The 477,822-nt window shown below is 43.8% G+C and overlaps 1 protein-coding gene, 1 non-coding gene and 1 pseudogene across 4 annotated transcripts; 1 reads left to right on the plus strand and 2 right to left on the minus strand.

The window, feature by feature from the left end:
* Positions 1-27,326: 27,326 nt before the first annotated feature.
* Positions 27,327-293,760, minus strand: Tns3 (tensin 3). 3 transcript variants are annotated; one of them, XM_071614592.1, is made up of 31 exons: positions 293,723-293,760; positions 239,804-239,915; positions 225,669-225,706; positions 203,070-203,108; positions 170,947-170,999; positions 168,546-168,717; positions 166,165-166,215; positions 164,012-164,134; positions 159,848-159,912; positions 156,306-156,389; positions 152,215-152,327; positions 151,062-151,122; positions 150,214-150,289; positions 135,212-135,341; positions 134,876-134,941; positions 133,846-133,950; positions 106,114-107,370; positions 90,148-90,317; positions 89,011-89,125; positions 88,844-88,927; positions 58,061-58,232; positions 56,121-56,758; positions 55,404-55,490; positions 50,431-50,562; positions 45,681-45,776; positions 44,797-44,874; positions 43,245-43,322; positions 33,295-33,463; positions 31,774-31,842; positions 31,652-31,678; positions 27,327-30,193 (listed from the first exon to the last, which is right to left on the minus strand). In XM_071614592.1, exons 6-31 carry the CDS (start codon positions 168,693-168,695, stop codon positions 30,049-30,051), a joined length of 4,341 nt encoding a protein of 1,446 aa, XP_071470693.1. In that variant the 5' UTR covers positions 168,696-168,717; positions 170,947-170,999; positions 203,070-203,108; positions 225,669-225,706; positions 239,804-239,915; positions 293,723-293,760; the 3' UTR covers positions 27,327-30,048. The 3 variants fall into 3 exon arrangements, with proteins under 3 accessions (XP_071470693.1, XP_027794166.2, XP_071470684.1); XM_027938365.2 differs by lacking the exon at positions 293,723-293,760 and adding an exon at positions 283,889-283,943; XM_071614583.1 differs by lacking the exon at positions 293,723-293,760 and adding an exon at positions 249,139-249,216.
* A 128,018-nt stretch (positions 293,761-421,778) lies between these two features.
* Positions 421,779-421,976, plus strand: LOC114095220 (U2 spliceosomal RNA). The gene has a single exon (XR_003583212.1). It is a non-coding gene; the product is annotated as a U2 spliceosomal RNA (small nuclear RNA).
* A 41,735-nt stretch (positions 421,977-463,711) lies between these two features.
* LOC114095132 (acidic leucine-rich nuclear phosphoprotein 32 family member E-like) lies at positions 463,712-464,585 on the minus strand (annotated as a pseudogene).
* Positions 464,586-477,822: the final 13,237 nt, after the last annotated feature.

Here is a 477,822-nt window from a genome sequence, read left to right on the forward strand (position 1 = left end):
ACACACACACACACACACCAAGCACACATAAAAGATACACACACACATCATACACACCACATACACCAAGCACACACATAAACATGTAAACATGTGTACATGGTAAGATTTAGAGAGTTTGGCCTCAGGGTGAACCAGGTATTGAAGGCCCACCCACCACTTGCTTTCAGAGCTGCAGCTGGAGTGTGTTGGAGCCAGGCTTGTGTATTTTTCTCTGTGCCTCCCCAAAAAACATGTCCCGGAGAGGAATGGAGTTGGTTCTTCCCAAGCTGATTTATGTACATGGTAGATAAGCTTTCAGTTTTTCTTTCTTACTTATGACACCCGGCCATCAATTGACTGCATTTCTCCAGATCCCCACCCCATGGGGTCACTGCCCTTGGCACTGAAGTGAAAAGGGCTCCATGCCCTGTATCCATGTATCCAAGCAGAGACATGCTTGGAGATGCTCTGAGGACACACATTTCCTCCAGAGACCTCTGCTGTCTTCCCTGCCAGCCCACATCCCCACCCAGCTCTTTGTTCTTGAATGCCCACAACAGCTACCAACCACCACTTCTTGAGCGTGGAGGAGGTCTCCTTCCTTAGGCCCCGTAGGAAGACAACTTCAACCTGAAATCAGATGGGCTGTGACAGTCCTCCAGGCCACCTTTTCTGCAGGTCCACCCACTCAGCCCCTGCATCTCTTTCTCTTGTCATCATTGCATTTCCACAAAACCCTTCACACACACCCGCCTCACCCCTGCTTACTGTCTTCTGCAGAACAAAATGGTTCTCCAGCCTCACCAAGGCTCATGCTAGGCTTCATCCTACTGTCAACTTGTGGGCAAATCCCTCAAACTTCCTAAGCCTCATTTTCTAACACATGATCCAACACATAATCCATGCTCACCTTTGCCCACTAAATTACATTTACTTATATTAGAAAAAAGGAGTGTCTTAATTCTTCTAAAGGTTAAGAACTCAAAAAGAGATCTCACATATCACCCTAAGTGCAAATGTGTCTTGCATTGCATATTGTGTGAAGTGGGGATAAAGTAGACAACTCAAAGAAGGTGAGAGTCTTAGAGAAGAAAAAAAAAGTAGAAATTATGGTGCAAAACAGAGGACTGCCTGCATGGAGGTATGGGGATCATAACACAGTGCTGGAGGACTGCTAGGAATTCAGCAGGATGCTATTGCCCTAGGATGATGTGCAAGGGACAAACCTTGAGACACCTATGTCCTAAGCTGAGTGGGGATCCTCTAACATGATGAAGGCCCTGGTGGGCTGTGAGCAGGATACCACCTGCATTCTGACATATGTCTCACCGCAACCATTCTGACCTCTGCTGCCTTCTGCCCTTGGCTCAGGCTATTCCCATGAGCAGATCCCTGACATGCCTCCCATGGCCAGGGACAGTCTTTCAATGTTCAGGGAACTGGCAGGTGCCCGATGCCTCCCACCTAGGTTACCCCCAGGTGGAGTCATATCCCACAGCAAGGCTACGTAGACCTCAGAAGGCTTTTTGTCCATGGCAAGTGCTAACTTGCCCAGAATCCTTTAGCGATGCCATAGACCCCCATCCCATCGCCCACCCCCGCTTTCTTTCTTTATGATGAATTATTTCTCTGGGACTCTTTTTATTCTTTCTTTTTAAATTCATTCCTGTGTCACTCAGGAGTTTTACTATGCAGTACATAACAGAAAATCTAAGCTATGGAAGCTCAAGCAAGTGAGGGGTTTGTGGAAGTCTGGAAGTCAATGGCAAAAAGGAGAGGACTTCCTCTCCTGCCATAGCGTCCTCAGTGTGCACAGGAATCCCTATGTGTGCCAGATGGTCAGGGTACCTCCGGGCCTCTGGCCCTCCTTCCAGGAAGGAAGAGAGGCAGATGGGCGAAGGCCAAGGGGGAGCTAGCCCAATGAGCCCACCATTAAGTTCCCCTGGATCCACCTGCCAGCTTGTTCTTGCATCCTATGGGCCAGAACTAAGTCCTGCCTCCGAAAGCTGGGACACAGGACTGCAGCCCCCAACCTTTGAAGAAGGAGGAAAGGCAGGAGGGGGTGGGATATTCTAGGTAGGCCATCTGGGTTGACATTGTGCTTCTGTCACAACCCAGGCCAAAGTTTCCCATTTCCCAAGTCACCTGGAGTCTAAAATACCTGTCAGATGTGTTTCTGGCTCCCCTCCCCAACAGCATGCGGCTGCCCCAGGTAGAACAGACCAGAATGGGGAGTCAGAATGCGTCACAGCCAAGAGACAGATTCCAAAGCCAGATGCAGACCCAGCAGCCCTGTGATCTGTGACTGCTGACCACAGCCACCTTGACAGCAAAAATAGGGTACAGCTTCTCCTGGGTTGTCATAACACCTAGCAACCAGTATTCCTTTCTCTATAAAACTCTATGTATTATAGAAATTCTATAATTTGAATTCAATAATTTGACCAAAATGACTACAGGGTTAGTTGTGTAGTTGCATTTTTTGTATTTATCCATCAGTCCCTTTTAAAAATGATACAGAGTATCATATCCTCTTATCTATCTTCTCCAGATGTTTTCCTTTGTTTGGTTTCTAACAGTTATTCTGAAATTGTTACTACCATTGACCTCTTTTTTTGTTGATTTTTGGAAAATACTTATTTAAAAAAAATAAAGTAAGGAAAGTCTAGGAAAATTACATGTGTCCCAAGCTAAGATGCTCTGTTATTTCCAAATTTGTTATTTGTAAATGTGTTTTTTTTTTTTTTCCTTCCCTAAGATTTTCTCAAGGGGTTATAGTGTTCCAGATCTTTCCAGCATTTGGAATAGAAGTGAGTTGCACACTTAACATTCTTCTTTAATTATGAAGTTGAAATAAACACTAGTAGATGCCAGATACAATTGTTGACAGGGACAAAAGTGCATAGCCAATGGGGAAAGGAGTGTCCATCTTTCTGTGACTGCTGACCACATGAAATAAAAATGATGGATCATCAGTGTTATCACCCTTGAAAGAAGGACAAGCGAGAGAGAGTTTCCATTTTGGCCATTTCTTTGTTTACAGAAAGAAGGAAAGGTGGGAGAGGCCCGGTTCCCACAGGCTCAGGCACACTCAGGATTTTGCAACCTCTTTGCAAAGCTGTGTGAGACCAGGGCCTCTGCTCTCAACTGACGGGTCCTTTGGCACGGCCCAAAGGGCCAGGGCTGAGCTTCTGTGGCTGAGCTCTGGAATGACTCTGGGCTGGCTTTCAGGCACTGCCTGGCATAAGCACAACAGAGGGTCAGGCTTCAAAAGGCTCCCACATGCCTGCCTCACCCCCCCAGGGGCTGCTTGTTCTCAGCCATCAGTCGACTGTGTCTCCCATCACAGTGCTTGGGGCTCCTTCTCCTTCACCTCCTGCTCCTTCACCTCAGCCCAACTCCTGCCTTTGTGCGTCAGCACTCAGGGCTGCTCTGCTGATGTGGTTTCCTCTTCCTTCCCAGTGGAGGATGCTGATCTCCCTTTCATCTGCCCCTAAGGTCAGCTGGAACTCTGCCCCCTCCTCCATCCCAGCCAGTGCCATATTGTTTAGTAAGTGTTATCTACACAATTGTAACACTAGAATTAATTAGTGGGAAGCTTAAATCCTGTTGTGACTGTGTCTGGAAACGGGCCTTTTAAAAAGTAGATGAAGTTAAATGATATCCCAAGAATGGGGCCTAATCAGATAGGATTGGTGGCCCTATAAGAAGAGACACTGGGTGTGTAAGAAGAGATGCTAGGGTGCACCTCCACAAGAAAGACCTTGTGAGGACACAGGAAGAAAACATTGTTTATAAACCAAGGAGCGAGTCCTCAGGAGAAATCCAACCTGCAGACACCTTCATGTTGGGCTTCCAGACTCCAGAACTGTGAGACAGTAAGTGGTTTGTTTAAAGTACCCCAGGCTGTGGTGTTCTGTTATACAGACACAGTGGACTATACAACTGCCTGCCTCTGCCCTCCAATGTGGCAGCTTCTCACATCACAACGCGTCATCATCTCACATCATCAGTACAGCATCTCAGCAAACTTATGACTGGTAGCAATAGTCACAATAAAACAGCAGCAACAACTTCCTTGTTTTCATTATTTTTATCCAGCAGGTAAAAAAAAAAAAAAAAAAAACCAGAATCATCCCGATCTGTAATAATCATCCTGATCTCTAATAATTCCCGCCCAATTCCCCTGGACTCATCTAGAAGTCTTTGTTCCTTGTAGCATAAGACAAACTACAGATTTTGTATTTTGCAGCCAATGGGTTGTGGGGTTATTACAAAGGTTCTAAAACGCTAATGATGTGAATAGCACACGGCCTGCCATCCAGTAAGTGCTCAGAAAATCCCATTGCTTGCCCTGTAAGAAAGCACAGCCCACCACCCCATTCCAGAGATGTCTCCAGCAAGATGAGACACACCTCAACATGGTCCTTTGGTCAACAAATATCAGTGAGGACCCCGTATGAACGAGCCCTGTGCGAACTTAAGGAAACCCAGCAAGGGACAATACCAGCTCTCAAGAGTTGACATTCCTGTAGTGAAAACAGACAAGAACCCCATAAACAAATGGGTATGATTAGGATACTAGGAAAATAAACACCAGGAAAAAAGATGAAACAGGGTTCAGGATGGAGTGATGTTAGACACATTTATTCCAACAGCCCCATGATGCCTGCCACATGCCAGGGAATCATGGGGGGAAAGGCAGGGGTTGGCATACGTGTGGTCAAACTAATCGGCCTCTCTCACAGGAGGGTCATGGACACAGATGGGGAATTCCTGTTTGCTGGCCGGGGTCCTGAGACTCACCTTGGTATTCATAAACTTGGATTAGACAGACTACATTATTTAGTTTGACTTTATTTACCTTTCTTCTTCCAAATTAAATCTTTGTACTCTTGTGTCCCTGAAACTCTGTTCTCTGACAATATTCAGGATGGAATGTTCTAGAGAAACAGAGACATGGAAGAAACACTGGTTTCCTCATGAGATGCTCAAAAGCAGAGGAATTCAGTCTCCAATGAAAAGTTCTTCACATCCCAGCAAACACTTCTTTTTTATCTCTTATTTGTTTGTTTGTTTGTTTAGGGTATGGAACTAACTTAAGAGAATGTCTCTTGCTATTGCCAGAAAAAAAAAAGAAAGAAAAACTAGAAGCATTTCAAATATACTATTACTTCATTTAATTTCAAAGCCATGTGACTCTTTATGGGGACACACCCAGGTTCCAGTCTTCACTCAGATATTGAGTAGGCAGTCCTCAAGAAGTAATCAGATGCATTCTTTCTGAAATTTTTTTTTTTCCAAATGAATGTGCATAAATGGCTGTCACTGTGAGTGAGGGATTGTGATATTTCCTAGTAAATCTCCTTGTTCCTAAACATCACTCATCCTTTGTCTTCTCAGGGCCACAGGATTTATGCTCCCATTCTTTTCCACTGGAAAAGGATTTCACAACAGGCCTCTCCCTCCCTCTCCCTCTCTCTCTTTATCTTCTCTCTCTCTCTCTCTCTCTCTCGCTCTCCCTCCTTCCCTTCTTCCCTCCCTCTATTTTCCTTAAAGCTTTTCACTTCCAATTAATACAGGGAAATACATACAGAGAAATTGGCCACCATCTGGAACCTTCAAGTTTTTCATGAAGCTTTCTCCTGGTTTGACTCCTGGGCATTGCCTGAAGTAGTCTACATATTTATTTTCAGACAGCAAAAGTCCTCAAAAGACATACCGTAAATAGATAACAATGGTGACCACTAGAAAAACAAATGTGAATGGGCAGTGGTCGAGTGGAGTTGGAGCTCTACGTGGACTGCACAGATGTTTTATGATGAGAAGATACTGAAAACAGGAGGAAAGCTGTTGGTTCTGAGCTTCCTAGAGGCCAATACAAAAATACTTCTAATCGGTTATATGGACATCAGGAGTGACTGCCCTGGTCTTATGGGTCAACTGATCTAGGGGACTTAGAAGATTACTCATGGGTTTTTGTCTTGACACATGAGGCCATTTATCCATGTTCTCACATTCCCCTTGAGACCACTGGCCCCGCCTTCAATTCTGGACTTCAGTGGTGAAGACTTGAAGCTGGTCAATCCGATAATTTCCTCTGACCCACAGATTGGTCAAAACAATTGGAATCAGCAAGAAGTAGAAGATTTTGTGTTCCTGGGGGTAGGTTTCATTCTGGGGGAGCTGGAAGCTTACAGAATGCTGGGCCTACTCAGCTGCAGCCATCTTACTTCAGGTAAAGGTCACAGGGACAGGCCAGTGCAGAGAACTGAGAGGGTAGCAGTGATCAGTTCCAGATCAAACCATGCAAAAAGCAAAAATGACTTGTGCTTTGATGATCCTCTAGTTTTTCTTTCTTACTTTCCCCCCCCCCTTTTCTTTTATTTTGTATCAAACCCATTCAAGTTGGGGTTTCTGCCAGTAAGCCTTTGCAAGAGGGCGGGGGGAACTTGTAGTATTGCCCAAACTAATCCACCACCCACTCTGTGCAAGCACAGTCTAAACCTTTGCCCACTGCCACATGGACAGAGCAGGCTCTCAGCCCTGGGTGGAAGCTCTCACCCTGTGACCTGCTGTAGCCAATGGAATGTGAGAAGATGGCAAAACACACAAGGTCACTGTCAGAGGTATTTACCAAGATACTCTGGTGCTTTTTTATCTTTCTGCTCTGAGAAAAACTGTCCCAGAACAGAAAGGCCCTTTTCCCCCAACTTACGAATGAAGAAATGTGGAGACACCATCCCTGCTCCCCTGCAGTAGACGGGCCACCCTTGGTAGGAAATGCACCTCTGTTGAGCAGCAGTACAAGCTGACTGGCTTCTGTCACATCAACTAATGACAGCTGACAATACAGAACCCACCTGGCCGAGGGATTGGGCCCTTGTCCTTCATAGAATAGGTCCACATGGGTGTCTCTCACAGTGCATAGAAAGCAAGTCCGCCTGAGCTTTTTCTTGGAGACTTCCCCTGTCTTGGCAGGAACACTTTCAGAACTGAGTTCACTGGCTACATTAGTAATCGACACTTTCCAGAAACAGGTCATAAAATACAAATAGTCAAAACTGGTCAAACATTTTCCCTCATTCTTTCCAACTCAACATTTTAATCTGCCATCTTAAAATGTGGACTTACTCAAGAAAATATCACAGACTGGTAGCTTTTGAGAAATGTCTGCTTTCTGAGGAAGAGAAGAGAGGCCAAGAAACAAGAACAAGCCTGCTCCTAAAGCTTGAGGATAGGAAAGATAGAAGACATCTCTTTTGATGGCTCTTGTCCTAATGACAAGTCTTTGGAGAATTGTCAGGTAATAAAAGCCCACTACACTTAACAGAATTTGGTTCACTAGCATAAATATGGTGTGTGGATAAAAACAGAGAAGCAATTTGGCCTGTGGCAAGAAGCTGGCAGCCTGCCATTGTGATCAGTATTGTTGAGAAAAGTGTTCAAGGAGTGTTGGGGACTCTGGGAATGGGTGCAGGGACTTTGAGAACTGGGGCACCAACCCAGGAACCTGGGAAGAGCTGTAGGTGATCTGCTCAGAGACTTGGGGTCCTTGCATGACATGCAGTGCCCCACCCCATCAGAGGCCTGGAATTGCCACACACATCTTCACTCAGAGCACCCCTATGCATAGCCAACTGAGCAGGAGCACTTCACAGATTAATTACCCCAAACTTCTCCTTTGATAGAGGAGAAAATACTAGGGGAGGGGAGTAGGAGAGGTTGTCTGCGTCATAGTCAAAATGGAGCTAAACCTCAAGAGCCCTGCCTCTCAATATGGCAACTTTCTTTTAAGATTGTCATTAACATCATCCCCACCACCCACCATGCCCCAGGAACTAATGGTTCACTCACAGTGAGGCACTGCTCTTGTCCCCACCTTGCAGGTAGGAATGCCATGGTAGGAGCAGGTCAACCACCTGCCTCTGCCCCTCCTCGTAACTGCCTGTCACCCCATGTCAATTTAAGTATTCCAATTAAACTTCCTTCTGTGTCAGCTCAGCTCTTGAAATAGCTTCTTGGCAACCTCTGGGCCCTTTACCATAGCAACACAGAGCCCACCCTGGGGCAGCCTGTGGTCTGGAGAGCTTCCTGGGAGGCAAGAGGCTAAGTGCCTCCTGGTTTTTCTGGGAAGGAAAGGAAGGACAACCACCATAGTCACCAAAGGGATGGCAGGCTTGACAGGCATATGTTGGGCAGAGCCCACTGCACATGTGATCTTTCTAAGGCAAAGGGTAAAGGAGGCAGAGACTGGGGTTGGATCTGCTCTGACAGAGCTGCCCTTACTCCTCCTCCTCTCTCTGGGACTCAGCTCCAAGGGGCCAAGGACTCAGGTCCCTTCTCTCTCACACAAATCATCTCTTCCTCTCTTGATAATCCAGGATTTCTAGAACTTGCCCTCACTCCTGGGTTGGTGCCCCAGTTCTCAAAGTCCCTGCACCCATTCCCAGTGTCCCCAAAACTCCTTGAACACTTTTCCCAACAATTCTGATCACAATGGCAGGCGGCCAGCTTCTTGCCACAGGCCAATCAGCACTGCACAGGGTCTGTGCTGCCTGTCATTGCAGCAGCTCCCTGGGGTCCTGCAGGTTTCCTGAGTACTGCCCTCTCCAGACCTGGGGCCACTAGCACCATTTCTTTGATACTATAAATATCACCTTATTTCAGAAACAAGAACGGTCCACATGTGTGTGAGAGAAGAGAAGAGAAAACACTGGCATAGGTAGAACCAGTGCCTCCCTGCCCTTGGGGAGGGTGGATGCCCCAGCATTTCCTCTCTGGATTAGTTAAGTTTTCGTAGCTGTGACAGAAATACTAAACAACAAGGAATAGGAGGAGGACAAGTTTATTTTGGCTCATGGTTTCAGAGGTTCAATCCATGGTCACCCAACTCCATCATGGTGGAAAGGCATGGCAGAAGAGCACTGCTGTATGCATGGTGGCCAGGAAGCAGAGAGAAAAGCAGGAGGACAAAATATTATACACAAGGCCACCGCCAGTGACCTGCCTCCTCCAGCCATGCCCCACCTACCTGCAGTTTCAAAACTGTTGTCCTTTCAAATGAGAATCCATCAAATGAATTAATCCACTGATTAGTTACAGCTCTCATCATCTAATCATTTCACCTCTGAACATTCCTTCATTAAAACAAGAGCTTTTAGGGGACATTTCATATCCAAACCATAATATCTTCCCAAGCCAGGGAAGAAAGAGCCTCTCTCCTCAAAACCAATCTCTAGCCAGCCAGGAAGGTATATCAAGGTTGTTAGTAGTAAAGTGAAATTTGATTATCATTACTGTCATCAGTTGACATTAGCAGATTCTCCTTCCCCTCTATGTTAGGGGTTTGAGGAAGGGCAGGATCTTGCCTATCACCACATGGTCAGCCGGGTCCCCAGTAATTCCCTGGTACCTGTCTTCCAAGACAGTCTCTAGTTTTAGTAACACTCAATACAATTTCATTGGAAGATGACAATAATAACTGTAATTATTCTGATCTTACTCTCCAGACCAGTTCTCCTTAGAGCATCAAAGGGTGTTGGGACAGGTAAGTGCCCACACCTGGTCCATAGTCATTTCACTCAAGGTTCTTCCAAAGAGCTCTATGATTCTCAACTAGAATATAACACAAAAATATTTTTAAATGCTATAAATCATTTGGAAAATTAAAGTGCTCATCATTACAGAAGCCATCATCATTTTTATGTACATATTCCCTTCCCTTCTTCATTATAGCGAAGATAAGACCAGGGATCAACAAGGATTTATTTAATATGATAACACTTTGTGGGTAGATCTTTTATCATAGCAATATTGGACTTAAGACCAAGGAAAGAGAAATTAAGTAATTTACCCAGAGTAAGATAGCTGGGGATGTGGTGATGGAGCAAGCGGGCAACCAGAGTCAAGGTAATCATTGAGTCCCATGATCACTGTTATGGTTTGCATGTGAGGTGTCTCCCACAAGCTCACATGTGAGATGGTTGCAAGAAGGTTAAATGATTGGGTTGTAAGAGTCTCAACCCAGTCAGTGGTTTAATCCCCTAATAGGGATTAACTGAGTGGAAACTGAAATGGTGGGGTGTGGCTACATGAGGTGGGAATTGGGGCATGGCGTTGGGCATATATTTTTATCTGGTGAGTGGAGTCTCTCTCTGCTTCCTGATAATGATGTGAGCTGCTTCCCTCTGCCACACTCTTGCACCATGACGTTTAGCCTCTCCTTGAGCCCCATGGAATGGAGCCAGCCTTCTGTAGACTAAGACCTCAGAAACCATGAGCCCTTAAATAAACTTTTCCTCCTCTCTAGTTGTTCTGGTTGGGCCCTTTTAATCACAGCAATGTAAAAGCTTGACTAAAACAATCATGTTGACATTAGCAGATTCTCATGTCTTGTCTGTCACTGTGCCACATGTGCTGTGTTCACTGTGCCTTGGTTTACCACCTGAACTCATTCCAGTCTGGTGAGGCAGAGCACCCACACACAAGTTACATGAAGCCAATTTGTTATAGAAGCCTGGGATTCCTTAGGAGCTCATCTGCCAGGGCTCAGGAAAGCTGCCTGGGGTGAAAGGGGTCTCTTCTGTGTGTTTTTTACTTGCACCACTGCTGAGGATCCTGAAAGCAGCCTACCCTAGGTTTAAATCCCAGGGCAATATGACATGCTGAGCTACAGCACTGAAGGACATCCTGTTCTTCGGGGACTAGAACTAGACTGGGGGCTCTTCCTTCCCATTCCCTGCTTATCTCAGGATGTTACACTCACAAGAAGCACTTAACTAGTTATTCTTGAGAACTACCAGTGAGAAAGGGGGAGATAGGGTTGCTCCAAGGCCACCTAGAAACCTGTCCTACATGTATGTCCCTGTTTTCCTCCTCCAGCAACTCAGCCTCTTAAGGTGGGCTAAGTACCTGTGCAAATTAAAACTACAGTGAAACACGGCCACAAACTAATTAAAACAGCTAACTTCCAAAACACCGGCAACACCAGATGCTAGTAAAGAATAAGGAGAAACAGGAATCCTCACACATTGCTGGGAAGAATAAAATGCTACAGCCAGTTTGTCACAGAGCTGGGCAACTTCTTAAAAAGCTAAATACCACAAGACATAGTGATGCGTGTCTGTAATCCCAGTAGCCCAGGAGGCTGAGGCAGGAGGATCACAAGTTCAAAGCCAGCCTCAGTAATTTAGCAAGGTCCTAATCATCTTAGCAAAACTATGTCTCAAAGTAAAAAATAAAAAGGGCTGAGGAAGTTGCTCAGTGGTTAATTGCACCTGGATTCAATCTTGGTACCAAAACAAAAGTTAAATAAACCACTTATCACACCCTGAAAGTCCACTGCTAGGTAGGTACCCAAGAAGAATGAAAACATAAGTCCACAGAAAGACTTGTATGTGAATGTTCATAGCCACATTATTTATAAGAACTGAAAACTGGAAAAAAATCCAAGTGCCCATTGATTTACGAGAACATAAACAAAAGAATGCATATACATACAATGGAATACTATTCAGCAATAAGAATGAAGGCAAAGCCAGGCATGGTGGCTCATGCCTGTAAGCCCAATGGCTCAGGAGGCTGACACAGAAGGATCACAAGTTCAAAGCCAACCTCAGCAACTCAGGGAGACCCTAAGCAACATAGCGAGACACTGTCTCAAACTTTAAAAATAAAATAAAAAGAACACTGAAGAGGACAAAAATGTGGCCACTTTGTGACCCCCTAAGTTGCTGTTTTGATAGGTCTTTACTTGTCACAGGGGAATAGTCTCAGGTGTCCTGAGAAATGGTGGAGCAATACCGGGGATCACTGGCCAGGTGTCTCAGCATAGTGGGCTCTGGGGTGCTCAGCAGGATGACTCAAGACAAGCTATTCCTCTTAGTAAAAGTCCCTGTGGGAAAGTGTCAGACCAACTGTGAACACATACAGTAGCTGTCCACTTGGATAAATGGGGTCCCCTCACCAGTTGAGCCATCCTGAGTTTTGCTCACCTCCTGAGGAAGGAAGAAATCTCTAGGAAGGACCATGAGCCGGGTCAAAAGGTCGGGTCAGAAAGGATCATGTGTCTTCTGGGCAGTGTGGTCCCCTGTCATGAAAGGGTGAGTCCTCCTAGGAGAGAGCAGGCTGGCCAGCCGTCCTTGCTCCCACCCTGCTACTTGCTTTCATACACAACAACACTCTACATTCAGCAGATGGGCACACAGCACACACCTGTGAAGCCACCTGACCAGGACTGGCGGGGAGAAAGAATTACATCTCCTGATTCTCTGCTACAAAGCGAGTCCTCTCCAATGTTACAATAACTTAATTGCTTACTACTATTACCCTTCTGTATGCATTTTAAAGTCACACCACTCTCTGGAATCGGTTTTCTTACTCCTCCTCAAAAGAGGTGGAGATTAGGGCATCCCCAGAAGCCAAAAAATGGGAACCGGTTCACTAGCCCCCTTCTGGGGAAAGGGGCCCAGGGCCACAGCCTCGCCCCCCTCACGCGCTGCTATCGCTCTCAGGATTGCAAGGTGGAGAGTCGTGCTATAAGTGAGTCAAAAGAAGCCCTAGAGCTTGCACCCGCACTGAGGTTGTGCTGTGGAGATGCCCATGCTGCCCCGCCACGTGGGGAGCATGTGAGTGTGGTGCTCCAGCGATGACCCGGTGATCTGGTGGCATGGGCACAAGGTGGGCCTTTTGCCTATTCTTCCTCCCCGGATCCCTTTGGCTCACTGGCCTCGGGTCCTTTCCAGGATCCCCCAACCCCACTCCGCGACTCCCCAGCAGGCTTGCTGCCAAAGTCGCCCACGCTAGGGACACATACCTGGCCAGGACGCCAAGCTGCCAACCACTTTTTGAGCAGGGCCCTAGCGAACGGATGCAACGACGCTTGCTCAACGGTTGGGAGCTCAGTCCAGCGAAAGGAAAGGACGCGCGCGCCCCCTTCCGTTCATTCCGGGGAGCTACGGTCGCTGCCGTGGCGCACGCCAGGCGAGGCGGTGGGAATTCTTCCTACAGACCTCTGCCTAAGTGCAGGCGTAAGTGTTTTCTTTGAAATAGTTTTAGCATAATGACCGATGTCCGAAGTATAAGGGGAAAAAAAAAAGCAAAAATTATCCTAACACGACTACCATTTTTTTTTTAATTTCTCCAGCAGATCTTCTGTCAGTTGTATTTGTTTTTTCAGATAAGGACAATAAAAACAAGTCAGTAGTCCAAGGTTCTCTCCAAACTTTTTTGGCAAAGGCCAGAAAGGAAAGTGATCAGAGGCAGTGTGATAGGCTAAAGCAGTGCCAACCTCAGTAGCTGCCAAGAATTAGGAGCTTCCAGTCCAGTTCTCAAGGGCATTGCTCACTTTATTTTCTTTGAATCAAGGTTAAGTGTGACTTCAGATTCGCCACTTTCTGGCTTTGGTAGGTACAGGCTCTATTAACAGCTTCTGCCACCTCCCCACCCCAGCCCTGCAGAGCTCCTTGGGGTCTGCAAGTGTCCCTCCATCCCAGGCTCTGCTTGAGCCCTGCTGTGTTGCTTGAGGATCCAGGAAGCCCCTGAAGATCTGTGGTCCCCATGAAGATCTGTGGTCCCCAATGCTCTAGGCCCACAGCTTGTCACGAATCTGTTGGAGTTCAAAGGTGATAAGGAAGATCCCAGACACACCTATGGGTACACTGCTCTTGTACTGCAGATCCACTAGCCCAGAATCACCAGGTCCAAGTGAGGTAAGGAGTGGAGAAAGGCCCCAAGATGCAGCTTGTAGGAAATTCTCCTAATTTTTATATGACCTTGGCATCTATTTTGAATGGAGGTTTGACTCTTTCATACCAGAAGGAAGGCTCTGTCACCCTGGACACAGCTTCCTGTTCTCTGCTTCCCCCTACTTCTTCAATGTGTTTGCTCCAGATATCTGCTTTATACAGCCACCTCCTTGTGACCAACTTTCTATGGGACAACTACAAAGACTACCTGACTCACCCCAATCACCCCACAGACCTGATGGACTGTGCAGATATACCACAGTGACATCATTAGTCCTGTCTGCTTACTCTAATCTCTCTCTCTCTCTCTCTCTCTCTTGCTCCTCTCTTGCTGGTTGAGTACCTGTGTCCTGGACTGCTGCTCCCTCTTCCTGTTGGCCCTTCCAAGCACGCTTCCCTCTTCTGTCTGGATCACACTGATTCTGTTATGTCATGTATTTGTTGTGCTGTCTCCTCTGTGTACCATCCGAACAGTGTGGTGCACCAGACCTAACCTGTTCCTGGACAGGGCTCTCCTAGGAAGTGACCACCTTGATAACAGTAAGACAAACACAGTTTAGAGAAGGGCCCCCAGGGCATTTGCCAGTATGCACAAGGTTCCTTAGGCCTTAAAAGTTCTGTAAGAGAAAAGAAATACCTCCATGAAAGGTGCTCTATAAACATCCATGAACAATCGCTGGAGTCCCATCAGGGCAGGGCTGGCATTTATAGCCACTCTCTTTTGCAAGAGACATCAAGACCAAACCAGAGAAAATCACACCTCAGGGCAGCCATGCTCCCCGCTCCAGGATCAGGGCTTCCACAAAGCCAGCAGGTGGGCCTGCAGACAGCTGTGCTCTCAGCCCTATAGGATGGGAAGCACAGAAGTCCTCTCCCAGAGACAGAGAACAAAGCACAAGTAACCTCCTGTTGCCTTCCACATTCTTATCCTGGTAAATGATGGTATTTGTGCAAAGAGCATGCTCCATCTTGTGCCCTACCTGGGATATATGTCTCTTTCTCTTCCCTGGGTGAGGATGTACCATAAGTATGATGTCCAGATGGTATTTTCCTAGGTCCCCAAGGTAGATGTCTGAGCTGGGGAATCGGTGAATGTGCTGCCTTCCCCTTTTGAAAGTTTCCTCCCCTAGCTATATGTCCCTTACACTCAAAGGATCCAGTGTCAACCTCATGCAAGAAATGTGCTTTCTGGAGGCACCAACCAACAGGAATGGTGAGGCAAAGGAAGGGCTGAGAAGTTCACAGCCAGAAGTGGGATGATGGGGAAGGTAGGAGGAGACGAAAGGAACAGTAGATTCCTCCCAGGTTGTGGATAAAGGAGATTAGACAAGACAGCAGGACACGATGGAATATTACTCAGCCATAAGGAACTATCAGATGGTGGCATTTGCCAGTAAATGATGGAACTGGAGACTATCATGCTAAGTGAAATAAGCCAGTCCCCCAAAAAACAAAGGCCTAATATTCTCTCTGATATGTAGATGCTAACCAAAACAAGGGAGGGGAAGAATAGAAGTTCATGGATTAGATGAAAGGGAATAAAGGGAAGGGAGGGGAGATGGGAATAGGAAAACCAGTAGAATGAGTCGGACATAACTTTTCTGTCCTTATGTATGAATAAACGACCAGTGTAACTCCACGTCATGTACAACCACAATAATGGGATCCTAACTGGAACAATTTTACTGGGTTCTATGAATGTATAATATGTCAAAATACTCTCTATTGTCATGTATGTCTAGAAAGAACAAATAAATTTTTTTAAAGGGAGTGATTTAAAAAACACACACAGCTGGAAACAAAGGAAGGAGTGGCAGGTGGGCTGGGGGACCTCAGGTGGGCTAGAAGGGGAGGGGAGACCAGGTGGTGTGCGGGCAGAAGGGCTGCAGCCTTGCAGGCTTTCTGGAAAAAGGAATGTCTTTTCTCTGAGCCCCTGGGGGTCCTTGGAATGACATTATTGGGCTGCAGATTGATGTAGTGTTCAGGATGTAGATGGAATATTTTCATACCTTTAACAGAATCATCCTACTTGGAGGAATTTATATCAAAGTACAGCAAGAGAGAAGAGATTCTCTGGTAAAGACCCTGGTGGGAGGTGTGTTCAAGTGGGAGAGGCCTCAAGAGGAAAAGAAAATGGGGAGGGGGGCTGGGGATGTGGCTCAAGCGGTAGCGCGCTCTCCTGGCATGCGTGCGGCCCGGGTTCAATCCTCAGCACCACATACAAACAAAGATGTTGTGTCCGCCGAAAACTAAAAAAATAAAATAAAATAAAAATAAAATCCTCTCAAAAAAAAAAAAAAAAAGAAAGAAAATGGGGAGAAAAGAAAATGGGGAGAGGGGGAAGGAGGGCCCCTGCAGCCCTGGGGAACATCACACAGGGTCCACAGCCTCCTCCTTCCCCATTCCAGACTGAGTTTCAGCTCCACCGACAGTTGCCTGTCTGAGCTTCCTTTATTTTCCCAACTCTACAGGAGAGCTCTACCTTGTCATATCCATCTCCATGGTTATTTTTGAGGACTTTATCCAATGTTATCTGGCACAGAGTAAATGCACAATAAGGGTTACATATAAATATTGCTCGATAATTTTTTTGGTCTCCATTCAGAAAATAGCCCTCCTATTATATACTTATTTACTAGACTTCTCCCTGCCCGGCTTGGAGCTTACGTCCACCTATGAGCTCACATTTCTGTCTGTCAAGTTGGATTTCCTAATATGAGGTGAAATTCAAAGATGACACCCAGGTCTTTTGAGAACTGACTGTCTAACTCAGAGCCATCCCCTGACATGTCTGGGTACCTTCATTCCTAAAGTCTTCTCCTGGCTCTCAACTCTTCTTTCCCCCTCACTCTTAGTTGTCTTCAAGCGCACTTTGCAGCTGAGGCTGCCCAAGTGATCCCACGTCACAGATGAAGGGATGGAGTCATATTCTTTTACTTTCTTCTTCTCATCCATTGCATGTTCTTTTATTTTCTTCTTGTCTTCTTCTTCCTTCTTCCTTTTTCCTTCTTCTTTAAATTAACAGCAGCTAGAAGAATGTTTGATGAATGAAGTTCATTTCCAGGTTGATGCACAAACTTAAGTCTCTGAAATGGCATGCCTTGTTTTACAAATACCGAGGTGCTGCAAGAAATCAAATGTGCTGGAAAGTGGGTGGGCAAGGCCACAACCTTTACTCCTGCCGGAAGGGCGAGCTATAGAACCTGGTGTTTTAGTCAGCTTTTTTGCTGCTATGACTAAAAGATCTAAACAGAACAATTTTGAGGGAGGAAATATTTATTTGACGGCTCACAGTTTCAGAAGTCTCAGTCCATAGAAGGCCATTCCTCAGAGCTCCAAGTGAGGCAGAACAACATGGCAAAGTGTGTGACAGAGGAAAGCAGCTCACATGATGATCATAAAGCAAAGAGAGAGGTCTCCACTTGCCTGATACAAATATATGCCCCAAAGTCACACCCCCAATTCCTACCTCCTCCAGCCACCTCCTCCCTACCATTTCAGTTGATTAATTCACTGATTGGGTTAAGACTCTCACAACCCAATCATTTCTCCTCTGAACCTTCTTGCATTGTCTCACATGTGAGCTTTTGGGGGACACCTCACATCCAAACCATAACACCTGGCTAGCTAGTTGGGCAGTCCGCCTGCTTGTATTTCTAACACAGTGCTGCCCTTCTCCCAGATTGGAGCTTGGGTTACGATCCACACAATTGGCTAATTTTTAAATTGTGGCGGGCAAAGGGAATGGCTATAATTAAAATGGCTACAATTGGATGCAATTAAGGCTATATTCTGAAAATGGACCATCAGACTTTCTACTTCTCACACTTGGGACCACAGTCCCTTCTGTGCTGTCACCCAGATGCCCAGGCAATTGCCAAAATGCTGAGATGGCTGTCTCCATTGCCAAGATGTCTTGCACTCATTTTTAGTCTTGAGATTCTCTTTTCACTTACATAAGAACTTTATTAAGCTATGGTGCATATAACCCACAAGTCATCATTTGAAATGCAAGATTCAGTGTTTTTAACATATCTGCCCCAATTCACCATTGCTTCAATTTTGGAACATTTTCATCATCCCCTAAGGGAAGTATATTTTGTTTTATCTCCTAGCAGCTCCTGTGTGTGCTGTCAGGGAGACCACAGAGGCCCCGGCCACTTAGGGGTAGGAGCTATCTCAGCCCCAGCAGTGAGGGCTTCATCTTGACCCTCTCCACCAAAGCGAGCAAAGCACACCCACCCTTGCTTAGGGAGGTTTGCAGCACCATGTTCTAGGTGATTACTATTGCAGAGGATAACTAGTCAATTTGGGAAATGGGTCTCAATTTTTCAGAGTATGAAATTCTGGACATTTGCAAATACTGTGTTTATCTAATAAGGATTGAAAGTTCCCATCTCTTACTATTTTTTAATTATTTTTTTTAGTTGTAGATGGACACATCTACAACTATTTTTATTTTTATGTGGTACTGAGGATTGAACCCAGTGCTTCTTGCGGGTGAGGCAAGTGCTCTACCACTGAGTTGCGACCCCAGCCCCATCTCTTAGTAATTAAAAAAGATAATTATACCTAGATATTATTAAGGAATTATTCCTCGTCAGACACTATTCTGATGACGTAAGGTAAGTTATTCTCATGATGATCTTGGCTTTCTGATAAATGGGAAAACGGAGGCCTGGAGAAGTTGTCAGAGTCCTAGAGTTAATTCAGGGCACAGCCTGGTCTGGAAGTCAAGCAAAGTGGTTCCAGAATCCACCCTCCTAACCACTGAGACAACTTCATCTATTTGCCCTTTCACAAATTGTCCGTTCAAGGTAGCAATTCATGTGCACAGCGCTTGTCTTTGGTCTAATGAAAGTTGAAGCAGCCCTGCTGTAGGGAGCCAGGATGACCACCAGGGGGCAGGACCGCCTCACAATGTTTTCACTCACCACCTCCATTTAGTACAACTCCGGCCATGCTGAGGACACAAATCCAACCTCACTGCCAAAATGGAAGGCAACAGGCAAAAGGAGGGAACCTCTTTGCCTAAACGGCTCATGGGTGTCTCTGTGTGTTGGGGGCAAGTGCATGAAGACATATCTGTGCCACAGTGATGACACAGATTCTGCAAACCAGCAGGCGGAGTTCTCACAGAGTTCCCTGCTGGTTGTCCCAGTGTCCTGAGACAGAAAGAGATTAAACCAAAAATTAAAAAATAAAAAGCAGTGTATGTGTGAGTTGGGGATTGGTGACAGCCATTAAACCATTAAACAAATTTTTTATTGCTTTCCATGTCTGTCTCTCAACCGTGGCCTTAGTAGAGGACAGCTTGGACATAAGCCATAACTAATGTGATAGGGCATGCATTGCGTTTGGCAAACAGTAGGCAGTCAACTAATGTTTGCTCAAGGTGGTATCAGAATGCAGAAGACTAAGTATGGTCTGTGAAACCATGAAGTGTCTCCCTGGGGAGGAGACAACTTTTCCAGTGTCCACCCTACAGTGACTCAGGTATGCAACAGTGTTCTCTCTGTTCTTTGCCAACAAAGTCAGCTTTGATTAAACACTTCTTCCCTGCCTATCTTCTTTGTTGTCAACACAAATTGGACAAATAGCTCCACTGCAGTGCAGAACCAGTCCCTGCAAAGAGAGAGCCCAAGCCTGCCCTTGTAGTATAACTGACAGGCAAGGGCAGGTGTTAACTGTCCAGTTTCCCTAAACCAGGACCTGGTCTCCTGATATGTCACTCTCAAGAAAAATTCCACTGAAAAGTGGTTGGCTGGAAGTCTACTAGCCTTTGAGGATATAATGATGGAACGTTAACTTTCTTTTTTCTTTAAATAAGCTTGGAAATTAGGCATAGAAAAAAATGCACAAATTATATGTGAAGAACTCAGTTAATTTTCACAGATTGAACACATACAAATGAAGAAATGGGAAAACATCAGTGCTTCCCAAGTCTCTCTCCTTTTTCTTCCCCAAAGACCTCCACTCTCCCCTCTACAGCTGTAGGTTAGTTTTGCCTGGTTGTGATATTTATGTAAATAAAATTATATAGCAAGTAGTCTTTTTGTTTGACTTTTTTGGCCTATGGTTTTGACTTAGTTTCATGTGTTGTTTCTTGCCCAACACATGATAGTGCCTAAGTCACCAGTTCTCAGCAACTCCTTGTAAAGTAGCACTCAGTGTTTCTGAGACTCATTAAAAGGTGCTTGCATGTGCTTATAGATATTAAGGCCATTTGAGACACTAGACAGCATCAAAGGACCACAGTTGTGTACTGTGAACTGGGTAAATTGATGCACAGGGTAGGGGAAGACAAGGAACCTCACTGCTCCCCAACCCTAACCAAGCCACATCTTGTTATTGATTTGAGACCTTTTCTCAATCAAGTATAAACATTTTAGTGCTATCAGTTTCCCTCTCATTGCTGCTTTAGCTGTAACCCATGGATGTTGATTTGTGTCATTTCCTATAGAATTCATTATCTATATGTATTTTTAAAATAGCCCTTGAAACTTCTCTTTTAGACCATGGATTATTTTGAAGAATATTGTTTCATTTCCATGTGTTTAGAAATTTTCTTGACATTCTTGTTGTTGATTTCAAGTTTGATTCCATTATAATCAAAGAACATGCTCTGTATGATATGAACTATTTTTAAATTGTGGAGATTTGTTCTATGGCTCAAAGTATAATCTATTTGGATGAATTTTCCACAGATGCTTGAAAAAGATGCATGATTCTGCTATTGTATGGGGCATTCTATATATCAATTAAAATCTGTTGGTTGCCGGGAGTGATGGTACATGCCTGTAATCCCAGAGGCTTGGAAGTCTGAGGTAGGAGGATTGCAAATTCTAGACAGCCTTAGCAATTTAGCAAGGACCTCAGCAATTTAGTGAGACCTTGTCTCAAAATAAAAAATACAAAAGGGCTGGGGATATGGCTCAGTGATTAAGCACTTGGGGTTTAATCCCCAGTACCAAAATCATTACCACCACCATCATCATCATCATCATCATCATCATCACTATCTGTTGGTTGTTTTTGTTTTTGTTATATCCTTTCTGACTTTCCCCTTAGTAGTTTGTCTTATTCTGCTTGGGATGCTACAGCAAAAATATCAGAGACTAAGTGGCTTATAAAAAAAACAAACATTTTTCCCTACAGTTCTTGATTCCAGAAAATCCAATATCAAGGTGACAGCTCATTCGGTGTCTGAAAAAGGCCCATTCTTCAGAGACTTCAGCTTCTAGCTGCACCCTCACATTGTGGAAGGAGCAAATGGGTTTCTTGTAAGAACACTAATCCCTGTCTTGAGGATCTCATTTTCATGACCTAATGACTTTCCAAAGACCCAGCCTCTTAATTTCATCGAATTAGTTTTAGGTTTTAACATCTTAATTTTAGAGGGACACAAACATTCAAACCAGGACATTCTATCCCTGGCTCCCCCAAATCATGTGCTTCTCGCATGCAAAAATACATTCATTTCATCCCAATAGCCCAGAGTTAATTCCCTGTAACACTAACTCGAAAGTCTAGAGTCTCATCTGAATCAGAAATGGATGAGACTCAAATGGGCTTTATATCCTTGGGCCAACTGCTTCCCAACTGTGAACTGTGAACCTGTGAAATCAAACAAACGACATGCTTCCAAAACACAGCAGTGGGATAGACACAGGATAGATACTCCCTTTCTCAAGGAGAGAAACAGGAAAGAAGAAAGGGCTAACAACTCCCAAGTCCAAAACCTAACAGGGCAAGCAACACTGCATTTTATTTCTTGAGAATAACCTTCTTTGACTTGATATCCCCACTTATGAACACAGAGGGGAAAGATTGAGCACCCAGGGCCTTGGGCAGCCCTGGCCCTGTGGCTTTGCTGAGTACAGCCATGTGGTATCTTTCATGGGTTGGAGTCTCACTACTGAGGCTCTCCCCAGCTGGAGTTCCAGCCTAGAATCACTAGGGTCACCACCCTCACAGCTCCGAAAAGCATCAACCAAGTGGAGGCCCTGTGGTGGCTCCATCCCTGTGGCAGGTCTCTGCCTAGGTGCCTCAGCTGAGAAGCACAGCAACAGGAGGTGAAGAGTGGAGGCTGGGCTATGAGGGCGATATCCCCTGGGAACCCAAGACCCCTCTTTTGACATGGTTCTGTTCCCAGGCATGGAAACCCAGCTTATGATGGGAAGAGGCAGCACTGATATTTCCAGAATGCCTTCAGGTTATTCATTCACTGCCTTGATGAGCAACACCTGGCGCTTCTGCTGATCCATAATAACCTTATTAAATGATCACTTGACCACACCATTGGTGCTCACTCCTAAACACCATCTCTCATTTTTCTGCATATAGTTCTGCTTCCCTTTGATTTAAAGATTCCAACTTTAAATTATTTCTCTTTTTTTTCTTTAATTTTACTATAAGCAATCATGAGAGGCCATGCTGCTCCTTCAACATTGGCTTAAATATTTCCTCAGCCTAAGATCCAACTTCATCCCTCTCAAGTTCCAGCTGCCACAAAGTACCAGGACATAAGCCCAATTCAAGCTAGCTCTTTGCTACCTTGTAAAAAGGGTTGCCATTCCTCCAATTTGAATACATTTCTCATTTCCATCTGGGACCTCATCAGAATGGCCTTTCGTATCTTTTCCCAACCACTTCGGTATTGTCTAAGACTAAGGCTTCTTCTAGGGCCATCCTCTCCTTCCGTGCCTTCCTCAGAATCATCTAAAGTGGTCTGTGAACAGAAATAGGCTTTTGCTTACAGACACTTCAAATTTTTGAAGCCTCTGTACCTTATCCAGTTCCGAAGCCACTTCCACTTTTTAAATCATTTTTATATTCAATACTCCCAATGTGTCATGGAATGGGTGGCTTATGTAAAAAGGAAAACATAATGGCAACATCTTTGTCACAGTTCTGGAGACTGAGATGTCTAAGATCAAGGCACCAGGAGATTATCGGCTGAGGTCCCATTACTCATACTGGTGCCTTCTAGCTATTTCCTCACATTGTGAAAAGTGCAAAGATGCTTGCTTGGGCTTATTTAATAAGGGCACTAATCCCAGTCATGAGGGCTCCATCTTTATGACCTAACGGCTTCCCAAAGCCCTCACCTCTTTAACACCATCAGATTGTGAAGTATGTTTCAGCACATGAATTTTGGGGGAGGACAAACATTCAAGCCATAGCATCCTTCTTTCTGTTAGTTGGTGAGAGAAGAATCTGAACTCCCTAACTATAATGTGGATTTGTCTATTTCTCCTTTTAACTCTATCAGATTTTAATTTATTTGTTAAGGCTCTGTTGTTGGATGAGCACACATTCAGGACCTTTATGTCTTTCTAGTGGATTGACCTTTATTTCATTGTATAATATCACTCATTGACTCTGACTCCAGTAATATTCCTTGCTCTAACGTCTAGTTATCTAGTATAAATGACTTCTGCTTTTTTTTTTTTTTTTTGATTAATGGTCCCATTTGTGTTATAGCTTTTATTTTCAACCTGTTTCAATAAATTTAAATTTTCTTGAAAACTGCATCTAATTGGGTCACTTCTACCCCACTCTGCCAATCTCAATTCATTGATGTAGTTTGACCATTTACATTTAGAGTAATTATTGATAACTTAGTGCTAAAGTCTGTCATTTTTTGATTTTTTTGTTTCATTCTTGTTTTTCTGTTTCTATTCTTTCATGTTCCTGGAGTAGACAAGAACATTTAGAATATTTTTGAGGACCCCATCTTGATTTATATAGTGCAATGAATATATCTTTTGTTATGTGATTTGTCACTGTCTATTGGTGTCAACATTTTATTACTTGGGTTGACATGTGGAAATTTCACTTCCTTTTAGGTTCCTTTATCCTTCCCACTAGCAAATATCATTGTCTTGAGTATCAGATGATGTCATTTCCTCTTTCAGTCATCAAATATAGATCTCAAAACCTGTGAGGAAAGAAGAAGTCTATTGTTGTATTATTCAGCTTTTCTTCACTGTGGCCAAAATACCTGAGAAGAACAATTTAGAGGAAGAAAATTTTATTTTGAACTCATGGTTTCAAAGGTTCAGTCCTTAGTTGGTCAACTTCACGGATCTGGGCTTGAGGTGAGGAAGAACATCATGGAGGAAATGTAGGGTGGAGGGAAGTTATTCAGCTCCTGAAAGCCAGGGGTAAAAGAACAAGGAACCAGAGACAACGTATAATCCCTAAGGGCAAACCCCCATGACCTTCTTCTTCCAGTTATTCCCCATCTTCCCACAGTGACCACCCAGTAATCCATTCAAATGGATTAGTCCACTGATTAGGTTACAGGTCTCATAATCTAATCACTTCACATCTGAACACCCCTTCATTGTCTATCACATGGGCTTTTTGAGGGACACCTCTTATCCAAGCCACAGTGATTGTATTCCCATCAGCTCAGCATTGTTCTTTCTTATGTCCTGATGCTTCAGGGTTCTGTCTCTCTCTCTCTCTCTCTCTCTTTAAACCATATAATTTGTCTTAAGAACATTATTGTCAATCTAAATGTAGGTTTGATAGCAATTCCTTCTTTTTATTTCTTCACCTGAGAATGTATTTTCCCATTTTTAAAAATATTTATTTTTTAGTTGTAGTTGGACACAGTACCTTTTTTTTTTTTTTTTAATTTATTTTTATGTGGAGCTGAGATTTGAACCCAGGGCCTCGCACATGCTAGGCAAATGCTCTACTGCTGAGCCATAACCCCAGTCCATATTTTCCCATTATTGATAGTTTCAGTAAATACAGAATTCACAGTTGATGTTTCTTTTCTTTCAGTCTTTTAAAAACTTCAGGCCAGCTGCGTGCAGTGACACATGCCTGTAATCCCAGCAATTTAAAAGGTTGAGGCAGGAAGAGAGCAAGTTCAAGATCAGCGTCAGCAACTTAGCAAGACCCTGTTTTGATATAAAACAAAAGAGCTGTAGATGTAGCTCAGTGGTAAGTGCCTCTGAGTGTAATCTCCAGTACAGAAAAAAAAGAAAAGAGAAAAAGAAAGGCCTTTCTGCAGTGTGACAGGAGAAACCCATTGCCATTCAAGATGGTGTGCTCCAATATGTGATCCATCATTTCTCTCTGGCTGCTTTCAAGATTCATTCTTTGTATTCTGCTTTCAGAAGTTCAATATGTTTCTTGTAATGAATTTTTTTGTTTGTTATTGATCTTGTTTGCCGTTTACTTGGCTTCTTGAATCTATAGATGTGTCTTTTGCCAAATTTAGAATATGTTTAGCTATTATTTCCTCAAATGCTTTTTAGCAGCTATCTTCTTCTTTTCTCCTCTAGCACTCCAAAAATATGAATGTTGGCTCTTTTGTTACCATCTTACAAGTCCCTGTGGCTATTCATTTTTTTGAAAGTCAATTTTTTTTCTGTTGTACAAATTGAGTGGATTCTATTGATTCAGTTCACGGATCCTATACTCTGTTACTGAACACATCCAGTTAGATTTTTAATTTCTATTATTATATTTATTAGTTCTGTTATTTCCATTCTGTTCTTCATAGCTTCTACATTTTCCCCCTGTGATTTTCTTTTTTTTTTATTTTCAAGAGAATTTGTATCTATTTGTCGACACATTTTTATGATAGCTATTTTAAAGTCCTTGCCAGTTAAATTCAGAATTAGATTTGTCTTGATGTTGGTATCAATTGTCTATAATTCATGCTGTACATTTCTTTCTTTCTTTTTTTTTTTTTTGATAATGGGTAATTTCAATGGCATCCTAGACATTTTACCTATTTCATAAGGAGTCAGTCATACTTGAATCTTTTAGTTTTAGAAAGTGGTTGTCCTAGTTATGTTTAGACTGCTTTGTATGATATGGTCCCAATGACAGTTCAATCATCGGAGCTTTTAAGAGCTGTGGATGTGCTCAGTTAATCTGGTATCCTTTGGGCTCCCAGCTGGGGCAGCCTGCGGGGCAGAAAGGGTGTCAGTAGGGTAGGGGAGTTTCAGACACACAGCTTGGAAGAGGTTTCCGTGGCACAGAATTTGTTATGGGGAGTCTCCTGCCTCTCCCTGGTGGGGTCAAGTGCTGGCTGTGATAGGATCTCCCTCGGCTTCCCTCAGCTACCTTGGAGTCTGTGGAATGGAAATGGAGACTTAGATCTATGAGTAAGATCAGTTGTTCTGGTGGGATCCCATTTGCTGCCCTCTCCCCATTTCAGTCAACTTGGTCGGTGACAGACTTTTGGTGACGACATTTTTCCCTGTCTATTGCCCCTGTTCATGTGTCACACTATAGCCTCTGGTTTCTCAGAAATTTTAATGTCATTGGTGATTCATTCATTTTTCTTGTTAGACCAATTTCTGTGTCATGAAATTGTCCCTTTCTAGTACTTGCCCAGACCCCTGCTCTGGTTAATGTGATTCCCCCAAGGCCATTGGGCATCTCATCCTACCTCCTCAGAGGCCACACAAACCTCTAGGATGGGGCACAGAAGGCATGACCAAGGTGCAGATCCGACATTCCCTAGCAGGAGGATCCATAGTAAGCATTATGCAACAAGAATGATGATGAGGCTTGGGTCCAGGTGGTCGGAGATGAACCCATCACTCCCCCTGAATGTGGCAGTGCCCTGTCCTGCTGAGGCCTCATAGCTGCTGGGTCCAATAGTACCCTGTGTGGACTTAGGGATTTGTGTGTGCCCTATGAGTCTTGCCTTTGTGATGAATATTGACCGTTTTTAGAAATCACATTCTGTATGTAGATTGCCAAATCCATGCCCTATCCACCTCATGCCTTGCAAGGACACTGCTCCAGATCTAGGCAGTTACTGGCTTTAGGGACCCATCAGGAGCCTCCTGTTGGGCAAAATTTAACCTGCCACTGTTTTCTGTCCCTTCTGCTCTGAGTACTGGGACCATTTCAAGCCCACCTTCCTGATCTAAGTGCAGTGACAATGAAATGATCTCCTGTGTCTCATCACAATGAAGAGTCAAATTCTTCTGAGCTAAACATGAAGATAGGAAATATGAAGCTGGAGAGAGTGGCAGCCAATTGAAATCATTATCTGTCCATGACCAAACTGAGCCCAACACATCTGCTACTGGGCAGAGCTGCGTCCTGTCCCTTGATGCAGGAGGGAAAGGGTAGCCAGAGAGGGCAGAGAGCTAACAGGACTGATAATGACCCTCTCTCCCCAGAGAGGGAGGAGCCTCCATAGGATTGGAGAGGGGAGAACCCTGCAGGAAGTCTTGAGGTCTGGGCTGTATCTACCTCTTTCAACTTTCAGTATTCAGACACTAAGTAGGCACTGATATTATAGCAATATCAGCACATATCAGTACCTATCATCATCACTGCATGTTGTAATTAATTTCTTTGATCTTTAAATATAATTTTTGAAGGTATTTGGGCAGTGATCTTAAAATATATTCTTGAAAATAAAACATAAGTGCACTTATAATTAAATCCATCAATCCACAAAAACACAGGCACACACATGCCGAGATAGACCCCCCCACACATATATCATATATACACACACTCATGTACGTACGCATACACACACATACACACAACATACACTGTGGGGCACACAAAATGCCTGTCTCACAAAGGCTTACCAAGTTCATAATTTTTATTATACTCTGAATAGAGATGATATTTAAAGAGCAGAGAAAATGACTATACAAAGGATTTATAGAACATTTTTACATACTGGATATATATTTTTTACAATATCAGAAAAGTAAAAATACGCGCTAACAGGTAAGGCGGATAGGAGACGTTACAAGGTCTTTGACACTGAGGATAAATGCAGTGTGACTTTTAACACGGTTATAGCTTAACACTGGAGGAATACAATACCTTGTTTAATGAGTAGGTTAAAGATCCTGGTTATCCTAAGTATTGGGCATCGCTATTGTGAACCCACCGCACTTACTCCCAAGACCGTATGCCTGTGCCCAACTGGAGCCCCAGGAACAAAATGACTGGAGAATACTCCTTGTCTAGTGTTTCTGGGTGCCCGGTACAGCCTGGGAGAATGGGGACTCGTTTCATTGTTTAACACATATGAGGAAGAAAGAAACCTGTTGCACCATCTCATAGGAGACTGGAAACTGGCTTCATGTGGTTCCTCCAAGGGAGCTCTTTGCTTGAAGCAAATTCCTTGATGCCCTTGAGCACATTTATCTTGAGTGAAAAGCACACCTGGTCAGTCAGTTCAAAAAGAAGATTTGCAAGGTTTCTTAAATGTGCTCCAGGAGGACCTTCGCAGGAGGCCCCAGTATCTTTGTGATACAAGTTATGCTTCTGAATAGTGCACAATGTCCTGCTCTGATTTCTAATCTCCCTCTGTCCTTTTTGGTCACACCTGGGGATAAACCACCATAGGATACGGAACTTCTTTAGGACAGCACAAACCTTAGCTCCCCAGATTCCTGCAGTGGATGCAAAGATGAAACATTGGAACTCTCCACTGAAGACACTAGAGCCTCCAGGTAACATTGGCACATCATCTCTAATAGCCACGTTAGTGTGCATCTGGAAAGGAGGTCTCTGAAGACCAAGGCAAACATTTGGCACAGAAAAGAGGCACTTGTGTCTGGTGCATCGATAGGAGCTAAAAGTGGAGGGGTCTACTTGTGCGCGCGCTCTCTCTCTCTCTCTCTCTCTCTCTCACACACACACACACACACACACACACACAATGATGCCCATCATGATTCAGGTGGTTCCAACTCTGCGTGTAGCTACATCATCCTCTACCCATCGCTTTAAAACAGAGAATCCACCATTCACATTTCCAAACCCCAGTTTAACAACTGTAGCCTGTGGTATCTGTGTGGCCTACCAGCTAGGACTGAACTTTTAAAAGCAAAAGAACGGGAATTTCAGAATGTGACACAATGCAAATGACTGGAGTGTCTGCAGGGCACACCGGATTCTGAGGAAGGCAGATGGAGGCTCTGTCTCCAAGTGGCCTAGCTCCATCTTTTGCTTTGGGGAAGTGCCAGGGTCATCGGCATTCTCCAAACCTCTGGTCGCTGACTGCCCTGGAATACACATCTAAGCATGGAATGTCACAACTGATTAGGTGGCTAAGAGGATGCAGCTAAGTGGCATCCAAAACAGCCTCTAGGCACTAGCATTCATGCTTTCTCTCCTTTCTGTTCCCACATGCCATGCCACATAGGAATCCACCAAGAATCCAAAGGTGCTGCCAGGAGCAGTATCCTAAGAGTTGACAACAGTGAAGCCCAGGCCTGAAGGTGACCCCCTATCAAGCCCACATAGGGAATGTTGAGATTGACCCCAATGTTTCCCACCCCCACCCTGGACTTTCCCCATCAAAAAGGAGCTCATCCTCCATCGGAAGACACATCCCCCAGGAAGCACAGGTGAAGGCTGCATGAGGCAAAACAACCTTTTGGCAGCACCACATGTGGGGGACTTCAGGGCATCACCCTGAGTCCACAGCTCACCTTCTACTTCAGGGGCGAGGGGCCTGTGGTGTGTGTCTTATAGGAGGATGAGTCTCCTAAAAGTCACAGCTTGGCCGGCTGCAGCATTTGACACTGGTACAGTATAGCAATGGCAAACTGTTATATAAATAATTTGGCATAAGTAAAATATAAATTACATAGAAATGGCATTTTCATTTCTGTTTTCTCATTTCTCCCTTCAGGGTCCTCCCCGGCCTGCTCGCCATATGTAAGCGAGAGTGTAGAGTTGTCACCACAATACGGGTGGGGTCTGACATCCCCTGCTTCTCCACAATGCCAAAAGGTCCTCACCACCCTCATCCTCACAGCCCGCACCTCCTTCGCCTCCTTCACATCCCCGCCGTGTTCCGGAAGGATCTGACCTACGCGAACCTTCGTCAAACATTCATTCCCTCCTGGGTTTTGTCAACATCTCTGTGGTGGGAAGACCATGGTGAGGGAGACCACTGGCCTTGGGCATTCATGGGCAGGGGTGCTTCTGCCGATGGCGGGGTGCTGTGATCACTCAGCTTCCTGCCAAGCGAGCTGGGTGTTTCTCATTCTCACAGATGCTGGTATGCTGGGAACCTTCTGGACCCTCAGTAGGCATGCCTTGTGCCCAGTTCTTTCCACCCAAAAAGTACCCAGTTACAGAGATGTGTAGGACGAGAAGTTACTCTCAGGGAAGGCCAATGCATGGTGACGTTGTTTGTTCTTGTTTGGTAAAGTCGGCAGATCTCTTTCCCCTCCTGGGCCTAAAATGCCACGATTATCAGTTTGGTACAAACTGGGGGCCCCACCTGACCCCACTGCTGTCTTGAAGGTTGTGAGAGGCATCCAGTGGGTCTGGGTTAGGAGGGATCTCAGATCTTCTTTGGGGAGCCAATCATGACCTTTGACACAAAGTTGACGATGGCGCTGGCGGGTTGCTCAGGGTCGTGCTCGGCAAACAGGTGGCATACATTGTCTGTGGCACTGCCCTGCTTCCGGGCCACAAAGCCAAAGACTCTGCAAAAGGAAAGTCCAAGTGAGAGCAGCCCTCTGGCCTCCTGCAGAGGACAAGCAAGTGGATAAGCCTCCACCCTCCACTTTCTCTGGCTGCTAGTGGCAACGTATGGAAAAGCTACCATATGTTTGGCACTGGCCAGGTGCCTGTCCACACACTTTCACCTGTAAAACTTATGGATCTGCAGGTAAAATGAAGGAGTTCTGCTCTAAAGGGAGGAGCTGGAGTTGACCAAAGGGGAGTGACAGCCCCTTGCCCTAAATCAAAGATGAGGCTCAACTTATTCCACAGTGACTTCCCCATTTAAGGCTGGAATCCTCCAGGCAATGTCCAGGCAGATTCCTGAGCTTCAGTTGAACATGCAGGACTGGAGACCCCAAGAGGAGAAGCAGGGCCTCAGGGACTCCTGAGATGATGCCAGCTGCCCCCAGGCCTTTCCCTGACTTGGACTCCCCCACCCCTGCACTGGCTCAGGTCAGAGGGGAAATATTCCAAGAACTTTTCTCAGGCCTCGCAAGCCCGCAAGCCCGGGTTGCAAACTATGCCCAGTTCAGGAAGCTGTTTAAAAAGAACACACATCTAATTATTTTTCTAAGAATTGAAGCCATTATCTTAATAGGCTTTTAGGAGTCCTAAACTTAACACAATAACAACCATTCTCCAAATCTAAATCTCTAGCAAAGATCTTTCTTCTCTTTCTTGGAAAAATGAAGGACTTTTTGTTTCCACTTAGCAGTTTCCATACCGCAGAAGGGACTGGCCAAGGACACTCAAGTAACCCCGATGGAGTCGAAAATTCCAAGCAGATGAAAGCCCCATGCTAACCTGCCAGTCGGAGGGCAGAGTTTGCCCAGAATACACTCCCTCTAGGGGGTTGGAAAAGGCCCAAATCACTGATCAGCTCCCTAGACTAATGAGGAACCTGAAATAGGAATCTTAGGGAAGGAGGACCATTGTCAGACAATTGTGGTCATTCAATTTAGACTACACAGAGGAAGCCAACCTGGGAGTTGCTGTTACATCTCTGAGTGGGAGGTTAGGATGTGGTCCCTCTAAGGTAATGCTGGGCTTGGAATAAGCCCCTGCCCAACAATAGGGAGATGAAGACTCCTCCCTTGCCTTTGGTATGCTGAGCATAAAGCTCTGCCTTCTAGCTCAGAGGACCTCAGCTCTACTGCAACACTCCTGCCCTCAAATGGCTGAAGAGCCTGCGCAATACATATGGCTGCATATATCCCAGAATAGTCAGCCAGGGGTGCAGGGCAGTGAACAGCACCCAGCCTTTACTCCATAAGGACCACACTTTTCCTTTCTTCCTGTTTTTTTTTTTTTCTTTTTAAAGCAAATGATCCCATTGACATGACTGTGTTATTTTCTCATGAGGAATCCTCTTTGGAAAGTGGAACAGAATTCAACAACTACAAATACAAAAAGAATGGAAGAAAATGCTGGCAACTTACTTGGAAGAAGGGCCATCTTTGATCCACCTTATGAATTAAAGAGAAAAGAATTGCATTAATTTTTAAAATTAAATGGTGAAATGAAGTTCACATCTTGCTTAATAAAAATGCAAATATCTTACTTTCTGTCTTGTGGGTCCAAGGCACAGAAAATCACTGTGTTCACAGGGTAATGCCTCCGGAAGAAGAGCCTGTGGACATGTGGGAGAGAGAGAACCAATCCCATTACTGGGGTTTAGGGTGATGGGTGTTGTGCTGGGTAGACTTTCCCATTTGCTCATATGTGAACATCATAGAGAGGTAAACCTATTGATAGACTTGTCATTTGGAAAGAGGAATGAAGTGTATGCACATTAACAATCAACAGAGGATATTAAGGTGAACAGAATGATTCTCAGAAGTAGCCAACAGCAGTACCATATAAGGTCAAACTGTCAGCTGATGGAAATGGGGATCTAATCAAGGAGTCTTAAGGAACTAGAGGGGTGTGAGATAGACACAGGAAATCACCTTGGGTCTCACCAGCCTCTTCTGATTGTGGGCAAACCATAACTATCTCCAAGCGTTGGTCTCCTCATTGGTAAAGAGGGAAGGCATGGTGAGAGCAGTCCACATCCTCTCAAGATGGCGCCCAATATGGTAAGAGATCTTAGAGCACTGGCTCATCTCTCAAGGGCTGAGTCCTGCAGGGTACTTGCCCAGTGCTATTTTTTATTTGAGTGGCTCAATTCTGAGGTAGGTTCTTTGATATAGGAAGAAATTTTTCCATCTTCAATTTCCCAAGAAGTTTGGGCAGCTGAAGAAATCATCCAGCTTGAGGGACAGGTCCTGGAGCAGGCACTACAGGGGGTGGGGGCCTGCCAGGACAGCATCATAGGCAGAGGGCTTGAGCTGGTCTACAAGGTGTCCTGTGGGTACATGTGTCTGTTGAAAGGGGTCCTGCCATCTCGTTGTGTTTTTAGTTGATAACCTGCCTTCCTACTCGGTCATACAATGCTGATTTCTTAACCAACTCCTTGTTAATTGTATCTGACATATTGTTGATCCTGAGGTCAAAGGCTCCTTGGGTAAGAGATCTCAAGGAGGGTCAGTGGGAGGACCAGCCTGTGACTACTCCCTGCTGGTCCTGGAGAAGTAAACATATACTCCAGTGTTAATTAGCAATAGTAACAACCTGGATCAGAGTCCTTTAAACTCCACCAAAGCAAACAATATGTATCAAGATCATACTCTCATCTGAAACCAGATGACCACCAGAATCAGGGGATTCTGTTCATAGCCTCAGGGTATCTTTAAAGTAATGTAGTAAAAAAAATTGTTGTATTTGCAAATGTTTCATAGGTAATATTCATAGCACCAAATATCTTTCTTCTTTAAATTTACTAATTCCTAAGTGTGCAACTTTCAGGACAGGTACTAATGATTTATGTGAGGTTCCTGAGACCTATTTAAAGACCTATTTAATGACAGGCAACAGCCTATGGAGAGGTTGGATTACCAATAACCTCAAGGAACACTAGGTTTTATCTGGATGACCATTCACACCAGAAAAGAGCAAGGGGGGAGGTGGGGGAGGTTACATTCCCAGCTGGGATCAGCAGCCCCATCCCTAGACATTCCCACTCTCCCCCCACAGTACTCACTTCCTCTGATTGTCCGTCAGGGTGATGCCCTGGGCAGACACTTTGAAGTGCACTACCGTGGACACTGGGGGTGGCTCCTGAACCAGGGTCATGCTCAGGGCCTTCTGAACTGCCTGATGGCCAGTGAGGGACTCCATCTCCACGGAGTTCAAGTACCACACGTTGCAGGCTGCAAGACACCAAAGGCACGCAGGTTAGCTGTGACTATAGGGTGATATATGATCTACTTACACACTGGTGGTTGCTGACATGTAGAGGTTGAATTTATGATCAACTTGCACATGTGACCTGTGCTAGGTCCATTTAAAAGCAAATGTCCTTTACTCCAATTCTGAAGGAGTAAACAGTGAACCACCCAAAGATGCACTTGCCTCAGTGCCAACATGGAGAATGAACAAGTTGCCAGAGCACGGCCCAGCTTTGCCACCCTCAGTCGGAGGGAGGAATGCTCCATTCACCCTGTTGCAGATTTAAACTTGGTGTCTAGGGGGCCTTGAAGTACCTTCTCTGGCCTCAATGGGGATTTGGATAGCAGATTGGACATCAAAGCCCAGCACAGTCAGAGAAAAGGAAGCCCAGAGGTCCTCCAGGTAACATAGTAAGGGGACCGTGTATTATGGAATCCAAATAACTGTTCTGCCCCAGATTGTTGAAAGGGTATTCAAAAGGGGCTGCTAAGAGAATGGATGATTTGCCATGAGCTTAGAGTACAGCTTCACCTGTGTCCCAACATTCTACACTGCTAGGGAAGGGTTTGGGGTCTTCTCTGTGGCCATCTCCCCTGAGGTGAAGAAAAATGACTAGAAATAAATATGCCTTTGACAACTCTGGCACTCCCTGTTGGCTTGTATCCCTGTGGCTGGAGCAAAAGCTAACAAGGGACTTTGGAATGTGGATGAAATCAGAGCCAAAGGGGCAATGTTCAGGCTTTGTCTGAAGCTCTCTTACTTCAGGAAAAACCAGGGACTCCTGTGGCCAAAGATGATTGGCCTGTTAAGTTAACATCATCGTGAAGAGGGGGGTGCTAAAGAATTGACGTCTGCTTCCTCAGCTTTGTCTTGCTTTCCCTTCTGCATATGCCCAATTGCACTTCTGCCTTCCACCATGAGTTGAAATAGCATGAGGCCCTCACCAGAGGTTCAGGAAATGCTGCCTCCATGATCTTAGACTTTCAGCCTCCAGAACCATGAGCCAAACTAAATCTCTTTCCTTTGTAAACTACCCAGTTTCAACATTCCTGAATATTTTCTATTATTGCAATAGAAAATGGATGGATATAAGCAGAACTGCCCTGGCTCATCTTCCTCCTTACTGTATGCTAGCTTCTGATTGGGGAACAGGGGTGAGTAAGTTCCAGTTCAAAGGCCTCCACAGAATTTCATTATACAGAAAACTAAAATGCTTCTCCCTGATCCAAACCAATGCATCGGCTGACATGAACAGTCAGCATTCAGTTGAGCTGCTGCCTCTTGGCCAGGTATTCAGTGAGCAGCTCTGCCCTCTTTCTGCCTTGGAATGAATGAGCAGGGGCCATGCCTGTTGGCAGGTGCACTGATACACAGGACCACAAGGGAGCCAGGGAGAGTGGCAGTCACTGAAGATGCCCTGGGAGTCAAAGCACAGGCCACATGTCAGCTGCTCACCTGTTCCTTCTCTCTAAGGCACCAGCCATAATTCATAGTTCATTTGTAAAGTTTTAGACACACAGAGAATTTGGAAACCTCTACTTCAGTGAGCACGCACAGTTACCACGACAGGGAAGGAAAACAGGGACTGGGATTTACATCAACAAGCTAATCTGAAAAATGAAGCTCCTTCCTTTATCCAAGAGTGGTGAGAGTTTGAAATGGGTCCAGAAAGAAGCCTCACAGACCCTTGAAAGGCCCTGTCTTGAGGAAGGCAGCAGATACCAGAGGACCACCCTCAACCCCAGGAAGCAAACTGTCTCAAAGACTGAGACAAGTGACTCTTATTGCTTTTAAACAAGACTAGGGCTGGGGGTGTAGCTCAGTGGTAGGGGGCTTGGCCGACATGCATGAAGCCCTATGTTTATTCCTAGCATCTCAAACAAAACAAAAACAATAGGACTTCCTGAATTTATACTTAATATGGGGGTTTTGTCTGGGATATTAATTTTCTTCTATAAAAAGTTAACTTTGCTTTTACTCTTATTAAAAAGTAATCACCCCTGTAATTATTGAAATGGCACTGTCCCAACAGCAAAATTTTAAAAAGATGTTTCAATTGTTTTCACTCTTTTGAGCTCAACCTAACACCTAATGTTAATAGGAACCCGCACACAGCTCTAAGAGGAAGAGTCTATCCTTATCTCCAATTTACAGATAAGGAAATTGAGGGACAGAGACAGTAAGAAGCATGGGCAGTCTCCCAGGCCCTAGGAGCAGGTCACTGTGATCGTGCTGTGACACAATCTTCATGGCAGACCCCAGTGTTTACTGAGAACCTATTAGGTACCAGGCATTGGATAGGGACCTGCACTAAGAAATTTCATATAATATTCCTGAGGATTACTGGGCAGTTACACTGTGAGGCCCCTGGTGGTGCAGAATTCTCAGATCAGGCCCCAGGATAATCCTTGTCTTTATCATGATGACAGATGCATTCTTTCGGGAGGCCATTGTCACATCTGTACAGAGACGCTGAGAGGCAGGTAGAAATCCGTCATTCCCCTGTCTGGCTGAGTTCAGCTCAAAGATTTCCATGGCAAACAGTGCTCTTTTCCATGATTTCCACCCCATCCAGCTGGCCAGCACTGCCACTTGTTGCAATGGATTAAAAATCTATGTCTCTAAAATTTTCACATTTTGAACGCAACTCTCAAGATGATTTGGGGAAGTAGGACCTTTGGGGGGTGATTAGGTCATGAGGGTACAGCTCATGAAAGAGACCTCAGAGAGGTTTCTGGTTCTCTTTCCACTATCTGAGGACACAGTGAGGCTTTCAGTAAGCCAGGAAAAGCATTCACCAGCACCCCACCATGCTGGCCCTCTGATCCTGGATATCCACATTCTAGAACCATGAGAAACACATTTCCACTGTGTATAAGCCACCCAGTCTGTGGTACTTTGATAAAGCAGCCTGAGCTGACCAGTATACTCATCTTATAGTATCCAGGCAAGAAGACATTCTAGGGGAACTACAAGCCTCAGTGGTTTGCCTCAGTCCTCTTGAGAAAGACAGCACATTGGCAAAAGTCCTTAAAATTATAATTGCCTCTGCTTTGTGCTTACAAAGTTCTGATGAATCAGGTGCATTTGTGAAGTGCTGGTGCACCCTGGACACAGGCTATATTTCACAGCTCATTTGTAAAATATGAGACATATAGAGAATTTGGAAACCTCTACTTCATACTGTAGATGACAATTTGACAATATTATCAGGAGAATCCAGAAAGCGACAAGGAACCTAGAGGTCCTACTTCTGAAAAGATTCAGAAAGGAAATATCCATTACCCACATGAAACAATTAACCTATGGGGGAAGAGGTTTGTGCCACACATTCATTGCAGAGAGAGAAACTGTAAACAGATTACATACAAAAATAAGAGGAGGTTTAAATTAGTCCCCTCAATGAAATACTAAGCAACCAGCAAATGGTAATCATGAAAATTATATAGCAACTTGGAAAAATGGTTAGCAGGTAATTGGAAAAACAGAATAAAAACTATCTTTACTATGATTAGAAAAATAAAATGAAAAGCATATGTGCTATGAACAGAAGCTGGAAAGAAGCCTGGGAAATTGAAAACAGATTTTTAGGAGAGTGAATATTCTACCTTTAATTGTTATCATGCTGATCATGCAGCTATAAAAGAGAAAAGAATGGGAAAAGCAAGAGAAAGAATTTTAAATCTAACTATTATGAAAATTCCAGAGTTGGCACAACCAGAATTAAGTTCACATGGAATCACGGGCTACCACTACTGAGATCTGTGCTCTCCTGTAGGCACCACAGAGAGCTTTTGAGTAGGTGTGGTCCAACTGACTGGAGTCTAGTGGGAATGTGGCATTTGAGGAATATAAGGCTTCTGAAGGAAGGAAGGAGCCACGTAGTCATTCCTCAAAGCAGAGAAAGAAACACTGCCACTTTTCAATGTTCATTTAGGGAGGCAGTTCTACTAAGGACATGCCAGGGTGCCAATACCAGCTCTCCCAAAGCCCTGACTCTCTCCAGCAGATAATAGATGGCTTGCAGGGTCAGAGCTGTGCTCCTCCTACCATGCTTACACCAGAACCATCCAAGTCCACTTGACAAGTACTCTTGGTGAGGGGGTCAAGATTTGGCATGACTGTGCCTCATTGTGTTTCAAGATATGTTAAGTAGGAAAGTGTCCTTCAGACCCACAGCGGGGAGCTATGCAAATTGCTAGATTATTCTGGGAAAGCAACTTTATAACATGGAAAAACATCTCAGGTCCACAAATTATAACCCCATAGTATCATTTCTGGGAATTTCTCTTAAGGCAACAATCCAGAATTCAGAAAAGAGAAAAAAAAAAGAAAGCAGAATTAAAGTCTTCTTAGTGTTATTTATAATATTGAAAAATTAGTCTAAATGGACAACCATAAAGAGTTGAATTACATGATGACCATTACATAGCCATTAAAAAATGAGTCCAGCGCTATGTTTGTAAAAACCATGAGTAAGTTCATTATGCAAAGAGTTGGAAGGAATATAAAAAGAATCGTACATGTGGCACAATCCCAAGTAGGAGGGGAGATAATATGAACAAATTTGGTTAGCGTTAAGAATGGTCTCTGGTTGGGAGAATAATAACCAGATCTATTTTCCCAATGTTCAGCAGCCGTATGGGGTCACAGGTCTATGAGAAATTCACGTTACCCTTCATTTATGTATATCCCTCTTTTTAACTTCAAGAACACACAGAACACATAGGACTTTTACAAAGAAATTATACTTACACAATGCTAAGTTGAAAAACATAACCACGATATTTACAGGAAATCTATCAGAAGTCTGGTAAAAGCGCCTTTCTTTTCAGGATTATCCTAGATTCCTCTCCTCAACAAGAAACAATTAAGAGCTGAGGCTTAAAACACAATCAGACATTGTTTTGAGATTGGAACAAAGTCATGATGGCCTTGTATCAAATAAAAAGGGATTAAACTGAATGGGACTAAAAGTTTATTCCCATTATTGTGACTCTGCCAATATGTTTGAGTCTTGGTTTGCTCAATCAATGAAGAACACGGACACGAGAGTCTTAAAGGACGTTTTAGGTCCAGGAGACAGGATCCTGAGTGAACTGAATGACAAATGAAATTCAGAAGCAAAACACACTTGCAGTGATCAGAGATTGAAATAGTTCCACAATCTTTTTTTTTTTTTTTTTTTTTTGTACCAGGTATTGAACCCAGGGGTGCTTAACCACTGAACCACTTCCATAGCCCTTTCTGAAACAATGTCTTGCTGAATTGCTCAGAGCCTTGCTAACTTGCTGAGGCTGGCTTTGAACTTGTGATACTCCTGCCTCAATCTCTGAAGCCACTAGGATTATAGGCCTGAGACACCAATCACTGGCCTAGTTCCACAATCTGGATACAATAGCTGTTTTGGACTTTTTCTAAACAACCACAGCTACTCCTCCAGGCAAAGATGGAACCTCCCAGAGGTTCAATGTGCAATCTTGATTCTTTGTCACAGCAGCTGCATGGAAATTCAGAGCTATCCAAGTGCTAGAGAAATCAGAGATTTTTAAAGGGACTCAAAGCAGTCATTAATTTAAGCCTCATATATAATGCTTAATTCAGATTATTAGGTCAGACAAGAAAATTCCAAATGAAGTCTTATCTCTAAGAACACCCACCCTTTAAATAAAATAACAAGATCAAAGTTATTGGTATGTATTACATGTTATTTAAAAAAATGAGAAAGTGTATTTAAAAATGGTATGAGAGAAAGTTTTGATCTCTAAAAATAAGGGTTTCTATAGTAATTTATTATTATTAGCTAATTGACCCATCCAGATAACAAGGAACTCAAGGAGATACCTGAAATGCTGTTTGTGATGAGAAAATATTAAACAAAAAGAGCTGAATGCAGAGATAAAGGTGCTTTGGTGCTAACTATGTGGGACCAAAAGACCAGAGCTGTGTCCCTCAAGACACAGAGGAGCTTGGAGACAGAAGCAAGATGCCCAGGCTGACTCCACTTCTCAGGAGCTCAGGCCACTACTTTAGGTGCTCTGTCAGTGATATGGGACGAGATGGCCCTAGCCACACAGGCCCTGTGAGGGAGGCACTTATCTAGCTGGGCCAGAGCAAATGCTTTGGGACTGTGGCCATGATCTTTCTTCGATATTTTTCTTGATGTACGAATTGCAGTAATTACATATTTTTAAATTTGTAAATACATTTTAAAAAGATGGATCTGAATGAACAAATCAATCAGAATGGATTTGATTCCACAGGCCTATCTTCTAGGTGAGGTGTGTGGATGAACCTGTACTTGGGAGGCTGTCAGCAAATTCCCATATCCTGGTCACCAGGGATATGAGACTATGCTCACACTCTAACAGAAGGAGATTATAAGCCTTGGAGGGCTCCAGTAATCACCTAAAACAAACTTGGGGGCTCTGAGCTCCTTTCCAGTGCCTTCCACAGCCTCCCAGCTGAGCCATGCTACAAGGGGTATCCACTCTCTCAAAGGAGAGGATCAGGCTGGTGGCCTAGGAAAGGATATTCCTCTTAGGCCAGAAGAATAACTTCCAAGGCATTTCTCAACTTTTATTCATTTGTTCTTTGCAATCCCCGTGTGGGCACAGATTACTGTTACCATTTATCAGATGTAAACCTCAGTTCTACACAGCTAAGTGATTTATCAGAGATCAATATTCTGAGTGGCAGAGCCAGGCTTGAGCTCAGGAAATAGCACAGTTAACACTCTTCATTTTGGAAATTCAAGTTCTAGCATACTTACTAGCTCCTGTCACATGTTTAAGTCACAGATAAGTTATCCTTTAAGGAGACAGTATGAACTTACCTTTTAAGGACACTAAGAACATTACGAAAGTAATTTTACTTTGGCTGGGCAATATGCACAGTAATATAAAATTTTGTAGGAAAAAACTAGATAGAAAAAACTAGATAGAATAATACAACATGTACAGAGGAAAAAAACAAGAAAAATAGCCACATATTTCTTCATTATGGAGTTATAATAGCTATAAATTATTTTATAGGAATGTGTCACAAAATTGAAATATTTCTAGTCCAAACTTTCACCAGAATCACAAATTTCGTCTCCAACATTTCTGACAGTAAAATGAAAGACAGTATGAAACACTTCCAATGGGGAACAAGCAGTTTTAAAGTGAGCAGGACCCAATGTCTTCTCTAGCTGTGTTCATCCTTCTCTTCTGTGGAATTATGATTGCCAAATGTTGTCTGGTTTGTTCACAACCCTTTTAATCTAGAACCAATAGAACTGCACCTAATGCTGCAAAAGTGGCCTGTCCTGGTACTAATAAGCAATTACGACAAGGTGGCTGGATACAAGGATAATATACAAAAGTTGATTCATTTCTAACGCCAGTGATAAGGAAGGAGAATGTAAAATTGAAAACCCAATATCACTTATATGAACACCCTCAGAATTACTTCTATAGAAATTTAACAAACTATACATAAGATCTATATGAGAAAAACTACAAACTCTGATGAAAGATATCAAAGAACTAAATAATGGAGATATAATGTAACTTTAAGCATTGGCATTCACAACACTGTCAAGATGCCAGTTCTTCCCAATTTTGTGTAGATATAATGCAATCCTAATCAAAATCCCAAGCAAGTTATTTTGTGGATATTAACAAACTGGTTCTAAAGATTGTATGGAAAGGCAAAAGATCCAGAATAACAAACACAATATTGATGGAAAGTTGGAGGACTGATACTACCTAACTTCAAGACTTCTAATGAAACTGTAGTAATCAAGACAGTAGGGTATTGTAGGAAAAAAGACAAAAATCAATGAAACAAAATATAAAGCCCAGAAATAGATCCATATAAAGATAATCAACTAATCTTTGACAAAGAGCAGAGACAACACAGTGGAGAAAATAGTCTTTTCAACAAATAATGTGAGAACAATTGAATATCCAATTCCAAACCCCACTCCCTCCAAAAAACTATACCTAGATGTAGACTTTCTTATACTCTTCACAAAAATTAACTCAAAATAGATCAGAGACCCCCCCAAAAATGCAAAATTATAAAAGTCCTAGAAGATAACAGAAAAAAAAAAATCTAGATGAACTTGATTAACTTGGGTTTGAGGGTGACATTTTAGATAAGACACTAAAAACTAAATTTTATAAAAGTTAAAACTATTTTGCTTTGTAGGAGATGCTGTCTAAAGAATTTTTTAAAAAGCCACAGATTGAGAGAAAATATGTGGGCAACACAAATCTGATTAAGGATTGTTATCTAAAACATACAATGAACTCAAAATTCAATAATAAGAAACAACCCAATTAAAAATGAACCAAAAGAAAATTAAAAGATACTACACCAAAGAAAATCATTTTGCAGATTACAAAAGAGCAAGCGAAAAAATGCTCTACAACGTCGGGGAAGTATAGGTTTAAATGGGATATCAATACATATCTATTAGAATAACCATGATCCTGAACACTGACACCAGCCAAGGTTGGTGAGGATGTGGAATGAGAACTCTCATTCATTGCTGCTGTGAATGCAAAATGGTCCAGCCATGCTGGAAGACAGTTTTTCAGTTTCTTGCAAAATTGAACATATTCTTGTCATATGATCCAGCAATCATACTCCTTGGTATGAAGATGGAAACTTATATCTACACAAAATCCCAAATGTAGATGTTTATTAAAAGATTTATTCATAATTGGCAAAACTTGGAAGCAACCCAGATGTTCTTCAGTAGGTAAACAGAGACATAAACTGTGGTACATCCAGACAACAAAATATTACTCCATGCTAGAAATAAATAAGCTATCAAACCATGAAAAAACATGGAGGAAACTTAAATGCATATTACTAAGTGAAAGAAGCCAATCTGAAAAGGCTGCATACTATATGATTCCAATTATAAGACATTCTGGAAGAGGCAAAACCATGGAGACAGGATAATAATCAGTGGTTGGTGGGGATGAGAGGGAAGGGAGGGATAAAGAGGTAGAGCAGAGTGGAATTTTAGGGAGGTGATGATATGTATGTATGTAATCTGTATGTACATATGATGGATACATGCCATACCCATGTTCCCAAATCCATATAAGGCAAAACACCAAGAAGGAACTCTAACTGTAGTTTAGTTACTAATGTATTGATATTCATCAATTTTAACAGCTGCACTACTCTGGTGGGGAGGCTGGTAACGTGGGAGGACGTGCATCTGCATGAGATAGTTCTGTACTCTCCATGCAATTTTGCTGTGAATCTGTAACTGCTCTAAAAAGTAAAACTATTAATAAAAATGCTTTAACAAAGTGGCCTGGTCTGTGGAGGGCTGGCTCTGGGTGGTGTCTCCCACCAGACACATGGAAGCCTGAGTCCAACTGTTGACTCACGTCGAGTGATTGTTGAGTCACATCTCTGGAACATTTTTATATTTGCAGCTGGCAAAGCAGGTTACCCACATCCTGTCTTACTACATTTTCCCTTAAACTAAAATACAGGACTTGACATTTATTCTACTGAATTTGGTCTTGTTTAGAGTCAGAACAATATTTCTAGCCTGTGATGCCTGGCCCTGTCTCTGACAGCCGTTCCCCACCCAGCTCTGTGCAACGATCTATAAAAGGAAACTTCCCTCACAGCCCACAGAGAAGAAGGAAACCTGAATAATGAGAGGGAAAGGGAAGTTCTGCAACTAAACTCCTTTTCCGCCCAACAACCAGACGACACATGGAAATTGAAGCTGCATTCACTCACCTGCTCCCTGCTTCAACAGCTCAGCGGCTGAGTTGGCTGCTGTCTGGGGAGAATTTTCTGCTATTTCCTCCAATGGATCTGCAAGAAAGGATGACAAAACATAGAAATGAGTGCTGCTCCCCCAACAAAGAGCCCTCAGGACCAAGTCATACAATTTGGTGACAGGATTCCCAGACGGTGACACGCAATGGTCTCCCAGAGCCAGAGCTGAGCATTTCTGTTGAGGACCATGATCCAGCCCACAGAAGCAATATCACATTCCAAACAAAGTTAGGGAAGACATGGCCCAACAAAATTTGCTTCTAATCTCTGAAACAATTTATATGAAAAATTAAATTTCAAAAGCTAAGTCACATCTTTATGTGAAAGTTTATGAGACTGCTTAAGAAAGCTGGGAAATACAATCAATTCAGCCTGTTATTCTGTGGGTGTTATTTTTCAAAAAAATTTTATTATGGCTATTTTAAAATATCCATAATAATATTTGATGATAATGTTTGATGATAAAGGTGATGAATGTTTCATTCATCGCCTGGATTCAACAATATCAACATTTTGCCCATTCATTTATTTTTTTTTTGGTAGCAGAGATTGAATTCAGGGGCACCCAACCACAGAGCCACACCCCTAGCCCTATTTTGTATTTTATTTAGAGACAGGGTCTCACTGAGTTGCTTAGCTCCTTGCAGTTGCTAAGGCTGGCTTTGAACTCGTCTCCCCAAGTTGCTGGGATTCCAGGCATGCACTACCAAGCCCAGCCACATTTTGCCCATTCTGTAGCATCTTTAAAATAAAATGTAAATGGCCTTGAAGGTCCCTTAGTCTGAGGTTTTTGTTTGTTTGTTTCTGTTTTAGCTTCAGTCTTTACTGCATGGAAATCTTTAATGGAATCCATGATGTACAGATATCTGTGTGTTTCCAGCTGCAGTGGGGCCTCCTCTTTTCTCCCTGATTTGAACCCTTAGTTCTTCTACTGGATTTACACACAGAACCCATGTCAGAAAAAGAAGTGTAACTGAGCATTAAAAGAGAATAAAATCAGGGCATTTGCAGGTAAATGAATGGAGTTGGAGAATATAATGCTAAGTGAAGTAAGCCAATCCCTAAAAGCCAAAGGCAGAATGGTTTCTCTGATATGTAGATGCTGATTCATAATGGGGGTTGAAGGGGATCATGGGAGCAATGGAGGAACTTTAGATAGGGCAAAGGGGAGGGAGAAGGAGGGAAAGGGAAAGTGGATAGGAAAGATGGTGGAAAGAGATGGACACCATTACCCTAAGTACATGAAGACATGAATGGAGTGACTCTACTTTGTGTACAACCAGTGACTTGAAAAACTGTGCTCTATATATGTACTATGAATTGCAATGCATTCTGCTATCATGTATAACAAATTAAAATAAATACATTTTAAATAAAAAAATTAAAAATTAAAAAAAATGTAGTCTAATTTTTCTCAATGGATCTCCTCAGATCCCTGGAAGTGGTGTGCCTTGACCATTGCAGTTGAACCTACTCAGAGCCAGTCCAGCAGTGAGGCCCCAACCCATACCTCTCTCTGGAATGAGCAACTTGCAGGGCAAGGCCAAAGGTGTGATGGAATGCTGACACACCAAAGCAGTCAGACTCCCTGTGGAGAGGACAGAAGAAGCAAACCATGGTTAACAACCTCTCAGCCCATTGTGTGCTCAGCCACCCTATCAGATGAAATAAAATTGCTGCAAAGCCTGAGCCTTGAGGTCTTCACAACTAACACATTCTATTATATTGGGAAACTTCAAAGAAGCAAAAAGTTCAACAAGTCAGCTAAGAGATAAGTAAAGGGAATTGCAGTGGATCCTAGAACAGACACATCATTGCCAAAGCATAAATAATACATCATACAGTAGGCTGGATCTGAAATGAGATCAAGATAAATGCAACTTGTACCACATACATCATCCCTACACAGTGCCTCTAAAAAGGCCAGGATAATGTCAAGGCCTTACTTCTTCTCTGTGCCTCCTACAGCTGGCTCCTGCAGCCTGTCCAGCAATACTGTGAGGTTGCAGAGGCCTATTAAGATATAGGTAAGAAAGGATGCTCTGCCGAAACCCTATGTGCCTCTTAGAGCTCTTGGGATGGGATCACACTAGGTTCAACTCATCAGGACTTATCTTTGTGCAGAACAGGACTATACCTTGTTGACATCTGTAACTTCTAGTATTAGCCCAGTGTTTTTTGTTTACTTGCTTTTGGCAAAGTGTTTAAGAATGCATTGTACATTCAGATTATCTTAAAGACAGTATCTCAGATCAGAGGATTCTCAGAAACTGGGGAGTGAAATATGAATGAACCACCACAAAAATGACTGTCTGAAATCTCAGGTTAGCCAGCAGAGGAGAATCCAGGCCCCCAGTATTCAGGACATAGAGAGCAATCTCTCAAGTGACTCACCAAAATATGGTTCATTGGAACATCCTTTCAACCGCACTCCCTTTGGGGTACACTCGATCAAAAAATGCCGAACAAGTTCATTGGACAAATCTCCACCTGTGGCAAGAAATTTTGAAAAATGAATCGACTCAAGTGGTACATGCATCCCAATGTTTATAGCAGCACAATTCACAATAGCCAAATTATGGAAGCAGCTAGGTGTCTATCACAGACAAATGGATAAAGAACATGTGGTCTACATATACAATGGAGTTTAACTCAGCCATAAAGAAGAATGACATTACATCATTTGCTGGTAAATGGGATAGAAACAAAGAACATGAGGCTAAGTGAGTAAGCCAGATTCAAAATCAAGGGTTGAATGTTTTCTCTCATATATGGAAGCTAGAGAGCAGTAAGGAATTACAGGGAATTGCTAAATGTGGTGGGGCATGCTTATAATCCCAGTGACTCAGGAGACTTAGGCAGGAGGATTGCAAAGCCAGCTTCAGCAACTTAGCCAGGTCCTAAGCAACTTAAGTGAGATCCTGTCTCAAAATAAAAATGAAAAGGACTGGGCTCAGTGGTTAAGCACCCCTGAGTTCAACCACCTAAATAAATGAATAAATAAAATGGTGAATCTCACGAAAATAGAAAGGAGAACAGTAGAACAGAAGAAGTGGAGAGAATGGGAGGGAAAAAGGATAGGAAAGGGGAGAAACTGAAGAATAAAATAGACCAAATTTTGTTATGTACATATGAATATATCACAATAAATTCTATTTTTATGTACACTTGTAATTCACCAATTAAAAAAGCAATAAATAAATGAAAGGAAGGCAGGTAGAGAAAGGAGGTCAGGGGAAGAGAGGTAGGGAGACAAAGGAGAAGTACTAACGAATGAAATGGGGCAAATTTTATTATATGCATCTATGAATATGTCAAAATAAATCCCACTGTATGTATAGCCATAATGTACTCATAAAAACAAAAACTGAAGAATTTAAAAAAATGGGAGCATGGTAAGATTTGAAAGAGAGAAATTTGAGACACAAATGCAAGGAACTGTACCTGAGAAGGCCCCTTCTAAACAGAATTCTAGCTACTGCACTGGGGATTCATCAAGAATCACTTTAAGAATGGTAGCTTGGTGGTGGGATGAGCCAGGCGGATGAAGAGACCCCCACAGTGACAATATAGTGGGCAGAGGGACTTTGGGAGACCCCTCAAACACACTCCAAGAATTCCCAGCTACCCCCACCCTCCCCCGACAAAATCAGAAATCTCAAACACTAGTGAATCTGAGCATTTCAGATGAGGGATACTTGACTTGTAGTAGGCTCCTAAATGACGTCTACTAAGTGACAAATATTAATTATAGTGTCAGCATTTTGCACAGGCAGTAAAGCTTTACAGTAAAGGAAATGATGAGATTTCATGAAAAGCTGCATTGAATAAAATGAGGAAAAAGGACATGTGGCCATTGTGGGAGGAGAATGCCTCATGACTCTGGACTGCCATGGATTCGAGGTGGGTCTGGATGCCACTTGTGGGGAACAGCCCAGTGGAAATCCTCCTGGCCAGGCACTCTGCACAGCAGGACCCTGAATGGCTGCAGCTGTCCCATCTCAGGGTGGTCAGAGGTGGTGGTGACTCACTGTGGCTCTTTATGAGTCTGGTAAACCCTTCTCTAAAATCTGCCCCTGGCCTGTGAAATGCAAATGTCAAATCCAGGGTCTGAGTGAAAATACAGAAGCCGGATAAAATTTCAGTGACAAATTCTGGTGTTCCTGATGTCTGCTATTCTCATATCCTCTATTTCATTGCCTACATTTTCAGACTGAGTCCAGAGTCTGCCTGAGGCTGGACGCATGCCTGGAGGTCAGAAAAGTTGTATACCACCATCTGTATTTCCAAAAAAGATAATGTAAATATAGATTTGCTTTAAAATGTTCAATAGAAACCAAGGAGCCAGGCAGAATCCCAGAGCTGCTGACCACTTGTGCCTGTTCCACCATATTAACCTCCCCTCTCTACCCACTCACCAGATGTTCTTATCCTGAGACTTATTCCTGCAATAATCATCACCCACCAAATTTCCAAATATGGCCTGGCAAAACTCAACCATCGGGGCTAATTCACCTCTTCAGCTACAAAAATTTGCATTTCCACTCAATAGTAGCATTGTTTGAACTTCTCATGCTGGAATTCTGGATGCTCTATGATTTGATTTTCCAAGGATTAGTTGTTCTTCTCATCCTGTGCAAGTCACCTCCTTGACTTCAAGATCCTATCAATACCTATAGTTTCATGTCTATGCTCTGACTGAGCCCCATGTGCCCTCCAACCTGATTCCCCACCCTTTCATTCACATGCTACTTCTTTTGCCAAGAGGAATCCATCTTGGTTTTCTGGAAACACCTCTACCATGCCAGAGATTGGCCCTTTCACAACCAAATCTTCATGTTTTTCAAGGTGTAACTCCAAAGCCATTTTCTCCAGGGATCTTTAAGCAGATGTTTAATCCAAGGATCTGGATAAATATTCTTAGGAGCTTAAGGGACCCAGGCAACTGTCTCATTTTCCTTAAACACAGGGAGTTAAAACATCTGTGCTTATTCTGATTTCCCACTTCTGCTATAGTTTGGATCTAGAACATTCCCCAAAGGTCCATGTATTAAGGGCTTGTTCCCCAGATTGGGAGGTGCTGGGGCCAAATGGTAGTTAGGTCATGGATACTGCCCTTGCAGGGGACAATGAGGGCCTGGTTCCTTCCTCTTTTTTTTTTTTAAATTCATGTCCCAGCCATCAAGTGGACTAAAACCTCTGGAACCATAAGTCAAAATAAATCTTCTCTCTTTATAAGTCAGTTATCTCTGCTATTTGGTTACAGAAAAGGAATAACACACCTTCCTTAATGACTTGATGATGTTCCCTTAGTTCACAAATCCCAGGGAGGATAAAAGAATCTATTTCCTTTCTTTGGAGTTGGTGATAGGGTGGTAAAGAAAGATGAATATAGATTCTAACAGAGGAGTAAAACAGGTAGGATGAGGAAAAGAAAACAAAGAATAAACCAATAACCAATAATCCACCAATAATGGAATGAACAGATTATAATATATTCATAAGATGGAAAAGATACAAACAGTGAAAGAAAACAACAGTTATAAGTAATCTTTAAAATATGACAAGGGAATCTTATGCTGAATCAAAAAAAGAACAAAAGAATTGATACTGTATTAGTTTTCTCACTTTATAATAAAAAACATTATAGGCAAACATATAATGTTTAGAAATTCTTATTTTGGCAGTTAATTTAAACACATTTTAACATTACATTTTACTTAGTAGTTTACTGTCTGCAGTGGTATTGATATAATAATTAGAATAGAATTAGTGTGTATGGGGTATAGAGCCGGAGAGTGAGTGTACCCATACAGTTAGCAGCTAAGGCTCTCAACATGGAGGACCATACAAAGGTAGAATGGAGGAGGTGAGAAACAGCTTTGTGAGGCTGTACTTATCAGCAGCATCTGGATGAGCTCATGAAGCCTTCAAAAGAGCATGCTCCCCAGTTCCATTCACTGGAAAGATGCAATGATATGCTGATCTTGAAGAGGATATATCATGATCAGATCCTGGTTCCTAGGTACCATACCGAGTACACAGCACCAGGGATGCAGAGAAATGGCTGAGGCAGGGGAAGTCCAAAGCAAACCAGAAACATGATTACTGTTTCAGAAGCTGGGACTGCTCCCAGACTTATTAGACATAGCAAAAGGTCACAGAGGCAGCCTGAAGGGCATCATGGAGTCAGGTCTGGGATCACAGAATTCCTAAAAACAGTGGGGGTGCTGGATTCTAACAGAGGACAAAGAGGGACACAGGGAGCTTCCTGGCAGGTTCTTGATCTTGGGCTGTGGTTAATGCATATAGACTTTAGAATCATGTTTGAGTATACATGTAGACATTGTAAACTTATCTAGGTTGGTTGTATTTCAAGATAAAAAGCAAGGGAAAAAAAAAGGACATCAATGAAAAGCAAACAAGTAGAACGTTACCTTATCCTTAAAACGTAACTCAGATCCTACTGTGGCCTTGCAGAATGTGCTGGAACAACAGCAGTAGAAAGGCATAGTCCTTTCCTTAAGAAGGGATAATCAAAGGACCGTAGACAGGTACCAGTATAACTATTAATCTAAATTAAATTAATCTAAAAATACTCTACCGGGTATAGATATAAGACACTGCATCAGGCTGGAGATGTGGCTCAGTGGTAGAGCAGTTGCCTAGCATATGTGAGGCCTGAGGTTTGATTCCTACCACCACACATACACACAAAGAAGAGACCATATAATATACTACTTTTAATATAAGAAAAGAAAGGAAAACACAGATTTGCCTGCATTTGGACAATCGGTAGGAAGACACACAAGAATATATTACCAATGGTTCCCCAAGGAAGGAGAGGGATGGTGAGGTGGACAGGGTTGAAAAGGAAACCGGGTGCCTTAGTAGATGCCTTGTTCTATTTTTCTTATTTCTAAATAGTGGAATGGATTACCTATTCAAAACATTAAAAAATGAACATATAAATAATGTTCCTTCTCAAACAAGGTAAGTACTTAGGAAAATGTACCTGAAAAAATATATACTAAGCAAACCTGTGAGTACTGCTGCAAGTCATCTACCATCTTATTTGCATCAAAAGGAACCAACAGACATTCTGCATCGACTAGTTGAAGAAATCAACTCCAGGGAAACTCACCTTTCTTGTTCATCTGCAAGACTGAAGGAGGCGGTGTGGCAACCTTCATGGCCAAGCCATAGGCCCCTCGAAAGGAGTGACTGTCCCTAACGATGAATGACCCTGGCTCTTTGTCCTTTAACATGGTAATAGCTAGAGGAAGAGGAAGAGGAAGAGAAAGTCACGAACAACTGAAGAGTGGACAAATACTGATGCCCACGAATGATCTTGGGGATGACCCCTGATGTGTTTGAATACAGTTTTTTCACTCCAAAACTCACATTGAAGTTTGATTCCCACTGTAATAAACAGAAGAAGGCTCTCTCAGGAAGTGGGTTAATTCTCAGATATTGGAGCACATAACTAATGTCATAGCCTTGGACTTTACAGCCTGCATAACCATGAGTCAAAATAAACCTTTACTCTTTAGAAACTGCCCACTCTCAAGTTTTGTTATAGCAGCAGAAAGTGGACTGAGGCAGTCCTTTTCTCCCATCTCCTTTTACAAACTGGATTAGTAAGAACCTAGCCAGGGTCTGTCAGTGTGGATGGAGGAAAACCACGGATGCAACAAATTTCCATCCTGTCATCCATGCTGTTGATCAGGGAAAAGATGGAGAGGAGAACACAGGTTGTCTCACAGCACATGCCTGCCACTGCTGTCAGAGCCAGCCCAGCCACAGCCACCTGATACAAGTGTGGCCCATGTGGGCATGGAACCTGGGGTGGGAAAGGAAAAGCCTCCAGTCTCCGTGATCCAGTGCATTTTTTCTCATAATATATTTCATCCATTTGGGGATTGAATATGTATTTTTTTTTTTCAAAATAGGGAGAATCACCATTTACAAAAACTTTTTTTTTTTTTCTGCTTCCATTTTGATATGCCTCTCCGGAACTTGTTTTTGTTACTAAAGCAATGATTTTACTGCCTGGTGGTAAGTGGTCCTTACAACCTAGTAGAATTTAGATTTCCCACTAAATCCCCAGAAGCCAGGGACACATATGCACAAAGGGCCCTGTCTTCATGCACCAGAGAAGGGAAGCTAAAGCATAATTTTGCTCTCATTAATTTTGAGACAAAAATAGGCTGAGGGGCTGCCTATTAGACAAATGCTCAACTGTACAGGGTCAAGTGAGCATGGACTGAAACTTTGGAAATTGTGAAACAAAGCAAACCTTTCCTCCTTGTAGGTTGATTATCTCAGGTATTTTGTCACAGTAATAGAAAGCTGATTGATAAAAGGGCTCAGCATGCTAAAGTTGGGGAAACAAACACATCCATATAGAACATAGCAAACAAGTGCTCTGCTCTCCAGTGGCATCACATCCCCCATGTGGAGGCAGGGAGGTAAGTCACTTCCTACCTTCTCATACCCTCTCCCTGCAACAACTAATTTCACAGACAAGAGAAACAATGGTCTGAGAAAGTACAACTGGAACAATTATATTTCTTTAGATTTTACTTCATGATCCCTTTTTCCTCCTGACACATTTTTATGTTCAACTTAGAAAACCCCAAGACGGTTTCTTATAATAGTAACTTTTGACAAATTCCACCCCACAGAGGCTGCTTGTTTTGATTTTTTCTTCTGCATCCCCCTGAAATATCATTGTCACTTTCTTAGAAAAGGTACATTCCCACAGATAATGGAAGAAAATATACTTCAGAGTTGAGTTGGAAAAATCACCATCTAGTGCATATATTAGCTGCTTTGAGATGAGGTTTACCCAAAAGTTTTTTTCTTGGCTGATTGGTGATTGAATCCAAGGATACTCTATCATTAAGCTATATCCCCCAACCCTTTCAATTTTTATTTTGAGAGAGGGCCTCGTAAGTTAGCCAACATGTGATCCTCTAGCCTTAGCCTCTGGAGTCACTGAGATCACAGGTATGTACCACTGCACTCAGCCCACCCAAAGATTCTTCTTTTCTTTCTTTCTTTCTTTTTTTTTTTTTTTTTCTGGTACCAGGGGCACTCGACCAATGAGCCATGTCCCCAGCCCTTTTTTATACGTTATTAGAGACAGGGTCTCACTGAGTTGCTAAGTGCCTCGCTGTTGCTGAGGCTGGCTTTGAACTCATGATCCTCCTTCCTCAGCCTCCCAAGCTGCTGGGATTACAGGCATGCTCCACTGTGCCCATCTCAAAGCTTCTTAAATGTGTGCCAAAGGTCAGGCAAATGATAATGTGCTAGTTTCAATGTTGAATGTCCTCCAGAGGTCCCTGTGGTGAAGGCTTGGTCCTCAGGATGGTGCTACTGAGAAGTGATAGAAACTCTGGGAGGTGGAGTGCAGGGGGAGGTCATTGAGGGCATGTCCACAAAGGGGATTGTGGACCTCCTTGTTTTTGCTTTCTGGCTCGTGATGCAAGCAATTTTGCTCCACTATGTGCTCCCATCCTGTGTGATGTGCTGTCCTTGCCAGAGACCCAAAGCAATGGGACAACCTAATGTTGGACAAGAGTTTCCAGAATCAAGAGACAAAACAAATCTTTTTTCTTACAAATTAACTGCCTCAGGATTTTGTTATAGTGATAGAAATCTGATCATGCAGATGATAATACCCCTATCATTTACTGTGAATCCATTGGGTGTCAGCCCCAGTGGTTCCTTCCCCTCAGCACCTCTCTCAGCAACCCTAGGAGCAGGACCTGTCATTTCCACTTTCCCAAGGAATCAGATGGTATGTTCTAGCCCTAGTCTCTCTGTTCCTGAATCCTGTTGCTTCAGTGACATAGCACATTGTGGGGGTGGGGGCGCGTCTAGCCAGCGCTCCATCATGTCTAGAGGACTGTGCCAATGGGGGATGATCTATGCAGAATCCTCTAGGACACTGGACTCATAGACACCTCTCAGTCTGTTCAGCTGGATGAGGTGTGGAGACATCAGAGGCCACAATCATCAAAGAGGAGTGGTGGCAATAAGAACACAGCATCTGGCCACCAGAGCCCTAAGACTCTGGTGGGCAGCTTCTCACAAAACAAAAAGTTGAAGGAAATAAAAGTATTCCCAGATCATGGGCTCCCCCCTCCCACTTCCATTTAAAATAACAATAGCTTCATTGAACTCATGAGAAGAAAATCACATTCTTAGAATTTCTATCATCTACATAATCCAAGAGCAGAATTTCAATGGGAGAATTGGACAGTGCTATTTTTCAGTCACTTCAGTATTTTTTTTTTAAGACATAATCATCAAGAGGGAGCATGGTGATTTTCTTCTGAATTTGAAAAAAAAAAAGGCATAGAGTAGCCAAATGGGCTTTGTGCCAACTATGGGAACCTCTCTACTTCTTACTGCTTTAAGTCACCCAATTCCCTTTTACAGTTCAGCATTCACCAGGCAGTCCCTGAGATCCATTCTGCTTTCTAGGGATCCTGACCCATCTCCTAGCTGCATGAGGCATGGCTCTGCCTTGTGCACAACAACCCCTCTGAAGAATGCTCCAGGCTCCTGCTGACAAAAATGATTTCCAGGAATGAGGGCAGCAGCTCTCCATGGGCAGAGAGCAGTGCTGCTGTGGGGACTTGTAAAATCTGCCGAAAGAATGGTCACTCATTATCCAAGGGGCTTCCGAGATATGGATTAGATCTTAAATGCTTCCCAAAAGCTTGTTGGAGGCTTGGTCTCCAGATGAAGGAGCTATTGGGAGGTGGTGGAACCTTTAGCATGTGGGTCCTGGTTGGAGAAGTAGGTCATTGGAGACATGTGTGCCCTTGAAAGGGATCTTGAGACCCTGGCCCCTTCCTCTCTCTCTTTCTGCTTCCTGGTCCCCACGTGGTGAGCAGCTTTACTCCACCATATGCTCCCCACTATGATGTTCTGCTCCACCACAGGTATAAAAGCAATGGAGCCAGTTGACCGTGGCTTGAAACCTCTGAAAGGGCCAAAATAAATCTTTTCTCCTTTTAAGTTGTTTATCTCCGGTATTTTTGTCTCAGCAATTCAGAGCTGACTAACACATGCTTCCAGGAGGGACAGTCACAGGAATGGCTTGCTAGCCTCCTGTTGGAAAATCTACTCATATTCTGGTAAACAGGAACACGTTCTGAGCATGGTCTTACACCTATAAACCCAGTGACTCTTGAGGCTGAAGCAGGAGGATCACAAGTTCAAGGGCAGCCTTGGCAACTTAGTGAGACCTGTCCCAAATAAAAATTAAGGAGGGCTGGTGATATAGCTTAGTGGTAGAATGTTCCTGGATTCATTCTCCAGTACAAATAAACAAACAAATAAATAAAATAAAATTACAGAAACTCAGTTGAAATTATTAAATATCTTAATAATTTCATGATAAATATTTAATGAGATAGAAAAACAAATTATCCTGCTTTGACCATTAGAAGGATTACATACACTTTATCGAATTAACACTCTATGTCCCATAAACACGTATAATTATTATGTGTCAATTTTTAAAAAGGAGCAAAAAGAAAAAAAATTTAAATATTAAAAATTTCAATTTTGAAAGCTATCTTGACGCAGAACCAAGCAGATGGATACTCTATCTGGTTTGCATGCGAGGCATCTGGCCAAGTCTATTACATTCTGATTTGGACCAACACAGGTGTTCAGGAATACACAGGGCTCCTGACGACACAGAGCAAGGCAGTTAAACAGGTACACCTTTCCCTCCATCCTGACCCTTGTCTTCTGTAGCTCAGGACCTCACTCTTCAGTAGAGACACGGGCTGGCAGCCTTGGGAAGCTGCTAGTTGGTAGAAGCAGCCAGAAATTATACTCTGCATGTTGGAATGCTGAGAGCTGGTGCCCATCCCTCCCCAACTCCCTCATTAGAACCAAATTTTTCTTATAAAAACTTAAAGGTCATGGGATTTCCCCAGAGGCATGTAATAAAGTGTGGCCTTGCTCTGACTCTATCCAGGCCTCAGCCCTGGTACTTAGACATTGCTATGACATGATCCTCCCTCACACAAGGAACCTGGGCACTGAGGAGGAATGATGTCCCAGGGAGCCCTCCCTCTCTCCACATACCTTGTTCTCTTGAAATATCTGCCTTGTACCAGAATTTGGAAGTGTCTTGAACAAACTTCACGATCACAAGTTTATCCCCTGGACTATCTACAAAGCAAAGTTTTAGAAAAATGACTACAAAGAACATTTTTTATTGTATCTTCTTATCTACAATGTTCCTACAAATCCGAATCCTATGCCTAGGGAAGAAGGAGGATGGGGATGTTCTAAGGGGGAGGAACTACATTTGAAATTAGTAAGTTGCAGGAGACAGCTACTGTTTTATAAGATAGAACATTACAACATGATACTTTGGGATTTTGAAATGCATGTTTAAAATACATAGAAAAGTAGGTTGCAAACGGCAAGGTCAGTGTTATTTATAATTATGCACCTGAAAAATTTCATAGTTAAATCATGAATGAATCAATTTAATTTAAAAGAGAAAGTAATCTTCAAAGAGTAATGTTTGTGAGTAACAGGGAAAATAGAACTGCTATAATAGTCTGTCCTTTCTACTTCTGGGATGACCCTAAGGTGGATAAATGCAGAAGCCTAGAAAAATTAATGAGAAGCACCATGTCTCTCTCTGGCTTTGGGTCAGCAAGATGGATGGGATCCTTAACAGCTCTGGGCTTTTCCTGCAGGACACTGACATTACAGATGCACATTCAGGTAAGCCCTAACAGTAAATTCCAGGCCCTTCCTTAGTGCACATACAGAGGTGACAATACATACCTGGCAAAGGTGAGGCCCCTTCTGAAGGCTTGGAAAAGTCCGGAAGGACATTTGGGAAGGGGATGCTGATAGTGCTCCCACTGTGTGGGCTGGAAAAACCACTGGAGGAGGGGGAAATGGAGCCCAAAGAACGATCCCCTTCTGAGGCCCGTTTCTTCTCAGGGAGGGGTGGCTGCCCAGGCAGGGTCACTCCTGGGCCCTGCAGGCCTGGACTATGGTGGTTGTTGTGTCCAGGTGCCACTGTAAGAAAATTGTGGGACAGGAAGCCATTGTCGGCAGCCCCGGCTGTTATCAGCGGCGGGCCAGGGGCCGGAGATGCTCCATGGGAATTGGCCAGCAAAGCTCCTGGGTCCTCTTCAGGTGGAAGGCCACTTCCTACTGTATTGGTGCTGAAACCCAGGAAGGCCTGGCTGCTTGTGGGGACCAGAGAGTCCTGTGGCTCCACCATGGACAGCTCATGGACATGGAAAGAGGCCTGGAGCTCAGACGATGGGAAGCAGGACAGGCCTGCAGAGTCCTTTCCAGGGCTGGAGAACTCGTTGGTGCCGAGGGGACTTCCAGAGGGCCGGCTGCTCCCCAGAAGAGAGAGTGTGGATTTGGGGCTGCTCTCCACCCATGGGCGTTCTGCACAAGGCTGGCTGTTCAAAAGATAAATCAGCCACAAGGGAATATTAGGTATATTGAAGCATCTCAAAATCAGTAGAAAAACTGTCAGTAGATGTGAGGAGGGCAGGGCTGGGGAAACAAATGTCAAGGCTCAGGATACAAAGTAGCGCCTCTTATACTTGTTTCAGTTACCCAGGGTCAGCCTTTGTCTAAAAATGTTAAAAGGAAAATTCTAAAAGTTAACAATTGAGTTTTAAAAAAGTTTTAAACTCTGAGTGCCATTCAGAGCAGCATGTTCCCATTATATAGGCTCAACCTTGGCTTGAAAATATTAAATAAAAGATTCCAGAAATAAATAATGGATAAGTTTTAAATTCTGAGTGCCATCTGGAGAAATATGAGGAAATCTTGCATAGTCTTCCATCCTGTCTAGGAAATGAATCATCCCTTTTGTTTCATGTATCTGTACTGTATATGCTACCTTCCCGTTAGTCACTTAGTAGCTAACTTGGTTGTACAATTGACTGATACTATATCATGGTTTCTTAGGTTCAAGAAACTCTTATTTTACTTAATAATGTTCCCAAAGGGCAAGGGTAGTAATACTGGCAATTCAGATACACTAAGGAGAAGAGTAAAATGCTTCCTTCATTTGAAAAGGTTAAAGTTTATCAAAGGTATATAAGTGTAGAAAAAAAAAAAAAATAGTACATATTGAGTTTGGTCCTATCCATGGTTTCAGGCATCCCCACTGAGGATCCTAGAACATATTCCCTGCAGATAAGAAGGGACAACTGTACCAGACATTATGATATATTCATGAATATATAAAAGCAACTAAAAACATAACCCACATAATTTACACATATTTAAATTAGCAAAGACTGGGTATAGGATCTGCCTGCAATAGCGAATTCTTAGAGAGGAACCTCTTCAGTTTAATGAGAAAGGAGGTTGAACAAAGGAAGATAAATAGGGAGCTATGTTCATATAATAAACACAATTGAATATACTTCTACCATGGGCAATAGGAGCAGTCCCACTTAGATTTCCTCAAGGTCACTGGCTTTATAAAGCAGAAAGAGGACATTTTTGTTTGTCTGTGGCCCTTTCATTTCTTTCTGTTCTTGCAATACCCCTGTAACTGAGTTTCCCATATTTCCTATGTGTACCTTCCCACATAGCAGTACACAGACCATGTCCACAACATCCCCTGGGTAGGGGCACCCTCTGGGGCCCCAGGTCCAGCCTCCACAACCCCCTCTCCACCCTCAGCTCAGCACTCCGGGTTGCATAGGGCTTTTTTACCAAGTTTTATAGGTTCGTTTTCCTACCTGTCTCTCCTCTGGCCAGGACCGTTGCTTGAAATGGTGCAGGAAGATGCAAAGGCCTGCTGAAAGCTGGGCGTCGCAGGCACATCGGCCCGAAGCATCATGGGTTTGGGTCCAATGGGGCTCTCTGACATCCCCACGGTGTGGCTGAGAATCTCAGGACAGCCTCGTGGTTCTGCGGGGAAAAAAACAGAAAGTGAAAGGGGTTGTAATCTCATCCCATGTGTGTGTTCTCTAAGGTGTTAATTTCTGAATCTTTCTGTTGCTCATAGCCCTGTTGAGCCATAATGTCACACACAGGTTGAAGAAGTTGGTTCCGTGTCGCTCTGTGCAGGTTTGCCATTACCTATGGCTGTTTCCAAAAGAGAAGATGGCTAACTCAGCCCCACATACACTGTCCACCTCCCTACCTGAGCTGGTGTCAGCATCCTTGCAGTCACATGGTAGGAACACAGGGCCAATGGGCTGGTCCTCCAGGACCCAGCACCATATGACCACTAATGGGCTGTACTCTTAACATTCAGTCTAGGATGCCTAGGGTCCAGCCTTTCTCTGCAAATCAACAGGACCCTTCTCCACAGCAAGATCCATTCTCCATAAGCCCAAGCCCTAAAACACCAAGACAGTCAGGCATCCTTAAACTTCCTTTGTTCCCCGACCCCCAAGTTGGTGACTCAGTTGCAGTGACAATCCACTGACTATGAGAAAACAAACTTGAGCTGCAATCACACTATTATGGGGAGATTAAAATGAAGGTTCAGAGCTATCAAGGCAGCCAGGACTGGGAGGGCCAAGATGGCAGAGAAATTGAACTTATAGCAAATTTCCCTGAGTCCTGAACTGCAGAGGTAGGGGCCAACGCAGAGTAACCAAGATAAAAAAAAATAAAAAATAAAAAAAAAATGGCTACTGAGAAACTAAAACAATAAGCAAGGATTTGAGTAGTCAAGTAACAAAATTACAAGTGTGATGTATACCTATGGAGGGGGACACTTGCAAATACGGTGAGATTTTTGAGGTGAAATTCGTGAAGGGCTAAGACCCAGGAACAAGAGTCCAGGGACAGAGCAGCCTTAATTGGATCTGGTCAGACTGATTGAAAAGTCACATCCTCTCTGGGGCACACAACCCCCTCCAGCCTGCCCCTCCTCCACCTTGCTGTGATTTTTTTTTAACATGCTGTGAAATATTTAAATACAAATTTAGCCATGCCACTAAATATGACAAGTGAAAACCATGACCAAGGAAAAAAGAACAACCAGAAAAAACCCACCACTGACACAAAAATTGGAGTTAGAATAGCACAGACTGAGGATAGCTAAATGTTCAAGAAAACAAAAGACAGAGCAATTTGCGTTTCACAAAAAGAACAAGTCCATAAAAATAATTAAATGGAAACCCTAGAACTTAACAGAGGGAATGAAATGACCATGCACACAGAGCTTTGATCAGCCGACGAGACACTGCAGAGGAAGTGATGGGTAGACTTGGTTAGGGGAGAAAATTATGTGCAGTGAGAAGCCCTGAGAGGGAGGAGGATGAGGAATACAGAGAAGAGCGTAAAAACACGGGAAAACAATGGAAACTTCTAACCTATGTGAAACCGGAGTCCAAGAAGGGATGGAAACATTGGATGAAAACAAGCGACACTGGAAAAGATATTTAAAGAGAATTTCCCAAGATATATTAAATATATGAAACCATAAGGGGGGAAAAAAAACCCGTGACACTCAAGCAGAAGTGAACACTTAAAAGTACAACTTCTGAAAATTACAGACAAAACCTTAAACACAGTGATTTGTCCCCTTTGGAGGAAAAGACAGGACACCAATTTTAGTGTTAATTTTTTTTTTTTTTTAAAGCACTGAAACCGTAGTGCTAATGTCCTATTTGTTTAAACTCCTCAATAAGACACTCCAGGGATACACCATCTCCCGCCTCAAATGTAAATATCTCATGATCACACCAGGGCCAGGCCTAGCAAATACTGTTCATGCAATCTGCTTATGACCATGTCTCCTGCTGGGATTTATCTGCAAATTCCTGGAGCAGACAGAGCCAGTATACAACTGTGTGACTGCCCCTGCCCCAGGATGACCCATAGTAAATATTTAAATGTAAATGTTCGGTGAACTAATTAACTAACTGGATGGCCTTCCAAACTCTTTCCTTAATTCCTTAGATTGAAAAACAAAGATGTATATGGTTTTAAACCATCCCTTTGCACCCTTCGCTTCTCTTCCTGGTGATAAAATAACTTCATTTTAGTTTGACATTTTATTTCCCATATAAGACATTTGCTGAGTATTCATTATCTACCAACATGGTCTAGGTTGCAAGAAACAGAAAAGAGAAACCAGAGCAAGAGAGTAAACACCCGCAGGTCCTGCCCTTGAGATGTGTGTGAGGAAGAGACCTCTATGGGAGGAGCAGCCTGTGGGGTTCAGAGAGACCCCCTAGGAACACTTGCTGGGGGAGCCTGCAAAGTTTCCTGGAGGAAGCAGTATTTGATAGAAACCAGGAAGGATGGGTGGGATTATGATGGACCAAACTGGTAACACAAGCTTGATGAGCACTATCATTAGCTCCTGGGGCAGGAGCCACACCCCGCCCCTGTATTCCCAGCACTAAACTGGCACCCATGGATGTTCTGAATGAATGGATTAGTCGGCAAAGCCTTAGAGGTCAGAGGAAAAAATTCAGAGGATAATGTGGAAATCCTACCCCATGGCCTGCCTCAGAGGAGTGGGTGGATAGAGGGACGGATCCCACTCCAAACAGCAGCATAAAACTTTGGAATCAGAAAAACTCTTTATCAAGTCGAATGCACCTGCCTTGGATCTTCCATGAGCAAGTGTGGAATGGAACAGCATGAAGCACCTTTGGCCATAATTGACGTTGCTCTTAGGGGTCCACATGCAGCACAGGGGCAACCCCTGGTGCTGTATGTCCCTGTTTACTGAGTCCCAGTGGCATGAGGATCTGGGGAATGTATGCCAAGATTCAGAAGTCCCAAACACCCTCACATGGCGCCAGAGACTTTCACCAAATGAGGGGAGGCCGGAGGAAAATAAACTCCCACTGTGTTCCTGTTATCCCAGTGCTTGTCCCAGAAAACAGCAAGCACAGCACTTCCCATGAAAGTGGCTTTGTTTATAGTTCTATTAGCACCAACTCTGGGGGCACTGTGGCTGTGTGGTTCCCTCTTGTTATATGGTCTCCGGCTCAAGGACAGGACTTAAACCTTCATGTGAAAAAGGAGCTGTCCAAGCACGAGGTCCCATGTTTATGTCAAGCCCTCACCTTGGCAATTAGTCTAAATAGTCTATTTACTAGCTGGATCTCCGCATTCACAGGTAAGTGGGATGTAGCTACTTTCTCAGATCAACAGAGCTACTACCAAGTTTAATAACTCAGACTGCAGACAGCAAAGGGGACATTAGTGGCAGTTCCACTTTACTCGGCACCTGCATCATGCATGCACATTGCTGGCATGAGGTCTCCACTTGCCTTTTGCTTGCAGGATCCCACCTCTGCTCCACAGGTGAGGAGAGTGAGGCACAGAATTGGAATTCAGAGAACATGAAAGAGTTAGTACTCCAAAAATCTCACCCCAAGAATCGATAAAGGCCTCAATTAAGTGAGCAGACACAGACTGCAAACCCTTTCTGCAGATGCTAACCTTACTCCTAGAAATTCAGAAACTTTAAGAGCAGGCATTATTGTCACTGTTATGTGTCTGTGTTTATGTTTGTAGGGCTGAGGCTGGAACCCAGGACCTTGTGCATGACAGACAGAAGCTCTGCCACTGAGCTACACTGCAGCCATGTTGCTGCTATTGTTTGTTTAATCTGTATATGTGAGGTTCACAGTTAAACTGCAGGTGAAATGTCAAAAATGGGAATGGTGAGTGGACTGAGCTCCTTGTTCTAGGGTATCAGGCCTCCCCAAGCTTTGCACCTAAAGGAGCCTGGGAATGACCCAGGACAGGAATGGAAGTGATAAAGAACAGATGTGACCTCCACCATCTGGGATGGGACATTTGTGGAGGCATTAACTCTATGCCACCATTGGAGTGGGAATGACAGCTAGGGCTCTCCTCTACCATGAGCCATCTGCAGCCCGTGTCTCTGCTTCAGAGAAGGGGACATAAGGATACCACAGTGAGTACAATGATTCCATTAAGCAATGACTCAGAGGGTCCGTGGGGCAGGCAAACTCCTTCCTTCCAAATGCCCTTTCCTCTTGTCTTGCCATCCTCCCTGCTGAGTTTCCACAGGATGGGAAGGACCCGTGGCAATACAGAAAACCATTCAGACCCATTCCTGTGCAGCCAGGGCCCTGCTCTACCAATAAGATCGTGGGCCCTGAACAGATGCCCCTTTTAGTTCCCGAGTTCTCTCTGGCATAGAATCATTTCCGTTCTTAAGTCTCCTAATATTCTCATATATTCCCTCTGCTGCTCAAAGCAATAGGAGGAGGCATTACATTGTCAGTGGTTGGAAACTCAGCCTCTTATCACTTTTTGGTTTTGCCCCAAACCAGCTGGTATACCCAGCTGGTAGAGTGGGATGGGGTGCCTGGCAGAGGCTACTGCTGCCTGGCAGCCCTTAGAGTCCTGCCGGAACTTGGGGGGGGGGGGGGGGCACGTGCCTGGCCTCCTGGGACCTTAGGAATGTCTGCACTCTGTCTCCTCTCTGCTCCCACTTCCTCTACCCAGAACAAGGGTGAGAGAGGGTCACTGGCTTTTTTCCAATTAGTCTATTTTTAAGCTTTCTTTCAAGATGCTGCAGGAGGATCTGTGGGAAGTTGGACCCCACTCATTCTCCACTGGCTGCTACTGACATGATCCATAAGTTAACAGGAAGTGTAGAGACCCAGAAGCTTGCAAGCAGGGCTGCTGGCTCACTCTCGTGCAAGCCTGGAGCCTGGAGAGGGAACTGCCAGACATTAAAAATCCATGAGAGGTCCAAACATCAAAGGTCATCCCTGGGCTCTGACCCTTGCCTTGGAAACTATAAATTTCCAAACAAAAATCAGGACACAGGATGTCAGAGAAAAACTAACATTTTTTCCTGTCTTCTTGATTTTATAAGAATGCTTCACAAAGATATGAAAGTTATTAAATGAATATCAACCAACTGATCCATGATCAACCAATATCAACCAATTGACCGTACAGCATCTTTAACAAAAAACAAAATAAATATAGACTGTATTATAATCTCTTATTCCGAGGAAGAAAATTCAGCTTAGTTGTTTAACTACCTAAAATGTCAGTCTCAATCCATGGTCCATATATACACAGGCATGTTCCCAATAAACTTCAAAAAGGGAGCAAGAGTGGGGCGCACACCTATAATTCCAGTGGCTCAGAAGACTGAGGCAGGAGAATTGTGAGTTCAAAGTCAACCTCAGCAAAAGCAAGGCACTAAGCAACTCAGTGAGACCCTGTCTCTAAGCTGCTGGGGAGGAAAGCTACAGTCTCCAAGTCCTAATTCAGGCTCCCCTACCCGAGTCACAGTGTGCTGAGCACATTCTCAACCTCTGGATCTTCATGGAAGATTCCCATCTGTGGGACACCATGTCCTACTGAAATCAAATCAAATTATTCATAGGGTCTATTTAGCTCAGAATTTTAAAATTTAATTTTTAAAAAATAAAAACTTTGTATGGGAGATTTGGCAATAACAGTGTTTCTAAAAAGGGTGTCCTTAGCTTATAATTCTTTGTTATTTGTCTACAAATAGCAAGCCATTTAACCTTCTTGAAAGCAAAAGAGAAATGGGCAGGCAGCCAGATATAATGAGAATTAATTAGAGAAAATGCTGAGACCCTGAAAAAACAGTGCACACATGTTTTTTGATGTGAAAAAGTTCTACATTTTAAACTCTATTGATGCTCTACAGAAAGGGGTAGCCTCCAAACAGATGAACACATACTTTCTTGGTATTAAACTATTTCTTTTGTCACTCCTGAGGTCAAAATCACATAAACTGGCTCTGTCCTCTTAAAGCAAGCAAGATTCTCAATACCCCAGCAGGGCCAGTGGCCCCAGCATTGCTGGAGTTGGAATTCCCATTTGCCAATAGCCAGGTCACCCTTCTATAAGTTCTCATCTCCAATGAAATTATTCTCTTCAAAAAAAAAAAAAAAAAAAAATCACTTTTAACTAGTAACATAAAAGCAACCAAAAAATGCAGATTAAAATAGTTTTTCACAAACAGGGCCCTGTTTTCTCTTATTCTTTGAAGATGTCCTATATTCAGAGGTTTTGATTGTAACAAACTGGAAAGAAAAAACATTCCCCATTTACTTGGTGCTGTGTAGAGAATTCTAATGTTGAAACAGTGTTGAAAACAGTTTTTTTTTTTTTTGTTTTTTTGTGTTTTTTTTTTTTTTTTTTTTCCTTCTTCTTCTCCTTCTCTTCACAGTGAGTGATTCTAAAACAGTTTTTGCACTTAGGATGCACAGAGGACAGTTTTTTCAAGTGACTAATGAATCCCCTTCCTTAGCAACTTAACAAGACATGAGCATTATAAAAACCGTGCTTCAATTTTTAATTCTCAGGAAAACAAAGACTTCCTTCCTGCTAGACTTTAAGGAAAGATAACATTGCAGTGGAGAAACTGAGGCTACCTAGAGACCACACAGAGCCCAAGGATGGAGCCAACACTGAGAAATCAGAGGTAAGGATATGGGGGAAAAAAGAAGAAGAACCACCTGCCTGATAACAGAGTTCTAATAAAACCAAACTTGAGGCCAGAGACATCCACAATGCTAAGCTATACTTCCACTATATATTTTTTTTAAATCACAATAAAATATATATAACACAAAATTTACCACCTTAATCATTTTTAAGTACACCATTCAGTGGCATTAAGTACATTCACTGGTTATTCAACCATCACCACCATCAATCTCCAGAATGCTTTCATTGTGCAAAACTTTGTCTTCATTAGACAACTTCCATTCCCATCTCCTCCCAGCCCCTGGCAACCTCCACTCTATTTTCTGTCTTCACAAATTCTACTGCGTTAGGGATCTCATATAAGTGGAATCATACAGGATTTGTCCTTTTGTGACTGGATTATTTCACTTAGCACAATGTCCCCAGAATTTGACTATGTGATAGCCTATTGTTAAAATACCCTTCCATTCAAAGGCTGAATAACATTCCACTGTGTGACTATTTCATATTCTGCTGTCAATCAATTAAGTGTCCATGGACACCTGGGTAGCTTCCACTTTTAACTATTGTATTTAGTTTTTCACTTTCATATTCTTTTTTAGTCATTTTGAGTTGAGACTGGTGACTTGCAACAGAAATCGGTTTCAGTGATGCAAGGGGCTGTGCTTGTGCTGCTTCCATCTAGAGGGAATGGGGGTAGACTAGCATAAATCAGCAGAGGGCAGTCAGGCTATTGGTGAGGTTGGCAGAGTGGCCCCAGGGGTATGAAAGAAAGCCTCAGAACTCCTTGGGGAAGCCTTCCTTATGCTGAGGAAAAACAACAACAAAAAGCAAAACAAATGCGGGATGGGGGAGCCACTTCAAAAACACAGGGAAAATTTGCCTGAGTCCCTTTGGGAACATTGGCTGAGTGGAGGTTGGCATAAGGAGCACAGCAGCATCTATGTAGGAATGAATATGAGGCTACCAGCTGGAGCCTATGCTGGTGGACAGGCTGTACCCACAATGTCCTGGTTCAAGTATCCCATCCCCAGCAAAATTCCAGTCACATAATTGAATATGCCCCAAGGGCTGGACGTTTCAGAGCTTTTTGTCTTCAAGCAGAATTCCCAAAGAACCCGGCTTTCTTTTAGAAGCAGTACATGTATCACATGCTGAACTCCGCCAGAGTTCTTCTAAGGAAAGATCATTTCAGTGTGGTGCCAGATCACTTTATGCATGAAATCTCAAGAAATCTGGATCTAGCTTTTTCCCCTATAATGCCTCTACCAGGAGGTCTGAATCATGTCCAAACTGACCATGCAGGGAAATAGCTCACCTGTAACCTCAAATCTCTGACTGTGACTGGGGAATCTTAATTGCTGTAGAAGACTTCAATGGACACGGGTCCAAGGAAGACATCCTTAGAGGACCCCCCCTTATCCCAGAATCTAGAGCACTTGGGGGATCTGCATCCATTACACTTTATGAGCTCATAAAGTACCTGGGCCAACAGGTGACTAACAGATATCTTATAGCATTTCAGATACAGAAGACAGCAGCTTTCATAAGCCAGGTAATGATAACTTTGCCCAGTGCTTCTGAAGCTCGGTGAGCAATATGGATGCATATCATGACTCTTTTGTTAGGTAAATACTCCAAAACTCTGCTTCAGTTAAATCTAGTTAGGCATATTTTCATGGTGGTACACAGAATTGCTGATGAGTTTCAGCTGGGTTTTCTTTTCTTTTTCCTTTTTAATTTTTTTTTTTTTTTAAATATGCAGTGCTGAGAGTCAAACCCAGTGCCTCACCCATGCTAGGCAAGCAATCTACCCCTGAGCTACAACCCCAAACCTCAGCGGGGTTTTCCCAACATGAGGAGAGACTCAGAATGTTTTATCTTTTTCCAAAAAAATTCTTAAGTTATCAATATATTACTAACAGTCACTATCTGTATGGTACTTAAAGGGCTTATAAAGATGGACTTATAAAGATGCATACCATCATCCATTTGCACTGACAAAGCTGATGTTCAGTGCCTCTCCTCATCTACCCCTCTGACCCTGGAGCAGAATTTGAACACAATTCTTGAGTTTCCCAATTTTGACTCTAGCAAGACCTGGCTCCTTGTCACTCTGTACAGAGTGCCGAGGTTTAGAGAGCTGGCAGTCCAGGTATCAGTGTTTTAGTCTACTCAGGCTGCCATAGCAAACACAGAAGACTGGGTGCTTAAACAACACACATTTATTTCTCACAGTCCTGGAGGGTGGAAGTCCAGGATCAAGGTGTAGGCAGGGTTGGTTTCTCCCCAAGGTCTCTCTGCTTCATATTCTCTCTGAGTCTTTATGTATTCGTCTTTCTGTGTATCTCCTAATCTCTTCATATGAAGACACCAGTCATACTGGATTGGGGCTCACCCCAAGTGACTTGATTAAACTTAGTTAACTCTATAAACACCCCATCTCCAAATATGGCTAGGGCCTTAACATTTGAATTGGGGAGGAGGTGTGTGGCCACAATTCACCCCCTATCATGAGTATGATTTGAGGAATTACACCTTCTGTCAATGGCAGGGTAATGACAATGGCCTATTCTAGGGTCATCAGGAAGATTAGGAAGTTAGAATGAAGCATGCTTACGGTGTAACCAGACCCCAGTGACTCCCCCAATGACAATCATAAGCAATAAGAAGGAGGGCTGGCATGATGTGTGAGTTGAAACTTGGCTCCTGAGAAGACCACACAGGGCTTCTAAAAGTGTCCCTTACAACATTTGGCTTGAGAATGGCAATCTCTAACCAGAATGCAGAAGGAATGAATCCTGCCAGAAGCCCACAAGACCCCAAGCCGACCAGAGGAGTGAGGAAGCCTGAGCCCATGACGCCATCCTTCTCACCGACTCTTCACTTCCAGCCCTGTGGCTTGGGGAGCAAGCTGGAGAGGTCCCAAGCGGGTGAATTTTAACTTTCCAAATCATGGCTGCTTTTGTTTTTGTGTTTTTTTCATCAAGGTTTCTAATTCCTCCTGTCTCTACCAGGCAGGCTACCCATGCTGACTGATGCAAGGATGTCAATTTCAACCCCTTTATTTTTTGTGGTGCTATTTCTCTTTCGGCTGGCTTGCTTGTTCTCGTGGGCAGCGCCTGGTCAACATTACGCAGGCGCACCCAGCTCCCCCAACACGCAGTATGCCACTGGCTTTGTGGTGGAGGACACTGCAGCGCCAGCCTGTTCAGTCCAGTCCAAACCTCATGAATAGCAAGGCCACCAGGACTGCTGGAATGCTACCAGGCTGCTCAGCATTTGGCCTTTCAGAAAAGCTTCCAGCATATAAAAATTGCTCCAAATGTAACAAATGATGTTCTGATTAATAAGATAATTGACAGCAATCAGCAGTTTCTGCCATAGCATTTCTGCAACAACTAAAGCTCTCAGCACTCCCACCCCCCAGAAGGACTCATGTCCCTTGGGAATGGGATTTAAGAGAGGACTACTGTGCTCTAAGAAGAAGAAGAAAACAATCTTAGAGGCCAAAACACCTTCTCTTCAAATAGACCAAAATGAACTGCTTTTACTGAGCACTGTCCTCTTTCCAAAAGGGCCAGTCTGGTTAAAGTCTGCAGCAGAGCATAAATCACCCTAAGACACCCCAAGCACTGTCTAACCAGCAGTTCAGAGTATGTGACCCCCAACGAAGCTCCCTGCTACATCCTCCACCTGCATTCAGTGACAACTAACATTCACCCAGCGCTTTCTGACCCTCTCAGGTCTCCTGGGAAGAGGCATATCACTGCATTTTACAGACCAGATTATAGCATAAGGAAGTATACTGGTGCATCCAACAACCCTCAGAACTCATTCCTCTAGCCCAAGACCAGAGTCTACATATATTACGCAGCCTCAATGCACAGAATGCAACAGAGGATAAAGCAAAAACACAAACACACTGGGGAAGCATGTGAGATTGGGGAAGAACAGACAAAAATCAGATATGAAATGGAAATTAAATCCACCACCCTCCAGGAATGGAATAGTATGCAGAAGAGGAGGGAAAGGAGGGGAGGGGGGGTGTGGTTTGTTAAAGTCTAGTGGTGACAAACATAAAACTGAGGACTGTGGCTAAATATTCTAAATAAGTTGGTGAAAATATTTACTGTTGAGTCAAGTGTCCAAGCCAGAAGCACTGAAGAGCCCACATCATCAATAAAGCCCTCCCCGAGGCGGGCATGGGTCTGAGCCTTCTGCTCCCTTATGCCACCAATGCAGCTACAGACCCAGCACTGCCTAGCACATGGCCAGCCACTGGGATGTGTGGATGCCCCAGAGCTGAGGCTGTCTTTGTTCAATCATATTGCCAGGCCTCTAGGGCTTGCCACCCTGTCCCCAGCTTGCCCAAGTGCTACTCAGTCCCCACCAGATGTACAGCCTGTCTAGGCACAGCCTCTAGGGTCTCTCTCAGCCTTCTCTCCCCAGATCTGAGTTGACCTACTGTCACAGAGCCACACCTCTGAAATCTGTGCATATCTTCTCAACAAAGGTATATCATGGTTTGCCTGGTGGTACTGTCATCAGTAGCTCAGTGACCCCAAACCAGGTAGGCCAGAAAGAGGAGGCACAGCATTATTCAATTACTCAAAGAAGAAACTTCTATAGCCAGCAAAAATACTCTTCAGGGAAGAAGGGAAGTAAAGATATTTGGAGATGAAGGAAAAACATCAGAGTTCGTTGTCTGCAAACCTACCCTTCAGGAATAGCTAAAGGGAATTTTCTAAACAGAAAGAAAATCATAAGGTTTGAAACTTCCAAAAGGCAAGAAGAACATCAGACTGGGTAAAAATGAACATAAGAAGTACAATAATCAATCCCTCTTCTCATGTGTTTCCTAAATCACATCTGATGGTTAGAACAAAAAAAAAAAAAAAAAAATAGGCCACCACTGCATGTGGTACTTGATGTAAATATACAAAATACTTGAAAAGAATTGTATTTTAAAAGTGGGGAGGGATTGAAATAAGATTTCCATACTTTAAGTGGTAAAATGTTGATACCAGTAGACAATGATAAGTTATCTCTGTGCATCATAAGTAGCCACTAAAAAAAACTTCTAAGAAGCGACAGATTCAAAACCATTATCTGCAAATCGATAGAGTCCCCCACAAGTTTTCAGAAACCCACAGCAAGACAAGAAAAGAGAAACAGGAGAGGAACTGAAAACAAACAGAAAAACATGTGTGTCCATATTTTCCACTAAAAATTGTACTTGACATTTAAGTCCTTGATCCATCTGGAATAGATGTTTTGTGTGTAGTATAAAGAGAATCCATTTTACTTTTCTGAGAGAGGAACTTTACAGTTCTATTTATGGGGTGTTCCCGCTTTCCCCTGCTGATCATCACTGAGGTTCCTATCACATGCAGATCTGTTTTACATTTTTATCTGCTTTATCAGTTGCTATAATCTGAATCCCAAGTGTCCCCCAAATGTCCAGTGTTACAGGCTTTGCCCTCTGTGTGAAGCTATTGAGAGATGGTGGAATGTTTAAGGGGTAGGCCCTAGTGGGAGGTCTTGAGGTCAGGGGAACATGTCTTTGAAGGGAACTGTGGGATTCCAGCTCTTTTTTCTTTGTCTCTATTGCTCTCCTCATTCCCTCACATACTCCTGCTATGATGGGAGGCCTTGCACAGGTCCAAAAGCAATGGAGTCTTCAGTTATAAAGTGGAAACCCCAAAACTGTGAGCCAAAAGAAACCTTTGGTAAGTTTTATATCTCAGGTGTTATAGTGATGGAAAGGTGACCTGACACATTGGTCAATTTATCTATTTTGCACCAGGCCATACTTCCTGAATTCTCTAGCTTCTGGCATCTGGCAATTGTATCTTGGCTACTCAGGACCTTCACTATATACATTTTGAATAAATTTGTCAAGTTCCACTCACATCCACATAGCTATTGATGTTTTTATTGAATTAAATGTGTAGATAAAATTGAGAATGTCAGTATCTTAAAGACAGTCTTTCATTCCCCAACATGGCCTTTCTTTTCATAACTTTTTAAATGTGTCTCATGAATAAGCTCTGAAATTTTTCTCTGCTAAGAAGAAAAAAAAACAAAAAAAACAATGCTTAAATAACCTGTGAGTAACTTCATTGCTTTAGTTTTCCTTTAACTGACACTAGGGTATTCCTGACTTATTTCCTTCAGCCTAAGGGTAGCATTAGTTACACTCTGAGACCCTGATAATGAGAAAGAGTTGATCAGGCAGCAGAACTGATGAGGCCCTGGGAAAACAGTACATCTTCCTCTAACAGTCTACTGGGAGGAAGTGGTCAGCAAGCTGAGTGACTTTGATCTGCTCCCACCAAGTGACACACAGGAGCAGATCCATGACCCACATTTCCCACGACCAGATTTAGTCTGGTGGAGATCCTTCTTTCTCTTACTCTCTCACTGCACCTGGTCACCTAAAGAAGTTGATGACCCTGGTCCTCAGGTCAGCTAGGCACTCATTCCTCTCTCCCACTCCAAATTTATAAAATCCTGTTTTAAGTTTAGTTTACCTAAAGATGGAGCAGGTATCCATCTTTTCCATCCAGCTAGCTGCCCACTACACCTGAGGCTAATCAAGAATCAAATACTTACCCTACAAACATCATCACTCAAAGCCACAAGTCATGCTGCTCCTTAGGGCAAACTGGAGGCTGAATTGGTTTCCTAAGTTATATCCTGGCAAAATAACAGTGGGCCATGAACAGGAAGACACAGAGAGGGTGTGGTCTGTGATGGAGACCTTTTAGTCCCTTGGTTCTCACTTTAAACAACCTTAAAATCACAAGTCAATCTCGGGGCGGGGGTTCTGATGCAAAGCAAGTGGGTGTGATGGATGTTCTCATCTGACCATAGGACAATGATCTGGCCCCAACTTGTCATCTGACAGCTGTATGACCATCTTCCACACGACCCTCCCTCCGCACTCACCACCCCCTGTCATGATTCCAACTCAGCTGGGCAGCTTTATGCCTTTGGACGTTTATTATTATTATTATTATTATTATTATTATTATTATTATTATTATTTTAAATACTGGGAGGGGAAATTAAGGGGCATGATAATGAAGAGACCAAGATGTCCTCACTGTGTCAATTGCTGACCTAGAATCAAGATCAATCATTGATCCCAAATTCCACTGGTCTCACTTTTACGTTTTAGGGCAAAGCTGTAGTGGCTACCAGTGAAGCCAGAATTAGACAGGCAGTCAGCATAGATAGGTAAATCGAGTCAGGTAGGATCAAGGAGGGCAATTTTGATTGAGTCAGGGAAGTTGGGGATAGTCCACCTGAAAGATTGAAATGTTAATTCCTTCAGAGCCCTTCCTCTATAAGGTTGTTAATTAATGTGTCCTGGGCTGCACCATCCTGCCCTTCCCCCTTCAGACCACCTGTTTCCCACCTTTTGGCCATCCCACCGAGCATTTCCTAGGCCCAGTCACGTACACAGGAAAAAGAAAGATAAGGGGAGGAGGGCAGGAGAACAAAGGAAGCCTAGGACTTATAAAAAGGGCAGAACACCTCACTTCTTGGGATACCAGCTATGGCCCCCCTTCTCCCTCCTGGGAGAAGTCTGTTACCCCTTTTAAAATAAGCCCTGCTTTATATGCTTGCCTTGGCATGCTTCTCTAATGTTCAAACTTCAGCATTTGAGGGAGCAGAACTTATCACCAGTAACCATCGGTGTCACCGGCACAGATCCGAATGCTGCCAGCTTTCAAATAACACATTTCTCAGAATGACTGAGAAATCCTGGATATATCACACACGTCAATGTTTCTAAGGGTTGCCTTTTGCTGAGTGCAGCTTAGCCATCTGCAGTCATTATCTCATTTAACCCTCCTAAATACATTTCACATGCAAATTATTGATCCTATCTCATGGATGAGGAAACAGATTCTGAAAGGTGAAGATCAAAGGAAGCCAACCCTGCCTCCCATCAGCAAGGTCTCAAATTCAGCAGCCTTAATTTAATAAAATCACTCCTCCCCTACTTATCGCCACCCCCAGCATAGGTTACCTCTTTTCCTGGAAATGCAATATGATACTTAGAGAGGACAAGGAACCTGTTGCACAGGTTTGCCCTGAGTATGTGTGATTTACAGCCCTGTCACTGTGGCTCCCACTTAAATGCCCCAACATAACACAGAAGAGGGCTTGCAGGATCCTCACCCGCCACCCTAGTCACAGGCAGTAGAACAGAGAGCATAAACTCTCTGTCGACATAGATGGACCAAGATTCTTTCCATCTCACCTGGAGACTCAGAAAAGTATTTCTGTCCTAACCAGACACGTTTTAATATACTGACATACTATGGAATTCATGGAAAATTACAACTGTACATAAATTGCATTAAAAGGGCAGGAAGCCTTTGAAAAGACATACATCCTCTTCCATTTGATTTCAGGAGTTTCTCACCCCTGGAAGGGACAACACAAAGACTTCCAGCCAGGAAGAATGGGGTGGACCCTGACCCGCCCGGGCTTGTCTCAGACCTACTGCTGAGTTTTTCTCACAGGGCAGAGTTCTGGGTTTTTCTCTCTCTCTTAATTTTCCCCATCCTGCTGGCTGGAATATACACACAGGCTGAAATACACACACAGCGCTGTGTCAGCCCACAGGACCAGCTGAATCCACAAACCAGCCACGCAAGAAGACAGAACAGATGCCCAGGAGGCTACACAGGTCCCACCCACCCTGTCCCTGCCACTCAGAGAGCCTGGAGACTTCTGGACCTCAGTCCCTGGAGGGAAGAGAGCAGTGAAGGAAACAGAAGACCTTCAGGCAGGAGGTTCTGTTAACAACATCTGAACTGGTTCCTTCAATGAATGCACGTTTTGTTTCAAAGGCATAGACTTGTTTAGAAATATTGGTTTTGATCGCGCCAACCATGGTAAGGACAACAGTAAATCTCATTTTAAACCCCAGCATCTGTTCCTAATGCTTGCTTTCAGCCTGTAGCAGAAACAACTGCTCCTCTGAAGAAGCTGTGCTCCAATCTCTGATCTTCCAGGAGCCGGCCTCCTGGGTCTCTGACGGTGCCCGCCAGGGGCAGCCCCAATGGAGTCCCTCAGGCGCTGGGGGGGTGGACAGTGACAGCCCTGGAATGAGGCAGGCTCACTTATCTGCTTCCGCAGAAGAATGTGCCTTGCTGGGAAGCAGTCCCGCTCCGGAAAAGCTGCACATCTGTAAACCAGGCTTTTGTTCACTGAAGTGAATCTCAGCAAAGACAAAAGCACCCTTTCCCCTAGAAGGAAAAATCCTCCCGGCTGAAGGGCTGGGGCATTTTGTCCCAAAGCCCTGAGGACTTGAGAGCTGTCATCAAGTGTTTAGGGGACGACAGGAACAGATAGTTCTCTTCCCAAGCCCTATCCAGGTTTCCTGACCTCTTGCTTTCTGCATCCTACCTTATCCTCCTCCCCACCCCTCCCCCATACCCCAGGTCAGGTTTCAGCAACTGGAGGTGGCCAGAGGTGCAGGAGCACTGGAGAGGACCCAGGCGCAGGGGCTGAACAGGAACTAGCCACCCACAAGTTCCACTGTCGGGCTTACCTGGGCACCTGGGGGCCAGGTCAGTCCATGGAAGGGCCTGAAGACATGGGCTTTATTGCAGGCACTCTGTAGAATCTGTCCCCAGCGGCCCTATGTGGTGAGTGTCTTCCACAGTCCCAGCCCCAGCGGCGTCCCCCACCCACCCAGGCAGGGCGCTGTGTTCCGGCCTGTCCCGGGGGAGTCAGGGAGGGAGGCGGGGCAGCCACCTCCAAAGAGGCCCATTCAGAGGGCGGCGGGAGAGCTGGTCCGAGGAAAGAATCCCGGGATTGTTGGGCTGCCGCGGGCTGTTGCGGGCGGCCTGCCCAGTCAGTGCCTCCAGACGTGGCCCCGCCTCGCTCCACGGCTGCAGTTTGCTTCCTTTCCACTTCTTTTCCCTCTCTTTCCTCCTCCCCTCTTTAAGCTCGTGCAATTTCCCACCACAGCTTCATGGCTGGCTCAGACCCCGTTGTCATCCAAGGGACAAGCAACAGAACTCACTAGCCACACCCTAATACCTGCCCCTCCTGGGTCAGAGGGCATGGAGGCCTTGGAGTCTCAGGCAGAAAGGACCACGCTGATCCCACTCCCCTGGATGGGGCGATATGCCCCTCAGGAGGCCCTTCACTTCATCCCTGCCCAAGAAAGCCCAGTGGACTTTCCAACTGTACATCCCACTGTACATCACTGCCTGCTCAGGTTTTCCTCCTGGCCACAGTGGGATCCTGTAGCAGATCTCACCCCAGTCCCTTTGGCTGGTAGCCTATCCCACCAATAGGTTGTTGGCAATATCTATATCCTATAACCCTTTCTTCTTCTTCCTCTGCTCATGTGCTTTCCTCCATCTGAAAGGATAAGCCAATTGATGACCCCTAAACCAATTGATGACCTCCTATACATTCTGCAAAGCCCATAACAAATGATCCTATAACAGTGGTCCAGTTCACTTTTAGAATATAGCTCTGAGCCTTATTTTTTAAAGGGAACTGTTTTCCTTTTCCTCTTCTCCCTCTCCCCCTCCCTAAACTGGGGGCGGGGAACAAGATTACCTTGAGTTATCAGTGCTCCACTGCAAGGATTTGTCAGCCAGAGGATGTGGGACAAATTAACAAGTGAATCCTAACACACCATTAGGGTGCCCTGGGAACCCCTGTCAGCTCACACCTGGAATGTAGCCTTTGAATAGCTTTAAGGCCTCAGGGACTGTAGTCCCCTGTGCTTCTCCTTTGCTAGCAAAGCAATGGATCTTCTTTTTCCTTTTTTCTCAAAACCGTGTCCTCATTATTGAATTGGCATCGAGGACAAGGACTGAGTTTTTGGCTAAGATCCCACATTTTTACAGAGTTTGGGACACTTTCTGTCAGTCAAGTGGAAGTGAGTGCTCTATTCCATGAGACCTGAAATTTGACTGTAACATAGACCACCTAGCCCAACACAGGGGCCCTTGGAAACATGGCAGGTTATACAGAGTTGGACCATGAGGCCAGCATAAAGTGGCTTCTTGTATTTTATGGGTCTGGCAAAGTCCCACTCACTCTTCCAATGCTAGAAACAGATATCAGTTCTGCTAGAAGGCTCTCCCTGGGAGAGAAGGTCCTGTGTCCCTCCTGGGATGCCTCCTTTCTTGCACACTGGTAGGCGCCGCCCTCAGACTATCATCCTGGAGTTTCACACACAAGCAAACACACATTCACACACACAGCATGCTTCCAGAGTAGCCTGCAGAATGGGCCCAGCTTGTGTAGGCACATTCACCAACCTGGTGGATGTGAACTGGTAAACGTCTCTCACTAGAAGATATGGCTCACCCAGGACCTTTGGGCACATGTCCTAGAGTATGGGCAGGACCCTCCTCCCATAGGTCTGAGTAGGCACTTCCTCCAAGTTGTTTATGTATCAGAAGGGCAGCTACTCCTGCAAAGGAGGCTGTTGGAAATGCCTGACCACAGAAGGAGCAGGATCAGTGGAGGCAGAAGAACCAGCCTTTTCTGTGGCCCCTCTCAGCACAAAGGAAGGTGGCTCAGGGGACAAGGCCATGGTGTTCCAGGTCCAGGAAGAGTGGCTGTAATGGGGATGGCACTCCCAAGGGCAGGTCCTGTTCCTTCTGTGGATGCCACAAGCTGGATGGATCCTATCCAACCCACTGGGATGGGTAGAAAAGGAGGCTGGGTACATTGTGTCTGCCTGTGCCAAAGTGATGATCTGGACAATTCCAAGTAGACTTTGACAAACATTTAAAAACTTCCTGGGAATCTGCTGAACACTCCCCACCACCTCCCCTGCCTTCTTTCTCTCCTTGGCTATAGCACCAGGGACTAGGGTTATTTCAAGGTTCATTTCCAGGAGGCCGCAATTCTGTTGGTGACAGACACTGGGGGTGGGGTGTGGGTAACCCAGAAACTCTGCTACCAACCTCAAGAGATCTATATGTTCCACACCTCTGCTTTGCACCAGCCAGAAAGCTCATGGAAAGGTAGCAAAATCCTGAGATCCAGCACAAATCAGCCTCCCAGGGAAAGATAGCAGTCTCACAATTGGCAAGTGCAGCTGCACCCTTACAAATAAGGGTGCCAGTATAAGGCCACCCAACCATCTGGGTCCCTTCTTTCACAAGCTTCAGGCTCAGGCCTCTTGCAGGGCTGATGAACTCAGCTCCCTAGAATGGAAAGGTCATCTTCCTCATTCCATTCAGTCTTTAGAAAAATTAACTCACTAGCCCATTGCAGTGGCACATGCCTATAACCCCAGTGGTTCAGGAGGCTGAGATAGGAGGCTTGCAAGTTCACAGCAACTTAGCAAGACTCTTCCTCAAAATAAAATATAAAACTGGCTGGGGATACAGCTCAGTCGTTAAGCACCTCTGGGTTCAATTCATAGTATCCTGCCCTCAACAAAAAAGAAAGGAAGATATAACTAATTTTTATCCAGGACATTCTCTGTGCTAGATGCTGGGATGCAATCATGATTCTGCATAGAAATGTTTTTTCCAAACAAAGAAATTCTCATTTGCATTTGCCTGCCTTTGGATTTTTGCAAACTTACTCATTTTTCCCTTTCTTACATATGCATATACGTACAAGTGCATGGTTCTTCAGAAGTGTTTATAAAGTGACAATGCCTAATTCTAGGTATAATTATGAGCACATGTATATGTGACCATCCATGTGCTATGTAACATGTTATATATGTATGTACTTGACTCCTCCAAATCCTCAGGTTCCACGCCAAACAAGTATGTATGGATAAAAAATATTTTTTTAATTGCATCTATGATGAACTTACAGAGACTTTTTTTTTCTAGTCATTATTCCTAAGCAATATAGTATGAATATTTACATAATACTTACATTGTATTAGATATTAGAAGACTAGGGATGACTTAAAATATATGGTAGGGACCTGGCACTTTCATAATCTCAGGGACTCAGGAGGCAAAGGAAAGAAGATCAAAAGTTTGAAGCCAGCCTAGGCAACTTAGCAAGACATTGTCTCAAAATTAAAAATAAAAAAACAGGGCTGGGGATGTAGCCAGTGGTAGAGAATCCTTGGGATCAATCCCTAGAACTGAAGAAAAAAAAAAAAAAAAGAAAAGAAAAAAGATATGGGAGGGTATGTATAGGTTCTAAGCAGATGCCACACCATTTTACAGAAGGAACCAGAGCATCCACAGATGTTGATCCACAGGGGGTCCTGGGAACCAATCCCCATAAATACAGAAGGAAAACTGCAAACTAAAAGATGACAGGAGTTAAAAAGAATGCTTCTTTATCTAATTGGTATGGTCAGGCCAATGTGTCCCTTTTTTGAGGAGGAATCCTAATCTGGGGACACTAGGCATTTCTATTAATACCTGGAGGGCTCTAACCCAGTAGGTCCTGCCCAGTAACAAATAGTGAGGGACAAACTAAAATGTTAAAATCTGCGGATTGGGCTGGGGATGTGGCTCAAGCGGTAGCGTGCTCTCCTGGCATGCGTGTGGCCCGGGTTCGATCCTCGGCACCACATACAAACAAAGATGTTGTGTCCACCAAAAACTAAAAAATAAATATTAAAAAAAAAATCTCTCTCTCTTCCTCTCTCTCTCTCTCTCTCTTAAAAAAAAAAAAAAAATCTGTGGATCTCTCAACAACTCCAGTCATACACCCCTTCTTCACATCTCACCATCCCCACTCCTCCAAGTGTGTCTGGTCCAGTGGGGCGTTTTGAGAGGATGATGGCAACAGGTTTCAGAGAAAACTCCAGGGCATTTTACTGGCAGCTGGCCAACAATGTCACAGGGGACAGAGTTGGGAGAGGTGCATGAGAGAGCAGGGCCTGGGGACGGGGTCATGAGACATGCAAGCGGCACACAAACAGGTCCTATGCCCGGGCCAGCTTCACACCCACTTGTATCCAAGCCACCCCTGTGTTATCCTATCTGGAGCACTGCTCTGTACAGCTTAGAGCTGGGGGGAGATAGGCACACACCCCAGATTTGGCTGGGTGTACAATGGATTCTGAGTTCTACACTGGCCACAGGCTATCTCAGAGGGGGCATGCCCTATGTATGATGTGCCCCAGGCTCAGGATATAAACCCACTCATCCAGTCCAGGGACAGAACATGATGTTGATACACAATGGGGCTCTGGAAATGCTTCAACAAAGAAACGCATTTTGAATTAAAAAACAAATTCCCAAGACATATTTCTGGTGCACTATCATACTGAGGCTGAAATTTTCTCACTTCTGAGAGTGTTCCCCCAATACCATGCATAATACACACATTCTTATTTTGCTTAAGTTTAAAAGATATTTGAAGAAGATATGCAACTAATGCAAGATCACAGACACAGAGCCATCTGTAGCCCAGGAGCATTCGGTAGGGCTGGGAAATATGATAAGTGCAAAACTTCGGTTGGCAGTATATCATAATAACTTTTATAGGCTGATGTTCAAGAATAGTCCACTGGAATTGGGTAATGAAGTGAGATGAGAAATAAAATTAGAAAAACAAAGATTCCTCTAAGCCAAAAGCAAGCAAATAAATACACAATTGGCATGGTCAAAAAGTCTTGCATCTCATGTGGGGATCTTCCAAACTGGACTGCTCTATGATGGGTGTTAAGCGAAGGATGCCAACTCCTTGGGTTTTTCTGAACATGTTTTCTTTTCAACAGACTCCTAAAGGCACATTCACAGGCTGGCACTTTACTCTGACTCCATGAACCCGTCCCTGATGTTTGCTTTTAAATATATTTAGAAGCAGTCTGCTTTTCTTTTTTCATGTTCTTCATCTGGGTTGGGGAGTGGTGCAACATTTGCTAATTCACATGCCTGTTACTTGAGGGTCACCACTCAACAGGATGCATGCTTTAGCACCAAAGGGAAAGCAGACTCTATCACAGGCATGTAAACAGACACTGCATTCCTCTGCTTATTTACAAATTGTATATGTAAATAATCATATGCATTCAAAGCAATCAAGGGTCTCCATAAAAAATACATGGGGTCCATGTTCAGTACATGCTTTATCCCCATTATGAACATTCTCATTAAAAGTTAATAAAAAATTCAAAAGAAAAGAGAGCCAGGAACAGGAAGAAAAAGGAAAGATTAGTGGAAGCATTCTGTCATCTGTCAATCTTTAAAAGATGATAACCCTTTTTTAAACAAAGTAAAGAATTGCCTGGAAATACTCTATCTTCCTCTATCTTTTCTCCTTCCATTTCACTCACTGTGTCTCTGTCTCTATCCCTGTCTCTCAAGATATTCTTGGATCCTCCTTTTCTTCCTCTTTCTGGCAAACATTGACAATTTTTTGCCCTTTGAAACCTACTGAAATCCAAGGAGTCCAAACAGCACTAACGGAAACCATGTCCCCTCTCTTGAGCCTGTTCTGAAATCCTTCCATGTTCTCTGTCAACCCAAGAACATGCAAACGAACTGAAGCACCTCCTCCCAGCCCTCTCAAAGCCTCTGATCCACAGTTGAGAAGAGACAACATGATTAGAAACCAGGTCCCAGAATGACCCAACTCTATTCTCCAGAACAACAGGACACAAAATAAAATTAAAAAAATATAAAAGGTACTATCTTGACATAGTCAAATATTAACTGTTAATCACTTTCGCGGAAGGCAAAAGTCCTCAAAAGCATTTAAAATAGCACTTGTAAAACTGTTATGTGACAAGAATGTTCCAGAATTATACAGGAGTAATGGTGTACAACATTATGAGTGTACTAAATGCCAATTAATTGTTCACTTTAAAGTGGCTAATTTTATCTCATCTTAAAAACAAAACAAAACTACAACAACAAAAAACCCACAAACTATTTTGGAATAGTTTGGAAGCTGAGATATATCAAAAACTAACATGTCTTTCATGAAATATTTTATTATGGTTTTGTTTCTTTTCATTTATTTGAAAATATAATAGCTAAGTATCAGATAAGAAACAATAATAATTTACATCTTAAAGTTCAAAATTTCCTCAATTTTACCTATGCAAAGACAGATTAAATGAGTCATTTACTCAAATTCTTACAAATGTTTTCATTTTCAAGAAAAACATTTGCTTTGGGGGCTCTCATCTCCAACTTCAAGGAATTTAGGGATATTGTCCCCCAGCACACATTTCTGGAGTACACTGGCTGGGCTGGTAATGTGTTCAAAAGATAGGTACACTGAAGGCTCATGCTGGAGGGTCCCAGGTGGAAGACCTGGTAGATCCCTGCCCTTGAGAAGCCCAAAGTGTCCCTCACAGGACCCTGGACATACAGCCCCAGATACCTTCCCACTGCCACCCCCAGTACCTGTCCCCCAACTTTTTAAATCACAACACACTCCCAGAAGAATTAAGTCTCATCTGAATTCCCATTGAAATATTAATTATGTGAGTCAGTACTTAAATACCCATCACTTTCTTGGAGTGGGTGCAGTCATTTAAAGATGAGCACTTGAGGCAGAGCCAGTGTATAAGGGCCCTGTGCCTGGAAAGAGCAGGTTTCCCTGGCTCTCACCCACCGAGGGAGGGGGCTTGAGAGTGCTTCTCTGTCACCAACTCATGTTCTCTTCTATGGTCTGAATGTGCCCCTCAAAGTTTGTGTGCTGGAAATAATCCTGATACAATAGTGTTGAGGAGTAGGTCCTTTAAGATGTGTTTAGGCCATGGGGCTCTGACCTCATGAATGGATGAGCACTGTTTTCTCAGGAGTGAGTTCCTGATAAAAGGTAGAACTCAACATCTTCCATCTCCTCTCTCTTTTTCTCTGTCTCTCTCTCCTTCCCTCCATTTGATGCCTTCTGTCATATCATGACCCAATGAGAAGTTCCTCACCAGAAGTGGCTCCTCCATCTAGGACTTCCCAGATTCTAGAACTGCAAGCCAAATAAACTTCTGTTTATTATAATTACCCAGTCTGTAACATTATAGCAGCAGAACATAGACTTAAACATACACTGTGCTACTGTCTACATTATGACCATCAATGGTTTTCCACAGCTTATGACATCACCTTTCCTTTCGCTGCTTATGTTATTATGATTTTATGCAAAATGTTTCCTGAACCTCCATCAGGTCTGAACAGGTACCTGGGCTGCATGTTCTGGTCAGCTCTCCACAGGAACCAGGTTTAGTAGGAATTGCTTACTCTTTTGTACAGAAAATGATACCAAACCTCAGAGAGGGCCTGAGACCTGACTGAAATCATTCTGTTAAGAAGTATCAGAGCCAAGATGTGCGTGTATCTGGAATTTGACCAGGAAGAGATGACCATCAGGACAGGAATCACCAGATACCATCTTGTCTGCACTTCCCTGTCTGCTGGGGGGCAGTGTGGCATGTTGTGATGACAGGGCCTAGAGATGGGACTCAAATTCTGATGAGGACAATCTGTCAAAGTGCAATGGTCATTTAGATCTTCACCACCAGTTATAACCTAACAGAAAAAAAAAATGGTGGTACAATTAATTTCTACTGTTCTGGGTAATAGAGAAGCCTGAGGCAAGGAGAAAGTTAATTTGCAGCACTTGCCAAATACTGTGGTGAAAATACACCTGCACTGGCAGACCTCAAGCTGCTCAGGAGATGTCAACTGGCTCACAAAGTCCCTAGCATTCTAAAATCGGCTCTCTGCCCAGCAGGTGCTGGCAGGCCCTGGCTTGGGCACTCTTCCCCCTTACTTACTGTTTTTCATATTATTCAATAAAGGCTTCTTTAATTCACCTAGCTATTAATAAATCTAGAGGATGCTTCGGTTGCTTTCTGTTTGCTTACTAAGATGCAGGAGGGAATTTTATGTAGACAGCATTATGGTAACTGCATATGAACTAACAAGAAGTCAGAACATAATTCACACAATAACGATAATAGCAACCAAATCAACCACCATGCCTAAATCCATTTCATTAAGGCAGTTGGTTGCACCAAATAAATATACAATACTCAGACTTCTTCTCATCTATTATGAAACCACTTTGGTCTACCCTCTGTAACTTGACTGCCCATTCACACCACCATTCTGCCTCCTGGAGGCTTGGTGCTGACCTCACATTTATGGTCATCCCACCACTGCCTTCTGGGGCCTGCAAAAAAGCACTGGTCTGGCCAAACTTCCTCAGGTTTGGGTCCCACCACCACTCCCCTGCAGGTCCCTCCCTGATCATGGAGCATGTCCTGGTTTGTACCTGCCATAGAGTTGCACCAGCATGTCCTGGTCTCTGCACCCGCTAACTGACCATCCCAAACACTCTCTCTACCTGCCTTGAATTCCTAGTTAACCCTACTCATCCTTTAAGTATCTCTGACCTCCTAACAAATAGACAGTGAAGATCCACTGACCTAGTCTTCCAGTTTTCTCCCTGGAGCCTGGGCCCTGTGCGGGGATCCTGGGATCCCTCTGCGGCTGCTCTGCTGGCTACACTTCCATAGGGCAGGGCTGGGCCTCTCCGGGCTCCTGCTGGCCCAGCAGAGCACCAGGGAATGAGAGTGCTCAGTATACAGGTGTGGGCAATAGTGAGGTGTATCTAACACCAAAGATTTTTTTTTTTTTTTTCACATTTTAACTATAGAAAATTCCAAACAAAACAGAAGTAGGCAAAATGGCCCAGCCTCCCGGTGGCCTTGACCCAGCTCCCACTATTGGCAGCTCTCTGCCAGTTCTGTCAACGGCACTCACCCGACATGTTTTAATTAAACTTTTTAAATTTTGAAATCACTGTGGATTCACAGGCAGCTGTAAGCCATTACACAGGGATACTCTGTACCCTTAATCCAGACCCCCCCCCCAATACTAGCACCCTGTAAAATTACACTTGGATGATAATGTTGAGTTAGTGGAGTCACAGAATGTTCCAGCACCACAAGGATACCTCCTGCTACCCTTTCAGTTACTCCCATTTTCCCTCCTCCCCTGACCTGCTTAACCCTTACTAAAAAAATTAATCTGTTCTCCATTTCTATAATTTGGCTATGGGAAAAAATGCAATATAAATGAGATCATTCAGTGCATCAGCTTTTGGTATGGGCTCTTCTCAATAAGCCTAGTTCTCTGGAGAGCCATCCAGGTAGATGTGTGTATCAGTAATTCCTTTTGCCTGCTGAGCAGTATTCCATAGTAGTGATGTACTATCATCTGTTTAATCACTCACTTATTGAAGAACATCTAGATTGTTTCCCCACTTGGGCTATTTAAATAAAGCTACTATAAATATTTGTGAACAGGTTTTTTAAAACATTATTTTAGTTTTAGATGGACACAATCCCTTTATTTTATTTTTATATGGTGCTGAGGATCGAACCCAGTGACCCCTAAATGCGAGGCAAGCACTCTACCACTGAGCCACAACTCCAAACTTCCTCAGGTGAACAGGCTTTTATGTGAACATAAATCTATTTCTCTGGGATAAATGTCCAGGAATGCAATCACTTGGGTCATATGGTAGGTGCCTATTTAGTTTTTGTTTTTTATTAAGAAACTGCCCAACCGTTCTCCAAATTGATTGCATGGTTTAGCACTCCCACCAGCAGTATCTGAAGGATTGTTTCTCTACATCCTCATGAGCAATTGCTGTTGTCACTATTTTTATTTTAGCTGTTTAGATAGGTGTGTAGAGAGGACTCATTGTGGCTTTAATTTCCATTCCTTACCAGGTGTGGTTGTGGTGATACATGCCTATAATCCCAACTGATCAGGAGGCTGAGGCAGGAAGATCGAAAGTTTAAGGCCAGCCTCAACAATTTAGTGAGGACCTAAGCAACTCAGCAAGACCCTGTCTCAAAACATAAAAAGGGCTGGCGATGTGGCTCAGTGATTAAGCACCCCTGGGTTCAATCCCCAGTGCAAAAAAAAAAAAGAAAAAAAAATTGTATTCCTCTAATAGATAAAGACAAGGAGCATCTTTTCATGTGCTCAATTGCCGCCTATGCATCTTCTTTGGTGATGTGTCTCTTTATGTCTCTTGTCCACTTGTATTGTTTACTTTTTTTCTTTTTGAGTGGTAAAAGCTCTTTGTGTATTTTAGATGTTATTCCTTTCTTAGATGATTTGAAAATATTTCCTCCCAATCTATACTCTGTCTTTTTATCCTCTTCAAAGCTTCTTACCATAGTACAAGTTTTCAATTCTGATGAAGTCTAGTTTATCAGTTCTTCCTTTTATGGCTCATGCTTTTGATGTCAAGTGTCTCTCTCTCTCTCTCTCTCTCTCTCTCTCTCTCTCTCTCTCTCCCCCCCCCCCCTGTCTCTCTAATCTAACCCCGGATCCCAAAGGTTTTCTCCTACTTTTTTCTAAAATTGTTATAGTTTTGGATTTAAGTCAAAGATCCTTTTCAAGTTAATTTCAGCATAAACTGACATCCACCTGAGGTTCAGTACCTCATCTGAGGGTGTTCAATTGCCCCGGCACCTTTGTTGGAAGGTCGCCTCTGCTTTAACAACTTGCCTTTGCTCCTCTGTCGAAATCAGGTGGGCAAACTTGTGTAGATCTATCTGTGGGTTTTCCATTCTGTTCCACTGATCTATGTGTCTGTGCCTTCACCAACACCAGTCTTGACCACAATAGCAATCTAAGCCTTCAAATTAGGAAAGTCCTCCCTTCCCATTAATTCTTCAAAATTGTTTTGGCTACTCTAGTTCCTATCAATTTTTTCTTTCTCTCACTTATTTTCTCTATTGTTTCTCCTTTCAGTATTATTCATTTCTGCTTGCTTTGAATATCTCCTTCCTTGAGTTTACTCTGCTCTGCTTTTTCTAGGCATTGGAAATAAGAGTTTCAACTATTCATTTCAGACTCTCTTTTGCAATGTATAGAGGTACTGCTATAAATTTTCCTCCCTGCACTGCTTTGGCTATATCCCATAAATTTTGATGTTTTACTTTTGTTTTTATTCAATTCAACATGTTTTTGTATTTTCCCTTGAGACTTCCTCTCTCTTTGACCCATAGAATATTCATAAGGATATTACTTCATTTCTAAGTATTTTTTAAAAATGTGTTTGAATTGCTCTAATGTATGCCCCATCTCAAAATATTTTTTTTTCACAAATGTTAATCAAACCAATAACTTAAAATGTATATTTTAGGATTGAGACAGGTAACTAATCAAGATATATATTTTTCTTTTTTATATCAGGTTGTGCCTGTAATATTTGCAGCACTTTTATCATTTTAAATATTCTCTTTCCTAATTTTGGATTTATAATTTTTGTTCATTTATTTAAAAAACAAAAATTATTAAAAAATATTAAAATATTTTAAAAAAGATTTTCATGTTACTTCCTTTCCTGATTTCTGGTTTAATTCCATTATGGTTAAAGAATATGCTCTGCATGGTTTTAATCCAGTCTATAGACTACTCTGGGTCCCTTAACCCAATATTCCTGACTAGTCAACATTTTCCTCCTTACCTTTCAGTTTTTTGTTTTTTTTTAATATTTGTTTTATATGTTGGCTAGGATTTTCAGCTGTACTTAATAGAAAGAATAGGAAAAAGTAAGTCTAATTTGCCCTGCAGGAAGCACAGCCTCCCATCAATGATATTTTAAAACAAAATCACATGCTGCATAGTAACATTTCAGTTAATAGTGAACTGCAAATACAATGGTGACTCTAGGATTATATTGACTGGCAATGTCATAGCCATCTTGGTTTGTGTGATACACTCTATGATGTTCACACAACACCTAAATTTCCTAAGACACATTCTTCAGAAGATTTCCTCACCATTAATTAAGACTGGAACTTCATTCATATGCACATCACTGTTTAGCTGTAAATGACACACGACCAGGAGTTACTATAGACATATAGAGGATAATATGTGAGGACCACAGAGTGGTTAGGATGGTAGGTATTAGAACAGAGGTGGAGGTTCATAGGGTTCACCAAGTATTTGAGTCATAGTCATCCATGACTAAGATCTGCCATGTGCTCTTTCAGTCATGACATCTGTCAGTGGCTGACTCACTGGTCAAGCTGACTGGTCTGGATTCAGGCTTTACTATTGCCTAGTTACATGGCTCAGACAATTTCCTCAACTCCTTTGTGTCAGTTTCTTTATCTGTAAAATGAGGATAACAGTAAGAGTGACCCTTATACCATTTACAAATTAAAGCAAACCATCCTATAAAAAACAGAGGGTAAGTCCTGAACTTAATCCTTTTCAGTGGAGTCCAGTGACTTTGTTTGACTTTGCAGAGTAGGTGGTATCCTCAGGCAAGCTCAGGGGCTCAAGGACCAAAGCATCCATTAAGCCAATGTTATGTGTCTCTGTACTTCTTGGGAACTAATATGAAGTCAACCTTTCCTGGGAACTTTTGAGTAAAAACCTCAGAAGATTCATTATTCTTATGGTGTCTGCTTCTATATTTAAAAGCAAAGCCCCATTTCTTCCCTGTGAATATTTGCACAGGATGCATGGACTGCGCTGAAATCCACCACATGGTGTGCAGGGCCCCATCCTACTCACATGAGGAGACACACTGCCCATCTTTAGGCAGAAACAATCAAGTTGGCATATATCTGCCAGCTCCGAGGCACGTTCCTATTTCCTAGGTCTTTCTTGAGTTTAGTGGAGACTCAAAATTCTCTTAATGCTCAAAGAATGATTCCAGAGGATCATGAGCTGCTAATGAGCTTGAAATCTTTTTCTAATATCTTCTTTCCTCAAGTTCATGACTCACCTTCCACTGCTAGTCATCTGTGCATTTTGAATGAACCTGGTATTGGTGCTGCAGGAAATAATTCAGGCCAGAGAGCTGTGGGTTCTAGTTCAAATTCACTATATAAGTTCAATTTAGGGATCAACTGTGGTTGATTCAATGAGATGAAAGTGACTATGTAGGGTGAAAGAGAACACTTCTCTCTTGACCTCTACCTAAATTATAAACATAAAAAAGGATACACGTGTGGCCTTACATGTGTGAGTCCAATGCGCTAGAATGCATATTTAAACACTCATCCACACTCATCTGGGTGTAATGAACATATAATGAAGCAGAAATGTAGCAATGTGTGAGCACTTTTTCTTACATTAAATTTCAGTCATGCCTGCTGAGATAGTTTAATTGCTATATTCTGTGGATAACGGAAGCATTGCCCTTTCATTAAATTAAACAGAGATTTGGTTTCTTCTAGACAAAGAGGGAAAGGAGAACCAGCTATCATTGCTGCAGCTGCTCCTGGGTATGGAGCTAGAATTAAATATAATTTAATTGTCCTCATTCCCAAACAATATGTCCAATAACCATGAAAAAGGCCCCTTGCTTACCCTCACCAGGGTAGAAAAGCAGCTGCATAAACAATCTAAAGTCACACAGAGAGAGGCAACTTTTAAATTTACATGAAACTCTAGGTAACATTCTCTCTCTTCCTGCTCGACTTTACCCCATCCTGGGCTCCCAAAGCACCTGTATAACTGCCTAAGAGGAGTGCTGAGTAGGCACCCTTAATGCCTGTCCCACAGATGGTTCCTCCATGGGCCAACTGTGCAGATGAACACAACACAGAATACTGAAGGTCCACCAGAAAGACCCAGGAGAAAGGACGAAACATTGACCAGCAGAAGCAGCCATGAAAGGTGTGCATAGACAGAAAGCAGGGGCAACAGCATCTAGAGATTTCTATGCAGGAGAATGCAGGCAGAGACCTTCCTCTTTGCTAGGACCAACTTCCTCTGGAAAGGAGGATGGGCATTCTGGCTTCTTCTTTCCAAATCCACGCTGGCCAGTAAAGCTAGCACTCATTAAGATTAAAGCACCCATGCTAAACTGCCAATAGACTCACCTGACCGTGCTTCAGTGGAGGATGGGAGTGTTGAACAGGAGCACTCCTGCAGGATGCCAGGAAGCAATCTGATGTTGTATTGTTGCCATACCCAAGAGCGCATTTATAACTACAGCCCAAGACCTTCCCTGGTAAGACTCATCGTCACGCAAGCTTTTTAGATTTGACCTCAATGGTAGTACCTCTACCTAAGAGTTGTCTTTTGAGAAATGGCACTCGTGAATGTGGTATCATAGCTGCCTCATTCTCCAACACCCAAAGCAGGGAGAATTCTTACCCCGTCCTCCTTTGTGCAGACTGGCGGGGCTGCTCCTCTGAGGCTCAGGCGGGCTGAATGGAGGGTAGCGTGGAGGTGTTTTCACTGGAAAAGAGAGCGCAGCAGGGGCATGTCACTCTCCTCCTTGTGGTGGCAAGTTGTACACAGCTAATGTGCTTCTTTCTTACCATATGGTGTTTCTGGAGACACAGGAAATGCTGGGGTCGAACATACGGACTCCTTGGTATTTAAAATCCTACCGTTGATCATGTCGAGGTCTGGGGGATATGCAGTGATCATCGTCTGAAATAGGCATGGGAAGGAGAATATAAGAATGGGGAGTCAGGGGAAAGTCCTCTGCACACAGCTGCAGCTCTCCAGGATGGTTGGTGGATCTAAGTCCTCATCTGAGAGAGAGGACAGGAGAAGGAAACCAGCATCCCCCCCTGCAGCCATAGACATGGGGAAGAGCGTTCATGTTTAATAGAACCGTCAGGTATCTTATGGTCCATCGTATTAATACAGTATTATACAGCATATTGAAGAAGTTGATAGAGTCTGCAATAGCAAGGGGAAATGTGCATTGTGGCGCTGACTGAAAGTTAATCCTTAACTAGGGTACATCCATAGATAAGTAAAACTACACAACAAGCTAAACACACAGCACAGAAAAACGGCTGGGAAGAAATATTCCAAATATCAAAATGGGTTTGTTTGTGAATTAAGACTACAAATGACCTTTTCTTCCTGAATATTCTGTAGGTTTCAACTTTTTCCAACTTGAGAAGAAATAAAGAGGGTTGGCTGACCTGTCCTACTCTGATTCTGATCAGAAGCCTTAACTATACCTTCCAGAAGAACAGGAGATGCTCCTGTTGGTGGACCCTCTTGGAGACATAATCCTGAAGGTTCTAGATGGAGCATTTGGGGCCCTGTGTGGCGGCCCAGAAGTCTTCTGTGCTGTCCACCCATGGAGTCCAGCCAAGGCCATGACTGTCCTATCTCCAGCCCTCTCAACCCACCTACGGGCTTCATACCTGGAGCCACTCTACATCAGAATGTAGAGGCTCAGGTGACCTGTGTGAGGCAGCCTGCATGTAGTCATCACTGGGTGTATAAGGATCCCCACCCAGGCTGTCTGACCACACACCTGTGTACCCAATCAAACCACCTGCCTTGTAGCTGAGGAATGGTGACTGTGAGAGAAGGTGGGTGCAAGAGGTTTATGTAGCTGTGTTCAGGGGCTAAGCACTGCTGTTGTCCTGAGCCCTAGGACAGAAAGTCAGTAGGAAGGAACTGAGATGGGGACGGGGCCCAGCACACACCTCTTTGATGTCTGCTGGAGAGGGAAACGGCTCCAGGCTTGAGGCTGAGTCCATGCCAGCCTTTCCCCATCCACACTTGGAGAAGGACAGCTGGCTTCCAGCATCATTATCATACTGTCCAAGGCTCAGTTTCCGGAGTCTTCCACCCAGGGGATCATCACTGGAGGGGCCTGTAAGGAGAGAACAAGTGGGCTATAGGGGACTTCTGTCATATTGAAGCACAGAGACCCTTGATTAAAACCTGATTTTAAAATTTTCATTGCTGTTTAGCAGTGCTAGGGGCAGACACCAGGGCTGATGCAGACAGATTTAAAACCCTAAGACTCTCAGGGTGAGTCAGCAGCCCCTGAAGCACACAGCTCACAGAAGCCAGTATACTCTTTCCAGAAGAGCTTGTGAGGGGGAAAACACTAGGGCTAACCCTGCAGTGCCGGGACAGACACAGCTGAGCTCAGAGGGAGCCTGCCAGATGTCTCCCTGGGTGCCCCAGACCAAGAGCTCTGATGACCACACATCTGTGGTGACTCCAGGCAGAAGGTGGCCCTACCATGGTCGTTTGAATCATCACAATGAGAAATTCTGGAGGGGAGTATACCCTGATCATAGCACCAACAATAAATGTTCTAATGCCTTGTAAATGTTCACACCAGAAATACTACAGACATTTATTCCACAGATGCCCATGGTCCTTGCTCTTGATTAAATCTGATTCTGCTTATGTTGGGGGGAATAGGATGGGGCTGGAATCTGTTGCTTTAAAAAAAAAATCTCTTCCTGGGGATTCTTATAATTGGGCAGCTGGGGAAATCTTATGCAAGCTGTGAAGATGATAATGTTTCACGTTATGATAGTCTCAAAATTCACACCCAACTAAGATTCCCCTAGAGTTCAGATGTGAGCTAAGAATACAAAGTACATCTTTAAGTTAGCTGTAGGACCCCCCTTTCTTATGGGTAAAAGGAGCACAATGTATGCTCTTTTTTCCTCCCTCAAACTGCATGAGAATGAAAGAAAGTGAAATGCTGTACCTGTAAATCCTATTCCCATGACAGTCCCTGGACTGGGAGCATAGTAGCCCTGGTCCTCATTCTCTGGCCCTCCACAGGACACAAGATTACAGGCCAGGAAGGATAGTACACTTGCCCCAGAGAGGGCTATGGATTTGACCCTCAACATGCATCTGTGGCAGTGCAGAGAGGGCTATAGGGAAAGGCCAACATCAGCGAAGGCTGGCCCCACAACCTGACATGGCTCAGTTCAGACACAGGAGGGTACCCCTAAAGCAATCAAGGGACAGATGGTAGCCATGGGCATTAGTGATGGACAGGAAGTGCTAGGGCCACAGACAAGTGACTGACCCTGATCCTCTCCCAGGGAATGGAAGCCATGTCACTGACTCAAAGCTTCTATGTAGATGACACTGAGTAGTGATGGGAAACGGTTCCATCCAACACAACCTACCTGCAGCCTGCGCTGGGGACTCAGCCACACTTTTCTGGCATCTACAGTCTACTCACAGCCTAGAAACTCGGAGTTCACAAGGCTCTGAGCCTCCCAGAGCAGCAGTGCTTCTGTTCAACTTGCAAGATAAGCTCACTGTTCTATCACACACGGACGGCAATGTACGTCACTGCATAAAGCTCTTGGAAAGTTGTGCCAGGTGAGGCCAGTTGTTCCCTTTCACCTGGGGAAGGCAGCCTGGGAGCTTAATGGCCCTGACCTCCACCCTTCTGGTCTGACATTTGAAGACAATTTGCCCTAGAAACCAAGGACCCATTTGAGCCAGTTCAAAACCAGCCAGCATGGCCTGTAGGTGCACTCCAAAGGCCCTCCTCTGTCAGGTACGTCCAGGTGGAAACAGTGCTCAAGAAGGAATGTGCAGCTCTAAACCATGAACCTCAAGGTGGGAGGCTAGGACATTTTTTTTTTTTTTTGTAAAGAACTATCTTAAAGTTTCCTTTAACAATTTTGCTTCAGAGCACTGGGGACTTGGGTCTGTGCATCAGCCAAGATGGAACTGAAAGTGGCTTCTGTACTGGGCTATTCAACCTCCCTTAGACAAGTCTCTGAAACAAGCTTTCATGAGCTGACCCAGGAATGGCCCTGCTCAACACAGATTTGCAATCGCTTCTCTTATTTCCTCTCTCTAGGCACAGATTAAGATAACAAATAGAATTGTCTTCATTCAAAAATATCTCCAGGACAAAGTTCTTACTCTAAAACTCCACTTCCAGTGCCTATGCTAAAATGTGGGAGATGGACTCTGGTTAAAAACTGAGTTACACATTGCTTTCCTCAGATGGATCAATATTTCTCAATATCTTGCTGCTATGACATTCAAAAGGGGGAAGATAGTCCTGTGGGAAGGTGGCAATAGGACAACTCCACGTCTGCTGCCAGAAAGGGGTTTCACAAATGCAAAAAGAAGAAAGGGATCAGGCTGGGGATATAGCTCAGTTGGTAGAGTGCTTGCCTTGCATGCACAAGGCTCTGGGTTCGATCCCCAGCACCATGAGGAGAAAAAAAAAAGAGAGAGAGAGAAAGGAGGAAGAGATCAAGGACCCTCTAGAGCACCAGCACAGGGTCTGTGTGCAAGGACTGCAGTGAGCAGGTCTCCAGGCTGTAGGCACACAAGACCCTCAAGCCCCAATCTCCGGGATAACTCGTATCTCACCTTCCACCTGGACTGGAATCCCCTGAAATGGGATGGTGGAAAGGCCAGGAAGAATGAGGCACTGTGAGACAGAGTTTATGACACAGCAACAAGGCTAGGGTGTATCGGCCTCTGCCCCAGGGGTTCCAATGGAAAGAAACCCAAAGGGAAGGCAAGGTATATACAGTAGCACCTCATTCACACACTTCTACATGCAGACTCTCACACTCACTCTCTCACACACCTGCTCCATCCACTGACACTGACCTGGGCTGTGTGGGCTGTGCACACTCGTGGTCCCTGACAGTTGAGGGTCAGGTTCTCAGTTCTCAACATGAGGAGGAGAGGATCGCATATCCCCCACCCTGACTTCTGCAGACCTGAACTTCTGGTGCTACAAGTTCTTCCCAGCTGAGGGCTGCCAGTGTGCAAGGTGCCAGGTTCCCTACTGGACAAGAAGCTTCATTTTACAGGAGCGGGTTCCTGGCTAGCTCCAGGGACTAGCAAGGCCGATGTGGCCCAAGGCTTCCTGTTTACACTGAAAGATGCCCTCACTCCTTAAGTCTCCTGGGCTGACTGTACCCTCACTAGGATCTGAGTGACCCCACAGCAGTGGGCATGGACTAGACCCTGGGTGTTTACAGGGGCCCACATGTGATATCAATAGAAGGGTGGGAGAGAGCCCTCCCCCACAGCAGGTGCACATGTCTAATTTCAGGGCACTGCTGATTGAACCTGAGCCAAGCTCTCTCTCACACAGCCACAGCATGGCCTTCCATTCCCAGGTAGGGCAGAGGTGAGAGCAATCAGAGCATTACCACCTTATGCTCTGGTACCTAGGGGGCTCTGTGGAGGCCAGTTGCTGTAGAGAAACTTCTGGGGGCACTTCATTTGCTTCCTCTGGCACTCTGCCTAGCAGGTTCACCTCTCCACAAAAGGTCTACTGTAAATAGCAAGTGTTTTATCTCTGGACTGTTGCCTCCTTTGAAGGGTTCTCAGTTTCATTTCTTCTTTCTTTCTTTCTTTTTTTTTTTTTTTTCTGTAATGGGAATTGAACCCAGGGACTCTTTACCACTGAACTACATCCCCCAATCCCCCAACTCCCCCTGCCTTGCCTTTTTATTTTTTTTTAAGACAGGCTATGTTAAAAGTTGCCAAGGCAGGCCTTGAACTTGCAATCCTTCTAACTCAGCCTCCTGAGTCAGTGGGATCAAAGGTGTGGGACACCATCCCTGGATTCTCAGTTTCATTTTTGAGGACAGATAAAGGGGTAAACCACCTGTTCCAGGTAGGTGTAAACAAGGATCTAATCATACTCAGCTCCAAAATTCATTTATGCTGAGATGCCCTGAGGCCTTGATGTGTTTGTTAAATTGTGAGTCTAGAAAGGGATGAGGAGGTGGGAGTTGAACTGGTGACCCTGTGTCCCAGCTTAAGAGCCTGGGCTGAGAGGTGCTTACTCCTCAGCTGTACCTAGAAGAGCCCACGGTGGTTGGCCAAACACACTCTTCCTGCCCTACCCTCTCTTGCAGAGTGGCTGTGTGTGTGTGTGTGTGTGTGTGTGTATGTGATGCTGGGGATTGAACCCAGGGCCTCGTGCATGCTAGGCAAGCACTCTACAAACTAAGCTATAACCCCAGCCCCCATAATGACTTCTTTCTGATTGTAAAATTAATGTACGTCATTGCAGACAATTTGGAAAATACATAAAAATACTTGGAAGCAGATCAAGCTCCTTGGAACCGCGGAGACTGGCGGAACCCTGTGAACAGCCCTGCATCTCCAGAAGACACACAACTTGTTCATTTCTTTTTCTACTCTGAGGCTCGGCTCATGAGTGTTCCCAGAGAAAGTAATTCAATCGTTCCAGTCTATAAATCACACCTTCTCATTAGCATGAAATCACTCACATGTGAAGTGGACAACATCTTCCTGTCCCCACCTCAGCCTCACTGTTACTACTACCCACTGCCCCTCTGCTTGCCTGCCCTCTTAAGGGCTGCCCTGAGTCTGGAGGGACCTCCAGAGGCCACCCCACCACATCTTCTCTGGCCTTGAGCTCCTAGCAAGTAACTTTCCCTTCACTGCTAACTGTATACTACATGCTCCAAAAATGAGCTCAGGGCTTCTGATAGAACTGACTGTGACCTTGGAAGACTGGCCATTTGAGCAATGAACTACTTAATGAGTTGATGATAGAATAATTGAAAACTACTCTCTGAACTATGCCAGAACATCCACGCCATGACTGGTCACAACTAATTTCTCCTTTTCGGTTAAGAAATCCAATCTAGGGAAAGAAAAGTTTTAATGAGAGTAGGGATTGCTGGACGCTCTATAGTGTGGCTGTCACCTCCAGGAACTGGGTAGACAAGGGGATGAATAGAGCTGAACTTGCTCAAGGGAGCCTCTGCAAGGTTTCCCCTCTCTGAAAGTTCCCCTTTGAAGAACAACCAAGAAAAATAGGGGCAAAACCCAAGCTCCGGCACAGAGACCTTTACAGGCCAATGGCCTCCTCCAGAACCCTGGGCTGGCAAACCTGCACCTGCCGGGCCCACCTGGCTCCCTTCCCCCTTGCCTGCCTTGGACTCAGGTGCTGTAGAGAACTGCACCTGCCTCCCTGCTGGTTCCCAGCCAGGGAAAATGAAACCTAACCCTTCTCTGATGGTTACAAAGGTCTTAAGTGCTTGCTATAGACACTAGAGGCCATTTTGGACCCCACTGAACACAGACCATGGTGACCAGTAACTTCATCCACAGGTGTTATTCCAGGGACTCTCCATGCCTCTGGGGTCCACAAGGAGGGAGGGGCAGGCAGCAGCTCTGTACGTACAGAAAGGTTCGTCCTCCCTTGTCTCAGTTGCATGCTCTCTCTATTATCAGCTATGGCTGTATGACTGAATGCCACCCACCTCCCTGGCCAGTCCCTCCCTGAGTATTCAGCAGTCCTCATACAGGACTCCTTTCCTCCAGACACCAGATACTACACACTCAGGATCCACCCAACCACAAGCTATTCAACAGGACACATGTCCCCAGGAGTGCCCCTTCATTGCCACTCCCAGAGACAAGCACACTTCCTCATGTGAGTGGTTTCATTGTAATTTATGGGTGGGGCAGGGGTCAAGGCAGAGCATGGCCCAGCCTGGAGCCATGCAGGTGTCACTGCAGACCCTGCCAAGCCATGAGCTGAGACTATGATGGGGCACAGAAAGACCAGGAGCCTTGGAGATAAGGCAAGGTTGTGACTTAGGTCACGTGTTGGGGGAAAGCAGTATAGACAGTGCAGGAGCAAGACAAAGACAGCTTTGGCCCCAGACTTATCCAAACTATGGGGCACCTCAACCAAGGCCACCATGACAGTTTTCACAATAAGGAGATAAAGCCTCAGGTTCCCTGTCTAGGAACATTGGCAGGCCTGGTAGGAAGGAGCTGCATCACCTGCAGAGCCCTAGAGTTGGAGATTCAGGTCAGGATGGTCAGGTACTATGCTAATCACTTATATGCAGGACTGAATTCAGCCTAACCTGGGGGCCTGCACTGTCATTGATGTCTCACTAATTGTGATAAATGTGGGAAACATGGGAGGGGGCATTCTCAGATCTTAGCTAGAAAATTACATTTTAAGAAGAAACACCCCACAAAGCTCCTGACAATTCTGCAACTAAATTCAGTGAGCTTCCCAAATATGTGAGCTCATCAAGTGGACAACACCTCCCTCAGAGATCACTCAGGAGCACCTGGTTTCCTTGAACTGTGCTATGCACGTGTTCCTGTGGACATATGACCTTTCTGAGCACACAGCAGATCCTGGGCCCTTAGACTCTCCACTGGGAGGTGGCAAGGGGGAAGGACAGGAAGGAGGAGGGCTAAGTGCCTAGGAGCTGACACCATGTGGCCCTTCCTGACACTTCACATCACCAATTCCCCCATACTGCCGAGTCACCTTGTCCCCTCAGTGTTGAGGAAAGAGAGCCACCATGCACAGTGGGAGGCAGTTCATAGGGGATATTGACCACTCACTGTCCTCTACATTCTACAACAGGGTCACAAATTCTGGTCTTATCAGACCATTGGAGGGAATTGCTCTGGCATCCACAAGACATGGGTCAGATCTCCAGGTGACTGGGACACACGCCTGAGTTGGGACACATGCCTGAGTTGAAAACCACAAATATAACACTGGGGTTCTCATGAGTGTCACATGTAAGATCCCGCAGCTCAGGCCTCACCCCTTCCCTAGGAAGTCAGGGCCTCCAGAGTCAGGACGTCATGGTCAGCATTTTATAAAATTCCTGGGTGTTTCCAACTGGTAACCAAACCACAGAAGGTCTCCGTGGATTCACACTAGAGTTATTAGGGAGCCTTTAAAATAGTTCTGACACCCAGGCGATCTGCCTGGCCAATTCACTCTGCCTCTCTCTGGAGGCAGAGGCAGGCCTCCTCTGACATTTTTGGCATCTGCATTCTTGAAGCTCCCTCGTTGATTCTGGCTTCTTGCTTGCAGCCAGGGAAACAAATCCCTGCTCTAAAGAATGAATGGAATCTACTGTTTTAGCAAAGCTTCAGTATATAAAACACCATTAAAACACTAGAGGTTAAATGTCCTTATCATGGGCACGCACACGCAGACACACACAAAGAAGTATTTGAGGAGATGGATATGTTAATTTGCTCCACCTCAGTGATCATTTCATCATTTGTGGTTATTTGTCTCAAAACATCATGTTGAAGATCTTATATATATACAATAACAAATTAATTCACAAATAAGGGGGGAAAAAAAGATGGAAACTTATGGCATCCTAAAACATGGCCTGTTTTAAAACATGACCTTTGTTTTCTCTCTGGGCCACTGGAAGATAAAGTATGGTAAGCTGTTGATTGATCTTTATAGGATCAAATATGAACCAAGTCTGGCATCACACAGGCATGCACAGTGGGTTTTGGAAACTTTGGAAACTTCCATGCATTTCTAGAAGTGAAAACCAAGAAAGACCAAAGACTTTCTGGCTAGTTGGAGGCCTCCTGATTTCAGCTCCTTCAAATAAACATATGCATCTTTTAGAAAGTGAAGAAGAAAGGACTGGTATAACAAGGAAAGTTCAAACACTATTCTTAAATGCTCCCAGAAGTGGCTCCAAGAATTCAGTTCTTGCAAATCAAAACAGGAATTGGTCATCAGCCCCCTTCACCTACAGGGTGTATTCTTTAAGAGCAGTTATCCACAGTGTAACCAGGTAGAAAATTACTGGCCTGATAAATGAGGTATTAAGACAGTGAAAAGAGCTTTCCCCATGCAGGGCTACCTCCCTCTGCCACGATCCTTCTGGATTTCTAACCCTGGTCCTGAGAGGTGGGGGGGAGGGGTGCTCCCACAAAGGTACAACAAGGTAGGGAGGAAGGCAATTCTATTTTTTTTTTTTTTAAGATTTTGAAATTGAAGATGCTTTCCATTGGGAAACACGGTGTGCTTGGTTGGATAACATCATTTTTTTCTAAAAATAAATATTTAAAAAGGAAATTATATCTCCAAACCCAGGAAGCATACCCAAATCCCACCAGCAATGCTCCCATGTTTAATAAGACACATGTAATTCAGAGTACAGGTGTAAAGAGCTGCACCCCTAACCTGAAGACCCCACCAACAGGGTTTTAGTACCGGGCTTCAATTACTTTCTGTTCATTTGAATCTGTTCGCTTTTTGAATTACCTTCCCTACTACCTACCTGAATTTCATGATCTGTCTCTATGACTGTCCTTAGGAGGGGACACAAGAGCTGGTTTCAGGGCACGGGAGTGGGGTTGGGGGCTGCACTGGAGGTAGAGGAGGCCATAGGTCCCAGCGATTCACTGAGTGAGGATCAGCGGCTCATGTGACTTCTGGGAGGCCATGGGAGAAATGGTTCCCAGTTCTCTACCCACATGAGCAGTTGGGAATGCATGGAGGGGGAAGGCAAGGCCTTGGTGTGAGGCGATATATCAAGCCATGATGCAGAGAACATGTGGCATGATCAGAAATGAGACTGTGCTACCATGTCACCAAGCATATTGAGTTGGCACAACCTCTCCATTGTGATGGAGAGAGGATTTTATCACCGTCATCATGGGATTCAATAAACTGGCAGGTCTCCCTGATTGAAGGAGGTGATCCTCCTAGGGCAAGGGCCCCACACAGGATCAAACAGACCAGCACGTTTCTACCACACAGAAGTGTGGAGCTTTTGGAGACCAGCTGTCCACAGGGGAGGCCTGGCATGTTCCAAAGTGACTTGTAAACATCTGAGAAGCAGCTCCTCAACAAGTTCATCGCCAGCTGCACCATGAGTCAGCAACTCTATTCCCAGAGATAAGAACCAAAGAACTACAAACAGGTGTTCAAAAAAATAGTGGTGTGCCTATGTTCACAGCACCACTGTTCCCAACAGCCAAAAGGAGCATATAACCCAAATGCCATTAACAGATGAAGGGGTAAACAGTATCTGTATCATGGAAATTTTTTCAGCCATGAACAAGAATGAATCTCTGATGGACACAGATGAGCCTTGAAAACATCATGCCAAGTAAAAGAAGCCACAAAGCAGGGCCACATAACCTTCAACTGAATTTATATGAGAAGTCCAGAACTGGTCAGTCCAGAGACAGAAAGTGGATTAGTGGTGGCCAGGGTTTATGGGTGAGGAGATGCAGACAGAGCAGGTTTGCTAATGGCTAAAAGGTCTCCATTTAGGGGGACAGATATGTTCTGGAACTATATAGTGGTGATGGTCATACAATTATGTGGATGTGCTTAATGGGTGTTTTGCCATAATAAAAAATACAAAATAAAATAAATCTGAGGAGTGATTTTTGTTTTCTAGGGTGAGTCAGACCAAAAGTTTTCAGTTTAAAATGCATATTATTTTATTTAAATTACATTTTTTTGCAGTTTTAAAAGGATAGTATGCCTTTATTTTATTTATTTTTGTATGTGGTGCTAAGGATCGAATACAGTGCCTCACCCATGCTAGGCAAGTGCTCTGCCACTGAGCTGCAGCCCTAGCCCCATTTAAATTATTTTTTAATTTGTCCTTTAACATTAGTGTTGGGGTGTCAGATTTATTTTTTAATGTGAGTCAAAGTAGTTTATATTAACTATGATTTTCATTTCAGAAGAGTAAAGATGACTTTATAAAATATTTGATATAGAAACACAATTTTGGGTCTAACAAGTTGAGAGACCACTGCTGTGGCCAACCTGGAAGACATGTCCTGTAGGCTCCATATACCTCTCCTATACTTCGATGTCTTGCCCCTGACCATGCAGGGATTTCCTCACAGTACTTGTCTAGGTAACAGCATACAGCACCCAAATCTGCCTGCTATGCAGGAGGGTCCTTGGGGTAAAGAGAAATAATTAACTCTCATATTTGTTTATGCAAGAAAAAAAAGTACTGTCATTTCTGCACATATATGGGTTTCACCATGGACTCAATCAACTTCTGTTGGATATATCTGAAAATGTAGACTTTTTTCTTATCAACATTCCTTCAGCAATACAGAATGACAACAATGCACACAGTATGAGACGTTAAAAGCAATCTCAAGGTCACTAAAAGTATACAGGAAGACTGAGTAGGTTCCATGCAAATACTACACCGTTTTACAAGGGATTGAGCCTCTCTGCAGGGGTCCTAGAAGCCATCCCCCATGGATACTTAGATATGACTGCCATTGCAACACTGGTTTCTCAGCACCGGGGGTGTATTTCTCATTCTAAAACATTTTTCAGATTGGCAATGCACAGAGCTCTCTGTAGTGCAGTCAAATGACTCCATTATTAAATATGCACTCACACATGTATAGCCTGTCAATATTCACAGTTTATTAAAATGCCAGATTCGAAGATCAGGGAGGACAGTGGCCAGTCCTAACCTCTGGGCAAGGAAACTCTTCTTAAAACTTTTCAGGCAATAAATATGCCATCCTCAAACACATCCAGGAAGCTCATTAGTAGAAAAAAAGAAGAGGGGGGGGGAAAAAAAAAGAGCCTCTTTTACCATGGTAACAAATACTGAGCAAGGGTCCTTCATAGAAATAGGCCAATGACCTTGGCTGTGGCTTATTCAACCAGATGAATGTATCCAGTGACACTCATCAGAAGATGAGCAGGCAAGATCCTAGTCCTACCTGTTCAGGACCCTGTGGCTTGCCCTCTAGGAAGAGCCACACTCTTGGACACCAAGCTGGGTTTTGTGGCAGGGTCTGTCTGCCTCTCTGGCCTCATTCCCTGCTATCCCCACCTGGTAGTGGAGGTTCAGCAATGAGAGTCCCCAACCCACTACACTGTCCATTCTACCCTGCATTGCCTCTGCCTCTCCTCCAGCATCTGCCTGGCCTGGATCCCCTCCACTCAGCTAGGTTGCAAAAGTCCCATGGTATGCCCCCACACCTCCCTTGACTTGCTCAGTAAAGGCAGTGATACCCCAGTGTTAGTGCCGCGGGACTGTGTGTGTGTGTCCTCTTCCATGCATCTGTTGGCCTCTTATTCCTGCCATCAAAGCTTGCAAGGCAGGCACGTGGCACCACTTGCTGAGCTCTGAGAGCTCCTCCAGGGCTCACATGTGGTGCCTTTGGTTGGACTTTAATCATAACCAAATCAGTAATTAGAACCTGGCACCCTTCGTTACTCTAAACTGTCTTCTATGTAAATAGGGCATCTGATTTGTGCTGATGCTAATGAAGCAGACGCCCTTGTCTGAGGAATGTTGAAAACACCAGCAGGAAGGCCCAGGAGTATCTGCAAGAACAAGTGCCTGCCAGGTTCCTGTCAGCGGAGGGCTGAGGTTGATGTAAGATGAATAAAATATTTTGACAACATGAAGCCAGAAGCCCTTAAGGTATGGAAAAAAAAAACAGCTGGCTTTTGCCATCCGTGGAATCGTAAATTTCACAGGCTGAGTCACAGCTCTTGTTATTCAGGTATCATCAATTGAAATCTCCCCACTTGAAGGATATGATCCAAGAAACCCACCCACATGCAAGCTGGAGTGAGGCTGGGAGCCTGGTGGGCTGGGTGGGAGGATGGGCATGACAGCAGCATCCAGGGGGCTTCTCACCGAAGCACAGCCAGGGTGAGGGAGCCGCCCTGGCTGGCAGTTGGTCACCTAGAGACAGTAAAATGCTGCCAAATCCAACTCCCTGCACTTTTCAAAGGGATACAATATTGCACAAACAGTGCCAGGCTTGTCACCAAGGTTGACGCCCCACCTCTGCATGGCCCATCTCTTGTCCTGTGGGCAGAGATGGGCACCCTACACGGACCCAAGATAAACTTCATATCAATGCCTACACAGCAGAACAACTTGGGTCCCTGGGCAGGGGGTGGGGATACACCTGCACTGCCACCTGCTCCATGGCACTCTATTTACAAACATTTATCAAAATCTTACTACATGCCAGGAAGCAATGATTTAAGTCATGGGCTCTGCCCTTGAGATGATACCTGGCTGGTGAAAAAATGTGAGTGTAGCAGAATAAGGGCACCACCACAGGATGCAGAGCCAGGTATATGGGAGCTCTGTTACAAGACCTGGTGGATGAGAAGGTGCCTGGAACAGAAAGGCACTCAAGGTGGAAACCCTTACTACCATCACCACCACCATCATTGTGTTAGTCAGCTTTGGGTCACTATAACAAATACCAGGCATGTCAACTTATAAAGACAAAAGGGTTATTTTGGCCCACAGTTTCAGCTCATGAGCAGTGGCCCTCGTTTTCGTCTTGTGGCAAGGCAGTACCTCATGTTGGGAAGGCGTGGCAGAGCAAAACCAGCACCTCGAGGCTGGACAGGGAAAAAAAAGAGGAAGAAGAAGAGACAAGGACCCACTATACCCTTCAAGGGCACAACCCCAATGACCTACAGATTTCCCATTAGGCTCCACTCCTTAAAGGTTTCACCACCTCCCAGTTGCATCTTTCTAGGAGCAAGCTCTTATCACATGAACCTTTGGGGACTATGAACTATTGCAATCATCCTTACCATCTTTAAAATCACTACCCCCCCATCATCACCACATTGGCATGATCATCACCATCACTATAATCACCATCCCTATCACCATATCACCACCACCACTACAACCAGGAACAGTAGCCGTAGCAATACATCATTGCAGTGCCGGTATGAAAGAGACATATTCAGTTTTCACATATTATTTCATCTCAGAAATAACCAGACCCCTGGTGGGAATGCTGCTTCCTGCAGAGCTGCTGTAATGTCAAGTTGCACGGTTCTGCAGGAGGACGTGCAATAGTCCATAGGAGCACTGGGCAATGCTGTTCTCAACTCCTGACTACAACTAGAGGTCTTTTTTTGTTTTCAGGATACTATCTGCAGAGAGTGAAGGATTTTACTCACTTTAGGATGCTGAGCCTCTGTGTCAAGCCTTTATCTATGGCCAGAATTAAGACAGCTGTGTGGTAGCTGGCATCCAGGGCTGGGAGAGAAGGCCTGCCATGGAGAAGGGCACATGGAAAAGATGGGGAATTTTGCAGTTTTCACTGTGTGCATGAGCCTCAGATGGCTGAAGTCAGGAGCTGCTGCACTGTCAATGGGACTTGGTCTCATAGCCAATGATGTGGAAATGACGGGTTGTACCATCCTGGGCACATTATGATTCCTTTCACTCTTACTGGGCCCTTCCGATTCAACATACTGGAATTGAGAGACATGTACCGGGGACCCCAGCAAGGCAGTCTTTGCTTTCCTCCTGACAGAGGAAAATGGCCCCTGGACACTTTCAAAGTGCAGATTTTTCAGCATCCCAACCTTCTGAAGATGTTCCGGGGTCTCAGAATCTGCTGGTTAACCACCATACTTCAATGAGTTTCCCTGATAGTATCTAGGGATTTTTTGCTTTCTGTTGGTCATCAACCTAGCCTTTTGCAATTTAAGAAATGCAAGTGAAGGTACTGAAATTTCAACATCAAGAGGGTTCAAGTGTTCTCCCTACCTGCCAGGGAGGAAAGGAACATTCCCTTCCCCACCCATTTGGGCTGGAAACAGATATAAACATTCTATCAAGAAGAGATGTCTTCAACTGAGATCCAAAAGCCAGTTGCACAGGTTGTTTGGAGGTCACCTGTACCTTCCAGGCCTCTTTATATAAGTCACAGGCTTGCTCCATCTCCCAGCTAAGTGCTTACCTAAAACAGGAAGCTTGTGCTGGAAGAGGGAGCCGGCTGGAGGAAAAGCATGGGTGGCTCTGCCCAGGTCCTAGTGCTGAGTAGCACTTCAGTGCCCATGATCCCTGCTTAGGAACAAGCAGCACATTTGCAACGAGTTTCCTACAAGAAGGTCATTTTCAAATTTCAAGAAGATCTCAATGATTTGTATCCAGTTTGCATATATCTGATCTTCTGAAATCTCTACAATTCTAAAGATACAAAAAAAAAAAAAATCGGGCAATGGCCCAAGATGCCTATTGAACATGAATAAATTAACAAATATTTTAAATCTTCATGATCACTCACCCAAGCACTGAATTTTACTGGTTCAATTGAAATATCAGTCCTTTAATTTCAAATTTGTAATTATTTTTAAAATAAAAATAGTTACCGAAGATTTGAAATTTAAATTATAATGCCAGGTATTAAAGTAACAAGTGCATCAAGTAATTTAAAAACAGCCAATGTAAGGGAGAAAAATAGGACTTGGCCTTCTCAATCCCAAGCTTTATACCTATTTCATTACAATAGGAACAGGAATCTCAAAGGACTGAATTCAGTCCAATGGAAAATAGTAACCTGAAGATACCATTGTATGGGTCCCTGGACATAAATGACTTTTCCTCACACACACTGCAGCCTCTTCCAAATTTCAGGAGAAATTTTAATCCCAGAGAAAAGACTCATAATTTTAATTTTTCCAAGTAATTTTTAAAGAAGGTCTATTGAGATAAATAACATGCCATTGTGCAGGTTTTGTTCCCACTAAAACCTTTTTTCAAACCCAGAACTTCTTGAATGCATTGGTGTTTAGACCTGGACAGAATCCTTGGTCACTGCTACTATTGCTGTTGTGGTGGCTGTGGTTGTTATATGGATGTATTGTAGAGTCTGACAACCTAATTGAGGGAGGCTCTTCCAGCTCAGTGAGGTGATGTACATGGTATGAGTTACTCAGACCAGCCCACTCTTTGCTCACTGGTGATCCCAGTACATCAGAGGTGATGTGAATTGGCATTCTTCCCACCTTCCATCACCAAAGACTGGGGTAGGACCTCCTTTTCTTAGACAGTGTAACACACTCCATCCCTTACCACGGAAGTCACAGGGTCAGCTGGTAGCCCCACTCATCACGGAAGCTGGAGTCTTGTCTGCAAAGCATGCATTCCTGCCTTGAGTGACCCCGACCTGAGTCAGGCTGCAATCCTCACTTGTCTGCTTCCAGAGAGGGAACAGACTCTGGGTCCATCCCACCTGTGCAAACCTGAGAGGACCATGAAGCCAACTGACACTGTAGCCAATGTGAAAGTAACTCAGGGGTGGATCCCTCTAACCAGGGTCTGTGGGAAGATGAAAAGGGCCACTACGCCAAGATGCCAGACTGATGCTCAACCTCCAGACACACCTCTCCATCACTTCATTCCCCAACCTTCAAATTCAATGATGTGCCTGGCACTCTTCCAGAACAATCCAGGTTACTATCAAATGTTCCCCATGTTAGAGAGGGAGACATGAAGGCCAAACGGGCCCATGGAGTTGGCTACACTCACCTTAGCCTTGGAGGAGGCTCAACAGAAACAGGAGCACAGGGATGGACCTGTAATTTATGGATGGGATAACTATCCTTCCTCCATTAACCTACTAACATTCTTTGAGTGAGAAAGGCTTTACTATTAAGCACATAGTGCAGATATGGAAACCAAGGCTTGGAGAAGGCATATACTGGCACACAGCCGAGTAGGAGGCAGAGGGAAACCTGCTTCAGGCGGCTTGGCTGCCAACATTCTCCCCACTGGCTGGCTGCAGCTCTAGCAGACATAACCAGAGTGAAACGAAGGCCCAGACAGCCCTCTTCAGCCAGCTGGGCCCGATCCCTGCCCTGCACTGGCTCTAATGGCAGGTTTTGTGCCCTGTTCTTCCCACCCTTCAAATGTGCGACCAAGGACCCATGGTGGCACAGTACTATTTTGATCTGAGGTCACCATTCTATATGACAATAGAATCTGTGAGAGGAATATTCCCCACTGTGAGAGTTTCGTTAAAGCTAACCACCCAGTCGGCTCCTTTCTCATCAAGTGTCAATATGCCATGGAGTGCTGGCTTACCTTGACGCCCGGGGTTCCTGCTGGGGCCCTCGGCTGGGTCAGGCAGCCTGCTGCTCACCCGGATCCCACCTCCCATGCCATCTGGACACACGGGGCCATTGGCCAGGCTGTTGAGGGTGTTAATGTGGGTTGGGTAAGGCTCAAAGGTGGGGTCCAGCTCCAAGATTAGCCTGTTGAGTTGTTCAATGGACTGGTCTATGTCCAGGGTGGGAGAGCCTGGGGAGGGGCCCACGTTCAGGTCCTGGCTGGTTCCGTTCATGACCTTATCTTCTGGAAACCTGGGCTGGAACACTTTGCTGGGACAAGGTTGCTGTGTGTCAGGGGGATTTGGTCCATTGCCAATGCCTCTCTGGACAGCCACTCTGCTACTGGTTCCACGGGTTGGGGTGATAGGAAGCCGTGGCTGTGTCTGGGTGAGGCCAGAACTGTCTGCTGTGCCCTGACTGCCTAGCCTGGCCTCCCCATCGGGGGAAAAGCTATACTGATGAGCGGTCACCATCTGTTGCTGACGAACCCAGGTCTGGGTGGAGTAGCTGCTCGGCCCAAAAGCCTGCGTAGGGGTGGGCACAGAGGGTTTCCTCAGTGGAGGCTGTGGCTGCTTAGGCTCTCGGCTTCCAAACGTCCGTTCCCGCTCATAGAGGGCATCCACACCAAGGCCCAGGTCAGGAGCAAGGGTGCCGTGCGGATCCTCACCAACATTGCTACCAAAGCCATCAGACAGGAGGGAGTTCTGGCTGCTCTTGTGGCAGGTGAAGGGACCCAGGTGGGCCGACTGCGGCCCTTCAGAGGAGGAGAGGGTGCCCAGACTGTCGACACTGTGCAGGTCATGGTGGGGCATCTCATCATCCAGAATATCTGTTTCCCGGTCCTTCAGGGTGGCATCTCCATTCACATGGACTTGAGCAGGCACCACATGGCGTGTCCCGCTGTATTTGCTGCGAGCATCAGTCATGTCCTTAAGGGAGCCCCGGGAATCTTCCAAGCCAAAACCACTGAGCAGCTGGTCCAACTCAGCCTTCTCCTGGGGACTCAGGCCCCTCCGAACTCCCGGGGCTGAGCGCTCCTCGGTCTTATCGGTCCTGGCCGAGGCAGTGGAATGGCCTGAGTCACTGCTGACTGACAAGGTGTGGTCACTGTGGTCTGGGCTGCTGGCAGTTGGCACAGTCTGGGGGCTGCCAGGGATGCCAGGATCTGAGGAGCTCTTCTTCCTCACCTTGGCATAGAGGCTGCCATCAACAGGGCCCTGAGTGTGCAGAACTGCAGAGGAAAGCAAGAGACAGGCTGTAAGCCGGGGAGGAGGGAAGCGCAGCCACTCACAGTGGGCAGGGGCACTTGTCTAAACAGATAAATGAATTCACAATACACAACAGGCACAATAACCAGGGACCAACACTGCTGTGGTCCCCAAATCCACATATCCTCCGAAGAGTGAATGCTAATGGACCTTCAGATGCTAGAATCACCTTCACCTCTCTATGCAAAAAGAATTGTCCTTCCGTGAAGCTAAGGGAAACTTCATCCTCTGAATCATTTTTGCCTAAAGGGCTCATGATTAATGTCTTTGTAATTTGGAAAGTGAAGTCCACTCAGCTCATAAGTCCCCAAGAACTGACTGTGCATCTAAGACAGGAGAACTTCTATTCATAATCTACCAGCTAAGTGGTGAGTAACAAACTCATTAAATTGATAAATGGAATATGTCGTCAACAAACCTGCTGTCCTCCCAACATTCCAGAATCTGCTAAAATCTAAACATACAACCCAACAGAAAGGGAAAGTACAGGAAAGGATCCTGAGCCTTCATATTTAGCATAACATCTTTGGGCCACATAGGTGCCTGATGACTGTGTCATAGATGTCATTCCACACACTGACCCCCATCCATGGAATGTCAGGAAAAGAGAAATCAGGCCAGCGGTTCATGCTGGAAGAGCTGAACCCGCTGCTGCTGTTATTAATCAGAGAATTGGCAGCGCCATTCAGAGACTCCCAAGCCACAGTCTGCTGACTGGCAGCCATTCATCGCCTTAGCCACACATGGTGTGTCACAGCAAGAGCCTCCTAAAATAAGCTGGAGTTTGTAGTCAGCACATCTCACCCCGCAGGGACTCCCCCACCCTCCTTCAGTTTCTCAACTGTGAAATTGCAGGCATTCCACAACAGGGGAGCTACAGATGGCTGGAAACCCAAGCTGCCTGGGCACCTAGAATTTGAGACTTGAGCCACCACCGCCTGGCAGCAACTGAGTATGACCCTTCCGCCACTCTGAGGAACCTGCCCTGAGCATGTGCCTCACCAGTCCTCAGGTTCCAGGTTGGAAACATGGCCAAGGTCAGTGGTGGCTGGCTGGAAAGACATGGCAGGGTCTGGAGAGGTATTGGGATACCGTGCCAAGAGCTCACAGAACCCCAAGATCACACAGCCCCTGAGAACACACACAGCCCTGGGCTTCCTTCTTCTGGCACCCAAGGGACAGTGTGCAGAGATGAAGGTTATAAGATGGAAACACAGGGGTATAGTCTAGTTTGGAAGACCCAATCCTCATCTTAGAGTAGAGCTTGGGGGAGGGAGAATCTGGGGACAAAAGTGATACACAATGCTGTAAATGAGCAAAGATTTGAAGATAGAGTAATTGTTGACATGAGCACATCCTGGATTGGGCCATGGAATTAATTCAATATAGGGCGTTAATGACAGATGCTGTTGACTGAGCCCTGTTACGTACTTTCTATCGTGCACTTTCTCCAAGTCTCACAGTATGACCCAAGATAATAAAGTATGAAGTTTATTTCTTATTTATCTAGAATGAACATGAACTAAGGCTTGAAGATAATAAATAACTTTCCCAAGATCAAGCAGCTGTCAGGAGGCAGAGGGGGACCTAGAACCCAGGCTCTGAAGCCTGAGGGCCCCTGCAGTCCCTACCTGTGGGCCTACCTGTAGGAAGAGTACCAGAAGGGCATACACCTGAGACTCTGGGTGGCCCTACCCATGAAGAGTCACATGGCCCTGCCCAGGGACCAGCAAGTGACCTTGGCAGAGCCTGAAACACCTGCTGCACCCAGCTCTATGCAAACCAGACAAAGGGACGCCTGGAAAGAGGCCCATAATAGAAGGCATGTGCAAATGTCACCTCTATAGGTACAAATGGGCATAGTGTAATCTATTTATTGAATCATAAGGTTGGGTAGTGAATGGCCCCTGAAGAAAGGCCTGGCCCCAGACAGACCTAGGTTCAAGCCCTGGCTCCCCCAAGACGGGCCCTCAGGGTTTTACCAGCCAGGGTGTTCACCTGACCTTCAACTTCCCAGCTGTAAAATGGGGGGAGGGGTAGATGTTCCACGTGAAGGCCGACCTGGGAAGGAAATGACAGTGCACACACCACTGAGCATCTTTTTAGCTCAGAGTAAACACCAGCTTAATTTGGTTTCAGTCCAGGGTGCTCTGTTGCTAGGAAAACTCAACAACAGACGACCTGGTAAATGGGTTCTTCCTCCCAGCCCAGTATGAGGTGGAAAAGAGGAGAGAACATTGAGAAGTGATTTCTGGTCTGTAAGAACCTCAGAGACTCCACACTGGATGCTTGTTGGACTAGTCAGTTCCCTGGACCAGAAAGGCAACCAGAGCACAGACCACTGAACCACACAGCCATAGGAACCAGTCTGCTCACTACAGGAACAGATTTCATGCTGCTGAGATTTTGCGTTTATGACTTCCATAAAGTCATAAATATGACTTCTCCCTAACACCGAATTAACTAGCACGATGTTTTGTTGATTTTTTTTTAAAGGAACTCAAGAATAAGTTGTAAAAATTTCTTCTAATTTAAAATGGGATGTGGCCAAAAAATGCCTGTTAATCATTCTGAGGTAGGATCAGTTGGCTAATCACTTACTAAGAATAGTGCATAAACAAGGACCTATAAAATGTAAAAAGCAGGATATTCTCTTGGCTGGGAGGTCATGAATAATCCTATATATTTTCTAGCAGTAGAAATCTTAAAATGATAATAGTAAAATGACCATTTCCATCCACTGGCTATGTATTAGATCCATGCCAAACACAGTTGAGCCTTTAGGAAAAACTGGGTTTCATCCATCTGACAGCCCAGGCGGAATATTGGAGTCTTCCCAGAGGCAGGCAGCCATTGGACAGAGTGGAGCCATGGAGCCCCATGCAGGGACAAAGACCACACTGGGCTTTCATAAACTTCTTACTCCACACATAGATAACTTTCAACATCAGAAAATGCCCAACAAATGTTAAATCTTCAGGACAAGAAAATGAAGCAAAGTGATTCAATCCCAAGACTGGACCTGCCCATGCCTCTGAATCACTTTGTAGGAGCACAGATCTTCCTAAAGGGAGGGACTTCCAAGAGGCCATCCCAGAGCTTCACAGACACAGACCTGCACCCTAAAGCCTCAGGGGGGAGGACAAAGAAGGGGCCCAAGCATTTATTATTCCTGTCCCATTCTCTGTAAAGGGCTACTGCTTTGCAACGGAAGGACCTGAACTTCTGTTTTGGACAAAGCTAAGTTCATTCTTCGAGATAGAGTCCCAATTCGTCATCACTCTGTGTATGTTGCTGACAAGACATTTAGAATGTCTGAGCCTCTGGTTCTTCACTGATAAAATGGAATAATTATTTCTATCTTCAATGATGTTGTAAGAACTAAAGAATATGTATCTACAAAGTTTCCAGCTCATAGGACCCTAAGAAGGGTACCCCTAATTACAACTGGACATTCTTCCCACAGTGGACAAGGCTCTGTCCTTTCCCGGGACTCATCCCCTCACGGCCAGCCCTGCTGCTCCCAGACCACTGAGGCACAAACCTGCCTCAGAGCCTGCGCTCTCACCACTCGCCACTCTGCCTCCAGGGCTCCTGCACATGCTCAGCATGCCCTTCCCTGCCATCCTCTCTTCCTGGGATTTTACCTGCGACACAAACCTTCACCCACTCTTAACGCACATTTCCTGCACATTGTCCTTCTCACTCACAGGTTTGAACAGAGGCTCCCTTAGGCAGGGTTTCCTTTGTTTTGCTCTCTCTGGGACTCAGCATGAGAGAACAGCCCTGGCGCCCAGTGGACATTGAGTAATTGAGAGACTAAATGTTCCGGCTTGTTCTCACATGACAAAACCTAGGAAGGTGTTTTGGAAATGAACTCAGCTGCCTTTGCAGAAAAAACAACAACAACAACAAAACCCTCCAAACATACAATAGTAAGAGTCTGAAGGTAGAGGTTCCCTCAGCCCTTGGTCACCTGCAGCCCCAGGTCCTGCTCTCTCTGGGCCTTTAAACACCCACTTCTAGGCAGCAAAGCCAGTCTGGCCGTCCTTGGGAGTCTGGATGGGGACTGGCCGTGGTTCCTCACTCACCTGGCTGGTCTTCAAATGACACAGAACAAAAGTGGAAAAGTACCAGAAGTCACCCCGCCTCAGAGTTCCAAAATTTTAAAGAAAACAAAAAAGTTGTGCGCCGGTGGAGTAGGAAGCAGGATGCAGAGATCCCAGGGATGCGTGAATGCTATCTGACCAGTGTGCTCACAACTGAGGCACGAAGGTAAACAAGCTGGAGTCCTGGCAAACAGCAGGTACACAACCAAGGGTCACATACAGTTTGCCATTTCCAGCCCCCTGCCACCTCTGAGGTGGCCATTCCTTGTACAGACCTACACATGTCCAAGAGCCAGGACCGGGGACATGTTTCTCATCTCATCTACAAATGTCCATCTTACTGCTTGAGTTTAGGGCTGCCATGCTGTGGGCCCCTCATCTAAACACTCTGGCTGTTGTTTGGCTTTCTAAGACCAGATGCAAAAACTGCAAATAAAGGGCAATACAAAGAGAACAGAAAGGAAATGTAACTGGGGGAGTGAGGGCAGGGTCCTCGCATGGCTGACTACATCCATCCGCGACAATCTAACAGGAGTCCAGACCCCACTGCTAGAAGCCCCTTGACATCCTGGTTAATCACAGAAGGACACCTGTCTTTCCCCCATGGCAGAGGGCTCCTCAAAGCATAGCTCTAGTATGGAAAAGTGACACAGAAAGTCATTTGCTGTATCAAGACCAAAAAAATGAAGCGGTCAATCAAATATACCCACCTGTGTCTCTGGGCTGGGGTTCCTACTTCCATGGCTTTAAGAGACAGGGATAGTGAGCCCTACCCTTCCCCACTGTACCCCTTGGGTGAGGGTAGTGCTTTGAGGTTCCCCTCTGTCTCTGCACACTGGAGTGCCACCTAAGCTGTCAGTGCTAGGTGGGAAGTTCCAGGGTATAAAGTCACTCATCTGAGCCTTGTGTCTTTTCCTATCAATCATCCCTCAGTATTGGTGAGGAGTGGTTCCAAGATCTCCCATGAATACCCAGATCCTTAGACACTCAAGTACCTTATGCACATGGCTTAGTATTTGTATACAGTCTACGCATATCTTCCCATTGCTGGTAAATCATTTCTACAATGCTTATAATACCTAATACAATATAAACACTAAGAAAATGCTTGTTAAACTCTACACGGTACAGCACACCTGTAATCCCAGTGGCTTGGGAGGCTGAGGCAGGAAGACTGCAAGTTCAAAGCCAGCCTCAGCAAAAGCAAGGCACTAAGCAATTCACTGAGAAAAAAAAAAGGGGGGCTCCGGATGTGGCTCAATGGTCAAGTGCCCCTGAGTTCAATCCCCAGTATACTCCCCACCAAAAAAAAAAATCTACTTTTTAAGGAGTAATGACAAGAAAACGGGTCTGTATATATTCAATTCAAATGTAATTTAGTTTTAGAATACTTTTGTTTTTTTCAGTGCTGGAGACTGAACCCAGGGCCTTGTGCATTCAAGGTAAGCGCTCTACCAACGGAGCTATATCCGTATCCCCCTATTTTTAGAATATTTTGATCCTCAGTTGGTTGAACCTGAGGACAGGGGAGCCAGCCATGTTTAAAGTCAGGTTGTAAATTGTTGCTGTGGCTCAAGGGGAATATGGACCAGTCAGAGCCCACTCTCGTGCAGGAGATGGAGAACCTGCTCCGAGAGCCAGGGAAGGGGCTTGTCTAAGAACCTACAGACAGAAGCAGAATAAGAACCCTAACATGTCCCTGTTCTGGGTAAACCCTCCCATTCAGTGTCCCCTCTCCCTGTGTGCTGCTGCCACTCTAAACCAACCAGGACAAGGGCCTCCATCTCAAAGGTGGCTCATATACTGCCTGATAATAATTTCCCTGCAGCTAGGATCTTGTTAAAAATCAAACATACATACATTTGGCACTGAAAGACCTTCATGGCACACCAGTGAGGTTTACACTGTGGAAAAGAACCAGGAGGAAGGAAAAGCAGCAAGGACATTTTTATCTTATTAGAGAACAACTCTTGAAGCCACAGATGTTCCCACCACCTCTGCCTGCGGGACACCACTCCCCACCCAACCTTCCTGAAAAAAGTGGCTTTCTCTAAGGGTAAGTGGTACTCACACAATATTTCAAAAGTAACCAAAAAATAGCAAAAGATGAAAACATCTCTTCCTCTCCTGGCTGAAGACAGACTCATTGGCATCCATTCACAGGTGTGTTGAGAATCAGCTATCCAAAGAGAGGACTGCACCCATACCCCATGGGAACAGACTATTTCTCCAGAAGTGGCTATCGACAGTCCTGTCTCCAGGTTGCCTTCAAATGACTCATTCAGGGCCACCTAGCTAAGTCAACTCAACACATTCAAACAGTGTGATAAGCAGAGGCAGCCACAGGTTCCCACAGCAAGACCCTAACAGCCACAGCCTTCCTAGGAAGAGCATTGAGGAGGAAGGGGAGACTTCACTCTTAAGAACCAACAGCAGCGGGTGGGGGCTGTGGCTCAGCAGTAGTGCATTTGCCTGGCATGTGTGAGGCACTGGGTTCATTTTTCAGCATCGCATATAAATAAATAAAATAAAGGTTTACCAACAACTAAAAAAATAAAAAAGGACCATCAGCAGACAGCCTCATGGATGGTCTCCAAAGACTCCACCTAGTGAGGGTAGCCAAGCTCAAAGGCTCCAACTGTGGGACACGTGAGGGTGACATTCTGGGGAGGAAGGGTTGGGTTGCAGATAGGCACGATCAAAGAAGGCTGCAGTGGGGTACAGGCAGGGATGGCTTGAGCCACGCAAGGTGCCTGTCTTGATTGAGGTGAGAGCAACAATGCAGAATGGCTGTCAAATTTAGACAACTGTCACAAAAGAGAATGAACACACAACATACCTCAATGATAACAATCATCATGAGGTCAAGACAGACACCAGGTTCCTAATGAGATGCCCCCCAACCCCCACCCCGTGGCTCCCTCAGTACTCTCCCCCGCCCTTTTGCCCTTCCTCCCTGTTTTCTCCTTCCTCCTTCTCCCATCTTCTTCTTCTTCCTACATTCCTGAGATGATAGAAACACTCTTCTTCTTGGGTTTGCTGACATAGTCCCTGGTGCCTCTCTTGTGGCAGAGTGTGTTACACGTTTGCACTGGAGTGATTTATGTGCACATCTTCATTTTCTTCTAGACTTTCTGGCATACTCTATCTAGACTTGAATTCCAGCTTGATCATAGCTGTGTGAACTAGGGTGTAATGCTCAACCTTTCTATGCCTCATTCACCTTGTCTGAAGACAAGTAACCTGGAGATAGCTCCCGGGACCACTGTAGGTTCAAGGAGACAGATGCCAAGGGCAGGGCATGCTTCAGCACCGCACTGAGCCCTTTTTCCCTGGTTTGTTGGAGTGGAGAATTCCCAGAACTCATTTATGATTTATGCTGGTGTCTACTCTGGGCCCAGCGCTGGGGGAAGCAGAGTGCTCCATGCATGTCCAAGTCATGAGTCCAAGTAGCTCAGTGGAAGAATTCCTTCCAAACATAAATCTATGTTCAGTTTGTTAGTAGAAGATGCATCTTTTTTCTCATGTATCAAAAAGCTCCATAAGTCATCATTTTACATGATTCAAATTGTCCCAGGCATCCATTTTTCTAACTGTCTGCACAGCATGGTTTTGTGGCTGAGCTGCTAGGCTCAAGCCCTTATCATTGTAAACTATGTCCAAATTTTACACGTTTCTGAGACTTTCCTCAGCGACTGATAACACCATGGATAAAAGCACAGTTATAGGCTGGCAAGGCAGCCACTGAGTTCATAGTGCTTTCTGCCTACAGACCCGTCTGTGGCTCACAGCAAGCCTAGAGAGGCTCGTCTGCTGACCCTGAGAGGCCATGGGGCTGGGAGGCACAGAGACTGGCCTTGCTCCCTAGAGGGAGGCACAGGTAGCTCAGCAGATCCCATAGTGGACACCCTGGGATCCCATTGCTGTCATCCGACCTCATCTGAGTAGTTAGGAATGGTTTCTTCTGGACTTGCTAGATCAACTGACAGCTGAGCTGCAATACCTGCAAGGGACCTGCTAACCGTATGACCTGTGGGTCTGAAACCGCAGGCTGTGGCAGAGCCAGTAGGCAATGTCAGTGCTGGTGATAGAGGTCCAGGTTTCAGTCCCTGGACATGGAAAAGTTCTTAACCAAGCCAAGATGGCTGAAAACTAAGCTAGGCCCCAGACTACAAACAGGGTTAAATTAGAAGGGAGTTACTTCTGGAGGTTAATGAGCCTTCTGGAATCTATGGCCGAGTGGGGAAATGCGAGTACCTCAGGTCATATCCCAAAGGTACCCACTCCTTCCAAGCCTGAGGTGGGCTGCAGGTACCAAAGACTTGCCCTTTACCATAAGAAGATGTTTGTGCCAAGTTGGTTCCCTTTTTAGGGGTATTTGGTGTTGCCTAGCTGATTTCACATGCATAAATTGCTCACACATGTAAAAACTGCTCTTTTGCCACATGCACATTTATAATTAGAGCATTTATAAACTTACACTGAAACAAGGTTAGCTTTTCTTTTATTGTAATAGGATTCTGCCCCTGTGTTAACTAAAGATTTTCTGAGTTTGTATTGAATTATTTTTTACTCCAGATAAAGTCAAGAGCTAAGAAAAGATGCCCATGCTTGGGCCTTCAAGAATATTACCTTTAATTTACACAGTAAGAGACTCTATGGCTTCGATATATTATAGGGTGGGGTGAAATGTGCCCCTTTCCTCTAATCCTTTTTTAGTCATTAAGATGGTAATAAACTTCTGCTCTGTAGGAGGCAACCTCTATTTCTCTCCCTACCTTTTTTTCTCTTCAGAAGTAATTCCCCTCTCAGACATCATCTTCTTGGTGCAGCAGCCCGACTGTCCTGAGCCCCTGTGAACTTCAAGGCAGGGAGGCCAGGACAGGGAGGATGCCTGCCGCTGAGGGCAGCAGCATAACAGGCCGAGATATCCAGAAGGGCACTAGAGACTCCCTCACTGGCCAGCACTTCTGGCCAGCACTTCTAAGCTCAGCACTCATGTTTGCTAAAAGCCAGGCAGTCTGTAAATTCTTAAGAAATGTAGAGCAGGGGGGAAAAATAATGAAAGGAAAAATTGGAACAGGGCCCTCCATGCAGACACGCCCGTCCAGCCACAAGCAGCCTCCCAGGGAGGGAACGCGCCCCATGCCCCACTTCAGCCAGGAGTGGCTCAGGAGCCTGTGGATTCCAGGCACTCTGGTCTCCTGGGTGAGGCTTTGGAATGTGGCGATAAAGGAGGACTTGGGCTCTCCATGGGGCTATGACAGGCAGGTCCCAAAGAAGGCCCAGATGCCCCCAGCGGCACACATATCAGGGAGGGCCAAGGAGGCTGTACAGGGTAGATCTCTCATGTCCAACACCAGACAAGGGCTGACCATGGAGCTGGCACCTTCTGACTCCACATCCCAGCTCCCTGTGCACACTTTTAAATGGGAAACACTTTCTGACCTACCCGAGAGAAAAACAGGAGGTCCATTCGGCCTCATGAAGGATTACCTGAGCCAGCCAGTCAGGGAGTCAACCAGAAAATCAAACATGCCACATCAGGCCACCCCTGAACTCTCCCCAAAAAGAATCAGGTAAGTTACACTCTTCTAGATTGCAAATAAAGACATTCCTAGACTAGTCCTGAAGGGCATGCAGGGTTAATGCTTCTGTTCTGCTTATTATTACACTCCAGGACGCACCCCCATCTCCGGTCAGCACCATCTCTTGGCAAACTGGCAAGTCTCAGAGAGCACACGGCTCAGTTTCAGGCACTAGAGCCTTGCAGAAGGCACACACACACATGTAGGCGTGAGCACACACGTGCATACACACACACACACACAAACACACACACACAGAGAGGCTGCTTACCTTCCTTCTAAACTCCCTATGGCTCTGTCAGTCTGTGACTGTCAGCTGCAGTTTTCCTCCAGGAAAGCTCTGCAGCAGCATCCCGGAGTGGGGGTGCCCCGCCTCCCTCTCAGGGCCCCCCTGGCCTCCCACTTCAGCCAGTGTAGAAGGTAAAAAAAATCTTGTTGGCTATGCAGGGACTTGGATTCTGCCAAAAAGACCAGTGCAATATAAACACAAGGGTGGGGTTGGTGCAATCAGGTTTAGTGAAATTTGAACTGTGGAGGCGGAGGAGGCGGGGAAAAGGACTCCTCCAAAGAGTCCCTCAGACTTCTGCATTCACTCCAGAAATTTCTGAAGGGACATCCAGAGCCAGCACTAACCACTGTTTCAGCCTCTATTTAATTTCTCCAAAACGCCCAGTAGGAAAATATTTGCAAACATCCTCCATCTCCTGGGAGATGTTTCCATCTTTCATGCTCGATGTGGTGGAGACTGTGCTGTCAGTGTTAATTGCACACAGCGTATTTTTTGTGGTGTCTGTAGCAGATCCTTTTCATCCCAGGTCTCATGACGTTCAACTTAGGTGAGCCTCAGTCAATGGCTCACTCCTCATCTGGCTGAACTTCGGTCACAGCACCACCACACACTCTTACTCTTTAAGTGAACACACTACTACATAAGCAAAGGCCACACGGATGCCTTCAGATTCCCACAGCACAATGAGAAGCCCTATAAAAGTCACCACTCAATCAGCCCGCGGGGAGACAGGACACGCCTGGGCCATAAGTGCAGGCAGAAGGTAACACACGCCTTCCATAAATCACGTGGTTAAACCGCCACAGAGGCACACATTTCTGACAAGGTATCAAGATAAACTTGGCTCACCCTTGGGAGAAAGGATCTCTTTTATTATACGACATAATGCACTTCTTGTGCAAGAAGTTCTTTTAAATTTGGCATTCTGTAAAAGGTATTGACCAACCCACCTTCCTATCAAGGGAAGCAATTTATTGTCCCGTATCTACAAACATCACAGTCACCGCAATAAAGGCAGCGACCAACTTATCAGATCATATTTTCCCTCCAAAGAATACACATCAAAAGAAAAGAGATCAGGAACAGATATTTAAATAACCTGATGGTTGAGGACTGAAATGAATGTCTACACCTCTCCTGAGCATCTGAGGTCTTGCCAAGTTGGACCCGACTCTATGTCCAGCTATGACTGGGGAACCTAGCCTTCCACAGTCCACACATGTCCAATGCTGACCTTGCATCAAAAAAGTGTGCAAGAAAAACAACAACTAAGGTATTAATAATGAGTAAGAGAACAAAAATAGCTTTACATTGACAAGTGGCTTCTTTTTTTCATTTCTAACAGAAAGAAATTCCAGAATTAGTTATGTTTTCAGAAGGGATATTTCCTTTAATGTTGCTCTGGGTTGCATTTATTTTAGGGTTTGAGGTTTGTCTTTGTGTGTGTGTGTGTGTGTGTGTGTGTGTGTGTGGCCGCGGGTAAATTTTCTTCATGTTGATAATAGCTGTATAAATGAGCTGCTATAAGTCTTCATGAATTATATGGCAGCTAGCACCACTCAGGCTTCAGATCTTGCTGTTTATGTTGCTGGTGGCCACTGAGCTGGCATGTCAAAATGCTCTCCTTTTCCATATGTTCCCCACCAGTGGGTTTTTGATTACATGGGGCCTGCTCAGACTGTTAGCATTAACTTCTCATGAAACAACACAGTCTTTGAGACTTTGTTAAAATTTGGCCAGAAGGCAGTTCTGTGGCTCAGGGAAGTTTTAAGAGACCCTAAACTTTTTAACCCTGAAAAGTTCCAATTTCATATGCATGAGATAATATTTCTAATGAAGAAATACTGAATTGAGTTTCCCAATAGCTCCAAAATAAGCTGCCCACGTGGGACTTGAAGAACATGTGGTATTATTTTGGATGGTAAAAGATGTGGAAATTTCAAAAAGTAGAATTGGGCACTGTCATCTCAGTGACTCAGGAGACTGAGGCAAGAAGATCACAAATTCAAGGCTAGCTCAGCAACTCAGTGAGACCCTGTCTCAAAATTAAAAATCAAAAGGAGTAGAGATGTAGCTCGGTGGTAAAGAAAAAAAAAATTTAAACAAAGTAGGAAAGCTCAAAGGTTTAAGAATAGCCTAAGGTCAACACACATAAAACAATGTTTGAAGTAATATTAGTCATATTAGCCAAAAAGTAGCAATAACCAAAATGCCCATTAGCAATAGATACATGAATAATCACAATTTGTTCCAACCACAAAAAGGAAGGAAGTACAACCTCTGTGAACCTTGAAATCTTAAACCAAGTTCAAGAAACGCATCACAAACCACCATGCACTGCATGATTCCATTTATAAGAAATGTCCAGAATAGGAAAACCCTTAGGCAAAGAAAGTAGATTAATGGTTGCCAGGGTCTGGGCAAGGGAGGAATAGGAAGTGACTGCTAATGGCACAGGGCTTCATTCTGGGGTGATGGAAATGATCAGAAACTAGATACTGGTGACTTTGCACAACCTTGTGAATGTGCAAAATATCACTAAAATAATTTAAATGGTGAATTTATGTTACATGGATTTGATTTTAATAAAAAAGTAAATCACAAGGAAGACTATCCTAAGGCTAAGAGCCACATGGTAGCAAAGGCACATTTAGAAAACAATGATAATCAGTCTCAAATGCATGTGTGCGTGCGTGTGCGCATGCACACACATGTGCACACACACACACAGATTTAAAGGAAAGCATCCAGGGTTGGGGGAGACATAGCCACAGCTCTAACTCTGAAGTAGACAAGGGATTTCTGCACAGAATCTAGGGCACACAACATCCAAAGAAGGAGAAGGCACTCTCAGCTGAGCACTGGCAATAGAACTGAGCTGGTGCCAAGGGGTGACCGATGTTGCAGTCAGATCACCTTTGTATGCAGGGTTCCAAGTGAAAAGAAAACTGCCCACTGTAAAGATCATTGTGTAGCTTCCTTAGACTGCATGCAGAGGGGTTGTGCAAGGTCTCCTGGAAAGTCCTTCTTCAAGAGAATGGGGGAAAAAAATGGAAGTGGTGTCTGAATTATTATATCTTCTGGGAGACAGTTCTGATTTTAACACACATTACTACTCACTTTGAAAACACTGAGGTCCTTCTGGTCTCCTGACTCTCCAATTTCCTCACTGTCCCTCTGCATGCTCCTCTCTGAACTTTTTCTCTACTGGCTCATCCTTCCAAGTTGACAACCCTCCTTACTGAGCCCCAGGATCCTACTCTAATGTCAGGCCCACTCCCACATACTTGGGCAGACCCAGGTCTCCCAGGAGCCTTGGCACCCCCACAGCTGCCCTGCATTGGAATACATCTACCCAGAACTCAGTTCTCCCTGGAAACTTGTGTCTTCCCTCAGCCCTGGTGGTCAGCATTCCCCATTCCCACCTGTCCCCAGATCTACCAACAGCTTTGACCCAGGCTCACCATTATAAGCATTTCTACGGCTTCTCCAGAGAAAACCAACATCTGATTGGGTTCCTGGCCTTAATCCTCCAGACTTCAGAGGACTTTCTTCAGTTTGACTTTAACATTTCTTATGACATATTCTTGACTTGCTACTGTACTTCAAAAACCTTGAGCTCTTCTGACATGATAGCTGGCCTCTACCATCCCACATGGCCACCAGAGCTCTGAGTGTTTCCAGCTCTTCTCCGTGTACACCTCAGCAAGATAGGGTCAGAACTGATGCATGTTTTACTTCAGCATCAAGTTCACACCAAGTGCAACACGGATCCACTGTGCTTCCTTCCATGACCCATCTATACCCATGGGGCATGGCTGCCTTCCTCTTCCAATCATAAGAAGCCTCTTAAAATCATAAGAAGCCCTAACTTGTCAGGTCTGAAGCATCCCTGGACATACCACACTATCTACCCAGCAACCCCAACTGTCATCGGAGAGATCATAGCCTGTAATTCCTTCCAGTTCTCCCTCCCCTTCTGTATCCATACTCCTGCACCAGACACCAAGTCCACCTGCCCTGATGCATCCATCTGACCAATCCCTGCCCATGCTAACCTGCATGTACTAGGGGGAGAAGCACAGCTAGTTGGCCAGGACCATTCTAAGGATGTACCAAGTCATCTTTCTCCCTAGGTTGTGGTCAGGATTAACTATTAACACAAATCATGCTCAGAACTGAGGCTCATCACCAGCACCCAACAGTGGTGAGCTCTGATGACAACAGCCAGTAGCTACTGTCCTGTTCTGGCTTTGGCACAGAGCTATGAGCATCTATCCCATCCAGCACTGTATCTATAGCACCCAGCATTCTCAATGCTCAGTGAGAAGGAAGGAGGGAGGAGGACCGTGCCCCAGGGGTCTGGAGACAACCCCAAACCACCTCTGGTTTTCTCTCATGCATTCCCCAGAAGGTGGCCACTTTGACTTTGCTCCCCAAGGTGACCTGCCCAAGTCCTCTGACTTGTGATTAAAGAGAGAATGAGCAGGGTGTGGTGGTCCATGCCTGTAATCCCAGCAGCTAGGGAGGTTGAGACAGGAGGATCCTGAGTTCAAAGCCAGCCTCAGCAACAGCAAGGCACTAAGCAACTCAGTAAGACGCTGTCTCCAAATAAAATACAAGAGGGCTGTGGATGTGGCTCAGTGGTCAAGTGCCCCTGAATTCAATTCTTGGTACCCCCCTAAAAGAGAAAGAGAGAGAGAGACAGACAGACACAGAGAGAGAGAGAATATGACATTACACATGTACAACAATGAAGAATGGACCCCAATATTGAGAAAAGAAGATTTTCTCATAGCCTCTGGCCCCCCACTCAGTAAAGAAAATGACCCACATTGGCCATAACTATTGCACATAACTCTTGGTGCTAACTTATTTTGCCTCATCTCAGTCAAGATCCCAACAGCATCTCACACTCAGTATCCATTCCTAGTCCAGTGGCTAAGGATGGATATTGAAATCTAAGCAAAGTCCCCATAGTCAACCCCAAATATTAATATTGCCCAAACCATTGGTTAACTGCATTGAAAATAAATCCCAGGTAATAATTAATTCACTGCTCATTGAATTTAAAAAAAAAAAAACTGTATTGAGTTTCCACAGTGTGATTTTCCACAAAATGTTACCTCCATGAATCCTGAATTTCAGTTTTCCATAAGGAAGTTCCCAAAACCAAGTATCACAGGGCACACCGTTCCTGTGAAAAACTTGGTTGTAGAAAGCTTCTTCCACATACCAGGAGCCCCTGGCCCCTGGCTCCTGGTATGTGGCAGAAGCTTCCTACAAACAAGTGTCCACTCTATCTGGAGTCCAGCAAACAAGCAGGACATGCATGGGGTTTCTCAGGGGTTTCCCAGGATACCCTTCTCTATACTTGAGACCTACTTTCCCATCCCTCGCAACCAACAGCTTTTCCTATGCTTCTCGTCCATCACTCGGGTCCTCATCATTTAAATCTCAGCTCCCAAATCCAGCCAGAGCAACTGCTTGTCTCCATCACCACGTGCTCACCCTCTTCTGTCCCTGACATCAGCATCCTCTCCCAGATAAGGCCTAATCACACCCCTCACCCCTGGAGTCCTAATCTGGCTCATGAGCATTCATGCCAGGCCTCATCCACCAAGAACAATATTCTAGAATACTGCATGACAGAGTAGCACACCAGAAGAGTCTGTAACTTTTCTCTGCCCAACATACATCTTCCACCCAGTACAGTAGCCACAGGGAAAAAGGCCCACAGTGGACAGATATAGCTTTTATCCACACGGGGAACCAAAGTTGTTCCCCTTCACACAATAAACTAAGTAGGTCTAAAGGTCCTTTGAAGTTCACTTCTTTTACATGATGCCATACACTGCCGTTAAAATGACCCTGATCTTCAAGAAATAGCTGACTGCTTTACAAAAAGTGCTCTACAATCTGTGCTGAACAGGAATAAAACTATCCTTGGACCTATGGAGAGTATGTGAGGCTATATGGACTTGTGTATGTTTAACATCAGAGATTTTGTGAAAACTTAAAACACAATTTTTAACTTCCCATGGTTCCAGGAACAACCACACGGGGCAGTGGTTTCTAACTTTCAGCTAAACTTGAGCTTCAAACAAGGCTTTATGTGCAGTCTGATGTAAAGATGGGGATAGTGGCTGGGGAGGGTTTCAGATGGGGAGAGAATAGGGCTGTTCCTTGAGCACCAACTTGGAATCCTTTCTGGCTGCAGAAATAAGAGTTTGAAAGCTATTGACCCTCCAAAATATCATGAAGCCAAGAGAGTACCACCATAAATATCAGGAGAACCAGTTCCTTAAAGGAACATGCATGTAGATGGTGTCTCCTTGGTCTAGACAGCCTGCATGGGCTGGAGTGGCAGGGCTGAGTGTGCGCCTCTGGGTATGGGATGCCTGTCCCTGAAGAGACAAAGGATGCAAGTCAAAGAGATTATCCCACTGATCCTTTTTAATACAAACACTTCCCTTTGCCCTTAATGCATTGGCCAACTTCCCCTACACTTAGGGGCCCTGACTCCTCTCTACTTTGCAGCACTTTCTAAAGAGAGGAGTATATGATACAGTTACATATGCATGATGTGAAAGGCCTGGTGGCTCACACCTGTAATCCCAGCATCTCCAGAAACTGAGACAGATGGATAACAAGTTAAAAGCCAGCCTCAGTAACTTAGGAAGGCCCTAAGCAATTTGGTAAGAACCTGTCTCAAAATAAAAAGGGCTGGGGATATGGGTAAGCACCCCTGGATTCAATCCCCAATACCTAAATAAATAAATAGCCTCCCCAGGCATTTTTTTTTTAAGCCTGAAAAAGATAGAGCACTCGCTTGGCATGCGTGAGGCACTGGGTTCGATCCTCAGCACCACATAAAGATAAAATAAAGATATTGTGTCCACCTAAAAGCTAAAAAATAATAAAATATTTTTAAAAAAAGAAAAGACAGAAATAGCAAGCATGGAGTCTTCCATGCTTCCAGCCAAAGGTGGATATGAGGCTGCTCCAGGGTGTTGGGGGGCACATGAGCTTATTAGGCACATGAGGAAAACAGACCCCAATTTTCTGTAATCCCAGCCCCTTCCTTTGTCATGCTTTAGGTTCCTTTTATCAAATATTTAGAGTTGGACTTGGCAGAATGAGAAATGTACTTGCAGGCTCTGCAAAGGGGAAATGAAATTGCAACCTTGCCTCTTTCTGGAAATGAAGAGAAAGGCTCTCCCCACAGAAGACACAGACAGAATCTCAGCAGGTGCGGCATAGTGTCCTCATATAGCCATCTCCTACCAATCCATGCCAGGACAGCGAAAGAGCACACTCAGAAGAGGGCCTTGGCTAACGGGCATCAGATAAAGCTTTAAAGAAGAAGGCAAACACAAACCCTCACACTGCTAGGATTGTCACATGCAGTCTGCAGTTCAAGTGGAATGTGATCAGGGACCCAGAGGCACAGAGCGGTGGGATCCACTTCCAAGTTCACATTTCAGCAAACCCACCAGCAGAAAAACTAAGCTGCTAGTTCCCCAGGGTGTATATTAGAGTCCAAAGATCTGGGGGAAGGAACGTAGGGCAGAAGTGTGAGTCACTGAGCATTGTTGGTGAAGTGGGTGCAGTCATCAAAGAGCACTGGAGATACTGATCATAAAACCACAGAGGAAAGTGAGAGAAGAATAAAGATGCATGGCTTACTGGACTCAAAGACACAGACACTACAGTGATACAGACAAACCACATACCTGCCAGTCCCTGCTACACACACAGGAAAACACTATGCAGGGATCCTAGTTGGGGCACCTGAGAGGGTCCCGGGATGATGGGGTTTGTGCATGGGCTGGGGGCCAAGTGTCAAAGTACCACCTCATTCACACAGGTGAACCTACATGACTCTAGGAGTCATCACTGGGGACTCACATGGGCTAACTGAATGCGACCAGTACAGGATGACATATTTTTTCAGGATATTTTTCTGACACCACTTAGGTTGGAAAAGTAACAGACCCTTAATCATATGCCAGCTCAGAGCCTGGCACCACTCCTTTGTCCCAGTATCAGATTCACTCTCTGACTGGTCCTGTCCATTTTAAAAAGTAACACTCCCAGGACTAGATTGTGGCTCTCAATGTAAAGGTTATATGGCACAGAAGGAACCACAACCCTCACTCCTACCTGCCTGACCACATTATGCCTCATATCCCCGATCAGGTGATATTCAGCAGGACTCAGTGTTTGGATAACTGCAAAAAGATCTTTTGTACTAAGAGGCCAGAGGCTTACATCCTTGATTTACCATCAAGAGAGGAGAAGAAAGGAAGGGAGTTTTCTGAGACCCAGAGCTCCCATCTGGTCCTTCATCACTTATCCTAGCCAAAGGTCCCTCATGAGGGCTGCTTTTCCTCTCATGCCTAAGCAAATAACACTTAGAAAAGTTTGGCTGGGGGTGTAAAAATTGTCAGAATCCAAATGGAATCACTTGTGAAAATCCTAACAAAAATATATAAAGCTGTGAGGTTATGAACTCATGCATGATTCTGATAGCAATGATGACAAAATAAATAAAAACTGCCAGCTACAACCTTATACAGAGGTCACTACTACTTTCTACAAAAAGTCCTTTCTGTAAGAACATCTGCCCAGCAACTGTCAGTTATCAATCATTATGGCCAAGTATTTTGGCCTCAAAATATTTCACGTGATCCACCTCATTTTTGGTTTCCAAAATTTTCCCTTCCTCTCTGAATATACTCATTGTTTACTACGGCACACTTATTCTCGTTGCAATTCTATATTCTTTGGAAAATCTCTCTGATTGTTATTTAGGTCAACAGGAGAAAGATCCAAAGAAATTTTCCTGTGTGTGATACAGTCAAACATTCACAAGTGGCCAAATACCACATAAAGAAGACATATACTCTGCTCGTGCAGGTAGCAGTATCTCATCTTACCAGTGAGGACCAAGGTATGGACAAGAGGAATTGTGTGATCCCAAGCAGGTTAAGAGAGTCAGAGTGTGAGGTGTATCTGTCACAGATTCCAGCAGCCCCTTCCTCCCAGTGAGTTGTCAATACTTGTTTTGCTTTTGAAAAATCTAAAAGCAATTTCTGGGAACAACAGCTTTCAAATCCACTTTCAAAATGGCAACTTGGTTGCAACTTGACAGGGCACGTCCATGGCCAACTCTGCACACACCGTGGCCAGTGCTTCTTGATCTAACTTGTTCTAATCAGCCATTATTGAGAGTTTGGCAGAGAGTCCTAGGGGAAGGTGCAGTTCAGGACTTTACCTTATTGTGAAGTGTGTGGGGAAACCTGAATACCCGTAGACTGTCTGCTCCAGCAGCTGCTGTGGGATCTCTGAAACAATTGTGGTTGTCTGGGAAGCCAAGTCTGATCACTAGGAATGTTCATAAAGGTATCCACTTAAAGTGGCAGAGCCCAAACCTTGGGCTGCTTGGGACCCTCACTTTGCTCACCTTGTACTGGCAAGAGGTTTAGCCAGAAAGTCCTAGGTCAAGACAAGAAACCAAGGGCAAGGAAGCAGCCCAGAAAACCTCATGTCCAACCTTCAGCCATTCCTGAAGTTTCCTTGACCCTTGCCCTTTCTCTGGATCTGTGCAAAGCTTTATTCATCCAACTCCCAAGTATCTGAAGCTGTCACTTCACCCCAGAGCTGCTCCAAGTTCAGATCTGGCTTGGTTCTCAGCTGGAGCATTCCAGAAATCCCTTCACTACCTTCCCTGCTCTTCAGACTCTTGATGCCTGCAGGACATCCTCTGGTTCTGTAATAGCCTCTGGATCATCCAGCCCTATGGCTCCTGATCACCTCACTGCCAGGAGATGGGCTCAACACAATGACACTTCCTGACCAACCATGAATCCTGCATTCCATTACCCAGTGCTGCAGCTTCCTTGAACACATGTCTAGCTCCAGTTAGATCTGAAGCACTCCTTCTGGGTAAAGATGCCTGCTTACTCCTGCCCTGCCCTTTGCTAGGCATGCCCCCTTTTGCATTCTGTCTATGCTTCCTGTCTGCCAAGATCATCTTTGTGAATTTTACCAAATTGCATAGGTAGAGTAGATGTTCTTCCATTCTTTCTTAATTCATGACATATGCTAATAACAGCTTTGATGCATCCTATGGGGAATGCTGATGGATATACAATGTACAGACAGCCTTCCATATCTCAGTTTCTTCATCCTTAAATTCAACCAATTATGGATCAAAATGCTTTTTAAAAAATATTCCATATTGAACATTTTGACATTTTTCTTGTCATTATTTCTAGACAATACTGCACAATAATTACATATTTAATATTTATATTGCATTAGGTATCATAAGAAATCTAGAGATGATTTAAAGTATATGGGAGTACAAGAATAGGTTATATGCAAACACTGCCATTTGATAATAAGGGACTTAAGCATCTGCACAGTTTGATATCCTGGGGTATTCTGAAAGGAATTCCTAACGGAAACTGAAGAATGACTATATATAACATGTTTTCATGTTGATACATAAAAAAGACAAAATGCACATACGATAATAAAAAGCTCAGAGTTGGAGGAGATGTCTTTAGGATCACCTAATTAAAGAAGGTTATTTTCCATTGTGCAGATGTGGAAACTGAATGAGCACATGGCTATTCTTTTTTTCCTTTTTGGTACTGGGGGTTGAATCCAGAGGTGTTTTACCACTGAGTTACATCCCTAGCCATTTTATTTTTTGAGACAGGGTCTCACTAAGTTGTTTACGGCTTCACTAAGTTGCTGAGGCTGTCTTTGAACTTGAGGTCCTTCTGGCTCAGCTTCCCGAATCGCTGGTATCACAGCTATGCACCACCACACCCAGGTGAGCATGTGGCTCTTCTGAACAAGCAGAGAAGTTCCATATGGAAGTGTGGACAGTGGCACCAATGCCAAAGACATGCCTCGTGAGAGATGAGACATTCTACAGGGGTCTATCAACAAGAGGTGCTGAGAACTTTGCAGAGAGCCAGGCTGAACCCAGTGTTAAGGTGCGAAAAAGAAAAAGAAAGAAAAGAACAGACCAGATAAGAAGAGAGACAGAAACATGGGGACAATGACCCCAAACAGCATGTCCCACATATAGGGACAGAGTGGGGCATGGGGCTTCATCACTCTGCACCATAGAGGCAGGGGGACACACTGGGGGGAGATCAGGATTCATCTTGCCCACTGTTTGCCTGTTGGCAACATTCCAAGTTCAGTGAGCTGAGCTGCTGTGTGGCATTTCCTCAGCCTATGACAGCAAATCTGACTCTAACACAATAGCCATATCCTGCCAAGATAGGAAACCCCATTCTCTGTGTGACAAGGTGTGACATCTAGTGACACCCAGCACACTCACAGTTCCAAATGAGGAAAGGCACTATCAGAGCTCTGCGTGTGATCTCACACACAAGACAATCTACTATGCGATGGCACCTGTCATCACCAACAGCAGGGAACCTGGAGGCTGCAGACCCCTCTTCCCCCCATAGCTCCTCGCTTTCCATTTCTCTTGGGATAGCTCCCTTCATATCCAAAGTGGGCTCACAGGTTCCTCTTGAGGATCAAATAAGACAACAGTGCCAGGCTGCCACACTGTGAGTCCTGAGATGTTCTCCCCTCATTTAGGGGAGGCGAGAGCCCTGGGAAATGCTGACTTGGCACCATGACTTGCAAAAAGAGCAGGCCACTGCCCACCAAGACTACAGATTCGCGAAGACGGGAGTGACCACGACCACGTCGTGTGCTCTCCATAGTGAAGACAGAATGTCTGTGATCACTTGCCCACACTGAAACAGATTCAAGGCTCCCTTTCTTAGTGTAAAGGGCAGAGCATCCGGCTGACATAAAAGGCAGTGCTTTCCTAACAAGGGCCCCCGTCAAAGGCATCTGCAGAGGGCCCCATTCCAAGGCGGCAAGGGTTTCTGGAGATAAATGCTGCTTAAATCAACATTTTCTGTTTTTTGTTTTTTTTTTTAAACCAGCAGGGGCTAGAAGAAGGGGTGGGGGTAGAAAAGAGTGCTATAATACATCATTTTACAGCTAAACGAAAACGTTTTAGAGGCTGCCAAACCTTCTTTTACTCTTCAAAGCTCCACACAGCTCTGAGAACTAATGCTGCACAGGTTTTAGGCTCTGGCAAGCAATGCAGTTGAGACTCTGTTTTCTGCCTGCCAGGGCTGGAGCTTTGTCCAGGTGCCCAAATCTGGGACCTCACCTGTGAAATGAGACAGAGAAGGCCATCTCCATACCTGAGAGGTGCTGTGGCAGGCTGGAGAACTGGGGATAAGGAGGATAACTCAAATCTTCCATCTTTCCAGAGAAAGCTTTCTGGAGGACAGCTTTGCAGGAAGACCCAAAGCTGGAAAGCCCACACCTCGGAGTTCTGCAGAGCTTTGGTGGCAGGGCTGTTGTGGTGGCCTCGGCTTTGAGTTAACAATGAAAGCACAAACCCCACAGAACAGCAATAAGATCAGATGCCCTATGCCAACCCCTCTAATAAAACACAATACAGTCCATGCGCAGGGCAGAGGGAAAGTATTAAAAGATGCCCACACATGCTCAGGAAACTGGGTTAAGAAAAAATTCAGGTTCGTCAGGTGTTGTGGTGCATATCTATAATCCCAGAGACTCCAGAGGCTAAGGCAGGAGGATGGCAAGTTCAAAGCCAATCTAGGCAAGTTAGCAAGACCTTGTCTCAAAATTAAAAATAGAAAAAGGTCTGGCAATGTAGCTCAGTGGTAGAGTCCCCCTGGATTCAATCCCCAGTATCTAAAAAATAAAATAAAATAAATTCAGGTTATAAAACACCCTGGGGTTGGTCTCGTGGTGAAACATTTGCAGAACATTTAGAAATCATGCTTCAAGTATACTGGACAAGTGCTGCACCTCTTAATAGGAACACAGGGTTATCTGTACTTCTTTCTTTTCAATTGTCTGAATTTTCAAAAAATACTAATAACAAGCACTAATTGATTTAAGAAAAGCTTATAACTCACTCCATCCAATTCCTCCCCACCCCTGATTTCCTGAAGCATAGCCAAAAAAAACTGACACCTCAGTTCCAAGGGTTCAGAGTCCCAGGACAATAATTGGGAACCTTGAGAATGAGCAGTAGAAGTACCAAGAGAGACAGGATGGGTGAGCAAGGCTAGCACTGACCCAGGAGAACCCACAAGACTGAGAGGCTTAGCAATCTCATATAACACGTTCGTCAGCAGCCCTCTGGACCACAGTCATGTGCCACATAACAATGTCCTGGTCACTAGTGGACCACATATGTCAGTGGTTCCATAAGATTTTGTCACTTAGTCATACTGTAGCCATCTGGGTTTGTATAAGTACACTCTATGACATTATATCTATATATATAAAATATATATATGGAGGACAACACAAGTCTTCCATCTTGGAAACTGCCTAAGGACGCATTTCTCAGAACACCTTAAGTGATGCGACAAGGTATGCTCACACCGCAAAGTTAGTTCACAGACTGAAACAGGATCCAGTCAAGAGGTGGTTCCCTTGGAAGAGACGGGAAGATGTTTCCTCTGGTCATGAGTGTTTAGTATGGAACTCTGCTCTCTCAGCTTCTCTGAATCCTTTAGTTAGTTATAACAGGAAGTCCTTTGTAATTGACATATCTGCTATCATTTCCATCTGGAATGTCTCCCAAAGGCCCATGTGGTGAAGAGAGTAGAACTATTGGGAGGTGGTGAAACTCTGGGAGGTGGGACCTAGTGGAAGGAAGTTAGGTCACTGGGTGTATCCTTCAAGAGGATGTTGGGACCGTAGCCCCTTCCTCTCTCCCTCTTTGCTTCCTGGCTACCTCTTATTAAGTGAGCAGTCTCCTCCACCATATACTCCCTGATGTGATGAGATTCTGCCTCCCCACAAGCTAGGAGACAATAGGTCCAAGCAACTATGGACTGAAACTTTGGAAACAGTGAACTACAATAAACCTTTGCTCATTATAAACTGTTAAAAAGCCGAACACCACAAGATTTATGCACACATGTGTGTGTGCATGTGCATTTCTGTACATTTTCTGCAAACTCTCACATAACCCCTGAGGGGTGGTGAACACACAGCTGCTTTCTTTATCCACATAATACCAGTGTGGATCCTTCACTACTTCTGTGTTATGTGGCCCTGGGGCCCCATTAGCTCCAAGGTGGCTAAAGGGACAGGGGCTGGGTGCCTGTGGAGTAGCGAACGTGGAGCTCTCCTGAGCAGCAGACCCGGCTCATGCTGGGCCCAGGTGGACCACACCACACACTGGACTTCTCACCGCTCTCCTCTTAGAACATGAGCACAGAGATCAGCTACCTGGGACCTACAACTTCAGAAGTCCCCATCTCATGGTCACTGCCCCTCCACGTTCACACAGCCCTCAGCAAGAAGGGAACTCTCATGTTGAGAGTCCCACATGCACAACTCCTGCAGGCAGATCCTGGCCATGTCCTGCATTTTGGTGGACTTCCCACACCACACATTCATAGTCTCATCATGTGGCCTGATGGCCAGTTGTGATAGAGTACTCAGACCCACCCTTCTGGGCCCGGTTTAGGATTCTGAGTCAGCCAACCTCAGTGTCACCGACTAGTTCTCCAAATTGTCCCTTCCTCTTCTTACCTTGGGCTATTTACTCACTTCTTCAGTAGCCACCTTATGTTCTCCCCTCCAATACAAGAGAACACAGTGTAATCGACAGACAGGAGTTATACTTCATGTTAACGAGGCCACTGGAAAAGAGCTCCGCTGTCAAAAATTTGATAATCCAAGTCAGGTGCAGCGATGCCCTCCTGTAATCTCAGAGGCTGGGGAGGCAGAGGCAGGAGGATCACAAGTTCAAAACTAGCCTCAGCAATTTAGCAAAGTCTGAAGCAACTTAGTAAGATCCTGTCTCAAAATAAAATGTAAAAAGGGCTGGGGATGTGGCTCAGGGTTTAAGCACCTCTGGATTCAATCCCTGACACCAAAAAAAAAAAAAAAATTGATAATCCAGTTTGGGAAAAGGTGACAGAGATCTGCCTGATAGTCTTTATGATTCCTATATACACTATGGATCTTTTTTCCAAAAGTTTTTACGTGTGATTGTTTTAATATGTTGGTATCTTAAAGAACTAGGTTTGAATGATTTGCACTGGGAAAGAACTTTCTATATACTTTATATTGAAAGGCTGGCCTCTTCTACAACATCTGCCTGCTGAAGCCCCAAACTTAACCTGAGTTTTAATGCCCTCAGAATTCGCACTCCATCTCTGGGTACCTCCTTCGGTCCAGGGGTTTTTGGCATTGTAATAATTCCTTTTGTTGAAATGTCACTCAACACAGTCTAGGAAGGGCACACATTTGCCTAGCACAAGCAAAGTAGAGTCCTGTGATGCCCAGGGACACATGATAGGTGCCCCAGGCACTGGGCAGAGATACCACCTTCCTGAGTCATGGGAAGTTAAGCGATGCACAAGAGTACAACACTGGTGCTATTGCCAACACTGGCTTTTAAATACTGAACATCTGGATATAACTAATTTAAACAAAAAGAAAAGAAAAGAAGAAGAAGAAATAATGTCCTTCCCCAAAACAGGACTGATTCTCAGTCAGTGGCTGAGAAAGATGAAAGACCAGAATGACCGAAGGAGCCCTGAGTCCTCTTCTTTGAAATCCACCCCTACTTGCTTCTTTCAGTCACCCCAGCAGGCAGCTGTCCTTTCATTCCTTTCCTGCTTCACGGGTTACTTGTGACCCACATTATATGTTCCATGGATGAACAGAGAGCAATGTAGGTGAGGCAGACCTACAACAATTGACATTACAATGATACAGCCATGAACACCTATATAATAAGCAAAGAGAAATAAACTCCAAAAGTCTGTCACTCGCAGGGCCACACAACAGGAGGACAACTGTTTGTGACCATTGCTTGGCATTCCCCACACTCAGGAAGGGAGAGAAGACAGAAACACACACACACACATACACACACACACACACACACACATACAAACATCAGGCAAGGAGGCGCACAGTAACCACCATTACCTAATTTCACCAAACCTGATCCTCATGAACACTGAGCACAGTGGCTCACGCCTGTAATCCCAGCCACTCAGGAGTCTGAGGCAGGGGGATCATGAGTTCAGGCCCAGCCTCAGACACTTAGCGAGGTGCTAAGCAACTCAGGAGACCCTGTTTCTAAATAAAATACAAAATAAAAGGACTGGGGATGTGGCTCCGTAGTTAAGCACAGCTGGGTTCAATCCCTGATACTGGGGAGTCGGGGGGGCTGCATCACACACAAGGCACAGCTTCTGGGTTTCTGGAAATATGGGGAGATTTTCATCTTCTGAGCAGACAGCAAAGTTTTTCTGAGCTAACTGTAGGAAGGCTGTCTTCTCTGCGCCTCCCTCTCAGCCATACACGGGAGCTAACAGCACGCACCTTCTCCATCTGCACTCAGGTTCTCGTAGGAGTCCCAGCGGATCAACGGGTCTGCCGTGTTGTAGTCCACAATCACCCCATGGTCATTGTGCAGATGCTCACAGCCTGTAGGGGCACAGCAGGACGTTAGTCCCAACAAAGCCCAGTACTTCTGTCATTCACCTGACCCTGAGGGATGAGGGTAGCTGAGCTGCCGGATTTGAGCATGAAAGTGAAGCTCTGTGTTCACAGTCCCCCTCCAATCATGCATGGCACTAATCAGAGATGCAGGCACAATTGTTAACAAACTGAACAACAGCTAAAATCTCTCAGTGGAAAGGCAAGGTGAACATCGGTCATTCGTGTACTGTGCCAGACTCTGGTCTCTGAGCACCACTTTGCAACAAGAAGCCCTTGGTGGAGACACAGGGGTGCCTTTGGGTGGCATTCAGTCTCAGAAAGGATGACTCTGAGGCTCTTGGCTCGTAAGTCCATATTCCTGTCTTTAGTCATTCTAAGAATGCCAAGAGGAATTTTAACACACAAGCCTTGCATTTAATAATTCCTGTCTAAATCTGTGACAGTGAGCCTAGAAAAAGGTGACTGTTTTCCAAGTTGTTAAAAGGGAATTAAAACTTTCATGCAAGTGGAATTTTCAATTATCATCTTGATGATAGAAGGTTTGCTTTTTAAAAATGTTTTTTACGAAATAGGAGAAATTGTTTTGCACTTAGATATTTGCAGTCTACCGTACTTAAAATTCTCTTCTAAAATGTTCATTGTTTGTTGAAGACAAAAGTAAATATTTAGCATAATTTCCCAGGAAATGGAGGGTGGATCCTCAGGAACACCAGTGAGCACTAGAGAGTTCCTGCCCTCCTTGGTGAAGTAGTTTTGGGCAAGTCATGTCACTTCTGGCTCTTACTGACCGAAGTAGGCTTAAGCTCTCTGAACTGCCTCCTCCCCACTGTCCAGTATCCTACTTTTTAAAGTTTAATTACAAACGTTTCCAAGTACTCCTGCTGCCCAAGCATCTTGCCCGGCTACCCACCTTGGATCTTCTCAGGTGTGGCCGAGAAGACTAACTCAATCTTCCCATAGTCTGGAAAACGGTCATCTGAAAAAACACATTTGGAGCTGATGAGCTACAAAAGCAGAGGATGGTTTTCTTCTTGTATTCCAATCAGAGCTGCAATGGAAACACCTCACGGTACACAGCATCCCAGTTTCCCTGAACTCTTTTCTACCACAGATCAGTAACAATTAAATTTCGCCAGCAGGCTGAATTTGGGGAGAGGGTTAGGAGGATGCATGCCCACATGAGCAGGGCAAGCTGCTCCATTCCCTGTGACCTCCATACGCTCTGAGGCCACCAGCTCCATCTCACCTTTGCAGGCACTGTCCAGATCCTCCTTTCCAAACACCAGTCCGTAGCCCTGCACAGCCCCAGTGTGAAACTGCAGGCGGAAAATGACATCACGGGTGGCCGAACGATACTTCTTGTGGTAGCATTTCACCTGGTTACAGAGGGGAAGAAAAAACAAGTGACTACTGAGCATAAGAGCATGAAACTAGCAAGGATGATGCTCCACCTGCATTGGTGTGCATGGCATGGGCCCCTCTGAACTGCTGTGGCAAAGAGTTCACATCCACGTGGGCTGGACTCTGACCCTGGACAAGGGTGTTGGAAGATGCCATGGCGGCACCTCTCATTGCGGCTGCTGCAGTGATGAATCCTTAGGACACCTCCCAAGATCCTTGTGCTGTTTCAAAGGAATCAAAGTCCTGAAACACCAGGGTCTTCAGTCCTCAGGTGGGCCACGCCCAAATAATTGCAGGGCACAAGAATGTGTCATCTGAAGAATAAAATTTGGTGGCCTCTTTCCCCTCAATTTTAACAACTGATTGTGATAAAGTTTTTCTTTCATCTAAACTCTATGTTTTGAATTAAGGCCTTTCTGTTTTCACCAAGAGGAAGCGGCTGGTCATTACAGAGCAGGGAGGAGCGATAGGGAGAGAGGAAGAGAAATCAAGAGAAAGAGGAAAGATGGCGGAGATGGACAGAGAAATAGATATTTACAGAAAACGATAGAGAGACAGAGACAAAGAGAAAACATGTGGCATTTAGTCTCCTGTGCCTGAATGTCTGGATGGCCTATAAGTGATCATTTTAGGAGAAACCTTCACAATTACCCTGTTATGATCCAAACTCAGGATGCAATGCCCAGCCATAGATTTTGTGATTTACTAGGTCCCTTGGGTGCTAATTAAGCCCTCTGGGTGGCATGCCAATAAACAGAGTGGAGGGATTATTGAGAGATGGTGAAGACAGCCCTCAGCATCATGAACCATCTTTACACCAGGGGCCTCGCCACATTAGGCCAAATGCTGTGGGGAGATGGCAGAGATGCTTCACTCAAATGACAGGGGCAAGACTACCTTGCCAAGGTCCAGAGCATTCAGGGTAAACTAGGCTCTCAAATCACAGAGTGTTCAGGGAAGGCACATCATCCCATGGGAAACTGAGAGTGGGAGAGGGTTGGCTACCAGGGCAGCCACTTTTCCTAAAAGAGACTTTTTTGGGGGGAAACAATGGCTTTAAAATAGGACATGCTTCACAAACACAAATGACAAGTAATACAGAAATGTGATTATGAACAGTGACACAGGAGAATGTGCAGGTAACATTCCATCATCCTGTCACCAGGGAAACCATCCCACAGAAGCTAAAGGAAAGGAAGCCCAAGGAGTTTTAGCCCAGGGTGCTGGGAACTGTGACCCCTTGGACAGACCCAGAAGTTGTTTACCGTTCTACTATCTACAAGGAAACAGTACTATAAATAAATGAAAAAAAAAAATGTAAATAAGACCTTGGGGGATGTTCCCTGTTGACAAATACAAGCTGAGCATTTTTTGCATGATGAGGTGCCGCCAGGGATGTTGTAAATCTGGGTGATGCAGACAGAGACCTGGCTGGAGGAGTTTGCAGCGAGCATATAAGAATTGGGAAGGAATGTGAAGACTTTAACTGGCTTTTCAGCCAAGGCATACTGGCCTCGAATCTTCCTCCTGGTCTGAGAATCTCTGACTCCTTAACAAGGCTCAATCAAAGACCATTCTTGTAGTAATCCTTCCAGAATATTCTGGGAGCATCTTCACCCTTCCTCTGAGCACTCACACCCCACACTCACCACAATGATTGCCCATCAAATGATTTAGGCCTGGATTAAGAGAGAGCTTCTCCCAGCCAGACAGGATCCTATCCACAACCAACTGGTCTCTAAGGATGACAGCTTCTCTCTCTCTTTATGTCCATTTATTGCCTTGGAAGTAGGGAGTGATCAGGGGATACCAGGGCAGAAAAAGGAAAAAGAGCCCCAATTCAAGCCAGCCTTGCTCTCAAATTTTATAAATAATTAGGAGAAGAAAGATTTGAGAAACAACAAGATCCCAGGAAGCAAACAGTTAGTAAGGGGAGGATACCCAGCCCATTCAGGCATGGAGTCACCTAGAATAGGTGGCCTGTGGGTGAAGCCAGGTGAATATAGGCCCAGGGTGGTCTCCAGGCACAGCTGTGTATGGGGACTATCCATGTGGCCCAGCTTGTTTCTCAGGAGGTATTGTCTACTCTTCCACCTGCTCGGAATTACAGGCAAACTCATTCTATAGCCACCACCTGAGTCTGCATAACCAGTCCCAACCCTGAGCCTCCTGGGAGCCCACCTCTTGGTCCTGCTCACCCTCTCCAGAGCCTAGGATGCCTGCAGTTCCCACTCCTGCTCATCATAGGCAGCTACACACAAACACTGTGACTCATCAAACAGGAATCCCAGATCCCTCCACATGCCAGGAAGGGAGGAAATGCCAGGCACAGGTTTCACCCCAGCAGTTCTGAGTCTCCTGTTTGAAGATTCTAAATTACCACAATACACTGTCTCAAATACTCGTGGGCAAAACAAGGGGAACGTGATCTATCCCTAGACACAAATGCTGCCCAGGACTCCCGGGAGTACCACATAAAGGGTTCTATAGGTATTTGGGGCAATGCCCCCCATCTTACATAATCCCTGCTTCACACTGAACTTCTCATCCATCAGGGGAGGCAACAGCACCCCCTCCTGTCCTCCTGACCAACTCAGGAACTTGGGAAAGGCAGAAACTGCATTATTTTCCCTATCCAGGGAAAAATTTCCCAAATACTGGTTCCTAGTGGCCATCACCAGCAAAACAGGTCAGACCTGGGAATGAAACATCCCAAAAGCTAAGACACCACCTCAATGGTCTCTCTAAGATTACCTCCAGAGGGACCAGTACTTATGCATTACTAATGTCAATAAATAATTGTAGCATCCGTGCCCAGAGATCAGAACTGTATTCATAACACTTAACAGAAAGAACAACACTGCGTTTGACATAGGTCCCAAAGGCCTCCCTTTAAGATATAAGGTAGTGCAAGCACTTTATAAAAGACTGGAGTGAGGGGCTGAAGTCTGAAATTTCCCTCTTCAGCCCTCTGGCTTTAGTAGTTTTATCAACCTGGATCTCTCTAGAATGTTTCTAGAATATGTTCATACTCTGCCTTTGTATTTTAAAATATCTACATTTAGAACAACAATTGCAATCATGATTTCATGGTACGGGAAATAAAATAAGAAACGGCTAACACTGTATCAAGTGACATGAAGCATCTGTCAACATGCTGTCACAGACAGACCCACATGAGTAGCATGTGGGTGCTAATACTGACAGGACAACTTGCTGGGGAGCCCTTCAGAACTTGGGCATGTTGTAGGCTTTGTGGACTTTATATTCTCTGGCTTTCAAATGGATATTGTAACATGGGCTTATTTTGTTATACAGATTAAATGGGCACTACACAAATACAATCTGTAATTCCAAGTATCTGTGACATCAATTACATTTATATGTACAGTCAGTCAGGTCTTTATCTGTGAGTTCCACACCCGCAGATTCAACCAACCACAGACAGAAAATATTTGAGGAAAAAATATACATCTGTACTGAAAATATTCAGACATTTTTCCCTTGTCATTAATCCCTAAATGACACAGTAGAACAACTATTTACATACAATTTACCTTGTATTGGGTATTATAAGTAATCTAGAGATGCTTTAAAGTATACTCAAGTACTGCATCATTTTGTATGGGACTTGAGCATCCTCAGAGTTTGGTAACCACATGAGTCCTGGAACCAGTCCTCTGTAGATACAAAAGTGGTGCTGTATGTATGACTTAAAGGGAATAAGTTTCTGGAAAGAGGTTCTTGGTACTCAAAAATGCCATATGAGTAATTATCTACAAGAGAATTTCTCCATGCAAATTACCCTCCTATTGCCTGACAATGCAATTTGGAAATCTTAGCCTAATCTTAACAGATAAAAGATATGTCTGTGCCCAGCCAGGTGCAATAGTGCACACCTGTAATCCTAGTAGCTCAGGAGGCTGAGGCAGGAGGATCACAAGTTCAAAGCCAGGCTCAGCAACTTAGTGAGGCCCTAAGCAACTCAGTAAGACCCTGTCTTAAAATTTAAAAAAAATAGGGCTGGGGATGTGACTCAGTGGTTAAATGTCCCTGGATTCAATCCCTGGCATAGCATGCACACACACACATAAAAAGCCTATCCTCTAACTGAAGGTTACCACAATGATAATTAGGCACCAAGCCCTGCTTTGACCTGTCTGCCCTGAGAGTATAGCAAATCTAAAGGCAGCATGTGGAATTCTCATGCAGGGAAGGAATCAATCAGTCAAGTGTTCACAGACAGCCAATAGGTTTGCTTCCTCTTAAGCTTCTACCCCGCCCCCGCCCCCGCCCCTAGCCACTGTGGAGGGGCAGTGCCTATTCAGATCCAACTTCCCTTATATCTTCTAAGTAAAAAAAGCAGGACCCTGAAAGCATTCCCACCAGAAATGAAAGTCACACTCTTGTCCAACTCTGCTGGTGCAACTGCCTTAGGGAGATTTGAGGAGTCTGTATCCTCAGGGAATAAGCTATAACTACAGATTTGAATGTCAAAGATAGATAAACCATCAATCAATCACCTACACCAGGAAGGCCAACAGGAACTGTGGTCTCCCTTGGAGCTGAAAATGCTTTTAAATGGCTACAATATTATAATTCTTGACCTCCACACAATGAAAGGTGAGTGGATACTGGCTGTGAATGAAAACCCAGCTGTGTCATGGTGTTGAACTGACAGAATAGATAAAGAACTGGCCCAGGGCTAGAAGAGTGCTGGTGTAATGAGGGAGAAAGAGTATCACAAAATACAACAGCTATGAACACAACAACCGAGCTCTCCCCTGGGTAAGTCTCAGAGGGATGCTTCCAACTTCCCTGCTATAAGAAACACAAACAGAGGTGCTATGTGTTTCTGCAGCCTCTTGAGGAGGCCTCACCTGTGTTTACAAGCCTGGTCACTGGAGCAAGGTCATGAGGTCAGCAACCATGACGACAAAATACAAGTGGCCTTCGGTTTGCCCAGTCAGGGGCAGCAAGATGGAGCATGACGGACAGAAAAGTGCTTACAAGCCCTGGACCTGCACACTGAAGCCCAGAGGGGGCAAGCTGAATCAGGCCCATGGCTCCCCGCCAGGTTCCTGCTTGGCTTCTGCCTGTGTGAATTCCTGAGCAGGTTACATAATGATGGAGCTGCCCTCACCAACGCTCTGCCTCCTACCTGACAACAGCATATTCACTGAGCCTCTTGAGGTCCTGCCTTTTTGGAGTAGTGCACTGGAAAATCTGACCTTGAAAGAAAAGTACATTGCAGAGATAGAAGGGATCAGGGGTGCAGCTGAGAAGGGCCAATGGGGACAGCAGGCCATGTGGGGGCCAAGGCAGATGAGAGATCAGTGTCAATTCACTATCACCAAGAATGGCACCATCCACTGATTACTGAAGTCGAAGGAGTAACTCATTTTTCGAACAAGTCTCAATGCAGAGTTCTTCATGAAGAAAGATAAATTTACCTGAACACAATTTGATTTGACAAATTTGACTCACTGAAACAGAATAAGATGGCTTTTGGAAGGAGGAGGGCAAAGGACTGTGAGCCAGCCTAGGAAGAGATTTTCCACCTTCTATAGCACAGAGGCCACTTAAGAAAATACTCAGAAAGAGAGAGCTGGAGCCTTCAACTGGTAAATCTATCTAGACAGGCACTTTCTGCTCCTCAGGGCCCTTTCTAGGGCATATTATAGCCAAATTCTTCTTGAGAAATGAAACCACCTGTGCACTTGAACCTTACAGAGAAAAGGCCCTGGAACTCATCTCCCCATGTGCAACCTTAAGGTGTGACTTCAGGTTTTGAGTGCAGGTGCACATCAAGCAGTAAGAGGACAAAAGTGAAGGACAGGGAAAGCAAAAGCAGGAGGGCTGCTGTGTTTTATGTGGCCATTTGGGTTCACTTGGAGATGGGGCAAGGCTGGGGAGGAGGAATTGGGGACTGCATTTGAAAACCTCAGAACACCAGAACCAATTCAAGCAGTAGGAAAGGGGAGACTCCTGACACTCTCCAGGGAGCCCTGCCAACAAGGGACAGGACGCAGCATCATTTCTTCGCTGTGTTGGCCCCGCAGATGGTTTTTACATGAAACAAAAAGCACTGGGGTTTTAAAGCTTCAGCACAACACAGACTCCGTAGACTATGATATGTGCATGACTGTGACACTTAGGCTTCTCCCCTTGAGCCAACTGCCACCACCTGATCTGCCTTGAAGTCACACCCCACAGGACTCTATAAAGAGTCTTTTCCACCCCAATTTGACTTCAGCTCTTAGGTCTCTGCAAAAACCAGTTCTAATTGTGCTAGTTATCTTTATGTTCCTCTTAATGAACAACTAGACTCTAACTCTTGGGAGTAAGTTCTGTGTGTGGCTTACTTCCACATCTACCTTATCACGTTATGTAGGCCACAAGCTATGGTCACCAGTGAATGCTGGTGACAAACTATAGCCAAAGATGCAGGGTGACCAATTGCACTTGATTCCACTACTTATCTTACTAAACATTCTAGAATAGGCTTAGTGAACAAAAAGAGGCACTGTGGGTTGAGCTGTATCCTTCCAAATTCACAGGTTGAAGGTCTCAGGACCTCAGAGTGTGACTGTATTTGGAGACAGAGTTCTGCTAAAGATAATTTAGTTAAGATTAAGACCCTTAAGGTGGGCCCTAATGAATTACAACTGGTGTCCTTAAAGGAAGAGATTAGGACTCAAACACAGAGGGATGACCATGTAGAGATAGTGAGAAGACAGCATTTGCAAGCCAAGCAGAGAGGTTTGAGAAGAAACCAAACCAGCCCAGTCTTTGACCTTGGATATCCAGGTTCCAGAAGTGTGAGAAAATTAATTCCTGTCGCCTAAACCATTCAGTCTGTGGCCCTTTGTTAGTGCAACCCCAGAAAAATACAATAAATATACAATTTGCTTCTTAGAGATAGACAACTTACAAACCTCTCAGCTAACCACTTCTGTGAATGGTGCAAGGAAAAATTACTCTCTGTGATGGAAAATTACCCTTCTTAGCTGTCACCCATATCTTTCACCTCCCATCTGATAACACAGCAGAAACAAGTGCAGAGTGTACAAAAAGGAACCATAAACACAGGAAGCATAAATCAAATCATAAAACAAGCCTAAAAATATTCCATGTGAGGAATGAAAAGAGATGCAGGAAGGAAATTATCTTATCAAAAGTTATCTCCTGTGAAAAGCCCAAGAACCTCCTGTTTTGCCAGCATTTCTTCTGGCAACAAATCATGCATGGACGAAGTGCCCCCATGGCATGAAACATTCACCTCTAGAGGGCTCCCAGCTGAACCTTGCACCTGAACTCCAGCTTTCCTCTCCCCAGGTCTCCAGGCTCCTCTGGCTTCTGTTTCGACAGATACATTGGAGAGGCTGCTCCTCTGCCAATCATGCCCATGTCACTCCTGGAGTGGCCATACCCAATCACAGGGAAGGCCAGCAGCTTCCCGGGAACGTGGCTCACTGGCTTAATGGTTTTCAGAGAACCTGGCTCAGCTGACTTGCTGGGGGTATGACCCTACCCAGTGATGCTCTGCTCCAGCCAAAGGTTCCTAATATATACATGAGAACTGGGGTATAAGGCGGGAATGACAATGGGCAGGGCATAGCCCTGGCCTCTGACCACGCTTAGTAATTGCAAGCTGCTATCCTTTTGCTTGTGCTTCTCAGACATCACCTGAGTGTCCATTTGTCCTCTGAGGGGCACAATGACGGACTAGAGAGTTCAAAAGTGAGAAGTGAATTGGAGTTTAGAGTCCCTGGGGAGGCAGGGCTCACTGAGTCATCAAATCTGCAGAGCAGATAAGATATGGGGCCATAGGGTTGTGGGAGGGGAAAACAAAAGATGTCAAACATGAAGCTCAAGTTTAGAGTGCAGAGGTGGGGGTGGGTGGGGAGTCCCAGCAGAGCTTAAAGTTGGAAAGATGGAGTTGCCAAAGGGCACCCTGGGCAGCTGGTGAATCCTAGTAGGCTAGGACCACAACAATCTGACTCGAAAGTAAGTAAGGGCAGTTGAGAGCCAGCAAGGGATGAGGAGAGCAGGAAGGACAGCAGCCTGGAGAACACCAGGTCAGGGGCAGCTGTGCAGAAGCTAGGGAAGGCTCCTCAGACCTCAGGCTAAAAGACAGGGAAAGAGAACAGGCTACCAGGGAGAACAGGGCTCACGGGAGAGCACCACAGACCAGGCAGAGGATGATGCCACCATGGCCACCACCAGTAGACAGAGGGACAGGGGACTACTACTGAGCAGAGCAGCAGTTAAAGAGCAGGATATCTTGGCACTGTTTTTTCCTGAGACCTGGTAGGAAAGAAAGGAAAACCAGGGCAAGGTAGGAGGTAAAGGCACCAATGAAAAGCCAGCAGAGGAAGCCACAGTGAGGCACAGAAGAGAATCAGGAAAGTCTGAGACAAGGCAGGAAAGGGGGTGGAGAGGTGATAGCCTCTGTGCAGACTCAGTGTTTGTGTCCCCCTAAAATCCACTCAAAGTGGATCAAAGACCTCAGAATTAGAACTGAAACTACTGGAAGAAAACCTAAGGCAACACTCCCACACATTGGTATAGGCAGCAACTTCCTTAACAAGATTCCTAGAGCTCAAGAAGTCCAACCAAGAATCAATAAGTGGGACGAGATCAAATTAAAACACCTCTGCACAGCAAAGAAAATAAGAGTGGGAAGAAAGACTTCTATAGAATGGGAGAAAAATTTTGCCAGCTACTATTCCAACAAGGGATTGATATCCAGGATATATTTTAAAAAGTTAAAAAAAAAAAAAAACCCCAAAAATTTAACACCAAAAAAGTAAACCAATCAATAAATGGACAAAAGATCTACCTGAATACTTTTCAAAATAAAAAGTACAGATGGGCAGCATATATATAAAAACAACGCCCAACATCATTAGCAATCAGGGAAATGCAAAACAAAACTTACACGGAGATTTCATCTCATTCCAGGTAGAAAGAACCCAAATAACAATAGTTGCTGGTGAGGATGAGCAGAGAAAAGATACATTTATGTCTTATGGATATCACTTTCTACAACACTTTAGAAAACAGTATGGAGATTTCTCAAAAGACTAGAAATGGATTCACCATATGACCCAGCTATTTATTCCACTTCTTAGAATTTACCCTAAAGATTTAAAAACAGCATACCATAGTGTTACATGCATAACAGTATTTATTTATAATAGTGCAATTCACAATAGCCAAGTTATAGTACCAGGTAGATGTCCCTCAACAGACAAATGGATAAAGGAAATGTGGTATATATACACAATGGAGTTCTACATAGCCATAAAGAATAATTAAATTAGCCTGGCACAGTGAGACAAGCCTGTGATCCCAGCGCTTGGGAGGCTAGGAGGACCACAAGTACAAAGCTAGCCTCAGCAACTTAGTGAGACCCTATCTTTAAATTTAAAAATATAAAATAAATAAATAAATAGCTGGGAGTGTGGCTCAGTGGTTAAATGCCCCTGGGTTCAATCCCTGGCACCAAAAAAGAAAGAAAAAAAGAAATTAAGTCATTTACTGATAAATGGATAGAAACTGGAGAATGCTATGGTAAGTTAATTAAGCTAGACTCAAAGTTTTCTTTCATGTGCAGAAGCTAGAGAGAGAGAGGAAAAGGGAAAAAAAGGTAAGGAATAATCAAAAAAAGGTAAGGAGATTTCATGAAAATAGAACAATAGAGTAGAGAAAGGATATTGAGAAGATGGGAGGAGGGAAGGGCATAGAGAAGTACTGGGGGCATGAACTCTACCAAATAATGCTATGTCCATATACATTGTGTACCATAATGAATATTATATATATATATATATATATATATATATATAGAGAGAGAGAGAGAGAGAGAGAGATACATATAGAAATATATAAAATTTCATATGTAATAATCCACTTATATCATTATAACACTAATTAAAATAATGATAATAGAAGGGAGATCAGTAGAGCAAGCAGATCAGGAGAGGGAGAAGAGGAGGGAAAGGGAAGGTGCTGGGAAATGAGATTGATCAAATTGTTATGTGCATAAATGAATATGATATAATGAATCCTTCTTTTGTGTATAATTATAAGGCACTAATAAAAAATTTAAATCTACGTGATGACATCTTCACACCCAAAGTGATAGTATTGGGAGGTGGGGGTTTGGGGAGGTGATTAGTGAAGAGATTGGGTCCCTCAGGAATGGCATTAGTACCCCTATAGAAGGGACCACACAGAGCTGCTTCACCCCTTTCACCACATAAGGCACAGGGAAAGGAGCTATTTATGAATCACAAAGGGGGTCCTCACGGGACACTGAATCTGCAGCACCTTAACCTTGGATTTCTAGCTAGAGAAATCAATTCCCGTTACTACAGGTCACCCAGTCTGTGGTGTTCTAAAAAAGCAACCTAAGCAGAGCAAGCTGGCCTGGAAGACCACCAAGAAGAGAGGGTGGGCCCCTTACTCAGAAACACCCAACACCAGCAAGAATCTTTTGTCCTGATAAAATGTCCACCCAAGATTCATGTTCAAGTTCAAGTGTGAGGTTGTTCCAGAAGATGCCCAGGCTAGATGGTGAGTCTGGTTCTCACCTTCACAACTACTCTAACCTGGGCTCAGGTGAGGCTTTCACCTGGCCCTCTCCCCACCAAGGCTGTCCCTCTGAATGCCTCACAGTCAGTGGAAATCCCCAGAACAGGCCCAACTCACTCCTAGGATTACCTGGAACACTCTACCACCACTACCATTACCCGCCTTCTGCTCCCTGAAATGCTCCACATCTGACTATTCCAGTTCTCAAACATCAGCATTGTCCTCAGTAGTGCCACGTCCTCATGGGGGCTGTCCCACTACCCTGCGCCTTGCATGAAGTCTGCACCTCTCCCTTCTGAGAATCCACTTGTGGGAAATGGCACACAGAGCTTTGGGGACTCCTCACCCCAGGCCAGGACCACACAAGCCCCAAGTGCTATGAAGAGTGGAGATGACCTTTCCATGATGCTCCAGCCATGCTCACATCTGACATTCCTGCTGACTCAGCGCCTTGCTCACTGCAGGCCTCAGCCTCTCTCTGCTGACCAAGAGCTTCTCTAGAGCCACATCAACGAATGCTAGCTGGTCTGGCCCTCCTAACCACAGCCTGAGCTTCAGAGGGTCTCTGCTCCATACCAAGTGGACTCACAAGTTTGACTCCAATTTTTGCAACAATTTCAAATAATCACTGCTTCCAAAGTAGTTGCAGACTGACTCTTTAGTTGTTGGATAACAAACCACTTAGGAACAAATAGTTGTGAGCCACTGACACAAGAACAGAGCTGCCTTGCTGTGACCTCTGGGTGCCCAGCAGGCATCATTTTTCATCCAAGGTCACCCAGCAACACCAACACACAGGACGGTACTTTCCTGAGCTAGAGCAGCACCTAGCTCCCTCAGCTCCCTGGACACCCAGGAACTCTACCAGGATGGGGCACATCTACTAAGCCCTGGCACATCCACCAGAGAACGCCTCCCACCCACCCAGGGTCCTCTCCTCCTCTGCCCCGCCTACTTTGTTCCTGGATCTGCCTCACTAATCAAGTGCCAAATGCTGCCTCCACCCACAGCCTCCACCTCCCTAGACAGGCTCCTTGTAGCCTGCTCAAAGCCACGTTCCAGTGGCCACAGCCAGGCACATGTGATATTTACTGAGACCTCATGCTTGGGTTGCAGTGCCCACTACAGGGAGGGACAGGGCTGGAATGCAGTTCAGTAGGAAGAGGTTCATGGTGAAGAAGCAGAGGGAAAAATCAGTGTCCATCCACCCATAAAGTCAAGCCATGGTCTCTCTGGTTGTGACAATGGCTTGTGATGTTTCAGCCTCATGTGGCATGGCCTTCACCCTCTGTCATACACTGTCCTGGAAGATTTATGTGGGTTCACACATTTCATCCACACAAACCTAAGTGTGCTCCTCACTGAGCAGAAGTCCACGTTTCCCAAAAGAGAACTATGCAAGAATTCCTGTCCAAGATGTTTAATTTCCTCACAACCCCAGACGTCCTAGCAAAGGCATAAGACCCCTCCGGACACCATGAAGCCAAGATGTTGTGTCCTCTGTTGGTAATACTCTTCCAGCCCAGCACCTTGATGCCCAAGTCACAGGTCATATCCAACTCAATCCTCACCCAAACTGCTCTGCCTCAACCTACAGTGGCCCCCGACCTGGGCTACAGAGCAGCTGCAGGTCCTCTTTAAGGAAAAACAAACAAACAAACCCACGTCTTCACCAGGATCCTCCAGGACAAAGTCACTGTGCTCCTCCCTTCCTTCCTGTGCCTAGGGCTAAGCCCATAGACCCGAAAGAGGACAAAATGTTCCAAAAAAGACTATTGGGTAAAAAAATCACAGGGAGAAAAAGAGAAAATGGAAGTGAAGACAGACAAGAGAATGAGAGTAAAGAAAAGGAGGAGAAGAGAGAGAGGAAGGAGGATGGGGAAGAAGGGAAGGATAGGGAAAGGGGAGTGGCAGTTGGCATCGCAATTAGACTGGTCTGCCCACAGGTCTCAGAAGACCTTGCAGCCACTAGCTCAGGAGCATCTGAAGAGAAGCCTTGCCCTTGTTCTAGGAAGTGGCGAGGGGCGGAGAGCCATACATCCTAGCCTGAGAGTCACCCTCCATATCATAGCTTTTGGTTACCTTCCGTGGGTCATCCGAAAGGGACGTGGCTTTAACAACGAATCCCTGCAGACAGGGAGCTGCCCCCTGGAAAAGCCAACTCCAGTCCCCCCACAAACCTGTATGGCAGACAGATGTCATGATGACAGGCAGATGTCAATCCTACCCCACCAGCCTCTCCTGTTCTCTTCTTTAAAGCTGGAACACTGGACCCCATTCCAGAGTTAGAGACAGGTTAGAGCCACAGCTGGTAAAGCCTGATTTAGCTGACACAAAGCAGTCCTCAATTAAGGCTCACACTCCTATAATCCCAGCTACATGGGAGGCTGAGGCAGGAGGATCGGAAGTTCAAGTCTAGCTGGAATAACTTAGACCGTCTCAAATAGAAAGGGCTATGGTTGTAGTTCAGCGGTAGAGTTCCCCTAGGTCCAATCCCAAATACTGAAATAAGTAAATAAATAAATAGCTCGGCCCCTTTGCCCAATGATTGCAGGTGTCCTAAAGCCAGGGCCAGCATTGCACACCTAGACAGAAGACATGAAGCAGCACATGATGGGGAGAATCTCTCTCTCCTCCTCGCCCTGCCCCTCTCTACTAACCCCAGGGCAGCAGGGAGGCTGCACTGCACTCCAATCACAGGCTTTGCAAGCCCAGGGCCCTTCTCCTTGGGGTAGCAGAAGAGAGTGGCTGAAAACTGAGCTTGTGAAAATAGAGTAACCACCTACACCCTCGGCTTTCCCACCTGTGAAATGGGAAGTGCAGTTCTTTCATGAGATTGCCATGGGGATGGAAGGTGATTTTGTGCAGTGCTCAGCACAATGCTGAGCAAAATTAGGGCTCAGCCACATGGCCACACTCCTTACTGACCCTTATACCCTCTCAGATGCCTTCTCCCCCTGTAGAATTCCACCCTATGAAGCAGCACAGACTGAAGCTGCAGGACTCAGAGGGCATGCAAAAGATGTGACTGTATCCCCAGGGTCTCTACCCTCATTATCCTTATGGATTTTTTTCCCCCCAGAGCTGAGGATCAAGCCTAGGATCTTGAGCATGCTAAGCACATGCTCCACTACTGAACTACACCTGTCCTTATTTTTGTGAAAATCTGGGATGGGCAAGGTGGGGATTTTCCCCCAGCCATTAAGAAAGAGTTTTAAAATACAAACTTCTGGAGGAAATTAATGAGGATCTTCAAAGACTTTGGTTGAGCCTTTTATACATACTGCAAAGTGAACACCTGAGTCACCTAACCTTTATCAAAGCAGGTCTGCCAAGGCCATGTAAAGATCGTATCTAAGTTATTCTCTGAATCCTGGCAGCTATACATATGCCTTAAAGGTTTTCTTTATTCTAGACAAAATCTTTACTAAAATTATCTTACCTGTATAAATTCCTTTGTATTCAAGATAGATAAAAGACAACAACAGAGTATAGTGGCACACATTTAAATTCCAGTGTCTGGGGAGAATGAGGCACCAAGATGGCAAGTTTAAGGGAAGCCTCAGTAACTTAGTGAGGCTTTAAGCAACTTAGTGAGGCCCTAAACAACTTAGCAAGACCCTGTCTCAAAACAAAAACTAAAAAATTTCTGGGGATGCGACTCAGAGGTTAAGTACCCCTGGGTTCAATCCCAGATATCAAAAAAAAAAAAAAAAAAAAAAAAACCGAGAGAGATAAAACACACACACACACACACACACACACACTAAAAATTAGTCTCCTCCCAAAATGAACACACCCAAGAAACAAAATTATCTGAAGAAATCAGTGTTTTGATCCTTAACCAAGCTATAATAACACCAGTACTCTGGCTCTTAACGCTAAACACATATTTTATTTCTATCGCTACACCCTAGGAGGGCTATGATCATGTTAAGATTACAAATTATGGTCAGGAAATGGGGATGTCCCGAGTTCAGTCACCATATCAGGACTTCATTTTCAAATTTACATATATAAAATGGCTCTACAATCAAGGACACTAAAGAACAAAAATTCGTTCTCTCCCTTTAATTAAAATACTTTTACTCAGAAAACTAACCAAATGCATTAAGATAAAGGCTACTTTTCTACCTTCCTACAGATTTTTTGGAGGGAGGGTTTCAAAAACAGGGGCTGTTACTGTTTTACGATGAAATCTTTTCTGTCTTTTGGGTCATTATTACTGAAACAGTGGGCACTCACCATGATGTCCCCTTTCAGCAGCTGGGCCGGCTCTATGACAATACAGATTCTGCTGGGGTTTTCTGAACCAACATTGCTTTGGGATAAACAAGAAGGTACATCATTATGCAGTCTCATGATTTTGTGGACAGAATACATGTTGAGAAAAGAACATGTACATAAAATGTTCCCATTAACACAGAATCTAATTTCTGAGAATCCACTCTAAAAATGTGTCCAAAAGGCTTAAGAAAATTCCTAGGCCTTGGAGAGCCCTTACAGCAACATCAGGGTCAGTGACTTACTCGAAGGCACTGAGACCCTACCCCAGGGGCCCAATTATAGAGAAGACCAAGGAGCCCCGGAAAGGTGCAGTTGGATGCAGCTTCAACAAGCTACAGGTAAAATTTTCAAAGTACCATCAATATGCATAGCATCCAGTGTGAACCCAGAAATGGGACTAAATAAATAAATAAATAAATAAAAAGGTGCTGTGTCCAACTACAACTAAAAATTAAATATTAAAAAAAGAAAAACTGATGCATATAAAAAATGCAAAGGAGAGAGAAAGAAAAATCATAAGGGAACCTTGTCCTGGGAATCTTTCCAATATGTCCACTTCCAAAGAGCAATGGCCTTCTCCACTGGAGGCTCCAGTGTCAAGCCCCTTGATGGAGCCAACTTAAGTGGCAGGAACACGGGACACCTGTGTACGTCGGACCATAGGCTGCCCCAGGGCTTTCCCTTCTGCATGCTCCTTGGGCTCCTTGGAATTTCTCACCTCATTGCCTACACCCTCTTCCCATGAGAAAGGTAGCCATGCTCTACAACGATCCCCAGGATGCCACAGGACAAGCTCCAGCACTTACTAGATCCCTGATGTATACACAGGCTGCATGGCTTGGTAGAGCTTCAGAAAGGGCCGGCACACTGAAAGAAAGACACACACCAGGTAAAAATGGGATCAGAGTCTAGCCAAAAAAGAGAGGCAGGTGCAGAGAGATCAGAGACTGCATAGGCTGCCAGAGAGACTGGGGAAACAGCTCCCAGAGTTGCCCACATTCAGTGAGCATAAGGAGTCTCCCGCCCCTGCAGGAAATAAATTTGGTCCTATGAGCCACAGAAAGACAGCTTGACCTTTATCCAGATGCCTACTAGGGCACTAAATAGTGAGACCAGGAGGGCTCAAAATCCACTTTCTGCTCATTAGGTCCACTCTGGTCCTGATGACCAGGGGGACTGGAAGGCATAGATACACTTTAAAATGGAAGAAACAAAGTCAGGTGCAGTGGCACACACCTGTAATCCCTGCTACTCAGGAGGCTGAGAAAGGAGGAGTACAAGTTTGAGACCACCCTGAGCAACTTAGTGAGATCCAATCTCAAAAGAAAATTCAAAAGGGCTGGGCATGTAACTCAGTGATAGAACCATCGCCTAGATGCCCCAGATTTATCCTCAGCACTGCAAAAGGATGAAACTGCAACTATCTAAATCACATAAGGGAGAAGCAGACAGGATTCTGACACCAGCCATGTGCTGTGAGCACTTACATGGGACTGAGGAGGGGACAAGGTCTTGACCACCCACAGGCTATGGGTACCTGCATGGGACTAGGGACCAGGGCAAAAGGTCCTGATGCCAATCCTGTGCTAGGTGCTCTCTCTCTTGAAATCACTTTAAGGAGGAGGGATAAGATGGGATCCTGAAGCAGCTGGGAAATCTCTTTCATGCTGATTTCCCTCACCGCTGTGTGAGCCTGAGACCAAGCGTACAGCTGACCCACAGGACTGCTGGCCTAGGATGACACGGCATTCCAGATTGCTTGTACACAGGCACAGGAGTATTGGTTCCCTGTCCCTCTCCTAACCAACTGTTTCAAACAGTCTCCCAAAGTTGAAGCTTTGTCCACACGACAGAGCTGCTTCTACAACTAGGAAGCTGAGGGACAGATTCAGGATGTCGCAGAATCAGGGAGGGGGCCTGTTACCAAATCACGGGCTCCATGCCATGGAAATCTCTCACCTCCTCCAGTGTCGAAGTTAGGGGTGCCGTGCAGGATGACGAAATGCAGGAACAAGGGTGAGGCATTCATCTTCACTGACCCTGAGAGAAGCCCGCTGAGAAACTGCACGTACCTGCAAAGAACAGCGGATGAGACCCCACAGCAGCACTCTCAGCACTGCACAAGTCTCAGCAGGAGGAAACTGTCTCCTGAGACAATCAGAAGGTCCTGTCCTGCTGCACAACTCAAAGTGGTTATCTGCTGAAGCCTCAGAGGGTCACAGCCCTGGCGGCGGCTCCATTATCAATGCTAGGAACTGCCTACATGGCCTCTCGCTAAATAGCAGGGACAAAGAGGCACAAGCATCTCCCATGCCTGGGCACCGACACCTGGGAAGCCTCCTCACCCGTTCCCCAAACCCCGTCCCAGGTCAGGCCAGCATCTGGGGTCACATGATGCAGGCCCAGCAACTCATTCCCCCCATGACTTTCTGCTCCCACTCAGGAGGCCTGAGGAACAGCCAAGGTTCACTCTCACTTGTACATGGCACCTCCCACACCAACCGTAAGAGGTTCTTTGACCTCAGAAGTCCCTGAGCTACTCTTCCCCAAGAGTCTCCTCTTAGGTCCTCTCTTAGTGGCCCAGCTCCAAGGTAAAGACCACTTGGGACTACCATGGGCCTGGAAAATGTGACTTTTCCTGTCTGAATTCTAGGCTCAGCCCTGTGCACTCAGAGGGAAGTTTCTATACTAGGCGCGTGTGATCCACAGGGTCCTCATGAGACACGACAAGGCAGCAATGACCGGAACATGTGTTGGACCCTCCTCCAGCTCTGATGTTCCCTCGGCCTTGGGCCTCCCTCCCTGTGCCCTGCCTGACACTCCCTGATTCCCTGTGTACCTGGTAGCCCAGAGCTGCCCCTGCCCTGAGTTCCCTGACAGCAGTTCTAATGATGCACCTCATGCTATTTGAGGGTGGATAAATGAGGCACATTTGGCATCCAACAAACTGTCAATTAAGATGGGAGTCGTTCAGTGGTTGTAGGACTATGAGATAAGACCAGTAGTCCATCTGTCATTTGTCCCCTACTTTCTCTGTTCATCTAGTTTTAGTCACCTAAATTTTACATCCTGAGTCACCCTCTAGCACTGGGTAGCCCTGAGCACAAGTGACAGCTCTTCCCCAGGCCCTCCTGTGAGAGCCCCAGCCCAATGTATACAGTCCATGGGCTCCTGGCTATGGGTGTGGGCAGTTCTGCAATAACCACTCAGGTAAGCAGGTCCTTTACAGGCTGGACCTGCTTGGGCCTATTGTGCACCCAGACCTCAGAATAAAATTGGTACTTGTTTCACAATTTCATGGAAATGTGGAACATTCTGCAGCACCCAAGGGCTCCTGTTACCAACAGTGTGAGAAGCTGACTTTAGCTGAAGTCAGAGATGTCACCACTTTCTGCAGGGGACAAACAGCTGTCCTCCAGGAAGCTGAGATCGCTCCTTGCTCAGAAGCCATTAGCTCCTGTCCCACACTATGGGCAAAGCCTCCATTTCTACCCAACTGGGGTTATCGCTCATGTACAAAAGACCACAAAAAGTTTCTTCCTTCAGATGAGTAAGGTCAAGGTACGGCAGCAGAATACTGTTTCTCCACAAGCTCCCAAAGAAGGACACAGAGTCCAAGACCACAGTCCCACTGTTGACCATGGGGGAAAAGAAAGAAAACCACTTGCATCTGCCCCAGGACTCTGTCTCTGAAGCAGAGAGCCTGCCCTGCCTGAAATTGGCTCTCAACAGTCACCAGCTCTCCATCTCTGTCTATGAAGGGTCACTCAGCTCACAGCTTCACCAATCCAAAAAATAATCACAGTCAGCCTTCTGTGCCCATAAGTTCTATATCCACGAGTTCCACCAAACTTAAATCAAAAACTTTGGTAGGGAAAGAAATGCATCTGTATTGAACATGGACAGGTTTTTGTTTTGTTTTTTCATTATTCCCTAAAATATACAGTGTCAACCACTATTTACATAAACTTATTTACATTTATAAGTCTTCTAGATGTGATTTCAAGTAGACAGGAAGATGCACGTAAGTTTCATGTAAATACAAGATCTTTCTGTATAAGGAACTTGAGTATCTGCAAATTTTAGAATCATGAGGTTTCTGGAACCAATCCCCTGACGATACCAACGGATAACTATACTAATAATTTGAAGGTTCTGAGGGGTTCCTTATCTTTCTGCCAATGGCTTCTTTAGAAGTTGCTGTTGAGATTTTGGAGCTTGTCGGCCACAAATCCTAAGCTTATTATTCAATCTCAGAAGTGATTATTGTGAGCTTGAATTTGAATTGATTTCTTGGCCTTGGTCCTAAAATAGTCCACAAGGAACCCCTGTCCACAGGGTGTCTGTAGGACAATGAAGTCTCCCTGCTCCCATAAAGGCTGTCATTGCACATTCTTTGGTCTCAAACATCCCTCCAGATTTCTCTTACACATGCATTCAGTTGTTCACCAACTCAATAATTATTTGGTGAGCATCTTCTAATGCAGGCACTGAGCAACATATCAGAAAAAGATGGAGAATTAGGGGCAGTCCCCTGATCTTGGGTGCAAGGCATTAGGCTTGGAATGCAAAGCTGAAATCACATTTCATCAATTACAGATGCACAGCAGGCAGATGCACCAAAGCTGTGGGCATGTTAAAGCGAGAAGTATTCCCCTTCGCCACACTCTTTTAATGTTATTAAAAAATTGCTGGTTCAATAAATAATAAGAACAAAAAGGAGACAATAAGGAGGCCATGCCTCCCTGGTGTGTGCTAGACATCTTTTTGCATGGCTCACATCTTGTTAACACCCTATCTTCTGCGCAAGAGGTCATATAGATTCCCATTTTGGGAACTGCTCAGTGAAAAAATAATGCTTTATGGTTCAAAATAGAACAAGGGCTATTTAACTATAATACTAATAATATACCAGGTTTTTAACACAATTTGAATTCCTTGAGGGGCCTGTTGTTCAGACACAGCCAGGCTCCAACCCATAGTCCCACATGTAGCCCACATTCCTCCAACATTCCCCAGTCTGAGCAGAGACAGACCCAGGCCTTTGGAGACACCCACAACAGAAGGAGAAGGCGCCTCTGGCAGTCCCTGAAATTGTTCTCCATATCTCCTGACACAGCCCTTGGCTTCACCAGAGAAAACAGATGTGGAGGATCATGACTCACTTACAAAAGGTCGGGATACTACGATCCTGTCTCCAAGATAGAAAACAATTTTCAATTGCCTTGTTAATTCTTGGACAAATTGCCTACTATTTGCCTTAAAGTAAAACTGTGATGGAGATATGTGCTGGGCTCCACGGGTTGCCATCTGCCAAGGAAGTACATCTGGAAGAGGAAGATGGTGCTTCTCACTGCACACCCCACCCTGCTCAAGTTCCTCTTGACCTTAGCCAGGAGGGCAAGCATCAAAGGAGAAAGTCCTGCTCCACCATGGCCATTCCCCAGCATTTCCAGGAGCCATGCTGAGGACAGATAGGGGTGGTGGGCAATGTCAAAGAGAAATCCTCCCTGGCTTCAGGGAGCTGGTGCACAGGAGTTGGCACATGGTTGCTCAACCTTTGGCCTTTTTCCTATCAGTAAAATTCTACTAACATTCAACTATGTTCACTTACTTCCCTTTGTCTATGGTTGCATTTGTCTTAGAACAATGGTGATAGAGACCACGCAGCCTGGAAAGCATGAAGCATCCACCCTTTAGCCTGTTACAGAACAGGTTCACTGATCTCCCGTCTAGCAGGCAGAAACAAGTTCCAACATGATCATGGAAATTAGAACTCACTGGCTGCAGAACAGGAAGACCCCCACTGTGAGTGAGGAAAAGGGGATACTGGGTCTACCTCTCTCAAAGTAAACTGCAGTGTAGGGGCTCTCACCAGACCCAGAGGGTGGCTCATTTCCTCATTTCTGCCAGATCAAGCCCTTTCCTCATGTTCTTCTGCACAATTCAAGGGCACTGTTGAGGGGCAGATTAGAAGTCCTCTGCTTGCATTTGTCTAAAGGTAAAATCCTATTCATCTTTTCCCTCTGGGCTCCAGGATGGATACGTACCGTTTCTGGGAAGGCTGCATTAAAGCCGAAACTTTGTCATCATAAAACTTCTTCATTGCAAATCTGTCAAGGGCCTGGTCAGCACTAGGGAAGAAGAGAGAGAGAATTAACTAGGTGGAACTGCCAGTCACCATGAGGCTGAGTGGCCTGAGACATACATCCTGTGCCTGTTCAGGGCAACCACCTCCCACTGGGGGCTTTGTGCTTTTACTCCACCTGTGCACACTCGTGCCAAGCTTTTCTTCTTAGACTTCATTTCCCTGCAGGAATATGTTCAGCTCAAAGTGGGAACCACACCTGCAAGGTTTGAACTCCTACCTGAAATACAGGTACCTTATCTAAGGGTGTGACGCCTAGACGTGCCGTACACTCAGCTCAGCAGGAGAAGAACTGGCTAAGGCTCCTCAGCAAGCAGGTGGCTGACCCAGTCTCAGGACCACAAAGATATGAGGAGCAAGCCCAGAACATGTCAGAGCATACCCCTGTGAAGTTCCAAGAGGCAAGTGTGGGACACTCAGTTCAAAGTCACTTCTCAGAACAGGCTTGAGGAGGGTTGGGGACGAGGCAGCCCAGGATGGGCTGGAAAGGAGTCTGAGGCCTCAGGGTTGCATAAGGACATTTCTGAAGTGACTGCTGCAGGAGGGAAACTGCTTTCCAGCAACATGTCTGACATTCAACTCCAGCTCCAAAATGCCCACAAGTAGTATTCACAGAACCTTCTGGAAACCTCACAGCAGGGCACTCCTGGGTTTTCTGAAGTGACTTCATGATAAATCATGGAACATGATTGATTGAGACTTAACAGGTAAGCTAAAGGCTTCCTTGAAAATCTGACAAAAGTAAGGGCCTTCTCCTGAGAAAAATGTATATGTATCCCTCCAGAAAAAAAAATGATATATTCAGAAATTGTGGACAACTTAAAAACCCAGAAAAAAATATGCAATGAGATAGGCAGAAATACAAAGGAAAAATACTCAAAGTCAATGTTAATGTGATTGACTCCCATTGAATGTTGTATAATGAAGGGCTTGCTGCTTGTATTTATCTGAACAAGGGGCTAGGCTGGTGAGGTTTTCCCAAAACAGAAGGGCCCAATTAAGCACTGAATATTTTACACAGAGTAAATTTATCATTTAAGTTGAAACATGGAATTATATACCACTTACTGACTATTGAGCACATTTTTGTTTAATTAAATGTTGAGAATACATTTTGGTCAGTGTGTGTGGGGAGGGGGGTTATTTTTTGTTTTTTGTTTTTTGTTTGGTACTAGGGTTTGAACCAGGGGCACTTAACCACCAAGCCACATCCCCAGCCCTATTTATATTTATTACAGACAGGGTCTCACTAAGTTGCTTAAGACCTTGCTAAGTTGCTGAGGCTGGCTTTGAACTCACAATCCTCATGCCTCAGTCTCTCAAGTCACTGGGATTATAAGCGTGCACCACCACACCCGGCATGGCTGGTGTTTTTGTTCAATATTAATCGTATTATTACTTTTAATAATATCATTTCTGGCTTTCTTTTGAACTCATATTTTTATAGTGCTGATACGAGTGTTCTTTGCATCTTGAAGTTTCTTTCTTTCTTTTTTTTGTTGATGTTTCTGTTTTGTGCTATTTGCAGTTTTGTGATAAAGGCCTTAAACTGGTATACTCCTCTGATTAGTTCTAATACATAACCTAAGGGAGAACACTGCAGGAATGATACAAAATGTATAACATGAGGGTATTCATGCAAGCCCTTGAGGAAAGAATAAGCGGAAGCAACTTAAATTCTAAAGAAAAACGTCATGTAACCGGGACAGGTAAAACCAGCAAACACTTAAACACAGAAAATTATCTATAGAACACAGTACTGGACAGCTGCTCAAACAATACTGGGGCAGGTATTCAGGAAACAGTGTTAATATAGAAAAACAGTGACAGAAAGTGCTGTGGTGTCAGACCACTTAAATGGAAAGCACTTAATCCTGTTACTCCTCCTAAAAACAGCAGCATGAATGATAGCTCACACCTGAGTGTCAGTGCTGTTCCAAGCGTCTTGCAAGCAGTGACACATGGAATCCTCACAACACTCAGGAGATTCAGCTATAACCCCCTGTCCCCATGAAAATACTGAGGCTCAGAAAGGCTCACATGGACTCTCTGGAGAAGGCAGGGTTTTTAAGCAGAGACCCAGGAATGTGCTTTAAACAAGCAAAGCTTCCTCTCCATGCTTCCCCCAAGTGCAAGCACCCCCAACAGCATGCAGAACTTCAGTTCAGACAGAACTGCATTGTGGGGCAGAAAGGCTCAGGGTGGTCTCTGTCTAGAACCAGCAGGCTAAATTTGGTCTCTGACCAAATACCTCTGGTTTAACTGAGGGGTCGATGTGACACAGGAATCTCAATGTGTCTGGCACACGCACAAATGCTTATTCTCACCCAGAGGGGCTCTTATTTTCACTCAGGGGTTGGGTTTCCTCCCTGGCAGGCACCAGCTCCCCAATTTGTTTCCAGAGAAAACATTTTGAAAGTCAAATTTCACTCCTTCTCACTAGCAAGGAAAAGGTTCATTGGCTTCTATGAGTAGGCTTGTATTTCCTCAGCCTGGAATAGCTCAGGCTTCACAAGGTAGCCATTGAGAAGCAGGGTTGGTACAAATGCAAAATCCACAAGGAATGATATTTTCTTTTTCTTTTTCTTTTTTTTTTGCAGTGTTGGGGATCAAAACCCAGGGGCTTGCACATGCATATGCTCCACCAGTGAACTACACCCCCAACCCAAGAATGATACTGTCCAAACTGAATTTTAGTATACAAGGAGATCCTGGCATTTGAAAGCCTATCAGGGTACATAAACCATGGATGACCAATGCCTGAGACTAGATCAAAACTGAGATCCTTGTGACCATATAGTGTCTATTTAACTTCTAGCAGAGGGGACCCTGGTGGCTCCTTTAAAGTCCCCACAATTACTATCTCACCTGCTGGCCCAAACCAGCTTCCCACTCAGAGGCTGGACAAGCTGCCCCATGTCTCTGAGCCTCCATTTCTTCATCTGTGCAATGGGAACAGCAATAACTGCCTCACGGGTTAATTGGGAGGATTCAGGAAGAATAGTAAAACATTCAGTGTCCTTCCCAGAGGCCAAGTGTATGTAAAAAAAAAAAAAAAATGGTGCGGCTAGATTAGGTCTACCTTATTGCTAGATTAGGTCATACCTTATTTATAAGGTATGACCTAATCTAGCAAGAATTCTGCTCTTACTTTTAATAGCAATAATATTACCTCTTGTCTTTATTAGTAAATGACTGGGCTCATTCAGTTTTCATGCCTCCATGAAAGTCCTTGGCATCCATCATACACACCCTCAAATAGGAAAATGTCTTTTTCATTTTGTAGTGTAAATCCTTCTCTGGAAGCTGGGTTTTACACACAGATCACTATGGTACTGCGGACAGGAAATATGTCCAGGGTAACTCCATTAAAAGATCACCATCCACCCCTCATAGTCTCAGTGTCCAACACCCCATGATGATGAGCCCTCGTCTCCATCCTACCTGGCCGAGACGTTGGTGAAGTGCATGTAGGATGATATGACCACTCCGATGCGCCCTTTCCCGCCCTGCAGGAAACAAAACATGAACAAATGTTCTCTGGAAACCCGCAGCTTTCAGAAATGCAATTTGACAGAACGCTCGCTCACCAGAGTTCTCTGTCAGAACAGAATGACAGAGAACTTGCTTTAGAGGGTAGGCCAGCTTTGTTCCCTCTGCCTCCCTGTTAGGAGTAAGCCGCACTCAAGTGCAGCCTCCAGAGTAGGGAACCTGCAGGCAGGGAGCCCACAGCCAGAGCAAGTGTCAATCAGGGTGTCTGCAGAAGCCCTGCAGGGCAGACTTAGCCAGCAACAGACATTTCACCACCTCCCAATTAGGCTGGACAAAACTGTGCCAGGAACTGTAGAAATTAGCATGACTTAATTACCCCGTGAAACAGGAGTAAATGCCCGCTCACAGGCTGACAGCAACCAGGGCTGCACACAGGGCAAGATTGCAGATTCACCACCCTGGTGCCTGATACCACCCAAGCTCCCGGGCACCCCCACTTGGCCTTCCTCCTTACAGACAGAGGGACCCTTGTGCCAGGAAGCTGCTGTGATGGGAAAAGGATCCCTCAAATCATAACCACAGACAGACGCAGCCCAGTACACAAGTCAACATGACCAACAGCAACAGAAGGGGAAGCCATGAGGCAGGATGCACCCACCCACACACTGCACCTTCAAAAACACACCACCATAACCTACTTGCTAACAGCAGTTGGGAAATCACAGCTGGCCAGCTCTTTATCTCTTTTCCTACAAGCTATGAATGAGCTAAGAGTCCTTACATTTTTACACCAATGAAGAAAAAGTAAAAAAAAAAAAAAAAAAATGAGATTCTGAGGCATGCGAAAATTATATGATGTTAGAACATCAGTGTCTACCACTGAGTCTGAGGGGGACACAGCATGCATATTTCTTTAAAGAACCCTCCACCTACACTGCAGCATCAGGTTTGAGGAATTGCAGCAAGACCAGGCAGCCTACAAAGCCTAAAATACATACTACCTGGATCTTTTAAGAAGTTTGCAGAGCCATTTGGTATGCAGCTCCCTAACTCTATCCTCAAAAAGGAAAGAAAAATCCAAGTCAAACTTGCGATCAAGCAACAATCACATGCAAATGTCACCAGGATTATTCTTCTCTCTGTTCTGTGAAAGTTAAAGGCATTTCTGATAGATACTCAAAGCAGGAACTCGACAAATTCTTTGTTATTGAATCCTAGCATATAGAGTCATTAACTGTAAAGCTACTAACATGTTTTTTACATAAAATTACGTTTGAGGGCAGAAATTCATCTACAAGAAACAACACCTCAGCCAAAAGCAGGCACACAAGTTGTGACCATTACTGCTGATATCTTCTATCAGTCATTTTTGTAGGACTAATTATGGACACATAAAGTATATACTAAGAAATCTTAGGGAAGAGAGACAGCAAATATTAACTGTGAGGACTTCAATATCCCCACTTTCAATAATGGACAGATCATCCAGATGGAAAACCAATAACCAAATCAACCTGTGAAACATACAGAACAACAAACATGCAGATTGCACCATCTTCTCAAGAGAATGCAAAATATTTTCCAAGATAGAAGGCATGTTAGTTCACAAAACAAGTCTTAACAGATTTACGAAGACCGAAATCATATCAAATATCTGTTCTGACCACCATGGTATGAAACTTTAAATAAGTAACAGGAGGAATCTTGGAAAATTCACAAATATGTAGAAGTTAAACAACATGTTCCTGAAAAACTATTGGGTCAAAGAAGAAGTTAAAATATCTTGAGACAAACAAAAATGGAAGAAGCACACATACTAAAATTTATGGGACACAGCAAAAGCAATTTCAAGAGGAAGTTTAGAGCAATAAACTACCTCAAAACAAAAAAAGTTTTCAAACAGCCTAACATTATATGTCAGGAAATTAGGAAAATAAGAACTTAGCCCAAAGTTGATAGAAGGAAGGAACTAACAAAAATCTAAGCAGAACAAAAGAAGACTCAAAAAGCAATAGAAAACAGCAGCAAAACTAAGAGTTGGATATTTGAAATGACAAACAAAATTAGCAAACATTTAGATTAACTAAGATTAATAAATATAAGACCCAAATAAATAGAAATGAAGGAAAGAGGAACATATCACAACCAACAGCACAGAAATATAAAGGATCACAAGAGACTACAATAGATGATTCTATACTTACAATGAGATGGATAAACTAGAAGAAAAGCCTAGAAGCATACAACCTCTAAGACCAACTCATAAACAAACAAAAAATCTGAACAAAACTATAATAAACAGGGAGATTAAGACAAAAATAAAAAGCCTCCCATCAAAGATAAGCTCAGGGCCAGATGGTTTCATGGAAGAATTCTATTGAACATTTAAAGAAATAATCTCAACCCTAAAAATCGTCCAAAAACCTGAACATTTCCAAATTCATTTTCCTGGGCCAGGATTACCCTGATATGAAACCTTTCCTTGAAAAAGCCATATAACAAATATTTTAGGCTTCATGGACTTCATGGTCTTGGTGCAGATCCTCAAATCTCAACCACGATGTGGGTGGAAATAGCTATGATAAGCGTAAAGAAACGGGGGTTGGGCTGGGGATGTGGCTCAAGCGGTAGCGTGCTCGCCTGGCATGCGTGCAGCCCGGGTTCGATCCTCAGCACCACATACAAACAAAAATGTTGTGTCCGCCGAAAACTAAAAAAAAAAATAAAATAAATATTTAAAAATTCTCTCTCTCTCTCTCTCTCTCTCTCTCTCTCTCTCTCTAAAAAAGAAAGAAAGAAAGAAATGGGGGTAGCCAAAATCCACAAATGAAACCTGAACTTCATACAACTGTCACCTAAAAACACCTCTTAACTCACAGGTGGTAGGAAACCAGGTGGCAGTCAGAATCAGCTCATGGCGTTGGTTTTGTTTTATTTTCTGGCCATGCTGGGGATCAAATCCGGGGCTGCATGCACGCCTTGCAAGCGCTCTATCACCAAGCTACATTCCCAACCTCCAGCTTTTAGTGTAGGCAACAATCTCTTGGATTTGAACAAATTTGGCCTGATCGCAATAAAAGTCACAGAATTCTTGACTGCAGGAATTTGCTGTGAGTATTCTTCATCACGGACGTCAAACCTGAGGGTGTGATGTGAATAGAATCTCCCCAAAGAAGCCCAGCCTACCTGCTCAATCCACAATCGGGGGGCAGCTGAGAGGGGTGAGAAGGAACACACCCACAGAGTTCTACACTGCATCAAACAGGAGAGGGGGATGTGGCAGCCTGACCCCTCACTCAGCTCCTACCCAGGCTGAGACAGGCCCAGCTATGTGAGCCATTCCTGGCATGTGTGGAAGGACACAGATTCTGCAAAGCCGGCGGATTCTGGCCAATGTCAGCAGTTCCACCCCCGCAGCTATGATGATGATGAACTTTGGTTAACATGGACATCAGCAATTTCAAATTAAAAGAGGGCTTATCTCTCATGGCCCATTTTTGGAGTGATTCAGAAACAGTTTACATGACAACAGAGTAGTGCAAAGTAACAGTGCATCAGTTTGGAAAATCTTCAGTGTGTTCCTGATAAAAGTCCACTAACAGAGCTTTGAATTGCTTATGAAGAGGACACAATTTGGAGAAGTCTTGTGGTAATTTCCTCCCTGAGGATCTACAAACTTATTTCAAATTCATTAAAAAACTGAAGTCATCAACTGAAATGAAATGGAGGGCTAAGGGTACTGTATTTTTTAAACCCAGCAACACCAAAGACCCCAATCCTATGAAATCAAAAGCCAAACTCTGCAGGTTTAGTAATTCTTTCTTCCTTCCTTCCTTCTTCTTTCTTCCTCCTTCCTCTTCCTCTTCTTCCTTCCTTCTTTCCTCCTCTTCCTCTTCCCCTCCCTCTCCCCCTCCCCCCCTCTTCTTCTTCTTATTCTTCAGGACAAGTAAGAAGACCTAATGGCAAAGTCATGCAGAGCCTGTCCTACCAGCTGGAAGTTAATTATGGAAACATGGCTCAGCTACTTCTTGTGATCAGCACTGATCTCCTTAGGGTTTCTCCAACCACTGAAGCCCAGCTGGCCCCCCAGAGTATGTGGGAGATGGGGACACTCACCCTGCAGTGGATGACAACCACATGCTGGGGGTCACTGTTTAGCCAGGACTCCTGTGCCTTGCATATGGTACATATCTTGTCGAGGGGTGGTGCATGCAGCTCTGGCCAGCCCACATCCATGATCTGCAAAGAGAAAGAGCTGCCTTAGTTTCCAACTCCTGAAGCCTTCTGAGGTCATCTCATAATCACTTCTTTCATCTATTAATATAATTCATTCGAGAATGAATAACAATGCTGCACAGTCCTTTTTTTAAAAAGCAATGAGCATCATGGCCAGGTTCCTTTCCTGGAAAGAAGACAATGCATTGTCACCCACAGGCTTCTGCCAGGGGTTGATCTGCTCTTTTGCACCAAGGTGACAATTCTAGAAAGGCCTTTTGGAGGCACTAATGGTGCAGGGTTCTGTAGGGAGAGACTAAGGACCTCCAAGATCTAAAAGCAGGAGTCCCTGGTCCAAGCCACTGCTAAAATTCTTCCCTTAGATTAAAAACCAGAGTCAGGGGTGCATGGAGCATCACGGGGACAAAGGCTGATCCTATAGTCTTGGGACACAACAAACTCCCCCAAAGGCAGGAATGTGCCCATGAAAGAAAAATAAAGTCACCAATCCAGTCACTGTGCACAAGAGTTGAAGCTCTGAGCAAAGGACACACACTCCAAACCTAAAGCTCAAGGTGGCCACATGGTGGTGTTGCATTTCCTTGTATTTCCTTTTTTAAGAAGGAAGAAAGGCAGGGCTCCTAGGCTAAAAGTAAGTAGAATAGTTTGCAATGAATTGGATACTTCAGAAAACTGCCAAAGCAAGAAAAGTCACATACCCAGGCCAACCGTTCAGACATAACCACTATGACATTTTGATGAATTCCTTGGTCTCTACTATGTATATTTAGCACATTTAAGATACTATCATACATCGATTCTATATTTCACTTTTTGTTAACTTTTATTTAAATAAGTTTGTATCATGTTACTATCAGTTAAGGATCCCTCTGAAAATGCTTAGGGCCTAAATGTTTCAGATTTCAGAGTTTTCCAAATTTTAGACTACTTGAATACACATTAGCAGTTGAGTACCCCTAATCCCAAACCCAAAGTCTGAAATGCTCTGAAACCTGAAACTCTGGGGCACTAAGACAATGCTCAAAAATTGTTAGATTTTGGAATATTCAGATTTGGGGTTTGGGAATTAGGGAATGCTTTGGCTAGTAACTGTAAAATATTCCAATATATAATGTATATGCTTATACCTGTATGTATGTATATATAATACACTTGAACTTATACTTACATAGTCTTAATTTTTTTCCCTGAATCCTTGCTATTGAAAGAAATAGTTCATGGTTGTGACTTTAAAGAGGTGGAAAGAGGCCGGGGGGGGGGGGGGGGGGGGAAGATAGCAGAGAAACATCTTTGTAGTGATGGAAATATTCTGCATCCTGACTGTGGTAATTATACAAACCTACACACATGTGAAGGTGGCAGAAAAGTGTGTGTGCACATGGACACACACACAAAAGTGTGTGAAAAACTAGTGAAATGTGTTAGAGGTCTGGGCACTAAACCAATGTCACGTTCCTGGCACTGATACTTTCCTTCAGGTTGATAATCTTTGTCCAAAATGCATAGAGCTAGTTGTGTTTTAGATTTGTTTATTTTTTCAGATTTTAGTAAGCCTGAATGTGTAAAATAAGATACATTTATGTTTCATATACACCTAAGCAATATAGCCCAAATACAATTTTATACCATTATTTTAACAATTACAATTATTTTCAATAATTTTGCATATGAAAAAAAAAAGTTTCCTGAGGTTTCCATAGGCAGCATCAGGCCAGAGCTCAGAAAGTTAGACTGTGAAGCTCTTTGGATATCAGATTTTCAGAGTGAGGATGCTCAGTCTTTATTAGTTTCGCAAGATACCACCACTGGGTGAAGGGTACACAGGACCTCTCTGTATTTTTGTTACTACTTCCTAATAACCTATAATTATTTCAAACTAAAACTAACAATTTCAATTAAAAACTAACCAACAGGTACCCAACACCTCTCATCAAGTCCCATTCCATGAAAAGCAACAAATTACTTTTGCACCAGCAGAACAAGCATTACTTGGCATTTTACAAAACTCAGAATAGAAAGTATAAAGTTCATACCTTTGGGTTAAGCTTTGTAAGGTCATATCTCTTTTCTGAAAGGTTTAATACCTGCAAAGGAAAAGCTTTTAGATGAATCATCAATTCCAGAGACAAAAGCAGAAAACACAAGTGCACTTTACACAGTGCCTTTGAAGTATCAAAGATCGTCAAAAATTGAAAAGTACAGATGTGTATGTTGTCACGAACAAAACACAAAATAAGCAAGATAAGCACAGAATACCTGAATCCTTCTAAATCCTATGCTTTACTTAAACTAGCACTAGCACTAAAACAGGCAATTTACCATTTTATTTTTTAAAAAATTCTAATAGCCACAAAATACTTCAATATATAGAACATATACCAATATCTACATATAGACAGATATATAGCACAGCTTTCCTGGTCTTGCTCTGGACTGCAGCCTTGCTCAGGAGACAGGAGGCACTGTGGGGAGGGCGACTGCATTATGGGGCTGACCCAGGCATGAGAAGCACTGAGCTCTGGACCGGCCATGAGACTCCACCAAAAGTGCACTGAAAAATCAGAGCTATTTGTGGAATCTTGCTAAATACTCAAGTAAAGCAAAATGGTAAAAAGAATATTCCAGCAGAGAGGGGGCCTCAATAATAACTAAACACTCCTTTCACTTTGAAGATGAGGTCTGAGGGAAGCAGAGAGGAGGGGCCTGTCCAGGTCAACCCTCCCATATGGTAGGGGTCACTTTTGCAGTGATTTAGTTTGCATGGCTCATTCTTAACCCCCTCTTCAGGCACCTCCTGGTTCTACTCAGTGTTGGTTCCATCTCAGCCCTGTGAGAATCATCAGGGACACAGCTTCCCCTCCTTGGAAGGCCCATGACTTTACAGCATGATGAGACACATCACCACGGACATCCTTCATAAATGATTTGGTGAGTTCAGGAACTATTTTGTTTTAAAATCTAATCATCAGATGAATATGGATAAAGAGATGAACCCTGCCCTCTGGACCTTAACTTAGGGTCTGCACAATACCTAATACCTGTGATACACACATGTGAATCTTCAAGTTCTTCAAAAAGGTATTAATCTCATTGCAAGTAAGAGACACCCCCCGCCCCCGGCCAGTCTCCTTGGGGAGCTCTGCCCTGAAAAAGCCTCACACAGTGACAGGAGAAGAACGGATCCCAAATCCAGCCAACTGCCATCCAGGTCCTGGGCTTTTATATCTTCTCTTTGGGGAGGGGAGGTCTTTCTATGCTGGGGAGGAAGGAGAAACTACGGAAGAAAGGGCTTGGGCTAGCATGATCAGTCTGGGTTGCAGCTTACCAAGGAGGAAGCCAAGGTTCTACAGAGACCACGTCTGTGATAATAGAAGCAGCCTGGAGAGGGGAAGTCCTGACATGAGGTGCAGCCACCTTGGGGACTTGGATGCCCCTTCCTTGCCCTTTCCCTGTCCACTTCCCTGTCTGAGCAGGTCATAGCTAGGACAGAATTCAGGGGAGAAAGGCTGGGGGGGGCGGGGTATTAGAGAATCAAGTTGCTAGAAGGGATCCAGCCCATTCCTAGAGAGGAGATAGTTCTAGAAGCCGTGGGAAGGTGAGCCACACTGCTCTGAGTGGACAGAGGCAACGTCCTCTCTGTGGCATAAGTTCACCTCTTTAGCCCAAGCCTAGTCACAGGAGAAAACTGATAAGGGTGATCATAACCCGTTGCTGGCTACAGTAAGATTAGCTTTACAGTAAGTAGATAAGGCGGCAAGTTAAGAGAAGGTGCTCGCGGGCTGTAATTTAATCCCAATAGCGATTCCAACAGCAGAAGGAAGAGAGAGTCCACGTGGGCTAGCAACTCTGGGAACAGATAACAAGGGGCCATCAGAAGGAAGAAGATGGCTGAGAAGCTGTTCTTCCCAAATCTGGGCTCCCTCCACCAATATCAGGCATGGGTTTTGAAATCGAGTCATCTGCTAGCCCCAGGAAAGATCTTTTATGAACACCTGCCCTAACGCCTTCCTAGTACACTGGAGGAGAGCCACAAACAGCATTGCTTTTTGATATCAGGGATTGCTCATGGAACCAGCCAGAGAGGGCTGGCTGAGGGATGTCCTGTGGCACTGGGGAGCCGAATCACTAATGAGACAGCCCCCTCAGTGTGGGACAGAGGTGACGGCTGTCTGTTCAAGAGCCCATGACTGCTGCCTGTGTGGGAGATAACACTTCCCCAAAGCAAGCCACAGATGGGCAAAGTGCAGGACCACACTGCTGCACTGGCTGTGTGAGTCGGGCCCTGAGCCTGGTCCTCTGTCAAAAATGGGGGCACCTGTGAGCACCCGCTCCTCACATAGTGCCCACTGTAGGACCGGTGCCCACTCCTCTCTCCAACAACACACCATGGACACAGAAAACCCTGCCTGCTTACCAGGTAGTTGTCCCCATGCTTGGACTTGAGCATACGCGTGACCTCCTGCAGGTTGAGCAGATAAGACTCTTCGGAGCAGCCAGCAGGGAAGGACACGGCAATGATGCGCTCTGTGATGTAGGTAAGGTCCAGCTCATGACCATCCTCCATGGTGGGGCTTAGGGCTGCAAGCCTGTTGGGAGAGAAGAAGGAACAGTAAGCAAATGGGAAAAGGGAAAGAGGACCAACTCTCACCCTCTCGCGTTTCTGCAGGAGAACTGGAATAGCAGGCTATCCTGAGAATCTGACTATGCTACATCTCTGACACATTTCTCCACTCACAGGAGCATACGGGTTCTAAAATCCCCTGCAGGGCATGACTGAGTTGATAATTCCCTGCAGGGCACGACTGGGTTGATACAAGGTATTAGCAGGAAATAAGCAGAGAAGTTCAGAGCAACAGCACAGGGGCTTGTGGAGAAAGCATACTGGGCAATAGGGTGTGGGGACAGGCACCCGTGGAGCTTGGACAGACTGGATCCTTGGAGAGAGAGAGCCTCAAACCTCCTGTGAGACATCAGGGCCAGCACAAGGCAGCTAGAAGAAGAGCATTTCAGTCAGCAAGGATGGTACGGGCAGCAGCCGGGGCTGTCAACAGCAGTAAGCAGCCCCTATCTGCCTGAAGATATATGGCCAGAGAAGAGGCTAGTGAGGTGGATGGGCTAGATCATGGAGGTTGTGATGAGCCAGGGAGGGGAGGGACCAAGCCGGACCATCATGAGAGAAGATCCAAGGAGGAGTTTTAGTAGTCACATAATCAAAGTGTTTTCCTCTATTACATAGAAGTTCCTTGGCTTCTATTAGACTGGGTATCTGTTCTATTTAGATTCTGCTAGGACCCAGGGGGTTACCTGTGTGCAGAGTACAGGTAGCTGAGACAGGTGTCCAGGTATGATGAAAACAAGTGGAGGAGAAAGGTGCACAGAAATAGCAAAGTAATATCCAGCAAGCTGGACTTGAGGACATGGGCAGGGTTGGCTGTGTAAGGACCCAGGAGCCCAAGATGACTCTAGAGACAAGGGCTTCCTGATGCACAGCTTCACCATAATCCCACAGGTCCACAGGGAGGCCCTGAGTCCCTCATTCATGAAGGGCCCCTAATGACTTAAGGACTGAGGGTGGTGCCCAGGAGAGGTGGCACTGGGTCAAACCCAAGAAGTGACACTAGGATATGAAACCACAGTAGGGTCACAGTGTGTCATGGGAAATGTGTTCTGGTCACAGAGAGGTTCCCACCAGTATCGCATTGTTACTGCTGCTGTTATTTCTTTCCCACTCCTGCTACATGTCTCTGTTTCTCCCCTCCCCTCTTCTTTCTGAAAAATTCAAAAACAAAAAACTTGTTTCGCAAGCCTTCACAGATCACCCAACTTTATAATTATCAACACAGGGCCTGGCAAGGGCCAGCCACTGACTGACAATATCCCAGGGGCGTCTTCCACCACTTATTGTCCTGTAGCAGTCTCAGATATTAATTTCCCTTAAAAATCCTGTAGTAATAATTGCTAAGAGAGAAGAGCACTCTTTCATTAAAATGCAATGCCATTATCACACCTAAAAAAAAGACAGCATAACATCAAATATCCAAAATCATAAATTTGTTCTTTATAGCTGATGTGTGCAAATTGGTGCCCAAACACTTCTCAAGAGCTTTTTAGTTTTCTCTACCTTATTCATCTGATATAGATGCTAAATGTCTGGATTATTTTTAAAAATCAAATCTGATTTTCTTGAACTCTGATTTTTGAAACAAACAAACAAAAAAAAAATGATGTGCCTCCTGGGGCCATCAGGATTTACAGAGAGGGATTTTTCCTAAGGCTTTGTGAATCACTGGCCAGTGGTAGCATTGGGGCACCTACTTGAAAGGAGCTGTCCTTCAGTGCATTCTAATCAACTCTGGAACCCACGGTAGGAGTTAAGCTATGTGCAGTCAGGTCACAGCAATCACATTCTCTATTGGAAAACAATCATAGTCCAAGAGCAAGCCTGAGACCCCAAGCTACTAGGGAGGCTAAAGCAGGAGGATGGCGAGTTCGAGGCTAGCCTGGGCCAGCCTGTCTCAAAATAAAAAAATAAAAGGACTGAAAATGTGGCTGAGTGGTAGAGCACTTCTGAGTAAATCCTTAATATTGGAAAGGAAAAGAAAGACGATCTTGATATTTCCACAATCCAAGCTCCTCAGACCAGAGATCACATTCAGAAAACAGGCATAAAACCTGATGTGTATCACCTTGATTATTATTTTTTAAAAAACTGAAAAAGAAATTAAGACTAATACAGATAACATCAAGTCCAAGTCTCCCCTCTGAAGATGAATCCACCCCCAGAGACACAGGAGGGTTACCCAGGGGACACTCACCGCAAAGGCTTATCACAGCACAGAGAAGACGACGGAGTGGAGCTCCCCGGAGCCTGCAAATAACAAGACATGAATCATTTTGATGTTTCCTTCCCCACCAGCCCACATGGCACTTACACCACTGAGAAGGGACAATGACAGCTGTCCTACAGTTTAATCATCAATGGTAAGTCAAACATTGACACTATTGCCTTAGCACCTGCAGGAAAAGGTCACTATCCTATTAGGGTTCTTCAGGCCACACAGTGACGTGTTTCCATGAACTGGCAGCAGGACAGGGCTTGCACAGCGGGACAGAGACTACCCTCCAGCCAGGGCAGGTCAGGCAGAAACCAGTTTTGCTCTCCTGGGCAGGAGGTGACCAATCAACTGCAGCCATTTCTTCTATTGGCAATGTTGTTTACTTCAAAGAATCAATTAATGAAGGACTTTTGGGAGCTCTCGATTACATTTATTCTTTTTTAATGTGCCCATCCTACAGAGAGAAAAGCTGCAGGTTATGGTCACTGTACAATTTCCAGCATGCATGAGCCAGGGGTGTATTATACACTGAGGTCAGGAGTCTGGGGCTCAGAGAAGTAGAGGTCACATCAAAGATTATACGAGTAGATGAAGAAGGGCAGACACTGCACATCGCTCTGGAATACTCTTCCCGTCACAAGCCAGGTGACAATTCAGTAAGGGAGCACACGGCCTGTCTCACAGACACAGGCTTTTAATCACCTCTCTGTATCCCACTGACACTGGTCAAGAGACACCTCAGATACCCCTAACTTACACCTGGTACTCCTCAGTCAGTGTAGTGAGCAGACAGAAAGTGAATCCTCCTGGAATCATCCAACCCAAAGTTAAACCAGCTCCAAAACCAGAGATGATCACCTCAGCCTCCCAGACAGAAGCAAGAATAGCACACATTCTGCTGTACACCAAGGTACAGGGGAGCCTTCCTATATCCTCATCACCGGAGCTCCTTCCCCCTGGGTGAGCCCAGGCCACACCTCTGCTTGGTCCCTCCCTTTTGAAGTAAGGACAATATTAGGACCAGCCTCACAGGACTGTTCGGAGGTCACTGAGATCATTCCCATCAAGGCTTGGAACTCTGCTTGCCACCAGATGACCCCACGGGTCAAACCTGGCCCAGCAGGTTCTTGAGCCTACGTGCCCTGCCACCCTGACGTCAGAGTCCACCCTCCCCTGTGCCCAAAAAGCCATGGGAAGTTCAAGGCAGGTTCTGCTGATCCTACTGAATCCCTGACCTAAAGCCTCTCAGGGCTCAGCCTAAACAAAGTCAAACAAGATTTTTTTTTTCCTATTAGAATAGCAAAAACAGAAATTTTAAAAAAGGTTTTTATAAGCACTGGTGAAATACAAACTGACTAGTTTTGTATATAATTAGTGTATATAAAAGGCATTTAGAATATAAAAGGCATTTGGAAGCATGTGACCCATCAATGCAAGAAACAGATCATAAGGAAAGGACTGGTACTGACAAGGGTGCCCACTGCACCAGCATTCATATGGCTGCAAAAGGCAGAGAGTCAGCTAAGAGTTGAGCATTATGTCTAGATTAAATGAGTAAAAGAGGCCCAAGAGGAAACTGCAGCTCTGTAGAAGATGATGGATGTGCTGACTTGTCTGAGAAACATGACAGCAAACAGGGCTGCCAAAGCTGAGCATGGCCCATCAGCAAAGAAAGAAGAGCACAGATGGGGTCACTATTGATAAATCCATCATGCAAATGGAAAATGTCTAGGTTGAAAATGCACCGAATCCACCTAGCCCTGCATACATCCTGGTTTAGCGACACAGCAAAATCAGATTTGATTCTTAAAAATAATCCAGACATTTAGCATCTATATCAGATCATGTCAGTCATATCCCCTCATGACCTCATGTCTGACTGGAAGCCCGTGTGGCTGCCAATGTCCAGCATTCTCGAGAGATGGTCAGACAACCTATCGCTAGCCCAGGAGAAGATCCAAATTAAAAATGCAAATTAAAAAGTGCTGGGCCTGGTGGCGCACACCTGTAATCCCAACAGCTCAGGAGGCTAAGGCAGGAGGATCACAAATTCAAAGCCAACCTCAGTAAAAACAAGGCTCTAAGCAACTCAGTGAGACCCTGTCTCTAAATAAAATACAAAATAGGGCTAGGGATGTGGCTCAGTAGTCAAATGCCCCTGAGTTCGATCCCAGGTATCCCCCCCTAAAAAAATGTGAAGTAAGGTTACTATAAATGTATTTCACTTCAACAACAACAAAAAAAAGCATAAAGTCCAACCATTACCAGTCCAGCCATCACTTAGTCCATCCATCGTAAGTCGGGACTGTGGGCATATGATTCACACACATATACACTCACACTTACAGGCACATGTGGACACATGGCCAGAATGCAGGCTAATTCTGAAATGTATCATGACATCATTTCCTTCTTATTTTTCTTCTACGTGCATTCTTCCTTTTCTACTAGGAGCACAGATTATGAGTCAAATGGAGAGAGAAAGCCACCATGCCTACAGCCAGCCTTGAGGCAGTCCCAGCTCCCAGCAAGGCATCCAGTCCTCTTGCTCACCATCAAGGGGCTATTCATGCCCTCTGTCCCAAATTAGATGACTCCTGGGCAAGGAAGTTAAAAAAGGGTACTGTCGAAATGTCTTGAAACTGGAGCGTTCTCACCAAACTAGAACACTCACATTCAAACTCTGTGCTGGCTGAGAGGATACAGTGGCTTGAAGAGGGCCCTTGCCTGAAGCTGTAGTCCAGCCACACCACCTGGATGTGCCACCCCAGAGCAGCTTGCCTCACTGCCCCAACCCCTTCCTCTCAGCTCCATCCACAAGACGGTTTCCCAAGGTGATATCACCTCTCTTGGACTCAGCACTAATCCTGGTCAATCACCCAAATCACTGGCACAGTCAGGGATTTTGTCATTTTGCAACCAAGGGACTACAATCATTGCCCTGTTGGAGAATGGGTGACCTCCAGACTCTACAGTTACTACACAACAAAATGAATGAGTTAATGAAGGAATGGCAGAAAGAATGAATAAATACCTGGGACCCAGGCTCTGGAGCTGCACTGTATCTGGGCTGGAGCCACCACCCTAACCATTAGTTTCCTCATCTGTAAAATGGGCAGATGTGAGAGCTCAGGTAATACACATATAACTGATGATGAGAGCTCAGCAATTAGTAAGAAGACACTGAATTTTAGCTAAAACACACTGGGTTTTAGCACAGGGCCCTACTGAGTGTAGTGAAATGCATTCAGTTCCCAAGAAGGCAAGATAATGATATGCTAGGAGTCTGTCTAATTTAATGTATAGTAAGGCTAAATTTAAAACTCCTAAGATGCAATCATAATATAACTAATCCCCACACACACAAAAATTCTTAACCAAAGGGTTCTGCTTACATCAAAATAAAGTTCCATAGTTTCTAAAGGCCTCAAGCAGAAAATGGCCTGGGTTTGAACTACGAAGGTCCTAGATCACAGATGAGCTTGTCGCAATGTGACCATAGGCTCTACGCCTGCTCAGACGCACACCCAAAACACAGTCGTTAATCTAGCAAGGCCATATCAAAACCCAATGCTATGTTTCAAATACGGTTTGTCCCCACCAACTTTCACATTAAAATTCAGTCCTCATTGTGAGGTATAAAGAGGTGGGACCAAGCAGGACCTTCAGGAGATGATTAAAGCTCAGCCTTCATGAATGGATTACTTCACTCATGGATTAATGAATCAAGTGGTTATCTGGAAAGTGGATCTGCTCTTACAGGCAATTTGGCAGGTTCCTGGATGTGACGCCTCCTCTCACCATGTGACACCCTGAACTGTCTCAGGACTCTGCAGAGAGTTCCTGATAGCAAGAGGACCCTTACAAGAGGCAGCCCCTTGACCTTGGACCTCCAGAAGCTTCAGCTGAACAAACCTATTACCCTCTATAAATTACCTAGTCTGTGGTATTCAGTTCTAGAACAGAAAACAAACGAAGACACCCACGGACTCTATCTCTTCAAGTATTTTTTAGTTTCAGAGCTTAAATAATTTTGAATAATACTGTTGTGTAACATCAGCAGACATTACAATAACTCATTGGCCAAATTGCTTAATATACAGAGAAGATTTGTGACTGTTAAATACTGGCACCAGCATGACAGCGTATGGAGGTTGCCATCCTCCCTTACACAGAGCCCTGGAGGTGGATCAAAGGGCGAAGGGTCTGAGGATGCACAAAGAAGTGGGTGTCCCTGAGGGAACCCAAGGCTAGTTCCTCAGTTGCAGAATGAGAGGAGCCATCAGACAGGGGCAAAGACTGTTCTGTTCCAATATCCTCTGAGAGCCAGGCATAGTGGTGCACACCTGAAATCCCAGTGACCCTGGAGGCTGAGGCAGGAGGACAACAAGTTCAAAGCCAGCTTCAGCAACTTAGCAAGGCACTTAGCAACTCAGTGAGACCCTCTCTCTAAATAAAATACAAATAAAAGGGGGCTGGGATGTGACTCAGTGGTTAAGTACCCCTGAGTTCAATCTCTGGTACCAAAAAAAAAAAAAAAAAAAAATCCAATATCCACTGAGAATGACTATGCTCAAAACCTGAAAGCATGCACATTGCAACCACTGCCACATAATTTTAAAAAAAAAAAATCAATAATTATATAATAGCAAAGGTTGAGGCCAACAGGAGGAAACTTAACTGTGTGCCACCACTGGAGACCCTATATCTTGAGTCAGCACAAAGTCAGGAAGAGCATCAAATTACACAAGGGTCACCTAAGCAAAGCATTTCACAATAAAAGCTCCACACAAGGTGCATATACCCACCTCCTGCCCAGGACAACACCCAGAGGAACACCTTTCCCAACTTCTACAGGGGGGACAGGGGGAGGAGCAGGAACTCAGCCTACCCCCATACAGCCTACTTCTGAAGCGAGCCCCTGTGCTCCTGAGGACCATCCCTCCAAGGTCACAGAGAACTGGATACTCACACACACCCCAGCGCCAGACTGCTATGTACCAGCCACATGTCTCCCACCTAGAAGGAACAAGCCCAGGCCTGGCCACTGGCAAGACCAGTGTGTATTCAGCAACTACCAGATCCCAGCCCAAGCCCTGTGACACCCTCACCCCAGAGGGTCTACTACCTGCCCTACCTTGTCTGCCCCATGTCAGATAAGCATCAGTGAGGGAAAGAGGCCATTCCTAGAGGGATCTAGTCTAGCGCTGTGCCAAAGAGTAGAAAGAAATGGTGCTAATCTGATCTGTCCCTTTTAAGCCAGCATCTGAGATCTGATTTGCCGGAATCTCTCTGAATCACCCACAGGTTATGGTGGGAACTAAGTGCAGGTTGCTCCTACAGCAGACCTCCCATAACACCTTGGGCTAGAACCCCCCTCAGATGCTCAGGAGGCTCTGACTTCAACTAAGATGAGAAGAGACAAACCCCCCACTCAATGGGAAGGGTGGCCAGCAGTTTATCAAACACCCTGCTAGTCAGTGACACAGGGTGACACAAGGCTATGCTGTCACGGTGCATTACCTACACTTGAACCCCATTTTGGTTTGGATATGAGGTGTTTCCCAAAAGCTCCTGTTAATGTAGGAGTGTTTAGAGATGAAATAATCATATTATGAGAACTGTAACCCAAAGTGAACTAATCCACTTGATGGATTAATAATTTGAATGGACTCACTGGGTACTGACTATAAATAGGTTGGTGTGGCCATAGGAATTCACTGGGGCATGCCTTTGACATTTATATTTTGTCCCTGGTGCTTTGCCTTCTCTCTCTGATACCCATCTGCCCTAAGCTGAGCTGCTTCCCTCCACCACACACTTCCGCCATGATGTTCTGCCTTACCTCATTCCCAGATCAATGCAGTTAGCAACCATGAACCAAAACCATGAGCCCAAATAAACATTTTCCCCTCTAAGTTGCTCATGTCAGGCACTTTGGTTATAGCAACAAAAAGCTAACTAACACACCCACTGTTCATCCACCACATTACACTTAATGCCTTTAGGATGAAAGGGACACTAACCTACAGAAAATTTATTAAAGAAACATCTTGGCTCCTAAGAAACTTCTACAAGATGTTTAGAAAAATCTCTACTAGTGGACACCAGTCCTGCAAGTTTGTGTGGCCAACCCACTTTCTATTGATGTTTAGCAAAGAGTGTTGCCCACTCCCATCCTTGGAAGGCTTCCTGAGATGCTGTTCTTTATGAACCTACCAGCACTGACAGCAACGACAGCCAGGCCCTTCCTCAGCAGAGTTCCCATGAGGCAGAGGCACAGGTGTCCCCCGTGTGAGGGTAAAAAACTCAGGCAGCAAGCCTCCCGCCAGCGGCAGCCAGCCCATACCTCCCTCACCTGTGTCCTGGCTGGCTTGTGCTTATCAGGCCTTCAATTTCCACAGGTGCTAGAAGAAAAGAAGGGAGGAGGAATGGGGAGAGCCAGAATCCCTGGCTAAGGTTGAACTTGAGAACAGCACCTGGCCAAGACCGCCCAATTCCAGACTTCACTGCCCTTCACAGGAGCCTCCCCAGCAGGGCCTAGGCACCCATCCCAGTCACATGACCAAGCAGCCCAGTGGGTGCAGGAAGTCACCAACCTCCCTGCTCATCACTCTTTCCTCCTGATAAAATGACAGCTATGGATCAAGCATGTGGGGGCCATTCTAACCCTGGAACCCACAAGTCTGTTAGGTGCAAAGAGTAGGGTCACCATTAGAGAATCAGGTGATCGACTCAAAGGGACTCTCTGCAATTATTAATTTAAATATAAATTTTGAAGTTATTAATTTCTTTCACTAAGGATATTATTGTTTGTTACTTGAAACAAATGGAGCAATAGCAATTTGCATCTAGAAACCTAGGAGGCTATCTCTATCTAAAGGGAGGATAATGAGCCCCATCAGCATGAGATTCTGTCTTAACACACATCATGATAGTAAGAGGGACAGAATCCTGTGCACACTTTGCACGTTACAACCCAGGGTGGGGGACACAGGCTTTGCATGAAAGCAAAGACACCCTTCATTGGGAGAAACCAGACTGACCTCATGGTCAAGGACAAGGGCACCACATCAGACGGTCAGGCCCAATTTCAGGCTCCATCTCTGCATCCCTGCCACATTGGGACATTATCATCATTTTCCTTCCAGGGCTGAGCTCATGTCCCTACCCTTGGGTTAGGAGTCCACGCAGGGCTTGGTGTAAAGCCTGCTGTTCACAGTGATCCCCCATCCTGCGGTGTGATGTCCTGTGGAGAACCACCCCACTGTGTCGTCCTTCAGTGCATCATCCTGAAGTCCCCATCCCACAGCACACCATTGCTAAGACCTGCAGGTGGGCTTTCAGTGAGCCTGAGTGCAATATCTCTATGAGAACCATGCTTCCCATCACAAACCGTGTCTTCCGTCTCAGGAGGGCAGACCCCATGAGAAGGAATGCCTGGCGTTCAGATGTCTCTGCACCTTTGGGTGCAGACCTTTGGCTACTTGGAGAACCAAGAACATCCATGGCAGGGAGGAAGGAGATGGTAAGGGCCCAGGGGTCTGGTGGGGGAGCACTACTAGGAGTGAGAAAGGCATCATAAATTCTCAGAAGACTATTGCCAAAGAATGTTTTCAGAACAGAGCTTCTCTCCTGGCCAGAGACCATCAACACCATGCTGGCCACCAGCTGGTCATGAGCAAGCATACACTCTCAGAAATATCCAGCAGCGACCACTGCACACACAGACATGGAGGGATGTAAAGGACAGGTCACCACTCACTCCGCAACAAAACCACCCGTAAAGTCACAAGATCCCACAGAAACTTCCCAATCCTCCATGGTGGATGGGGCTCCAGCTCATTCCATGTACCTTCCTAGAGGCAAGATCTGGAAGCCTCCTGCACATCCCTACTCCTGAGAGGCAGATTAGTTCTGAGACAAGCTTGCCATCCAGGACAGTCTGCCCAACTCTGGCAGGTACAGGGTTTTGTTTTCACCCACATCATTTTTGACTATTTTGACAAAGTTTCTAAAAGCTCACAGGACAGAAGCAGAATCCAGCATGAGGCTCATCGGAATATGATTATACATCCTAACATCTGTCAGCTGTGGAATCTTGGACCAGGGCACTTAGGAGCCTCAATGAGTCCCCATTGTGGAATGGGGCAATGATGTCCCCATTGTGAGGACATTCATGGAATGAAGACAAAATGTCCAGAACCACCTGATGCTAATGAAGGCACTGTCACTTTCCTCTAGCTCTTTGCTGTATGTTACTGTGATGCACCCACATTGAAATGTGCAGTGTCTCCCTTTCCCAGGAAGGTCGCTGCTCAGTGTTAAGCAGATGCAAGCGAAGAATGGAGAGCTGAGCATTTCCACCATGTGGCCTAGAAACCACAAGCTTAAAGAGGTGAGTTCTAGGACACGGAGGCTGGAGGAATCCAACAACCATACCATTGGGATGCACAAAGTACTCCCTCATCCCACAGCACAAGGTGCCCAATGTAACACAGTATGGGCCATGTCCCCAGAACCCTGGCTCATTCAAACATCCTACATTGCCTTGAATCTAGACCTAGACCTGTTCCTGTAACAGGATACCCAGTATCATTAGCAAACACTTTCACTTTTTAAGGGACAAGGTATAGTAAAACATCACAGGAGACCATCACCCCCAAATTTTACTGTAAAGCACAAAAAATAATATAGGCTAACAATTACCAACATTTCATAGTAAAGGTACCTCTCTGGAGGTCCCCTCTTATCCATGGTTTCTTTTCTGTTATTTCCATTACCTGTACACAACCATGGTCTGAAAATATGGATATTCCAGATACAAACAATTAATTACTTTTAAACTGCATTGAGTACTATGCTAAAATCTCATGCTGTCACGGCTAGGTCATGAATCATCCTTTGTCCAGCATATCCACATAGTATATGCTACACACTCACTAGCCATTTCAATTACGAGATCACCTACAAGTTATCATGGAGTTCATATACAAGTAATCTGTACATAGCACCCCAGTGCTATGTTAACAAAGCCTGTGTCAATCCCCTCACCTCATCTCACTGTGTAGACACTGCATCATCTTAACGTCATCAAAGAAGGGTGAGCACGGTACGGAAAGTGATTTTGAAGGACAGGCCACATCACATAATTTTTATTACAGTATGTTATTATAACTGTTCTATTTTACTATCATTATTAATTCTTACTGTGTCTACTTTAGACTTTATTACAGGTATACCCATAGAATAAAACATATATGTGGAATTTGGTACTACCTGAAATTTCAAGCACCCACTAGAGGTCTAGGGACATATCTCCTGAGGATGTAGGGGAAATTGATATATGACCTTGAGGTCAGGATGCTGTTATCACACGTAAGGCTACCAGTGCCCAGATCAATAAGAGTTGTCAGTCTTATCTCACTGGATGTTCAGGGTTTCCAATAACCATCTCTGAGCACCGTATTCCTTGTTTCCTATAGGCTTCTGTGAAAAGTAATACTTGAAAAAACTCTTAACACAAGAATGACACAGTAGCAAGTCCTGATGGCTGCAAATACCAAGCAGAGCCTAGAGAAGTCTGATACAGGTACTGAGAGCAGGCCCGGACCCACAACAGGTGAATGCTGGGCTGAGCTCCCACCTGCGCTGCTCACATGCCCACCCTCTGACACCTCACTAAACCCTGGAAGACTGTCCAACCCTGGAGGTTGTCAGTGCACGACCACACAGGGATGGCCCAGAACACATAGCCATGATTAGTCTTCCAGCTCCCGATGACTCAGACCATCACAGTTTCCCCCCAGAGACCAAACATGACATAGATCCAGAGTCCTAGGGACCAGGACCACCTGGCAGAACAAGTGATAAAAATCCTATTACATGAAGCTTCAGGGCCAGGGTTGTTATCTGTGCCCCACCACAAATGAGCTGTGTGAGTTTGGGAAGGTTCCTCACCTTCCCTGACTCAGAGGCACCCTGCTATGAGGGGGGAAAGGTCAGGCCTCAGGGGAGGCCATGGGCTGCTTGCTCCTGCAGATGGGACAGCAGGTGCACATAGACTCAGGGACCTGGATGGGTGCAACACTGCAGGTGGAAGGCAGACTGGGGGGCAGCACGCAAAACCTGTGTGGTGCAGATACCACAGCACAGCGTTCCAAATGGTGCATCCTTCACAGGCGCCCCATTGCCATAGGATGAAGGGTGGCCTGGCCCAGGAGACCCTTAGTGATCTGACCTCCTATCACAGTGTGCCTCAGTTATTCCCTGTCCTGCCTCGCCACTCTGATCCCTTATGTGAAATCTCTTGCACCCACAGCACAAAGCACAGGTTGCTCTGGGTCCACATATCCAAGTTCCACTGGTAACTGCAATGACTCCTTGAGGATATGCAATAAATAAAACTGACAGCTTGTGTAGGAAGACATGGCCCAGCGACGATGATAAGGTTCAGTATCCATTTGAGCAGAGCAGAAGCACAAGGGTACAGTGTAGCCATGCAGAGCTACAAACTGGAGGGTTTCTCCATGGACTGAGCTCAGCTCTGCATCCTGTGCCTATATGGACCCTGGCTATCATAACCTATTCTTGCTTATGCTTATTCTTGTCATCCCCAAGATGATTAGTGGTCCTCTTAGCATCCCACTTCTCTAGGAACAACATGAAGCAGAAGTCTCAATCCCTCATCCAGGAGGCTGCCCACAGGTATCACTCACCCAGAGCAAATGAAGCTTCAGAGGAGCCAACACCCATGAAGCAGGGGCAGACAAAACATAGCACCCAGCTGCTGGCCTCCACTCATCCCTGCAGGCTTTTAGGGAAGAGCAGGGAAAGAAAGCCCTTTTGTGCATGCCATGTTAGGAGCCTGGGCAAGGCCTGAACATGGGAGGAATGCCAGCTCCCCCAGCGTCGCCAGGCCTGTGTGCTGTCCCAGCAGCCCAACCAGCACTGACAGCCTGCACTATACACGGCTCCATGAAAAGGAATCGTAGCAGTGGCCAAAGCCACAAGGAAGCAGGACTTCATGGCTCGGTGATGCGACACACAGATCCCAGCACTGGGGGTGGGGACAATGACATAGACCTGGTGAGACACCTCTGCACATTCTGCTTTGTTTCCCAAAGCAAATGGAGAAAAAATAAAATAGAAATGATCAGCCACACTCGGATGAAAAACAACAGCATCATGTGTCTGTCTGTCTACTTATTCCTTCACTCCTCAGCACACAGGTCACAGGGGACATGCACACATGCTTTGTGATCTTAATGCCCTGGATGGAAGCCAATTCCACTCCTTGACTAGCTATGTAACCTTGAGCATGTATACACCCCTCTCTGTAACTCAGTTTCCTCATTTGGGAAAGGAGAGAATAACAATATTATTGGAAGGATTCAATAAGTTAACACATATAAAAGGCTCCAAAGATAAGCGCTAAATAAATATTAGCCACTAATCCAAACATTTTATTTGTGTGCTAGGCAGGATTGGGCTCCTGAAATGAATTTCCCCCACAAACTATTATGAGGTCTAGTGTAGACTCAATAGTCACCACTGTGTAGCTGTGACTCCGGCCCTGCTTTTAACAGAGGGAGGGATAAAGCTCAGAGAGGGTAAGTGATTTTTCAGAAGTCATATAGTCAGTAAGGCCCTTTATCCCCTTTCCATAATGAGGATACTAAAAGAGAGAGAGAGAGAGAGAATTATCAGAATTACCAGACTTGATTTTTTTTCTTAAACTCAAGTAGTGATTACAGAAATTGTGAAATTAAACTATCCCCAACTCAAGTTGGAAAATTAAAATAACATTATTTCACCACTGAGCTCAACTATGAGAAACAACATCTAGCCCAGACTGAGATGATGTCTATGAGTATTTGTAACCCAAGATTTGCAGAATCCTGCCACCCGGTTCAGGAGGTCTAACTGGTTTAGAACCATATGGAATGAGGGAGCTGAGGCCGATAGACAAGGAGAGGGAGGGAGAGACAAGCACTGGACTCGGAAGTGACAGAGAAGTGAGTATTTACAATCAAATCTGAAGCTTCCCTTTGCTATTCTCACAAAATAAACTTCCCAGTAAGGGCGGCAAGGGCAGTCCTCAAAGGCACAGCAGACCACCTTTACCTCTTGGCAGGCAGGAACTCACTGTGCTCAGCAGGGACTATGTGGCCAGGGCTGCTGCTCCTTCCAGAAGCAGCTCCTCCTATTGCATGGCTCCTTCTGCTGCTTTCAGTCAAAGTCTAAGCCTCCTCTTCCAGCTCTGGGCACAAGGGAGGCAGCTGGAGAGGCCTGGCAAGTGGGAGAGCCCTCCAAGTGTGGAGGTTCCGAGACGGCAGCCAGGAGGAGCAGGCAGGTGCGCCCGGCCCCAAGGTGAATACGCATGCTTGCTCACAGGCAAGGACGATGGCAGCCGGAGGCTGCAGGCCAACCTGCCAAGGGCTGGTGGAACAAGAGCAGTGCTGTCCAAGCAGAGCTGTCTGACCAGGAAGCTGAGCAGGCTGCATCCTTTTGGGGACCAGCCCAGACCCAGGCTCCAGGTAGACCCACCTTCCACAGGTGCAGACACACAGGCATGGCAGGGGTTTTTTACCCCCAGGAATTAAAAACCCCACAAGTTCTTGGGAAAGCAGGTGCTCACCCCTAAAACTCAGAGCCCAACTAGTGCTTGGCATCTACCTGCCTCCCTCCCCCTCTCCTTCCTTCCCTCCTGTTCTCTGCTTCTTTTTTAGTTCATTTTTGTTCCACTCATTCCAAGCAGAATTTGATGTGACTTATCAAGGAATTCAATACAATCAATAGAAAAAAACAAACCAACAAATGAATGCACAAAACCAGGGTCAAAGACAACGATGTGGGGGAGGAGAAAAGGCTATGTCATAAAAGCTCTTTGGCTAAGGGAAATAGGCGCTCAACCGGTTCTGTGTTTCCTGGAGGCCAAAACAAAAAGGGAGATTGTGGCTGGACTACACTCTGCACGGATCTTGGTGACAGCGGGGACTTTAAAGGGCACCCAACCTCCCTGAGGCTGGGTTTAATCTATCACTTAGCACTCCGGGCTGAGAGGAAGGGCAGCAAACGGGTGGCAGCCAGCCCAGAACACCAGCCTGTCTCTGTCCTCGGCTGTCAGAAGTACCCATTGCAGCTGTTTAAACCGGACTTGATCATGACATGGTCAGTCTTGTCCCTGAAACTGACAGGGAGATGCGTGTGTGTTCATTTTATAACCATGCTTTATATGCACCTGTGTTCTTTTATTTTTCTTAATCATTTCATGACATAGAAAGAGGACAAAAGGAAGAGAGATGGGAAGGGCACCATTCAGTTCCTCTGTTTCCCCTTACTGGGCACCACAGTCAGTGCCTGTCCACAGGAAGTCACATGTGGTCTCCTTCTAGGCCAGATGCAAAGGGACCCCACCCCAAGATAAGGACTAATGGAGTGCCCCATCTGCCCACCTTCAGGCAGGAAGCACAGAGGGCAGTGGGGGTTGGGAGCCTAAATAGGACCATCTGTCCCGATTTAAATGACCATCTACACTCAACAGACTGGGGGACATCAAGAGGACTTTCAATTCTTCCAAGCATCAGTTTTCACTTCTTTGAAATGAGCTGATTCTGTTGCCTTCACAGGAACCCAGCAGAGATGAGATGATGCCAGCCAAGTACCAAGACCTAGGCTCCACAGTTGTCACCAGCCCCACCCACTGTCACCAGCCCAGCTCATGGAATAAGGTGGTCATCTTTAGTCTAACTCCTGCATTTTATAAATGAGGCACAGTGACGTGGAAGTGCCTGTATTCCACAGGGTGGCAGCCAGAGTGGCCATGTGGCCCTGAGGACTTCATGTTGAGAGAGAACACACAGGTCTTGGAGACCTGGAACTCTCACAAACACCATCAAGAACCTGGTACAGAATTATAATAGGATAGGAAGAATAAGTTTCAGCATTTCATAGCACAAAAAGGTGATCATAATCATTAATAATGTATCTTTCAAAATAACTGGATTATAGAACTTTGAATGTTTTTACCCCAAAGAAATGATAATGTATGAGGTGATAGATGTGCTAATTACCCTGATTTCATCTTTATACATAATATACATGTATGGAAACATCCATGCTGAATCCCCTAAATATGTAAAATTATTATGTGTCAATTAGAAAAGAAAGAGCCCAAAGGAGAGTCCCCCACTGCAGGTGGTGACCAGCCAGGGGTAGCCAGCCAGGAGGTTAGTCACCCACAATGAAGAATACAGCAGGGCAGGAGAAGAACCACTTTCTTTAGAAGGCAGAGAACACTTTTAATGGGGCGGAGGTCTGAATGCTCTCCACTGTGGGAGGGGGTCAGCAGCCTGTGCTAAGCTCACTCTCAAGTGTCCTCTCATCCCGGTAGAGGCCCTGTAAAAAGCCTGGAGGCCAATCCTACAGGCACAGCACAGGCAGGCCTCAGGGGAACTGCCCCTCCCCCCTATCCAGGGTAGGCAAACACAGGATCTTATCTGCATGACGTACAGGGCCAAGGGGAGCTGTGAAGCCACCAAGAAGGTTGGAGACCCACAGATGTCGGCAAACCTGGCCAGAAAGGTTGACTCCAGCTGCAGCTGGCCTGTCCCTAAGCGCAGCAGTCACAGGACCTTGGGAGGTCTAATGAACCCCTGAATGGCCTGCCCAACCGGACAAGGGGGCTGCCCAGGGAATACTGAGACCATTACACATCTCAGGCCAGGCCCACACCTTCCCCTGTCCCAAGAAGGGTAAAGTCGGTCCTTTACTTTAGAACCAAAAGTGAATGAATTCCACTGCTGCAGACGGCGCAGCCTTTACTTAGACCAGCCTAGAATAATCCGACTCAGAGAGGTGACCCAGAAAAGGTAAAGGAGAGAGGTCTTGGAGTACCATGCACACCTAAACACAGCAAAATAGTGTCAGCACACCCCATATGCAACATAGAGACTTAAACAAAAATCACAAGGATAATTTTACTCAATTCCTTACTGAAACATTCAGGTCAAGGTCATCTAGTTAGTCAGCAGAAACCTCATCCATCCAGGATAGGTCCCTGGGCCCAAGGCCAGCTGTCCCTCCCCACTGTGCCCATACCTGTGGACAGAAAGTCACCTTCAGTGCTGCCAAAGGGCAACTTCACCATCTAAGTATCAAACATGTTTAAAACAGTGAAACAATGACAACCGTGTCCTCCACTCAGGGGCTTCAGTGTGGGTGTGAATGAGGGGTGGGAGGCCCAGGCTTAGAACACCTGAACCTCTTGAAATCAACGACATTTTCCCCCCACCCCTTTTTCTACATTCAGAGAGGCCAGCTGCTGAGTACAAACTGGATCTGAGAACAGTAAGAAAAAAATCAGCCTGCATTGTGGGGAGTAATGGAAGGAGTTGGGGGCAACTGGAATTGTCTGCAGGTGAGCAGGAGACAACCACAGACACAGCCTTCTGCAGGGGGAACATGCAGCCAAACTGTCCCTTCCTGTGGGTGCCCGCTCACTGCTTGAGAGTCAGGAACCCTCTCTAATTCCCCCCACCTGTCACAGCTGCAGTCTAGGATCCCATCTGGTACTGGGTGGTCCATCTTTAAGAAACTACAGGAGCTTTTTAAAAATAAATGCTCCCTTTTTTCTTTCTTATGATAAGTCTTAAAAAATTTCAGAAAATTTTTATTTAGTTATTTTTTGGTACTGGAGAGTATTGAACCTAGGGGTGCTCAGCTACATCCCCAGTCTTTAAAAAAAAAAAAAAAAAACAGGGTCTCTCTATGTTGCTGAGGCTGGCCTCGAACTTATTATCCTTCTGCCTCAGGCTCCTGAATTGCTGGGACTACAGGTGGGCACCATCACATTCAGAAAACAGACACCTACAAAAAGACTCAGATGAGTCCAGTCTTACACTCTCTCTCACAACCCAACATAATCCACATTAGACACACAGGATGGATCCCCCTTACTTTATTCCATGTTCATATCATTTTATTTTCTTCTACAATGTAATTTTTTAGTTGTAGATGGACACAATACCTTTATTTATTTATATATGGTGCTGAGGATAGAACCCAGTTCCTCACATGTGCAAGGTAAGCACTCTACCACTGAGCCATAACCCCAGCCCTTCTACAATGTGATTTTTAACAGCTGGGGGATATCCAATTAACCAACTGGGGAAAAAAATACCCCCCGCCATTTCTACACTTACCTTGTCTCCAATTTCTCACTTTTATGAATGTTGCTATGAGGAGTATTTTAAATTTTTCCAATATCTTTGTGGTTGTCCTAGGGAAATACTTGGAGGTGCAATTTGCTTTGGGCTCACATCACCAGGAGCTCCTGCAGAAAGTCTTGTGACTTCCATATCCAGATACATCACCTCGAGGCACAGGAAATATCCAAAAGGTGGAGGGCTCATGACCCCCTTTTCTATGTGAGCATATTTGACACCCTATCCCCAAAAGAAACTGTCTGGCCAAAGTTAAAGGGACATGGAAGTGTCTGGGAGGTTATGAAATCAACATCCAAAAAAATGAGGTGGCAAGGAGAAGGCAGCGACCGACCGACCCTCGCTGCACATGACATTCCCATCCTCTCCCTGGGTCAGTGCTCAGAAGCAAGGTGGACTCCGCCACCAGGATGCACTAAAGTGCACTTTCCATCAACAGAGACCACTCTGCACCTGTGTCCCCAGCACATAGCAGACATGGCACCAGAGGCAAATATTTATAACATGAATGGATTAATGAGAGAGGGACAGGTCAGTGGGGGAAACTAACCATCTATTCCATTAGTTAGTATTTTCCATGATCAAGACCACAATTCCAAGATTATAACTTATTATTCTCCGAATCACAGACAGGCAGCACACATACCTGGAGGCCATGACCACTTGCCACCACCTGTTAAGAGCTGAAATGCATTCTTTAGACCTCCAAAACCTGAAGCCCTCATCTCCAGAATCTCAGACTGAGACTGTATTTGGAGATGGGGTTCTTTAACAAGGTGATTAGTGTTTAAATGGGGGTAGTTGGGGTGAACCCTAATCTAATACAACAGATGTCAATATAAAGGTGAAATTAGAACACAGACACACACAGAAGGATGACCGTGTGAAGACAAGGCGGGGACTATGCCATCTACAAGCAAAGGAGAGATGGCCTTGAAAGACACCAACCCCATCCACACCTTGATCTTGTTATGTCCAGCCATCAGGACTATAAGAAATAAATGTCAGTTGTTTAAGTCACCTCCTCATGGCACTGTTATGGTTTTCTCACTCTGACACCATCTTTAAGGTCTGAGATGTGTGGTGATCATTTGGAGATCAAACAACAAGAAGCATCTCCAGCTTCCCTAAATAACTACAGGGGGCCTGGACACAGCACCACCATCCCTGTACATTCCCTTGCCCTACTCTCTTCTTGCAGGAAGCAGGGCTGAGACTATGTGCAGCTGAACCTGAGCAAGGAGGTGGCAGAAATGTCCCCTAACCTCACCTCAAAGATCACCTTCTCCTTTTTGAAAAAAAAAAAAAAAAAAAAAAGCTGGCAAAAAGCAACCTTGCAAGTCAAACTGATTGAAAAATAATTAGAAAAAAACTGATAAAATACTGAAAAGGGAAGAGAAATAGCACTGAAAACAGGGCATCCAGCTGCTTTGAACTCTTCTAGTAAATTCCAATCACTTGGATGGGGATCTACTCTGATCTAGAGGCGTAACACCCAGTTTTATGTAAAAACTCAGGTGTCAGAGAATCTACAGATGCCTCTATGAGAAACTGATTTGTAGAACGCTAACTTCAATTACTATTTTCCAGCACCTATCATGTGCATAGCCCCCTGGAAACACAAGAGCAGGCAGGTAGCGGGAATGAATATGGAAAAGTACATCTTTCACATGTGGAGAGCAGACCCTAAGAGGGAGGGGGTAAATACAAGACTGTGAGTGTAGAATTAAACATAAGACACCTTCAAAGGCAGACATGTAAAATGGGGAAGTAGGAGGTGAGTCCAGGCTGCAGAATTCATGAAAGCCACATCTCTACCCAAGACTTTTTGGCTTAGTAAATGAAATAAAACTCTAAATTGCCCTCCATATTACCAAATAATTGAGGTCACACCCCAGTGGCCTTTCTAGGCCTCCCATCAATCACTAGCAAGCTAACCACCCCATTCATTCTGTGAGACAATACACTGAAGTCCAAACTCTGTTTCCTGTTGGCTTAATGCTCATTAAAGTCAGGAGTGAAAACAGAGAATCTGTGAGTTCCCAGGTTTTCTGCTGATGCTGCAGGGACTGGACTACATCTAAGATCCACTGACTCAAAAAGGTTTGTGCCTTGCTGTGGTTTGTACTAAGGACCTTGTTACCACATGACTCTGACTCTTTCTCCCTTATAGCATCCCTGGCCATCATCCTCCTCAGTATCCCAGTCATCCCGGGGATGACCATTGCGGCAACACTGCCAGCTTCTATTTGAATAGCACCAATGTCCATTTTTAAAATGGACTTAATTTTCCAAAATTCTTCATTCTACACAGTCAAAATCAGCTCTCCCTGAATAACTACGCCTTGGCCTCATTCCTTTCCATGAGAAAGTCATCTCGAGGTGAATCCCTTTGTTCAAGGAGGTGTAGAATTTTCCCAAGGAAAACAGTTAAGACTTAACCTGGCTCCTGTGAAACAACCCTTTATTCAGAATGATTTTTTTAAAGGCTCTATAAGATAAATGTTGCCACTTTAGAAAATAGAAAAATTTGAGTCCCATAGTAGGAGATCCCAGCAGGTTTTCAGAGCCAGACTTCATCACAAAGATATACTGTTAACAGTGCTACTGAGATGTGTGTATTTTCAGAGGTCAACAGTCAAATGGTACACTGGCTTAAGTGTTGAGCTGTCAGGAAATGAAAGAGAATTGTGCAAGAGAGGGAAAGGGCAGTGTTCAGGAAGCACTGGTGTGCATTTATGGGATAACAGAGCAAGTGCTCCCTGGGACCCTGCAGGCTGGTCACCAGTCCATCTAAAACTCTGGGCCTGTGCACTTCATTTTCATCCTGTACTATAGCCTTGGAAAGCAGATACCAGGACCAGGAGCCCAGGCACCATCCACAGGGACCCCACTACCCCAATGAACCACATCTGTCAACCTCCCTGGGACATCTTAAAGCTAATACCACACATCACATCACTCAATTCACAAATATCTCAGTATACATAGGCAAGATATATAGAGATAATTATATATACATAAGGACCCTAAAAAATACCTGTATTGTGACAATAATTCCTTAATATCATAAAAGATTTTTCAGGGTCCAAACTTCTCCATCATATATTTTTTGGTTTTATTTTCACTGCCTTTAAAAAGAAAATGAATCCAAATAAAGCTTTACAATGTTTATCTAATTTGTCTCTTAAGTTCCTTTACAATATATATTCTTCCTCCTCTTTTTGCAAATTCATTTGTAAAACAGCAAGCTCATTTATTCTCATTAGAATTTCCCCTGCTCTGGATTCTGCTGACCCCTCTGGTATTTTAATATCACAGACTGCTCTGGCCCCTGATTTCTTGTCAGCTGCATATGGCTCTGAGGTTTGCTCTGATTCTGGATTGATTGGGGGCAAGGTTTGGGCAGCGGGCATCATGCTCTTCCCTGGAGGAGGCATATGCCCTCCCTACTGTGACAGTGGAATATATTCAAGATCAGGGCTGAGACCCCAGTGGCTCAGTTATGAGGGCTTTGAAGAGGTCAATTTTTTAACTCTATCACTTTTCAACATATATATAGCTATAATTCCTCTTTCAGTAAAACTTTCCCTCTTCCTTCATTTGGAAACATTGAGGTAAAGTTTGTGAAAGAAAGAAAGGTTAGCCGGGATGTGGCCTCACAGAAGGGCACTTGCTAGCATGACAGGGCACTTGTCTAGCACAACAAAAACTGTGGGGATGGGGACACAAATGCTTGGCTCTTTCTCTTTATTCACCAGCTTTTAGAATGAGTTGTTTCCCCAGCATCTCCCCAAAATAGCTCAGGAATGTTGTTATTATTTTATATAGTACTTTTGCAAGCGTGCTATGTAGATCAAAATTTCACCCCAGTCCAGAGTCACAAAGCTGACAGTAGACAGGACCAGAACCCAGGCCCTCCCTGTCTATCGGAAGCTGATCCTGCTCTCCAGGCCCAGTTCATTCTGGAATGACAGGCCACAGCTGCCCCTCATGCCCAAGGCCCAGGGGAAAACCAAGATAAGGAGTGTCATGGTCACCACGTTGATAAACAGTGTTAATCAAGTGGAGAAAACTCTTCAGTAAACTGGAAAGTACCCATGTAGTTAAACATGAAACTCCTTATTCCCTCTGTGTAATTGAGCCACCAAACATGGCATGATTTCCAGTAAATGAAACCTCTTTTCTTTTTTTACAAAAAGCGTTACCTAATACTGGAGGGGAAGTACATATTCTAAACAAATCTGCCACAAGTGCACTAGGAGAATTCCACTGTGACAGCGGCCGTGAAGACAGAGAGGCCACAGCTCCTGACTTCCAGCATGGAGGTGCCCTGCGGCCGGCAGGGAAACACCTAACTCAGGATAGCGGTGGCAATGCCAACACAGAGGGAGTGACCTCCTAGACAGCTCAAAGGTACTCTCAGCAACTCCAGGAAGCTTCCACAGGCACCTGCTTCTCTTAACAGAGGCTTTTTTTGAATATAGGAGACCATGGATCAGTCACCCACACCCACATGTGAAGATAAGAGGCTAGAGAACAAGGCCCACATAGGCAGAGAGGAACCTGGGCAGGAGTTCCCACACTAACCAGCCCCCCTCTCCTAGGAATGGATGGGGACTTGGGGGTAGGCGCAGCACGTGTGATGCATAATCTACTTGCTGAGTAGAGTAATTTAAGTGCTGTGCCAATAAATGCCTCCCCCTACACAGGGTTTGTAATGCTATACTATCACAGGCTACCCTCTCTCCAAACAATAGCTTCAGCACCTTAAAACGAATAATAATAAAAATTAAAAAGCATTTGATTTTCCCCTTCAGCAGTTGCTTGCTATCTCCCCATAGATCACAAGGGACCGCTGCCTTCAAGAGCCCCTTCCAAATTAAAATGTGGGATTGCTACAATCTGTGCAAAAAACAAAAACAACAAAAAAACACCACTCATCAGATTGCCCCAGTGCATTCACCCAGTTGGTGGGTCCCTCAGAAAAAGGATACCTGCAGTGATCAGAGAAAGGTTACCTACAGTGATCTGCAGAAGACCATAAATATTTAAGTAGAAGTGACTTTGAACTGACCTCCAGTCACACAAAGGGACTAGGTAAATGTGGGCCTGGGGGTCAAGGGCTGGCAGCACCAACTCTCACTGTAGAATTAGAGTCTCAGGGCCCAAAGAAGGGCTCCAACCCTAAACCCACAGGCATACTTAGTAACCAGGACAGTGGGAATCCAGCACCAAGTGAGCACCACACACCTGGTGGCACAGACAAGTCACCACAGGTGTGACGGGGCCTGCAGCCCAGGACAGGTTTTTAATCATTAGCTAAGGCTTTGTGCTCCTTGAATGTAAGCCGACACCACCCCAGGGTTAACACACAGGCTGCTGTAGATGTCTCATAATTCCCCCACCTGCAGAGGTGGGACAATAGCTTCAGGGCAGAATCCTACCCCTCAGGCTTTCAAATACCAGCTACAAAGGCAGCGGGCCCACCACCCACGTGTGGGAGGCTCAGCACTGTTGAGTGTGCTTTCTCTAATTTGTTGAGGGTTTCCCCTTATTTCTTGGCGTGTCAATGAACTGAGACCTAAAGGCATCCAGCAGGCCATGGATGACAGGCTTCTGAAGGAAATGTGCAGGCTTATGGGAAACCTCACCGGCCTGCCTTTCCCAGAAATCCAGGCAGCTCCCACCCTCCAAGTTGGAAACAGCCAAAGACGGGATGTTGTTTTAGGTGTGGGAAGGGATGGTGAAATCAAAGAAAAGTATGGATCAAAGTTTAGCCTGTGGTTAAAAGGGGCGGGGATGGACATTCCCAAAGATTTGGGCCTGCTGGGCCAAGATGGCCTGGGGGTGGTGAGATGCTTCAGGGAAAAGCTGAAAACAGGGGTTGGTGGGGAAAGGTCTGGGCACCTTCCTGGAACTGTCTGTGAAAATGGGCATGGCTCTGAGCAGCAGGTTGTCCTGGGTCCAACTCATTCATGGAGTCCTGGAAGGAACAAGCTTCCCTTTCCATCCTTGGGCTCACCCTGACTTAGACCCTGGGACCCTCAGGCTAGGAAGGCTCTGTTTTCCTGCAAAAGTCCTGGGGCAGTGGACTTCACAGCCCTGCCCAATAACCAAAGGCTCCTCTTTCAAACCATATCTACAGACATCCTTTGCTACTTTCTCTGCTCGTTCTGAAGATGTGTTCCATGCAAATAATTGGGACAGTTCACAGAAGGGCCACCCAGACCTTTCTCTGACTTCGTGGTGGCCATTGCTGGTTCCTATTCAGGCCGCCTCACTGCCCTGCAGTTGGAGCAGCTTCCTCTTTACTCCATGGGCCAAGAAGAAGTTCTAGAAATGAATGGGGAACGATGAAGCAGCAAGACAGAAGTGAAGGGAGCTATCAACCCTGCAAACTTCCTAGGGCCGCTGTAAACAAGTACCGCACACTGGGCAGCCTCAAGGCATTTATTCTCTCACGGATCTGAGGCCTGGAAATCTGAAATCAAGGTGTAGGCGGGGCCATGCTCCCTCTTGAGGGCTGCAGGGAGAATCCCCCCTACCTTTTCCACTCTCTCATGGCTGTTGCAATCCTTGGAGTTCTCTGGCTTAGAGATACACAGCTCTGACCTCTGCCTCCCTCATCATATGGCCTTGTCCCCATGCATCTCCATGCGTCCTCTCCTCTTTTTATAAGGACATGAATCATTGGCTTTTGGCCCATCCTATTTCAGAATGACCTCACCTCCATAATTATTGCAAATAAGGCCATATTCTGAGGTTTTACTGTGTTGTTGTTGCTGTTGCTGCTGCTGCTATTGCTGCTATTGTTGTTTTAAATTTCTGGGTGTCACTTGACTTTTGCCAAAGCCACAGATGTGGAATCTGGTTCTCCTGAAATAATGGAATGGGGCGAGTTTCAGGGCAACATGATTGTACCTCCCACATCACGAAAGATGTGTACTCTGGGGCCAAGAAGGAGAGGCTCTGGCTATTTGTTTCCAAACCTGCCTTTTGCTGCACATAGTTTCTTTACCTGAAAAACCAGGTGTGAGTTTAACTGAAAAATGCACCTATGGGCTTGCCCCTCTTCACCAATGCACACTTTGCATCATCCATCAGGTGAGTCACATGTGCCATGAAATAAAGAAGAAAAACCTTCAAGGGGGTGACATGCAGAATTAAGAAGATAAGAATCTGAGAACTGTTCAAGATTATGGTTTTAAACTCCCACCCCTCAAGCTCTCCATGCAATACCTTAATGTTGACTCAGACCCCAAAGGACTCTGGGACCCGAGTGGGAGATAGGAAATAGGGAATTGGGAAATAAACTGATGATGTGTCTACGTCAGACCAGTCCCGGGAGTGGGGCCTGTTCCGGGCCATCCTCAAGGGGGCTGGTGGTGTCCAAACCAATGGCTGCAAGTGATCTTGGGAACAGAGATTCCCTGCCCACCTCTCAGGTCATATGCACCTCATTCTTCTTCTCCCCATTCCTCTCCCACAGTGAATCCTGCCCATCCTGTCAGCCTGCACTTGTTCTTAGGAGAAAGAACCAACTGGCACCAGCACCCACACCTTCCCTGGGATGAGGCTGGGAGATGAGACAGAGACTCAAGGCTGCATAGGACACAACAGCCAGGACTGAGGGCCTGAGGCTCACACCCAAGCAAGGATGGGTGCTCCCCAGGAACCTGAGTTAGAACAGTGACTGGCCTCCCCTCTGCCCACTATCTAGTCTCCCAACCTCATGTGTGTTACCACCTCCTAGATCTAATCTGGCTTCCCTTGTTAATGCCAGCCTGCTTGGTGTCCCTGGATCCTCCCTTCCCTCTTGTCCCCTTTGAACAAGGATCTTCTGTGGTGCCTTTCAACACCTCAGTACTGTGTGTGCAGACTATCTGCAACAGCACTCTGGAATAACTGAGTGTCAAGGTGTAATCACCGTGGGCTTTTTTGTTTTGTTTTGTTTTGGGGTTTTTTTTGCTGTTGTTGTTTTTCACATTTCTGGGACTCACTTGACTTTTGCCAAAGGCACACATATGGAATCTGGCTATCCTTACAAAAATGGAATGGCTGGACTTTGACCCAATGGAACTCTGAGCCTTCCCTCTCTGCTTCCTGAAGATCACAAAGGTTAAAGAACAAGGCCTGTTGTTGGGCTGATACAATGAGACTTCAATATGTTTGCATGAAGACTCCTAATGAGACATACAGAATCTGACATGGGCAGTGGTGAACCCTGAGACGCAGGTGGGCATATGTGGGTGATTTTCAAAAAACAGTGATAACTGCATAGCTACAATTTTGCTGTGGTATGTACCTCAGTGGCTTTGTGTTTCTGAAGTTTACCACTGGAAATGTTGTGGAAAGGTACTACAGGTAGAAAATAATCACTGCCCAATCCATTGCCTGGATTTATAGGCCATGAAGACCAGAAATTCATGCATGAGACTTCCATGAAGTCTTTTGTGATAAAAATCTAAGAGACACTACAGACAGAGACCATCAGAAGAGACTTACATAGCCCATGAACTCAAGGTTACCTGAATGACAGTCCTGGATTACTGGACTCTCAGCACCTATTCACAAAGCATCCAACCCCATATTTGACAAATGAAAAGCTTGAAATTTGCTGCTGCTTAATTTGCAATGAAATTAAAAGGGTACCATTAAACTAAGTTCTTTTCATTCACCAGAAGTTTCTATTTATCCACTTGGTAGGCATACCTTCTGAAAATAACTTAGATGCTTTGTGAGACTCTGTCGTGGGCCACCAGTGGAAGAGGCAAGAATGAAACGTGTCACAGATTTCCGAAACAGTCACAATTTGTCCTTGTTGAGCTCATTACTCAAGACAGCTTGCTCTGGGTGGTTTTAAGAGTTAAACAAACCTTATTGAACAAGGTGCCAATGTACATACACATAACACACACACTGCATGCACACACATGCAACACAGACACAAACACACACACACACATGCATACACACAACAGAATCAGGGGACGGTTGGCAAAAGCCAGTTTGAAAACTCCAGGCTTAGACAATGTAACCTGACTCCTGATGTCACCTTTGATGGAAACAGTCCATTGGCTTCACTTTAATTAAACAAAGGGAACCAAAGCTGTTATGACTCAGAAGCTATTCTGATATGACCTCTCCTCCAACATGAGAAACCAGCAAAAGCACTCAGTGTGTGTGCCAGCAGCTGGACGGGGTTCTCTGCACCTGTTCTTGAGCTGTTGCAGCTGGCACTGTCCTGCCCACCTCCCACACATAGCCACTGGAAGGCCACCGGAAGGCTGGAACCCGAACCAGGCCTTCTTCAAGGACAGCGGCCACTCTGTAAACAGTGCAGACATCCTCAGGGCTGGCTGTGCCAAGGCCACTCCCTGGATACTGGGGGTAGCCTAGGAGTCTGGCATGGAACCAGGTCAGACACATGGACTCCATGGTCTCCTAACAAAAGCCATGCCTACACCTCAAGAGTGTCAGGATTCCTGCACCGATAGGAACCAGCTCCCTTGGGTGACGTGTGGGAAGGTAAAGGTAAGATGGACAGAAGCAAAATATTCTGCCATTGGAACTTCAATAAAAAGCTGTTACCACTGTTTATACAATAGTTAGGCAGCTGTCAGAGGAAACCACCCTGAAAAACAGCACCTACCAAGCAGAGAAGCACATATGCCATATACCCTTGTTCCAACCCCAGGCCTTGAGGTCCTTGTTCTCCAATCAAGGGATCACAGGATCCAAGTCATCCAGAGTATCTTTCCTCATGTCCTTACCCTCAGGAAGCAGAGGACGTCCCCTGCAGCTCATCAGACTGGTTCTGTCCCATCAGATGGCAAGAGTACAAGATCAAAACACAAAACAAACAGCCAGGCCTGCAGAACTAAAAGGACTTCATTGTCCTCTCAAATCCAAGAAACAGCAAGTCAGGCTTTCCCTATTCATCACATATTTCCTGAGCAGTGCTGAGAATTTTAATACTTCATTTCATTCTAATCTCACAGAGATCCCAGAGGAAAGTGGTGGGAATCCCATTTTACAGAAGGGGAACATGGAGCCCACAAAACAAAAGGAGTCAAATCAAGGTCATGGAGCTCTCTAGTATTCACAGCTTGGATGGTTCCAGATTTGACTTTAGTTCCATGCTCATTCATAAGAACTAGTACACTCTGTGCTTTAGTGTACATGCACATGGAGATCTACAGAACAGCTGGAGCATAGTCCTAAAGAGCAGGACCACCTCTCCCATCACTGAGGATCTTATTACAACACATGGTTACACTGTAACAGCTTGTCTGAAACAACTGTCTCTGCAACAATCATTGCACTATGCCTGTGAACAGGCAGGAACATTTGCCCTATGTCTTAGCTCAAGACAAATCCATCAACTTAGTCAACACCCTCCATAATTTCCCACATATTTTCTCTGCAGTTTCTGCCTTTTCCCCCTCCTTTCAGATAAGATACCTGTCACTAATTGTGGCTTCCTTTTCACATTGGCTCCCAGGAAACTCTCAGCCTGTCTGCATGTTTCATCAGCTATGTTAACATTTACAAAGGGAGATTGCCCCCAGCCTCTAGTCTTAACGCAATGACTGACCTTTTTTTTAGCACATGCATTACTCTAACCTCACGTCCCATTAACATAAACCACAGCAATAAACAGAAGAAGATTCCGCTTTGGAGAAGTAATAGGAAAACCGACATCACAGGCAAACAGCCGCTGGATCAGTACACGATGGCTATAGGAAAGGTCTCTTCCCTCCTCGTGTCGGAAACACCACCAGGTGGTCATAAAGGCCCCACAGACAAATTCGACTCACTCACAGGCATAACATCATCAAGGTGACAGATGCTCCTACAGTTGATCATGGGCTGTCACGGGCAGTCATTAAGTCTGGCTGGCATGGGCCATCACCACCTTCTCTCTGCTGAGACCAGTGAATTATGCCAGAGAGTTTCAAAACAATCATGCCCCAACTCCGTGCTACCACAGGAATTCTGGCAGACCTAGCAGCTTGCAATGTTAAAACGTGCTGGGATGAAGCTATGCTGCAACCTCCTGGGAGGGCTCCCAGCCCCCAGGTTACATCTGCAGAGCAGAGGCGGGTGGCAAAGGAGCCAAGTGGAGGAAGTGCCACTGGTATGGGACAGAGTGGGGCAGCCGGGTCTAGGGCAGGATATAAGCAAATGCAGGGACATTCGCACCCCAGGGAACAGAGGGTGGCCTCAGAGCTGACCACTGACAGCCACAGTTACATATGGAGCATCCAAAAATCAAGCAGATCATCTGTTCCCAAAGCTGGAAGGCTGCCTGAGTCATGAAGTCCAAGGACAGGAGTCACCATGATTCCCGACAGCATGTGAGGTAAGAGGAGGAGGGAGAGAACCAGAGAGACCCTGTAGGAACCCCCCTATGCATCAGCTCAAGCAGCGCCAAGACCCAGGACGATGTGACAAGGCTCAAAGGGCACACCAAAACCTCCATCTGTCATGTTCATCCATGTGCAACGCAGCCTGCCCCAAAACACCAATCCTGAGCCCAAAACAGTGGTATTAAATAACCACTAATTTCCTCTCAAGTTCTACTAACAACATGTGCGGGTTTTTTTTTTTTTTCCCTACCACAATTTATCCTTGATTTAACAAATGTGGCATATCAAAAAATTAGAAGCAGTAGTAATGAATGTGTCCCTTCTCTGGAAAGGTAGAAAGTGCACAGACACAAGCAGACAAAGAAGCCAAGGTCAGGCCTGCAAGGGCCTCTCAGCACCTGGGTGACCTTGGAGAGTTTCTTCACATTTTTGAGCCCCAGGGGGTAGCCTAACCACCCAGCAGGTGCTTGATGAATGGTTAACAAAGAGAAAATAAAAACTGCTCTCAGGTAACCTGGTCAGGACCAAATGGTCCAGGGGATTCCCAAGGCCTGCCGGAATATGGGTGTTATCTGAAGGTCTGTCTTGTGCCAGTCCAAAGCACTCGGAACCCCTGTGCCAAGAAGGTTCCTGGCCCAAGCAGGGGCATGAGAGAAAAAAAGGATTGGATGCTTTTTGCCCTGAGAAATATACAGGTCCAAACCCTCCCCACAAGTTCCACTGGACAGAGGAAGATCAGTTTATACCACTTCACCCAGCACAAGGAGGCCGAAGGGATGAGAGCTGGGCTGCTATGGCCATATCCACCCTTCCATTTATCCCTCCACAGGCATGAGGAAGACAGCACAACCCTGCTTACGGGGAAAAGTTACACACTGGAAAAGATAGGGTCTCTGAGCTCAGACTGCCATGCATAGAAGCAGCTGAGGAGAGGCAGTACACAGCCAAGGCCACACCTGACCAGCACACCCACATAAGAGCCCTGCACTAGCTCCAGCTCACAGCTGTGATTCTCACAGTTGAGCTGCACTGACCTTCCCAAAGGTTTTTTTAAAACACAGATCACTGGGCTCCAGCCCATGGTTCCTGATTCAGCAGGACTGGCTGGCCTGCGACTATGCATTTCTAACAGGTTCTAGGCAATGCTGAGGCTGCTGGCCCAGGGCCACACTTAGAGAACTGCTGGTCAAAGCAGTTTAGAAAAGGTCACAGAGAGCTAGGAGCACAGACTGGACTCATGCATGGTCCTCACAGGGAAACACACACACACACACAGCGTCACATGCACAAAATGACAATTTGAATACAACAATACTCCTATAAGATGATAACCGAGCTGGAAAATTCCTGTCACCTGCTGACACTGCAGCTGTTCTAATGCAGTGATGCAACACATTGCCCACATGTTTGTGGTGATGCTGGTGTAAAAAACCTACTGTGCTGCCAGTTGTACAAAAGTAGAGCAATATACAATTTAATAGTACAAAATATTTGATAATGATAAGACATGATTATATTACTGGTTTATGTGGTTACTATACTGTATCTTTTATCCTTATTTTAGAGTGCACTCCTACTTATAAAAAGATTAACTGTAAAATAGCCTCAGGCAGATCCTCCAGGAGGGATTCCAGAAGGCAGCATTGCTGTCATAGGAGATGCCAGCTTCAGGAGTGTTCCTGCCTCAGAAGATCTTCCAACGGAAGATCTGTGATGATCCTGACCCTGAGCAAGCTCAGGCTAATGTGTGTGTTGTGTCTTAGTTTTTAACCAAAAAAGTTGGAAGCATTAAAAACAATGAACAATAGGCTCCACCATATAGCTTAGGTGTGTAGTAGGCTATACCACCCAGGTTTATTTAGGTACATTTTATGATGTTAGACAAAAATCACCTAATAATGAAAGCATTCTTAGAACCTGTCTCCATCATGAAAGTATACATACATTTATATACACTTAAAAATCATATGCATAATGAGCACACATGTAACAAAGAATACACATATAACAAGTATATACACAATACACTTATATTTGATACTTGACAATGACACACATACACACATATACATAATAATCACAGGTATAACAACCTCATGCAAAATGCAAATTTATGCATTCACATACATACAGAAATTACATGTACCATACACACATTCACATGCATACAACTACATGCATAATACACATGCCTATATATCATGTGTATAACAATTACTACATAATACACATTTATATACCTATTACAAACACATCACCAATAAAAATGTGGAAAAAACACATACAAAATACACATTTTGCAATCATATACATATAACATATGTATACATAATTACATTCATAGTACACACATATCTATGCAGTCATATAAGAAGTGCATATATAATACCCACATTCATATATAAATGACAATTGCACAAACATACACACCTATACCTATAACAACTACATGTCAAATGTACATCTATCTACACATTCATGTACATAATTAGATGCATGATACACACATCTGCACAATCATATACCTATATTACACAAAAACCTTACACATATCTATATACCCACAACAAATACATATTTAATACACACATTCACAACATGTAACAGGTACCTATATAATTCCCATTTATATATGTGTACATATGTGTATAACACAAGTACATGAATAACACACATCTTCATATTCAAACACATATAACAATGCATACCTAAAACACACACATTCACACACAGAGCTGCAAGAGGAGTGGGCCGGGCTAGAAAAAGAGCCAGCTGTCTTAGTGTCCACACTCACTGAAAGCAAATCACATCCTACTGTGGTGCGAAGCTGTGTCCAGAAGATTGAGAGGATCCTCTCCAAACACTAGGGACTCTGAGGAACCCAGTGAGAATCCCCCAGCAGCCAAGTTGGACACCCTCACAGAGACCCTTTGGACCTGGTGCACAGATGTGGCATTCCAGCAGGACAGGTGTCTACGACTTACCAATAAATCTGATGACAAAAAAGCCTCTGTGCACAGGGCAGAACTACAGAGGACCCTGGGGAAAATGGGCTTCAGCAAGGTTCTCAGAGTGGCACACAGCCCCCCATCCCCCTCAATCACAGAGACAAACTGCAGCCTATCAAAGCCAAGAGTACACAAAGACACACCCCAAGACCCTGGCTATGAGCGCCACAAAATAGTGAAGGGGAGGAAGTAGTTGGTCAGCTCGGGGCAGCACTGAGGCCAGCAGGGCAAACTGGACAGAAGTCGGTGCCGTCCCTGAGGGCCTCAGCTCTTGATGTTCCACCGAGGTGTCTGGCATAGTTTGTAGGTATTTAGATTTTCCGGAGACCTGTGTTGTTTTTATCTTCCTTTGACCTTTAATGCACATTTTGCTCCCCCACAAGTACAGAGACCCACAGCATGTGATAGTATTAAAGGGAGCACAATAACAACATGTGGCATGCCTAACCACCATGAATTCCCTTTTCCCTGCCCTTTGCCATCAGCTAGGTTAGGGAGCACCCTAACCCCTCTAGGTAAAGAAGGAGACAGGCTCAGTGGTGGTGCCAGGCTCTGAACTCAGAGGCTCTGATTCACCAGGCTGTGGCACCACCCTTCAGCCAAACCCTCAGCAAATAGTTTACAACCAGCCTCCTGTCTGGAGGCCTCTGAACTCAGCCCACAGAGACAGTAAGGCAGAAGGGCAAAAACCCCAGAGGAACCTGCTGAATGTGGCAAAATCGGGGCTAAGGATTTAGCCCATCCTGTTTGGGAGCTAAATGCAGCACACCTGACAGGTACCTGGAGGAGGTGGCAAGTGCAGGTATCTCCTTCCCTCATGGTGAGGCAGGGCAGGGCAGGGCAGGGCAGTACACTCTCCCCAGCAGCAAAAGGCTGCTTACATTGGCCCCCCCAGGATCACTTCCGATTTGTAATAAGAGGTAGTCTGTGTTCTACCTTCCTGAGCCCCACAGGTGTCCAAGAAGCTAATAAGTCACTAGAAACAAGGTTTAACCCCTTCATCTCCAATGGGTGGAGGCAAAGAAAACACCCAAGGAAATATGAAATTCTAAGGAGTTTCATTTAAAGAACAAATGGAAATTCATGTTTACCAAACAACAAGCAGAAGAGAAAGTGTTATCCTGTGTTTACCCTGAACCTGATAAAATCATGGCAGGTGTCAGACCTGAATGTTCACAAATGCTTGCATCACAATTTCCACATAGACACCCTGTGAGACAGCTACTGTCACTGTCCCCATTTTTATCACCAAGACAGCCAAGGAAACTCAGACTCAGGGAAATCAAGCCCTGAAGATACCTATTATTGATCTTAAGAGAAGTTCCCACAAAAAAGCACATGGATTCTCTCCTCTTAAGGAAAACAAATGGGAAGAATAAGAAGGTCAAATGTTCCTATAGAGATCTGGGCAGAAAAACTCCCCCAAGGGGCACAGTTTCAAGAGACAGTCTACCTGAGGACAAAATGTCCTCAACACAATGCAAAAGACTTACCTGTTCCAGGTGAACTTGCACACAGCAGGGAATCACCACCTGAAAGGGAGAAGAAACAAATAAGCAAATGGATTTTCAGAAAATACTTGGCCTAATGGCCAAAGGAGGTGCCCAAAGGCTTACACTATCACTAACCGCTGTCCTAGTCACCAAGTTGTAGCATTTCAAGACACAGAGGGCCTGAACTTAACAGAATCCAGTGTTTTGCTAACTTTGGGAAAGTTCAGGTCCTTTCTGAGAATTTGGGAAAGATTATAGAGCCTTCCTCCAAGAAAAATACATATCACTTACACAGACAGAATTTCACCTACAGTTTCTAATATATATATATATATATAATTATTTTTTATATATTAGAAATTATTTTTTAATTTATTTTTTGTGGTGCTGAGGATCGAACCCAAGGCATGTGCTAGGCAAGCGCTCTACCGCTGAGCCACAACCCCAGCCCTTACCTTCAATTTCAAAGAACTGGTGGACTCTCAGAACAGAAATTTCTGAACCATCCAAGCCCTTCCTCACTGGGAATCATGGAAAGCTAACCCCCAAAAAGGTGGAGGGCTCTTCAGAGTGATCTGCAAGCTGCCCACACTCCTCACACCCACACAGGGGCATGCTTTCTCCATAAAATGGACCGACTCTTCTAGAGCCGCTTCTAGAAGTAGAACTCAAAATAGAGTCTAAATGTGCCAAAGTTAGTGTGGATACTCCAGTCAGCACATGAGATGGTGGAAAGGAATTTCCTTTCACTACCACAGTCCTCCAAAGAAGATACAGCTTATTAAGAAAGACACATACGTAGCCGGGCATGGTGGCACACACCTGTAATCCCAGCATCTCAGAAGGCTAAGACAGGAGGATTGCAAGTTCAAAGCCAGCCTCAGTAAAAAGTGAGGTACTAAGCAACTCAGTGAGACCCTGTCTCTAAATAAAATACAAAATAGGGCTGGGGATGTGGCTCAGTGGCCGAGTGCTCCTGAGTTCAATCTCTGGTACCCTGACCCCCAAAAAGACACATACAAGGCAAAGTAATACAATCAAAGCTAAAACCCAAGCAGGAGAGATAAAGACATCAGGAACAACTGACCCTGTGGAGATAAAGAGCCCGTGTTTAGGGTTTGCCTTTAGTAGCCTCTCCGCTCTGACACTTACTAGCTATAGGACATTGACCTGAAACCCCTCTGAGCCTCAGTTCTCTTATCTGAAAACTATAGGTAGTAATAGTACCTTCTTTATGGGGTAGTTGTGAAGATTAAAAGATATAGTGTCTGAGATGCTCAGAACAACAGCTGGCACAGAGCAGGGTCTCTGCTTACAGGAAAGCAGAGCTCTTCCTGAGTACAAAGGGTCATGAGTCGGCTAGGGATCAAACTTGCTTTTTGCTTCTCTGAGAGGCTGACCAGGATCCTAGCACCTGCAAACAGCATTTCAATCCCCATGAGCTGCCTCTCTCCTCAGCACTCTCCTGGCTCTCCCACCTCCAGACCCCTGGCATGCTTCCATTCTCAAAAGAATTTTCTAGAAATGTGGAAAGGAAGGAGAAACCCAGGCATCTGACTAATTGTCCTTGCAGTTTGGAGTGGGTGGTAGTGTGACCTTGGTTCTTACTGTGGCAACTATTTATAGCTTTTTTGCTTATCTTACTCAGTAAGTTCCTCAAGGAATATGTGACACATGGTCATTCATTTGTCTGGGGCCTCTCATTACTCCACCAGGATTCTGACTCATTCCTGCTGGGGCCAGGGGTATTCTCTCATGGCACCCATCCTTCCCTTTTAACTGGCAGTTCCTTCTGCACACACACACAGCAGCTGGCAAACAGGGACATATCCTTTTCATTTGTTTGTTATATATAAAAGCTTGAGAAAATTTACAGGGTGATGGTGGCACTGAACAAGGAGATCCCATGGTAAAAGAGCACTGTGATTCATGTCACCCCAAGCAGAGTACATTCTCAATGCACACATGCATCCTTGTGCCTCACTACATGTGTGACACGCTGACAAGAAATGTGCAATCGGAGCCCCTGCCTTTAAGAAGTCATTGTCTGTATTCCACTCTAGGCAAGATTAATCAGCGATCAAAAGAAAGGAGCTATCAAGGCATGGAAAGAATGGAAAAGCATGAAGTGGTATTACTGTGTTTAAGAAGTCAATCTGAAAAGTTTATACTGCTATATGATTCCAACTACATGACATTCTAGAAAAGACTAAACCATGGGGACAGTAAAAGAATCAGTGAATGTCACAAGTTGGGGGAAGGAGGAATGAATACATGGAACACAAATTTTTAGGCGGTGAAACTATTCTGCATGGTTCTGTCACGGGGGATGCGTGCCATTAACTTTCATGCGGACCCACAGAATGAAGAGTACCCAAAGTGAACCCCAGCATAAACTATGGACTTAGGTTAATAAATAACATTTCAATATTGGCCCATCAAGTGTAATACGTGTGTCACAGGATATAATATGTTTATATGAGGGAGATGAGGACCTGTGTTCAATTTTTCTAAAAGTCTGAAACTGTCCTAAAAAATAGAGTCTATTAACTTTTAAATTAATCGTTTGGAAGCATGTTTGTTGCAAGAAACAAAAGAAAAGCTCCAGACAATATCAGAAACTTGAATTAAAAAAAAAAAAAAACAGCCACTAAAGAATTCAGTCCAGAAATCAAGTGCGTTTGTGCATCCCCCTAGGGCAAGATGGAATGTAGTAACACTGCCCACCTGGCCTGGCCCCAAGTGCCCTCCAGCAACTGAGAGATAAGCTCTGTGAGCAAGGGCTGCTCAAGTTCCACCTTGCCTGGGACCATGCATGATCAAGTAAAAACTTCAGGATTCGTTCCTTCAGAATGGCTAAAACCAGATTCCAGGACAGGAAATATAGATACAGATGCTGGATATAGATGCTATTTCCATATTATTTCTCCTGCCTTAGAATAAGGAGGGCAGCTGACCACAGTGAGAACCATGTATCAAGGCTACCAAGTCCAAGGTGTTCACATCTTACTTTAGATCAGTCTGCATAGTCTGAACATTAAAAAACACATTGAACAGCTCTGATGCATTTGCAAGGTGGACCTTGGATGCCACCTCAGGACTTCAACCTGCCTAGAAAGGCAGAAACACACATCTTCTCTGGATAAGGCCGCATAGCAACCACTGGAACCCACAAAACTCTGGGGCTCATCACCAGCCATTGCACTTGGCTCTCTGACCTTCAGACCTCCAGTCCACTTCTCCTGCACCAGGGAGAAGGAGCTTCCCATGATGGAGAGTCAGGTGACTGAGGAGGGCGATCACCCAGAGTCAGATCAGGATAGCACAGCAAGTCACCTGCCTGCTCCTCCATCTTCCATTCTTGCTCTGACCAAATGCCCTGGTTCTCTCACCCTTTTGCTTTGACAGAGGAAGCACTGTAAGCCTGGGTCATCTCTAGGTTGGCTGACCTTGCTCAGCATGAAGAAGCTGATATGTCTTTAGCAGGTAAGTTCTTAGAAAGCCCATCCTGGCCAATGGACAGTCCTGACAACTGAGCAGTGCGGGCCAGCACTGCAGGACTGGGCAAAAGACTGACACTGTCATGTTCACAGAAACCATTCTGTAAAGCTTGAACCCGGGCAGGGTCCACTGAGCTGCACCTGACGCGTGGCTCGATCCCCATGTGCAGGCTCAAATCAGTCGCATAAACATGTGACCAGAGGGCCAAGTGCTGTGTCTTCAGGTCATTCTCCTGAGTCCTCACCACAGCCCAGAAATCTTATCCTATGTGTGAGAAGCTCAGTCACAGAGAGAGCTGCTGTGTGCAGGTCCTCACAGAGGAGATGCTGGCTGGTCCCAAACACCTCATGCTGCTGACAGGAACTGAAATCCTCACTACAGGATTGACAAGAGGTGACAAGATTGGGATGGGGCTGGGACTATAGCAGCTCCCATGGAAGCTAGAGGAAATCCCAGGAGAGGGCCACGGGCTTTGGAGCATGAGCCGTGAGCCACTGGTTGCAGGCTACAGCACCCCAGGACTTATCCCTCCCTTGATAGTGGCCCCTCTGAGAGACCGGTGTGACAGCCACTTTATGGCCTTCTCTCAGTTCTGTTTGAAGCCTAATCTACTGTTACCAGGGACAACCACAAACAAACAAGGTGTGCCCTGCCCACACCTGGCTACGTGGGCGCCTGAGCTGGCTGGTGTTGATAACCTCGTCTCAAAGCCAGCAGTTCAACAGGATGGAAGCAGGGGGTGGCAAGGGCTTCCACCCAGTCTGACTGTGTCACTGGGACCATGTGGTTGAGTGTAAGTGTGCATACATGGGCATGTGAATGAGTTTGAATGTGACCATGTATATTTAAAGAATATGGGGCCTGTGGGTGTTCTTCAGAGGTATAATGCTTGCCAAGCATGAGTGAGGCCCTGGGCTTCATCCCAGCACCACAATAATAAAAAAAAAAAAAAAAAAAAACTTTTAAATAGCAGGGTGTGGTGGCACATGCCTACAATTCCAGCTACTCAGGAGACTGAGGCAGGAGGATCACTAGGTTGTAGATCAGCCTCAACAACTTAGCAAGATCTTGTTTCAAAATAAAATATAGAAATGTCTAGGGATGTCGCTCAATGGTACAGCATCCCAGGTTCAATCCCCAGTACCACAAAAAATAGGGGAGGAAAAAAAGAACAAGAGCCTGTGTGACAGTTTATTTCTGAGTTTTGACAGTGCTGTGAGTTTCTAAGTGTGTGTACATATCCGAGTTTGTGTGTGGGAATATGTGTGCACACCCTGTGGGAATGTGTGTGTACATTTGAAATTGTTCATGTTTGTGTGTGTGTATGTGTGTGTGTATGTTTGTCTGTCTGTCTGAGTCTCTATGTGTATCTATCTATGAGTGTCCATGTGTATCTCTAAGGGTGTGTGTACACATACCCAACCAAAGTTCAGTCTCGCTGAATTCAATCACGGAGGTTAATTACTGCTTTGGCTAACAGGTGCTTCTCACCAGAGAAAGCACTTTCTCCCAGGCCGCTGCCTCCCTCACTTAAGGCACCAGGCAGAAGCCCAGGCTTCAGTGCAGATCCAACTCAGAGAGACTGGGATCCACTGTAACTACCTGTCCCACTGCCCCCTGCTACCCCTTGGAGATCAAGGCCCTGAGGGAGAAAAAGAAGACTTCAGTTCAACACACACTTTGCCATGTTCTCCCTCTGATTCATACAACGAAGCTTATGAACTCAGTTTTGGGGGTTGCTTCCTATTATATTTTCTTTTGGACAGAGTCAAATAGAGAGTGATAATTTTCTACCAGTTTCTCTAAAAACATGTAGCCTTACCTATTATTTTATAAATAGAATAAAGGTAAATGTGAGTTCAACCTTTTGTGAATCATCAAAATTTCTGATGCCTTACCTATTACTTTATAAATAGAATAAAGGTTAAATGTGAGTTCAACCTTTTGTGAATCACCAAAAATTCTGATTGTGTGAGGTCACATGAATGAGCCCCAAGAGCCCCAGGAAACATGGAGCGAGAACTGAGAGGCCACTCTCACTGCCAGCACACCTTCACTCGGTCACCCACTACCGTGGGGAGCCTGGGCAGTTTTTGCTCTCTTTACTATCCATTTTTCCTTCCTGCTCTCCAGGTATTTTTGTCCTAGGAGAACTCTCCTCACACTGGAGTCAAGCAGGCCTGGGTGAATCTTGTTCATGCCAGGATTCTGGAACTGTGAATGAGTTCAGCAGCACCAACCAAGTCATGAAAGTGCGTGGGGTCAGTGAACCCACAAACAGAAAGCCACCATTCAGGTACAAAACAAGTGCAAAAGGGGTCTAGAAAGCAGGGTGAGCCACCAGCCAGCCTCAGCCTCGAAAATGGGGAGAAAGCAATTTGCTAAGTCAAGCAAAGAGGCACCACTTCATGCACAAGTTCTACCATTATATAAATGACTTTAATTATAATAATGGAACTATAAACAAGCTGCATGGGGCTGCGGTTGTAGCTCAGTGGTAAAGCACTTGCCTAGCATGTGTGAGGCCCTGGGTTCAATCCTCAGCACCACATAAAAATAAATGAATAAAATAAAGGTGTTGTGTCCATTTACAACTAAAAAATATAAATAAAAATATTTTTAAAAAAATAAGACAAGCTGCATAAAATTAGAAGTGAAGTTTATTTCTTCTTTATCTTTATGAAGAAACTTCACCATAAAGCCAGGACGGCACGCTTTCTTTCCCAAACCATAAAGAGGTCAGAGGTCACCTGTTTCCCTGGCCTGAAAGACTCCCCTATAGACACGGAGGGTTGGCTGGCCACTGGAACCTCCATGTAATTCAGGTTGGGTCACCTCTCATGGCTCTATAAATGGCAGCACTCTGGGTGGAGGGAGGGCAGAGGCCTTTTTGAAGGAATGTTTATTATTTTACATATTTCACTTCACTTGTTATATATGATCGATAAAACAGCAAGATGTTTTTATACTCCCATCACGTAGAAGATTGAGAAAAGATAAACAGCTCAATTGGTTTTTGTTTGTTTGTTTTTAAATATTTATTTTTTTAGTTATAGGTAGACACAATATTTTATTTTTATGTGGTGCTGAGGATCGAACCCAGTGCCTCACACATGCTAGGTGAGTGCCCTACCTCTGAGCCACAACCCCAGCCCTGGCTCAATTGTTTTTATTACCATTATTATTATTGATTATGAATGATGTAGAATAAGAAGAAGAAAATTGCCCCCTCCCCTAATGGTGACAACTCTAAGAGAGGGGGACATTTGCCCCACTGTGGACGTCACAGCAGCAAAACACCCAACTAGCCGCTTAAACAACAGGAATTTATTTCCTCACAGGGTTAGAGGCTGAAAGTGGGAGATCAGGTATTGACAGGGTTGGTCTCTCTCCTTGGCTTGTAGAATACATCTCCTCCCTGTGTCCTCATAGGGTCATCCTTGGATTCGCGTCTGTGTCCTAAACTCTTCTTATCCTTCTTCTTATAAGGATACCAGTCACATGGGATTAAAACCTATCCTAATGACTTCCTCCTAACTGATACGGTCACATCCTGAGGGGTTAGGACTCTAACATGAATTCGAGGGGACACAATTCAGCCCCTAACAACAAAGGTCTTAAGGGATCAGTGGCAACCTAAGGCTGGTTCACATGGAATATCTGCAGAACACTATGGGCCCACCAGAGCTGCCGACAACATGCAATGGCTTCCTCATCCCATGCCTCCTCAGTCAAAGCTGCTGAAATGTGCCTAGGCTGGGAAGAGATTTGGGGAGCGCCCCAGGTCAGGCTTTTACCAGGAGCCTGCAGATAATGAGGGATCTATACAAAGGATGGGCACACAATGTAGGCTTAGGGACTTTATTAACTCTCTTTGCTTCCTTCAAGGGCTCTCCTTAACTTGGTGTTTTGTGTCCTCTTTGTCAGGCTTGACCCTGGAAGCCCTAATTAGGTTCACATTCCTCAGGAAGCTCTGTTACCCTGAGTAAGTGTTAAAGCCCAATTGAGCCTGCTCTAATCCCTGGGAGAAAACAGGAGCCTAAAAAAGCAATTCACCCTCCTCTGCCTACCTGCCTGTCAGGAAGCAAGGAACATGGATGAGAAAGAGGGAAAATTGTTGGAATCATGTTTTATGTTTTTCCTTAAAGTAACAAACAGCCATCAAGCCTTTGGCACAGTATAAGAAAGACTATCCCCAGCATTCAGTTCCCAGATTCCCTCCTGGGGCCTCAATTTCCTCTTCCAATCCAGCTGTCCGATTCCAATAATTTGGGGAGGGGGAAAGAAAGGAGTTGTGCACCTATCCTACACAGGACAAGCTGCATCTGTCAGAACCCTCTGCTTCACTCACTTACTCAGGCTGTGGCTACCCTTAGCCAACTGAGGGAGGCTGCCCACGAGGGAACCCTGGGTCTGCCTTGCTTCAAGCCCACAGCACATGGCTCATAGGGAGTATAATAGAATGAAAACATAAAATGAGTGCTCTGTGTCCATTATGTTATCAATATTCATCCCAGATCAGAAATAGAATATGAGTCTATTATTGGAGACAGGTCCTGGGAACTCTCAAAGGAGCTGGCAAGTACACCCTGGGGACCCACCACTGTACATACTCTACTCAAGCTTGGGCCAGTATTGCATGACAGGATCTTTTGCTCAGTTACCAGCATGTGATCTTGTGGCCAAGTCTGTCTCAAAGATCAGGGCCCGGCAGGGAAGCCAGACACACTCTCAGCACACAGCTCAGGAAGCCCAGGCCCACAGAGCAGGGAGTTAAGATAAGACCTTTAGTCATTAGGCAAGACCATAGCCAGGGTCTATAACGGCTCAAGCCAACCCTTATCAGATTCCTGCATTTTAAAAGAGAAACAAAGATTACATATGATGATGGATAAAATGCTAATGGCTTGCTATATAATCAGAAGAAAACCTCATAAATCCAACTTACTTGCAGAAAGATTAAGAAGTGATATTTAGTTTTAGTCTTTTTAGTCTTCTTTGCTGGGAGCAGTGGAGCACATCTATAATCCCAGCTATTCCAGAGGCTGAGGCAGGAGGACCACAAGTTTTTGAGGCCAGCCTGGGCAATTTATCAAGACTCTGTCTCAAAAAAACCTTAAAGGACTACAGATTTGGCTCAGGCGTAGACAACTCGCCTAATGTGCAAAACTCTTGGTATGTTCAATCCCCAATACAAAAAAAAAAAAAAATGTGGTAGGGTTTTTCTGTTTTCTTTTGGTGTTTAGCTCATTTAAAATGTCAATGATTATTAGGCAGGGTAGTATATACCCGTAATCCCAATAACGCTGGAGGATGAGGCAGGAGGATTGCAAAATCAAAGCCAGCTTCAGCAACTTAGTGAGGTCCTAAGTAACTTAGCAAGACCCTATCTCAAAATAAAAAATAAAAAGGGCAGAGGATGTCAAGCGGTAGTGCGCTCGCCTGGCATGCGTGCAGCCCGGGTTCGATCCTCAGCACTACATACAAAGATGTTGTGTCCACCAATAACTAAAAAATAAATATTAAAAATTCTCTCTCTCTAAAAAAAAAATTTAAAAAAAAGGGCGGAAGATGTGGCTCAGTGGTTAAGCATTCCTGGGTTCAATCCCTGGTACTAAAAATAAAATAAAATAAATGCCAAGGATCAAATATAACTGGATTAAAACGACTAGATCCATTTTCACAAGGAAAAGGCAATGTCAAAACTCACTGTCCCTCCTTATCAGCTATATCTTAATAAACCTAAAAATATGTCACATGCAATTTGCAATTACTTATAAAATACATCATGACACTGGTAAGTAACTTACATTTCAACTAATTTGAAAAGATTGATGATTAACTCTACACCTTATTAACTCTAAACTCTATTTCCAACCTTTCTAAGATTTCAGTAGATTGTGTTTTCAATAATGGTGGCACCATACAGGGTCTCTGCATAGTAATTGCCATTTCCTATCAAGAGGTAGAGTCCACCCCATTCTCTTGATTCTGGGCTTGTCCTAGATTTGCCTTGTGACCTGTTAGAATCAATGGAATAAGGCAGAACTTCTGAAGCTGGGCTTCACAGGGCTGTGGCTGCCACCTTTGCCTCAAGAATCCACTCTTGGACCCAATCACCATAGGAAAGGAAGCCAGGGTGGCCACGCGGAAAGGTCTACAAGGGGGGCAAAAGACATCCACCAATCCAGTGCCCATCGACAGAAACAGACATGAGCGCATTTGTGACCTTATCCTGAGGTCAATCCTGAGCGTTCCTCCACTCTCCCACTGCCAGGGTCCCTCCCTGTTACTAATAGCAGGATGATGCATGCACATGCCTCATCTCTTTTAGCACCTTTCAATAAGGTAATTTTTGAAACCTCCCTGGTTGTAGCACACACGCTCACACCCTACATGACAGCAAGTATTGGTAGGACATCTCTGCAGATAGGAGATAAGGATGTGAACGTTCTCCCTTGGGCATTTCGCAAGCCCAGATGTGACCCCTCCTGCAGAGAAGGACTAAATAAACAATCATGGTGCTCAGGGTGAGCCAATCAAGAGGAAGACAAGAATGGGCTGCCTTCCAGTTCCAAGTCAAAGGAAGTATGTGCAGTTGTTCTTCCTTTAAGAGAAGTGCACAGAAATGCCATGACCCCCCACCCCGTGACTTTTCTAATACCGTCATTCTTTTCCCAAAGAAAAGGTCCAGTGAGACAACAACTTTAAAATATAGCCTTGTTTCTAGAGGCCTTGAAAGTGAGTAGTCTGCATGACATCTACTGCCATGTACACTTCCAACTTCATGTCAAAAAGGTCATGCAGCTCCCAAGCAGGAGAGAGTGGCCCCCCCAGTCCACAGGTGGTTCAATAAGCTGATGCTGCCATCTCCTGCTTCCGCAGAGGCCATGCAGGATCTGAGATTCCACCGGAACCCAGTAATAGCCTCCTCTGATCAGCCCTAATTTCCACTGGCCTTTTGCTAATGATAGTACAGAGAAAATGCACATCTCCAGGGAGGGGACTGTAGGATCTCATAAATAAAATGGTGCTTCCAGAGGGAAGGTGACCTTCTTACCGTCAATGCTCAGTGGTTACTAGTAAAGGAACAGCAAAATGAATGAGCTAGAGACTGGCGTGGTAGTGCATGCCTGCAATCCCAGCTACTCTGGAGGCTGAAGCAGGAGGATCAAGAGTTTGAGGCTAGCTCAGGCAACACGGTGAGACCTGTTTCGAAATAAAATTTTTATAAAGGGCCTGGGATGTGACTCAGTGGTAGAGCACTTGCCTGGCATGCGTGAGGCCCTGAATTTAATCCCAGGATTGCAAAAAAATAAAAAGAATAAGCTGCTCCTTCTCCAAACTCTTTTCAGGTCAGTGGTCGCAACCTCCTAGTTATTCATTCATTCATGAACTCATTCACTCACAATGACAAATGGAACACCACACCTCAAGACACTGGAAGATGGAAGAATAAATAGTTGTCTTTAAGAATTCAGTTTAATGAAGAAGAAAAGATACCAAAATACAGGTTATTCAAGAAGAAAATGGTAAATTCTGTATAAGGGACTAATGAAAGAAATTTCCCTCAGAGACACTTGATCAGAAGGATCTAAGAATAATAAAATGAATAATTTAGTCTCTACCAACTGTCCTTTGCTCCAGGGAAGGTCAATAAGAAAGGAAAAAAATTAGAAAACTTAATAGATCACAATTTATCATCAACTCTCAAAAATATTTTTATTTAAGCATTAGGCTATCTATTGCTAACTAGCTAATTCTGAATGTCCTTATGAACATATTCCATAAGACTCACCATCTGAAGCTAAACCTCCACTCAGGTTCATACTACCCTTCTAATGGCACCACCCACTCTCTATTCAGGATCCCAAACTATTTACCTAAGGATTACCCACAAGCCCTGCCTCTGCCCATTCTGATTGGCAGGCCAGTCCTAACAGGTCCACCTTTAAACACCCACAAAGCTACTTCTTCTACCCATTCATGGAAATATTACTTAGATCAGTCCATCCTTGGCCCTCCCTGAGCAGAGCTAAGATTTCTAAGGAGCATCCTAAGGACCAGTCAAAGCCTCTTCCCTCACCAATTGCTTTTTAAATGTAAAAGACAGAAATCTCCCAAAAGACAAAGGTTTTAGATCAAGATTCTGAAATCAGAATTTCTTAGGGCACAATGTTTATTCATTCAGACCTTCTATTATGGCCTCCTTCCCCCTCCCCGCAAAAGAGACTGCTATGTGTTTATTTTTCTACAGACCCTCCTGAGCAGGAGAAAGTTTCCAGTAACAAGGGAGGGCTAACAGCCCAGACCCTTCCACAGGACTCCATCCAGAAGGGTTCCATCAAGAACAGAGAGAAGCCTGCCCATTTCGGAAAGTTCTGGGGAAAACGGCAGTTGCGTTATACACAGATATGCAGTGCACGAAAGGGCAAGATTCAAAATGCCGGAAAACACACAAAAGTGAATTCTGCCAGCTGCTCCTGGGAGGCGGGCTATTTCTCCTGAGCTATTTCTGTGCTCAGCAGAAAATGGGGGTGGACACTTCCTGAATCCCTGCCTAAAATTAACAGCTTTACAGAAAGTGGGATGGAGGGTGGTAAGGCTTGGTGAAATACAAATTGTATTCATTAGTTAAAACTGGAAAGTGAGTACTTGGATGCTTAGTTATGTGTTTTGGCCCTGCTGCTCAAAAAAATGGCTCAAGGAGGAAGAAATGGGTCTCTGAGAGGAGAGCTAGCCTCCAGACACTACCAGACAAGGATAAAGCCATCAGCTTGATCAGAAACACTCTTCTCTGCACTGAACATGAAGTGATTCAAGAGACTGAGATGAGATGCAGACACAGACACAGACACAGACAAATAACCCCAGGCACACACAAGGACACCAGAGACCACAATGTAGAACATCCACAGTCAGGAACTCAATGCTCACCCTATGGACCCAGCGAGCATGGCTGTCCAGAGATTCACCTGTTAACAACACAGGAGGCAGTGCATGGGGGAGAGCTGCCACAGGCAAAGTGAGTGTCTGGAAGTCTGTGAGCCCTCAGGTCAAGACCAGCAGAGGCCTCCTCCTATCCATGAAAATGTCCTACCCAGATAGGGACGATGAAAGATCAGCATCAGATTCTCGGAGCATCTCTTCCTGCATGAACTCAGTGCTCTGAAGACACAGAGGAACGGCAGTGGAAGGTGACAGGGCCGGGGGGGGGGGGGGGAGATCCCACGGGGAGTCTCTGCTTAGACACAGAATGCAGCCTTATCCCCAGGACGGCCAAAGACATACCTAAGATGTGCTTCCATGGAGATCACACTGCTGGACACCAGAACAGATGATATCAACACTGGAAAACAGAGGATGAAAATCTAACTGGTTGCTTAAAGCTGCAGCACTCGCCACAATGTCCAAAACATCCAAGCAGAATGGGCATCTCCATGGCTTCCTGACTGCACGTATCCCAGCTGAGCCAGGACTGGGAGCTGGGGGAAGCAGGAAGGACAGAATCCTCAACTGGAGACAAGGCAAGTGCAGCTGAGCGTACCATGACAAATGAACTTGTAACTTGCAGAGAGAACAGAGGGGTCGGGGAAGAGAAGGAGCATGAGGCGCCTTGGGAGTGAGGACAAGGCTCTGGGATTCAGGGGCAGGAAAGACACCTGTGAATCTGGAGAAGTAGGTGCCAGCAGAACCATGGGAAGGCACTGATTGATAGATTCTGAAATTCAAAACGTGAATAGTGGTCAAAAAAAAAGAGGCAGTAAGGAAACAAAGTATGTCCCAGAAAAAGAGGTGACCAGAGCATTAGCTCAAAAGGGGGAATGCAGAGTGAGGGTTCTTCCAAAAAGAAGATAGGGGCTCCCACAGATGGCTATCAACAGCAGAAGAAAGACAGTCTAGGGTCAAGTATGTGGAAGGAGAGATGCTGCTCTGTGACCAGAGGTGATGGGAAAGGATGTGGAGCCAAATGTGACTTTTCCAAACTGATAACATGACATTCATAGCATGGAAGGAGCCACAGGGGTTTATTTTCACCAGGGAAACCAGCCACAATACACATCAGACTGCTGTAACCCTGGCAAGTATAATTCACCTGCACACCACTGGCCAGGATGTGCTTGAGAAAGAAGCAGGTGCTATCACTGCAACACTCCCAGTAAAAGAGGAGCGAGGAGGGGTGGAGAAGTCCATGCACACACAGCACACATGGCCCGGAACATAACACACAATCCTCTGTAGACAGGCAAGGGGATCTGCAGGAAATCACAGCAGGAACCACAGACCACGCAGGTGGAGGCACGCAAAGTACTGCTATTCACTGGGCACAGTCACTCTAGCTGCAGCATCAGTGGATCAGGACCTAGGAGGTCCTCCCGAGCAAGCTAGGGCTGAGTAGAGGGGGTATAAAGGCAGGATGCTGGGGAAAGGCAAGGAGAAGGGGAACTTCCCAGGTGGGAAGCAGGCAGGTCAGAGGCCACAGAGGTGGCCAGGTAAAGGATGTAGATCCAGCCAATTAGGCAGCCACAGAGCGGCTAGGAGGGATTTCACAAAGCAGCCAGGTACAAGGTCTTGGAGCCACCCTGGTGGGAGGCCCAAGTTGCCAGAGCCAAGATGGCATTGACACGAGATCCTCTGGTGCCAGTGTAAAGATACCATGAACCCATTGTTCTGCCAGAAGCCAGAGGAACCCCTTTCAGGTTGGGCTAGGCTGAGTCAGAGGCACGGACACAGTTGATTAGATGAGATTTGCTTGAAAGACCCCATTCTCTGGAAATTGAGCATTACACCATCATTTCCTGTCCTTTAACAGTTAATAAATAAAATACATACTGACTAATGCCAGTGATTGCAACATTTTATGAAACAGTCTCTCAGAATTTCCTAGAACTACAAAAATAATGGTCCCTAGAAACTGAAACTGTGGACACCTTCAGTGACTCAAGATCAATGAAGCAAAGTAAAGTCCTCAAAATGAGACAGAGCTCCTTGCAAAACCCCCCAGGTTCTGTGCTTTCAGAGCAGCTGAATTCTGCTTTCAGAAGTCCCCCAGGTAGGGGCTTCATCCCTAATTTCCAGAGGAAGATACCAAGCCTCAGGTCACAAGGCTAAAACAAGGCAGTCAGAATTCAGACCCATGTCTGTTATCTACTCCCCCCCCCCCTTTTACAGTTCCTCAAAATTTTAGGGGCTGCTTCTGATAGCTACACCTTCCAAACTGCTCTATCTGATCCCACCAAAGCAAACACTCACACACCTGTTATTCTCATTGTAAGGATGGCATTTGTTTCGATTTTCAAGGCCTCACATTCTCCAGTGTCCTTACTCTCTCATCACAACCTGGCTGCGAAGGTCAGAATACATCTACTCCCATTACTGAGCCCCTGCAGGCTGACATCCCATCAACGCGTTATGGCAGGGGCAAAGGTAGAAGACTTCAGCCAACAAATTCACTTGCTGGAATTATTGTTCAAGCAATGTGGGTCTGCAAGGAATCTTCTTCCTCAGGTGAGAATTTGTCTGCAGCCACAGGGATCAAGGGCAAAAGTAAGTCCCCAAGTAATTCAAGCTCAAACAAAACACACTTGCAGCTATATCCTGTGCTCACTGATGGCTTCCCATCCTCCTATGTGACCCATCACAGTGCCATGACAAGGCACCCTCACTTTACAAACAGAGTCTTTGAAGCACATGCGTCTGGCCTGAGACACATGCAAACACTGGGGCCCACCTTCACCACCTGCCACAACTTCTGGACTCCTGCCTATTAAACAGATCATTGCTGACAAATAGGTTACTGCCATACCGCCCAATGAAGTAGCAAATAGGTGTGGATTCATTTCAGGGATGTGTGGAGGCCTCCTTTATTTGCTGTAACCCAATACAGAAGGACAACTGACAATTTAGAGAAAACAAGCAGACAGATTTTTAAACTACAGTATTTATTTAAGACAAATGCGTTATCTCAAAAGAATATTTGCATTATACAGTCATGCATCGCTTCACCACCGGGATATGCATCGTCAAGTGGTTTCATCATTGTGTGAAAACCAAAAAGTGTGCTTACACAACTGAGACGGCTACAACCTCACTTGGTGGCATAATCTCAAGGGACCACCGTCATGGATGTGGTCCTTTATTGACCAAAATGACATTATGTGGTGCATGACTGTAATTCCATTTTGTTGGGGCAGGGCTGGTAAATCCTGCACAAACACAGCTTAAACTTAAAGCCACACTAAAGAGCAAATCTGTCATCATCAGGTGAAACTTACACTCTTAACCAGACAAGCCAACGTGGTCCTGCCAGTCTGGCCACATGTCACAACTGGCTTCAAAACCCTCGGTCTCTCCCATGATGATGAATGCAGTGGCTTCTGCAGTACCAGCTGGGTTCCACCAAAGATCCCACACCAAGACTGTGCAAGAAGCAGTCCCTGATGCAGCAAGGCCCAGAGCAGCCGGTGGCTGGTGTCACTGGGTGCCTGTGCTTCTTTAGCTAACAGTGGTGCAGTCCTGCTGGTCACCTCATAGTCCAAGGAAACTCCCAATGTCACAGTCAATGCCGCTGTTGGGGACTCAGACTTTGCACTTAAAAACATTAATTCTTAATCAAAGGATAATTGCTTATGTGTATATAAAAAGCAACACTCCTGAGTGAACCCGGAGCACAGGAGAAGGCTTCCCGTGGTGGGAATTCCCACATGGAAGAATGGTCTCCATTAGGAACTCAGCCAGAGGTATAAACATACCTTTAATGAAGTAAAATGGGTAGAGTGGTTTTTCTTCTAACCAAATGGATCAAAGATCAGTCAGGCAGCCTACCCAGAAAGGAATCTTATGGGAAGAGGAACAAAAGTGCCTCCCAAAAGAACATTTAAAAGTGCTTAATGGTTCTTCTGACACCAGCAAAAACTTGCAAAGATAAGATTTGGAATAAGAGCAATGTCTATCAATAAGTAAATGGATAAACAAACAGTGGTACCTTCAGAAAACAGAATATTATTAAGTGCTAAAAAAATGAGCTATTTAAGAAAGAAATGAGATCATTTAAGGAAAGTTAAATGCATATTACCAAGTGAAAGAAGCCAATCTGAAAGGATTCCATGTTGTTGTATGATTTCATCTACATTCTGGAAAAGGCCAAATAACAGAAACATTAAAAAGTTCAGTGATTGCCAGAGGCTGGGGTCAAGAAGGAGTGATGAGGCAGAGCACAGAGGGGTTTTAGCTCAAACTGTTCTATATGATACACTGAGGTGGATACATTTTATTTTGCATTTGTCCAAACCCACAGAAAAACAACACCCAGAGTAACCCTTAAGTAAACTCCCAGCTTTGGATAATGATGTATCAATATAGGTTCATCAATTGTAACAAATGGGGATGTTGGGACGTGGGAGAGGCTGTGCACAGAAAAGAACAGAAGAGCTCTCTGTACTTTCCCCTGAAGTTGGCTCTTAACCTTCAATTGCTCTAACATAACCTCAATTAATTTTAAAAACAATCTTAAAAGTCAGCTGCCAAACATTAAAACATGTAAGCACACGACACACACTTTTGGCAAAGGTGGAGATCACCATCCTCTGGCAGAATTAGATTCACACTTGGTCCTAAGGGCTACAACCAGAAGCTCCCATGGACAGTGAGCTACTCTGGCCCAGCTCAGTGTCCTGCTTAGAGCAGTACCCAGGAAATGTTTGTTGAATTGGTGGCTTAAAAATTAACCACTTCCACCTGTGCCACACAGTGGGGAGCCAGGAAGGTGGAGGCCAGGTAAACATTTGCTGAGGTGGCAGCATGGTCTGTCCTAGGGCCATGTGCTCTGGCAGGGCCCTCCCTGGCCCTCAGGGGGAAATACAACTCTTCAGTCCTGGCTGTCACCTTCAAGATGGTCCGGAAAAGGACCTTTCAGAAGACTATGTGTGAGGAAATGACAGACACATCTCTAATGCTCAGCACACAGCTGCCACCTCTCAGCTGGCCTCGCCGACTTATGTCTCCAAGCACACATTACAAGCTAATCACAAGATGAACATCAGACGCAAACCTCCTGTTCCCCTAAAGCATCCTGCTGAATTGATTGCCCATCCCACCTTCAGATGAACAGGCTGAGCCTCAGGGAGGTTATGTCACCCAAAGTCACAAAAGGCATAATGGGGGCTGGGAAAGTGATAAATACAAACAACACGAGCTCTGTGCTCATGGGGAAACAGCCTTGCTATTTTCATGAAAAATGTTCTCAGTCCCTCCTTTTTCGTTATCAAGTCAGTAAAACTGGATCTTTTGTTCCTAGGGAAAGATTCGGGAGCCCTATGAACAAAGCCTACCACTTAACTCCCCTTGGGGATGGCAAGGTGCACATGCTGATCTGAAATGGCGCATCCCTGAGTGTCCAGTCGGCTCCTTCACAATTGCATGTGGCTCTCCAGCCTGATGCAGTGCGCTAGGAGATGGCAGCCCCACAAGGCCTACCTCCAGATCCTCAGGACCTAGCACTGAGCAAAACAGAGCCTGGCAAGTGGCATTCTATAGATTGAAGCTCTGGGACCTAGGGATGGTGGATCTGGACATATATAACGGGGTACAGAAGGGCCAGAAGTGCAACACTCAGCAAAGCAACAGCTCACCCCAGCCTCCTTCTTGTACATGCCTCAGAAATCCCAGGTGAAAGGAACATGAGACTCAGAAACACACAGCACAGGACAAGGAACACTTGATAAAGAGCTAAGGAAGAGGAGTGAGATGTCTTTGCCCAGGGTCTCTGGAGAGGGCTGAGCATCTCAGAAATGGTGTCACCAATATAAAATGCACAAAGTCAGGCAGCAAAAGCTGAGGCTGGGCCAGGTAGCTGAGGCCCCAGATGGCTGGAGACTGGGCCTAATTCCTGAACTAAAAAGCAGGTGCTGGGTACAAGGACCTCACACTGTTCCATGTGCACTCTCCAGCTCTGTGAATTCTTGTGTATGGCCTCCTGTGAGGGTCTTAAATTGACAAAGCAGTCATCTGAAGGTCTGAATAAGCTCTGATGATTTAGGATTACACTTAATCCCCTAAACAAAGTACACCTCTAAGGAGCAGAAGAGTCATGGTGTGGGAGATAGAAGCCAATGCCCCAGACATTCATAGGGTGCAAAGATGGGATCTCCATGTCATGTCCACAGAACCCCATCCTCTTCACATCATGGGGACAGCCCCCAGCACCTCTTCCGCCTTCTCTCTTACCAACATCTGCCTTCCTAAAATTGCTGTATCGCTCCTACTTCCTTTATTACTCGTGCAAATGAGTCAACTGACAGCAAGAAAAAAAAAAGGTCATGAGACTCAAATAATTCAAGAGGCTCAAATGAACAAGTATCGCATCTCAGGAAGAAAAACCTTTAAGATTCAAATGATCAAGTGATGTTACATAGATGAGTTGACGACTCTAGAATTTATATAGCTAATATTATCATGATCGACAGCTAATTATTTTATGTGTATTATAGGGAAGTACTATTCACCTATTTTACACATAAAGAAACTGAGGATCAGGGCCTATTCTAGTGCACTGGGGTTGCTTTCACAAAATGCCATAGACTGGGCACTTGAACAACAGGAATTTACTGCTTACTGTTGCAGACTCTGGGACTTCCATGATCAAGGAGTCTGCAGATTTGGTGTCAGGTGAGGACCTGCTTTCAAGTTCATAGATGGCACATTCTCAATGTGTGTCACATGGTCGAAAGGGCAAGAACTCTGCAGCCTCTTTTATAAGGGAACTAATTCCATTCATGAGGGCTCCACCCACCTAATCACCTCTGGAGGCCCCACCTCTTCATACCACCACTTGGGGGATTAGGTTTCAGCATAAGAACGGGAGGGACATAGACATTCGGAAACTGATTTCAGCCAAAAGTTCTGTAGGGGATGTAAGTTCCAGTTTCTGCCTCCATCTGCTCACTGAACCTTATGTCCTGGCCTAAGGGACACACTTTCCCTTGGCTCAGGAAGTGAGTAACCTCAATCCTTCTAAGAGTTCCAGCTATGGCTCAGTCTCCCTGCTGAGCCTCCCACTCATGACTTGGTCACCACCTCTGCAGGGCAATCTATGTCCTCAGTGCTAGTGGGGCACCACAGGCCTGTACTAGAGCCAGTGACAGTGGCAGTGATGGCACATATCAATGACCATGGCAATCAGTTCCACCACACACCAACCTCACATTCCAGGGAACATGCTGAACCCTGAGCCTCAGGACCACTCAAGGCAGGCAGAAGTATAGAGCACAGACCCTCGCCCCATCAGTAAGAGGTCAGACCCAAGCCCACATTCTCAATCAAAACTTCACAATCTCCCAAAATATCTGAGGACAATCTGAGTTCAAGAAGCCTGTACCACAATACATGTACCCATAGAAATGACAAGCCCAAAACCCAAACATGATTTATACACACACAAAAATCTACCCAAATGCAATTTATATACACACAGTAATCAAGGACCCAGAAAACACTAATATAATGTGTATACATACAGTAATCAAAGATCCAAAAACTAAGTGTAATAACATGGGGAACACCACATTCTAGTTCCTGGAAGACCAAGCTGCTTCCCCAGATGCTGAGCTCTGCAGAAGCCACTGAGAAATTTACAGCCCTCATATCCCCAACAACGATGGCATTATATTTTTTGGAATGAGAAAGTGCTTTGTTACCTCTGGTGGCATTCTCTCCTGCTGTTCAAAGCTGTATTATCCAAAAAAAAGATATGGATACATTTCCCCCCTACCGGAATTTGATAGGAATAAAGGTTTATCCATCTCTCCGCAAGCTGCCAATTGCTGCGGTTAGAAATGTCATAATCAGTGATAGCTAAGGCTGTTGGAATATTCTTTGAACCCACGAATTCAACCTATTAAACAGTCAGAAATGGAAGAAACAGTTGTAAGTTCATTTCTGCAGCCCCAGTCAGGGTAGCCAGCCAATAAGAAAGTCAGATGAAGGTGGCGGTGACAGAACAAATAGCTCACCCCTTCTCCCTTGGTGACAAGACACAAGTTACAAGGACAGATGTCACCACAAAGGAAACCCCAGAGGTGAGGGGCAAGTTTAAGTCATCTGAGGGGAAGGGAACCTCTCCAAGTCTGAGATATACCCCATGGGTGGGATGCCCCCCCACTTACCACTGCATTCAAAAGCACCTCTGCGACACGATCCGTTAGACTGAAGGGGTGCAGTACCCCCGAATGAAGCCTGTCTGTAGGCAAAAAGACCTACAATAAACCATGGTCAGAAATCGACCAGTGTGTGTGAACGTGAAATGCTCACCCTGGCTGGAAAGGGGAAGCCTTCTCCAGACCAGGGCGGAAAGAGAGAGCAGAACTGCTCCCTGTGCCCCCATGAGGCGGGGAAAGCACCCATGTGACCTCTGGGAAGAAGAATCGAAGAGAAGGACAGAGGAGCTGCTGGTCTGTGGCTGAGTGAGAAGTGTACCATAGCACTCAGCCACCCTCTCTTCTTCTGAAGTGGCCAAAACTCTGCATAAAGAAGCATTTTAAAAGAAGTCATTTTGGGGCTGGGGATGTGGCTCAAGCGGTAATGCGCTTGCCTGGCATGCATGCGTGCGGTCCGGATTCCATCCTCAGCACCACATACAAATAAAAGATGTTGTGTCCGCCGAAAAAACTAAAAAATAAATATTAAAAAAATCTCTCTCTCTCTCTCTAAAAAAAAAAAAAAGAAGTCATTTATCTTTCGAAATAGTACTAGACCAGTCTAGTTCTTCCAACTTGTGTGGATAGATGTACATGCCGATATGCATAGTTTAGTGTGCATGTGTGTGTTTGTGCATGTAACCACAAACGTGTTTGTGCATGTGTGAGTATATAAATGTACATGTTTGTACATGTGGCTGTTTGTGTGTGAGTATGGTAGACAAGGTAGAGGAAACTAGCCCTCTGGTCCTCACATGGAGAGAATGCACGTAAGAACTAGTTCGTGGTATCCTGAAGTCAGCTTCATTCATAGCCTTCAGTTGGGACATTGGGACAGGGTAGGAATTCTCTAGAACAGCTGACCCCATGAGGTCCACAAGAGCAGCAAAATCCCAAGACCGTAAAATCCTATTTCACCAGGCACAGTGGCACATACCTGTAGTCCCAATGACTTAGGAGACTGAGGCAGGAGGATTTCAAGTACAAAACCAGCCTCAGCAGCTTAGTGAGGTCTTAAGCAACTTAGCAAGATACTGTCTCAAAATAAAAAATAAAAACAGGGCTGGGGAGGTGGCCCATTGGTTAAGAGCCCCTGGGTTCAACCCCTGGTTCTAAAAACAAAAAATAAAATAAAGCCCTATTTCCCTTGATCTGTAGCCACGAGGCAGCCTTCCAGGACCCCCAACACCCCCAAAGGTGGGGCTTGACAGTCAACAGAGACCGCATTTGAGATGTACAGCACATCTAGGAAATCTGGAGGTGTCAGCTTATGACACAGGATAAAACCACAAGCTCCTTCCTCAGTGTTCCCCATTTTCAGGCCACCTTCATTCACTTCTCATCACAGAACCAACTGTGACCAGACACAGCCAGGTTTCCTGCAGTCACTCGGCAATTAAACCTCTACAGAGACATGAAAGCTCAGTGTAAGTACCTCCTACTCCATGGTTACCACGTTTTCATGGAGACTGAAAAACAAAACCAACCTGTGCACAACCACCCTCAAAAAGAGTCAGAATAGTCTTTAAGGCTACGTGTAGACTCTGAGCCCTGTCTATTCCCACCCGCTCACTGCCCCAGGAAGCCTCCTGCCAACATAGGGATCATTTGTCACTGAAAAGGAGCTGGTGGCACGGCAGGAGAAAAATCACCGAATTCTTATCTGAAATCAAATTCTTAAGAATTATTTTCTAGGACTCAAAACGTGGATTTCAAAGCTCTTCAGTTTATTCTGGAGATGAAATGCATACACCCCATCCAGAAGTATTCACAAGCCATCTCTCTTTGCTCGTGAGTTTCCTTTCTATGGCCATGGTCCAAAGAGGCGCCCCCCTTCTCTGCCTATCATTCAGTGAAGGCCAGCTCTACCACCAAAAGTCCCATGGGAAAGTCATGGAATGCTTACCTGGGCTTCACATTTCTTGTGGCAGGAATACTTGCAGGCTGGAGGGAAAAAAAAATAAAATAAAAAGAATGTGAGTGTGTTAAGCAGTCGGAGCAGCGATAACTTTCTAATTCTCCAAATTCTCTCACTCCTGGAAAAAGTCCAGCACAAAAGACTTCTGAGCAGCCTCTCCCAGGGAGCTTGTGCACGTAGGACCCATGGCAGAATTTAGACAGAAACTGGTGAGGAAGTTGCATGTAAAAACTGAGTGATGAGCATGGCGGTGTGGCTCAGTGGCAGACTGCATGCTTAGCATTCACAAGGTCCTGAATGCAGTCCCCAGCACCAAAATCAAACAGAAAGAACCAGGTTACAATGCCTGTCTGCTAGCAACAGCTAAATGGCCCAAGCAGAAACTTCTTGAGCAGAGTTACAAGCATATTGTATTTTCAAGGGGTGTGTTCAGCCAAGTTAGATCCCTCCAGAAGAAAGGCAGAGAATTTGAGCAATAAAAAGCATTCACGCATGCCTAGAAATGATCGCTGATCTCTGAATAAAAGAAAAGAAACTCAAAAACGCCCCCCAAGCATTCAGATTGGAGCCTTTACATGAGTGAGAAAGTCACGCATTTGGATTCCACACTGCTTCCACTTCCGGACAACCTAAGAAGGACTGTCAGAATAAATTCATGTCTAAATTCCTACAGGGGAATCCTTCAACAGGGGCCATTGTGTGAAGGGAGTGAGGCCTGTGTCATGGGAGGCCCTAACAATGCAGATGTAGGGCTGGAACCAATGCGCATTTCACAGGCCCTCCCGCCCAGAGGCTGCAGCTGGGCTGCTGAGGCATAAAAGCCGGAGGGAGCAGCTCCACAGGGGCTAGGAGCAGGCTGCCTTGGCAGAGGCAGCAGGACAGGGAGACACTCGGAAATGAAGTGGATGTGTGAGCCATCCCAGCACAGCTGCCCCCATCTTATCCATCTTATCCGGACTCTGTCCCCATCAGCTGGGTTGACCTGAGCAAGTCCCAGGACCTCTCTGAGCCTCTGCTTCCTCTCACAGAGCTATCACGGTGTCAAATGGAATCCTTCACAGGACCCTACTTTGAAACTGCAAAGTTCATACATGGAAGTAAATGGAGCCTAAACAACAAGTCTTCAGAGGTCAGGAAGACAAGCCCAAAAATCCCAGTTTGGAGCTTTGAAGTACCTGGAAGCTTAGGAAATTCTTGACTCTCTATCTTGCCACTCTGACAACTATAAAATACTGAAATCATAAAGGTTCATGTAGGGTTGAAGAAGGAGAAGACAGAGAAGTTGCTTGCCCAGGGCTGGCAGTGAGTGAACTTCATTAGTCATTGGTCAGGTTGTTATCTTTGCAAGATCTATTTTTGGAACTGTCCTTCTATGCCTCCAAGGTTTGTGAAAGTATTAACCAAAACAAATATGTATTCTTCATCTTCTAATGGACACAACAAGCAAAGGGGACTAGATATTTTCTAACTAAGACAGACTTCCATTGCAAACAAGGGGCCTTTCATGCAAAATTAAAAGTGCAAACAGAAACCAGCCAGAAGAAGGCAGGGAGGACTGAGATAAGGAGAAGGCAGGTGAGACCTCAGGACTCTGGGTAAGTGAGAATCAGCAGAGATGCAGGTAAAGAAATTTCCTGCATGTGTGCGTGCACAAACACACACACACACACACACACACACACACACACACACACTGGCCCAGCAGCACATGACTAGACCACAATATCACGTAGCGGTCAGCCTTTGAGACAGCCTCAATAACCCAGGTGCCCCTGGCACAATGAATCATTGCTGGTCTGTGTGACAATGCAGATGGCACAGGAGGAAGTTGTGACTTCTCAGGCCAAAAGGCATCACAGCCTCTGCCCTGGCAGAGCCAGACACCATGTAGTGAGGACACTCAAGAAGCCCTAAGAAGAGGCCCACATGGAGAAGAACTGATACCTCTCACCAACAGCCCGCACATAGCCAGCCCCAGCCTACCAGCCATAGGAGTGCTCACCGCGGAAGCATGGAGGCTCCAGCCTTGGTCAAGGGGCAGATGAAACACCTCTCAAGAGAACCAGAGCCAGAACTGCCCAGCCACGTGAGTCCCAAATTCCTGAAAAAGGGGTGCCCATTACTCATTCCCTTTTGCTCTCTCAGAGTCTTAATCAACTTTTTTCTTTTGAAATCATCAAATCCTCTCCCAAGTTTAAGGACAGAGTTCCTCACACTCTGGGGTTCAGCTTCATCTATAAGATGGTTATGGAGCGGACCAGCTAAAGTCAGTACATGTAAAATGTGTAGAAGAGTATTGGCAGGGTGCCTTGTCAGTACTATTATTAGCCATTCAGAGTCCTGCAGATTCCATTTAAATAGCTTAATTCCCTTCTATAACTCCTCCTCCTCCTTGTGGCAGTCTCTCCATTAACAATCTCCCTGGCTTCTAGATGCTGAGCATCTGAAAATCTATAACCTTCTGCCCAGTGCCAAGCTCAAGGGTCTCCTGGACGTTATTTCAGCCGCCACAGACCTCACTCTCCATGCAACCTTCATGAGACCTTGTAATCATGGTACCTGGAGCTCTCCTTCCATGAGAGCCCTAGCTGCCTCCATAACAACCTGGCACCTTCTCTTCCATTGTTCACTAGTCCCATGCTGAGTGAGCCACCTTTCCCAGTGGGCCCAGGAACCTCTGTCACTCCCTACCCATCCAGAGAGATGATATGCTCAAAGAAACACCCAGCAACTCTTGAAAACCATTATGCATTTGCTATGTAACAGAAGATTTTAGAAAAAGTTTTTTTTTACTTCTCTGATGTGTGATATACTGGCCACTGTGCACTCACTGCCCCATTCCTCCTCACTCACAGAGTTTTATTTAGTCTAGCCTTTTTCCACCAACCCTGTGTGAGTCACAGAAAGATCACCTTAGATGAAGGGTTACATCCTGCCAGATCTAGGCCAGTGGTTCTCATAGGAGCTCTGAGGACTCTGAGGTGCCCAAGACCTGTCAGGGGCTGATGAGGTAAAAACTATTTTCACAGTTATATACTAAGATATTTCTGCCTTTTCTCTCTGGGTAACAGCGCAAATAAAATTGCTAGTACCTTCACAGACACGTAGGCAAGAGCAAGGTGTACTACTGGCCATTTTACTCTCCACTGCTGTGCACTCACCATGTAAAAGACATGCCATTTTCACTTTAAGAGTATCCTTAAAATTTCTAATTTCACTAAATCTGGATACCTGAATTTGATGAAATCTGAGCCTTTTTCACTACTCTGCCAGATCAATGAGGAAGTCTCCAGAGAGCACTTCTCAGCATCCAGGAAGAGGATTTAGACAACAACTCAACAACTGAGTTGTCAGCTAAACTAGCCACTTTCTCAGAAAATGGCTTTTTTTTTTTATTTGCAAGAATTCCTGGCAGACAAAAAACATGATTATTCAGAAGTGAGTGCTTGTCAAATGAAAAATGTGAGCCAGTCACAATACTCCAGTGGCAAAATTTTGAGATTTCAAGTGGAAACTCAGTTTTGGAAGATCTGTATACCAAACCAGGAAGCTTGAAAATTCCTAGAGGTTTTATGATAAAATCCCCAGTGATATTAATAAATGTGGATGCTTTCTTGAAATTATATAACAAGTGTCTCAACATTTGGAAGTCTGCATAAGTCAGAGGGCTAGTAATTTCCAAGTGATCGATGCAAGATCATCCCTGCTAGGTATCATCAATGTGCACCAGAGGCCAGTGGATTCTAATAAACCAGTAAGGAAAAAAAATTAAATTTCAAGAAACTTTCAGCTAAGTTTTGATATACAATCAAAACAGACCATACACACAATCAGAAAAGGCTATTAAAATGCTTCCTTTCCCAACTACATATCTGTACAGGGCTGAACTTTCTCCAATACTTAAAGCCAAACAATATGTTAAAAGACTGAATGTAGAAGCAGGAAAGAGGGCTCAGCCTCTTTATTAATACTGTATAACAGAATCACACACACACACACACACAAATCCACATGCCCTTTGCTCATTCTGTTGTTTTGAAAAATAGTCATTTTTCATTACAAATATAATTTATATTAAGATAAAATATTCATTACTGTTTCTTTTACATGATTTAAGTATTTTAACTGTTCATCAGTTCCATTTCCATTAAACCAAGCTCTTTGGAGTTTTCTAAGAGTTTAGCTGAGGGCTGAGACCCCAGCGTGAGGAAGGCTAGTTCACATCAGCAATGACAACCTCATTCATTCTCTTTACCTATATCTCTTGGAATAGTGGGAAAGACCCTAATCTGACTCCCAAAAAGGTAAGTAAATTCTCCCAGAGGCTTCTGGAGAAGATCTCCCCAACTCCTGCGAGAGATGCAGTTAAAGTAAAGTGTCTCTGCCTCTGGATGCTGAATGTGCAGCTCTAATGTGGAGCTGGACCCCTCAATGGGGAACCTGCAGAATTCATGTTGCAGAGCTGGAGCCCAGTCTACTGCCCAGGGCCCGCAGCTTCTGTACCTCCCAGTAAAGGGAAACCTGCTGGGTTGGGGGCTCCAATCCATGCAGCTCCATGAGTTTGGTTGCCACAGGGCCATTTAAGCCATTCCATGGTCTTTACATATCTTGTGCCACGTGGTCCCACAGTGACCAGAAAGAAAAGCACATTCTAACCCATTGTACAAACAGCAAACGGAAGCACAGTGTGGCAGTCACCTGCCATAGGAGGCAGACCTGAGGGTGTATGATTTAAGAAGCAGGAATCAGCCACCAGATCAGGGTTTCCAGGGGCAGCACACACTTCACAGTGTTGGATTTAAACATCTCATTATCCTGTAGTCAAAGGCTTTTTTTGTGCCCGGGGTGATGACCAAGTTCCACATTTGCTAAGCCAATGAAGCACACATCTGCCAAGAGCTACGCCAAGATGAAGAGCTGCCATCTGGGGACCCAAGGACCTGAAAAGCTGAAGCCCACTCCTGAGGATCAAGGTCCCAGACCGTCAATGCTCACTGGTACCATATCTCTTTCTATAATTAACAATAGATCTGAGTGATAGCAAAGGTTCCTTTCTGCCATGAAAAAATATATATTACCTATACTAAAAAAAGAAAATAAAGAATCTACAAATAAAATAATTAGTTGCAATTAAAAATCACAATCTTTAAAGATTTAATATGTGAAAATACTTCCAATAGTCAAGGTTAAATGATACAAAATTCTATTACAGTAGGAAACAAACTTTGTAAAACACACAATGAACTAAATGAGACCAAAAAAAACCTGAGTGGAATGTTTGTAATACATATGGTGAAAAGATAAGAAATGTTAATTTTTCTGGAGCTCAGAAATCCTCAGAAATTGGCAAAGGTTTTGCCTAATTTAATATTTTTAAAAGATTTACTATTCCTAATATAATGAAGTCTTAGAAACCAAGAAGAAAGTAATCTAATTTTTAAACAAGCAAAGATTTGAAAGGCTAGTTTTCTCAACAAACAGAAATGTCATAGACATCACCCTAATTTAATAACCAGGGAGATGAAAAATATAATAAAAAGGAGACGCCATTTTTCATCCAAGGACTTACAAAAGTGAAGAGCTGAGACATTTCAAGTGCAAGAGCCGATGATGTTCAAGGCCCCACTACCAACATTTCCAGAGGTTCCTCATCCAGCCCAGCTTATCCTCCAGAACCTGGGCGGGGTGCTGTGGTCATTTTTCATGGGTTTTCCTGGACCCGACAGCTTGCAGATCCTGTCTGCTTGCACATTCCCTCCACAGCTGAGGGTCTGCAGACCGCACGTCAGCCCTCTTCTCACGGGGGTTTCCAAAGTCATGTTTAAGAATCCTGGCTCCCACCGTAGCAGTTGCCATCAGATCTGTCTGGCTCCAGAGGCCTGACATTGTTATATGTTGTCTTGGAACTGCTATTCTTCAAAATGTCTCCACGGGCCTTGGGAATCCGGGCTGTGGTCTGACGAGGTTGTCAGAATCTTTTATACAAGGCTCTACACATATTTACCAAGTTATAAATGGGCCCGTGAGTCACCCTCTGCTTCTCAAGCATCTGTGTCCCAGGAACCCCAGCAGGACAGTCCACGCTCACCTCCTCCAAGCTCCGCTGCTTCCCAAAATAAGCCAGAGAGAGAAGGAGCACTTCTACTAAAACCTCTCACATCCCTCTTCTCAGGACTTCCTACATCACCTATGTAAAAGGACATACCTGTTGACTCCAGGTAGCATGTTACACACAGAGACCAAATATGCAAATGACATATGTAAATAATAAGTAAAGAAAACTATGAAATTGTCTCTGATTTTTGATGATTTTCTTTACAGTATATTGAGAAAAGGAGAAGATCCTAGAGATTCTCTGCTCAACCCACAAATTATAATGATACAACACTGAGGAACAGAAATAGGATGCATCCATACAGAGCCTCAACTTCTTCTGGAGGGACCAATCCCCACTGCTATGCTCCTGTCTGCACCCACAGTGACTCCTACCTGCAGCACCCCACCCACTAGCCCTGCACCTCTAACCCATAGTGACTCCGGTCAACTTCAAGTCAAAAAGCAGCACCCCACAGTCTGCTGGTGCCCTTCTACAGGTAAGTCAGGGTAGAAGGGTTTTCCTTAGCATGCTGCCAAAGCAGGACAGCTAGAATGATTTCCTGTTAAGATCTGAAGTGACCAGGAGAGAGAAGGTTCCATACGCCAGGCCATGCAGATCCAGGTGATTCTACCATGGGATGAGCTATTAGGGGGCATTAACCAAAATCTATCAACCAACCAACCAACCAATGTGGTCACTACTCACAAATTCTCTGTTCACCAACACCTTTGTGGAACATCAGTTTGGGGTACAGGAAACCCTAACACTCTTGGCTGAGTCTGATGGCATCTCACAGCACCATTTCCTAGGTTGGGGGACAGGGCTCAGGGTGTTTCTATTTCAGCCAAACCCCCACAAGTCACGTGTGTCCCTCTCTCCCCTGGCACAAGCTGCATGAGACAGTCACCCTCACCAATGATGTCATAGGGACCATCCCTAGAACAGAATTGATTTGCCATTCTCACTCATGCCAGACCTTCCCAAGAACACTGAGATGTCCTTTAAGAGACAACGTTCCCCAGAACACTGGAAGTTTTATTTCTAGAAATTCAGTCTTGCCCTTTTCTTTTTGATTGATTCCACATGTTGATGATTTTCTTTTCCCCAAATCACTGTGAACCCATCAAGGGATTCTAACCATGTCCCACAGTTCTAAATTCTTACACACGAAGGCAACGCTGCCAGCAAGCCCTTGACAGGCTTCAGTTTCCGCACTTGTGCGGTGGATGAGAAAACCCAAGGCGTGGAGAGCCTAGAGCAGAGCTGAGAGGTGAACTCATGTCTCTCTGACTCAGGGGATCTCGGGCTCAACTTCTGAACCTCTCAAAAATAAATAAGTAAATAAATAAATAGACAAATGCAGCTTTAATCTTCACTAACAGGTCACTGAGACAGTTGTACACTGACTAATGTTTACAAAGCATTACCGAGTTGACACAGCGCTTTTATGCCCCTTGATTCACATCCTACTTCTAACAGCCAGGGAGTGGGACCAGCCATGCCTTACTGTCCACGTCACAGTCTGGAGGATGAACTCAGAGACAGGGTGGCCCACGAGGGTCCCCTCCACTGTCTGTGGCTTTGCCTCTTAGGGCCACATCTCTAAATTCATGGGCTGCCTGTTCAAAGGGTCCCCATCCCAAAGCAGCAAAAGAAAATGTTGTGTCCATTTTAGACAAACAAGAAACACATCAAAAAGAAAGGAAAGAAAGCAAGTACCAGTCCTTCAAAGAACCTAAGTCTAACTTAGTAGGAAACTATTAGCTCATGTCTACTTCAAACACATGTTTGCAGAACAGGAATACAAGCCTCCCCTCCCCCACACCACCTTGCGTGGGCAGATCAGCCTGGATGGACATCAGATCAGCATCAGGCATTGCTCATCACTACATAAACACCACACACCAGACAGGGTCAAGGGGTGTCCACTCAAGGGGTTCAGCTGCCACCCTCCCATGTGGCTTGGACCATCCACAACTCCTCTGTCTCTTGCTGCCTCAGTACCTTGGTGGCAGGGATCCATCTGTGTGCAGGTGCCCAAAATGGAGCACCTCAGCTGCTGCCACATGCTGGCCACAAGAAGCCACCTGTGGGGATGATCAAGGGCAAGGGGGACCTGCCCACACACTCTCAACCCAGCCAGAGGACACCTGACTGGTCCCAGAGAGCAAACCTCAGACCCATCCTCTGGAACAAGGTCCTTAACGTTTGTTAGCAGGGCTTCCCAGGGCTGATGGGGCCCATGTGAGCCCAGTAAGATGAGCACTGTCCCCTCCTGGCTGCAAAGTTGTGCATTCAGAAGCTGCACTCCGTCTTTCCCCAGGTAGTGGCCCAGGCAACCCTTGAGCAGACAGCAACATCACACTACCCTGAGTAACTAGGGAAAGTAACAGCCCCATGACTCCAGAAGAATCCAACTTACAGCACTGCAAAACAAAAACTTGGCTTTATCAGCTTAGCTACACTACTCAGTAAGTTTTAAAAATCAAAATTGCCTGTAAAATCAATTAACATGACCCAGACGTCCCTGGCACATGGACTCTCAAACCCGAACAACCCGGACCTCTGAGAAACAGCTGGGAGGGGTCCAGAACTTCTTTATAGCCGCAGATTTAGAAAACAGGAAGGATTTCGGTCAAAATCCAGGATTAAAGAATGTGTGGAGGCGGCTGAGAGGGCGGCATGCTGGGTATAGCGAGCAAAATTCAGAAAGAGGGACACACTGCTTTGCAGTGGATAACCACCATCAGGCCAGGAGTTATCAGATGGAATTTGGCCTGGGTGCCTTCTCTCCCTGCTTGTGATTCTGGAAGGTTCTGTCATATGTCCTTCTGGGACTGGACAAATCTGATAAGGAGGGCTGAGCTGGGCAGAATCAACAATGCAAGCCTTTTCAGGGAAATCAGAGGGAGTTCTGGTAGGGGTCGGGCTGGAGTTGGCCTCAGGGTGAGGCTGACCATGCTAATTGCTGTGGGAAGATGTTTGGAAATAACATCCGGAGCCATCTCACGTGGATTTGCCAGAGAAGAGTGGTTCCATGAGCCAGGCATTTATGTGCCCAAATTCGTCATACAATTTACAATCCCTGTGCACTTGCTAAACTGTGCTGAGATGGACAACACCCTCGAAACTAGACTGTATCACAGGCGCCATTAGCCCAAGAGCAGAGAGACCTGTAAACAACCAAAGAAAGGCCCATTCTATGTTTCCTCACCCTGCTTGGCTCATCACCCTAGAACCAACCACCCTCTTCGGTGCCACAGGGGCCTGCAAATACCTCTGCCAATGCTCTTCCCATGTAGGACCACACCATGCCCACTATACGCTGAGCCCTTCTGGGCCTTGGTCATCATGTTAGTCTATTTTCTGTTTCTATTCATACAATACCACAGACTAGATAAGCGAAAAAGAAATTTATTTCCACTGATAGCTCTGGTCCAAGGTGGAGAGGTCACATCTGGAAATGCCTGTCTTGAGAGTAAAGACAGTGCAGGGCATCACAAGGAGTGTGTGTGTGTGTGGGGGGGGGGGGGGGGTATGGGTATGTGCATGTGTGTCCTCTGGCCTCTCTCTTCTTAAAAAGTCACCAGTATTCATACCATCACAGGGCTCTACCCTGATGACCTTTTTAATCCTAATACTCTAGAATTCCAAAGGCCCTACCTCTAAACACTACCATTGGATTAAGTTTCAATCCTCTCAGTAGCTCACAATGGGGGTTTAACTCCACCATGAGTCTGAGGGGGCAAACCCTGTTCAAACCACAGCAGTCATCCTAAGTATCATCATAAACCAGGATCACACTTGCTCAATAGAAGTACCCTGGGGGCTAAAAGTCAAGCACAGATCACAGTCCTGGATGGCACACTGCCCTGTGCCCATGCGGCTTAGACCATGCACAACTCCTCTTTCTCTTGCTGCCCCAGTACCTTGGTGGCAGGGACTGGGACCTCTGATCCATGAAGCAGAGCTGTCCACTCAGGCCTCCTGGGCTTCCTGCTGAGGCAGGGACCACTGCCAATCCAACAAAGCACCCACCACTACTAACTGATGGTTTGCAGTTATGGAGGGAAAAGGGCAAGGGTTGGGAGGAAAAACCACGGGGCAGTGAGGCACCTTCCTGAAGAACCGAGATTCTGTTTGCAGCCTGTTAAGAGTGGCAGATCCGAGTTACGGGTACTATGAGGGATGGACGCCTACACCTCTGAGCCAAGGCAGTGATGTTGGATCCCCTGCTTTCTCAGAGGTAAGCACGACCTCAGCTTTACTGCTTGCATCACCTCAGAAGACTCCAGCCCTTATACCCTGGCACCATGTAAAAGCCCAAAGTCTCTATCTGCACAAGGCTCCCTTCCATGTGTAGGCACAGTCAAAACCCAGGGTGTCCCCTAACTCATCTGGGGCCAGCTGCCTCTGAGCCACACCTCTCTGCATAGGCAAGAAGTCCTACCTGGCCTCCCACACCCACCTAACTGGCATCACTTTTTCCATGGAACTTCCTGAGCTATTCCCACAGCTCTGACCATGGGTGCTCGGACAACTCAGCCTGCATGACTTTTTCTGTCCACCTAGAACAGAGGATGGCATCTCTGTGAGGCAGGTCCATGATCACCCCTGAACAATTCACAGAAGCTGGCGCACACGGTAACTGAATTTAATGAGAAAGATCATGTCCATGTCCGAAAGATTCCTAGAACACAGAATCCTGAAGCTTTCCAAAAAAGAGTAGCCATTATTTGTTAACATACTTCTTAGAGTTATATTCTGAGGTAATGCAAGCAGTAAAGCTGCTACAATAATAATAATAATAATAATAATAATAATAATAATAATAATAATAGTAGTAGTAGCCTGAGTGGCTTAGAAATGGTAGCAATCTATTTCTGGAGTTCCAGAAGCTAAAGGTTCGAGGTCAAGGCAGATTCTGTACCTGGTGAGGGCCCACCTCTGGTCCATAGATGGTGCTTCTGGCTTTGTCCTCACATGGGGGATGGGGTGAGGCAGCTCTCTGTGGTCTCTTTGCTAAAAGGGCACTAATCCCATTTGTGAAGGCTCCACCCTCATGACCTAATCACTTCCCAAAGGACCCACCTTCAAATACTGTCACAACAACTGGGGTCAATAAAAGGAACACAAATATTCTTTTTTTTTTTTTTAGCTGATGGACACAATATCTTTATTTTATTTTTATGTGGTGCTGAGGATTGAACCCAGGGCCTCACATGTGCTAGGTGAGCAAACTACCACTGAGCCACAACCCCAGCCCAAGGAACACAAATATTCTGACCTTACCTTATGAGAATCCATTGAGTATTCTCATAACATAATTTTAAGGTCCATAATAAGGGAAAGGCCTATAAAACTATCCCAAGGAGAGAAGATCGCAGACATTTCTAGAACACAAGAAGCTTCCAAGTCCCCTCAGTGCATGTGAACCCTGGGCCACAACACACACTGTGCTGTAAACCATTCTTGCTGTGGCATCTCTTTTCCCCAGAAATCAGAATGGGTTTGCTTCCAACAGCTCCCACCACTGCAGATTCCTCCCTAGTGCCATCTGCCTCCCCCTTGCATTGGAATTTCCTTCAGGCTGGGAGTCTGGAGGCAGGGAAGAGATCCTCTTATCTTCCAGAATATGGGCCTCTTCCTTCTTAAGGATCTGTGGGTATCAGACATATGGAACCATCATGGATTTTTCACTGTGGACATTCAGTAGGAATAATAAACTGATTGCCACAAAGCTGCCTGCAGGCCTTCTGACCATCTCATATAGCCCTTAAAATAACCTCAGGGTAAAAGTGTTATACTGGACCCAACACCTTAGCCTCTGAGTAGGAGCAGACTTTGCCCATGTGGGGGTTAGGAGAAGTGCACGGTTCGGCTGTCTGAACTCAGTCTTTGCTCCTCAATTATACCTGTCCCCACACTGCACAGAGCATGTAAATTCTGATTCAGGGGACCCCTTGAATGTGAGCCTCTGCCACAGCATCATGGTTCAATCAACCATGATGCTCCTTGACCTTATTCTCATACCAAAGAGTCATATTTGGGGATCCAAATTTTAAAATAAGACTATTTCTATGAGAATGAGATTCACAATATAGAAAGACTTCAAGGGCCCCTAACCCCGCTGTATTTCTGGAGGGGTGCAGGGCCCCTACCGACCCCAGAGGGCAGACACACAGGCACTGCTGTCTTCACTCACAGTCACTCTGGGGCAAGCCTGACGGAGAGGGGTGCTACTCTGAGGGCAAGGGTACCATTTCTCATCACCATACATGTATACACAGAAAGGGCCACTGTGCTATGGCTGATGTGACCCTCCTACACTGAACAAGCTGTGCACAGGAATTGCCAGTGACAGGCCACAGTTCTCAGAGCAACCAGGATATCATGGAGTGCAGCACTCCATGCAGACACAGGCCAGAAAGTCATGGATCACCCCCATGTCGCACCAGCTGGCCTGGAGTAGACTGTAAACCCTGTTCTCTGCCCAGAGGCAGAAAATTCCTCAGATGCCTCCCTGGCCTCTGACTTCTGATTGGATTCAACCCCCAGGGTGCTCCAGAGGGAGGTCACAGTCACAAAGGACAGTGAGGTTGCCCTCCACACAAGGTCACCTCTGTCACGTCCTTCTCAAGGCTACCCACTCCTTGGCTCATTCTTTCCTCTAGGCCTGGGGGCAGGACAGCCAGTCAGCACTGCACAGGCATGCTCTGTGGCTGCCCATAACCACTGCTCTGCAATCAGTCCCTAGAGGAGGCCCCGCCCATGTAGGGAAGGTTTGTCCACCCCTGGGTGGGCTTCGTCAGTGCCACAGATGAGGAAAGTCAATCTCAGAGTCAGCCTCTTTTGCAGGTTGGGGACATGTCTGGCCAAGTGCCTTGCAGGATCTCAAGAGCTGCATCAGAGCAGAAGGGGGCGGGGGCGGGGGGGGGGGGGGGGTGAGTGCTCCAAACCTGAAGGACTCAAGTAGGAAGGTAGCACCTGACAGGCCTGAGGGATGGGAGCCACCGGGAAGCAGTGCAGGGAGGGAGAGGAGGCAGTGGTCCCTGAGCCCACTGAGCCCACTCTTCCACACTGATTGACATAGCAGAGTTCAGACAGGAGCACCAACCACTGACTGCTGTAGGGACCCTCAACTTGGTGGCCGCAGGGAGGAAAGAATCAAGGAGGTCCAACACCACAGAAGCCCACTAGCCGACACTCAACAAATTTTCCAGAAAAGAAATCCCCCAAACCCACAGAAAATGTAATACCTAAGAGTAGACGGTACACACTCTTCAAAGGCCAAGTCTCCACTGTTTGACGCACCCCTACTAACCCACCCAACCACACATCCATTACACAGATTAATTAAAGAATTAGTCAATTCCATTAACTGCATGATGTTCAGGGATCAAGTAGCCAAGCTGGTGGCTATTTAGAGACAGGACCAATGACTTGTAAAAGAGCCTGCAAGGGTCCACACCACAATAAACCCAAACTTTAAAGAATAGATAAACTTCATTTGCAAACTTTGGTAAGAAATCTGAAAGTCGCTGGGAATGGTGGCACACACCTATAATCCCAGCAACTTGGAAGACTGAGGCAGGAGGATTGCTAGTTTGAGGCCAGCCTCAGCAACTTAGCAAGACTCAATTTCAAAATAAAAACTAAAAAGGGCTGGGGATGTGGCTCAGTAGCTAGTACCCCTGGGTTCAATCCCTAGTACAAAAAAATGGGAGGTCTGAAAGTCAAATTGAATAGAGAGAGCTACAGACTACAGAAGAGACCAGAGAGTAGATCGTGAGTTATCAATGTCTCCTATCCCATGGGAGTAAATTCTCTTTCTGGGAAAACCTCCTCATGAGCACATATCTGCGTAAATATGATAGGTCTCTACCAACTACAGGTGGAGGGTGAACATAGGCCACAAAGGGAGAGTCCATGGTTTAATTTTGGAAACTCCAGTAAGAACGGTTTTATTTCGCTATGTCCGTTTGCTCCAGTTCAATCAGTGAGTGAATCATCAGCATGTACTTACCTCGGCATGAAAGCCCTTGACCATCAATGATTTGTTTGCAAACTCCACAGGCTTTGGGTTTTTTAAAAGCCTTTTTCTTAAAACTGTGCAGACTCGTGGTAAATTCTTCTGGCTGAAAAAGTAAAGGAAGAAACTGTCAGCACTTCAACTCATGGTTTGTTTCTTCTTTCCTTTTCCTTCTCAGGAGATAATAAATCTAGTTGAGTTTGTAAAGAGCTAAAACAGGGACTTTACCAAGCAAACAAAGAACAAGAAAGCATCTCAGCAATGCTAAAATTCCCAAGGCAAGGACACGGGGTGGGTCAGCGTTCTGGATCCCAGAGTCACAGACAGCAATTCTCTCATCCAACGTGCACATCCCTGCATGGGGGTGGCCAGAGCATGACATGAACCAACATTTATCAATCTGTTCCCTTCCAGACTGGAGGCTGATGTCATCTACTTCTGTGACAAAGTAATTCATACACACTCCCAGAGTCTCTTTCTTCTGAAAGAAATGATTAGCAAATAGTACAAAGATGTGAAGGGGAAAATGACTGTTTTCCCCTCAAAGGCATTCAAAAGGTGCCACAAAATCACCACCAGTGAAGTGTCTGAGCCTCTCTGGGCCAATGTGCTTGCTCTTCTGCAGAAGAGACCATTGTAAGACCAGCTTGTGACATGTATTTGCTTCCTCCTTAACATGGTTACAAGAAATAGTACTAGGAGGAAATTAGCTATTCACCCACCAAATTATATTTGTGTCAAGGCTCATAGCTATAGCTGATGAACTTAGAAGAATTTAGTTTACTGTAGTAACCAAATGTCATCCTACACCTAGCTGCTGATGTGTGATAGTGCATTCTGTCAGTATTAATATATCTAAGGCTATTAGACAATACACACCCATTGAGGCCATTACTCCCCGACCAGAATAATTAAAATTTGCTATGAAAATAAAATGTTACTGAGAACATGAAACAAATGATACAATAACTTTGGAAAAGAGTTTGACAATGTCTTATAACCAAACATATACCTGCCCTATGATCCACTCTTATGTACACTAAAAAGATCTAAGTGCCTATGTTCAAAAAAGATCTGTACAAGAATGGTCATGACAGCCTTATTTAAAAGCACCACAAATAGGAAATAAACCAAATGTACACCATAAGGTGAACAGGGGGCAGGAGGGAACTATAGCATATTCATATGGCAGAATACTATTCAGGAATACTTAAGCACTAATTATTTATACATATAACAACACAGCTGAACATCAAAAGCATTATGCTAACTCAAACATGCAGGAACCCACGAAGAGCAGTTTACTTATAGAATGTTCATGAACAGGCCAACTTGTCTATGTTAACAGAAGTAATAACAGTCAGCTGGTGGGGGGGGGGGTGTGGACTACAGAGGGCGTGAGAAAACTTTCTGGGTGGAAGAGGTACTGCCTCATGCTCTGGATGGTGGTCACACAGGGAACCCACAATGACAGTCCTTAACCTGTGTGCTTGAAAGTTTGGCATTTTACTGTGTAAAGATCTCTACGAAGGGCTATATTTAAAAAAGACATCCTAGAAAGAGGTTGGCAATATGGTTTGGAAGATGAGGTTAAAACATAATAGCGGGGACTGGGATTGTAACTCAGTGCATGAGGCACTGGGTTCAATCCTCAGCATCACATAAAAAAAATATATAAATAAAAATAAACTGTTTAAAAAAAAAACCACATATAATCACATTTTTTTATTGTTTTTAAATCTGTAGAACCTTCAACTTCTGATTCAGATATAGTACCAGGAACTAGATTTATCCTCACATCTGAAATAGTAAAAAAAACAAATCAAACATCCAAAACAATTGCTTTTAGACACTGTGTCAGAAAAATGGAAGAGTGATAAGAAGGCCTTGGTCAATACACACCTCATATATGACACTGGTCCCATAAGACTATAATGAACTTGGGAAATTCCCATTATCCAGTGATACTGTAACCATCTTAGTTTATGTAACTACACTCTATGATTTTGGCACAATCATGACATGGACTAATGATGTGGTATATTTTCCAGAATGCATCTTCATTGTTAGGCATTATAGGACTGCAGCTCCAGGAGAAGAGAAAATAAGATAAATTCCAAGGTTACCCCCAGATACCTGCCTTCAAAAGATTTTCCGGGCTGTAGAGAAGAAAAGGAGGAAATAGACTGAGCCCAGTGTACTACCTGGGTTGAGCAAAGCAGCAAGAATTTGCGAGAGAGAGTACCATGGAACAGAGAGCTGCTCAGAACTCCTAAGCCCTGCATAAGGTTTCCCTCAAACATTCACCTGGGTACTGACAATTGTGTGTGTGAGTGTGTCTCTGTGTGTGTGTAAGCTATCCAAAGCTGGGGAAAGAACTACTAAATAGGATTAGAGGAAATAGTATCCAATGCTCACACGGAAAAGGGAATAGTACCTGCTTCCACAGCCCAACTGGGAAACCTCAAAATTCATAGTGATAGAAAACAGGAGGATTTTATCTTACTCATGGGGAAGAGTTCGCTCTAGACTCAACACTGCTCTGAAAAAAAAAAGCACTACCCAGAAAGGATCAAACCGTTTCCAAGTAACTTAATTACATTCCAGGACAAAGCTCAAGAATACTTATAGGAATACAAAATTTTCCAGCATCTAAAGTAACAGTGACAATCTCTGGTAGCCAGTCAAAAGTTACAGGACTTTTGGGCTGGGTGTTAGCTCAATGATAGAGCCTAGCATGTGAGAGGCACTTGGCTCTGTCCTCAGCACCACACAAAAATAAAATAAAGGTATTGTATCCAAGTACAACTAAAAAAACAAAATATATATTTTTTTTAAAATTACCAAATAAAATAAAGACATTGTATTCACCTACAACTAAAAACTTGGAAAAAAAAGTTATCAGACTTTTGAGATGAGGTGAGAAAATATAACTTATAATGAGAATAATTAATCAAAACTAACCTAGAAAGGATGTTAAAAATAGCAAACAAGAATCTTAAAAGAGTTACTATAACTGCACTGTAAGTGTTCAAAAAGTGGAGACTTAGAAAATATAAAAAGACCCAAGTCAAACATCCACAGAAGAAACACAGAAAACTCTGAGGTGAAAAATATACTGGATGTGATTAGTGGCCAAACAGGCACTGCAAAAACCAAATGGATGGAAGACATCACAATAAAAACCTCCCAAAATAAAGCAAAAGAGATATATTCGACCTAGATAAACAAAAAAGTGAGCATTCGAAGCTGTGGCAGAGTTTTGTTATTATTGTTTTTCAGCTTAAATACATGCAAATTTTTATTTGCTAATTATATCTATGGGAGAGTTTTAATAGCAGAATACACCCATAATTGAAATCCCTGAAGGAAAGAGCAGAAAAGTCTATTTGAATAAATAATGGCTGAAATTTTTCCAAACTAAGATGAAAACTATAAACCCAGACGGTCAAGAAACAACAAATCCCTCATACAAAAAAGGCGACAGAAATTACCCCAACACACCTGATAATCAAATTGCTCAAACCCAACAATTAGGAGAGCAACCTGAGGGAAGCTAGGCATGGTGGTGTACACATACAATCCTACCTACTTGGGAGGCTGAGGCAGGAGGAGGGCAAGTTCAAGGCCAGCCTGGACAACTTAGCAAGACCTGTCTCAAAACTGAAATTTTTAAAAAGGGGATCTAGAGTACTTACCTAAATTGTGTGAGGTCTTTCTTTTTTTTTTTTTTTTTTCTCCTACCACTGAGCTATACCCACAGACTTTTTTTTTTTTTTTTTTTTTTTTGATACAGGGTCTCACTAATTTATAGAGACTGGCCTTGAATTTGCAATCTTCCTGCCCCTGACTTCTGAGTTGCTGGGATCACAGGCATGTGCCACTGCACCCAGCTAGAATGTGTGCAATTCTGGGTTCAACCTATATATATAGTATGGGGGGAAATGGTAACAAGAGGAAAGAAGAAGACACAAAGATACATGATATGCAGGGGACCAAGCATTAGAATAACTGATGACTTCTCATTTTAAAAAGTAAGCAATACAAGTGAGAAGTCAGCCAGGCATGGTGGTGCATTCCTGTAATCCCAGCAATTTGGGAGTCTGAGACAGGAGGGCTGCAAGTTTGAGGCCAGCCTTAGCAACTTAGCAAAGCCTAAGCAACTTAGTGAACTTCTCTATTAAAAACAAAACAAAAAATAAAAAGGGCTAGGGATATAGCTCAGTGATAAAGTACCCTTGGTTTAAATCCCCATTACAAAAAAAAAAAAAAAAGCAAGATGGTGGAAAATAGTAAAGAAGTCTTGAAAATCTAGAACTTTGTGCCCAGCAAAAAATGTCTTCCAAAAATGAAAGAGAATAAAATAAACTTATTAATATATTCAAAAACTGAAAAGTTGAAAGAATTTATCATTAGCTGACATATAAGACACGTTAAAGATAATCCTTTGGCGAAAAGAAAATGATAGATGGAAATACAACTTTACATAAAAGAACAAAGAGAGCGAGAAAGAGTAAGCACATGGGTAAATATGTAAGATTTATTTCTTATTATTGAAGGATCACTAAAACATTGACAAAAGTTTAAATAAAAATAGAATGCAATGTGATATTTAACTCTCATAGCACGGATGAAGTGATACAATATCACTTGAAAGCAGACTATGATAAGTTAGAGAGGTATACTATAAACCCAAAGGCATACTCCAAAATAGTGAATTGCTGGTAAGAAGCCAACAAAGGAAATAAAATGAAATCTTAAGATAATTTAAGTCATCTAAAAATGCCCCCCCACTACCACCACCAAAGAAGAGGAAAACAACAAAGAAAATGTAGGAGAAATAGAAAACAAGAAATCAACCAGAGGGAAGCCAGGTATCGTGTACACATGTGATTATTAATAGGCTTAAATATGTCCTTGCAATATTATATATGATGACATATTTAAACCTCATCATACTGCTAATCATATGTGTATAAACAGTGTAAGTATCTCAGTTATAAGTGAGGTACTGGGGCTGGAGCTGGAGCTCTTGCCTCACATGTGTGAGGCACTGGGTTCGATCCTCAGCAGCACATAAAAATAAGATAAAAAAATATATAAAAATAAATAAAGATACTGGGTGTTCATCTAGAACTAGATAATTAAAAAAAAAATTAAATAAGTGAAGGACTAATTTAAAAAAAAAAAAATATAACAAAAAATATACACTTCTAATATTTATCAAAGAAAATTTGGGGTGGCCATATTAATGTTCAAAGATACCAAAGACAAAGTCATTTTTTAATGATTAAACAATCCTTTTTACATGTAACTACCTAATAACAAAACTTCAGAAAAATGATTGAAAAAAGAAAGACTGAGAGGACTGCAAAGAGAAATAGACAAATGTCTAAATACAGTCAAAATTTCACAACTCCTTGTTTTGAACTGAACTGTGCCCTCCCCAAAATTTAGAAGTCAAAATCCTGATCTTCAGCATGACTTTATTTGCAAATAAAGAGGCACTTTCAAACAAGGCAGTGGCACCGCCTATAATCCCAGCAATTTAGGAGTCTGAAGCAGGAGATGGCAAGTTTAAGGTCAGCCTCAGCAACTTAGTGAGACCCTCAGCAACTCAGTGAAGCCCTATCTCAAAATAAAAACAAGCTGAGGGTGTATTTCAGTGGTAGAGTGCCCCTGGATTCAATCCTCAGTACGGGAAAAAAATTAACATTTATGATAGTATAAAAAATATTTAATATAGGAATAAATCTTACAAAAGATATGAAAGACCTATAAACTAAAAACTACAAAACACTGTTAAATAATTTGAGATTTTACATCATGTTTGTAGATTGTTAAGATTCAATAATTAAGATGCAATTCTCCCCCAACAATCTATAGATTCCACACAATCTCAACAAAAATCCCAGCAGCTTTAAAAACAACAACAAAAAAGGCAAACTATAAAATACATGTATAAATGCAAAGCACTTAGAATTTCCAAAACAGCTATAAAGACTGCACAGGACCCAGGCATGGTGGCACAGGCCTATAATCCCAGAAGCTCTGGAGGGTGAGGCAGGAGGATCACAGGTTCAAAGACAGCCTCAGCAATTTGAGGAGACCCTAAGCAATTTAATGAGACCCTGTCTCTAAATAAAACATAAAAAGTGCTGGGGATGTGGTTCAGTGGTTAAGCATCCTTGGGCTCACTCCCTAGTACCAAAAAAAAAAAAAAAAAATGCACCCATTTAAGTGTACAATTTGATATATTTTCAAAATTTATCTTCAGTTTTAAAATGCTAATTTTAATTTCAATTAAAATGTGCTCTTGGGGTCCTACAAAACTAGCAAACCCAATGAATACCTTAGATTTTGATTTTCAACAGAACAAAGTCTCCCCTGAGAACCAATTACTCTCTCAAAGAGAAAGCACATACTCACCACACAGACCACAACTCTTTAGGCCTTCACCTATGGCAGGCATAACTAATCAATCAGAGTTACAATCCCCAGATGGCTCCAGAATCCTTCTCCACAGAGAACTCCATAAGCCCACACCAAAGGAGTGGGTTTGTCAAAAGATGGATTCCAAGGTGGCATCTGACTTCAAAGCATGCCCTGGGATCATCCCTGTCTTTCCCTGCAATTCAAGCTGTCTAGTAACTCGTTCTTTTCTATGGTATCCATTTCTAGACTCAGCCTCCTCCAAGTCATTGCTGACCACTTCAGTTTCCTCAGCAGTCTTGTCACTTAATCATGCTTCTCCTTATGTTTATGTCCATCCAGTCAAGACTCAAAAAAAAGGGAAAGGAAAGTGCCCTGAATCAAGCAGAAGAAGCCTTTGCATTGACTCTGCCACCTGCAATACAAGTGGCCCTGGGCAAGCCATTACCTCCTTTAAATGGAAAGAATCACTTCTCCCTCCTGTTTCCTGACAGAGCTACTGTAAATGACCAAATGTTACACCATATCAATGCACAGGAATAACTTGGGCAGGGTTTTTGAAACAGTTTGCCCTAGGCTTTACCCCAGACCAATTAAATCAGGTTACCGGGTTGGGGGACCAGAACACTGGAATGTTTTTCAAAGTTCACCAGGCAATCAAATCTGTAGGCAAGACAGAGAACCATCACTGTATATAATAGACTGTACTCTAAGAATTTATATCCATTTAAGGCACTGTTGTTATGTATTCCTTCCTATGTTTGTGTCTGACTGTTTCAAAGGAGACTGTCTTACTGAGTTTTTGATAGCAGGTGCCTTGTACCTAGTGCCCTGCAAAAGGTTAATGGTGTTTCTGATGAGGAAGTTCATGATACTAGCAGAGCACTTCCATCATTACCATCCTACAAAGGAGGATGGTGTAATGCAAGACCCTGACCCCACAGCCAGTGGGTGAGGGACAGAGTACTTGGACCAGTTTCACCTTCAGACAGGAGCTTGCATTCAAGTATATAATAAACATGTCCCTCTTAGTACTGCCCCAGTTGGCAATACATTCTCTCCTTCGTCTTATAGTTATTTGTTTATATGACTTCTCTCCTGTTGTAGATTGCAATTTCCTAGGATCTTTCCCATTTATTCTCTGCAGGGTCTGCCCAGCTGGCAGACAGTGAAACATGGACCCTTAGTTAATATTTGTGGGCCAAATGAATTGGCCATAGTCTGTGGGCCAAGGAGGGATACTGTGACCTTTTATTCCTTACAAATACCTTTATTCCAAGCAGGGAGAAAGAGGCACTGTTTGCCTGCGGCTTTCTCACCCACTGGTCCACAGCAAGAAACCTCAAAGAAGCAAACAGCAGAGGCACTGTGGTACTATTTCAATTGCTGGTTCCCCCGAGGAGTTCATTTAAGATAGTGTAATAACATCTGCTCACGCGCATCTGTACATAACATCTCTCTTGTGAAAAGAGACTAGACGGGATTAGACTGCCCTTGTCTTCACCTGATACTGTGCTTTCACTTCTCCCACAGAGGGGGGAGAAGCCACAGCAATGCTGAAGCAGTTAGCAGGCTCAGTTCAGGAATCTAAATTGCATTTAATTGTTAGGAGCCAAACTTTGGATGACTAGCAACAGGGCTGCTGGTTCCACAAGGACTCCCTGAGGGGGGACACGGTAATTAGTGCTGGTCTTGATGGTAAAGTCTCTTTTGAGAAAGAAAAATCTGCAAAATTGGGCAGGGAGGAGCTCCACACGCATGCTCCACTCTGCCAAAATGCGAAATTATGCAAAGACCTCTCTGCTATGTTCTTTTAGCTAAAGGTTGCCCTGGCAAAAACAGTTACACAAGCAATAGCACAGGGTTACAGCCCCCACAGTTCCAGCCATACTTTCCTTTCAGCCCCACCATTGAAAGAAGATATAGGTGGGCATTTGGCTACCTGAGAAACCTTCATGCAGTCCAGGGAGGTAGAGATGGATCAAAAGCACATTCCCAGCTCAACTTTACTCTGAAATTAAACAGACATAAACACTCCCCACATCCGCAGAGCTGACCTCAGAGACTTTTCTCATCCCACAGGGGGCCAGTACCTAGGGCAGGAGGAACGCACAGGACACACATTGTTCCCACACTTCAGAGCAACCACGTTTAGCTGCTAAACTGAAAATCTCGGAATGCTGCGCAAGTACGATGAAGTAAACTAGCTGGCACGTTGACAACTTTTCACTCCTCAGAACCTTACAAAGTTTCCAGGAAAACAAACGTAGTAAAAGCCTGATTGTTAGACTTTGAGGAGGGGCTGCAGAACCTAGTGGAGAACCACCGGGCCCCCTCCATGTAATTCAAAGGCCATCAAAAACTGTTCTATGGACACAGAGCACCGGCGGTACCCACGCAGACCTGGAAACTTGTATTACTCCTGCGTCCCCGTGCACACCACACATCAGCGCAAAGCTTAAAGCTTCCTTTACCTTTGCAAAAATCAGGCGGGGAGCAGCGAGTCTGCGCAAAGGCCAGTGTCCCAGTTCCATTCCGGAGAAAAGAATCCAGGGAAACGTTTCCAAGAGGCAGCCCGAACTGGATCCCACCTTGATAGGAACTCACCAGGGTGGCCCCCCACCAGGCAAATCCCCATTGGCCCTCCCTCCTCGTCCAGCGCAAACTTCCCACGGGCATGGTTGCATGGATAAGCCATGCTAGGCAAGCACAGCAAGATCAATGCGCACTGACAAGGACACAAGTATAGACATCAACACACACACACACACACACACACACACACACACACACACGAGCACGCGTGCACAGCCTCATGGCCCACATGTGTGCCGGCCGAAAGGTGGCTGCACCCTGCGCAGCCCTGACCCGGAGCCCCACGTCTGCATCACACTCACCTGGCCCCGGCGCCGACGCACCCCAACCTCGCGCGCTAATCTAGCTGGCGGCCCGGGGGTCAGGGCGCGCAGCCGCATGGCCGCCCCTACGGTCCGCGGAGAGCCCGCCGGGTTAGGACCCTTGCCAGCGCCGATGTCCGGGGAAGAAGATGCCTCCGAGGCACCCTGCGTTCGGGAGTCCCAGGAAATGCTCAACCCCGCGAGACCCGAAAGGGCTCTGGGTGGCCGCCAGCCAGTGGGTGCCGTGCACCGCCTCCTCGGCCGCTTCTGCCCGTCAGAAGTCAGACGCCGGGAACAAAAGCCAGGAGAGAGCGCTGGGCCCCGCGCGGCGTCCCTCCATCTGACACGAATTAGCCCTCCCTCCCCCGCCCCAGACCGCAGCTTTGAGAGCCCAGGCGAAGGCTGCTCGGCCAGACACGGGAAAAGTGGGTGAAGAAACGCCTTCCAGGGAGGGGAGGGGGGCGCCTGCCAGCCGCCATCTGACTGGAATTACCGACGCTTGGCTCGGGGTTTGGCTTTACTAGGATTTCAAACCTCTCTAAACACGCTGACCAAGAGGCTTAAAAGAATCAGAAACCGGCAGGCTCTTAGGCTTTGGGAATTTTAAAATCTTGACTATTATCCAGTAAACCCTGCATCTGTAATGGGCAGTATCTACCGGTAATCTACACTACCTGGCAAGCAGTACTCCTGGAAGGGAAAGAAGGAAAACGCTAAGGCAGGGTGATATTTGGGGTCCTCCCCAACAATTTGCTTCTTCAACTAAGAAAAACAAGGAGGCCGACCTTGCTTGAGGAGGACGATGACCAGCAGGGATTTTAAACGACACTCAAAAGTAAATGACTGCCCAAGCTTTGCACCCTGGGTGTCATACTGCTCCTGGGTGCCATCCTAGTGCCATCCCTCTCCTAGAAAATCAGGACAAAACACAGCTTAACCCAAGTCCTGTGTTCCCATTCTAGGTCTGGGATTTGGGAAGGATATTAGAAACCTAGAGTAGAAAGACTAGGGTAGGGGGAAAGCAGGCCAGGAAACTCGAAAGTGCAAGGGTCATTTAGAAAAGGCAAGAGAAGAGACCCCCCCCCCCAGACAAAACAACACCTCTCCAATGCTTGAGGGACTTCCACAGGACTGTGTCCTCCTGTGTATTTTCACAGAGCAGCAGATCTCACTTTCCACAAGATGAAGTTCTATGGCAAGTCTAACTTATAACAAATGTAAAAGATTGCTTTGAAGATGGATGTGCTCAAGCGGAAGCCACTCCCTGAGATCTGTGGAGTGCAGTAGAAAAGACCCCTGCATCAGAGCCCCAGGCCAGTTTAGTGTATAGCCCTAGCAATGTGGCCCAACTGGCCTTGGCTCTTGGCCCAGCCCTTAAGCAGTTCTAATGACCTGCTGTGTCCCAGAGCTCAGCCTCTGGGGATCTAACACTAACCTCAGATCTGCAAGTTCAAATGCCTTATATTGGGAGAGCAGTCTGGGTGGGCTGGGCAGGGCCTTTATGGCTACCACATGTGCAAATTCCAGTCATCAATTCAATCTCTCAGGTTCTGGCACTAAATATCCATCTTTCCGTTTCTGCTGTGGAATGGAACGGCTGCTTTTTAACTTTCAACTACAAATAAGCAAAACCAAAGATACCTCCTTGCCCAGAATGCACCTTTCTGGATTTCAGTTTCTCATGCAATCATCACAGGGCAGATGCACATATATTCTTATCCCCCCACCCCATCAAATGAGATCATTATTTATCTTTCCCTATATTTATCCCTTCATTCAGTTTTCTGTATTCATTCATTACTATTTTTTTTCTACAGCTTCTTCAAACTATAGTTCTCTCAGTCATATTTTGGAAGGAAAGAAGGAAAATGCTAAGGCAGGGTATTTGTTGTTGTTTGACAGAGAACTTTAGTTCTCTCAGTCATATTCCTACATACACATCTGTCCCCCAGGTAATTTAAGGATCCCTGAGAACACATCTGTACTGCATTTATTTGGGATTCCCAGCAACTAACCCCAAGGCAGCGTGCATAGCAGTATCTACTAGCTGCCCTAAAGGAATGTAATTCTACTGCCTATCAGGGGGCATAAGCAGTGCAAACACTTCTTTCAGGAGTCAGCTGACTCTGCCACCACCCTTACTATACAGTGCCCATGGGAACAAGCAGAAGGAATCTGAATTTAGCCATAAACAGCCCCAAACATGATACACCTCCTTGAACAAGAGTACCAGGCTCTGTATTCTCTGGGTCCTCTTGGTAAGACAGACACTGTGCTGCCCATGCCCACTCTATTGGAAGGCAAACAATGAAGGAGACTTTTTATTCTAGGGATGCCTGAGCCTATTTGTACTTATTTAAAAGAGTATGTCATTCAGAAAATCCTTGCTCTTTATTACTGGTAATAAATTACGTGCATGTGATACATCTCACAGTTGACAACAAACTGGTTGATCTCAACACTGCTCAATCCCAGGAAGAATCAGCAGTCACGGCCAAGGTCTCTTGGCCAAAGTTCAGAACAATGAAGCCCAAATGGACTTCCCCACCATCCCTTCACCAGCTGGAGCCTTCCAGCCCCTTCTCCCTGTCCCCAAAGCCAGCACTCCACACCAGCCTCACAGTCTTACTAGACTCCAGATTTCTTCTGCTCTGTGCCCTAGAACTCATTCCAGTTTTTCCATTCTGCTTTCCAGCTGAAAAAAATGCCACTATTCTGGGCACAGCTGAAGAGTCACCTCCTGCCTGCCTGCCACCCCCACCAGACTAGTTAATCATCCCCCATTCCTGAGCAGACCTCGTACGTGGTGCTATAACCCTTGGTGTGGTCATCTGACTTGTGCCTCCAGTCTGTAATTCCTAACCTTCGTCTGGGATTTTCCACATACAACACTGCGCAGGAGCAATAAGTGCTGCTACAGGAATGAAAATGTCCTTTGCTTTGCTCTACTTCCCCACCATAAATGTTGGTTACCTACCTCCCATGTCAGGCCACACCCTTCTGGCACCCTGGGAAGTAGTGGGGGGGATGGTCTGGAAGCAGCACCAACTGGAGGAATGCAGGAAAAACCATCCAGCGGGTAGGCGTGCAGCACTCAACTCCTACAGAGACTGACAAGATTCCCACCCAAAACCTGAACTGTAGACTCACCTCAGTCTTTCTCTGGGCAACAGGGAGCACCAAATTTCTGGCCAACCTTTGGTTTTCTTGGTGCTTTGCCACAATCCACGGTGCTAAGGTCTCACCTTAGCCTCTGACTGCACCTGGTCCCCAGCAACAAAATAAAGTTCTTTTCACAGAGCATGGAGCCTGCAGAGCTTAAGACAGACATCAGCTAACCAGGCATCAGGCCCAGAGGTTGCATCACCAGGCTGAGGGTGAAAACCTAGAAGAAACTGGTGACACAAAGACTTTTTTTTTAACGTAGTGCTGAGGATAGAACCCAGTGCCTGACATGTGCTAGGCAAGCACTCTACCAGTGAACTAGAACTGCAGCCCAATGAGATAGACTTTAACACCAAATATGAGTTTCCCTCAGAAAGGGTTGAGGGACCTCTCATGACCCTGGGTTGTCACTGGAAACTGGAAGGTGCTCCCAGACATCCATTGCCTCACATTTTCACTCATCTACCCACAAAATCATTTCCTGAGCAGTGTATAAGCCCAGGTTTGGAGGGAAGGAGTGAAGACTGACTTATCCCCCATCTGTACACAGCATTGAGGTGGGGCCGGGGGGGTGGGCAACAGTGTCCACAGGTAAGACTCGGATCACGTGAGAACACAGGAACATCCATAAGAACTCAACCAGTCAGCTGTGATGGAGAGGCAGGAAAGGGCCAGGAAGCCAAGGCCAAGGTGGGTCAAGCACCCTATTTGGTGAGCTCATGAAACATGGATGGCTAACACACAGGGAGTATTAGGGACATTTAAGGCAGACAGTCTAAAGAACAGGGTCCAGGGAGGTGAGCAGAACAGCAGGAAGTAGAAGGGGCAGAGGGGGACTCCAAAACAGAGCCAGACTGGACCCCAGGTCAACAGGAAGTAATAAGAGAGGAGCATCTTCAATGAATCTATTACATAAAATTATAATGCACCAGTGAAGGAGGGAGAGGGGAGGAAGAGTGAGCCACCAACAACACATCTGCAACCTGGAGGACAGGTTGTCCACCTGACAGTCTCATAGGACAGTCTACAGTGTGGGCAGAGATAGAGACAAACACTAGGTGTGATCCACTACGGGGGTCTTGCCCTCAGACAGCTGGCTTGGAATTGTTATGACACCTGAAGGAGTTTGAGGGCCCATGGGATGGAAGAGATAACAGGAAATTGGTTACATACAGAAGGGTTGATCAATCAGAAATCTTACATGAAGAAAACCAGGAGCCACCTTTCTTACACTGGAGAAGGGGATGTCTAACAGGAGAGAGGAGAGCCTTCTAATCAACCCCATGTTATGGCTGCAGGAATTGGTGATACTGTTGCAATTTGTGGTTTCTCATCTAGACAAGAGGTACATATAGAAAAGAAAGGAGAGCCAGTCCCAGCAGTGCAGGCCTGCAATTCCATCTACACAGGAGGCTGAGGCAGAAAGATTGCTGCAAGTTCAAGGCCAACCTGTGCGACTTAGTAAGACCCTGTCTCAAAAAGGGCTGGGGATGTAGCTCAGTGGTAGAGTGCCCCTGGGGTCAATTTGAACATCAAAATTGAGATAACATTAGATGGCAGTGCACTGATTACAGTAAGAATTCTTCAATCTTTAAGTCCCTGCTGATAAAAATAAATAAACAGGAACACAAAGAAAGTCTATATGAGGGACCTCCTATATGGTGTCAGAGTACCTACCTCACCACCTGATAGGGGGATGGAAAAGGAGAACAGCAAGAGATGGGCTCAGAGAGGATTAGGGGAAGGCTGTGCATGGTTCCCAAAGGCAAGTGAAAGCCAGCTTCCACTATCTTGGGGTAGGACACTCAGTCATCAAGAACAGAGAGAAATCATACACTGACATCTGTCTCTTTGGAGACAGTATCTACGTAACCTCACAGCACTGTATAAAAGGAGGAAAGAGTAAGTCAAGGGGTCAGAGTGGCCATGGCCTTGGATGAGACAAGCCATGATCCATGCTACTTTCAGTTCAAAGGTGAAAAAATGATACCCACACAGGGTATTCCTGCAGAGAGGTATAACCTGAACCAGGTCATGAGTCCAGGTTGGCCAAGGCCACATGAGGGGTACAGAGCACAAATCCTTAGTCCCTCCAACCTGAGTTCAGAGAGCACCTCCCCTGGATGGATCTATCCCTCACTCCTGGCCAGGCACTAGGGGTCATCAAACACTCTAGGCAAAGGTGACCTTCTCTTCCCCGACCCTCTGCATACACATCAACATAATACCTGGTGGCTGAATGATGCTCAAGTGGGAGGTTCCACCTGCCTCTAAAGCACATTTCAGAGTATTTTGCATCTGGTATCAAAAGAGACTGTCTTAAGAGTTTTTGACATTAATGAATGATGGCCAGTTCTCATCTGCAGTATTTTCCGCTTGGCCTTCTCTCCTTTTCCAAAGGCAAGGAGCTGGCCTGCTGGGCAGTGGAGAATGCAGGTACCATCTCTGCTGCTGGCCTTACAGCTGGACCTTGTTTAAGCACAGACTTGGGAGCACATCCCTTCTCTCAGGGCCTTCCCCCTCCTCCTAGTCCCTGCACAGCGAGCTGATGCTCCATCCCACATCCAGAGGGCAGTGCGCCTTCCGGACAGTGACCACATGTCCATATGCCCTGACTCCCTAAGCCCTTGAAAAGTGTTGCAGAGGTATCTTCATTCACCTAAAATGATATATCGTGTCCAGAAGACATCTGCCTCCTATTACACAGGCAATACCAAGAGGGAGACAATGCACACTTAGGGGCAGAGGACACGTGGAGGCATGAGAACCCAGGAGTTCAAGGATTAACGGGGATCCACAAAACTGGACAACTAGGGAGCTGCTTTGCAATCCCCAAGAGGCATCACAGGCACATTCCATCACCCAGGGACATCCTAGGGACGATGAGTCCAGCAGTATTAAGGAGTAAAGATGTTCTGTGTGATGTGACTGACCCTGAGGGGTGGACTGAAAGCAGGAGTTATCCATTCAGGGAGGTTGCAGGACAGCTGCTCAAGTCCCCCCCACACACACACACACACACAAACACAAACACGGCTTTGTCCCTTACATAATTCCATTTCTTGTAAAAATCACCACAGGGGTTCACTGGGTCTGTGATGAATCAAAGTGCCCACTGGCCTCAAGCAAGGGCACCTCTTTCACCAATTTCACCAAACTGTCTTCACTGGCTACAAAGTTCAGGATGTCCCCAAGGGTGATGGGCTCATGCCAACTGGCATTCTGCGACAGTCACATCTTGGGGATTCTTTTAAGGAACAGATGGTGACCGCTGACATCCTCAGCATGGTGTTCTTGCCAGCCCTGGAGGAGGAAAGGCGTTTGTTCTCCGCTTCCCCTCTGTCCTTGCCCTTGGTGTATTTCCTTCCCCCTGACTTTGAGAAGTGAAGAAAAACCGCTTTCCCTACAAAAATCCACCTACATTATGTGCTTCTCCCCCCTCCCCCGCCACCCTCGGCTTCCCTAATCACGGCAGCAACTGCTTCGTTAAAAACATGCAGAAACAACATCAAGTGTCCCTTCACTCTGTCACCAGGCCAGCTGTGTTCCTCCTCCCCTGACCAGCCCCATAGATAGAGCACCTTCCCTCTTGTCAAAGGAAGAGGACGAGGAGGGACTGGTAGAGACAGAGGCATCTTGGCTTCCCTGTCCCCGCCTTGGGTGGGAGTCCGGGTGCTCGGCCAGTGAGATGAGCAAGGGAGGCAGGCGCTTCAGAGCTTCTGCAACTTCAGCTCCTGTCCAAGGGGACACGAAGGTCACAACCTGAAACTCAAAGCCTAAAAGAAAGCAACTCCACTCACACTCCTCTTCCTAGCTCCACCCCACAAGTGCACAGAGCACCTCTTTTCAAGGCAAAACGGTCTCCACTGCTATTGTCAAAATATCTGTGTCCCCTCCAAAATCATGTGTTGAAATCCCAACCCCAAGGTGATGTGTGAGGAAGTGGGACCTTTAGGGATGATTAGGTCATGAGCAGGGGCCTCATAAGTGGGATAAGTGCCCTTATAAAGGAAGCCCAGTGAGAGATCCATGGAGCTTTCCACCCCAGAGGGACACAACAAGAAGGTGACATCTATAAGCCAGGAAGCTGGTGCTCTCCCAGACACCAAATCTTCAGGGGCTTCAATCTCAGACTTCCCAACAAAACGTGCATTGTTTATACACCACTCAGGGTATGGTGTCCAGTCACAGCAGCCCAAGTAGACTGAGGCACCCACCCAAATATAGTCTCCCCCTCCCCTGTAAATATCAAATTACAAAATATGGTAAATGTAAATGAAAAGTTCACTCTGCACATTGAAATGACCAAGGGGAAGGGAATTTGAAGCTTCAAAGGCCCTTAGTAACCTGCCTGAGGTGACAGGATTAAATAACCCCAGAGCGCACAGCCCTCAAGTCCCCACCTATGAGCCCTGAGGAACCACTCAGGGATATGCTGAACCAAGTGGGATATCCCTGAACCTCCAAAAAATCAGTGTCCTCATGTAGGATGAGCTGCCCGATCCAATCCTAACCAGAAATGAGGAACAGGACCGTGTCCAGGAACGAGGAAAGATCTGGGCTCAGGAGTTTCACGGTCCTTTCCCACCCCTGGCCTTGCATTTCTTTGCCATCAGTGGACCTCAAACATGACACACCTGCATTTAGCTTATAAACAAAACCACAAAATCTGTGACTTCGGGCTTATTCTGAGACTTTCAGCAGAAAATGGTGAGAGGACATTCACTTTCTCTAGAAGGCAGAGAAAGCAGACATTTTTTGCTGCTGATACTCCAATAATACTATATCAAAGATGCTTAAGTATGCATTTTCTAGAACACCATAGAAAAACTAGACCATGGTTCAAGCCTAGCTGTGGGCTGTTGATCCCTGGGAGCCCATAAGTATTAGGCAGTGGTGCAACCCTCTGTATTCCTCCCCCATAAAAATCTAGGTGACTCAAGAGACTGTGGAAGGCTCCAGGAAAATTAATAACCAGTTCAGCCTCAAAATCCTGTGCCATTAGCCAAGGATTGGAATCCACCTAAGTGCCCATTAATGGCTGAATGGATGAAATGTGGTACATATGGTCAATAGAGTTCTATTCAGCCATAAAAACAGACAAGATCCTGTCATTTGCCACAACATGGATGGAACTGGAGGTCATTATGTTAAGTGAAATAGCCAGTTATAGCATGATTTCACTCATTTGTGGAATCTAAAAAAGTTCATCTCATGGACATATAGAGTGGAATGGCCCGGGGTAGGGAGGGATAGGGAAGGTACAAAGTTACAATTAGATAGGAACAGAAGTTCTGGTGTCCTATCATGCTACAGACTATAGTCAAGAATAATGCATTGCATATTTCAAAATAGGTAGAAGAGAGGTTTTTGAATGTTTCTGACCACAAAGGAATGACAAATATTTAAGGTGATGAATACCTTGATTGGATCCTTACACAATGCATACGTGGAAAATCAAAATATCATGTTGGACCTGGGGTATAGCTCAGCGGTATTGTGTTTGCCTAGCACTCACAATGCCCTCGGTCCAATCCTCAGTAACACACACACACACACACACACACACAATTATCTTGGGCTCCATAAACATGTATGATTATTATATGAATTCATTTTTTCAAATTAGAATGAAAACTCAAAAAAAAAAAAAAAGAAGAAGAAGAAGAAGAAGAAGCTGGGCACAGTGGCCCATGACTGTGTAATCCCAGAGGCTTGGGAGGCTGAGACAGGAGGATGGAGGGTTCAAAGCCAGCTTCAGCAACAGCGAGACACTAAGCAACTCAGTGAGATCCTGTCACTAAATAAAATACAAAAAGAAAAAAAAATAGGGATGGGGATGTGGGTCAGTGGTTGAGTATCCCTGAGTTCAATCCCCAGTACAAAGAAGGAGGAGAGGGGGGAGGAGGAAGAAGGAAGGAAGGAAGGAAGGAAGGAAGGAAGGAAGGAAGGAGGGAGGGAGGGAAAAGAAGAAGAAGGGAAGCCTGTACTATTTCCTCATGCAAGAGGCTAAGCACAGGAGGAACCAGCCTGACCACTGATACCACAGTCAGTACCACAGTGATGCTGGCCCAGCTGGAAACAGGTCCCTTGACAGAGTCACACAGTCCATTACTGGCATCCTCAGTAAGCCCTGTAATTAGCCCCAGTCCTTTCCTACCTCCCCAATTCTCCTCCAGACAAAAAATGCCCAAAATATTCACCTGCAAAGGCCAGCAAGTGATGACAGCTGGGCCACATCTGGAACCTCACGCAGGCTCTTCTGCTGGTAAGACAGCACTGGGAGGTCCCAGCCGAGGGTCAGGCTAGGCAGTACTCACCCACACTGCCCCTCAAAACTCCTGGAAAGGCTGGTGAGAAACATCCTGACGTTGCACCAACTCCACCCCTAATGCCCAAACCACAAGCTTGGCAGTCCTTCAAAATCTCCCCATGGGTCTCTCATCTGCAGCTAAAGTAAAGGGACTTGGGGACAGGGAAACATAGCCTGGGGCATCCCTGGGTGGCCCAGAGGGAGGTGGGACAGACAGACTGCAAAAGCAAGAGTGCCTCCATAGAGGCACTTGCTGTTCTGTTCACTGTGTGTCTGCAGGTTTATCACTAATCTCTCTGGGCCAGTTTCTTTCCCTGTTAATGGGGATGATAAAATCCTAACGACTCTTGAGAGGCTTAGGCTAGATGTGGCATGGAGGGGGCTCTGGTACAATTCCCACTAACCTTCCTTCATTCCCCTTACAGAAAGGGGACAGCGAAGAGAATTATGGGGGGTTGTGTGGGAGGAAACCAGTGTCTGCTTTCTGACCAAATTGGGCTGTTTTCATCAACAGTAACAAGTTCTAGCTAATTAGTGGAGTTTTCTTTTTTATTTTTTAAAGCAAATGGTTTTTGTTGTTTTTACGACCACTGTGAATTGGAGGATGAATTTCCAGGATGGACTGAGGCAGACAGGGCTGGGATATCAGGCACAGATCTGGAGAAGCCACAAAGTGAGCAGAGCCTTTGGGGTTCCTACCACTGGTACAGGGCCACCTTCCAGACTCGCTCTTCCTGCACAGAGGCAAGCTGCAAATGCTGTTGGCAAAGCTCCACGCTGGCCCTGTCCCATCAAAGCTGGTGTTCAAGAGAGCCACAGGCTGAACTTCAATAAAAGGCAACCTTGTGCTACCACTTCAAGGGGTTGCATTGGTCCCTGAGCATGATGTTCTTGCCTTAAAGCAATCCCTACTTTACCCAACTCTACCCCAAAGACATTTCTAATACCTGAAAACCTTGTCTCCATATAAAACATGGCATGCTCTAATTCAGAAAAAAAGAAAAATCAAAATCTCTATCCACACCCGAAAAGCAGAAGGAGAATAGTCCCCAAGGTGTCTGTCCTGACCAGTAGCCACAGAACAGGCAGGATGCATCCTCCCTCAGCCTCAAGGGATGACCCCACCTAGCGGCACTGTCAGAATGAAACAGGAGGTAGCACGCAGAGGGGCAGTTGGGTACCTTGCTCCCGAGGCTTCTCAAGGCAAGTCAGTAGGACTGCCACTGACTACCTGGCACACTGCCCTGGCCACATCCAGAGGCTACATGAGGCACAGACAGCAAGAATACCAGTGGTCACGATAATGACCAGGTGAGGAGGTCAATGCTGGTCCCTCCACCCACGTCATTGGGCCTCTAATGTAGTTAAATGGCATATTCACATCCATGGCACAGAGAACCCCAGAACTGACCCACAAGCAGGGCATTTCGCTGCCACTTCTGTGGCCAAAGGAGCTGAGGTGCAGATTTGAAGCGTCTTCCCTGGCACCTGTCCGAGGTAGAATTCACATCATGTGCATCCCTGGCACACACGGCCACCTCCCACGAGTCTCTACTATCCACAACTAGACTGAGTTCCCAGGACTGAAAACACGGTGGAGGAAAATCACTTTATCACATTCTTCCCAGAGCCTTGCCCTGCGCATATCCGTTTGGTGGAGTCTGGAAAGCCTTCCGCAAACAGCCCTGCATGGTGAGGCCAGGGGACTGTGGATGATGTCCGTGAATCTGTTCCCAGCTTCCTGAAAAGTGTGTCATGTTGCGCTTATAATTTAAAAATAACACTGAATTTTATCTATAGCACAGAACTGGCAATCCTCTTAATTATCCTCTATTAAATTTTTTAAAAAGTTACTCAAGCAAAGAAAAAGGCAATTCAAGTTGCCAGGCCATCACTGAGACTTGAAAGGCTGAGGCAGGAGGATCTCAAGTGTGAGGCCAGCCTGGGCAACATGGGAGACCTCAAAAAATTTTTACAAGGACTGGGATCAGTAGTAGAGCATCACTGACTTCAATCCTCAGCATCACAAAGGAAAAAAAAAAAAGGCAGTTCAAGTCCCATCTCTAGCCATCACTGTCCCCCAGGTTGGCAAGGAAAGGGATACTGGTGTGGGGCACGTCTCCAGTGTGCCAGGACCAGGGTTGTTCTTTTCATGAGCCCTTCAGCACTAGCCCATGAGTTGCTAGACAAACACAGTTTATGGAATGAACAAGTGTTTAACTCTACAGAGACAGCCACCAGGGTTTAAGGTGACTGTCACTAGGACACGCCCAGGGCTGGGCCTTTGGAATGCAGGGCCTGCTATCTGCTGCCCTTTGAATTTCTGATTAACTGGTCACCCCCATCATCTCTCTATTCATGCATTCCAGAGTTTATTGAGAGGGAGGGGGCAGAGACAAGATAAGCCTACAACCGGAAAGGGGGCTGTGTGGTCCCTTCCGGAAGAGGGAAAGGAAGGAGGTATGCACAAGCCCTAGCCAGAAGAGGGGTCAGAGGCTTGTGAACAAATGCGGGATTGGGGGGAGGGGTGCATTGAGGGAGGAACTGAGGGTGATGACTTGATCCCAAGACACACAGGATGACTGCTACCTGGTGATGACTTCCCTTTCTTCAGCTGATCTGGGAATTTAAAAAGCAAAGGTACTGTTGGGGGCCTCCAGGGGTAGTAGTGAGAGCAATCCTTGGAGCACTGAGTATCCTGACATGGGATGAGCTGGCCCACTTCTGCTGAAATTGGTGGTGGACTGGGCAGTTGGAGGAAAGGAACAGGAAGTAAGGACACCTGTGACCATGGGAACAGAGCGCTGCTCCTCGTTCCAGGATGTCCTTTGTTATGAACACAAGGCCACTGGGGATCACTCTAGTATCCATCAGCTGGCAGGCTGCTCTGCACCTGCTGTGAGAGGTCAGGAAGGTGAAGGTCAGAGGGACAGCAAGCCAAGGTCGCTGCCCACAAGGAGTTCTCAGCATGGCCAAGTCTACACTGCCTCCACAGCCCACCCCTCCACAGTCCTTACCTATTGGTGAGTTCACTACTCTGAGCACCAACACATGGGAACTAAAACCTCCCAAGAAAACAAAGTCCAGAAGAACAGAACGACCCCTGCAGGTCACCTAGCAGCACCATCAGGTTCCAGTCCAAGGTGCACACTGACTGCCCAAGCTGTGACCTCGAGTGGCCCCAGCTCTCCTCTCCTGACAGCAGCCTCCAGCATCGTCTTTCCCAGCAGTAGACAACCTGCTGTGATGCATCCATCTTTAAAAACCAACCCTCCTGGGACCCCTTCCCCATTCCTGGTTCATTGCTCTGTTCCCCTCTGGGCATCCTTAAGGAGCTGCCTAGAGCCACTGCCCCACTACCCTATGTGCTCCCAAATCCAGGACACCAGGTATTTCCCCCATGCCAAAGAAGCACCCATCGGCCACCAACTTGCCAGTTTGTCAGATCCAGTAAGGGGCATTTGCCCCTCTCAGTATTCCAATTCCAGTGGCCTGTGACCACATCCTCTCTGGATAGAATTTCTTTACCTGATCTCCAAGACCCCATGTCCTATCTCACTGGCCCCACTAGTCTCTTTTGGGGAGGGCCCTTGTCCCCTTGAGCACCTCCAAGTTTCTGGGGATCCAGGCTTTGTTTTGAACACTCCTTTAGGTGCATGTCCCTCTGAGCTGTTATCCTTCAGTCACCTGTCCATCAGCTGATGGCCTCCCATGCCACCCTAGACCCTCCTCCTCTGAACACCTGAGTCCTAGTCATCACCTGCTCCCACCTAACCTGGCTGTACCTGGGTCATCATTAAAGTCAACTCTGCAAATGAGAACTCCTGACTTTTGGCTTCAGGGCTCCTCCGCTGTACCCTAGGCAGCATGAGTAGCACCAGTTCCTTCCAGACTCAGGGCTACACGTGGGGGCTTCTTCTCTCCTTATGGGACAAAGTCCATCAAAAAGCCCCATAGAGTAAACTCCAAATAAGACCACTTCCCTCATCTCCTCCCCCACAGTCCTGGTCCATCAGTAAAACTGACCAGTCTCTCCGTGTCCACAAGCCAGTCGGATGGAACTTCTTAAGACAGAATTCAGGAAGGGACAACATCCCAGCACAAATCCTCCTACCTTCAATCTATAGCCTTTAAAAGAAAGCCACAGTTCTTCTCATGATTGCACAGGCCAACTTAATCTAGCCCCTACCTCCCTCTGGTCTGTTCTCCAACCTGCTGAATTGGTTGCTGCAGGACATTTACACATACTACTCCTTATGCACATAATTCACTTCTAGATCCTTGCCTCGCTTGCACCTCTCTTTCTTCATATATCTGCCAAAATGCTACCTCCTCAAGAAAGACCTGTGGGATGCCATATAAGTTCAACCACCTCTGCCAGTACTCACCTCCCCTCTTACCTGACCTTGCGTTGCTTTGGTGTCCTTATCACAACCTAACATGATATCTTGAAGTCATTGCATTAGGGAAAGTCACCTCCAAGAGGGGAGGGACCCCATTCATCTAATTCAAACATGCCTAAATCAAGTCTAAGGATTTACTGGATGATAAATGAATGAATGACCCTCCTGATGGGCCCTGGCAGGCAGATCCCCTTATTGATCTACTCAGGACTCCTCACATATTGATCAGAACATCTGTAGTCTCAACTCCACCCCCATTGCTGCCATCCCCATCCATCCCCATGCCCCAGTTTAAGGACTGACAATGAGGACCCCAGGGCTATTTGCCAAATGGATAGTTGAAGGAAGGAGAGAAATGGGTGGGAACAGAGACACCGACCATGTTTAGATGGCCAGCAACGGCCACGGAAAGTCTGATGGATACAAAGAGCTGGGTGAACCACAGAGCCCTTGCCACAGTTAAACATGCAGACGAATGAGAGTACTGTCAGACCATAGAGATCCACGTCCCACAACAGACACAAATTGACAGCAGGGTCTCCATGGACCTGTGGAGTCACTCAATATAAAACTATGCAACCGTTAAAAATAATACTCAGGTTCATATCATATTCAGTGGCATGGAAAATGCCCAAAGTATAGCAAGAAAATGACAAAAGAAAACCTGTAAGTCCGCATCATTCTCAGTCTTACCCTGTCCCAGCACACCCCAAAGACCTTTGCTGTGGTGAGACTGAGTTGGGCCAGCTGGGGAGCGTGAACCCACCCAGCAAGGGGACAAGGAAGGGTTCAGTCTTTGAGAGCTTGAGTGAAAACCACTCACCAGATCAGCTCCAAGCACCAGAAAATCTCCACCCATCATGTGGTGCTTCTTCAGAGTTCCTACCCACCCACCCCCGACCACGTGTCTGTTTTTCATAGGAGGCTCTGAGGTTCCTGCCCCACAGCAGATAGACAAGTCACATCATCCAAAGCCCCAGGCACACCACGGGGCCCAGCGTCCACATCCTGCTGCTGGACACCAAAAATGGACCTGAACAAATCCAAGTGCCTGTCCTTGGGAAGCTTCTGTTCTAGTGGGGAAACAGACAATAAATGCAAAGACAGTATACAAGATGTGCCAAACACCTACAGCAAAAACTAAAACAAAGCCAAAAGGACAGATAACCGTGCCCAGCCTGTGGGGGATGGGCTGCTCCTCTATCAAGGGTGATTTCACATTTTATTTAGGCGGATAGAGAAGTGACATCAGAAGCATAAAGAACACCAAGGTCGTGGAGTGGGGACAAGACCCACAGGCAGCCCACAACAGCCTTGTGACCAACAGATGATTTAGCCTATGACTCAGCCAGAGGTGGAAACGTTCTGAAAGAGTTGAGCAAGGAAGTGCCCTGATGCTGCAATGGGATTTAAAATCAAAGCCCCCCCCCCCCCACTCCTGCTGCCTGGGACCAAGAAACTAGAGCCAGGAGGGAATGGGGGGAAATGCAACAAAAAACCTTCTGGTGTGGGTGGCCCAGGCAAGGGACAAGGTGGGTGGTGGCTGGGACTAGGTGGTGGCTGGACCCTAGGCAAAATCTAGAAGTGGAGGTCTGGCAAGGCTCAGCGATGGACTGGATGATTCTGTCTTGCTAAATGTGTTTCCTATGCAGATGGGAGACCACGGAGGAGCAGGGTGTGCACAGGAAGCACCACGTGGTGGGAGCCCCAGGTGTGGCTGCCTCAGATGCAAGGTCAGAGGGCAAAGGTCCTGGAACTCCAGCAGAGCCACCTGGGGCAAAGCAGCTTCAGGCCAGGCCAGTACCCAAGCAACAGTAGAGGACATGCATGAACAGTTGAGGGATGATGTATGAATGAAAAGTCACTGGACAACGCAGAGTGAAAACATGCCACAGGCTCTGCTCACTCCACACCTGAAACTCTGAACCAAAGACGCATCCACAGACAGGCGGATGCCCACACAGTAAAAAGGCCGAAGGGAAAAAACACCCAGTAATTGAAAGATGAAGATGGTAGATCGAGATAGCACTACACACATGCATGCACACACGCACTCATTACATACAGCAAGGAACAAACTACGATATAACCATTAATCCTCACATTTGCAGAGACCATAAAATAACAAGGGACAATTTCTGCTAAGGCATGTTAGCAGGAGGGAAAAAAAAAATACAGAATGATATGTCCACAATGGAGCAAAGAAATTCAACAGTGTGTCTTTGTGAATAAAGAATTAGGGCCTCCAAGGACAGGGAAGCAGCCTCTCTGGGGACTGGGAGCAGGCCCCCTGCCTCCTGCAAACACGCACTCACGTGTCAGCCTGTTTTTATAAGGAAAAAGGAAACATTTGAACAGGCATTGAGAAGGGGTGGCATTGTTACCCATGCATATTTACCTGCATATTCCCCCAACCTGTCACATTCTTCTGACATACCTAATTCATTTCTTCTTTCGTTATTTTTCTCCTGAGGCTATTTTGGCTGTGAGATAGACTCTAACAAAATAACAGGGATTTGACAAATAAAAGGAATGTTTAAGGTTGCGTTAACAGCAATCTTGCCAAGACAGGAAGCCGGCTAGAGTTCAGCGCATGAATGAAGGTGAGGAACAATTTGCCTGAAAACAGGAAAAAAATAATAATAATAACAAAAAATTGTCTCCCTTTCAGAAATCAACAAGATACATATATACACAGGTTCATGTGTATACACACATATATACAGATGCACACTTACAATGTACATATCTATGTGTGCACCTGTATAACATGCATGCACATACACACACACACATACACGCGCACACACACACATACGGTAAAGGCCAGCAGGTATAGTTCCAGGTGTAGGTCGCCTGTTCAGATTCTCCTTGAATCCTGGGACACTCGTATAAACCCCACAGTCAGTTGGGCAGAAAGAGATTCTAGTGAAAAATAATGCCACCTGAAGGCTATCCTAGGGACACTTTTACATCAAAATGCAATTTTTTTTTTAATGAATCATTTATTTATTTATTTATATGTGGTGCTGAGGATCGAACCCAGGGCCTTACACATGCCAGGCAAGCACTCTACCACTGAGCCATGACTCCAGTCCAAAATGCAATTTTTTAAAAAATCCTCTTTACTTAATAAAATAAAAGTTGGCTGTTCCAAGGAGATCCCCAGATTGATTTTAGTGCCCCCATCCCAAGATTTGAGAGACCCAAGAACCCATTAACAGTGCCTTGCGACCACGAAGCTGCTGGGGGCAGTGGAGCATCTCCAATCTGCTCCATGGTTGGATGGGCAGAGCCTCCCGAGGCCAGGGACATACCACAGCATACCATTCCCAAGCCACTTCCAGGCCCGGCCAGGGGTGGGAGGATGAGGTTTCCAAGGGCTGCAGAGGAGACTCCCCTACTTCCTGCCAGACCCAAATGGCAAAACTCCACAGCTGATTTGGTGCAGTGGCTTGGCTTCCTAGGCAGGATGTTGCCTGGCATTTCACAGTGCAGGGATCTGTCCCCATTTGGCAAAGAGAAGGTCCCAGCTGAGACCTGTTACCTACCCTCAATCCTCCTGTCAAGCAGTGTGATGCCTCCACAGAGGATAACCAGGAGCAGAGTAAGCTGTGGGTAGCAACAGAGGCCACAATGAGGGCCCAGTTCCTATCTCTGTTGGCCAGTGATACAGCCCTGACCCCAGAACATGCCAGAGACTCAGACCCACCTTGGCCACATCCTGCAAATGAGCACAGTCACCATGACCCTGGAGACAAACAGCATGTTTGGGAAAGTTCAGAAGTGCCTCATTTAAGGGATGGATTCACTTCACCTTCTTTATTACTGGCATAGAGTGACAGAGGACATGCATAGCCATACTGGGAGCTGGATCCTTGGGACTGAGAGGTCATCTCCACCTCACCTTTCTCTTTTGCCTGGGCCCCGCTCATGAAAGAACCTCTTCACCCAAACACTCACTGTTTAACTATACACTTCAACCCTCTCTATCCAAGGTGCTCTATATTTTAATCTATCAAACACAAGAAAAGGATGTTCATAGTGTCTGATAAAAATGACTCTCCATTTCTGCAATGTCTTCCACACTGTGTGTGTGTGTGTTTGTGTGTGTGTGTGTGTGTGTGTATATAAATATATATATATACACACACACATATATACAAAAACATATATACACACACACACACACACACATACACACACTTTACCTAGTGATCCAGTAAAGCACATACATATGCCAATAAGTGAAGGTTTTACAGAAAACATTTGTTAGAAATTGACTGAATGGGAGGATTTTTCTAGTTCATTTTTTTTTAAGTGCTGATTGATTTTTCAACCTACTAATAATTAGACTTGCTCCGGGGCGTTTGGAAAGGTGAGGAATCTTTAATTATTAACAGGACTGGAGTGGCCACTAGAGGAGGTAGAAATGCTGCCCAATTCCTGGAACAAACACTTCAACAAGAACTATTCCACCCCAAGTGCCATGAAGCATGCGTGCACTAAGGAAGGGATCACATGTGCGCTTCAAGAGAAAGTTCTGCAGAAGTCTACGAATTGGAAGGATGCTCTACTGGGGGCAGTCAGAGAGGGAAGTGGGCAGAGAGATGAGCAGGTCCTAAGACATCCCCCCACCCACCCATCTCCATCCAGCCAGAGCCTCTGGACCACTATCACTGAGACCCTCTGCTGTCCCCACTGGCTGGTGGGCATAATGGCCCTGCATACTGCGACCCTGCTTCCTGCGGATGAGGAAACTGCATCCAGTATCAGAGCCCCGTGTGGGTTCCCAACATAAAAGGAAACAGGGAATTTGCTGTACTGATAGGAGCAGGCTGCAGCAAGCCCAGTCCCCAGGAGGATCAAAGCGGCTGCGCCACCTCCCAGGTAATCCCTGCCAGGAAGGCTTCCTCTGCGGCATTGTTTTCTTTACTTTTCTTACCCACCGGCAAGAGGTGAGGCACCCAGTCTGACACTCCCTGGTCCTGGTGGGCGTGGGCGCCCCCACTTCCTCCTGTCTGTCCATCAGTCTGACTTCAAAGGGGCCGACCCAGCACCCCCCACCATGCATCAAAGCAGAAGTAGAGGACAAGGAAGGGCACGGGGTTTTCATTCTAAAGACTGGGGTTGAGGCCTACCTCTCCATCATCTATTTGCACATTCCAACTGGTTCTTAGTTTCTCACTAACAAAACTAGGACAAAAATGACAGCCTCCTTAGACCTGGGGTGAGGACAGGAAGAATCAACACAGAAGTGCCCACAGATGTCCGCCCCCACCATCTTCTCCTTGGCCCCCATCGCCTCCTCCCTCTTGGGTAAGCCCAGCTCTTCCTCCCCAGTGTCCACCCTACCCACATGGCCACCCTCTGGACTGTTCCCCTGTACACACCTGCAGGAGAGCCCAGGTCTAGGCACCAAAACAAGCCCTTGAGACTTGAGGTACCATCCAAGACAGTGAGCAGGAAAAAGGTTTACATGACTTCCATGACCTTGCATGACTTCCCTTTCACATCCTGTGCATGAGAAAACAAACCTACAGCAAATCTCCCCAGGAGGAGTCCAAGAGAAAGCCTTGGGAGGAGAAAGGATTCTGGAAACTTCCATGCCCTGGACTTTCCACATATGTCATCAAGTCCCATGTTAGACTTAACAGATAGACTTAACAGATAGACTGACACTGAGACACACGTTTGGGTTTTTTTTAATCATGGCATGGGAGACAAGGGACTTTATGGCATTGTTTGTCTTGGGAGCATCTACCTTGATGTACTCCAAGGACCTTCCAGTGCTGAGCAGTACCTGGCTGCTGCACAGTACCCTCACCCGTCCCAGGGCTGGGAGTACAGGGAAAGGCAGGGTCAGGGAGAAGAGGCCAGCCACCCCCCCATCCCCAGCCCTCTCTGCCCCAAGGTCCCCATCAAAGTCAAGGGGTCCCACAGACCCAGGTTTCAAGGGGCTGTCCTCAGGGTCCTTGCACCATCCTGGCCTGGGCTACTCCTGCTGCCCCACCCCCGCCTCAGCCCATCCCAGGCCCTCCCTGTATTGGCTGCCTGGGCAGGGTCAAGGGCAGAGCTGCTGCAGAACAGAAGGCCCTCGGGGACTTGAGGTGCCTTGTAAGCCTTGTCAAGATCCTGATTGTGACCAATCAAGTCCAGTCTACACTTGTGATCCACAACACAGCAAGTGGGTAATAACACTAAAGAATCACCGTCTCTGTTCAGGTGCCTGAAGGCCAGAAAGTGCATATGCCTAAGCAGGAAGGTGAGACAGGCTGGTGAGACTGAAGTTATCACAGGAAGAAGAGTCTGGGGTGGGGGCTGGGAGGGGAGGAAGGAAAGACGCAAGTAGAATGGGAGGTGGGAGGGAGAGAGGGACACTAAGCCCAGGTGGCAAACTCCTGCATGGTGGATTTCACTGTCACCCCTGCATCTCCACTGGGGCCTGTGGCAGAGTTGGGAGGTGGGGCCAGTCAGACAATTAAGTCATCAAGAAGGATCAATGCCTTCCCTTCCTGGCTAGATCAGTTACAGTGGGGATGAGCTGTTTTGAGGTGAGCTCCTCTAGTGTTTTGTCTCCTCTGCACACATCCACTTGCCTTCCACTTTCCACCACTCGATCTTGGACTTCCTAGCCTCCAGAACTGTGAGTCAGAACAAACCCCTTTTCTTTTTAAATTACCCAGACTCAAGGATTCTATGATAGCAACATGAACACTAAAATAAAGAATGCTTGACAATTTTCATAATGGAAGATGCTGGAAGGAGGAAGCACACACACAGCCACCCCCAGCCCTAGTGTGTACCACACAAGCTCCCCCACCTCAGCCCGCAGGTGTGCTTACAGCAGTCCCAGGAACAACACCATGCTGCTTTTTCTCAACAGTGGTCAAAATAAGAGCAACATCAGAAAACAGACCCAGACCCTCCTTGCAAATCCAGCTGTCTACATCATATTGTCTGAGGGACCCAAGGTCTCTGGGCCTCATGTCCATAGTGAGGAAGGCCAGCCAGACCTTTCCCAGGTAAGGCGTGGAGATGAGCAACATATGACCCTGTGCAGCACCTGGTAACCCTATGTGACACCACCTGACATCGCATGATACAGTGTGACATCCAGGTGAGCCTCGAGTGCTCCCACAGAATGATACCCCCCACATCCCTGGCTCCTGACCCCCAGGGCCAGGTCAGAGTCACCTAGGCCTTCCTGGTGTGACTTCTCATAAACATCACTATGACACCATGAGGAAACTGAGGCATGAGATCAGCTCCTTGCCCAGAGCGAGATGTGACATGAGACCCAAGTGGGCAGACACCAAGGGACCAGGACAGTCATGAGCACCAGGGGACCAGGACAGTCATGAGCACCACGAAACCTGAGTTTATCCTTCTGTAGGTCAAGGTCATCGTAAGCTTTTCCTCCCCTTGTTCTAAGAGTTGGGTGTGAAACAGATCGCTCAGGAACGTTGTTCTTAGTGATCTGTATTTTGCCCAGTGACCTTGGCATCACTGACCTCATTACAGAGACAGCTGGGCCTCGCTTCTCTACTGTGGTGGTGCCAGCTATGGCTTAGCACCCTGCAGGGGCCTAAGAACATCCCCTCAGGATTCAGCCTCAGAAACAACTCTACTCTTTGAAAAAAAAAAATTTCCATGTATTTTGGGGAGTGTTTTGTTGTTGTAGTTGTGGTTGTGATCTGGTTTTTCATGACTCATTTGTTTTTATCTCATGGACCCCATGAAAGAATTCAGTAGTTGCCTTCATCACACTGGCTGCCAGGAAACCCCCAGCCAAATCTTGTGGCTACCAGGACTTTATGCCATATCCGTTAGATGCTGACGTTCCATGGGCTTCAATCTTTCCAAGTCTTTATTTTCCCTTTGTCATGAGTTCTATTTCAATATCTGCATGTTTTTCATATCATTTTGAGAAATTGGAAGGCTATTAAATTGGGAAAAAGAGTTAAGAGTCTTGTGAGCATGGATTTGGGGGTGGCAAAGAGGAACATAAGAAGCACCTTTATAATTGCTGGAAGACATCTATCTATGTCCTGAGCTCCAGCAGGCTGCTCCACCTGGTCCCGAGCAAGCACAGAAGCACAGAGAACTCCACATACCTTCACAAATGCTGACAGACTTTGGACTCCAGCCCTGAGGGCTGGCCCTCTGCTAACCTTTGCCAGTTCCAGGTTTACACCTCTTACTTCTAGGTCACCACAAACCACAACAACTTTCACAAACCTCAGAGACCATCATTCAAGTTGACAGATGAGGAAACATATCCAGAGAGGTAAGTCCACCAATCCAAAGCCACACAGTAGATCCTCCACATCCTCAGACCACACACACTCATTGTGGATGAAGGTGGCCCCTGAGCATCTTTCAGCCTCAAGAACAAGTCCTTGCAGCCACAGCCACTCAAGAAGCATCAGTTAAGTGCCAGTGTCGGGGATCATAGGTCACAGGACTTCAGCCTTTCCGTCTCTCTTCAACATGCTTTGGAGACCCCTTCTTGCAACAGAAAGGGTCATGGATCAAGTCATGTCCCCTAACAGCTAATCCAGGCGGCAACCAGCAAACCTGACCAGGCACCTCTTGGCCAGGCCCTCGCCCCGGGCACACAAGGCTCCCAGGACAAGTATAGCTGCAGCCCAACAAGCCAGCAGCAAAGGAACACAGAGCACCCTGTGCCTGGGACTCCTTCTCAAACCCAAGCCAGTGACCAAGCTTCCAGGCCAACAGTCACACCAGCTGGACAGTGAGTCAAAGATTTAAGAACAGCTCCGAGCCAGGCACGCTGTCGCTCGCGTGTAATCCCAGCAGCTGGGGAGGCTAAGGCAGGAGGATTGTGAGTTCAGTGCCAGCCTCAGCAACTGCGAGGTGCTAAGCAACTCAGTGAGACCCTGTCTCTAAATAAAATACAAAACAGGGCTGAGGATGTGGCTCAGTGGTTTAATGTCCCCGAGTTCAATCCCAGGTATCAGAAAGAGAACAGCTCTGACGCTGAGCACACTAATGCTTCCACTGAAGCCTCATTCAACGCCCGCTTAAGGCCTTCTGACAGGTTTCTCAGGGGAAAAGCATTAAGAAATGGGGGAATGAGCCATGAGCTCCTGGATCACGGGCCGGCCAGCCATGGAGCCAGACTCACCAGCAAGACCAAGTGTTTGGCCCCTGCTGCCAGGAAGCCCCTTCTTTCTAGAAGATACTAACCCCATCACTGCAACAAAACACCTGAAAAAATCAGCTTAGAGAATGAAAGATTTATCTGGGGTCATGGTTTCAGAGGCTGCTTTCCATAGTCCACTGGCTCCATTGCTCTGGGCAGGTGGTGGGGCAGATCCTCGTGGCCGAAGGGCCTGGTACAGCAGAGCTGCTCAGCTAATAGCAGCTAGGAAGCACAGAAGAGCTGAGGACAAGATACAGCCTTCAAAGACATGCTCCCAGTGACCTGTGTCCTCCCCCGAGTCCCCACCTCCTGAAGCTCCCACCACCTCCCAGGGACACCACTATCTGGGGACCAGGCCTTCAACACAGATCTGTTAGAAAACCTTTAAGATCCAAACCATAACATGAGGAAATCCCACCTCCCCTCCAGGATCTGCTCAAAGCCAACCTACAAGGCCCTGCGCTGCTTCTCCAGAAATGATCCCCTTGGTTTGTGAGGCACTGTACCAACTCACGACAGCTGTAGGTGGAGGCCACCAAGCAAGTGGATCCCATTGGGTGCTTTTAGTACCCCTATTTGCCAAATGGCATCTATTACCCTCTCCTCTGCCACAGTCACTGACTCTAGGAAAACCAGTGACCTGTGCCTGAGGTTGTCAGCACTAAGCATCTGTGGACACAAAATTGTAGAATGCCATAGAAAAGCAACATTCTTTCTCACAAAGTGGCACCAATGAGTAGTTGGCAGACATCTTTTAGTCATGAGGAGACCCACCTGAGAGTAGAGGCAACAACTCAAAACACAGGAAAGGGAGATGTCCATGGGCAGCTTGATGGAAGTGGCTTAATCAAACCAAGTCTGATGTCCATACTATTTCTGTTTATTGTAGTTACATAAATCAGTAAATACTCACTGGGCCTAAAGAACCTTTAACATCACTAAAGGGAAATCAGTTGTCTAGTGAACCCATGATAATGAGTGGAAATGCCACAATGTCTAGTGCAGATTCCTTGCTGTGATGGTTAATTCTATGTATCCTCTTGGCTAGGCCATGGTGCCCAGATGCTCAAACATCAGTGTCAAGGTTGTTATGAAAGTTTTTAAGAAACAATTAAGGGCTGGGGCTGTAGATCAGTGGCAAAGCGCTTGCCTAGCACATGTGAGGCACAGGGTTCGATCCTCAGCACCACATAAAAATTAACAAATAAGATAAAGGCATTCTGTCCATCTACAATTACAAAAAAAAAATATTTAAAAAGAAAGAAACAATTAAGAGCTATGTCAAGTAAACTTTGAATAAAGCAAATGACACTCCATAATGTGAGTGGGCCTCGTCCAATCAGGTGAAGACCTGGCAAGATAAGGCTGAGGTTCCCAGGAGAAAAAGAAAGTCTTCCCCATGTAACCTTTAGACTCAAGCCTACAACTTCAAAATCTTCTAATCTTAAACAGAAATTCAAACTGGGGTTGTAAAGAGCTAAAAGGAGTTTTCTTAAGTCTGAGCCATAAATGCAGCTCTTTCTGCACAGGGACTAAGAGGCTTTGAGAATGCAATTGACCAGTCTGACAGGATATGTTTAGAGCACGGAAAGGCTTCCTTGCAGATTTCAGACTTGCCAGGCCTCAAAATCATGTGAAGCAATTCATTCCCACATATATACAGATGGTTCCCAAATAGGGTGGTTCCTCTTACGATTTTTTTGACTTACGATGAAACAAAAGCAATACACACTAGGTAGAAACCACACTTAGAATCATGGATTTTTGATCTGCTCCTAGTCTATGAGATCCAATACTGTGGATGCTGGGCAACAGCAGGCAGCCAGAGCTCCCAGTCAGCCGTGAGATCAAAGGGGAAGCCACCTATAATCTACGGTGCCCTGTGTCACTGTGTTGTGATGTTCAGTAGGTTGGGTGTGTTAAGCACATTTTCAGCCTATAATATTTTAAGTTTACAATAGGTTTGCTGGGAAGCATCCCCCATATTAAGTGGAGGAGTGTGTGTGTGTGTATGAATATCTCCAAATGGTTCTGTTTCTTAAGAGAACACAACTAACAGGCCGGCTATGAACCAAGCTCTCGGCCATTCCCCACCTCCATCCTCATAGCACATCCACACCTGTGGACACAGCCCCTGCCCACGGCATGGCAGGTGTCCCCACATGTGCACCAGGCTACCCAGCACACCTGAGATCTAAGCAACTTGACTCCTCTTTAATTTAAAAAAAAAAAAAAAGAAGAAGAAGGAAAAAAAAACAAAAAAAAAAAACACCACTGTCCCCTCTACAAAAGCAGCTTAGTCTACCTCTGCTAGGTGAAGAAGAGAAATGAAGCCTCAACCAGCTGAGCTTCCTGTAAGGACACTGACCTCCAGAAATGTTGATTTTTTTTTTTTTTTTTTTCACTCCTGAAGGTAATAAGCCAGTCCGTGGAGGACAAGGTCAAATAGGAACAAATGCTAAAAATATGCACAAAATTATGCTGGTGAGCACCAACCTCCTTCTCTAATGCCGCGCTGTTCTGGGTGTCCTAATCTTAGACAGAAATTCAAATTGGGGGTGTAAAGAGCTAAAAGGAGTTTTCTTAAGTCTGAGCCATAAATGCAGCTCTTTCTGCACAGTGACTGAGAGGCCTTGAGAATGCAATTGACCAGTTTGACAGGATATGTTTAGAGCACGGAAAAGCCTAATGGAACTTTAAAGCTACCTGGTGTAACTGCTTCTCTGGTGTTTCAGACTACATCACACACAGGAAGAAGGATTAGTCTGGAGGAACGGTTCTAAGCCTTGTCAAGCCAACCTGAAGTGTCTGGTACAAGAGGTCTGGGGTGGAGCTCAGAGTTGGCATTTCCAAGGGTCCTCACTTTGATGCTGGTCTGGACTGCACTTTGAGTATCACTCAGTTAGACAAATATGCCAAAACATAGGCTCCCTCTCAGCAGAACTACCCAGACAGTCGCCATACCTGGCAGGTGAACCCTGCTCAGGCATCGTCATGTTGTTCTATGGGAGAGCAGCTACATTAACAGGTCCATGGAGGTTACACATGGTGCTACCTGAAGCCCTTCACTACCTGAGCAACTGTGTAAAAATGGCAGGCAGCTGGGCATGATGGCACACACCTGTAATCCAGCTACTCTGGAGGCTGAGGCAGGAGGAATGCACACTTGAGGCCAGTGTGGGCAACTCAGCAAGACCCAGCTTCACAATAATAATTTCAAAAGGGCTGAGTATATACTTCAGTGGAAGTATAGGTGCTTAGCATGGGCAAGCTTCTGGGGTAGATCCTCAGAACTGAAGAAGGAAGGAAGGAAGGAAGGGAGGGAGGGAGGAAGGAAGGAAAACTGAGGGCATTTTTCTTTCACCAGATTTACAAAGTATCTAAGGAATAAACACAACAAATAAAATTGTCTCCTGGTCAAGACTGTCTTTTAGACTAAAGAGCTTCCCACCCAGGTCAAAGGAATCGATAAGCAACAATCTATGTACAAATCAATAAGTGTTTCTAAAATGCTTAAAAACAGTTAAGGTCTACCATTTCATAACCTCCAATAGATTCAGGTGGAGATCATGCTTATATGTTAAAAACACTGAGTAAAAGTTGTTAGGAAGTAGGATACTCAGGTATCAAAAGTGTAAAATGGGGGTGGGGGTGTAAAATAGAAAATGTACTTTGACATTGAGGAATTTAGGAGTCTTAACCAGGTGATCAAACTTCGCTGGCCAATAATGTGAGAGACAGATAATCCATCTCTCAATGTGAAGCAAACAGAGGTACCTCACACAATGAAATCATTTCACAAAAGCTACTTACTGTGAATCAGAAAAATTCGGACCATGTAATACTACTGGAAAACTGGCTCAGGATCTTCAAAAAGTCAATGTCAAGGAAAAAAATAAGATTGTCCTTCTGTTCACATAACATGCTTCTCTACAGGGAAAATCACAAGAAATCTATGAAACAAAATTCCTAGGAAAACTAAGCAAGATTACAAGAAACAAGAAAATGTACGAAAGTCAATTGTATTTTTACATACTAGCAATGAGCATGGAAATAAAATTTAAAACCCAACACCATTTGCTATCACTCCAAAAAATGAAACACTTGGGTGTCAATCTTACTAAAATATGCATAGAATTCATATGCTAAAAACGACACATTTTTCCCCTCACATAAATAGCTAGAGAGGCATACCATATTCATGGATTAGAAGACTCAACATGGAACAGATATCCTTCAACAAGTGAGTGGTAAAACAATTTGTGGTATCTCCATGCTAAGGAACACTACTCACCAATAAAGAGGAGCAAATTGATACACAATCTGGGTGAACTTCAACAACATAATGTTGAGTGAAAAACACCAATCCTAAACTTTAGAATTCCCATTCTTAAAGTGAAAAGCCACAGAAATGAACAGATTAGTGGTGGCCAGGATTAAAGAGAGGTGGGGATGGGAGGGCAGTGGGCATAGCTATAAAGATGCACATGAGGCCTCTTTGTGGTAACGGGTGTTCTGTGTCTCAGCTGTCAACATCAATATCTTGATTGTGACACTGTGAAAAACTTGACTTTTTCAAGATACTGCCTTTAGAATAAAATGGATAGAAAGCACATGAAATTTCTCTGTATTATTCCTTACAACTTCTGCAAACTGTCTCAAAACGAAAAACTTTAAAGTCGATATAATGAAAAAAAATAATAATGGTATTAAAATAAAGAAAGTAGGGACACAGTTTCAGATTTCAGAACAAATACATAATCAGTGCAACATGTAAACAATGGTGAGGCCAGGTATGGTGGTGCACATGACTCAAGAGAATGAGGCAGGAGGATCACAAGTTCAAATTCAGCCTCAGCAACAGGAAGGCCCTAAGCAACTCAGTAAGACCCTGTCTCTAAATAACATCCAAAAAAAAAAAGGTCTAGGGATGTGGTTCATTGGTTGGACGCCCCTGGGTTCATTCCCCAGGACCAAAAACAAAACTAAAATAGTGGGAGGGATTCTGAGTGGATAAAATCACAGTGATAAACCACTCTAGGTACAATTGGGATATCTGGGGTAACATGCCATCCAATCAACATTAAATTTCTCTGTGTTCATCAGGTGCGGTGGTGCACACCTGTAATCCCAGCTGCTCAGAAGGCTGAGGCGGAGGATTGCAAGTTCAAAGCCAGCCTCAGCAACTTCACGAGATCCTAAGCAATTTTACAAGAGCTTATCTCAATATAAAAAATTTAAAAGGGCTATGGATGTTGCTCAGTAGTTAAGCACCCCTGAGTTAACTCCCTGGTACCAAAAAAAATTTATTTTTTTCTCTGTGCTCATGGTCGTGAGGTTGAGCAATATGGGAAAATGTCCTTGTTCCTAGGAAATGCAGCTGAAGTATTTATGGGTACAGCTCATGATCTGTACAGCTCATTTCCACAGAAGATAAAAGTCGATGTGGCCAAAGGACAAAAAAGAACAAAAACCCAGAACAAACAGAAATGAAGGTTATATGAGAGCTCATTATCCTCTTCATTCAACATTTCTAAAAATGTGAACAATTTCCCAAAAAAAAAAGTCAGGAGGGAAAAGTTTATTTTAAGTTCTATAATGCACTAAGCTGATCTGTACTTCATCTGCAACTTCCTCTTCACTTTATGTGAAAATACAGATCCAGTGAATGCTATATTCAGCCACAACGGAGCCAAACTCTAGCCTGGGACATGGATCACAAAGTGGCCAGAGAGATTTAGCACCCAGGAACAGGAAGGAAGTGGGAACTGTGATGGAGGGACCCCAGGTTTCTGGGGCTCAGGTCACACCCTGACCCATTGGGTGGAGACACTCTGACCCCCAGCCTTAGGATGCCTGGACCCTTCCATGATAGAGGGATTCTCCAGAAACCTGGGTAATGGAGGTATGTCCACAACCCCTCAGTCCTCACCACCCTGGCTGTCGCCGACTTCAGGAAAGCCAGGCTCCACACCTGACAATGTAATAGATAGATCTCAGAGGTGTGATCTAGGCAGCCAGCCTGACCCTGAGCCTGGAGGTCCAAGGTCATGCTGCCTTTCTCATTAAAGTAATGGAGATCAGAGGCTTGAGCAACACAAGATGGGGCTGCATACAGTCAATCTGACCTGCATCCGTAACACCGTGCCTGGCTTCCAGTCCCAGTAGAGATCTCAACCCCCCCTAATGCTGGACCTTTCCACAGGGACAGGATCCTCTGAGGAGAGGAGCCAAGGACAGGAATCTCTGGATGCCGGGTTCAGGACACTTCGATTTCTGGTTTCCTAGTGGACCTGACAAGAATGCACCTATAGGCTGCCACAAAGAACAGTACGGGAAGCTCAGAGCATCCACTACTTCCACAGCCTGCATGCTGACAGCAACCCACATCTAAGCTTCCTCCTAATATTCCCTGCAGCTATTGGTACCCACAAGCACCTCAGCAAAGCTCCACCCTCAGTGGCACCCCCAGGACCTTCCTCTGACTCAAACCCAAGACAGGTTGCTGCAGGCAGCTGATCTCATTCAGAGGGCCTGAAGGAATGATAGGAGCCTCAGGAGAGTAAGTGGCAGGCAGCAGTGAGACCTGATTGGGACAAGTGCCCTTGCCCTGAGGTACAGGGCCAGAGGCTCACAGGAAACGTGGTGGAGTGAAGGAGAGTCAGGAGGGTGAGACCCAGGATGTCCCTGCCTTCATGTCCACGCTGACAGGACAGGCAAGCTGCCTAACTCGCTGAGCCTCGGCTTTGTGAGGGCTCAATGTATCTGGGACACAGCTGCATGGAAGAAGGCATGAGGAGGGAATGAATGAACAAAGGAAGGAACAAATGAACCTCCCCTTACTCGGGGCCTCCCACACAGTCAATAATTCATGCCAGCCACGTTCCTGCCCACCGCCTCCACCCTGGGGTGCGTACCTTCTATTCACGGCAACCAGCCCGAGGTTTACAAGCTGCCACTGTTCCACATTCATTCACGCAGCTGGAAACAGAGGAGTGTGTTATGGAAACCCTGGCAGATGTGGAGGAGTCAGGAGCTGCCACCCCAGGACACGGCACCATGTGTTCTACCAGGGCTAAGGCCAACCACCAACTGACAGATACGATGGCCCTTGAGTGGGCTGCAGCAGCCTCTCTGGGGATGGGCACATGGATCAGCTGACAGAGAGATAACCTGTGCCTGGACATGCTGTCTCTCCACCAGAGCTAGCAAACAAAGCCCACGCTATTGGCAAAGCTGCCCACCATCACCTCACCCGTTCCCCAACCCGGCAGCTAGCTGGTGCACTTGAAAGTACCAAATGAAGGTGCTCGCAAAATTCGACAGGTTTCTTCAGTGCATTCAGTCCCAAGTACAGAATTTGCAAACATGTTCTGGGTAGCTTCAGCAGAGAACAGGTAAGTGTAAGAGGAGCATCTCTTCCTAAGACAGGTCTGCTGGACACCCGGCATTCTTTTATGAGAACTAAACCTTCCCTTAAATGTTAGACAAGAGATTAATGCCTTGCTGAGGGGTCTGTATCAAGACTGGGATCCATTTGGAGAGAAAAGCAAAAGAAAAGAATTCTCGCCATTTTACTGTACGGATTTCAAGGAAACTCCATCACATACTCTGTCCAAAAAGAATATTCTTTTGTGCTACAAGCATGGTAAAGTAACAGCTTTGTGTTGGCAACTCTCATCAGGGAGCCTTCAGGGGCTCCAAGTAGGCATTTGCCATCAACTTTCAATAAGACAGTAACTGGAAACATGGCTAATTTCCAAGAACATAACACTAGGCTAGATTTTCAAATCTCTAAGAGGGGGCACAAATGGCTCGGTCCTGAAAGTTAAAGGAGTATATTGCAAAGCAAAACCCCAAGAATGAAACCCTGCGAAAATTTGGAAGCTTGTGTGTGTGTGTGTGTGTATGTGTGTGTATGTGTTTAGTAAAGGCCACCATCTAAGAATGTACCCAGCTTGGCATGGCATTGCCTTCCCCCCAACATGAAACATGTTGTATGTCAGCCAAGAAGGCCGGTCTTCTGCCATCTGAAGGACAGAATGGAGGCTCTGAATGAGGAAACACCTTGCCCAAGGATACACAGCAATCTATCTCTAAGCTCCTTCCAAAACTCTTATCATGCAGGGATGGTGGGGGGGGGGGGTAGGACAAGAAGAAGAAGCCACAGCCTTGGTTCTGTCTTTGAAGGGGAGAGAGATCAACAAACAGTATACAACCCCACCCCAGAGTTGATTAGCAGGGAAAGAACAGGGCTAACTACTGGGAATATGGGCCTGTGATGGTCAGCATGCCATTCTGGAAGGCCGGCCAGCCTTCAAGACATCCTAGTCAGTCTGTGGGGGACTGACCTGGAGGCACGGGGGGCCTTTTTGCTCTTCTTTGGGTCAAATCAAAGTGGATCAAAGACCTAGGAATTAGACCAGAAACTTTACAACTGCTAGAAGAAAACATAGAGTCAACATTCTGACATATTGGGTTGCAGGTACCAACTTTCTTAACAAGACCTCTGAAACTAAATAAATAAAATCAAGAGTCAATAAGTGGAATGGCTTCAAATGAAGAAAGAGTCTATAGAATGGATGAAAATTTTTTTCAGCTACTCCTCTGACAGGGGACTAATATTCAGAATATATAAAGAACTCAAAAAGCTCAACATCAAAAAAAAAAAATGACCCAATCAATTAATGGGCAAAAGAACTAAACAGACATCTTTCAAAAGAAGAAAAGCAAACAGCCAACAAATAAATGAAAACAACATTCACTATCTCTAGCATTCAGGGAAATGTGGATCAAAACTACACTAAGATTTCCTCTCACCCCAGTCAGAATAATAACTTATCAAGACTACAAGTAATAATAAATGCTGGTGAGACATGAGGAAAAAAAGAACACTCATTCATGGTTGGTGAGACTGCAGACTCCACACTCTGGAAAACGGTGTGGAGATTCTTCAAAAAACTAGGAATAGAACCACTTTATGACTCAGCTATCCCACTCCTCAGTATATTTATTCAAAAGAACTAAAATCAGGATACTATAGTCATACAGTCAAATCAATGTTTATAGAAGCACAATTCACAATAGCCCAAAGTTATGGAACCAGCCCAGATGCCCATCAATAGATGAATGAATTAAGAAAATGTGTACACACACACACACACACACACACAATGGAGTTACTCAGCCACAAAGAAGAATAAAATTATGGCATTTGCTAATAAATGGATAGAAACAGAGAACATTATGCTAAGTGAAATAAGCCAAACTCAAAAAGTCAAGGGTCAAAGGTTTTCTCCCAAATGTGGAAGCTAAAGCAAAATAAGGTAAAAGGGAAGGGATATCATAAAGATAGAGGGAAGATCAGTCAAATAGAAGGAGGAGATGCGGAAGGAGGGAAGATGTATGGGAAAGGGGAGAAAATGTGGAATGAATTTAACAAAATTGCCCTATGTGCATGTATAAACATACCACAGTGAATTCCACCTTTATGTGTATTGATGAAGTACCAAACAAAAATAAACACACAAATGAGCAAAAAGAAGACGAGAGGAGAAGAGGAAGGAGATTCGCAGATGGAGAAGGGGAGGAGACACCAGGTACTGAAATGGAGTAAATGAAATTCCATGCACATCAGATTATGTCAAATGAAACTAACTGTTATATATAAATATAATGCATTAATAAAAGAAAAAAAAAAGTCTTCTTTTGAGTTCAGTGCTCCTCCAAGGGGTGAATAACTGCAAATAAAATTAAAGCAACAGCATTGACCCTTAGTTTTTATGCAGGAAGAATCCTCACATGCACAATGTTACAGGTACAGTGAGGCTCACTGAGGTCCTTCCTATTGACCCTCATCTTCGTATTACTTCAGAGGAGTAGGGGACTTTCCTAGGGTCACCTGGAGAACACATGGCAGAGGCAGGTGTAAGTGTCACCTTGTTGCTGCAAAGCCTGCTCCCCCAGGGGAAACAGGCCAGACCAGCAGTGCCCAAGCCCAGGCCCTCCTCTTATTTGCACAAAACCATCTGGCACCATAGGAGATGGAAGATCTGATGTCCCCAGAGCACACGGGTCTGACGACAGGCAAAATACAGCGGAAACAACCTGTGTGAATAAATGAAAGGACAGGCAGTAATTCCAGGGGTCACAGGGACGCAGGACAATAGAGATGACTGTCGGCCAAAAGTCTGTCAGCTCCACTCATTTGTCCAGCTCATCTTGGCACCAAAAACTGAAGCCCTAGTCTGTCTGGACCTCAGCTGGGCCGGTACTGAATTCAACACTGACAGGCCCCAGCTGGACACACACCAAGAGTCCTGGCCACAAACACCCACCCATCAGCACTAAGTGGCTTCGGAGCACATCCAGCCCCATCAGCATGCAGCTGGCCCTAGGTTGCTGGGTTTATTCTTGTGCATGGGCCCAGGGAGCCACAGCAGACAGAAGGGCTAAACCAGAATGTGAAGATCTGATTTAGGGGAACCATTCGCACCTCCCACCTAGCCTGCCTCTGACCAGCAGGGACAGGAATGCAGCCCCTTGGGGATTGACTACAGGCCCAGGAGAGGGGCCACCTCACTGTTAGGTGAGGCTTCACAGACCACCTCACAGACTTCCTAAAAAATCAAACAGGTTCCCAGATACCTGACCAATCAGAGCCAATGTGAGCTTGGTATATTCTAAAAGAGACACTAACAAGAATCACCTGCTGAAAAACTAGCCCCAAGCTAGGGATGCGGCTCAACGGCAGAGCCCTTGCTCAGCTTGCACTAGACCCTGAGTTCAATCCTCAGCAGTGCATTAAAAAACAAAACAATAAAATCACCAACCCTAAGTTGAGGGATCATGCAGAGGAGTTTAGCCTTTACCCCAAGGGTTACAGGAAGTCATTACAGTCATTCATATGAAGACAACACAGAAACACAGGAGTCACTCAGGATAGGGCAAAGGATTCAGGAAATCATCCACATGAAAATTACATACACACTATGCTACCAACACAGAACCACTGCAAACACCTAGACAAGAAGAGAAAAGTGATCCTGTGCTTTGGTACAATGAGAATGGTGAGCCTTTTAAAAATGTAGAGCTTTACATTGTTGATAGGGCTGTATATTAGTAAAACCACTATGGAAATCAGTATGGAGGAGCCTCAAAAGTGTAGGCATGGATTCACCATATGACCCAGCTACACCACTTCTCAGTATTTACTCAGTATTTCAGAAGAATTAAAGTCATCTTACTGCAGTGATACAAATGGCCAAACTATGGAACTAGCCTAGGTGCCCATCAACAGATGAATGGATGAAGAAAATGTGGTATATCTACACAATGGAGTTTTATTCAGCCATGAAGAAAAATGAAATTATGGCCTTTTCAGGAAAATGAATGGAACTAGAGACCATCATATTAAATGAAATAAGTCAAATACAGAAGGTCACGAGTCATCTGTTTTTTCTCATATGCGGAAGCAAGAGAGAAAAAAAGAAGGCGGGTGGATCTCCTAAAAAATCAAAGGGAGATCAGTAGAGGAAAAGATCAGAGAAGGATCAGAGAAGTGCTGAAGAGTGATAATGGTCAAATTATATTGCTATATTGTGCACATGTATGAATAAGTAACAACAAATTCCATCAATATGTACAACTATAGTGCACTAATTAAAAATGTGGAAAAAGTCTTGGCGCCATGGTGCACACCTGTAATCCCAGCAGCTTGGGAGCCTGAGACAGGAGGATCGCAGGTTCAGATCCACTCTCAGCAACAGCAAGGCGCTAAGCAACTCAGTGAGACCCTGTCTCTAAATAAAATACAAAAAAAAAATACAAAATTAGAACTGGGGATGTGGCTCAGTGGTCAAGTGCCCCTGAGTTCAATTCCCAGTACTCAAAAAAAAAAAAAAAAAAAGTGGAAAAAAGTTAAAAATAAATAAAAATGTAGAATCTTCATTCTTGTGGTTTTATTATCTCCATAACAAACAAAAGACCTTAAAAACATGGTGCACTCCCATTAATGACCTGTACTTTGGATTATTCTTTTTCAAATGGAGTGGGAGTTAAAAGAACAAGATCAATCAATTCTGTGTTGTCAGTTACTTATCTCACTTAAATTTTTCATCAGCACAATCTGGCTAAAATCACAATCTGGCTTTCCAGTGGGAAATGAGAAAGGTCTCCAAAGGGTGCTCAAGGAAACCGAAGTGCACTGGCCAAACTTTGAGGAAATGAGGCTCGTGTTCTATCCCAATGCAGGCAGGACCTCCAGAGATGAGGCTACACAGTTTGAGTATATTCCAAAAAAGTTCACATGCTGGAATCTCATTCCTCTGTGTGACGGTGCAAAGAGCTGGGGGGCCCTTTAAGAAGTGAGGCCACAGGGAGGTGGTTAGGTCTTGGGGCAGTTGCCCTAGGAAGAGGCCATAGCTGTCATGGGAGCTCAACTCCTAAATTGCAACCTGGCTTCCTGTTTTAAGACGTGATCTCCTCTTTCCCGACCTGGTACCATCATTGTGATGGGACCTCCGTTAGGGCCTCACCAAAGGCTGAACCAGTGGAACCGTTCCATCATGGCCATTTAGTCTCCAAAAGTGTAAATTAAATAAACCTCTTTTCTTTAAGCCAGTCATGGTGCCACACACCTATAATCCCATCTACTCGGGAGACTGAGGCAGGAGAATGGCAAATTTGAGGTCAGCCTCAGTAACTTAGGGAGGACATGTCTCAAAATTTAAAAAAAAAGATTAAAAAGTCTGGGGATATAATTCAGTGGTAAAGTGCTCCTAGGTTCGATCCTCAGTATCAAAATATAAAATTAAATTGAAAAATGAATCCTTTTTTCTTTAGAAAACTAGTCTGCCTCATGTATTTTGTTACAGTAACATAAAACCAACTAATAGGACCACCCATCTCCTCTTCCTTAGGAAAAGGGGTCAGGGCCCCAAGTACAGGAGCCCACTTTCCCAAACCCCATTCATTATTAAGCTAATAACTAACTGCCCTTTGTTGAGAACTGAGGGCAAGAGATAGCTGCCTTGCCTCTCCACAAGCCAGTGGATGACACTTACTAGCTTCACAGTTCTACAACAACCTCATAGAGTAACATTGTTCTTCTTTTATAGTTTGCACTCTTGGAAATTTTGGTGCAAACTGTCTAGACCTCTCACCCTGGGGATCCCTCACCTCCCCCTACCCTGGATCAGTGGGCATTGTTTTAGATCTTGCAGCATAATTGTTCCAAACTTCTCGGAAGGTTGTCCCAGGATCTATCTCAGTTTCCCTAACTAAAAGGGTAGAACACTCTATCTTGTATCTTTCTATTCCACCTTTGCCTAGAGTAATAATCCCCTTTGTTACTCTAGGAACACACCAGGTAGTTGCTTCCTGGGACCTGGGCCCTCATGGTCTCTCCCCGAGATGTTTCACCCATTCCCCATCCCCCCAGGATTTACTCCCTCACTCCCTTCACCCCACCAGCCCCTTGGAAAGAAGGCCAAGCCGCCCACCCATACAAAGCGGCCCTCTGCCCCCTCCTCAAGGGCCCCCACCAGTCCTGCCTGACTTAGAGCTGCGAATCATCCCGAGTGAATATAAGGATGCTTCTGCCTCCCTCCTCATTCCTCCAAATCTGACCAATTCTGCAAATGCCCATGAAGGAAAAGATGCCAGTAACTCTGGTCCAACATGTTCCAAGGGAGGAAAAAAAGGAGAGCCTGTTTGTTGACATTCCTGACTTGGAATTGTGAATACATTCTTAGAGGCTAAAAATTAACCAGCATCAGCCACCAAGGGCGTTATGGCCATGCTCACTGCTGGTCCCAGCAAGCTTCTTGTACTGATCAGAAAAGCCGCCACACTCCAACTGCTCAGGGGCCGCCAGCGCCATTAACAGAGCCAAACCAGAGCAAGGCCAGGTTCTGTGTTGTTCCCTCCGAAAAGCAGCAGAGGAAACCCAGCGTAATTGCACTCATAGATCATAGGCTCTGGCATGTGGTTCCCAGACTGAACCATTTATCCAAATTAAAACCATTCTCCAGCAACAAAATCAGACCCTTTTAATTGAAAATAAAACCAAGCAGCCCCTAAGGCTTTTTTTTTTTTTTTAAATGAAAGACATTCTTCCTGCTTTCTCATTCCATTAATCACTGAGTTTACACAATCTGTCAAAATAGCTCGGTTAAGAAATCTCCCTCTCCCTTTTCCGCCAGGCCTGGTTTTTACCCTCTGGACGCCAACCCAGCAGTGCTAGCAGAGACAGTAGGCAGACACCATGAAAATGTGAGAATCCAGTGAGCCCATTGTCTCAACAGCAATTTGAATATGTGGGGGAACCCCAAAGAGTTTGTGGTCACATCTGCATATCTGCCCAGAAGCAGGGACTTGCACACCGTGTTTACCACAGCCAAAGGTGGAGGCTGCCCAGGTGTCCATCAACTGATGAACAGAGTAACAAAATGCAGAATATCCATTTGATGAAATATTATTCAGCCTTAAAAAGGAAGGAGATTTTGGCACATGCTACATGGGTGAACCTCAAGATATTAAGCCAAGTGAAATAAGCCAGTCACCAAAGGACAAACACTATATTGACTCCACTTTTATGAGGTCCATGGAGGTGTCAAAATCATTAACACAGGAAGTAGAATGAGGGTTTACCAGAGGCTAGGATGAGACGAGAATGAGGACTTAAATGTTCAGTGAGTACAGTTATATTTCTGCAATATGAAGAGAGTTCTGGAGATGCAGGGTGGAGATGGTGGTATAGCAATGTGAATATGCTTAAAGCAAACTGACCTATACAACCTAATTTGATTCAGATGTTAAATTCTACATTACTTGTAGCTTTCCACAATTAAAAAAAAAAAAAAATGTGTTCTTTGATACCAAACAACCTGCTAGAAATCTAAGAACATGACTAGATAGTATCTGCCCAAAGATCTATGTGTAGTGATAGACACATAACACAGATGATTGTGGACAAATACTTAAGCACAAGAACGTAAGTACCTCCACATACTGTTCACCAGCAGTCCTGTTTATGCAGAGTTATTTGCAGATTGGGAAAGACTCCTATTGCCACAGTGATTTTTAAGATGCAAGATACAAAATAATACAAACAGTATGATCTCAGCTTGGCAAATTCAAAAGCATAGAAAGCTAAACTTGTCGCCTCGGGTGTATTATGGTTTACATCTTAAATGCCCTCATTCCAGAGCTCTTGTGTTGAAGGCTTGGATCCCAACTCATTGGGAGGTGGTAGAAACTTTAAGGGATAGGGCTTAGGGAATTGTCACTGGGGTGTGCCCTCTAGGGAATGCTGGGACCCCAGCTCCTTCCTCTTTCTCTCTTCTCTTCCTGGCCACCAAGAGGTAAGCAGCTCGTCCACCACCCTCTCCTGCCATTATGTTTTGCCCCGCCACAGGCCCAAAAGCTGTGGAGCCAACTGACCATGGAACGAAACAACTGAGACCATGATCCAAAACAAACTTCCTCTTCTTAGAAGTTGATTATCTCAGGTATTTTATCACATTGACAGAAAGCTGACTAACATGGAGGTGGAGGGTGAGATTTGAAAGACGTTGTTCCTGCTTCCTTAGATTTTTTTTTTTTTTTGACCTTTTGCAAGCCTAAAATGAGCACCTATTACTATTTTGTAGAAAAACAGTCAAAAAGCAAGTTCGGAAGCAAAGACACATTTGCTTCTTGAGAGCATCTGCTACTCCCTAAGTAAACAGATGACAACCCTGGCCTACCTCCTCCCACAGGACAAGAGGGAAACACATTCTTAACCAGCCTGGGGCCCCACCTGCCTCCCGAAGCACACAGCCCAGCCACCACATGTTTACAAAGTCTCTTTCCTCTGCCCCTGGCCACTGGACTCTGCAGGCCTTTCCAGAGGAGACAAACTGGAAACACCTGTCCCATCATTGGGACAAACTCATCTATCACTCTGGCCTCCCCTGTGTCATCTAGTCATCATCCCATGCACTCCCCACCCCCCAGCTGGGAATCAGATAACACCTCCAAGAAGGGGGAAGTCTTCCTGGCAGCAGGCAAGGTGCTCTTCAGACCCCAGGGGTCAGGGGAATTCATCAGGACCAAAGCAGTACTGGGGCCAGAGCCAGCAAGCAGGGAGGGCAGCAGTCACACAAAGTAGCACCCTGCTGTAGTTCCCACCCCAAGCTCAGGATCCCTTGCGAGTGCATCCCAGGCTGTAGGTGAGGAATGACCAAAATCTCCCTGGACAAAGGCTAGATTTGCCCCAGGTTTGTGAGATGCCAGAGCCTGGACTATTTCATTGCCTCTCAGCCTGAACACACCTTTGATCTACCTCCAAAATGGCCAGTGGGGAGAGGGGTGAGTGCCCAGGGAAATCTCTAGGAAAGGTGAGGATTACAAAGTAGAGAGGAACGCCAGGACCAGGCCAAGGGAGGCCTTTGTTCTGGAAGGAATGTGCACAGACTCAGACACCCTGGCTAATGGCCCAGCATGGCCCCAGGGCCGTCAGGCTGGCCAGATGTGGGCCTGCGCAGTTTATTGTGCGGCCCTCAAGTGAGTGAAATGCTGCAAACTGCAGCTGTGCTCTAAGGTAATGGGGAGAACGTGGATTCCTGAATCCTCTGGTGGGAAATAACCAACTCCCAGGAGCCTGGAGTGGGCAGGGCTGTCCTGTAAAAAGAGAAGCAACTGCAGACGGCCTTGAACGGCCCTGCCCACCAATTCCTCAGCAGTTTCTTTCTTTCACTCTTGCAACTTGTGCATTGGTGTATAAAAACCTACTAGTTATCATAGACATTTCATAAAATCTACACACAAGTGGCGCCATGTCACACTATTGCTGCCAAGAAACCATGAAAGACGACACCCTTTGGTCCACCTGGAAAGGTCTCCTGGTGCTATGGGGTGTGACCTGGAAAGGGGGAGTGCTCATAATCATTAGCAGGACGCCCTTGTTAAAACTTCCTGGGTGCCAGGCTTGGTGGTGCCTGTGTGTAATTCCAGAAACCTGCAAGCCTGAAGCAGGAGGATCACAATTTCAAGACCAGCCTCAGCAACTTAGCAAGACCCTGTCTCAAAATAAAAACTAAAAAGGACTGGGGATGTAGTTCAGTGGTAAAGCAGCACACCTGGGTTCAAAATATCCAAAACCAAAAAAAAAAAAAAGAAAGAAAGAAAAGAAAAAAACTTCCAGGGTGCTACTTGGGCAGTCAGAGTCAGGATTTCTGAGAGTCTTCTAGCTCATTCCTCAGCATCACCAGAAAAGAAAAAATATATATATATGAAGATAGAAGCCAGTCCTGGAAAGGGTGTATAAATGTGATTATCTCTCCAAAAAGAGAAGAGGAAGAGGAAGGGACGGCAACTTAACACACCATAATTAGAGCTGAGAGAGGAAGGAAGAGAAGAAAGACTGGTCTCAGTGTCCGAGGAAGCAGCTGGGGCTGGAGCCTGGCTGCAGAGGCTGGCGGATGCCCTGAGCTGGAGCCTGGGACTGCCCACTCAAGTAGGGGCAAGGTGGTTCTTTGAGAGGCTGGGCCATGAGTCAGTGACTAGGAAAATCCCTCCTCTCCGCAAGGGCTCTAAGCACTGCAGGCCTGAGTTCAAATTCAAGACTTGCTGTCCCATGACATGGGCAAGTTGCTCAAGCTTGGCTCTTACAGAAAATGGAGACAATCAGGACGACTTTCATGGATGAGCAACAATCAGATCATGGATAGAAAGCCTCTCAAGCTGGCATGGCTACTCAAGCATTTGTGGACGGCTTCTGGGGGCTTCTTGACCAACCCAGGGAATGGAGACAAATACAGAGAGAACCTCTCCTTGGGTGGTCTCTCCAAGAAGCACTCCTTGGCTTGATCAGGGGATGCTCTGAAGGAAAAAAATGTCTAGATCACCCATCTTTCATTCATTTTGCCAACTTAGAACAAAACTTATTATTAAAAAAAATCAACAAAATTCTTTTTAAGAGTCTAGGGATAAACCAATTAAAACAAATAAATTTTTTTTAAAAAAAAGAGTATAGGGGTGGTTCTGATGAACATCAATTATCATCTCCTTCCCTGACACAATGGGGTATTCCAAGGGCTCCTAATTTGCACTGACCTTCACCCTTAAGCAAGATGTCTCTGATCATTGTTCACCCTGTCTTTAGTGGTCTCCTCTCCAGAAAAAGTCCCCAGTGGAGCCTTGGAGGTTTTCTAAGAGAACAGGAGCTGGACAGCAGGATGTACTTCAAGAAGAACACATCACATGGATATGTGGGATACCCCTGCACAAAACACATTCCTGATATAGAGTTCAAACAGAAAGCTAAAGAAACTTGGAGATACTGTTTTTTCGTTTTTACAAGAAACGGGCATGGTAAAAATCAATATTCCTGCTCCTGAGCTACACCCAAAGAACTGTACATGGGACATGGACCTAGATAAGGACAAAACATGCTCTAGGATCCAAAATGCTTGCTGAATCTAAGAATGAACACATGTTCAATGGTATTTCCATGAGAGTGATTTTTATTGGTATTTTTTAAATTTTTATTTATTTTTTGCAGCACTGGGGATCTAGCCCAGGGCCTTGCACATGTTAGGCAAGTAAGTGCTCTACCACTGAGCTCCATCCTCAATCCATGGTGTTTTAAATATAGTGTACAACCCTTACAGCAAGACAGTACGGTGTTTAAATACCAGTTCTGCATGAAGATTCCTGTGACGATGAGGATGGTGTCCTGCTCTTGGTTTCACTATGAGGATTAAAAGAAATAACTGTGCTCTGATTTTTTTGAGCACTCTCACTAACCGTGATAAATAAAGTAGCTCTAAGTTAATCAAATGCTTACTTAACCAATTAACCAGATCCCCTTATTCTAGATCAACAGGGATAGCAGCAAAGGACTCTGGGTTGTGGTGGCTTACCACCTGGATGGTACAGGTAAGCTGATGACCTTCCATCCAAGTGCTGCTTATCAGAGACCTGCAGGAAGGACCCAGGGGTTCCCAGGTGAGTGCACCTCCTGGAAAGCTTCAGTCCAGACCCTATTAGTCCTCCTACCCAGTTTCTGCCTTGTAGAGCAGACTCATCAGTCTCCCCCCAAAACAGGAGCCCCCTCCCTGAAAAGTCTACAGGAGAAGTCCAAAGGAACTCTTGAAGCACTCAGCTAGCAAATATCTCTGACCACCAAGTTCAGAAACCAGGTCACTGAGAGGGAATAGAGGCCTCCCCTGATTGTATGTAGGGAGTTTCCTCCAGGCTGATCCTAGAAAGGACCACAGCACACAGAGTCAGAGGGGCTGGGCTCATCCAGGCCCCCTAATGATTCCAGGGCTTTAGAAATATGCTTGTTATTTTCCTCATCTGTTAAATGGGTCCTGCAAAAAGAATCCTGCAGAGATAACGTTTTGTGATTGCCAGACCCCTTTGGCTTCTTCCACTCACTCTTCTTGCCTCATTGCCTCCTTCCCAGGTCATTGTTATCTCATGGGCAACACCGCCTGCAGCCCAGGAACATATTTTGACCCTGTGCCCTTTAGCTCTGGGGTCACACTCCCAAGTAACTCTATTTCAAAACATTAGGTGCCAGAGCAACACTTTGTAAAAAGCCAATCAATTTGCATTCAGGAGCATGCAGTTCCCTGAAGCTACTACTTTTTTCTACCTTCTTGGTGGTATTTAAGGAAATAATTCAACTGCTGCTGCTGATAGCTTTGGCAGCCTCAGCTGAGCAAGGGCTGTCCAGACATGCATTAGAATCCAATTGTCAGACGTGCAGCAGCAGCCAGGAGAAGAGCCCCAAAACCCCACCATCCTGTCCAGGAATTCTAGGCTACACCCCCACGCTTCAACATCTTGGGCTTTACCTCTGGTTCGCATATCTTTAAAGTGGTATAATAACCCCAACTCCTTCCAGGGCTTGTCAATTCGGTAAAATGAAATAAGAGCATGCAAAGCATTTGGTAAATGCAAATAATCTTGCACCCTTTATTGCGCTCCTATTACTTTAGGAGGTCACCATTATTTTGCCTGAAGGTTGGCCTTTTCCTCCAGTAAGCTCTGGAGCACCCAGCTCTGCTGCGGCCCCCTCCCCCGCTCTGTGCAGGTCCGGCTCCGGCTGGGCACTGGCCTTGTCTCTTCCACCCTCCAGCTGCAGCCACTCCCCACCCCCTTCCTGGCCCTCAAGGCCTCAGCACAGAAAGGCCTTTCTTAATACATGTTGACTGATTTGCAAATATAACCTCACAGGCCCCAAATAGGTCAGAATCAAAATCATACAGACAGGCAAATCTCATTCAAAAGGGAAAGAACTAAAGCAATTTAAAAAAAGATTAAAAGGCACAGACCAAAAGCCACATGGAAACAGACCAAAATGTCAAAGGGGTTAGTTCTAACGGGCTAGTTGTTATTAACACAAGAGCTGATCTTCATTCCTATTTTTCAGTATATTTTAAGAGCCCTCTATCACCATACATTCAAGAAGTTAAAAAAAAAATGAGAAAATAATCTCAGAAAATGAATGTGTGTGACCAGGCTGCGACAGACCCTGGGGATCTTCCCAAGCGGTTGCGACCACCATCGTTAATGGTCTCCGCTGGCCCCACACCCTGGAGAGCGCTTTTTGTTTTCCAATCACTTTGGAGCGTCCGGGTCACCTGCTGGCACTGTCTGAAGAGTGCTAGAGAGCTCCTGGTTCTCTTCCCGCCACACAAATTATCAAGTCGCATCAAGCAAACAACCCAAGGGCTCGCTGGTTAGAACGCGGCACAGCATCTCAGAGACCCCAACAACCTGGGGACCCTCCTCCTCCCAGCTTGTCAGAAGTAGCGCCGCCGTGCCAGAAGGCGCATGCCACAGGTGGCCCCCGGACCCGGACACCACCCTCCTAGTCCTCCTCCTTCAGAAGGAAGGAAAGGTGCAGAGGGACGCCCTGCCTCTTAAACACCAAAGGGAAAGGGAAAGAGACGCATCGGGACACTTGCCTGCAAAGAGCGGGAGAAGGGTCCCGAGCTTTCCCATTGCAGCCCCAAGAAGCTGCTCTTCGCCGCGGAGTTCCAAACGTGTCCCAGGGAGCGAAGTCCGCCCGGCGGCGACCGCGACAGTGCCGATCAGTCCCCGCCCGCGGTGCAGGGCGCCCAGGAGCCGCGGGCCCTGACCCAGCCGGCCCGCTTCCTACAACCCCAGCTTAGCCGGTCCGAACTCCCGACACCGGCCGAGCTGGCCTTCACCACAGCTCTGTCCTGTTATTTCGGCTAAGCCCGGTCTTCTAACCGCCTCAAATCCCGTGACTGTGCGCCCCTAGTCTAGGACCCCATACGCCCTAGCCACGGTCCCTCTGTGTCTCTGTCCCCGAGCCCCAAGTTGTCTCTGCAGCCAGCTCCTGATGCCTGCACGTCCCTGACCTGGCCCCCGCGCCCTAGCGCCCCAGCTCCGGAACCCCGCGTGCCCAGAGCCGAGTCCCGGTGCTCAGGGCGCAGGAACCCGCCAGGGTCCGAAACAAAGAGCGCGGTGGCGCGTGGCCGCGTCTCCCCTGCCTCCCGGCCCCAGTACCTGGGCGAGCCCGCGGCGCGGTCCGGCCAGGCGATGGCCGCAGCGAGGCTGGGAGCGGATCAGAGCGCGGGCGGGCCCGTCCTCCTGGCTGGCGGCCCGCGCCCGAGGCAGGGCCCCCTCGAGGCGGCGCGGGCAATCGCCACAGCCGGCTCCCGGGGCCCGGCTGGTCACCTGGCCTCATCACCCTAACAATGTGGCTCGTTTCCATGATCTAGCCGCCTAGCTCACAGTTCCTAATGATGTGGACCCCTGGACCTTTCTTCCCTAGCAGTAGTGGGCAATGGGAATTTTTAGATCCACTGAACAGCCCAGGCTCTTATTATTCAGGAGGCTGGAAGGTTCTGGGTCGGTGGAAGCGCACCTGGGAAGGTGGGTTCTAGTCCTGGTTCCCACGAAATCTGTTCATTCTTTCATTGAGGGCTTGTAATTATTGTGCACACTCCGCACCCAGAGCAAACCAACCTGGCCCTGCCGTCCTGTAATTTACAGTCTAGTATGGTTGTGCATATGTAAAGCAGCACAGTCTTGACAAGAAAGCCCATGAAGATTTAGAAGTCCCCACAAGGTCCAGCTCATGGATGGAAGGGGTCAAGAAAGACTTTAAAACCACATGACTTTTTATAATGAACCAGGACAAAAGAGCAGGATTTAAGAAGGCCAGGGGTACACAAGAAAGAATTCCCAAGAGAGAGATTCTCAGAAGAGCAAAGGCCTACAGATTATCCATCCTCAAGATTCACATGGCCAGGTACTCAGCCTCTTAGTCTTAGTTTCCCCTTTGTGAAATATGGGGAATGGACACCATGCCATTTGATAAAGATAAAATTCATGCTCTTTTGCAGAAATTAGAAGTGCTGTTCCTCCAGGGAGGTCACTAAGAAGTCTCATTAACTTTTCCTGTACACAGCTCTTACACCTGGAAGTTCCAGGAAAACACCCCCCACCTTACTTCCTGTAAAAGAGGGGTAGAGATTGCATCTGTCCAGTGAAGCAAAGGTCTTGGAATCTCACAGGAGCATGGTGAGGGCTAGGTGTGGAGCAAAGATACCAAGAACTATTCCAGATTCACTAACAGAATGCTCTAGCCCATCCCAGGCTTCAGGTCATCCCTTACCCATAGGGAAGCAGGAAAAAAAAAAAAGTGTGTTGGGGATAGCGGAGAAGGGGTAAAAAAACATCATCCTTAATAAATGTGTTTTAAAAGTAACCATCAGAAACACTGAGAAATTGGATCCAAAGTCTGTCCATCACAGGATATAACAGGCAGCCAACCCCACATTTCCTCTAGCACACTGATTCTACTCCAAAGCCATGGAGGTAAAAGAGCAGCTTTGGGGGAAGACTTACCCCCTCAAGCTCTGGAAAGTAGTAGCACTGTTTCTCTTCCCAAAAGGAGCTGGCATTCATTTCTTGAAGTGCAGGCTTCCTGAGCTCTGGGCCCTGGACTTTAGGAAAGAAGGCAGACATTTTCCCTGCCGGGTAACCCCAGCCTGCCTTAAGGGAAGGCAGAGAAGAGGTCACAATCAACTGACCTAAAAACAGAGGCCAGGCCGGAACTATTAGGATCCCCTTAGTATAGATAAGAAAATGTGGTCTCAAATCCTAGGTAATTTGCCCAAGGTCACCCTGCTGGTTGGAGGTGGAGCCTGATAAGGATCCAAAACCATCCAGCCTTTAAGCTGTTCTCTCAATTTCTGCCCAGGTGCCTGCTTGCGCCATCCTTCCTATCATCGTATTGAATCATTGCTTAAACATCTCTTCCACTGGGAGCCAACAGTGTGCTACCCAGCTTGCAGGATGTCTCAGTCCGTGTTGGTCACTGAACCACTACAGGAATTTGAACTTCATAAGGTGTTAGGATGCCCATTTGCAGGAGCTAATACTGGTAAGTTTGCTCAGAACTAGGAAGACCATGTACTGGACAGTGGTGCATGCTTGTTATCCCAGTAACATAGAAAACTGAGGCAGTAGGATTGAAAGTTCAAGGCCAGCCTTGGCGACTTTAGCAAAACCCTGTCTTAAAAGAAAAAAGAAAAATGGAATGTAGCTCACTGGTAGAGCTCTCCTGGATTCAGTCCTTAGTACCTGCACCCTGCCCCACAAAAAATAACTAGGAAGACCCTGTAGGACCACATGCTGAGGTTCCCCCACCCTTCTGTCAGGCAGCCTCCCCTAAAATAATCCTTCCTACCTCATTCCCTCATGCTGAGTTAACCAGGTGGGGCTGGGTACCCTGACTCTGTACCCTTATTTCTGAAACATCTGTGACTTGAATGACAGTTCATGCAATGTCTAACCTTTAAATTCTCCATTAATGTCCCTCCCCCCACCCCCAACCCTCCAAAAAAAAAAAAAAAAAAAAAACCTGTAACTGTTAATCCTGTGCATTCAGCAGCAGCTGTATAGCTGGTCCCTCAATTCCCTACACCTTGTCCAGAGGTAAAGAGGTAAGAGCAAGGAAGCCCTGGACCCATGGCCTAATCCTGACCCTTCTAGAACTACCATGCACAGAGCCTTCTTAGGTCCAGGGCCTTCCCACTTCACAGCCTGCAATTCTGAGTTTCCAAGAACTTAAACAAAAACAGGGCATGAGCAATTATCTGAAAAAGAGATCATGCATTTTTTCCATCCTTAGCCCTCCAAAAATATCTCAAAGTTGAAAACAAAAGTGTCGAACCAATTTAGCTGAAGAATTTACCATCTGCCAAGAATGTTTCCTTGCTGCCAATATTCCCATTAGGGTAGGGGTCTGGTCTGAGCAGGAAACACTGGCCAAGTCCTTCTTTCCTGAGCCTCTCTCTTCAGCTCATTCTTACTCCTCCCTAGTAGGAGTTCTAGAAGAGTTTTTGGAAGCTCATCACTGCTCTGAGGATTGTCTTTGCCATGACAAAATTCTGATAATTTTGTATTCCTGAATGATGACTTGGATATTTTTCTTAATGCTTTCCTCCTTCACCAAAAAAGTAGTGTTTTCCAGCCTGGCACAGTGGTGCACAGCTGTAATCCCAGTGGCCCTCGGGGCTTAGGCAGGAGGATCATGAGTTCAAAGCCAACCTCAGCAACTTAGCAAGGCTCTGAAAAACTCAGCAAGATGCTCTCTAAATAATATGTGTGTGTTTGTGTGTGTGTGTATGTATGTATGCATATATATATATATATATATATATATATATATATATATATATATTTATTTATTTTTTTTTTTTTTTAAAGGCTAGGGATTTTTGGCTCAGTGGTTAAGTGCCCCTGGGATCGATCCCTGGTATTAAAAAAAAGAGAGAGAGAGAGAGTGTGTTTTCCAAAGACCTACTGAAAGGCAGAAAAAAATATACAAAACGCAGTTACATTTGTCTGCCATTCTATAAGGCAATTGGGATTTGGGTGTGACTGCAGGCCTATGCTTTGCCTTAAGATTCAGAGTCCCCTGAGACTCTTATTAGACATCTTACACTGTCCTCTCTTCTTTCTCTTTTCCCAAACACCCACAACTCAGTTTGGATTTTACAGTTACCAGGTCCAGCTAGGACCTTTATTATGTCCAGAACCTCTTGTCAATTTATGAAACTGTGATGCCTGTCAAGGCTGATTGTATGTGTCAACTTGACCTGCTAAGGGATGTCCAGGTTGCAAGTAATCATTATCTCTGGGCGGCAGTGAGGGTCTTTCTGGAAGAGATTGGCACTTGGATAGGTAGACTGAGCAAAGAGGATCACCCTCTCCAGTGTGAATGGACATCCTAAAATTCTGTGATGGCCTAAAGAGAACAAAAAATACAGAAGTAGAGCAAAGTCTCTATCTTCTTGAGCTGGGACATCACCCCCCATCCCACCCCTGGTGCTTAGACATCATGTGCTGGCTTCTCAAGTCTTCAGGCTTAAACTGAATTCCACCACTAGCTTTTCTGGGTCTCCAGAATGCAGATAGCAGATGGTGGGACTTCTCAGCCTCCACAATCACTTGGGCCGATTTCATAATAAATCTCATAGATTTCCAGATTAGTTCTATTTCTCTGGAAAACCTTCCCTAATATGTACTTTGCACACACACCCCCCCCCCCCCGCCGCAAAATGCACTCACACACCAACTTCTACAGATGTGAGTCCTAGGAACCCCCTGAACAGATGCAATTTCAGGATCTTTGTGTCACAGCTATTTCCCGGGGAAGTGGGCTCTGAGATGCAAAGGACCAGGCCCTGTGCATGACATGTTTATTCAATACACCTTCATAGAGCCCTCACTCTGGGCACCCCAAGGCCCCCTGCTTCTGGAATCACTGAACTGAGAAAGCAGAGCCTAAATGAAATTAGTCATGCTGGGTAGATCTGAGATCCCAGTATCTTCCTGTTGGAGGAGACCTCAACCTCCACCCTCAAGGCTAGATGTCTCTTGTCATTATCGTGATGGATGCTCACTGGACCTTGGCTTGACCACTTCCAATTATGAGGATCACCTGGCTCTATGAAAGTCAGCCCATTGGCGGGCTGGATGGAGGGGTGGCTCTGCTGGGTAGGAAGGACTTTCTGAGAGAGTTATGATACTGTGATGAGGTCACCACCCTTCTCCCCAAGAACTCTGGAGCAGCTGCCTGAAAATAGAGTTGGCAGGGCAGGCAGTCCTAGAGAGAATGTAGTGGAGAAGGGGCTGATTGCAAGTGCCAAACAAGGACCCCTGCAGAGCATGGTGTGTGCACAAGGGGCAGTTCCTGAGCCTGTGCAGGCAGGGTGAGGAAGCAGTCAGAAGGAATAGGACAGGAGAAAAGTACCAGGAGGAGGGGCTGGGAATGTAGGTTAGTGGTAGAGTGCTTGCCTAGCATGCATGAGGAGGATCCTGGTTCAATCTGCAGTACAATAAGAAAAGAATAGCAGGAGGTAAGCACCCATGGGAAGCTGCTTGCAGCCCAGGCTGAACATTTAGAAGCCTGGGGCGAATAAATGTGAAGGGGCCAGATAGTAAATGATTAAGCTTGGCCTTTTGAATTCAGGTAGATTGGAGCCACACCACAATGACCTCTGATTTTTTTTTTTATTTCTATTATTTATTGATTGATTTTGGTGCTAGAGATTAAACCTAGGATCTTATGCATTCTTCACTGCCAAAAACACACTCTTCCAGTGAGCTATAGCACTAACCAGGCCTCAATTTTCTTTCTTTTTTTATTTTTTAGTTGTCAATGGATCTTTTCCTTATTTCTGTGCAGTGCTGAGGATCAAACCCAGGGCCTCACACATGCCAGGCAAGTGATCTACCACTGAGCCACGACTCCAGCCCCTCAGTTTTCTAATCTGTAAAATGAGGTTGTTAAAACTCAAGGCACAGCCAGGGACAGTGGCACACACCTGTAATCCCAGCAATCTGGGAGACTGAGGCAGGAGGATCACAAGTTCAAGGATAATCTCAGCAACTGAGACCCTATCTCAAAAAAAAAAAAAAAAAAAAAAAATCAAAAGGACTGGGAATGTAGCTCAGTGGAAAAGTGTTCCTGGTTCAATCCCAAGTACCAGGAAAGGAAAAAACAAACAAACAAAAAAATCCCAAGTCACATGATTTTGATGGGAACTGGATCAATTGAGACCCTGAAGCCCTTTGCACTATGCCTAATGTAGAAAGGGAACTTAGCCAACCTTGGACTATGGCCCTGTTTAGGAGGTGCTGTTGGTCCCTGTGGGCCTTGGAGATGGGTCAGAAGTGGGAATGTTACCAAAAAATTCTTGGACCCTGCTTGGTAAGGGAGAGAACCCTTAAAAGAATTTTTTTTTTCCTCCCAGTATGATTAAACCAAAGTTGAACATCAACAGCACAAACAGTGGCCAAACATCAACAGCACAATTCAGTGGTCAAACAATAGAGAAGCTGGAACCCATCCCTCCAATCAACTTTCCAACTCAGTGTCGAGAAGTCACAGATAGAGTAGCGGAAATGAGGGGAGTGAATAGGCTGACGGGGGAGGAATATTTCCGTCTTTTCCTGGAATAGGCAGAGACTTCTCGGAACATGGTGACATCTGTTCTTCTTCTTTATGAGGTCTGGTGTCTCTGATGGTCATGGTGGCCAGTGTGTGTGCCATTTAGTATGGCAACGTGACACTTGACACTTGATCACTCTGGCAGCCATCTCAGATCCAACCAGTTTTGGCCAGCCCACCTGAAGAGGGACTTCTGGCCTTCAGGCATCTTGTCCTCAAAAGAAAAGCAAGATGAGGGCGGGGTAGAAACACAGCTGGGTCAGGCAGGCAGTACTTTGGGTAACTTTGGTTGTGGTCTGAAATGACCACGGGCCTTACAGGTCCAATTGCTATTGAAAAATGAATTCTGGTGTCCGGGATCCCAGAAGCTGCATCTTCCCCACCCCCATCACTGACCTTGTGCCCAAGCACTTGCAATGCCCTCCCACCCAGAGTTGACAGGGGACTCTGGTTCTGTTCTGACAGGAATACAAACAGTATGCTGACTATACTTCCCTCCATTCTGTGGCTAAGTTTTCCTCACACACACCCAGGCCTAAAAATAGTCCTTCAATCAAACATTATCGCTTAGCTTCATCCAGATCATATCTTCCCACTTCATTCAAAGAAAATTACAAGGACTCAACTCCTGGGTTTTCCTGGGTGGGATCCCAAAACCTTTTCTACCATGGCCAGACTTAGCAGGAGATGTTCTGACTTCCAAACCTCCAGCCTGGTACCCAGCTGGGAAAGGATGAGTAGGGGCAATGAGCAATTAGGATGGCCTGTAGGCCCTTCCCTGACCTCAGGCACTGGACCTCTTGTTATTCTGGGTCTTGAGTCTCTACAGCCTTCCTGTACTGAGAAATTGTGTGGACCCACCACAAAGGCAGCCTGTCTCATCCTTCCTTTGCGCTGCCAGTAGGGCTCTCGGTCCACATGTCCACAGCTTTGTCTTCTTCACCTAAGTGTGAGCCCCCGGGATGCACAACCTGGGGTCAGGCAGCTTACCTGGGTGTGAAATGTCACAGCAGCCCATTTATTTGCTGTGTGGCTTTGGCACATGTTGATTTACTTCCGTGCTAATTAAGCTCAGTTTATTTTATTAAAAAAAAAATGAGGAGGCCAATAGAACCAATCCTAATCAGGCTATTGTGAATAAAATGTCCATCATTGCAAATTACTTCCTATCTAAAACTGTGCAAATGCTATCCCCAGTGACTCTGTCCCACCTCATTGCCTTGCCCCTGAGCACAACAGCCTGTCAACTAAGGGCTGTGGAAGAAAAAAAAAAATGGCAAAGTTGTCTCCTCAACAAAAAAGCAGTTTTACTTGACTTGACACTGAGGAAACCTTTCTCACCTCCCGGCTCCTCAAGAAAAAAAAAACACAACAAAAACCTCCTGCCTCAGGTGCAGAATTCCAAACCTAAAAGAACTTTGGGGGAGGGGACTCAATGTTTAGATTTTGGAGCTTAGATCCTTTAAATTCCAGGGCTGGGTCCAGGAATGTGCTCTAAGAAGAGGTTCTCCATGTTTTTGTAATTACCACCTGAGAAAAGAAATATGTCTCTATTTAAGAAGAGTGCTTTGTTATCCTGAAGCTCTCATTATTAACCTGAGCCTCTTTACTATTTAAAGACAGTCTTTCATTGGGGAAAAAAATAAATCTGTAGATTTTAAACTAGTTCGAGAATTTAGTTGAGCATATTCCTGGCAGTTCTAAGGGAAGTATTCCGATCTGCTGCTGAATTCCTTGGCTGGGCCAAGTTCTGTGAGGTCCCAGCTCAGGCTTCATTATGGGGCCAGTTCCCCTGCTCTGCAGGACCCCTCCATACACATAGGGTGGGGGGTGTTGGGCACAAACCTTTGGAGACTGAACAGATTTTTACAATCTGAGAGGCAACTGAAAGTACTAAACAAAGACAGGGTGTTGTGTTTCAAAGAGATTTTAAAGGAAGGTCACTTTCTACATACTGGGCATGAGCGTTCTTCCCATGCATGATCCAGCGGAAGCTGCCACTGCTCCAGCCTGACCACACTAACTCATGTGTCCCACATTTCTCCTCCCTAGTATCTGTCTCAGTGTACCTTCAAGTTAAGAGGCAGAATGAGTGCAGTTGTCCTGCTCAGAGGCTGCCAAATATTACCCAAGACACCCCAGCTCCCTGGAACAGATTACTTAAGAATTGTATTTTTACTATCTTGTTAAACATAGCTTCACTCCAACATGACCATTGCCAGCTTTTATTCTCTGAAAACCCCAAATTAAAGCCCCCTCACCATGTCTACATAGACCCTCAAGCTCCTGGGAAGCATGTCATTGATTGGGAGACTGGAGGTCGGTAAGTTGCTGCTGTTGGAATTGCTGTTTTATTTAGCAGCATTCATTTTTATTTTTAAATAAGTCAATAAATAATCCAGCCCCATTACTATTTTCTATCCACTTTTGAATTCTTCAGAGTCCAGTGAGAAGAAACATAGCAGTTAATGGTGCCCTCATTTTAAACACACTTTCCATTCCCCAAACCAAAGCCCCAGTTTAAAAAAAAAAAAAAAAAAGCAGTAAATATTTCCTAAGAGCCAGGTACCCGCCAAGTACACATCACAATTTACAGCAGATGAAGCCTGACCTTGCCATTGGTTACCAGAGCAAGCTGGGCCAACACAAAGGAATCCAAATTCAACAGGTCCCAGCAACGCAGCTCTGGAGCACCTGAGCTCCCCATGGATAGTTAAGTTGCTGCTATGGGATTCCTACAAGTCCTGTTCAAGCCATTGTATGGTCTCAAAAGTTTAAAGTAAGTCTTTCTTCCTGTCTTGCAGGCTTCATGTCTCATTTTAAGTAGAGAATTCCCATGTAGCATAGGAAAGCCCCAGAAAGTGATAATGACAATCTCAAACTTGCTATGGTTTGCCTGTTCAGCAAGACTTTCTTTTTTAATTTCTTTCTTTTCTTTTTCTTCTTTTTTTTTTTTTTTTTTTTTTGGTACCAGGGATTGAACCCAGGGTCACTTAGCCACTAAGCCATATCCCCAACCCAAGACTTTCTTAATATTGCTAGGGATGTAGCTCAGTGGTAGAGCACTTGCCTAGCAAGTGCAAGGCCCTGGTTCCATTCTCAGCATGGAAGGAGGAAAAAGAGTCTTTTTTAAATCTTACCCACCAGAACCAAACCGACAGATGAATTAGCCATCACAGTTGCCCACAGTTTTCCCCCTCCCTGACTCCCCAGCAAAAAACTCTCAACTACTCTCAGTGTGAGAAGAAGAGTTCTGAATTGAATAAACATTTATATATAAGGAAGGGCAATTTGTCTTTCCAATAGTTGAGTTCTTGTATGTATTAGTTTGGTTGATTGAAATATTTTATTTTTAAAAAGTCTGCAAACCATTAATTTACAGGTGAAATAAGTGGGGGTCATGGGACAGGTGACTTGTCAGAGGCGGGCTCTGAATTCTTTTTCCAGGTCCTTCCTCTATGCCAGGCTCTTTCCTGAGGAGACTTCTCTACTTGGGGCTTAGTCCTGTGAATTTAGCATGCATGCCACTGTTGTGCATTAACAGCAGCTAGATAGTATGAAATCTTAGAGTCACTTTTGAGTGTCCCACTCCGAAGGATGTAGTGTCAACTCCTGCAGGTATTCAGCTAAGGAAAACTGCTCCTGAGCCCTTTGGTAGCTGCCTAAAAGCATTGACTAAAATTAAAAGGAGAAAGTAGTCTAAACTTGGTACCAAATAGTCTCGATTTTAACTTCCACCCTCCGGGTGAAGGGCAAGAGGTGAAGATGAGTTCCCTCTGAAATTTCGCCTTGGTTTAGAACTAATTTATTGAGCACTAAAATCAGTGCCAATCTCTGTTGCCCAACCCTAGGTTTATGATTTACTTAGAATAGTGTGTGGGTGCTGCCTTCCCCTCCCCGGGACAGTGGGGCCGCCAGCCCTGCCTGAAGATACCTGCGTAAGCATGTTTGTTGTGTATGTAAAGATGATTCACACCAATGCCTGCCCGAGAGACCATCTGTCAGTGGTCTCATAAGGGAGGAGTCTTAGTGAGATATGAAGGTGAAATGGAGGCACAGAGTGTCCCAGAGGAGAAGGTGGCCAACACTGAAAGAGGTTTTAGGTAGGTCCCTGTGGAGATGGTGACGAATGAGCTGCCTTTTGAGACCTCTGCCATAATAAGTTTTGCTCACAGTCTGTGTGATTTGGCACCAGCTGATTCAAAACCCCAGGAAGCTTCCCACCATCAAGAAGCCATTTGGGGACGAACTCAGGCTGGTCCTAGGTCAGATTCTGTGCAGTATGCAATGGAAAAACAAAGCTGGATTTCCAGGAGCACTGGCCACCATCTCCTTTGGTCCTGAAGTCTGCTTTCTTAAACCCTGTTTGGGGCATGGGCTCGGTGATTGATAAGCAAAGCCACCAGGACAGAGTCAAACAGAGAATTGGGCAATGCCAGGCAGAGACTCGGGGACTCACAGGCACAGAGAATGGGAATCAAGCAGACAGAGCCTCATTAAGACAGGAGTTGCCAATTGCCCCAGAAACAAGGCAGGAATAGAGATTGAAAAGTGAGGCCCAGAGCCAGGTGGGCTTGTTGGGAAGTGGGCTAGACACCCAGTCAGCCACATAGACTTCCTAAGTAGACTCCTTCAGCACACCAGGCTGCCTGTGACCTCCAGGGGTACACAGGTCTGTCCTCTGATACCTTCGCTTCTGAATTGAACCACCTCCCCTGGTCTCCATTTGGCTCTCCAAAAGAATGAGGTGATTTCCTGCTTTGGACCTTATATGAATCTTTGATGAAACAAAGGCTAGTATTCAATCCCAAGAAGGTTATTAGAGGGACCACCTGAGATTCAGGAGCAAAGATGTTCATGGTTTCTAATTATGAAGAATGTAACAATTGGTAAACATTTCCCGAGGACATAAAACTGGTGGGGAGCAGTCTATACTTTTTCAAGGTATTAACTCATTTATCTTCTTAATAACCTACTGCGGTTTCTATAATGGTGTTCCCTCCAAAATGCATGTTGAAACTTAACCTCCAAGCCGAAATATTGGGAGGTGTGGCCTTGGGGAGGTGATTGAGTCACGTGAGAGCTCCGCCCTTGAGAATGGGATTAGGTGCCCTTGTAAGAAGGCTTGACAGGAGTTCATCCTCCTTTTTCACTCCTTTTGTACCATCTGCTTGTGAAGACACACCATTTGTTCCTTCTGGAGGATGCAGCAACAAGGTACCATCTTGGAAGCAAAGATCAGCCCATCACTAGACAGTGAACCTACTGGGACTTTGTCTTAGATGCTGAGCCCTTCTAAGAACCGTGAGAGAACAGAGGTCCATTCTTGTCTGTCTCAGGTATTTTTCTTTAGCAGCACAAATGGACTAAGACATAGCCCTTTGAGGTAGCTACTGCTATTGTCAATGTCTCACAGTGGGAGTTGGGGGACTGAACTCAGTCTTCATGTAATTGAAATGGTAAGCACCCTTCAAAGAATCTTCTTAGTGCAAGATTTTGCTCAGACTATCGAAATTTATGCAGAAATGACATGCTTACATAAAAACATGCTTAGAAACAGGAAAGGTGCTAGCCTTTTTCCCTGAGAGGTGAGATTACAATTAATTTTTTTTGTGTGTGTGCCAGGAATGAAACCCAGGGGTGCCTAACCATTGTGTCACATCCCCAGCCCTTTTTTATATTTTATTTTGAGACGGTTGCTTAGGACCTCACTAAATTGCTGAAGCTGGCTTTGAACTCATGATCCTACTGCCTCAGCCTCCAGCTGCTGGGATTATAGGTGTGCGCTTCCTCTGTGTCTGGCTTAGTTGTTCATTTTATGTTAGGCTTTTCTTTGTTTCCTAATATTACAATATAGGCTTATATTAGTTTCATAATATGAAAAAAAACATTTGACTTTTTTTTTTTTTTTTTTTTTTTTTGGTACCAGGGATTGAACTCAGGGACACTTGACCGCTGAGCCACATCCCCAGCCCTATTTTGTATTTTATTTATTTAGAGACAGGGTCTCAGTGAATTGCTTAGCGCCTCGCAGTTACTGAGGCTGGCTCTGAACTTGTGATTCTCCTGTCTCAGCCTCCCAAGCATGTGCCACTGTGCCTGGCTTGAGAATGTTCTTATGTGATATATTTTGGTAGCATTGGACCCCTTAGCTTCTGAGTCCTGTACCATGAGGGTCACAGAAGAGCTGCTCTGAATTTTGCAATTTTGCATCCCTGTGAAACCTTCTCCAACTCCTACTTGTCTTAACTGTGGATCATGTTTTCAAGCAAAACAGATTTCATTTCTCCAAACAAGTGATATGAAGCAGCTTTTTCACCCTGGTCAACTCTTGCCACATAGTTGGGATGCCAAATTTCTTTCAAATACCATGGAAAGTCCCAAAGACCAGCCTAGATGTCAACCTCTAAGTAAATAATTTCTCTTGCCAACATTCCTTTCTGGGGTGAGCCTTCCAGCTTCTTCATGGTAATTAGTCTGTACCTCTGCACAGTGTCAGGCCCTATGATAAACAATGCTCCTCCATATATATGTGTTTTAAAAGACCTAGAGTCTGAGCCCCCTGATAGCATCCTCACCATGTGTTTGAGAAGTGCCATTTATTATAAATAGTAAACTACTGAAGTAATGGAGTAGCAAAGTCAAAGTGATTTCTCCAGCAATGCGGTTCTTATTCCCTTGGTGCTTTGGTGCATGTGCTTGGACAGTGCACACGTGAATCAGCGGATTCACCCTGAAGCATGGGAGCCCTCCACCATGGTTGTTATGGTGGATATAAAGATGGAGAATTTCAACTATTAAATGTGACATTGAAGATGCAGCCTATTCTGTCCAGCATTGTAACTGCAAGAACATGGCATTGGATGATTAGATTGACCAGATGACTCAGTGTAGCTTTGCTTGCATAGACTGGCTGGTTCAGTGAATTCAAGGTACTTTGATAAAACAAGGGGGATCGCAGTTCTTTCAGGGGTCTGTGAACTGTGGGTAGGGTTGGTCAAAGTTTTGAAAATGAGAGGACTCTGTGAGGATAGAGGAAGACCCAGAAGATAAGAGGAGAAGCACCTAGAACAGCACAGTGAGTAGGCTGTGAGTAACACACTTTCTGTTGGATTTTCGTCCCCTGGCTGAGTGACCAGGGATTGGTCTATGCCACAGTGTCCATTGATCATAGTTGTGGTGGTCTGATTGTCACTACCTGTGGGTAAACTGTGTCTCTGATTAAGGCAGGGACAACCAGACTAGAATTTCTCCTTATGTTTCAATTGCTTATTAACTTTTAAAATTTATAAATAGTATTTTTTTCTTTTTGTGGTCCTAAGGATTAAACCCAGGGATATTCTACCACAAAATAAAATCAACAATTTTTATCTTATTTATTTTTTGATACTAGTGATTGAACCTAGGGACACTTTACCACTGAGCCACATCCCCAGCCCTATGTATTTTTTGAGACAAGGTCTCATAAGTTGCTTAGGGCCTTGCTAATTTGCTGAGTCTGGCTTCAAACTTGAGATTCTCCTGCCTCAGCCTTCCTAGTCACTGGAATTATAGGCATGAGACAACATGTCCAGCAACCCTTTTTAATTTTTTTTTATTTTTTGGGGTATTGGGGATTGAACTCAGAGGCACTCAATCACTGAGCCATGTCTCCAGCCCTATTTTGTATTTTCTTTAGAGATAGGGTCTCACTGAGTTGCTTACTGCCTCACTTTTGCTGAGGCTGGCTTTGAACTTGAGATATCCTCCTGCCTCAGTCTCCTGAGTTGCTGGGACTAGAGGTGTGCACCACTGTGCCCAGCAAACCTTTCTATTTTTAATTAATTAATTTTTGGTGCTGGAATTGAGTCCATGGGCACTTAACCATTGAGCTATATCTCCAGTCCCTACCCCCCACCCTGTTTTGCTTTCTGCTTTTTTTCTTTTTACTTGAGGGGGGAGATTGCTAAGTTGTTTTAGGGCTTCACTAAGTTGCTGAGGTGGGCCTTGAACTTGCAATCCTGCTGCCTCAGCTTCCTGAGTTGCTGGGATTGCAGACGTGTGCCACACATCTAGCCTTTATTTTTAATTTTGAGACAGGATCTTGCCAGATTGCCCAGGATAGCCACAAACTTTTAATCCTCCTGCCGCAGCCTCCTTGGTAACTACAGGCCTGTGCCATCCCACATGGCTATGAATAGTATCATTCTTATTATTGTTACTTATTTTTGCAGTGCTAGGATGGAACCCAGGGCCTCAAACATGGTAGGAAAGAACTTATCAATGAGCCACATTACCAGCCCAATCGTATTTTATGAAGAAAAAGAAATTTGGACTATTGCAGTGGGCTGAGCTCACTACTAACACTTCATGTTTGTAGTGTGCAAGGATGCCATAACAAAGTACCCCACACTGGATGGCTAAAATAACAGGCATTTATTCTCTCAGAGTTCTGCAAGTTCAGGATCAAGGTGCAGGCAGGGCTGGTAGCTCTTGAGGCCTCTTTCCTTGGCTTATGCTTAAGTAGCCATCTCCTCCCTGTGTGCTCACATAGTCTTTATGTTATAATCTCCTCTTGTTTTACTGGAGACCAGTCAGATTGAGTTAAGGCCCAGCCTAATGGCCTAATTTAGCTTCAATTACCTCTTTAAAGATCTTATCTCAAATTCAGTCACATACTGAACTACTAGAGTTTGAGTTTTAACCTTCAAATTCGGGGGATAGAGCTCAGAAATTACTTGTCTTTGAGGTCCTGGAACCAAGGGGCCCTAACCTGAATCTGGTCCATGGAGTGACTCCCTCTGAGGGATGTGTTTCCTGATCCTGTGATCTTGAGTGATGTCATCGATATCTTGACCCTAAACATAGGGTCCTTGAGGAAGGTTCTCAACTTTCCAGGTTATCTATAGACGATCTGCCCTGAATAGAAAAACTAGATCCACTGAGTCTGTGCAAAGTGTTTACCTGGCTGTCTAGTAGGCATTGGGTGGTGGGGTGGGATATTACCTCAGGATAGTCACATGCAGAGAGCAATGGATCTGTCTCTGCCAGGCCAAAGGTGCATCCAGTTTGCACTCTCCAACAGAGGTCAGGAAGCAGCTCTATGACAGGTGAACAGGTCTGAAGATGGAATCATGTTCTGGTATCCATAGGGAGCATGTGTTACAGTTCAAATATTTCCCCTAGAGTTCACATGTTAGAATCTTAATCCCCCAATTCATGTGTTACTGGTTTGGAGATGAGATCTTTAGGAGGTAATTAGGATTAGATAAGGTCAGGGAGTGGGACCCCCATGATAGCTTGAGTAGCTTCATGAGTAGAGAGTAGACTGGAGCTATAGCTCAGTGCTCAGTCTATCCTGTGCTGGATCCTGGTTCAATTTCCAGTACAAAGAAAGAGAGAGAGAGAACTGAGCACATTTGCTTTGTTGCTATCTCACCAAGTTATGCCCTCTGCCATGTTTTGATGCAGCCCAAAGGTATTCACCAGATGCTGGCACTGATGTTGTTAGAATTCCTAGTCTTCAGAGTGGTGAGCCAAACAAACCTCTCTTCCTTGTTTGTATTTTTGTGGTACTGGGTACACTAGCACTGAATTACATCCTCAGGCCCTTTTATTTTTTATTTTGGGAAGGTCTTGCACAATTGCTAAGGCTGGCCTCAAACTTTTGATCCTACTGCCTCAGGCTCCCAAATCATTGGAATTACAAGTATGTACCACTGTGCCTAATAAACCTCTCTTCTTTATAAATTACCCCCACTCAAGAGTTTTGTTATAGCAACAAAAAATGGACCAAGACAACATGTCAACCCCAAATCATGAGGTTTCTCTTAATTCAAACAGTTACAAATCTCTGTGTGGGCCCATGTTCATGCAAAAACATTATCAATCAGAAGAGGGGCTTCTGTAGGAGTTTCAGTTGAGTTTTGCACCAGACATCTTTCAAGTTTGCAAAATGTTGAAAATCAGATAGTAAAAATATTCATGATCATAGAGACTTGTGTGTCCCCTTGTTTGAGATAGTAAATTACAAAATCATAGTCAGAAAATCAACATATGAAAGAGTAAAATAGTCCATTCATAATGTTGCAGAAACGTGTACTATTCAGAAATTTGGAATATATATATATATATATTTTTTTTTTTCTCTGTGAACTAAAATAGGCTTTTCAGTCTATTCTGTCCTTTTTCATTCTCTCTCTCTTTTTGTCTCAGTATTGGGGATTGAACCCAGGGTGGCTCTACCACTGAGTTACACCCACAGCCCTATTTATTTATTTATTTATTTAATAAGACAAGGTCTCACAAAGTTGCCCAAGTTGGCCTTGAACTTAAGATCCTCCTTCCTCCACCTCACAAGTAACTGAGATTTCCACCAGGCCCAGGCACAACTCTTTTTAATAGGAACAAACCACAGTGTTCAGGGCAGTAACAGATAATGACCCTCAGTTATTTGTATGCTCATGATCTACCACGCTTGATACGAGATTTACTTCAACCAATTCTGACCCTGACTTACGCGATGACCAAACAAATTCCCCAAGAAAGGATTACTACTGAGTATGAACATTTTGAACAATTGCCACGTGGCAGGCTTTGGCAGGCAAGAGCTCCTCTGATCCTCAGGACTACCCTGTGAAGAAGGACCTCTCATTGTGGCACCACGTCACAGACAGAGAAGCCAAAGTCTGAGGACCAGGTACCAGACCACAGAATTTGCAGGCAACAGGAGCAGAAATGGGTTAGAACCTAGAGCTTGACATGGGAGGCCAGGCCACTGTAAGCCCAAGCTACCTGCCCTTGGTGAATTAGCTGACTCTCCCTGACACAATCGGTCACCAGCATCTACAGTCTGACTGTTCACATTTGAGACCACCCAAAGAGTGAGCGTCACAATCCTCTGTGGGCTTGCGGGCATGCTAAGGAGGCTATGGCCATCAGCCATGGCCTGCTACAGAGACAGCTCAATTGCTCCAGGGAAACACCATGCACAAGGTGCTCACTGAGCAGACTTACAGGCTGGCTGGTGATGGGCAAAGACTGGTGGACTGGGCCAAGGCACCAGATGCCCTGGGCGAACCTCCAGAAGAAGGCTGAGAGCTCAGCTCCCTCCATGTCCACACGTCCAGAGGTTGGAGATATATCCAGATGTTGGAGATGGAAGCAAGAAGTGTTATCCCTTCGCAAGTGATCTGAATCTTCCAAAGCCCCAAGATAGGAAAGAGACCTCCCACCACCCTCAACCTCCTTGTTCACTTTTGACTGACAAGTGGGCTGACCTCAGGTGGTTCTCAAGGCAAAGGGGTTGGGGTGGGGTGAGGGGTGACAGTGGGGAGAGCAATGGGGGAGGGGTGGCAGGGGTGTGGGCTGATGGGGGTGGGCAGCCACCCTCTCCCTCTGCAAGGGGTCTGTTCCTTGTCTTCTCATTTATACCCCTAGGAGCTGTGGTAGCTGCTGCGTTTATATTTATACAACCGGAAAAGCAATGTGTGGTCTCTCCCAAACATTTGGGTGATCTTTGTAATTACCCAACAGTAGAAAAGGGCAGCTCTGGTTGGGAAGCGGGGTTATGCTCTCCTAGCTGGGGGGTTGTTTTTGAGAGGAGTTTCATTGCAGGCTCCATTTCCTCAGGCGCCTCCTTTCTCTGCCAGGACCCGTCGGCCTCTTCCCTGCCCACAAGGGCTGGCCTGCACGGTCTTTCTGGACATAAGCCAGTTCCAGCTAGTGCTGCACAAGCCCTGGTGTCGCAGTTCTGAGGGGCAGTTTGCAGGCCATGGCCTCCAGGGGTGCTCCCAGGACCTGTGTTCTGCCCCGAAGATGTGGAGCTGTGTGGCCAGTCTCACACAGGCACTCTTGCAGTCCCTGGATACTCACAGTGGTCATTCCCCAGGTGAAAGTTTGCCAGCCCTGAACTCATGATGTTTCTGATGTCTTATGGTGTCACCATCAGAATAATTCCCAGCAAACAGTGAGCTGCAAAAAAGGACAGGACATCAACTGAAAAACAGCAGCTGAGTCTAGAAAGCAGGGCTTGTCTGCAGAGGAGCCTGGATATTTGAGGCTTGAAAGTTTGTTCTCTAAAAGCTGTTATGGTTTAGATAAGAGGCATTCCCCAAAGCCCATGTGTGAGACAACCCAAGACCAATCAGAGATGATGTGATTAGATTATGAAAGCTGTAACCTGATCAGAGGATTAATCCTCTGATAGGGATTAATTAGGTAGTAACTATATATAAGCAGGTAGGCTGTGGTTGGAGGAGGTGTCCCTGGGGTGGGGGATGTGCCTTTGGGCTTTATATTTGGCTTCTGGTGAGCAGAGCTCTCTCTCTCTGCTTCCTCGTTATCATGTCCTAAGCTGATTTCCTCCTCCACTGAGACATTCTGCATCACCTTGGGCTCATAGCAATGGAGTTGGTTATCTATGGATTAAGATCTCTGAAATGGTGAGTACCAAATAAACTTTTTCTTCCCTAAAATTGTTCTTATCAGGGTTTTTGGTCACTGTGGTGGAAAAGGTGACTAAAACAAAAGACAACTGATCAATCCACCAGGTGCCTGGCACATACCTGTATTCCCAGGGATTCAGGAGGCTGAAGCAAGGCCATTTGCAAGTTCAAGGCCAGCCTCAGCAATTTATAGACCCTCAGCAACTTTGTGAAACCCTGTCTCAAAATAAAAAAAGGATTGGGGATATGGCTCAGTGATAAAGTGCCCTTAGGTTTAATCCACAGAATCAAAATAAAAAATAAATAGGCAAATGATTTAGATATTAATTTAGTATTTGGTGGGTGTGTTGAAGGATGGTCAATTAGTAGTTAAAGTGTAACAAGTGTTCCTAGAGGAAAAAAAAAAATCACTGACCTATTTGGATAGAGAAGAAAGGGGAAATGGGGGTAGTGAGCCCTGAAAAGCACAGATGTGGAAGCTGGGAGAGGAGCCCCCAGTGAGGTGGGATACTGGCCTAGGTGCATCTCTAAACAGGGAGCCCACCTGGCAGCGTGGGCTCCTTGGCTCATTCCTAAGACTCCACAGAAGTCTCTGCTGCAGTATCTGAGAATCATGGAGAATGTGGCATGTGCAGAAATCACAGCCACTGCTTCCCTTCCCGCCACATGGAGATAAAAGCCCAGTGAACATCAGGGTTTAGTTCCTGGGATGGAGCTGTTTAGTGTACTTTCATTTTTGTTTTTGTTTGTTTTTCGAGCACCAGGGATCAAAATCAGGACCTCACACATGTTAGGCAAATGCTCTACAACACAGACACGCCCCAGACCATTTGATTTTTGAGTCTTCCTTTCTTTATTTTTGGGGTGGGGGTGGTACCCCCCAGGCATTCAACTCAGGGGGCACTCAACAGGGGCACTCAACCCCTGAGCCACATCCCCAGCCCTATTTTGTATTTTATTTAGAGTCAGGCTCTCACTGAGTTGCTTAGCTCCTCGAAGTTGCTGAGGCTGGCTTTGAACCTGCGATCCTCCTGTCTCAGTCTCCTGAGCCACAGGGACTACAGGCATGCTCCACCGCACTCAGCTGAGTCTTTCTTTTTTTTACCTTAAATTACATAAATAGGCTCTATGTAAACTTCCTTTTAAAGGAGGTGTAGTACTCCCCAAGGGAGCATGCTGTCATCTCCTTCTCTTTTGGTGGGCATTTTGATATGATTGTACATATTACTGCAGTTAAGCGCCTTACTGCAAAATGACTTCCCACATCCTCCCACATCTTTTTTAAAGATACGTTTTGTTCCAAGTGGAGGATTACTGGAAAAAGCATGTGAAAAATCTGGAAAAAGACTTTAAAAAGATAAAGTCTGGTTCTTTTCAGGCTCAAGGAGGCCATACTCACCTCGGCCTTCTTGGTTTTACTGTTGGGTATGAATGTCTCCAGTGTCCCAACCTCCCTTCCTCAGGCCACCTCCATGATTGTGCCCACTTTCAAAGGTGGAAATCTTATTGTATAAAGTGGAAAAAGTAATTTGGGTGTGTTGGTGCACACCTGTCATTCCAGTGATTGGGGAGGCTGAGGCAGGAGGATCATAAGTTTAAGGCCAGTCTCAGCAACTTAGTAAGACAATGTCTCAAAAAAATAAATAAATAAATAAATAAAAAAGAACGAAAGAAAGAAAGAAAAGTGCCTGGGATGTAGCTCAGTGGTATACACCCATAGATTCAATACTCAATACCTCCTCACCCTCACTTGATTAATTAATTAATTAAAGAAAAATGAAGTTTATCATTTGCAGGAAAATGAAAGAATCTTGAAACCATTATGTTAAGCAAAATAAGCCAAACTCAGAAGGTCAGTGGCCATGTATTTCCTCTCATATGTGGAAGTTAGAGAGGAAAAAGGAAATGAAAGGTGGTGATGGTGATGGTGGTGGTGGTGGTGGTAAATCTCATGAAAATTAAAGGGAGATCAGTGAAGGAAAGGGGCCAGGGGTGTGAGGAGAGAAGGAAGGGCGGGGGAAGTACTGTGGAGTGATACTTGGCTAAATTATATTGCTGTATGTGAGATGTACAAATATGTACCAACAAATACCATCATTATGTGCACCAATAAAAAAATGTGGAAGACAGAGGCTGGGATTGTGGCTCAGCAGTAGAGCACTCGCCTAGCATGTGCAAGGCCCTGGGTTCAATCTTCAGCACCACATAAAAATAAATAAATCAAATAAAGGTATTCTGTCCAACTACAACTAAAAAATAAATATTCTTTAAAAAATGTGGAAGACAAAAACATGTTATGAAAATGGAGGAAAAAAGGAAAGCAGTAGAAATTGTGAAGATCAAGGTCCTTTCTTTACCTCCTTTCTCCCCTACCTTCCTTTCAAGGACTGGAGGAGTCCTTTTTTCTCCTTTGAAGGTTGCAATGACTGGAGTTTCCTAAGGAGTGAGAATCCTACCAGGAGCTCTGGAGCGCAGCTGCTGCAGGACCTGGCCTCTACCTAGTTCCACTGGAACATCCGGGCTTGCTTCTCAGGTTGGTGTAGTAGTAGCTCTGGTCTTCACACCTTCAACAGTGGCCATGAGTCACAGAAGCTGTGTTCCATTCTTTGACATACAGCAAGGGCGAGGAGAACACCCCCCAAACTCCCCACAGCTGCCTTTACTCAGGTTCTATCAACCAGACCTGCCACTTGGTCATCCCCACTCCTTGGAGGCACAGGAAGGACCCCAGCTTCCTGAACAAAACTGGACTCTCTTAGCAAGGAGGAGATGACCATTGGGCAGGCTGCAATGGTGACCACTCCATTGAGACGATGGAGCCAGCCAGGTCTGTGGGTTTGGACAGTCATAATGGGAAGCCTCAGGATGGGCCAGTTATACAAATGGGGGCAAAGGGGAAGCAGCAAGAAACAGGGCTTGAAGGGGAATGCCAGAGGTGGGAGCAGGGCTCCTTAAATTCCCCGAGATGAGGATGGTTTATTTCCTGTGGGCTGACCAAGTAGGGGTCAAGAGGATTCAGAGCTGAGCAGAAAAATGTATTATTGGAGTAGAGGGCTGGATGGGCCAAGCCTTGCCTCAGACAGGATGCTTAAGGAGTTCACCTCCCGTAATCAAACGGAAATGTGTTTTTCTCTTCCTGTTGTCTTCTTCCTCCTGCCTTCCCTGCTTTCTCTTTCCACCCTCTATCCCAACCTTCTTTCCTTTTTTTCTCTTTTTCCAGCCCTCCGCCCCTTTCTTTTTTCTCTTCCCTTTCTTCCTCCCTCCTTCCTGTCCTTTCGAGTCTCTTTCTTTTTCTCTTCTTTTTCTTGTCTTCTCCTCCCTTTCTCCCCTCAGTTTCTCTTTCTCTCTTTTTCCTCCAGATCAAACCTTGCACAAGTTACCAACTATTGACACGGAAGGAAGGTTACATTGACTTTTTTTTTTTTTTTTTTTTTTTAGTGTCAGGGATTCATTAGACCCTTTCAGATTTCTCTCTCAACATTAGCAGGTTTTGAAAAAACATCTTGTTTTTGTTTTCCACAAATGAGGTCAGGAAGTGCCTGAGAAATAATTCATGGAGGATGAATATTTAGTGCTTGATTTCTGTAGGAAACAGGGAGCAAAGGGACAGAAAACTGACCTGCCTCCAGCATGCTCCCAGCAGTTTGAAAAGCTCTGGCTCCACTACAACTTCAAAAATAGCTCTGTTCACTCTGGGACCTGGTTGGGGGATTTTCCACAATCAAAAGCAGCTGCTTCATCTCATTTACCCATTAGGCTGACCTCGGCGGGGCTCGGGCTCGCTGCAGGCATCTCAGAGGCTGGAAAGATCTGCTCAGAGCGGCCTCGTTTGCCAGTGTAAAGCAAGTCAAGCTCCTTTGCAGCAACTGTTTACATTTGTTTTTTGAAATACTCCTGACTCCTCGGGGCAGCGATGAAGTCACTATTTGGAGCTTTCTAAGAATGTTAGTCCGGTCTCCATATCTCTCCACATGTTGCCAAGTTACTATGGACAGTGGATCTCAGGGGACATCCCTCTCTTCCTTCCCATTTTAGTTCAGAGCTGTGGCTTATTTTATTTTTATTCTATGGTTATTAAAGTAGAGCAGCACACAATTAAAATCCAGATGTTGCAGAAAGGATATGAAGTAAAAATAGAAGTTCCTCTCTTATGTACCCAAATTCCCACTAAGTCTTTTCTGGGGTGGCAGCCTTTGGTGGTACCCAATATCATTCTATAATTTTCTGAGCATATACAAGTGAGAGTGTATGATATATATTTAATATGTATGCATGTGCATGTATGTACATTAGGCATACACATATGCATATATAGACATATGGTATACATTCAGTAGTGTGTGTGTAAAATACAGCATAGCTTTGGGCAAATTGACCTCTAAAGTTCTTGTGATTGAGAGGACTTGGAGCTGTTCCAGACTGTCTCTTTCTCTTTGAACATTTTGACTAATTGGAGCGGGGTCTGTCCTGAATAAACAAGGGAGTGAGTGGTTATGCATATTGGCTCTGGAGGCTGGTGATCTGGGTTCAGATTCCTCCTTCCTGCAAGTAACTTCCTGTGTGATTTTTAAACTCAGTAAACCTTGCTTTTCTCATCTGTAAAATGGAGGCACAGCCTCCTAACTCAGAGGATTAAATGAGGTGATGTACACGAGATGTCAGCATTACCTCAGCTCAGTGGGTGCAGGTCATCGCTATTATGAGACCAAAGTATTACCAAGCATTTTCATCAACTCACCCACTCCACCGGCACATCCGTTTATTCTCTTCCCCAAAAAGTTGTGATAGCCCTGACTGTCTCCTGGTCCTTACCTATGGGACCTGCTTGCTCAGTACACAGAACATGAGATTCCTGTGGCCTGGCTCTTGCTTTGGGTTCTTTCTGAGCCCTCTGCCTCATGAGGCTTCCTCTCTGCTTTTAGACATCTGCAGATCACATTTTGAGTTTGTGGGTGGGAGGTGCTCCTCCTAGAGTGATCCCTTTCATTTTGTGTCCCGATTCTCATGGGGAGCTGGTGTACAATACTTGCTGACAAACTAATACGTTGTTTTCAATACAAGCTTTCCACCTTGTCCTACCCAACCTCCACTGTTACTGATAAAGCACATCAATATTGAAGAAATGTGACCTAGAGATGTCCTTTTTTTTCAGGGGGCGGGGTGGTTTGCTGGGGATTGAGCCCTTGACCTTGTAAAATGCTGGATATAAGCACTCTGCCATTGAGATAAATCTCCAGCTTTTTAAATTTTCTTTTGATACAGGGTCTTCTCACTAAGTTTCTTAGGTTGGCCTTGAACCTATGAATATTGTGGCTCAAGTCTCTGGAAGTACAGGAGTGCACCACTGTGCCTGAATAGCAGAGGTGCCCTTCAAGGGGACATTAAAGACAGAAAGACAAGCCCTTAGGGACTGTACAACATAGTAAGTAGAAAAAGGAATGCCTTGGGATAAAGGTGGCAATCGAACAACATCGACTGGTATTTAGAAAATAAGGTGTGTTCCTTTGCAGCACATAAGAAAAAGGGTGACCTCAAACAGGTCTGTGACACAGGCCGAGCACTTCTTAGTGGTGCATGTGCCCCTCCCCAAGTGCCTCAAGACTTTGGGGGCTTCACTGGACTGGCTCCACAGTGAGATTCCATGAAGCCCCATGGGCAGGGGAGTGTGTAGTATCCATAGACAGTAGAGTTCCTTATTAGACTATGACTGTCTGACTGCTGTGGCTCCTTGTCACCCCACATTAGTTTAGTTTCTTCTGGTGGCTCAGGGTAAGTTGCCTGGGATGCCCCATAAAATGTATCCCATCGGCCTTTGGAATGTGCAGCATCCACCCACACAAGCGAGCCAGTGGAGGGGTTTACAGACTGAGAAAGCAGGCCTGGGGCTGGAGGCAATGGGGAACAGAAGCAGAGAAGTTGCAATGCAAACTGGGAACCCAAGTTCTGGTGATAAAACTGTAAAATTGCCTACAAATGGTGCAGGTTTTTTTTTTTTTTTTTCTCTTGCACTCGTTTTCAATAAGTTGCTGGGGTTTTCTTTCTCCCAATTAAAAAACAAACTGAGCTTATCAGAGAACATTTGGAACCCAACAAAAAGAAAGAAGAAAAGGATTCTCCCCTGATCTCATCACAAAGAGATTAAGCCGTGGTTTTGGGGAGACTGATTTGTTCAGGTGTTGAATTACACTGCTTATATATTTTCAAGGTCCATCTTGCACAAACACTTACAGGAACCTGTGAAAAATGAGAAGATTCTTTCTTTGGTATTAGCAATTATCTTTTTTTTTTTTTTTTCTCAATGCTGGGGATCAAACCCAGGGTCTCACATAAGCCAGGCAAGTGCTCAGCCACTGAGCCCAATCCCTAGGTGCTGCAATCAACATGCTCACAGGAAAGTCTGGGTAACTCCTACTTGCCTGAGGGGTCTCACTAATACTTATGCAAAGTTGAATCCTCAAGGACTACATTTGAAAGTGGGCCACAGAGTAAATATTAAATTATGGCATTTACTTCTCTGAGGAACCCTCAGCCTGGCAGCCTTTATAGTCTTCTAGGCTGAGCCATGAGGTCTAGGCAGGAGAAAGGAGCTTGGTAAAGAGGGAGAGCTCCCTGAGATCCTTTTCCTGGAAATGGTGGTCCTTCTTCCTGTCCCAACATTACGAGGTCTCTTTTCTGGTCTCTGGTGCTCTGGTCGGAGTAGGATATGATCCAAAGGAATGAGGAAAAGCCACCCCTTCTGGTCCCTGGGAGCAGAAGAGGCCAAAGTGAGGCACAGGTGGGAGAGAAAGGCATGTGTCAAAGGACACTGGCTCCCTCCCCTCTGGGATCTTGAAGTCACTGCTTATCAGGGTACTGCCATTGTGGTGGGTGACCCCATTGGGATGGGAGGGTACAGAAAGTGGCTGGGCATGCTCAGACATAAGAGGGCTACTCCCCTGTTGTCTAGCACTTGAGTGCCATGTTGAAGGGGTCAGGGTGACATAGCCCTGCTGCCGGCCTATACCTGCAGGGCTGGGGCAAGAGCACAGATGGGCATGTCTCATTGATTTGAGGCTCCCACCCTGGCAAGAGGAGGGTTAGGGTAGGCTAATGGTGGGTCCCAGGCTGGGGACAGAGGGAAGATAGGGCTAGATTCAGAGAGGTCTGTGAGAGCTGAGCCAGCTGCCAGGGGAGTTGTGGTTACCCAGCTGCAGTCACCTTCACCAGATGTGGCTGCCTGATCTTGAACTTCCCACCTTTCAGAACCATGGGCTGAATAAACCCTCTTTTCCTTTATAAATTATTCTGTGGCATTTAACTATAGTAACAGAAAATAGACTAAGCCTACTACTTACAACCCGAAATTCCTGATCCAGCCACCACTCAGGTGCTCAGCTTGGAGCCAGACTCCTGTAGACACAGCCCTCCAATGTGGGTTAGAAAGGAGGACTGCCTAGGGCAGCCCAGCCTGGTATGTTCATGACCTGGTGGGTCTGAGTGCCCTTCATGCCCTTGGGCACCCTTGTCCAGTAGACACCATGCCTACATGAATGGTAAATGGAATAAGAAATAGCTCCATTGATCCAACCTTAAACCCAGGGCACAAACCTTCACCCCTCTTCTATTTCTGAGGACATATAAGCAGAAGAGGCCCTTTGTCCCCTGCCCTCCCAGTCTACAAGAAAGGCTATGGAGGGGAGAAAGAGACAGAGCATTTGGGAGACCACATTGTTGGAATGCTTCTTCTGATCCCCTCCCACAAGATTCTTCTAGGGTGTTGGGGTTGGGGGGTGCAAGCACAGTGGGCAGCAAGGAAGGATGTACCAGTAAATCCTGAGCACATTGGACATGTGTTTAGGCAGGGATCTGGGGGCTGGGGCTGGGACTGTATCTGTGTTGTGTAAGGGTCCTGAATCATCTGTGGCACGTAAGGTGGGCAGCACAGAAGTGAGCTGGCTTTCTGCCTTGCCAATGAGTCTCCCTCCTCCAATCAAGAAGCCCTGGAACCGGCAGCTGTAGGGAAACCAGTCAGCCAGAAGAGGTGCAAACCTGGAGCATTGGCCCTTGGGAGAGCCTGGCAGGAGAGACCCCAGAATTTAGACTTCTTTGAACTGGAGAATCATTGCCAAGGGTGTGAACGAGAGATGCAGTTTTTGAGAACAGAGAGAGAGAAATATGTGTAAGACCCAGGTATTTGAAGAGCCTGCATTCACTTCCTTCTGCGATTCTTAGAAGAGCTGAACCCAGAGCACAGGTGGAGAGGAGCTATTTCAGAACCACAGCTTGCCCTGCCCACTCTTCTTGGGGTGGGGGCGGGGCATGAAGCAAAAGTCCAGCCCCCTTACTTTGTCCTCTTAGCCTCTGTATTAGTCAGGGCTCTCCAGAGGGACAGAAGAAACAAAATATGAAACACACACACACACACACACACACACACACACACTTTACTATAGATATTTACTATAGAGGATTTATTAGATTGGCTCACATGATCGGAGTCTAAATAGTCCCACATGGCATCTGCAGGCTGGAGAACTAGAAGAACTAATAGCTGTTTGGTTCAAGAAGCCGGAAGACTCAGAACAAGAGGAACCAATGATGATGCAGCTCCAGTTCGAGGCTGGAGAGTTGCTGATGCAAATCTGCCTTCAAAGGCTGAAGAATCTTGCATCTAATGTCCATGGAATATGGCAGCAGCAAAGGCGCATCTGCTACAGGAGAGTCTGGTGTGCATGCGTGTGAGCTTCCAGCTTCTGTTTCTTCTTTCTATCCATACCCCAGCCTACTGGATGGCACCACCCCAATTCAGGACAGGTCTTCATGCTGTTTCCTGATCCACATACCAATCTGCTCTAGAAACATCCTCACAAATGCACCCAGAAGTGTGCTTTATCAATTTTCTAGGTGTTACTCAATCCAATTTAAAAGTTGCTAAAAAAGCTAATGGGACATGCCCAAATGTTGAAGAGGTACAAAAAAGAGGTTGGAATAGTAGGATGGAAATAAGTGATTGAAATGAAGCCTTCTAAATACTTTTTAAAAATTACTGTTATAACAATACAGTGTTAAGACGGAGGACCATGGATGTCAGGCCTCTGGGGTCACATTTGTGGCTCTATCCTGGCTCAGATATTAGAATAGACAAGTTACTCAATGTCTCAAACAAATATGCAGGGGTTCACATTCAACACAGCCCTCTTCAAACCCTCCCTTTAGGGTTGACATAAGGGTTAAATGCACTAATGCTGGGCATGGAGCCTCCCACTCCCATACCACATCTCACTGAAACTAGGCTTGTTATTTGAAAGATGGCTCTTGATTGCAGAGGTGCTCAGATATGAAGAAAAAAGAAAGCTTGCATTTGAAATCCATAAAATACTGCAAGAGCTCAATATATTAAAGGTATTACACCATTATTTCATTCAACACACATTTTCCTTTTCTGGGAAAACTAGTTGTGCATTTAAAATGTTGGCCCATGTTATTCCTTCCTTAAAATCTCATTTATCTCTGTTGTGGTTTGGATATTAGGTGTTCCCCGAAAAGTCATGTTTGAGACAATGCAAGAAAGTTTAGAGGTAAAATGATTGGATCATGAGAACCTCAACCTAATCAGTGTATTAGGCTCCTGATAGGGATTAACTGGATGGTAACTGCAGGCAGGTAAGGTGTGGCTGGAGGAGGTAGGTTCGTGGGACATGCGTTTGGGGCATACATTTTGTCCATGGTGAGGGGAGTCTCTCTCTGCTTCCTGCTGGTCATGTCCTGAGCTGCCATGACGTTCTGCCTCACTTTGGACCTAGAGCATTGGAGCCAGCCACCTATGGACGGAGACCTCTGAAACTGAGCCCAATAAGCTTTTTCTCCTCTAAAAATTGTTCTTGTCAGATATTTTTGTCACAGCAGTGAAAAAGCTAACTAAAACAACCTTCCCTCCAAGTTGGGGATGGATTCTGTGACTCACTTGTGAAGAACTGTACCTGGCAGAGGTCTTAGTGTGTGACTTGGAGATTAAGGCTTAAGATGGCCTTGTGACTTCTATCTGGGTCACACTTTCTCTTGGATTGTCACTCTGGGGCAACCTGGCTGTATACATCACAAGCTTCTCCATGGTAAGGGTGATGCCCAAGTGGCAAGAGACTGAGACCTTTAGCCAACAGCCTCATCAGTGAACTTGAAGAAGGTAGATGGCCCCCAGAAAGCCATCAGATGTGCAGCCCCAGCTAACAGTTGAAGGAAAGAGAATGTGAGCCAGAACCACCAGCTGGGCCTCTCTGAGTCCCCCACCCACAGAAACTATGTGATGGTGCATTTTGTTTAAGCCATCAAGTGACTGGGTAGTCTTCATGAGGCAAGAGTGTACTAGTCTCCATGATAAATCCCCTCAATATACACATAAGGCCAAATATACACCCAAACTATACTTATGTAAACTGCCCGCTTATGCTAATACATGAAGAGACTCAGAACTTTGGAATGTTCCTTAGCAATGAGGAAAGTGTTGTGAAGGACACTAGTATGGGCAGGGGACAAGAACTCAGGCTCTAGCCAGTAGGCACAGGTTCAGGGCACTGAGAGAACTCCTCACTAGCCTCCCTCTACACAGATATTGCATACCCACCAAGTGTCAGCTATGGTGTGAAGTCACAGTCTTTGACCTTGGGGGAGTTGTTAGCTCACTGGGGAGACAGATGAATGAATAGCTAGCACAGAGAGATTAATGCCCTGAGCAGGGATGTACACCGTGGAATGGGAGCACGAGGAGGAAAAGTCAGGCATTCTCCTGGGGTAGGGGCCAGGGAGTCTTCACCTCTGTAGGCTCTTTGGGTCCAGAAGAGAATGAGTTTGAGAGACCTTCCTGGAGGTGGGCTGTGTAGGCTGTGGCAGGGGGAGACCAGGAGGTCTGCCTGACTTCACAGAGGGTGCCAGGTCAGGGGAGGCTATGACCTTCATGAGGAGGGCCAAAGGCAGCCCTGGGAGGGATTTGAAGAAAGGGTGGGAGGAGCGACCCACTCCCTGCATGTTTTAGCAAGAACAGAAGGGACCAGGGCAAGGGCGGGCATGGGGTGAGAGGCTTCTGCAGGCAAGATGCGGGGTGCAGGAGGGAACTGAAACAATGTTCAATGTCATAAAGAATGATAGTGAAACTGAGCAGGTTTCAACTTTGAATTCACATAGAAATCCCCTGTTTTCTACGTCAAAGGACTGTCCTAAACACACATATCTCCTCACATCCTCTGGCCTTTCCACGCAATTCTAGAAAAAGTGTCTACACCATCTTATCAGATGGAGAAGGAGAGAAATATTTACTGCAGGATCATTGTTCCTTGATCTTAGTTGGCTTTAAAGAAACATTTAAGGCAGGGCCTATTGGCCCCCTTCGTGGATGAGAACACCAAGGTGCAGTTACTGAGGCCTGGGGCAGAGTGGCAGTGTGAGAATTTAAGCCTGCTCTGTGTGGCTGCAGTGTGAGGGTGGCCAGGGGTCCCCAGGGGCTCCAAGCTCAGCAGTATCTTTTTTTCTAGGACAAATGCACTATATGTGTGAGTGATAGGGGGATGTGGATGAAAACTTCTGGTGCCAATAGGCGCACCAGCCTCTGACAGCAGAGCATTCAGCTGACAATATTTGAAAATCAGGTTTGTAAATATGAGGCAGCCCTCAATTCTATGTGGGCAGAAGTAAGGCAGGTCGAAGGTAGTTGGTATTGACAGCAGGGAGGAGACATTATTGTGGTCTCTGCACAGCCTCAGCTTCAAGTCATTGTCCCCAGGCTTGGTTCCCCTGAGCTGGTAAACTGAAGTTTTCTGATTTTTTTTTTTTTTTTGGTACTGGATATTGAACTCAGGGGCACCCGACCACTGAGCCACATCCTCAGCCCTTTTATGTATTTTATTTAGAGTCAGGGTCTTACTGATTTACTTAGCACCTCACCATTGCTGAGGCTGGCTTTGAACTGGCCATCCTCCTGCCTCAGTTCCTGAGCCATTGGGATTACAGGCGTGTGCCACCATGCTGGCTTCTTTGTTTTTAATATTAGTCTTTGCCTCCTTTTTTCTTTAAAAAGTAACATCAAAAAGATAACATATCAGCGCCCAAGAAAAGGAGGAAGGAAGAAAAGATTGAGACCTCAATCAACAACTTTTCCCTCTAATTTTTATTCACTGCATTTAGCTTGATGTCTGAGGCATGAGGGTCTAAAGCCTGGACCATCTGGCACTGGTTGTGGGAACTTGGACAAAGTTCCTAGTATCCTAGTTTCCTCTTCTGCAAAACAGAGATAATACTGCTTCTTCATAGGGTCACGACGGGGATTCAAAGATAGTAAATGCTGGTCGTGGTGGTGCATGCCTGTAATCCCAGCAACTTGGGAGGTTGAGGCATGAGGACTGCAAGTATGAGACCAGCCTGGGAAACTTAGCAAGACCCTCTCTCAAAATCAAATAAAAAAGGGCTGAGGATATACCTCAGTGCGTGCCTACCATGTGTGAGACCCTAGATTTAATTCCCAGGACCACTGCAAAAAAGAAAGAAAATGAATGTGAAATGCTTATACCCTAGGCCATCATAGCTGTACCATATCGAGTCGACATTATTATTATTATAACTATTACCTTTGACACTGACCCCATTTGTGTTCCTTAGGGAAGCCCTCTTAGGATTACCTGGACTGGGTACTGGGTTAAGGGAGAAAGCATAGTATGTTTAGTTCAGGCTGGTGTCATGGGTGAAGTTCTTTACTGGGATGCACAGATAGTTTAGCTAAGTGTACAATCATCTCTTCTTGGCAAATGAGAAGTGCCAGCTGCTGCCTAAGAGGTGTGTGTTGAAGGATGGTCTGAGTCAGCTTGCGCTGCTATAACAAAATACTACAGACTGGTTGACTTGAACAGAAGGTATTTATTGCTCATCATTCTGGAGGCCAGAAGTCCAATACCAAGGTGTTAGCATGGTTGGTTTCTGATGGGGGCATCTTTCCCACTTGTACATAGCCACTTTCTTGTTGCATCCTAATGTGGAAGGAGAATGGTCACTAAGGACCTCTTTCTTCTCTTCTTCTAAGGACACCGATCCCATCATGAAGGCACCACCTTCATGACCTCTTCTAACTCCAATCACCTTCCACAGGCCCCAACTCTTAGTACTGGCACCTAGGAGGTTGCAGCTTCAACATATGGATTTTTTTGTTTGTTCGTTTATGGTGCTGGGGATTGAACCCAGGGCTTTGTGCATGCAAGGCAAACACTCTGCCAACTGAGCTATATCCCTAGCCCAGCATATGGATTTTGAGGAACACAAACATTCAGTCCACAACAGGTACCCATTTCCCAAGAGCTAGTAAGTCTGCAGGAAAGCGAATGCTCAGGTAGAATGATTTTTCACCTGGGGCTTTTTTTCTGCGTTCTTGGTGTGCCACATAGGCTTCCCATGGGGACAGCATTGATGTGTCTTCCCTGCACATCTGCTTCATGTGGGTGACATAAGTTTATCCCTCTCCATATTCTCTGGTGACAGCACTGTCATGACCCTACTTCTGCCAAGAGAAGACAGAGCTTCATGAGCCTTCCCTACTGCCGACTGTGGTGTGAGTGCTTCTGGACGCTGAACTTCACATGCTGGCCTCCAGGGGTCCCTGAGAAGGAACATGAAGGAGCTGTCTCTGTATCACGTTGGAGCCTGGTGACTTGTTCCCCCATAGCTTATCTGGAATCTCACTAATTATAAAAATATTGGCAATGAGCTCATTAGGCCTGGTCCTCTGAGAAAAGCCAGGTGAGGGGTGGATCCACCAGAGCAGCACTGGGTGGAGGGTATTTGTTTTTGACACAGAGGAGCTGCAGTGAGAGCTGGTCATGAGCTGACTTGGAAAAGCTGATGGCCTCCGACAAGTTTACTGAGAGCTGGGGCGGCTGCCTGGGTGGAAGGTAGTTTGTGGGTTTGCGTTGGGTTGTCCCATCCCATGGACAGGATTCAGGGAGACTGGACAGAGCATGAGAGCCCAGGGAAAGGGCTCAGAGCCAAGCCAGGGAAGGACAGAAGGAAAGATGGAAGGAAGTGAAGCTGGAGGAGTGAGGAGGGAGGCAGGGGCATTCCCAATTCTGACCAGGGACCTCTAGAGTTACCCCAGTCTCCCCTGGGGCCCCCTCCAGGGGTGAATAATTGGGTTGTAAAGTAGCAGGAACTGGACTTGAGCCTGGATGGGGTGGGTCACAGCAGAAAGAGCCAGTGCGTTCAGCTTGCACAGGGTTTGGCCCCTTCAGTGTTCCTGTGTTTGACTGAGTTTACTGCCAACCTTTAACAATCAGGAGACTTACAGAACCCAGAAGTGTTGCTTCTTTTTCACCAAAAGCCATTCTGGTGCCCGTAGTCCACCTTCCCAAGGTGACAGCTGCCTGTCCTTTGAGAAGATAGCAAATCCCCAGCGCAGGCAGTGAGCGCTAGATTAGACCAGCGTCCTGTCCTGCAGGCCAGTGCCTTTATCACAGAGGCCCCAAGTTCTAGGGACCTTCCTCACTTCAGGGTGGAAATTCCTCCTGGCCAGGTGCCTGCTTCACTGTGGGGATGCCTTTCTGCTCCTCCCGTCCCAGCCTGGGGACCAGGAGTGAGTTCCAACTGCTTGAGTCTCCCTGGCTGTCACCAATGGACTGTGTCTGAGGGGAAATGGGGCTTTTTAACAAAGCCAGTCATCCAAGAAAAGCAACGCCAAAGATTCTATAGTTGAAGCAGCTCTGGGCTCCATTCCCGCTTGGTTCGTCACAGGCCAAGACGTTCCCGTTATTTTATTTCAAGGCAGAAACACTTTCCAAGTCCCCGGCAGCCAGCCGGTGGCATGGAATGCGTCTTCCTCCCGCCTTGGCATTAACTATGGCTGTCACTGAGAGGGAAACGAACCACCCTGATGCCTGATTGCCTCGGGGCTCTGCCTGAGTTTGCGCTGGAGGACTTGAGGCCTGGGCAGACTCATCTGATGTGGAAGAGACGATTTAAAAACAACTTTTTTATGTTCAAATTTTCATACATAGAAAAAGCCAAGTTTAGAGATGGAGACTCCATGGTACATGGTCTGAGTTCTAGATGTGGTAGCCTCCAGGCCTCACTGCTCAGCACCTGCCCAGCCACCTCCTTCCTTGACAGGTCAGCGTTCTCTGATTTTAATATTCAAAAGCCATTTAAATGACTCATGAAAGAAACTAGTAACAAAAAAACTTTGAAGACCCAGGCCCAGTACAAGAAAGCAACCACACAGTATCTATTGAACTTTATGTCCTTATCCATATAATATGGTATTTTTCAGTCATCTGGTCATCTGTCAGTCAAATAAGCAGTATATATATATATATATATATATATATATATATATATATATATATATATATATGATATATATATGATTCTGGGGATTGAATCCAGGGCATTTAACCACTGAGCCATGTTTCCAGACTTTTTATTTTTTATTTTGAGACAGGGTCTTGCTAAGTTGCTGAGCTTGGCTTTTTTTTTTTTTTTTTTTTTAGTTGTTGATAGACCTTTGTTTTATTTATTTATATGTGGTGCTGAGAATTGAACCAGTGCCTCACACATGCCAGTGAGCTACCACTGAGCCCCAGCCCCAGCCCCAGCTGAGGCTGGCAATCCTCCTGTCTCAGCCTCCCGTGCTGCTGGAATTATAGGTATGCACCATTGCCTCCAACTTCCTCCATATTTTAAAATATGAAAGTCTTCCAATATAGGAAACCAGGACAATACCACAAACTTCACCATCATACTTCCTACCCTCCTACTGAGATCCTGTAATTGGTAACATTTTGCTTTTCTCAATTTTTCTTCTTTCTTTTCCTTTCTTCTCCTTCTCCTTCTTCCTTCTCCCCCTCCTTCCACCTCCTTCCCCTCTTCCCCCTTCCTCCTTCCCCTCTTCCCCCTTCCTCCTTCCCCTCTTCCCCCTTCCTCCTTCCCCCTCCCTCCTTCTTTTCTAAAATACCTGAAATTAAACTACATAGTTCATGACATTATAGACCTAAATGTGTAATAGTTGAGGTCAACTGTGTGTGAAGGTGGAGATCTGGTGTGTGAAGGTGGAGATCAGATGTATGTGTGGAGGCAGAGGTCAGCTATGCATGATAGAGGAGGTCAAGTTCATGGCATGGTAGAGAGCATGTGTGATGGTAGAGGTCCAATACCCAGGACTAGCAGTACAAAACTATCCAGGAAAAAAAAGTTTTGATTTAAGTTTTTTAATAATACGTTTGATTTTTCTTCGATAGATAAAACATGACTCACTCTGTCTAAAATCAGGGCAGGCCAGAGAGGAAGTAGCTTTTTTGTTTGTTTGTTTTGTTGGTGCTAGGGGTTGAATCCACAGGCATCTTACCACTGAGCCTCCCTAGCTCTTTTTTATTTTTTTATTTTGAGACATGGTCTTGCTAAATTGCTTAGGGACTTGCTAAGTTGTTGATCCTGGCTTTGAGCTTGAAGTCCTCCTGAGTCTCCCAAGTTGCTGGGATTATAGGCATGTGCCACTGTATTCAACTGAAGTAGATTTTTGAATCCCAGAGAGTGGTCAGTCAGAGGGAGAGGCCACCTCCCACAGGAGCATGAGAGCCCACGAACACCTGCTGTGGGGGGGTTAACTCAAAAGGCCTTGAAGGATCTGTAGACATTGAAAAAAGCCCTCTCTCTGTCTCTCCCCCCACTTCTCATCCAGTCATGCAGATAAAAAAAAAATAGAAATAAAGATAAGGAGGTCAGAATTGCACAAAATACAAGGAATACCTCTGCTCAGCTGGACAGGAGGGACAGGTATAGGGGAATAGCAAGCACTGTGGTTGACAAAACAGGCTGTGATCGCCATTCAGGGGGCTAAGTGCTGCCATAGGAAGCCAAGCCTTCCCAGCTGATGTCCTGTGTGCATCTCATCTAGCAGCAGGCCCAAGATCCCCAAGAGGGAGGTAGTGATGCCCTCACTCTGCCCTTTGCTCAGTGGGAGAAGCCTGTTTCTGAGTTAAGATGATTATTCTACATAAATTACAAAAGTATTCTTTTGCTGGAAGTACGGCAAATGTTCATAATTTCAGGGACTCAGGAGGATGAGGCAGGAGGATCACAAATTTGAAGCCAGCCTCAGCAACTCAGCAAGACCCTCAGCAGCTTAGTGAGAACATCTCTCAGAAAATAAAAAGGACTGGAGGTGTCGTTCAGAGGTAAAGTGCCCTCAGGTTCAATCCCCAGTGTGGCAAAATAAAATAAAAATAAATAAGATAAATGAATAAAATATTTTTTGAATGAGCTGGTTGGTGCTGACTCCAGCTTAATAATTTTTTTTTAAAAAAAATACTTATTTATTTATTTTAGTTGTAATTGGACACAATATCTCCATTTCACTTGTTTATTTTTATGTGGTGCTGAGGATAGAACCCAGGGCCTCATGCGTGCTAGGCTAGCGTTCTACCACTGAGCCAAAATCCCAGCCCCTAGCTTAATGATCTTTATGTTAAGAAGCCACTCTATAAAGTGGGCAGTCCACATCTGAATAAATGGCAGAGAGCCTCCAGATATTGGCCAAATGTATACTTCATAAAGCACAGAACTTGGGAGTTGGCTGATAAAGCAAGAGAGAACTAGGTGAGAGAGATCAAAAAGGCTGGGGGCTGTCACTCCCCAGCTTGGGGACTTGCTGCAGCTTCTACTTCTGCACAAAATATGTGCTAATAACATGGATCTTAAGGACTGCCAGGAAATTGAAGTGATGTGTATGTGAGGCATGAAATAGAGTCTGGCATAGTCTAGACCCTTCTTTCCCCTGATGTGTATGTGTGTCTGTTCAACTATGAGTATGCATATGTGTGTATGTGTATATGTGTAAGTGTGGGAGTGTGTAGGTGTGGGTGGTTTGTGGGTGAGTGCAAGTGTGAATGTGTATGAATGTGCATTTGTAAGTAAGCATATGTATGATATCGTGTGTGTGTGTGTGTGTGTGTGTGTGCACTCCCCCTGCTCTTCTTGAATCCTGCCATGTCTGATTCCTGGCCTGGTTTGGCATCCCCGCTTCCATGGCTCAGGCTTCCAGATGGGCAGTTCATTTGCTCAGTTTGGCCCAGAAAGAAGCCCCACCTCCAGCTGTAACCTGAGAGTGTTGTGGAATGCAAGACCTTACTCCAGGGCCATGTGAATAGAACTAATTCTCTTTCCTTTGGCAGCATCTCTATGGGGAAAAAAATAGTGGGGCTAGGATGGGGGAAATCTGGAGACCACTTCTACTCTCCCACGACAGATTGTTCATGAAGCCAATAGGGCCTTGGGATTCTTGCAAAGACTTTCTCCTGTAGATTTCGCAGGGCAGAAAGTGACACAGTCTCCTTGTGATTATGTTTGAAGAGCTCTCAGAACCTGAAGCCAGGCAGGCGGGCTCAGAGAGCAGTCATCTTGTTGGTTGACCATGTGTTTGTGAGCCTGTATTGTGAGTCATGCCCGTGTCAGGCTCCAGGGTTGCAAGAGTGAAATCAGCAGCTGTGGACAGGCCAGAGTTCCACAGTGGACATCACAGCTGTCGTGGCAGAGGCTACCAAGAGAACTGCCTCAGAGCACAAATGGCTCCACCATTTAAAATACAATTAGGTTTGAAGACAGACCATTGTACACCACTTCTTTAGAAAATCTCTGCACAGGCTGAATCAGACACATAGAGTGGGGCAGCCAACTGAATGATTTTATTTTGTATCCTCTGGGCCTGGGTTGAATCCTGGGGCAGTCACGTTCCTCCTAAAGGCTCCAAATATGCCACAGCCCCCGGGTCTGTACTCTTGAGGGAAAGTTTTATCACAAGCCATGCTGGGTTTGAGTCTCAGGCTAATGCTCTGCACTTACTGTTTATCTACTTCCTCTTTGTCTCTGTCTTCTTGTTACAAGGTGACAGGACAGGGGCAGTTTCTGATGCACTCTAGTGACAGAGTAAATAGCAAAAGCGCTACACATCTTGCTAAGTATCTGATGATATAGCTGTATTTCTAAGTCAGTATCATACTCAGTGGGACTGAAACTGTTAGCTCCTGAGATCAATGTCTAGTTTCACTACTCTTATTTAATGGAGTATTCGAAGTCTTGGGCAGAGCTATAGGCAAGAGAAGGAAATATGCAAATATTTGCACATTTGCCTTTTGTAGAAGTTGCTGATTTTGCCTGTCCTCCCTTTTGTTTTTACATTTGGGGATCTGTCCCTTTTCCATTGCATATGGTAATCATAGGGTCCCACTGTTTAAAATTCTTTCTTTTAGAACCATATCTTGTACAAGAAAAATCCTCTGTTCTCCAGACACTATATAATTAGGAACCATCATGTGGCCGTGATGCAGAGAGAAGTTCAGTTAGTATTTGGGGGATGGGGTATAGGAGAAATAGGAGGGTGAAGGGGAAACAAGACAGGGATATATTATAGACATCATCTGGGTCCCCAAGACCCTGGGACCAGTCTCATAGCATCCTTCCCCTCTGAGACATGGGACCAATCCCGTCTGTGCTTATGCCTGGTATTTTGGTTTTGCTTTGGTACTGGGGATTAAATCCAGGGGCACTCTACTGCTGAGCTATATCCCCAGAATACATTTTAAATTCTTACCACTCAACAAGGAAACAAGCCATCTGGTTTAAAAATTGGCAAAGTTCTTGAACAGACCTTCCCCCAAGAAAATATATAGATATCCAATAAGCTCACAAAAGATGCTCAATATTACTAATCATCAGGGAAATACAAATCAAAAGCACAGTAAGATACCTCTTCACACTCATTAGGATGGCTATTATTTAAAAAATAGAAAATAACAAGTGTTGGCAAGGACGTGGAGAAATGGTAATTCTTGTGTGTTGCTGATGAGAATGTAAAACCGCGCAGCTGCTGTGTAAAACAGCAAACTTAACTTTGGACTCACCATGAAATCCATCAATTCCGCTTATTGGGATATATGCAAAATGATATTTATATTCTTAGCAACATTATTCACAGTAGCCAAAAATGGAAACTTCTCAAGGGTCCTTCAACAGATGAATAAGTAAACAAAATGCAGTGTCTGGGTGATGTGAAACATCATTCCTTCTTACAAAGGAAGGAAATTCTTGCATTTGCTACAATAGGGAGGAACTTTTTAAAAAATATATTTATTTTTTAGTTTTAGTTGGACACAATATCTTTATTTTATTTTTATGTGGTTCTGAGGATTGAACTCAGTGCCTTATGCATGCTAGCAGAGCACTTTACCACTGAGACACAACCCCAGCTCCCAACATGGATGAACTTTGAAGCTATTGAGCTAAGTGAAATAAGCCGTATGTAAAAGGATGGATACTACCAGATTATGATTATATGAGGTACATAAAGGACTCGAGTTTATAGAAACAGAAAGTAGAATAGTGGTTTCTAGGGTTGTAGGGAGGGAAGAATAGGGAATTACTGTTAATGTGTAAAGTTTCAGTGTTGCAAAATTTAAAATGTTCTAGAAATGATGGTGGTGATGGTTGTACAACAATGTGGGCGTACTTAATGCTACTAAACTGTACAATTTTTTCAAGTGTTTCTACAATCTGTGGCTTCGCTTTTCACTTTATCAATGGTGTCCTTTGGGGTACTAAAGTTTAAAATGATGGAGCCCAATTTATTATTTTTCTTTTTGTTGCCTGTGCTCTTGGTGTTATAGCAAAGAAATCATTACCAAGTCCAATATCATGAAATCATTGCCAAGTCCAATATCTTCTGAGTTTACTAGTTTTAGTTCTTATGTTTAAAGTCTTTGATCTGTTTGAGTTAATTTTTATACATGGTGTACGGTCCAACTTCATTGTTTTTCTTGTGGATATTCAGCTTTCCCAGCACCAGTTTTTGAAAAGAATGTCCTCTCCCTATCCAGTTGTCTTGGAACACTTGTCAAAAAATCATTTGACTGTAACATGAGAGTTTACTTCTGGGTCCTCAATTTCATTGGTGTTTATTTTATTTATTTATTTATTTTGTGTGTGTGTGTGTGTGTGTGTGTGTGTGATGCTGGGGATTGAACCCACAGCCTTATGCATGTGAGGCAAGCCCTCTACCAACGGAATTATACCCCCAGGCCTTCATTGCTGTTTTAATCCTTTTTATTTCTGCAAAATAAAAAGTTGTAATGTCTCTTCTTTTATTTCTAATATTATTTAAGTCTTCTCTTTTTTCTTACTTAATTTAGTGGTAGGTTTCTCATTTTTTGTCAACCTTTTCAAAGAACCAATTCTTAGTTTTGTTAATTTTCCTTTTTGTTTTTTCTATCTTACTTATCTCTTCTATAAACTCTATTTTTTCTTTCCTTCTGTTAACTTTGGGTTTGGTTATTATTATTTTTTCTAATCCCTTAAGTTAAAAATTTAGGTTATTGCTTTGAGCTACTTCTTTCCCTTCTCTCTCTCCTTCTCTCTGGCACTAGGGATTAAACCTAGGGCCCCACACATGCCAGGCAGGTGCTCTACCACTGAGCTACACCCTGCCACCAGCCCTTTTTATTTTACTTTTGAGATCGGGTCTTGCAAAATTGCCCAGGCTGGCCTTGGATTAGACATGCTTCTGCTTCAGCCTCCCAAGTAGCTGGGATTACAGGTATGTACCACTATGCCCAACTTTTTTTTTTTTTTTTTTATGGACTCCATGTCTCCCAGTCTTTGCAGACTGGGAAGACATTTGACTAATTAAGAGGGCAAGTTTCTGAGCTTTGAATTCAGCCCAAGGTAGAGACATAAACTCTTCTAAGGTCTTTTTGGGGCACAACACTACTCTAAGTCACTGTGTGTGCTGTTTGCTCCCTATTCTTCCCATATACACAGCTGTTTTTATATATCTTAATTTCCTGAGAAGTCCCACTCCAGCTTTTTCTGGGGGCCTTAGCTGTTCTGTTCCTCTATCCACATCTCCATTCCCCTATGCATCTGCAGATGTGTAGTCTCCCTTGTAGCTGTTGTGAGCAGTGGTCTGTCACCTGCTGTGCCTTTTCCAGCCTGAGACCCAAACTTTAGCACTTTCCTTTGTCTGAGCTCTGAGTGAGGTGATACAGAGACCTCTTGGCAGGCATTCCCAAACTTGTTGTGACATTTGCCAACAAAGTCTTTTTTTGCTCCCTCCAGTTTGCAAGATAGAATTGGGATCTAGGCTGTGGCTTTCCTCAGCTACACCATGCCAAGGAAAGGGTGTAACAAGGGCAAGTTAAAATGCCATCCAATTCCCTATTGTTTTGAATGTGGTTTTTTTCTTGACTGGGAATTTGCTTGATTGCAGAAGACATTTGAATGTTTCCCAGTGCTTCTCTAAAGTTCTTTTAGCCAGTCTCTTTTTGTTCTTATAATGTTTCTGTGTGGGAACAGGGCTGGGAGCACGTTAGTCTGCAATCCTGCTAACTTTACTCCTTGCTTATGTCTGTTTGACTTTTGTTTCTCTTGTTGTTACCTTAAAAGATCATGCTGAAGCCGGGCTCAGTGGCGCAAGCCTGTAATCCCAGGGACTCAGGAGGTTGAGGCAGAAGACCACAAGTTCAAAACCAGCTTTAGCAACTTAGTGGGACCCTGTCTCATAAGATAAATAAATAAATAAGCAAACAAATAAATAAATAGGGCTGGGGATGTGGCTCAGGGTTAAGCACTCCTGAGTTCAATCCCTGGTACGGGGGGGTGGGGGTGGCGGGGAGGTTCTAATGAATACTTTCATTATTTAACTCATTATTTAAATGATAAGACTCAAACTCAGAGAGGTCATAATGTTCAACATGCATAGGTAAAAAATGGATGACCCATGACTCAAGCCCAGGGTGTCCTTATCTAATTTTCTGTGTCTTCTGAAGCATTTCCCTGGGGATCTTGCTAAAATGAAAATCTTGATTCAGGAAATCTGAGGTGGGACCTGATAGGCTAAATTCTCATAAGCATCAAAATGACTGACTCTCTAGCCCAGGGACAACCAGGTGAATGATGGTGTTGGCCTGCAGACTCTAACTTGAGCATCTACCATAGAGATAACAAGAGCTTGGTGAGGAGCACAGGACCAACTCAAAATGATCTCTAGGTAATGTCTTCTGGATGTGAGGTTGTTTGCTTGTTTTCCTGTATTATAAGGCTCAGGTGGAGAAGAAATACTTTAATTACAGTGAAAAACAAAAAGACTCAAAGCACAGCCTTTCTAGACTCCTCTTCTCATGGTAATGAAGGTGTCCTGAGTTCAAGTGCATTTCCTAAACTTTCCCAAGGCATTTCAAAGTCTCAGGCCAAGCCTTGGAAGCTCAGAACAAACCTTCTCAAGGAGGATTTTTTCCTTTCCCTTTCTGGTTCTGGGTATTAAACATAGGGCTTGCAAGTGCTCTACCATGGAGCTACATCTCCAGTCATTTCTTTTTTTCTTTCTTCCTTCTTTTTTTAAGTGTCTTGTGCCCTGAATAATAGCCTCTATTCCATACTGTCCTGCACAGGAACCTGACATCACCTAATTTGAAGTGACTATGAGAAAGGATCTCACCTATGCAACCTAAGAGGACTCCAAAAGGAACCTATGTTCACCTGTAAGTCTACCAGTCAAGTGAGACTGAAGAAGAACACAGAGTGAAGGCCGCCATAGTGAGTATCAGGAGAGGCCCCAGGGAACCTTTTGTTCCTCCTGAGACTACTGTTATCCTGTTTCCACAAGTCGGGCACCTGAGGCTGGATGTATTCAAGGACAGAGCAGGTCCCATCTGAGTCTGGGAATAGAGGGTCTTCCAGTGCCCACTAAGCCAAATGTTGCCTTTCTGCTCCTTGGCCACAGGTCTGTCCACTGGATAGAATGGGCCCATGGTTCAAGGAGCCACCAGACACCATTCACTGGGTTGTCCCTGGACTAGAGAGTCAGCCAATGTGGTTTTGACTTGGAAAAATGCTATAATAGTCTTCCTCTCGATAAGCTAATCTCATGGAGTGTGCAGAAGGAAAAGACCACCAGTATAAGGTAGTGGAAGAGAGGGTAGGACAGCAATTGTCATGCTTTCTTCTCTTCCCTGAACAGAATCCATGAACAACTGCAAATAGGTCATGGTTCCATGACAGAAGAGTGAGCCCTTCTGCTTCCAAGGGGCTTGGGGCAGGGTCCTTCTAACTCAGCTTGGTGTCTTCATCTGATAATGCTGCTTCATTGGTGCCCTATCAAAATCATGTCTTTGCCAAGCCTGGTGGCACATGCCTATAATCCCTAATCCCCATGGCTTGGGAGGCTGAGACAGGAGGATTGTGAGTTCAAAGATGGCCTCAGCAATTTAGCCAGGGCCTAAGCAATGAAGAGTTATGGAAAATAAGTCCAAGGACATTTGTCTTAAGCTTTTGTCATTTAAAATCGCAGGCCTCAGCCAGAGCAAGGAACACAAAAGAAACTCCACCAGACTGGTACCTAACCTCCTACCCTAATGGGTCAATTAATGCCAATACAATAAGCCCCAGGGAATACCCTATTTATATTCCTGTCCCACCCTAAAGGAAGCCTATATAACCCAGACCTTGCTTCAGCAGGCCACCATTTTCTGGATTATGAAATACCAAAATGAGCCTCACCAGGTTTCCACCAATTGACTCACTGCTAAATACCGAATAAAAAAAGCCTGCTGATCCGAGGTTTGTTTCCCATCTCCTGCCTTCCATCATGGGTGCATCGTTTGTCCTAACAAGCAACTCATTGAGACCCTATCTCTAAATAAAATATATATTAAAAGGCTGAGGATGTGGCTCAGTGGTTAAGTGCCCCTGGGTTCAATCCCTGGCACCAAAATAAATAAATAAATAAATAAATAAAAATAAAAACAGTGTCTATCAATTACTTCAACATTTACTATTCATGTTATGTGCTGTGTCATTAGCTCTGTGCAAAGTACTTGGAGCTCAGAAAAACAATGAAAATCCTATTATCCTTCCTCTGAAGGAACCCAACTTCATTTCCTGAGATAGCCATCATTTTAGAGCCCACTTTTGATGTGTTTAAAACAATTCTGTCTTCTGTATTTTATGATCAGGAAACCCTGAAGAATTGTCCTTTTCTTATTATCAAAAGAGAAGCTGCTACCCAGCACTTAGCATTACCCTCTCCCTGAACTTGGGACATACCAGGTTATCAGGTCCCTGGGAAAGTTTTAGGGAAGGAGAGAAAGTAGGGGGAAGAGGAAAGTCTTGTTCAGTCACTGTTCATTGGATAGCCCACTTTAATCTTGAAAACCTAGCTTATTCCACTTAAGTTTTATGATGCGAGGGTTTCAACTGTCTCCTCATCCTCTGGGTTATACCACACTGACGGGAGAGAAGCTGGTATGTTTCTGGATTATGAAATAGCAAAAAGCAGAACAACACACACTGGCAACAGAAATGACTACAAATTCTAATTTCCCAGGCAGATCCATAGAGACCAGAGTTATGGGAAAGTCTCTGACACACTTGGAAGAGACTCAGTCCTGTGTTCCTCCCTAACCCAGACTGATGTGTGGGTTTCATGTTTCAGTGAGAGTTCATCAAACCAAACCACAAAAGACAAAAGACACATGGGTTTTATGCCAAGATTCTTCTTTTTTTTTTTTTCTAAGAAGGTTGTACTGAGGTTTAAGACATATATCTGAAGCAATCTTAACTGAAGATTGTCAGTTAATTCAGAAATAGATTTGAGATGATGAGAAAATTGCGTTTTGAAAGAAATCAGTAAAGTATTCACATTCCTCATCACTTCATGAAAATGGAAACAGAAAATTATCTAAGGAAGCGGGGATGGATTTCTTGAAATTCTGACTCAAGGGTGCAGCCTAAAATATCATAGGTAGCGACTATTGGCAATCTCTTGGTGTTTTTGCTCCTCATAAGAGACTCATCTCCTTGCTACCTCATCAGTGGCCTTAAATCATTCCCGAGGGTTCTTTCTGCTGGAGATAATTGTTCTTGGTAGTCCCATGAGGATTATTGAGGATCATGTTCAAAACAGATTCTGGGCATAGACCCCGGACCCTCTGAATTAGGGTTTTTGAAAGTGGAGCACTATAATGTACATTTTCAAGTAGTTCTCCCATTGTAACTCTCTGGTCCGAAAACTTGGAGAATTGCAGGTGACAATCATCCCAACATGGATTTATATGATTTTCTGTCCTAGTCCATTTCTGTTGCTATAACAAAATACATGAGACTGGGTAACTTATGAAGAAGAGAGGTTTATTTGGTACATGATTTTAAGTCTGAAAAGTCCAAGCTTGGGCAGCCACATCTGGTAAGGGCCCCATGCTGAATCATAATGTGGTAGATGATATCACATGGCAGGAGTGTGTATGGGAGTGATAAGCAGAGCATACAGAGCAGCAGGTCTGTGAGAGAGTCCTAGTGGGAAGAGTCAGCCTTGCTTTATAATAATTTACTCTCAAAGTAACTAATCCAGTCCCAGGAGATCTAACCTATTCCCTCCAGACAGGCATAGATCTCTTCCAAGGGTAGTCTCCATGACCTTATTAGGTCCCAGGGGGCCCCACCTCTTAAAGTTTCTGCTACTTTTCAATACTGTTAAAGTGGGGATGAAGCTTCCAGAACATGAACCTTTGAGGGAAAAACCATAGCCAAGCCACACCAGTTCCCAAGTGGTGAGTGCTTGGGCCCAGCCAGTCTGTGCTCTCCAATCTCCAATTACCATTTCCCAGGAACATCACACCTTAGAGAAATTCTGATTCCTGTCTTAAGTTGAACCTGGAACATTATATCTCATCAGTAAAAGAAGGACATTCTCTCAGACAACGAGGTGCTTGCCAAAATATTCAGAGCCCAACTAGGAGAGGCTTCCCATGGCCAAAAATGGAACAATTTGAGCATCAACAGAGAAAAAAGGCTACTCTGGACCAGGATATATCACTTACTTTAAAATTCGTGAGTTCATCGATGTTCATAGCAGCACAATTCACAATAGCAAGACTGTGGAACCAACCTAGATGCCCTTCAATAGATGAATGGATAAAAAAAAATGTGGCATTTATACACAATGGAGTATTACTCTGCATTAAAAAATGACAAAATCATAGAATTTGCAGGGAAATGGATGGCATTAGAGCAGATTATGCTAAGTGAAGCCAGCCAATCCCTAAAAAACAAATGCCAAATGTCTTCTTTGATATAAGGAAAGTAACTAAGAACAGAGTAGGGACGAAGAGCATGAGAAGAAGATTAACATTAAACTGGGATGAGAGGTGGGAGGGAAAGGGAGAGAGAAGGGAAATTGCATGGAAATGGAAGGAGACCCTCAGGGTTATACAAAATTTCATACAAGAGGAAGTGAGGGGAAAGAGGAAAATAATACAAGGGGGAGAAATGAATGACAGTAGAGGGGGTAGAGAGAGAAGAGGGGAGGGGAAGGGAGGGGAGGGGGGATAGTAGAGGATAGGAAAGGCAGCAGAATACAACAGACACTAGTATGGCAATATGTAAATCAATGGATGTGTAACTGATGTGATTCTGCAATCTGTATATGGGGTAAAAATGGGAGTTCATAACCCACTTGAATCAAAGTGTGAAGTATGATATATCAAGAACTATGTAATGTTTTGAACAACCAACAATAAAAAAAATTAAAAAAATAAAATAAAAAAATCATGAGTTCATAATGACAATAAGAAATGAAACGTGTGTCACCTTGAGGGATGCAGAGGAATCAGCCTATTCTATGTGGTGACCACTTCTTCAAGGAGGGGACCATATTCTGTTTTGTCTTTGCAGTCTCCACAGGGACCTCTCCTTGCCTTGCAAGTGGTTGGTGAGTGTTAAATCACAAACTGAGTGGTTCCTCTACCAGCAAAGAAGACTTTCTCCACATCTATAATCATGTCAGTGCATTGAGGGAAGGAAGGGTCCACTCTAAATTCTTACTACAGAGACCCAAATGTTGTGCCTCCTTATAAATCACTGGGATTGCTGCATTGCCCTTATTCTGAAGCTAGAGCTTCTCACCTCCCATCACAGATGGCAGGGGGATGTCAGCTTCTTCCTAATGTCACCATCAACCTCTGCCCTCTGTTGCAATCTTAGACCTACTGCCGCCTTACCCTGTGTGGTACTCTGCAGGCCCCTCCTTGGTTTTGCCAAACTGGTTCGGTCCCAAGAAAGTTTCTGGTTACCTACAGATACTTGGAGAAAGAGTCCTGTCCAAGCCTAAAATGACCTTGGAAATGGGGTTGGGGACCAAGTTCATCTTCCAGGTACCATTCTCTAGGGGCGGACAGCCTCCTGTGGATGGGTACCCTGGGTAGCAGGAAGAACTTCTCCTCACTTCATGTTTCATCACTGAAGTTAGACATGGGCTCTGTCAGGGGAAACACATTTTTATAAACAACTGAAGAGGAATCCGAGTCCTACACAAATCAGTCATGTGGCAGCTTGTGGCCATGAGCAAGTAATGGCTACTCGCCATCTCTGTGTCCTGAGCTTTAACAATGGCGAAAGTGCCCTTCTCAGGAGTCTTGTGACAATTAGAAAAGTGACAATTAGGTGTAGACTAGGCATTCAGCAGGCACTGTCTTCAGCCTGGGCAGCCCATCCCTGACCTTCTTCCTTCCACCAGGGATTAGCTCAGCTGGGTCTCTCGCAGCTGTTCTTTTGTCCTGCTGACTTCTATCCTTCATTTCTGCATGAGGACTCCGATCAGGGGCAAGGAAGTGCCAGGAAGTGGCACCAGCCTCCCTACCTGAGCCTAGGGCCAACCCTGAACAACCCTGGGGCCAAGCTGTCCTGAGGCTCTGTGGGCAATGCCTGGAGTCAACGTCACAGCAAGACAGATGCCTGTCTCTTGCCTTGAGTAACACTCCACTGGGTTATACCAAAAGAATTAAAAAAATAAAAAATCATCTTCATGAACACTTTTATGTGCACCAATCTCATTTTGACCTCTCGAGAAAACTCATCAGATGAGCAGGGCAGGGACTAGTAATTAACTCATTTAATAGACCAGAAATTGAGGTTCAGAAAGCCAACCATCCATATTCATACAAGTGGCTAGACTGGACCATACAATGCAGTGCCACTGGGCTTCTCTCCCTGTAGCTAGGATTCTTGCCCAGAGGGGCTATGACTGAGCAATCTCATTGTAACTCAGGGGAATACTAGGTCTTAAGATGACCCTGTTATTTTAACTAGTGCTGTCCCCTGCCTCAAAAAAAAAAAAAAAATCCCCAAAGACAGCAGGCTCCAGTATGGCATCTCTAAATGTTTGCTGCTTTTCCCAGGAGAACTCCAGTCATTTTAACACAAAACCTCAAAATAAACCCATGTGAATTATGGCCTGGATGCCCAATTCACAAGAATTTTATAAAGTAAACTATGACTTATCTGAAATATTTTGTGCATGTGTTGGACAAATCTGAATTGCATGTCCAGTTCCATTCCCAGAGCCTCACTAACTAGAGGTTCTCTGGGGAAAAGGTTTGAGAACCAAACTTAAACTTAAGAATGATGGGACTGGGGGTGTAGCTCAGCTCAGTGGGAAAGTGCTTGCCTGGCACATGTGAGACTCTGGGTTTGGTCCCCAGCAATGCATATAAAAAGAAAGAGAAAGATGGGATGGGAGTTGAGGCCAAAACCATGGGATTTTATTTCAGGTTGCTTAAATAGAAATACCAGCTCAATCATGCCTTTCCATTCTCAAGAGCCATTTAGAATCCTCGAGGCTCAATTTTCTCATCTATAAAATGGGGTAATAAGATGTTCTCCCAAGGGTACTTGTGAGGTTTCATTTCTTTCTATGTATTTAGCTTTCCACAAATATTGCTTCTTCTCTCCCTTTTTTAAAAAGTAGGCAACTGCACATTTTTTTTTCTTGTTCTTTGCCTTTTACCAAGCTTGAAGATGATGAAATTGGGATTTAAAATAAAACACGTGATCACCTTTTCCATATATGGTTTTCAGGGAATCCAAAAGGATTTACAGAGGCCTCTGTGGGAATTCCAAGTCCTTTGAAGTTGATTGTGTTTGCTGTTTCATCTAAACATGAGCCAGATCCAAGCTAGGTGAGACTAAAAAGAATAAACAAGCAGAGTCTGGTTAATAATTTTTCTCTTTTTACATAATTTAAAATTTTTATTTTCAACTTCATGTATTTCAGGCCCATGGACAATCTTTACCACATACTCTTGATTCTGGATTTGAGCCAGAGAGGGATCACCTCAGCTCCTCCACAAACCTCCTCAGGTCCCCAGGATCCTGGAAGCTCTCCTTTCTGGTCTCACCTGCATGATCACCCACCTCATAGGAGGGGAGGATCTGAGACCCATCAGCTAAGAGCTGCCACTGTGGGGCTTGGCTTAGAGGCCAGGGGTCTCTGGAAGATGAACCAAGAACATGAAGCCTTACTAACCTCATCCATATTCCTGGCTTCTCCATCTCTCCCTGAGCTAGCATGCAGCATGGTGATCAGCCTTCTTCAGAAAGCTCTGGGAAGAAGCAGGGAATCAGCCCTCTCCACCTCTAGTACCTGCTAGCTGCTTGGCCCTTTGTAGCTACTTCAGATGAGTTTGGTGATCAAGTGAATTATACCTAAAATATGTTGGCTTATAATAGGCATTAGAGCACTATTTAAATGATAGCTGTGCCATTTGAAACAAAATCATTGTGCTGAATGGCTTATTTAAAAGGGAGCATAATGATATATGATAAGATCCCAATTGCGGGGAGGGACTACGTCATTCCTTTAAGATAGCACCAGCCTTCCCATCCACCTCGCCTTCTCTAACACCTAACATTCTTTGAACATTTTGTGAACATTGACTATCACAATAATCTCTCCTTTCTTTTCTTTTCTTTTTAATGTTTATTTAGTTGTAGATGAACACACAGTATCTTTATTTATTTTTATGTGGTGCTGAGGATTGAACCCAGTGCCTCACGTATGTAATGCAAGCGCTTTATCACTGAGATACAGCCACAGCTCTGATCTCTCTTTTCTTCTCATTCCAGCTACAAACATTAGAGTATTTTTAATTTTTTTTTTTTGGTACCAGGTATTGAACCTAGGGGTGCTTAACCACTGAGTGACACCCCAGCCATTCTTTTTTTTTAAATTTTATTTTTTATTCTATTTTTTATATATGACAATGTGCTGTATTTATAATTACATATTATAAATACAGCACATTGTTTCATATCTCTGGTTGTATTCAAAGTATATTCAAACCATTCATGTCTTCATAAATGTACTTAGGGTAATTATGTCCATCTCATTCCACTATCTTTTTTACACTCTTTGCCTCCTCTCTTTCCCTCCCTACCCTTTCCCCTATCTAGAGTTCGTGTAATCTTCCCATGCTTTCCCTCCCAACGCCACTATGAATCAGCCTCCTTATATCAGAGAAAACATTCAGCATTTGGTTTTTCAGGATTGGCTTACTTTGCTTAGTATGATATTCTCCAACTCCATCCATTTACCTGCAATTGCCATAATTTTATTCTCTCAATGCTGAGTAATATTCGGTTGTGTATATATACCATTGCTATTTTTATCCATTCATCTATTCAAGGATATCTAGGTTGGTTTCACAGTTTAGTTATTGTGAATTGAGCTGCTATAAACATTAATGTGGCTGTGTTACTATAGTATGCTGACTTTAAGTCCTTTGGATATAGACCAAGTAATGGGATAGCTGGGTCAAATGTGGTTCCATCCCACGTTTTCTAAGGAATCTCCATACTGCTTTCCAGATTGGCTGCACCAGTTTGCAGTCCCACCAGCAGTGTATGAGTGTGCCTTTCCCCCACATCCTTGCCAACACTTACTGTTGTTTGTATTCTTGATAGCTGCCATTCTAACAGGAGTGAGATGAAATCTTAGAGTTGTTTTGATTTGCATTTCTCTAATTGCTAGAGCTGTTGAACATTTTTCCATATATTTGTTGATTGATTTTATATCCTCTTTTGAGAAGTGTCTGTTCAGTTCCTTGACCCATTTATTGATTGGGATTTTGATTGAAATTGCATTAAATCTGTATAGTGTTTTTGGTATTATGGTCATTTTGGCAATATTAATTCTCTCTATCCAAGAACTAGGGAGATCTATCCATTTTCTAAGGTCTTCTTTAATTTCTTTCTTTAGTGTTCTGTAGTTTTCATTGTAGAGATATTTCACCTCTTTTGTTAGGTTGATTCCCAAGTATTTTATTTATTTTTTTAGGTTCTTATAAATGGGGTGGTTTTCCTTGTTTCCCTTTTAGAGTATCTGTCACTGATATACAGAAATGCCTTTGACTTGTGGGTATTGATTTTTTTATCTTGCTACTTTACTGAATTCATTTTTTAATTCTAGAAGTTTTCTGGTGGAATTTTTTCAGGGTCCTTCTAGAGATAGAATCATATTATCAGCAAATAGTGCTAATTTGAGTTCTTCTTTTCCTATGTGTATCCCTTTAATTTCTTTCTTCTGGCCAGTGTTTTAAGAACTATGTTAAATAGAAGTGGTGAAAGAGGGCATCACTGTGTTGCTCCAGTTTTTAGAGGGAATGCTTTCAATTTTTCTCCATTTAGAATAATGCTGGCCTGGGACTTAGGTAGCCTTTATGATGTTGAGATATGTTCCTGTTATCCCTACTTTTTCTAGTATTTTGAACATGAAGGGGTGCTGTATTTTGTCAAATGCTTTTCCTGCATCTATTGAGATGATTATATGGTTCTTATCTTTTAGTCTATTGATGTGATGAATTACATTTATTGATTTCTGTATGTTGAACCAACCTTGCATCCCTGGGATGAATCCCACTTGATCATGGTGCACAATCTTTTTGATATGTTTTTGTATTCGATTTGCCAGAATTTTATTGAGAATTTTTGCATCTATGTTCATTAGAGATATGGATCTGAAATTTTCTTTCTTTGAGGTGTCTTTGCCTGATTTTGGAATCAGGGTGACGTTGGCCTCATAGAATGAGTTTGGAAGTGCTCCATCTTTTACTAGCTCCTGAAATAAATTGAAGAGTATTGGTATTAGTTCTTTTTTAAAGGTCTTGTAGAACTTGGCTGTGTATCTACCTGGTCCTGGGCTTTTCTTGGTTGGCAGGCTTCTAATGGCATCTTCTATTTCATCATTTGAAATTGATCTGTTTAAATTGTGCATATCATCCTGATTCAATTTGGGCAAATCATATGACTCTAGAAGTTTGTCAACGCCTTTGTTATTTTCTATTTTGTTGGAGTACAAATATCCCAAATAATTTCTAATTATCTTCCGTATTTCTGGAGTGTATTTTGTGATATTTTCTTTATCATCACGTATGTTAGTATTTTGAGTTTTCTCTCTCCTTCTCTTTGTTAGCATGGCTAAGGGTCTGTCAATCTTTTATTTTTTCAAAGAACCAACTTTTTGTTTTGTCAATTTTTCAATTGTTTCTTTTGTTTCAATTTCATATCTGATTTTAATTATTTCCTGTCTTCTACTGATTTTGGTGTTGATTTGTTCTTTTTCTAGGGCTTTGAGATGTAATGTTAAGCCATTTATTTGTTGACTTTTTCTTCTTTAGAGTTATGAACTCCATGCAATTAACTTTCCCCTTAGAACTGCTTTCATAGTGTCCCAGAGATTTCTATATGTTGTGTCTATGTCCTCATTTACTTCTAAGAATCTTTTAATCTCCTCCTTGATCTCTTTTGCATACCATTGTTCATTCAGTAGCATATTATTAAGTCCCCAGGTGTTGGGTAGCTTTTATTTTATCATTGATTTCTAATTTCATTCCATTATGATGTGATAGAATGCAGAGTAGTATCTCTGCTTTTTTATATTTGCTAAGAGTTGCTTTGTGGCATATTATATGGTCTATTTTAGAGAAGGATCTATGTGATGCTGAGAAGAAAGTATACTCATTCATTGAAGGATGAAAAATTGTATATATCTCAGTTAAGTCTAAGTTATTGATTATATTATTGAGTTCTATAGTTTCTTTGTTCAGCTGTTATTTGGACAATCTATTCAGTAGTGAAAGAGGTACATCAAAGTCACCCAGAATTATTGTGTTGGGTCTATTTGACGCTTGAACCTGAGAAGAGTATGTTTGATGAATGTAGGTGCTCCGTTGTTTGGGGCATATAAATTAATTATTGTTTATTTCTTATTAATGAATTGTTTCCTTAAGTAGTTCTCTCATTAATTAAGGAACTTAATTAATAATTTATTTTATTAATTTATCCCTTAATTTATCCCATTTGATTAACTTTGGCTTGAAGTCTACTTTATTTATATGAGGATGGAAATCCCTGCTTGCTTCCGCATCCATGTGAGTGGTATGTTTTTTCCCAACCTTTCACCTTCAATCTGTAGACGTCTTTTCCTATGAGATGAGTCTCTTGGAGGCAGCATATTATTGGGTCTCTGTATTTTAAAAAATTCAATCTGCTAGTCTATGTCTTTTGTTTGGTGAATTTAGGCTATTAACATTCAGAGTTATAATTGAGATATGATTTGTATTTCCAGTCATTTTTGTTTATTTATGGTATTTAACTAGACTTGGTTTCTCCTTTGACTAGTTTTTCCTTTAGTGAATACCAACCTTTGCTGATTTTCATTGTTGTTTTTTTAATTCCTCTTCATGGAATATTTTATCAAGGATGTTCTTTAATGCAGACTTTCAATTTGTAAAATCTTTTAACTTCTGTTTATCATGGGAGGGTTTAATTTCATCATCAAATTTAAAGCTTAATTTTGCTGGATATAAGATTCTTGGTTGGCATCCATTTTATTTCAGAGGTAGATACATGTTGTTTCAGTATCTTCTAGTTTTCAGATTATGGGTTGAAAAATCTGCACATATTCTAATTGGTCTCACCCTATATGCAATCTGATTTTTTTCTCTCATGGGTTTTAATATTCCCTCATTACTCTGTATGTTAAGCATTTTTATTATAATGTGTCTTGGTGTGGATCTGTTGTGATTTTGAGTACTGTAAGCCTCTTCATTTTGGTTTTCCAAATAATTCTTCATGTTTGGAAAATTTTCTGATAAAATTTCATTGAATAGATTGCTCATTCTTTTGGTTTGGAACTCTATTCATTCCTCTACCCCAATAACTCTCTCTTTTTTTAAATTTTTATTGTTGGTTGTTCAAAACATTACATAGTTCTTGATATATCATATTTCACACTTTGATTCAAGTGGGTTATGAACTCCCATTTTTACCCTGTATACAGATTGCAGAATCACATCAGTTACACATCCATTGATTTACATATTGCCATACTAGTGTCTGTTGTATTCTGCTGCCTTTCCTAATCTCTACTATCCCCCCTCCCCTCCCCTCCCCTCCCCTCTTCTCTCTCTACCCCCTCCCAATAACTCTTAAATTTGTTCTTTTTATGCTATGCCATATTATTTGTTCTGCTCATAGTTTCTTACCATTTTCACTGTGTGGACTATGTTCTTTTTAGGGTTATATATTTTGTCTTCATTGTCTGAGGTCCTGTCTTCTAAGTGGTCTAAACTGTTGGTGATTCTTTCAATTGAACTTTTAGTTTGGTTTATTGTTTCTTTCATGTTAAGAATTTCTGGGCTTTTTTTTAGAACCTCTATCTCCATATTGAAGTAATCATTTGCTTCCTGTATTTGTTTATGTAGCTCTTTGTCAAAATGATCTTTTGCTTCCTGTATTTGCTCTCTTATATCATCCTTTAATTCACAGAAGATTTTAATTATGTACATCCTGAACTCTTTCTGTCATATCTTCTGCTGTGCTGGCCATGGATTCTAATAATGTAGTATTTGATTTGTTTGGGGCACTTTCTTCCCTTGTCTTTTCATATAGCTTGGGTGTCTTCCCTTCTAGCACTGTGGATCCAAGGCATTACTGTTTTTACCCAACAGGCTTACAGTACCCCTATAGGGATCCAATCCTTCTCTTTGAGGTGAAGGACAATGTTATCAGATCTCAATATAAGCAATATACACCCTAAAAACAAATGCTTGCTAATAAGACATTTACATTTGGTCACAATGTACAAATATTGTGAATTCAATTATTATCTACAACATACTCAGTAGATTTGTCAAAGTGTTCTGATGGTAGACAAAGAACCGGGGGTGAGGAGTAGGATGATATGCTGAGGAGGTAGGAGGTGAGGATATAGAGTTGTTATATCTTAGGAAGTGTGAAAGAGAAATCTAAAGAGGAAGATTAGTAGCAGGAGAAAGGAGAGGAAGAACCTTTGGGTAGATAAGTGAGAAAGCAGAAGAATACATAAAGAAACACACATATATATCAAGAGAAATAAAAAATGTTAAAATAGCAGAAGTTGGTGAAGAAAAAAGAAAAAGAAAAAAATTAAGAAATAAGAAAGAAGAAAAATAGTGTACAATACAACTGTAATACACTATTCAGACATCCCAGTCCTAAAAATCCTAATTCATGCAAAGTGCTTGGTTTCCCATATGTTGGGAATGTGAGGGTGGGAGAGAGGAAAGGGAGAGGGGGAAAAAAAACTTGAATGAAGACACAGAGTTTGTTTTGGTTGGAGATCAGTATCTTTCCTGCTTCTCTTCTCATCCAATACATGGAGTTGTCTGTTGTTAGCTGGTATCTTTGCCCTCACGATGTTGAAGGTAACCAGGGTGTCACTGTGCCAGGTTAGTGGCTGCCTGGGTGAGTGGGTAGTTAGAAACTGGGTACCTGGCAGATGGTGATGAAGGTGACCCAAGATGGAGGCTTCTGCTTTCAGCAGTGGGTTGTTGGGTACGGTGGGGGGAGCCAGGAGGTGGTGTTGGACATTGGGTTCAGAGAAGGGCTCTGTGGCTTGCAGTGTGGGCTGAGTTCAGAGTCTGTGTGAGGTTCCCAGGTGCAAGCAGTCTACTGTGAGTAGGGAACTGTGTCCACGGCTGCAGAGTCCCAAGATGGTGGAGACCAGGGGAGCCCCACATTGGGAGACGGGGTCCACATGGGGGTGATGGCCAGAGTTTGTACTCATGGGAAGCTACTGGATGTCCTCTGTAGGAAGGGCATGCATGCTTTCTGCTCAGGTAGGTGGCCGAAAGTTCTTTGAGGGTGCTGCTGCCACCATGGCCTCACTGGGGTACCGGGTAGTCCTGTGTGGGTGAGTAGTTGGGAGACCTACTCTGATGCTGAGGCCTGGATCCCTGGACAGGGGTGCAGGGGTCTGGAATATCAATCGCAGAGAAGCAGTATTCTCACTACTTGCATCCCATGTCATGGAAAAATGCAGAATGCTGCCTCCCTCTGGCCCACCTTCTTGGATCCAGAAAAAGAAACCTTTGTATAACAAGGTGAAAATAAGACTAGTCCAAATATGTAAAGAGGTCTGGTTCCAACTAGAGTGATTCAATTTTGCTGTTATTACTGCATATTTCTAATGTATATGGGAGACTGAAAGTTTTGATTATGTGTTAATGGTTAAAACTTGTTTTCCAAAAAATTAACAGGTGACACTGCTTTACACAGTATCACCTCTCTTCTTAACTTATTTATATTGCCTTCTCTGTACATTGTAAAGGACGTTCCCATAGCACTTCATATGAGAAATGTTAAATTGCCTCTTGCACTCTGCTCAGTTGGCATCATAGATGCTCCTCTACTTAACCTCACCGTATACAATTTAAGCAGATCAATTTCATGCAAAAAAAAAAATAGAGGACACCATTAGTAGCCTAGTAACCGAGAAAAGCACAGGGTTGGATACACAGGATGGATACACAGTTGAATTCTACAAGAACTTTAAGGAAGAACTAACACCAATAGTTCTAAAACTATTTCACGAAATAGAAAAAGTGGGATCACTTCCAAACACATTCTATGAGGCCAATATCACCCTGAATCCAAAAGCAGACAAAGACACATCAAAGAAAGAAAAGTTCAGACCAATTTCTCTTTTGAATATAGATGCAAAAGTTCTCAATAAATTTCTGTCGAATTGAATATAAAAACATATCAAGAAGATAGTGCACCATGATCAAGTAGGATTCATCCCAGGAATGCAAAGTTGGTTCAACATACGGAAATCAATAAATGTAATTCATCACATCAGTAGACCTAAAGATAAGAACCGTATGATCATCTCAATAGATGCAGAGAAAGCATTTGACAAAATGCAGTCCTTCATGTTCAAAACACTAGAAAAACTAGGGATATCAAGAATATACCTTAATACTGGAAAGGCTATCTTTGCTAATCCACAGGCCAACATCATTCTAAATGGAGAAAAATTAAAAACATTTCTTCTAAAAACTGGAACAAGACGTGGATGCCCTCTTTTGCCACTTCTATTTAATATAGTTCTGAAATTCTAGCCACAGCAATCAGACAGACAAAAGAAATTAAAAGGATCTGGATAGGAAAAGAAGAGCTCAAATAATCACTATTTGCTGATGATATGATTCTATACCTAGAAGACCCCAAAATTCTGCCAAAAATCTCCTAGAACTAATAAATGAATTCAGCAAAGTAGCTAGATATAAAATCAACATCCATAAATCAAAGACATTTCTGTACATCAGTGACAAATCCTCAGAAAGAGAAACTAGCAGAACCACCCCATTTACAATAGCCTAAAAAAAACCTTAGGAATCAATTGAACAAAAGAGGTGAAAGACCTTACAATGAAAACTACAGCATGCTAAAGAAAGAAAGAGAAGGAGAATTGCACGGAAGATGGAAGGAGACCCTCATCATTATACAGAACACATGCATGATGTTGTGAGGAGAAAAAGAAAAGTGTGTCACATTAGATTGGGTAGAGAGAAGTGATGGGAGGGGAGGGGAGGGGAAGGGGGAATAGGAAGGGCAGCAGAATAAAATAGACATTATTATTGCTGTATGTATATAGGTGACTGTATGACCAATGTGATTCTGCAACCTGTACAATCAGAAAAATGAGAAATTATACCCCTAGGTTTCAACTCTGGATGGACCAGCTCTATATGCCAGGGCAGTGCCATGCCACTCCATGCCAGAGCACACACTACATGCTGCCTGTAACCACAGGATGCACAGGACAGAGCAGAGGGCATCAGAGCTCCACAGGCTTTCCCAAGTTAGCAGGTAAAGCAGATAGCCTGATATTTCAGAGAAAAGAGGAGAAAAGCAACATTTCCTGTATACATCTGCTTTTAAAATTATAGCTTGAAAGCTATGCTTCAAGTGAGTAAGTAAATAAATAATATTAGGACCAATTTATAAGAAAAAAGTTAGAAGTCCCAGTCTCATAAATAAGTCTAGGTCATATAAGTCCTAGTCTTATAAATAAGTCTAGTCTTGCAGCAAGAACATCTCATTATACAAATCAAAAAAATACAATAGGTTTACAAGGCATACATATGGAAAAGGAGTTTCCTAGCTTCAATATCATCCTCCCCAGCCCAGTAGTAATGAGTCCTTTCCCTGGTAATTGGTGATGACTTGATTTGGGGACCCGCATTCATATTCTTGCCTTCAGTGTGATTTAGATTAATAGTACCCAATACATTTCATAATTTATTTATAATCTATGTATAATGGTGGATACTATATGGAATCATTCTTTCTAAAACAACAAAAACCAATCATCTTCTTTGGTGTTGGGGATTGAACCCAGGGACTACATACCTGGTAGGCAAGTGCTTTACCATGAGATATACTCCCAACCCATCAAAAAAAATCATTTTGGGGCTTGGGGCTGGGGCTCAGTGGCAGAGTGCTTGCCCGGCAGGCATGAGGCCCTGAGCTATATCCTCATCACCACATAAAAATAAAATAAAGGTATTATGTCCATCTACAACCAAAAATATATATATTAAAAAAATCAGTTTTGACACCTTCCTAATGTGATATGTGAGCTCAACATGGTAGGTCATGATTTGACACCTGAAGAAGTTGGATGTAACCTGACTTTTGCTGTAAAGATATTAATTACCAACAAAAGAATAAGGTAAAAATTATAAGATGGTCCTTAAGCAGAAGACAGCATACCAGCAAGGTTATCTTTCTTCCCATTCCTCTATGTCTTTAATTTCATTTTCTTGACTTATGACATTAGCTAGGAACTCAGTAAGATGTTAAAAAGAAATAGTAGGAGAGGAGACCCTTGATTGTTCCTGATATTAGTGGGAAAGTTTCAAGTTTATTTTCATTAAGAATGTGGTAGGGGTGATATGGCCAAGGGCACCCAGGTGGCAGGAGCAGCCCACAAGCTGGGGCAAGTCACCACGCTGGGGGAGAAGTCACCCAAGCCTGAGGGCAGAAAGATGAGGGAAGGAGCCAAGGCCCCGTGGGGGTGACTGGGCCATTGGCAGTGAGTCCCTGGTGTAAACCCAGGCCAGGCCTCTGCATTTCCAGGCAGAATGCAAAGTTGGGCACGAGCCCCGCCCTGAGCGGAATTCTGAGTGCTTGGGTCATAACTGACACCTCAGCACTTGAGGAGGTTCAGAGCAGAGGAGGATAGAGACAGAGGTGGTATTCACAGCAGGTCTGGTGGCTCACTGAAATTGCAGAGATGTCATCCTGTTTTAGAGGCCTAGGCTCTGGCTTGGGCCACTCCTTGGGTCAGGTGGGGGCAGCTTGGCTTCCCTCATCGGCGATATCTCCAACATCACCAAGGACGAGGTTCTCAAAGATTTCGAGGATGTAGAAGCCAGTTTACCTAGTTATTGGAGAAAGAACATTGAAGATACCAAATGGATGATCAGATATGAAAATGAAAGACTTAAAAACTATTGTACTGACCTGGAAGAAAGGTATGCAGCATCCGAGCTACGGATCCAACATCAATCTGCAAATCACTGAAATGAACTGGCACAGAAAGAAGTCGAAATCAGGCAACGGAAAGCAAGACAGTTTGTACTAGAGGATGAGTTGTTTCAACTGAAGTCAGCTGCCCAACCACTGCATTCAGGAGCTGGTGGTGTACCATCAACCACTGCCCCGTCTTCATTCGGTCATGACATCAGTCATGGTTCAGCTTTTCCCGGTGATGACATGGACTTCAGTGACATCATTTCAGCACAACAAGAAATCAACAGACTGTCAATTGAAGTTTCAAGACTTGAATCTCAAGTTGGCCATTGGAGGGATATAGCTCAGCCAAAGGGAACACATAATTCTGATCAAAGTGAAATCTGCAAACTACAAAATGCTATTAAGGTACTTGAACAAAACCAAAGTCAACACCTTGATAATAATCAAGAGGAAATGTCAGTTTTGCAGAATGCACATCAACAGAAACTGGCAGAGATAAGACGCCGGTATCCAGAGGAATTAAATGACTATCAAGAAAGAATTGAAAAACTGTTTCAACAAGGTGACTCAGGAGTTACAGTAACTGATGAGTCTAAAATCTGTGAGATGGAAAAAAACTATTTAGGGTTCTACAAACTGAAAAAGTAGAGTCTGCAACAAAGGTGGAAGAAATTGAGGATCAAACAAAAGACATAAATAAAAAAAAGTTATCTTTGGCAGAAAATGACAGAGACGCCTTGAAGAGAGAAAAAGAGCAGCTCAGTCTGGAAAAGCGACAAATACTTGAACAGTGTGAAAACTTGAAACTGGAATGTAGTCAATTGCAGCCTTCTGTGATGGAGCAGAAAGATGAGGAAATTAAGAATTTGCAGAAAACCATTGAACAAATAAAAGCCCAGTTGCAGGAAGACAGAACACTAAAGCAGACAATTCTGATAGTTTTCAAGAAACAAAAGTTAAAAACCTTCCTATAGAAAATAGAAGTGAAAAACACGACCTGTATAACTATGAAACTGAAAAATTAGTGAAAGATATCCAAGAACGAGAACTTGAGATTCAACTTCTAAATGAAAAGAATATACCTTTAATCAAACAGGGTGATCAGCTGTCCAAAGATGAAGTTGGTAAACTCACTCAAGTTAAACAGCAGAAAGACGTGGAGATACAAGCTCTTCAGGCTAAAATTTACCCAGGATGTTGTTTCCCTTCAGCAGCAACTGCAGACCTTCACTATGGAAAGAGAACAAATATTAGCTGTTTTGAATGAGAAGACAAAAGAAAATATCCAACTGCAAGCAAAACATCAGAAAATGAAGGATATAGTCACTGCCAAAGCAGCAGCCCTCATCCAACTTCAAGAAGAAAATAAAAAATTGTCCACCAAATTGAAAATACCGATCAAGATATGTTTAGAGAAACTCTGCAGAATTTATCTCATATCATTAGAGAAAAAGACATTGAAATAGATGCACTAAGTCAGAAATCTCAGACTTTATTGGAAGTTTTACGAACCTCTGGCACTGGTCATGAAGTTCCAGGTGTTAATAGTCATCAGTTCGAGGAGCTCCTACAAGAATGCGATGAATTAAAACAGCAAGTAAAAAAAAAAAAATGGAGAAATGGAAACAACAGGTAATGACAAACCTCCAAAATCTGCATCATGAGTCAGCCCAACATGAGGAAGACCTTCTTTAACTTTTAGCCACCTTTTGGTTGACAGTGATAAAAGTTCTAAATTAGGAGCAGACTACATTGGCCTCATCCAATGTTATGAGCTGAATGAAACCAAACTCAAACATTTTGGGCACAAATTAGGCCAGTTGCAGCAGTGCCTAGGGCAACTTTGCAAAGATCTCTTTTTAGGAAAACTTGATATGATTACACCCCAGCTGTTGTCTACCTCATCATTTACCTCCCAGTCAGCAGAGGTCGAAGAGCTGAGAAAAATCACTGCAAGAAAAAGAGGCCACCATTAAGGAGCTCTCCAGGAGAATTACCATAGGTTGTCTGATGTAACTGCTGCCACCTCCAAGAGAGAAAAGAAAGAACATGAACAAATTGATTCCAAAATTAAAGAGCTCAAGGAAAAACAAGATCTGGTACAAAATTTACTGAAAGAAAAAGACCTCTTAATCCAAGCCAAAAGTGATCAGTTACTTTCTTCAAATGAAAAGCTCACTGACAAACTGAATGAAAATGAGTTGTTGAGGCAAGCAATAACAAATCTCAAGGAGAGAATATTAATTTTAGAAATGGACATTTCTCAACTCTAAGGGGAAAATGAAAAAAATGATAGAAACATCCCAAGAAAAGGAATTGGAGTATCAAGCATTACAAGAGACGGACATGAAGTTCTCTGTGATGCTGCAAGAACAAGAGTTGGAGTACCAGTTGATGAAGGAGAAAGCTCTTGCCTTTGAGCAACTGTTATGAGAAAAAGAACAGGGCAAGGCTAGGGAATTAAATGAGCTTTTAAATGCAGTTGAATCAATGCAGGAGAAGACCATTCTATGTCAGCAATAGACAGACCAACTCACCTTGTCCCTAAAGAACAAACAGATGGAAAAGAGTACCTCCAGCAAGAGGTTGAACACTTACATGACAAAGAATTACATTTAAATCAGGAGGTACAAAGACTGAGGAGCTATCTTTTAGAATCAGAAGATTCTTACAGCTGGGAAATTTGGGCTGCAGAGAAGAGAGAGATGATCCTGAGAGAGAAAGTCACACTATTGGAGAAAAAGCTACTTTCCTCTTCTAATGCAAGTCATCAAGCCAGTGTGCAGGTAGAGTCCCTGCAGAAACAGGTGCGTTTCCTCTCCCAAGAGAGGGATGAGAACACACTGCAGCTTTCGCTCTACCAGGAACAAGGAAAGCAGTATGCCATGTCACTCACTAACCTGCAAAAGGTTCTAGAGCGTTCCCAACAAGAAGAAAAGGCTATGTATTCCGCTGAATTAGAAAAGGAAAGACAACGTACCACCGAATGGAAGGAAAAGGCAGAAAATCTAGAAAGAGAGGCATTGTTATTACGGGAACGCTTGGATGAAGCCAACCGTGTGTTGGATTCAGCAACCAGACTTACACAACAGTTACAACTAAAGGAAGAACAGATTGAAGGACTTAAAAAACAATAAATGTTGAATAATGCACAAAAGAAATTGATGAACTCGGGAAATGGCAAAGGAAAAGTGGACAAAGCCCTAATGAGAAACCTGTTCATTGGGCATTTCCATACACTGAAAAGTAAGTGTCTCGAAGTGTTACAGTTAATGGGAAGCATCCTGGGCATTCAAAAGGAGGAAATGGAGCAGTTGTTGAATGGAGATGATGGTAGTGTTACCAAGTGGATGATGGGATGGCTTGCAGGAAGATCAAAAAATGTTCCCAACACATCTTTGACACCAAATAAGCAATCTCTGCTTAATAGTTCTTTTTTCAGACCTTTTTGTTAAATTTCTGGAAACAGAATCTCCTTCATGTGTTCCACCACCAAAATTTTCTGCTCGTGCCATGAAGTGTCTAGACTCCAGAGGAAGGAGAAAGGAACGTGCCAATGTACCAAGAAGTGTGACAGACACAGCAGAATTCCGAGCTGGTAAAAGAGAGGCTGTGAATCCATTCTTGGCACCGTGTTCTGCGGCTGTGCCACTGATTAGCCTAGATGGACTTGGACCTGGTGGACCTGGGAATCTCCTTTTGAATCCCATCGCAAACTTCATGCCCACCTTTACACCATTGCCAGTGTCCCCCGACAATAGCACCAGTGTTGTACTAAAGGACCTTTTAAAGCAATAGGTGATTCTCAAGCCAGACATGATTTAGCACTTTGAAGAAGCCGTAAACACTTTGTACTTTTTATAAAGTGGCTTTTTGGAAAAGAAGTTGTATATTTGTAGGGAGAAAGAAAAAAGTTGATACATAGAGCTTCCAAGTATTTTGTCTCCCCCTCCCCATTTTTAGTGTGTGTTTGTTTGCTGTAGCACTGTTTTAAAATAAATTTTACTTTGTTTACTAGTCCTTTTTTTATATGATATTTTGTTCTGATTTCTATCAGATAATCAATAGCAATAATAACTATAGCTCCAATCTCTATCTTATGATTATATTTGTTAGATTTAATTATAGTAAGATAAAAATGATACATTTATATAACAGACAGAATAGAAGAAAAGTCCAACCCATATGAAACCCATATGAAAAAGATACATACCTCAGAATTTGGGCTAGCTGAAAACAAAATATGATGTAGCAAAAAAGTTGTAAATTCTGTAATTTATAAAAGAAAACACTATATAACTACTAAAAGAAAATTACAGTGGAGGGCCTGAATATGAAGTTTAGTTGATAAATTCTAAGATTCTTTTAATCCAAATACTATGTCACCTATCCCTTTTACTTACCTTCATCCTATAAAAAAGTCACTTGACGTTCATTTTCTAGTTGTTAAATATGTCCAGAAGGAAGAGGACTTTTGTAAGTGAAACCCAAAGTATAATCACACTCATTCTTTTTAATTTGTAAGAATGTATCGTTAAATATCTGGACTGTTTACATACTTTTCTGGGCCCTACAGTAATGCTTATAAACACATTTTTAAAAACATATGATCAAAAACAAAGTGGGGAAGAGAAACAAAATAATAGGGTTTTGAAAGATGAAAAAGTTAACAAAGGAGTAGTTAAAGCCTTTTTAATTTTTGTAAATTAAAAGATAAACCCAAAGTTTCTAGCTTAAGTCAGGAGATATCAGAAAATGCAGATTATGTAGCAAATGCTTCTCTGATACTTGTAATTTGTAAATCCATTGAGAATATCTAATGTACTATGTCAGAGGCATTCCCACCGATGTTAAGGAAAAGGAAACATGTCAATTCAAAAGTCCCACAAGATAATCTTTTTCTCCTTTTTTGTAGCCTTTGGAGTTGAATCCAAGGCCTCATGCATATTAGGCAAGTGCTCTACCTCTGAGCCATACCCTCAAGGCCCACAAAAGTATTTTTTAAGGGATATGCTTCCTCTCACACATGTAAACACACTTATCTTGTTTCTGTATTTCATAATGCTTGAAGTTCATAGGAATTTTAAATACATCATCTGGTTGAGTATCTTTTATGTATACAATGCACACTATTGTGAGTCCTCATATACTAACAGTACAAAGGAATCTATCCTAATTTCCTAAGGTTTAGAGACTAATTTCACTCCAATGACTGTAGAGGCTTATACTTGCATCTTTGCCCTAAGGACACATTGCTTTTGCCTATGATGAACAAAGTTCTCAGCACTTCCACCAGAAAACTTTTTTCCCTTTTTGAAGCATTTATTGTTTCACTAAAGCCAGTGTGGGTCAGGGATGGGTATCTCATGTGACTCTCAGGTGTGTCTGTGCCTCTAGCACCTAGTTTCTTCAGCGTGAGTTAGCTGGCTCTCCTGGAACTTCATGGACGTCAGTGGTACTGGAACAGGCTATGCCAGCTGGATTTTGCTGAACAGACCTCCTTTTGTGTGACGGGAGCCAAAGGAACAACCCATTGAATTTCCTATCTTCGGGGCAGTTGTTTTTCATCTTAACCATTAATAATTAAGATTTGTATCTTTATATACTGGGAGGATTGAATGCCTGGAGCAATCAATAACCACCTGCAAATATCATTGTTCTTTGTGTTTTTAAGTGACGCATGGCAGCAGAATGCTGCTGGCTGCCAGCCCCCACCTTCTCTCCTCCCTCACTAGCTCCCTTGGCATTGCCTGGCTCAGTCTTGCCTCATAGCTACCTCTCTCTGCGCAGGAGAAAAATTCTCACTCTCATCAGTTGCTGTGGTCCAGTCAATTTTGTGACTCTGCTTTGTAGGAGCTGGCCAAGGAGCTGGCCAAGAGTCTAAGTCTATGATGTAGAGATGCCAGGAGGGTTTTTTCCCTTGATTTGCTTTTGTGAATACATTTGAGTAAGGCAAGAATAGTCAGAGAGGGATGTGCCTAAGCTCAAGGCACTGGCAGATCTGCCCAAGGAATTTGGGGGCCTTTGGCTAGGGGTATAGCTCAGGGGTAGAGCACTTACCTAGCCTATGAAAAATATAACAATGTAATGCCTTAGCACTGAACTTCTGGGAGGGAAGTTTTGTCTAAGTGGAAATCCATTCTCTGCACTCACTTTCCAAATTTGGGGTCTACAACATATGCCATGTGGGTTCCCAGAGGAGACTATGTGGTTATGTTCAAGGCCTCTATTTTCAGCCAGGGTTTGTGCTGTGAACTTGAATTCCATGGGTCATTGTTATTCAGGTCACAGGAAGCAGTCAAGAGGTACATTTTTTTTTTCTTCTTTCCTGAACTTTGCTAGTTTGTGGGATGGTTTGAAGATGATTTAGAATACTTGGCTTTCTCTTACATGGTCAGGTAGCAGAAGTCACAGAAACCTGACTGTCAAAGGAATTTGTGGCTTCTTCCTCCTACTTAGCAGCTTTGTAATGATAGTTGGATTCTATAAACTTAATAAATCTTCAGTGACCCCTGAGTGTTTTCTGATGGTGCAAGACCTCTGAAGACAAGATGGAATACTTGTAGGGAAAACAGGTTCAAGGAAATCTCCCCTAGCCTGCACATGTAGAAAGAACGGGGCCCAGTCCTGCTGACAGACAGGAGGTCTGTGGGTCCCATCTTTGAGCAACGGCTGACAATGACTCATGTAACCACTGGCCAGGGACTATGGGAAAGCAGTTCATCTTCCTCATGTCATTGTGTCCTCCTCTGTAAAATGAGGACTCTGTGGATAAATTAGAGTCAGCATCCTGTAGCTGCTCTCTATAGACTAAATCTAGATTACTAAATCTGAGTTTTAAGAGTCATTCATTTATTCATCCAGAATTTTTGTCCTAGGCACGATTCCTGAGGCTGGGGATTCAATGATCAATATTGGCTTGAAAGTGAACTGTGTCCACCAAAAAGGCCTAATATCCCTGGAAGTTAGAAAACAGGAATCTCAGAATGGTGGGCAGAAATCTGGGAAACATTTGTGCTCACTTAGATGGAGGTTATGATGTGTTTCTTTGGGTGAAACTTGGGCCATTCATGATGCAATTGTGAAGTTGAAATGAGGAATTACCTAGGAAGAGTGCACCCCATCATTCCCAAGGTTTGCCCAGAATGTTCACTGTGCTCCTGGATGTGACTAATGTGATCATTCAAGCTTGACCTCCCTCTTGGTTCTGCCTTGCAACTGAGTTATGTCTCATCAACCTTCTCTCCACCACTGGGTCTCCCACAGAACCCAGCACTCATTAAATGGTTAGCAAATTATCATTGAGCAAAGAGAAGCAATGTGAATGAACAAAAAAGAAGGCAAATAGTAAACCAAATAGGGCAAAATGTTAATGGGTAACTTTGAGTAAAATGATCCGTGTTTTTGAGTTATTCTTGTTACATTTTCTGTAAGTTTGCAGTTATTTCCAAATGAAAAGCTTTTACAAAGGAGCTATTATATTACTCAAATAAAGAGGTGACAAAATGATAGGGTCGTAGTTGTGAGAATGGTTAGTTTTGATGGTTTTTGTCACGGTTTTTAAAGTTTTTCTACATTTCTAAGTATATCTTGGAATTTTTCCATGGATAAACATCACAAGAAAAGTTAATTAAATTTAAAAGAACTATTTAGATATGATTTACAAATATTAGAAGTAGAAATAACTTCAAACCCAGACAGCCTTCTGAGATGAACTTTCTCTGCTTCCATGGATTAAACTCAATCCACCCGAGATGACATTCTTGAAGCTACTGATTCATTCCCTCCTGGCAGACATAACTGCTATAAAGTTGAAATATTATTGTCAACCTCTCTTTGGCTGTGTGCTAGAATAGGGCTTGTGACACTGTGGATATAAACCAGGGCTTCTGTGTTACTTCGAAGACGTAATGTATTTACTAGAGCCAGATTATCTTCTAGTGGGGGTCAAGGAAGTTGAATTCTCAAGGACTAAAATGCACAATCAGCTGGCTTCTATTTGAAGAAGTTGGAGCATTACAAACTCCACCAATTATTTCATAAAATACTGTATTCGTTTGCCAGGGCTGCAGTAACAAAGTACTACAAACAGAAATGCCTTGTCTCACAGACTAGGGGCTTGAAGCCCAAGGTCAAGGCGTTGGCAGGATCATGTCTCCTCGTCAGGCTCTGGGGTCGGATCTGTTCATATCCACCTCCCAGGTTCTCATAGTTCCTTGGCTTGTTGCAGCATGCTGTTAATCATTAGGTGGCATTCGCTCTGTGTGAGTTTGTCTGTGTCCAAACTTCCTCTCTTTGTAAGGACATAGTCATGTTGGATTAGATCCCACTGTACTGACCTCATCTTAATTTCATTATCTGAAAAACAAGGCCACATTCACAGGCTCTGGGGGTTAGCACTTCTACATCTTTTCTCTTGGGGGAGGATGCAGTTCAACCAATAACAAATCTATTTATGAAACTGTAGATATCAGAAGACAAGAGTTACATAGTTTTTCATGAATTCCAATGTTTAAGAAATTCCACTAATCTGACCAAAGTAAAAAAATACTCAAAAATTTTGCACATTTTTTTGCTATATTTAGATCTTAATTTAGGAGTTTTTTTTAATAAGAAAGATATTTGTGTGTAAGTGCATGTTGATTATGATAAAAATTATACAAGTGGATCATCTGAGATTTTTGATGCTGAAAGAGATCAGGTAATACTCATATTTTTTCCCCTCCATTTTAAGGAAACAAATTTAAATGGGAATACAATTAGATCTTCCCTAAATATCCTTAGTTGTCTGGGCATACATGGGGCCTTCCTGAGTTTTAGGACACAAGGATATGAGAGCCTTTTGAGGTCAGGGCTCCTGATTACCTCCTCCTCAGGTGAGCAACTCATTCACAAAGGAAGAAATCACATAGGAATCCTAAAGACACACCTCATCTATGTCACCAGCACAGTACCTTGAAGAAAACACTGAATCCCTTTCCCCAGCCATCTGGAAGCAATGGTCCATCTTGAATAAATTCTAGTGTGGCAAATCTCACAATGGTATTGCCACTGACAGTTTTGTCCTAGGTGATTAATCGCTCAAGATCAAGTTGAAGGGCTTATCAATTAAAGAGTTTTAAGTAGGAACAAAGATTGGAAGTTAGAGCAGATGCAATGGTTTCCCCAGCACCAGCTCATGCTCTCTAGACCAGTGTCTCACTGGATTTTTCTTGAGTAGAAGAGAAAGACTCCAAGTCAGATCTGTCACACCTGGGTGTGTCCACCCAAGTACATCACACTCACTGTGCCAATATGGGGATTTATTTTATCTGCTATTCAGAATTCAAATGAATTCTGAATGAATTTCAGAATGAAGTAGAATATAGTTGTGCAAATCCCTGGGATTGGGGGAAAGAACCTTATTCCAGTTGACCATCTCCTTAGCTTCTTTCACTCTATAGATTTTCTAGGTTAATGTTACTTATGTACTAGCCATTGGCTTGGAAAAACTAGAGACCTTAGAAAATCTTTCTTTGCAGTTGACCTGAGTTGAATGATTTTCTAGAGATTTGTGTTCAACAGGGTTTCCTTGTTTCAGTCTCTGCTTTCGTAAGTTACTGGGGTTCTTTTGGCCACCATCCCTGGTCCTGTTGCCAGGCAGGAGCCAGGAAACTTGATCATAAAAGTTCAAGAATGTGTGCTGACCTCTAAAGGATGTATCAGCACTCGCTGCCCAGCAGGGGCTGAGCTCTTGATTTTCAAAAGCTACCCATGACACAATTTGTAATTTTCATAGGCAGCAGGGTTATTGGATGCCAAGTCAGAGTGGAGAGGGGAAAACTCAATGCCTTGCACAGAAAGAAGGTATACCATATGCCTAGCCAGAGCAATCAAGACTGGGTTGCATGGGCAGGGGGAAGACACATACATCCCCAGAACGGAACAGAGATCCCAGACATAAACACATAAATGTCTCCAACCCATTTTTTGACAAAGGTTGAAACACAATTCCATGCAGAAAAGATAACTTTGGGGGCAATGCTGTGGTTACAACTGGACATCAGAAGCAAAAGAAAAAAATTCTGATCTACAATTTTCACCTTATATAAAAATAACTTAAGAAGGATTCCTATTAAAATGAAACAACAATCTATAGGCTGAAAGAAGATTATTTTCAAACCACATGTTCTTCAAAGGATTAGTATCTAGGATATATAAAGAGGTTTCAGAACTCAACAGTGAAAAAAAAAACTCCAATTAGAATATGGACCCCAAAAATGAATAGATATTTCAGAATAGAAGAGGATGTACAGTTGACAAATAAACAAAGAAATATAAACATCATCAGCCATTATGGAAACACAGATTAAGACTGCAATGATGGCTGGGCATGCCTATAATCCCAGAGGCTTGGGAGGCTGAGGCAGGAGGATCACAACTTCAAAGCCAGCCTCAGCAAAGGAGAGGCACTAAGCAACTCAGTGAGACACTGTCTCTAAATAAAATACAAAATAGGGCTGAGGATGTGGCTTAGTGATTGAGTACCCCTGAGTTCAATCCCCAGTACCCATCCTCCCCCCCAAAAAAAACTGCAATGATGCATCACTACATTAGGACGACCAAATATAAAATAAGTGACACCATCAAATGCTAGAGAGGAAGCAAAGTGCATGACTCAGACCTTGCTGGGGAGACATGTAAGGTAGTGCAACCACTATGGAAAATAGTTTGGCAGCTTCTTACCAATTGAAACAAGAACACTTGTGAGCCAGAAGTCATACCCTTGGTCATTTTCCCCACAGAAATAAAGACAGGTTCACATAAAAACCTGTGCACATATGTCCATGGTTTGTGCCTCTGAACTGGGACCTTACAGATGTTGTCCACTGACTGAGTGCTTAAGAAAACTGGGATTTCCTTCATGTTGTGGAATTTTTAACTCAGCAATAAAGGGGAAAGGATTGTTGATATACACAATCACATGGGGAAATCTGTGGAGAATTATGCTGAGATCACAAAGCCCATCTGAAAGGTTACATACTACAGGTAAAATAGCCCTAAACTAAAATCCAAAATCTGAAACTTCTTTTAAAATTTTGTTTTCTCTTTTTAATTTTTTTAGATATACATGACTGTATAAGAATAAGTTATACATGGAGTATAACTTATTCTAATTAGGATCCCAATCTTGTGATTGTACATGATGTGGAGTTTCACTGGTCGTGTGTTCTTATGTGAACATAGGAAAGTTATATCCAATTCATTTCACTGTCTTTCAAAATCTGAAACTTCTTGAGTGAGAATACCATAAGTGGAAATTCTGCAATATGAATCTTGTTGCGTGTGCAAAATTATTAAAATGATTACACAAATCATCCTCAGCTTATGTGTAAATAAAGTACATATGAAGTATAGATGAATTTTGTGTTTAGACTCTGGTCCCATTTCCAATGTATTTCATTGTGTATGTGTAAACGTTCCTACATCCCCCAAAAATCTGAAATCCAAGACATTTCTGGGCCTAAGCATTTCAAATAAGGGATATTTAACCTGCATAGGATTCTACTTGCACAATATTCTTGAAATGCAAAATTATGGAAGTTTGAGAGTGGACTGTGTTTGCTTAAGGTCAAGGAAAGGAGCTGGGTGAGAAAGGAAGGAGGTAACTGTGACTAGAAAATGCAGCTGGAGAGCTCTTAGTGATGGAGTGTTCCCTATCTTGCCTATGTCAGTATCAATATCCTGGTGAGATATTGTCCTATAGTTTTGAAAGATATTACCAATTGACGGAAACAGAGTAAAAGGTACATAAGATTTTTCTATATTATTTCTTATAACTTCATGTGAGTCAAAGTTTAAAAAACGGATTAAAAATAAGTAAAGAATGTATAGCATTCAAAACTAGCATACAGTGAAATAATATTAGCTTAAAAATTCATAAAAAGTATTAATGATTTTCTAGTAGATAAGTCAATGACTCCAACCAGAAACGTGCATTACGATAAGACCTATTTCTGGACACCTCGTTTCTCCGGTCCAGTCCATGGTTTATCTTTCCCCAATTACCTTTTATGGATGAAATGTCCACAGCAGGAAGGCATCTCAGCTCTTGAAGTAGCCATCCTGCCTTGCTCTGGTTTTCACCTAATGAGACTCGAGCTTTGTCGGTGGGTCTGAAGACATCTGTTTCCACTTTCCACCACACCACGGCCAGATGGGGAGCAGGGAGGAGCCCGTGCCATTCTAAGTTCTGTGAAGTTCATGTCATGCTTGGCAACTCAGAAATTCTGACTTCTCTGAGATCCCAGGAATATGTCTGTATTAGTCACCAGATACCTTTGTGGAGCAGGCGGGGAGAATGACAGGAGAAGCCAGCCAAGCCACGAGACTGGGAAGCTCTGCTTGAATTACAAACCACTTGCACCAATGTTGTGGTTGAGTGAACTGACACCTTGATCCTTAAAAAAACAACACATTTCAGCATATTCTAGCCATGAGAGCCTCATCTGCGTTTTGAACAGCATGGTATCCCACTCCTTGGTGATGGAGACTGCTGGACAGAAAATATATCCCATCTGACTTATTGGCAAAACATCTGCTGTCAACAGGGTCTGATTCTTCCTACTTCTGAACCCACACTTGCTGATGGAGCCTAAAAAAATAAATAGAGACTTCTACAGGGCTGAGAAGGGGACAATGGGGTATTCTGGGCATTTGTTACACCAGATAAGTTACTTAATTGAGTTCAGGCTAAAAGGGAGTATGTTTTCAAAGACTTGAGATTCTCTCCACAGGACAAAAAGCCCTAATTTCATTACTAACGTAACAATTTCTTAGCTCAGCACCACTTTTTTTTTTTTTTTTTTTAAAGGATGTGGCCATCAGTGTTTGTTCTTTGGGCAAAATTCTTTCCAAAATAAAATATCTTGTATTCAAAGCAGATCTGGTTCAAGATGACAGTGATCTTCAAATTTAGCAGGAGAATCATGTCCCGTCTGCTCCACAGATGCTAGATCAGAGGGGACCTCATAAGGTAAAGGCCAATTCTGAAAATCAAATTCCTTATGAGACTTAAACATCCTGTTTATCAGTGATACAGAATCACATTGCAGTTGCCCTTGTCTCTGTTCCATTCTTGAACACACTGGAAGTTAGTAAGCATTAGGCTGAGGACCTTTCCAGAAGATCCCAACAAAAGCCACTCTCGTATTTGTAGGAGAAAATGTTTTCTTCATCTGCAACAGACTCTGGACTGTGGAACTTTTCTTATGAACCTCCAGGTCTGTGTTGTCTCCTCCACGTGTCCCAATAGTGCTTTTGTATTCCAATCTTGAGCGAGTTCAGTTGTCCTTTCCTCCTGATGTTGAGCTGTGTGTGTGTTCCATAAACTGCATGGAACAGAAGGTCTGGGCCCCAGAGTCCTAATCAATGAATTTCATCTCTGTTCCATGAGGTCATTTCCCACACACTTAAGGATGCATTTGTATTTTCTCCTCGTATCTTCTTTCTGCAGCCCAAGCACATACAGCCCCTGCCCTCCTCCAGTGCATGGTGACCTGGAGTCACCTTGCCTGCCTGGTAGCTTTCCTCAGCTCTGTTTGTCCTTTTTGTGTCTCCTCTGAATGAAATTAATAGCTGAGGAGGGATGATTAGGGAAAACACACTCTGTGCTGAAGCCAGTGGTTCCACAGCACCTTCCTTTGTTTCTGCCTCTCTGATGCTGCTGGAACTGTGGTCAGACACCAGCTGTCAGTCAGAGATTGTCTCCCAGCTCCTTTGAGTTCCCCCCATGGCCTCCAGGAGAAAGGGTCCTGCCTCTGCAGGCTCCCAAGGACATTGGGCACATCCTTCTTCATGCTGTTATCCCCCGAGTGATAGTGAGGCCTGGAACAAGTTCAGAGGCCTTGTGCTAAAATGGTAGAGCTGGCTTTCTAGGCACTTCCAGAGTATTCTAAGTCACTGTGGTAACTTCTCTGTACTTACACCAGAAGTAAACTTCTGTTCCATTTTCCTCTGGAGGACATGAAAGCTCTTTGTTACAGCAGCACAGCCTTTACCTGACATGAGACCTTTCACTCTCCACATGCGCTTGAGATTGATACATTAGTGAAGCCCCAAATTATGTTATTACATATGGCCTTTACAATGACTTTGACTCTAAGGAACATATAATCTGGCCCAAGTTGAGTTCAGAGACATGGCAGATATCATTTGTGTATTCAGCTTGTGCTTGCTTTGCTTCTGGATGTTGGGCACCCTTTTTGGTTACAAGGTGGCTGCTGTGTGTCTAGACATTACATCCATAGATAAATTGTCTATGGAAGAAGAAGACCATCTCCCTCAGTCCTATTACATTTTATTAGCTATGAGGAAACTTTTGAGAAGCCCATAAGATTTCTTCTCATATTCTTTCCTAAAATGATTATGGAGAAATGGATTAAAGAAGTAACTTAGATGGATCATTTGGGATAGTCAGAATTTAAGCATCAGCCACCATGACCACAGTAATAGTATCATGGCCTCCACAGCCACCCCTTAAATTCCATTGCTGTGCAGTGTCTTTGCTCCTTCCTTCCTCTTATAATGGTGCTTTCATTTTGCAGTTATAAACACAGCACTTGGTATTTATTACTGATATTATATTTTTGTATATTTAATTCATCACATCATTCCAGGTTGAATGATATTCTACTAGTACTTAGGTTTCAATACTGAATCCAGGAATGTTTAGCAAAAATCTATTATGTTCTAAGCACTGAGAAGAAAAGAATTCCTGGAAGATCTCACAGTTCAGTGAAAAGCAATGAACAGACCTGTGTGGAGAGAATCTAAGCCTGAAGCCAGCTAGGCAATGCCACTTAAATCAGGATACACAGAACCAGGCTGAAGACTTCTAGAGGAGAGTCTACCCCAAGGAGAGGCAGCCAAAGCCAGTGATGAACATTCATTTGTGTTTTTTTCCTTTTTTCTTATAATATCCTTATCTCATTTCACTATAAGGATAAAGCAGCCCTCTTGGAATGAATTTGGAAATAGTCTCTGCTTAAGTTTTCTGGATGAGTTTGTATAGAAATTAATGCTCTTTCTTCCTTCTTTCCTTCCTTTCTTCTGGTACTAGGGATTGAATGCAGGGACATTTTACCTTTGAGCTATTTTACCAGAGATTTTTATTTTTTTATTTTGAGACAAGGTCTCACTAAGTTGCTTAGGTTCTCGCTAGAGATGGCCTCGAACTTGCAATCCTCCTGCCTTGGCCTCCTGAGTCTCTGGGGATGATAGACAGGTGTGCACCACTGCATCCAATAAAACTATGTCTTTCTTAAGTTGTTGATGTAATTCACCAGTGAATAACACAGGCCTGAATTTTTCCTTGTTAGAAAAATTTTAGCTGTGAATTCATTTTGTTTAGTTTGTTTTGGTGCTGGGGATTGAACCCAGGGTCTTGCACATGATAGGCAAATGCTCTACTACTGGGCTATACCCCAAGCCCTGTGCATTCATTTTTTTTAATAAATATAATACATATTCAGCATAGCTGTTTCTTCTTAAGTAAACTTTGGTAATGTGTATCTTTGGAGAATTTTGCCATTTCATCTAAGTTGTAAAATATAAGATATAAATTTATTCATATTTGTTTTTATCCTTCCAATATCTACAAAATATGTAGTGACATCATCTTCCCCTTTCTTGATATTGTGATTTGGATCTCCTGCCTCTACCCTAATCATTCTGAGTAGAAGTTATCAATTTTATTGATGATCTCAAGGAACCAACTTTTGGTTTCATTGGTTTTCACTATTTTGACTATTGTCTAGTATACTGATTTATGCTTTGATCTTTAGTATTTACTTTCTTCTGCTTAAGTTGGGTTTACTTTATTCTTTGTTTCTAAGTTCTTCACATACAAGCTGAAGTCATTCAAGACTATTCTTCTTTTGCAATCTATGCATTTAGCACTATAAATTTCTCTCAAAGTAATTCTTAAGGGCTTGGTCTGTAGCTCAGTGGCAGAATGCTTGCCTGGAAGGTTCAATCCTTAGCAGCGCATGAAAATGAACAAATAAAATAAAAGTATGCTATCCATACACAACTACAAAAAAAAAAAAAACATTAAAAAAGAAAAAAAGGGGTTTCAACCAGGGGTTTCAAGAGGGCATATTTTAATTTTCATACGGGTTGAAATACTTTCTAATTTCCCTCTTTATGTCTTTGGTGATTCATGGGATATTTAAAAGTATGTTATTTAATTTGTATGTATTTGACGATTTTCCAGATGTCCTTATGTAACTGATTTCTAATTTTATTCTGCTGTGGTTAAACAGCATACTTCCTATGGCTTGAACCCTTTGAAAATTATTGAGGCTTGTTTTAATGGCCCCAAATATCATATAACTTGGTAAATGTTTGGTTTGCACTTGAAAAGAATGTGTGTTCCACTATTGTTGAGGGAGGCAATCTACAATGTCATCTCGGTCAAGCTGGTCAACAGCATTGTTCAAGTCTGTGAGACACTGCAGAGTTTCTATCTAATCAATCACGGATACAGGGGTATTCAAATCACCTAGTGTACTTGGAGTTGTCTGTTTTTCCTGCATTTATGTGGGTTTTCGCTTCACATCAGTCTTATTTTCATTCTCTGTATGTAAAGTATCTTTTCTTACTGTTCTTAATATTTTCTCTGTATCCCTGGCTTCAGGCAATTTGATTACAACGTGCCTCTGTGTGGTTGTCTTCATGTTTATGATGCTTGGCTCTAGCTGAGCTTCTTGAAAATGGATTTTACAGTTTTTATAAGGACTGGATATGTCTTGGACACTTTTATTTTAAGTATTTTCTGGAAACCCCTTCCCCACACATACTTTTCTTGACCTCAACTATAAGAGACCTCTTGAGGTTTTTCTGCAGCTTACTGATCTTCCTTTCGTTTAAAACAATCTTTTCCCTCTCTCTTTGTTTCATTTTAAATATTTTAAGTTGCTACATCCTCAAGTTCACTGGGCTTCTTTTGCAATGTCTAAGCTTCCCTGAATCCTAAGCAGCATACAGAATCTCAAACATTATAGTTTTCTTCTCTAAAACTTCAATTTGTTATTTTAGGTTTTTTTTAAAAGTACATCTTCCATATCACTACTTAACTTTTTTTTCACTACTTGGATTTTTGGATAAAGACACTATAGTCATAACTCCTTTATGCCTACGCCTCCTCAGGGCCTAACACTGGTGCCAGTGCTGAGATGGTTTTGATTGACTGTTTTTTCTCTTTATGATGGACCATATTTGTCTGCTTCTTTAACTATGTGGCATAGAGTGTATTGGATCCCAGACTTGTGGATTTTACCTTGTGGACTCTTGGATGCTTTTGCATTCCAGTAAACATTCATGACCTTTGTTCTGGAATGCAGCTAAGTCACTTGGAAACAGTTTGAGCCATTTGACTTTTGCTCTGCCCATGTGTTGGGCAGGTCTTGGGCAGCTTTACTAGAGGGTTAATTATCCATGCTACAGAGGAGAGACCTTTCTGAATCTTTCACCTGGTGCATTCTAGGTTTGGATGTTTTCCTTCTGGCCTGTTTAAACTCCAGGGTTCGTTCTCATCCTCTTGGTTTGTTCTTCCAGCCTTGGGCACTTTCTTCCAGCCTTGGGCACTTTCTTCCCCAGTGTTTGCCAATCCACTCTGATGAGTGCTCCTGCAGAAACCCTCCACAGGTCTATGGAGCTTCCTCTTTATTACTCTCTCTGCAATCCCTCGCCGTCTTGGACTATCCAGCTCTTATTTCCATGGTCTACATTCCAAGGGTCTGCTGAATTTGGCCTTGGCTTCTCACTCTGTGACACATCCTGGAAACTCTCACAAACAGTATGCCAGGGCCAATATACAGCTCATCTTGTCTGCTGACTCTCAGGGATTACTCTCCTTTATACTAATATTTCATATATTTTTCTGTTCTTTTTTGTTGTTGTTTCAGTTGATTCAAAAAGGAAGGTAAATCTGATCTTATGTCTATCTTGTCTGGAAGCAGTTTATTCAAGAGTAATGATCTGATTGTTCCACTCCTAGGGAATTAGTAAGATAAATTACAGTGTATGACAATGCAAAGATTTGTACGTGAATGCAGCCCCAAACCGAAAACAACACAAATGTCCTTCAATAGGTGAACAGGTCAATAAACAGGTGCATTGTCCACACAATGAAATTCTGTTTGGCAGCAAAAAGAAATGACCTCTTGAAATGCAGCCATATGGAAGAACCTCACAATACTTAGTGCTGAATGAAGGAAGACAGACCAAAGGAGATACCTAGGAAACAGGGCCATTCACAGAAAATTCTAGGAAGAGCAAACTGATTTAAAGGGACTGAAAACAGATCCGCAACTTTGGAGGGATCACAAAGAGGCACAAGGACATATTTGGGCTGACGGAGATGAATTCTTCTGGATGTGGAGATGGTTTCACATGTGGGTATTTATTGAACTGTGCACCTGAAGTACCAAATATATCTCAATCAAGCTGTTGAAAAAGTGATCCTGACACCTTGGTGGATGTCACTCCTATTCCTTTGTTTGGTACCAAGGATTGAACACAAGGGCACTTAACCACTAAGCTCCATCCCCGGCTCTTTCTATTCTTTATTTAGAGACAGGGTCTCATTAGGTTGCTGTCAGCCTTGCTAAGTTGCTGAGGCTGGCTTTGAACTTGTGATCCCCTGCCTCAGCCTCCCAGCTACTGGGATTAGAGGTGTGCACCACCATGCCCAGCCACCCCTATTTCTTCCTTCCTTCCTTTCTTTCTTTCTTTCTTTTTTTTTTTTTTTGTCAATGAATGTTTATAGTAACTTTATTTGTAATAGCAAAGAACTGGAAACAAGTCACATTCTAAGTAATAGGTCAACAGATACAAAAATATGGTAAATACTATTCAGCAATTAAAAAGAAATTAAAAGGATATAAAGAACAATAAAAATGAATCTCAAAATATGCTGAATATAAGAGTCCACATGCATATAAAGTACACATTACATTATTTCATTTATAAAAATTCTAGGAAGTAAAAATATTTTATTCCTGGGCTGAAGTATGTAGGTCATGAGTAAGAAGAGTGAAAGTAAGGGTGGATGAGCATGTTCATTATCTTGAATGGTATGATAGTTTCATAAGCATATTTATAAATTTATAAAATTATGTACCTTTTTAATTTAAATACATAATAGAATTTTAAAAATTATTTTTATTTATATATGACAGCAGAATGCATTACAATTCATATTACGCATATAGAGAACAATTTTTCATGTCTCTGGTTGTATACAGAGTAGAGTCACACCAATTCATGTCTTCATACATGTACTTTGGATAATAATGATTATCAATCACATTCCACCATCATTTCTACCCCATGCCCCCTCCCATTCCCTCCCAAGTTTGTCTATTTTTTTCATGCTCTCCCTCCCTACCCCACTATGAATCATCCTCCTTATATCAGAAAAAAAGCATGTGGCATTTGGTTTTTTGGGATTGGCTAACTTCACTTAGTATTATTCTCCAACTCCATCCATTTACCTGCAAATGCCATGATTTTATTCTCTTTTAATGCTGAATAATATTCCATTGTGTATATATGCCACATTTTAAAAAATCCATTCATCTATTAAAGAACATCTAGGTTGGTTTCACAGTTTAGTTATTGTAAATTGTCCTGCTATAAACATTGATGAGTCTGTGTCCCTGTAGTATGCTGTTTTTACATCCTTTGGGTATAGACTGAGGAGTGGGATAGCTGGGTCAAATGGTCAAATGGTGGTTCCAGTCAGTCCCAGTTTTTCCGAGGAATCACCATACTATTTTCCATGTTGGCTGTACCAATTTGCAGTTCCACCAGCAGTGTGTGAATGTACCTTTTCCCCCACATCCTCGCCAACACTTATTATTGTTTGTATTCTTGATAGCTGCCATTCTGACTGAAGTGAGATGAAATCTTAGAGTAGTTTTGATTTACATTTCTGTAATTGCAGAGATGATGAACATTTTTTCATATATTTGTTGATAAATTGTGTATCATCTTCTGACAAGTGTCTGTTCAGTTCCTTGGCCCATTTATTGATTGGGTTATTTGTTTTTTGGGGGCGGTGTTTAACTTTTTGAGTTCTTTAAATACCCTAGAGATTAGTGCTCTATCTGATATGTGAGAGGTAAAGATTTGCTCCCATTCTGTAGGCTCTCTATTCACCTCACCTTGTTTCTTTTGCTGAGAAGAAACTTTTTAGTTTGAGTCCATCATATTTATTAATTCTTGATTTTAATCCTTGCACCAAAGGAGTCTATTAAGGAAGTTGGGGCCTAATCCCACATGATGGAGATTAGGGCCTACTTTTTCTTCTATTAGACGCAGGGTCTCTGGTTTTATTCTTAGGTCCTTGGTACACTTTGAGTTGAGTTTTTTGCATGGTGAGCTATAGAGCTTTAATTTCATTTTGTTGCATATGGATTTCCAGTTTTTACCATTTGTTGAAGAGGCTATCTTTTCTCCAATGCATATTTTTGGCAGCTTTGACTGATATGAGATAATTGTAATTTTGTGGGTTAATCTCTGTGTCCTCTATTCTGTACCATTGGTCTACCAGTGTGTCATGCCAATACCATGCTGTTTTTGTTACTATTGTTCTGGAGTATAATTTAAGGTCTGGTATAATGGTGCTACCTGCTTCAGTCCTCCTGCTAAGGATTGCTTTAGCTATTCTGGGTCTCTTATTTTTCCAGATGAATTTCATGACTGCTTTTTCTATTTCTATGAGGAATGTCATTGGGATTTTGATTGGGATTTCACTGAATCTGTATAGTGCTTTGGTAGTATGGTCATTTTGATAATATTAATTCTTTAAAAAAAATTTTTGTTTGTTTTAATTAGTTACACATGACAGTTAATTCTGCCTATCCAAAAGTAAGGGAGATCTTTCCATCTTCTAAGGTCTCCTTTTATTTCTTCCTTTAGGGTTCTGTAATTTTCATTATATAGATCTTTTACCTCTTTTGTTAAGTTGATTCCCAAGTGTTTTATTGATTGATTGATTGAGACTATTGAAAATGGGGTAGTTTTCCTCATTTCCCTTTCTGAGGATTTGTCACTGATATACAGAAATGCATTTGATTTATGGGTGTTGATTTTATATTATGCTACTTTGCTGAATTCATTAACTAGATCTAGAAGTTTTCTGGTGAAAACCAGCCATCAGAGTGTGTGATGAGCTTGGGGTCCTGCTGAGATGTCACAGACCCATCTGCCTCAGTCCCCATGAACACCAACTTGAGCAGACATCCTGCTTTGCAGGAAAGAACCTATGGTGCAAAGGAGCTGTTGTTCACTGTTCACTTCTCCCAACAAGCAATTAAACCGGGTTGGAAACCAAGCTGCACCTGACAACAGGTGCAGTCCTACCCACAGTGCACATGTGGGGCAGGTTCTACCCAGGGCTTTGGTGCCAGCTGCCCTAGGCTTATGTATGGTGCCATTCATTTGTTTGTTTGTTTGTTTTTTACTGAATCTGCCTGGGTATTAAAAGATGTGAATCTAATTTTAAAGACTTTCTGTCCTCCCTGTTGAGTCCATTTCTTCAAGTTATCATATAAATCTAATAAATGCAATGAAAGAGACCAGAATAGAATTCTGACATTTAAATAAGTTTTTTGAAATAAAGTCCTTGCTTTGTAAAGTGCATAACTGAATCTTGTTAGGTTAATAACAACACTCATTTTTCTGACTTCACCATTTCACTGTAAAATGGTTATTCGAACTAAACTCTGAAGCCAATGGGGGTGCTGTGTCTGAATTCATTTAAAAACCCACATGCTTAGATCAGAATTTACTAAGGAGATTATTGAATGTGGAGTGAGTGCTCATATTTTTGGATACAAAATACTTTTAAAAGGCCTGGTTCGGTGTGCATGTTGGTGAAAGCAGATGGACAGCGTGATGGTATCCAGAGCCCATTCTCTGGCCAAAGTGCAACCAGTTAGATATAGCAAAAAACCACAAAGGGGTCTGGGGTTGTGGCTCAGCGGTAGAGTGCTTGCCTAGCATGGACGAGGCCCAGGGTTCAATCCTCAGCACCACATAAAAATCAATAAATAAACTAAGGATATTGTATCCAACTACAATAACCACTTCCCCAAAGCCCTACGATTTAGACATTAATGCTCTGGGAACCAAGTCTTCAACCTATGAGACTTTGAGGAACACTTCCTATTCAAGCCATAACTGAAGCTTTATCAAACATTCAAGAAACATAGAAATTTCTAAGAAATTGTTCCATAGAAATTGTTCCCGAGAGTCAAAAATAGAAGGAAACCTAAGAAACCTATTCTATGAAACTTCAATAATCTTGATTAAAAAAAAGTGACTAATAGCAATATGGGAAATGAAACTTATAGATTGATTTTTCTAATGAATCTCATGTCAAAAATATTAAATAAAATACTAACAAACACAATTCAAAAGTGTATAAAAATAACATGACAAGTAGGGTTTATCCTGAAGACAAAAAGACCATTTAACAATGAGAAAATAGAATGGTGTGATTCTCCTCATTACAGATTAAAGGAAGAAAAATTAACCCATAAGACTTAATAATATTTCATAATAAAACGTGTTAAAGCTCACAATCAGGGAACAGGGGTGGCTATTCCAAGCCAATAGCAAACATCATAACTAATAGTACAATCTTAGAAACATTCCTATTATAATGGATATTTTCTGTGACTGCTTCTATCCCCTGGGTAGAAACCAAAGCCACGGGATAATGCAATAAATCAGTAAAATAAAACCAATGGAGCCCTGTGCAGAAAGAGGAGGAGACAAAGAAACCAATGTCCTCACTTGCAGATGGCTTGCTTGTTTACTCGCCTCCCAAATCAAATGACACTCACTACAGAGGAACAACAAGTGACTGTCAGTGTACCTAATAAAACTAAGATATATGTGCATGTGCTTTATTTTAAAAATTACTAATCACTGTTTAAACCATTGAAAGAAAACCTAAATGAGTGGAGACAGAGTTCTAACTTATAGAATGTATTCATTGATGTGAATTAATGTATAAAATCAATGTATTTCCAACAAAAATTCCAATGAGAATCTATGTGAAACTTGATACCTTCCATGAAATTCAAATGAAAAAAACGAAAGGTAGAGAATAGAAAAATTACAGAACTTAAGTATAAACCCAGTCAGTGAGACAATCACCAAAAATAAAATGACTTTTTCATTCATTTACCCATCTACTCATGTTTTTGAGACTCTACTCTGTGTGCCAATTTCTGTTCTTTTTTTTTTTTTTGAGACAGGATCTCACTAAGCTGCTTAGGGCTTTGCTAAGTTGCTGAGGCTGGCTTTGAACTTCTGATTCTTCTGCCTAAGTCTCCTGAGTTCCTGGGATTACAGGTATATGCACCACACTGTGCTAAGATCTCTTCTTGACTTAGAGAATATATCAATGAACAAAACCAACAAAATGCCTGCCTTCAGGGTACTTACATTTTAACAGGTGTAGCATGTGATAAGTAAATTAAATAACCAAAGTAGTGGGTAGTAATCAATATTAGGAAGAAAAATTAAGTAAGTAAACAAAGAAAGTTCTATTTTGGGAGAAGGTCAATAAGGAAGGACTCTTTTGATAAAGTGATGTTTGCACAAAAACCTTGAATGACATTCAAGGAAGCTAGACAGCTCTCTGGGGGAGGAGAATCAACAGGAAGAAATGGAAAGTGCAAAGACCCTGGGATGGGAACACCATCAGTATGGGAGGAGTAGCAAGTGTTCTGGGGCACAATGAGCACGAGGGAGAGCCGGAGAAGGAAATGAGGTGTGCATAGCAGCAAGCAATCAAGTCATGTGGATATAGTACAATTGCAAATTTCATTTTGACCGAATAGGGAAGGACTTAATCAAATGTATATTTAAAGACATACTTCTGTATTGTGTAGACAAGAGGGGGTAAGATATGTGAAAGGAGTAAGTAAGAGATGAAGAAGGAGGACCCATTAGAGAGCCCTATAGTCTCCCAGGCAGAAGTAGTGGCTTGGCCCTGAGTGGTGGAGATGAACAGGGAGGGCTAGCTGCATAACAAGGTCTATGTTAGGGTCAGGCTGCCAGGATTTGCTCCTGGATCAGAGTCAGGAAAGTTCCAAGGTTTGTAGTCTTCGCAACTGACAACATGATACATGCACAATGAGAGTCTCCTTCCATTTCCATGCAATTTCCCTTTTCTCTCCCTTTCCCTCCCACCTCATGTCTCTGTTTAATGTTAATCTTTTCCTCCTGCTCTTCCTCCCTGCTCTGTTCTTAGTTGCTCTCATTATATCAAAGAAGACATTTGGCATTTGATTTTTAAGGATTGGCTAGCTTCACTTAGCATAATCTGCTCTAGTGCCCCTCATTGTTATACAAAATTACATATAAGAGGTTGTGAGGGGAATGGGAAAATAAACAAGCAGAGAAATGAATTACAGTACATGGGGTAGAGAGAGAAGATGGGAGGGGAGGGGAGGGGGGATAGTAGAGGATAGGAAAGGTAGCAGAATACAACAGTTACTAATATGGCATTATGTAAAAATGTGGATGTGTAACCGATGTGATTCTGCAATCTGTATTTGGGGTAAAAATGGGAGTTCATAACCCACTTGAATCTAATGTATGAAATATGATATGTCAAGAGCTTTGTAATATTTTGAACAACAAATAAAAAAATAAGATAAAGAAGGCAAAAAAAATAAATAAAAAGTTTGGTTGGATATGTACAATAAAAAGCCAAAAAAATGATACATGCACAGTCTAATAAATATTTTATGCATCCTTGGGAAAGAAGAGGCTTCCACTAAATGGTGAGACTATCAGTTGTCCACATGTAAAAATAAATCAGATGCATACTTCACATTACCCAAGAGATTAAGCTCGCAACGTGTTTAAAACCTAAATAAAAAAAAAGTAAGACTTTGATATTTTTCAAAGAAAAATAGGAAAAAGTATAATGGCCTTATTTATAAATAGGATAGTGTATCTTAAATGAAACACAAGAACTACATCCAAGAAAAGTTAAAATACATAAATATATTGTTTAAAATGTTAAAACTGTTCTCTGAAACAAATGCCCATAAACAAATTGAGAAGACAAGCCCCAAAGTGAGAAGAGATACTGTTAACATCTACAACTGACAAAGTATCAGTATACTGACTTACAAAGAACATCTACATATCAATTTGAAAAAGACAAGGCTGGCCCAGTACTGTAATCCCAGCAGCTCAGGAGGCTGAGGCAGATCACCAGTCCAAGGTCAGCCTGGGCAACTTAGCCAGACCCTGTTTCAAAACAGAAATAAGAAAGGTCTGGGGATGTGACTCAGTGGTAAAGCACCCCTGGATTCAATCATGAGCATGGAAAAATAAAATAAAAGGATAAAGAAAAGAAAGAAGAAAAAGACTAATCTGTAAAAACAAGAAAATGATGTGAAAGGGCAAAGGATGGAAGAGGAAAACAAATTGTCAGTCCAACACAAGACAAGATCACTCGAGCTCAGCTGCCATCAAGGAGTCACATCCCCAAATGACAGCGTCTCCATTCATTGCCCTCTAGCTTAGCAGAAACTAAGGTGTCCAACAGTACAAGAGTCAGCCGGAAATTGAAGAGGCAAGAAAATGCCTATCTGCTCCTGGAGAATTATAGATTCCTATAATCACTAATCAATTTAGCAAGATTCAACTCTACTTCTTGTCTACACCATGTGAGGAGACAATAGGGGCATGGTCAATAGAGTGGTGAGAGCTGACTCTTGCAAGTGAGATGGTCCTCCTTGGGTTTCTTGTCCTCTCATCCATCTTACTGGACTTCCTAAGGCTGTAAGCCTTGGATAACTCTTTTTTAAAATATTTATTTTTTTAGTTATAGGTGGACACACATCTTTATTTATTTTTATGTAGTGCTGAAGATCGAACCCAGTGCCTCATGCATGCTAGGCAAGCACTCTACTACTGAGCCACAACCCCAGCCCTTGGATAACTCTTTACCACTACAGTTTTCAGAGTTTCAGTTATAGGGAAGAACCTAAAGGATGAGGTAACATCTCCCTCCAGCACAAAAGGTCCTCTCCTGTAACTGGACCCACTGCATGTTTGGGAATTCTATGGGCCTTTACCATACCCTGTGTGCATGAGGGCTCATAAACTGGCATCAACATGCTGGCACAAGCTGCAGCTTTAGCTATGAATTACAAAGTCTTCCATCTCTGATACAGAAATCCTGTGCCTTTTGGCAGTATCCATGAAACTGGGGCATCCTAACTTGTGAGTTTGTACACAGGGTGACATCTGAGACACTTCACAGATCTTGACAGAACCCACCTAAATATCCACCATCATCATCATGATTAAATTGTATAACAGAGGAAATGAAATACTATATATGCTAATTCAATTAAATGAATGCAGTGGCAAGTGTCAATACTACTAATTTACACCAATATAGTGTTCAGTGAAAAATAGCTTGTTATAGAATTATGGGTTCACTGAGAAGTTGCCACAGATTCCTTATGGACACACCTGTCTGTAGTAAGAATACAGGACCCTTCTGAAATGAGAAGCATCAGTACAAACTCAGGGAGAGGACACAAAGGGTGCTTTCGTGGTCTCTGTGTGTTTATTTTTTAACCAAAAAAAAATTTTTTTTGACACAAATATAGCCAAATGTTAGAATTTCATAAGTGGGTACATAAGTGTCACTCTGTATAATCTTATATATATATGAAATGTTCTTTAATTTCAAAATGCCAATGTAATGGTTGTATTTGGTACCCTCCATCTGTCTTGGACCCACAGAATGACCTCATGTTTTCTTCAAATATAACTTTTGTTCCTTACAGTTGAAATATTAATATTTTCAAACATAGAAATTGTGTTTTTGTAGGTGGAAGCTTCTCTAAAATTAAAATGTCCCTCCTCACCCCCTCCCGGGACACACACACACACACACACACCAGAAGCCTGGGAAATTATCACTAATTAGCTTGACAATGAGGAAATCAGAAACATTTTACTCAAAAAAAAAAAAAAAATCCATTGAAGTCCTAATGTGAAGGCGGAGAAAGGACTCCTGCTGCTCCAGTCCTTGGTCTAATTATGGCTTCCCTCTTCCTCCTGGGTTTTGTCCTCAGTCTCCTCTCCTGACCCAGCTGAATGCACAAAATGAACTAATATGTACACAGACTGTGTACACACGGCTTTGATTTGGGAGAAAAGATGAATCACCCTGAACTGGTAATCTGATCTTTGCCCTTCTACTGGTAAACAGTAGAAAGATACTCAATACATTCTCTGCCTTTTAAAAATCAGAGTAGCAAATAAAAGAGCCCAGGAGGGGACTGGCTTGAATGAGGGAAGCCATTTATCACCTTCAGGGAAAAGGAATGTAAATAGGCTCAGATTTAGTCTCTGGTCTTCTCTGGACCAGGATGGCCTCAGAAATGCTCACCTTGTTTTGGTGAAAGGGCCAAGGAGCAGAGGTCAATGGGGGTTGCTCCAGGCAGCTCTGTGTGGTACCCTCCATGGGCCACACAATGAGATGCTCTTTAAAAGCAGAATTCCTTTCATCCTAACTAAGTTTCCAAAGCAAAGGGGTCAACTGGTGAGTGTTGATGGAGTTCTTCGTGTTTGTTCTCCCTCTTGCCACAGACAGCTTTTGGAAAGTTCAGAACAGAAAAGAAAAGAAAGGATGGTGTCCCCAGGGTTGCCTGTCCCAAGTTACAACAAATCACATGCCATATTACTAGGAGAACCTCTCTCCATTTCAGTAGTTCAGGGGTGGGCAGAGGGCTAGGCTGTGGAATGGGAACAGGATGGTTTGTTAGAATGAGAATACTCACAGAGCGGCAGGAATCTAGGCTGGAACTACTGTGGTTTGGATACAAAGTGATCTCTGAAGACATGTGTTGACGACATGGTTCCCAGTGCACACATGTTAAGAGGTGGGGCTTTTAGGAAATGATTGAATCATGAGGGTTCTGACCTCATTAGTGGATTAATCCACCTGACAGATTGATAATCTGAATGGATGGTTGGGAGGCAATGGAAACTGTTGGAGGAAGCAGGTCTTTGGGAGTGTGGCTTAGAAGGGTTTGTTCCACTCTCTCTCTTTTGTCTTTCTCTCTCCTTTTTCTCTCTACTTCTCCCTCCCTCTCTTCTCTCACTCCCTGTCTCTCCCCTTCCCAGCTGTCATGAGGTGATCAGCTTTTTATCTGCCGCACCCTTCCACCATGATGTTCTACCAAAGCAATGGAGCCAGTCAAGCATGGACTGAAATCACACTGAGACTGGACATCTTTGGTCAACTGGGGGCTCCAGGGCTGGGGCTTGGTGATTCTTGTCAGGCAGAACATAGGGGAGCAGGGCACACAGGTTGAGGTCTAGTTCCAAAGGCTGACCTGTGAGAGGTAATGTCCTACATGGTTGTGACATGGCTTCTGCCACCACCTTCAGCCCAAGCTCCAGCAGCAGCAGAACCTTAGGCTCAAGTCTGGCCCTCAGGGTCCAGAGTGTCAGGGCTGGGAGGATGGTGGTGCCCAGGGATGAAGTGTCACTTCAACCGAATGAAGTGTCACTCTCAATGTCAGAAGGAGGGCCAGACACTGGCACCCGCTTTGGCAACTGACTTGGAAACAGGGACTAAAAGGAGAGGAGAAATGACAGGATGCTTCTCTGTAACTGACACACAAGCTCCCAGAGAACGTGCTGGGTCTGGAAGGATGTTTGAATTGTCTCATTGCAATGCATGTTGGAGGAAAAATCAGTTAAAGATACTTTTGTGTATAACTCTGACAACATGCATCATTTCTCAAGCAACAGAGGAAAGAAATAGTACTATTGATTTTAAGCTTCTCATATGCATTTTTGCATTGGTTTTCTAGGGTTGCCCTCACAAAGTATCACCACTGGGTCACTTAAACAATAGGCAGTTATTCTTTTTTTTTTATCCTGGATATTGAACTCAGGGGCACTTGACCACTGAGCCACATTCCCAGCCCTATTTTATATTTTATTTAGAGACAGGGTCTTGCTGAGTTGCTTAGTACCTTGCCGCCATTGAGGCTGAGTTTGAACTCACAATCCTCCTGCCTCAGTCTCCCGACTGCTGGGATTACAGGTGTGTGCCACCGCACCCAGCTGGCATTATTCTTTCACAGTTCAGGAGGCCAGATTAAAAAAAAAAAATAAAACTGGTGATTTGTTCTAAGTAAATTGGCCATTTATGAATCAGCTGTTCAAGTCCTTTCACTAAATGTGAAGTGTTTTTCCCCTTATTTTAGCTGGACTCAAGCAAGTCATCAAGCACTAAGACACCATTTTTGGAAGGTCAGCAAACAGACGCACTGGGTCCATCAAGATCATGGGGCCCATTTCTACCTCAATGTGAACCTCCTAGAAGTTACCATGAGCTGGTAGAGATAACATGCATTTAGAATCAGAAATACAGGGTTTTACGTTTCAGCACTAGCACTTTCTGAATGTATTATTTTTTCATCCTTTGAAAACCTTCATCATCTCAAAGGTAAAATGGATAAAGTCTTGTCTTCTTCAGTGCGTCACACGGTGCTGTGCTGTAGACTCTCCACAACATCCAGCTGCTCCACAGGGAGCAGGCCACACATAAGGGAACCAGATGCTCATGGACTTGTAGGCTATCTGCATGGATTAGTGGGCTTCTGCATGGAAGAAGAGGACGTGATCATCTCATTACTTGTTCCATGTGTCAGAATTGAATCACACGGGAGCAATCACGAGTCTGAAATTTAATTACTTGTCATATTTTTTGTACTCAATCGTTTCCTTCTTTCCTTGGTAAATTTAATTTATCTGTCATTCTAATGAAGCTCCTTGGAAAAAATCAAATCACTGCTTTAGTTTAATCAGAGTAATTAACCAGTGATGGATGAGAGATGGGTAGAATGTGAATTTAGTGGACACACCTGAAGTGAGCATGGTTCCGTGTTCATACATGGTGAACAGGAGAGATTATGCCCACACCCCCAGGCGTGTGGATCAGCTGGGAAGACTAATGAGCCAAGAGAAAAGACTATGAAAGAATATACTTCATCATACCTTTCTCCCCAAATCAAATGGCAACTCTAACTCAATCACGGACTTCTAGGTCTTGATTCTCTTAGAAGTTAAGGAACAAACTATGTAAAGAGTAATATATTCTGTAATCAATTTATCCCCATGACATACCTCATTTTAGATTAGGCTCATTTCAGTTTTGAAGTGGAGTCTCTTCTCTTTCAAGGTAGCCTTCGTTCATTATTCACATCCACTGCTTTGTACATGGAGCTTTGCAGATCATGGGATGTACAGTGCTTCCGGAACTCTGCAGAAGCCATTTCCCTGTGTTCTGAGTACCAGTGGAGCTCAGAACTGGTGCCATATGATCTGTACTCCTTTTTCCAGCCACCTGTACCACCAGGCGTAATGCAGTGGGACTTGACTCTGGTGGCCACCAAGAATCTGGCCACAGAAGGGGACTCCTTTTGTTGTTGTCATTATTGGTCAGTTAGCTGCATGCTGAGGTTTCTGGGGTCTCACCAATTTCCTAGAAGGCCAAGGTCTCAGAAGGTCGGTCTCTCTCTCTCTCATACACATATATACATCCATATCCATCACCTCTGTCTCTTCCTTCCATAACCCAGGGGGAAGTAATTATAAAGAGACAGAGTCCTCTTTTTCTTGCATCATCCTCCCCAAAGGTTTTAAAAGTTGTGAGTATGTTTCTATTTTCTCCTTATATTCTTAATTCCTGGAATGATTTGCTTTGGAAAAATCCATGGATAGTCAGTCTCAGAAATTTGTTACTGTTGTTTTCTTTCTGTCTTTGCTTTCCAAGGATCACATCCTTTCTCAGTTGCAATAAAGTTCTGGCTATTTGTTTGCATGAAGAAAAGGGAAAGAGAAAGGAATGTGAGCGGGCAAGAAGAATTTTATTAATTTCTTAAACTTTTTAATAATATTATCTTCCCACGTCAGGAATTGCCTGCATTCCAACTGCACCTTTGTTTGAAATGAGCATGATGATGGTTTAGCTCATTAACCAATATGGTAGCCTGCTAAGGCCTATGCCAGCCTGAATGGATTCAATGCTTGGATGACATGTGGGCCAGATGCTTGACTGGGAGAAAAAGGCCTTAGTTCCTGCCTCTGGATCTGGAGGAGCAGGGCTGGGAAGGGGAAGCAAGACAATAGAAAGGAGCATTTATGAATCAGTCTATATAGTCTAGGCACTTTCAATATTTTTTAAAGCTTTCCAATTTTTAAAAAATTATTTTTAGTTTTAGGTAGAAACAATATCTTTATTTTATTTTTTATGTGGTGCTGAAGATCGAACCCAGTGCCACATGCATGCTACATGAGCACTCTACCAATGAGCCACAACCCCAGCCCCTAAAGCTTTCCAATTTTTATAACTGTAAAGCACAATCATGTGCCACATAATAATATTTTGGTTAATGACAGACCACATATACAATGGTGGTCCTATAAGATTATGTTGGACCTGAAAAAGTCCTATGATCTAGTGTCACAGCCATTGTAGCATCATAGTACAACAAATAACCCATGTGTTTGCAGTGATATTGCTGTAACAAACTTACTGTGCTACCAAGCATGTGAAAGTAAAGCACATACAATTATGTATGATAGCTTATACTTGGTAATAAATGACTATATAATTGGTTAATGCATTTGCTAAACGACTCTTTTATCCTTTTTTTAGAGTGTATGGCTACTTATATATATTTTTAAAAGCTTATTATAAAACAGTTATGCTATAGCAGCCTCACACATCTCGTGTTTTCCACACCTCTTACTGATGTCACATGGAGTGATTGGTCTACACCACTAGGCTTATGTGAGTGCTCTCTGTAATGTTCAACCAAAGATGAAGATGCCTGACAGCACAGGTTTTTGGAAAGTACTCCCCATCAGGAAACAATATGTGACTATATGTATGATATTTCCTTCATTTTACAGCAGAAAAAAACTAAGGTTTTGAAAGCCTAAGTAATTTTCCCCAAAGTGTTCCTTGTTTTTGAACTTTTTCGTAGAGTCACTGGTATAGACATACAACCACTAGTTGAAGGCAGAAACCTAGGATCATCCTTGATTTCCACACCTGTTGGCCCACTTTCTCCATTATTCATTCAATCAGTGAATGTACTCCCTTACTGCTTTCCTTCCATTTGCCACAATTTGGCTCCACCATCTTGCTTTTCTTTTGTTTGTTTCTTATTTTACGGTTTCTTACAGTTGCATCCAGGTTGCTCCACTGCCTCTCAGTTCTCCAACTAGCTTTAATATTGTTGAGTTTTCCCATTTAACTTTTTGTGACACTCTCTATGTATTTCACTTTTCAGAAATGTCCTGTTCGCCAACATTCTTAGTAAGAACTGCAAAGGTTTCATTCCTGAAATGTTTCATATAGTATTAGACATGGGTCTGAAATTCCCAGTTTCTCACCAGTAAGACAGACATATTTTCTGGAAATCTAAAATAATTTAAAGTTTATGTATCTAGAAACGTTTGAATCTAGATATAAATTCTTAGGAACGAATAACATTTAAAAAATAATCTTTCATTTTGCCTGAAACTTGGGAGACTCACATAACAATCTAGTCATAAGAATGGAAGTAAGTCCATCAGTCTCTTGTAAGTTTCCACCTGGTGACTCCAAAACTATGCCAAAAATGTTTTTTGTTATTCATTTTCTGAGTCATAACTTGGGTTAGAGGCTGAAAACAGCTGCCCCGGATGACATGAGTTACATGTCCAGCTCCCAGCCACATCTGGTTTCCATTCCATTTGCTCTGAATAGTGCTTGCTGAGGTCTCCAGACGCTGCACCCTGAAACTAGCAATCACTAGGAAGAAGCAAAGGTCAATGTTTTCCTCCTTGGCTGGAGTTCTCAATCTATTATGGGAGGCAGTGCATTTACCTTTGCATTTTGAAAATATGCAAAAAGTATGGGATTTCATTAAGTAGAAAAGGTTGACTGTTTCCTATTTTGATTTTTTTTTTTTGTCTAATTCTTCCCTGTGCTGTCCTCTGCTTCCATATTTTATGGCTGCTCCATCTTCTTTGTGGAACATTTGGCCATATACCAGGTATCATTCTGGTTGTTTTGCATCATCTTCTTCTCCTTCAGCCCCAGAAGGTACATATTGGTACCTTATTTCCTATGTGAGGCCACAGACGGCAGGTGCTGGAACCAGACTGGGAAGCCAAGGTCTGAACATGTCTTGGCTTTATGGACCTAAGCCCATTGAAGCTCCTGAATGTTTGGACTTTCAGCACGTCAAGAGCTGGGATGGATTTACAAGATGAGATAGCTTAATCCCTTAATCTCCTTATGAAGAAACTAAAGTTCTGAGAGGATAAGCTAACTCCAAGATGAACAGATTTACACTTGAAATCAGAGGTCATGATTCCAATCTCCATCTTGCCAGTTCTCAGCAACTTGAACACTGCTATAGACCCTGCACTTCCACTTTCAGCCAGACATTGGATATTAATTGAGCATTCATAGGAATTAAGTGAAATAATTAATTTAACAAGCATGTCTTTGCCATCTACCTTCTGGTAAGTGCCAAGGGAGGGACTAAGTAAATGTGGTCAACTCTTTGGAAAAACTTACCTTGATGGATTTAATGTGTAATGAAGGAGTTCATTGGACAACAATTTTAAAATATACCATTAAAATTGTGCTGAGATGTGTAAAATTGCTGGCAGATAACCTAGTTGACCTAACTGCTTTAAGATATGACTACATTAAAACAAAATCATGAAAAACAAAAATGTAGAGGAGATTGTTCTAGACTAAAGAGACATGACATTGAAATGATATAATGTGAGATCCTTGACTGGATCTTAGATTTTATTTAAAAAAATATTTAAGAGAAAAAAATATAGAGGACATTTTGTAGCCAGATGTGATAGGGCACACCTGTAATCCCAGTGGCTCCAGAGGCTGAGGCAGGAGGATCACGAGTTCAAAGCCAGCCTCAGCAACTTAGTGAGGTGTTAAGCAACTCAGTGAGATTCTGTTTCTAAATAAAATACAAAATAGGGATGGGAATGTGACTCAGTGGCCGAGTGCTCCTGAGTTCAATCCCCGGTTACCACCCCCACCCCATCCCCCCAAAAAAAGACATTTTGTAAAAAAAAAGGAGAACATTTGAATCAAAATTAAATATCTTAGGAATAATGATGGTCCTATCTATATAGATGAAGATCCTTGGTGACACATTTACCAGTGAAGTCTCCTGATGCTGTCCACTGATTTAAATGATTGCAAATATATATGTACATAACTGAATAGGAGGGAGAATAGCAGAGAGAAAGAGAATGTAGAGAAACATTAACATTGGGTGAATCGAGGTGAAGGGTTACCTAAGTGTTCAACATGTTAATGGTTCATTTCTTTATAGACTTTAAAATGAAAAAAATGAGGAAAAAATAAACATTAAATCAGATTCCTCCAAGAAAGGAAGTAGAGTCCTGCAGTTCCCATCGACACATTCATTTTGGTGCTTACCATTGAGTATGGCTCAGAGTGGCTCCTTATCTCACACAGAGACTGTGGAGGAGGCAACTGGCTGGCTGGGACCAGTGGGTTCCTTTTCCCTTCAGTGGGAAAGGGCTGGGCTGGGCTTCCATTGCCCACCAAGATTCCAAATTACTTCTGCTTTACCCAGCCTATCATGGATGTGCCTGGAGAAGACAGCATCTATTTTTTTCCCTGCCACTCTGTTTATAAATTTCTTGGTGTCTGTAGCAAGACAGGCTAGGCCCAGCAGCCACACAGCCTCACAAGCAAAGCCTTTTCCAGAGAACATTCTTTCTTTCTGTCACCCAGAGGTCTCTAGAGATCCTTGGTAGACACGGGAGGACTGACCCTTTTCTCATTATGATTTTTCTGAGGATCATGTGTAAGTTCTTAGCGTGTTTCTAGTAGTTTACTCTTCTCTGGCTCTGTCTGGTTCTTTAGGACATTATAAAACATGCGGAACAACACTGCTGAAGGTCTTCTACTGCTTCTCAGATTTGTCTTTCCATCTGATGAACCTGCATCTCCAAAAATGAGGTTGCTGCAATGAAGTTGTGAAATACATTTGTAAAACACCAACTGTGTTGTTCACTATGCAGCCCTAAGTTACAATCAATGAATTCCAAGAATGAGAGCTCAGAACACATGGTTTCAAAAAGGAAACTGAAATTCAACAGAGCACACAGTCCTACCTGATAGGACACTTGCACATTATGATTACCATCATTTTATCTCAAAAGCTTAAAATACTAGTCACTATAATCATCTCCAACAGTGAGGGAGTAAAGATATTTTCCCAGGAAACTCTAAAATGACACGTACACCATGACAAAGCCTTGGGCAAACTGAAAATGGACATTCCTTTTGATTTCATTACCTGATGAAATATAGCCTAAAGAAATGATCATAGATCCGGTGTGACTTCTTTGCCATTGGATAGAGTTATGCAGACAATGATCAAGTACTCTCATATCTTCCAGGAGAGGAGAGCACCCTCCCAGAAATTTATCCCCTCTCCAGAATCCAATGTTGAAGGGAAGTACAAAGCGACTGAAAATGATTGGCACTTCATTTCAGGAATAAATCCTGTGCTCCTAGGTCCCTGGAATTTTCTCTTATCTCTTACCTAAAATATCCTGTGGATTTGTCTTCCTTGTTATTTTTTGACTCTGCTTCTCATCTTTGTTTCTAATACCACAGTTCAAACATCACAATCTTTCCTTGGGACTTTTAAAACTTTCTCCTAACTTGCTGAGATCTTGTTGTTCTCAAAGCACAACCAGAGTTAGTTTTCAAGAATGAAATGCTGATTTTCCCACTCTGTGATAAGCCCATCACACCTGGACCTGGATTTATCATCTTCCTTATTACGCCAGCACCTGGTCATACTGATCTCTCATGTAACTCACCAGCATTACAATCTCCAACCCCAACCCCATGCATATTAAGGTAACATGCATAGTCTGAGAGATGTTTATGCACCTGTATGTTCAGTACTGTGTTAGCCACTGGGAAAGCAGCAGGAACAAAGCGGAGTCTCTATCTCCCAGAAGGAAAGTTCCAGAAAAGAGAAACAAGCAATAGACACATAAACAAGCCAACAGGCAAAGATAGTTTCAGGAACAGACAGATGTTACAAAGAAGATAAAATGGATAGTGGGATAGAAATTTCATGAAGGAGAATCATAATTGTAAAATGAGTAAATATTTTAGTGAAAACTTCATAATAAGGAAGCTAAAGATCTGGGGAAGCAGAGAAGGAAAATAGGAGGGAGAGAGGAGACCTAGATAGGCCTGATTAAGTTGGTCCTCATGGATGGAGGTAAGCATCAGACTGGTGGGAAGACATGGGAATAATGTGATGTCCTGAGATGAGATCTGTGTTACTCTGGCTCTTGCTTGACTGGAGAGTGGACCAGGAGAGGTCAGGAGCTTTGGGGAGCAGGAAGATTCATCAGGAAACTCTTTCCAAGCAAGATATGGATTAGGATTAGGGCTAGACTGTGGCTTAATCCAAGATATACTGGAAGAAGAATACACTGAATAGAACAGACCTGGGTATGAAAAGAAAACAGCAGTCAATATAATCCTAAGACTGATATATACTGGGGAAGAATTGCAGGAGAAAGTGGAGCTCTCCTTGCCAAGGCAGCCCAGTGTAATTCACATCCAAGCAGAGCTTCAGAGTTTGTAGTTGGGTAATTGTGTCAGGAACCAAACAAGAGGTCCAAACCTATCACAAATCTGATATTCAATAACATGGTTCTTATCCAGTTGACCTATAGAAGGAAGAAAAAAATAGAGAACAGGACCAGAGACAGGAATCTGTGGTCATTTCAGTCTTTGGAGTCCTTCTGAGAAGGTTACTTCCTTCTATGGGGGATATTGAGAAAGAGCAGCCAGGGAGGTGAAGGAAACGCAAGAGAATGTGCAGGTGAGGAAGGTTAGGAAAGAATGTGCCTGAAGGCAGGGAAGTCAGGCCTCAGAGTGCTGCTGGAATTCCAACCACGTGAGGGCTGAACAGTGACCATTGCTTCTGCGAGACGTGAATCATTGGTGATGGGATTGGCAAGTATGGGGACCCAACTGGGAAATCATAAGAGATGAATGGGACATGAAGGGGTAGAACACAGACAACTAGATGGGAAGTTACCATAAACCTTCGCTCAGAAATACCTCATCTTTAAAGGCTGGAATGGACATGTCCCAAGTGCTGCCAAAGCCCTCCTCCCAGTCCTCAATGTGGAGCCTCAGCCCAACGTGAAGGTTCCCAGGCAGCTCTTACCTGGGCTACCGGCCTTGTACCACCCGTTTCACTGGCCTGTCTCCCATGGACCCTCAATTAGTTTTATCTTGCGAATCAGACAAAATACTCCAGAATATATAAAGAACTCTCAAAACTCAGCAGTAGTTAAACCTAATTAAAAAATAGTCAAGCTGGGCACCATGGTCCACACCTTTAATCCCAGAGACTGAGCCAGGAGGATCACAAGTTTGAGGTGAGCTTCAGCAATTGAGCAAGATCCTGTCCCAAAGTTATATATATATATATATATATATATATATATATATATATATATATATATATATATATATATAAAATGGGGTTGGGGATGTAGATCCATGATAAAGCACTCCTGGGTTCAATCTCTACTACTGAAAAAAAAAAAAACAGTTAAAAAAACCTGAACATTTCACCATAGGTGGTGTATTAGTCAGGGGTCTCTAGAGGAACATAAGCAATAGAATATATATGTGTACACACATTTATATTCTGCAATAAGTGGTATATGTGTGTATGTATACACACATTATTATTGTAAAAAGTCTAGTTATTAGATTGTTTACAAAACCAGAAGGTGGATAGTCACACAGTGGCCATTTGCAGACTGGAGAGCTGGAGGAACCAGTACCTACTTAGTCCAAAAAGCTGGAGTCTCAAAAGAAGAGGGACCAATGGTGTAGCCTCAGTCCAGACTGAAGACCTGGAAACTCCCTGAAGAATCACAGGTCAGAGTGAAGGAGCTGGAGTCCAGTGTCTTAAAGCAATCTCAGCAAAAATAACACCTGCATGAGCATTGCCACCCCCACCCCCCACATCTTACCATCCCCCCATTTTACCATCACCCCATCTTACCATCCCAGAGCCCTAGCCCTCATTGGACTAAACCACCAGCATTCAGTGCAGGTCTCCCCACTTGATTCGTTGTTGCACATGATAATCATCTTTGGAAACACCTTCATCAACGTACCCAGAAGTCTCTAATCCAACCAAGTTGGGAATCCAGATTAACCATCACAGTGGCAAAAAATGGTCAACATCATTAGTCAATAAGGAATTAGGACCACATAGAAGGGACAACATCATTTGCCATTAAGGGATTTAAAACCACAATGGGATGCCACTCTAAATCTACTGGAATTGCTAGAATAAACACTGATAATATCATTTGTCAATATCAGGTTCTGATGAGGGTAGAACCACAGCCACTGTATATTTCTGGTGGGAATGCAAAATAGTAGAGCTCTTCTGGAAAACAACTTAGCATTTTCTTATAAAGTTAAATATACACTTACCCTATGACTCAGCAACTCTACTGCTGGGTATTTATCCTAAAGAAATTTCCTAATTAAGGGTATTTATTCTAAAGCCTCTACACAAATGTTTATAGAAAGCTTATCCATAATCACCAAAAACTAGAAATAACCCAGAAGTCTGATGGAATGCTATCAGTGATAAAAAGGAATGGACCATTAATATAGGCAACAGGACGAATCTCAAAGACCTTTTACTAAAAGAATGAACCTAGTCTCAATAGGTATGATTCCATATATAAGACAAAATTCTGTTAGCACAAAAATCTCAGATGCTAAGGGTTGGGAGGGGTGATGAGTAAAAAGAATAGTAAAGGGAATTTGGGATAGTGATAAACTGGTTCTGTATCCTGTCACAGTGTCACATAAATCTATACATGTGTTAAAAATTGACAGCAATAAACACAAAAATTCAATATGATGTATGTTAGTTTAAGATATATCCTGTAAAAATCATGTTTTGCTGAATGGATGAATAAATGAAGTTGATGTTCAATAAAACCATATTCCACTCTTCTTGGTTATTGACTTCACTTTGGACTAGATAGGAGAAATTTCTCCCCCAGCACTTTAGGGCTTGACTGGCTACAGCAGTGTCTTCCTTGATGTTCAACCACAGGACACAAGTGTGCAGGCTGAGGGGGGCCCAGAACGGCAGAGTCTTCTCAGGTATATTTGCTGGGTGTACCTTTCCCTCTTCTGCCCATCTCGGAGGACAGAGCTTGGGTCAAGTCCTTATCCAGGCCTCTCTGATTGGGAGACAAAGGTAAAGCACTCCATCCTACTTGTCTTCCCTACCTACAACACAGACCAGATGGTTCCTAATTGATGGGGTGGTTGGAAGGACTATGTGGGAGCATTTTCCTAAGTGCAGGATGACTAATGAGGTGGGCATTTAGCACCCAGTAACCACTGTCTTCCCTGGCCTTGAATCCATCAGCAACCCCTGCAAGACAAGGGCAGGCTGCCCTTCCACCGGCTGTGCCTGTGCCATGTCCTGTCCAGGCTGCGCCCAGTCACTGCAACATGACTCCAACTGTGCCAAAACACTGGGGCTGGGCCCTGCTGCACTCCATTTGGATTTGATTAACGAGGCTGTGGAGGGTCTTTGGGGCACAGTCTGCTCCCAAGCAAGCTTCTTTCCGGAGACAGAAATGCCAATTATCAGTGTTTTCCTTGGGGGAGGAGGCAGGAAGTGGGCTGTTAGTAAAAACAGAAACTCTCTTATTTTAATAAATTGAAGTGAAAAGTAAAATAAACATGACCCATCTCATAAAGGGTGAATCTGATGCAGAGAGAGCTTCAGGAAGGAGAAGAAAACAAAGAAGTCAGTGCAATATATTTTCTCTTTGGTTAGCATGCAGCACTAGCCACATTTTTAGGGGCATCTGTGCTACCGTGCAGCACATGGTATGGGTAGGTAGGGCAATATGTTTAGAGCAGGGAAATGCAATAGTAGCTGGGTATTTATTATTATTATTATTATTATTATTATTATTACTATTACTATTTGGTGCTGGGGATTGACTCAGGGGCACTTACCCATTGAGCCACATTCCCAGCCCTTTTTATTTTGAGATAGAGTCTTGCTACAGTGCTGAGGCTGGCTTAGAACTCTCAATCTTCCTGCCTTAGCCTCTCTAGCCACTGGGATTACAGGCATGTGCTACGGTGCCTGGCCGAAGCTGGGTAGATAGTCAGGTGAGCAATAGACACAGGTAGTTCACAACAGAAGAAAAAGAGCCAGGGAAAGTTCAGCCCCCTCATGATTTGATTAAAGAAATGAAAATTGAAATAATGATATATTTTCATTGCCTTAAAAAATAACAAAACATTTTAAATAATATAATACATAAAGTGGTAAAATCAGAGAACTTCACATACTGGTAAATGTATAAATAGTACCACTATCTTTTTTTTTCTTTTTAGTTCATTTTAAATTTTAAATTAAAAATTTGTTTTTTGGTTGACACATAAAAACACAAAAATTGTACAGATTAATAGGGAGCCAGGTAATTTTTCTACATATGTAAATACTGTATAATGTTTAAATCAGGTTAGACATTTTCAAATCCTCTAATACTTGGCTCTTTTATGGTAAAAACATTCAAAATTTTTTTTCCAGTTTTTTGAAATACACAGTACACAATTGTTATCTGTAGTCACCCTACTGTGCAAGAAGAACACCAGAACCTTCTTGCCTTATCTGACTGAAACTTACCACCTTTTGATCAACCTTTCCTACCCTTGCCTACTCTCCTCAGCCTCTGTTAACTACTGTTCTACTCTCAATTTCTATGAGATAAATTTTTTTAGATTCCTCACGAATGAGATCAAGCCATACTTATCTTTCCATGTCTGGCTTACTTCATTTAACACAATGATCTCCAGCTCTATCCATGTTGTCACAAATAACAGAACTTCATTCTCTCATGGCTGAATAGTATTCCACTGTGTATATGTACCATTTTTTTAATCCATTCATCAGCTGGATGGACACCTAAGTGGATTATATCTTGTCTGCTGGGAATTGTGCTGCAATGAATACAAAGTGCGGGTGTCTCTTTACCATACTCATTTCATCTACTTTAGATATAAGCCCAGTAGTAATATTGCCAGATCATATGGTTGTTCTACTTTTCATTTTTTTTGAGGAACTTCCATATAATTTTCTATAATGACTACTCTAATTTATAATCCCACCAACAGTGTGAAGCATTCCTTCTTCTCCACATCCTTATGAACAGGTTATCTTTAGTCTTTTTGAAAATAGCCCTTTCTTATTAGGATGGTGTGATATCTCATTGTGGCTAATTATTTTTAAAAGCAGTTTGGCCATGTGATCTGTTTGGAAAAGCCCAGTCCTGATGTATAAGAACCAGCTGCCAAAAGTGAGAAATTCCAAACAACCAAAGAAAGAGGCAAATAGATTCAGGATTGCAAAAAAATATAATTTACTAGACTCCTGCAGGCAGAAAGTGTGTCTTGGGCAACAGCAAAACAGGAGGATCCACACACGCTAAGACAGGAGGACAGGTTTATATACTAAGCTAGACAAAGGTGGACTATGGGCAACCAGAATGTGCCTGGCTTTTCTCAAAAACTATTAACATGTCAAGCGTCAGTTAAGAAAGGTTCTGGCATCAGTGGCCAGCACAACATGCTTGACTGACTTATCTTAAAGATTTCTTTGTCCTATAAGGTTTGGGAGGTATGCCAGGGTCACCTGGAGGGCAAAATGGCCATTATGATCCAGAGGACTGTGGTCATGTCAAGCTGTGTTCCTACATGTATTGAAATCCATGCTATTCAGACATTTTAACCTATGTTTAGATCCTTTAACCAGGATTCACGTCAGCAAATTTTGCCAAATAAAATGCGTAATACATAAAAAATAGCAAAAGAAACAAATTTAAATGTGCCCCCCCCCAATTCCACATAGACAAAATTATTTGTCACAGTATGTTTGGAAATAATCCAAATATCCTTGAACTATTTTAAGACATTTTACTAATAGTTGCAAAAAATAATAATATACTTTGGTGAGGTATTTATGATATAATATAGAATTATGAAGCAAATAATAAAATTGTTTCTATAGAGCAGTTTCAATTATACAAATAATCATTTGCATAGATAAAGACTGGAGGTAAACAATAAAATGGCAGCAGTCATATCTTGATACTTGGACATATTTAATTTTTTATTCTGTCTCACTTGGTATTTATAATTTTTTTTAGTGAAAATGTATTTGCAATGCAAAAAGTAAACAAAGAAGGTTAAAGATGAGATTACTTTTCTTAATGACTCCATCACCCATCTGTCATGATGAGAGTGTCAATCTTTCTTAAACCTGTTTATATGGTTGACCTGCATGATCTCTGGGTAATGAATTCCTTACGTTTGTCACTATAGTGTGAAGGACTACTTCCTCTCTCCCTGCGTCTCCCTTTCCAGATTCTTGCATGCCACTTAGATCATGTCAGATTCCCCTATTATTCATCAGATACTGTCCACAAGCACAGTTCCTTGAGAGTTCTATAAACCCCAAGTGGAGTGTAGGTTAGAATAGCCAGTGTACCCAGCCCTTGGAAAACTGAAGATGCTCAAGCCCTACAGCTAGTGGTTCCTGTCTAGGAACATTCCACAGAGAACATGTGGAGCCAGCCATGATGCCTCAGATCTGTTGTGACTAGGGCAGGTTTGTGCAGTTAACAGATCCAAGAAAGGGGACAACTGTTACAGCAATCCCTATGAAGAGTAGCATAGGTTGACATTCCAGCTCAGATACAGGTGAGCTCATACAGGTAAAGGAATACCTTTCTGATTGGTCCTGCAGAGGTAAGAGGAGGATGGGTAAAGATTTTTAAGAGTCTGGTTGTGTTTTGGGGTCATGGCATGTAGTGGGCAATGGCTTTTCATTTCCCAGTGGAGAAAGCTCACCAGCTGGCCAGTCGATGAAGTCAGGTGAGGTCAATGGAAGGCAGAAGACCCAGAACTGAATTGGAGGCTGGAGAAGAGAATTTACTCTTTCTTAAGGGACTGATTGGCCAACCAGCCTCCAGGTGTCCTGGCAACTGCAGGGGAGGCTCAGCCAAAGACATGGAGGCTTTGCTATGTGGCAGTCTAGAGCATTTGAGAGCTGGAACTCCAGCAGCCCTCCTGATCTATGAGAAGCCCTTATAGGTGGGAACCTGAAAAGCAGAGAAAGAGAAGGACCCTGAGGCCTGAGTGGTCCTGGAGCCACTGTAGCACTTCTCAGATCCAGTCTAACTTTATGAAAAAGAAGAAAATGAACTTTTATCTTGCTTAAATTTTGTCTTCTCTTTGTGTGTGTGTGTGCGTGTGTGTGTATGTGTGTATGTGGGTGGCACATATTGGCGATTAAACCTAGGGACACTTTACCACTGAGCTACATCCCCAGTCCTTTTGTTTTGTTTTGTTTTCAACTTTGATACAGGGTCTCACTAAGTTGACAAGTTTGAATTGAACTTTTTATCCTCCTGCCTCAGCCTCCTATGTAGCTAGGACTGCAGGTGTGTGCCACCACATCCAGCTGTCTGTTCTTTATCCATAGTAGCTGATTGCCATTGTAACTGATGTAGCATATAATGCAAAGAACACCTCACAATAGTGCCTGAAAGAGGAAATAGTGAAGGTGGATCAAACCCCACCTCTGCCATTCCAGCTGAGACTTGGAGACTTGGCATGTGAAGCAACCTCTTCGAGCCTTGGTTTCCTTGTCTGTAAGGTGGGCTGTGGATGAGATTAAAGGGCATGGCTATCTGTAAGCATTTAGTACTGTGTTTAAGATGTACGAAAATAAAATTTATGTCAGAAATGGGACGATTGGTTAAATGCCGGGCTATATTGATGAAGATAGAGACAGATGCTCTATACTGAGAACAATGATCCAGGACAAGGCTGGACTGGAAATAACCCATTTGCAGGTGTCTCCACCACTACCCTCCCTACCCTCAGCTTTGTGTTCTGACCACGGAAGCCATCAGGGAGCTCCCTGCCCCAGCAAGGCTAGGGGTCTGACACCTGCCCTGTACTCTGGCTGTGTCCTGAGCCTGCAGGAAGAACCACGGCAGGGAGCCAGGGCGGGAGAAAGGCGTGAATCCGGATGTTTCTTTTGCCTCTAAATGTCTTGTGTACACAGACCTCCATCACCATTCAGAGGCCCAGAACTGAGATGACAGGTGACAAAGCTTTCTGTCTCCAACCCAGACAGCCTCCCTCATCTCTGTCATCAACATCTCTCCTCATCATGTGACCACATCTAGAAAGAGATCTTCCCAGGGACGTCGTCACCAACATGGCCAGGGGCTCTACTGACATGACTCAAGCACTGACTCATCCTTCACTCCATGAGTCTCAGGGACCAGGTCCCATGGGCTGGATGCTAAGGATAGTTTGGATTAGAAGACGATTAGTTTCCAAGATAAAACTTAATCTACAGTAGAACAACAGATTGCCTTGAGTATTTTATATGACTGGTCATTTAAAGTGGCTTCGTATGACAAGCCAATCATATCAAAGTTTAATTAAAGTTAAATTTTGATCGGCAGAGGAACACATATCCACTGAATAGTAGCTGTAACAATACTGAACTATATCATTGACTCCTTCTATATGCCAGGTAGTCTAGTACCTTATCTACAATAGCTGATTGATTCCAAACAAAAACCCTTGCAGACAGTCCCCGTGTTCATTAGTTCTACTTTACAGTGAGTGCAGCCCCTGCTCTCACAGTGGTCAAAGGGTGGGAAGGACCTAGGCATGCAAACATGCAAGGCCAGTAAAGCATGCAATATGCATAGCTCATGCTGCAGGCTGAACACTGCAGGGGCAGAAGGAAGGACGGGCAGGGAAAGGGATCCCAGTGATCCTTCCAGTGGACTCCATTGCTTATTCCGATTCTCTTGTAGTGTCAATGTCACATAGCTATTAGCTTCTTAATAATGGAAATTAGAGGTGGAGGCAAGGAAAGAGAAATGTGAAAGAGCCAACTTGCAGTAGCAGTTCAGGAACCATCTGAGAATAGAGTCGACAGATGCTTTGGGAATGACTGGCGTGACCTTCTAGAATAGTCCTCAGGCTCCAGTGGTCAGTGTCTGCTTTCCATGTAAGAGCAACCTTCGCTCTTACCTTCCAGGCTGGAGGGGAGGGTGAGACATATGTGCTCCCGCCTACTGGATCCTTTGAAGTCGATGCACACCTGCAGTCATATAGAAAGCTGCCAACCTCCACCCACCCTGAATTTCTGTGCTCCCTTCTGAAGTTGTTGGTTTTCTCACAAGCTCCTAATTCACAGAAACACCATTTCAGGACAGGATAAGAACGTAAGCTTTCCATTGCCCACCCAACCCCTCGGTAAGAACTTGAACTAACCGTTCAGTTCATATGGATGTTAGGTTTCAGGGTGTTTGTGGAAGCAACCTCCACAAAGTTCTGACATAGCACATGTGGTCTGGAAAAAGACACAGGGGTGGAGTGCCAGGCTGCAGTCTAGAAGGGATGTGCGTCCCCAAGAATGGTGCCGGAAACTGTGGCCACAGTCAGTGACAAGCTGCAGGACCATGGGAAAGCTTCCAGCCCCACTGTGGAGAGCAGGCTGTGGTCTGTTGTGAGTCACTCCATGACGTGGAAAACAGCAATTTTGGGTGTTGCCTAAACTTTAGCTACTCCATTTTGTAAAGCAGTAGTTTTCCACACAACTCCATTTTAAGTTCCAAGGTAGAATGACTTCATTCCTTGTTTGACAAGAAAACAACCACCAGCTGTCCATGAGACACACATTGATAAATAACTTATATGTGCCAACTTATCAACCTGAACCAAGGAGTACCTGGACCCATGGACATCACTAATCATATCAGGAACACCAGACATGGGAACTAATCAACCTCACCAGACACAAACCAAAGACCCCAAAAAACAGGACCCTGCTCCTTGTCAAAACACGACGGCACCCTGACCCCATCACCTGGTCACACTCATCACGAGCTTTACCCAGGAAAATCACCATGGCCACAAACTTCCAATTTCCTGTCCCCATGGGGCTTCAGCAGAGTGCAGTTCTCTTACCTGTGATGACCAAGCTGGCCACTACAAGCTGACCCCTGAAACTCTAAGCTGACACCTGAAGATGACACTCTGAAAACTGAAACTGCCATCTGTCCTGTCTGGACACTTTGCTTTGAAAACTTTGCAGAACTGGTTTGGTAATATCCTCATCTGACCACCTACAGTGACTCTTGGATTCTGCATTCATATCACTCTCCACTCATGCTGTTGGCTCAGCATCCCATAATCCTGCAGCAGTCTTGACCCTGTCTTAGTCTTTCAGTGACTAAGACATTGTGTGAAGAATGATGTGTAACATGAGTGTTATAGATATTAGAAATTAATATTGGAATAGAAGAATTTGTGTTTGCCTGGCTTATGACTATCGGGTGACCCACTAGTGTTCCAAGAGCTACCAACAATGATAGTGGTGTCGCCTGTGAATTTATTGTTATTCAGTAAATTCTGACATTGTGGGAAGACACAAACATGTTTGGTCTGTGCTAATAACATCACTCACAACACCCACTGAGCTCTGTGTCCTCATCTGCAGCCCAGACTCACAATGGTACCCACTTTGAGGATTGCCAAAGAGTTAGATGAGATAATCCAATATACAAATGTGCTTTGCATGTAGCACGCTCATTAGCCACCTTTCTAATTAACTCACAGAGAAATTGAGGAAGTTGGACAATGGACAAGAGGGGGCTTTGGAAAAGATCCACCATATGTAACTCTGCAAGTGTCTCTCTTTTACCCTCTCCATCCTGACTTATCAACTGAAAACTAAAAAGATGTCAATTTAGGAGATGACCTTTAGGATCACCTTCTGCCTGGAAGACCCTGCTTGATATATTTTGAAAAATAAATAAATAAATAATAAAACCCCAAGGTTCTTTTGGGTTCCTAAATAAAGATGGTGCTGGATAGATTCCAAGAAAGATTGAAATTACTTAACTTCATTTTGATTACCATAATAGCAGTTGGATCTCATAGTTGGTTGTTTGTTTTATTTTTGCTTGTTTTGTTTTGTTTTTGTGGTGTTAGAGATGGAACACAAGGCCTGGGCATGCTTGGCAAATGCTCTACTACTGAGCTGCATCCGCAGCCCCCATGCTATTAAATCAAACTAATGAGGAGTCTCAGAAAAAGCATGAGGCACCTGGCCAGCTATGGTGGGAAAAAGAACAGGGTGCCTGAGGGGGAGAGGGTCAGGAGGCAGAGATACGGGGTTGGAAACCCAACCTGCCTAAGTCCAGTTGTCCCGCCAGGGAGACTTGGGAGCAGAGATAGGTTCTGCATCTGGTCCACTTTCCTAAGCTGCCATCAGTAAAGTACCACAAGCCAAGTGGCTTAAACAACAGGCGTGATTTCCCTCACTGCTCTGAGGCCAGAAGTCTACAATCCAGAGTATGGCTGGGCTCTGCTCTCATTGAAGGCAGAGGATTCCTCCTGTATCTTCTAGGTCCTCATATACCTAGTGTTCCTGGGCTGGAGTAATAGAAGTATCAATCTACTTTCCCCTTCACGCAGCCTTCTCTGTGTGCCTGAGTTTCCAAATTTCCTCTCTATTAAAAGGACACTGGAGCTGAGAATGGAGCTCAGTGGTAGAGAGCTTGCCTAGCACATGGGAAACCCTGGGTTCAATTCCCAGGATGACCCCCACCCCCTAAAAAAATCATCTTAACATGACTAGATCTTTAAAGATCTTATTTCCAAATAAGGTCACATTCATGGGTACTGGGAGTTTGGACTTCAACATATCTTTTATTATTCAATTAAATTTCATTTCACACTGATAGAAAGCATGAAATGGTTATACTTCTCCATGTCATGGTATCACATTTCAATACAATTAATGATTTCATGCCATGAATAAATCTTGCTGATTCATGTAACAGAAATAGCTGCTTATGTTCTTTGAAATAAAGGTCAAGAACATAGTAAAGTACTCATTAAAATGTTTAAATCCAGACATAAACATATGGTTTTATTATCAACAGTCTACATAGACCATTACTAAATTGTTTCCTTAATCAATTAATACCCATCTATAAAGATGCATTCCTAACATCGTTTCAGTCAGTTGGAATACAGTAGAATAATTAACAACAGTTCAAAAATATCAAGCATCCATGTTTTCTACATCTCAAACTGTGTAGTAACTACATCTTGTGCATATGATTCTGACTTCTGGCATGGTGAAGCAGAAGGTTTGCAAATTCAAGGCCAGTTTGGGCAACTTTAGGAGAACCTGCCTCAAAATAAAAAATAAAAAGGACTGGGGATATATGTTTTAGCCGCTTTCTCATTGCTGTGACTAACGGACCTGAAAAGAACAATTTTAGAGAAAAAAAAAATTTATCTGGCGGTTCATGGTTTCAGAGGTCTCAGTCCATAGACAACTGGCTCAAAGTGAGGCAGAACATCATGGCAGAAGAGTGTGGCAGAGGAAAGTGGCTCACATGATGATCAGGAAGGAGAGAGAGAGAGAGAGAGAGAGAGAGAGAGAGAGAGAGAGAGAGAGAGACTCCACTACACAGATACAAAATACATCAGGGGATTAATTCTCTGTTTGGGCTCTCATAACCCAATCATTTCACCTCTGAATATTCTTGCATTGTCTCACATATGAGCTTTTGGGGGACACTTAATACCTAAATCATGACAATGTAATTTAGTGGTAGAGTGTCTTTGGGTTCAATCTCCAGTACCAAATAAATAAATAAAGAAACAAATAAATAAAATAAAAAATAAATAAGAAATAAAAAATCTGATTAACTTTTATCACCCATAAATTTACTTTGAAATATCAAGTCTTTAGAAAACAACAGGACACATGACGGCATTCCTCTGCAAAGAAGGACAGAGCATCCCTAATAAGGACAATGAGCACATGAGCACCCATCACCAAAACCTGGCTGTCACAAGTTTTCTGGGTTTTGACTCCCACATGTGCTCAGGGGCCTCAGTAACTGTGTGACTGAGCACAGCTGATTATGCTAGGAGAGGTCCCAGAGGGAGCTTGCTCCAGAGTGGTGGTAACTCAGAAATCAAAGATTTCTCCTAGGGTACATAAACACCACCCCCTCACAACCCTGCCCTAAGGCAGTGAGCCACACTTGGTACCATGGTTTGTCTGTGGTTTGAGCATATCTCCCAAAGGTTTGTATTCTGGAAGTGAGACCCCCAAAGTGATGGCATTGAGTTGGTGGGTCATTAAGAAATGATTAGATCATGAGACATTGAACACCCTCAGAAGGGATTAATGCTCAAAGAACAGGACAGGTTACTTCCTGTAAGAATGGATGGTTATAAAGAGTGAGCCCAGCCCCTCCCTGCTCTTTACCTCCTCTCAACATGTGAGCTTTCATAAATGTACTCTTGCCACATGATGCCACCTGCCACATTGTGCTGCAACAGGGGCACCCTCACCAGGGCACTGCTGCTTTGTGTTTGGACTGTTCAGCCACCAGAATCATGAGTTAAATAAATCTCTTTATTTTTCCATAAAAAATAGTAGAATAAAAAAAAATCCACAGATACTGAAAGTAGATTTGTGGTTTCCAGAGGCTAGAGTCAAAGTGGAACTTTCCTTCTTGGTGAAAATATTCTGTAATTAGTGTTGATGGTTGTACAACCTTATGAAGACTGTGCACATTAAAATGGTGGGGTTTATAGGCTGCAAATTCTATTGGAATAAAATAAGAATAAAAGTCAGGGAAAAGACAATTGTGCAAAAATCATATAGTTTACTAAAGTAGGATGGGAGTTTTATTGTGACGTGATGAGACATGGCCCAGTGGGCAGTGGGGACCACACCAACACCAGGTATGGGAAAGAAAAGGAAGCCACGTGATGCATGCACAATTTTAGTGAAAGCTGGCAAAACCACTTCAGAAAACACTTGGGTGGGACCTACTTAAGCTAAACATCACACACACACCCAGTGACCTAGAAACTGTTCCTAGGTAAAAGAACAGAAATGCAAATAGCAGAGATGCAAGCACATACACAATGAAAAAAGATGTGTAAGAATTCTTGAGGTGACACAACCAAAATATAGGGGAAAGCACACTAACCCACAAATATCTTTGAACAACTGGGAGGATAAATCAGGTGTCTTCACCATGCAGAATGAAAATGAATGAACTAAGGCAGCTGAGGTGGCACATGTCTGTAATCCCAGCAATTTAGGAGGCTGAGGCAAGAGAATTACAAGTTCTAGGCCAGCCTGAGCAACTTAAATACACCAAAATAAAAAGGGCTGTAGATATAGCTCAGTGGTGGAGCACCCTGAGTTCAATCCCCAGTAACACCCCCCCACACACACACACATATAAAAAAAGGAGAAAGAAATGAATTAATGCTATATGCAATAATACAGATAAATCTCACCAACATGATGTAGACCCAAAGAAGCCCAATCAAAGGCATACTTGCTATGTAATTCCCCTCATAAAAACTTCAAAGACAAGTAAAACTCATTTGTGGCATTAAAAGTCAGGATGGTGGTTACCTTGAGAAGAAAGTAAAAACAGCTCCCAGGGTATCCATGATGTTTACATTTGACCTGAAAGATAATGTTGATGTAGACACATTTATATACAGTTTATGATAATGCTTCAAAAAGTATACACAGGGCTGGCATACTTTTCTGTATGTTTATTAAAACTGAATTCTTAAACCAGAGTTTTAGTTTTTAAGGCCAAGGACCTTGTTAACAAAATACTTGAAAATACAATAGAATGTTTTTTTTTTCAATCCATATTTCCAATTTGAAACCAACACGGAGTTAGTTGCCTGAAACCCACTGTCTCAAATTTTCTTCTATAAAACTTTGCATCTAGCCCAACTTCCAGAACTAAAATACTTCTAGATTATAAATAGTCTTATTCTCTTCTAAACTATAACCACATTAAACAGAAACTTATGAGTCCTTCATCTGGGCAGTCATTTTTAATCTTAAAAACATTTTAAACATGAGTGCATCTGGATCTTTTAATCATAAACAATTCCTTTTTTAAAAAAATGTCTTTTAAAAAGTCTTTATTCTCCAGGAAAAGAATTAGATCTCTTTGTTAACGTTAACATTTGGAGAGAAGATGTTGAGTTAAAAATTCTCAATATATCTATATACTTGATTATGTTTTGTAGCAGGTAATTCTCTTAATTGATTCTTCACTCATGTAATATTTAATATGCTTGTGTGTGTTAGGTGTAGGTTTATGTTAGTGGGTGTAAGTGCAGGCATGTGTGTGAGAGACAGAGGTTGAGAGAACAAAGATGAGAATGAGCACTGAGAGAATTAGAATGAGTTCAAATATATATGTAGTCTGCTTTAAAATCATTCTTTGCAAAATACAGCATCAATATAGATCATTATTTCAGGACTATTCAACACAATTTTTTAACTTGATTGAAATTTTAATAAAAAAAGACCTGTGGGTTTTTAATTTTATTTTTCATTACTGTTCAGTTTCTGCAGTTTGATTCCCCCTGCACATAAGCTCTCCCTGCTTCCTACATTTGTCCAGCATTTCTGCATCCTATGCAACACACTCTTCCAGGTGTTCTTGGGCAGTATGGAAGGGCATCTAAGACTCATGAAAAATGGTTAGAAGAGTAGGATCATAGTTCTACAAGCCTAGATAAAGAGCTGCTTCTCTGAGCATCACACCTGTAAGAAATGCTTTCCACTAAAATTTAGCTTGGAATTAACCAATACTTTTTTTTTGTATGTCAATATCTCTTATACTCCAGATCCTTTTCCTTTACTACTGAGTTCAGTTGTTGAATATGATCTGATTCAATTCCAGCTCTCTGATTTGAAGTAAGGGCATAGCTTCTTGAGAAATGTTTGGCCTGAATCTGTCTCCAGCATTCTCATTCTCTCTTATTAAGTTTACCTTTGCTCTGTATGCCCATTGGTGCGCTTTGCTCGTGGCTTCATCCATTGACTCTCTCTCTCTCTCTCTCTCTCTCTCTCTCTCTCTCTCTCTCTCTCTGTGTTTACATAAACAACAAGATACTTCCTCTTACAGAATGATGGAGTAGACTCACTTTCCTCTATTTGTTCTGCTAAGTGTAGCTAACAAGCCTGGTCACTACATACAAAACATAAGAAGACTCTGAAATGGAAAGAAGGAAGACTTAACTAGAGATCCTGGGTCTCCAGGGATATCCTGTGGTGAGTTCCTTAGATTTTCTTCTTGCCTCTTATCTCTTACACCAGGACACAGAAAATCCAAAAACTGGAGAAGCCAATAGAAATAAACTAAAATTGACCCCCAAAGAGCCTACTCTATATAGTGAAAGTACCTGGATCAGGGCAGATTAGCAAGACAGAAAACAAAGATTTTTAAGCTAGTTATCATATAAATGCTCCAATGAACAATTATGAGCATACTTGGAAGAAAAGAAAACAACAACAAAAAAAATCACAGAAAAAAATAGAAGATATAAAGAAGTACGAAGTAGAAATTCAGAATTGAAAAATACAATAACCAAAATCTAAAATTCCATGGATGAGTTCAAGAGGAGAAGGGAAAAGAAAGGATCAGTGAATCTGAAGACAGAGCAATAAAAATTACCTCAACTGGACAACAGAGAAAGTAGCTTCAGAATCCTGTAAGACTATAACAAAAGACCCATCACTCACATAATCAAATTTCCAGACAAGAAAAATGGTCAGGATAAAAGAGAATATGAAAAAGTAATGTCTGAAATTCCCCCAAATCTGCCTCCCCCTACAATTTCCAGAGCTCTAGAGATTTGAAAAGATCAGTGGATCATGAATAGATAAAGGCAAATAAAGCCACATCAAGACATATCATAATTGAACCTCTAAAAACTAAAGACAAAGGGAAAAAATATCACAAATAGCCCTTCACCTAAAGGAGGGAAAATTTAAATGACAGAAGATTTCATATCAGAAACTATGGAAGACAGGAAGTGTTAATATATATTTCAAGAGCTGAAAGAAAAGGTTCATCAACCCAGAAATCTATATCTAGGGAAAATATCCTTCAGGAATGAAGGTACAGTAAAGGCATTCTCAAATGATGGAAAACTAAGTCTTTACCATCAAGAGACTTGCCTTAAAGAATAGTTAATGGAACTTCTCTAAAATAAATAAATAAACAAAAACAAACAAATAGAAATCTCAAAACATCAAGAAAGAAGAAAAAATAATGGCAAGAGTGAAAATACTGGTAAATATAAGACTTTCCTTTGGCTCTTAAATTCTCTAGATTATGGTTGATATTTGAAGCAAAAATAGAATATTAGCTGATGAGGTTCTAAATCAAAAGAAAGGTCACATGTGATCCACATGATATTTCCATTAAACAAAATTATCCTTATATAATAAAATGTATAATAAAAAAAAATTTACAAAAAAAAATAACCACCAAAAAGTATTGCGACTGAAGAAAGAGTCCTGTTACCAAGGCCACGTCCTGGATTTCTTTGGTCCACTAATCAGCAGTGGTCAGCAGACACTTAAATGAAGTGGTGTATTCTCATCTCTTGGCCTCCTCCTCCATTTGCTCCATGAAGATGACATAGAATATGCTATCAGGTGCTTTTCTAGAACCTGGTTGCACTATGCATGTTTCTTATTTTAGTTGGCCACTCAAAAAGCAAAATGAGAAATTTCAGCTTAGGCTGAATTTTAGATGATTATACCCACGTCATGTTCTCCTTTATATTCCCATCAGAAATATTCCTGAAAAAAACATCAATAGATCAAGAAAATGGAATTTTCCATCTTTCAGGATTCTTTCTAAAATCCCCCTAACCAATACATGATAAACAGAGTCTAAACAGAACAGTCAAGTGAGACAGCAAGGGGGCATAAAAACAAAGATTTTTAAAGCAATCATCATATAAATATAAACATAAAGAGAAACAGAAGGAAAAAGAGTCAAAGGATTTGCACTGGACAGCCTTTGATTGTGATGATCTTCATCCCTGTGTTTGTTCCATTTTCGGACCGTATGGCTACTTATAGTCATATCCAGAAATAACTGTCATTTGTTACAGCAGGAACAGAAAAGCAAGTTTGTTACAATGGCAATAAGTCTGGATTCTGTGCTTAATGTCAAGTAACAAGTTAATATTGCTTGGTTAATGTTGTTCTGAATATTGAGGAAATGTGAAATCTCCTTACACTTTTATAATAAGATTTCCTATTGCTAATCTCTAACTAGTCCAGCAGAGCTTTAATTTCCTCCTAATAGGACATTTTAAAATTTACCAGGTTACAGAAAGTTCAAAAACAGTCAGGCTTTCAATCAGCAACCCCTGACTCAAACCCTGCTCTCTACAGACTAACACACACAAATAGGAATCGTTCCATTTTTCCAAACCAGAGCAGCACTGAGCAGAGTAATTGGCTTAGCCCTTCACCATCTGGCCAGAATGCCTCCAGTTGGCTCAGGACTACAGACATGCCTGGCTGGATGTTAAATTGTCCAAGGAAGATAAGCCCCCTTTGGAAACTCTGTGTTGGCTTTATGACAGAGCTTCAGGATTCACTGATTAAAAAAAAAACTGAGAAGCAGTTTTGGTGCCAGCTAGTCTGGTTGGCAGAAAGAATGGCCTTCTCCTGTCTCCCTTTTTCGTGTCCTCATGTACATGTGCAGAAGGACACTAATGTGTAACAGTCACCTGCTTTAGGGGGTGTGGCATTGTACCTTCTCCATCTCATTCAAACATCTCACCAACCCTATGAGGTAGGTGGCACGACATTCCTCCCCACTGAGGTGGGGGAAACTAAGGTACAGGTGTGTTATGTAAAGTTCCGAGGGTACAGGTTTTGACTAGCAACAAAGTCTATCATCTTAGCCATTGGGCAACACTATGTTTTAACTCTTTTTAAAAAAATTTGATTCTTAATTATTACATCTCACAACTGAGTGTTGTCCTACAGCCCACATATAATTCAGTTAAGGAAAAGGATATTCCACCAGGGGAGGGGCTAAAGCAATGCTCCTGGAATCCACGCTTCCAGATTGAACTAATTCAAGTTTGAAATGCAGTCTGTTCAGAAGAAATGGACTTTCGTGTACTCCCCTGTGAATCCAAACTTTGTGGGTGTGGGTGTTCTTAGAAGAACAACTGTTGAGAATTGAGCAGAATATGTTCCTGGTGATATTCCTGGGTTGGAGTATTCTATATACACTATTCTGTTTTACTGGCTGAGGGAAGATTTATCATGATGTTCCAGATAAAAGTGGACACATTGCAGGATGGAGAGCATTCCTCTCTCTGCATAGTAGTCCACACACCTGGGATCCTGATAGTGAATTCCTGAACATACATACCACAGGCTCAGGGTCTCTGTAATCATGTCCAACATGTCCCCATAATGAAAGTGATGGATCAGGCCTCAAGAGCTTCTCAGGGCTCGTGGAAGAGCAATCTTGTTCACCAAAATTCCTTGTTGCAGAAGTGTCTGAGTTTCCTGTAAGTGGTTTGTGGACATCCCTAGGGATGGGCAGAAGGAATGCCAGCCCCACTGCATAGGACCTGCCCCTTGTCCACCAATATGGCTCCAGGTAAGGAGCCACTGCTTGCTTGGAAGAGTATACTCTCCCATTAGACCTAGGCTTCCCTGCCCTCCCTCCAACACCATTTGAACTTCAGTGCCTGAGAAATCAGATCCCATAAGAATTGAGTCACTCAGGCTTTATTCCAGAGTTGGTAGAAGACAGGGACAAGGCATCTCCTGCTCCACACACTGATGGGCACCCCAATCATCCCTGTGCATTCAGTGTGGCGGCCAGGCAACCTCACTTCTAGGAATGCCTCAGCAAAGCTTGGGTAGGCCTGAAGCCCAATTCCTATGGCTTTCACGGGCAAATGTGACTCTGTCACTAGATCAAAGAAAAGGAGAGAGGGAAGTTCTTCGTTTTGTGTGTGTGTGTGCGTGTTTTATCCAAAGGCAAAGATTTTCTTGTGTAAGAGTCTCAGGTTACATGAAATCTAAGCAGTATGGAAAGAATGCTGATGACTTCATCTCTAAATGATTTAAATAGCATTCTTCAATGGGATCCAAGCAGGGCTACCCCATCGTCAGGGAATTGAAGGCTTTTTAAACAGACTGTTTGCTTGGTTTCCTCTTTGGGCTTTGCAAACTGAATGGGGCCTTGGGGCCGAATGCAGTTTGGACGTGTGGGGTTCTCTAACAATGGTGGCACGTCATTTCTTTTTTTTTTTTTTATTCTAAGAGTATTTTTATTTTTCTCTTTCTTTACTTTTTTTTTTGACATATCATATTTCATACATTTGATTCAAGCAGATTATGAACTCCCATTTTTACCCCGTATACATATTGAAGATTCCCATCGGTTACACATCCACTTTTTTACATACTGCCATACTAGTGTCTGTTGTATTCTGCTGCCCTTCCTATCCTCTACTATCCCCCCTTCCCTCCCTTCCCCTCCCCTCCCATCTTCTCTCTCTACCCCATCTACTGTATTGGCATGTCATTTCTGACTACATTCTTGGCTGTGTACTCATCCCTAGCTCTTTGGGTCCCCTCCCCTGTCTTGATTCTCTCAGCAATACTGTGTCAAATAGCATCAACATCTGGCTCCGTGTCCTCCTCATGCCTTATTGATGGGACACCAGGAAACTCAGGAAGTTGAACCCTGAAAAGCATGAAAAAATGCCTGAGGCAAGTAGATTATCAGTCCTCTAAGGGACTGGCAATGTCCACTTGGCTATCATACTAACTGAGCCATCTCCAGATCACACAGACAATGCCCCTTACATTTGGTCATGATCTCACCCAGAACACACCATGTGTGAGATCCATGTACTACAGATTAATGGAGTGAATTACATTTTTTTTTTTTTTGGAAAAAACAGTGTAAGAATCTGTCAAGTAAACATACTAAGAGACCAAAAAAGAAGCAGAGAGCTCTCGGATTGCATAGCTTGTGATTTGTAAGGGACTTACAGACATAGTCTGTCTTGGGCAGCAAGACAGGATTCACTCACCCCAAGGCCAGAGGAAGGGGTTTATATGCTAAGCTAGACAAGGATGAGCTGCAGTCAAACAGAATATACCTGATCTTTCTCAAAAACTGTGAACATATCCAGTGTCAGTTAAGAACAGTCCAGATACCAGTGGCTAGCACAACATACTCAGCTATTGTAATGAATTTGTCCTATAGTGTTTGTGATGGGAGCCAGGGTCACCTTGGCAAGCAAAATGGCAGTTATGACCAAGATGGCTCTGTTCATGTCAAGATGGATCCCTGCAACGTGGAACCTGGACTGTCCTCCTGTACCTGGGGCTTCATATAACCCCAGGAATAATAGAAATAAAATCCAGTTCCTGCAAGTCAGCCGTTTGACTCAGCAGATTTGTCACTGCATTTGCAGCCTTCAGCAGGTGTGACCCCGGTCTTCTCTTATACCTGGACTCCACCGTGGTCAGCAGGTGATAGTTGGTCACATCATGCTGGGTGCAGCCCCTCCCATGGCACTTGCTGCTCACTCGGGTTCTGCACCTCAGGCCTCCCTGGCAGAAGACCTGCCACTCCATCACAGCCTGCATCAGGACCTGCTCCTCATAACTGTGTCCTTCCTGTTCTGGTGGTTCTCCTGCCATCCTCAGGCAACAAGGCATGCCTTTGTAATTAGCCAAAGCTCTGTGATCTTTCTGTAATGTCATTGATCATTCATTTCTGTCTATGGCAACTTCCATATCACTTTTGTATTCCCAGTACAGAATGAATGAAAATTGAAAAAAAAAATGAAATGTTACATTGGGGGCTGGAAGTCTTGGTTGCTCTTTCTAAGTATACCCAACCCTTGAACAGAAAGGTAACAGTGGGATAGAAGCTGAGATGGAGAATCTCATGGGTCAGATAGCAGGTGCAGGACAGGGGTGAATACAATTAACAATAAGGACTAAAAACGTGCCTGAAGCATCTGACTTCATTCACTCATCATTTCATCTTCATGTCTAAGTGCTGGGTATTATGGGCTTCATTATATCGCCCCCAAAGTGCATGTTAAAGTCCTACCTTCCAGGACCTCAAAAATGAAACTATATTTGAAGATGGGGTCTTTAAACAGGCAATTAATTAAGTAAAAGGAGTCATTAATGTTAGTTCTATTCTTGAATGACTGTGTTCTTATAGAAAAGGAGATTAGGACACAGACACAGAAAGAGGATGACCATGTGAGGATAAAGGGAGAAGATGCTGCCTCAGAGAAAACAACCTGCTAACACCTTGGTCTCAGATGTCCAGACTCCAAATCTGTATGAGAACAAATATGTGTTGTTTCAGCTCCTTGGTTTGTGATGTTTTGTTACAGCAGCCAAAGTTGACTAATACATTGGGATAAATACAATTATTTTCACCTTGAAATTTAGGGAATAGATTATTGGGAAGGGTGGGGACTGATTGCTCTCAAATATGTCTGACTCCTTAGCCTCTCTTCTTCCCACAGCACTATGACCATGGGAGCATAGACATAGCATCCTTCCAACTATCTTGTATAGCACAGAACAGAGTCCAAAGAGGATTAACATGAGAGGAAAAGTTAGGAGCTCAGCTGAGATTGGGTAGAGGTTTTCTGATGGCCATGAAGCACAGTGAGGATAGACACACAGGAGCCAGGTACACAGGGAGAGGGTATGGGGCACAGGGGCACTTCATCAAGAGCCAGAGGCATCCAGGGTAAACTGGGCTGGGGAGCTCAGAGCAAGGACTGCAAGAGGAAGCCCCAGCCCCATACTGAGGGGAAGTGTTACAAGCTTGTAAGATGGGTCCCTCTATCACCAAAGCCAGAACAGCTGAGAGGGTCCTGTGTGGTCTGATGTAAGAGGACAGGTGCAATGATGTTCTCCCTGGATCCCTTCAAGTGAGTTCTTCCACAGAGAAGCACCAATGCTCCGCAGACAGAGACTCCTTTTCCTCTTGGTGCTCCTCCCTTTCAGGTGGGTCTGCCATGCTTGGGCAGGAAACACTTCCCAGGAAACACTGACTAAGGCCAGGGAACAGTAGAGTTGGAGCATCCTCCATCCCAGCTTTTCTGAGAGCTGTGCTAAACAGAGCCCTGTGGGGACAGTTATGTGGCTGAAGACACCTCTCCACCAGGTAAAGTGGAGAGATGCAACAGGGTCATTCTTGTTCTTCCTTTGCTTCTTGCATCCTCGGAAGGCCCAGAGAACCTTATTTGGGTATAGTTAATCAGAGATGGAGTTGACCTGTCCCCAACTCAGCACTGTCTTGTGTCAGGACTGGTCAGCCATTCATTCATTTCTTATCTCAATCAATTCTGAGAGCCTCTTCTGTGCCAGTCACTGGGAATAGAATGAGGAACCAAAACACACAGGTCAAAGATAAGCAGTGTTCATACCATCTGTCAGGTGGGTAGTGTGATCTCTATTTTTGAATTCGTAAAAAGATTCAGAGAATCAAGTAATTTGCATAGACCCAGAATGAAGTACATCAGGGATTCTCAGCTGGCGGAAACTTAGCCTCCAGGGGACATCTGACAATGTCTGGAGGCACTTTCAGTGTCACTCCTGAACAGTGCTCCTGGCATCTAGTGGTAGAGATTAGGGATGATGCTAAACACCCTACAATGCCCAGGACAGCCCCTGCAGTGAGAAAGTTACCATCCCAAAGGTCCATGGTGCTGAGTTGAAGAAATGCAGCTAGAGGTATCACTGGAGCTCACCCACACCTAGTTCTCCTTGCTGAAGGACAGAAAACTGTGTACCTCAAAACACTTGCAGTGAAATGGGGCTGCTCTGCATAAGGAACTGAGAGAGGAAGTGTGCATATCACCTTTGTGCAAAAGTGCACATACATGAGTGAAAGCTCTCCATACATTTCCCCCACTATAAAGGAAAAGGCAGCTTTCCTAGGGATGAACAAGCCCAGAGACAGGAGCAGATATACAGAGCTGGGTCCTCACACAGACGACAGGTGCTCTGCTCAGTCACAGGCCCACAGAGGTTTTTGCACATGTAAGAAATATGCGTTGGTAGTTTGAAACCATTGAGATGTGGGAGATGTTTGTTGGCACAGCAGAGCCTAGCCTCGCCTTAAAAATACATGTTCTGGTGAGGACTTATGCTAACATTCAAGGCCAGACTCCCAGCCTCAGCCCTTATTGCCACGTCTGTGATGAGGCTTAAGTGAAGGGATTCATGGTGATGGCTCAGCCTAGGGAGACAAGTGCCAGGGACTGTTTCTCCAATACCAGAGTCTGGGCTTTCTATATGCAGGCCCACCATCATCAAGCAAGGAGGAAATAAAGTGAGCGCTCACAGTTGAGATGAGAGCCAGGCTGTGGGGATCCAGGCCCAGGGCCTAGAAACCGTGGGAAGCAAATGGTCTGCAGAGCCCTGAGCTCTCAGTGAATGTGAAGAATGAGGACAATCAGCCATTTCCTTCATCTTCCTGCATTGCTGCATAGAATGAAAGAAGTGAATTTCAAACAACGTGGACCCGTATTTAATTATTATGATTTATTACCACCAAGTACATAAAGCAGTCCCTGGACATGGCATTCCTCATTCCCCAGCGCGCCTTGGAGTCTGCAGAGCCTCCCGCTGTATCCTGAGCAATTCTTTTCATTATCGGCATCATTATTATTTATAACAGCCTGGCCATGGGGGAGCAAGTGATCTTCATGAAGTTCGCAGCAAGTTCAAGGACTGGCCAGAAGGCCTTGAGAGTAGCTATGGCAATCAGAGAATAGCCTGGCAATCGGGACAAGGGAATGTGATAGACTGATGGTCTCCAGAGGCCTGGGTCATAGGGTCCAAGGGGTTCAGTGAGAGAAACGTGGTGGGTGTGACTTCTGCACTTTCTTTTTTTTTTAAAAAAAATGTGGTAAAGGTACACATAACATGAAATTTACAATTTTAACCTTTTTAAGTGGTTACAGTACAGTCCAGGGCATTTAAACATATTCATATTATTCTGCAACTATCACCCCCACCCTTAATCTTCAGAACTTTTTCATCTTATAAAACGGAACCTCTGTCCCCATTAAATATTGACACTGGCAGCCACCATTCTGCTTTCTGTCTCCATGAATCTGACTATTCTAGGGACCTCATTTAAGGGGAATCACACAGTATTTACCTTCTGGGACTGGTTTATTTTGCTAAGCTTATTATAGTATGTCCTTGAGTTTCATTCACATTATAGTATGTGTCTGAATTTTCTTTTTTTGTAAGGCTGAATAATACTCCATTCTATGTATAGATCTCATTTTGCTTATCTATTCATCTACTGGTAGTCATTTTGGATGCTTCTTCCTTTTGGCTATTTTAATAATCCTGCTAGGAATATAGGTATACAAGTATCTGACCCTCTGCTTTCAGTTCTTCTGCATATACACCCAGGAGTGGAATTGCCAGATCATGATAATTCTACTTTTTAATATTTTGTGGATCCTTCAGACTGTTTCCACAGTGGCTGACCCATTTCTTGTCCCCCAGAAGGGCACCAGGGCTCCAATTTCTTACCACTCTATACCTAGTTAGTAGAACTGCTATAGTTTGGATATGGGGTGTTCTCAAAAAAGCACATGTGTTGAAACCCTGGTCCCCAGTTCATGGCACTATTGGGAAATGGTGAAACCGTTAAGGGATACTGCCTATTGGAAGTTAGGTCATTGGGGGGATACCTGTAAAGGACTCAGATTCCTTCCTCCCTCTTTATCTCTCTGTCTCCCTCCCCACCCCCACTCTCTCTCTCTCGTGATGCCATGGGGTGAACAGGTCTTCTCTGCCACATGCTCTTATATGATATACTGTGCCACCACAGGCCCAAAGCAACAGGGCCAAGTGATCCTGGTCCAAAACCTCTGAACCCATGAACCCAAATAAACCTTTCTTCTTTTTAAGTTGACTTATCTCAGGTGTTTGCTACAGAAAGCTGCCAGCAAGGATCTTTTAGTTACAGTGATCACTATTATTCTGCTAAGATTCACTTTTAGGAGTGTTTTGAAATGTATTCAGAACATTCATATTTTCCACCCTTTCCCTCTCTATAACCTGGAAGTTGCAGGATAGTGCTAATATTGCAAAAATTCAGAATAGAGTTAAAAAACACTTTCTCATATTACTAAAAAAGAAAAAAAAAACATTCTCTAGAACTACATTCTAAGCAAGATCAGTCGCACAATGCTACATGAAGACAAAATATAATATTTAACCACAAGAGAAAAACTAAGTGCAAATGCTTTTTCATACCTGCCTGTACAAGAAACAGGAGTCCCATTCTCCTCAGACACATTTTTTAGTTCAGCAGGTTATTTCTCCCTCTCCTTCTGGCTTGGAAGGAACAGGCAAGATGTGGAGCAGGGAATACTGGAGAAGAAGAGGTATTCCAATTAACTTGTTGGAGTGGTGAAATCCAGGCCTGTGCCCCTAGGTCAAGCTCCCAATCCCTCTGAAACTGTTCCTCATGTGTAACCTGCAGCTAGTGATGGTGAAAACTATTACTACTACTACTACTACTACTACTACTACTAATAATAATAATAATAATAATAATAATAGCAGAGCAAACACTTCAGAGGTGCTCTGTGAATTCCAGGCACTGTTAATTTTTTTAAGTCAAGGTAACATCTATGATAAAATACACCACTGTCCAGTGTATAATAATATAGTTTTTAGTATGTTTAGGATGGTCATAGTTTGAGCACTTAATGGAATTTTCTCAAACATCTGAGAAAGCTTTGGATCATTTGCGAGGATTTATTCAATAACCTCTTAAATACCATTCTTTTGTGTTATTTCAGGTTCTTACAACAACTCCATAATTTGGGTAATGTTCCCATCATACCATTAAGAGAATGGAGACTCAAAGAAGCTTCACCAGTGTCACCAAGTCTCCAGGAAGCATGACAGGGCCCATACTACTACTACTATTCTCCTTCTCCTCCTCCTCCTTCTTCTTCTTCTTCTTCTTCTTCTTCTTCTTCTTCTTCTTCTTCTTCTTCTTCTTCTCCCTCCTCCTCCTCCTCCTCCTCCTCCTCCTCCTCCTCCTCCTCCTCCTCCTCCTCCTCCTCCTCCTCCTCCTCCTCCTCCTCCTCCTCCTCCTCCTCTTCTTCTTCTTCTTCTTCTTCTTCTTCTTCTTCTTCTTCTTCTTCTCTTTTCCATACCTGTCTTCCGAGCCCCACATTTTTCCAGACCAGTGTGGTCACCTCTTATTTTGACAGAATTATTTTGTTTGTTCACTTAGCTTTTGAAATTTGTTTACCCCACACCTGCCTGTATGTGCCCGAAGATAAACAAAAGTGTGCATACCCCAACCAATATCCCAGTGGCTCAGGAGCAGAGAGAATTCATGGCTTTCTCCCAACCAGCCCACATAGAGGTTCTGCACATAGCTGACACATCTCAGTTGTTCTGTCTGAAGTTGTCTTGCAAAGTGAACTGACTGGAAAGGATTAGTTAGGGGACTATAAAACTCTTGGTGATTGGGGGTTTTATAACTACCAGAAAGCTCCTGAACTCTAGTAACTTAGTCAGAGCCAATTCAGAATTACCATAATTATGTTTAGATCTTAAATGTTCCCCCAAAGCTCATGTGTTGAAGGTTTGATCCCCAATGTAACAGAGTTCAGAGGTGGGGCATTTGGGAGGTGGAGGCTCTGACCTCATGAATAGATTAATCCATTGATGGATTCATAACTTAATGGGCCATTTAGAGGTAGTGGAAATTTTAGGAGGTGAAGTGCCTAGTTGAAGGAAATAGGTCAATGATGGTGTGCCCTTGAAGTGCTCTCTCTCTCTCTCTCTCTCTCTCTCCCCCCTTCTCTGTTTGCTTCCTGATTGTCATGAGGTGAACAGCTTTGTTCTACCATGTTTCTGACCATGGCCCTACTTCACTACAGGTCCAGAAATGATGAGGAGAAGTGACCATGGGCTGAAACCTTTAAAAATGTGAGCCAAATAGACCTTTCCTCCTTTAAGTTGAGTTTCTCAGGCATTTTGTCACAGTAACAGAAATCTGACTAATACAATACTCATCATTATGATTAACATCTAACACTACCCTACAAATGTCAGCTAATTGAGTTGGGCATGGTGGCACATGCTTATGATTCTAGCAACTCAGGAGACCGAGGTGGAATCACAAGTCCAAAGCCAGCCTCAGCAACTTAGTGAAAACCTAGGTAATTTAGTGTGAGACTATCTCAAAATAAAAATTAAAAAGGGCTAGGGGTGTGACTCATTGGTTAAGTACTCCTGGGTTCAATCCCTGGTACATATAATAATAATAATATGTATACACACAAACACACATATCAGTTGATTGACTGTAACAAGAAAATAAAAGATAAATATTAGAAGTAATGTAAAAATATTTTAATACTTCCAGAAAATATGCCTACCAAAAAACTTCAAGAGGATTAAGATTAATTGACCAAGCAAGAAAATTCAGAATGTAGTTGGTTATACTATAAATATTTGGAAATTAAAGCTTTTCTAATATCAGCCATGATCAACACAAGGACCACATTTTAAATAAAATATTCTATTCACAAAATTTAAAGTATAAATTACCTGCAGTTAAACTTGATATTTATAAAAGGATATGAAATTAATAACGTGATGAATAGACAATAATATCATAATCTAGGATTCTAAAAAGTGAGTACTACAAAATGAGCCAGATAGTAAATATTTTTCAGCTTTATGAGCCATATGGTTAGTGTCTCAACTGCTAGAGAGTCTGCCTTACAGTGTGAAAGCAGCCAGACAACACATAATGAATGAGGAGACTGTGTTCCAATATAACTATTTATTCAAACAGTCAGAGGGCCAATTTGGCCAGTGGAACATAGTTTGGCAATCTCTGCTAAAAATAATTATTTTTTTCTCTAGCATAAAATACTGCAATGAGCTGGTTCTGAACTACTGCACTCAATAGATTCTCCTGCCTCAGCCTCCTGAGTAGCTGGGACTACAAGTATGTGCCACAGAATCCAGCAAGTAGAAATATTTTTAAGAGAAAAAGTGCCTTGGGATTCTTGTCAATATACCCTACATCATGTACCTGGGGGCTCCTCAACCTCAAATAGTTTAGTTCTTGTACTGTTGATCAGATTTTCATTACTATAATGAAATACTTGAGGCAGGTTAACTTTTTTTTTTTTTTTAAAAGAGGTGCAACTAGCTCACAGTTTTAGAGATTCAAAACCTTGTGGCAGAGTCCCAAATGTGACACAAGGCTTCACAGGGGTAGAGATAAGGAGTGTGCCTGTCTTTGCCTTTATATCTCATCTTGGTCCGTCTCTTATAAAGCCACCAGGATTCAATCAGTGGGCTTCACCCCAGTAACAATATCTAAACCTAATCACATTCCAAAGCTCCATTTCTAAATCCCATAGTGGAATGAAGTTTCCACCCTCTTAGTACTATTAACACAAGATTTAGGGATTGCACTCTTGTAAATTCAGGGGTAGGGGGAATAAACCATATTCAAACCACGGCATGTGCTATTTAAAGACAATCTTTTTTATGTGTGCTTTAAAGGGATTACTTTGAAGATTTTAATTTAGCCAAGATGGCGAGTTTTAGTTTAGAAGTTATGAAGTTTATGAACATAATTGAAGTCAGGATTCTCAAGGCATTTTGCAGACACTAGAGAACACAATGCATCCTAGCCCTTCTTTCTTTCCTTAGTCCCTCACTGGCAAGTGCTGCTCCCAGAGCGCTGACATCCTGCAGTGAGGTGAGGGAGAAGTGCAGAGGCAGGGTCTTTTATGCCAGTTTTAGCTGCTGCATTTGATAGGAAGACTTTTCTGATGTTTCACGCTCCATTTTAAATGTCATTACTTGTATGTTACACTGATATGCATCCTCAGGTAATAGGAATTTATAATTTATTACTTATCAGTGAATGAATGGGCACCTCCATATGACTCAAGGTTAGAGTTTAGCTGCCTCAAACCCTTCATGTTTCCTTGAAATAAACTCAAGCAGATATTAAAATGTTAGAATTATGGCAATAAAGTCCAAGCTGTCTAGCACCCAGGGAAAGACCCACTTCCTTGAATAGCTAATGGGCATCTACTGTAATGTCAGGTGGTGGTTGTTAATTTTTTTTTGCCCAAACTATTTGCATGAAAGCCCATGTAATGGTATCGTATCTAAGGGTGTCCTTCCTTAATGACTCTGCAACAATCACAGTAATTGCTAACATCCAACAAGGGTGACTCTCCTGTTGAATGCAGAATAACACAGGAATATTGTGTTATTTATTAACCCATCAATTTTACAACGAGGAAATTGAGGCACAGAGGATAATTTCAGTCACTTGTGTAACAGTTCAGATTGGGCAAGGGGTGGACCTGGGTACAGAGCATTGCTCATACCCACCATATTGGACAGCGTTCTGTGGTCATCCTGGGAGCCCAGGGGCTGCTATGAGGATATGAGCCCTCTCACCTGCAAGACCCCCAAGGCCTGTGGCCCTGGCCATTTTCAACTGAAAAATCCCATGATCCAGTTCTCTTAGAAAGAAATTATCATTTTTAAGAAGAGCCAATAAATTCCACCCTTGGGAGGGGCTTCAGAGTCCACCTAAGAGCCACAGCCAGTGGACAATACTCTCAGATGCATAGGATATCCATTTTGGATGCTTGAAGATATTTTTGACAGAGAACTTAATTCTCAGTTCAACAGAGCAGAGAGTCCTATGCTAATTGCACTTTCATTCAATGTTCCTCTCATCGAATAGAGCTTCTTATGAATGTTCACACTGCACAATCAGAAACCTCAAGTGGCTGAAAAGATTCAGGGTTTGCCAAAAAGTGGCCGCAGTCGACCCCAGTATAAGCCCCTCCCCCACTCAGAGGCCTCTTTCTTTGAGGTCCTCTGCCCGCTTCTCAGGCTCCTGGGTGGGGCTACCTGTGCTCCTAAGATCTCCAGACCTACAGGCCCAGGCTCATTTCTTTTTGGCCAGGAGCCCTTCTGGAGATCCCCAGGGGTCCCCAAACCTTTCCCCAGGACACACACTCTGTACATGTGGGGAGAGGTATCTCCTGAGGCTCAGACAGACAGGGCACAGTTTTGTCTGCAGTCTCCTTGGCACGCAGAGTGGGCGCCTAACTCTGATTTCAACAGGTAATTTATCTTCAATCCGTTCCATATTTTGGAGGGAGTCCTAGTTTTTTTCCTCTGGCACATGATACTGCTTACCAGGACCCAGGGGCTGTTCTCCTTTACCTTACCTGGAGACTGGTGAGATCCATCTCTGTGACCTGTGGTCCCTTGAAAGTGCAGGGTATGAAGCTGGTCAGCCGGCAGAGCCTGGCCTACCCCTCTCCCCAACCATTAATGCAAACAATGGCTCTCCACCTTGGCTGCAAGGGAAAATTCTTGCAAATTTCTAAAAATACAGATGTACAATCCTAGCAAGATGCTTTTACAACCTCCCAGGTCCTCTACCATCAGGCAGGGATGGAAACTCTAGGCCTGTGATGTTAACCGACCTCCATTAGCACAGGAACCTGAGGTTCTCAGCCCGTCCAGCCTGGAGTGCAAATGGGACTATAGAGGTAAGCCTGACTCTCAGGTTTGTCCTGCCACCTCCTCATGGAGAACAAACATCCTTCCCGAGTACAGTTTACCTCAGCTCTACCAGAGGCCCTTCTACTACCAATGCATGGAGACTCATGCTGTGAAAGCCAGAGGAGATCTTGACAGAAATTGAGACTACACAGCTGGTGGTCATGGAGTGCCACACACTCATGTGTCAGATTCACAGAGCTTCCGATGGGGGCTTAGAACATAGCCTCCTGAATCTCTGGGTCCGGTAAGAAGAAGGTCCACCCTCAGGTGGATGTCTCTACTCATCATCCACAGAGAAGCAGGCCTCTGTGGAAAGGGTGATTAGGGACTCTTCTTCCCCCAGGCTCAGCCTGGAGTTGTCTGGCCCTAGCACAGACCAGCTGTCCTGAGAAGAAGGAGAAATGTGGCCTCAAAGGCCACAGAGATGACTCATCCATAAGCAATGCTCATATAAAGGGGTTTACCAAATCCTTCCTTCTGAAGTAACCAGATGGGAGGGAATGTCCATAGGCATGGTGAGTGCAGAAGCCCAGAGACATGCCTGCATCCTGCCTTCCTTACCTCCTCCCCACCAGTGCCCTTACTCTGGGGCCCTGTGGTTCCCACACATACCTCCACAGCTTTGCACAAGATGTTGTGGATTCCTGCCTGTCAAGGCCCTTTGTAGCCTCCTCCTCAAACAGGACTTCACCTGTCACTTCCACTAGTGTATCTGTGTATGGCTGTCTGCTCCCCCTAATGCTGAGCTCTGAGATGGGGCCTGGTATTACTGAACTTTAGAGCCATTTGGTTCCTGGAACCAGACTTCTCTCACAGAAGGTGGCCATGAGAGTGTGCCGGGTTAAGGGACACACACACAGCCTCCAGGGATCAGGGAAAGGTAATCGTCAGCAACAGAGGCAGATGTCCAGTGTTATGAGGTGAGCTCCTGTGGGGCCCTGCCTCCAGAAGAGACCCAGTAAAGCAGGAGAAGCTTCTCAGTCCTGGTGGCACAGGCAGTGACCCTGACTGTGGCCACAAGGGGCAGAACCAGCAAGGTAACAGGCCTCCCCAAGTGTGGAACACACTACAAAGGCAGCCCCACAAGAGCCCTCACACTGGCAACAGCTGCTCTTATAGGGAAAGCTGTCACCATTGCTTCTTGGCCTTTTGGTTAAATTAAGTGTAGTATCTTCTTATCGTTTTAATATCTGATACATCCTCTACCCAAGGACAACATATTAAATGGATTTTTGGAAGTAGAGCAAGGTTTAGTGGTGTATTCCTGTAATTCCAGTGGCTTAGGAGGCTGAGGCAGGAGGATCACAAGTTCAAAGCCAGCCTCAGCAACTTAATGAGGCCCTAAGCAACTTAACGAGAACTTGTCTCAAAATAAAAAAATGAACTTGGGATGTGGCTCAGTGGTTAAGCAGCTCTGAGTTCAATTCTGGTACCAAAGTGCCAGAGCACTCCACTCCGTTCCATTCACTCATCAGGAAGGTCCCTGTTGGAACTGGAAGCAGCTTCATCTATCTTTAAAATGTAATGATCACTTCCACTTCTCTGGTTCATTTGCAGAAAATAGTAAAGGAAAATCAAGATGATGTCTATACATCCTAAGGCCACGTAATGTCTATGAAGCAGAAATAAATAAAATTCTACTTAAGAAAAAATACAGAATCATTGTGAAATGTTATGTGGTTGAAGGTGCATTTTCTTTGCTTTCCTTAGGCTTGCTTCCATCTACCAAAATTATATAATTTTTGCATCTGAGCATTTTAGATGATGGTATTACAGAATTTCCACCTGACTTCATCTGTTTCTCCTCCCTGTGTTCTCACAGTTCTGTGCCAAAAAAAAAAAAAAAAAAAAAAAAAAAAACAATATTTAAGCCCACTACTGTGCTTCTTTTGTCAGCCAGCATATTTCAAAAGAACATCTAAGGGTCAGATGTTGTCATATTTTATAGTCTGAATAACCAGAAAGCTGCTAAAAATTGAGAAAGGAAACACCAGTGTTCTTAAGCACAAAGCTGCGTGGAAGATTGCTGGGGGGAGAGGAGTAGGTGTCTTTTGCTTACCTTCCTCTCTGTCCTCCTTTGTTCTCTTTTTACAAGCCTACCTTTTCCAAGTCTGTCTTTCTCTCTATTCTCCTTTTCTTCTTATTCCCGACCACCAGCCCTCTTCTCTGCCACTGCTTTTCTTTCTGTCTTCTCCCTCTGCATCCCTTCTGTATACTGTTGTCCTTTAGAAATGAAACTTTATATTTGCATCAGTCAGCTTTCCATTACTGTGACAAAATGTCTGAGATAATCAATTTAAAAGAGGGATATATTATTTTAGCTCAAGGTTTCAGAGGTTTCAGTCCATGGTCATTTGATCCTATTGTCTTTGAGCCAGTGGTGAGGCAGAAAATCATGGTAGGGACTACATGGTAGAAGAGGCTGCTCACTTCATGATGGCTGGGAGCAAAGAGAAAAAGAGTAATGGGGTACCAATATCCCCTTTAAGAGAATAGCCCCAATGATCTGATTTCCTTCCACTAAGCCCCACCTCCTAAAAGTTTCCCCCCTCCTAATAGGACCACAGGCTGGGGACCAAGACTTTAAGATGTGGACCTTTGTGGGACACTTTTACAAACCACAGCAGTACCCTAAGGGTTTTAGTTTTTTTTTTTTTTTTTTTTGTGTGTGTGTGTGTGTGTGTTTTGCTGTTGTTGCTTTGTCCTATTTTGCCTTTTATACTCATTCTATTTTCTCTACAGTTTTGAAATTTTTTACCTTGTATTTTGAATTAACAGCTTAATTAGATGAACTTATGGATTATAATGTGATGCTTTGACTTATGTACACATTGTAAATGTTCAAATCAGAGTAATTAGTGTATCCATCACCTCATACATTTACCATTTGTGTGTGTGTGTGGTGAGAACATTTAAAAATCCCTTCTTCTATTATTTTGAACCATACACAGCAATAGTGTTTAACTGTAGTCATCCTACTGAGCTGTAGTGTACTAGAATTGATTTCTCCTATTTGTCATTTTGTACCATTTGCCCAATTCTGCTCATAAATTTTAAAATGAATTCCCTGAGGTGCCTGCCTGCAGTGTCCATCACGTTCACGTTCAACTCCCAGGAGCTGTCAGGTGACCATATTCCACCTTCATGGGACTCTCCATTCTAAACCCAGGGTTTGAATCTTGTTTTCCCTCATCCAGCAGCTTTCTCACTTGCTCTGTGTCAAAGATAGGAAAGGGCTGTGTCAAGCAGCACTATGTGGGATTGGTTCTAGGACCCTGTCATATAGCAAAATTCATGGTTGCTCAAGTCCCTTGTTTTATAAGATGTTGTAGTAGTTGCACATAATATCTGCTACCATGTCTTTGAAATCATCCCTGGTATGTGATATCTAATGCAATGCACATGCCATGTGAATAGTTGTTATTCTGTAGTGTTTGGGGGACAAGGACAAGTAAAATAAGTGTATATATGTTCAATATGGATGCAATTTTAAAAAATATTTTTCAATCTGTGGTTGGTTGTATCCATGCATCTGGAACCCATGGGTAAACAGGGCTGACTATATGCTACAGAATATGCAAAAAGGAAGGAATAAACCAAAAATGAGGATTAGTAGTGTGCTGGTAAGCCAGGTCCCCATCACCCCAGAGAGTCTTGATGTGTAGCAACTGCTAATTTGTATGTTATAAATACTCCCACCATGTCTGCCAATGATTGTGGTTTGCAAAACTTTCAAATATTTAGTCATGAACTTTAGAGAACAGAGGGGAGGTGGCTTCTGTGTAGGATTCAGAAAAATAAGAATCCTGTGGGAGGATAGGGGGTATAGCCCATTCACTCTTATCATGTGAGACACCCTAGATTCAATTTCTACCACCCAAAACAAACAAAAGATTTTTTTGCCTGAAATGGGTCTAGGGGGCAGCCGGTCCAAGTTGGAGCAAGTGGACATAGATTTCCAAGATGAGTTTCCAAGAGCATATGGTAGAAAATGAAATATCTAGCTGAGCATTTTGAGGAAGAAGAAGAAAGAGCTTAGATGAAAAGAAATTCTAGGCAAAGTAAAAAGCCATTAATAATTTCAGGAGGAAAATGTAAAAGAAAACAGGTATTGAACATCCACCATTCAGGCTAAGAGTGGACAACATTTGCATGGGTACAGAATGTTAAGACTGGCCAATGATTTAACTTAACATTGGACACAAAAGCACTAGGGCAGCAGGGCAGAGGCAGCATGTGCCCGCAGGGGAGGCGGCAGGGAGGGTAGCCAAGTCCAAGTCCATTGTTGATCACAGGGAGTAACAATATCATCTGAACTTGGTAAACACAGAGGTATCCATATAAGAAAAGTTTTTTGGAAATATGGACCATAAATATCTGATATTTTCCCTACCCTACCTCTTCCTTCCATATCCATGTCTGTCTGTCTGTCTCTCTCTCTCTCTCTCTCTCTCTCTCTCTCTCTGTCTCGTTCTTTCTTATCCTGGGATTCTGGATGTCTTTCTTTGGTGTATGAAGAGAGGAGTCAAGGACAGGGAAGAAGCATTTTCCAACTCTCCAAAATTTTCCAATCTCTTGTTGTCTACATTGCTAAGAATCTATTGAGGCCCATTGACTTCAGATTAGTATTCATATGTGTTCACGACATTTTTTTCCTAGAATTTTATTTTGGTTGGAAAAAATAAAAAACTCTCTTTTTGTCTTTCCCTTTGCGCCCCTCTCTTATTTTCAAGTTCTTCCAATTTGTCAAGTCCACCATCCAGTCTTTGGGGTCCTATATCCCTGGAGATCCCCTTGCAGAGCCAACAGCCCTGTCTAGCTCTTCCTTCCTGGATCCAGTATTCTCCTCTTCCACTTTAGGATACATCTTTGGAGACCTCCTGAAGAAGCAGGCATGAGTCCTTAAACATAGTTCTAAGATTTTCATGCACCCTTGTACTGGACTGACAGTGTCTCTGAATATAGAATTTGAAAGGATTTTCCCTTCAGAGCTTTGGAATTTGTTTTCATTGCCTCAGGACATTCCAAACTGGCAATGCGAGCGGGACGTCAGTAATATTCTTCATATTAGTGACTCTTTTCCTCTCTGGAAGATTTTTCCATCTCTTCTTCATATCCAGTGTTCTGAAATAACACCATTACCTGCACATGTGCTAATTAAAACAAATTTAAATATAGGAAGCACCTGAGACAGTGCCTGGGATAGAGTGAAGTGCTCAGTAAGTGGGTGGCATAGTTGGTGGCAGTGGTGAGAAAGATAGTGGTTACAATAGTGGTGGTGATGGTGCTGATGGCAACGATGGTGATGGTGGTAGTGGCGATGGGACAAAAAAAAGAGGAAATTATTGATTGGCTCTTGAAATTTCTATCTTGAAGTGACCCACATCATTTCTTCCCAACTTTTAACAAAAATAGGTCACTGAGGGATATGTGAGCTCAAGTGGTCTGGGTGAAGGGCAACCCCCCTGGTGCCCAGGAGGAAAAGTGGTAAATGTCCATTCTCTTTAGCCATATTCCTGTGAAATCATTCTACCCAACTCCACATCTGCCACAGAAACTCACACCTGTGCCCCTCTGTCAGTGGGAATGTAGCATTCTCCTGCTCCCATCCCATCTTCAAGACTCTGGCACTTTTCATCTTTCAAGTGAGAATCGGGCATGAGACAGGTTGCTTCAAATGCTGAGGTCACATGTACAGATCTCCCAGGGGTCCCCTGAAACTGTCCTTCCTGTGGCTGGAAAGTGGAGTTATACAGAAAGATCTCATTGCTTTCCTGTGGAGGGGAACAAATGCACAGTAGAGTTCTTATGTTCCTCATCAACCATGGAGGGAACATTCTAAGAACCGCAGTGGATGACTGAAGCCACAGATAGCACCAAATCCTATATTTACTGTGCATTTTCCTATGCATGAGTATCCATAATAAAGTTTAATTTATAAATTGGGCACAGCAATAGATTAATATAATAATAAAATAGAATAATTATAACGATATACTTTAATAAAAATTATGTGAATGTTCTGTCTCTCAAAACACAGGACATTCCACTAATATTTTAATTAATATTAATATTTTCAGAGCAGAGTTGACCACTTGAAAGAATAGAAAGTGAAACAACAGGTAAAGGGGATACCACACACCAATGCTCTTTCCTGGAAAGTTTACATCAGTGTCTTCTCTTTTCTTATCTGGAGCTGGATGGTATTAGTCTCTACAGGTTTCATAGCTCATAGTCTTTTGCCTGCTTCTTTCAGCCTTTGGGTATCTCTATCTGGACATGAAGCCTTATGTACTAGAAGGGATTAGAATCTTCAGTGATCTCTTCCAAGAAGTCTCTAGAATCACTGAATACATTTGAATCTGAATCCTATCATGAATTTCACCAGACAAATTCTAGATTCAACCTAATAGTTCTTCCTTGAGTGAGAAATGCATATATGTAGGCACACACACATAAATTTAAAAAAAAAACAAAAAACAAAAAACTCACCTCATCACCTGCCTTGTGATTTTTAGAAGAGTGCTCCCATGGTGATTTTGAAGCTGCCTTGGCAGGAGGGATTAGATGTTAAGGGTCTACAAGAAGATTGAAGTACCCTTGTGAGAAATTATGAAGGTCTGAACTACATATAGGAAATAATCAGAACAGAGACAATAAAGAAAAATAAAAAGGTCAAGATTTCTTGGTCTTTCTCATGGTACATGAAAATTGCAAATCTTTTTTGTAAAATTGTAAATCTTTTGTAAAAACAAAGAAATACACACACATATGGATATAAATTAGAAGGTAATAATAAAAATATTTTTTAAAAGTTGTTATAATGAGCATTGATGGTGTTCTGAGCACTCCACTACCCTGAATTGTTTTAGATTAGTAGAGAATAAATAAGGAAAACTATCTTTTAAGAAGAATGAAATTATGGCATTTTCTGGTAAATGGATGGAGCTGGAGAATATCATGCTAAGTGAAATAAGCCAATCCCCCAAACCAAAGGCTGAATGTTTTCTCTGGAATGCAGATGCTAACTTACAATAAGGGTAGGGGTGACCAGGGAAGAATAGAGTTCCTTCGGATTAGGCAGAAGTAGTGAAGGGAAGAGAGGGGGTATGGAGATAAGAAGGATAGTAGAATGAATTGGACATTATTACCCTATATACATATATAATTACACAAACAGTGGGATTCCACATCATGTATAACCAGAAGAATAAGAAATTATACTCCATAATAGATGATGTATCAAAGTGCATTCTACTGTCATGTATAACTAATTAAAACAAATATTTTTTTTTTTTTTTTATTTTTGAGGAGTTAAATCCATTTGAAAGAAGCTAAGGAGGCTCAAGTTCTCAGACAGCAGAGCTAAGCAGTTTATGATTCTTGACGATGTATCTGGTTCCAAGTGTTCTGGAACTTAAAGTCAAAGGAAACCCTGGGTTACAGAGATTTAAATTTTTGACAACAGAAAACAGATGCCTCCAATTGTAAAGACTAAATATTTCCTGAAATGGAACTCGCTGAGGAATTTATTGCAAGGCTCCTTGCAGTAGACAATAAATTCCACCACAATTTTACATGAAATATTATTGAACATCTTCGTACAGAACTCCATATGTACAGAGGACGTGCCAGTGAACTCTCCACAGGGGCGTCTTTAGTGAGAGCATCAGCTCTGGGAATTCTCATGAGGTTGATGAATCTGAGAGCCCCAGGAGCGGCGAGAATGTGTTCCCACTACACAGGTCTCTCACATCCAGCACTGCAGAGCTTAGCTCCTACCCAGACAGGAAACTTTCAAATCTGCTCTAAGGACTTTCTTTATTCATCATGTGAGGAAGCCTGTGCTTTTCCTAAATGAGATTGAAAGTCATCCAACCATTTTAATTAGAGAAAACATAGGATCAGTCTTGTGTTTTAGGAGGATCTCTGGTTGTACTGCAGATTAGTAATTGGGGTGCAAGGCAGAAACAACAGGGAGAGAAACCAGAAAAGCAACTTTTAAAAGATGAGAGAAGAGATTGCAAGGGAAGTCTGAACTGAGGTAGAGAGGAGTAGATGGATTTGAATGGAATTCAGGAAATAAAGTCAACAGAGCAGAAACTAGTGACTAATTGGACGAGTTGGTGACAGAGTCCAAGTAGACAAACATGACAAATTACTCTGGCCTAGGCCCCTAGGTGACATGTGTGACCTACAGAGAAAGGCAGAAGCAGTCACAACAAGGGGATGAGAAATGCAACAGTGTTGAACTTAGAGGCCAAGGTTTAGGAGAGAGACTGAGGCTGAAAATCAGCTCTGATTTGCACCCATCTGGTGGGTGATGGGGACAGTCTTGGGAATGAGGCCATCCTGGGCACCTATGTGGAGTGAGAGTGAGAACAGCCTGTGGAGAGGGATCAGCCTTGAGGAAGAGATGTGAGAGCCAACACAGGAGCCACTAGACCAGTGGCCCCAACCCGGGTGAAGTTGGTGTCCCAACATTTAGGAAAATGGAGTTTCAGGAAGGAGAAAACACATTCCAGATGACTCAACAAGGACTGCAAAGTGAGTGAGTTGTCCTCCCCAGGACAGGCACCCAGCGGCTTCCAGATCTAGGCCATGGGAGGGACGAGGTGCTGCACCTCAGTTGGTCAGGACTTTGGCTATCCCCATGGCCATCCCTTCCCAGCAACATCCTCTAGAACTTGATGGCCTGGGACTTGGCTCCTCCCAAGGCTTCCTTCCCAACCTGCCTAGACTTAATCTTTCCATTTTCCAAGAGCTAATCCCACCCTGTAGGAAAAGGACAAAGAAGCTGAGAAGCATAAACTGATTTTAATTTACTAGTTCATTGAAATGATTCATTTTAAATATTCTGATAACTAGCCAGGCTCAGTGGCACATGCCTGGAATCCTAGCAACTCCCAGAGTTGAGGAAGGAGGATGGCCAGTTAGAAGCCAGCCTCAGCAACTTAGCAAGACCCTATCTCAAAATTAAACATTAAAAGGACTGGGGATATAGCTCAGTAGTATATATATATATATATATATATATATATATATATATATATATATATATTTTTTTTTTTTTTAAAGAAACCGAGGAGTTAGAAGTTTAAAATTTGAAATGAAGGTGAAAATTCTAAGACAAAATTTGTTTTTCTACTTATAAATGAGACATGCTAAAAATATCCAAAGAAAAATAACTAGGAAAGAACACTCCTTCCATTAAAACACACCATGCTTTTTGCTTTTTTTTTTAAATAAGAACCAGCAGCATTGTGGATTTTCTAAAAGTCATAAATTGTTTTGATATTTTTTAGTAATGCAATAACCACATGTTTGATATGAGGAAAATATGACTGAAAAATTATGTGTTGCTCTTGGAAAAAAAAACTTGATTTTTCTCCTTGTGTCTAATATAAATCAATGTACTTTTCTAATATAAAATGCAAAAAGGTCACACTTAATGATCCAAAATTACATAGCAAAAATATAAGTAAATGATCTTATCATTTGTCTTAAATGTATTTTACATTTAAGAGCTCTATAGAATCTAAATTAGGTTCAAAGAAAGCCAGTTAATCTTCCAGCATTTTAGAAGGGTGCATAAAAAGGACTAGCCAGCTATTTCCATCTGGCCTGCAGGCCTGCACTACTGCTCAGGAAACCTCACACCAGGGGTCTGCAGTCCTGGCCACTCCGAGTTCTTGGGTGTCATGATCCTGGAATGTTCACACATTTTAAAAGCCATTCTCTCCAAATGTTCAACATAAGACACAAAGGATGACTTATGGGTTACTTGGTAGCATATTTTTAAGAAATTGGTTTCAAAGAGAGAGTAACACACACAGAGAGATCAAGGTTATTTTCTTAAATAAAAATAGGATTTTTTATTAGAGTATGTAACCCTTTATATTGGTTTGAAGATTATGCATGACAAGGGAATGCCTCTATTTAAATTTAAATGCTAAAAAAACTCAGATAAGCAGGAATTTCAGAAGTGTTCTCCAATTGTAATTTTGTTTTGTTTTGTTTTTGGTGCCAGGGATTGAATTTAGCCCCTTATGCATGCAAGACAAGGACTCTACCAACTGAGCTATATCCCTAGCCCCTCCAATTATAATTTAAGGGAAAAAAATGAAAAGAAGGTTTGTTAAAATTTATACTATGCACCAGAAACCTATTAATTTTCATAACAACTCTAAAAGGCAGGGATTACCATCCTCATTTTACAAATGAAAAACAATGTACAGAGAGTCAAAGTAGGCTGTTTAACTATCATTTATTTACCTAAAATAACTAAGTATATAGTTAATATATGTAAATGACAACTAATATATAACTGATAACAAATAGAAATATATGTAGTTACGGTTTACAGTTACTAATGTGTAATAATACTAAAATTATATAACACATTTATATATCAGTAATTATAAAGCTAATTATATTCACAATGGAGCTACAAGACACATTGGCCATCATCTGTTTTAACTTCTCTCTTTCTCTTTTACATTTATTTCACAAATGGAACTGAATGTATACCATGTGTCAGATATTTCTACATGCACCATAGTAAGAAACTCTTAGAATCCTACCTGATGTCTGAAAACACCAAATGTTGGGGCAGATGAGAAGCATTTGAGAGAGAAACTGGTGCAACAGTTTAGCATTATCTTTTTTGAATAATAATACATATCATTTGAGGTGTTGTAGTGAGAAGTCTAGGCAGATCATTGGAACCAGGGCAGCATTGTGTCTAAAAGTCCAACACTCGAAGGAACTCAAATGTCCACCAACAATAAATGAATAAATAGAAAGTGGCATATGCATGCAGTATAGTCTACTGCCATGAGAATGAAAGAACCACATTAAATACATTGATGAATTCAACTTCCAAACAAAACTCAGCCAAAGACTTTAGAAACAAAGGTGTATAAATAGGGGAATTCTATTACTACACAGTTGAAAAAATAAGCTAAACTGAACTGTTTAGGAATACCTATGTGGAACGCAAACTTCAAAGAAAAGCAAAAATATAGGCATCCAACAATCACGATGGTGGTTGCTGCTAGGGCAAAGTTGGGGAGGCTGAGACAGGAGGGTTGTGAGTTCAAAGCTAGCCTCAGCAACTTAACAAGACCTTGTCTCAAAATAAAATATAAAAAGGACTGGGGATTTGACTAAGTGGTTGAGAATCCCAGGGTTCAATCCCTAGTACCCCTCCCCCCCCAAAAAAAACTGGGGAGGCAGCTCAAAAGAAAAGGTCTCATCAGGTCTTCGGTGGTACTGACAGTTTCCTGGGCTTTGCATGATTATCTGTTAAGTTGCACATCTTATGTTTATGCATTATAAGTGTGTTTTATTTTACAACAAGAATATTAATAAAAATGCTAATTTCACCCGACTGAAATATATATATATATATATATATATATATATATATATATATATACACATGAGTGTGTATATTTTGTTTGTGCTCAATAATTACTTGTGGATATAGATATTATATACAGTTTTTGCTTTCTGTTCTTTAATTTCAGTGGTTACCAAATTTTCTACAACAAACCATATAATAGTGAACTTAAAAGTCACTTCTAAAAATGAAGGAAAATAAGCCCACCTTGGATTGGCCTGGCTGGTGGTGGCCCTCAGGCTGGGATGCTGAAGTCAGGGAAGAGAGGTGGGGAAAGGCCAGCATTCCAAGGGAGGATTTATGACTTTGGCTGGACTAACAAAACTACCTAGTGATTCGCTCCTGGCCCGGGACTAGCCTTTGTGTCCTGGGATGGTTGAGGAATGTTCGCTCTGTTTTGACAACCATGAGAGCCCAGTAGGCAGAGGGGCGCCAGGAGGACTGCAGAACAGGGGCCCTTTGTGTGCCTCCTGCCCCATACCAAGAGGCTGCTCTCATTTCTCCCTCACTTTGGATTGTTTGGAATCCTTTTAGGACAGTGCTTGGACCCAGCCACAGCTTCCTGGAGCTCCTGAGACTTGTCCCTTCCTTTTCCCAGCCCCAATGGCCTCAAGGTCATGCAAGTAAATCTCTTTCCGTCTCTAAAATCCCACGAGGCCTGGACTGCTCAGAGGGAAGCCAATGACACTAAGGTTAGGCTACACTACTGCTTGAGGAAGAAAAATAGGACAATAGGACCACAGCTATTCTCCCCAGAAAACCAGTGTTTAAGAGAAACACCAAAGACTAAGCTGCTGCCATGGGTGGTTTTTAGCTTAGTTTGAGTATTAAGTTATGAGCAGGTGTATGTTTATCAGAAATAATTTCTCAAATCATCCCCAAATAAGCTTGGTTAAGTTGTCAGTAATTAACCACAGGTTTTATAGTGAAGACACCAGTTAAAATGTACCAAATGGGGGTCTCTTGTACATAGTTGTGTATCAACTGCCAAAACAGAAAAAAAATCAATATGTCCTTTCAAGAATGACATTTATTTCTGTAAATAACCACAAAAGAGTTATTGTCTTCTCTAGCTGGGATCTATTGACTTTAATCATGTTTTAAATATTTTCAGGTAATTCATTCTTAAAATACCCATATCCAGGGGAAAAAAGAAAAAGGGAAAATGAAGAAAGTAATTTGAGGATGTCATCAAGATGGCAGTGTAGGAAGCCCTAGTCCTCATTCCTCCACAGAAACACGGATGTAACAACAAAACTGTTACCAAATTACTTAAGAGAAATTCAGAATACAGCTAAAACAGTAGAAGCATCCTGAAGGACCACCAACTCAAGACAGTGAAATTGATATGTATGGGTAGGAAGAATAATTTTTACTTTGTCCACGTTAGTCTCTCCCCCGAACTGGCTTAACTCAGATCCAAGTTTGCCTCACTGTGATTTCCCCTATAGAGTGTGTGCATTGGAGTGGGTATGAAATTGGAGAGTGCTGCTGGCCTCTCGGGGAGCCCTCAGGTGGACCAGTTTCTTTTTTACTTCATACCATGCTGAACAACCAACAGAACTCAGTCCTCTGGGATAGCTAGAAACAAAGAAGAGGAAAGTGTCCTTGTACAATGGTATTGCTCTGTGTCATCAGGGAAAAGCACAGAACAGAGGCTTTTCTTTCAGGAGGAAGATGAGAAAGTGAAGGGAACCTTGTACCCCAACCTTACAGTATGCCTCTCAAGGGGTTGGTCTCTGTCCCACCTCATATCAGTTGAGCACTGATAATAATGAGAATCTCTTCCAGTCAAAACAAGTCTGAGAGAAGGAGATGCTTCTTCTTCTTTTTAAATTTTTCTATATGGGGGATTAAACCCAGTGGTTCTCTACCATTTAGCTACATTCACAATCTTTTTTTGTTCTTTATTTTGCTAAGAGTCTTGCTAAGTTGCTGAGGCTGTCCTTCAGTTTGCAATCCTCCTGTCTCAGTCTCTTCAGTTGCTGAGATTGCAGGCATGCAGCATCATGACTGGCTCGACTGCTTCTTATAATGCAAGGGTTCAAAAGTTAACTTGATCAAGCATTAGGAGAGACTTAAAAAGATAAAGAGAAAAAATCGGGAAGCTTACTTAAAGAAATAATTCTTAAAACTTCCTAAATCTGAGAAGGAAAATGAACATCCAGTTTCTTGAATCCTGAAGGGGACCTCAATAGTTGAACATGAATATATCTATATTGGACACATTACAATCAAATTGTTAAAAGTAGAAGACAAACAATTTTGAAAGCAGCAAGGGAAAAATTGACTCGTTTAATACAAGGGAGCTCTCATAATACTCTCAGTGGATTTCTCAGCAGAAAAAGAAGAAAATGAGATAATATATTCAAAGTTCTTAAAGATTAAAAACAAAAACAACCCTGCCAACCAAGAATAATGTACTCTTCAAAGCTGTCCTTCATAAAGGAAAGTGAGTTAAACATTCTCAGACAAACAAAAGTTGAAGGAATCCATGATCTCTAGACCTAACTTGCAAGAAATATTAAAGGAAGTTCTTCAAAATGAAATGAAAATATAGTAATTAAAATCCTGAAAACATATTAAAGTATAAAGAAGCGCGGTAAAGGTGAGTATGTATTCAAATAAAGAGTAATGTGATGAGAGTGACACATAAATCCGTTTCAACTCTAAAACATAAAAATAACTTCAGCAATTTATTAGTGGAAGCACAATACAAATTATGTAAGTTGTGATATCACAAAATGTGAGGGAGTGATAGTCAACTTTCTGTCACTGTGACAAAATCTGAGATAAACAATTTGTAAGAGGAAAAGATTTCTTTTGGCTCATGGTTTCAGAGGTTTCAGTCCATGGTCACTTAGCCTAGTATTTGGGGCCTGTAGTGACATAATACATTAGTGGTAACAGGAGTACAGTTAGAGAAGGATGTCCCATGGTGTCTAGGAAGCTGTGTGTGTGTGTGTGTGTGTGTGTGTGTGTGTGTGAGAGAGAGAGAGAGAGAGAGAGAGAGAGAGAGAGAGGAAGAAACTGGGATCTCAAAGTCCCCTTCAAGGGATGCCTCTAATGACCCATCTTCCTTCTGTACAAAGGTACTTGACCAACTTGAGCTTTGGACAAGCATATATACTCCACTCTTTCAGGTGACAATGGATCAGTCAATATGGACTGAACAGTCCTCTATCCCTGGGGCCTGAATCACAACTTAGGGGCCTGCAGACCCTGAGGCCCACTCCTTGGCCATCATACTGTATTGTGCCTCCCACAATAGACACAGATAAACAAGAACATGAGAAAGAATTTGAACCTTTTTCACTAAGGCATGACTGAGCCACTGCTATAGTCGAACCCATGCTTGGGACGTAATATGACTTCCATGGGTGGGAAACCCATCAGTATATTACTATACAAGGCAGCTGAGTGGGAGGATTTTGAAAGAAAAGGCATGCTCCCCCAGGAATGCAATGTGCTGAGGAGAATGGACCCACAAGGGCCAACAGGGCTATGACCCACCTTCAGTTCTGGTTATGATCCCTCTCCTCCCCATTATGAGCCCTCAATTAGTTTCTTTCAAGACTGCATTCATACATAAACCCAAGCCAGAGAAGTGGAATCGTGGCAAATTCTGAGAACAGCATAAATTCAACCTCCTAGCATCTTGTAAGAAAGAGTCCAGATACCTCAAATCTCTAACCATTTCTAAAGTCTCCACAAACCCATCAATGACCTTACTTGCAACCTTAATGGTATTGCTGATGCTTTACTTAGCCAGATTAAAGGGAGACATAACATCACATTTCAGGGCTCCTTGGAGAGCAGTGAGGGTTGCCCCCGAAACCATACAGATGTCATACCTCCATAAATGTTCAGAAAGTCTAAAGGTGGATCTGTGAATAAATCCATGGGCATTCTGCAAAGGAAAATAAGCCAAGGGTCACAAAGTGACAGGACTTGCCAAATGCAGAGAAGCTAAGAAAAGGCAGAATTATACTGTAATTCCAGGCATTTAAAGACTCATTCCACAAATTATATTTTAAAATATATCATCAGCAACAAAAGTGAAATATTTTGCTTAAATATTGCACAAGATTTTAAAATGTGCATCTGTATATGAAGAAAATAAAATTGATGAAAACACTGAAGAAGATCTGAATAAATGGAGAGATAGCCCATGTACATGAACAGTGTTTTTTAAAAAAAGATTGACAAGGAGTCCAATGGAAATAGCATTTATTTAGAAAACAAAAAATGCAAGTTAGATATGCAGAATCAGGGCAGCCCTGGATAACCTATAACACAGGAGAGGCTTTTACCATAGAAAACTTCCACAGTATTTGTTTTGACTGGGAAGAAGTCCTAAATTGCAAAACTTATTCTGGTTTGTTAATTAGGGTACTCCTCGCAAAGAGATGTTGAAGACTTGAAGATACTGACTTCAACTGTCTATCCAAGTCTGTTGGCACACTCTAGAGTTTAGTCTTTAATAGGTGTGAGTAGCATCGTCTCTTCGGACTGTACTTCAGAAAGTCTTAGCCTTACTTTCTTCCACAATAGGGATATTTAATATTGTCAAGACATTAGTCCTTTCAAACTTGATTCAATGCAATTCCAATAAGAAAAACCACAAGTTAGTTTGTCCATATTGACAAGTTGATTCCAAAGTTTATAAAAAAAAAAAGGCAAAAAACTCAGAATCACAGCCCAATGTTGAAGAACAAAGTTTGAGGAATGACTCTATCTGACTCTAAGACTTGCTATAAAGTTACAATAATAAGATTGTGGTGCTGGTGAAAGAATAGACAAATAGATCAATGGAACAGAGCAGAGAGTCCACCAATATAATCAACTGATCTTTGACAAAAGAATAAAGATGATGTATTAGAGAAATGATAACCTTTCAACAAATGACAGTGGAACAACTAGATATGCACATACAAAAAAAAAAAAAGAATCTACACAGATTGTAAACACTTTACAAAAATTAACTCAAAATGAATCAGAGTTCTAAATGTAAAACAAAACCCCATAAAACTCCTAGAAGGTAACAGAGAAAGGTCTAGATGGTTTTGGTATCACAATGACTTTTTAAATCTGATTTCAAAGTCAAAATGAAATGATAAGGTGGGCTTTGCTAAAATTTTGGAGTTCTGGTTTGCAAAATACAATGAATGAAAAATAAAAATCCATAGACTAGAAGGAAGTAATGGAAAACACATATCTGATAAAGGACTAGTAGCCAAAATATATAAAAAAAACTCTGAGAACTCTAAATAAGCAAACAAAAAACCCAATTAAAATGGGGAGATAATCTGAATATGCACATCACCAAAGAAGATATATAATAAAAGATGTATAAAAAGATGCTGAACACACAAGTCATCAGATAAATGGAAATTAAAAAATAATGAGATACCACTATATACTTATGAGAACAGCTAAACTCAAATCACTGACAAAACCAAAGCTATAGAGAATGTGAATCAAAGGAATGCAAAATGGTATCTCCACTTTGGAAAATAGGTTGGTGATTTCTTACAAATTTAAACATATGCTTACAACATGATGCAGCAATTGAGCTTTTTAGCATTTACTCAAAAGAGTTGAAAACTTACATCCACACAGAAACCTGCAGATAGATGCTTATATTGGTTGTATTCACAATTGTCAAATCTTGGAGAAACCAAGATGTCCTTTAGTAGCTGAATGGATAAATAAACTATGTTACCTCCAGATAATGAAATATTCAGGGATAAAAGAAAATGTACTATCAAGGTATGAAAAGATATGGAGGGAATTCAGATATATATTAGTAAGTGAAAAAAGTCAATAGAAAAAATTTACATACTGTGTTATTTCAACTATCTGACATTTTTGGAAAAACCAAAACTATGCAGTGAAAAGTTGAAAGTGAAAAGATCAGTGCTTGCTGGAGGTTTGGGGCCTAAAAGGATGAAGAGGTAATGACAGGGACTTCTATAGCAGTGAAACTACTCTATATGGTGCTGATGGTGTGTACATGCCGTTGCACATTTGCTAAAAACCAACAGAATGTGCAACACCCAGAGTAAAGTCTAAGATGTAAACCAGGAACTTTAGGTGAGGATCCGGGGTGTACGGTCATCAGTTGTAACAAATTCACTGCTCTGGTCTGGGAAAACATTGAAAATAGGGGAACTGTTGAAGGGTAATTCTCTGTACTAACCACTCAATTTTTCTGTAGAACTAAAACTGTTCTAAAAAAAAAATGTATTAAGCCAGGTGTGGTGGTGCATGCTTACTCAGGAGGCTGAGGCAGCAGGATCACATGTTTGAGACAAGTCTTGGCAACTTAGCAAAAACCTGTCTCAAAATTTAAAAAGTGGGGCTGGGGATATAGCTAAGTTGGTTGAATGCTTGCCTTGGATGCAAAAGGCCCTGGGTTCAATCCCCAGCACATAAATAAATAAATAAACAAACAAATAAATAAATAAATAAGGGTCGGGGTTGTAGTTCAGAGGTACCCCGGGGTTCAGGGTTCAGTTCTCAGTACTATAAAAATAAACAAATAAATTGCTTTATTTTTTTAAAAAAATCAAAATCATAAGACTTTTATATTTATTCACCAAAAACCTTTCATTCATACCTTTTATGGCTGTAGTAGGTTAACTGATATTACTTTCTGAGGGTGGGCGCTGGAGATGCCCCCACTCTGGTTCAGGTATCAGCACTGAGACAACTGGTGCCTTTCAACTCAGTGCGCGGAAGGGACTCACCCAGTTGCAGAACCAACTATCCTTTGAGGCTCTTGGGCTTAAAGGCCTGTTGGCAGCTCCTGTCATCAGAGCAGCCTCTGTGTTTGGATTCTCACTGTGATAGGTGGGGCTAGGGAACTTGGCTGCTGTGCTGGCAGCCCAAGGCAGGAATGTTTGGCCAGCATGGGGGGCTACTTACAGGAAGTGAAAACAGTGCCGCTTGGCTTGGGAGGTCTTTTCAGGCAAGTCTCGAGTAAAAGTCCAAGTAACTCGATTCTCCCTGAGCTTGTGCGGAAGGGCCAAACTCCATCCTTCAGTGCTGTATTCTGGGAGTTTCCCAAAATATAAGTGGCAATTCACAGGGCTCTGTAGACAAGCACTCTTCAGTCCTGTCACTGGTAAATGGACAGAGTCACTAACATCAGAAGACCCTGGTTACCAGGCTTCATTGTTGCTTGAGGAATGGGAGACATTGGGATCACCCTGCACCATGTCGCTGACCCTGGAAAAGTACAAATTTGTAGTAGTAGCTGTTTGTCTCATCTGCTTCAGACAACCATCAGCACCTTAGAGAGGAGACAGCAAGAACATGGTCCAGACCAAACAAGCTCTTGCCTCAGTTACTCAACCTCTCAGATCTCAGTTTCCTTGTCTGTGATCTGGGGCAACTGAGCACTGCAAGAGTGTTGCTCAATGTGTGTAGAAGCATTGAGAATTCAGAGGCTCTAGTGAAAATTATTGTTGTTCAATGTTTAACTAAAAAGTATATTCCCCATATGATAGTTTATTTTTGTTTCCTACAAAAATTTTAAGTAGGCAAATACTTCCTCTAGAGCACATAGAACTGATTTTTGCAAGATTGTATCAGTACCTGTTGAAAACAGAGTGACACAACCAGTGTGAGGAATGTCCACTCATTGTCTGAAGTGCCTTGGTGAGTACAGCCTGCAGTCAGAGGGGCCTGGGTCTCACACCAGTTTTCACCAGGCAGCTGTGCCAAGCACAGCAAATCACACCACCTGCAGGGTCTTGGTTTCCAAGAGCATGAGTATAAAAGGATCAAGGAGGACAGAGTCTGCAGTGATCCCAGAAGAGGCCACACACAAGCCACTCACCTCCAGAGTAGAGTCTCTCAAAGATGCCCTTTAGAGGGATGGCCTCATATTAATGGCCCTGACCTGATGTGTCCTAGTTCCTGAGTATGGTGTACTCCCCTTTCCCTCATGCAAAGACAGATGCACAATACTTGTGGTGCCTTGGTCTCCTCAGGAGTCACAGGAATTTTTCAAAGGAGAGAGATCAGCCTGTCTCCTCTCCCTGTTTTAACTCTATGAATGCACTCAACAGAATACTGTGCCCTGGGAAATGGTTGGGAAATGGTTCTCCCTTCTCTTTCTAGTCAATCGCTTCACCCTAATCAGTCTCCCTGTAAAGCTTTTTATATGTTGATTTCTTGTTAGTGACATTTGGGTTTGTAGACTGTTCAATCCAAAACTCTAGACAGAGACCTGTGAACATTCATCACGTCACCAGGAGGGAGACAAACCAAGAACAGTGGACAATGCAGGAAAATCAACATGGTAGAGAGGTGGGCGAGAAGGCAGCTTCCCCTGAGATTCCACGGCATCATGAAGCCAGCCTCACAGATTTCACCCAGGCTTAGAGTTTGCAGTGAGGGCACAGAGGCCCAAGTCACAGCAGTGTGATACTATCAGCTGCTCACATAACAGGCTGGTGGGCAACTATGCCAGGACAGCCAGCTGAGGGGCATGTTTGCTGCCCACTGATGTTGGAGAGGAGGCAAACTCCAAGAGGCCAGCATTTCATGGTGCCTTGACATAATGCTTTGTCCATGATTGTGGGGACATCCCTGTGAAGGTATTAGGGGATTTCTCTACTTGACCACTTGGCAGAACCTTTGTATGCCAACATGCATGACAAGGAAATGCTGACCACGGATTACAGCTGTTGTTCCATACCCTGGTGGCATCCATAGTCTAAGATTTCTGTAAATTCTGGCAATCTTGAGGTGCTGTGGCAAAGCAAATGCTAACAATCACCTCTAGCTCTAGGAACCTGGATCCCATCAGATACTTTTATGTATGGAAGTTCTTGTTCCTTGGATGTGGCAGCCTGACCCACCCCTACATGCACGCATGTGCACACACACACGCATACACACACACACGAATCTCATTCCTATAGATAGCAGACTTAGTGAAAATGACAAAAAAAGCAGTCATCCTCCAGTCACATGGCACTTCATACCCACATGACCCCTTTTGCCCTCTCCTGTACCCTGGATTAACCCTGTGAACCCCAAATTTTCCTCACTGTATCTGTAGAGCAAGCTGCCCTCCCTGACCCCTTCTCCCAAACTAATTTCTAGAATCACTTTCATAAATACCAGATGTTCTTACAGGTACAATGGCACATGCCTATAATCTCAGTAGCTCAGCAAGCTGATGTAGGAGGATTTTGAGTTCAAAATCCTCAGCAACTTAGTGAGGCCCTAAGCAACTTGGGGAGACCCTATCTAAAAAATAAAAAAGGGCTGGGGATGTGGCTCAGGGGTTAAGCACCCCTGGGTTCAATCACTGGTACCAAAAAACAGATGTTCTGCAAATTTTTGGTGTGGGATCTCTTCATAGTCTTAAAATTTATTAAGACCCAGAGGTGCTTCTGTTTATTTGGGTTATATGAATTAGCATTTGCCATAGTATAAAAGAAAAAATTTAAATATAGTTTTATTTACTTATTTAAAACAACTTAAATCAATTGCATGTTAACACAAATGACAGTTTTTTTAAAAAGCTAACAACTACATATGCCAAACCAAACATCATAATGAGAGAAGTAGCATTGTTTTACATATATGCAAATGTTTTTCTTTCCTGACTTAATGGAGTCAGGGGGATTTTCAATCTGTTTGTGCATTCAATCTGTCACCATAAATTATTTTGGTGAAATAGATAAAGAAAATCTGGCCTCACACAGATAAGTCATTGAAGCATTTAATGGTATTGTGGCTATTTTTCCTTGATAATGCGCCAATGCATTAAAGCTTAATGGAAGTAGAAATCAAAATCATACAATAAACTTTACTCGTCTCCTACATAAAATCCACTAGCTTCTTTAGTGTTTAAATATATATTTTACTTACATAAGAATTTGTCACATCACCTGTAACTTTTTGGAAAAATGTTCATTCACTGAATTAAGCAGAACTTCCATGTGTTGACTCATTTCTTTATTTCATAGCAGAAAGAGAAAAAAAAATGCTTTTGTCTCATCCTTATCAAGTTTCTTTACATACATAAGCTTCTAAGCTTATAGTAGATAAAATACTATTTTTTTCACTTGAATGTTGTTATTATTGTCTCCAGAATATTTACAGTTGTTTTTCTTGAACTGACAGCCCAAGTCTAAATATCTACAGCCTGTCAGTCATTTCTTCCCTGGAGAGCTCAGCAACTCCAGTGCAAGACCAGGACTGCTCAGGTGCATCTGTCTAGCCAGTCAAAGCCCTTTCATAAGAAGCAGAGGCACTTTCTGCACCCTTCTCACTACATCACATAGAATTTTTAGAAAACACTTGTACTCAGTAGTAATGTGTACTATTTCATTAGAGACTCACTGACTTCACGGAGGTCCTTGGCAGTGATGTCGCTGTCACTGCCCATATTCACACAGGCATCAACTGCATCCACTGCCATTGCTGTGCACTGTCCGTGATAATGTAAGCACAATGAAAAGGCAAGGGACATGGTGTAGGAAATAACTCTGATTGTGTAGTCCCCGGGAAGATCACTGGGACCCTGGGCGATCTGTGTCCCATACTTTGAGAACAACTGACTATGCGTGACCAATGACAATCTCTAGACATCCAAAGGGTTTTTTTTGGGGGGTGGGGTGGGGGATACTGTGTATTGAACTCAGGGGTACTTGACCACTGAGCCGCATCCCCAGCCCTATTTTATGTTTTATTTAGAGACAGGGTCTCACTGAGTTGTTGAGCACCTCACCTTTGCTGAGGCTGGCTTTGAACTCGCTATCTTCCTGCCTCAGCCTCCCAAGCTGCTGGGATTACCGGTGTGCACCACCATGCCCAGCATCTAAAGGATTTTGTACACATGAGAATCCTAATCATCATGTCTCATTAAATAGGATTAAACAAGGAGTAGGTGTCATTTTTTCCAGAAATTGAAATCTAGTAAGAAAGTACTTTGTAACCACAGAGCTCTCACAAGTAGAGGTAGCCAGCAATTTAGAAACTTACTGTGCAGAGGGACAATTCCTTGGTCTCTAGGACAGGGCCAGGGAGCATTCTGCAGAGAGGTTTTGCCCTAATTTCCTATAGTGGGCATGAAAGGAAGAAGAGAGCCAACAGGTGAAATTAAAGAGTAATTTAGAGCTGGGCCTAGAGGTGCACACCTGTAATCCCAGCAACTCTGGAGGCTGAGGCAGGAGAATTACAAGTTTGAGATCAACCTCAGCAACTTATCGAGACCCTGTCTCAAAATGAAAAGGGACTGGGGGCATAGCTCCATGGTTAAGCCCCCCTGGGTTCAATCCCCTGTATCAAAAAATAAATAAAATAAAGAGTAATTTAGAGTAGGAAAGCGGTTCAAAATTAGAATTTTCAATTGCCTGTTAAATTGCTACAAATTCCACAAGGGCATGTGTACCAGTCAATTACAGAACCAATGGCTGTACATATGAGATTTATTATGGGAATTGGCTTATGAGATTTTGAAGACCAAAGTTCCACTATTTGAAAAGAGGAGAGCCAGGAAAACTGATCATATAATTTAGTCCAAATCCAAAGGCCTAAGACCCTAGAGAGCTGATATCCAAGGGCAGAAGAAGAGGATGGCCATGCTTAAATAGAACTTTCCATTACTTCACCTTCTTGTTTTAGCTATGCCCCCAAGTCATTGAATGACATGTGCCTACACTAGTAAGGGTGCAGCTTCTTTATTCAATCCATTGATCAAAATACTAATCTCTTCCAGAAAAGCCCTAAAATAAACCCACCCCAAAATAAGTGTTTTGCCAGCTATTGGGACTTCTCTGAGCCCAAATTGACACATAAAATTAAATGCTCAGAGATGACATCGATTTTTCCCTAAGCACCTAGGATTATAAATAACATAGAAAAATCTTTAACATTTATTTGTGTTGTAAAATGGAAATGAATATTTTTTAAGCATCTTGAATCAGACCCTTTACTTGAGGTTTCGTTTCCAGTTCAAAATTCCCTTCAGTTGTTGTAATCATGGAAGATGTCTATGGCTGTACCCACTGAATATACAGGCACGGTGAGTCAGAATTCTCAATTTTATTCTTTACCGATAGCTATGTCTCCCTCTAAATGAATGGCACCACCAGTTCTGCCAGGTCTACAATGTAAGGTCCTGAGGCTTCCAGGTTGTACCCCAGGGCCCAGCATAGAGCAGGCCCTCAGCTGACCCGAGATTCTGCATGAACAAGGAGTGGAGCCTGTTTCTGGCTCTGTCCCCCAGGAGATGCTCTGGGCCAGCATGGTGGCCTCTCTGAGTCTCAGGCCTCACTTTTCCTCCTCCCACAACTTCTGGGCCTTCCTTTCACTAGGCAAAAGGACTGCAGGGGGACCCATGTTGTCTCAGGGGAAGGTATGGGGTGAAACTTTGGTCCCCGAGGCACACATCTCTAGCTGAAATGTAGTGAAATGTAGCTGAATAGACTGCCTAAACCTACCCATTCACTGGCTTGTTAGGCACTAAATTCAAGTTAGATAAACAGTGGGATACCTAGTTTCATTCTACTCATGCTTTTACTTGGGCTCTTCATTTGGTAAGCACTGAAATGCACCCTTGCTTACAACATTTCTCCACCCCCCACCTGTTCCTGCTTGATGGAAATGATCAATGGACATCTAGGTTTCTTTTATTCCACGTTGTCCCTAGTTACAATGGCCATTCTTCAATCTGCTTTTCCAGCTGGAGACATGGCCACCACCAGGTCCCTTTGGCTTCCCCCAGGCCTTTGTATGATGCCCCTTTGATGTGCGCTTTCTCATTTGTTTGAACACCACCACCGGATTCCTGCAGCCTTGCAATCCAGGGACCAGCTGGGTGGCCTTGCTCTTTTATGCAGAAGTGTTGAGAAAGCCCCGTCAAACCCTGGGATAATTAGCCTTTATTGTTTCTCATTAAGAGAGATTGTCACTCAGCACAGATGTGACCCAGGGGATGGAGAGGCTACCTCTCCAGACTCTTGCATTTCTTTTACCTGGTGGGATAGGAATCTAATTTCCATCTTCACATTCTTTAGATGAAACAGGACCATTGTTGCCCCAACAGGATGAGTTTGTGTATTTTTTTCAAGGAATGTAACTATAACCCAAATGTTAGATGATATGGTTTGGCTGTTTGAGGATAAGCAAATAATCTACTGTGGGGATGAATTTATGATCCCCCCCCATGATCAGACTGACTGATACTGAGTTGTTGTTGTTTTTTTTAGCTTTTATTTGGAGATAATTATAGATGCATGGGAATTTGCAAAGAGTATAATTACCAAGAATTTATCACCCAAAACAAAACATTCTATACCCTAGTGTAATATGAAAGCCAGGAGATGGGCAGTGGTCAATGTGTGTGTGGTTCTGTCATCATGACCTCTGAAGATTCGTGTATCCACTACAAATTGACGTACAGGATGGTTCCCACTTCATGAGAAACCCCCTCCTGCCACCTCTTTAGAGGCAGGCCCCTCCCCTCCCTAACCCCTGGCAACCATGAGTTTGTTTCTCAAATATCACTGCAAAAGCAAAGAAAAGGAATGCTGAGTGTGGCCAAAGGCATGAAGAGGCATCTCACCAAAAAGAACATGTGGTGGCAAATAAGCACATGAAAAGGTCAGTTGCATCATTGGCCCATTAGGAACGTGCAAATTAAGAAGACATAAGATGTCACTGCTCCCCTCTCAGAATGGCTAAAATGAAACATAGGAAAGTCACCAAATGCTGCTGAGCATGGGGATACATTCAACCCTTCGTAGGTTGCTGGTGGGAATGCAAAATAGTGCAGCCATTCTGGGATTTACATTTTTACTTAACTATTTTTAGCTTTCATTCTATTACAGAGAAACCTCTCCAAATCCCAGGTGATTGAGCCTTACCTATATAACAGGTGCTTCTCTAGAATTAAAAGCATTGAAAAAATAAGGCCCTCACTGTCTTGGTGAGTCTCACACAAATGCTATGGCTTTGATGAGCCTGAGCACTGTGCTCTCAACCAACTCTGTGGGGATCCTAAGGGGCAGCCAGAGCTGGGGCCCATAGATCCTTTCAGAAGTTCCCTCAGAAGAAGATACCACCACTGCCCTCAGCTTCCTTCTCCATCACCACCCCTCCCCGTCACAGGCAGTGTGCTTTCTGACTCTGTGCCCAACCCAAGGGGTTTGTGCTAGTCACCAAATGCTATGACTGCTCACACTTCCATGTCTTTCTGTGCTGTTCTGATACTCAGAAGTCCCAGTCCCCATTCTGGCCCACTCTAGCCCATCTGCCCCTGCCCAGAGAAGTGTTCTATGTCCTCAGGAAGTGTTGCTACCGCTCCTACCAGCCCCAGAACCCTACCCCTTTCTTCACAATCACGTGTACCATTTTGAATTTTAGTTGCCTGTGAAAACCACTTTCTTCCCCCTGTTACTCAAAAGCAGAGCCCTCATTTTACAGCTCCCATATCCCCAAACTCTGGTACACCAAAGGCTCTCAATAATGATTGTAAGATAAGTCCTTCGTGATCCTGCTGAGGACAATGCCTCACTTATTGAGGAAGCAAATGGAAGTGTGAAGCCCAGATTCCTGACCAACACACCATGAACATTTTTTCTTCTTATGAGACAATGCATGATGCCTGGGGTAGGAACCCCTCCCCAAAACACATGACAGTAAAAAATTAACTGCTTCCCTAGTCCACCATCACTGCTAATATGTTGGTGCTACAACTTTGCAGATTCTTTGAAAGGCTTTAAATTTGCATGTGGCTATGATAAAATGTCAAGCTTGGGCTAAGAATAAAACCAACGTCGAATGTAAAAGGCAGGAACTAGAAGTTTGAGGTCAGTTGAGCTTCACTGTACTTGAACATCCAAGAATAGGGAAGTTGATTTCAGGGCCCACCTGGGCTGTCTGTGCCCAGCCAATGACCACCCACATCTGCATTCTGAAAGGCACACTGGGATTCTTACTGTTTTCTATATTTTTAAAAATTGTACCAAATCTGTTCCTAGGGTGAAAAGAAGAAAATTTAGGTATTTTACTAGCTAAAATATACAGAATCTAAGGTACAGATAAGAAATAACATTAAATACAGTGATTCACAATCTTTTTCTATAAAGGCCAACTAGACTTTAAGGACCAGACAGTCTGTTGAAAATACTCAGCCATTGTATGAAAAAAATATTCCATGTACAATAAGAAAACAAGTGTGACTTTGACCCATGGAGATTTCATCTTAACATGATCTTTAGAAGCAGATTTAAGACTCGTCAAAGAGTGAGAATGACAGCATCAATCACCACAGTAAATTGGAGCCTAGGCTTTCCAAAATCTAAAAGAAGTACTAAATTTTCTGAACTTATCACTTCAACATTCTCCATTTCCTGGAGAGGGTTTTCAGGGAAATTATATCACTTTAGTATCACTCAGGCCCTGCACAGAGCTATGCAGGAGAGGAGATAGTTGCTTTGAGCACAGATTTCACCAAATGCAACCTACTCTCTGGCCTTGAAATGTCTCAGGCAGGGAATATAATGTTACGAGCACAACCTTGAATGGAAAAAGAAAGTCCCAAAAGATGACCCAAATGCTTCCTAGTATTCTTAGGAGCCCCCACATATGCTCCACTAAGCAATTCATCACTGGGGGATACATGCATGTTACAACTTAATTTTCAAGTGAAAAGAAATGATAAATACAGACTTCAGGCTGCAGAGCAGCTTGGGGCAGCTATGGGAGTGACTCTGGGTGGATGTTAGTGCCATTCAATAACAGCTGCAGGTCAAGTCCTGGCGGCCTGACTTCATTATGGGGCTATATAAGGCAGATATGGTTCATATATTGTTTCCCATCCATTCTAAAATAACAGGAGGCCATATGAACCTAACTCTGTGTCATTTCTATCAGAGGAGAAGCTACCACCTGTGCCCTGGCCTTTCAAATCACCTTTTTGCTTTAAACATGGTCTGGTAGCAGCCTCTCCCCATCTTTCTATTCTAATGACCTTTTGCACACAGGTGCTTCCAGGAGGCCAGGTGGGCACCAAGGTTCTTAAAAAGCACACAAAAGGAAAGCTCACTGCTCTGCAGCTGCTTCCAGAGAAAAACTCCACTGTGCCCTGGTTTCAGAGGACAGGCAGGTGGACAGTACCTTGACATGAGAACTGGTTTTTCTTCCTCTCACTCCTGCTCCTTCTCTCTGGGAGGGCTTCCTGCACAGCCCCAGAGGCTATGTTATGGATTGCATTGTGTTCTGCAAAATTCAAATCTTAAGCACCAGAACCTCAGAATGTGACTGTATTTGGAGAGAGGGTTTTTATTTATTTATTGTTATTTTGTTAATTTATTGGTGCATTATAGTTATACAAAATAGTGGGGTTCATTTTGACATATCCATAAATGCATATAACATAGTTTTTCTTCACTTCAATCCCCAGTACTTCCACTTTCCCTCTCCTCCTCACTCCCTCAATCACTTTCCTCTACTCTATTGGTCTTCCTCCTATTTATTTATTTTCTTCTAATTTTTTAAAATTGGTGTGCTATAGTTATATAAAATTGGAATGAATTGGAATATATCATATATCTACATAGCATAATTTTGGTCAACTTTGCTCCTGAATTTTTTCTTTTCTTCCTTTCCTTGCTCTCCCTTGGTCCCCTGCTCCCTGGGCTTCTACTCCACTGATCTTCATTCTATTTTAGAGAGACCCCATTTTTATTCCTTTTTTATTCTCTTGTTTCTGTACATGAAAGAAAACCTTTGACCCTTGACTTTCTGAGTCTGACTTATTTCATTTAGTATGATGTTCTCCAGTTCCATCCATTCACAAGCAAATGACATAATTTCATTCCTTTCTATGACTGAGTAGAACTCCATTGTGTATATATACCATATTTTCTATATCCTTTCGTCTATCGAAGGGCAACTATGGTCCCATAACTTTGGTTTTGGATTGTGCTGCTATAAACATCGTACGCATGAATATCACCATGGTATGCTCATTTTAGTTATTTTGTATAAATACCAAGTAGTAGGATAGCTGAATCATACGTTTCACTCCTAGTCTTCTAAGGAATCTCCATACTGCTTTCCAGAGTGGTGGTACTAATTTGAAGTCCCATCAACAATGTGTAAGTGTATCTTTTGTCCCACATCTTTACCAGCAATTGTCATTATTTGTATTCTTGATGGAATCTCAGTGTAGTTTTCACTTTCACACTCCTGATTACTAAGGATGTTGAACATTTTTCATATATTTATTGGCCATTTGTATATCTTCTTTTGAGAAATGTCTCTTTAGATCTTTTGCCCATTTATTGAGTGGGTTATTAATTGTTATGTGTTAGGTTTTTTTGAGTTATTTTTATATTTTGGATTTTTTTTTTAAAGAGAGAGGGGAGAGAGAGAGAGAGAATTTTAATATTTATTTTTTAGTTATCGGCGGATACAACATGTTTGTTTTGTATGTGGTGCTGAGGATCGAACCCCGGCCGCACGCATGCCAGGCGAGCGCGCTACCACTTGAGCCACATCCCCAGCCCGATTTTGGATTTTTTGTTGGTTGATTTGTTTGGTACTAGGGACTGAATCCAGAGGCACTTTACCACGGAGCCACATTTCCAGCCCTCTTTAAATTTTTATTTTGGGACAGGGTCTCATTAAGTTGCTTAGGGCCTCATTGGATTGCTGAAGCTGACCTCGAACGTGCAATCCTTCTGCCTCAGCCTCCTGAGTCACTGGGATTAGAGGCATGCGCCAGTGTGCCCAACTAGAATTCTTTATATACTCTGATTATTAATTCCCTGTTAGAAGATTAGCTGGCAAAGATCTTCTCCCATTCTCTCTTCATATGTTTAAATGTTTCCTTCACTGTGCAGAAGCTTTTTAATTTAATGCCATCCCATTTATTAATTGAAGGCAGGATTTTTAAAGAGGTCATTAAGGTTAAAAGGGATCATTAGGATGGGTCCTACTCCAATAGGGCTGATGTCCTTATGAGAAGAGAGGATCAGGACATAGACACACACATGACCACCATTTGAGGACACAAGGAGAAGATACCATCTGTAAGCCCAAGAGAGAGATCTCAGGAGAGACCAACCCTACCAACAGCTTGATCTTGAACCTCTAGCCATTAGGACTGTGAGAAAATAGGTTTCTGTTATTGAAGCCCGAGGTCTGTCATTCTTTGTTGCAACCGTTCCTTAGAAAACAAAGTCATTCAATCACTTTTCTCTACCCTTCTGTGGTCCTGGACAGATCCAAGTCATGGTTAAAGCTAACAAGGGTTTCAATCTGTTCCTTTCACTCTCCTTCACTAGATTCCTTTAATTTCCAGTGCCTCAGTTTCCTCATCTATAAAATTGGGATAAAGTGACTGTCTTCAAGAGAGTTGTTGTTAAGATTGGGTTGGTGTGAAGGTAGGACAAGGCCTGACACAGAAAAACACTAAATAATAATGTTGGTTATCATTATTTTCAATAGAAGACTTTAATTCACTAAGCCAATATTTATTGAGCATTCACTATGCCCTAAGGACAAATAGATGACACTTTCCTCTGCATTTATTGGCATTTAGTTGGGTGGATCTAGCTGCATAAAACACCTGGGCTGGAACAGGCCATCAGTGTCCTCCTAGTTCCAGAAGTACCCAGAGGCAGGATGCCAGCTTCACTCATCACTGGGGTCTACACAGTCGCCATTGTGCATTAGACACTCAACACTTCCTCAGTGAATGAAAGATGGAGGTTCGTCCATGTTTGTTGAGTCCAGCACTATCCTCATTGTATTCAGAGGGAGCTTTGAGCTGCTACCTTGCCAAGCTGGGCCAGGGCTGGGGTGGCTCTCATTAGTTTGCAATCCCTGCCCTGTTCCTTAGTGCCCAGGGCTCCAGGATTTTTTGTAGAGACTTCCAGACTCCCTCTTTATCACATGAAGATTCTAAAAGGCCACTTTGATTGACACATCCATCCCAGGAGAGACCGATGTCACTCCTGGACTTTGGCTGTATTGATTTATCCTTATGACTCATATTTTCTTCTTAAGGGAACATGGGTGGGCCTTGTGTTTTCAGTATGAATAGTCTTTTTTCTTCTATAAGCTCCCACTTTGTTTTTCTGGGCTTTCTGGCCAGGTTGCTAAGTGGTGGCAGCATTCATCCAGAAAAGGGGTCCTGGGAAAAGAGGAGGTATAGCCCTCAAAGAAGAAAGCCAAGTGGTTTATGAATGAAATAAAAGCATTGTGAATAACAAAGGAAGAACAGTCACAGAGCACTTTCTGGAGAAGGAAAGAAGGATGGAATCCAAATCTCAGGTTGCAGAAGAACCTAGACAGGCTCAGTGCCAGTAGGTTACAAGGAAGAAAGCCTGTCACATCTGCCTGAAGGACAGAAGCAGAAGGTATGTGAATGGAGGAGACTTCAGCTCAGGGACTGGGCACTGTGTGTGCAGTGTGTGTGAGAGGTAGAACTCATGGCCCCTGAGATGTCCACATCCCAACCCTACAGCCTGTATATGTTTCCCTACATGGTATGCTCACTCTGCAGGTGTGAGGAAGTGAGTTTCTGATAAAGTATCCTGGATTCTCCAGGTGGGCCCAATATAGCTGTGAAGTCCTTAAAGTTGAGAGAGGAAGGCAGAGGTTCAGAGCAAGAGACGTGGCAATGGAGACAGATGTGAAATGATGTCATTGCTGCTTCTGAAGATGGAGGCAGGGGACACAGGCCAAGGATGCAGGTGGCCTCCAGAAGCTGAAAAGGACAATGAAATGGATTCTCCCTCAGAGACCCCAGGAGAAACACAGCCATGCTGACACCTTGATTTGAGCCCCATGAGACCCATTTCAGACTTCTGACCTCCAGATCTTGTCAATACTCAATCTGTGAGCCAGGCACAGTGGTGCACGTGTTTAATCTTAACAACTTGGGAGGCTAAGACAGGAGGATCTCAAGTTCAAGTCCAGCCTAGGAAACTTAGTGAGACCCTGTCTCAAAATAAAATAAAACAACAAAGCCTGGGAGAGTAGCCCTGGCTTTGTTCTCTAGCATCATAAGTAAATCAAAAAATAAATGTGATATGGAATCCTAATTAGAATAAGTTATACTCTATGTACGTATAATATGTCAAAATACATTCTACTGTCATGCATACCAAAAAAGAATGAAAATAAATAAAATTATTAAATAAATGAGTAAATGTGTGATTTTTTTAAAGCCACTAAGTCTATGGTGGTTTGTTACAGAAGCCACAGAAAACTAATACAACACCCAAGATCAAGAATTACAGGGGTTAGAGAGTGCCAGCAATCAAAATTTTTGAACAAGTGTTTCTGGTGGTCCATCTGGTGCAAACCCTGGGATCAATAACTGAAGGGAAGTATGTGAATAAGGAAATGTCACTCTGGATAGGTGCGAAGACAGAAACCCTCAAGGAAGCAAACAGTGGGAACTCAGTATGCTAGGGCAGGTGGAAGCCTACCAGACCTTTGCTGATGACAGAGACATTTTACTTTTGCCACCTTTTTAAAAAATTACTATTCCATAAACTATGAATACCTTTAAAGAAAGATAACAAAGGATAAAAATTGTGGTTAAACTATCTGGATTACAATATGCCTTTTGTATCAGAATCATTGAATGTGGGCATTACCCAGAGAACCAGGGAGTGTTTTGAAAATTCAACCACTTATATCCAGTTCTAACAACAAGTGATTAAAATGCTCAATAAAAGAAAAGGAGAAGTGGGGCTGGGGTTGTGGTTCAGTGGTAGAGCGCTCACCTAGCACGTGCGGGGCACTGGGTTCGATCTTCAGCACCACATAAAAATAAAATAAAGGTATTGTGTCCAACTACAACTAAAAAAATATATAAAAGAAAAAAATAAAAGGAGAAGTTATGCTTTATTTCATGTCTGGTAAAGCATACAGACATATGAAATGGGATTGTGGGCTACACTTGAGGTACAATCAGTTTTTATTAAGAACTCTCATTCTTCAGAGATGCAGTCCAGTTCGGTGGCAAGACATGGGTTGGGTAATCCTAGAGGTTCTCTTTCCTGGGGGTTCAGCTCTCCCTTGGAGAACCCTGCTCTTATGCTAGTCCTCAGGGAGAGGGCTTGGCAATAAGAGGAGAGCTTACAAGTCATGAAGAAGTGTTCCTGGTGCTGGGGAACACTGAGGCCCCAAGAAGTTTGCACAGCTGCTCCTCATCATTTGTAAGTTCATCTCTTCATTCATTCCACAATTAGTTAGTGCGTTATTAGGTATCAGACACTAGATGTGAGATGCTAAAGAGCCAACTTGGGACCAAGCACACCTGCTTCCTGCCCTCCTGCAGGAAGAACCCAGTACCTGAACATACAGGTGTGACACTGAGTCCCTCCCACCCACCTCCCCATGTCCAGAACCTGCAGGAACCCAGTTTGCCTTTCAGCCCCCCCACACTCTAAACTCATGTTTGCATTACCAGCACCCAGCACATTCGAACTCAAAGTCCATTTAATCAAACACAATTTGAATGCAGACAGGTTTAGACAATTACTTTAGTTTGAAGCAATCACATTTACTTGATTTCTTTTTGCCTGGATATGCATTCACCCAGATGAACTCCTGCTGGCCTCTAATAGGAAAAGAACTATGATGTGATAAAGTCTTAGGGAATGACAGCGGGGCCCTGTCCATCCTGAAAAAACAGAGACATGTTCTTGAAGGAAATGAATTAAGAGCAGAACAATAGGAAAACTCTTTTTACATATCTCAGAAGTTTGAGATTTCAAGGTATCACTCTTCCTAAAATGTTTTCAGAATCGTCATTGGTTATGTACCATTATAAATTTGAATTTCTCCATAAATAAAATAAATTCTAACAACTAAAATGCACTTTGAAAAAACTGAAGAAGACAAGAAAAAAGTTCTTGACATATTTTTTTCCATCTTGCTAATTAAAAGGAAACAAGGCAGAAAAACGAACTGTGGAATTGAATCCATCAAGTTAATGGTGCAGTCTTTTCAGACACCAGATAAAGCAACTCACATCTCATATGGTGTTATTATTTCTGGTCTTCTGAGGACTCTTCTTACTGCTTTCCATAGTGGTTGCATAATTTACAATCCCACCAACAGTGTAAAAGAGTTTATTTTCCCCACATTTATTATTATTGTATTCTTGATACAATAATAATAAATGGAGTGAGATGAAATCTCATTTGTAGTTTTGATTTGCATTTTCCTGACTGTTAAAAATGTTAAACATTTTTTCCTTTTTTGCCACTTGTATTTATCCTTTTGAGAAGGGTCTTCTTACTTCACTAGATGGAAAACAGCAATATGTCCTCTTTTGTGTCTGTCTTCTTTCTTATGACAACACCCATGAGCTTCATCCATGTTATTACATGAATCAGTAGCTTTGTTCTTTTTCATTATTATGTAGTATTCTATTGTGGGAACAGAACAATTTATTTCCTTTTTCTATAAATTCTCCTATACATGGACATTTGGCTTCTTCCGGTTTAAGACTATTTAAAATTGCTGTGAACATTTGAAAAATCTACCTTTGGTGGTGCTGAAAGAAATAAAGCATGCCCATCTTTTTCTGAGGCTTCAGGCTCATCCCTGTGAGCTGATTTCCCCCAAGCAGCTATTATCCCTCCTCTCACAGTTAGGTGTCAAGGAAGTGCAAAAAGCCCCTCTCAGAATGCCACAAGCAAACAAGCTGGGAATGCTGGGGGATGGGAACTGACTTTTCCACACCAGCAAGCAGAACGTCTCAGCCCTGAGTGGATGGCTTTAGGCTAGGCACATGGCCTGTTCTAGCTGTTTGTTTCCTGGTGATTGCAGTTTTGTCCAGAAACTCCCTTTCAGACAAGATAGACACCAATGCCTGGAAAAGTAGTAAAATAATGTGAAGTTTGATACAAACGTCATGGCAGTGATGGTACTCCTGGACGAGGATTTCCAGCTTGCTTTCTCTGTAACAGCATAATGGTAAAATTTTGGAAACAAGCTACATATCAACAACGGGGAAGAGGAATAAATAAATGTGGCAATTCTTGCTAATGAAAGGCTAAGTCTTAACTAAAAATGGTCACCTACAATAATAATAATAATGCCACCTACAATAGAGGGAGACACCCAGGATGCAATAACTGACTGCAGATGAACGATGAGCGTGCCTATGAATGGACTTGGGAGTAAAGATAGTCAAGTGGATTCCCAGGGGAGCATGTGGAGCTGGATTCTGGATGAACTTTTCTCACCTAAGCTTTGAGCTCAACTTTTAAGTTGGTTTTCCCTTTGATGGAGATGGTGGTGGGTGTCTGTATAGAGTTCTGACTTCACACTATGGATGTCACAGGAAAATAACAGCAGGTTAAAAGTGGACCTCCCTTATATATTAAAATGTGAATTGTGTTTTGTATGTCTACCTGGAAAGATATATAGGAACTTTCTTTAAATCCCTCTAAAATCATTTTCTCTGTAGCGTTTTTTCATTGTGCAGCCCCCAAACACCCGCTACCCAACCCCTGGTCCCCTTCACCGTCGGTATCCGCCGTTCGTAGCTACCACTAAGGGCTCACTTTGCAGTCCTCTAGTGCCAGGCTACTTCAGGGTCAATCAGGGCCTCCCCTGGACCCTGGAAGGGACAGGAAATCCACGCCCCCTCTCCTGCCCGGGACTGGCCCTTTCCAGGGACACAGCTTTCCAGTTCCCCGCTTGCCGCTGCGGTCATCCTGCGGCGAAATCTGTGGTTCCCTTTTTTTGGCTGGTTAGCAGGGGCCCTCAGAGGGTGGCACGGGGTCCACCCAAGCGACTGTTGGCCGCGGTCCGCGCGAAATGGGTCGGAGGACCCGGGCGCAAGGAGGAGAATAGCTGAGGAGGCGTGACTGGGGGTGGGGATGCCGCTGGGTCTGGAAATGGAACCCAAGGGAAGATGCTACAGGGGTGCGGGGCACTGGGGAGAAAATCCAGGTGGAAGAATGCGCAGGCCCCTCATGAGCCCCTCCGTGGGCTGCACGGTGAGCGTGACTATATGGAATTCGGGCGGCGCTTGGAGGATCTGGCTCCACCGGCTGCTAGAGCCACCACCCGGCTAAGCCCGAGACACCTGCCTAGTGGGCGGGGCGAGGTGGCGGCTGGAGGAGGAGCGCTGCCTGCGCGCTGCCCAGGCTTTGGCGTAGCTGTCCTTGGATCAAGTCCTACAAGGACTCCTCTCTTGCTGAGTTGTAAGGGAAAAGTTGGAAAATTTGGTGACCCGGAGTCTGTTCTCAGGCCGCCTGGGAAGTTCTGGGAGGCAGGATGCGAAGGTTTTGGTCTTCCAGAGCTTCACACTGAGCAAGGACATCTTCAGTGGACATGGGAGGGGTCCTTGAGCAGCTGCAGCTGCAGTCTCCACCTACACCTGAGATCAGGACCTGAAGGCCCAGCTAGGACTGGGACTGTGTTCACCCTGGCCCAGCTCAGCTAGAAGGCTGTCCCCAGCCAAGTGTGTGTGACATCTGAGCCCACTCTCCTGAGGTTGCAACTGGGGCTTCTGCCAAGAGCCCTTTGGTACACCACCTCTGGACTGAGAGATCCAGTATTTTTCATTCACCTACCTTCTCTAGGTGATTCCGCCCACGTGACACTGGCCAGGCTCAACTCAACTCTTGACCAACAAGAGTGACTGGGCTCCCTGGTTCCCCACCAGGCTCTGAGCCCTTCCTGGTGTTTTTGAAATGCTGCCTGAATTTCTCTCAGGTGGTTCACCATCAGTTATGTGTGAGGCAAGAGGGGTTTTAGTAAATCACTCACCACCTGCTACTCCCAATGTTCTCTACCCCCCAACCCCCACCCCATGGGATTTACAAATGACTAGTGGCAGACAAAAGGGGGAAGGCTGCTGTACTTTCACTATATTGTCTCGATTAATTAACCACAACAGACCTTTGAGAAATTCACAATTATTGATCCCATCTTACGGATGAGGAAAGTAAGGTACAGAGATGTCTCAGATTCAATGGCAACTGAGTAGCAAAGACAGCCACAGACCAGGCTACCTTGAGCCCAGCACGTACTATATTTGGTTTCTGTGAAACGCACTTTACCACTCAGTGACCAGCCCATCAGCCTCCAGAGAAGAAAGGCTTAATTCTATCCTGCAGTCTGTGCTCAAGAAAATGAAAAGGATCGTGGTGCACAGAGAGGGTGGGAAAGGCATTTCAGACAAAAGGCACAGAAGGGACAAAGGTGTAGTAGGGAGAAACTTAAAGGCCTAAGGACTCTCTCTGGGGATAATGGAAAAAAAAAAAAAAAACACAACAAGGGTGAAATGGGAATAAGTTCTTCAGATTTCTAATGGGCTTCATGTTGGAGAAAGAATGGGAAAGTAGAAAATGTACACTTGAAAATGCACATTTCTGGGAAGCCAGTTCCCTCTGGCATCGGAGTTCAGCCCCCAGTTCCCACACTCTCTCTGTCTAGCCGAAAAGCCAGTGTTTGCCAAGAATTCCCTAGACTTATCTTGAGCTCATGAAATGAATTTACTGGGATCAGTTTAATGTCTGTAGTTGAAAGGCAGTTTAGCCAACAAGAGATAGGGAAGCCCAGAGAGGGAAACTAATTTATTTGTAGTCTCACAGAAGATTGGGGATGAAGATAAGAATACAAGGGACAGAACTGCTTCAGTGCCTTCCAAGAATATTTTTGGACGTCAAGCAAAAGAAGCATTGAAAGAAAATGTTGGTATAATGCCCTTCCAACCTTTCAGATAAGTGTGATTTCCACATTTACTGATTTCCAGTAAAGTTATTAAAGAAAAAATCCAGTATACATAATTTTGATCAAATGAATCTCCAGTGTCCCCACCTTTGCCTTGCAGAGCAGGAACCTTGCACAAGTTTATTGAGCTGGAGGTTTTTAGAGAGCCAGGCACATAGCTTTTAATGCCCACAACATTCCTACACAGCAGGCATCATGGAGGAAACTTTGATGAAGGGATCAGAGTTATGAGCAGCTAAATAACTAGGTGCTGAGCAGGAATTAGAAGTATGGGACCCAGATTCTGTCCAGGGTGCCTGTTGTCCTCTCCTAAGGAAAGGGGGGGGGAGGTAGATTTAAAATCCCAGGAGAATGTGGAAGATAGCTAAACCAACCCAGCCTCAGACCCATTTCTCTTCCTCTCCTGAGGTCAGGTAGCCAGAAGCCAGTTCCCAGCAACCCCTTTACCTCTCTCCTACCCCCACTCCCAAGCTGCCACTCATTTCCTGTCATTGAGCACTAGTCTGAGGCAGAGCAGCTAAGCCACCTACGCAGAGGGGGTCAATCACCTTTTCTTAAAATTTTCAGTTCACATACAATAGTCTTAGATAAAATAAAATTTTAAAAAATTTAGAGAAATAGAGTGAATTATCTCAGAAAGTCAAGGGTTGTATATTTTTTTCTTATATGGGGGAAGCTAGAAAGAAAATAGTGGGGGATCTCATGAAATTAGAAGGGAATGTAGATTTATAATAGAGGAAGGGAACAACCGAGGGGAGGGAGGGAGGGAGGGAGGGAAAGGAGAGGTACTGAGGAATGAAATTGACCAAATTATGTGCATAGACAAAATGACACAATGAACCCAACTATTGTGTCTAATTGTAATACACCAATAAAATTAATTCAAAAATTTTTAAAAGAAAAACAAAGTCCAAAAATATGAATAATCCAAAGTCCAATGTTTTAAACTGAATTTCCACTTTTTCAGACAATTGCATATAAGAGCAAGAGCTGCCTATATGCAAGTGTGGGAACTGCATATAAATGGTAACATCTTGCAAAATGATTGCATAATGTGCCAGTTGGGGGATTGACAGTGGTATAGTCAAGATGCAAAAGTTCCTCACCACAGGATCCCTGAAGTTCCTCTTTTCTAGGCACACTCACCACCCCTCCTTTCCTCCTCACCTAAGCCCTGGCAACCACAAATCTGTTGTCCATAATTGTGTCATTACATAAGTTTTATATACTTGCCTGAAAATGTGGCAAGAAAAAATATAAATAAGCATCCAAATTGAAAAGGAAGAGATAAAGAAAAATCTGTTTGCATATGAGATGTTCTTGTCTGTGGAAATCCCTAAAGATTACACGCACGCACACACACACACACACACACACACACACACCCCAGATCTAATAAATTCAGCAAAGTTGCAGGACACAAAATCAACACACAAAAATCAGTTGCATTTCTATACACTAATAAGGAACTACCCAAGGAAGATACACAAATAACCAATAAGTGCATGAAAAGATGATTTCAACATCATTAATCATTAGAAAAATACAACTTGAAACCATGGTAAGATACTACCACACCCATTAGGCCATATACTGTTATAATTACAATAATGCATGGGGACGTGGAGAAATTGGCAAGGACGTGGAGAAACTGGACCCCCTTGTGTATTACTGGTGGGAACAACCCCAATGTCCATTAACAAACAGATTAAGAGAAAAAAAGTGGTATCCATACAATGGAATATTATTTAGCCTTAAAGAAAAATGAAATTCTGACACATACTATAGCATGGATGTACCTTGAAGATATCATGGTAAGTGAAAGAAACCAGACATGAAAGGACAAGTGTTGTATGATTCCACTTATATGACGTCCTTAGAGTGGTCAGATTCCTAGGACAGAAAGTAGAATGGTGGTTGTCAGGGGCTGGGAGAAGGAGAATGGAGAGTTCTTAGTTAATGAGGGCAGGATTTCTTTCTTTCTTTCTTTCTTTCTTTCTTTCTTTCTCTCTCTCTCTCTCTCTCTCTCTCTCTCTCTCTCTCTCTCTCTCTCTCTCTCTTTCTTTTGAGGGGGTGTGTCTACCAGGGATTGAACCCAGAGGTGCTTAACCACTGAGCCACATCCTCAGCCCTTTCTTATATTTTATTTAGAGACAGGGTTTCGCTGAGTTGCTTAGGGCCTCACTAAATTGTTGAGACTGGCATTGAATTCATGATCCTCCTGCCTCAGCCTCCCAAGCCACTGGGATTAGAGGTGTGCACCACTGTGCCTGGCTGACAGGTTTTTACTTATGAAGATGAAGATGTTCTAGAGATGGATGTTGGAATGTGAATAAACTTAGTGCCATTGAACTGTACATTTAAAAATGGTTAAAGTGGCAAATGTTAAGTTATGTATATTTCACGACAGCAAAAGAAGGATGTTTCAAGAAGACATTTGTTATTTTTAACTGGGGAGCAGACTTCCATGATATAGATACATCAATTTATTTAAACATCTACCTATTGAAGAACATCTGGGTTGTTTCCATTTTTTTTTTTACTTTTACAAAGAAAAAATAAAGCTGCTATAAGCAATGAAGTATAGGGTTTATGTGAAATAGGTCTTCATTTCTATGAGATAAGTATCTCAGAATGCAATTGCTGAGTCATATAGTAGTGACATGTTTAGCATTAAAAGAAACCACCCAATTGTTTTCCCACATTTCCTGTACTGTTTAACATTTCCACCAGTTTGAGGGTCTAGTTTGTCCATATGCTCATCAGCACCTGGTGTAGTCAGTATTTTTGTTTAACAGTAGCCGTTGTGGAAGGTGTGTAATGAGATCTCATTGTGGTTTTAGTTTTCTGCTGCAGTCCGGCTGCAGCAAAATAACCGGGAGGTGACGAGCAACTTGTGTACATTGATACAGCAGGAATGGGAGCCGTTTATTGTAGGACAGGAGGGGTATATATACATTACACACAGCTTATCTTAATTAACATAAACTAGTCAACCAATAAGGAATCTCCACACTTAATGGCTCGCTGGCGTTACTTCACAAACCACTCCCTCTGCAAAATGCCATCTTGACTTGTTTACAGACTCTAACAGTTTTCATTTCACCCATGGCTAATGACATTGGACATCTTTCACATGCTTATGGACCATTTGCACATCTTTTTTACTAATGCGTCTTTTCATATCTTTTGCCCATTTTGTTTTTGTTTTTAACACTGTCATGGCTTTACTCAAAAACACAGTTGCACCAAAGTATTAACCTCAAAGTTTAAGGAGAGATTCTTAAAGAACTTAACACATTATATACATACTGCAATACAAAGAGCATTAAAATCGGACCCCAAACTTCTACAAGATATAAAACCCCTCCTTACTTATTTGCATGAAAATACCACCGACAAAGCTAAATAAGTTCTTAAAAGTTATCTGGAGGTTCACTATGTGTTGTTTTCAAACCAAAAAACTCTAATTTTGATGGCACAATAAGATGATTGATAAGAAAGTCAATATCGAGATTTCATTTTAAAAGTAAGTATTTTATAATCTGGCATAGGATGTAATGAGAATTCTTAGAGACTAAAGCAGGGCATATCAATTGTTAAAAATTAGGAGAAAAATGTTAATCTTTTGTACTTTATGAGCCCCCTACTAAATTTATTCCAAGTGTTTTATTTCAGTCAGTTGTGCAGCTGTTTTAGTTTCTCCACAAATAACCATTAAAATGCCAAGTCATACATTTTAAACTAAACAAACAAACAAACAAACAAAAAAAACCCCAAGCAGCAGCAATACTACACTCAGTAATTTTAATGTGTCCCAGTAGAATAGCTTCAATTAGTCTACTGACACTAACTTTTAAAAACCTTACAAATATTCAAAACAAAGGAAAAATATTTTAGATAGTGTAAGAGTAAAAGAAAATTGAAGTTAAAGTGTAAAAGACTGGGTATTGTAAAGCTGCTTCTAAGCTGCAAAGCCTGAGTTAAAATGTAAATTCCTGAGGCAGTTAAGACAATGCCTGGTACTGACCATTTAGTTGATTAATAACCTAGGACCCTGTGCAGTTTGGCACGTAGGCATTCAGGGCCCAAACCAATCAGTTTGAATGTATCCCCTCCTTAGGAGTGACCTATCACCCCCACCCGACCTGTTCCCGCCAATGAATGTGCTAATCATGTTTCAGAGTTGTTGTTTGATTTTCCCGCGCCTCATGATGATTTGCTCTGATGTATGCAAAGCCCCCGCCCTCCCCAAAAAGTGTACTTAAGCGCTGCTCAACCCCTGCTCGGGGCTCTGGGCCGCTCTCCCTTGTTGAGTGAGCATGGAGCCCCAGTGCGCTGGATTCTTCAATAAACCCCCTTCTGCGGTTGCATGAGTCAGTCTCTTGGTGGTCTCTTCCTCCGTCGTTCGCCGGACCCTTACAATAGTCAAGATGACTAAAGCAATTACCGTGAACTTGGAGCCTCCATGACAAAAATGGAGATGTACTTGTCTATTCATTATAATTTATTTAGTAACCATGTAAGTAAGCACACACTCATACTTACCCCAAATATTCTTCTATTTTAATGGGCATTCACTTGAAAAGAAATCTTAATTTTAATATTTAATCCCAAATATTTTTCCAACTGCTTACAATATTCCAGTAAAATGCTACATCTGGTAATGCTTTAAAACTAAAGGAACAACCAAAGATTCTACTAAGAAAAATTATAAATACTGCACAGAGTTGGTATCCAAGTAATTTGGGATGCCAACTTCAAAACTGACTTAAATGTCTCATTAATTATCAACAGGTAATGAACACTGATGCTGCTTCAAAAACCCTCTGCTTCTTCTTTACTTTCTTCATCCTACTTATATGGTCTTATGTGTTGTCAGTCAAGAAAGATTTACAATAAGCAGAGCTTGCTGCCTAAAATTGTATATCAATAACAATATTTGTATCTCAGAAAAATTCTCATTTTTTACACTTTGTTTAAAACCCATACAGATCTGAAAAGGTGGTTGAGGTATAAAACTAAAGGTTTTCTGGGTATCCAGAAGTTCCCAGCTTTTTGGGGGGATAGAGAGAGGGGAGTCAACAAGAAGGGAAGGTGATCATAAAGAAATTGATGAGAGGAGAAAAAAATGCACATCAAAACAAAACAAAATAAACAACCATTGGCATGTCATAATCTGCAGCCTAAAGAGAGGGCTCACCTGTGTGTCTCACTTAGTACAGGCAATTTGTCCTTCAAAAAATAAAATCTTGTCAATCACCACAAAATCCATGAATTATATTACTGACTAGAACCTCCCCCTAATCCACAAACTATATTGATAAATAAGAACCTTTATTATTCTGCTTCTACTTTCCAACTTAATTCATGGGGAAAAAAAACACCCGAATATCCTTAGCTATTAAACAAAAGTCAATGCCTTCAAAATAAAGATCCCTGGATCATCTCTAAGAAAAAAAAATAATCAACTTATTCAAGAGACTACTGTCATTTCATATTACAGGTGACTGTAATTTCAGTTAATTTATAAATAACTTTAAAATCTTATGAATGGAATGCACCAAATTTCACCTGTGTAAAAAGCAATTGTGTTTTAATTACAGACTAAAAATTACTAATACAACGAACTTGCACTTGAAACAGAAAAATTAAGCTTCTAAATATAATTGCTGGAGAATGTCTTAGTGGGGGGAGTGTCAATGAAATTTTTTCTCTACATACAACATGATCATTAACAGACTAGTAAATCTTAACTGGAATGATAAGGCAAAAATAGTAAAAGCACTCTTTTCTATAAAAAGTTACACATTACCTTCTGTAAGGATAGCTCTTGAACAAGGAAACACAAAAGATGTGGCCACTCTACTGCACACCCAGGAACACTGGGGAATCTGCTCTTAGAATGACTTAGTCATTGTCTTCCTCTCCATCATCACCAGCATCTCCTTCCTCTTCTGCCCTCATTGAGACCTTCTTCCTCCTCCTCCTCTTCTTCCCCTTCTTCCACATCATCATCATCTTCATCCTGAATTTCTCCTTTCATCAAGTAAGAAAGGCCCACTTCTTCTTCTCCCTCTCCCAATTCTGACCCTGTTTCATCTCCCTCCTCCTCCTCCTCCTCCTCCTCCTCCTCCTCCTCCTCCTCCTCCTCTCATATCCTTCAGGTGGACCAGCTTCATCTTCCTCTTCATCTCCATTATCTTCACCTCCATCTTCCTCCTCCTCTTCCTCATATCCTTCAGGTGGACCAGCTTCATCTTTCACTTCATCTCCATCATCTTCATTTCCATCCTTCTCTTCTTCCTCTTTGGAGTCAGGTGCTTCATTATCCTCCTGATCAAATCCATCTAAGTATGTGATTTGTTGCAGCAATTCAAAAATAATTTCTCTGTCATCTTCCAGATTTGTGATCTCACAGTTAAATAAGTCAAGACTTTTCAAATTTTTAAAATTTTGTGGTGCTTCTACCGTCCTGAGATCTTTGATTTTGTTTCCACTCAGATTGAGGTAGGTAAGATTTGGACATTTTTCTGTCAGGACTTCCAAGCCTCCAGAAATTATGTTGTCACTAAGTTACAACTTTCCAAGTTTGTTTAAGCTGGGAATTTGGGCCAATGAATTTAATTCCACATTAGCCATACTCAGATACTCTAGTTCTTTAAAAGTGTCATTCAGGCTTTCAGTTTCCCCATTGACACACAGGCAATTATCAAGAACTAACTGTCACCTCCTCTGGGGCTCAGTTCCTTAACTCCATGTTAATCCTCTTCTTCACCTCCATGTCCTCCTCCTGCTCTTCTGCTCCTACTCTCCTCCTCTCCCCTTTCCTGCTTTTCCCACTAACTCTGAACCCTGAAATTTTAAAAGATTTGGAAATGAATGAAAAGAAATGCAAATTTAAACACCCACTACCACCAGATAGATGTGGGGGAGAAAGAAAAGAATAGTAAATGGAGTCCAAGGAGTTGGGACTCTAACTTGACTGCCCCCACCTCCTTGCACACACACACACACACACACACACACACACACACACACATCAGCAGTTCCTTCCCCTTCAATGGCTGCTCAGAGTCTCTTGCCCATTTTCTTTGTATTGTTTTGTTGTTTTTTTTTTTTTTTTTTTTTTACTGTCAAGATTTGAGAGTTCTTCATATATTTTAGATACTAGTTCTTTTTTGGATTTTGGGTTTACAACTATTTTTTTCCCCAGTCTGTAGTTTCTCTTTTCATCCCCTTAGCAGGGTTTTTTTTTTTTTTTTTTTTTAATTTTGATGAAGTCAAATTTATCAGAGTTTTCTTCTGTAGATCACACTTTTATCATCCAGTCTAAGAACTATTTGCCTAGCCCTGTATTCTGAAGATTTTCTCCTACTTTTTCTTAAAAGGTTCATAGTGTCACATTTCATGTGCAAGTCCATGATATATTATGTGTTAACCTTTGTATAAAGTATGCTGAGGTTTGAATGTGGTTTTCTGTGCCCGCCAGATGTCCAAACACTGGAAGCTTGGTCTCCAGGGATACAGGGTTTAGGGGGAAACTAGGTGGGGCTAGGGTACAGTAAGTTAATCATGGGGCACTGTCCTCAGAAGGGATTCACACTGGTCTTCCAGTGTTAGTTCCTGTGAGGGAAGGTTGCTATAAAGTGAGGTCACCCCAAATGCTTTGTCCCTTCTGTATGCAGCCATTTTGCTTCTCCACCATGTTGTGACACAGCTAGGCAGCCCTTGCCAGAATGTTAAGTACTATGCTGTGTGGACCCTCCAGCAACTAAAATTGTAGCCAAATAAGCATCTTTACTTTATAAGTTACACAGCATTAGGTATTTTGTTAAGAGCAATACAAAATGAACTAAGATAAGATGTGAGACTTTAGTTGAGGTTCATTTTCTTGCCTCTGAATATCCAGTTTCTCCACCATTTGTGGAAAAGCTGTGTTTCTTCCATTGACTTGCCTTTGCACTTTGTCAACAATCAGTTGGGCATATTTGAGTAGGTCTGTTTGTGGGTTTTCTATTCTGTTCCATTGATCTATGTGTCTGTACCTTCACTGCTACCACACCATCTTGAATGTAGTAAGTAATAAGTCACAGAATTGAGTAGGCTGATGCCTCCAACTTTATTGTCCTTTTTAAAATTTATCCTTTTCCATGTACAATTTAGAGTTATTTTTGTCTACATAAATGAAATATCTTTCTGGGACAGGGATTGCAATAAGTCTGTATCTACATCTTTACTCTGTTGAATTCTCTAATCCATGAACATTTTAGCATATAGCCTTGTGCATGTTTTCTTAAAGCTATACTGCAAATATTCTTCTTTTTTTGAGCATTTATAACTGCTATTAAAAATGTAATGTTAGTTTCCATGTGTTTGTTGCTATTACATAGAAAAAATATTTTTAATTGATTTTATATCTTACAAGTTTATTAAACTCATTGGTTCTAGATGTTTTGTGGATATCTTGGTATTTTCTACATAGATACACATGTTATCTTAAACAGATATAGACAGTTTTATTTCTTCTTTCCAGATCTATGACTTCTATTTCCTTTTCTTGCCTTATTGCACAGGCTTCAGCTCTCAGCACCATGATGAATAAGAACTTTTAGAGCAGATATTCTTGCCTGTATCCAATATTAGGGGAAAGCATTTAGCCTTTCACCATTAAGTGTGATGTTAGCTATTGGTTTATATATTCCCACCATCTCTTCCATGGCCTCTTCCTCTGAGAGAGGGAAGACACAGAGAGTTGAGAAGGATCATTCCAGGGAAGGTAACCCATGTCTGAGTGAGGCAGAGTGTAGAGGGCCCAGCAGGAAAAGACAGTTCCAGAGCTCAGCTGTCTACAGATCCAAGTTAAAAAGCTTCAGTTAACTCACCCAAACTACCAGCTTTTGGTTTCAAAATAGCACATTCTGGCCAAGAATGGTGGCACATGCCTTTGATATCAGCTACATAGGAGGCTAAAACAGAAGGATCATAAGTTCAAAACCAGCCTAAGCAATTTAGGAAGATCCTGTATTAAAAATAAAAATCAAATATTATATATATATATATATATATATATATATATATATATATATATATATTTGTAGATGGACACAATATTTTTATGTATTTATTTTTATATGGTGCTGAGGATCAAACCCAGTGCCTCACACATTGGAAGCAAGCCCTCTACCACTGAACTATAGCCCCAGCCCTCAAAATTGAATTTTAAAAGATCTAGGGATATAGCTCAATGGTAGAGCTAGCATGTATGAGGTCTGGGTTCAATCCCCAGTACCACCAAAAGAGAAACCAACCAACCAACCAGAAAATAACATATTCTAAAAGCTCAATAAATAACAATGGACAGAACAGGCCCAGCGGCCTGCTGAGGGGCAGAGCCGCCCCCCACCCCCCGCGCCTGCCAGGTAGGTGGAACTGTGACCACCGACAGAAAAGGCCCAGTGGCCCACGGAGGGGCAGAGCTTCCAATCACTCCTGCAAGGTAGGCGGGCCTGCGACCCACTGGAAGAAGAGGAGCAGCGGCCTGCTGAGAGGCAGAGCCGCACCCTCCCCCTGCGCCGGCAAGGTAGACGGAACTGTGACCACCCACAGAACAGGCCCAGCGGCCTGCTGATGGGCAGAGCCGCCCTCCACCCCCCACGCCTGCCAGGTAGGCGGAACTGTGACCACCGACAGAAAAGGCCCAGTGGCCCGTGGAGGGGCAGAGCTGCCAACCACTCCTGCAAGGTAGGCGGGCCTGCGACCCACCGGCAGAACAGCACAGCGGCCTGCTGAGAGGCAGAGCCGCCCCCTCCCCCCACGCCTGCAAGGTAGACGGAACTGTGACCACCAACAGAACAGGCCAGACCTGCAACCGACAGACAGAACAGGCCCAGTGGCCTGAGGAAGGGTAGAGCCGCCCCCCCCCCCCCGCGCCTGCAAGGTAGGCGGACCTGCGACCCACTGGCAGAACAGCCCCAGAGGCCTGCAGAGGGGCAGTGCCGCTGCCTGCGCCTGCAAAGTAGGCAGAACTGCGACCACTGACAGAACAAGCCTAGCGGCCCGCAGAGGGACAGAGCCGCCGCCCGCGCCTGCAAGGTAGGCGGACCTGCTACCGACCGGCAGAACAGGCCCAGCAGCCTGCCGGCCTGGTAGGCACATTGCCCCAATTGGAGGAGGGGCAGAGCCGCCGCCCGCGCCTGCGAGGGAGACTTTGCAACTATACAAGACCAATATAAATATATAGGGGGAAAATTCAATAGCACAACAGTTTCACCAAGTAGAAAGGAACGTGAACAGTATGAAGAGACAAGGAAAGAAAGGACCACAAGCAATGCAGGTCAACTCAACGTTAGAAGAGGTAATAGCTGCAGCAGATGGAATGTCAGATAAAGAATTCAGGATATACATGCTTCAGATGATCTGGAGTCTCAAGGAAGACATCAGACAGCAAAATCAGACAATGAAAGATCACTTCAACAATGAATCACATAAACAAATCCAAGAAGCAAAAGATCAACTATACAGGGAGATAGAGGTTATAAAAAACAAACAGAAATCCTAGGAATGCAGGAAGCAATAAACCAACTTAAAAACTCAATTGAGAATACTACCAGCAGAGTAGAACACTTAGAAGATAGAACATCAGACAATGAAGATAAAGTATTTCAACTTGAAAAGAACATAGACAGCTCAGCAAGACTGTTAAGAAACCATGAGCAGAACATCCAAGAAATATGGGATAACATCAAGAGACCAAATTTAAGAGTCATTGGGATACAGGAAGGGACAGAGTTTCAAACCAAAGGAATGAGCAATCTATTCAATGAAATAATACGAGAAAACTTCCCAGACTTGAAGAATGAGACAGAATCCCAAATCCTAGAAGCCTACAGGACGCCGAATGTGCAAAATCATAAGAGACCCACACCTAGACACATTATAATGAAGATGCCTAACATACAGAATAAGGAGAGAATTTTAAAAGCTACAAGAGAAAGGAAGCAGATTACATTTAGGGGTAAGCCAATCAGGATAACAGCTGATCTTTCAACACAGACTCTGAAAGCTAGAAGATCCTGGAATAACATATTTCAAACACTGAAAGAAAATGGGTTCCAACCAAGAATTGTGTTTCCAGCGAAATTAAGCTTCAGGATGGAAGATGAAATTAAAACCTTCCACGATAAACAAAAGTTAAAAGAATTTGCAGCTAGAAAACCATCTCTTTAAAACATCCTTGGCAAAACATTACAGGAAGAGGAAATGGAAAATAACAATGAAAACCAACAGTGGGAGGTAGGACAGTAAAGGGGGGAAAAATAATCAAAGAGGAAAACAAACCATGTTTAGTAACATAAATAAACAAATATGGCTGGAAGAACAACCCATATCTCAATAATAACCCTAAATGTTAATGGCTTAAACTCACCAATTAAGAGACACAGGCTAGTAGAATGGATCACAAAACAAGACCCAACAATATGCTGCCTACAGGAGACGCATTTGATAGGAAAAGACATACATAGGCTGAAGGTGAAAGGTTGGGAAAAATCATATCACTCATATGGACTTCGGAAACAAGCAGGTGTGTCCATACTCGTATCAAATAAAATAGATTTCAAGCCCAAGTTAATCAAAAGGGATAAAGAGGGACACTACATACTGCTCAAGGGAACCATACACCAACAAGACATAACAATCATAAATATATATGCCCCTAACAATGGTGCAGCTATGTTCATCAAACAAACTCTTCTCAAGTTCAAGAGTCTAATAGACCACCATACAATAATCATGGGAGACTTCAAAACACCTCTCTCACCAATGGACAGATCTTCCAAACAAAAGTTGAATAAGGAAACTATAGAACTCAATAACACAATTAATAACCTAGACTTAATTGACATATATAGAATATACTACCCAACATCAAGCAGTTACACTTTTTTCTCAGCAGCACATGGATCCTTCTCAGAAACAGATCACATATTATGTCACAGGGCAACTCTTAGACAATATAAAGGAGTAGAGATAATACCATGCATCTTATCTGATCATAATGGAATGAAACTGAAAATCAACGATAAAAGAAGGAAGGAAAAAGCATACATCACTTGGAGAATGAACAATAGGTTACTGAATGATCAATGGGTTATAGAAGACATCAAGGAGGAAATTAAAAAATTCTTAGAGATAAATGAAAACACAGACACAATATATCGGAATCTATGGGACACATTGAAAGCAGTTCTAAGAGGAAAATTCATTGCGTGGAGTTCATTCCTTAAAAAAAGAAAAAACCAACAAATAAATGATCTCATACTTCATCTCAAAATCCTAGAAAAAGAAGAGCAAAACAACAGCAAAAGAAGTAGAAGGCAAGAAATAATGAAAATCAGAGCCGAAATTAATGAAATTGAAACAAAAGAAACAATTGAAAAAATTGACAAAACTAAAAGTTGGTTCTTTGAAAAAATAAACAAAATCGACAGACCCTTAGCCATGCTAGCAAAGAGAAGAAGAGAGAGAACTCAAATTACTAACATACGGGATGAAAAAGGCAATATCACAACAGACACTTCAGAAATACAGAAGATAATCAAAAATTATTTTGAATCCTTATACTCCAATACATTAGAAGATAGTGAAGGCATAGATAAATTTCTTAAGTCATATGATCTGCCCAGATTGAGTCAGGAGGATATAGACAACCTAAACAGACCAATATCAATTGAGGAAATAGAAGAAACCATCAAAAGACTACCAACTAAGAAAAGCCCAGGACCGGATGGGTATACAGCAGAGTTTTACAAAACCTTTAAAGAGGAATTAATACCAATACTTTTCAAGCTACTTCGGGAAATAGAAAAAGAGGGAGAACTTCCAAATTCATTCTACGAGGCCAACATCACCCTGATACCTAAACCAGACAAAGACACTTCAAAGAAAGAAAACTACAGACCAATATCTCTAATGAACCTAGATGCAAAAATCCTCAATAAAATTCTGGCGAATCGGATACAAAAACATATCAAAAAAATTGTGCACCATGATCAAGTAGGATTCATCCCTGGGATGCAAGGCTGGTTCAATATACGGAAATCAATAAATGTTATTCACCACATCAATAGACTTAAAAATAAGAACCATATGATCATCTCGATAGATGCGGAAAAAGCATTCGACAAAGTACAGCATCCCTTTATGTTCAAAACTCTAGAAAAACTAGGGATAACAGGAACATACCTCAATATTGTAAAAGCAATCTATGCTAAGCCTCAGGCTAGCATCATTCTGAATGGAGAAAAATTGAAGGCATTCCCTCTAAAATCTGGAACAAAACAGGGATGCCCTCTCTCACCACTTCTGTTCAACATAGTTCTCGAAACACTGGCCAGAGCAATTAGACAGACGAAAGAAATTAAAGGCATCAAAATAGGAAAAGAAGAACTTAAATTATCACTATTTGCAGATGACATGATTCTATACCTAGCAGACCCAAAAGGGTCTACAAAGAAACTATTAGAGCTAATAAATGAATTCAGCAAAGTGGCAGGATATAAAATCAACATGCATAAATCAAAGGCATTCCTGTATATCAGCGACAAATCCTCTGAAATGGAAATGAGGACAACCACTCCATTCACAATATCTTCAAAAAAAAATAAAAATACTTGGGAATCAACCTAACAAAAGAGGTGAAAGACTTATACAATGAAAACTACAGAACCCTAAAGAGAGAAATAGAAGAAGATCTTAGAAGATGGAAAAATATACCCTGTTCATGGATAGGCAGAACTAACATCATCAAAATGGCGATATTACCAAAAGTTCTCTATAGGTTTAATGCAATGCCAATCAAAATCCCAAGGGCATTTCTTGTAGAAATAGAGAAAGCAATCATGAAATTCATATGGAAAAATAAAAGACCCAGAATAGCAAAAACAATGCTAAGCAGGAAGTGTGAATCAGGCGGTATAGCGATACCAGACTTCAAACTATACTACAGAGCAATAGTAACAAAAACAGCATGGTACTGGTACCAAAACAGGCGGGTGGACCAATGGTACAGAATAGAGGACACAGAAACCAATCCACAAAACTACAACTATCTTATATTTGATAAAGGGGCTAAAAGCATGCAATGGAGGAAGGATAGCATCTTCAACAAATGGTGCTGGGAAAACTGGAAATCCATATGCAACAAAATGAAACTGAATCCCTTTCTCTCGCCATGCACAAAAGTGAATTCAAAATGGATCAAGGAGCTTGATATCAAATCAGAGACACGCCGTCTGATAGAAGAAAAAGTTGGCTACGATCTACATACTGTGGGGTCAGGCTCCAAATTTCTCAATAGGACACCCATAGCACAAAAGTTAATAACTAGAATCAACAAATGGGACTTACTCAAACTAAAAAGTTTTTTCTCAGCAAAAGAAACAATAAGAGAGGTAAATAGAGAGCCTACATCCTGGGAACAAATCTTTACTCCTCACACTTCAGATAGAGCCCTAATATCCAGAGTATACAAAGAACTCAAAAAATTAGACAATAAGAGAACAAACAACCCAATCAACAAATGGGCCAAGGACCTGAACAGACACTTCTCAGAGGAGGACATACAATCAATCAACAAGTACATGAAAAAATGCTCACCATCTCTAGCAGTCAGAGAAATGCAAATCAAAACCACCCTAAGATACCATCTCACTCCAGTTAGATTGGCAGCCATTATGAAGTCAAACAACAACAAGTGCTGGCGAGGATGTGGGGAAAAGGGTACACTTGTACATTGCTGGTGGGACTGCAAATTGGTGCAGCCAATTTGGAAAGCAGTATGGAGATTTCTTGGAAAGCTGGGAATGGAGCCACCATTTGACCCAGCTATTCCCCTTCTCGGTCTATTCCCTAAAGACCTAAAAAGAGCATGCTACAGGGACACTGCTACATCGATGTTCATAGCAGCACAATTCACAATAGCAAGACTGTGGAACCAACCTAGATGCCCTTCAATAGATGAATGGATAAAAAAAAATGTGGCATTTATACACAATGGAGTATTACTCTGCATTAAAAAATGACAAAATCATAGAATTTACAGGGAAATGGATGGCATTAGAGCAGATTATGCTAAGTGAAGCTAGCCAATCCCTAAAAAACAAATGCCAAATGTCTTCTTTGATATAAGGAGAGTAACTAAGAACAGAGTAGGGTCGAAGAGCATGAGAAGAAGATTAACATTAAACAGGGATGAGAGGTGGGAGGGAAAGGGATAGAGAAGGGAAATTGCATGGAAATGGAAGGAGACCCTCAGAGTTATACAAAAGTACATACAAGAGGAAGTGAGGGGAAAGGGAAAAATAATACAAGGGGGACAAATGAATGTCAGTAGAGGGGGCAGAGAGAGAAGAGGGGAGGGGAGGGGAGGGGGGATAGTAGAGGATAGGAAAGGCAGCAGAACACAACAGACACTAGTATGGCAATATGTAAATCAATGGATGTGTAACTGATGTGATTCTGCAATCTGTATATGGGGTAAAAATGGGAGCTCATAACCCACTTGAATCAAAGTGTGAAATATGATATATCAAGAACTATGTAATGTTTTGAACAACCAACAATAAAAAATTTTTAAAAAAATAAATAAATAACAATGTTTCTAACTTATTATAATTATTACTTTCACTCAAATAGCCTGAGAGTCTCATTCCCCCAAGAATGAACAAAGAAATGTGGTAGCCACAGGCAAAATCCCACTTGGTGGGAAGTGTGTAAAGGGAACGTGGCCGGGGAGGACTCAGAATGGGAGAATACCCTGTCTTCCCTCTGGAGTGAGAGAGGTCTGAGAGACACTGCAATTGAACTCAGCCTTGAAAGAGATGTATTAGAAATCTATTAGAAGACAGGGAAAAGGCCTACCAGGCAGGGAAGTGGCAGCTTCAAAGGAAGGAAAGAGATACAGGGAAAGGTTTGCATATCTGTGAGGCTTTCCAGACAGCCAAGACAGGGAGTGTCCAGGTAGCTAGTAAAGGACAACCTAGGATAGGCATTGAGAAAAGCAGTGAGTGAGTGCCCCAAGGACCTTTATCTTACAGGTCATGGGAAGTCTTTGACACCAAAGACCAACACAAGTGTGTGGAAAACAGCATGCATAGCCAACCTGTTATGAAAATGTGTGTGTGTGTGCTCATATGTGCTCATGTTCATGTGTGCTATGTGTTCATATGTGTGCTCATATGTGGGTGTGTGTACCTCTGCACTCATGTGCATGTGCACAGAATGATGTCAGGAGGGTGTCAGCAGTTCCATTAGGGAGACATGTTTACTGGTTTTTTATTTTTCTTACAATGTCCTAGTTCATTCAGGCCGCTGGACAACATAGCATAGCCCAAGTGACTTATAAACAACAGACATTTCCCATGGTTCTGTAGGGTAGAGTCCAAGTTCAAAGTGTTGGCTGACTTAGTGTCTGGTGAGAGCCACTTCCTGGTTCAAAGAAGGACAGAACTCTGTGTCCTCATATGGTGGAAGTGACAAGGGAGCTCTCCTGGGTCTCCTTTATGAGGGCACTGCATCCATTCATGCAGGCTGAATCTTGAGAAGCCAATGCACATGTCACCAGGTGAGGAGGTACCAGCCATAATGGGCATCATTGAAGGCCCTTCCAGATGGCCTCCATAGCATTTCCCTTTGTTCTGGTCTTGACAGTATCTAAAAAAGGGAAAGAGAGCCAGTACGTTGGTGCATACTTGTAATCCCAGCAACTCAGGAAACTGAGGCAGGAGGATCATAAGTTCAAGGCCAGCCTTAACAATTTAGCAAGATGTTATGTCAAAATAAAAAGGTCTGGGGATATAGCTCAGTGGTAGAGTGTCCCTGGGCTCAATCCCTAGTACCACAGGTCGGGGAGGGGGTGGGGTTGGAGAAGAAGAAAAAAAAAGAAGAGAAATAAGAAGAAGGGCAACTATCAAACCCATGTAGCCCCCAACCTGGGCCAAGTTCTCGTTTGCATATGGTTTTATTTTCTGTAATATGTGGCTAATAAAAAAATACCTTCCTCACAGGTTTTTTTTTTTTCGTTTTTATCTCCCAACTCCACTTTAGCTGACCACATGATAAATGTTCAATAAAATTTATATCCATAGTAACTCAGGTTAATTGAATAACCACCTCTCCTTCCCCCATGGGTGTTAAAGGCAGGACAGAGTTCCTCAGAGCAGGCAATCTTTAACACAAGTCTGCATTAGCTGTCCTATTGCCCAGGCCAGTGGCCAGGGAGACACAGAAACCAGCCAGAGTGACCCAGGCAGCCAAGAGAAACAGAAAACCTACTGTGAAACCATGGATGATGGGGATGTTGGGCAAATGAGTCTTCTTTTCCCTCTTGTAAGAAGACATGTCCAGTTTTTTTCACTTCCCCTTACAAATTAGATATAAATGCTGAACCCTGCTTCTAGGTTGGTGAGAAAATCCATCTTGCCATTCTGGTGGCTCCCTCAATCCTCCTGGGCTACATTAAGGTCCTGGGAGTGTTTCCAAACCTTGATGATAACAAACATACTGAAAAGGGCACCAAAAAAATCATAAATTTCCATGAAGTGGTTACACCCATATAACCACCTCCCAGTTCCAGAAGGAACATCAGGAACATCAACAACTGCCCAGGACCACCCCACAGCCCTTCTGTCCACCCCTCCCAGTCCCCACAAATGACCATCTCCTGACCGCCATCTCCCTCCGAAGGCCTGGCTAAGCAGCCTTCCCGCTGTGATTTGGTCAGTATTCTCACATCCCTCTGCCTGGACCACCCATCCTGCCATACCCAGGAACTGAACCCTCTTGAATGGGAGATCAGAATAGTACAACTCAGCCCAGCTCCCAGCCCAGAGGTGGGGCTTGGGCCATACAGCTGGGCTTCCTCAGGGTCCCTTGGGTACCCTTCCTGGGGTGCAGGACACTAGGGACAGGAGCCCTGCCACAGGCTTCAGGTGAACTGCACCACTGTTTCCCAACAGAGCAAATACTGGATTCCCCAGGGAGGCAGCCTGTGGGTTCTCACACTTGAACATTCCCTGAGGCCAGGGATGGGATCCTGTGGGAACCTGAACAGTCCTACAATTTCACTCAAGTCCTATAATTTTCATCTATTTTAGTGACCAGTTGCTCAGAATGTAGAAATGCAAACGATGTTTTCCAGAGTTGCCATTTTACTCCTGTGAGTTGTGGGCCGTGATTATAGACTCCATGGTCCCTGGGGGTGGCTAAAGGGACTGATGGCACATCTTAGGCTTATTTATATTGATATATATTTGTTTTCAGTGCTGAATCAAATAGTGGGCCTCTCTCATGCCACATGAGAGCTTTACCAATGAGCTAGATTCCCCAGCCCTGAGCTTCTTTTTAAATATTAAGACATTAATAAAAATTCTATGCTTTTCCATTCATTTTAATTTTTTTTTCTTTCACCAAAAGTTAAAAATACTCATCCAGGCATGGTGGCACATGCCTAAAATCCCAGTGACTTAAGAGGCTAAGGCAGAAGGATCATGAGTTCAAAGCCAGCCTTAGCAAATTAGCAAAGCCCTAAGGGACTCAGTGAGCCCTTGTCTCAAAAATTAAAAGCGAGGAGATTTAAGATGGCAGAGCAGAGGGAGGCAGTATTCTGCACTGGTCCCTGACCTAGGATGCAAAATAGTGAGAATACTGGTTCTCTGTAACCTATATTCCTGTCCCCACCAGAATAGGAAGCACTGAGCTCCTCCAGGACTCCAGGCCACAGCATCAGAATAGGTCTCCCAACTACTCACCCACACAGGACTACTGGGTACCCAAGTGAGATCATAGGAAGCTGCAGTAACACCTGCAAAGGACGTTCGGCCACCCACTGAACAGAAATCACGGATGCTGCTCCCATTGAAGACACCCAGCAGCTTCCCATGAGTAGGAACTCCGGCCACCACCCCCGTGTGGACCCCCATCTACCAACATGGAGCACCCCAGTAGCCGTCATCTTGGGACTCTGCAGCAGTGGACATAGCCCCCTACCTGCCTGCACCTGGAAACTTCACACAGGCTCTGAAGTCAGCCCATACTGCAAGCCATAGAGCTGGTAGCTAAACTCAACATCCAACACCATCACCAGGATTCCCCCACCAGACGGGACACCCCCCCCCCAGGAACCTCCATCTTGGGTCACCTTCATCACCATCTTCCAGGTACCCAGTTTCTGACTCCCCCTTCTCCCCAGCAGCTGCTAACCTGGCACAGTGGCACCCTGGTTACCTTCACCATCCTGAGGGCACAGATACCAGCTAACAACAGACGACCTCTCCTATTGGATGAGAAGGGAAGCAGGAAAGATACTGATTTCCAACCAAAACAAGCCTTGTGTCTTCAAGATTTTTTTTCTTTTTTTCTTTTCCCTCTCCCTCTCCTTTCTGCTGCCCTCACATCCCCAACATATGGAAAATCAAGTATTTTGCATGAATTGTGATTTTGAGGCCTGGGATGTCTGAATAGTGTATTACAGTTGTATTGTACATTATTTTTCTTCTTTTTTATGTCTTAATTTTTTTCTTTTATCCCACCAACTTCTGCTATTTTAACATTTTTAAAAAATTTTTCTTGATATATATGTGTTTGTTTTATGTACTCTATTGTCTTCCCACTTGTCTACCAAAATTTACTTCCTCTCCTTTCTCCTGCTACTAATCTTCCTCTTTAGATTTCTCTTTCACACTTCCTAAGATATAACAACTCTAAATCTTCACCTCCTACCTCCTCAGCATATCATCCTACTCCTCACCCCCAGTTCTTTGTCTACCATTAGAAACTGTAAACCCTTTTACAAACCTACTGGGTATATTGTAGATAATAATTGAATTCAGCATTTCTGTACATTGTGATAAAAATGTAAATGTCTTAATGCAAACATTTGTTTTTAGGGTGTATATTGTTTATATTGGGATCTGATAACGTTAACCTTCACCTCAAAGGAGAGGGATTGGATTCCTGCAGGG

This window comes from Marmota flaviventris, chromosome 1 (genome assembly GCF_047511675.1).
Source record: "Marmota flaviventris isolate mMarFla1 chromosome 1, mMarFla1.hap1, whole genome shotgun sequence".
Classification (NCBI taxonomy): Eukaryota; Metazoa; Chordata; class Mammalia; order Rodentia; family Sciuridae; genus Marmota; species Marmota flaviventris.

Coding starts and splice junctions, on each gene's coding strand:
- Tns3 (XM_071614583.1), bottom strand. CDS start 249,216: ATGCGGCTGCGCGCCCTGACCCCCGGGCCGCCAGCTAGATTAGCGCGC. Junction 150,290..151,061: donor GTGTATACATCAGGGATCTA/GTAAGTGCTGGA, acceptor TTTATCCCAAAG/CAATGTTGGTTCAGAAAACC. Junction 58,233..88,843: donor TCTGCACAAAGGAGGACGGG/GTAAGAATTCTC, acceptor TTTTCCCCGCAG/AACCACGAGGCTGTCCTGAG.